This window comes from Mytilus trossulus, chromosome 3 (assembly GCF_036588685.1).
Source record: "Mytilus trossulus isolate FHL-02 chromosome 3, PNRI_Mtr1.1.1.hap1, whole genome shotgun sequence".
Classification (NCBI taxonomy): domain Eukaryota; kingdom Metazoa; phylum Mollusca; class Bivalvia; order Mytilida; family Mytilidae; genus Mytilus; species Mytilus trossulus.
In genome coordinates this window covers 54345014-54899837 of record NC_086375.1, presented here as the reverse complement: position 1 = coordinate 54899837, position 554824 = coordinate 54345014, and the positions used below count along the sequence as shown (strand labels likewise).

Here is a 554824-nt window from a genome sequence, read left to right as displayed (position 1 = left end):
TTTTTTAGATGGAATCGTACAAATAGTGCACGCCTGAAACAAAACATTACAACACATTACATAACCTACTTGATAAATGACAATTCACTTAGAAACTCAACAACCATAATCTCCACGACACTTACTAGAGGAAATCATAGATTTTCATAGGTCTGTTCTATGTTCCTTTGGAATTTAAACCAAAGATGTAGAACTGGATCTTCCACTTATGTATTGGATACCTAAACTACACGATTTCACTCACAAACAACGGTATATTTATTGCAGGGTCTCCAAAAGTCTCGCGACACCTCTTTCTAAATTATATACATCAATTTTATCAGCAATCACAGCCAGGCTTCATCTACCTATAAATAGTTATTAAAGGTACCAGGATTATAATTTAGTACGCCGGATACTCGTTTCGTCTACATAATTGGTGACGTTCATATCAAAATGTTTATAAAACCAAGTTGAAGAGCATTTGGGGATCCAAAATTTCAAAAAGTTGTGCCAAATATGGCTAAGGTAATCTATGCCTGGGATTAGAAAATCCTTAGTTTTTCGAAAAATTCTAAGTTTTGTAAACAGGAAATTTATAAAAATGACTACATTATTGAAACCAGGTGTAAAACATGTCCATTCGTTTGATATTTTGATTTTTCCATTTAAATTGGGACTATTCGTTTTGAATTTTCCTCGGCGTTCGATAATTTTGTTATATTATTTTTTCACAGTTATTTTGACGCTACATTTTCAAGAGGTTGTGTGAATCAGATTTGGATACTCAAACAAATCCAAAGATCTTTTAGAGAACATACAATTTTAGACTATTTCACCTTGAAATAGTATGAAACATTTGACTTGTCTACACTTTACACAAGTGTTTACCATTCCCCCCACAAATGGGAAGATTTTGTCTTGATTTGCCTCGTCAAAAATACTGGCCAAAGCAGATACAAGTATCTTACCTTAGGAAGGGATAAAATCTACTTTGCAATATATCACTCTGGTTTTTTTTTCTCTGACACTGACATTATCGATATGCTTTATTGCCAACATATTGGTTAAGTTTAAAGGACATGCTTTTCAACAAACAATCGGGATACCCATGGAAACCATCTGTGCAGCTCTTCGTGTCGAATTTTTCCTGTATTCATAAGGCTGAGCTCTTACGGGAATTCTTAACGGAGAAAGAAAAAAAGTGTCCTTTAATATTTTTTGACACAACAAAGAAAATGTTCTCTCTACATAATTCAAAATATAATGACTAATGTTAAACGCATCTATCCGTCCTTGATTCAACAGGTACATGTTTAGCCTACCTTATATCTTTACCTATAGATAGACATTGACAATCAGGATCTGTTGAAAAGAAAACTTTGAGATGATTTCAGTTTTACAGATTTTGAACTTTACTTTTCTATGTAGCAACTTTCCATCAGTGATATTAATTCACCAAACCCAACAAAAATTTATGGTGGTTCTTCACAAAAAATTATTTTCGTGACCTAGACATGCTAGATAAGAACTTATTTCTACGATAGACGAGGAGAATCAGTTAAACTTGCAGTATAGCAGGGGGAATAGTACTGTTAAAATTTGATATTTTGCAAAATTGTAAGGATTGACGAAGCTTTAGGTTCTGAAGTCTTATTTGATTGAAAGTATTGATTTAGCAATGTTTCGTATACATAATCACTATTATGTAGGCAATAGATTATTGAAGAAAGAATGGTATTAAAATGTTGAAAATCGATAAAAAGCTGGGCACATACATTATATTTTGAAAGTTTTGGTATTATATTAAGGAATGTCTTTTTGATGTTCTTAACTCGTTTCGGATGGTGTAGGTTAACTTCCCAGATTTTCTGTGAATTTTATTTCCTTTTCTTTTGTGATATTTGAGCATCTTTACTACTGCTGTCTCAAGTTCTGTGTAGTGACCAATGGAAACACTGTCAACATTGAAAGACAAAGTATCACAAAAACAACACGTATAAATACAAGAAGACATCACAAATTAAAAGAGATGAAATTGACTTTAGTGTAAAAAGAAGGGATAGTACAAATAGAAGATTAAATTAAAAGTTGTGTCTGGTTGTGTAAATAAACAAAGTAGACGAATAATACAATAAAAAAGAAATAAAAAAAAACCATTAGAACCAGAGAAGACTGTGTTTTAATCAATAACATAATACAATAATTTACTTAGGCGCGTGAAAATTTGAACCGCTTTCAAACTGACATTTCGTAACATGACTTTTAAACTATACTTATCTATCGATTGTAAGAGGTGTAATGAATTCAACAACAAACAACTATATTGTTAATGTCTATCAGAGTATATTTGTAACAAAAATTCATATGTGCCGCTTATTATGTTTTATTTTATTATTTTTTTTCCCATTAGGATCATCGACATCCCATGTGAAAAAGAACCTGTTAGATAAAAACTGAATGTTGAAATGTCAATCCACCTCACTCACATTCATTGTCTATTCAGTAGTCCAGCATTTTGATAATATTATATTTATCAACTTTGGTGTATTGTCGTGGTTTTCGTTTTCTTTTCTTTGACGTCACTTTTGTAGCGTTATAATCGTGTGACAGTGCAGTTTTTTCTTTTGTGCTAACTATGTGCTGTCCTTTTTTGCGTGTTAGTTTTTATTATGTGGTTAGTCCCCACTTCAAGGTTGACATGGACATCAATTATATAATATATATAGGTATAAATAGAATTAACGTTTTAGAAATTTAGGTCATCAATGCTCTTCAACTTTGTACTTTTTTGGCTTGCTTTACTATTTTATTTGTGTATTTTTCTGTCCGTAATGTTCTTGTATTTCTTTGTAACGAGTCCTGTCATGTAATGCCATTTAAGTGTGATATTTAAAAATGTTTAAAAGCGGGAGGTTTGGCTAGCCGTAAAAATAAGGTTCAACCCACCATTCTGTTTTATCAAAATGTCCTGTACCAAGCCAGGATAATAACAGTTGTTATCTTATTGTTCGTTTCTCTGTGTGTTCCATTGTCATTTTTTAGCTCACCTGGCCCGAAGGGCCAAGTGAGCTTTTCTCATCACTTGGCGTCCGTCGTCCGTCGTCATCCGTCGTCGTCCGTCGTCATCCGTCGTCGTCCGTCGTCGTCCGTCGTCGTCGTCTTCCGTCGTCGTTAACTTTTACAAAAATCTTCTCCTCTGAAACTACTGGGCCAAATCAAACCAAACTTGGCCACAATCATCATTTGGGTATCTAGTTTAAAAAATGTGTGGCGTGACCCGGTCAACCAACCAAGATGGCCGCCACGGCTAAAAATAGAACATATGGGTAAAATGCAGTTTTTGGCTTATAACTCAAAAACCAAAGCATTTAAAGCAAATCTGACATGGGGTAAAAATGTTTATCAGGTCAAGATCTATCTGCCCTGAAATTTTCAGATGAATCGGTCAATCGGTTGTTGGGTTGCTGCCCCTGAATTGGTAATTTTGAAGAAATTTTGCTGTTTTTGGTTATTATCTTGAATATTATTATAGTTAGAGATAAACTGTAAACAGCAATAATGTTCAGCAAAGTAAGATCTACAAATAAGTCAATATGACCAAAATGGTCAGTTGACCTGTTTAGGAGTTATTGCCCTTTATAGTCAATTTTTAACCATTTTTCGTTAATTAAAGTTATCTTTTACAAAAATCTTCTCCTCTGAAACTACTTGGCCAAATTAATCCAAACTTGGCCACAATCATCTTTGGGGTATCTAGTTTAAAAAATGTGTGGTGTGACCTGGTCAACCAACCAAGATAGCCGCCACGGCTAAAAATAGAACAAAGGAGTAAAATGCAGTTTTTGGCTTATAACTCAAAAACCAAAGCATTTTGAGGAATCTGACATTGGATAAAAATGTTTATCAGGTCAAGATCTATCTGCCCTAAAATTTTCAGATGAATCGGTCAATCGGTTGTTGGGTTGCTGCCCCTGAATTGGTAATTTTGAGGAAATTTTGCTGTTTTTGGTTATTATCTTGAATATTATTATAGATAGAGATAAACTGTAAACAGCAATAATGTTCAGCAAAGTAAGATCTACAAATAAGTCAACATGATCAAAATGGTCAGTTGACCCGTTTAGGAGTTATTGCCCTTTATAGTAAATTTTTAACCATTTTTCGTAAATTAAAGTAATCTTTTACAAAAATCTTCTCCTCTGAAACTACTTGGCCAAATTAATCCAAACTTGGCCACAATCATCTTTGGGGTATCTAGTTTAAAAAATGTGTGGCGTGACCTGGTAAACCAACCAAGATGGCCGCCACCGCTAAAAATAGAACATAGGGGTAAAATGCAGTTTTTGGCCTATAACTCAAAAACCAAAGCATTTTGAGGAAATCTGACATGGGATAAAAATGTTTATCAGGTCAAGAACTATCTGCCCTGAAATTTTCAGATGAATCGGTCAATCGGTTGTTGGGTTGCTGCCCCTGAATTGGTAATTTTGAGGAAATTTTGCTGTTTTTGGTTATTATCTTGAATATTATTATAGATAGAGATAAATTGTAAACAGCAATAATGTTCAGCAAAGTAAGATCTACAAATAAGTCAACATGACCAAAATGGTCAGTTGACCCCTTTAGGAGTTATTGCCCTTTATAATCAATCTTTAACTATTTTTCATAAATCTAAGTAATCTTTTACAAAATCTCCACTGAAACTACTAGGCCACAATCATCTTTGGGGTATCTAGTTTGAAAAATGTGTCCGATGACCTGGCCATTCAACCAAGATGGCCGCCACGGCTAAAAATAGAACATAGGGGTAAAATGCAGTTTTTTGCTTATAACTATGAAACCAAAGCATCTAGAGCAAATCTGACAAGAAGTTAAATTTTTAATCAAGTCAATATCTATCTGCCCTGAATTTTTCAGATGAATTGGACAACTGGTTGTTGGGTTGCTGCCCTCCAATTGGTAATTTTTAAAGAAATTTTGCCGTTTTTGGTTATCTTGAATACTATTATAGATAGCGATAAACTGTAACAGCAATAATGTTCAGCAAAGTAAGATCTACAAATAAGTCAACATGACCTAAATGGTCAATTGACCCCTTAAGGAGTTATTGCCCTTTATAGTACATTTTTAACAATTTTCATTAATTTGGTAAATTTATGTAAATTTTTACCAAATATAGTTCTCTGTTACTAATGGGCAAAGTTCATGATAGATATAATTGTAAGAAGCAAAATCGTTCAGTAAAGTAAGAACTTCAAACACATCACCATCACCAAAATACAATTTTGTCATGAATCCATTTGTGTCCTTTGTTTAATATGCACATAGACCAAGGTGAGCGACACAGGCTCTTTAGAGCCTCTAGTTTTGTGTTGCAGTTCAGTGTTTCTGTTGTTTCATTGTTTTTCTCTTATAATTGATGTGTTTACCTCAGTTTTAGTTTGAAACCCGGATTTGTATTCTGTTAATTGATTAATGACTTTCGAACAGCAGTATACTACTGGGAAATATTAAGGGCAACCCCGATGGATCTGGCTGATAATTCTGTTAGCAGTATAACATATCATTTCTATTGAGATCATTTGATCTGGATACTCATTAATGTTCCACTTTCATTAAAATTTCTACACAGTTCACATGTGAAAGGTGATATCACAAAAAAATCGGAGGAAAATTCAGAACAGAAAATTCCTTATCGAATGGAAATATCAAAAGCCGGAACAAATCAAACGAACTGATAACAGGTGCCATGTTCCTAAATTGGTACAGGCATTTTCATATGTAGAAAATGGTTGACTAAACCTAGTTTTATAGCTAGCTTAACCTCTGACAAGCAAGTCTCGCATCTGTCGAGAGTGAAAAAATATCGTAACACTCTTGTTGCAGTGTGTAGGAATCTGCATGTTTTGTATGTTTTTAACAATATTTCATGGTTCATTTGTAAATGTTAAGTTCTCATGAGTTGGTCTAATTAATGGGTACTTCAATCATAATGGTCAGTAAAGCGACAGGTACATATGCACCCTTGAATAACATTTACTTACAGTTGATGTGATTAAAATTTAAGACTTAAGAATGAGACATTAACACTGACAAAAACTGTTTTTTGTAAGGAGAATTTTGTGAAAACATCATAAATAAATGGATCTAATGGTTGCCATTTTTTCTCTCTATTTTTTCTATTAGTACGTGACGTCTGTATAGTTTATACTAAGTCTTTTAGTTCATTGCAACTTCAAGGAAACAAACCTAGCTTGACTTAACAGGCGATATAACGAAGTAATTTAGTCTGAGAAGGTTTAACTTTCTTCTATTACGGAAATGTGTTTCACAGTCCCAATCAAAAGTTTGAATTGTTTAAAGAGTTACTGCGTTAGGCAAACGGTAAAATAAACTCATCATAGATATCAGGACTAAATTTTGTATATACGCCAGACGCGTGTTTCGTCTACAAAAGACTCATCATTGACGGTCAAATCCAAAAAGTTAAAAGGGCCAAATCAAGTACGAAGTTGAAGAGCAGAACGGACCAAAATTCCTAAAAGTTTTGCGAAATACAGCTAAAGTAATCCATGCCTGAGATAGAAAACCTTAGAATTTCAAAATTCAAAATTTTGTAAACAGTTAATTTACAAATATAACCATATCAACTACTGGGCTGGTGATCCCCTTGGGGAAATAAATCACCACCAGCCGTGCCATCGACCCAGTGGTTGTAAATAAACTCATCGTAGATACCAGGACTAAATTTTGTATATACGCCAGACGCGCGTTTCGTCTATAAAAGACTCATTAGTGAGGCTCGAATCCAAAAAAGTTAAAAGGGTAAAAAAAGTACGAAGTTGAAGAGCAGTACGGACCAATAATCCTAAAAGTTTTGCCAAATACAGCTAAGGTAATCTTTGGCTGAGTTAGAAAACCTTAGAATTTCAAAATTCAAAATTTTGTAAACATTTAATTTACAAATATTACCATATCAATGATAATTCATGTAAGCACAAAAGTGCTGACTACTGGGCTGATGATACCCTCGGGGAAATAAATCTCCACCAGCAGTGGCATCGACCCAGCGGTTGTGAATCAACTCATCATAGATACCAGGACTAAATTTTGTATATACGCCAGACGCGCGTTTCGTCTATGAAAGCCTCATCAGTGAGGCTCGAATCCAAAAAGTTTAAAGGGCCAAATAAAGTACGAAGGTGAAGAGCAGTACGGACCAAAATTCCTAAAAGTTTTGCCAAATACAGCTAAGGTACTCTATGCCGGAGGTAGAAAAGAGCCTTGAGCTTTATTTATTACATATGTTTTCAATGTCAAATTTATTAAGTAAGCAGAAATGATGTTGTCGTAAATACTACTTATAGACACATTAATGGATAATCCAGAAAAGTCGTGTGGTTTCAACTTGAATTCTTTAATTTCTAGATCTTGTAAAACATGAAAACAAGCATTTTATCAACAATGTTATTTGGTATAATTGTCAATGAGAATACAAACCTTTGACAAAGATGTGAACAATGACATGCCACCGTATGCCCGCCAAGAAGGAACAAACAAAAACATACCGTAAAGTAAACTATAAAAGACTAGAGAAAACGAACAGTTTAATTAAAAACGCTCCACTGGATAACAAATTTCTTAATATTAGACATAAAAAGAGAAATGCGATATAGATAAACATGCTGACGAGCGCTTAATCCTTCACGATTCGGAGATGTTGCATGCCATACAGGATTTTAATCGAAAATACTGTCTTCATTTAATTGCAATTTACAAATATATGATTTACAGAAGTGTAATTGCTACGTTCTTTATCTCATTTTATAGGATATAAGAAGAAAACTTTTGTGTTTAAACTTTATTTTATGTTTATCAAAATTTTAACTTTTTTTGCATATTCAATGTAATACGTCTAAGGTGGATGAACTTTCGTTTTTTTCTCTCAGAAGAAAACATACACAATTCCATCCTCATGTACCTACAACAATCAATAAACTTGATAGTTTTTCTCTTCTGAAGTATTTGTTTTGGACAAAATATGTAAACTTTGTTTTCGAAAATGTCCAAGATTACATTTAGAAACCAAATTCAATTTTGTTTCCAAGTATATAATGTTGTAAAACTTTTATTTGATATATTCAACTAACTAAACCAGTAACTGGCTAGTAGTTACATTAATCGTATTTTCACTGACTGTCTCACTTGCCAACAAGTGAAGAAGCTAATGGGTCCATGTATCGTTTTCCTACTAAACCGCTGGCTAATCTGTCGAAAGGCCTTTTACCAACAAGTCCACTAGCTAAACGATCGAACGGTCTTTTGCCAACTAAACCACTTGCTAGTCGGTCAAATGGACGTTTTCCGACTAAACCACTAGCTAAACGGTCGAACGGCCTTTTACCGACTAAACCACTTGCTAGTCTATCAAATGGGCGTTTTCCAACTAAACCACTTGCTAAACGATCAAATGGTCTTTTACCAACTAAACCACTTGCTAAACGATCAAATGGTCTTTTACCAACTAAACCACTTGCTAATCGGTCGAACGGCCTTTTACCAACCAAACCACTTGCTAATCTATCAAATGGACGTTTTCCAACTAAACCACTAGCTAAACGGTCAAATGGCCTTTTACCAACTAAACCGCTTGCTAGTCTATCAAATGGGCGTTTACCAACTAAACCACTTGCTAAGCGATCGAATTCTCGTTTCCCTACAAGCCCACTTGCTAGTCTGTCAAATGGCCTTTTTCCTACGAGTCCACTAGCTAATCTATCAAATGGGCGTTTTCCCACAAGTCCGCTTGCTAGTCTTTCAAATAAACGTTTATCTATGTCTCCTGTATCTATGATATCTTCGTCCATAAATTCACTGTCGTCTTCCACATCGTTGTTAGATTCTGTGGAAGCAGTAAGTACTAGACATCTGAAAAGAATAAACACCTTATATTTTGTAAGTCACGTGTCATTGTTACACATAACTTTTGAGAAAAATATTTGTGACGATAAAATGTATGATTAATTGTTCTGAATTTTCATCGATTAGTTTTACGTCAGGAATAACACGACAAGGAGGAACTGGTCATCCTTCCATAACACATTTTTATACTTAATTTTTAGTTTTCCGTGTTTTGTTTTTATGACCGCCTTTTGTTTTTTTCGTATTTTTTCTTTAAAGGCTACGGTATTATATTATTTGAGTCGGGTAGTTTGTTCACAGGACCTGGAATAGTTAATACACCTATATCCTTAATTCGTGTACTGTTTAAAAGATAGACATTACATTTTGCACATGTGATTTGTATATAGATTAGTCAAGAGGGAGAGCCAATATTTATTTTCCACTCACATTGTCACCATAAGAAAGTAGTAAAATAAAAGCAATAGTAGTATACCGCTGTTCAAAATTCATAAATCGATTGCGAGACAACAGTCCGGGTTATTAAATAAACCTGAAGGCACATCACATAACAGGAAAACAACGGAAGAATATAAACATTGAAGTGAATCCAACTCAAACGGCAATACAACATACATTAAAACGAACGAACTATTTGATATGAAAATATACCTGTTAAAGCATGATGGAATCCATATAAAACTTAGCCACTAAAACTGCACTTAAAAAACATTGTTCTAAGTGAAACACATTTCAAAAATATAAAACAAATTATTCAGTGCTACATATTTGTGCATGTTACTGCTTTTTTTTTCTTTTGTAATTTGACATTTTTTGTCGTTGTAAAAGTGTTCATCAAAGAATGTCTTAAAAAAGTATGAAACTAATAATGATACTTCATTACGATCAATTGAGTTAATTTATTTACTGTTTGGTCTCATGATGACCTGTTACCCGACTGTCCAAGAATATGGTAAGATTGAACAGTCCCACATATGTGGTTATTGCTGTTTCATGTCTGTCAAATTTGTTTTTCGTTAATTGTTTGATTGTGAATTATGTCGTTAGTTTTCTCGTCTATGGTTTGATAATTTGTTATGACCGGTCCTTTTATAGCTGATTATCAGCATGCAGTTTGTTCATTGTGAACGTACGATGACCTCTGATTACTTTTATTCACGTCATTTAACTCAGGTTAATTGTTTGCTCATAGGCAATCATACCACTTTTACTTATTTGTATCTTATGTGATATAACTCCAGCAGAATTTGTCTTTTATTTATATTATTTATTTAATTATATGCATGTAAGTCTTTTATTTGTGCATCATCATATGTCATATTCACGACTATTCCTAAAACGAACTAAAACAGTTACTTACAAAATAAGAAATGAAATGTAACCCATTTGTAGGAAGTCAAACTGTGACATCTGTATTTTTATACCAGCACTTGTTTTACCTGAAATATAAACAATAACATGACTTTTAATTTACCATGCAAAGTTAATGGTTTACCCATTGATTAAAGTACTAGAGATACACTGACAAGGTGACCTATAAAATATGAGAACGTAATTAATATATCAAAGGATATCGTTGAAAGTAGAATTCTACTGGAAAGGAAGCTACTAGAACAGGGACTTCAAATGAAAAAGTTAAACTCTGTTATTGAAAGCTCTATGCACGGTATGTTGAAAGATAAGACAGAAAGGCCAGTTTTAAGTGTGGCGTTTAAAAATTCATTGGACGACAATTTAAAATTATCGGTTAATAAATAAAGGTGACTCGAAAAAAATGAAAATGAATATTTTGTCAGAAAAAAAAGTCCTTCTGTACCCAATCCAACCCGAACATAAAACATATACAAGTATGAAAAGAAAAGAACATCTTATAATTAAACAGAAAACTGTGATATGATTAAAAAAAATGAAAGTGCAAACTCCATGAAAAAGGAAATGAAAGGGAAAAGCTCAGGTATGACAAAAGTATAAAAATTTAAAAAAATAAGAGGATATATACATATATATATACAGTATAAAAAAAAAATCAAGATGTTGTGTAACGGAAAGTCAAAATACAAAAACTCAAGTAAAATTAAGAGAGAAGTAAACAGTTCTAAGGTAAAGTAAAACTAAAGGTAGACGTACAACTCTAAGATATTAAGGCGAAGGTAGATACCGATGTTAAAATGTCCTTAATCGATTATAAAGAGACTCAAATTAAGAATGACAAAAAGTAAAAAACACAAATCTGAGGTATAATGGTTAGTTAAAACTTAAGGGGAAAAAAAGGTATACAATAGTTATAGCTTTGGGTCAATGAAACATATATATGAAGCTTAGGTATGGAAATAATACAGCAACATAGATGCATTTAGTACAATGGAAGATATGTAAACCTTAGGTATAACATAACTGTAATTTATGAGATAAACAAATAGCTACAACAACCTAGATGTTAAGAATTGTAGGGAAGTTGCTTATATCTGTTCAAAGACTAGACAGTCGAATTAAATTTATACTTTAATTTCAAATTAATCGAAGAAAATGAATATTCTGAACGCCGGGAACTTTTACTTGAACTATATTTACTTGCAATCATCATATTCTTAGGGCACTTATCTTTCCGAGAATAAAATGATAAGACGATATCAAACAAAGGATGGTGACGAAATTCAACAAATTATTGAGATTAAATCTAGTCTTAATTCATTTTATTATTTACAGTACAAATTTAATCTAACAAAAGTGTTGTTTTTAATCAAGATTGTTACATTTGAAAGAATTTTGTCTTTTTTATACCCTAGTATACCATTAATTGTACACCATCAATGGAATGAAACCGTGAAATCGTGGTTCATATTCCTCAATATTAAGCAAGTCCGTTGAGTATGAAATACACATTCACACAAGTTATTTATCATCGGGTTACTCAGAATTTATGACCGTTGAAGAAGAAAAAGTAATTCGTTTATATTTCAGAACAAAGCGAGCAATTAACTATTCATTTAGAATAATGTGTCTTCTGACTCCATTTAAAAAAGGGACCATCAACCATTTGAGGAAGAAAAACAGTTTTTTTTTATACAAAGATAAGTTATTCACACTTCATTCGATTCAAAAAAGTAAATTAACTATGTTGGTCTCTTTTTGATAGTTAAGCCGTTCATTTTTCTGTTCAAGAAAGGGGAAATCCGATTATAACTATAATTATATATAAAAAAAGTCATATTTTACAAAACTGCTTTATATTAATATGATAGTAATCAATCGATTACTGGTGACGTCCATGACATTTTGAGCAATTGTTTCATTCTTATTCAATTGACCATGGCTACAAAAGTTACACAATTATAATACTATTGAGTATTGGTCGTCTTTATAAGAAAATGTTCAACCTAAGAACGACAGTTCTTCTATAAGTAGGAAGTGATGAAAACCAGAGAACTTGAATAAAATATAGCTTAGTTAAGAATGTCAATCAAGCAATTCCGATCACAGATAATCTGCTCGAGATATCAGACTTTTTTCTGTTATTGTCTGTTAACTTTACAGTTAAAACTCGTTGGGTATGTAGAAACATCGAATATTTATTAATTTGTTTTAATTTCCATATAACATTTGAATGAACTATTCTATAATGTGTCTGTCCTTAAATAAACTTGATTTTAATGTTTAACATATGTTACATTAACTGCGCTTGATAGCCTCTATCGTGATGAAGGCTTTGGCTTTTCACTCAGAATATAAAAAAAATAAAAAGGGAGCCACGAACGTAATGATATACTTTATAAATGATTAAGCGATTTTTGTCATTGATTACTTTGTTCGTTCTCCTTTTCATTCATAAATACACACATTTTATGTGATTTCATTAATTATTGTTTCTGTTTGCTGATGTTAAATGGTAAAATGGTCTTGAATTATCTTCCAATAGACACTATCCTGGGTCCTCATCTATTTTTAGATGTCCTTCGAAGCACACTTAATGTATATCGAATTACATGGTCAAGTATATCACCTGACTTATAAAATGACAAGTCCATCTATTGATCACTTGATTAACGATTATCTAATTACAAGATTCTGACTCAACGAATGGATCACAGTTGCAAATGTATATAGAGAAATGTTCATACTTGGGCCATAAGAACTATAATCTGATGTTAAAATCAATGTTATGTGACATGCTACAACAATTACATTACAAATAAAATAGTATTTGATTGAAAGAGACAGATTTAAAGTTTTGTCTGTAGCATAAAATCAGCAGACACCTGATAAATTGTAATTTAATGTACACTAACTCGGAGAATTAACTGATTCTTATATTTAAAAAACAGGAAAAACTTTATCGCATAATAAATAAATACAAAACAATAATGTTTAAAGTTAAATGTGACTTTCTATTTATTTATTTTTATACTTCAGTGTAGAACTGAAACTTTTACAGGTAGGGACAGAAGATTCAAAAGGGGAATCAAAAGCCAGAAGTTGAATTAAAACCAACAGCACTTTGTGCAATAAGAAAAACAACGAACACGATTACATCTGTCAAATCTATTAAGTCAATAATCAAAATCGGAGAATTTGTTCCTGGAAAATTGAAGGAAACCCTGTAAACCCAGTTGAATGTAGCGAAATTGTATTTGATATTTTTGTCATTCTTGTTTCAGTATGTTAGAGAGTATGAGCCTTGGATGTAAATGTGTTTGTTTTCATAATTGTATAGACATTCTATATTCATTTGGAACCTGCAAACTAGATTGTAGAACACTCAAAATAAAAAAGGAAAGTGATTGTTTCGGTTCCCGTCGTAAAAGAACAGTGTTCGTAGATTTATTGAAAACTAGGCGGAAGATACCGAATGGATATGCAAACTCCAAAACACACTGTCTGACAATGCAACATATATAACAACAAGGAAAACCAAAGACTAAGCCACACGAATACCATCAAAAACTTGGGATGAGATCAATAGATATAGGAAGATGTGGTGTGAGTGCCAATGAGACAACTCTCCATCCAAATAACAAATTAAAAAGTAAACCATTATAGGTTAAAGTACGGCCTTCAACACGGAGCCTTGGCTCACACCGAACAACAAGCTATAAAGGGCCCCAAATTACTAGTGTAAAACCATTCAAACGGGAAAACCAACGGTCTAATCTATATAAACAATCTATTTAAGCACATTAGTTGAATATGAATCATTCATTTATTTACTCAGGCAAAGATTACCTTAGCTGTATTTGGCAAAACTTTTAGTAACTTTGGTTCTCAATGCTCTTCAACTTCGTACTTTATTTGGCCTTTTTAACTTTTTTGGATTCGAGCGTCACTAATGAGTCTTTTGTAGACTAAATGCGCGTCTGACGTATATACTAGTCCTGGTATCTATGATGAGTTTATTTAATACCAATTATATAAGTTATGGTTGCAATTGTATGAGGATTTTTCATCATGCCACCACGTTTTTATGAAAAGATTTCAAGAAGTGCAACCTTATTGATCATCTAAAACACATTAAACGGTTATATAATACATTTATTATAGAAATAATGAGATGTGGTATGATTGCAAGTGAGACAACTGTCCACAAAGAATGGATTTATATAAACTATGGAAGATCTCTCAAGCTTTGAGACGATAATTACGATTACTATCATACTTTATGTGTTTATATTTAGACAAAAAAGTCAATATGTGTGACATTGTCAATTAGGTCATCTTGAACACATCGAAATTGACATTGGTTATTGACTCCATTAAAAGATGGACGAAGAGACCAGAGGGACAGTCAAACTCATAAATAGAACAAAAATAAATGACAACGCCATGGTATGAAGTAGTATAACAAAGCACATTATATATTAGGAGATGTTTTTTTATCTTAACTTTGTTATTTTAACTTTTCCTACTATTAAAAACATAACATTAATTTCCTAACGATGACAGAAAAAAATGTCAACTTATAAAGAAAGAACGAAGTTTTACAAACCAAGATTTTAGATTTGCTTTCTTACTGCTATTTAGGCTTGTGGCTGAACCTCTCAACGACATACTGTTATAAAACATCACTTAAGTTAGATATTTCTAAAATTGTCTACAGAATTTAAAAATTCCTATTCTTTCTAAATAATCCTGATTTTTCCTAAATAAACCATAAATATTTCTTTTATATATATACACAATCTATTATTGCAAGTGATAAGTGTTTCACATGTGAATTTGACTTTGTGATCTTCGCACCGAAAATTTAGACAAACAAGACGAATCAACCTACTCATTTGTGTCTGTCGTTGATGTTTATGTTCGGTTTACTTCTTCTTATGGAGGAAAATATTGCCAATATTGTTCAATTGTTGCATGTTTGTAATCACAAATTGAACTTTTAATCACAAACAATTTTACTGCAGGGATACATATATCAAATATTAATTTTGACAGACCAAATGATGATCTCTCGATGCTGTAGTTTGTTTTATATTGCGTGGTGGTTGACAATTACCTCATATATTTTTCATTCATCTTATCTATCTTTGATCCCTCTGTCAGATATTCTTCTGATTAATAAGTTTTAGCTGATTGATATAAACAACGTGCCTGTTATTCTTATTAATTTGCATTCAAACCTTTCTTAGTATTCCAAAGGAAATATTGACTGTAATTTGCTTGATAGACAGTAATAGAAACATGTGATAGAAGACATGATACTTCTATTAAAATTCAATTTATTCCACATCCATTGTTTTGAATATTGATTTATATAAATGAAATCATCATTGTAAAACGAAAACAAAATCAGTTTATTTACTTACAGGAGTTAACAAACCAACAGATTAACTGTCATCTTATTTTCTTTAATCTTTACTGTTGTACTTGCCAAGTGCAATCTAGAAACATTCAATGGAGGAAAAAGGATGATGCGTTCAATGTAATTTCCGTACACTTTAGCATGATTTAGAAAAAATGTTTAACTCCAAAGAAATTTGATTTTTAAAAACTTTCTTGGATGTCGAATCATTATGAATTCCGTATGGCAACTCTAAGATATTTGTTACTCGCATGTTCAGTATCAAAAGTAAACGTAGTATATACACAACGCATTATGACATTGTACTGAGCACCATAGAATCGATGGTGGATGAAATTAGCGCACGAAAAAATAATGGTAAAATACCAGCGACCTCGCAAGAAATAACACAAGCATTTTGGGAAGTAGGTTGTAAAGACGTTGCGGGACAGGCACACAAAATGGCGATCCAATATGATCCAACATGATTTTATGAGGAGTAAAAGGATAAGAGAGAAGAAGGTAGTTTCAGAAGTTTTAACTCAGTAGTTTTATAGAGAAACCGAATTGAAAGATAAAAAGAGAACCGACCTATTGTTAGCGACAAGTTCTTAGGAGCATTGCGAGTAATTAATGCACAGAGAGAATATTCAGAAACAGTAGTTAAAAAAGCAGGTAAGGAAAATGCCCCAAAACATGTCAGCAGTTACAACAACTGAGACATCTGGAGTCATGTAAGGAACCAGTGCCAGGTTTGTCTTGATCACCAGTGTAGGTCTACCTTTGGGTGTTGTTATAAACAACACAAAGACAGCCAAGGAAGGAAAATTCTTCCGGATTTGAAACTTCGTCAGTGTTAAATTGGTGTTGAAAGTAACAACCAAACAAATGTGGAAACTAAACATATACTTCATTACCGGTTTATTAAATAGTTATAAATTTCCTGTTTTGGCGTATAAAATTATATTCCTAGTACTTTTGATAACTATTTACAAAGCTTTGAATTGTTCGAAAAACTAAGGATTTTCTTACTCCAGGCAAAGATTACCTTAGCCGTATTTGGCACAACTTTTATAAATTTTGGATCTCAATGCTCTTCAACTTTTTACTTGTTTGGCTTTATGACAATTTCGATTGGAGCGTCACTGATGTGTCTAATGTAGACGAAACGCGCGTCTGGCGTACTAAATTATAATCCTGGTACTTTTGATTAAAATGATGAACTTTTAAATAATTTTCATAATGAATGTTATATAAGATTAAAGTAATCCAAATTAAATAAACAACTATAGTTTACAACAAGCATACTATATGGCTGATCTCTTGTTGAATTAATCTAATAATTTCAGACTTTAGTGATTAAGATGTAGTGAAATTTCAGAATAAGACTTATCACCAATACCGTATTTAAAATGAGGTACATATTTTACACACGATCGGTTTACCCTTCCAAAGCAACCAAAATCTATTAGTTTTTGGTTGGATTTGTGTTGACAATCACTAGTTATTAATGTTGCAGAGATTTTTGGATGATTGTTTGTAGTTTCGTCTTTTTTCGTTATTTTGCCATGGCGTTTTTCGTATTCTGTGGCTGATGAGTAATTAGAATATGCACTAAATTACTTCTGCATGTTTAAACTTATTCAGTATCAACTTCAGAAATAATACACGACGGTCTTGAAGTATAGATTCTGTGTAATGATGGTGTTTATCATCTAAATAACATGTTATAGTATTTTTTGTATTTGTCTTTATGAAAATTACTTATACTGTTCAGTCTGTTTTTGGTGATATCCATTTGACGTGACTCTGAAGTTTTCCGTCATTGTGTTATTGTTCAAGGAAAATGTTTGAATCCTTGTCTTTCATTTTCGCTAAATTGCTTTGTCTGTATGCCTTTTTCGTACTTCTTTGATACATTTGACGTGGCAATGTACTTATACATCCTATCGTAGTGTTATAGTGTTAAGATAATTTTTGTCTTTGATTTTTGATAATGAGCTTTGTTTATATGCCTTTTTGTATTTCTTTGAAACATGTTTGTTTGTTGTGATAGTGATTATGCTTTTATCAAAATATTGACTGTTGTACTGTATATTTAGTTTTGGATGTCCTTTAGTTTTTGAAATTGATGGTTTCAGTCGCATTACTGTATGTCATAGATTTTCTTTATACCATCGTCAAATGAACGCGTTGTTCTAACAATATTAACCTTAATGATACTATCTTTTTCTGTACTCGATGGTGTGCAAAGGAAATTGTATGCCATGTACAAGGGAATTACATCTGAGTTCTTTCCAAGGATTTAACTGCTTTCTTAGGTTCATAAAAAGCCTTCCCATATTTGGCTATTCGAGTTCATGCAAATGTTTATCAAATGGTTACTCGTATGTTGTCCTTTGCGGCCCTTATAATGATTAAGTCAGAGGTTTTCCTAAATTCTGCTATTTGAGGTTTCGGTAAAGGTAAGTTCCTTTTATCAGTTCATTATGAGGCTTTTTTCATAATTTATGCATTTTGAGCTAGCGTAGTAGCGGGTTTCCCACCTTTTGATCTATGCGTTGCTTGTAATTGTTATCACAAAAATGGACATCGAACGTTGCAAATCTAGTACGTTCTGTTTGATTGCTGCTGACCGTTAAGGGCATTCACCGAGGACATAACGCTTTAAGCTAATTGAATTGTTTTGCTTTTACGGCGGCATCATAATAGTTATTTACTTTTATTGCTCACTTTTTTTTACCGTAGTAGAGTCACATGGGCCAATTTAATGAAAACTTCCAAATCATTTATATAAATACGAACAGCATAGGTCAGACAATATTAGCCTCGTTTGAAAACGAAGATTCCCCGTATTGGTGACGAAGTTAATGATGTAAACAGAGAAGCAATCTGAATTTTGGAGCTAATTTGTAATGAATACACTGGAATCACTCTAATGAAATCAGCCACAAGATGTTACGAGCAAATGAATGAGTTTGAGGTTCATTTAATCATAGCTGGCTTTTCATTCTCAAAATTGTCATTAAGAAACGAAGTCGGTTTACTGCCTTCATCGAAAGCACCCTAGTATCAATCTGTCAAGAAAATTGATGATCAGAATCATATGTCTTATTCGTAAGAAATTAACACCTCTCTGGTATATATTTCATCAAATTATCAGATTTAATTCAATTAGGTGTTCTTTGCAAATTAACTGATGAGATTACTGCTTGATTCCTAGTCTCTAATTGATGATATATCATACTCGTGGGTGAGAATATTTTTAAATTGCTTTCAATTTGAACACATGCCGAAGCAATAGAAATATATACCCTCGAAAGCCTAACATTTTAATCCATAACCTAAAGACGGTATACTACTCAACTGAAAATGCTGTAATGGGATTGCGAAAAAAAAAATTCTTTGTAATATTAATAAATTCATCTGATTTTTCATGGAAAGTTGTCTTCGCTAAAACACAAACGCACATTGTGTTTTAGTGACATACGGTACGTTGCTATAATACTTGTCCTGTGTTAATATTGTACGGTGCGGGTATTGATAACCTGAGATAATACGTTGGCAGTTTTCAGTTTCTTTTTAATTCCTATTATATTTGTGCATCCTTGTTTTGTCCCATGGATGTAACTTGTAGTATAACTGTTTCCAGTTATGATCTTTTACCTAAAGATAGATCGCAACATGGAATTATCTTTTGTCGGTTTATTTTTGAATGAATGTTTCATTTTGCAATGCCACCAAAATTCTAACTCCCTCAGGCAAATTTGACCATACCAGATGTTGGTTATTCTTTTTTTTTCAAGTGTTTCCTATCGTCGTTCTCGATTAAGTATAGCGCTTAGAAAACACATAACCAACTTTGTGTTTGATTTTGATTTTTTTCGTGTTTTGCCTCTCCATCTTTTATGATACAGGCAATTATGACATTGCTTACTTCAATCCGTCTAAACAAAAACTAATAACTTATAATTTTAATAAAATGATCTACATGAGTGTATTTAAAAATACAATGTCCATGAAGTTATTACATGAAGTTATCAAAAATATGATTCATTTGCATCAAAAGAACCTTCTTGGCGATAATCATCGGAATGGAAACAGCTATATGTATCATTTAAAATATATAGTCAGGTCACCCTTGTTAATCGTCCCTGGAAAGTTTGAAAATGAATGTCACAATTAACACTTAAGTACGTTCTTTATTGCTAATAAAGGAAGTCATTGTAAAATATTAATGAGATAATAAGGATTTTGCTTTTTAGAATAAATGGGTCTTTAACTTTATTGATACATCATATTTTTTTTACTCTAAAGTCATTAAAAATAGGGAATAATAGTCTATGTAACTAGACTATACATTTCGAATAAGAAACTCCATTTTAAGTTTCTAAAACAGACTGTAAACGGGCACTTTTGATGCTGAAATGACTCTTTAATGTCAGTTCTATCATTAAGCAGTTTTTTTTATTAAGTGTTGAAAAGACCAGAATGTCTATTGGAGTGTGTTGCATAATAATTTTCTCGTCTAGATAAATCAGGAATTCATATAAACAAGTAATAACCGTGGAAAGTGCATAAAAGCTATGGCTTTAATGTGTATACTGTTAAACAATTTCCTCTTTATTGTATGATAAAAAGTCAAAGTGTCTACTAATAGTGTCAAAAAACAAACGCATCTTCATCGATGTATTATCAATCGAAAATGGCAATCCTTCATACTTCTTTTACAAGACATATTTTGTGCTGCTGTATACAAAACTTTCAATACAGCTGGACGTTTTCTAGCCTATCTAAGTATTCATTTTTTTTATTTAAAAAGTGTAAAGAAAATACATTTCAAGTAATAATTAGTATGACATAAAATTCATAGATGATTAATATCTGCAAAGATAGTTTTTATTTTTGAGTTCTGATTTAAACATTGGAAATAAAATGGAAACTAGTGAAATGAAAAGAGGATGGAAAGATGTAAAAAAATATTTCAATCATTCGTATTTTTTGTAAATGCAGTTCATATAGATTATTTGACCTAATAACACTTCGTACCTTAATTGACAGAAAATGTTTATCGAATAATACAGCAAAAATGAGAATATTTACATATCTAAATCAATAAAGCACTTTTTTTTTTATTTCGTCCATATAAAGCGCTTTTCTGAATTAACCTTTACCCTGACGGTCAAATCCAAATATTTGAAGGCCAGGAATGTATAACAGTTAACCACGTGAAAATTTTTATGACCGATATCAACGGTTTATTTTTTATTTTTAAATTTCTTTAAAATCTTGTCAAAATCGAAGCAGTGACGAATTCTTAGTTGATAATTACCTCTGGGACGTATGGTCCACTACCATAGGTTTCAATTTAGTGGTTCTTATTTGTTTTAGATAATACCATTATTATATATTTGAAACACAGTCTTCCAAGTTAAAGTTTGCTTATGTATAAGCAAATCAATTCTCTATGTTACTGTTGCATGTGGTTAAAAATGTGATTCATTCACACCATGTCGTCGATAATATTTTTAAGAGAAATAATAATAATAATAATAATAATAATAATAATAATAATAATAATAATAATAATAATAATAATAATAATAATAATAATAATAATAATTTATCAAACCCTATATAAAAATAATGAAAATTACTCTAAGGCGCTGTTCATTCACATGTAATTAAAACAAATCAATGAGAAAAACACAAAACATACATCGTATCAATAGTACTTGTCATGAAACCTGTAATGTGATGATTTCTACTTATCATAAACGGCAAGTCATTACATGTATTTGAAAATTTATGTCAGTTGGTAAAATTCTTTATTGTTATATTTCATTGACCCCTGTATAAAATTCCGTCTTTTTAAATCCTCATCTCACGTTACTTCAGAAAGTCAAGACAATTACAGTGAATCAATATTTATTCATATATAAATCTTCAAGGGAAATAACTTATAAATATATATACGAACATTGCATTTGTAGAATATACCTTAAAAAAACATTCAAGAACAATCAAATATTACTCAGTTCAAGATTGGACAGTACCATTTTGTAGTAGCTATCCATAAAGAAGATAATGTTATGTTTTAAAATGGAATAAATGGGATCAGTCGCAAAACCTTTGTGTTTACAGAGTTTTCTTTCTTTCAATTTATCAAAAAAGACGTCAGTCACATAAATTTACGTACATTGCGTTATATATATACACTTGATATAGGAAACGATTAAACAAACCAATACCTATGAGCAGAGATACATACGTGAGGTTGTTGTTTGAAGATAATCCTGTGGTCTATTCGAAAATTTAGTTGAAAGTGTAATGGGTTTGTATGCAGTAAAATTGGACACATTGTTGATTTTGTGATTTGGATTCTATTAAAAGAACTTGTCATTTAATTCCATGTTGTAAAACGTTCATGGATTGAAAAAACAAAGGCGATTGCACTTGCCACATAACATTGGAGATGGTTGCAATCTTTAAACTGAAATAGTTACGTAAAATATCGTTATTTACAATGGTACAGCAGAGTTAGTATTTGCTATATATGGTGTTATGTTTGTAGGTCAATAACCTCATTTCAACAGATGCAAAGCTATTACTTAAATCTTCGCCTGTAGAAAAAATTAGTCTTATAGTATATATATATCTGGTTATGATATTATGTTTATTTGCCATGCATAATATGTAAACTAGATCAATGTATTCACCTAGGACGTGAGACTTTCACAATAGAGGGAACGTATTGTAAACGTTTTGAGAATGCAAATTGATCGTTAAGATCAAATTGAGATACACAAAGAGGAATCTCGTTGCTTCATTTTATTTCCAAACACAAACATTGTTTGCTATACAATTTTTTGTCGAGACAAGGTAATGTTTGAAGAAAAGATTGTTGATCATTACAAAACATGCAACTTTTGTAGTTTTAACTATATAATGTTTTAGGTGGCTCGTGGGTTCAAAAATTTCAGCAAGAAATTAAACCTTTATTTTTTCATTACACATTTTATTCATTACACTACTAGTTATTGCTTTATGACATAGTGCAAAAATCAACCCAAAAAATCGATTCGGTTTGGCCCCAGATGACTTTTAAAATGTTTTTATCATTGAAAAATACCCAGGAAATCAGTTTAAAATATTTAAAGTTATAAAGACACCTGATGTAAGGTAATGAATTTTTAACTGTTGTATAATCTCAGTAAAAGCGATAAAAAAGTTAAATGTTCGTCCTCAATGGCAAAACATATAGCTGATATATCTAGCAAGCAGCAATTATTCAATTAATCAAATTTAAAAAAATGACGATCAGGTAGAAAAATACTCTTAGGAAAACCTGTTCTTTGTTATGATTGATAGATAATCTAGTGCAGACTTTTAATCAGGTGAAAATGTCACAAAAATGTATATCTTATTCGTTATCTGAAAGCTCTTAAATTCTCTAGCGTAGAGGAAACGTAGCATTTCGTTTGAACAAGATCAAATTAAGAATGGAAAAGGGGAATATGTCAAAGAGACAAAATTCGACCAAAGAGTAGATAACAGCCGAAGGCCACTAATTAGTGTAGTTAAGCATAAATGGTATATAAAGCAACGTTAAGTAACCAACAATCAGAATTAAAATATGTTTATAGTATCAAAATAGGATTGCAGGCATCCTCTTTCCTCTCTCATAGAAATGAATAGGAAAAAAGACCACACTTTCTAACAACTTTAGAATCCTATTTGAAAATGAAATGTAATATTGACGCGTCCACAATTAGTTAGTGTAGAGGGTTTCAAGTGTAGAACAACTCCAAACATTTCTTAATTCACGAAATGTAGCTCTTATACTCAAAGTTCCCCAAAAATTATCCTATATAAAATAAAGATAATCAGTTATTATTAGAATGTCATACAATCCTATGAACTATTTTTTCGAGTGCTATTGTTCACGCAAAATAGAGTGAATAAAAAAAGCAAAAATAGGGACAATTTTTTTTCAAATGTTTTAAAATTTGTGATAACAATCCTTTCAAAACTGGTACCAAAAACTGTAAACATATCACATCAGATTGTTGTATAAAAAGACCATTCAAATTAAAGTTATTTGTAGACAGGTAACAAGTACCACAAAAAAAACTTTCTTTCCGTAATTTTTGTCTTATGATTTGTAAACAAAGAGAACAACGGATCAACAATATTTAGTACCGTTCAAATGGAACTTAAACACTTGTTTTAAAACTTGTTTTCTATGATGCAGTAATTAATATTGTAATAACAAAAGTGGTAATCTATTTTCACTGAAAGTGAGTAAAAAAGGGAACAGTACAGTATTTTATCGATGCTCAAGAAAAAAAGTAAAATCACAAAAATACTGAACTCAGAGGAAAATCAATTTGGAAAGTCCATAATCACATGGCAAAATCAAAAAACAAAACGCATCAAAAACGAATGGACAAGAACTGTCATATTCCTGACTTGGTACAGGCATTTTCAAATGTAGAAAATGGTGGATTAAACCTGGTTCTATAGCGCTAACCCTCTCACCTTAATAACAGTCTCATCAAATTCCGCTACATTTACATGATGCGTTAAATAAACAGTCACAATTAATAAAATAATCAAAATATGGGTACATCAGTCATCATCGTATAACAATTTTAAAAGGAACAATTTAACAGGACACAAAAACATCTACTATCTACGAACACATGGATTGATTTGAGTGTCTGACGTCAGGAAAATTATATACGTCACATAAATTTGTCGTTCAATGTGCATACAAACAATTTTAAAATTTACATAGGCAATGTACGCATACAGGGTTAAAAAATCAAAAGTATGTAAGAATAAATTACAGAAATAGACCGAGATTCAAACTAGTCCAAAAGTTATACATAGAATTTATGAGAATCCAAAAATTGTTAATTCCACTACGCCATTGATTGATTTTGACGTTTGTGGTTTAACGTATATAGTAATTCATAATTGAAATATATCATAATGACATATTATAGACAAATATCATACTGACGGGATCTTTTAACGTACAGAGTCACGTTATAAGCACAAAAGAAATACAAAGAGTCACATATACAAAACAAATCACCAAAAAATGAAAGCCAATACAAACACATTGACGAGATGTATAAGTACCGAGCCACATCAAACGGATATCACATAAAACCATTCAACAGTAAAAGTAATCTTAATAATAGAACAAAAACAAATAAAAAAACAATAAAACATGTTGTTAAGATGATACACAACATCAGTACGCAGAATCTATACATCAAGACCATCGTGTATTATTTGAGAAGTTGATACGGAATATTTACCAAAAAGGTCTTGGTACCTTCCGATGAACTTTTTTAGAAAAAGGACGAGACGTTCTTTTACATACCCCTGGTTCATCAACTTTCTACTCAGACACTGATGACGTTTTACAAAGTCTGAGTAGGAGCTGCAAGCTCTTGAATATCGAATAAGTTGGGAAATATATATCCCATATGCAGGTGAAGTTGGTATATTGCTACTAAGGTGGGGGAAATTTATAATTTCGAAATTAAAATTGTCTCGTTTGTCATAGATTCTGGTACTGAGATGACTGTGTAAGTCAAATTCGAGATATAAGTCTAAAAATGAGGCGGAGGAAGCCGTGTCTGTTGTTTCTTTAATCTCGAGTTCTTGGGGGATATATTAATGGAACCCAATCAGAAAAGTTCGGATTGTTTAAGGAAAGAACATCATCAATATATCTGAAAGTGAAATTAAATAATCTGGCTTCTTTGATCCTCTTGTTTTTGACAAGTGTCTGGAGGAACTCCGATTCATATGAAAATAAGAAGAGGTCGGCAAGAAGAGGCGCACAGTTTGTTCCCATAGGAATGCCGACAATTTGTTGGAAAAGTCTACCTCCAAACTCAACAAATATGTTGTGAATATGAATCGATCATTCATTTGGAACTTTCCGTTCAAGAGAAAAAAGGGAAGTCGTAGGAACTCCAAACGAATAAAATCCGTGTGGGTCGTATTAACTTTAAAGCATGGACGTTTGAATATAATGGTTTATTTTTACAGGCCAACTGGTAAATATCATTAATCAATGTTTCTCGGGAAAGCGATAATACAGTCGTAATTCTCTTTTTAGAATTATACAGAATTCAACTGTTTAATCGAGTCACAAAGAACACCAGTCGGTCATTTAATCGGTTTGCAAGAAATCAATTAGATGTCGGTTTGCACTTGCTGTGCATTGTAGTGACAACGATTATTGTAAAATTAATTCTGGATCAACGACTCGTTTAAAACAATCACATTTAATTCAAATGAACCACAAAGAAGTATTTTTTTCTAAAATTGAAAATTCTTTTGTTGTGTTGCAAACAAGTGCGTTTACCGAGTTTAACCGGACACATATAATAAAAGCAATTTATGTACACGAGTTTGGCGTCAAAGCATTATTCTCCAACTTCAAAATGTATAATCTCAGACAGAACAATTGTATTATCTACCTTTTGGTTAACTGCAAATACAAAATGTAAAGCAACAAATGAAAACTCAAAGGAACAAAGTTAAGAAAAGAATTAAAACGTATATAAATAAATTAAATTTTGGAAACATAGTTGATAGAAAAAAATCAGATTATTGTAAAATGTTTGTCATTCAATCGTTAATGCTTTCATTTACCTCTCTAAATGAGCAAGTAACTTCATAAGCATTATACTAATAGGTCCAAATTTTACAACTTCCCCTGATTCAAATGACTTCGAGGGAATTCGTTTCAGTGTATCTTTATTTTACTTTATAAATGATTTACTAATGGAATAAGGAACCTAATTAAATCTTTAAGAAGACATTATTTGAAGTATCTGTGGCGATGAAGATTGATTTTTATGCATTTATCAATTTCCTGTAACGGACATAGTGGTTAAACTTATTTTGTAAAGTTAATAATAGGCACAACAGATCTTACCAATGTCACGATTTTATGTTCTCTGTTTTGACGTTGGTAAACATATTGGTTGACAGAGGGGCTCATCTTTTATTCTATCAATGATACTTATGATCTTAGCTAATGTCAAAATGATAAAAGATCATGCAAATGTAAAATTTAAAATTGATAATGTCTAAGAACTAGGAACTTTCAAATAAATAGTTTAAATTTTGTTTTTTCCATATTCATAAGATGCGACGTCAAATACATAGCCTTGAAAATCTCTTTTCTTTTTTTTTTCTTTTTAAAGTTTTATCAACTAGATGTTTTTCGTTCTAAGACGTTTAAATGAAAAAAATTGAATGTTTGAAATCCCGTAAATGAGTGGTTCTTAAATTGGTTAAATATGTCAATCGTGAAAAGCAATTAATTGTGCCGTTAGAGCCAAGTACACTGCATAAAGAATTCAAAATAAATAGATACATTTATTTGGATGCTAGCATACGTTTAAAAGAATATTTGTCAAAAACAATCAAATTAGTTTTAAAAACGGTAAATGGATGTCATCCGCCACATTGATGTCGTTGGTGTTTTTATTGTTTGCTTGATAAGGGGAGGTAAATAAAGGCAACAGTAGTATACCGCTGATCGAAATTCATAATGAGACAACTATTCACAAGAGACCAAATGACACAGAAATTAACAGCTATAGGTCACTGTACAGTTTTAACCACGCTTTAACAAATCCATTGAGAAGAAAAATCCGGGTTACAAACTAAAGCTGAAAAACATATCATTAGAATGTAACACACACAGAGATGAACAATAATATAACAATTGCCATTTTCCTGACTTGGTACAGGACATTTTAAGAAAACAATGATGGGTTGAACCTGGTTTTGTAGCATGCCAAACATCACGCTTTTATTGAAATAATAAATATACCATTAAAATGACAGCATTACTTGCGGGACTACAATACAAATAAATGGGAGAACATACAGAACAGAGAAACACACGAATAATAGCTAACAAAAGGTACCAGGTTTAAAATTTAATACGTCAGACGCGCGTTTCGTCCACACAAGACTTACCAGTGACGCTCAGATGAAAAAAGTTTGGAAGCCAAAACAAGTACAAAGTGAAAAACCATTAAGGACCAAATCATCAAAAAAATGGATTAATACGGCTAGGGTTTTCTGCCTGTGATAAGAACATCCTTATTATTTAGAATAATTAATTCTTTTTCAAACATTTAATTTTTATAAATGACTATATAATAGACATGATAAAACCGAAGTGGTGACTAACTGCAGAATAAAAACGAATACATAAAACAAAATAAACCAGTATATAAAAATTTACAGCCGAGTTAGCAAAAGCATTTAACGCACAAAATGATGTCACATTTGAATTTCTAAAACTTTCCCCAAAAAAGGATAGAATTCGGATGGAATTCAAGATTAGGTTTGTAATACTGATATACCATTTATCAATAACAATGAAAATTAAAATACTAATTATTATCAAATTGTGGTTGTAACTAGATAATTAATTGTTTTATCTAGCTTTGTCGGTGTTTCTTCTAAGTCAAACTGTAAACCAAATAAATCGTATAAATGTAGTTGACCCAAACTAAAATCTAATAAATGAACTTGTTAATTAATTAATCTTTACCATAACACACGAATACAATAGAGAGAAAAAACATTCACATCTATAAACGATAAGACATTTGACAAAATCCAATGAGAATAACAAATATAACATCAAAACTAAATACATGAATTTTGGATAGAAAAGTACCGTGACACGTCTAATAGCAATATGAATTCACACTCAGCAAAACAGGCACCATCGGGAATAAGTCACGTTCGGTAATTAAAAGATCAGATGACGTAGTGACGAACCACAATCGTACACGTTGTAAAAAATACCTTAGTTAGTTTGGACAAAGACACATCGTAGGGATCAACCAATTCATGATGGTGTCAGTAAAATTTACGGAGTGTTATTTTTAGTCTGTCCCCCTTATATCTTTGTTGCGGCAGTTTCTGCGTAAGGAGCACACTCATGTTAATGGAGTCCGTATAGTGTGAACATGCACGAGCATAACGTATCAATTGAGATATGTAAACACCATACGAGAAATGGGAAATTGATAATTGGGAAGTTGAAATCATCCCGTTTATGGTGTGATGTAACTCAGAAATATTATAAATTATAGCAGAAAAAAACCATATTCCGACTAAATTATTCTTTTCATTATCAACGAATGTTAATAAGAGCTATCTCCTTAAATTTTGTTTCAATTTGTTTTGATCTTATGTGTCTTCTATTTCATTCTATTCACATTAAGGTCAAGTTACAGTAAATGGGCTATGTCTTCGATTTCAGTAAAATTTGGCATACAGCTCTGGCTCGATGAACTTCAACTGAAAATCGAAATAATAATGCATTTATCTCAATTATCATTTGAAATATAACTGATTGAATTCTTACAAAATGGGTGAACATTTGTATAGAAAGCACATAAAATCGAAGAAAACCCTTCTACAATTTGTCTTAAAATCGCCAAATCTCTAATTCTACTCCATAGATTTTTCTTAAAAAACTATATGTTGTTGATACATAAATTTCCGTTATAATGATGCAAAATAAAGATAGGGTCACCGACTTCGTTTTTACAGTATACATCATTCAAAGTTGCGTTCTTTGTGAAAAAATCCAACAAAACGTCGAAATAATCGTAACGTTATCGCGTAGCAGGCCGTAAAACGTTGATTTTTGACGTTTTTCACTACCAATAAGGTAACAAATTGATTATTAGATAAAAAACGAAGCCGGTGACCCTATGAATATTTTATATCATTAAAACAGAAATTTATGTGTCAACAATATATAGTTTTTTAAGAAAAATCTATGGAGTAAAATTAGAGATTTGGCGATTTTAAGACAAATTTTAGAAGGTTTTTCGCCGATTTTATGTGCTTTCTATACAAATGTTCACCCATATTAAGAGAAATCAATCTGCAACTTTTCAGCAAATAAAAGAGATAAATCTATTATTTTTTCGATTTTCAGTTGTAGTTTAACGAGCCAAGGTTGTATGCAATTTTGTAGCAAAATCTGCGACATAGCCCATTTACTGTTCCTTTACCTTAAGATGCTTTTTCTCTGTATAATCAATGCAAAATGTGTAACTGTCAATATATATAGTCTGACAACAAGGTTGATGACCTATCATACTTTTGAACACATAACACTGCATGCCACATTCCGATAAAATGCTAAACAAAGTCAACCATCTTCTGTTAATACTCTTGTACCACCACAAATGATTTTATTCTACTGCTTTTTCTCTTTTACCTTGCACGTTCCTAGTTAAAGGATGAGGGCGAATGTTTGTAAATATTGATTTATGAATATAAGATACATGTTAAAATGTGAATTTGTTGACGTTTGAATTTATTATATCAAAGTTCCTAGGCAATGTACATTAGTTTATGTAATTGAAATGTAATATCCGTTACAATACAAGTAGATTCATTCGATATAATGTAGTTATAACGGGAGATATTCATGAATTATTTATTACTGACGAGTTGAATTTCTTAAAAGTAAATCAGCTATACAATAAGACAATATCACATACATTAGCGCAATTGTAGGTATTCAATATTCAAATGGTTTAATTTGATTTGTTTTAAAGACTAATCCACTTATGAAACCGTAAACGTAAACAAGTTTTGTATAGTAATTTCGTCAGAAATGTAATATTTGAACAACAATATTTTAATTCCTTTCTTATGTCAAATAAAATTTAATTCAACCTGTTCTATTTTGCTTAAAGATTTCTTTATAGCGAGAGTTTATTGCTCGTGTTTTTGTGTTTTTGAGTCGATGGTTTACGTTTTCTTCATGAATTCATGAGATAAGAACATCGGTAAACTAATGTTGCGTCTACATTAAAGTAAGCAGTGTCTTATTTTATATAAATTTTGACTCCAAAGAAAACAATCGTTCGTGATTATTACCAGAATGCTTTGAAAATGGATTTTGAACTGTCTTCATATCCAATGTTGCAATTAACATACACCTTAATGAAGCTTTGAACTCAAATATTGACATTGAATTGGAGATGACATCATAAATCACTATTTCATCAATATCTAAGGAAGTCAAAAGTATATAAAACGCATATTCAACCTTCAACGGTAGTAACATTGATGAAACAAATAAATTTCTAACTTGTTACAAGTATTTTCAATCGGCAATGACAGTTAAAACCTATATTTAGTGCAAATTTCCCGACTTCCGACCTATTACACTCAGATTTACGAAAAGGTGCCTAATGAAGTATTGTTGAAACAATGTAAAAATAAAAATCGTCAGACAAATTAAAACAATGCAATAAAGCGTTAAATTGCATAGTTCTTCAATTCAGCTTACTAGATTTGAGTCAAAGTGTTGAATAATTTTCTACCTTGATCAGCATATATGGTACAAAAAGTTTCAAACAGCTCTAACAAATGTGATAAAAAGCACTAAGTGGAACAATTTAATGATACAGCAATGAAACAAATTCGTTTTCGTAGACGTTTGTGTAATCAAATTCATCTGAATAACAAGACAAATGTTATACATGTCAACATGCTGTCCCCTGGAAGAATTGAATTATGTACATTGTGTTCCCAAGTCAATTGTAATAAAAGTGGGGGTTGTAGAGCACCTACTCAATAAAATATAATCTGTCTTTGGAGGTTTATGGATGTGACTCCAGAGTGGAAACTTGGTCTTGTGGTAGCAATTCAGCATTCCCTTGCGAGTAATACTTCAGTTCTACGTCTAGAGTAAATTAGGAAATAATCTGCTGGTGTCAGACTGGCAGTCTTAATCAACAGATTTAATTGTGAATCATTTTCCCTTCCTCCAATGGTCATTTTTCCGTCCGCTTAATTCTTTCGAAATTATATGCAATCCTTTGTATTCTATCGAGAGTGTTAGAACTAATAGCATTTTCTTTGTTGTTTCTTTGTTTAATAAAACAATCAAGAGGAAAACATTCAAGCTACTTCTGAGCGGTTGTTTGATTAAAGTTAAACGTATTTCAATTTAGATGTTAACTAAATGAAGATGATAAATAACAATAAGCATTGAACTGCTATGTGCATTTTAATAATAAGGTGTTGTAAAAAAGTAAGAAAATGCCTGTACAAAGTCAGGAATATGGCAGTTGTTATCCATTCGTTTGAAATGTTTCAGCTTTTGATTTTGCCATTTAATTAAGTACTTTCCTTTTTAGATTTTTCCTCGGATATCAGAACTTTTGTGATTTTACCTTTTACAAATTATACATATTATCAAATATACAATTCAAGGACAAAGAAACATTTGTAATCGCTCGGAGTGAGATCAGTAGTTCACAAGTTCATTCCGTAGATTTCTTTTCCAATTTGTTAGTTTTTGGAAGTATAATTGTTTTTTGTGGGTATCAATGGCAATTTTTAAAAGACTAACGAATAGCCATTGAAAAGTTGCACCAACCAAACACATTTTTTCCGGTCGCATAGGCGGATCCAGGGGGGGCCTGGGGGGCCCGCCCCCCCCCCCCTTTCGTGGGAAAAATTTGGTTGCTTATATAGGGAATCACTGAAGCATGACTGGAGATGGCCCCTTCTTAGGTCAGTCAGCGGGCCCCCCCCCCCCCCCTTATCAAAAGTTCTGGATCCGCCACTGTGTCGTATCAATTATTCATATCACACACTCTGTATAGTGTGATACGAGAAGTATCTCTTTGGAATTCTTGCGAAAAATAGATCTAAAGCCAAAATATTCAGATTATAAACAAGTTTCTTGTTAATTGATAAAAGAATGAAAAAATAAAAATGTTGATGTTATAGTAAAGCACAGGCATTTCGCGTTAATTCCAATAGTTGACAAAATATTGTGATATAACTGATAATAATTTCCGAGGAAAAACCAGTTTAAACAACAGCTCATTCTATAAGGTGAAAATCAACAAATGGGGCTAAATATCGTGTTGAACAAAAAGGTGTTATCCATTCGTTTGATGTGTTTGGACTTTTGAATTTGCCATTTGATTTTGGACTTTCCTTTTTGAATTTTCCTCGGAGTTCAGTATTTTTGTGTTTTTACTTTTTACCTGAATATTAATAAGAATAAGTCAAAACGGAAAACAAAATTTAAAAAAAGTAAGTATTGTAGATATTTATTTTTCATCTGTATGTATGTATTTATGGTCATATCTGATATCTTTCACAAACACTAGATCCTTAAATGATATCATGAATACACCTACCACAATTCCTTCAATTCCTTACTTTCTTACCAACCGTGCGAGGGCTATACAGCCATTCAAGGTCGTTAAAAACGCCCATCATCATACTTTCTAAATGTATTAAACGTTAAGTAAAATGTTAATTTAAACGTCTGTGCTGCTGCTCTTTTAGATTTATTTTCATTTATGCTTCCCATGACTTATGCGATTCTTGTCTAAGTTTTTGAAACGTTACAGAAATCATTTATTCATCATCAATAGTACCACATCTTGTATTTATTACAAAAATTTAAATCTCCACGTAATAAACCTCTTGAGTTTGAATCGCTTTGTGTATTAACCTCCACCAGGAACGCTAAAACACGAATATTTGGAAGCCAAGGATGTATAAGAACAGAAACAATTGGAGAGCTTTATGATAAATCGGCACTAAAAAGCCAAATTCAACCAAGGTGAACTGTATCCAAGAGAGTGGGGACCTTTTTTGCTTCATTAATTTATAAACGGATTTTTTTTATTGTTATAAGTCATTATTAGTTACAAAGTACTGACTTCTGAGTTGATGATACCCTCAAATGTATTACGTGGTAAACATTTAAGACAATAATTATAATGATTATACTTCAGTATTTCTTACAAATATTTCGGCGTCTCGAGTGTCAAGAAAGATACATTAATTGTCGGATAGTGCATCTAGTGCATTACAGTTGATACCTTTCATCAAAAGGACGGAATAATTGGATGAAAGTAATTATTTGAAAGAGGTCAAAATGTCAATATTTGAAAGTTTTTTTACAAAATTAAAGTCAAATGAAACTCATATATATATTATGCATATGTTTTTTATAACTTGATGGCAGGTTTTATTATAAAACATATCTACATACATTTGTTCTGAAGAAAATTCTTTAAAGTGTCAAAATTTAGAAGAAATTTACTTTTTTAATTGCTTCCATTAAATGTTTCGCCGATATGTTGTCCTATGCAGTGAACTCAGAGTGACCTTATTCGTAAAAACTCGGTGATCGCAATAAGCATGGATCTGTCATTGAAATAAACTATTATCTTATTGTACATGTTATACACCTGCTTAATAAACATGCTTCTTTGTTGAGTGTTTACCAAGGTGATAATAGGTTAAACTACGGTTTCAAAGCACGACAATTAACTAGCCGCCATATTTTCACATTATAACAGACCGACATACATTTTTTTCTCTTATGATTGTACGATAACGATGCGTAAAAAATGATAAAATCGTGCTTAGAGACTAAACTTAAGATATATACATGCAATGGTTCAAGAGTTCGATAAAAAAAAAATACCAGTCACTCGTTTTATATGACTTCAAGTGTCCTTGCATGACTGTCCGAACTATACAGATGAGTACTTCAATTTTCAATTTTAATTTTCAATTTTAATTTTCAATTTTAATTTATGAGATAGATATTGCTTCGGAGTTATCTTAGAATTATGATCCAAGTGAGAGAAAACTGTATTACTATCATATTTCTATCATATTTTCCAAGAATTTAAAAATATATTTAGTATTTATCAAAATGAAATCTTTGAATTCTATTGAACTATCTTTTTGAGGAGCATTTAATTATCAGATAAATATGAATATAAATACATAAAAATAATTTATACATGCTCTAAAAAACAGCCAAACACGTCACATGCCCATACAGAGTTGTAACCTTAGTGCAGACTACGGGCAGATGATACTTAATATATTTTATTTGAATGAAACCAACAATTCATACAATCAAAGTTCGTATTTCAATGCTTGCCTTTAAAATGATAAAGTACATGCACGCACCCTCATTGTTGAAAACTATCAATTTTCTATCAAATTAACTATCAAATTATAATCGATGTTGATGGTTTATACTATGAATTGCTTAATGTAAAAATTGATACGAAAATAAAATTAAATGTCCAATTCATTCCAGTCCTATATTAATGATACTCTTAAAGGTTTGAATTTTCCGTGTTACAATAAAAAAAAATTAAGGCTTTGAGTATATATTTATGTATAATTTAGCGTCAATTATTCAATAATTCAGAGACAGATTTTAAAACTGAATTAATATAAAGATGTGAAGAGAACCTACCTTATACCTCCCGTCTGTTTACTGCCTTGATTTTAAGTGAACGTAACTGCAGCTAGCGATAATTTATATAGTATCCTTAATTATGCGGTAACGTAATAAACAGCTAATTAATCGTTCAATTGCGAACACTGTGAATAAAGCAAGTACCGTTACTAATATTTGAACATTAAAAATTTTACTATTAATCTAACATGAAAAATGTTTCTAATTTTCTAGAACCAATTCTTCTCTAATGACATAAACTAAACTTAATGTTTTGCTGTTGACGACTTTAGTTTGTTCCGTTGTATATATATCATATGCTTAACGATGAAATAGATTACGCTATCGTCACCCAACGGTATTTGTACTGTATTTCTTTGCTATAATTAATTGGCAATAGGATGGCCAATAGTTTTTGATTCTTCATTCATTATAGTTGTGAGCGACATGTTTATTGTTCAGTTGACTTGTGGATTTATCTGTACCATTGATCATGCTGGCATAAACCACTTCCTCAAAAGTAGTAATGTGCGGTGAGCATACAAAGTCTGCTATTGACTTTGTTATAAAAGGCTAGCGTCAAACTTTGATATGATGATAAAATGTGTTTTATGGGTTATTTTCTGGTGTTGCAACAGTGTTATGAATTCTTTTACGGTTTTGTTAGATATTGTTAGGTTTGTTCCGTATATTGTTTGCTAGATTATATATTCAAAGTCAATAGTAAGAAGGCGTATATCGTTTTTGTGTTACACAAACAAACACTTTGGTAGAAACAACAACTATTATGATAAAAAGGAGAACACAAGGTAAAAGTAGATAGTTCTTGCTCTATGAGTAACATTCAACGTGCTACTTCCGCTAAAATGCGTTGATGATTAATGTCTACTGATCATATTTCAAACAATCGAAACTTGACCGAATGTGATGGCAAACCTTAAAAACTAGTAAATTACAGAAGAATGTTTTAGAGCGGCGATGATGAGTCTGGTGCATATAATTTGCATAAGCATCCGCTTGATATCTTTGATAATTCCATAAATTACATTAACCTTATTTCTCACAACTTTTTAGAATTTTCTGTACTGGATGTTGTTTGTATTCATTTTTATTTATGCTTTTCAACTTTTTTGATTCAACCACCACCCCAAAAAGGCAAATGAAGAGGAAATGCGCAAGTCGTATACCAAATCGTAAATCTGGTAACTTTGATGAGTTTTTAAAATAACTGGATTGAAACAATGCATTTCGTTAAAAAAAACACGAAAAAAAATAATATCAATTCACTGCTTTGCTTTAAAAGTTCATTAGCTGTCAAAATCTTGTTACCCGATTTAGTTAAAATTTTCATGTTTGATTTATAACATACTAAAACGTATATCCAAATTACAATAGTTTTAATATTGATAGTTTTCAATGCATGTTTTTAACACCAAATAATTTAAAACTATCGATATGACTTCCTAAGACTGCCAATGGTCACAAAACCCGATATAAACATAAACAGGAATACAGAGTCAATGAGGTTAGAGTGAATAATTCTTCAGAGATGTTTCCTTCCTTATTTTCACAATATTTAACCAAAGTGGATGCTAAAAGCGAATCATTACTTCATTATTCCATTTGTACTAATAATTGAACCAAACAAAATCATATTCTGTTTTTGTTTCATATCTCGTAGCCATTTAAAAAAATGAGAACACGATTTCAGTTGTTGATCGCGAAAAGTTTTCATGCTAATATAGTACATTTGTATTACATTGATATCAAACGATACAACGTACAGAGCGTCAGTGGCTGTTAAGTATTCCATTCTCCTTAGACTCATGTCGAAATCATATTTTATTTCTTTTTTAATCTAATTCTTGCAAGCATATCTCAACTGCATAACGTCTGATGAAGTGAATTCCAAGAACTTTAACAGGAATGCCGACAGTGTCAAAATACATGCATGCATGACATAAGACCAATGACATGAATACCAGAGTTATTTCATTATGATAGTTAACGTTCAGTTGGTGCTGAAAACCTGTTTTCCTGTTAACTTTTCTATAGCTAAATTTAATTAAGATAGGGTAAAAATGCAATTTTCATTCCACTTAAGCTAAATAAATTCTTGCTTCCAAATGTTTTTAATGTTTTCAGTCATATGATTGAATAAAGGCAATAGCATTAATGTTTAAACTTGTGCTGTTCAAATCTGAACTTTTTCATCAGACCACGCAAAAAAAACAATGTGTCATATTACAGATGTAAATGGAAATAGATTAATTATTGAAAATATAAGACATATAATTAATAAATGATTATGCAAAGTAGTCATGATGTTTTGTTAAGATGAAAACCATGTGAAAATTGATTTCTTGTTCTGCAAACTTATACATACATCAAAGGAAAGCAACAGAAATGGCTGTCGACGTACACAGATTAACAATTTTGGTTCTATTCTTTAATGAAATATTTAAGAAATTAAACATAATTAGCAATGCATATGGTGTGTTTTAGTTTCAAAGAATTGAATAACATGTTTTCTTCAAATTAATGTATTGAGACCCGAGAAAAGTACAGAAGAAAAAAAAACACACTCTAGATATGTAATGACTTTATATGCATTAGGAAAATTGATGCAGCCTTGATGAAAACATCTGAATTAATTTTCTGCTTTTGAAGTATAAACAAGAGTAAAGTATTTGAACCGTATTTGAAATATGAGTTGTATGAGCTTCAATAATTTTGATCAATTGTGATTTTAAGTAAATTTTAGTGTTAGCTGAACATTATTTGCATTTTAACTAAATTAAATAACATACTTATGATGTTTCAGACAAAAGAGATTATTTGGTGCATAAACAAGGATACTCTAAGATATAACAAGATGGAACTATAACTGCTAAGTGATCTGGGTAATTTTGTTTCGATGTCAGACAAACACGGTCACACACATTTCTGTCTGTTTTATTCAAATGTTTTGTTGGAATTGATATTTTTGGTAACTTAATTTCAAAAGAATCGATTATGTTTTCATGAGACAAGTGTACTTCATAGACTTGTTTGTTATAGGTTCACTAATTCATTTTATTCCTCCGATGTTTTGTGTCTTTCAAATTTTGAAAGATTACGATATCTATGAACATTTGGGCAATATTAGTTGAGTTTTGTTTTTAAGGAAGTAAACGGAAATAAGCTGAACATATTTACACAAATATAGCTTATATTCACGGTAAATAACCCAGAAGATGTGTGAATCCCAACATATTTCTTAATCGTGCAAACAAAATTCCGTTCTGCCATATAAGTTACATGGTGTGTTAGTGACCTAATACACCATATATATGAGGTCAGTAAATTCCATATGTGGTGAGGGCGAATTTGGCTTAACGAGTATCTTCTCATGTGGTATCTAGAGATTTTAGACTAGAGGCCAATAACAGTGATTAGGTCTTCAATACTTAGTTTTAACATGTTTAAGATCCTACTTTCATTTGTCTATACAACAACAAATGCCAACATAACAATATGTTAGCTTTAAATGTGTTGTGTGAGTGTATTTCAATCGTTCATTATCATTTTTTTTTCGTCAGTTTAAATCTTTGATATTACATTTCTGTTTGAAAGGTAAGTAACTCCGTATTAATCCCATATGGTAACTAACCATATATTTGTTAGGTCACCCTATATCAAATGTATATAGTCACCACGTGTAGTCCATTAACCAATCATATATCCCAATAAATCTATAGGAGGTAAGATAAGGTGCCTTATTACCAAAGATGATAGCAGGGGTATACATATCTTCAGATATACTAGACTCATTTAGAATACGAAGATTGACTTTTTTCGATTGATTCATTTTTATTCAGGAAAAATTATTCATTTTTTTTCAGGAAAAAGTAAAGAAAAAAATATGTGATCGGTCCTATAAACTGAACAAGTATCACACGGATTAATTAAATGAATATATATGATCCTATATGCACATTTCGTTGTTAATCTTTCCATCCTCCTTCACCGCAAGATTGTATCATAAGTAACACAATGCAGAAAAAGTACAGCCTTATTATCAAAGATGATAGCGGGGGTATATATATCTTCTTATCATTAATTTTTAAACGGATTTTTCTTTCCTCTCAATTATATTTGATGATGTATTCATGGACGATAACTCAGTTGGATTGCGAACAAATAAACACACTCCAGTTTCTGGTATTAAATGTAGTGATTGAAAAATTGTTGATCGTTTATCGTTTTTCGTACAAAATTATTAGTCTGGTATCTGTTAACATTAAATATCATAGATATGGTCATAATTATACATTAACTTTGCAAAACTAAGGATTTTCTGTCCTATTTATATATATAATATAAAGATCTGGAAATAGACAACAGTAGCTATATTTGACCTTTTTAACCATTTTATTCGAGCGAACTTTACGTCAAGGTTAAAACAAAATATCGTGGTATATGTGATAATTTTATATTTGATATATTGTTCCTCTCAATTTGTAATGCATATTAATTGACAAACATGATTTGACCTGAATGGTGCTATACAAAGATGTATTTGAATAAAACTAAGTTTAAAGAAAAAATATGTTTGTCGTTGACGTTGCTTCAAATGTTGTATAAAACAAATGCCACCCAAATTTGGCAAAGCATTTGTCAAAACTAATAGGTTTACTTATTTGACGTCATTATGACATCATTTTAATGTATTTATCTATAGCTATGATGAGTTTATTTATATGCATCTAAACTTGTTAATTTTGTATTTCAAGATATTTTCATAATTTTTTCCTCGAATGGTATGAAAATTTTTCAACTAAATCTTAAATTAAAATGTCATAGACTTTAGAGTCACTACTGATTCCTATACATATTCCTTTGATAGTACCGCGAAGGCATCCATTTGGTTTCAATTGGTCAGACTATTATACGATTATTACTAGCATTATCTAACCAATTCATCTTTTTGAACTAATGATGGGTTTTTTTCGTTGGAGTTTTTATCGACATGTTTTTTTATAGACAGTACGAAGAACATGTTGCATTGCTTTATCAAATGATCATCAACAATAATTTGCTGGTCTTTTATAAACACTTCATTGTAATCCTATATTCATGCTTGATCTTAATTCTTTTGGTCAGAGTGTTTGAACAAATTTCCTAAGAAACATGTAGGTGGATGTGAACTTCTCAAAACCAAGAAGTAGGTGTAGTAGGAATGGTAAAACATACAAAAAAAATATTCTACTGTTTCATTACAACGTCTTTCGCACTTCTAGATGCACAATAGTCAACGTACTTAATTGGGCTCAATAGTGTATTCATTTGAGAACAGTTAACTTGATAATATTTCCTTACACCTACCTAAATGATAGACGTGAAATCAATCATCCATTCAATTATCTATGTCAGTTTTCTGATTGAGTTATCACATAAAATTGTCAATGACAGAATTAGTTATATAACTTGATGGTTTAACAAATACTTATTCTCCATTTTTTTCTCTTTGTCTTTTTTTTTATATTTAGCAAAAATTTGATACAAGTGATGAGCGATATTTTTAATGCATTTTCTTAATATTGATTTCTTTAATTACACTTTCTAGGACGAGTAACTCTGTTTTGATTTTTTCTGGATTAAATCCCCCTTTTCTCTGTTTATTCTCATTTATATTGAGTTGATAGGCTTTTTTAATAATCATTCTTAACCGAGGTGGTTAGGACAGTACACATACGATGTCGCTATTTATTCTTTATATTACAAGTTTGATCGTTTATATCAATATACAATGTTATTTCCATTGTTTTATGCAATGAAAGTCTACATTTAATAGTAATGCTGCAGCTGATTTAATAAGTTTATGTAAATAAATCGAAAACAAAACTTCGGTTTCTTTATAGTACAATCTGAATAAAATTTGGATCTATTATAATTTTCATTCGTATAGTTCCGGACAAAATATTTAATTTCATGATGTTTGATGTATAGGGAAAACGGAAGTATTACATTTTCCCAGCTTAAGTTGGCCTTTTGTGTACCCAAGACAGGGCGTAGGAAGTCAACTTAAGAACGCTCTGATTGGATGTATTAAAGGGTACAAGTGATTTTTTTATTTATCTATTAATAACTGCAGTGTGTATATTTACAATATAAATTTAAGATCCTATTGAAAAATTTTCTAGAGAATTATTCGAAAATGTTGCATAATTAGTAAAAGTTGAATCAAGTGCATTTGGTTACTATGCAATTATTCTAAAAATAGTAAAATCACGTGAAGGCCGCGTGGAGTCTTCATGCACAAAGCGTGATAATGATTGTTCGGAACCAAATTGCGTTCTGAAATTCTCTTGACATTTTATTACTTTAACGTATTCCCAATCATTTATTTATTTAGTATATTGATATATAATTTAGCTGGAGTGTCGTTTGTTTTGTTGTATACTTCTAAGTTTCTGTTGTTTCGTTGTTTTGCACTAACAGTTGATGTGTTTTCCTTAGTTTAAGTTTGTAACAAGGATTTGTTTTCTCTAAACGATTTTTTACTTTTGAACGGCATTATACTACTGTTGCCTTTATTCATACCAGTATGTATTGCTTTTTTTTTATATTTTTCTTATATATTTGCCTGACAAATATTTTACATCTTTTTCCTTTACATGAGTAGTATAGTCATCTTTGCTTTTTTTATTTTGTAAACATAAAGTTTTACATAAGTTTTTGAAAAACAAATGGGACAGTAAAAGCATATTTCCTTGCATACACAAAACGAATCATAAGTTATTCGAGTCCAGTCATATCCTTGTAGTAGTGAACACGTCGGGAACATTAAAACCGGTTATTAAGTCTATTGAAATAGCGTTAACATGTAGAATACATGTTCGAAGTAATTGTCTTTTGTAAATATGTGTGGCTCTTTTAAACCATGATATGGTGCATAGAATCATAACAAGTACTTTTTACTTATTGTGTCATATTCCCGAGTGTTACATTTTGACTGATAGTGGATTCCTGCATCGTCTATGCATAGGAGGAGAGACGTTTACCTTATCGACACACACGATCTTGCTACTGGTGGAGATTTATCTTCTTAATCGATTTATGAAAATTCAACATCGGTAAACTAGTGTTGCTTTAATTTAAGCAATCATTCTCTTCGAGCAAAAGAAAATACAAATCTGACATGTTTACCTTCCCACAATTATTCCTAAAAGATAGTATCAGTCCTAGTTTGTAAAATAAAAAAAATAATGGTCTACGCAGATAGATAGCTTGTGCTATGAAGAAACAAAACAAATGTTAACAAAAACTTCATTATTGAAACTTTATTGACGGTCATACAAGTTAGAGGTTAAGCTAGCTATAAAAAACAGGTTCAATCCACCATTTTCTATTGTTATCCATTCGTTTGATGTGTTTGAACTTTTGATTTTGCTATTTGATTTGGGACTTTCCTTTTTGAAGGAGCTCAGTACTTTTGTGTTTTGACTTTTTATTTATTAAATTGTGTGGGCAAGTTTTCTAACTGGTATTCAGCATTATTTGAGAACCATTTGCACTCCTCTCAATTGTCTACTCAATCCCCTATTTCTAGAAGGTTTAATTCATACAGATACTTATAAAATATTAAATGAAGCGTGTTACAAGCCTTTTAATTTACGTTCAACAATACAGATGAAGTCCTTGCTTAGATACTTTATGTTTTATTACTATCTTCATAATACAAAGTGGTTTTAAATAAGCTCGTCATATATATTAGGATGGGAAAGTAGATTCTGCTCTACATGTGCTAAAAGCCTTGTTTATCTCTGTTATTGAAAGCCCTTCTTTAATGTGAATTTTCATATTCTGGGAAGTTGTAGGATACATGTAACGATGGTGCTTTTATCTGGTGATGGCTAAGAGTAAGACAAGAGACATTTACATAAAACAAAAGTACAGAATACCGAGAAGATTTCAAAACGGAAGGTCCTTTATCTAATGTCTAACTCAACAGCATTTTTCAAACGCATGGAAAACAACTGTCATACTCCCGATTTGGAACAGTCATTTCCTTATGTAGACAATGGTGAGTTAAATCTGATTATATAGCGAGATAAACCTCTTTCTTGTACCACAGGAACATAAAATTACAAAGCAGCTATTGTAACTTGTCTTATTACTGAATATGACCCGTCGAAGTATTTCATCAAGTGAACCAAGGTGGATGTTACTAGTGGTACATCAATGTTTAATCCTTCTGGGGCAACTTAGCTCATTTCCGCTCCCTTTAAGAGGGGATTCGTATAACTCAGTTTTCTGGGGGGTTTTGTTACATGAATGTTTTGTGAACTTAAAGAAAATGACTGTTTTGACAACTTTTATATTACTAGGTACAGATAATACAAAAAAAACATGTTTTAAATAAATGTTTGGAAATTGAAAAGTAAACTAATGTAATGGTTCGTAATAAAGTTATTGCTGTCACAAATTATTGTAAGTATTTTTACAGCACTGCTTTATATAAATATTTACACAAATTAGTAAAACATTAGAAAATACTAATGCTTTGGTATTTTATCAATTCCCATCGCTTAAGAGAATAACAGCTTTAATCCTTAAATAACATTTTACTAGACTAAATTAAGGATTACTAAAAATTAGTGAATGAATAGGTTGATTGTACTTTTAAATAATATATCATAAAGATAATGGTATTATAATCTGTAAACTACTCATACTACACGTTTTATAAAAATATATGATAAAAATGGATTTCAAATTGAGCCGTTCATTATCTAAATCACGACAAAGCATTTAACTTTAACTGGTGAGCAATCATTATCACACAGTGTTGTGAAAATAAGAGGTCTGTAGCCTTAGATTTGATTTACAAATATGAAATCATGCATAATTCATTTCATTTAATGGAGACATTGCAGTAATAAGTTATTTATGTTGTGGAACAGGAGTCGACAGGTTTGCTGCGTACCAGAATATCAAATAAGTATACCATCCAATCAAATTAGCTGACATTGTCACTGTTGAAAGTAGATAAAAGACAAGTGCTTTTTAACATTTGTGAAGTGTTATCTTAGACACAGTTGATTTCTTATGAGATACCTAGGTCAAATTACTGATTTCGAGTGTACCAAATCGTTGTCTTATATCAAATTTAAGGTCAGTTCAACTTTGATGTCAGAATTTCTAGTCCAAAACGTGTTAATGTTAACTGACGAATGTATCATAAGGAGTACACTTGGGATATGTTATTTTATCTAAAACAAACAAATAAAAAACTCATATGTTGGTGGTTTTTTTTTCATTATTCATTATTCGTGTCCAACAAAAATTGAAAAAAGCAATAATCAGCGCATCGAGCTTTCACTTTCGTACAGTTTAAATTAAATCACATCAATAGTATAATTAAGATAACAATCAAAATAGTAACTTTTACACACAAAAAAACAATATAAAAAACATAAGTAAAGTAAGTGTTATCTCTATTTATGGATATTGTAAGAGATGATTTTAGGTTCCCAATTGTGAACTTTCCATTACTATGTAGCAACACTAACAAGAACGTTATCAAAAGTGGGTTTTAAAAAAAATTAATGAATACCTGTATTAATCTGTTTCATGCGTATTTAACTATAATATTGGCGCAAATGAAAGGTTTGATTATTGGCGCAAATGAAATATAGTTTGTGCCGCAAATGAAAGATTTTTTTTGGTGCAAATGAAATGCTGTTTGGCGCAAAAGCAAAGCACCGAGATTAAAGGGTGTGAAAAGGTGGATATCATGTTGATTTCTATTAATTTTATCTAATAAACCACTTAAAACAGATATGTTGATTATTGAAATGATGTCAGATGGTGATAAATGTTGGCCTGTGGTGCTACATGTATCCTAGTCTAATTATGAGGAAAATAAAGATGGGCAGGTAGGTGAAACTTACATGAATGACAAGATAAATGAAAAATGAAGAGATTGAAGCCCGATTTATATAATTCCAAGGCTCTCAGTCGGCTCCAGAATCGACCAAGCAGCGCATCTATTTTGGGTGGGCAAATATCCACTTTTTGATATGGGACAAGCTCTGACGTCCCACGGCCTCAGCTTGTCTGGCAATACAGCCGTCGGACGTCAGAGTAATCTCGGACTACATGTATCATGGATGTATCTATAGAGAAACTTGTGCATGAAGATAACGGGACTTTTACTTGACGAATTCAAATCCTTGACAGGTTTAAAAGTGTCAAAGTAACAATTAATGTGTTTTCATTTAATATGTAACACACATACACACACACACACAAAAAGAACGAACTATTCGTATTTATTCTATAACTCCTGTAAAGTTTTCCGTCATGTTTTAAACGATATTTTGTATTATTTTGTTTTTGTCCGATTGTCCGAATGTCCTTGTTATATATATATATATATATATATATATATATTCACTGATGAATGGAACTCATTCCAAAAAAAAATAAATAAGGAAGTATTGTAATGTTCGAAATGAATTAGCGACCAAGATTGAACAAAATAATGACAAAAGTTAGCTTATAAATATAATTCACGTAGAACGATTGTTTGACAGTAATGAATTAATATCTTTTATTTTCTTGTCTGTTCTATGATTTCTATTCCATGAGATAGGCATCCGACCCTACTCATACAAATTTTCACATATACAGTAAGTTAAAATATGTAGTCCTGTCGCAGTATAAGGTTTCAAAACCTAATAATAAAGTATTGTGAAAAATATTTTTTTATTTATAATTGAATTTAGTTATATAATTTTGCAATTTGCTAATTTTCTTCGATTACAAAACATTTCGATCTCCTTTTCGGTTCTTTTCGGTCCTTTTCGGTTCTTTTTGGTCCTTTTCGGTCCTTTTCGGTTCTTTTCTGTAAATCGTCGCTCTTTTCTGTAAGTCGTCGACCCCAACAGCGCCTACATACGGAGTATATATCTCCCAAGTGATACGATATTTCCAGGCTTGAATTTCCTGTCATGATTTCCTTGATAGAAAATTGCTACTTACAAGGAAGTTATTAAACCAAGAATTCCAAATGGTGAAGTTAGATACATCCCTTCGTGAATTTTACGGACGCCATCACGAGTTTGGTTGACCGGTATGGGATAACCGTTTCACAGATGATGTCGGATATGTTCCTTATGTCGTAACTATAATACCCTTCCCTTTTCACGAATGTGACATAAGCAACACGACGGGTGCCACATTTGGAGCATGATCTGCTTACCCTTCCGGAGCACCTGAGATAACCGCCAAGTTTTTGGTGTAGTTCGTGTTGCTTGGATTTAAGTTTTCTATGTTGTGTCTTCTGTACTATTATTTGTCTCTTTGTCTTTTCATTTTTAGCCATGTCGTTGTCAATATATTTTCATCTATGAGTTTGACTCTTTTTTTTTGTATCTTTCGTCCCTCTTTTACAAATTGTAAGTTGGTGTTTTACACAGTGTGTGTGTCCTTTCTCGAACGTTTTTCTTTCGATCACAGCAAACATTTTTGCTATTGATTTAAAGAAAAAAAAAAATTAAATAAACAACTGTCGAACAAGTATCACATTAACAAAACACAAGTCGTTTCAGCTTGTTGTTTTGTCTTGTTTTCTGTGGATAACACTATGAAAGGTTTTGTCTATGTTACGTGCATAAATTTCAACCAGCTAAATATCACTAACAACAGCAGATCTTGGTCAAACTACTGAGTTTGTGTATTCCGAAACTTGCTTGAAATCAAATTCAATGGAATAAAATTGAAAATGGAAATGGGGAATGTGGCAAAGGGACAACAAACCGACCATAGAACAGACAACAGCAGAAGGTCACCAACAGGTCTTGAATGCAACGAAAAATTCCCGCACCCGAAAGGCGTCCTTCAACTGACCCCTAAACAAATATATTCTAGCTCAGTGATAATGAACGCCATACTAAACTCAAAATTGTACACAAGAAACTAAAAGTTAAAATAATACAAGACTAACAAAGGCTAGAGACTCCTGACTTGGGACAGGCGCAAAAATGCGGCGGGGTTTGTGTTTGGAGATCTCCCCCCTCCCCCCATACATCTTGCAAAATGCAGAAAAGTAAACGCAATACGCACATTAAAATTCAATTCAAAAGATATCCAAGTCTGATGTCAGAAGATGTAACCAAAGAAAAATAAACAAAATGACAATAATACATAAATAACATCAGACTACTAGGAGTAAACTGACATACCAGCTCCAGACTTCAATTAAACAGATTGAAAAATTATGTCTTCATCATATGAATATTAGGCACAATTCTCCCCGTTGGGTGTTTAGTATCATACTATCATAACATATATGAGAAGAACATAACCCGTGTCATGGAAGTTCACATGACTATCTAAGGTAGTGATAATTTATCTAGAGACATATCTGAGTCGGAAGTTAAAACTTTATAGAATGTACCAATGCATAGAACAGATAACAGATGTCTACAATGTATAGAACAAATTACAGATGTCCCCAATGTATCGAGCAAATCACAGATATACACAATTTATAGAACAAATTACAGATGTTCACAATGTATAGAACAAATAACAGACCTTCACAATGTATAGAACAAATTACAGATGTCCACAATGTCTAAAACAAATTACAGATATCCACAATGTAAAGAACAAATCTTAGATATCCACAATGTATAACACAAATCAAAGATATCCAATGTATAGAACACATTACAGATGTCCACAATGTATAGAATACATTGCAGATGTCTACAATGTATAGAACACATTACAGATGTCCACAATGTATCGAACAAATAACAGATACCCACAATGTATAGAACAAATAATAGATATCCAAAATGTATAACACCGATCAAAGATATCCATAATGTAAAGAATAAATCAAAGATATCAACAATGTATGGAACAAATTACAGATGTCCACAATGTATAGAAGAAATTAAAGATGTCCATAATATATAAAACAATTTAGATATTTCCAAAATGTATAGAACACATTACAGATGTCCATAATGTAAAATACAAATTACAGATATCAATAATGAATACAGCAAATCATAGATATCCATAATGTATAGAACAAATTACAGATATCCACAATGTATAGAACAAATCATAAATATCAATAATGCATGGAACAAATAATAGATATCCACAATGTGTACAGTGTAGAACAAATGACAAATAGCCATAAAGTATAGAACAAATTACCGATATCTATAATGTATACGAAAATTTACAGGTATCGACAGTGTATAGAACAATTTACAGTTGTCCATAACGTTTTGAAAAAATTACAAATATCCACAGTGTATAAAACAAATTAAGGATTGTATGTATGAAACACAGGTCGTGTATACAGAAATAACTAACAAAGATACCAGGCGGGAGAGCGTTGAAATGTGTGCGTGTATGTGTGTGTGTGTGTGGTGAGTCGTCCTTGGTCAATGCTTATAAAAAGGTAACACGGACCATAAATTGAAATGAGGCGTCAGCACAATGCTAGACGGTATTGCCGACGAAATGAGAGGGTAAAAAACGTGTTCAGCCAAAAGGCAGGTTTTAAAAGTAAGTTTGATTTCCCGGAAGAAGTTGGAACTTCTATAAACTAGAAACTTTCAAGATTACATAAAATATGTTTCAACCGAAGCACTGCTACTGATCTGTAATTTAAAGATCAAAGTCAGTACAATTAGTAAGATAAAGTAAGCTATGGTTAGATAAACTCATTTTTCAATTCAAAACTTTATAGACTGTACCAATGAGAAAATACAATCCACAATGCATAGAACAGATAACAGATGTCTATAATGTACAGAACAAATTACAGATTTCCCCAATGTATCGAACAAATCACAGATATACATAATGTATAAAACAAATTACAGATGTTTACAATGTATAAAACAAATTACAGATGTCCACAATGTCTAAAACAAATTACAGATGTCCACAATGTAACGAACAAATCATAGATATCCAAAATGTATAGCACAAATCAAAGATATCCACAATGTCTTGAAACAATAACATATAACCCCAATGTATCGAGCAAATCATAGATATACACAATATATAGAACACATTACAGATTTCCACAATGTATAGAAACCATTGCAGATGTCCACAATGTATAGAACACATTACAGATGTCCACAATGTATCGAACAAATAACAGATACCCACAATGTATAGAACAAATCATAGATATCCAAAATGTATAACACCGATCAAAGATATCCATAATGTATAGAATAAATCAAAGATATCAACAATGTATGGAACAAATTACAGATGTCCACAATGTATAGAAGAAATTAAAGATGTCCATAATATATGAAACAATTTAGATATTTCCACAATGTATAGAACATATTACAGATGTCTTTAATGTAAAATACAAATTACAGATATCAATAATGAATACAGCAAATCATAGATATCCATAATGTATAGAACAAATTACAGATATCCACAATGTATAGAACAAATCATAAATATCAATAATGTATGGAACAAATAATAGATATCCACAATGTGTAAAGTGTAGAACAAATGACAAATAGCCATAATGTATAGAACAAATTACCGATATTTATAATGTATACGACAACTGACAGGTATCAACAGTGTATAGAACAATTTACAGTTGTCCATAACGTGTTGAAAAAATTACAAATATCCACAGTGTATAAAACAAATTAAGGATTGAATGTATGATGCACAGGGAATGTATACAGAAATAACTCACCAAGATACCAGGCGGGAGAGCGTTAAAATGTGTGTGTGTATTTGTGTATGTGTGGTGAGTCGTCCTTGGTCAATGCTTATAAAAAGGTAACACGAACCCATAAGTTTAAATGAGGCGTCAGCACAATGCTAGACGGTATTGCCGACTAAATGAGAGGGTAAAGAACGTGTTCAGTCAAAAGGCAGGTTTTAAAAGTAAGTTTGATTTTCCGGAAGAAGTTGGAACTTCTATAAACTAGAAACTTTCAAGATTACATAAACTATGTTTCAACCGAAGCACTGCTACTGATCTGTAATTTAAAGATCAAAATCAGTACAATTTGTTAGATAAAGAAAGCTATGGTAAGATAAACTCAATATTCAATTCAAATTTTAGTTTATTTAATAAAATTATAGAATGAATGTTTAGTCAATTTTCAAATGTTATAGTATGCATACTTAACATTTAAGAATTGAATGCTTCTTTTTGTAAAATTATTTGGGGTGTAAAAGCGTTGACCGAAGTACATTTTGTATGAAGCGCGGAAGCGCTTCATTCTAAAAATGTACGCACGTTCAAACGCTTTTACAACACTATGAAGTTACAAAACGAAGCATTCAATACTTATATTTACATTTTTTTTTAGCTAGGATCATGAAAACACGATTTTTATCCAGTTTTATTTAATTCACCTGTGCACTTTATTGTGGGACATCGTGTCATCATGTATGATAAATGTTATTGTCTCATGCAATTGTTTACGGAATAACATGTGATGTGCTGTAAGCCATTCAGAATAACGTATTATAATGAAACACACATCTAATGTAATTATATAGTTTCACAATTGTTTCCTGTAGATAATATTTTTGCACCTCGTACTTAGTGTAAATGATTTTGTATTATTGATTAGGGTAGAAATTATGATAAAACCTGCCTTGTTATCTACTTTTCTGAATGATTGTTATAAATATATATAATGAATTAAGTTAATAGAACCATTTTTCTGCTGAATGACTGTTTAATGAAGAAAAAAAGGTTCGATTTACCTTTTGCATATACATTATGTTATATTAATATTTTGTCATAGATTAAACTTATTAGTTCAGTTTGTTTGTTTTTGATAAGTTCAACAATTTTAATTGTTTTAATTGATATTTTATAGTATGTCGTTTTACAATGCGATGTTACACTATTGTCGCAGGTTATGGTGAAAGTTGGTGCTTGTTTAAATGTATAACTTTTAATTATTGACAATATTGTTATTTATCATGGTTTTCAGAATAAAAAAAACATTTGATATAGTGGTTTGGTTTAAAAGTGTCCTGTTTTTGAATCATGAGTGTGAATTCTTAGTTTTTCGTCACATGTTCAGTTGTTTTCTGTTACTTATATGTAAAGCCCGAAAACCTTCTATATGTATCCTGATAACTTGTGAATAAAGTACATTATATTGCTATTTGCTATTTGCTATTTACTAAATAATCTCTATATGACAAAATCATTTTGATTTACCAAAAGACGAGCTTCCTCTTTGGAACGGGCAGTAAATATTGTCGCGGAAAAACTGTTTTTAACACATTCATTCCATTAAAATATTTTCCTATACGATTTAATTTAGTCCTTATATGTTAGAAGATTTTATTGGAAAATATTCAAAACGGAACTTTCCGTATTCATATATAATAACTTATTACATGAATTACAAACTACATTTGGTCCTGTTGTTTGGTTCACGTAGATTCAAAGCCTGACATTAATAAATGAGTGCGGAAAGAATTTTTATTCTTCCTCTGTCATTCCATCATGTGTTGTATCATTTACCCCTTTTGTTTGACAGAATTGACACCATTAATAACATTTAAGCGCTACTTTACGTTTATTGAAGTGTCTATACATTCTTCAATTGTGACAATTTTGTGAGGTTAATATTAGTTTAAGATTGAAAGTCGTAATTGCCTCCTCTCTTGAAATCAACTTCCTGTGACGATCTTATATCAGAAATACAATTTTCTGTCTCTCGTAATTTGATTGTCTGTCATATAAACAGATAATGGGCTAACTGACAGTTTGCAAAACCACCGTCAGTTTCATTTGATGTCAATGTAAAGAAAAAAACAACTTTTGCAAATTATTTTTAAATGAAACTACAATGCATACGTCTTTTTTTTAGAAATACGAACTTGTGATTAAGCATAAATTTCTTTTATGTAAATCTAAAATTACAAAAATATTACTTTGAAAAACATTTAAATATAAAATAAAATTTTAATTGTGACGTCAATTTTTAGGATTGTTACAGCGGTCGCTTGGGATTGTTAGCGACTCCTTTTTATACTACAATTACATGTAATAGAATTACATTTTCATGATAATGGTTAGTTTTATCTTGATTATAAGTGCCTAAAACAACATTTTGCTTTCAAAAGTCTAGTCAGAAAGTCACTAAAAAATCTTAATATACTACGCAAGTATCTGAACAATCATATGCACTATAGTAAATAAAAAAATATATCTTTTTTATCGTAAACCAGAGTACAATGGTATAGAGACATATACAAATACATTAACATACATAGTATGAAATTTAAGAACAAATGTAATTTAGAGACCGGAGTGGGAACTTAAAGAAAGCGAAACAATTCATAGACCACAAAGCTACAAAGACATCCAATGAGGTTCTAAAATGGGACAGAAATTACGGACACAGCAATAATTATTTGATAAAATGATAAAATCTATTTTACACTATGGGTGCAAAGTGAAAGTATGAAGCAGTGCCGAAATAAAACAAATCCTTTTTGTTTTGGTAAATAAACTCAACATAGATATCAAGACTAAATTTTGTATATACGCCAGACACGTGTTTCAAAAGACTCATTAGTGACGCTCGAATCCAAAAAAGTTACAAAGGCCAAATTAAGTACGAAGTTGAAGAGCATTGAGGAACAAAAATCCTAAAAATTTTGCCAATTCAAGCTTAGGTAATCTATGCCTGAGGAAGAAAAGCCTTAGTATTTCAAAAATTCAAAATTTTTGTAGACAGTTAATCTATCTATATAACCATATCAATGATAATTCATGAAAGCACAAACAGTGCTGACTACTGGGCTGTTGAAACCCTCGGGGAAATAAATTTCCGCCAGCAGTGGTATCGACCTAGTGCTTGCTGCTACACTTAAATCTTCTAGACCCTCGTATATCATAAAAGCTAAACTGGGAGATATCCTTTAGAATTTTTTAGTTTTATTGTTACATATATGACATACATTCTTAATAAATGTGGCTCAACATATATTTTGAATACACAAAATTTACAGAATTTGTATTGGCTGTGTCTGACAGTAAGTAAAAACCTTAAATTCAATTTGAACATAATTGGAATTTGTTGATATAAGAATAATCAAATACTGTAAACTACAGAGTATTTAAAGATAATTTCAGTTTGGAAGTTTATTAAGATATTTTGGATTACAAAAATCTTATAGAATCTTTCAGAATTAGAGCAACAATTATTCGAATTAATTTACACAGCTTTTTTAGTTCAGACGAGTTGTTGCTAAACCTACTAAAAGAAGCGAGATTTGTGTCACTCTAAAATATCAAAATATCTGGTTTTGAAAAAGTAGAATATTCTATGACTAAGAGCTTTTTGAGATGTCATGTAGTGAATACAATGACCGTCTGACTTGGTTAATTAATCTTTATTTAACCGTTCCATACAACCAGCCTATACTTAAACAATCTGTAGTGCTCCAATCTATATGCTTGATAGTCCAAAATTATCAAGCAATTATTTTACATTCTTACATTAAGCTATGTTTTCATTGTAACTACCAGTAACGAAGTTGTATAGAATAACAGGAAGTTTATATGTGTTTCCAGGTTCAGGTTTTGCTCATTATTTAATAGTTCACAATTTGATTAAAATATCCAATGGGAATCGACATAGTTCCTCATATATCATGTGGTCGGGAGTTGATACTTTTTTGATTGAACAGTAGTTTATTTTTTTTAAAGATGAACACATTACATAACAGAGGTGTTACACATTCCCCAGATGTTATCACCCATACAGAAATATCGGCGTAACTACTTTGTCAAATAATTCTAATTGACATAATTGTCCTAATTATGTAATCTCCCCCTTTTTGTTGTCGTACATAGTCTTTGTTGATTATTCAACCGCTGTCTTAATCACGTTTGTGAAACTTCCTTTTTTCAAAATAATATAACAAGATATTGTAGCGATTTTAGATGTGATAGTTTAATTTATTATTACATAACATGTCTTTGGATTAATACGTTTGATTTGAATTACATTTCTACAGGGTACCGCCCGCATTTTTTTCATTTGAACAGTGTTTTAATTATTCAATTTCACCGACCGTATATTTGCAGAATCGCAAGGTACCCCATCTTTGGACCCGTCGAAGTACCGCTTGCAAAAAGGTATATAAGGGATTGCTAGAGAGATCAGAGGGATGTATACATGATAGTTAGTGAACGAGAGGACAGTAATATTGTGTTAGAGAGATAAAAGGACAATTTACAGTAACAGCTATATTGTGTTTAACTGATTTTCTATCTGTTACAGATTACATTATGATTCGATAAGATACTTTGTGGTGTTTTTGTTTTCTTTGTGGCATGGATTTTACTTATTTACGCTACATAAAAATACACATCACCGAACAAGAATAACAAACAAAGACAACTTTACAAATGGTGGCAGCATTGGGATAGCCACAAACAAAGTGTTATATATTTGTAATGATGAAAGTTGTTGGAATACTAGTGAGACTAAAACAGTTTGCTACAGGTTAGAATTTTATTATGTTTTATTTTTTAAAGGAGATGGATCGAAATAGAATCGACTATTAAATTTTTCCAATATATTTTACGAACGTTTGATAAAAAACAAGACTGTACCGAGAGAACGCAATTTTATGAACAGAACGCCTTATTCACCAGGAATATTTTCACAAACTCACGAATTCCAAGCGGGACCCGATACTGAGATTCCACAACCCTGTGACCACATTGCAAATATAGCCAGAATTTATCATAAATGGAAGAAATTCGTTCTAAGAACGATTTGATTAATCTGAAGTTTAACACTGTGACCTGTGGCAATCTCTGACAACCAAAAAGAAGGCAGAAGAAGGCCAACATATATTGTACCTAAGAAATTGAACTTCGATCAGAACATTTCACATTTTAGAGACAAAGTAAAGACTGTACTGTTGAACATATCATCACCTTTGTTAGTTAACAAATCCGAAGTTAGGTTACAGAGAACAGTTAGTGGCAGTATTGATGGCGTGCTAGCAGACTTTTCCTTCTCGTGGAATGAAGAGAGAAACAGATAAATGTTCTTTACTACCCCAGTGGACAGGCAGAAACATGCGTGCACGGATTATCTACAGATATCTAACTGAGACGGGAGGGTTTAACAAGATTAAGTTACGGTTTGGACATTCAAACATGAAAAAAACTACCTTGAAAAGGCAAAACTAAGCAGAAGGAAACCTGGTAAATCGTTTAGAGATTTTGGTCAATCTATTGAAGATTTATATATGCGTGCATACCCATCTCATCCAGAACTTGTCCAGGAGTTCCCCGTGTTCATATGGAGACAGACACTCCAGGAAGCTTTCTAAAGTGCCATGCAAGAAGAATGTATCAAAATTAATGATGGAAATGAACAAGGCAACAATGTTGTATATACAGCGGGAAAAGAAAGTGATGTTCATGAACCGAATTTAATGAAGAAAAACTATTCAGACAGTCCTATGCACATCCGAAGATATAAAAACAAAAGAAACAGACAGTGTATGAATTGTAGAAAAAAAGAACAAGAGATTACTTTAGGAGAAGAACAAATACAAGCAATCAGAACATGCCAAATCAGACGGTACCAGATAAGAACTCCGCCCAGAATAGTAGTGGTACCGTCTAGCAGTTACACGACAACCGGTCTGAGAAAAAGGCCCTGCTATGACCAACATTACCTGGTGGTCTAGCAGAAGTTTAAAGGAGTGTACATTGAATATCACATAATACCTAAAGAGTTGAGTGAAGGTGCATTTGTTTATCTTTGAGAGGAAGAAATATTCTATGTATATGTGCCTGTCCCAAGTCAGGAGCCTGTAATTAAGTGGTTATCGATTGTTTATTTGTTTTTCGTTCATTTTCTAAAATAAATAATGCCGTTAGTTTTCTCGTTTGAATTGTTTTACATTGTCATATCGGGGCCTTTTATAGCTGACTATGCAGTATGGGTTTTGCTCATTGTTGAATGCCGTACGGTTACCTATCGTTGTTAATGTATGTGTCATTTTGGTCTCGTGTGGACCGTTGTCGCATTGACAATCATACCACATCTTCTTTTTATTGTACATAAATAATGAGTTCTTCTCAAATGATATTGGACAAAACAATGTAGCTGTGTTAACTAAAATATCTTGAAAAGTTAGTGTGGTGGTAGATGGCCAAAAAGAAGGATCAACCATTACTTGGAAGATCGATACCGGTGCAGTAAAGACTGTCATAACAGATGAAAGTACAGAAATATTTTGCTTGAAAGTAGACATATGCTCAGGCCAGTGGATACCAGATTTGTCACGACTAGTGGTTGTGATTTAAAAGTGGAAGGAACTGCTATTATGGCATTATCATTTGATGAATTCCTGTGTTCAATTTCCAATTATTGTTAAAAGAGTAAGAAATAATTTACTTTGGTGGAGATTTTATCCAATCCTTTTAATATCAATGGGAATGGGATTAAAGATGCATATCCGATTCCGAGAGTAGAGGTCAGTTTAAATGCACTGAACGGCTCGAAGTTGTGTGCGTTTTTAGGGTTAAACATGGTGTATCATCAAATTCCAATGCAAATATGTAATAAAGAAAAGACTGCGTTTGTAACACCAATGGGAGGATAATAACAATGTACTGCCATGCTTCTTGTGTTCAATATTCCAAAGGTTAATAGAATATAACTTGCATGGGCTACACTGGCATATAGCAATTTTGTAACTTGACAATATAATTGTGATAGAGAAAACGTTTGGAAAGCATTTGAATAATATATGTAGAATTATAGATAGACTCAAATGTGCTGGGTCGAAATTAAAACCAAAAAAATATACAATCTTTAGACATGAAGTACAGTTTTTGAGCCATATTGTGTCGTCCAATGGGGTTAAAACAGATCAAAAGAAAATAGAAGCAGGTAGTGCGATGGGGACACCGAAAAATGGGAAAGAATTTTATTCGTTTCAAGGATACGTGTCGTACTTTTCTTTGATTGGGAAGAGTCTATTTGAACTAACAAAACCTAGTGTAGCATGGAACTGGTCAGAGGAATGTGATATGGAGTTATATACATTGAATGATAACTTAGTGATATCACCGATTCTATCTTACCCTGATGTGAACTGTATAATCTATTGTGTTTCAAGAAAGGAATTACATGCAGTTGTGTATTTTATGAAACATTACATGTTGGGACGTAAATTTACAATTAGGAAGGACCATCGTATTTTACTGAATGGCGGTGCATCGAATGTTGGCGTATCAAACATTAATTCTTCTTCCATCAATACTTTTTCATGAACAAACACCCTTCATTCTTAATTGTTACTTTTAGATTGTCTCTTGTTTCTGTTACCCTATGAATTATTCTTTTGCGTCTCATAAGTTGGGTTTTCCTGCTCAATGCTTTATGGTATATTGAAGATTCAATCCGTTCTTCTTTAAATGTTTTATCTTTTACTGAACGCATTTCCTTAATATTTCTTTTGTAAGATGTGCTGCAACCTTATCAGTTACAATGATGGTCACACATAATCCTACTTTCTGTAACTTTTATATCCATTTTTTATTTAATAATTTTTTTGTGAATAAATTTTGTGTATTGTCTTATCGATAACACATAAGTATTCTGATAATTCTCCCGCGCTTTGTCGTTATAAAAGGAAATATCACTGATTTTGATCGACCCTTTTGCGGGTTCCAATGTTTTATTCAAATAACCGTCCTGTTGTTCCACTGTTGTATTGGAAGAATTATCCGGGGATTCCAATACCTTATTCAAATAATTGTACGGCGTTTCTTATGTTTTATTTAAAGAATTGTCCGGCGATTCTAATGGGTTTTTCGAAGAATTGTACGGCGGTTCGAATGTTTTAATTACAGAATTGTCTGGCGGTTCGAATGTTTTATTCGAAGAATTGTCCGGCGGTTCCAATGCTTTATTCAAAGAGTTGTCCGATGATTCTTATATCTCAGGTAAAGAATAGTTCGACGGTTTCAATATTTTATCTGTTTGATATACATCGGATTACATGGGAGTCGACTCGGTATCATATCCTTTGCCTGATGCATCGTTCTCCATTCTTCATGTTCACTGTCAAAATAATTTATTTCTGGTGGTTTGGGCCTGTACGATTTTTCTGGTTTAAACCACAGACCAGACTTCTCTCCTTTGTACTTTTTCAAATTGTCTGCATGCACAACTTTGTTAGGCGAATTCAAATTTCTGTGAAACCTTTTCTTTCCTCCTTTCACCACTTAAGACTGACATCTCCTATCAAATTACCCCTAGCATAATATTTCTTCAACAATATCTAACATAATATCAGCATATGTAAATAACCTTCAGTAAAATACTTTTTCTTCTTTGGACATTGACTTTCAATTTTGAGTTATCACAATTTTCCGTTAAAGTGTCTAATTGTTTTTGTGGATCTGGTTGTGTTCCTGACATAAGTACAGTTTCGTCTGCATATACAATACATTTAACAGTTTTAAATTAAGACAGATTTAGAAAGCTCTTAACTAGCATTGTTTCCAAATTAAAGGAATTTTATACGACTGTCATAAAATTGAGAGATTTAAATAGCTTTAAAAAATTAAGATAAAATTGAGAGATTTAGATAGCTATAAAACCAGTTAAATCCACCATTTTCTACATAAGGAAATACCTGTACCAATTCAGGAATAGGACAGTTGTTTGTTTGCCATTCTTTGATGTTTTGAGCCTTTCGTTGTCATTTGATAAGGGACTTTCCGATTTGAGTTTCCTTTGAGTTAGGTATTTTTGTTATTTTTTAATTGTTTACCTCTTTTTGATCTGATAAATATCTTACATTATTCTATTTTTGTAAAAAGATGTCACACTCATTTAAATAAATAGACAAAAGTATAGAAGATGCATTTTCTCCCTGTAATGCACCTACATTAAATGCAAAGAAATCTGAATATACACCATCACTGATAATTCGTGATTTGAAATTGTTTTACATATAAGATATAGATTAAACATCTTTCCATGATCAGTATGTAAAATGAATTTTTTAACAAAGGCTAGATCTCCAAACTGTATTGCATGCTTATGCAAAATCCTTAAAAAACAAAAAAGTTATAATGTCTATTTTTGTCTCAGTAGTTCAAACAACATGTAAAGAGTAAATCTGTTATCTATAGTGGAACAACCTTTCATAGAAACCAAACTGGCTTTCTTCAACCAATACACATTCTTCTAAAATAGTACTGAAATTCAGAATTGACGTAAAATTGATATCCAAACAGTTGAATGAATGAATGAACTATACTTCATTGCAAAAAGCATATAATTGCTATAGCAAATAAAACATATTGACAACATTACAAATGATAAACAGCAGAGACTAATACATAAAAAGCACTGTATTATTATAAATCAGTAGTTTTTAACGCTTCCGACTGATCACCTTATAAACAGGTATACAGAACATTACTAATTTGCCAAAGTTCAGACACTTTTTCAGTACCAAATACACCTTGATACAACATTAAATAGTTTTAAATAGATTTTCACCACGAGATTCAATATGGCCGAACAAAGCAGGCGGAGAATGTATACAAATGGAAATAATTAGATAATAGTGTTAAGGAAATGAATATTCAAACATAAATAGGTACGTCATATCCTAGAAAAGTATCTAACGAAATGAACTAGATATATTGACAAGCTTGGCAAACATTATAAAGAATATTTTTTAGGGAAATAAGTGCGACCTGAACCTGGGTCGAAATTCCGAACGTTTTGAAATAGGGAAATCCGTAGCTCTGTGGTCTGCAAATAGTCAAAAAATAACATAAGGACCTATGAGCTACGGTTCCGCAGCTAGACAAGTGGTATGAACTATTTTATGAGTAGCGATTAAATATTTATCGGAAAAAAAAACATGTGACCAAATAATACGATTAAATCGCATAAGTTTGACTGTATCTATCTCAGTATTCAACTGCTTCTGTGTGTCATTTTGTGGTGTTGGGTTGCTGTTTCATTACCAATCTTTATATTTGTTTTCATTCAGTTAAAATAGTTGCAAACATGTTTCCAGACAACCAAACTAAATCCGATCTAATATCAGTATATATTTACAGCATCAAGCAACTTGTTTTTAGCTGTGCGCTTTTAGTGATGATTGTTTAATAATATATGTAGATAAAAACTTAACACAGCAAAATGCATTTTCTATAACCTTAAAGAAAACAAAACACATATCTGCCGTCTATAACTTTATTATAGTATATAAACAGAAATAAATGCATGGTTTGCAATGTAATGTCATGTCCGTTTTATTAATTTGAGGAGAGATATCTTCAATAAGCTCCTTTCTTTGCATGGTATCCTCCACCAAAACTAGATCTGCCACTATATCCTAAACCTAATCCACCATTTCCTCCAAGATATCCTAGGTCAAATCCACCAACGCCGCCATATCCTAATCCAATCCCGCCATATCCTAATCCAACACCACCATATCCTAATCCAACTCCGCCATATCCTAAACCATACCCGCCATATCCTAACCCAACTCCGCCATATCCTAAACCAACGCCGCCATATCCTAATCCAACGCCGCCATATCCTAATCCAACGCCACCATATCCTAAACCATAGCCGATATGTCCGACATCATAGCCAATATTTCTGTATCCACAACCCTTACCATAACATGGAGCATGTGCATTAATGCACACGGCTGACAATAGTACGACTAGAGCAATGGCGAGCTTCATTTTTAGCTGAAATATGATAAAGATGACAAATGAAAGTAAAATATGCACAGCAGTAAACTATGATATTTTCTCTGGACCTAGAACACTGCCATGATAGAAACTGTTATAATGAATTCACTAGATAATATTTAAACTGATGGGTTAATGTTAAATAATCAAAAGGTATTTGTAGCATTTGATTCAGACTCTATAACGTTAAGTTTCAATCATTTCAAAAAAGGATTTGATTACTTATACATTATTAAAGATTGTCACCTTGTGAAAGAAAAAAATGTTTGCAAGAAATATTTCCCAGCACCTTATCATACCTCTAATATATAATAAGACGTCCTTGTTTTTTTTTTATTTGCATGTTCCGAGACTCGATGTATTAGTGTTGTGTATCGTAGAACAGGAAGTTCAATGTATATTATATTTTTTTTAAGAAATGTTGAATGGCCTTTCAAACAAGTTTAGTGTTCTGATTTGTAAATAATCATGCACCGTAATTTTTGAAGATTAAATTAATATGTAAATTAGTTATAAATTTAGTTTTGTAAATAATGTTGAAATAAAGGCAACAATAGTATATCGCTGTTCAAAACTCATAAATCCATGGACAAAAAACAAAATCGGGGTAACAAACTAAAACCGAGGGAAATGCATTAAATATAAGAGAAGAACAACGACATGACACTAAAATGTAACACACACATAAACGGACCGAGCATCACACAAAATCCCACGAGAATAACAAATATAACATCAAAACCAAATACATGAATTTGGGATAGACAAGTACCGTGACACGTCTTATCGCAATGTGAATTTACACTAAAAAATAAGAGAAAACGAACGACGCAACGTTATAATGTAACAAACACGCAGAAACGAACTATAATAAAACAATGGCCATATTCCTGACTTGGTACAGGACATTTTAAAGGGAAAAATTGGTGGGTTGAACCTGGTTTCGTGGCATGCCAAACCTCGCACTTTTATGGCCATGTGATTTATAACATCAAAATGACAACACAACACCACAGGACTACAATATAAATAAACTGGAGAAAACAATTGACAATGAAATCACACGAACAACAGCCAACAAAAGGCAACAAGTTCAAAATTTTAATACGCCAGAAGTGCATTTTGTTCACACAAGACCTACTAGTGACGCCCAGATAAAAAGTTTGAGAGCCGAAACAAGTACAAAGTTGAACAGCATCGAGGACCAAAAGATAAAAAAAAAAAGTTGTGCCAAAAACGGCAAGGCGTATCTGTTAGTTACCAAGACATCCCTAAAACGCCTAAATGATTCCTTTCTTTTTTCATAACAACATCCAGAAGAGGTTATTTTATCAGTAAGACATATGCATTCAATAATATGCAAGAAAAATACAAAATGACAATTCATCAGATTTAAGTATCTGAAAAAGCTTTGGGATCACGTCCGTCGTTGCTAATGTAGGGCTAATAAGGTAAGATAACAGATTTAGTTTGGAAAATAACATCACATGCGCACACCTTCTAAGCTTTGGAATCATAAAGGATTTTTAATGATAAAAAGAAATCATCGTGTTGAAGAGAAAAGATCAGCATGACCATTCAGCCGAATTTTGTCATAACATCATTTCAACCTTTATCAAAATCTTCTGATGTCTGTTTTTCAAGGTAAAACAATCAGTTAAAGTTTCGACTGAACGGCTCGCTATTTGACCTTTGGAAATTCAATATAAACTTGAAATATTTCCTTTTGTTAATAGGGTAATTTGGTTGGCCGCACAAGTTTCGACACTGTAAGTAGATAAAGTAGGCAATCGAAATCTTAATTTGAAAAAGGACCTACAATGCCTTTGTCAAAAGGAAAGAAAGACTAAACGACAAAAATAAGTTCACAAAACATTATAGACTAGAGCATCATACAGATTAAACAGAGAAATCCGACTCAAAACCGTGACTGATGAAAAAACGACTCTTTATGGTGAGCAATCCATGCTTGATATATTACACCTTGTGAATTGGCTGAATTTATTATTCATAAATCAATTTCCAAAGTATTTCTTAATTTGATTTACATGAACATGCAGTTTAAAAATACCTTTTTAGTCTATTTATAAATAGATTTTAATAATAAAAAGGGAGTTCGCAGTCCTCCATAAAAAAAAAACATATATAAAAAAGAATTGTAGCGTGAATGTCAATAATATTAATGGTCCAATAGAAAACTGGAAAAGTATGAATACAGTCTTCACAATAGAGACATGTATCATGTTATGCAATCGTCCTTTTTTTCTAGTAAATTGAATCATTTTGAAAATCCAAACTTTTCAGTTATTTTGAACGATTAAAACAATTTATCAAAACTTAAGGATGTATTCTTCTGACATTTCAGTCTCGCTGAAATCCCGTTCTTGAATTATTTCCAAATCATGTGAAACAGGTAAAAATATCAATGAATTCTAAAAATATTATAGTTAAACATAACTCTGTGAAAAAATTGTGTATTTACAATGAACAGTTTTTGAGTAATCCAGTTTTCAAATTGTACGCCCAATTCAGTCAGTATTTTTAGCCAAAATTTTTAGAAAATGGGTGAGGGATACAAAAAATTATTTTACAAAAATCATGTACATCCCATTTCTTTTTAGTGTTTTCAAATTTCTTAGATATGTATTTTATCAATCATTCATAACAAAAAAGTTGAAATAATATGCATTTTGTTCTTAATAGAAAATTGACAGCATGGTAAATTTTAAACAAAAAAGCGTCAAAATATGATAAAACTTTCTTATATTGACACCTACCTATATTTACTTTAAGTAGAATTTATTCAGATTGGTCCACTTCATCTTTATAGAAAGTATGAAAAAAAGTTTAATTGTGGAACTGTGATTTTTTTCCAGATAATAACCCAAAAATAGGTACAAATCGATGAAAAAAAGGAAATTCATCAAAATTGGTCATTTTCAAAGAGCCGTAGCAAAAAAAGAAATGCACCACCATATTATTTTTTCTTCTCCAATTATTTTGTTACAGTCTTATAAACCCAAAAATCAGGTTAAGAAAAAAAGTTGTAGAAATTTTTGGCTCCTCAGAGGTGTACATCCTTAAAGCGGTTTACCAAAAAAAACCAGAAAAAAGCTTTTTCATGAATAATGAGTAGTCCCGCTAAAGTCTTCAACTAAATAACTATATGAGAGTCTGGTTTGAGGTACATCATTCATTATTTGAATATGTTTTTTGTCATTTTTCTATTTTCTCTATTTTTGTTCATTATACTCGATGCTTTACATTTTATGAGATTATTGTTCTCCTCTCCTATATTCAATGTCCCAAAAGTTATCATTTTAATAACTGTAAAGATTGCTGTCTGCTAAAACCATATTACAATCAACTCAAATTCATTTTAATCAAAGAGTGAGGATAAAACGTAGAATCGCAAACAGAATACAAGATATTTAACCTACCTTTTGAAGACGTTGATCTGTGAAGATGAAGGATTCTTAGTGCGTTATATACTCTAGTCTGAACCGCAAAAGGAAATTAATATTGCCAATTCATCAGACAAAAAATGTTTTATATTAAAATATACGATTTTCATTATTTTGGTTTTTACCCTTTTAATTACGTAACACCTAATAAAAATTACCACTCATTAACATCATTTATCAACAGAATTTACAATATATTTCAATTGTAATATCACTACGTATTGGGTTCGACCTTTAGAAATTTCTACTGGAATATATATTACTTTTAGATTATTTTTATGACAACCTCATTTAAATTTTAAGTACATTGACAGATGACCACCTCAAGGACATTGACTCATGACCACGCAGACGAAGAATGCTACTTTTTTACATTAAAAGTTGTATGGTGTTCAATTTATTTTGTGATTTATATGTTTACATTGTACTTCGATATAATGGTTCCCAGCTCTTTATGATACAAACCTTGCTTTGCATAAAAAAAATTATTTAACTGCTTACTTTGTAAAATCCTTGTTTTTTATAGGGAACTGAAAAAATGAAAAGGTGCTGGCTATTAGCAATTTATCATTTAAATAAGTGCTGATTATCACGAGCAGTAGGCATGCCAATTTGATTCATATGAATTTTAAATGACACAAAAGACAAATTATACAGATAAAGCAAGGTAAAGATTTAGACGGCAGAATATTTTGAAACACCTACCAACAAAATTGCATATCTTTGACTGTTATATACTAATATTACTGTATGGTATAAAGTGCTGCACGAAACTGAAAAGAGACCCCAATTGGGAAACATTAAAATCATCTCCATAATGTGTATTTTGATTATTATCTATTTCTTGATTTAAGTAAAAACATGAAACAATCTTCTCTCGTATGTATTGTTTTACATTTTGTCATACCGAGGTCTTTTATAGATTGTTACACATCTTCTTTTGCATGAGTACTTTATTACATATAGTGGTATACATTCAGATTCAATAATGTACTACTTCGTCAGCATTTCGAACTAATTGTTCTGTTTTAGTACAATGATTTCACTGTATAAGCTTAGTGAAAAGTTTAAGTCGGGACGTATTAATGCATTTGTACAGTTGCGTAATGTATTATTGTATATCTGGTAAATTATTAAGCTGTGGATTTTGTTACGACATTTCGAACTTTTACTTATTCTTCAATACATACAAATAAGTCGATAAGAATTTTGGCTGTACATCTGTTAAACTCCTATCAGTTACGAGAAATCATATTTTTCTTCTTTTTTTTCTTTAAGATTATTCATTAGAAACTCCTATGTCGATGCGCTTTGTCTTTTGTTTTTATGTTAGTCGTTTTCTGTGCTTCGTACGAACTTTTAAATTCAACAATTTGCAACATATTTTTTATAGTTTTGTCTGATGGTGTGATGTAACACAACTACTGCAGGTTGGTGAGAGGACTGAGCGCTCGCATACATGTTTAATACTGCCATATTCTTTTTGTGACTGTCAAAAGTCAGAAAACTGTCATTCAGTGGTTGTTGGTTATTCTTGTCTATTTTCAAATTGTGAACTTTTCATTTCTAAGTAGCAACATTCCAGCAGCACCTGCATACGGGGAATATACCTCCTAATTGATACGATATCCCCGTGCTTGTATTTCCTGTCATGATTTGTTTTTATAGAGGGTTGCTGCTCACAAGGTATCTATTAAACCAAGAGTTCCAAATTGTGAAGTTGAAATCATCCCTTCGTAAATTTTACGGACGCCATCATGGTTGACCGTTATGGAATAACTGTTTCACAGATGATATCGGATATGACCCTTACGTCGTAAATACAATCCACCACTGGCCTTTTATGAATGTGACCTACCGAATTATACTATTTACCAGATTTGTAATAACATGAGCAACACGACGGGTGCCACATGTGGAGCAGGATCTGCTCACCTTTGCGGAGCACCTGAGATCAACCCTAGTTTTTGGTAGGTTCGTGTTGCTTATTCTTTTGTTTTCTATGTTATGTCATGTGTACTATTGCTTGTCAACGCTATTGGAACTCTAGAGAACAATTGTCTCGCTATCATGCATACCACAAACCCTTATTTTTATATTACTGTTAGAAAATATAAAAAAGAGTGACAAAAAAACGAAATGGTATGAAGCTGCTGTACATTAATGAAGGTTTATCCAAGTTATCAATATCGGACATAAAGTAGATCAAAGTAGTATTCAATAGCTGATTTGTATATGTCTCAAGTCTAAACATCACAGTTCGCACAGTAATTCACAAGATTGTCAGTACAGCAATGATCGATAGATATAAAATGAAGAAACATTCAATTATTTTCAAATATTTTGATATGGTAATTCAAATTTTCATATTTCCTTACAACGAATTTAGGAAAACTTTCTCACAAAGATTATGTATAAAGAAATGATTTGGTATTGCAGGCTTTGTAAATAGAATCTAGAGCACCGATTTGCACCGGATACTATTGATTGGTCTACTTACACTAAATTGTTAATGCATTTTCAATGAAATGCAAAGGTACCAAACGTGATAATGCTATAAGGTACATGTTCGATGGAGTTGCAACTTGAGGATAATTACATTTCCCTACCTTTATAGAGGAAATGTACAAACAATATGTACCATGTTAACCACATTGGCAGCACATAACTAGGTACTTAACGGATTCTACTTTTGTGACACGTAAACAGCCAGCTGTATGTTAAAAGGTAGCATTTTGTTTTGTAGCACTTCAGTGTTTCTGTTTTTTCGTTGTTTTCTTCTTTTAGTTGGTGTATAACCCCTGGGTTTAGTTTTATACCCGGATTTGTCTTCTCTCATTCGATTTATGAATTTTTTCACCAATTAAATTATAAACAAATCTAATAAATGAGACAACATTTTATGATGTTCATACACACAGTAAACAAACTTGTGGGGACGGATAACTCTTACAGAACTATGAACAAGTGTCATAACAGAGGGAAGTTTAGATAGATATAAATGGTAACCAGTTTTATAACAATCTTATTAAGTATCATCAATTTCAACTTTCACTTTCGTACTTATGATGACTTCTGACATTCTTATACCTATTCTTATTATAATGGTGCTGTCTTGGTATTAAAGGTGAGTTTATTTACAACCACTTCTGGTGGAATTTTTAATCGGCAAGGGTATCACCAGCACAGTAGTCAGCACTTCTATGATGACATGAATTATCAAAGATATGGTCATAACGATAAGTTAAGGGTTTACAAAACTTTACTAAGCTATACATTTGTGAAATTGTCCGTTCGTTTAAAACAAAAATTAAACGTGTTGTTTTCTTTTTTAAATAGCATACCTGCGATCTTCAAATCCACGATTACAAAAATAACGATAAGACGGGAAAAACCGTAGACTGTATTCCAAATTAGAAATAGGAACCGTGGTGGATGATCAGTTAATTAACTATTACAAGAATGTGGGTAAAATAGACTGATGGAGTTAATATATTTGTACCTTATCTGTTTGATTAAGTATGCTTAACTTTCAAAGTGCAAACGATGTTTGTCTAATTGAATAGAAGTAGAAATTAAATAAGTTGTATAGGTTACTTTGAGTAACTGAATCCAAGAAGTTAGTTTCTAATCTAATTACCTGTAATTTAACAGTTTCCAGGAATATCTATGTTCATTCACTTATTAAAAAAATGAAATCGTGATTTATCTAACTATTTTATGCAACATATATTATTCTTATGAATCAGTAGATGTTGCCTGTTACAAAGAAGAAATGTAAGCCATTAAAGGAGCTTTATTTATTTGATATTTTGCAATATGACCGAAACGATATGTCCAAAACACATATAAAATAACTATTTTAACTGAAACAATACAAAATTATGTGCATGTATTTATTTTCTGTATCATTGTTTAGTAAGTATAAAGTAAGAAATTTCATTTTACAATTTCAGTATCTAGGATTCAAATTTATTACTGCGATGCTCAGATTTACAGAACGGTATTCACTTTTTGGTTAATTGTTTCGTTTTCAAAATCTACACCTTTAGAAAAAAAACATATTTGTAGTTGATTGAACTGAAATATACCATTGAGTCCAGAAAATTGAAATGACGCCATACTTATCCCATCTCCTTGTATGCATCACCTTGTATACAAGAATAGATTGATAACCAAAATAACTAATATTAAACTTCATGTACCATGAATGGATCTTTTATTACAATAAGCATATATATATATATATATATATATATATGTATCTAAAAATGAGGGTACTTTGTATATGGCCTTCCAAATACCGTTTCGATCCCTAACATCACTGAAGAGACATTTATTGTCGAAATCCGGATATGGTGTACTAAAGAAATATTGACACCGAATGTTTGTGGCACAACATCCTGTCCACAAGTTAACATTTTTTTTTTCTTTCTGTGACGTATTAAATTTATATTAAGATCCATTTTGTTACATCTTGTGATCAATTTAATTTGGCAATCGCCAATGGCAGTCAGCAGGGTTAAAGAACATCAGTTGTTCGACCTGTTAGTCAAATGCGTTTTGTTTAAATATACTTTTTCACTCTTTTGGTCTTTTGGAAAATGTTGTTTGTGCTGTTTTTAGACCCTTCTACAACGAAATTTGTTTGACATGCACACGTATAAAAATTGCGGTTTTTATCCAACGCAGTCATAGGTTTGAGCGTAGTTTTCAATTTAGACTCGTTTATATTTTTTGTTTGGGCATGTATCATATTTTCCCTCCGGTTTATATGATCCGTTCATCCTATATATTGACTCTTAAAATTCAAGAGTTAATCTAAAAATGAGGGTACTTTCTCTAAAAATGAGGGTACTTTGTATATGGCCTTCCACATACCGTTTCGATCCCTAACATCACTGAAGAGACATTTATTGTCGAAATCCGGATATGGTGTACTAAAGAAATATTGACACCGAATGTTTGTGGCACAACATCCTGTCCACAAGTTAACATTTTTTTTTCTTTCTGTGACGTATTAAATTTATATTAAGATCCATTTTGTTACATCTTGTGATCAATTTAATTTGGCAATCGCCAATGGCAGTCAGCAGGGTTAAAGAACATCAGTTGTTCGACCTGTTAGTCAAATGCGTTTTGTTTAAATATACTTTTTCACTCTTTTGGTCTTTTGGAAAATGTTGTTTGTGCTGTTTTTAGACCCTTCTACAACGAAATTTGTTTGACATGCACACGTATAAAAATTGCGGTTTTTATCCAACGCAGTCATAGGTTTGAGCGTAGTTTTCAATTTAGACTCGTTTATATTTTTTGTTTGGGCATGTATCATATTTTCCCTCCGGTTTATATGATCCGTTCATCCTATATATTGACTCTTAAAATTCAAGAGTTAATCTAAAAATGAGGGTACTTTCTCTAAAAATGAGGGTACTTTGTATATGGCCTTCCAAATACCGTTTCGATCCCTAACATCACTGAAGAGACATTTATTGTCGAAATCCGGATATGGTGTACTAAAGAAATATTGACACCGAATGTTTGTGGCACAACATCCTGTCCACAAGTTAACATTTTTTTTTTCTTTCTGTGACGTATTAAATTTATATTAAGATCCATTTTGTTACATCTTGTGATCAATTTAATTTGGCAATCGCCAATGGCAGTCAGCAGGGTTAAAGAACATCAGTTGTTCGACCTGTTAGTCAAATGCGTTTTGTTTAAATATACTTTTTCACTCTTTTGGTCTTTTGGAAAATGTTGTTTGTGCTGTTTTTAGACCCTTCTACAACGAAATTTGTTTGACATGCACACGTATAAAAATTGCGGTTTTTATCCAACGCAGTCATAGGTTTGAGCGTAGTTTTCAATTTAGACTCGTTTATATTTTTTGTTTGGGCATGTATCATATTTTCCCTCCGGTTTATATGATCCGTTCATCCTATATATTGACTCTTAAAATTCAAGAGTTAATCTAAAAATGAGGGTACTTTCTCTAAAAATGAAGGTACTTTGTATATGGCCTTCCAAATACCGTTTCGATCCCTAACATCACTGAAGAGACATTTATTGTCGAAATCCGGATATGGTGTACTAAAGAAATATTGACACCGAATGTTTGTGGCACAACATCCTGTCCACAAGTTAACATTTTTTTTTTCTTTCTGTGACGTATTAAATTTATATTAAGATCCATTTTGTTACATCTTGTGATCAATTTAATTTGGCAATCGCCAATGGCAGTCAGCAGGGTTAAAGAACATCAGTTGTTCGACCTGTTAGTCAAATGCGTTTTGTTTAAATATACTTTTTCACTCTTTTGGTCTTTTGGAAAATGTTGTTTGTGCTGTTTTTAGACCCTTCTACAACGAAATTTGTTTGACATGCACACGTATAAAAATTGCGGTTTTTATCCAACGCAGTCATAGGTTTGAGCGTAGTTTTCAATTTAGACTCGTTTATATATATATATATATATATGCTACAGCAACGAAAACTTATCTATAACATGACAAATAATAAAAACAGCACAGACTAATACATAAAAAAGCATTATAATATAAGCATTATTTAGTTATTGATCTGTAGTTTTTCAGCGTCTGACTGATCACCTTCGTTTTTATATATATAAGATTACCAATTTGCCAAAGTTCAAACTCTTTTTTGCACCTGTCCTAAGTCAGGAATCTGATAGCAGTAGTTGTCGTTTGTTAATGTAATTACACGTTTTTTCGTTTTTAATATATAGATTAGACCGTTGGGTTTCACGTCTGAATGGTTCTACACGTCTAGTAATTTTGGGCCCTTTGTGGCTTGTTGTTCGATGTGAGTCATTGCTCCGTGTTGAAGGCCGTACATTGACCTATTATGGTTTACTTTATAAATTGTCATTTAGATGGAGAGTTGTCTCATTGGCATTTATACCACATCTATATATATATATGTATATACAAATCGTCTAAACATCAACCCAACAATGTTAGATCTGTAAATTTGCTTTCGCAAATTTTTGGTTCTTCCCTCGCCGGGATTCGAACCCATGCTTCTGTGATATCGTGACACCAAATCGCCTGCACTGCAGCCGTCCCGTATATATATATATAATTATCTGTATCAAATACTAGTAAACCTTGATGCAACATTAAATAGTTGATATATTCATTAATAATGAAGTCATCACTACAAATTTGTTTGTTTTTTGTCAGGTTTATTAGTCCCAGAGTACAGTATATATCTTCCAAAATATAACATTTATTGAATACCATGTATGCTAACGATTTAGTTTTTCTAAATATCTTGTTATCTGTATGTATTTGATAACCGTCTTTATTAATTAAGAAATTCCTTGATTTATCAATGGAAGTATTATATTACTTCCACTTGTTATAAAAAATGGTCTTCTGTGTTCATTCCTTTCTTTCCGGTTATTCAGCAAACCTCTGGAATCAGTAACAACAACAAAAAACACCTAAATTATGACAAGTTCTGTGGACTATATATTGAGTAACGATTAAATCAAATCAATGTGTTCATTTATTTCGACTTGAACGCATCAAACCGTGTGTTTTAGCTTGACTTTCTATCTCAGTATCAAACTGTTTCTGGTAGCCATTTGTGTTGTTGAGTTGCTGTTTTATTTGCTTATAACAAACAATTCATATTATTCATATGCAGTCTTTGTATTTGTTGTGAATCAGGTATTCGCTTATATAAAAAGTCATATCATTTATATTCAATCTTTGTATTTGTTGTCAATCAGATATAAAAAGTTTAACAAGAGTGGCAAACGTTTTTCAGACTACCAAACTTGTCTTATGCTTTACGCCTAAAGGTATGATTGCTTTTTTTGCATGCAGATAAAAAATGAGATAATATAAATTTTACACAACAAAACGTAATGTCATTTAGTTTATAGAAATCGCAAAACACATCTGCTGGCTATAACTTTATTGCAGTATATATACAGAAATAAATATGTGGATAGTAATGCAATGGCATGTCCTTTTAATCATTAAAAGAAGAGATATTTTCAATAATCTCCTTTCTTTGCATGGTATCCGCCACCCACACTAGATCTGCCACCATATCCCAAACCTTGTCCACCATATCCTCCAATATATCCTAAATTTAATCCACCAACTCCACCATATCCTAATCCAATCCCGCCATATCCTAATCCAACACCACCATATCCTAATCCAACACCGCCATATCCTAAACCATACCCGCCATATCCTAACCCAACACCGCCATAGCCTAAACCAACGCCGCCATATCCTAATTCAACGCCACCATATCCTAATCCATAGCCGACATGTCCGACATCATAGCCAATGTTTCTATATCCACAACCCTTACCATAACATGGAGCATGTGCATTAATGCACACGGCTGACAATAGTACAACAAGAGAAATGGCGAGCTTCATTTTTAGCTGAAAGATCATAAAGATGACAAAAGAAAATAAAAATATACACAGCAGTAAGTTATCATTTTTTCTCTAGATCTAGAACACAACAATAACTAAAACTGTTATGCAGATTAATTATATAATTGGTTTATTTGCCAATGCGCGTTCTGCCTTTTCAACTGAATGATATTTTGATCTAATGGAATTTTAATTAATCAAACGATATTTATATAATTTGATTTACTCTATAATATTCAATTTTACATACGACTTGAGCACTTTTAAAAAGACCCTCACCTTGTGAGAGAAATTTTTAAAAGGAATATTTGCCATACACCTTATACCTCTAATAATAAAAAGAAGACGTCCCTGTAGTTTGGATTTTCTATGCTCTGAGACTCAATGTTTCAGTTGTGAACCGTAGAACAATAAAATTTTATGAATAGTATTCTTTTTTTTAAGAAATTATAATAATATTTAATCATTCAGCATTAAATCAATTTAATAAATTGAGAGTATCGTCTGCTAAAATAGAGTTAACTTTTCTTTAATTTTGACGGACTTAAGCGTCTTTTGTTATCCTACATTTTCCATAAGCGGTTTTCCCGCTTTTATTTGGTATAAAATTGCATGCTTTCCGTGATTTGTTCATTGCATGATTTGAACTCTGAAGGAACACACAAAACCCTAACCTATCCCACCCTTAAGAATATGTATCTGCTGCTTGTTGTATATTTTCAAATATTGTCAAGAAGTGTCATGGATTGGACAGAATTTTACCTGAAAACATAGTTTAAGCGAAGGGCTGAATTTCTCACAGTTAGCGTCTGGTAGCCCAGTTGTCTTTCGGAGAAAAAATATGATGGTTGCCCTTCAATGTTTTTATCGTGGACATTAATGAGAAATTGTCGATGCATGCAAATTCGTTGGCTGGTTGATACATAGTTGAACTGTCCAAATAAATCCATGACAAAAAATTGCCAAAATTCAAACTTACTATTTTTTTGTTTTTTATTATGATCATATATTATTTTGTCTTACAATTTATTTACATTTGTATAACGAAGGTAATCTGGAGTCGTTTGAAATATCACGAGGGATTTCAACAAATTTAGATAATCTTTTATCTGGTATATCGTATTCCTAAATTGACTTTTGTTGGTTTCTTACGAATATTTGATAAATGACCTTTCAAACAAGTTTAGTGGTCTAATTTGGAGATAATCTTACACCGTCTTTTTTAAAGAAATCAATATCTGAACTAGTATTTATTTTATTATTGTACTACTTTCTTTCTCTATAATTACGTAGGGAGCTGCTGTGTTTAATACCCGTTTACAAACGGTTGGTTTTAAGTAAGACATATTCATTCAATAATATTCCAGACAATAACAAAATGATACTCCATCCGATTTAAGTACCCAGTCTATGGAAGAAGCGTATCGATAAAAACTTTTCTTATATCAATGAGCGATATTGTCTAATATCAATTGTAAACATGCAGACATTTCATGCGGAAAATGTTGTTTTTGGCAACGAAAAATTAAATAAATACTAACTGTTAAACTTATTGTTCAAATATAAACAACAATTGAGTCTAAATATACATTCAGAAGTTAGCTAAACGCTAACGTTTATGTCCGTGTAAAATTTGAAGTGCTGTGTTTTTATTATATACATAAATAAGCAATGCGACACTTTTAAAATATCAATGCGATACTTTTAAAATATCATAGCGGTGTTTTTGTTATATCAATATTAGCACTTATTAGTATCAATATTTGACTGTTGTACCCATATTTTTACAATTTTACCCATTATGTCTGTTTTGTTTACGCAACGTTGTAAATATGACAGAATTTGATGAGACTGTCATACACGTGAGAGGTTAAGCGCTATAAAACCAGGTTCAATCATCCATTTTCAAAATGTAAAATTGCCAGTACCGATGTGGTTAAATAAACAATATCGTAATCAAATAGCTATAGGTATCAAATTATTGTTCACATACTATATAACATTAATTTTTAGCAATTTTATAATGAACGCACCGAAATAATATATATCTGATATGCTCGCAATGCATGCATGTAAGACTTTCTTTATTGATAAAAATGAAACTAACTTGTGACAAAGATGAATCATACTGTTCTCGTTCAGATTGATTCGACAAAATCTGACCTGTACTTTTGAATCTCCCTTTTTTATACAAATTATACCGTTGGTTTTCCTGTTTGAATGGTTTAACACTAGTATTTTTTTTGTTCCTATATAGCGTGGTGCTTGCTGTGAGCCAAGGCTCCGTGTTTAAGGCCCTACTTTGATCTATAATGGTTTACTTGAAACAAATCATTATACTTTGTGGAAAGTTGTCTCATTCGAACTCATGCACCATCTTCTTATATCTATAAATCTTTAAAATATCCCTTTATAATTAACTGCTCTCCAGACCTCCAAAAACGTCATTTGGGTGCTGAATCTTTTGTACAGTGCAATATAAACTAGTACATTTCTTAAGCTTTAACGATAACGACAGTTATGATGGTACAAGAACGATTACGTCAATAAAAATACCAAATAAACTGCACTGAAAGATCTAAATTTATAATTCTAGTATGACGTCGCTTTGTAAACAACACTGTGACAAAATTCTCGATAGATCTATACTTAGCGCAGACTCAGAGGTATACATAATAATTGCTGTTATGTACAATATACTTTCCGCGTAAATCTACATGCATTGGAACCTATTTGCAGACCCTTTGCCGATTTTATTGTTTTAAAAAGTGCAATTAAAAAAAAAAAACTCTTATTCTTATTTGGATGCATAATAAAAAGAAGTAATGCACTTGTAAGAGCTCGGAGAAATCAACAGGATAAAATTCGAATATCACGGCCCAATCCATGTGTAAATTTCCAACAATCTATGGCTTCTCTGAATTATTTCTAAAATATAGAAAATATGTATACACATTTGGATTCGAGCGTCACTGATGAGTCTTTTGTAGACAAAACGCGCGCTTGGCGTTTACATCTTATCTATTTGTTTCAAACATTTTTTTTAGCATTCATTGTAGAAATGAATTTATAACAATCGATACGGATTGTTATTTTGCACTAAGAAATGTAAGCGTAATTATATGATCGGTTACTAGTCAAAAACTAAGGTCAAATCTCTGGCAACAATACAGCGGAATGTCCTCGCTGTTGTCGCGATGTAAAAACATTAACGGTACCAATTTTCCTGCACCAGATGCGCATCTCGACAATACACGTCTCTTCAGCGATGCTCGTAGCCAAAATATTTGAAATCCAAAGCTTATATAAAAGATGAAGAGCTATAATTCAAAAGGTTCAAAAAGTATAGCCAAATCCGTGAAAGGAATCAGAGCTTTGCATGAGGGAGATACATTCCATAATTTATAATAATTTCTAAAAATTTGCTACAGAAAACTTAAATAAGACAAAAAATCCGTATTTACATGCCAGTACCAGTACCAAGGAACTGGCTACTAGGCTCGTGATACCCCGGGAACTAACAGTCAACCAGCAGAGACATCGACCCAGTGGAAGTAATAACATTAACGGTCCCAATTGTCATGCACTAGATACGCATTTCGACAATACAGTGTCTTTGAAGTGATGCTCGTTGCCAAAATATTTGAAATCCAAAGCTTATATAAAAGATGGAGAGCTATAATCCAAGGTCCTAAATATATAGCTAAATTTGTAAAAAAGCGTCCATGTTGATAATAAATACAGTTTCTGTTTCACAAGATTTTTGATTTTCGTTCGATCTGAAGTTTTTCAATTTATAGTCTGAGGCTACTCAGTTGGTTTCTTCAAAGATCGGGACTACAGCATTTGTACATTTTAATTTGTTTGGAATATTTATTTTACCATTTGAATATGCATCGCTGTATTGAATTGGATTGTTTGAATGAATGTTTTTTTTCTTCTTTTAAGTAATGATTTTTTTTTATTTCGATATTACCCATGTGGATAGGCTATAGGAGTGTGACCTCAAGGGCGGATTCAGTCGTTTCTAAAAGGTGGGTTTCAAACCCAGGATAAAGGGGGTTCAACCATATATCCCCATTCAAATGCATTGATCGGCCAAAAAAGGGGGTTTCAACCCCCCCGACCCCTCCGGATCCGCCACTGGACCTTTATTCGAATCGAATAGGTCGGTAGACTATTTACAACCGCATTTGAATTCCGCCATTGCATCATCACTTCAAATAGAATTTGTCGGTTAAAGCATGTGATTGCAAAACAATAGACTGAACAGGTTGTTAACACTTTCAAATATCAATAGGATCAAGCAACATTTTAAAAATGATAAGATCGTGTAAGCGTTAATTTTGTTACAGAAACGAAATTTTAGTGATATTGATCCTCAAACATTAAGCCGGTCATGAAATAAGTTTGTGAATTATGTTTGCGGTTCTTTTGACATGCATTGTGACGTATCATCGTATTAATTCTACATTAGAAAACTATAGCAGTTATATTAGAAAAGTATCGCATTCATAAATTTTTGATATTAAAAAAATATCGCTATGATATAAGACAAACATCGCATTGATATTTTAAAATATAGCAGTATCTTTGACTTATAGGCGATTTTGGCTTATCCAACAATCTAATTCATCTCGATTGCATTCCACATAATTTGCTACATGACATTAATTAAATTTGTACATCTGCAAATGATAAATCGTGCATTTATGTCTCATTTATTCAACAATTCAATTTTCTCGTTTAAATACATCTTGCTTGGTATAACTTAAAATAATTCATGGAAATTATACAGCAGACGTATGTCTTGTTAAATGTCAGCCTGGTTTAAGAAAAGAATTATTACTTTATACCGAGAAATCTTCGTTCCTTCATAAAAATGTAAACATTCGTCTGAGATTTCCCACAATGCAACTCGTTGATATAAGACAATATCGCTCATTGATATAAGAAAAGTTTTTATCGTATCGCACCTTCCATAGACTGGTACCTGACTTGTAAAAACACGACTGCTTAGGATGAGCAATCCCCGCTCGATATGTAAAATTAACAGAGATTGGATGAATTAATTTCCGAAGTATTTTATATTTTGATTAAAATAAAAATTCAATGTTGGCACCTATATTTATAAATAGTTTCAAATAATAGAAATGGAGTTTGCAATCGTCCATAAAATTATGACTTGAATGTTTTCTCGTTGGCACTCATACCACATTTTCGTATATCTATATATTAAAAAGAACTGTAGCGTGAACATCAATTAAAGAAATGGTCCAATTGAAAAGTGGCAGGGAATACTTAGTCTTCAAAGTAGAGACATTGGTTGTGTTATTTACTTGTTATATGTCTTGTTAAACGACTCATTTTTGATATCTATTCTTTTGAGTTATTTAGTACGATTAAAACAATCAATCAAAACTCAAAGCGGTAAAAAAAAAACACATATAAAAGCATTCTAATGAATAATTAAATGATCGTGATAAAGTCTTCATACCCCTAACTGTCTGGATAAGGAGTAAATATCACCGTATGTTTATATGTTTTAGGTAGTTTTTCTGTTTTCTATATATTTATTCATTATGCTCGATGTTTCATATTTTAGTAGACTTTTTTTCTCTCCCACTATATTCACTTTCCCAAAGGTCATAAATTGTTTTCACCTGTAAAGATTATTGTTTGCTTAAACCGTATTACAATAAACTCCGAATTATTTTTAATTCAATTGAGGAGTGTGGATAAGACATAGAATCCAAAACTAAATACAAGATATTTAACTTACCTTTTGAAGACGTTGAACTGTGTAGATGAAGAATTCTCAGTCGTTTATATACTCTAGCAAAACCGCAAGATGAAGATTAATATTGCCAATTCGTCAAACAAAAAATGTTTTATATTAAAATATACGATTTTCATTACTTTGTTTTTACCCTTTTGATTACGTAACATATAATAAAAATAACCGCACATTAAACATCATTGATCAACAAGATTTACAATATATTCAATTTTAATATTAGAAAGTGTTTGGTTCGACCATCAGAAATTTCAACTGGAATATGAATAACTTTAAAAAAAAAAAATTTATGACATTCCAATTTTAAATTTTAAATACATTGACAGATGACCGCCTCCAGTACATTGACTGATTATCAAGCAGACAACGAATGCTACTTTTTTTTACATAAAAATATTCTTTGTGTTCAATTTATTTTTGATTTATTGGATACATTGTACTTCGATATAATGGTTCCTAACTCTTTATGGCACAACTTTGTTTTGTATAAAAGAAAGTGGTTTTATTAAACTGCATATGTTGGTAAAGTCCTTGGTTTTTATAGGAGACTAAAAAAAATGAAAGGTTTTGGCAATTTGCAATTTATTATGAAAATAAGTGCTGATTATGACGAGAAGTAGGCATGCCAATTTGCATCACAAGTATTTTTAATGACACAAAAGACAAATAGACAGATAAATAAGAGCTACAGTAGTTTACCGTTGTTCGAAATTCATCAATCGATTGAGAATACACAAATCCGTGTTACAAACTAAAATTGAGGGAAATACATCAAATATAAGAGGAGAACTACTACACAAAAGAAACACAGCATTAAAATGTCCACACAGAAACCAACTATAATATCACAATGGCCATTTTCCTGACTTGGTACAGGACCTTTTAAGAAAAAAAAATGGTGGGTTGAACCTGGTTTTGTGGCATGCCAAACGTCCAGCTTTTATGGCAATGTTAAATATAACATGAAAATGACAATATTACATGACAGGACTACAATACAAATAAATGAGAAAACATATAGGACAGAGAAACACACGAATAATAGCTAACAAATGTATCAGGCTAAAAACACAACACGTCAGACGCGCGTCTCGTCCACACTAGACTAACAAGTGACGCTCAGATGATAAAAAAAAATAAAAAAATTAAATACAAGTTGAAGAGCATATAGGACGAAAAGTGTCAAAAAGTTGTGCCTAATACGGTTAGGGTTTTCTGCCTGCGATACGAACATTCTTATTGTTCAGAATATTTCATATTTTTGCAAACAGTAATAATGTTTTTATAAAATGACTATATGAAAGATATACATTACATAACCAAAGTGGTGACTAACTACAGAATAAAAACGGATACATAAAACAACCTAAACCAGCACATAAAAATTCACAGCCGAATTAGCCAAACCGATAAACGCACAAATTAACATTTCCCAAAAATAGGATACAATTCAAGAATAAGTTTGTTATACTGATATATTGTGACAGTAATTAGATAAATAATTATAAACCAAGGAAATCTTTTAAACTGATGAATATTTTAAAACACCAACCAACAAAGTGTCATATCTTTGACTGCTATATACTATTTATATTACTATTTCGTGTAAACGGCTGCACGATAATAAAAAGAAAGAGACACCAATTGGAAACATCAAAGTCATCGCCATAAAATATAGTTTTAATTATTATTCATTTCTAGAGGTAAGTAAAAACATGAAACATTCTTTTCTCGTATGTATTGTTTTTCATTTTGTCATACCGGGGTCTTTTATAGATTGCTACACAGCTTATTTCGCATGTGTACTTATTGTCTATATACATAGCGGTATACATTTAATAGTGTTCTATCTCGTCAGTATATCTAAACCATTGTTCAGTACAATGATTTCACTTGATGCGTTAAGTCAAATGTTGAAGAAGGGAATATAGTAGTTGATGTGTATCGGATTTAGTTTGTTACCTGGATTTGTCTTCTCTCAATCGATTTAGGACCTTAAATTAGGACTTTAATGCGGGGTTCACACAGTGCCGATTATTGCTCTCATTTGAGATCAGACAGCGATACGACACGAAAAAGTGAAAAAGTCCGATTAGTATCTCAATTATCTGGAATGTCCTATTATTGTCTAAACGCAGTCGTGTTAGTTCGTAACAGATTCCTGCTGGTCGGTACGGGTCCAAATAGTTCGGCAAAGCACCCCGAGAGTTAGGTGCATCCCGTAACATTCGGGGAAACTCAGCCGATTTTGTCTAGTCGGATTACAATCGTGCCTATGTGGTGACAGATTCTGCTGTATCGGATCAAATTCTAAAAATGTTCTGTGTATTCTGGACGGTATTCTGTGGAACAGGAATTATCTGGAGGAATTTTTGCATTGCTGTTTTTCTGCCGATTGAGTCCAGATTGTATCCAGATCTTGTCGATTACGAACCGTTTTTGCCGAAACCGTTCCTAAACAGTCCCGTTATTAATTCGAAATTCATCAATGATAAACACGTCAGAGTTCCGACAATTACAGAATACAATACTACTGAGATCAGACAAAGCCGTTTGCAATGTGATAGGATTACGTTCCGACAGTACCTGATCATCCCGAGTATGCCGACAGTTTTCGAACGGATAACTTCATTCAGCGTCTGTTCACAATCTTGTCACTATCTGATCTCTGTCGGATTACATTCGCGAGAATCTGGACGCAGTCGTGACAGACTCGGTCGAATTTTACCTGGCGAAAGATACAAATCGGATAAGAAGCGGATTTAGAATGGGATTATCCGGATAAATTCGCTTGGAAACAGTTGAATATCGACGCTTCCTGAACAATATCTGATTGTTGTGATTAAATTATTTTTTTTACAAATTTTAATTAAAGTTCAAATTTCCATCCACTATTCATAGGATCTTGGTCAGACTTTTAATGAATTTTAATCGGGAATGATCCTGTCAAGGACGGCAGTAAAAATCGTGAATATGTGACCCCAGCTTATACGGGGCGCCGAATGGGACTCTTGTGATTTTGTACTCAAAATTCAATTTTGTACGGACAAAAGTGACTTTTGTTCAACAAAAATGAGTTCAGTTTAACAAAATTTGTATCATACTACAAATTTGAAATTTTGTCATACAAAATTATCTATCAGCGGACAAAAGTCACTTTTGTCATGACAAAATTCATTTTTGTTACACAGACTTGACTTTTGTTACCTAATTTGAAAATTGAGCGACAAAAGTCAATTTTGTATTTAAATTAGTTTAGTTCGGTTTCTGTGAACTAATTTGCATACAAAATCGACTTTTGTTACACAAAATTGACTTTTGTTACACAAAATTGACTTTTGTTACACAAAATTGACTTTTGTTACACAAAATTGACTTTTGTTACACAAAATTGACTTTTGTTACACAAAAATTACTTTTGTTACACAAAAATTACTTTTGTTACACAAAATTGACTTTTGTTACACAAAATTGACTTTTGTCTCAACAAAATTGACAAAATTGACTTTTGTCTCAACAAAATTAACAAAATTGAATTTTGTCTCAACAAAATTAACAAAATTGAATTTTGTCTCAACAAAATTAACAAAATTGAATTTTGTCTCAACAAAAATGATTTTTGTCTCACGAAAGTTAATTTTGTCTCACGAAAGTCAATTTTGTCATCACAAAAATGAATTTTGTCGTCACAAAATTGACTTTTGTCTCAACAAAATTGACAAAATTGACTTTTGTCTCAACAAAATTGACAAAATTGACTTTTGTCTCAACAAAATTAACAAAATTGACTTTTGTCTCAACAAAATTGACAAAATTGACTTTTGTCTCAACAAAATTAACAAAATTGACTTTTGTCTCAACAAAAATGACAAAATTGAATTTTGTCTCACAAAAGTCAATTTTGTCTCACAAAAGTCAATTTTGTCTCACAAAAGTCAATTTTGTCTCACAAAAGTCAATTTTGTCTCACAAAAGCTAATTTTGTTTCACAAAAGTCAATTTTGTCTCACAAAATTGAATCTTACCGTACACAATTGACTTTTGTGATTTAATTTCCATATCAGGTAACAAAAGTCAATTTTGTATGCAAATATGTTTATATTTGCATACCTTTAAGACAAAATTGACTTTTGTCATGACAAATATGAATTTTGTCTATAAAAATGAATTTTGTCATGACAAAAATGAATTTTGTCTACACAAATGAATTTTGTCATCACAAAATTTAAGTTCTCACAAAACAAGTCTGTAGCACATAGTTTTGTAAGACAAAAATGATTTTGTTATGACAGAATTGAATTTTGTACAAAACCACAAGAGTCCCATTCGGCGCCCCGTAGCTTAAACATCGGTATTTTGATGTTGCCTTTATTAACCGATCAAATGGTACTAATAAAAATAAATTTTCCTATAAAGATCGGCAATTAAATAAAGGTATAATTGCTATGCATTGAATTTTGACTTGTGTGTGCAGTTACTTTTTGTGATGAATGAATGTTTTCCTTTTTAACAAGATAGTTGCTTGAAAAAGCTATGTATCATGTGTGAAGTTATCCTGGAACAAAGCGTTTTGTCATGCAGCGTTCTTTCTTTTGCTGTATGAACCAACAAAAGTATTTAGTTTTAACAAACGATAAAATTGAACATTATTGAAGACGTACAAAATTTCAAAATTGAAAAGATTAAGAATTTAGTTAATCTATCCTTTTCTATCCACTTAATTCATTTTTACAATTACTCTACGTTTCAAAATGGCAAACGGGATAAATGAATTACTCGTTTTTTCCATGAATACACATTGGAAAGATTCTGAATTTCAAACAAAATTGATTAGTTAAGACGAAATATTCATCGACTTCCAATTACTGAAAAAAGGGACATCAGTTTCGTTTAAATCAAAAGAGGGACATAAAATACCATAGGGACAGTCACACTCATAAATCTAGAATAGACTGACAACTCCATGGCTAAAAATGAAAAGTTAGATAGTTAGATATTGCACTTTTTGCATTACAATTCGTTACATAACAAATAACTTCCTACGAAGTACATACACACTGTTAACAGATGTGTATGAACTGATAACTATAACAGAACCATTAACAACTGTCATACAAGAGGAAGAATAAGCTAGATATAAATATAATAGATTCATTTGCCAGACTTATTTTGTATCGTCGATTCCCACTTTCACTTTCGTATTTTTATATCAATGCTATTGTTTCACCGTTATTTCACTGTATAATTGCCAGAAGATACGAACGTTTTTAATGACAAAAGAGATGACGTTTATTTCCCGATATATGTTATCAAATTTGCCTCTGCTTATATTCCAGAGCTATGATTTTTTATCCTCCTCAAACTGTAATGTTTCTGTTTATATTGATATGATGACTTCTGGCATTCTTATACCTATTATTATTCCTATGGTATAGTTTTTGTTTAATGACAGAAAATTGTGTTTTCCATGCATAATCTATACAAAATGTGTCTAGTTTGCTAAACCTGTAGCGTGAAAATAATCGCCGTGACCAATCCTTTTTATAATTTGTTTTTGAAAAGCATGATATAAACTATGTTTTGACAAATTATTAAAAAATTCTATGGATTATAATTTACACACCCCATCTACCTTAAACACTAATTTGTCTTCAACTGAGCAATCTTGACAGGAATTCAGAGTGTTCAGTGTCCAAACTGTTTTCCTGGAAAACCGTTAAAGTCTCCACTACTTTGTTTAAGTAGGTCTAATTCAGCTAACCCATTTTCCATTTTGACATGTGGAGTAATTGTAAAAACGAATTAAGTAGATAGAAAGCGATAGATTAACTAAATTTTTAATCTTTCCAAGTTTGAAATGTTGTAATAATTCTCATTGCTTAATTCAATCGTTTGTTAAAAGTAAATAATGTTAATCAAATTAATTTACAACAAAAGACAGAATGCTGCATGACAAAACGTTTTGTTCCAGGATGAACTACATAACATAATACAAACAATTATCCTACATAAAGGAAAAAGATGAGAGATGATGTTTTCATTCATGACAAAAAGTAACTACACACACATGTCAAAATTTAATGCAAAGCAATTACACCTTCTTTTTTATTGCCGCTCTCAGCCTGAAATTATATTTTTTTTAATTTCCACTTGATCGGTAGATAAAGACAACAGTTGTATACCTATGTTTGAAAATCATAAATCGATCGAGAGAAAACAAATCCGGTTACAAACTCAACCAAATCAACTAAAAGAGGAAAACATCGAAACAACAGAAACACTGAAATGACACAAAACAAAAGCCACCTTGTAACATAAAGCTGGCTATTTACGTGTTTAGAACAGTAGCATCCGCCTAGTAGCCAGTTATGTGCTGCCAACGTAATTAAAATGTTTCATATTGTTTGTACATTTCCACTTTATAAGTAAGGGAAATGAATTCATCTTAAAGTTGCAACTCCATCGGACATGTACCTCATATTATAAAAGCTCAATTGGCTTTTCTACCTTTTTCCTATCGAGCTCTGCCGACTAAACTATTCCAGAACCCGTGACATGCTTATGGAAATCGGTATCATTTTAGGTTTTTAAAATAACACAGATAAGGACTACTTAAATTTTTTTTTCTTTCTAGAGGATGTTATCTGCCCAGTACTATTGTGTCGGTACTGGCGTAACAAATGATTCATTAGCAATTAATTGTACTGAAACCGGAATTATATGTTTTTTTCTGATAACATGTTAATCATGTTTGATACCTTTGCATATCATTGAAAATGCGTTAACAATTTAGCGTAATCAGACAAATTAATAGTCTCCGATTATTATAGGTGCGTTAGATTCTATTAACAAAGCTACCATTTATATGCCTAAAAACAAATCCATTTCCTGTACATAGAATTTGTGGAAAAACAAATTCCAAAATTCGGTGTAAGGAAATTTGAATTTCCATATCAGAATATCTGGAAGTGCATATAATTTATATCTATCGAACATTGCTGAACTGACAATCTCATTAATCACTTTTCGAATAGTGATGTTTAGACTAGAGACATCTACAAGCCAGTTTATGTATACTACTATTGTTCCGATATTAATATCATGAATAAACGTTTATTAATGTACAGCAGCTTCATTTCAATTCGTTGCATCTGGGTTGAATCCTGTTTTTTATCATTTGTTATATGTGAAACAACTCAAACGAGAAAACTTACTGCATAATTTATAACGATACAATTTTAAAAAGCAAATAAAATAGACAAGAATAACCAACAACAACTTACATAAAAACAAAAGACACAACGCATCGATAAAAGAGTGTCTAGTGAATTAACTTTAAGAGAAAGGGAATATGATAACCGTTATTGATAAGAATTCTACTGATGTACAGTCACAATTCTTATCGATATAGTTGTTAGTATTGAAGAATAAGTTAACGTTCGAAATGTCGTAACGAAATCCATAACTTAATAATTCACCACTTATATATACATTACACACCTGAACAAATGCAACAATACGTCCCTATATATTCAACTTTTGACTTAGCTTATCCAGTGAAATCATTGTACTTAAAAATCAATAGTTTCGATATACTGACGAAGTAGCACATTAACTCCAAATCACAAGAAACTTAAATTAAAAATCATACAAGACAAACAAAATTGTTTATTTATAACAGTTTCACGGAAATGTGGTGGTGTTACTTTATTTGCAGAATGGTCAAACATAAAAAATTACAACAAAAACCAGTACAAAAAACATAATAGGACAAATAAACTAACGTATTATAAGAAACAAATACATGAAAAAACTAGATTGCACCATTTTATAAAATGCTTACAGTTACTATAGCAGTCAAAAACAAGGAAGCTGCTGATAAAAAAGCGTACCATCCTACACTGAATCTAAATGGCTTAACTGGCATGGGTCTATATGCCTTTGTGTTTTTCATTGTTGACAAATTTGGTTTTTTTTGTTGTTTTTTTTGGTGATTAAGGATGTTCGCTTGTTATGTTTTGGGATTTTATTCATATTTTCAGAATCCTCTGGTTTTTATTCATTTGAATTGCCCATTGATCCCCATTTTTCCTTTTTACAAATCTTTTACAATTATAAGCCATCTGTAAAAGTCTTATAAAATCGTTGTTATTTTTAATATTTTTTGAGAACTTATGCGTGATAAAAGAATTACGTTTTATGATTCGATTGTGACTTATAGACCCAATGGGTCGGGTGTATTTTATTTTTATGTAGTATATTTGTACTTTGCTGAAATTTGATTACGCATGTCACTATAATAAAAAAAATATACTTTCTTACTTATGCAAGTCAACAACAATATATATATATATATATATAAACTAGGAAATATATGTTTACACTAAAATAAAAACACAGTGATTCAAAAACAACTGTATAAACATTATTTTTACCAATGACATTGATATAAAAAAGACGTGTTATGATTGACAATGAGACAACTCTTCGAAAACTGAAATGACACAGTTATTTATTTAAGTTTATAATACTAAGGAGACAGAATTAAAAGACAATTCCTATCTTAATAAACAATATTATCAAAACAACCTGGATGTAAAATACCACTCGTTATTCAATTACAGCAAGTGGTATCATACTTTAACAATAAAGTATACACAAAATTCAGAGTCTTAAGACAAAATTTTACGAATTGACCATGTCGTGTCAGTTTGATATTAGAAAACGAGTATTTATCTATCATTTCATATCAGATCTGCAAGATAATTGTCTATTTAAAATTGGCTTAGTTGTTTTGTCTCCGTAAGATTATTTCCTTTTTGACGTTTTAAATACTCATATTTAAAATATAATAATAGTGATTTAGACAACTTTATTCTCAGTATGTAAAATGAGTTTTAAACATAGGCTAGATCTCCAAACTGTATCGAATGCTTAGGCAAAAACTATAAAAGCACAAGAATGTTTTTATGTCTTTATTTTCTCAGTAGTACAAATAAAATATATAGAGTAAATCTGCTATCTGAAATTGAGAATTGGCGTACAAATGTTTATCAAACAGTTTATGAATGAATGAATGCAGGAATGCATTATACTTCATTGCAAAAGGCATATAAATGCTATAGCAAAGAAAACATATTTACAACATGACAAATGATACACAGGAGAGACTTAAACATAAAATAGCATTATACTATAAGCATTGCATAGCTATTGATTTGTAGTTTGTAGGTATATGTAACATCATCGCTATTTTGTGCATGTTTCCTTTGCTGTTTTTTTTTTTTTATTATATTTCATATTATGCTACTCGCTTGAGATGGAAAATTATCGCTAGAAATTAAGGAGACACGAGGGTTGATAACGAAATTGACATTGAATTGACAACGTCGTCATAGGTAAAATAGCAAAACAGATTATCATTGGTCATCTCAACTTCGCCATACAGGCTCAAGCTAGAAAAGCAATCTCGAAGTTTGACACGTTTTCCATTATCAAATACACCTTGATACAACATTAACTAGTTTTATATAGCTTTCAATAAAAATCTTGGTACTTTTCTCAATATATTCATTCGTAATGAAGTAATCACCAGAAGCTTTACAATTTTTAAGGTAAGTAATGCATTAGAAAAAAAGCAGTTTCCCCAATTTTACTGTTTACAAGCTACGTTATTCTCCTTCGATATAGCCTCATTTGTGCTTATTCAACAATCAACCAATCGTTATTCCCGTCTGAAATAGTTACTACATCAGAATCTGGCGAATTTCTAGTTCTTTTTTTTAATTCATAACGTATCTAAACAGAAATATAAGTCTTTTTTTCATTCTAAGAGTACAATATCTTCCAAAATATTACATGTATTGTATTCCATGTTTGCTAATGATTTAGTTTTTCGAAATATGATGCTATCTGTATGCGTTTAATAATCGTCTTTTTGTAATCAAGAAATTCATTTATCCACGGAAGTATTATATTACTGCCACTAGTTGACAAATCGTGATTTTCTGTGTTCGTGCCTTCCTCTCCGTCATTGAGCCTACCTCTTCGTGGGATTTACCCCTGAATCATCAGTTACAACAACAACAACAAAAACTAAGTCATGACAAGTGCTATGAACTATTTCATGAGAAAGGATTAATTATTTATAGAAAAACAAACATTTAACCAAATAATACAACTAAAACGCATTAAACCGTGTGTTTTAATTTGTCTATCTCAGTATTCAACTGCTTCTAGGTGTCTTTTTTTGTTGTTGAGTTGCTGTTTAAATCCTTATTTGTTTTCAATCAATCAAAAAAGTGGTATACATTTTTAATGACTACCAAACTTAAACCGACTAAAACCAGTATATATTTATAGCATCAAGCCCCTTGTTTTAAGCTGTCACTTTTAGTCATGATTGTTTAATTTACATATGTAGATAAAAACTGAGAATATATAAACTTAAGATAGCAAATTGCAAATTTTTTACTTTAAAGAAAACAATAAAATACAATTGCCGGCTAAAACTTTATTGCAGTATATATACAGAAATAAATGCGTGGATCAAAATGTAATGTCATATCCGTTTTATCAGTTAGTGGAGAGATATCTTCAATAATCTCCTTTCTTTGCATGGTATCCGCCACCCACAATAGATCTGCCACCATATCCGACGTAGTTACCACCATATCCCAAACCTAGTGCACTATTTCCTCCAATATATCCTAAATTTAATCCACCAACTCCGCCATATCCTAATCCAATCCCGCCATATCCTAATCCAACACCACCATATCCTAATCCAACTCCGCCATATCCTAACCCATACCCGCCATATCCTAACCCAACACCGCCATATCCTAAACCAACGCCGCCATATCCTAATCCAACGCCGCCATATCCTAAACCATAGCCGACATGTCCGACATCATAGCCAATGTTTCTATATCCACAACCCTTACCATAACATGGAGCATGTGCATTAATGCACACGGTTGACAATAGGGCGACTAGAGCAATGGCGAGCTTCATTTTTAGCTGAAAGATCATAAAGATGACAAATGAAAGTAAAATATACACATTATCAAACTATGATATTTTTTTCTGGATCCAGAATACGACCCTACTAGAAACTGCTATGTACATTAGTTAGATAATTTGTTTATTTGTCAATGCGTGTTCTGCTCATTCTACTGAATACCGTTTTGAACTTATGGATTAATGTTACATTTCTTGCATTTGATTAATATTAATATTCAATTTCAAATAGAATTTGAGCTCTAAAGGATTATAAAATTCGATGAATATTATTCTTGTTTTAAGTTTAAAGGCCATTTAAACAAATTTAGTGGTGGGATTTGTATCTTACACCATCTTTTAAAGAAAAATATATGTAAGCTAGTTCTTAATTAAATTTTGTAAATAATGTTGAATTCGTCTAAATGATTCCTTATTTTACCTAACAATATCCAGGATAAGAGTGTGTTAAAATATCGAGCCATACGTCTCATTTGGAAAATCCAAACTTTTTAGTTATGTTGTACGATAAAAAAAACAATTAATCAAAACATATAGTGGTTACAAAAACCAAAAAAAAGCATGCTCAAGAATAATCAAAGTTCTGTTAAGGGCATCAACCCCCTAGCAATATGAGAGTCTGGTTTGAGGTACGTTTTATGGTATTTTGTTTTATGTTGGGTTTTTTTTGGGTTTTTTTTTTATGATTGTCTGCTTTAACCTTATTACATTTAACAATTCGTTTTTAATCAAAGCGTGAGAATAAAACGTAGAATCCCAAACAGAATACAAGATATATTTAACTTACCTTTTGAAGAAGTTGAACTGTGCAGATGAAGAATTCTTAGTGCTTTATATACTGTAGCCTGAACCGCTAGATGTAGATTTATATTGCCAATTCGTCAAAAAAAAATGTTTTACATTAAAAGTAAAATTCATTATATTGTTTTTTAATGATGTAACACATAATAAAGATAACCGCTCATTAAACATCATTTATCAACAAGATTTACAATATATTTCAATTGTAATATCAGAAAGTATTTGGTTCGACCTTTAATTTTTTTTTCTGGGATATGAACTACTTCCATTTGTTTTTTTATGACATCCTAATTTTAAATTTTAAGTACATTGACAGATGTACATTGACTCATGACCACGCAAACGAAGAATGCTTCATTTTTACATAAAAAGTTAAATTGTGTTCAATTCATTTTTTGATTTATATGTATACCTTGTACTTCGAGAAAATGGTTCCCAACTCTTTATGATACAAATTTTGCTTTTAAAAAAAATGACTTTATTTAACTGCATATGTTGCATATGTCCTTGGTTTTTAAAGGGTACTGAAAAAAATGAAAACATGTTGGCAATTTGCAATAAATAAATTTTCATAAAAAAAAGTGCCGAATATCACATCAGAAGGCATGCTCATTTGCATCATTCAAATGACATAAAAGGCAAATTCTACAGATAAAGCAAGGAAACCTTTTAGACTTAAGAAGATTTTGAAACACCAACCTTCAGACAGAAGACACAATTAAATATTTTTGACTGCTGTATACTATCATTATAACTGTATGGTGCAAAATGCTGCACTATGATAGAAAGAGACAACAAATGGAAACATTAAAACCATCTCCATAAAGTATAGTTTTAATTATTATCCATTTCTAGATTTTAGTAAAAATATGAAATAATCTTTTCTCGTATGTATTGTTTTACATTTTGTCATACCGTAGTCTATTAGTAGGAAAATGACAAACGAGATGAATTCCACCTACCGAAGTTCAGACCTCATCGAATTTCAAGAAATACACATTTGAAAGATTCTGAATTTCAAACAAGATTGATTAGTTAAGGCAAAATATCCCTCGACTTTCAAGTACTGAAAAAAGGGACATCAGTCTCGTTAAAATCAAGATATATGTTAGAGATTGCAATTTTGTATTACATATCTTTACATGACAAATAACTTCCTACCATATGTAAAAGCTATCTTATCAAATACTTATGTTTAACATGTTTAAGGCAAAAAAGTACATATCAGCCTTTCAGAGTTATTAATCGTGATATAAATGCAATCACCTTTTTACCAAATAAATTATAAACAATGAGACAACATTTGATGAGGTACATAAACACAGTAAACAAATTTGTGTGAACGGATAACTATTACAGAACTATTTACAACTGTCAAACAAGAGGGAGGTTAACCTAGATATAAATAGAATTGATTCAATTGACAAACTTATTTGGCATCTTCAATTCCGACTTTTTAGTTTTCGTATTTATTGATCAATGATAATAAGGTGGTATGGGTGTCTTCCTCCATCTTGGATTGTAAAAAACAGAGAACACAAGGTCCAGATATCCTATCAAGTTAGCAAAATTTGATGCAGGAATGCAAATATCCAATGTGAATTTTCATTTAAAAGAACCAATTTATAAGAATATAATATTGGCATTTTAAGGGGAGGTAACTCTAAAACAGTGCATTTTCTGAGGGATTCTACATTGAATTTTCCTATCTTGTATTTTAGCCGGAAAAAAACGTACGGTGACCCTATCTTTTCTTTTGATATTCTCAAAGCATGGTCTGAAAGGTATATTTTCCTTAAGTATTTAACCATTCTATCATTTTGTTTAGTTTCTAATCACAAAATGGTGTATTTTCCTGTATAATCCATACAAAATTTGTCATTTTGTCACATCCTGTAGCTCGAAAAAATGCACGGTGACCTATCATTGTTATTATATTTTTAAACATATATCAATAGATACTACGTTTTGGCAAAGTATGAACAAATTCTATCATTTTTATTTTAGACTCCCATACCACCTTAAATCACCTTTTTTTCACTGTATACTTGCCAGCAACAAAAATGATAATGAACAAAGAGAAAAGGTAAAATCACAAAAATACTGAACTTAGAGGAAAATCAATTCGGAAAATCCATAATCACATGGCAAAATCAAATAACAAAACGCATCAAAAACGAATTGACAAGAACTGTCATATTCCTGACTTGGTACAGGCATTTTCAAATATATAAAATGGTGGCTTAAACCTGGTTCTATAGCGCTAACCCTCTCACTTTAACAGTAACAGTCTCATCAAATTCCGTTATATTTACATTGATGCGTTAAACAAACAACCACAATAAATAAAATAGTCAAAATATGGGTACATCAGTCATCATCGTATAACAATTTTAAAAGGAACAATTTAACAGAACACAAAAACATCTACTATCTACGAACACATTGATTGATTTGAGTGTCTGACGTCAGAATTTTTGTTTACGTCACATAAATTTGTCGTTCAATGTGCATGCAAACAATTTTAGAATTTACATAGGCAATGTTAATATACAGGGTTTCTCGTTTCTCGTTTTGCTTATATAGATTAGATCGTTGGTTTTCCCGTTTGAATGGTTTTACACTAGTAATTTTGGGGCCCTTTATAGCTTGTTGTTCGGTGTGAGCCAAGGCTCTGTGTTGAAGGCCGTACTTTAACCTATAATGGTTTACTTTTTAGATTGTTATTTGGATGGAGAGTTGTCTCATTGGCACTCACACCACATCTTCCTATATCTATTAACAAATCAAAAGCATGTAAGAATAAATTTCAGAAATAGACCCGAAATTTAAAATAGTCCAAAAGTTATATATAGAGTTTATAAGAATCGTAAAATAGTTTTATTCCACTACGCGATTGAATGATTTTAACGTTTGTGGTTCAACGTATATAGTAATTCATAATAGAAATATATCATAATGACATAATAGAACAGAGATGACTTTATTTTTCCGATGTTTTGTAACCAATGAAAGACTGGGAAAGATTTTTGGTGGACTTCTCTTTCGGTTTTATCGTGGTCAAATGACATAGAATTTTATATAAGTGTATTAATGATGTACTTAGGTGAGGTTTTGGAAATTGGTGTCAAATGTTCGGACTCCTTGGTGTTTTTCCATCAATACAGGGTAAAATATTTGCCCCATATCACCCATTTTTCTTTGTATGAAAGACTTCAATAGCTCATAAAAGGCCATTTTCCAAAATTTAAGCAATTTCTTAATTTTTGTTCTATCGATTTGAGACGCAAATGATACTAATGCAAATGTAAGGTTAAAGTTCGAGTCAGCCTTTTCCCGCTATTTTTAAAAACTCAAATATCTCGAAAAGGAGCTCAATGACCTATCAATATGTTTAGCTCATTTTGTTCCTTAACTGGTGCTCTTTCAAAATGTAGTATCAATTCTAATTTCTTGATTATTTAAATTTTCACTTAAGTACATCCTTAAGCCAAGGAGACATATTGAAAGGACAATTCCTAATTTTATGAACAATATTACCATAATTACCTGCAAGAAAAATATCACGTTTTATTCAATTCGAACAAGTAGCATCATACTTTAACATTAAAGTAAATACAAAAATCCGAGTCTTAAGACGAAATTATACGATTTGACCGTGTTGCGTAAGTTTAAATTGGAAAACAAGTAATTATTTAGACTTTAATTATAATTTTAATTATAGATCTCGAAGAAAACATCTATTTAAAATTGTATAAGTTGCTTTTTCTACATCTCCGTAAGATGTTTTCTTTCTTACGTTTATATAATCATATTCAAAATATAATGTTACATAGGTATTCATAGTCAAAACCAAATATTTTTAAACTATACTATTTATTTTGAAATCCCTACTTGGTCGATGCCACTGCGGGTGGAGATTTATTTCCCCGAGGGAATCACCAGCCCAGTACGCAGCACTTCTGTGTTGACTTCAGTCATCATTGATATGTTCATAATTTTACTGAATTTTTGAAAAACTAAGGCTTTTCTACCTCAGCTGTATTTGGCAAAACTTTTAGGAATTTTTGGTTCACAATGCTCTTCGTATTTTATTTGGCCTTTTATAACATGTTTGATTCGAGCGTCACTGAGGAGTCTTTTGTAGACGAAACGCGCGTCTTTATTCCTGGTATCTATGATGAGTTTTATTGGAATGGTTCAAAGGACTGCAACTGCGTGACAAACATAAAAAAAAAACCAATCAGCAAAGAGAATATTGAAAATCAGAGCCGAACGATATTCAAACCTTTCTAAAATCGTACATTTATAAAATTTGAAATTATAAAGAATCCAAGATCTCAACTCCCTCGAGGAAAATTGACCTTACAAGGATTATGCTAAAGAAAATATGTATACTTTGTAATTAAACTATTTAACTGCTTCGGCGCTAACTCATCATTTGCTTTCAAATATTCGGCTGTTAGCGTCCCTGATGAAGGTAAGTCATTAAAAGCGCTTCGGAAGCATGCTTTTTTTAAACGTGTTGTTTTCATTTAGTAATGAACAAACAGACGACTGTAATCCAAATACGAAATGGAAACAATGGTGGATGATCAGTAAATTCATTTTTACAAGAATGCGATTAAAATAGACTGATGAAGTCAATACATGTGAACCTTATCTTTGATAAAGTATGCTTTACTTTTAAAGTTCAAACGATGTATGTCTAATTCAATAGAAGTAGAAATTAAATAAGTTTTACTTTGAGTAACTGAATCCAAGAAGTTTGTTTCTAACCTAATTTCCTGAAATTTGATAGTTTCCAAGAATATCTTTGTTCATTCGCTTGTTAAGAACATTCTCCTTCTTTAGTGTTTAATACTCAAATGTTCTGTGATTAAATAGATGAAATGTCATTGTCAGTTATCTAACTACAAAGTATTTGTATCATGAAGTATTTTAATAACTCAGTAGATTTTGCAAGTTACAAAGCAACCTCTTATGTTAAATATCTTAAATCTAAACAGACATTTAAAGTATTTGTTTTGGTGCATGATGGACGAAATATTTTTCACAAATACATAAAAAAACTCAGCTATATTGATTTATACATATATTTTATGATAATTTGTTTAGTTAGTACGTAGTAAGATATTCCATTATACAATTTCAGTATCTAAAATTGCAACTTTCTATTGTAATTGGGTTGCACTTTGAAACTGAAGTAAACTATTTCTTGGTATAAAATTTACAATCGGTTCTTTTGGTCGCACATTCTTTAGACTGAAGTTTTCTTTTATCCAAAAATTATCATGAATGAAAATAAAAAACAATTCATAATATTCTAAATGAAGGAACGGGAATAGCAAACACAACAACTATTTGCTCATATCAATTGATCATTGAATTAAAAATAATAAATATAAAAGAAGGACTCATAAATCGAAAATAAACTGACAAATCCATGGCTAAATGTTTTTTTTAAACCAGACTAACAATAGTACACATGACACAACATCGAAAACTAAAGAATTAGCAACACGACCCCAACTATAACTAGTATTTAAATCATAAATGTCTTTGAATTTATATACTCTGTAAACTCGGCGTCAGAAAAGTCAATGCTAAGTAAAATAATTTGGTATAATAACCGTTAAAACAAAGTGACCATTAGAAAACATTGCGTCAAGACCAAGCGGACAAGGTATAATTACATCTTTGAATTACGATAGTATGTCAGATTAAAGATATCAAAAGACACGATAATGGTAAATTCCAATTGATTATTACATAAAGTACTAGTACATAGCATTAAATGACCAGAACACGTGCTCATTGTTGAAGGCAATACGGTGACCTTTAGTTGTTTATGTTTGTGTCATTTTGGTCTTTTGTGGATAGTTGTCTCATTGGCAATCATACCACATCTTCTTTTTTATATTAATTTCATGTAGTTGACACATGTTTTTGGAAAATACGTGGTATATGCATTTCTCCTTGTACCATTGCTTTAATCTGTGCCCATCATACAAATAAAATTCTGCCTTTTGTTTTGTTAAATTTAAGATTAAATACAGAGATGTTTCCATTCGATGTATAAAATTCGTTCTTATTCAAACAATATAAATGTAAAATCACAAAAAATACTGAAATCCGAGGCAAATTCAATAAAGGAAAGTCCCTAATCAAATGGCAAAGTCAAAAGATAAAAGACACCAAACGAATGGACAACAACTACCATATATATCTGACTTTGTACAGGCATTTTCAAATGTAGAAAAAGAAAGATTGAACCTGTATTTATAGCGCTTAACCTCTCACTTGTATGACAGTCGCATCAAATTCTGTTAAATCGACAACGATGCGTGAACAAACGACCATGCATTGTTAATGGCAAGCAAATGACCCGTTATTGTCAATGGTTAACAAACGAGTTTCATTGTCGATTGCAACAAAACGACCCTTCATTGTCAATGGCAAGCAAAAAATGTTTCATTATCAAAGGTAAATGAACAACACTTAATAGACAAATGTAAATAAATGACCATTCATTGACAAAGGTAACCTAACTAACCTTCATAGCTAAAAGTAAACATAACTCATAAAAAATACCAGGCTGCCGGTTTTGTACTGTAGACGTGCGTTTCGTCTTTATGATCCTCATCAGTGAGACTCGAATCAAAACACTTGATAGGCAAATATGAACTCAAAGAGCATATCAAAATAATGTTTATAAAAATTCATGCCATTTAACAAAAAGGCAATCTGTATATGGGGGTAAAACAATTTTGGTTTGGAAAAAAAACTATATACTATAAACAGTTAACATTTTTAGAAAATGAACATAACAATGACATTCTGAATGAACATAAAAGGGTGACTACTGGATTGTTGATACCCTCAAGACAAGACATCTATTAGACGAAATGTCTATATTTTTGTTCAAACATTGTTATCAGTTTTAAGTAGTTTTATGGGACTGTCATACACGTGAGAGATTTAGCTAGCTATAAATCAAGGTTAAATCTACCATTATTTACACTAGAAAATGTCTGTTCCAATTCAGGAATATGACAGAAGTTATTCTTTCGAATGATGTGTGTGAGTTTTTATTTTGCCAATTGATTAGGGACTTTTTCCGTGTCGACCAAGTTGTTATAAAAACTCACCAAACATAACAGACCAAATTGTGTATGGTAAACCCGCATTTCGTCTTGTATGTGACTCGTCAGAGATACTAAACGATTCAATTCTTAACGGATGGAATGCAAGCTACATTTCATTGCAAATATTAAACAACTTTATTTCCATAAAAAAGCTAACAATGATTCATAAAAAGAAACATAATCAATTTTGGATAAAAGAATTTCAATAATTCTCACTTTCTTTGGAACAGATTTATATCGATAAATATATATATATATATGAATTTATACAAAAATTTTCATTTTGCAACTTCCAATGTCATCCTTTATCTTTTTGGTTTGATATCATAAAGGAATTCATGGTATTCAAAAGTACAATACTCGTTCCCAGATCAAAGGTCTTTCTCTGCATTACTCAAGTTTCAAAGTAATTCATCTAATTAAATCGGAAACGGACATTAATTCACTGTTACACATTATGCATGTTAATTGACAAAACCTATCGAATAGTCTTGATGATATTCCGATTAACAGAGGAAAAAAACACGCCATTTTCTATTTTTCTATATTTTAAAAAGCCAATCAAAAGATCAGAGATAGAGGTTTTGGTGGTAAATAGGAAATAAATAGGTATTTGATGAATAAAACTAGTCATTTTGTTTCATAATGCAATCACAAAATACATTCCACTCTACTTACTGAGGCGATAGACTGTTTCAAATAGCTGTTTCATCATATCACATGATGCGTTCTATAAAAGTTCAAAGAAGTAAATTTATGCTTTTCAAAACTCCGTAAGCACAAATTCCGTTAACAATTGCACCCTAGGATCTTGTAAATAAAATGAAATTTAACTTTCTGATTCAAGTACTGTAAATTCAGAAATTATTGCGATGTTTTAATTATTGCGAAAAATGCGATAGGGAAATACTCGCAAAAATTTAAATTGACAAAATCGCAAAAATAAATGCACGCACGAATTTCTGAATTTACAGTAATTAAAAAACTTTAAAAAACTAATTAAAAACAAATAATGCTCTTTTACATTATTACATTTCTATCCGAAAAATCTAAACAAAAGATATGAATGTTATGGTGCATATTTTAATGAAAAGGATGCACATATGGACAAATTATGTCTATTAAGTGATTTCCGTGGCCAAAACATTTTAAAATCCGAAACCTAATTCAAACGTTGAAGGATAAAAAAATAATCTCCCCCCCCCCAACCCCCCCCCCCCCCCTTCTCCCTCCAAAAAAAACAACAACAAAAATAAACACGTATTAACAAATCCGGACAATAAACTCTGTTTTTTTGCATGAGATGACTATATTTCTTAATTTAAAATGATTTCTCTTCAGAGGTATCTTCTCAGTAAATAAGTAATGACTCAGAAACCCGTGTTTCATTGGTTAAAACGTAAAATAATAAAAATACCGAACTCCAAGAAAAATTTAAATCGGAAAGTCTATTATCAAATGACAACCATCAAACGCGCAAACACATCAAACAAATAATCAATTTTCTTAATATACTTATAACATTAAAACTAGATCATGAGAATTCCTGTTCAGAATGAACCATCATGGGAACGCCCAAAGAACTAGAAAGTGACATTAGTTCTGCAACTTTAAAAATATATAATTTCATCAGATAGCTTAAGGAAACATGAAATCAAATATTGTTCAAGAGTCGTGGACTTTCTACAAATTCGTTATGTCTTTTGTCATAAAATTATCTTATTATCAATAAAATACGTAACAGTATAGACCTGTTTTATTGTGATAGGTTCCATGCAAATTTAATGCAAGCAAATGTCCCCAACATAGAGATTTATACAGAGTTTTGACAAAATAGATAGCATTACTTACAAGGAATTCAAACAGCTATTACTAATGTTTATTCGAAATTTTCTGTTTTCTTGGTCAATCATAGAGACATTTACAAGTAAAATCATATCTAATTCATTTAAACTGTAATGCCGAGACTTGTGTTTCAGTTTGTATCAAGGGAACTTTGCCTGTATGTTTTATAAAGCGATTTACAAATCCGTCATCGCAAACATTTTGAAATCGAAGCAATTTTAGACTACACAAGAAAAAAGAAATAAACGGATCATCTCCATAAAAAAATGAAAAAAATCCGTCATTGAAAACTTTTTTATATCGAAGCAACTCTAGACTGCACAAAAAGAAGAAATAAGCGGAACATCTCATCAATGAATGGAACAGATGTGTCATTTGTCAACAGTTAGGTATGAGGGTCTGTAAAGGACAATGGTCACTTTAAGTGTTGAGTAAATATAGTCGAATAAATGTATTGCTATATTAATAGAAAAATCTTGATGATTTAGATGGAATATGTAAAATTATTCAGCGCAGGAGACACATGCTGTATAAACAGTTGAGTCATTTTAATATTTAAAGGTCAAATTCATTAGTAGAAAAAAAAATCCCTCTCAGACGAACAGTCAATGAGGACTTCCAAATTTTGAAAACAAGTTTTAAAATCCTATTGAGCTTTCATTTTTGATAATATGCAAAGTTGTATTAATATATCTAGTTTCTCAAAGAATAAACGTAACTGTCATATTGACAAAATTGACAAAGTTTTACAAAAAGTTCGCGGTAAAACAAAATAAAATAACAGTACACGATTCGACCACGAAAGAGAGTTGTGAAAAAAAGAAAATTATTGAAAACATAAATAATTTCAATCACTAAAGCAATAGTTTTTTTTCTTATTGTACATCATCGCCTAATTTTAACACTAAATATAGTTCTTTTTTTACCATAAAATCGTGTAGAAGTAAGAAGTAGAAGCACAAATGATAAGCGATTTTGAAAATATTTTGTTTTTAAATTAAATATATGCAGCAGCCTGACGCATAATGATGTTAACTTACCCCAAATCGCTGTATAAATGACTGCTCAAAATTTAAGTTCATTTTCTGTAAAACTGTCAACTATGTCAAATATTAGCGACAAGACATGGCGAGACTTAATGTGCAGTTCTTTAAAAAAAATAACTTTTTTTCTATGTAAGTTTAAGGAGTTAAACCCCCAAAGTAGTAAATAAATAAGACAAAGGAGAGAAGAAAAGACCTGATAACATCTGGTTCATGTAATGTGTAAGATTTATTATACGTTCTGATTTTCAAATTGAAGAAACACAAAAAAAATGCAATTTCATAGAAGATGACTTCTCCTTTTTATAGGCAGAGAATATCATACTAATTTGAATATATCTTTCTTAACCAGAAATATTTTTTTTAAGAAAGAAGACTGTCTGAATCGTATTTTTTATAGGCGCATTTTATTTTCTATATCAACTTGGACTGTATAAACTTTTAAAAATACAAGCTATGGAGCAAGGCAATTTTTGTCCAATTACTTTCATTTTCCTTTTCATCGTGAAATAAATTATCACAGAGATTTCATTAAAAAGCCAATTCATTTCCGATTTATTTGTTAAATTACTTTTCTATATGAATGAAGTTTGTTGTTACTTTTTAACCTTCGTTAGTATACTTATTACTTTTTTTTTTATATGCCATTATTGTTTTTTATTATGGGGAGATATGTAAACGTTAGAGAGAAACGGAAAGAACTAGGTAACAAATCTTAACCTACAAGAAGTAGGGAAATGCTAATTTATTATATGAAGAACATCAATAATATTTACGAATGTTTTGTAATGTTTAATATGTAAAACAAGATATTTTTTCTTAATAATCACAGTTGACATTACTTAATATTATTGCACTTCAGTGTTTCTGTTGTTTTGTTGTTTCCCTCATACAGTTGATGTTTTTTCTTCGGTTTTAGTTTTTAACCCAGATTTTTTTCTCTCAATTGATTTATGTCTTTTTAGCAGCAGTAAACTACTGTTGCCTTTATCTAAATGTATCTTTACATGCAGGTTGGCTCATACAGGAAGATTAAAAATAAGTGAGCAGTATTATTTAACTTAACTTTCCGTATGTAGATGATGTTCTTGCGATTAATAGCTCAAAACTTAGATGACTATGTTAAATGCAATTATCCAGTCGAACTTCCGATAAAGGACACAGCAGATAGAGTTAAGTTGGCCTTAAATCTTCACTTACATATATTTATTGACAATGAGGGTCGGTTGCAGGCGTAACTTAACGACAAAGGGGATGATTTCAGCTTCCAATTGTGAACTTTTCATTTTTGTGTAGCAACATTCCAGAAGCGCCTGTACAAGAAGTATATATCTCAGAGTTGATATATTACCGGGCTTGTGTTCCCTATTATGATTTCTTTGATAGAGGTTTGGTGATCACAGGGCAGTAATTAAACCAAGAATTTTAAGTGGTGAAATTGAAATTACCGCTTTGTTGACCGTTATTGAATATCCGTCCCACAGATGATAGCGGATATGTTCATAATGTCGTAACAACAATCGTGTCCTGTTTTCACCGAATAAATTTGTAAGCGATGTTGTACTAACAGAAGCAACACGGTGGTAGTCACATGTTGAGAGGACTCTTCCGGAGCACCTGAGATCACTCCCAGTCTTTTGTGTGGTACGTGTTGCGCAGTCTTTAGTTTTCTTTTTTTTTTGTGTTTCGTGTACTAATGTTTGTCTTTTTGCTCCTTTTTTTCTTTTTGAGTTACTGCGTTGTCAGTTTTTTCGATTTCTGAGTTTTAATCTCACTCTGGTATCTTTAGCCTCTCTTTTATTGTTATGATTCAAATTTACTAATGAATTACATTTCTAAGGACAACATCTGATGTTTAAATTTACCCATACTTTCAAAAATCTCCAAGTGAGGAGCAAATTGTTTTGTCCGATATCAAAACTCAATAAAAGTGAAATACATGACTTTTTATTGTTCCCAAATTATTCTTAAATCCTTGGTTATTTATATTCTTTATATGTTAAATTTCATTCTTTTTTTTTAAGGAGAAATCTGAGAAACCTGTATAAACCACGCACGAAATAGTATTGACAAAGTTATTTATTGTGTGTTTGAATGCATATGTGAAAGACCGAGGTTGAAGAACTAGAGCAAGAATCAAATCTATAGACTTCCGTCATTAATTACGTTAGCATTTCTATACTTGACGAGAATTAGAATATTTGAGACATCAGTAGTATTAAAATGTTTGACACCACCAATTTGTTCCTTGTAAATCGACGTTTTGTTTCCTTCATTTAGAAGTCGTATCTTGATTTGCTACATTTTCCACGACAATGGTTAATTGCTTTGTAATATGTATTCTCATTAGAAAGCTCTTCTCCTAACCACGGTTCCTGATTAATGATTCTGAATAGACACTAGTTTGTATGTATAAACTGCATCAGATATAAATAGTTCGTCAACTTTAAAAACCCATTTTATCACATTGCCACATTTTTATGTGATGTTTAAAATGCGACTGGGATTTGCGAATGGGTTTTTCTTAATTTGCCGTAGCAATGAAAGGAAACTTTAAGCTTTTAAGTGAAATTGTTTCTTTTGAATAATGTAAGAAAAACCTTTTTCAAAACATCTTGTTGATTAATTAATAGTCGCTTGAAACATTAGTTGAAATTAAGATCGATACAAAAATAAAGTTACTCCATGGACTGATTTGATCGAGACATATACTATAGCTTGAACGATGGTTCACTGATAAAGCCTACTTTAGTTTTATAATTTGAAAAATATATGAGATATGGCAGACATTTATATGAGAATTGTAAAATAGAAAATGACATTAAATAGTGTAGCTGAAAATTGCTGCTCATCATACGGAAAACCTCCTGCGGTGAGACAAATTTTCATATCACACATCAAGTAAATATTTGCTGGTAATTTCAGTGTTTAGTTAGCTATCAATTGCAAAGCTTTTTTTATATATAATTCACAAATATCCTTCCTTTTTCTGTCGTTATATTACCTAGAAGAAATAATCTCTTCAAACGTTTTGTAAATAGTATCAGTCGATATAACCTTTTTCAATCTTTCTTTCAAACATTTCATCTTAAAATCAACTCCAAGTTACAACGTTTAATAAGAAAATGAAGATGAAAGACTTATACTAATTAGTATACCTCCTATGGTCAATACAATAGTCATAACATTGAAGCAAAGACCAAACCAATCTATATAGTTATCAAAAGTACCAGGATTATAATTTTATACGCCAGACGCGCGTTTCGTCTACACAAGACTCATCAGTGACGCTCAGATCAAAATATCTATTCCATTATCATATACATAAAGCAGCTAGGAGGGGTGTTTTCTCAGGACCAACAATTTGATTCGAGGGCTACTAGTGGGTCTTTGTACACGAAACGCGCGTCTCGTGTACACAGTTTTAATTCTGGAATCTATGATAAGATTATGAAAACCACTGAGTCAATACCATTGTTAATGAAGATTTTCTCTCCGCGTATATTAGCTCAGTAGTCAGCACTTCAATATTGATATGAATTATCATTGATGTGGTCATAATTTTAAATCAACCTTTTAGAAAACTTTGTATTTTTCGATTTACTGTGGATTCAGAAAGAGATTACTTAAGTTGAATTTGGCAAACCTTCTGAAATTTTCAACCCTTAGTGCTCTTCAACACTTCGAAGTTCATTCATTTTTTTTTTATAAGAGGGTAATTGATTGGCCTTTTGTAGACAATACATGGGACTGCCGTATAAAATTTCAATCTTGTTTTTTTTTTATATTTATGAGTTCCTTACCGATGTTTAACACCCATAATTTCATTCAAATTTTTTGAAAAAATAATAAAAAAACAACTACTAACTGAAATTCACATTCTGAAATAGGATGAAGGACAAAATCGTTACTTTCACAAATCTGCTCACAATTTTGTTATTTTTAAAGTTAACACCGTGCGAACATGTCACTTAAGAATAAAGACTCATATGCATATCGCACCTGTCAACCAATTCATGACAGTGGCCGTAAACCTGGTGTAAGGTGATTTCTTTTTTCATCATGACTGTGCTTAAGCAGTTTTGTGTCAATAGCATACCCAATTGACGAGGTCCAAATCATGTAATAATTCACACACATAAAGTACCTTTCACCAATTCATGAAGGTGGGTATAAAACTGATTTCATTGTCAATTTCCATCTATTTTTTTCTCGTGACCCTGTTGAAGCAGAAGCCGACGGGGTCTATAGTTATGTTAACATGCATACACATAACGTATCAATTGAGATATGTAAACGAAATATGTGGGACAAGGCAGAGGTCATGCTACTTACGAGTCATGGAAATATGACAGAGGGAAAGCTGACATATAATTCACATTAATCATATATATTTTTTGGCGTCCAATATTTTCAATATCATGAAAAATTCCAAATATGAAGTGCACCAACTCATTTTGGTATTGTTCATGCTAGTTTACTTGTGAAAATGAAGCAATAAGTTCTTATACTATTGGTTGTCTTTAAGACTATTTTCGACTTATCCGTCTTAATTTCCTTTTGGTTTCTTCAGTTTCTCTTTTGTAAAGTTCTTTTATTTCACTTTCATATACTAGTAGGTTGATGGTGTCACTCAATGACCAACATTTCAGTAAGGCTTGCATCGCATAATACAAGTTAACTTGAGATAAAGGATACTACCGAACTAAAATATATGCTTCATATCTTGATTTCTTTCCTTGGTGTTGACACAGATCGACATGTTCTCTATAAACCAGTCCTATATAGAACAATCATTATATATAGATTATAAAGGATTATCATGCTGTGTTAATTATGGAATGAACTAGAGGATTGACTTGATGAAATGGTGTCGTCTCCTTTGGTGGAGTTATATTAATTTGCTTTATTTCATTTATTTTGTGGTTTTCTGACGATGCCCTTACAAAAAAAACCGGCCAGAGGACAAACAACATATCTACAAAACACAACGTGAAAACTAAGGATTGAGCAACAAAAACGGGGTGAATAACGTTGTTCCTGAGAGCAATTACACCATGCACCCGTCTTGTTGCTAATGTGATTACAACTCCATTGATAAGTTACTGTATTATTCGGTAGGTCACATTCGGGAAAAAGAGGAAGGTACCGAAGTTACGACGGTTGGAACATATAAGTCGTCATCTGTTAAACACATATTCCACAACTGTCAATAAACGCGGGATGACATCCGTAATTTCTTGCAATGAAATAATTCAAATTTATCTCTGGTCTCTATGGTTTGATAGCTTAAATTCAGTGTTAGCAGTAGCCCTCTATAAAGGAAATTCTTAATGAAAGTCAAGCCCCAGAATACCATACAACAGGGAGATATATACTCCATATGAAGACTCTGCTGGAATGTTGCTACATAGAAATGGAAAGTTCTTAATTAATTAGATGAAGTCACATCTCTTTTGTCGTCAAAGTTTTTTTCTCAACCGACCATCATTGTCAATTTCTAAGACAAAGTTGTAGGCCGACTATGGAATCATTTTCAAGTTCGCTTGGAAAAATGTGTTCAACATAGTGACCAAACTTTGAATTAATTAGTGAGGGGACCTTATCTATATAGTGGAAAGTAAAGTCATAGGATAATGCAAGCTTTTTCATTATTCACAAGAAGCTTCAGCCAACTCATATAAATTAAGGAACTAATAGGCATGATGAACATACTTTGTTCCCTGGTTAAAGCTAATTGTTACAATTATGTCCTCCGAATACTAGTAAGCTGTCAATGAAGACATCAAGCACCTTGATAATGTCAGTTTCATAGAATGTTTTTATGATTCAGAGTGATAAAGTATAATGTATAAAGACAACAGTACTTTCTGTATGACAATGGGGTACAACTTCAGTGTACATAACTACTGTTTCAAATGAACAATCCAACCAATATGGCTACGTACAATGCTCTTCATATGCTTGATTAAGGTCGACAATTCAAATAAACTAGATCATACAGCTGCAAATTATAAAGATCAAATTGACTCGTCTGTCTATTAAACTATTACAATCTTTTATAACCAATAGCTATGATGGAGGGAAAAAATCAAAAATTCACAACTAATCTATATAGGTCAACAACATCCATCCTTGTCAATGGAAGAGCATAAGATCTTTTGTTGGTTGTTTTTTTTTTGGCACCAGCTTAAACCTTCGGATGAGACAAAACATTTTAGATTTCGAGTAGTCATGGGAAAGGCATCCCTTCGAAAGCTAAGTGGAACAGAAACCTCCATGAATTAACCATTCATATTGAATATAAAAGTAATTATAGATGAACATGGATATGTTACAATTATTGTAGTTACAATCATAATATTCTCTCTTTGATTGTGTCATCGTAATAGATATTTTCATATACAGAAGAATATGGTTACCATTCCATATTACCCGAGATCATTTCAATAAGCAAAATAACAAATATTCGTAAGTGTTCCATAGAACCCGGTAGCTCGCGTACTGTTAATTGCAGACTCAAAGATTACTAATAAGAAGCTTATGTCCAAGTTTGGTAAAAATCCAGGTTAGTTTATGAATCTAATAAATGTTTTAAAAACTTTAACTGCAGAATGTATGTAATGATTAACTGGAAGAAAACCTAAATCCATTTATAAGTAAATAAACTCATCATAGATACCAGGACTAAATTTAGTATATACGCCATACGACGCGCGTTTCGTCTACAAAAGACTCATCAGTGACGTTCGAATCCAAAAAAGTTAAACATGCCAAGTAAAGTACGAAGTTGAAGAGCATTGAGAACCAAAATTCCTAAAAGTTTTGCCAAATACAGCTAAGGTAACCTATGCCTGAGGTAGAAAAGCCTTAGTATTTGAAAAAAATCTATTAAAATGTGTACACAGTAAATTTATAAATATAACCATATCAATGACAATTCATGTCAGCACAAAAAGTGCTGACTACTTGGCTTGTGATACCCTCGGGGAAATAAATCTCCACCAGCAGTAGCATCGCCTAAATACAGATAAACAGATACAAAATTTTAACAATACTAGATACTTGCTTTTGATCATAACAAGCTTCTGTCCAAGTTTGATACAAATCCAGGATAGTTTAAGAAAGTTATTAAAATTTCAAAAACTTTAACCACAGAGTGAATATTTATGGACCCCTCTGACCACAACATAGACGACAGAATGTAGGATCGCTATGTCTTGCTTTTTCGACTAAAGAAGAAGGCTCTACAAAAACTCAAAAGGGAAATTCAAAATAGGAAGTCCTTTATATAATGGCAAATTCCAAGGCAAAAATGGTTAATAGCTGTCATATTCCTGACTTGTTACCAACATTTCCTTATGTAGAAGTAGGGTATTAAGTTTCTGTGGTGGTTCCAGTTCCTCAGTTTTAAGTTTTGTATGTATTGTTTTCCAACTTTAACTTCCATTATTTTTGCTTGTCCTTTTTGTGTCTTCAGTCTTTTTAATAAACACTTTTATACTGCACTTGTTCTATTTGAGCAGTCAAAATGCGTTGACTGCATATTTCTATGTCATATACAGTCACTGACCCGATATCACTTTTCCTCATGAATATTTAAATAGAAAATGCCGAAATAATATTTAATTATTCATACTACCTCTTCATCCTGTTCTCGTTTCCAATGCATAAAACGATTCCGGGATCGACTCAACCTTGTTTCTATTGCAATTATTGGAAAAACATATTTCATTTGTTAATGTTTTGTGTTTGCAACCTATAAATCATTATGTTTCATGTTTATGGTTGATATTTAAGTCCATACTCAAACGATTTCGTTCACCATTAAGTGTGAGTTTCAACAGGTAAATATTACATTTCATTGTGTTGTATATTTCTCCTCGAGCCTGATATGAGGCCTTTTTAAAGGAGATTTTCCCTAATATTTAAATCCAATAAATAACCTTAACGCATTAAACAGCAATGGAAAATTTTGTTTTAGATTGCAGTATAAAGACAATAATAGTGCATTGACTTGATATATCAACGATATAAGGATTCGGCCCGAAACAGGGAAATAGCTCGGCTATACTATCATTCAAAGTTAAGATTATCCTTAGTTAAACAAGTAATAATCAGCAATTAATCTGATGTAAGGGTTCAAATCACAAACATGCACCATAAAATAAGACATATAAGCAATGAGAGTGTAATTTATTTGCATATTGCACATGGTGACAAAACTGATATGGTAAATATGATATAAACAACATAATTGACTAGACATACCTAAAATTAAAATCAAATTTGAAAAACACTGTACAATAAAACTGTACATGGTTTATGAACAGACATGAAAGGGAAATAATATGATCTAATTTCCATGGCAACTACTGGATCCACATTTACTTGGATAAATATTGCAGAAAAGCAAATTATGTTTCAGTAAAAATAAAAAGAACACTACTTATTGGTAAGTTTATATATGTAGGGACACACTTATATTTTTTCTTTCAATTTTCCACTTATCCTGTATGCAACATATGTTTTTGTTCAGAAAGAAATAATGTAGGAATTTAAATACAAAAGTATTTGATATAAAATCAGATCAAATATAATCAGAACATTGTTTTAAATCACACAAAAACAAGACAATTCCTTTTCTGTCAGTAGGCGATAAGCTATTAAGCCTCTTTTATCTCTATAAAAAGATAAAAAGGTAAATATGGTAAGAAATAGGTGAAATTAAAGACCAAATGCCTACATAACTAAATATCTCTGTTAAAAAACAAACCGAAAAAGTTTACCTCTGTTTATTGTTTCTATGGCCTAATATCAATTTTTTTATTCATATTAAATCAATCATATATCAAATTGAAGAGTAAAATAAAATTCTACAAATATTACAAAAGGAGACAGATTTTCAAAATTAAATACTATCAGATCTGGATTTCTTCATAATTAAACTTAAAGGGCAGACAAGAATTTCCTCTTTTAAACTGAATGTGTTAAACATATTCAATTTAAAAACAAAATCAAGGCCCTGAGATTTTAAAAATAGCACTAAACAATATGCAGGCAAATATCATATCATTTTTCAAAAGACATTTCTGAATTGGAAATTCTAAAATTTGACAGTATATTTGCACCTCAATATGTAATAACAGAATTCTTAAATAAAACACTATACAATTCAAATTTCTTCTCTACTTAACAAGACAAGTATTTTCTTTTTTTTCGTTTGTCTCAAACATATTTTGTTTTCGTATAACAATTAATCAAATGATGAAATGAAGAGCTAAGCTTTAAATTAAAACCTTTTCTACATGTATTCCTATTTCTAACTGCTAAATCCTGATAAGAAAAATACATAGTCTTGAATAATTGAAAATCAAACCTATCAACTGACAAACACGTAAACTCAAAAGACATTGGACTGAATAAACTGTAAATATCCCCACCTGGTATAATTCACATAGGAGTACATTGTACACTAACAGATAGTTTACATCAGACTTAGTATATCATTCAAATATACATTTTCTATCTTCCACTTAATTGCATGATACACAAACAAATTATTGACCTTTTTCTTAATTTCATAATATATGAACATAGAGTTTACCTTAAGGTGGTACCTAACATTACAGGGAGATAACTCTGTGAAATCAGCTAAACGTTTAAATTATGTTGTGTTGTTAAGGGAAAATTAAGCTTCTAAACGATCAAAATTAGTGTTTGTCAAAGTGCTATATAACCAGTGTAATTTTCTAATAAATTGGGTGGTTCAATTATTTTGAAATTTTTATATATTTTTTTTAAATGGTCAGAGTAAATACTACAAAATGTTAGGAAAATTAAGTGAGCCAAATTAATTTTAGTGAAGGTGTTGGGTACCACATAAAGACTTGAGTACATAGTTAACAAACTGATTGTTTACCAACAGACTAAAGTTCAAGGTGAATGATGGTTGTTTATCTTAAACCAGAGTTAGCCTCTCAACTGATGGAAATACCATTTCTCAATCCTTTATAATGTTTTTAAGGACTATCTTTAGAAAACAAACAATCAAATCTGTTCACAGTACTGTGTAGTGAAGGTAAAATTAAATTGCGTAGCTAAACTCAAATTAAATCTCTAGAACAACGTACTTAACTCCTGAACAGAAATATATGTCTGTAAGGGATTATTCAATGTAAAATATAATTGCACAATATACCTTGCAAAGATAATGTTAAGATATATAAACCTTGTACATAAAATACACTGCTTTATAATACACAAAACTAGTCTAATACTATCATATTCAAAATACACATATAAAATAAGATGACTTAAACTGAGTATTAAAAACTAGGTAATAATAAAAATACATAATCAAGTATGGCAGTAAATAAATATAAAGCTTCCTGCACCAGATCACATGACTGACTGCACATGCACTTAATGCTACGATATTCTATGCCAAAAATTAAGCAATGTTTTGGAAGGATGAGCAAAATACAGATTTGTTTAATACATGTGCACAATTACTGAATGAGGATAAACAGTGCTGTTATATTTTTCCCCTTATAACAAGTTTGATTTATCATTGCAAACTTAAGCTTACTAAATTTACAAGGTTGTCATATTGGAGAAAATGTAATCAACATAACATTGGTGGCCTAATCAGTGAAAAATATACAATTATTGTATCAGAGGTCTAAGCAATGTTAAAGTAAATCTAGCAAACTTTTTAAATAAAGAAAAACTGCTCATATAATTCTATTTTTTTTTTACTTATTCTTTGCATAAATATAATGTTAAATAGTGTGTCACCTTTAATGTTTAACTTTTACATAACAAATTAGAATTAATAAAATTGACTTCTTATGAATAGAAATAGCAGGAGCTTTACATATAGACAGATATCATTATATATAGACTACACAAGCAGCACTATTAAGAGATAATTTGTGTCATTACAGACAGACACGGTAGAGCTAACATTTATCAGATTGAGGCTGTTAAGTTCAAGTTTATATTGAATATATAAAGGAGAATGGCGTTAAGTAGAATACAAATCACAGGTACATGTTAACTACATCTATAGAATTACACACTTATACATACATGTATATGTACCAACATTTATATAACAACAATGAGTTGACATTACACAATTAATTTAGATATTATGCTGCTTTCCAGCTTTCTTCTCTTATACCTTAACTTATTATTTCTAAACAATACATATTTACATATGATTTTCTTTTTTTTATCAAAATGATATTTTTTTTTATATATAAATGAATTTTTGAAAAGTTTTTTCTTCAGAACAGAATTAATTATGCAACACTCTTAAACCTGTATATCCTTCAAAATATGTCCCCTCACCAAAACATGTCCAATTTTATTCCTCCAAAACACGTCTTATCATTTTGCTTGGCCAACCTAGTCTTGTCAAAACATGTCACAACTTTTAGTGCTTATTTGACCTTTGTGACCTAAAAAGTGTTTTTAAGTCCTCTTACAATAGTTTTTGTATATACTGCATCATTAATAACAGTCACATTTAAAGAATTCACACTATTTAATAAGAGATGATTTTTTCATTTGCTACCTTTTTTTGGGGTTATTACTTGGAAATGAAGGGAAACCAGTCTGATAATGACTTTTTTACTTTGAATTAGAGGATGACACGTTTGTGCACTTTAGATGATTGGATTGGACAAGACACATGCAAGTATTCAACACTGTTAAAGCCTGTAAGCACATACAGTGATGTCATATTGACAGGTTTCTGAGTGCTACATATTTGTAACTGAGCTTATTTTAGTCATCAGCAATCTAAAGTTAAACTGACTTAATCTAAAAAATACATTGGATTGATTAAATAAAAATTTGCTGAAACATGATAATATAAAAATTTATCATCTGTCAATTAGCTGTTTTAGAACTCAACTTTGACTACTAGTACACTGTATATCAACATTTACATACAAATTTCACAACCTGATGTATCCCTTTAATAAAACAAACCTCACAGAATACAAATGGGATTTTATTTATATTCAGTATTCACATGAAAAAGTGTTTCAGCAACTATTTTTCCTATGAAAAAAATATATTTCATAAATTGTAGAGATAGAAGTCAGATTTTCTTATTTTGTTTAAAAACAATGGTGTGACTATCCTGCTTATTTGGATTTTTTTCTAGCACTAAAATCGGTGAAAATGACAACAAGCTTTATTTTCAAAAAAGAAAAATGATTTACTGGAACAGATTGATATTGTTGCTTTAATACCTAAGCTTTACTACATGAGGCAAGCATAACATACCTAAGATATCTTTATAAACAATGCCATTCTATCTTACTTAGTAATCATTCAAATAAATATATAAACATGGTAAATCTTAACCATACAGTAACTAAGCACCAGAAATATACACCCTCTTTTCTAAGCAATTATATAAACATTCAAAATGTTGCTAATATTATACACATTAGGACTAATTCAATGGCTTACCAAAAATGCCTCCTTAAAAATAAGATTTATACCATTATTTTATTTAAAAGGATATGGTATACCATAGTTTTAGGAAACAGAAATTAAGAACTGATAAAACTAAGAACCTGAAAGGTTTGTATAATATGAAAAATGTCAAGATTAAGTGATTATAAAATAATATTATGTGTTTTCATTACTTAATTGAAAGAACAGTGCGATTCGTTCTAGAGTATTTTACTAGTAGCAGTGAGCATAACTTGCTTGAAACAGAAAGAGATTTTTGATTGGATTTTGACTTTGACAACTGACGATTAAATGTATAAAAATCCTGTTTTTTTCTTCCTTTTTTATATTTATTAAACATATCTGGGTTTTTTATATTTATTAAACATATCTGTTAATAAATGTTAACAAAATGATAATTTGACTAAATATCTTTTCCCTTTAAATAAATTCTTCCAAATATATGATACATATATGTATATTAAAACTAGGTATTACACAATGCCTGTACTTTTTATATCTTTTATATTTGTTTTGGCGTTGATTATCATGTGACTTGTATTTTGATAGAGTCACTTACATAATATATGTTTTTTTTCTAGATTTTTGTTAATTTACGTAACTATCTAATCTGGTTGTTGAAGAGAATATTAAAGATATCAAGTGCTGGTTTTTCTTTATGGAAATTATGGAAACAATTAAGGGGGGAAAATCATGCATTTTGAAAACTGAAAAAAAATTCTGGTTCAGTACAATTGCAAATACCTATGGTACCTTTGTTAAAAAAAAATCTCAAACAATCCTACATATATCATAGTAAGTTGGTATCAATTAATATGGGCTGTCATAATATACCTTTTTAATCAAATAAATATTGTTTATTTGCAATATCAAAGATTTGAATCTACAACTTTTCTTTAAAAAATAATGTAAATGAAAATGTTTTTTTTTTAATGGAGTTCTTATTCAGCATTTAGTCTAGGAAATCTGACTAAAAACTTACTTAGCAATACTTCAGAAAATAAAACTTTGACTGTGAAGTCTTGATAGTATAAAATTTCTCTAACTTCCTAGAAAGAATATTTTGTAATAAGTATGCATCTATATCAATTTCTCAAATCATAAATATCAAAATTCACAATCACATATGCATTCAACTAACCCGTTGAAATATTTTTTCCAATGTTTACATTTGAAAATTAAACAACATTATAAGTCATTTTAATCAATGCCCCATTTTTCTTAAATATCACTCTGAAATAATTTTTAAAAGTTCACTAGCTGTCTCTAAAATTTTCTAATACAAGAAATCTGTGCCTAAGTTGTTAATTAAATGATGTTTGCTTTTTTATCACTTTTAAAATTCGTTATCAACATACTCTTTTACATTTTTTCAGTCAATTTTCAAAAACGCTAACTGATGACAGTCCTAAGGGAGTGAATGATTGTCAGTACAAAATGTTTATTATGTCTCAAACATGGTATTAAAACAAACAAACAAACAAAACACAATATAACAAGCATGTTAACTTTGACTCAATTGAGTTATCCCTTACTCCTTGTTACTCCCTGAAGGTAGGAATAGTAACAGTTGCTGTAGTTATTTACGATCAAAACAATGTACAACACAACTGTCAATTTATAATTGTACAAAATATTTTACCATCTAACACCATTCTTAATATTATAATTGTAAACTAAGATGCATTACACAAGTACAAAATGTTTACAAATGACTATATTGATATTTCAGGAACAAAATATCTAATGTTTGCAAAAAATAATAATTTTCTAAATTTTGAAATATCATTAACCCTATTATCTCCCCTTGTTAAAGGGAAATCACACTATTGTTTATACGCATCGCTCTCGGCGCCGCCATAGTGTCGTAACTGTATTATGACGTCGCCGTTTTCGATTCCGCCGTAAAGGTTGCTAATTTATGAAAAAGCGAACGCTCGAAGGCATGTTCCACTAAACTTTCGGCAGGAGAAATGATAATGGACATATTATATTTTTTACAACTGATATGTTGTACTAGCGAGTTTCTAGATTGTATTACAAAATAATGGGCAAATACTGCAGAATAAAAGACAAAAACGAAAGATTGAATGATGAGGTGCTAAAATATAAAGATTAAAAAATATTGGAAACACGAAATAAACATTAATAAATGAATGACCCACTATCCAGACCAATATGATAACTTGAAAGGATCTACCAATACAAAACACATAATCATCATGCATAATCAACACCAAGAACGTTGGAATTTCATAGCATATTCAATGTAACTTATATTTAGTACCCTCTCCGGCCATTTTCTCGATAACGAAGTCGGTGACATATATTTTTTTTTTTAATTTTCTGATGTATATGTTCAAAATCAAATTGAATTGTAAATTTTCAAAAATATTATGGACTCATCTTGATCCTAAGTGCAAAAATGAAAATGCTATTCGAAATGGACAAAATGTATGGCAAAAATAGCCGAAAGTGGTCATGAAATGGCACAACTTTGGAAGCGTAGCCACATATAGACCAAGAGTACCAGTATGTTAGCGTATAGCAATCGGAATCTGTAGTTTTCTGTTCAAAAGAGGGTTGTAAACATGAGTTTCAAATGACAGTTTTCTCATATCACATGCATGCAACGTCATAACTATTATAGTCTTCTATACTACATGTATAAATAATTCATCAATCATCTCAGTTCATATAAGTATTTATCCGGCTCAGCCTGTCGGGTTTTTATAAAGCAGAGTCAAATTCATATGTTCTAGTTCTGAATATGCATTAAACTTGCCACTGGACGTAAATGTGTGAAGTCCTATTTGAAATCATTATTTATTTCACAAGTGACGACAGAAATGATCTAAGTGTCGCCCATCTTTCCCAAATGTTCCTTTGGTATCTAACGCCTCTGAACTCTGAACAGTTGGGGCAAGTTTGGATACAATATTAAAGCTTGATACGGTCTAAATTTTGATTGTGATACAATTTTGGACATAATATAGGTTTCTGACACAAAATAAATGTGGTCAAAGGTATTAAAAATCTATTGTGCAATACTGTGCAATTGGAGATTTCTTTTCGAGATATTTAAAAAAAAAATGCAAAAAAAAAAAATGAAACGCCACCCCTCCCCTTTTGAAGTTATTATCCCTTAAATCAATTTCAGCCTTTCATTTGTGATATGGAACCTTGTGGTCAAATTTCAGAAAGATTCATTACTTCTTAATGTCATATTAGAAATTTATAAAAATGAAAAGGGTATTTACATCAACAGATATAAACAATTTATAAAAGCGTTTTTGAGTTCATGTCCGACATGTTGACGACGGACGGACGGACAGATGTTTACCATAATATGTCCCGTAACCGAGCGTATACTAATTCAACACGTACTATACATTTTGCTTTACCAGTCTCCAACAAGAGAAATATTTAACACACACACACACAAACATGTCTTTATGTAGAGATATACACATGTCTCACAGAGTACTGATAAACTGTAACAAACACATTAATGGTCCGTCTGGTGAAAGAATACTCCACTCATATAGACAAATGTATTGTGCTGATGTTCATGTAGTATTTGCCACTGAAAGTTTTGCAAAAATCAAGAAAACAATGGTAAAAAAATTAATAAACAGTAATAAAAGTTCAGATGTAGGTTCGAGTTTAGATCACTCAATGTGATCACTGTCGACAGTGATAAAGGTATATTGTCGGAGACCGTGACTGAAAAGGACATCCAGGTTTTTTTTACTCTATATTCTTTCGTTCTTTAAATAAAAATAGCCAACATGATACATCAGAGAGTCCTTAAATATTATTTTCAAATTAACTATCATTAATGAGGGATTGGGAGGCAGAGGGGTTCTGATGCCGAAATCTCGAGCTTAAAAACATGAAATCCCGAGGTCCAGAATTTAAAAAAAACTCGTGACATCCCGAACATCGAAAAAAGAAATCCCGGATCCCGAAAGTGTCAATTCCGAAATCTCGAGCTTAAAAACACTTCATCCCGACGTCCAGAAAAAGGTCCTGCCCTCCTCATTAATCTGTATTGGCAAAAATAGGTGCATTTACCACTGTGACAATGAAAGATAAATGTGATAAAAGAATATACATTCAAACAAAAAGAGGTGCACCAACAGAAAATAGAAACCACATTCTTACTCTTAATTTCATCGGATCTAAAAATGTAAACTCTTAACAGAATTTTTACTCTATCTAACAGTATAACTCAAAAAGTTTCTAAGTGTAACTCGAGCTTAAACTAGATATCTTACTGGAAAAAATATTCGAAATCAAAATAAAACTGAAACTCGAACTTAGTTTGTGTCGATTGTGGACCGTTGTGTAATATCAGAAATGTTAGCCAATTTTAAATCTCTTCCGAAAACGGTGTCATTGAGAGCTTTTTTTTTTAAAGTGCCGAGTTTGTGGCTTTTTAAACACGGCAATTCGGATTTTATCTTCCCCGCGGTGCAATGGACAAGTTAGTGAATTTATTCTGTTTGTAGTCTAAATGGAACGAGTTATTTTTCATCCCAGATACCTTCAATCTTCCGAAGTAGAAGATTCTAAATCTGCAAGCCGTAAATTAATTCTTTAATACAGCATGAGGTACACATTAGTTTTTCCTATTCAACAAATGCAATTAAAAAATTTAGATGACTCCAACTTTGACAATTACTTTTTCATAAACTGTTACTGTATGTTTATAATGAATAATCAAAATACCTTAAAAAAATATAATATAATTTTTTTTTTAACCCAATAGTTCCAAGCATTGCCAGAAATGCTGCTATGCTAACAACGTCGTTCCATAACGTTAGGAGAAAAAGTTATAATTCCCGCCAAAAATTTATAGTAAGATTATTTCCACTGTAGCGGATTTAAATTATCGGTGACCCCTCTTTTTTATTAATGCTTTTAAAATCTCCTCTGAAGCTGCAACTAACGCAGAAGTTTGAAGAAAAAAACATTAGTAGATTTTTTTTATTTCAAGAAAAATCAATAATAAACGGCAATTAAAAATGGCGGGAAATGTAAAAAGGCCTTAAAAAATAAGGAAAGTGAGAAAAATAAATGTGAATAAGATAAACTTTACAATTGACTGTTTTATTTAACCAGCTAAGCATCGTTTTTCAATAATTTTGCCTTCTTTTAGCATTTTTGAGCGCTATTTTTATATTACAGTATAACGCAATTCTTTACTTTTTGATGACGTCATATCTCGAAAACAACATCGGTGACCCCAGTTTTTTTTCCGCCTAAAATATTGTAATAAGTATGAGCTGTCTACATGCAAAATTTAAATGAATTATTATTAGTAGTTTAAATAGTGTGATTTCCCTTTAACATCAAAACTTATCACTTTCCCATTTTGTAGACTATTCACAAAGTCTGTGAAATAACAAAAATAAAAATAAACTACAATTTGAAAACATTTCCTTGAATGAACAATTCTTCATTTTTATTGCTCTAAAATCTTAATCTAGCAAAGCTGACAAAACCTCATATTAAGGCAAATATAATGTTCCTAAAAACCTTTGAAATGATAAAGCTTGAGATTACAAAATCCTGGCAAAGAAAAGGCTAATTAAATAAAGTTTGCTAATAAATGATAACATGATCTGTATATTGTTTGATTGATGATAGAATCACAGTAGTAAACACTGTCGATTTTTTTGTCTAACTGGCTGAGGCTGTAGAACTGCTCGACAAGCTTCATCAAAAACCTAGAAAAAAAAACCAGAAAATTAATTAACTCATAAAAAATTATTTCATTTGTCAGCAAATTAATCAGTACCCTTTGATACAACAGCCTATAGCAGAAAATATTCTGTATCATTTTTACCATTGCAGAGTACTTATAATGTCATTTTTTATTATTATCAGTTGAACATTTTTTTCAATATGTTGTCTTTCTTTTTCTTTGCAGATGTGATAAAGTTGTTGTTGTTTGTTTTGTTTGTTGTTTTAATTATTTTATTTTATTTTATTTTTTTTTTGGGGGGGGGGGGGGTGCTGCATTCATGGAAGCTACTGACCAAGGGTTCTCAATGGTCACTTCCTTGATAGAATTATGAATTTCATCTTGATTTTTTTTAATGTTTGGGAATATCTGTGCCCAAATGACAAGAGATATATATTCAATTTGTCATTCCCACAATACTTTACTTCTTCCATCATTAAAGACGTCACAGAATGTTCCTTGTGACTTGTCAAAATAATGGGTGCCACTTGGGGTAGTGTTTTGAAGACTTCTGTATGTCTGCTCATCTTGTTTTATTTCATTCTTCATGTTCATACTTTTATCTGTCTATTATCTAATTATTTTTTTTATTGCTCTTATGATCTATTATCCCCCTTTTATGTGATGCAAATAAACAGTGAAAGAAAAAAAATCCTTCCAACCAGCATAGGAACTTATAATTATTTATGCTAATGCAGATGAGCAGGGCTCACACTACTTCAGAATTATAGGGAGAAGTGACTTCTCTTTTTGAAACTGATAGGGAGAAGTGGTGAGATTTGAAAGAGAAGTGGTCATTTGTGCGGTGCGTTACAATGTTTGGATTTTACTGTAGTATAAACGGTCATTTGTAAATAATGTTCTTTTTATATTGTTCAATTTTTATCTGAGTATTCAATTAAAGTAACATTTCAAATTAAAAGTTGTTTAAATTTTACTAAGGGCCTTGTGAGAAACTACCAACTAAATATCAAGCACTAAAAAAATTTTTTTTTTTTAAAAGGTAAAGAAATTATAAAATAACAATTACAATTTAATTAAAAACTAGCTTGTGTATAAAATTCAGTGTTTCTCATCAAAAGGTATATTAAGGTAAGCTGGGTCATAATATATTGATATTAGTGTTATGGTCTAAGAGTTGAGCAACTTTACAATAGTTTACAACAATCCATTTAAATTATAGGGAATGATATACGCCAATCAATGATGAGTTTATTTAGATGTAACCAAAATCTTTTAATGCATGTGGAATGCATAATTTTCCCTTTTGGGATCAATATTCCTCTGTCAGCTGTTCCATCCGTGCGTCCGTAGTAATTTTTGTAAAAATAGGGATTACGGTCATAGCTGGTCCGTTTCCAATCCATAGTTTAGAAATCGGTCAATGGCGGACGATTGCAAGAAAATTTACAAAAATAAACGATGTTTGACAAGTTATTTGGAAAGGATCATGACGATTTTAATGCAATAAATAGATTGAAAATTTACTGGAGGCAACTGTTATCACGTTTAAATGAAGTAACAAACTTATTTTGCAGCCGAAAGTTAGGTTGATGTTCGTTTTTGAGAAACAAGCACTGGAACTTTCGGATGTGCACCAAGTGATAAAAAGTTGTATTTTTATTAAATAACTTGCTACACACTGCAAAAACAATGCTTCATCCTCTTTTCATAAGATAATGAATCGATTATGTCTGAATTTCTTTAATTATCAATAAACATCAACTTGGTAAAAATTGAAAATGTCTGATGACGGAAGTGACTGAAACCGAGTATCGTAAACAACAGGGCGACTTGTCTTCGCTTTTGGGGGTCAGGGAAAGCGACTTCTTCACCCAAGTCGCCTGGTAACGTGAGCCCTGATGAGTCTATTTAATACAAGAATAAGAGACTCGAGTAAATTTTAAACAGCTGCCAAGATAAGAATTTCAAGGTTACATTCAAATTTGGTGACATTCCTAAGTAAACTATATAAGTTTCTTATTGTGTTTACACAAAATTGAAAATAATGCTTTACATAACTGTTGAGCCTAAGCATTTTTCTGGATTTATCTTCAGAAAAAATGGTAATTCCCAAAAAAATAAGTATACAAACTTAAACAAAAGCAGAAAAATTCAATTTCATATTGGGATAAGGGAAACTAAAAAAATTTGATCTGACTTCAGAAAAAAATGTCTCTATCTAATTGATACACACCTGTTTTAAACCTCTCTGTGTTAAAGCAGAACATTCCATGTATTTAACAGCTCTAATTTTATTGGCTAATTTAATTCCCTGTTCTCTTTTAATTGGTGATAAGCCTTGGGCTGTCAGCTGACCTATAGCCTCTTTATTTTCTCTCAGATCTATCTTTGTTCCTAAAAATAATAATTGATTAATGCATATCTGTATATTGTTAAAGGTTCAAATCATTACAATGCTTTTTTTTCAATGACCTTGTTAATTTTGCTATGGTGCTAGCATGTACTCAATAAACAGTAAAAAAGCATGATGCATGAAGCAGGATGGGTATTATTTAGTTTATGAATAATAGCTCACAGGAAATTTTGTTAATGCTGAAAACTGGTCAAATCAAATATTGCAATTTAAAAAACATGAATTTCTTCACTTTATGATTCTGAGAAAATGCAACCAACTATATAATCTTTATTTCAGACACCAAAAGTTCTTATCACAAGATATTATGCCTAACAGGATAAACATATTTACAGTATCAATCTATGTTAAAGAATTAAGATATAACTGTGTACAAAATAATACTCATCCTCTAATTACTATTGTGTGAACTGTAATATATAAAATCTGATAAGCTATAGGTTTGTAAATGCATCATACAGTATAGCATGCAACACATGAAGATGACGCTTTATACCAAATTTAAGAATAATCTGATTTGTAGTTTCTGAGAAAAAATAAATTTGTTTCAAAAGGTTCATTGTAAGGTCAGACATAGCCAACCAGAATACCCCAACCTTCAGAATAGAGGTGTTAAAAGCAGGACAGAACAAGTGAAACTGCGAGCTACTGCTCACTGATGATACCCCCGCCGCAAGTGGATAATATAAATAGTGTAAAAATATGCCAGTGTTCAGTAAACAGGAAGTTGTCGAGTGATGAATCTGAAAACACATCACACGGTATAGCTGACTTATATAAATCCTGAAACCAAATTTCAGAAATCCTTGTATTGTAGTTCCTGAGAAAAGTGTGACGAAAATTTTCAACTTGGATATCATGTGTAAAATCATACAAGTGTTCGGTAAACAGGAAGTTGTCAAGTGATGAATCTGAAAACGCATCACACGGTATAGCTGACTTAGATAAACCCTGAAACCAAATTTCAGAAATCCTTGCATTGTAGTTCCTGAGAAAAATGTCAAGAAAGTTTCATGGGACTGACGGACGGATTGACGGACAGACAGAGGTAAAACAGTATACCCCCCTTTTTTTAAAGCGGGGGTATAATTAAGAAGAAAAGTATTTGGTAGCAACTGAACCTTTATAAATCTGATGTACAGTAGTTGTCGTTTGTTTATGTAATATATACGTGTTTCTCGTTTCTTGTTTTTTATATATAGATTAGACCGTTGGTTTTCCCATTTGAATGGTTTTACACTAGTAATTTTGGGGCCCTTTATAGCTTGTTGTTCAGTGTGAGCCAAGGCTCCGTGTTGAAGGCCGTACATTGACCTATAATGGTTTAATATTTTTTTTAATTGTTATTTGGATGGAGAGTTGTCTCATTGGCACTCACACCACATCTTCCTATATCTACTTTAGATGATTTGTCAAAATGGTTATTTTTATTTTTATCAACTTTACTGACACTTACATGTACACTTTTATTTTTAATTACAATGTTGTTAGGTTGTTAGCTACACCTAAAATACACATCAGTTTTTTGTCACATTAACAGTCTGTGATCTGGCTCGAAATAGACCTGAGGTTTCTGGGAATACATACCAACTAATATAACAGGAGCATCAGGACAGTGGTGTTTTACTTCTGGGTTCCATTTTGTTGTTACATTTTCAAAAGAGGAGGGACTCACAACACTAAAGCATATTAAAAATACATCCGTCTACAAGAATAAAAGAAACGATTTTTAATTATTTTATCTCCTTATAAAGCATACAAATGAATAATAAATCTATAAGAAGACAAAAAGAACTTAGTGTAAGTGCATGTACAAAAGTTTGTAAAAAGTTTCCTGTCACTTTGAAAATTTCTAGAGAGCTTTGTAAAAAGAATTATTGGAGTACCACTTCATTTATAACTTTTGATGTCTGCCTCTTTTTTTAATCTATATTCAAGTTCTAAGTTTGAATGCAGCTGTACACTAAATATCTTTTTATGAAAATATTCTGAAAAACACTTATTCAACACCTTTTATATAACTTGAGCATAAACAAACCTGAGGATAAGACAAGGGACGTAACCTATCATAGTCTTCTTGTCCTGCCGTATCCCATAGTCCTAAATTGACAGAGTAACAATCCACTACCATGTTGGCTGTGTAATTATCAAATCTATAAAAGAGGTAATGTTAATTGGTTATTCAAGAAGTGAAATTTATTTCATAATGAAATTATAAATGATAAGTTGTTTGCTAAAGGCATTGATCAGAAAAACATTTTAGCAATAATTGGTACATTTATCATTACTGAAATTTAACAATTTATTGTTAACTGCATTCTTAAGGTTTTTATCTGTATTTTTCAAGTCTTAGAATTTACAGCAGCACACTTTAGTAAGATCTGGTCTTCTGTTTTTTTCTCTCTGTTATTACTTCAAGGATGTCAGTGAATCAATGGGTTTTTTTTTCAAATAATTAGTAGAATTTTACATTTAAAGTGATTTAAATAAGAGTAAAACAAATTCAAAAGATTAATAAAATTTCAAATGATCTATTGTTATGAATAGCCCACTTCATTTATTTGATCTAGATTTAAGGGGTATAAAGTAATGTCCCAGCAAAGAAGACTTTTATATTACATAACCAAGCACTAACACGTGTAAAAGTGCTTTACTTAGCAAGAGTGCACATACTGAAATGTCTCGCCAGCTATACTGACCATTGATTTTATGGTGAAAGTTTAAAAAGATAAATGTTTTACTCAAATTAAAGTACATGTATCACATGCATAAACAGTTAACTTAATATTTTCAAAGATCCAAGATAATGAGGTTATGGTCAGATAAATCCTGTCAGACACATGAATACTCTGCAATTATTCTATACACCACAGATATCTGACCTATTGCCATAAGTCATTTGAAAACATACCCAAACACAAAAACTTTTAACATTGACCAATGCACCATGAAAATGATGTCAAGGAGAGATGATAACAGCTAGACAGACATGTACATGTACACCTTTCAATTATTCTTTATTTAGGTGAGAAAAAAAACCCACAAAAACCCAACACTAGCCAAGGCACCATGAAAATAAGGTAAAGAACAACTGGGCAGTCAAATCTGGGTTGAGAGCCGTACTTTGATCTATAATGGTTTACTTTTATAAATTGGGACTTGGATGGAGGATTGTTTCATTAGCATTCATAGCACATATTTTTAAATGTCTATGTACTCCTTACAATATTTCTGCACAGCAAATATAGCTGATGTATATATATATTAAAAGTATTTGAAAAAAAACCAGACCACAACACAAATATTTAACATCAACCAATGAACCATGAAACTCAGTTTCAGGTTAGATGATACCACCTAGGCAGACAGACATGTTCTCCTTACAATCTTTCTATACACCATATTGCATCTGAGAAAGGAACTAACCATGCATGTTTAACCATAATCCATGAAATGAGGCCATAGTAAGTTGAACCCTGTCTGACAGACATGTAGATGTTGAAAGGAACACATATATACCAAATAAAGTTATCCTATAACTCATAATATGTGAGATATTCACATGAAATTTTTTTTTTAAATTATTATTTCCAAGCATTTGCTATATCATGTAAATGAGGTCAAGGACAATGGACAAATGATAGATGGAAACTTCTTGACATAAGGTATCTGCATACAAGTTATGAAGCATCCAGGTCTTCTTCTTTTTAAAATTTGAAGCTTTATGTTAAGCTTGACGTCAATTCTCACTGAACTAGTAACATATGTGTTTAGGGGCCAGCTGAAGATCACCTCTGGGTGTGGGAGTTTCTCGCTGCATTGAAGACCCATTGGTGGCCTTCAGCTGTTTTCTGCTCTATGATTGGGTTTTTATCTCTTTGACACATTCCCCATTTCCATTCTCAGTTTGTTTAGACAAATTGTTTCACAGCCTCCAGATAGCAACCCCTATTTCTTGTATATTGTGACCATTTTAAACACAATTGGAAAGTAGGCTGATTCTGATGTAAATCACTTTTTCATTTTTGCAAGCTGTCATGACTATTCCTACATGTACTTCTTTTCCAATTATTTTATGAAATACTAACACAGTGGGGACATGCTCTCTAGGGAAGCCATATGTTGTGTAGCAAATTAACATACAGCAATATGTTTTTGAAACAGATACTTATCTCAGGAGACACATACTCTACAGGGAAACTGTCTGTTGTGTAGGATATTTAAAAACAGATTTATGCGTGATATACTTACAAAGTAGGAACATACTCTCCAGGGAAGCTATCTGTTGTGTAGGATATTTAAAACATACAGGTTTTTGTATCAGATACTTACACAGTAGGAACATACTCTCCAGGGAAGCTATCTGTTGTGTAGGATATTAACATATTGGTTTTTGTATCAGATACTTACAAAGTAGGAACATACACTCCAGGGAAGCTATCTGTTGTGTAGGATATTAACATACAGGTTTTTGTATCTGACACTTACACAGTCTTCACGATGAACTGTTAAATCTACAGGCCCGGAGCTCAATTTTTGCAAATTTTTAGTTAAGACTCTGTTGGCCTGTAAATATGATTTTTACAGGCCTGAGAGCAATTTTACAAGCCTGGGCTGTCTGGGCTGCCATTCAGCGTGAAGACTGCTTACACAGTAGGAACATACTCTCCAGGGAAGCTATCTGTTGTGTAGGATATTAACATACAGAATTTGTATCAGATACTTACACAGTAGGAACATACTCTCCAGGGAAGCTATCTGTTGTGTAGGATATTAACATACAGGTTTTCCCTACAGTACCATCACCAACCACCACACATTTTATTGGTCTTGGGTGTGCCATATCTTAAATTAAACCTAAATATAAACAGAATTATAGTATTATTATGTTTCAGTAAAATATATTTTAATATGTTGAAATGGCCTTATTTTTTTCACAGAAATCACCAACAATTTATAACAATACTTAATGTAACCAACTGATATATATCTTTTTAGCTACTAGCTTAGACTTGAGTACAAAATGTGCTCTTCTTGTATGTGATATTTAAGTATGAATGAGTCAACCAGTCAAGACTTTATGTAAGTATCCCATTTAATTAATGTACTGTGGTGTCATACATGAAGCTGTTAATAACTCATGAAAAGGAAGCATTATATTTATTTAACCAAAACTGCAACCTGTCTAAAGAGTCAAAATATAATTCCGGTAATTTGAAATTCTTAGAAATGCATCAGATGAAATGTTAAAGGACTAATTTAATTACTGTGGTTTTCCATTCCCATTTAAACTGTACTATTTTCCACACTCATAAACTTCCCTATATACAAAATGACAAAGTTCATGATTTACAATTGGAATCTCTAAAAAAAAAATATATCCCTGGCATTGTTCTACATTTTCACCATGTCTAGTCTATTAATAGTATGGGTAATAATTATGTTAATTAATTTGGTTTCTAGACAATTAAGCTGTTCTGTTTTGTAGATACATGTACATGTACATGTAGCTATAGACTGGCCTTGGTCCATTATTTTTTTTGTGTTTAAAAATGAGGGAACTATCTGAAGTAATTTTAAGTACAAGTTTATGTTTCTTTTACCTTAATTATAACTTATCTTTTTTATATGCTGCTTTGAACTCAAATGAAACACTATGCAGATCTGGATAAAATTCCTCAAAATTACACATCTGAAATACAAGACATGCATGTACATGTTAGGATAATATACATAAAGAAATAATTCAAAAATATACATTTGTACATAATACAGAAGTATTACATGTAATAACTAGAGGCTCTAAAGAGCCTGTGTCGCTCACCTTGGTTTTTGTGAATATTAAACAAAGGACGTAGATGGATTCATGACAAAATTGTGTTTTGGTGATGGTGATGTGTTTGTTCATCTTACTTTACTGAACATTCTAACTGCTTACAATTATCTCTATCTATAATTAACTTGGCCTAGTAGATTCAGAGAAGATTTTTGTAAATGATTACTAAGATTAACGAAAAAATGGTTAAAACTTGACTATAAAGGGCAATAACTCTTAAAGGGGTCAACTGACAATTTCGGTCATGTTGACTTATTTATAGATCTTACTTTGCCAACATTTATTGTATTTTAAAGTTTATCTCTATCTATAATAATATTCAACCGAAAACAGCAAAATTGCATTAAAATTACCATTTCAGGGGCAGCAACCCAACAACAGGTTGTCTGATTCATCTGAAAATCTCAGGGCAGATATATTTTTAATTAATAAACAATTTTACTTCATGTCACATTTGCTTTAAATGCTTAGGTTTTTGAGTTATAAGCCAAAAACTGAATTTTACCCCTATGTTCTACTTTTAGCCATGGCGGCCATCATGGTAATTTGACCGGGTCACGCCACACATTTTAAAAACTAAATACCCAAATGATGATTGTGGCCAAGTTTGGTTTAATTTGGCCACGTATTATCAGAGGAGAAGATTTTTGTAAAAGATAACTAAGATTTACAAAATATTGTTAAAAATTGACTTTAAAGAGAAATAACTCCTAAAGGGGTCAACTGACCATTTCGGTCATGTTAACTTATTTGTAAATATTACTTTGCTGAACATTATTGCTGTTTACAGTTTATCTCTATCTATAATAATATTCAAGATAATAACCAAAAACGGGAAAATTTCCTTAAAATTACCAATTTAGGGGCAGCAACCCAACAACAGGTTGTCCGATTCACCTGAAAAATTCAGGGCAGATAGATTTTGACCTGATGAAAATGTTTACTCCATGTCAGATTTGCTCTAAATGCTTTGGTTTTTGAGTTATAAGCCAAAAACTGCATTTTACCCCTATGTTCTATTTTTAGCTGTGGCGGCCATCTTGGTTGGTTGGCGGGATCACGCCACACAATTTCTAAACAAGATACCCCAATGATGATTATGGCCAAGTTTTGATTAATTTGGCCCAGCAGTTTCAGAGGAGAAGATTTTTGTAAAAGATAACTAAGATCTACAAAAAATGGTTAAAAATTGACTATAAAGGGCAATAACTCCTAAAGGGGTCATTTGATCATTTCCGTCATGTTAACTTATTTGTAAATCTTACTTTGCTGAACATTATTGCTGTTTACAGTTTATCTCTATCTATAATAATATTCAAGATAATAACCGAAAACAGCAAAATTTCCTTAAAATTACCAATTTAGGGGCAGCAACCCAACAACTGGTGGTCTGATTCATCTGAAAAATTCAGGGCAGATAGATCTTGACCTGATGAACATTTATACCCCTTGTCAGATTTGCTCTAAATGCTTTGGTTTTTGAGTTATAAGCCAAAAACTGCATTTTACCCCTATGTTCTATTTTTAGCCGTGGCGGCCATCTTGGTTGGTTGGCGGGGTCACGCCACACAATTTTTAAACTAAATACCCCAATGATGATAATGGCCAAGTTTGGATTAATTTGGCCCAGCAGTTTCAGAGGAGAAGATTTTTGTAAAAGTTAACGACGACGGACGCAGGACGACGACGGACCCCGGACGCCAAGTGATGAGAAAAGCTCACTTGGCCCTTCAGGCCAGGTGAGCTAAAAAAGAAGGTATTGCAATCACACATAATGAAGAGGGGTTATGACTTATGAGGTTGTGGCTTCCTGAATACCTGGAAAGATAAACGCTGAAAAAAAAAATGTTTATTTCTCCATTCACAAGAAATGAAGTATCAATTCCTGAGTCTCAATAAGTCTAAATCCTGAATCCCTTCAAAAATAAAGCCCAATCCTTGGTTCCCCAAAAGGTCCTTCATAGTCCAGTCAAACTGGTTGAACCTCAAACTAATTGCAACAGAAAAGGTCCTTCATAGTCCAGTCAAACTGGTTGAACCTCAAACTTATTGCAACAGAAAAGGTCCTTCATAGTCCAGTCAAACTGGTTAAACCTCAAACGTATTGCAACAGAAAAGGTCCTTCATAGTCCAGTCAAACTGGTTAAACCTCAAACGTATTGCAACAGAAAAGGTCCTTCATAGTCCAGTCAAACTGGTTAAACCTCAAACGTATTGCAACAGAAAAGGTCCTTCATAGTCCAGTCAAACTGGTTGAACCTCAAACTTATTGCAACAGAAAAGGTCCTTCATAGTCCAGTCAAACTGGTTGAACCTCAAACGTATTGCAACAGAAAAGGTCCTTCATAGTCCAGTCAAACTGGTTAAACCTCAAACGTATTGCAACAGAAAAGGTCCTTCATAGTCCAGTCAAACTGGTTAAACCTCAAACGTATTGCAACAGAAAAGGTCCTTCATAGTCCAGTCAAACTGGTTAAACCTCAAACGTATTGCAACAGAAAAGATCCTTCATAGTCCAGTCAAACTGGTTAAACCTCAAACTTATTGCAACAGAAAAGGTCCTTCATAGTCCAGTCAAACTGGTTAAACCTCAAACTTATTGCAACAGAAAAGGTCCTTCATAGTCCAGTCAAACTGGTTGAACCTCAAACTTATTGCAACAGAAAAGGTCCTTCAAAGTCCAGTCAAACTGGTTAAACCTCAAACTTATTGCAACAGAAAAGGTCCTTCATAGTCCAGTCAAACTGGTTGAACCTCAAACGTATTGCAACAGAAAAGGTCCTTCATAGTCCAGTCAAACTGGTTGAACCTCAAACGTATTGCAACAGAAAAGGTCCTTCATAGTCCAGTCAAACTGGTTGAACCTCAAACGTATTGCAACAGAAAAGGTCCTTCATAGTCCAGTCAAACTGGTTGAACCTCAAACGTATTGCAACAGAAAAGGTCCTTCATAGTCCAGTCAAACTGGTTGAACCTCAAACGTATTGCAACAGAAAAGGTCCTTCATAGTCCAGTCAAACTGGTTAAACCTCAAACGTATTGCAACAGAAAAGGTCCTTCATAGTCCAGTCAAACTGGTTGAACCTCAAACGTATTGCAACAGAAAAGGTCCTTCATAGTCCAGTCAAACTGGTTGAACCTCAAACGTATTGCAACAGAAAAGGTCCTTCATAGTCCAGTCAAACTGGTTGAACCTCAAACTTATTGCAACAGAAAAGGTCCTTCATAGTCCAGTCAAACTGGTTGAACCTCAAACTTATTGCAACAGAAAAGGTCCTTCATAGTCCAGTCAAACTGGTTAAACCTCAAACGTATTGCAACAGAAAAGGTCCTTCATAGTCCAGTCAAACTGGTTGAACCTCAAACGTATTGCAACAGAAAAGGTCCTTCATAGTCCAGTCAAACTGGTTGAACCTCAAACTTATTGCAACAGAAAAGGTCCTTCATAGTCCAGTCAAACTGGTTGAACCTAAACTTATTGCAACAGAAAAGGTCCTTCATAGTCCAGTCAAACTGGTTGAACCTCAAACGTATTGCAACAGAAAAGGTCCTTCATAGTCCAGTCAAACTGGTTGAACCTCAAACGTATTGCAACAGAAAAGGTCCTTCATAGTCCAGTCAAACTGGTTAAACCTCAAACTTATTGCAACAGAAAAGGTCCTTCATAGTCCAGTCAAACTGGTTGAACCTCAAACGTATTGCAACAGAAAAGGTCCTTCATAGTCCAGTCAAACTGGTTGAACCTCAAATGTATTGCAACAGAAAAGGTCCTTCATAGTCCAGTCAAACTGGTTGAACCTCAAACTTATTGCAACAGAAAAGGTCCTTCATAGTCCAGTCAAACTGGTTAAACCTCAAACTTATTGCAACAGAAAATGTTTTAGTAATATAGCACTTAATAAAATAACTAATTGGTACAGAGATTTACTAAATTCTGAAATTTCAGGGATTTTTATACCAATTCACTGTAGCATAATATAAACATAACAAATGTAAACATGTACAGATGCAACTTATCTTGATTGTGATGGAGCATAATATTAAGTAACAGTGTCAACAAGTGCTACTTTTAGGATAAGTTAATTAGTTAGCATCAACATTGATCTCAAAATAGAAACAAATATTGCTAACATTGCACAATGTCTCAATTACATCTATATGATTTGACAGAAATTATTTCTATGTTATCCAGCATGAATTATTTTTGGAGAAATTTCTAACAGGATTGGGTTTTTCTTTAAAAAAAATTATACTTGCAGGTTTTATTATATTTACACCATCAAAGCTAAAAGATTTTTTTTTATAAAACAGAAAACTATATATCATATTTACCTGCTTGTCTAAATCTATAACCAATAATGTTAGGGGACAACCATTTGATATTCTGGGGCAATATTACAAAAAAAAATGTATTATATTTTGCAGAGTGTCTTTTATCATGTTTATTTTCATCTGCTGCTACCAGTATTTATTTTTTTCTGCAGCTTAATTGTCACAGAAAAAAATAATTTTCACAAATGCTTCCTGCATTTTGTGTCACAGAATGCAAGGTTATTTATTTTTCAGACCTTACAAGTCCAGGAAAGGAGTTTGGCCGATTTTGGCCTCAAATTTCAGATTCATCTGACAAAAGATTTTGACCACTTTTTAAACAGTTAAGTGTCTATTTCAATTGATTCAATTAGGATACATGTGTATGTGAAAGATTTTAACTGATTAGGCATTAAAAAACAATCCTATTCAAGCTCAAATATGAAAAATCTACCAAATATGCCGAAAAATGTCACTTTTTGAATGGTTTTTGTCAAAAATGAAAGTGGCCACATTCGTGTTCATCCTCAACCTTTAAATATCAGGGTTCTCGCTAAGGATTTTTGCAGGCGAGTCCAGGGACTCATCATTTTCAGCAATGAAGAGTCCAACAAAAAGAAGAAAAGATTTTATTGCATTATAATGTAATATTATTGTCTCCATTTCCTAAACATGCTAAAAGAGCAATGAAATGACATTAAATTCAGATCACTTTTCAACTTTTGCTATAAAATGCTGATATTTGTGTTTAACTGTGTTCAGTTTATACAAAGTATTTAAATCTTTATGCATCTGTGAACCCACCAGTTTTGAAAATGGTGAGTCCAGACAGATTTTGATGAGTCCAGGACTCATGGACTCGCCTTAGTGATAACCCTGTATACATGGTATATGTTATGTATTATCATCAAATACAACTCACATTTCAATATTAAGGATGAACACGAATGCGGCCACTTTCTTTTTACACGAAAACCGTCTAAAATTTAACTTAAATGCTAGAATTGTGAAGATTACATTAATTTAGCATGACTTAATGGTGCTAGTACCCGATATATGGGCATTGTATAGTCAAAACAGCCCATATTTATGTAGCAGAAGTATTCTTCTGTCCAATAAATAACTAAAAGTTTATATGTGAACAATTTTGTAAAACTGCTATATTTTGGGGCCAAAAAGAGGTCTTACTGGACCTACTCCTTTATTTTCAATTCAAAACACCCATAAACCACTACTCCCCTTTTCCACCAATTAAATTGCAGTCTCATTATGGTTGCCAGACCATCAAACAAAAAGATTAATATTAAAACCAGTATTGTGATGTGGTAAACATACAGTAGCTGTCAATACCTGAGAATAATAAAAGTTTAATCGCTACAGATTATCTAATGCAATATATAAAACCATTGAAAATATCTTCTAATCTGAATGTCATGGGAAGCAAATTTTTAAGAATAAATGTTTCCCATGAAACCATTCTTTCTTAGATGTCAAGGTTGTTTTCTTTTTAGAAAATAATATGAGAAGCTTAAGAACTTTTTTTACAACAAATATCTCTAATCAAAATTTCATCATCTTTAAATGTTGAAGCTAACATACATGTAGTAAGGATAAATCATCAGTAGAAATGAACTGGCACTATCTTGTTGAACCTATCAATAAGCAATGATGTGTATTTGCCATGTAGAATATGTAGAGATAATCACCTGAGTGATCCATCACCTAATTACAGGATAAACTAGACACTACATATTGTTTATATACCATTAAACTTTTGTTATTTCTTCTTTTAAGACACCTGCTGTTGTAGGGCTTGCATATATCTAATCAACTTATCAAAAACAGATGTTAACTATGTAATCATCTTGTACTTGTACTAATATATTAATGTTACTTTTTAGTTTGAAGATTCCCATCGGTCAGCAATCAAATTTAAGTCTAAATCTACAATGTTTTCTAAAGAAAACAAGAACATGATTTTTAAAAACATGATTGAATGAAATATAATCAGGACACATACAGTTACCTGTATTTAAATATATTTTTTCAAAAGATGTTAAATAGTGTCCGTAGATTGTGTTGGTTATATTTATAAGATATCCTTGTGATTGAAAACAATTCGTGTTCTTCATTTTCCTTTTTTTCCGAAGGGGGGGGGGGGGTCCTATTTGCTGTTTTATAACTTGTTTTAAGTCTCAAATTCATAAGTACTTTTAGATTGATAAAGTTCTTTAATTATTATAAATAAATTTCAAATTCTAACACACTGACTAAAGCTTTCATTTATAGAAAATTTAAAATATACCAGCTTTAATAAAGTAAAGAAATCTAAGTAACTGACAACAGAAGAATGTTTTATACATAAATCAATGTTATCCATGGACAGATAGAGAGTACAGTCAAAGCTTTGATGTAGTATCCATTCTGTAGGGTAGTATAAAATTTGTAATGCAATGCACATGTATGTCAACAGCATCATCATGCACATCTGCAATACAATCTAATTAAAGTTCAATCTTAAATTACTTTTATCAGAAAATAGGGATTCCTAAGACACTACAGTGTATAGTCGATTGAAATTGTATGCTCAACTTATTTTTAATATAACTTGTTCATTGAAATTTTATGCTCCACTTATTTTTAAAATAACTTGTTTGTGAACATCTTTAACTATTAAATGTGTGTTGAATGACTGTAACATCAACATCCATGTCTCACTATCTAAGAATTTGGCAGTTCTATCAATGCTGATAAGATCAAATAGACTGCATTGGTTATATATCTATATACATATATTATCATATATCACCTTTACGGCTTACCATGTTGTAGTTTTATCATCAAATTTACAAACTACATGTACTAGCATTTCAAATGTAGAGATACATGTACTTAATTATTTGATGCTGATAGAACTTGTATTGATTAACACCAACTTATCTAATAACCTATTCTATTTCCTTTGAAACCTGATCCCCAACTGTTATTGTATCCCTACACAGCAGGAACCATACTGCTTAAAAATACATGTAGAAGGTGTTTAAAGATTATCATTAAACACAAAATAAGGGTTTATATTTATAGCACCTGCATTGCTCACCTGGGTATGTTTTTATATTCAACAATATTGGAGCCTAAAAATAACTTTTGTTTATCTAGAATGCTGATATTTTTTCTTTATCCACCAGATTTTTCCATAAATGCAAAATGGGTAAAAATCATCATTCAAGGGCAATAATTCCTATTTAGAAATGACAGATAATTAATTTTGGCCATAAAATTTGTTAAAATCATTGTATGTAAGGGCAATAACTCTAACAAAATGTACAAATAAGGAGTTAACTGACTATTTGGGTCATATACTAGTATATGCATGTTGAAATCAATATAGATCTGGTCTTGCAAACCATATTTGCTATTCAAAATTCTGTCCATCTGTGTTTTCAATATAATAAATAGAAAGGCAAAAGTACTGGTAAACATCAGTGGCGGATTTAGAGGGGGGTAGAGGACATACGCCCCCCCCTCCCTTTGCTTGGACTTTTTTTTTATAAAATGTTTAATCAGACTAGACTTTGTGACCTTTGTCATTTCCCATGTATTTATTTTTAATAGAACAATTCTTTACTATAAAGATATTTTTTCAATGGTATTTACTGATTGTCAAAGTCATGCAATTTGCTATGGTGGAGTTGACAGTGCGTTGAAAAAGACTTCACTCAGTCATTTGGAAATTTAAATTACAGTAACACTTTGCCAACGCTGAGGATGACAATCATGACACCTTCAAAGCGACACAGGATTGAGCAAAAACATATTGACTTTTATTTCACTATTCCACCAAACAGAAAGTAATACTCTATAGACTACTACACTCTCATGAAAAAAAGTTCCACAATATTATTTACCTTCGAAAACGTTAAACCCCAAACATTACGCCCCAGCCTATTTTAAAAATAACATAGTTGAATAATTATCCCCAGTCAGTATAAGCTCTACAAAGATTTATAAAGTCTAAGGTACGAACCATTTTATTTGAGGAGGCAGTCTGAGATATTTGAGAGAAAAAAATTAACTCTGATTTTAGACTTCAACAAAAATGCTGGCCGTATCTGGATTGAAAACAAAAGTCTTGTCAACTTTTTTGCTAATAGGAATGAAAATTTCCAACAAAATTATTTAGCATTAAATGAACATGATGAATAAAATGGGCTGTTATTTTGTGGCTGGGGTTTGCATGTCTGTCAAGAATGTCTCAGTGTATTGCTGGACTTATATATTGAATACTTTTTTCAAGACCAGACTGTTACCTGCCTACTGGTGTGGCCTTTATTTCTTTTTAAGTAAATCAACTACGTGTATCATGATTTTCAAAATAATTGGAAATAACAAAACAAGTTGATAAAAGTGAAGAAACAATCACATGCATCCCATATTCTTTTGAAAATAGAACATGTTGTTTTTTTAGCAAAAGAAGAACATCATACATGTGTCATATAAGGATACTAAAAACTTTAAATATTTATCAAATTATAGCAAACCTTTTGTGAATTTCTGTTCTATTGGATGATGTCTAATTTAGTCCTAATATTAGTACATGTATTTGATTTAACTTGTTTTTTAAATGAGGGTTGAAACAGGGTTCCCACATGATCAGGATTTTAGCTAGGATTTTGAAGGCTATATATTATTTATTTAAATACATTGTAAGTCACTTTTGCATGAGATTAAAATCAACCTTGTTTTAGGCAACAGCAAAGGAATAAGGGCATATGATTACTAGCTTGCTATTTATATCTTTGAAAGACTAAGCATGCTAGGTAAATCCTTGTTGGAGTGATTCTAATATATAATATTGTAAGTTAATCAAGAATTGATTGATTGATTGTTGGTTGCTTTACGCCGCATTAGCACAAAAAGGCTATATCGCGGCGATGTTAATCAAGAATAGATCACTTTTACATTAGTTTTTTTTTTAAATAAAAAAGGGAAGTAACAAGGGTACAAAATAAATTGCTGTGCTGAACACACCTGGATAAAACTGCAGAGGTCCTATCCTGAACAGTAGGGGCAAAGATGGACACAATATTCACACTTTATACAGGTCTGAACTCATTTGTATTGTAATTAGATATTTGTCACATAATAAGTTTCTGACACAGAATAACTGTAGTCAAAGAATTCGAACTGAGAATTGGTTATCATGCATATATGGTTATAGGATAAGAATTTGATCTTCAATTTTTTGCTTTTGTGCAATATGATTTACTTTGTCACCAAAGTTTCATGGACTTTTGAGTTATTGTCCGAAGTGTTAAAAATCCCTCTTTTTTTACGGTCTCTAAAAACACCGCAAAGGACCTCCTTTGTGCACAAAGGAGCACTAAGGACCCCAAAGAAGTTTGATAAGAGCACAAAGGACCTGAAATTCCCTTTAAAGCATAAAATTATTATCATTCCTGAAGAAAAATGTAAAAAGAGTAAATTAATTTCAATAAAAATTGCGATTTTTACTTTATAATGTACGATTTGGTGTTGTCACCGGTATCGGTTTGCAACCGACATCATATCCGGGCTATGCGATAAACCAGTTATAATATTATATAAACAGAGTATATGTCTCTGATTTTAATGATAAAAACGTCAATTAGTATGCTTAAATTTTTTTGTTGTAATAAAGAGACTTTACCCAACTACGAAAATTATGTAAGTATTAGCGAGCACAAAGGACCACAAAGTAGTTTGATAAGTGCACAAAGGAACTGAAATTATTTATGAAATGGGGGAAGTGATTTCCAACGAAATAATATTGTTTTTTTTCACAAATAAAAACCCGTCTCGAGTTAAATCGGTATTAAAGTTGAAGATTTACGAACCGTGTTCTGTAATCGGTATATACGGATGTATTGAAAAATATCGAGAAAACACAAACATATGATATAAATACAGACTGGACATGAAATCGGAAATAAATAAATAAAGCTAACACTGTTTGTCAAGATTTATATCCATTTGAAAATTTAAAGATCTTGTGACAAGTTTAGGATATGTTTACTTAGACCTTCATAAGACAGTTTCAAGTTAGGTCTGAAATATGTCCGAGGAGGTAAACGGACAGAAAGTCACAAATTTGATAGGACAAAAAGTCAAATATTTTTTTTGATAATTGCTAAATATATTTTGAAATATCTTTTTATTTTTTAACATATATTCATTTCTAAGTTTAGGAGCTCATTAACCTTGATAAATGAAAATGTATTAATTTTTTAATCATGCAGAGGATATATATTTATTGGCAAAATGAAGCCATTTAAGCCTCGTTGGTATTTTGTTTTCGTAACAATTATTTAATAATTATTGATATTTATTGAATAAATTTTTATTTTAAAGTTGCTTCATAAATAAAACTTCAAGAAAAATACATTTTTTTTTCAAAAGAAGTGTTTTCGTGTTCAAAGAAAACTAACCTCAAAACTGAATTGTGATTTTTTTGTCCTGTGACTTTTTTTATGTTACTTTCTGTCCGTAACTGTTTTGTACAGAATAAAATTTGATAAAACAGAGTGTGTATTGAAATTTCTGAAAAAAATACGAATTGAAAAAATCAACCCAATTTTCCTACCTTCAGAAAAAAATCACATACTGTCCCCTTTGTGGCTTAGAAACGTTTTCTTTAAAGTAATTTGAGACTCACCAAGTAAGAAAATTTCGGTACATACTAGTACTTTGTTTTTGTGTAGAATAAATTGTTATAAAACAAAGTGTGTATTGAAATTAATTTCATGAAAAACGAATTGACAATTCCAAATTAATTACCTACCTTAAGAATAATGGTCATACCGTTTCCTTTGTGCCTTTAGACATGTTTTCGTCATAGCAATAAATATTACCATACATAAAAAAAAAACCAAGCTGATGATGAAATATGAGACCATCTGAGAAAAAAAAACAGCAAAGCATCGATATCCTTACATGATTTTCGTAGTTTTGATAAAGTCTCTTGTCGTAAAAAAAATTATAACAACAAAATAATTGAGGTTTTTATCAGTTATATCATATTATAACTATTTAAAAATTCACATACGCGAGCTGTCACATAGCCCGGATATAAATTCGGTTCCAAACCGATACCGGTGACAACACCTAATCGTACATTATAAAAATCGCAATTTTTATTGAAATTATTTTTTTTTCCACATTTTTCTTCAGGAATTGTTGTAATTTTATGCTTTAAAGGGAATTTCAGGTCCTTTGTGCCCTTAACAAACTTCTTTGGGGTCCTTAGTGCTCCTTTGTGCTCCTTTGTGCACAAAGGAGGTCCTTTGCGGTGTTTTTAGAGACCCCTTTTTTTATGAATAAAGCCCCATAAATCCAAAAGTTAAAATCTGAAATTTATAAAAAATTGAAAGGGAGCTTACATCAATAGATATAAACAAATCACCAAAGTTTCATGGACATGGGTGAAAGCCTTTTTGAGTTATTGTCTGAAGTGTTGAAAATCCCCCCTTTTTTTATGAATAAAGCCTCATACATGTAAATCCAAAACTTAAAATCTGAAATTAAAAAAAAACGAAAAGGAGCTTACATTAATAGATATAAACAATTCACAAAAGTTTCATGGACATTGGTGAAAGCCTTTTTGAATTATTATCTGAAGTGTTGAAAGTCCCTCCTTTTTTTATGAATAAAGCCCCATAAATCCAAAACTAAAAATCTGAAATAAAAAAAAAATGAAAGGGAGCTTACGTCAATAGATATAAACAATTCACCAAAGTTTCATGGAAATTGGTGAAAGTGTTTTTGAGTTATTGTCCGAAGTGAGGACGACAGAGGGACAACGGTATACCATAATATGTCCTGTCTAAAAGACAGGCGTATAAAAAGTTTTAAAGCTGACAAAATAATAACCGCCAAAATAAATTGCATACCTCAACCAATAAAAATTGCGAAATTTAACATCCACAAAAAAATAACCACTACATGATTATGGTACAATGTAAACCTTCTGCTTGAATTTCAGATTTCTATTTAAATTTACTAAAGTTCTTGTCAAGAAACCAAATGTCTTTGGATGACACAATGTGATACCAATATACGAATGCAAAATTTTTAATTTTCAATGCACAAAACAAATGAAGGTAAAATATTTGTTAGTATAACTTTTATCATTGTTTACCATCAACAATTTACTCCATATGACCTCAGAGAAGATTAATAATGACAAAAGACAACAAAAATTAAGGCTCATTTGACCCTTATGGCAAAAACATGATGTTCGATGATTGAAAATAAAGGCTGATGATTGTAATAAAAAGGGTGCGAAAGTGTAGGGTGCGAATGAACCGTGAATCTTAACATATAGAGTGCGAAAGTGAAAGAGTGCAAACATGAATGGGGACATACATATCTTGGGGCAAACAGACATGGATTCTACAATGTATGATATCTACCACAGTTACTAAGGGAAGCAATCCTGTCATACTTTCCCCACATTAAGAGTCATTATACTCTATAATGATGATATCTTCACTTTAATACATATACCTGTACTTCCCTTGCTAGATAATTCTTTTAACCATGTTTTTTTTTTATTGTTGGGCGCCAATGAAACTGGAGAGCATGAACTTCATTACAAAATTGCTTGGTCTCCACCTGGAATTGAACCCAGGATCTCTGTTACAAGGCAGTATGTATACCAACTGAGCTAAAGAAGTGTGCTCAGTTGGTTTACACCCTACCTTGTTACACTACACAGAGGTCTCAGTGGACACAAAGGAAAGATATAATGAATTCATGCTCTCCAGTTACAAAATCATATGGATGCCTTGATCAAGATAATTTAAGGATTGGATTATTCGAGTTAAAATCTTCAATTCTGTTCCATAAATTCGAACACAAATGGTCATTTCATTTTCAGCAACATTTTTTTTCATTTATAGATAATGAGCTGTCTTCAGTTTTATACAAGAAAATTATTACACCGGCAGTCTGACTAATACGTTGATAACAAGACCAAGGGTATGTCAAGATGTTATTATGAAACATTTATAGGACATTGAGCTATTTGACGAAAGGTCAGTCTTACCAACTGATTTACTAAATAGTAGATATGTCAATAAAACTACTGAATCAGCATATTGTTTTGTTCTCATCACAGTAGCTTTTCATCGCCAGCCATATTTATTTCCCAAAATTTACTATATTTATCAACCAATCAAAAGAGTATACGTTTTCATTCGGTTGTCTCTAGCCATATCCATTTTAAAAGGTTAAATTAGCAGGTTACACTAAAGACCTACATGCATAATTTAATATAAATGTTCTAGAATGTCCTCTTTATACTTCAGAGACATTTGTAAGTTAAAGATTTATTATATATGTCTCTAATTTCACCAAAAGTAGTAGAATCAAAATTTGTCTCAAAAGTTTCCAAACTTTAATAAAAAAAAGTTACCATAGATTTTACAAATGGAGTTATCCCTCTTTGGTTCTATTCTCCCTCTCTATATGATCTATATGTTCTTTTTCCATTATATTATGTATTTTTCTTTATGTGACGTCATAGAATGAAACTTTTGAAATAAAACTAATCTGTAAAAGACAATAATGGTAGGACATTCAGTATAATAAATTAAATAACACATAGCTAAGAGGGTGAAAGAGCAGATTAGTACCCCTCGAAAAAGCATTGACAATGTTTTCTCGGGGTACCAAACTGCTCTATCACCCTCTCAGCTATGTTATTCATAGTATTAACCTCAGACATGAACATATATATTAGATATACTGTTCTCAGCCTCAGATAAATTCAAATTACAATTTTGTTAAAAAAAAATGAAAAATTGATTTTCTCAAATTTTAAACTTGACTAACACTTTAAACAAAAAAAATAGGATAATTCGTTCAAACTTTAAAAAAAATTCTTGAAAATAGGATTTAGATAGAGCTTGATATTAAAAAACTAAACATTCTTTAGGTAACAAATATCAATTGGATCCTGAAACTAAAAACTAAGCGATGAGAGCGAGGTGACTAACACCTAAATGTCCCTGGAAATTATACAATTTGGTGTTAATTCCTTACATCTATTTAACATCTTATATTCAATTAGGTTTTTATGAATAATACCAATTAGTATGCCAGGACGCTCCCATATTCAAACCGACATACCTACTCCAACGCTATTTTGCAACAACAACAACGACGACAACCTCAGTATAAATGCTTTGTGTTAACCCAACACCGAACCGATGTGCTTTACTGAACCCAGTCGTAATACTAACTGCTACTAGTAAAGATGGTGTGTTTCCACTAAGATGTACAGAACGCTGTGTACTGTAAATACCAGAACCAACTCGTCATTTTTTTACATAAATAAGGCCGTTAGTTTTCTCGTTTCAATTGTTTTAAATTGTCTTATCGGGGCCTTTTATAGCTGACTATGCGGTATGGGCTTTGCTCATTGTTGAAGGCCGTACGATGACCTATAGTTGTTAGTGTCTGTGTCATCTTGGGTCTTTTGTGGATAATTGTCTCATTGGCAATCATACCATATCTTCTTTTTTTTATCGTCAGCCTTTATGGCCATCGCTTGAACCAAAACCGTTAGCCACTTCTGCCAACACAAAAGTCAACTACACAAGTACTGACAGGTTTCAGTTTTCATGTAAAGGGGAATATTATGTATTTCGAAGTCTACCCAACACTCCACTCAGTAATGATGAGATACCATTAGGGTACCGTACAATTGACATTTGATAGTTAATGCATTAATAGATTTGACGACACGTGCATCTGAAATAAACTCTGTTTTTTGTTTGCGTTTTTCTTTGTTGTGCATTTACTCAGTGAGTTTGTGTCATAGATGGATAACTTGGTCCATATCCTTTGTTTTATATTTTTTCATTATTTATTCATTTTTTTAAATTGCGAATATAAACATGTAGGCACGTGAAGTCGTCAATAATATTTTTTTTTCTTCTCGTGTGTATATACAGGATAATATGATCATTAGATTTTGTGTTTAGCGTACGTACAAACATTCGCAAATTTAAAAATATAAAAATGCTGAAAACCGTATTCCGCCAAGGACTTAGCTCCACCAAACATTATAGTATACTGTGAGCCTTTAGTGGCTCTATACATTCCAAAACCACAGGGCCGTGATTTGTGTCTAAAGTGCATTGGATACCTAGCTACATGTACCATGGGACTCGTTTCAGAAAAAAGAGTGCTTGTGCTAGCTACAGCCCTGGCTGTGAATATATACATTACATTGTATATGCATTTGATTGTGTTATAAATGGATTCCTGAGATAACCGTGTGATAGAAAAGTGGTTTGGGGAGTTGTAATATGGCCCCGGTCAAAATGGAAATTTTTAAGCTAGACAGATTAAAAATAATTCAAAGGCAGTCTTATTTCGATTGGTCAAATGAAAATAAATCGTTTTCTCCTCAACAATTCTTATCTTTTGCTGATCGTGTGACAAACATGTGGGTATGAGTGACATAGAGTCCCAATCAAAATGTGGACATGAGTGACATACAGTCCCAATTAAAGTGTGGGCATGAGTGACATACAGTCCCAATTAAAGTGTGGGCATAAGTGTCATACAGTCCCATTCAAAATGTGGGCATGAGTGACATTTAGTCCCTTTTAAAATGTGGGCATGAGTGACATGTATACAATCCCTATCAAAATGTGGGCATGAGTGACATGTATACAATCCCTATCAAAATGTGGGCATGAGTGACATACAGTACCAATTACACAGTGGGCATGAGTGACACACAGTCGCCATTAAAATATGGGCATGAGTGATATACAGTCGCCATTAAAATGTGGGCATAAGTGACATATAGTCCCTTTTAAAAGGTAGGAAAGTGTGTTACAAAGTCCCAATTACACAGTTTAGTGACATACACTCCCCATTTAAATGTGGGCTTGAGTGAAATACATTCCCAACCAAAATGTGGACATGAGTGACATACAGTCCCAATAAAAATGTGGATATGAGTGACATACAGTCCAAATTAAAGTGTGGGCATGAGTGACATTTAGTCCCTTTTAAAATGTGGGCATGAGTGACATGTATACAATCCCTATCAAAATGTGGGCATGAGTGACATGTATACAATCCCTATCAAAATGTGGGCATGAGTGACATACAGTACCAATAACACAGTGGGCATGAGTGACACACAGTCGACATTAAAATATGGGCATGAGTGATATACAGTCGCCATTAAAATGTGGGCATAAGTGACATATAGTCCCTTTTAAAAGGTAGGAAAGTGTGTTACAAAGTCCCAATTACACAGTTTAGTGACATACACTCCCCATTTAAATGTGGGCTTGAGTGACATACATTCCCAACCAAAATGTGGACATGAGTGACATACAGTCCCAATCAAAATGTGGATATGAGTGACATACAGTCCCAATTAAAGTGTGGGCATGAGTGACATACAGTCCCAATTAAAGTGTGGGCATGAGTGACATACAGTCCCAATTAAAATGTGGGCATAGGTGACATACAGTCCCATTCAAAATGTGGGCATGAGTGACATTTAGTCCCAATTACACTGTGGGCATGAATGACATGTATACAATCCCTATCAAATGTGGGCATGAGTGATATACAATCCCAATTACACTGTGGGCATGAGTGACATCAGGACAGTCGCCATTAAAATGTGGGCATGAGTGACATTTAGTCCCTTTTAAAATGTGGGCATGAGTGACATGTATACAATCCCTATCAAAATGTAGGCATGAGTGACATACAGTCCCAATTACACAGTGGGCATGAGTGACACACAGTCGCCATTAAAATATGGGCATGAGTGATATACAGTCGCCATTAAAATGTGGGCATAAGTGACATATAGTCCCTTTTAAAAGGTAGGAAAGTGTGTTACAAAGTCCCAATTACACAGTTTAGTGACATACACTCCCCATTTAAATGTGGGCTTGAGTGACATACATTCCCAATCAAAATGTGGACATTAGTGACATACAGTCCCAATCAAAATGTGGATATGAGTGACATACAGTCCCAATCAAAATGTGGATATGAGTGACATACAGTCCCAATTAAAGTGTGGGCATGAAGGAACATACAGTCCCAATTAAAGTGTGGGCATGAGTGACATACAGTCCCAATTAAAATGTGGGCATAAGTGACATACAGTCCCATTCAAAATGTGGGCATGAGTGACATTTAGTCCCAATTACACTGTGGGCATGAATGACATGTATACAATCCCTATCAAATGTGGGCATGAGTGATATACAATCCCAATTACACTGTGGGCATGAGTGACATCATGACAGTCGCCATTAAAATGTGGGCATGAGTGATATACAGTCGCCATTAAAATGTGGGCATAAGTGACATATAGTCCCTTTAAAAAGGTGGGAAAGTGTGGTATAAAGTCCCAATTACACAGTTTAGTGACATACATTCCCCATTTAAATGTGGGCATGAGTGACATGCACACAGTCCCCATTTACATGTGAACATGAGTGACATAAAGTCCCCATTTAAATGTGGACATGAGTGACATACAGTACCCATTAAAATGTGGGCATGAGTGATACACATTCCCCATCAAAATGTGGGCATGAGTGACATGCAGTCCCTATTAAAATGTTGATATGAGTGACACAGTCCCCATTAAAATGTTGATATGAGTGACACAGTCCCCATTAAAATGAGCCCCGGGCATAAGTTACACACGGTCCCCATTAAAATGTGGGTATGAATGACTCACAGGTCCAATCCAAATGTGGAAATGAGTTACACAAAGGTCCCATTCAAATGTGAACATTAGTTTAAGACAGTTCCCATTGAAAACGTGGACATGAGTGACACATAGTTTCCATTAAAATGTGGACATGAGTACATTAAATGTGGACATGAGCGACACACGGTTCCCATTAAATATTGGACATGAGTGAGACAGTTCCCATGGAAATGTGGGCATGAGTTACTCACAGTTCTCATGAAAATGTGGGTATGACTGACACACGGTTCCCATTAAAAATTGGACATGAGTGAGACAGTTCCCATGAAAATTTGGGCATGAGTATACACAGTTCCCATTAAAATGTTGACATGAGTGCATTAAATAAGGGCATGAGTGACACATATTTCCCATTAAAATCACATGTTACTCATTATTTCTGCTTTGTATAACTTTCGTATGGCCTAATCATTGTTATTGGCATTAAAAATAATAAAAAATCCTCCCTTTTTTGCTTTCTTTGAGAAGTTTGTACATTGAATAGCTGTTTGTTTTATGTATTTGTATAGTAATGTCTTACAGAGTTTTACAGAAATACATTTCACCTTCGCTCTGATTGACTTTCCTTTGACATAACTATAGACATGTGACATTTATTTTATTTTCAGATTTTTTAGGTTATCTATAGGGATTTGGTGTTTTATTCCCACACATACACTAAAGTTCTGTCTAATATTGGTGTTTTATGGTGTATTATGTTGTATCATGTTGCATTATGTTGTGTTGTTTTGTATTATGTTGTCATCGTTGTCAACTTAATCAGAAATGATTACCTGAGTTACATATTTTTAATTCAACAACAGTAAATTATGAGTAAAGATTTATTTTGTTTTAGTTTTTTCAAAGACATACAACACAAAATTTAGTTATAACAATGATAAAAATATACAATAGTAAAAACAAGACAAAAATTATACAAACATGAAAACAATACATAATTATAAATTGAGTTCAATTTGTACAAAACATAGTATTTCTCTTTAAAATACTAGACTACATGGCGAGTCTTAAAAGTTGTTTTTGTCACCTCATGCTGTTTGTGCGCGAGTCGAATAACACCACAGGATACCTTTTGTTTAGAATTAAAAATATATGCATTGTGTTTGTTACAACGCAAGTTCGTGTAAAATTAAGCTCTTTCGTTGATAAATTATATCGATACTTATTGAATAAAAGTACTATGTAAAAGGGTATTACGGGGACGGGGTAGATTGGAAAAGACATATAAAAGAACAATAACGATATAAAGAAACTCATCATAGACATACACGCGTTTTGTCTTCAAAAGACTCGCCACTTACGCTTGACTCAAAAAAGTGAAAAAAAATCAATGATACAGTACGAGGTTAAAATACAACAGCGTCGCTCTGTGATTACATGTTATAAATATCTGCCCAAAATATTTTTCCCGCCGAGCCCTGGCATTTTCTTATGTAGAAAATGGCGGACTAATATCGGGAAAACCTGGTCATAGCCAGTTAAACATCTCATTCGTACGACAGTCCGGTGCTTAAAATTCCATGGTATTGACAACGCAGTGTGAACAGAACAAAGTGAACATACATAATAGGTAAAAATGTCTTAAATAGAGATACAGCATCGTGTTATAATCTGAATCACTATAAAAACAAACAAATATGACAACAAAGAAACACAAAATGGGCATATAGACAAAGCGCATAATCAAAAATGAAAGACAAGAATACACAAATGTACAATAGCACAATACATTGTACCACGGTTACAGTGGTAGTAAATTAAAAAAAAACCGACATCATCATAAAAACTGTGAAAAATCAAATTCAATATTAAATTAAAACAATAAACAATAATCTTTATCAAATATTATAATTTCTTTCTTGGTAGTTATTGAATGGCATACCAGCATTTCTTGGATATACAGCCAACTCTCGTGGAGTAGTTTGCATGTATCAAAAACATTTATACCTTTCAAGACATAATCTAAATATGAACTATAAATATCCAAAACGAACTAAATATTATGCATGGGTTGTCCCCAGTCAGGAGCCTGAAATCAGTGGTTATCGTTTGCGGCTGAATAACATATTTGTTTTTCGTTTATTGTTTGGTCATAATTTTTCCTGGATAGTTTCTCGTTGAATTGTTTTACATTTGTCATTTCGAAGTCTTTTTATAGAATATGGAACGAAAGATACCAAAGGGACAGTCAAACTCATAAATCTAAAACAAACTGTCAACGCCATGGCTAAAAATGAAAAAAGACAAACAAACAAATAAACAAACAAACAAACAATAGTACATATGACGCACCACAGAAAACTAAAGAATAAACAACACGAACCCTATTTGTGTTATGGACGACGTGTTTTGTTCATTGTTGAAGTCAGTACGTTGACCTATTATAGTTGCTTACGTTGACGTCATTTGGTCTGTAGTTGAGAGTAGTATCATTGGCAATCAAACACCAACTGCTTATATTAATATAATTCAATACTGTCGTTTTCATAGCTACTGCATGCTTCAGAACTATGTAACCTTTCATGTTTAGGACTCTTGTGAGAAGATGACAAGAGGGATAATAAGACAGTTTGGTAAATTTCTTATGCTTAAATTAATACTGTTCAATTGTACATTAATGTCCTTGGTTGAAACACCTTATCTCGCTGGACATTGTATAAACAGTGTCGTCAGCACTTATGCACAAGGCCAGCATAACTTAAACATTATATTTAACAAACATAGCTTTACCTAATGTTTCATTTTGTAAAGCAATCACGTATTTTAGCTCTTGTTTTACGATTTGAAGATGCGATAATTCCAGACAAGACAGTTTTGACTAATTGGATAACGAGCGAAGTTTTTATTTGTAACTAAGCTTTGTCAGAATTTGCAATAACTTTTGAAATAATAAAAAAAAACATATGCAAACCTATTTCCATCATTTTCAACAAATTCATCGGACTGATTACTAACACATTTGTCCTTTCCTATAACATACCATAGTTTTGGGAGCATTTGCATTTGCATTTTGCACAACCACACACAATATTGTCTATGTTTCTACTAGAATTTCCGTTTGATGTTCGTTCTGTGAACCGTATTGGACTCGGCTAGGACTGTTAGTAGTTTTCTCTCTATAAAGAGGAGCAGACATTTTGAGTGGACGATACAGACTCTTATACTTTCGACATTTGACGATAATTGCCGATGCTGCTACGATACAGGCGATTGTTGCTATGATGGAAATCCCAGCCACAACTCCTTTAGAAAGTCCAGGATTTTCTGACGATTCGGAATCGGAATTGGAAATACTTTCACTATTACTTGTGTCCGCTTCCTCGGGCGTCATTATTTTCCAAATAAGTCCATCGTCACTAATAGAGTATGACGAACTGTCCGTGAATCCTTCAGCAGGTATTTCCATGAATGGAGGCTGACGAACCGGCGGCAGTCCACGTGGCGAAAACGCGTCAGCTTTAACGCAGTAGTTTATTTCGCAGCTATTTTCTACTGTGGCCAGATGCTGACTGTAACCTTTTGGACATCCTTTTGGCCATTGTCCCGATCCAGACAGTGTGAGATATGAGTCTAATGTGTGAGCAGATTTTAATAAATTGCTGTCCGACTTTGATCCAATCATTAGAGGATTACCAGACCTACAGCTATAGAAACCAGCAAACGGAACAGAAAATTCATATCCCAGCTCATAATCATCACTGACACAAACTTTCATGTCATTTCCAATGTTTAGTGGATAAAAATATAGCGGACACTGCTTAGAACGTGTTACGGGGTTACTCACTGTATTTGTATAAAGACCACCGAATAAAAATCCCGATTGTTCTGGAACGCTACCTCTAGCCACGCACCAGTATGCAGAATAAGTCGCGCTTCCATAAACAGTATGGTCATTGCAACAGTGTGCGAATACCCAACATCTGTGGCATTTGTGAACTGATTCAGATGAAGATCTGGTAGATTCTTGTATCAATACGGCTTCATAGTTCGGTGGACATGAATAATCTCCGGTCAAAGGATTCTTTTGGTCTAAACCACTGCAAAGATTTTTAGACAGTCCTCCATTTCTGTTGCATTTTTGGTAAACACCACCAAATGTGAAATTTGTTGATGGAGCCTTGCAAGTACCATCATCAACATTTGCTTGGAAGCTAAAATTTGGAGAATCAGTGTTTGTACATCCTCGGTATATATTGAATTTATAGTACATTTCAATAGCAGTTTTGACAGACTGGATAAGTTTGTAAACTACAGAATTTGGTAGTTCTGGCAGAGAATATGGTGTTATCAGAAAGAACAACGGATCACCGGCACGATCAAGGGGGACCAGATCATCACCGATTTTATCTCCCCAGTCATTTAAACTAAAATTAACTGGTTTGAATATTGGACCGCCATATGTTTCCACTCTCGAATGAGACCTGTTTCCTAAATACTGATCGATCATTTCCTTTGTTGTTTGGTGCGCATAACTAGAGCTTATTTTAAATACACTGAAAAACGAGGCGCTAGCCGAAGCAGAAATTTTACTCTTTGACGAACTGTAGTCTCGACTAAATGTTGATTTAATTTCATCGACTTGTACCAAGGCTGCTCCAGCATCTACACTTGTAACAACATGTGTACCAAAGTCTCTCACTAACAGTTCACTTTCATATGTGGCCATGTTTGTGTTGTTCAACTGAATGTGTGCTGCAATGCTTAGCAGACGAGATTTAAATGTTGGGTGTAACGGAGTGTCAGGCTGGAGTTTAGCTGTGTAACGCACATAACGTACTTGAACACGTGTTGTTGTGGACTTGTCATCCACTTGGTGGGATTTTATACTTTCTGATTCGGATGAAAATTTACCACTTATTCCAAAATGAGTTAAAGTAAGGCCGGCACCAACATTTATAGATCGTGAAGTTGTTGATGTATAATTCGACCAGTGATCAAAAAGTTCTGCATATGTCTCAACTCTGCTTGATTTGATAGGTATGGTGTAGATCGTATCTGGCACAATGTAACGACCATCGTCTGTGGTTTTACATTTTGAGAAATTGAAATTTACAACAATCCCGGCATCTTTATTCATTAAGTTATCCCATCCATTCCCTGGTAGACTTTCGTATCTTTTCAAGTTTTTGTCGTTTAAGATTGAGTAACATCTTCTTGGGTCTCCAGCTGGAATTGAGTCTGTGAGTGTCCTAGATTCCTGGGTAGCAATTGCTAAACCCAACATCCAAAGAATCAAAACTAGGAAGTTTCCCTTTCGACCAGCCATCGCAACACTGTGGCAATGAAACGATCGAACAAGGAAATATAAACAGTTTCACGTGATAGATTGAAACTTTTTAGAGGGAAGTCCCATTTAAATTTCTATATATGACATTGAGCCAGTTAATAATGTACTTTAAATGAGTTGCATTGTATTTCCGTATTAAAATTAGCATCTAGTCACAAGTTCTCATTTTATGATTCATACAATTTTGTTTACAAGGAAGAAATTCGGTTGAAAGTTCATTTAAGTTTTGTTTAGTTTTTACTAAATCAAACAAGAAATCAAACATTGTAATTGTTTTATGTTAATAAATGTGTTTAATGAATTGTTAAGATATATATGCAATCATTTAATCTTGGCTTTCTTATATACATAAATCGATTAAATATTTTTTAGTCAGTTTGTAAAAGTATTACCATTATAGGTCATGTACGGTTTTGAACACGGAGCCTTGGTATGAGTGGCCGTTCATGTCATTTGCGCGATTATATACGCGTATATAATTTTCAACGCGTATATATACGCGTATATTGTGGTTTTCAACGCGTATATTGTGGTTTTCAACGCGTATATTGTGGTTTTCAACGCGTATATTATCGTTTTATACGCGTATATTGTTAAAATAAACACGTTTATACTTTATTCCAATTTATTTATCATATACGCGTTAATATACGCGTTGAAAACCACAATATACGCGTATATATACGCGTTGAAAATTATATTATGAGTGGCCGTTCATGTCATTTGCGCGATTATATACGCGTATATAATTTTCAACGCGTATATATACGCGTATATTGTGGTTTTCAACGCGTATATTGTGGTTTTCAACGCGTATATTGTGGTTTTCAACGCGTATATTATCGTTTTATACGCGTATATTGTTAAAATAAACACGTTTATACTTTATTCCAATTTATTTATCATATACGCGTTAATATACGCGTTATTTGCATAAATATACGCGTTAATATACGCGTTAATATACGCGTTATTTGTGTTAATATACGCGTATGAAATCATTATATACGCGTTAATAAACATTCGTTTGTCTTATTGTTTTAACCAATGAAAGCTGCGTTCTTAAACTGGTTTGCATGTGACAATTGTATAACGGTCCGTGTAACACTTATCAAATCAAAGCTTTAAAAAGTTTTGAAATTTTAGATTTTTGGAATTTTGATCCAAGTTTTAAAATATCAAAATTTCAAATTGTGTTAAAGTTTTGAAATTTTGAAATTTTAACCAAATTATTAAAATATCAAAATGCTAAATATCGTTTATAAATTTGATAGTTGAGAAACTTGATCAAACTTTTAAAATACTAAACATAACGTGCAATTTTGATAATTTCACTTTTTGAAAGTTTTATTTTTTAAATGTGTCGAAGCGCTAACTTTTTTTAAAGTTTTTCATCGCTATTAATCAACTTATCTGGTTCATATCTAACATTAAAGGCATGGAGAATTTTTCTTTTGTCCTCTGCTGGCACAGAATATTATATCATCAAATTGAGGATCATAATAATTTTAATGTACCATTATCGAAGCCCCTAGTGGTAGTATCAAGTAAAAAAATAGTGACTATCTAAATATTGGTTTCCCAGAAGATTACTATTTATCGCTGATATAAACTTTGAAAACAATTTTCAACTTTCAAAATGCCAACACCTACAACTGGATAGATGGGTGCTTAATGTAGTACAGCGGCAAATATTACATAAACATGAATGAAACGGTTGGGTGCTAAATGTAGTACAGCGGTAACTATTACATAAATATAAATGCTCGTGAAAATAATGTTTATGGTATACATTTATATATGATATGAAAGGTTTCAACTTTTACAAAACCAGAGCTATACGTTGGATTTAAAAGTTTACTTTATTTGGCCTTTTCAATTTCATTTGACTTTATTTGCCTTTTTAACTTAATTTGGTTCGAGTGTCAATGATAAGTCTTTTGTAGACGAAACGCGCGTCTGGCGCAAAAAGCGGCAAAATTTATAACCTGGTATCAATCTATGATGAGTTGTTGTAGATACCTTGTAACAATATCTTGGCTCCAATTTTGTGATATTGGATCTTAGTACCGTCTTAATTTCAGCGTAAATAAGATTATATTAAAAACCTCCCACGTTGTGGACTAGCACAACCTTAATTAGGACACCGTGCATTCAGTATCATGAAGCGCTTTTCTTGACCAACCTTCTTACGGAACGCTTAAAGCTGAATATTTAGGGCAAACAACTTACAAAGAATAGATAAAAACGTTTAAGATGATCGTTCATTCTGTACATGAAATGACATATTCTTTAGCCAACATGATTGCAGAAAGTAAGAAGTCGTAAAGCAAAACAGAAAAAAAAATGAAATCAAAAGAAGTAATACATCGTGTATTGGGCTTTTTTATTGCTTAAGAGTTTAGTAGAAAATGTATATATACATGCTCAACATAACCATACTATATGAACTACTGCGAGTTGTTCAGTTTTTACTGTTACTCCTGTTTCTCCAAAAATATGGGTGCTAGAAAAACCAGCAGGTAAAATGGTCAATATCAGAGCCGTACGTCTGGTATCTTCTTTGAAGAAATATTAATTTTGTCATTATTTTTTCACCGCTTACAACTGTCCGTTTTATTTCATACATAAACTTTTAAGTATCAGTATGTTTTTAATTCATATTGTTTCTTATCGTTCCGCTTTTATTTCCTTTCGCTTTTTACAGGTATCCCTCTTATTGCCCCTTTTCTATTTTGATATTTTAAGCAAACATTTGAAAAATCAAACTTTCAAAAAGTGAAATAATTAAAATTGCGCGTTAGATTTAGTATTTTAGAAGTTTGATCAAATTTCTAAACTATCAAATTTATAAACGATATTAAGAATTTTGATATTTTAATAATTTGGTTAAAATTTCAAAATTTCAAAACTTTAACACAATTTGAAATTTTGATATTTTAAAACTTGGATCAAAATTCCAAAAATCTAAAATTTCAAAACTTTTTAAAACTTTGATTTGATAAGTGTTACACGGACCGTTATACAATTGTCACATGCAAACCAGTTTAAGAACGCAGCTTTCATTGGTTAAAACAATAAGACAAACGAATGTTTATTAACGCGTATATAATGATTTCATACGCGTATATTAACACAAATAACGCGTATATTAACGCGTATATTAACGCGTATATTTATGCAAATAACGCGTATATTAACGCGTATATGATAAATAAATTGGAATAAAGTATAAACGTGTTTATTTTAACAATATACGCGTATAAAACGATAATATACGCGTTGAAAACCACAATATACGCGTTGAAAACCACAATATACGCGTTGAAAACCACAATATACGCGTTGAAAACCACAATATACGCGTATATATACGCGTTGAAAATTATATACGCGTATATAATCGCGCAAATGACATGAACGGCCACTCATAATATAATTTTCAACGCGTATATATACGCGTATATTGTGGTTTTCAACGCGTATATTAACGCGTATATGATAAATAAATTGGAATAAAGTATAAACGTGTTTATTTTAACAATATACGCGTATAAAACGATAATATACGCGTTGAAAACCACAATATACGCGTTGAAAACCACAATATACGCGTTGAAAACCACAATATACGCGTATATATACGCGTTGAAAATTATATACGCGTATATAATCGCGCAAATGACATGAACGGCCACTCATACCTTGGTTCACATTGAACCGAAAGCTACAATAAAGAGCCCCAAAATGACTAGTGTGACATGAACCATCCACAGGAAAACCAACGGTCTTATCTATATACCAAATGAGAAACACTTATGAACCACATCAACAAACGACAACAACTGAACATAAGGTTCCCAACTTAGTACAGTTGCAAACAAATACAGCGGGTTTAAACGTTTTAATAGGCGCCAACCTTCATCCTAACCTGAAACATCACAACAAAGAAAACACACTGTAAAATAGCAATTGAAATGGCTTAACTCAATGAAAAGACATTTAGTTCATTTTCCAACCAATATAAAAATGACTAGTTTCTAAAAACTGGAAAAAAAATAGGTAGAAATCGTCGTCGAAGGTCAAATACTCTTTAACGGGAACCGGCTAACAATTTCGGCCATGTTGACTTTTTATAAATTTTGTTTAGCTAGTGGATCATTTTTGCCGTTTCATGTCTCATGTATTCGTCGGTAAAGTTGGGATAAATGTACTAATACTTCTAAATGATAGGGAAATAGAATGTAATAACCATACAATGTTTCGCTTTAAATTCTAAGAATAGGAAAGAAGTCCTCATTTTTTTATTATTATTCAAATGAAGACATGGACGAATTGTTACACACTTGTAAATGAATCGAGACTTACCTAAAGAAATAAACTGACACAAAAAACACTTCACGATTTGTAATGATTGGCCAGTAAAATTAAGTAAAATACGAACAGTGATTCTCGATTGTTTGTGGTCTTGCTATTGCTTTTAAACTGTGATATTCGTAATTTCAAATCTTTGACTTTGAGCGCTCCTGGTGAAGGTGTATATTTGGAAAAGCGCTTCGTACGCATGAAATTTATAACGTGTTTTACCGCTATTGTTAACTTATGTCGTTTTCAATAAGACACCAAGTTATGTTGCAAGTGCCATCATGTGTAAAAGAATTCGAGTCGCAAACAATTTGAATCGTTATCACTTGAAAAAAAACACCAATAAATTGTGTTTCCACCTCACCATCGCTTTCTCAATTTGACTACCTGCTTCAAACTCGGACTCAATGAGTTAATTTTGACCTGCTAGTTCATGTTCCATAATTTAAAAAAAATGAAAAAATTGTTTAATGTTTCAATAGATATTATACATGTTATACCAAATATAGAATTATTCATTGGACATTTGTTGTTATCATTTTCATTCCTTTCATTTATTTTGTTTTCAGAGGTGTTGCGGCTCAATGAAATCGGTCTCTTCTTTAGAAGTATAGATTCAAGAAAATTATTTGTTACATAAACTGCATTGGTTTTACAAAATATTTATTTTTAGAACAAATTTGATAGCGGAAGACAAAAGATCCAATAAATTATGTTAACCTTTTTTTCTGAATAGGCACAAGTACATCCTGTCATCACACGATAAATCTATTTTAATTAAACTCCGTGTTGAAGGCCGTACCTTGGCCTATAATGGTTTACTTTTATAAATTATGACTTGGATGGAGAGTTTTTCTCATTGGCACTCATACACATCTATTCTTCCTATATCTATTGAATCAAACATGGTGTGTATACTTTCCATGTCATGTCACCCATTACATTCGTTATGTCCTTGCCTGTAGTGGAGTTGTAGATTTAAATAAACGTAACATATGTATAATTGATACATTATTAATATAAACCATGGATTCCGTTTCCAATTATTACTTTTAACCTTTACTGCATTCTTCAAAAGATACAAGCAATTGTTTGGAATGTTGGCTCTTCCTGTAGAAACCTTAAAATACAAAGTGAAACAAGATACCACATCGTATATTTTACGATGATGGTGTTGAAAGAGATCATAAGCTTTGTTACGATACATGTAAACTTATTGGTCACTCGAATATTTTGTTGCATGAAAGAATATCAATTTTACGATGTAGTATAAAGGAATAAAGGACATGGAATATTGTTTTATCGATACTTACATTGATTTTGTTTTCACTTAAATTAAATCACAACTATATCATATTTTATACAGTTATTCAAACTGGTGGTCCTCAGCATACGTCTTGTCGATATTGTACATATTGTTTTCTCTCTCTCAGTGTTCATGACATCTTCACACTTTAAAATCCGTTGATTATGGAAGCAACCCGATTTAACTTCACTGTTTATTTTCTGAGTCAGAAAATTTCTTTGAAGTTAAATGGTCGTTCCCTATACAGATCGATTTAAAGCGTTCACATTTACTCTTTTATATAAATAGATCTAAATGTCCTAGTGAGAACGGGGTCTAAAATATATATAACCATAGGCGGCCCCAGGCGTATATATCAAAATACAGTCCGAGTCTCCTTCCAATCAAGCGCATGCCCAGTATATCCTTCTATATTGAATCAAACAGACCGTTTTAGTGTCCATTTAACATCTGTACAGGGCGGCAAAGTTTAAGGCGAGTGAGCTAGAAGAAAAGGTAAGTAACAATTTAAATCAACTTCAACTAGATTATTTGAATACTCATCTGTTTTATTTTGATCGAAATTTGTTCTTTATTTACTTTCCTAGATATGAAAGCAGAGACCTCTTATTCAGTTCAACAATAAAAGTGAAAAATCTACTCGTTGTAACACAATCGGGTAGAACTATAAAATAAAGTATGAGATGTTTATGTCTAAATGGAATATAGTGCAATACACATTTGTGTACAAATATCTTTTAAAAAAGGCCGGTTTCAATTTAGAATCCACATACATTTTTGCAGATGTCTGTTTACAGATATGTCTGTTTACAGGTCTTTACACATATTCAGATTTGATACTTTGATTACCGACAAACCTGTTCAATTGGAAAAGATTTTACGGCCTTGCATTCACTAGAGATACAAAAGTAACTAAATGTTTTCGGAATTATAATATGCTTGGGAGTCTATTTATTCCAAGTAGATCATCATCACAACAATAGATGATTTAATAAGTGTAACTGAATGGACAGTACAGAAATGAATGTCAAATTAAAATATATAAATGCAATATATATATATATTTCTGATATCATCTGTAGGGCACTTAAAAATTATCAAAAGTTATAAAGTGTTATTGTCATATTGCTAATGAATTTCTTGTCTTATTTTTTTTTTATTGCAGATCATGTCAGTAACAGCCCCTGCTCCCCCACCACCGGCTGTTGGATATTATCCACAAGGTAAGTAACAACCAAGGTTAGTAATTAACACCTTGGCTCCCCTCTTTCTCTACTCAATAGACTACTCCTTCTCCTCATGATGTTGGATATTACCAACAATGTAAGTAAAACATTATCTGCTCCACCCTCTCTCCCTCTCAGCCCGCTACACCAAAGACTGTTCCACCTCCATAGACTTGGATATTACCAACAAGGTAACTAAAAACTTCTCTGCTCCACTTTTTCTCTACTCAAGAGACTGCTCCTCCTTCACAGACTTGGATATAATCCACAAGGAAGGCAAAACAACCTCTGCTCCACTCTTTCTTTACTCTGTAGACTGCCACTTTTCAACATACTTAAATAAAACCCAAAAGGAAGGCAACACCTTCTCTGCTCCCCTTTTTCTCTACTCAAAAGACTGCTCCTCCTTCACAGATTTGGATATAACCACAAGGTAGGCAACACCTTCTCTACTGCACTTTTTCTCTTTTCCATTGACTTCCATTTTTCCAGACTATGGGATATAAGTGACAAGAAAGGCAACACCTTCTCTGGTTCACTCTTTCTTGACGCAAAAGACTAATCCTCCTTCACAGACTTGGATATAACCCACAAGGAAGGCAACACCTTCTCTGCTCCACTCTTTCTCTATTCCATATACTGCCACTTTTCCAGAGACTATGGGATATAACCCACAAGAAAGGCAACACCTTCTCTGCTCCACTCTTTCTCTATTCCATATACTGCCACTTTTCCAGAGACTATGGGATATAACCCACAAGAAAGGCAACACCTTCTCTGCTCCACCTTTTCTCTATTCAACAGACTGCCACTTTTCCAGAGACTATGGGATATAACTACAAGGTAGGCAACACCTTCTCTGCTCCACTCTTTCTCTACTCCATAGACTACCACTTTTCCAGAGAATATTGGATATAACGGACAAGATAGGCAACACCTCTGTTTAACCTTTTCTCTACTCAAAAGACTAATCCTCCTTCACAGACTTGGATATAACCCACAAGGAAGGCAACACCTTATCTGCTCCACCTTTTTTCTATTCCATAGACTGCAACTTTTCCAGAGTCTATTGGATATAACCCACAAGAAAGGCAACACCTTGTCTGCTCCACTCTTTCTCTATTCCATATACTGCCACTTTTCCAGAGACTATGGGATATAACCCACAAGAAAGGCAACACCTTTTCTGCTCCACCTTTTCTCTATTCAACAGACTGCCACATTTCCAGAGACTATGGGATATAACTACAAGGTAGGCAACACCTTCTCTGCTCCACTCTTTCTCTACTCCATAGACTACCAATTTTCCAGAGAATATTGGATATAATGGACAAGAAAGGCAACTCCTTCTCTGTTTCACCTTTTCTCTACTCAAAAGACTAATCCTCCTTCACAGACTTGGATATAACCCACAAGGAAGGCAACACCTTATCTGCTCCACCTTTTTTCTATTCCATAGACTGCAACTTTTCCAGAGTCTATTGGATATAACCCACAAGAAAGGCAACACCTTGTCTGCTCCACTCTTTCTCTATTCCATATACTGCCACTTTTCCAGAGACTATGGGATATAACCCACAAGAAAGGCAACACCTTCTCTGCTCCACCTTTTCTCTATTCAACAGACTGCCACTTTTCCAGAGACTATAGGATATAACTGACAAGGTAGGCAATACTTTCTCTGCTCCACTCTTTTCTACTTCATAGTTGCTCTCCCCCCCCCCCCCCCCCCAGAGAATATTTGATATAACCCACAAGGTAGGCAGCACCTTCTCTGCTCCACCTTTATTTTACTTTATAGACTGCCACTTTTCCAGAGACTATGGAATATAACTAGCTTTGTAGGCAATACATTCTCTGCTCCACTCTGTCTCTACTCAAAAGACTTCTCCTTCACAGACTTGGATATAACCCAATGGTAGGCAACACCTTCTCTGCTCCACCTTTTCTTTACTCCATAGACTCACTTTTCCACATACTTGGATATAACTGACAAGATAGACAACACCTTCTCTGCTCCACTTTTTTTTCTCCATAGACTGCCACTTTTCCACATACTTGGATATAACTGACAAGATAGGCAATACATTCTCTGCTCCACTCTGTCTCTACTCAAAAGACTTCTCCTCCTTCACAGACTTGGATATAACCCAATGGTAGGCAACACCTTCTCTGCTCCACCTTTTCTTTACTCCATAGACTGTCACTTTTCCACATACTTGGATATAACTGACAAGATAGGCAACACCTTCTCTGCTCCACACTTTCTCTACTCAAAACACTATTCCTCCATCACAGACTTGGATATAACCCACAAGGAAGGCAACACCTTCTCTGCTCCACTCTTTTCTCTACTTCATAGACTGCATCTCCTCCACTGGCAGTTGGATATTACCATCAGAGTAAGCAACACCTTCTGCTCTACTCTTTCTCTACTCCATAGGGGCAAATCCTCCACAGACTTGGGTACTAGTATTACTCCCAAGGTCAGATACATATACCCTGCTGCTGTCTTTCTCTGCTCCATATACTTATATTACTCCATATGCTGTCAGATATAACCTTCAAGGTCAGCAACATGATGTAATACTATTCTCTGCTCCATTCTTTCTCGTATATAAAAAAAGATGTGGTATGATAGCCAATGAGACAACTGTCCACAAGAAACCAAAATAACACAGAAATTAACTTTAGGTCACCATATGGCCTTCAATAATGAGGTAAGCCAATACTGCAAAGTCAGCTATAAAAGGCCCCTAAATGACAATGTAAAACAATTCAACCAAGAAAACTAACAGCTTTATTTATATAAAAAATGAAAGAAAAAAAATATGTAACACCTTAGAAACAAATGACAACCACTAAATTACAGGCTCCTTATATCAGACAGGCAAATACAAACATAATGTGTCGGAGTCATAGGTTGCTTTTCCTAACAATTAATTTCTTAGATTTTGTTTTAACTTTTATTTTTTTTGGTGGTAAAATATCAATTAAAGTATTGAAGTATTAGAATGAATGTATGTACTATCTAGAATGTTCATGAGTGAAGCAAAATTTAATTGTATATGTTGGTATAAATAATGCAAATAACAGAATAATATCTGTTCTTAGGTCAGCCTGCTGGTCAACAGTCACAACAATCCAGTACAACTGTAGTTATTCAAGGAAATAATGATGCTCCAATGGGAATGGCACTCCAAGACTGTCCAATTACAACAAAATGTCCCAGTTGTAAAAGCAACGTTGTGACCCAAATTAAATTTGAGATTGGCTGTATTACAGTTTTGGTAACATTCCTTCTCTGTCTCTTTGGGTAAGTTCTAAGCAATAGTTTGGTGTATGCCTATTAGAGTCTGTAAATTAAGTATCAACCAGCATAATCCGCTAGAAATACTTAGCTAGCTGAAAATTAATGATTGAATTAAAACTTTTTAAGATTAACAGTTATAAATACTGGATTTGCAAATTTACAAATTTTACTCTAAAAGTTAAAAATTGAACTGCTTGATTTCCAATATTATTTTATCTAATATATTCCAAAATTCTCTCTTGAATGAAATCACAAAACAAACTCTATTATATAACTTATATTAATGAAGACTTTGTAAGGTTAAAAGTTTCTGACTAGGAATCAAAAACATTGCTGAATTCTAGTTTCTGATTTTGAGAACTTTCGAGATTCTCTGGTTTTGTCTTTATTATACATACCATTCAAAATTTGGGGGCAGACATTTCATTGGTTGGAGTTATAATTTCTAGAACAGAGTGCTGTTAGATCAAAGACATCCAATCTGTTTTTTAATCAGCTAGGTTAATGTCTGTCTACAAACATGGCTTTAATCACATTTTCAAGGCCAGAAAGACTTTTGAAAGTTGTTACAGTTATGTCTCTTGCTTTGTTTTACAGGTTCTACTTGTGCTGCTTCATCCCATGCTGTGTAGGTAGATGTAAAGATGTCGTCCATTTATGTCCTAACTGCAAATACATTATTGGAAAATACAAAAGGATGTAAAAAGAAAACTACAACATGAAAAATTCAAGAGGAGGATAAATTGTGCAGGAAACAAAATATTGGGAGAAAATTATGAAATTCTGAAGTGATGTGAAAGACACTTTTAAGCCAGATTATTTAGTGCTGAATTAATTTCCTAATAAGTTTATTATCTTCCCTGTGAAACTGTCGCATATGTAAATTAGACTTTGTTTCAATGAGGACACATTTATTTTCCATAGTGCTGTGTTAATTAACGTTTCAGATTTGGTTTATTTATATTTCTATCATGTTTGTCAAAGTATTCTATATAATATATCTACATTTTTACAGAATAATTAAACTGAAACCACTTGATTGAGTTACATTCATTATTTATTGAAGGCCAGTTGAAGTGGTAATTGGCCCTTTCATACTTTGAGAAAAAAAACAAAAAAAAAGGTTTTTTAGATTCCAAGAATTTATTTTTCGTTTCTTCAGGGTCAATGATATTTGTGGTATTTATTCTTTCTTGGGTTTTATTTTGTATATAGTTTTGATCAGTTTCAGATACTTGTGATTTCATCAGCACATATTTTCTTGACCTTATAACTTATGAAGCTAAACATAGTTACCTCTTCCTGTTGCTCATCCCTATACCGGTTACATAGTAAGTGCCTCCAGATATTGACCAGCAAGTTTTGCTGACCAGACTGCAATTACATTATTTCTGTGGTCTGTCATGATCCTTATAAAAAATCCTCTTGCTGTACTGATAAAATAAAAAGTCAGTCTTCAACAGTGTTGGAGCCCAACTGGTTGCCAATACTAAATTTTATTTGTTATGAATAAAAGGAGTATACATCAATGAGACCGCATTCTAGCAACACAAAAATCCAAGACATCTGGAGTCTTTACAGAGTGCTTATGGCATTGCTATTCTGGGCATAAGACATACAAGCAATGTTAGCAACACAAGCAAGGTAGCCCTTTTCAACTGATTTTTGATGAGCATCCGACTTTTGTCACATAAAGCTTGACATTGGGATAGTAATCGGGCAGCGGCATTCGATAACTTCCTAAAATCTTTAAATTCTAGTACTGGTATGTGGAAGACATGGATACTTCATACTTACTAAGTATAAAGATGTCTTAAGTTACAGAGATTCCATCTGTCTCATGTTCATTGACTTTGACCTCATTTTGATGGTTCAGTGACTACTTGAAAATAAACAAGACTTTTTGTAATTTCTCTCTTATTATGAGTTTATAGGATAACTGTATTTGGTATGTGTGTACCTTGCAAGGTCCTCCTGTCCATCAGACAGTTTCACTCGACCTCAACCTTATTTCATGGATCAGTGAATAAGTTTTAATGGTCAAATCCATATCTCATATATACTATAAGCAATAGGTCAACTAACTACTTGATATTTGTTTTATGGAAGAATTGTATGCTGCACATGTCTGCCTGGCATGGTGTTCATCTGACCTTGACCTCATTTTCATGGTTCATTGGTCAATGTTGAGTTTTCTTGGTTAAGTCTGATCCTTTGAAACTAAGTAATAGGTCAGCTATAGTATTGTATTGCATGATTGTAAGATGAACATGTATTTCTTGTTTGGTTTATATGACCTTGACTTCATTTTCTTGGATCATGTTAAGTTTATGTGATAGTACATGAAGTAGAAAAGCTTTAAATTTCAGACTCAAAATAATGTCAATGATTAGTTAAAAATGGCGCGACATTTCAGCATGCACCCTCTTGTTCATTGTTTTGTACACAAGTCTTATAGTAAGTTTTCTTGTTTGAATTGTTCACAGATCATTTGGAGAGCTTGTACAGTTGACTTTGTGGTATGTGTTTTGGCTCATTGTTGAAGGCTGTACAGTAACCTATAGTTATTTGCTTTTATGTCATTTGGTCTGTTTGAGTGTGTTTATTGGCAATTATACCACATCTTTTTATTTATTTAAGTGGCTTCTAGTTTAGGACTGAAATCTTTCCATCAACTGTTGACACAGATGCATGTCTTCCCTAATTTGTGGGGCAAGTGATCTCTGTATTCCAACTAATGAATCAACAGGACACTGAGGTTGAGGGTTGTGAGTTCAAACCTCACATGTGGTAAGTGCACTCAGCTACAATCTATTGACTAGGATTGTCAGTTTTCCTACTGAAGGTCAGTGGTTCTCTCAGGAGATCTCAGCTTCGTCTACTAATAAAAAACTGACTGCAAAATAATAGTAAAATAGTAGTGAAAGTAGTGTTGAACACCAATCAAACTATCTACTAGGCACAAATGCATGTTTGCATTATACTCAACTGTTGTGTTTTTGTTCTTTTTAGTTAGAGATTAAACTCTTTACTTGTGGAGTGTTCTAAATTAGTTACAAATTTAAAGTATAGAAATATGACTTATACAGTATCTAAAGATTAATATAATGCACAATTTTAAATCTCATTATACAACCAGATGCTCCGCAGGGCGTAGCTTTATACGACCGCAGAGGTTGAACCTTGAACGGTTGGGGCAAGTATGGACACAACATTCAAGCTGGATTCCGCTCTAAATTTGGATTGTGATTAAATAGTTGACACAGCATAGGTTTCTGACACAGAATGAATGTGTTCTAATGAACTTAAAATTTTTGTTTTCTCTTAGAGCAATTCACTATGCTGTTGAATATTAATCCTCTCAAAAAAATGTTTAAAGAAATTTTCTTTTTATTTATTAAAATTTCAAATGAGAAAAATTGAACCCAATTTTTTAATCACATCCCCCTTTCCCTTATTCCAAAACTAATTTCAATTAAAATATTCTAATGGAGTTTGCAACAATTACTACTCATTTAAATACATCATAAAATATTAAGATGTAAAAAAACTGCTTGTTATCACTGAATGGTAAAGATTATTTAAATTTATCAGTTGGTGGTAAAAAGTGAATATACATTGTATATTGTATATAACAAAGATTTTAGTTGATTCTGGACAAAGAAAGATAACTCCAATTAAAAAAATTCTTGCAGATATTTCTTGCTTACTATACTGGACAAAGAAAGATAACTCTTAATTAAAAAAAAAATTGCTATTTCACAATATTGTGAAATTAGAAATATCTTGCCATTGCACAATACTGTGCAATTGAAAAGACTTGCTATTGCACAATACTTAATATAATAATTTTAGATCCTGATTTGGACCAACTTGAAAACTGGGCCCATAATCAAAAATCTAAGTACATGTTTAGATTCAGCATATCAAAGAACCCCAAGAATTTAATTTTTGTTAAAATCAAACTTAGTTTAATTTTGGACCCTTTGCACTTTAATTTAGACCAATTTTAAAACTGGACCAAAAATTAAGAATCTACATACACAGTTAGATTTGGCATATCAAAGAACCCCAATTATTCAATTTTTGATGAAATCAAACAATGTTTAATTTTGGACCTCGATTTGGGCCAACTTGAAAACTGGGCCAATAATCAAAAATCTAAGTACATTTTTAGATTCAGCATATCAAAGAACTCCAAGGTTTCAATTTTTGTTAAAATCAAACTAAGTTTAATTTTGGACCCTTTGGACCTTAATGTAGACCAATTTGAAAACGGGACCAAAAATTAAGAATCTACATACACAGTTAGATTCGGCATATTAAAGAACCCCAATTATTCAATTTTTATGAAATCAAACAAAGTTTAATTTTGGACCCTTTGGGCCCCTTTTTCCTTAACTGTTGGGACCAAAACTCCCAAAATCAATACCAACCTTCCTTTTATAGTCATAAACCTTGTGTTTAAATTTCATAGATTTCTATTTACTTATACTAACGCTATGGTGCGAAAACCAAGAAAAATGCTTATTTGGGTCCCTTTTTGGCCCCTAATTCTTAAACTGTTGGGACCGAAACTCCCAAAATCAATACCAACCTTCCTTTTGTGCTCATAAACATTGTGTTTAAATTTCATTGATTTCTATTTACTTTAACTAAAGTTATTGTGCGAAAACCAAGAATAATGCTTATTTGGGCCCTTTTTTGGCCCCTAATTCCTAAACTGTTGAAACCAAAACTCCCAAAATCAATCCCAACCTTTCTTTTGTGGTCATAAACCTTGTGTCAAAATTTCATAGATTTCTATTAACTTAAACTAAAGTTATAGTGCGAAAACCAAGAAAATGCTTATTTGGGCCCTTTTTGGCCCCTAATTCCTAAAATGTTGGGACCAAAACTCCCAAAATCAATACCAGTCTTCCTTTTCTGGTCATAAACCTTGTGTTAAAATTTCATAGATTTCTATTCACTTTTACTAAAGTTAGAGTGCGAAAACTAAAAGTATTCGGACGACAACGACGACGCAGACGACGACGCCAACGTGATAGCAATATACGACGAAAATTTTTTCAAAATTTGCGGTCGTATAAAAACACAATAAAACCATTTTGAATAATATGAAAAACAGTGTAGACTGCAAATATTGACACCAGTGCTCCAAAACAAAAGAAAATTTAGAATTTTAAAACCACAAAATAGTAAAGGATTTAGAAAGTTAAAACCTATTGTATTGGGCTTGACAATGTTTAAACCCTCTACACTTGTTTGCATCTGTCCTTAGTCTGTAATCTGATGTTCAGTAGTTGTTGTTTGTTGATGTGTGAGCCAAGGCTCTGTGTTGAAGAATGTACTTTGACCTATAATGGTTAATATTTACATATTGTGACTAGGATGGAGAGATGTCTCATTAGCACTCATACCACATCTTCTTATATCTATTGACAGCCTATCTTAAAAAAAAACAAAGACTAATACCAAGGTCTTTGAGACAGTTAAGGTGGTTCCGAACACTTTCACTAAAATTAATTTGGCTCGTTTAATTTTCATAAAATTTTAACCAAGTATTTAATTTGGCCCTTTAACAAAAATATAAAAATTTCAAAAACTTTGAACCAACCCTTTTATCAGAAAAAATGACACTGGTTTTGTAGCAGTTTGACAAACACCAATTCTGATCGCAGAGAAGCTTAATACTCCCTTTACAATACAACGTAATTAAATTGTTTAGCTGACTTTACAGAGTTATCTCCCTGTAGTGTTAGGTACCACCTTAAACAGAATAGAGAGGTTACTAAACCTGTTTACCCTCTTGGCCACGCTGGTAATAAACAGATAAAAGATTTCAACTCTATTAAGACAGATTTATTTGACATAATTATTACATGAAATGAACATGTATACAGACAACAAGCTAGAGTTTTGTTTGTCAACAAAGCACCATATAAATAAACAACTATATTAAGGTATACATCACATCTATATTATATGTACATTAGTATAAATACAGCTAACAATATTATACGACTTTACATGTATCAGATCTATCGGCATATGAACTTGGAAAATAGTTTTCCAAGTGACCAAAGTAAATACAAACCACCTTTCCTCATTTATTTTAATTGACCTTTCACCTCATCAAAGATTAATTTGGATGAAAAAGGTGTAAAATTGGCGATACTTTATCTTCAAACAATGTGTTATGATCAAGACTAAGCAGGAATTAAATTGCTATAGGAATACCATTAATGACCATATCAATTAATTGCTTAAAACAAGGTATTTTCTATACAATATATATATGTAAAATGCATTGTGTAATTTCTAATCAAAGCTTCAAATGCAGTAAGCTATGTTATATGCTTTTTAGTTCACTTTCAAATATACCATCTTGGCCTATTACAACTGTTCAAAACATTCTATCTTAATTACGAAAATGTCAAATGAAATTGCAGAATTTTATATATATCAAAATATAATAATAAAATATATCAAAATTAAATGTTAGTGAAATTATGCATAACATGCAAAATAAAGCTTTAGTGAATTTACTCCTCACAAGGAGATGATTCATAGAATTTTTGTTGGTCCTGATACACTAAAAATTTATATAGTGTTTCAAGGATAATGGAAAAGTCGTTTCATCATGTCTTTAGTCCTTCCTTAAATAGTCTGTTTACATGAATCTTACATTTAAAGTTTACAGAGAGGCATGTACACTCCTCAAATATTAAACTTATCAAACTATTTTCAATGACTTCTGAGCATCTAGTTTCTGCTGAGGGCCAAAAATGTTGAATTTTAAATACAATATTGTCATCATTTTTAAAAAGAAATATTTTTTTGGCAAGTAATCAATACATAGAAACTAAATATTAACTATTGAAGTTAAAATCCCATTTACTATATTTCAAAAAATTGCTCTACATGCTTATACATCTGCAAATTGCTAATATGTGATTGGCTTTTAGATACATTTTGTGTTTCCATCATAATAATAAATACATTTCATGTTGAGCTGCCAATAATCTTTGCTAACAGAAATTAATGACAAACACATCTACGTAAAGACAGGTCGGCTAATACAAACTGCCATATATTAAAGATACTTATCAACAAGATAACATAATATGGATTCAATATTGTTCCTGGGGACAAGGCTTCTAAAACCGTCATATATTCCCGACTTGACTGAAACTTTCATAAAAAGTCCGGCAGCTCTCAGCCTCAAACAGTCAAATAGAATTGGTTTGCCACTTTTTGTTATTCAAGGCATTTTTCATAAAACGGTCATTTAAATTTTGACAAACTATCTATCATTATAAATTCCGTTTGGGTTTTGGACATGTCCGCTTGGGCATACTATTTCACAAAGATATTTCGGTCATAATTGGGTTTATTACAACTAATGAAGTTGGGGGTATCATTTTTATGGATTTTGTTGGTACCATGAAATTATTCATTCAATGAATGACACATTATATAAATGCCTGTATGCAGACATCAGCAAAACCATGAAATAAAAAATCCATGAATATGCAAGTTTTCCTTAATTCACAAAATTTGGTACCCACGAAAATCAAAGAATCCACAAACGTTTTCATTTTGTTTTTAATCACACAATATGTAAAGCAATGCAATATTTCTACAACTATCTCAGTTATTAACTGTCACACATCATAGCAATAATTAAGTCAATTAGACCCTATCTCAATGAACCAGACCTTTACAAAGACAGAGAGTTACATTATAGGTGGTATAACTAAAGAGGTATATTCACTTGTTAGAGGTAACAGCAAATTAAATATAGGCTTATCAAAATATGCTTTCTCGACACTGAAGCTAAAATATGCATGCATTCTATTATCCAAGTCTATGACAATCAGAGAAAAGCCTACTTTGTACTTTGTATATGAAGACGATTACATACCTTATCATTACAGAGGTATTTCTGTGGTCAAATAAATACTGGGACTAACACACTAACACAAGACTGACTAGATGAGCCATTAACAAGTCATCAAGATTAGCAGATACAATATATTGCACAACTAATAAATCTTTTGTCGACATAGTGTGTGGAAATTTATTCAATCGAGTAAATTTGCTTACTTTTTGTTATAAAAAATAATTCTTTAGAAATTTCAATAAAAAAAATAATCTTAAGCAATTTAAACTTAATAACCAGATTTCTGGAATAAAATCATTTAAAATATAATTATGAAAAATACAGATTCAAATAGACTTATTTTAAGGAACAATTATGAATATTTGAAAAATGTTAATTAACTATAAAAACACAATTCAACATGATTGCCAATAATATGATCTACATTTTAAAAATGACAAATATATCTCATTTTCACTCCAAGAAATTTCTCAGTCACTCATGATAAATGTTTGCCAATACAATACAACATTAATATAACATGTGGTTTATGGTACAAATTGACATTACTATGAAGCATAGTCTACACTTACATTGATACAAATCTGCTTTTATACAAAAATCGATAAACCATTTTTAACATAGGCATATTTCAATATCTAAAAGAGTCACTTATCAAGTAATTTTTGAAAAGAGCTGACTACAATCATATAAATTCTGAGCAAAGCAATGCAATAAATTGTGCATGTTTATGCATTATCATTTCAAAGACTGAAATCTAAGATGTATTCTCCTTTAATATTAAGGAGTAATAAAATACTTGCTCCAACTGAAAACTACCCTTAATTTTTTGGCCACTGATTAAAATCTTATACAATCCAGGATTTCAAATACCAGCCTATTTTCATTGTAACTTTATTTCTTGCCCATTCCCCCAAAAGTTATTCTAAATCAAATCATATCAGCATATAAAAGTGAATAAATTTCTAATCAATAGTGCACTAAATTATAAGCCTGGTAATTTTTTTTTCAAAATCTAAGCATTTTTGTGAATAGCTTCAATGGATTTTAGATTAGGATTTTCTATTTATGGAATTCATAAGATTAATATGTTCTTTTTATACCTTTTAGAACTATATACAAATCCTGTGTAATGATAATATTTATCTTAGATGACGATTTGACTGATATTTTCGTAATGAACTTTTTCCATCGAAATTATTTATCAACCATTTTATCGAATATCAGCTTTACTAATTATAGACTTTTTCTTAATGATTAAACAAATTCAAATAGTATTAGTTATGCCGTAAAATTTCTACCAATATTGTGTCCATTTTATGAACAACACTTTAAATGGCTTATGAAACTGGAGAAAAGAAGTTTAAATAAAGACCCCATCAGTAGCTTAAGGACTAATTTCATGTGCTGTGATTCTTAATCATGATCCCCACTGTATATTCCCTGTACCAGTTAATACAAAATAAACTGCAATTAGGGTGGAAGCATTTTCTTTATCCATTATCAGTAATATTTCTAATGTGGTTTTTTTAAATTTTCAACATCCTTAGTTAATAGGTTCAACTGTTGAACTTTAAAAAATCAATCTATCCTATCAGAGATGGAGAAACATTGTATCTTTAACCGAAATCTATATCAATAATTTACAATTCATAAAATATAATAATCAGGCTTCTAAATATAGCCAAGTTCTTTCTTCCCTGTAGACATTATATATTACGGTTGATGAACATTAGCATGGATTTAAATAGTGGTACACCAGTTCTAGGAGTTTTATGCTATAGGAGATTCACTATGCTTCTGTGTCATCTCCTTCATGTCCTTTCAGTCGTAACCTTGCAAAGTCTTCAAAGATGAAATCGTCATTCTGATCTACCTCACCACTGAAAAATAATACAATTCTATTAAAATCACTGTTGAAAACACTGTTGAAAACAACAACACAAACATGGGTGTCACTAGTGAAGCAGAATCCTTCTAGAGCACTAAGTTCTACCCCAGTTGTTTGTGGGCTTTGAGTGGCTCAGTATTAAGTTTTCTGTTCAGTGTTTTATTATTCAAATTATTGTTGTTTTGCATTTTGTAGTTTTTAAACTTTCTTTGAAGTCATGATTTCTATAATTTAGTATGATTTTTGCCTATCAGCTTGGCATTTTTCTCTTTTTCTAAAGAGCTTGAAGCACTTTTTTCAGCTTTGAACAAACAGAATTAATATCTGCCTCAAGAAAGTATATAAAATAATAGTGAAGGCGATGTAAATTTAACTCATCAACCAGTCTTTAAAAAGTCAAAAACATTCCATTAAAAAGTGGTCTTCTATCGATCTTCTGGATACAAAAAAAATGTTTGAATTTCCCCCCACAATTAAATACCTTTAAGGGGGCTTGCGGGTCTAAATCAACTTTTTTTTTCTAATATAGGATTTTCCTATATTTTTCTATCATTAAACCTTATCTTATACCTAATGGAAATATGAGATAAAAATATGGGGTCACCGTTCACTTTAGCTCGCAATTTGCCTCCGAAAGAAGCATACATTTTTGTTAATGTCCTTTTTTTCTGTTGAACTAATAGGAGAAATATTGGTAATATCGAAATAAAAAAAGAACTAAATTACAGAAATCGCTAAAATTTTACAATTATTTAGTTTATGTACAGCATGTTTGAAAACAATAATAAAAAATATAGGTCACCGGTGAGTTAAAAAAGATATTTCAATTTAAACGTCCAAAAATGCCTTTTTTGCACCAAAGGGAGATAATTTGGAGCTTTTTCAATGATATGAACATTTTAAAAGTCATCTGTGGCCAAATCAAATCGATTTTTCTTGGTGATTTTTGTGCCATATAATAAAGTAATAGCTAATTGTGTAATTAATAAAATTTGTAATGAAAAAACAAATGTTTAATTTTTTGCCGATTTTTTTATACCCGCAAGCCTCCTTTTGAGGCTTGCCTTAACTCTGTACTGATAAAAGTGAAAAATTACCACAATTTTCATTTTGAAACTTTGACAGTAGATCATCATAGCATACACGTTATCATAGTACAGTATATAAATGATGTTGATGGTGCAAACATTTAGGTTGTAATAGGAAGGAACACCAATATGGATTACTCCTGTTCATTGTGCATGCAAATAAATAATGATTGTGTGTTTGATATATGATGGTGGTCCTATACATATTGGTAACATAGCATTCTTTTGCTGATTAGAACTTGTCATTTTCCATATCAACTAGTTTGGCACTAACCTACATGTACCAAGCTTGAGAAGGGAGATTGTAGGCTTCAAATGGGTGATGTCTGTTACTCAGGGTGAAATGGACACATCATACACTATCATGATAAATTTGATCTAATAATTTCTTAATATAACTAAAATGTTTTCAAAATGGTTATTAGGGCCAGCAACACAATTTTGTCATTGATGATGGCTATTCAAATGAAGTTGAAGGGATAAAATAAATTTTAAACTAAACATGTATGAATTTATGACATTATGTAGTGTATAATTTCAGTTTGAATAAGTGATATTCCTCCAAAAGAGGGCATGATACCCTTGAATGAGAAGGTATAATATATCTGCAGGAGGGCATGATATTCTTGAATGAGAAGACATGTTATCCCTGCAGAAAAGGGCATGATATCCTTGCATGTGCAGGCATGAATCCCTGCATAACAGGGCATGGTGTCCCTCCAAAGGAGGGCATGCTATTCTCTCATGAGTGGGCATGATACCTGCACATGAGCGGGCATGATATCTCTGATCTCTACATGAGAGGGCATGATACCTGCACATGAGCAGGCATGATATCTCTGCATGAGAGGGCATGATATCACTGCATGAGAAGCCATGATAACCCTGCATGAGAGGGCATGATATCCTCACTCTAATTAAAGCTGGTGTAAATGTAGTATTGGTAATGCAACGACACCAAAGCATCATTAAAGAACTTTGTCATAAAATATATTTTTATAGAACTTATATGACATCACAATCTCCCAAATTGAAGTTTAAACAAACTGATTGTTGCTGCATCTTGCAAAGTTGAATTTAAAAATAACCTTTAATCTTAAATTCACCAGATATACCTATAATATGGGACAACAAGGTGATTATCATTATCTCGACATGCAGCATGACTTTCATAATATATTTTTACAATTATAATATCTTTCCAGAAAATTACCACACATTTTAGTCCTCCTTTTTGCTAATGCATAAAAAATATTCATTACAATTGACTTCATATTACTTGATCAAATATGTCTTACAATCTATTCCATTTCCATTTGCACCCTTTAATTTATAAATTCACATATTCTATTCTTTTCGTGAATGAATACTAAATCTTGGTATAAGTACATAAAATATTAAGAAATCAGAATTACAATGTAAAGCCATAATAAAAGAAAAGAAAATATCACTTACTTTTGAAGAATACATTTTTGTAAATCTACTTTGATGAAAACTAAGGACAACTTATTAGTTTCAATGGTTTTAATGCTTTTATTCAAATTCATATTTGTTTTCGGTTAAAACTTGGGAAAAAACAATAAATCTCCTAATACTTACTTTGTGTCCAGTTGTATAAGATTAGTGTCCACTGGAACATCACCGTCCTCTGTTGGGACCAAACTCACTGATCTTGACGGAGGGGGAGACTCCAGAGGCTTTGGATGTGTCAATGTAAATGGCAGTTCTACGGATAAATCACTGAAAACATAAAATAAGTCGTACTTTGTAAGAAATCACTGAAAATTAAATCATTTATACTTTGTAAGAAATCAGTGAAAATTAAAATCATTCATACTGTGAGAAATCACTGATAATTCATACTGTGTGAGGAAACCAAATATATGAAAATCATGCAATTCGTTAAACAAAAATTTTGTAGCATTTAGGTTGGTGTGATGTGCTGATATTCACCTATAGTATAAGTTTTTGTTAAAGCTGGCAAGAAGTATACCAGTGAGAGCTCTAACATGACCAAATAGACTGACAGACAGATGGAAGGCTCATAATTCTATATCCCTCGCAAAATCATGTGCAGGGGACAAAAATTTAATGGATGACTTGCTGCGGACAACTTTGACAATCAAAAATGAAAGAATCAAAGTGCTTGTGAGCATTTTTGGGTAAAAGTTCCATCAATTTTACAGCGTGAACTAATAATTCAACATTGCATTGTATTAAGTTTTGAAATGCACAACTATGAATCAGAGATTTCTTTCTTTCTCAAACTAAAACATGTAAAACTCTGGGCAAAGTAAGATAACTCCAATTCTTGATATGACTTGAACAAAGTAGATTTGATATATATTTTATTGATTAAACTCATGAATAGGATGTCTAGAATTTTATACTCTTTGTACTGTTACTATTGAAACAGAGACATGTCTCGCCTGCATGCAACTTTATAGAAAATGCAACTACTACAATCAAAAATACTCTTACATTTAAAATATGCAAACTATTCAAAGTCAATGAACCATGACTAAAGGTACAGGGCCTAACAATCTCTGCAGATAAGATACACCCTAGTCGTTACAACTACACACCAAATATCTAAAATTAATCATAAGTGGTTCCCTTGAACTGAAGTAATCACAACCTAAATCATGTAAATTTACAGAAGTTTCAAAGTAAATATATCATGATTGAGGGAGACAGGCCAAATAATCTCAATTAAAATGAGATATGCCAATGCCAATATAGCCATACTAAAGATTTATCAAATCTAGAGTGTTTCCTTTAAACTGACAACAAACTTCAATGTTTAAACTATGTGAAAGTTTCTAAGTCAATAGACAAATAGAGAAGGGAAGGGGAAAAAAATCATCATGGCAATGAGAAGTGCTAATGCTTGTTCTATAGCATACCAAATATCAATGACTAAACATTAGAGGTAGCTGCCACCAAAAATAGCACATCTAAAGTTCATCTTTGAGGTTTGTTGCTTCACTTTGAAGATTGATTAAGTTAACAAGGTTTTCTGTCTTACCTTTAATCTGATTCAAAGTAAAGTAGCCTTAGATGCATGTTTTTTTATTAGTTGTTATTGGTTTTGAACTAGATGTCAGTAACTGTGTGTACTCTCAGATCTGTACTTTGTGTCTTTTTGTTGTTTAGATGTACAAGAACGTCCACTCTGAGAGTTGTCTTTTTGGCAATCATCCTGCGTCTTCTTTTTTTATAGTTTGTGCTTTTGACATCATATGAATCTATTTTTAGTCAAATTAACACGATTCAAACAACAATACACAATTCTTACCCTGATCCAAATCCTAAGATGAGACGAACTTTAACTTTGTATGACACAACAATCCCTAAGTTTTCTTTCTGACATGTCTCTGTCATTCTGAAATAGTTTCAATATAACATGTCAAATAGTTTATATATAACATGTCAAATATTGGTTCTGGCTTATATTTGTTACTTCAATGCTGCAACAAATAAATTGTAATTCAAGTAGTGATTTTTTAAATTTCATTGAAGTCACAAAATTGCTCTTGTATAAAAAGCTCTTGTATAAAATAATAAAATCTATAAGTACTATCAAAAATCTTTTTTTACAGTGAACTAAAAGTAACTGAACACAAATTTCATTTTTTCATTTTTATCAAATTATCCTTTTATTTAATGCATTATTTTTTTTAAGTATCTATATATTTATATACTTGCTGCTGTATTCTTATTTTCCAACTTATTTCGTGTACTCTTGCTATAAAGACTTACATGGTTGAAGATCCAAGATTAGTATCTTCATGTTTTAGTTTACCATCCAAGGCTAAACCCCGTTTATCCCGATTATTGGTTAATAATGGAGTTAAGTGGTATACTTTACAAAATCCAGTTTGACTAGGTTGAATAGGAAATCCTTCTCTGTAAAAATAAAAATATAAGTTATTGTTACAATATAAAAATGCTGAAAAAAAATTACAATGTTAAGTCAACAAGTAAATTTTAAACATTCAATATCCAACAAATAAAGAAGATTTTCTAAAAAGAAACTTTATTACAAACATCACTGAATATTGTATAAAATGTATCCATAACAAAAGTTTTTGGTAAATTTTGCATCTCAAATACTATAAAGTATGATGTAGCTCTATCTCAGAATTGATAGTCTTTTCTAATTGAGCCCCAAGACTTACCATTAACCTCAAAAAGATTCTCTGTAAACCGGTAGTACATGTATTCATGTTTGTTAGTGATAGTCACAAAATATCAATATTCAGAAGAGAGGCAAAAAAATAAAATAACATAAATAAAATAAAAATAGCCAATGAATTTAAATATCTTTTTTGAATTTTACCTGCAATGGATTCAACCCAAGTATCTTTTTCTCTCATGTAACAACAGCCCATTTTAATCAAAGGATATTCCATAACACTTGGACAAGGAAAGTATAGACACATTATTTATAACATTTTTGGCTTGGTTATCAAGGGTAGCATAATATTAGCAAGCACAGCAACTTTCGTCAGCAAGCAATGGTATTGCCATCAAAACACCATACAACCACATGGATGTAGAGAAAAAGAAGGCAAAAAATCAGATAATTGTAAAATAATCTCTTTTTAAAGTGTTTATTTTATGCAATTATATGACATTTAAGCTGTTGATCTAACTTGATAAATGAGTCAGTATCTTGTATGACTTACGGGTGTATGTATTGGGAATGTTGATCTAACTAGATAAATGAGTCAGTATCTTGTATGACTTATGAGTAAGTATGTATTGGGAATGGATAAAACAGCCGCTTTTAAAAACAATGCTTAACTCATAATATGTATGACACAAATCATTAGTACAATATTAGCATGAAGGAGGAATTTCTGAAAGAGAAGGGAAAAGGACATTTGAGTCGTTTATGATTTATTAAATTTTGGTATCTATACTATTAAACGAGAAGACCTCGTTTTGTGTGTCGCTTCTCTTCCTTCCACAAGAAATTCATCATCATGCCTCTGTGTCATATAGGTAACATGCATAGTCAGTCGCATGTGTTATCCATTCTTATGATCATTCAGTTTGGGTTATTTTGGGAGAAAAACGAAAAAAATGCTTCTGGATATTGTTTCCGTCATTAGACGAAATTTTCAGTTCGACTAGACTTCCAGTTTACAGTTTTCTGTACTTTATATACAAATACTATGAATAAAATGTACAGAAAATTGTAAACCGGAAGTCTAGTTGGACTGAAAATTTCGTCCAATGATGGAAACAATATCCAGATGCATATTTTTTCTCTCTCCCAAAATAACCCAAACTGAATGATCATAAGAATGGATAACAAATAGGACTATGCATGTTACCTATAGGACACAGAGGCATGTTGATGAATTTCTTGTGGAAGGAAGAGAAACGACACACAAAATGAGGTCTTCTCTTAATATCAATGGGAATACAAATCCAAAGGTGCATATAAATTTTTGTTTCTTAATGTTAGTCTCCAGAAAGGGAGGTAAAATATCCTTGTTTGGAAAAGAAAGTAAAAGTAGTTCTTTGTCAATGAATGCATTGTTTTCTCAGTCTGGTGTTCCCAATTGTTTCATTATATGAGTATTTTTGTATCAAAAGTATATCTGAAAAATAATATTATAAAGAGAAGTATGTTAAATGGGTTATAATGTTGCACTTAACAATTTCCTTGTAAAAACTCTTACTATAAAAGAACAATCAAGAAATAGAATCATGTCACTTCAACCTTACTTGGTTGCCATAATCCCCCTAGAAACCAACATTTTACCATAATCCCTCTAGAAACCAACATTTTAATCCTATTATCACAAGTAATACACAGCAATAACAAACAAAACAAATTGAAGAATTTTCCAGAGCTTAATACCGCCATCTTCCGTTTCATTTGACCCTTGAGAACATAAATATAAAACTTAGCATCTAATCACTTAAGACTTGATTGTTTACTTTATATTTTCTCCCTAACAAAGGCAATGTCTCAAAACACTGACTCTTCTATGTTCAATGTGAATAGAGTTTAATTGTTAACATATTCTAAGATAAAAAATTCTATTTTATAAGAAAACATAAATCAATATATTCAATTGTAAGACACTTTTAGGGAAACATGTATTTCTAAACAGTACACACAATTCATTCAACAACCGTAACAAAAACAAGACTTGTTAAAATAAAATAAATCAAATTTAACAACGTTCAAAATATTTCATACCAATGCTCGAAAGGTCTGTGAAAACTACCAATGAAAACAGATAGGATTTCGTAACTTATTTTATTAGAAAATTACATTCCAAGAAACCAATCAGAATAAAACAAAAATCCTACAGATTATTACTTCTAACAGAATAGATGATATTTCATATCCCCTGTTTGACTGATTTAGATTTATACCCACTGTTTGGACATTCTCAAAAATCTATTAATACAAATTTTTGTAAATTTTTCACTATTATTTTATTTTAATGTGGTAAGAGTTATCACACACCCAGAGAAAGTCATTCTGTAGCCATACTTGCACAAGGAAAGATTAAAGTTGCATAAATCAAGTTGTTTCACCAAAGCAATTACAGAAAATATTTTTGTTCTATATTTTCCCATATACGATATTAACTTAATTAAAATTATACTTTTACCACCAAATAATTTTTATAGTAAGCAAGGGATGTCATGTTGGAAGGGAAAAATAATACAGGTTTAATCTACATGAAAGTTAATTATAAAAGAAACTATTTGGTCTTTAGACTTCTCTCCTTCTTTCAGTTTCTAGCGATCTACAATTATTGAAGATTATTTGCTGGTCATCGACTATAAAATTTTATAAACTCTCTTTTCAGTAAAGTTGACACAATACCATTGAAATATTTGAACACCATTATAAACAATCCTATGTGGCCAATGACCAATAACCCCAATCAAAATGAATAAGTTAGTTTTTTAAGATGGGAGTGTTGTGCAACATGTTACAATATGCTCCATTTGGGGTCATTAAACATACTACAGAAATGAGTCAATGTGAAAAAAAATGCTTATTTTTGGAGATTTAGGTCCAATAACTCTATAAAGACAGTAGTGAAAATCATCAAAAAGAAATCATAAGACTACTATTAAAAATTTGATAACAATTGAAATCATTCACAACAAACATGAGTGCAGGTGTCATAACATGATTTGACTTATTCGATTCATGATCATACATGCATAATCATCGTTTATCAACTTAATTTCAATTTGCAAACTATCATTTTCAAACTCCTCCAAGATATTGCAAATATAAACATGATAAATTCTAAAATGTCTCGCCTTCTTTACTAATCATTGATATTATGTTGATAGTCCTAATTATAAAGCTATATTACAACTGTCAAATAAACTTAACATTAACCAATGTATCATGAAAATGATGTCAAGGTCAGATGAACCATGCCAGGCAGGCATGTACAGCTAAAAAAATCTTTCATACAACAAATTTAGTTGACCTAATTGCTTATATCTTAATAAAAGCAGATCAAAACACAAAAAATCATCACTGAGCAATGAAACGTGAAAATGAGATCATGGTCTAATAAAACCTATTCGACTGACATATAGATCATAAAATATTTCCATACACCAAATATAGTTGACCTATTGCATATAGTATTTGAAAAAAGACCAAAACTCAAAAACTTAACTTTGACCACTGAACCACTGAAAATGAGGTCAAGGTCAGATGACACCTGCCAGCTAGACATGTACACCTTACAATAATTCCGACACCAAATATAGTAGACATATTGCATACAGTATAAGAAAAACAGACCAAAACTCAAAAACTTGAACTATAACCACTAAACTATGAAAATGAGGTCAATTTCTGATGACAGCTGCCATTTGGACATATACACCTTTAAAAACAGTCCTTCTTTATATCGAATAAACTAGACCTATTGCTTATAGTATCTGAGATATGAACTTGACCACCAAAACTTAACCTTGTTCACTGATCCATGAAATGAAGTTGAGGTCAAGTGAAGACCTTTCAAGGTACGCACATACCAAATATAGTTATCCTATTACTCATAAGAGAGAATTTAACATTACAAAAAACTTAACTTTTTTTTCAATTAGTCACTGAACCATGAAAATTCATTGAACATGAGACTGATGGAAACTTCCTAACATGGGGCATCCATATACAAAGTATGAAGCATCCGGGACTTCCACCTACTAAAATATAAAGCTTTTAAGAAGTGAGCTAAAGCTGCCAATGCTGCAGCAGCCAGATCACTATCCCTATGTCGCGCTTTCTGGGACCAAAGTGTTGAAGGCTTGACAAAGATCTGTCAAGAATTCTACGCATGAGAGTGCTAAGCATGCAATTTTCCAAATAATTAAAGTTTCCAAGGACCATAACTCTTTTAAAAATAATTGATTGGGACTGATTTTCAAGCTTGTCTAAGACATTGCTGATTAAAACCTATGATATAAGTTTCATAGAAACTGACAAAAACTGTATATGTGAGAGCACTAACAAGATCGTATGACTAGTATTTCCATGTCCTCTGCAACGTCATTTTAATTTTAATTTATGACATTCTACTTATATAGATGACAAAATTTTGCTGTATAATAAGAAGTTAGAACTGTGGTATGCTAACCCTGTAGTCAATATCATGACAAATTATAAAAAAATTACTTGTGATAATGCAATGTTGTATTTATCTCTGAAGTGTGTTTTAGTAATAGACAAAATATAATCATATATATGTTATCAGTGTAATAGCTGTGTATTTATTCCATAATAACTTCATGTAATGAGTATTTGTGGAGTAAAGTATGGCATGATGCAATATGCCACAGTTAAGTATTATAAGTAAAGTTAGGCGTTACATAGGATCAACATATATCAAACGGAGAATAAATGAGAACAAGATAATTTGTTATCAAGAACTAAATAAGCTTTGCAAATTACTTACAAAATATCATGTATTCATGAGGGTTCCAAAATGACAAAATTTTGTTTGGTGTCATAGTTAATAGTTTTCACTAGCAAGCATTGTTTTTTTATCACAGCAATCTGTATCAAACTGTAACCAAAAGCCAACATTGCAAAATAGCACTGGCGAGTAATTCTTCATTCAGATCTACACATATCACCTGAAAGTCCTCCACTTATTAGAAACTCTCAGCATTGGTTATATAAAAATGTGTGCTTTTATTGACATTTTAATTTAAAATTGTATTATCAAGGAGATAAAACTATTAATTGAGGATAAAAATAAACAACAAATATTACCCCATATCACTACCTTTTTGCTGATCTAATTAATACAAGTGAAAAGACAAAAATATATATATATATATAATATGTATACTGGTTATATGTAGCTCTAAATTACTGTGCTGCAATGAAAAATGTTTACCTTTTTGATATACTATAAGAAGACAAATGAAATTCATTCTTTAAAAAGAAAACAGATATTTTTATATATTCTAGTGAATACAAAACTCAATACAAATAATTAAAGGCAAATCATGCAGTCAGACAAATAATATTTTAAAGAGATAGCAGTTATATTAATGCAATTTAAACAAGGTTTGTCTAAATAAAAAAGAGATCATAAGAAAATGAGTTTGGATTCCTTAGCACCCAATAGATATCTGAAAACCACAAACTGAACCATTTGTGTAATATAATTAAGCGAGTGTGGCATGCTATTAGATTTAGAAATTGCCCTGAATTTTGTGTAATTTCATAATTTAAGGGTATAAATTTGAAAATATGTGACATTCTATTTTTAACTGTACACAATTTCTTGAGTTGCATTACAATATCTGGTTATTTTCTTCATTTTTAAAGGCATAACTATGGAACGATTGAAGTGAAATGGGTGAAGTTTCATTTCCATTTAGTTTACATTTGATTATGACAACATTTACATTTCAAATTACTTTGACAATTTGAACTTAAAATAACCTTTTTTGTATGTACATTCCCATGGACAAGGGTGACTTTAGGTCCCTGATGTATTTTTCAATCCCTTAAATTTAAAAAGTAAGAGCTATCCAGTATTGAAAATTAGCATTTCAGAATGTAGTTGTTTAGTCTATGACAATAACATAAATGTGTAAGTTTTGAAAGCAGAATCGGAACTTGAAAACATAATATTATAAAAAAAGAAGTTATTCCAAAAATAAAATATCTGCAAGTGCAGAGTTTTGTAGATGTGTACAGTCACCTTTCCTGTTTTGTGCCAATATAGGTTACACTTACTCGCTTTCCAGTTCTGCCACCGTACACTTGTATTGAGCAGTAGAAAATAAACATATGTCTGCAAACTGTCGAACTGTAGTGCAAAAGATAAACCATGCTTTATAAAACAACATATATAAACTTGTGCAAATATTTATATTGTGTTATATAATATTACATATACTTCGTAAACACATCTTATTAGAATCCTAAAATTAGTGGGTATTATAAATATTGGTAGTCATGTCAGCATAATTGAAAAAAGTCTCAAACAATTGATGCCAACTTATTATTGATGGTCCGCCATTCTTTAATCTCAAGAGAACTAATCAGTAGAGATTAAGAGTTGAAAATGACAACTTCAGTGTCTTACTTTAGGACATTATTAGCAGTCTGACAAAAACTGTAAACCAATGTAACAAGGTAAACTCTGCCATGTAGTTATTCTTCTTCTGATATTTCTATATCGTAGTATATAAAACATTGAGTTTATTCATGCTCGTTATATAATTCATTCTATATCTGTATGAGGGTCTGTATGAGGGTAAGGTAGATTTGTCTGATTACAATATAAGGTAGTGTGCATGATGGTTTATAATTAACATCAGGAATTCAGGCACAATTAATACCATTAACTTACGATTCCGATGAAAATTTTGTTGTCTCAAAATCATAAAATGAGACTTGAAACAAACATATCTCGGTATGCTGACAAGCTAACAAAATAACATATTATATAGTTATTTCATACTTATGTCATGAATCTAGAAAAGCTTTGGGTCAAAAATTAGCTTTTGAACTGTAACAGATGTTCTTAATAATTGTCATTAAAATAATATTTCATCTAAATTATTATTACTCCTAAAACTGATACATTGCTGTACTGGCATTCCCCTAACTTGAATACTCTTTTACAAAGTTTACCTCATTATCTTTCAATGGAAAAAAACTAGAAACAGACAACAGAAGGTACACACATAAGTAACCTACACAAAATAGGATATGACCTACACAAAATACCAATACATGTCTCAACATGACGTTTGAATTTCCAGATATGACCTATACAAAATTCCAATACATTTCTAAACATGGGCATTGAAATTCTAGTTATAATTTACACAAAATACCAATATATGTATCAGCTTGGGCCTTGAAATTACTAGATATGACCCAGACAAAATACCAAAAGGCATATCAGCTTAGAACTTGAACCTCTAGATATGACCTTGATAAATTATCAATACATGAATAAGCTTAGACCTTGAAATTCTTAATATGACCTTGACAAATTATCAATAAATGTCTCAGCTGTACCTTGAACTACTAGACATTAATTTGGACACAAAATAGTATAAACTGAAAACAGTTATAATATATATATCAAACATGTCCTTGGACTTCAAAATAAGATCTAGAGTAAGGGGCATACCTAACCTGTCATGAGCAAATAAGATCTAAAGTAAGGGGCATACCTAACCTTAGTCATGAGCAATATGGTTCAGACACAATATAACACAAATATTAAAGATGGAATTAACAGAAAGAGAAAACTTTGTTAAGGATGCACAAAAACAATGAACTTCCAAAGCCATCGGCAAGACCATACATTATTCAAATTATTGTTGTTTCAGAGATTCAATTGAATATATTGTATATTTATCTTTGTGATGACCTATTGACCTTTTTGCAGATTGATATGATCCTACATTGTACAGTATAAAGATGTCAATTGTAAATCAAATTTTACAAAAGTCTTTACAAATAGTTATCTATCTACGGTGCTGGAATTCTCGCTACATTGAAGACCCTTTGGTGGCCTTCAGCTGCTGTCTGCTCTATGGTCAGGTTGTTATTGCTTTGACACATTCCCTATTTCTTTTCTCAATTTTATCCATCATGTCTATTTATATATGTAAGGTACAGTTATAATTTACCAGAAATTTTTATTTTCTTGACTGTCTTGTTTGTGTTATTATCCACCAGAACATTAATTGCAATACTTTCACCATGGTAGTATTTCTGAAAAATAAAAAAAAAGCATTTCCTTTTAAAAGCTGATCATTTTGTGGTTTTACTTTGCAGCATCATCTTTTATGCTTTTTAAAAAACAAACCAGTTTTTAAAACTTTATTTTACAATTTTTCAAAATAAACTCTCAAGAACAACAAAAATAAAAGTTTTGTAGAGCTATATCAGGAAAAGAAATTGTTGTTTTGACCCCTGTTTTATATACAGTGCTATTACAAGGTTATATTATTATTTAACCAGAAAGTTATATTGACTGAATTAAGACTTTTTTAATACAGTCACTATGTAGAGCAAGCTTTTGTGAAAGTCAAAGACTTTGAGCAAATGATTACAAAACTTCAAAGCTAAATTTCATTATGATCACTATATCATTTGTTGAAATATTGTATTCAAATGGCTAAACAGAAGCAATGACTTCCAGATATATTTTACAATGTATACTGATACTGTACTTCTTTATCTAATGATGCTTCCAGTTTTATATTGCCAGGGCTCATCATGAATTCTTTGGTTGCCTCAGCACTTGGTTGTGGGGCCGGTTCTTCAGGGGCATATGTAAGCTTTCTAATTGCCAACCGGACGGAATTCCTATAAGATAATAAATCTTAGAAAAACAATCTAGCAATAGTGCGAAACATTTTACAGAACTTTATCATGCCTTTTTTTCCGTACATGTATCAAATATTTTTTGGAAGATATACAATCATTCCTCAGCCATGTTCAGGAATAAAGTTTTTATCAAGGTTTTGTATCTTTGGTCCAACTCAAAGTATATTTTTCTTCATCACAAAGAAAAACATCTTATCAAAATATTTTGACTGCCCTAAAAAAAATAATAATATTATGCTTTAAAATATATTCATTTACTTCATTTACATACAACTAATTTGAATTTAGTGTCATGGCAAAGTGGTAAATATAATTTAACACCTAAAGTTGTTTAATTAGTGAACATTCATTACACATGTGTACAGTAATCTAGCTATCTGCAGGGATGGTTTTGGCATATCTGAATTCGACTGATGCTTTTTAACTAACATATTCAATCTACGGTAATGAAAATAATAAATATCAAGATCACATACAACCCTTGTACAGATAAATCATGATGTAATATTAAACAGAGGCAGCTCTCTTCTAAAGTTTTATTAACAGATAAGAACACAGGTATTTCAGATTCTGTTGAGGAATAAATATGATGAAACTCAGTTGATATCTATTTATACACCGAAAAAATATAATAAAATTTGGGTTTTAATAACATCACTTCTAAATACCTTTTATGTGGCTTTTCATCGAGGTTCTCTGCTACATAAGTTTTCAATTCATAATCTACACCACAAGGCTAAAATATAAAATATACAGAATATATGTATATCTCCTTTTATTCATATCATAAAAGTAAACAAAATACGGAATATCAGCAAAAACTAAATTGTGTTTGCTTAACCCTTTGAACTTTTGTTTTATGACTATAATGCCATCAACTATAAATCCTTGTCTGAAATTTCATGAGGACCTCAATTCACCATATTTTTTTAACCTGATTTTCTGCTTATTTTGTATAATATTATTTTGTGTTGTATTTGGAGATTTACTTCTTTATTGTGTTTCATTAGTTATAGTCCTGTTTTTCCTTTATCCTGAGACATTTTCATTTCAAGCTTTAGAGTTGAGAATTACATGTGCTGGTTTTTTTTTATATAAATTCAGTAGCTTCTTAAGATTACCTATCTGACAAATCCACTATGGAATTTACATTATATTATAAATGCAGTCAATGGAATATGTATCACTGATGGAGTAGGAACTACTAATCTTTCTGAGAGATCTCCTAAGATCATTAATGGGGATTAAGTTGCTCAATTTCACTTTTATCTGGACTATGGTTTGTCTTTCCATCTTTCTTTTTCTTTTGGCAATAGTTTTCTTCTACATTTATTTTTATCAATACCCTTCTTAAGTTTCTTCTAACTTTTGTTTGTCTACATTAAAATCAATGACCTCATTTATCCAAAAGTGATAAAAAACAAATTAGTTTTAAACACACTTAGAGGAAGAAAAAAAAGATATTCAAAGCAATAAAACACGCCATCATTACAGATGATAAATCATTCAGAAGAAGTTCTACTCTTAAGCTCTTTACTTTCATTATCCAATCTGATTAGGGAAAACCCAATATTTTGTCACGATTTTACCAATGTTTAATTCTACAATCATGCACAGTGAAAATCTGTATAGCATTTTTATAAGATCTGATAAAACATCCATTTGATTTCTTTGCCAAAAGGAAAAGATTACACAACAACTTTAAGAAAATCGTCAGATTCTTTCTTATTTTGTTCAAACACTATTCAACTGATAAATAGCAGCATTTTCAATTCTTAAGTCAACTGTTGCAAGTCAATGCACAGAACATAAAAAGCCAATTGTTGCACAGCAATGCATTCAAACTAGAAAAGATAAATGGCCAATTGTTGCACGACAATGCACTCAAACTAGAAAAAGATAAATGGCCAATTGTTGTACAACAATGCACTCAAAGTAGAAAACATAAATGGCCAATTATTGCACGACAATGCACTCAAACATTGATAAATGGCCAATTGTTGCACAACAATGCATTCAAACTAGAAAAGATAAATGGACAATTGTTGCACGACAATGCACTCAAACTAAAAAAGATAAATGGCCAATTGTTGTACAAAAATGCACTCAAAGTAGAAAACATAAATGGCCATTTATTGCACGACAATGCACTCAAACATTGATAAATGGCCAATTGTTGCACAACAATGCACTCAAACTAGAAAAGATAAATGGTCAATTGTTGCACAACAATGCACTCAAACTAGAAAAGATAAATAGCCAATTGTTGCACAACAATGCACTCAAACTAGAAAAGATAAATGGCCAATTGTTGCACAACAATGCACTCAAACTAGAAAAGATAAATGGACAATTGTTGCACGACAATGCACTCAAACTAGAAAAAGATAAATGGCCAATTGTTGCATGACAATGCACTCAAACTTGAAAAGATAAATGGCCAATTGTTGCACAACAATGCACTCAAACTAGAAAAGATAAATGGACAATTGTTGCACGACAATGCACTCAAACTAGAAAAAGATAAATGGCCAATTGTTGCATGACAATGCACTCAAACTTGAAAAGATAAATGGACAATTGTTGCACGACAATGCACTCAAACTAGAAAAAGATAAATGGCCAATTGTTGCATGACAATGCACTCAAACTAGAAAAAATAAACGGCCAATTGTTGTACAACAATGCACTCGAAGTAGAAAAGATAAATGGCCAATTGTTGCACGACAACACTCAAACTAGAAAAGATAAAAGCTCAATTGTTGTACAACAATGCACTCAAACTAGAATGGTCAGTTATGGTTCATTAACTTTGGAAGTTTTGCTAATGAAAAAAGAAGATGTGGTATTGGCTTTGCTCATTGTTGAAGGCTGTATGGCGACCTATAGTTGTTAAATTTCTGTGTCATTTTGGTGTCTTGTGGAGAATTTGGCAATCATACCAATTCTTCTTTTATCATAAGCAAAACTTTTAAAGTCAATGAACCATAACTGAAGGTTCATGCAAGCAGGGCTAAATAATCTCCATGAACATGAGATATATGATACTGCTTATCCAAAGGGATAAAAACACCAGTTATCTGTTCCAAGTGAATATTCATGTATTGACCCAATCAGATAATTAACATAATGCATTTTTTTTTTTTTTATCAAAACTAGGCATTGAAATACTTTCTCATTTAAACTTTTTAATGGTTTTGCACTAGGGGTTTTGGGGCCCTATATAGCTTGTTGTTTCAGTGTGAGCCAAGGCTCTGTGTTGAAGGCTGAACATTGACCTATAATGGTTTCCTTTTTTTAAATTGTTATTTGGACGGAGAGTTGTCTCATTGGCACTCACACCACATCTTCCTACATCTATTTTTGCAGAGGTTACATGCAACATTTCCATAACTTTTACTTTTATCACAAGAGATATAATATACCCCTAAATTTCTATGCAAAATGTGTGAAAATTGGGTACTCGGTACAATATGGGTAGTGTTGGGATAGTTTACACTTTATACAATTTGTATTACATAAAGATAATTTTGTTTTCTAATTCAATCCATCACAGAATAAAAGCAATCATCAAACTTTCTGATTATAACTGCAATAACCAGATAAACCTCCAAATTAAATTTCATATTTCATAAATTGCAGACATGAATTAATTCCCAACATGCTATAATATTACGATGTTGACAGGAGATTAAATGAGAAAAAAATGTAAGAGAGATTCGTTTGTCAAATATAACAAATGATGACTTTAATCCCAAGTGTAAATTCAGGCAGTATTTTATTCTGAACAAATGCAAACACAATCTCATAAAACATTTATACAATTCATTTAGGATGGCAATAGTGTCAGAGCTGCAATACAGATAACCAACTTGGTATGATTTACTAAGGACACAATCATTATAGTTCACACGGTGTGACAAATAGAATCATCTGTTATCATTTCCAGGGGAGGATGCACGATTTTAGGTAAGGGGAGTGCAAACTTTAAATTTTTGCTATGCAGATCAGGGGGAAAAATCTGTCAGGTAAAATTATCAAAATAGCTTTAATCAGCTGATTACAACCCATGTTTTTCAAATTTTATGGGGTGGCATGCCCACCACCCACTCCCATGCCTCAATCTGGGCCTGATTTCTGCTCTTTCAGAACACCATAATAGTCTTTACTTTAATGTTCTTTTATCATTGTGATTAATATTTATCAAAATTATCAATATGCCAAATAACCTGTTACTACAAAGTTACAGTAGACTTCTAAGTGCAAAATGTATATCTTTAGTTCAACTTTTGACCAAAAAATTGCGATACAAAATTCAGCGTCTCCAGTATATAAATAAGGAGATGTGGTATGATTGCCAATGAAACAACTATCCACCAAAGTTCAAATGAAGTGGATGTAAGCAATAATATATATATATTTTTAAACTCATGAAACATAGAAGATTGTGGATGATTGAATCTTGTCAAAATACATATGGTGATAATACTGTACAGCTTCAGTCTGATAAATTACTAGATTCTATCAAATAAACTTCAAATACTGGCAGGTAAAAAACGAAATTTATACAGAAAAGAATTTTCGGTGCAAATTTGTTAAAATTATAGAAATTAAAGATGCTGTTTAGTCTAATTTTGTGTAATTCAGGGTTTGGTGGGTATGCATTTTTTTTCAAATGGCTTTTAGTAATGGTTTTTTTTTTGCCTTCATGTAATAAAAAGATTATTCATATAAATAATAAATGGTCATCATTGTCTGTATTTTATTTTTATGCTTGTTTTGGCATTTGTACCTATGACCAGTTTTTTAAAAAAAAATTGAGGAAACAAGATGTCTAACAACCAAAATGATGGCAATTGTTTTGTCAAAGTCAAACTTAAATAGACCAGTTCAATGAGACCTTTATTTTCATTAAATTTTAAGAAATTTTGACTTCATACATGTACTTATTATGTAAACAGTATTTGGTATTAGGTTTATTTTTAAACACAAAAGACATAAGAAGTCCTAAAGAGTTTACAGTTAATAATCAAGCATAAAACTACATAGCTCAAGGCAACTCAATGTTATGCATCTCAATCATACTAAAAAGACTTTTCACAACAATATTTCTCCTAGATGAAACTCTAATAAGAAAAGTTTCTGGCTTGAAAATATTGATCCTAGAATTTCTGGATGAATGTAATCATGGAACCCAAAACTAAATACACAAATCATCATAGAACTAAGAATTCTCATTTTCAGGAAAAACTCCTTATGAATGAAATGCAATAATTAAACAAGCTTATACTGTGTATCAAAAACATAATTCATTATAAAATCATTGGATCTTGTAGCTAAAGAAACAGTTTGGCTAATGTCATGATTAAACAGGCCAAGGGTTCAAGTTAAGCATGTTCTTTCTGGGAACTATAAACAATGTTTGCTATTTTCATTATTACGCAACATTAAAATATGCCATGACTATTATGAAATAAACATAAAGGGTTTCCCAGGCAAACTTCATATATAGTTGACCTTGTAGTTTCAAAGGATAAGAAATCTGAAAAATTAAAGCTGTTATCCTATTGTTAGCAAGTTAAAGGTTTGATTGTCTTGCTTGCTTTGTTTGTATAAATGTTTGCTTAAGCATTATAAATGCATACAAGTTGAAGCTATGGTTATCTATTTATTGCAGATGTCAATCTTAATTAAAATGCTTGAGCAAACATTTATACAAACACACCAAGCAAGTCAACCTAACCTTTAACTTTCTAGCATTAGGATAACAGCTTTTACTGATCAAAATAAAATAAAATAAAACAACAAAGACAACAACAAGAGTTTATTATGGTCGACGTGTTTCGCCAACAAGTGTGGCGTCTTGAAGAAGCCACACTTATTGGCGAAACACGTCGACCATAAAAGATAACTGTGAATACCTTAAGGTATCCACCCACTATTACCCAACCGCACGATAACCAATTCAGGTGTTGGTTCACTTTGTTCAAATTCATAATCATAATAAAGTAAGGTCTATGACATGAGAAAGTGTGACAGAAATAATTGTTGTCCATTTAAAAATTTGTAGTATTAGAATGCTGTCACATTGATGAGTAACCAGTATCTACCTCTACTATACTCGAAGTTCTGAATACACATAGCACTACGACCTAAGTAAATGAAATACGAACCTTCCCTGTATCGCCTGGTGCCGGTTGTAATGTAACTGATGCCGGAGCATTGGGTGGCAACTGAAACAAAAGAAAATCATTATTTACAAATGATGAAATTATCATTTTTTTACACATTCATCAGTTTTTGTTTCTTTAAGGTCAGTATTTAGTGGTTGCTGTCTGTCATATCAAAATAAAGTGTACATAATTACCAATGAGACAACTCTACACAAGAAAAAGACGTAAAAGTTAACAACTACATATCACCTTATTTGATTTTTTTTGTTTATCGTTTTATCAGGCTGTGTTTTTTTTGTTGTTGAATCTCAAATTGATTAAAAAAAAAAATTATTTGGGGCCTTTTATAGCTGACTATACAGTATGTTGCTCATTGTTGAAGGATGTACATAGGATAAGAACTTTAAATGTTCAACTGGTGAGCTTTAACAAGTACTACTGAACAATCAAAATTTGTTCAAAAGATATTGCCATGTCTGTAAGTCCCTGGATGGTCAAATAATTGGTCAAGAGGATTAAAATTATATCAGCAAAAAATTACATATCTAAAAGACTTTCAAACAATTTAAGGTCAGACATAAATCTCATGTTCAAATGTCAATGAATGTGTGTCCATCTTAAATTGTATGTGAGTTTGGCAACAGGTCATAATCCTGTTTTTGAACTCTTCTTATTAAATGAACTGTTATAAGTGTCTATAATATTGACCAGCAATGGAAAAAATATTCAAGATTATTTCACAAACTGAATGACAAAATATATGTTAATACTTTTTTTTTTTAAAAACATGTAAATGTGAGTATTTTTTTATGCATTTATTAAACATTAACACAAAGTACTTGTTAAAAAAATCCCATTAAAAAATTACAATGTGTTTTAACAAATTCCCATGAATAAAATATAATGTGTACAAAGAAATTTGAGTATATAATGAGTCTTTTCCTGATCAATATGCAGTAAACAAGTAAACTTTCGCCCACTCACACAATTATTAACTTATCTCTTATAACCTATTGCGTAAAACAACTTGATCATGTAAGCACGATTGTTCGTAAATCATTACTACATTTGTATGCAAATGAAGCTAATGTATTGGATACTATTTCAAGATCAACCTTAAAAGACGCTTTTGTAATAGTTTACTTTTCAATTTTAAAAATATATATATTTATTGAACGGAAGTTGTGTCATGATTTTGACAATAAGAAAGTGTTTAGGTGTATTGCATTATCAACAGAGACAATACAGATATGATTTATGTTGACATGGTTACCAGAACCAGCTAGACACAGGAAATTACTTTTACCAATTTGCAAGTCAGAAACTGGTCTTATTACATTTTTTGCATTATATAAATAAACATAAGTTCTTTTTATTACACATTGCTAGAAATAAATCTAGAGACTGTCTACAGATTCAGTTCATTAAATGCTTACCTATTACAATATCTAGGTCTTAAATTCAGCTAGGACTTGTCAAAGGCATATAATATCTAGCTCTAAATTTAAGATAGGACTTGTCATAGGCATATAATATCTTGTTTAATGAAGATCAGCTTTTACATATTAAGGGTATTTAGACACATATAAATAATTTGAACCAGAAATTTTATTCCTTTTCTAATGTTAACTACTAGATGCATGATTACCGCTTTCACCTTTTTGTCTTTAATTAATTCTAAAAAAATTGCCAGTATTAAGTAGCCACAAGAAAAAAGAAACAAGAAAGACACCATTCCTCCTTACACGATATAGTATTATTTAAATGTGGAACAAAACCTACAGTATTTTGTTTGATAAGTATGAGGACCAAACTCTACTCACGGTATTTAATTTAACTTGAATGGAGACCAAAGCCTATAACTGGTAATATAGGGTACTTCTTTTACTTCTTCATACTTCTTCATATAAAATTAACTCTCTCTTGTTGGCAGAAAATTCAGAATCAGACAACAGTGCTAATATATTTTAAGATGCTGGACCATGCACTAGCTAGGGTGCAGGGTCTTGAAATTGTCATCAAAATGAGATGTACTGACAGTAATTCAACTTTTTTTTTACTCTGCTGCCCTAAAAAGCAACGTCTATCTCTTACAAGGCAAAAATAAAGCTGATGAGAGAATTTTGATAAAAATAGGATCACAGACTCAATGTGTAATGTGTCTTAAGGTATTCTTAAAGAAGATAAATCTACCTTTATAGAGAATGGCAAAGAAATTGATATACATTGTACCAACCAAATATAGCTTCATACCTCATTATCCTGTATCTTAAAGATATACTACCTCATGTTACAATATATTACTTATTTTTGAAGTCATACTGTGAAAATAGAACCATAATTAGAATCAGTTCTACGTCAAAGATTTTTCTTTTGGTAACCTCTAAACATATCATTTCCACAGTTCATATTTATCAATCTAGTTTATGATTCTATTAAATAATCTATGCACTTAAAATTCGGTCACTTGGTACATTAATCAAAATTAAAGACTTTTTAAACATTTTTTTTCATAAAAAAAACTTTTCTACATGAAAGTAAGGGAAATTCCTTTTATAACCTATGATAATATTTTTTTTCTCCCAAACAGAGTCAAATCAGTTCAAAAACAGCAGATAAGAAATTTCATAAAGAATTCAAGAATATATATACCATTAGGGTTGGGATCCCACTTACAAGTTTAATCCCACCACTTTCTCTATGTATGTGCCTGTCCCAAGAAGGAGCCTGTAAGTCAGTGGTTGTCGTTTGTTTATATGTTACATATTTGTTTTTTGTTTATTTTTTTTACATAAATAAGGGCCGTTAGTTTTCTTGTTTTTCATTGACATATCAGGGCCTTTTATAGCTGAATATGCGGTATGGGCTTTGCTCATTGATGAAGGACATACAGTGACCTATAGTTGTTAATTTCTGTGTCATTTTGGTCTCTTGTGGAGAATAGTCTCATTGGCTATCATACCACATTTTCTTTTTTATATTTATTAGATACGCTTGTCAGCAAAAATATTTGAAAACCCAAAATGCATACTATTTGATAGCATGAAATTCAAAAGGGTGTAAATACTACAATCAAACTGTAAACAATAAGATTAAGCTGTTAATATCATAGTTTCTAACCCTGTCAACTGATCCTACTTGATAACATAGGTCCCCTAAATCTGTTCCTTATTATATGAGGGTTCATGTAGAAAATAAGTTAGCAAAAAGTTCTACTGTGGATTCATTTATTTTCGTGGGTACCAATTTTCGTGGATTAAGAAAAACTTGCATATTCATGGATATTTAATTTCGTGGTTTTGCAGAAGACTGCATACAAACCTAAAGAAAAATTATCATTCGTTGAATATTTAATTTCGTGGTTAGACTGTGCCCACGAAATCCACGAAAATTGGTATCCAACAAATAATAATGAATCCACAGTTTATATATTCTTGCTGTCTACTTTGTTGATGCACACCTATATTAATGCAAAGACATTAACCTTACTGGTGTTATACAGAACTGTCTCCATTAAAGAGTCAATAACACCTGTAGGAAATATAGCTGTGATGCAGTTCAACCAGCGCCTATGAACGTTATGTTTTTTAGCAAGCCAAATCAATATATAGTCATGTATACACGGGAAAGAAGAGGACAACAATTGATTGTATACCTAAGCTGTCACTGGTTCAAAACAATTTGGTCACATTAAATACAAAATGTGTTAATATCATGTGACCAATTCTGTACACTGATTGGATTGGTCTATTTTTAAATTAAATACAGACTTCTTTCTATTGTAAATGTCTTCACAGAAAATTGATTACCCATAAACTACAGCAGAAGATATTTTGTAGTGAAATGTATTTATATGAGTTGGGTTGGCCAATAGTAAATCTGTCAATGTGTCTACAGAATAGATAGATAGCTATATAAGGCATCCATGCTAGGAAGAAGACGTCCTTATCTTAATCTGTAATATGTATTTGAAACATTTTGAATTGGTATATTATGCTTGTAATCATTTCAATGTACTCTTATTTGAGATTGATATTATAATTGCCTTTAATTTAAAATTCACCCAATAGAACCCTAGGGCAAGGACATTGGACCTTAATCTCATTACTATTTAAGGAATGACTGTAATATTTTTTCTGTCTATTCGAAAATAACATTAAAAATGTGGTGCACACTGTTAAATAACCCGCTACGCACGTAATTCAGTGTGCACCAAATTTTTTTAATGTTATTTCTTCATAGACAGAAAAAATATTACAGTCATTCCTTAAATAGTAATGATGAGAAATATGTAGGTAAGTATAAGACTTACTCTGTATAATACAGAAGTTTTCCTTTAATTTAATCAGATTATGTTTTGTCAGAATCAAACATGTTGTGGCAATTCTATAGATGAAATGGACTATTGCTACCATCTTATCTTAACACTGCACATAAATGAATTAAAAGACAATTTGATTTCCAATGTTTGAGAAGAAATGAAGTTAATCACAGTTTATTGTGTTAACTTGAACAGTAATTGACAAATGAACCAGTAAATGTCTCCTATTATTCACATACAAATATCATTCACTTTTATTTCAAAATACAGCTATATTTAACTAAAAACAATTCCTTAAAGATTAATTATAATGAACATCTGAAATTCTTTTACAGTTATCTTATTTGCTGATTAAAAAGTTTTGAACCGGGCCAACATGAGTTTTATGTACATGCATGGGAGGCAATTAAGATATTAAACAAATAATCATGGCCTTACAAGTATCAGAGTAAAAGAAAGCTAAGATTTATGTAGGCTGATGTTTCTAGCCACATTCAAAAATGGTCAAAATTGAAAGGGAGTTAAATATAATATGAACATTTCTTTAATATGTTGGCAAAAGAAGTATTTCAAGTGAGCAAACATCTTAAAACCTTGCCACATTCTGTATGTGCCTGTCCCAAGTCAGGAGCCTATAATGCAGTGGATATTTGTTGTTGTCTTTTCTATTTGTTTTTGTTTATTGTTTTGTACAAAAGTCAGTTAAGTTTTCTTGTGTGAATTGTTTTACATTTGTCAATCAGGTTCTTTGATAGCTTACTGCCATACGTCACGCTTTAGTTGTAAACTGCTTTGTCATTTGGTTTCTGGTGGAGTGTTGTCTCATTGGAAATCAAACCACATCTTCTTAGTTTTATTTTTTATAACAAAACATCTATCTCTATTCACTAAAATCCAGAAATATGAAAAATAATGAGCGAAATTCTAAACATTGTTTCAATGTTTCATTCCATTCGCAATTTCATTTTACACTTCTCAAAACCTGACAAATAATTTAAGAGTTTAACTTGGTATGTGGAACCTTTAATTCAGTATCTGTGTTTGTTTCTTGTTTTAAATGTATAAGAATCATATCAAATCTTATTCCAAATATATAAAGAAAACAATAACTTTAAAATTACCTCAAAGAAGAAAGGATAAGCATTTGGACCTAGTTTCTTGATTAATCTTTCCTGAAGTCTTGTTAGTGGTCTTTGTTGGTCTTTAATAGGTGGATAAACTTGCATGGAGGCCAGAAAAAGGTCCTTTCTAAACGTAAGTCCCAAGACATCAAGGTCCTCCCTGCCATAACGGAAAGCTGCCAATACATGTGCAAAAACTTTTCTTTCTTTCAAATAGTCTGGATCAACTAGGACTACACCATCTGAAATAACATCAATTATACATTTCATTTAAGACATTTTTTAATTAATACTGCGTGTTTTTGTTTTGTCATTACAGAAGGTTTTTTAATGAGTATGATGTTTTGTCATAACAGAAAGCCTTATGTTCTTTACTCATTTTTTTTTTTTTTAGATTTTAGTTATCTTCTAATCTTTTTTCTCACCAGACCAGTTCTTTTTTTGCACACAAATGGATAACAGGAATCATTAAAATATATTTTTGTACATTTGTATACATGTACTAATTTTCATCTTTATCAAATATAGCTATGGTTTTTATGTTTATATTGAACAATAACTGTTTAAGTTCTGTAATTTTCTTATGTATATATGTAATGGTGATAATTTTGATGGAAGATAATTGAAGGACAATTGAAGGTTGTTGCTCTTATATTCTTTTATGATTTGAACACTTAGGACTTTGCACTGTGATTTGAATAAAGCAATTAGTTTGTTTATATTATTGTTCATCTTATTGCATAATTTTTTTTTTATATCCTATATTTATATTGATCTGACAGAAACCATTCTGACAGTATTTATAAACAGAGTAATCCTACAAAAACATCTTACAAAAGAGGCTGATTTATTTCTGTTTCAACATAAAATACCATTCAATTTTGAAAAGAATGACATTTGTGTTTAAGTTTTATCAAAGCAACCTGAAAAGCAATCTTCCTTCTGAGTCTGTACTCCTAGATTTAACATCAGTCTTAAAATACTGATCAGAATTACCTAAGATTAGAAATGGTTTCATTATAACAGTCTCATTATTCTAGTGATATTTAGAGCCGAAGCCCTGGGAAATTTTCTGTAAAGTTTCTTCAAACCAATCAACACTTAAAAGGATTCATTTCACCATGATTAACAGATATTAAACTTTACATTATAAAAGAATGTTAAATTCAGGCTTACATTGATTTTTATTTTATTTTAGAATGATTCTGTGTATAATAAAGCAAACTTTATGTAATAAATGTATCTTAATCAGTTAACCTATGAATACATTAGATGTATGTGTCTAATTTAAAAGACTGCTAGAATTTTATAGTTTAATACACAGTTCTATAATAGATATATGATCTACACACACTTTTACAAAGACACAACACAATAAATTGAAGAAATATTCATAACACAGAAAATATCTTGGCTCAAATTTAAATAGGTGCATGAAACCTGCTCTTACATTACTGAAAATTCCAAAATTATTGCGTGCATTTATTATTGAGATTTTGATTTTTGCAATATTGAGAAGAATCCTGTTTAGTTTATATAACAAAAATTCAAAATGCAAGTTTAAATTATCGCGATTATAACCCTGTCGCATTTTTTGCAATGATAAAAACATCGCAATAACTTCTGAATTTACAGTATTACGACCGAGATTCTCATGAGTTTTCATTTACATGATTAACCAATTTTTTAGTCAGTTTTTCTATCATTACTTTATTAAGATCTGTTTTTTCAAATATCAAGTATTTCAAACAAAATTACTGTGATTCATTTGAAGTAAACATTTGAATTGTTTTACATTTGCAGGCCTGTAGCCAGGAAATTCTAGGGGGTAATATTTGGACTCACAAACTCAACTTTAAAAGTCACAATTCAAACAGAACGTTGACTTTAACAGTGCTTATTTATTTTCAGTACAAACCCCCTGAACCCCCTGGCTACTGGTATGATGTTGTTATGATGCAGCCTTTTATATCTTTTAACGCAGTATGGTTTTGCTCAATAGACATATTTACACTTGTATGCAAATTTGTCCGCCATTATATAACATCACACAGGTTCCCGTAAACTTTGACTTCATAATTCAAAACATATGACGTCACAACTAAAAAGTGATTGTTGCTTAACGTCAAAAGGTTATTCGGAGGTGATGTAAGGTCATTCGGAGGCAAGATACAGCTCAATACCAAAAGTGTAAATACGTTTATGTAGAAGGCAGTACTGTAACCTATGTGTGTTCTAGCTATTGTACTGTTCAATATTTTGGGTAATTCCTGAAATCTTTTTTCTGCATTGACAATCAATAAATGGACTACCTTGTTTACTGGATATATATATTGATTATCATTATTCATTGTAGAATATACGTTGTCTTCAATATGCGTGAAATATTTGCCACTTGACGTAACACAAAAATCAACTATCAATCAAACTATAAGCTTGTAAATTGACTTAATAAATACAAATTAATTTGTTTCCTCATATAAAAATTTTCAAGACTGATTTTTTTTTAGAAATTTTCGTGATAAATCCTTAATTCTGTGTGAACAAGAGCATTTATTTTTCTGACTCAATGCCTCGTATATACTTTATACAGTAGTTGGAAATTACAAATGTCCATAACATGGTAAAAATCTTTCCTTTATTCACACAGTAACTAACCTATAGGATCTATGTGTGTTATGTGGTCTATAAAATCTCTTTTTCCCAGGTAGGCTGTAATCTGAAAGATAATGGAATCATATAAAAAGTACATCACATTGATATTATCACATGTTTATGATGTGATAATATAGAGAGTATTATATGGCTTTATATTAACATCAGTATCAACCTAAGACACCAAGGTAATCCCTAGAACTTAGCCAGGTGGATTATTGATATTGAAAAGTCATATCATATATACACTTTATCATATATCTATATAAGGTGTGTGTCTTTCCCTCCTCTGTACACTTCATAAATGGTACAGTATTAGCACAGCCATGATTAATTTCTAATATGTTTAAATAATGCATGACATTATGTTCATTTTCTTTATATCCAGACGTAGATGCATTTCGAAGCACATGCCTACACATAATTTTTGCATAAATATTTTTTTTTTATTGTAGAAAACCAAAACGTTAACGTCTGTAGATGCATGTGAACTTACCAAAACTTTTTAATTACCAAATGTCATTTCTACACTAGTCTATCATTCAAATTGTTTGGAGTATTGGACAAAATTGTATGTCATATTGCCCCTCATATAAATATTTTTCAATTAGTTGTTGGCTTTTAACTAGCTTTCCACTTGGTCTTCATCCAACCAACAATAAAACCCTTGCCACAGTTGGGTGTCCCTTTGGCTGTGTAGAATGTATAAATATGCAGACTAGGCCTGTCAGAATGGGGCCGTTTAATTCAATGTCTACTGTGAGAGGATGCCATACTCTCTATACTTTAAGAAATTTGCAACAATTCATTTTATTTACATTTGCAGAAAAATTATCAGAAAAGTGAAGACAAATATGAGACGATCAGTAGTCGATTTTACAAAAAAACTTAGGATTAAGATTTATCGTAAGTATACTGATTTGTTCATGATCGACTTAAGACCAATCTTAGTTGTAAGTTTTTTTGTGAAATCGACTCCAGAATGACAAGAATCTGCCAATGAGAATGCATGATCCTTATTGTTCGGTCATTGTATTAAAAGACTTCATGTGAAATAACTTTGGCATGCAGGCATACAACTGAACTAAGTCAAAATTGAAGTGCAAGATACAGGCACTCAAAACAGCCAATTATTCAAATTGATAATATTTTGTCATTTTTGTATTAAGGATGCTTAATAATTTCTTTTTCCCTGGTAATGCCCTTCAGATATTACAGAACATATCTATTGATTTCTCTATCTCATCAGAACACAGCAGATAAAATGTCAAATGCAATTAACATCCTCTGATCATATGCTGAACCATTAATACCTAGGAATTACATGATAGAGTAAATTGTTTTAATTAGTAAATCATAAATATTTTCCTCTCTGAAGGTCAATATACTGCTCTAGTGTAAAACCTTTCACTTCTAAGCTCCAAATCAATTTTACAGACATATTTTTTGCCATTCACAGCGTCCATACCACATGATATGAATGAGTTGGTTCAAGAACACAGTTATCTTATAATGGATTGTGTAATGCATTTCTTTTAGACAAAAAAAGAATTTCACACCTGCTCTATCCATCTGTTAAATTCAGTTTGACGGCTTCAGACATATTTATTTTTGGCCTTTTTAAACTAGACCAAATCACCATGATCACTACTTTACTTAAAATGCATGGCCCCCAAATTATTCAAACATGTTTTATCCCCTCCCCTCCCCCCCCCCCCTAACTTACTATTTTCGGCATAAAATATAAGGAAATTAATTTGGAAGGTGTATGAAAATTAGCTTGTTATACACTGTTCACACTAGAGACTCTATTTGTAGACAACAAAAGTCAAAGGACTATAACTGTGTCCCCAGACAAGATGTGCATATAATCATAATTAACACAACTGCCTTACTGCATACCAAATATCATTGACCTATCAGTAGTGGGTGGTTCTCCTTAAACTGACCTAAACACAATTATAACATGAAAACTTAAGTAAGTTGCAAAGTCAATTTAAATCATGACATAAAGCTAAGAGGCAGGCTAAAATAAACTCATGAACATGAGATGTACCAATGCTTTTAAAACTGAACCAATTTCACAGACCTATACTGACCTAGTTACAAATACAATGCATATTGTTGCTACCTAACAGTATCCATAGGTCTCATATTTTTTTGACTTGAATAAGATGTCAGAGACAAAAAGAATTCTGTTTTTAGGTTGGCAATTATACCACTTCATTTGACAACAGAAAATTTATCTTCCACAATAACTTGAAAACAAGAGGCTCTCAAGAGCCTGAATCGCTCACCTTAATTTTTTTGGTTAAATCTCTCATCAATAATTATTTTGGCTTTTCAATTTATTTAAATGTTCTTTGAATCGTCCTTTTTTCTTCAAAAGCCAAAAAAAATATTCATTTTCTCCTATGTTCTATTTTAGCCATAGGAGCTATGTTTCTTAACATACAAGGAAATAAAATATAAAATTTATACTAGATACTCTGAAACTCATTATGCCTAAGTTTGGCTGCAACTGATACAGCAGTTTCAAAGGAGATTTTTTTTTAAAGTAAGTCAACATGATGAACAAATTGTGAAAAAAGTCTTTAAAGGGCAATAACTCCTTAAGGGGTCAATTGACAATTTTGGCCAAATTGACTTATTTGTAGATCTTACTTTGCTGAACATTTTTGCTATGAACAGTTTATCTGTATCTATAATAATATTCAAGATAATATTCGGGCCAGGTGAGCTAAAAATGTACTGACATATACGACCAATTACAATTAGGTATCACTGTTTTCTGTAACAAGTTTGATAACTACCAAAAGCCAACTACTGCAATAATATGCTGTTTGTTTTTCAGGTTTTTACTTGTAATGAAAATCAATACTTACTTTTGCATTTGGACTGCTTTTCTTGAAAACTCTGAAAAAGAACAATTTATAATTAAAAGTTGATTGTCAGATACAAACACTCATACTTGATGTGTGAGTCACAAATTAGGAAACTTTTATATAACACTGAAAAAAGACAAAAACTATGCAAATACATTATACAACCATGGAAAAAATAAAGAAGAATTTTCAGAACTTATAGTTGTGTTTTAAATATACATGTATGGACCTACTAACCTGCAAATATCATGGATGTTGGCTGCGAATATCAATAAATAATGCAGTCAAGTCAAGTGAATTAAATACATCTTTTATTATGTCACAGGTATAGAAGATGGCACAGATATTATATAATAATACCATTTCTTTATTCACATATATATATATATATATATATAAAAGTAATGCACCGAATAGGCAGAAATGTGTTTTTTTACTACATTTGGTAAATGACAATCTTTTTACATGTATCAAGTTTTAATCAAATCTATTCTCAGTATATTCTACCACTATCTTACATTTCTTCTACCAACATGACCAATACCCATAAAATGCAGTTTGAAAATGTAAAATAACAATGGTTTAAAGACCATTTAAATTGAATTGTAGATAGCAGGTTCTTTCAGCAGTCGATCTAACTTGTTCATGATCTGTAGGAAGACCAGATAATTCTCTACAAGTTTACTGTAATTCACAATAATTATCCCCCATATAAAATCCATCTCAAGATTTCAAATAATCAAACTTATACTATAAATCCTAACAAGAGCATGATTTCGTAACATTATTAACCTTATTTGTGTAACAACCAAAGCAGCTATTGGTTTTAAAAGTCACAAAGAGTTTAGATATGCTACTTTTACATTTTACCCTTTTTGATGAACCTATTTTTTCCCTTCTTTCTTTTTTTAAATAAAGAGCAAATATCTCCCTTTAACACTTCCACTGGGTTTAATATATGGGTTATTAATTTCAATTCCTGATTAACTATTTACCCACAAAGGTTTAGAAATAATGTTTAGCTGCCCTACACTAACACAATTATCTTTTATTACTTGAAGTTGATATATTTAGTAGATTCAGTGATAGCAGATCTATAGCCAGACCATAACATGAGCGTGAGTTTCTTGTAGCTTATAGCTGTGTTCATACTTATATGTGCTAATATGTGTTCTTGACATGTATGTTAACTTCTAACAAGAGGCTGTCATAACGACAGCAAACCAGATTTATGAACATTTATTTGTGTCCTGGCAATATCACCAGAACCACTACTGATGATTAGTGAAAGTGAAAATCGTCAATATCAAATTTGACCTCCATTTTGTCATCAGTATCAACATATTAAAATTTGAAAAGCTTAGATTGAATGGTTCGTGAATAAATGCAACAACGTAAATGGAAACACCATTTTACGATCTTTCAAGAACCATAACTCCTGAATGGTAAAAGTCAAAATCGTCATTATTTAACTTGACCTCTATTTTGTCATCAGTAACAACATATTAAAATTTGAAAAGCTTTGGTTGAATGGTTCATGAGAAAATGCACGGGCATGACTGGAAACACCATTTTTCAATCTTTCAAGAACCATAACTCCTGAACGGTAAAAGTCAAAATCGTCATTATTGAACTTGACCTTCATTTAGTTGTCAGTAACAACATATTAAAATTTTAAAAGGTTTCGTTGAATGTTTCATGTGTTAATGCACGGACAACATTTGATTGCCGCCCGTCTTCCTGACCGTCCGACTGCCAGCATCCCCAAATCATTATAACCGACATTTTTGTCACAAAAATCCGGTTAAAAATCACAGATGATGCTTAAAAATCTTCAAATATTGCATAGTCGAAGGAAAATCTTTTTGAAAACAGTACAGGTATTGTTTAAATTACTGCACATTCTTTATTACCCTATAATTGAAGGCAGAACACTTGCTAAAGTGATGCTTAAAGTTAATTGACATACCCATTAAATATATGTAATTAAAACAACTTATGTTTATTTTTAACATTTTGTACTTGTAAATGTTTTAGTAGGGTTTTGAGATGAAATAGTGCTAATTTTAACACTTGACCTTTTATTTCAACTTTTACACTCCTTTACTCCACCCTCCCACATTTGTTCCTGTTTTAGTCCTTCATTCTCTATTTTGTAAAATGTCCAAAAGTAATATGGATTGCATTTTCTTCAAAAATATTTTTAATGCCATTAATCCCCTTTTATTGTATAGCAATATATATTTGAAAGTAAAATTGGTTTAAACTAAGATTTTGTCGTTGATGAGGTCATAAATTTTGAATATTTATTGCACTAGTGCAATATTGGAATTTTTTGCAAGCTAACGGTTGGTTACTTTCTATGGGAAATATTATATTTCTATGCAATAATAATATATCCTAAACATTATTCAAAATCATCTAGAACATAATTCATGGGTAACTCTATACTAAATAAAGTTTTTTTTTTATATTTCCAGTAGAACAACTGAATGAATACTCTGTTGTATCTAGTTTGTTTACATGAAAACCATATGTTTCAATTACTCAATGTTTCCTTAGCTACATGCAGGTGCATTGGCTCTTAGTTGTCCGCTGTTCAACTCTCAACTCTCGTAACCATTATCATTTCTCCTACCTAAACCTCTAATAAACAAAGTCAAACCTTGTGTAATTGTATACCAGTAAATATCTCTCTTTTAACTCTAAATAATATTTTTTTTACATTTGCATTTTAAAACATAATAGGACAATGGTTCAAAGGCCATTTAAAATAAATTATTTCAGTTTAATTCTTATAATGCAAATTAAATCATTTCCTAATTACATCAAAATTTGATTTAGTATTTATTCATTCCACTTTAGTACCTAATAAACACTATTTGTAATTTTAGATGAATTTTAGTATATCAGATGAATTACTTACAAATTTGACTAGATAAATCTTGATAGTTGCCTTTTGATAAATAAATGTACAAGACTTGTATAGAATAGGAAAAATAATCTCACAAAAAAATGAACACACGATGAAAAGACACACATATATATACTGTAAACCAACTTATTTTCGCGGATACTTCATTTCGCGGTTTACCCTTTTTAGACCACTTCGCGGCTATTTAATTTCGCGATTTTCTGAAGTTCAATAAGGAATGAATTATGTATAACACATTCGCGACGATTAATATTCACATTATTTTTCAATTCGAGAAAGTCGCGAAAATAAATCGCTCGCGAAAATAAGTTGGTTTACAGTATAACAGATGAATTGCTTCCAAATTTGACCAGATAAATCTTGATAATTGCCTTTTGATAAATAAATGTACAAGAATTGTATAGAATAGGAAAAATAATCTCGCCAAAAAATGAACAGACGATGAAAAGACACACACAAATCTACACCCTACCTTGTTTTACTTGCTGAAATTTTAAGACTGTCTCCCACAGTATTTCTACAAGGCATGTTGGTCAGAAAAAACAACCAGACACAATGAAGACTTGTTAAACAAATGACTTTTTACTTAATTAACTAATATCATTAACATGTGATCCTTTCAATCGGCTTTGTTGTCACGTTGATGTGTAGTACTTTTCTATTTTTGCTGAAAGCTGATGAAGTAACATTAATAAAAGAAGAAGTTCGTGACAAAGACCTTAGGTGATTACAGTCAGGTGAACGCCAATCAGCTCGCCAATCAACTCAATCAATACGCTGATTCTGTTGATCACACTGTTTGTTATTTCTATGAAATATGTCAATAAAAAAAATTCTTGCACATTAATTTTTAGTAAAAAGATCTATAAAAATCAATTCTTCCATAAATATGTATAACACTCATCTCACTAACAATTCTAATTAGAATTTCTAATCTCATATTTATAGATATTGGATTACTAATTAGCCAAAATTTAAAAAAAAAGAAAAAAAGAAGGTTTTTTTTAAACTATAAAGATACAAAAGACAAAATTGAAATGCCATAATTTTTCATATATCTAAAATTTTCATACTTAACTTTATATTCTAGTTACTTAAATTGATTTCATCTTTTTTGGTATTTCATTAGTTCAAGAAGGACGCCTGTGCAAGGAATGTATGTCAGATAAAAAAAAATATTTTGACATGTCTGTACCTATTAATTTAAGCTTATTTAATAGACATGGGGTTTTCTCACAGAATCTGTAATGTCTAAACTTTTTGTTTTTACATATTCTTTTTATTAAAGAATTTAGGTAAAAAAAAAATTCAGAGAGTGAGACTGTGAGTAACTGGTTTTTCTCATTGTTGAAGGCTGCCTAGTTACATGCAATTGGTTAAATCAAATGCCAATTGGACTCTGGTGGATTATAAGTTGTCTCATTTTGGCAATACTATATTAAACAGAAGATGTGGTACACACTATAATAGTATGTATATTTTTCATAAAACTATGAAAATAAATCAAGAATTTAGGAGAAATAGTTGTCTTAACTAGTTAAGTCTGTTGTTATAAAATACATATACTTGGTAGGAAAGAGGGAGAATTGTCTAACAGCACTATGATGGGAACAATATAACCATTGTCCAATTAAGATCATTAGTCACTGAGGTAACCTGCAGGAACAACAAGACGTAAAGAACACATATATATATATATTCACGAAAGATAACAGTTGGGTTTTTTATATCAACAAGTCAAGTTTACCTGGGGTGAGGAGTTATTTAAAACTCCTGTATAATTAACCAATGAGGTTGCAAGATCACACAACCCCCCCCCCCCCCCCTCCTCCTTTTTCTCATCTTATTTTCCCAAACAAAAATGTGTCTGCCCCAACAATATTTCAAACAAAATATGATTGAAAACAGAGCAATAAATAAATGCAAATAAATTACAGCTTGTTGTTGTCCCAAGCACTTAATTACCATTGCTTTATATTATGGATTTTTAAGATAGCAAAAACTGACTAATTGATTTATGAATTACTGTATGCTCAACAAATCTTGTAAATTATTGCATGAATATTCTGGACAAAAACAAAATAATTACTCATTTCATAGTTTTGTATGTAGACTTCACATGTTAAAATTGTTGGTATTCAAGAAGGACTATGATTTTTACCCTAACCATTACCATATTTATTATTTGTCATGAACCATTAAAAATTAATTTCCTTAACTCAGCAATAACTGCATTTATGTCAGATGCTAAATTGAGTCCATCTATGCATGTAACTGTATATTCTTTTTTTCAACCATCCATCTCTGCCATGTGTTTTTTTCCATGCACCACTAACAAAAGCAGTAAATCAAAATGATACCGCATTTTCAGTGTTTTTTTCTTAGTGAGATCATCACCATTGACTTCTTAATTTTCAAGGTGATACTGTGTACTGATCAAGGTCATAATGTATACAGATATGCAGATCAGGGGCGGAGCCTGCCATTTCAAAAGGGGGTTGGGTCCTAACCTAGGAGAAAAAGGGGGGGTTCCAACTACTTGTTCCTTTACAAATGCATTAATCGTCCAAAAATAAGAGGGGTTCCAACCCCGGGACCCCCCTTGGATCTGCCACTACAGATTGGTTAAAAAAAGTAAAAGAATAACAAAAGTACCAAACTCTGAGGAAACTTCAAACAGAAGTTCATAATCAAATGGCAAAATCAAAAGCTCAAACACATCAAACCATTTGATAACAACTGTCATATTCCTGACTTGGAACAGGTGTTTTATCATGTAGAAAATTGTGAAATAAACCTGGTTTTATAGTTACACTTTTGATGAAAATTGAATTTGAACTGTAAGTCTTCAAAGTACAATATTAAAAATCAATAGCAAAATCAGCTTTTGGAAAAATTTAGTATAAAACACAAAATATAGATCAAATTGATCCCAGTAATTAAAGCAAAAAAAATATTGGAACATTGACGAAAAACAATTTGTTACTGCTCTGTTCAATACGGAAATTAATTAATCAACATTTGATTATAAGTGAAAAATTTCATCTCTTCTAATTAGGAAATGTATATAGTTTAAGGATTACTGAGTCAATACTAATTTCATTGAGATATGTATTATGGGATTAATTTCAAAAGGTAAAAGGGATGTCCCCATTTGAGATGTTTATCATGAGTAAAGAGTAGCACTTTTATATACATAGCTGTAAAGTACGTTTTCTCATATCTATCATCATCATTGACACATATTTCATATAAGTTCAGAGCTACTAGATTCATACTTGTTTATTACCTTCTTGTTTGCTTGAAATTAATGCATTTTTATGCATGTTTGCAATTGTTGCATTCAAATTTTAACCTTCCTAGCTACACTAATTCTATTGTGAAATAAATACAATCAACAACAAAATTTGTCTACAGATGGTTTTTCTATCAAGTCTTTCAAAACAATGAGCCAAAGAGAAAAAACTTCCAGAAGACAATGGTATACAAAATGGAAGAGACCTAACAATCAACAATCCACAAAACATCCCACAGTAAAATAAAGATAAGATGAAGAGGAACCCTATCAAAAACAGAAGGTGAGCTTAAGTACTCCGGAAAGGAAGAGTACTTCCTGCTCCTCAAGTGGTACTTGGATCTTAAACAATGTAAATTTTTTAGTAACATTTTTGTGTCAATGTAAGTATGATGAAGGTAATCTGTGTACACAGCATTTATTTGTGTAGCTGTCTTATGATCATATATTGTGTATGGCTGCAGATGCATTTTGCTTCTAAACTTGTTATCGGGTTGTTGTCTCTTTGACACATTCCCCATTTCCATACTCAATTTTATTGTTATGCTTGAACAACTTTCCTGTCTTTTTCTGCAAAATAATTATAAGAAAGCCTTCATATTGTTTCTGACAGTTTATTTAATTAAATAAGAGATAAGGTAGGAAGTAAATGTGTACTTCTCGCTGACTGTAAACATGTTTTGAGCAGATAAAGAAGCACATCAGATAACTGCATTTCTGATATCATTAAGACACGATTAATATGTTTCTGTAACAGCAATCTAGAAATCCAAAATTTGCCAAAGCATATTTATCAATGATATATAATATTTTGTATCTTTACTGATTATTCCACATCTTTTTTAACCTCATTTCTAGAAATTACTGCATTACTTTTTTTTCTTCAGCATTTAATTTTCCTAATCAAGTTTCATTTGCATCAACAGAAATTTTAAAGTACAATCTTACCCTGTCATCCAAAATGGCGCTTGTCTTAATCACAATAAAATTTTGAAAATATTCCTTACAAACATTAGTGTACATTGTTTTTCTCAGAATAAATCATCATCACGTCCTAGTTAATGTATTTTCACAGTTGAGGTTTTGGCAAAACTCTCACTAATAGTGATTGGAAAGTCATTACCCCTACACAACTAAAACGAAACTAGCAAGAACCCTGTTCTACTTATATTTAGCATCTCTTTGTTAACACAAGAATGTTTCTCTCTTAGGAGTTATGCAGCAGTCCAAAATCCTTATGAAAGATTCTTAACAACTGATTAATCACTTCTCGAATTATGGTAAGGCAATTTAAATTTCTATTTTCCAAGAGAAAATACACATTTGGGAGTTAGCTCTTATGTAAACAAAGTTTCCACATTTTAAACCAGTCGTGTCAAACATCTTATGTCTGAGATAAATCTCCCTAAAAATGAATTAAAGAAGACTATCACATACCACATCTTCTTTTTTATATTTACAGTACCGTAACTAAGAAAGACACAGCAACCCAACTACACTATAATCAAAAGACATCTAAATATACATAGTAGTAACATGGACAATCAAACAAAATTATAATTGCATGTACATTGTATGTATTTGTGCATTGTCTGTAGTACAGTCTTGTGTGTAATTAACTAGGGAAAGAGCTGAGGATCATTATTCAAAATAATAGTTTTATCAGATGTCTTTGATTTAGTATACATAAAAATTTAATATATGAATTCATTAGGGCCCCCTCTTAGGCAGTCAGTGGGCCCCCACTTTTAGATCCGCCAGTGTTTAGCTGCATTTTACGTAAATAATTGTCATTTCAATGTATCTATTTTAAGATCCTCTATAAATTAAAATGTGTGGACAATTAGGATTGGAAAACTGATGGTTTACCTTTACATGAAGCTGGAAATAGCTTTGAGAACATGTAAAGAGCACATCTAAGTACAAGTGTTACGTAATATAAAGAAATCAACATATTTAAACCTGAACCAACAAACAAATCATGTATAAGTCCTTTGAAATAAATATGTATTAATGAATTTTTTTAAATATCAAATACTAATTCATAGCTAAGCAATTTAAGATATTCAATGTATTCAAATCTTGATTCTATATAAACCATCAATTAATAAAGCCTGTTAAGTTTATATCATTTATTCATTCAAATATCAAAGTACTCTAACCATGAGATATGTACCAGTGATGAATAAAAGTACCCCAAGATTATGGCAAGATACAAGCTATGAATAAAAGTATTCTGAGATATCAATTGTGAATAAAAGTACCCAAGACACTAACTGTGAATAAAAGAACCCTGAGATACCAACTGTGAAAAAAAGTATCCTGAGATATCAACTGTGAATAAAAGTACCCTGAGATACCAAACTGTGAATAAAAGAACCCTGAGATACCAAACTATGAATAAAAGTACCCTTAGATACCAAACTGTGAATAAAAGAACCCTGAGATACCAACTGTAAATAAATGTACCCTAAGGTACCAACTGTGGATAAAAGAATCCTGAGATACCAAACTATGAATAAAAGTACCCTGAGATACCAAACTGTGAATAAAAGAACCCTGAGATACCAACTGTGAATAAAAGTACCCTGAGATACCGACTGTAAATAAATGTACCCTGAGGTACCAACTGTGGATAAAAGTACTCTGAGATACCAACTGTAAATAAATGTACCCTGAGATACCAACTGTGAATAAAAGTACCCTGAGATACCAACGGTGAATAAATGTACCCTGAGGTACCAACTGTGGATAAAAGTACTCTGAGATACCAACTGTAAATAAAAGTTCCCAGAGATACATGTACAAACTGTGTATAAAAGAACCCTGAGATACCAGCTGTGAATAAAAGTACCCTGAGATACCAACTGTAAATAAATGTACCCTGAGATACCAACTGTGAATAAAAGTACCATGAGATACCAACGGTGAATAAAAGTTCCCGGAGGTACAAGTACCAACTGTGGATAAAAGTACCCAGAGATACCAACGGTGAATAAAAGTACCCTGAAATACCAACTATGGATAAAAGTACTCTGAGATACCCAACTGTGAATATGAATACTCAAGGACACCAACTGTGAATTAATGAACTCTGAAACACAAATTATAAATTAATGTTCTCTTGAGATATCAAATATGAAATTTATTAAGTACTCAGATTTACCAACTATGATTTTCTTACTGGCCTGCTCTATATACTCATCTGTAGAAACCAAAATTCATATCTATTAGATGTAGGAACTACATAATATGAACTGCCTGTATAAACTATCTAAACAAGCACAACTATCAAATAGTTTGGTAGAAGTAATTGAACATCTGTTACAGGAGAATTAAAATGAATAAAATTGACATTCATAAATAAGAGTATACCATCCATTACATTTTTAAATATAATTCAGAAGATACATGAATAAATATGATTTGATATTGAAAAATGTTGACTTTAGAGGATGATGTTATTAACTTAGAGCTCTGTCATTTTCTGCTGATTAGTTTTAAAATTATTAAGAAACTTAAGAAATAATTTATCAATTAAAGCTGAATTTTGGCAGTTTTTTCTATTAGTATAAGGTCACTTATTCATATATAGTTCCAAAAGACTTTTAAGTTGAAGTATTTCCAGGATTTAGAAAAAGGTGTCCCTTTGAAAGTCAATATGGAGTGATACAAGAAAGGAAGAGAGGGTCAGCTGCCCTCTTTGAATTTATAATGCCTCTAGTATTTATACATCATTGGCATTTGTGGGGGAGAGGTCAGCTGCCCTCCTTATATATTCCTTTGGTATTTATACATCATTGGCACTTTAGGATGGGGGGGGGGCTTTTGAGCCTGCAGGTAAATCCACCAAATGTACAAAAAGGCTATCAAAAAATGCGAAAGCAAAAATTTCTAACATGATTACAATTGCCACTGAATTGTACCACGTCCTTGGAATTTACATGATCATTGTGCAGACAATTAATTTCATTAAAATTAATTTCAGTAAGGGAATATTTATCCTGTTTATAGTGCATATTATTGACATCCAAACCCTACTGGTCTCCACTAATATTACATAGAATAATTTAATTGACTTCATTTGCCATATGATCTTGTTATTAAGAGAACATATTAATTTTCTCTGGTCTTGTTTATTTCTCATGATGACATCAACTGGCTCCATACTTACGATTTTTATTGCAAAATTACAATATTTCAATCAGTAACTATGGTTTGATTCCAGACAGAGAGAATAACAAATACCTGAAAATAATTACTACATCAGATCAACAGGCCTTTGATATATAACCTGAGCTGACCAGTAGACAATTTCTTTTTACAATTATAGCTAGGAAATACAAATAATTAACATGGAGAACAACCCATAAAGATTAAGGTAACCATGTGATACCATTAGTTCGTCACATGATACATTTTTACAATTACTGTGCTTTATGAGAAGCAAACTTCACACAATTAGCAGATAGTTTTTTAAGACACTAAAAACGAGAATAAACTGCAAACTTAATCAATTTTCCAAGTGCAATATTGAACCATTGTTCTGTTTCAATCATCTGTGTATTTCAATGGCGCCAGATACACATATCCATCGGTCAACTGGGATAATGACCATACTATCAGGGGTTGAGAATGATTTTTTTTAATTATGTAAATGTTGAAAATTGTATCTATATTATTGTTCATATAACAATGCAACAAAATACTATATCTTTCTTCTTGCATGCTGATGCTTTCATTGTAAATTTAAATTGTGTGTTACTGCAACAATGCATACAAAGGAAAAGATAGAATATCAATTAAAGGATAATGAAAGTGAAAAAAAACTGCTTCAAAATATTTTCTTATGAATTAGATGGAAAAAAATTAATTTTGTTGATTCTTCCCTGGCTGTCAGTCAGGAAATATCAAGATGAGGCCCAGTTTTTTCATTCCATGTTGCTCCATACTAAATGTACAGAATTTAAACATTAAATCAACACAAGTCAAGGTTTTGAAAATTATCAATTTTACAAATATTTAGAAACTAGAGGCTCCAAAGAGCCTGTGTCGCTCACCTTGGTCTATGTGAATATTAAACAAAGGATGCATTTGAATTCATGACAAAATTGTGTTTTGGTGATGGTGATGTGTTTGTATATCTTACTTTACTGAACATTATTGCTGCTTACAATCATTCTATCTATATTGAACTTGGCCTAAGAGCTTCAGTGGGAAATGTTAGTTAAAATTTACAAATTTTATGAAAATTGTTAAAAATTCACTATAAAGGGCAATAACTCCTTATGGGGTCAATTGACCATTTAGGTCATGTTGACTTATTTTTAGGTCTTACTTTGCTGTACATTGTTTCCCTTTACAATGTATCTCTATCTATAATAATATTCAAGATAATAACAAAAAATGGCAAAATTTCCTTAAAATGACTAATTCAGGGGCAGCAACCTAACAGCAGTTTGTCCAATCCATCTGAAAATTTCATGGCAAATAGATCTTGACCTGATTAACAATTTTACTCCCTGTTAGATTTGCTCTAAATGCTTTGGTTTTTGAGTTATAAGCAAAAAACTGCATTTTACCCCTATGTTCTATTTTTAGCCATGGCGGCCATCTTTGTTGGTTGTCCGGGTCACGCCACACAATTTTTAAACTAGATACCCAATGATGATTGCGTCCAAGTTTGTTTAAATTTGGCCTGGTAGTTTCAGAGGAGAAGATTTTTGTAAAAGATTACCAAGATTTACGAAAAATGGTTAAAAATTGACTATAAAGGACAATAACTCCTAAAGTGGTCAACTGACCATTTTGGTTATGTTGACTTATTTGTAGATCTTACTTTGCTGAACATTATTGCTGTTTACAGTTTATCTCTATCTATAATAATATTCAAGATAATAACAAAAAACAGCAAAATTTCCCTAAAATTACCAATTCAGGGGCAGCAACCCAACAACAGGTTGTCCGATTCATCTGAAAATTTCAGGGCAGTTAGATCTTGACCTGATGAACATTTTTACCCCACGTCAGATTTGCTCTAAATGCTTTGGTTTTTGAGTTATAAGCCAAAAACTGCATTTTACCCCTATGTTCTATTTTTAGCAGTGGCGGTCATCTTGGTTGGTTGGCGGGGTCATGCCACACAATTTTTAAACTAGATACCCCAATGATGATTATGGCCAAGTTTGGATTAATTTGGCCCAGCAGTTTCAGAGGAGAAGATTTTTGTAAAAGTTAACGACGACGGACGCAGGACGACGGACGACGACGGACGCCGACGGACAACGACGGACGCCGGACGCCAAGTGATGAGAAAAGCTCACTTGGCCCTTCGGGCCAGGTGAGCTAAAAAAGGAAAAGATTATCTAAGCCAACTAGTTCCTGGTCTTAGTATACAATATATATATACAGTATACAACTTGTAAAACTTAAGTTCAAATATCCATTTTCTTCCTTGAATTTGACTACATTCAATTGCAATCCAAAGTGTTCTTATAATATAATTTCTTATCCATCATAATATTCACCTTTTCTGAATTGATCAAAATTTAAAAGAGACAAATTTCATTTTTTTTTAATTTTCTCTTTGTTTTTGATTTTTACTTTTGAATTAGAAGTATCTAACACTGCAGATGACTAATTTGCCTTCACTGGGTTAAAGCAGTCAAATTCACAAGTTTTGTTTAAGATTTTTAGCTTTTTTAATTTGAAGATATTTTTTGGTATATATTCTAGTGATACTTGTTGCACTGATTGTCAAAAAACATTGACTGAGCTAATATATAAATTGTACCATGAATTTCTGTTTTAACCAGTCATGGCAACCATCAAAACTAATGTAATTATTATTGGAAAAGAATTAAAATATGGATGGACTTTTATTTTGTGGTCAAGATATTTTGAAGTTCATTCCCTTGTGAAATGGCAGAATCCAAAATATGTATCAACTGTACGGAAACTTTATCTCTGCTTTGTTTCTCATTCAAAATTCAAAAAACAAAAGACTTCCTCTAATCCTTATGTTTTACACACATGAACGATTCTGTACTTGAATCATCTGTAACTTTTAAGTTCAAAATCAATATCTTCAAGTGAAAATCCTTTCTGTATATTTATTGATCAGAAGTCAGAATGAACTTTTGAGTATCATGATTTATATCTGCTGAATATACAATACCGACTCTTGAGAATTCTGGTTATGACTTTACTTAAAGATCTATATGTCAAGGTTGTGTTACAGAACCCTTGGTGGTATGGAAGAAGGCCTGATTAGTCAAAGAACAGTCTGAACTATGTTGTATTAACAGGATGGGCTTATGAGGGTCAGAGAGAAGGTGCAATAAGACAATGAATTAGTCTGAACTCTGTCATAATAACAGAATGGGCTTATGAGGGTCAGAGAGAAGGTGCAATAAGTCAAAGAACAGTCTGAACTATGTCTTGATAACAGGGTGGACTTATGATGGTCTGGAGAGGTGCAATTAATCAAAGAAATAGTCTGAACTCTGTCATAGTAACAGGGTGGACTTATGATGGTCTAGGAGGAGGTGAAATAAGACGATGAATTAGTCTGAACTATTTCACAATAACAGAATGGACCTATATGCTGGAAAATTTTCAATTCAATCAAACTAGAGGTTCTTTAAAGAGCATGTGCTCACCTATGTATATTTGCATTTTCAACAAAAGACTCTATCCAACATTGTAGACAAGAATTGAACTATCAAATATCTCTGTTTTGTTGATTTTGTCTTGCTGATCCTTTTGTCTATTTTTCTCTACCTTTTTTAGTTCTTGCTTAGCTCAGAACACAAAAGAGGGTAAAAGAAATTCCTCATTCAAGGGCTATCACTTCTATAAAGAGTGACTGGCTATAAACTATGTTATTAGAAATTGACTTGATTGTAGAACTTGCCTTGTTGATCATTGTTTGTAATTTCAAAGTTTATATTATAATTTAATAAGGCAAAAACGCAAAAAAAAGGAATAATTGTCATCAAAGGGCAATAACTCTAAAAACTCTAATAAGGAGTTGACTGACGATGAACACTCACATCATTTCTGCCCTTGTCAGATTTTATTGATTTATAACAGTTTCCAAAATAATTGGCAAAACTTGCATTTTACCCCCCTTGTTCTGTTATAGCCATGAATGTCGGTTTGAAAATGGGGTCATTGGACACATTTTGTAAGCTAGATCATTGTGGTCAAGTTTGGTTATTTGGTCCAATAATTTTAGAGAAGAGTTTTTTTGTAAAAGTTAATAGACTATATGGCTGACAATGAGAGACGATGGATGCCAAGTGATGAGAAAAGCTCACTTGGCCTTTTGGTCTGGTAAACTAAAATTCAAAGATCTGCAACCTCCATCAATTAAAACTATAACACAAGTACAAGTATATATAAAAGAATTCTTTAAACACTTATCTTAGAGGTGCTTGGCTTCTTCACAGTGCAAAAATAAAATTATCTGTAACTACCGTATAGCGGGTTATTTTCGCGGGGTGTAATTTTTCGCTTATTTTCGCGGATAGAGCAAAACCGCCAAAATAGATTCCACCAATTTAAAAGTGTACATGCAAAGGTAATGTTAAAAATGTTGAATCCGCCAAAATAATAACCACAAATTTTTTTCGTATACCTTATTCAATGAAAATCGTGAAATTTTACACCCGCGAAAATAACCCGCTATACGGTATATTGAATCAAAAGTAGGCATACATCAGCATGTCGGTTGTTCTCCACAATAATTCAAATCACATTTATAATATAATCATTATAAAGTGAGTCCATTCAACTTAATCTAGATTCATTTATTTTTCGTGGAAACTAAATTTTGGTGGATGAAGGAAAACTTGCATGTTCATGTACATCTATTTTGTGGTTTTGCCAAAGTCTTCATATAGCCATTATAAAATTTGTCAATCGTTGATTATTTAATTTCTTGTTTCACCTAAAACCATGAAATCCACAATAAATTGTATCCACTGAATAATAATGAATCCAAGGGGTGTAAATTGAAGGAGTAAAATATCAGAGAAACCTACTAGTGTTGGAAGTCAGTCATAGTACATGTTATCACACACACTTACATGCTTCTTGATGTGAACTCAAGAGACAAGAAGTCGTTTATTTCTAATAAATACATTTCAAAAAGCATGAAGGTCAAAGCCACCACAATTGGTAAAACTGAAACTGTATCCCTAAACCATGTATAGTTGAATTGTCTTTGTATGCCATTTATGGTCTAAAACCAATTAGAATATAAATCAGAGAACATTACAACATGATGCATGCCTTAATAGTAACCTACCTCATACTCTGTTCCATTATAATTTCAGTATCTATCTCACATAATAAATTATACACCATTTTAACAAACTGACAATATCTCATACATGTACATAGAAGTACAGATGCTGCATTAATGAAAATGAAAATCCAGCATATTTTGACTTGTGACATTCCTATTTCATTAATTTTTAACAACTTATTTGATTTTCATAGTTAAAAATTTATCATGAAATCAATGGAAAATGTCAACATAATTTTTATAGTTGGTTTATTGATTAGTATTGTCTGCTTAATGTCCAGTGTCAAATATTTCATGCCTTATTCATCCCATGTTTGTTAGAAGACCTAACAAATGGTTGTGTAGAAATTGTAAATTAATATATATTTTTTTATATACATGTATGTGTTGACTTTATTGGTTACTTATATTAACTATTGTGCAGCCAACCAAACTATTGTGGCTCTCAGAAAAAAGTGATGATGGCACAGACGATGAAACAAATACCAAATAGTTGGGAATGATTTAAGACAATTGTAGTAATTCTTAAGTGATGATTGGCTACTTCTAGAAATCTGTGTTTCTACAGCTACTAGCTATATATAGTAATCATTGAGTGTTGACTGCTAATAGTAATCCCTTTGTGTCTACTGTAACTAGTAATTCCTTATGTTTTGTTTGTTGACAGCTTCTAGTAATCCATATACATTGACTGCTTCTATAATCCTTATGTGTTATATGTATACTGCTACTAGTAATCCTTTAATAAAATATTGAATCAGATTATGTGTTATACATGTATATGTGTTGACAGACACTAGAAATTCTTATGTGTTATATATGTGTTAACCGCTACTAGTTATCCCTGTGGTGACTGCTTCTAGTAATCATAACTTGTGTTTAATCTTTATGTGTTGACAGCTACTAGTAATCCTGATGTGTTGACTGCTTCTATTAATGCTGATGTGTTGACAGCTACTAGTAATCCTGATATGTTGACAGCTATTAGTAATTTTGATGTGTTGACAGCTACTAGTAATCCTGGTGTGCTGACAGCTTCTAGTGCTCCTGATGTGTTGACATCTATTAGTAATCCTGATGTGTTGATATCTACTAGTAATCCTGATGTGTTGACAGTTACTAGTAATACTGATGAGTTGACATCTACTAGAAACCCCGGTGTGCTGACAGCTACTAGTAATCCTGTTGTGTTGACACCTACTAGTAATCCAGATGTGTTGACAGCTATTAGTAATCTTGATGTGTTGACATCTACTAGTAATCTTGATGTGTTGACAGCTACTAGTAATCCAGATGTGTTGACAGCTATTAGTAATCTTGATGTGTTGACATCTACTAGTAATCTTGATGTGTTGACATCTACTAGTAATCCTGATTAGTTGACATCTAATAGAAATCCTGATGAGCTGACAGCTTCTAGTAATCCTGATGTGTTGACAGCTACTAGTAATCCTGATGTGTTGACAGCTTCTAGTAATCTTGATGTGTTGACAGCTACTAGTAATCTTTATGTGTTGACAGCTTCTAGTAATCCTAATGTGTTGACAGCTACTAGACATCCTGATGTGTTGACAGCTACTAGTAATCCTGATGTGTTGACAGCTACTAGTAATCTTGATGTGTTGACAGCTACTTGTAATCTTGATGTGTTGACAGCTACTAGTAATCCTGATGTGTTGACAGCTACTTGTAATCTTGATGTGTTGACAGCTACTAGTAATCCTGATGTGTTGACAGCTACTTGTAATCTTGATGTGTTGACAGCTACTAGTAATCCTGATGTGTTGACAGCTACTAGTAATCCTGATGAGTTGACTGCTACTGAGTAAAATTATTTGTTAATAGCTACAAGTAATCTTTATTAGTTGACAGCTACTAGTAATCCTAATGTGTTGACAGCTACTAGTAATTATTATGTGTGTACAGCTATATGAACTAGCAATCAATGTGTGCAAACTGCTACTAGTCCAAAAGTCTGAGATTATTAAACTTATCTTAGGCATTCTACAGAGTAGTATTCATTTAAATTAAAAATACATTACTCATAAAATGAAAAAAATGTGATTGTATTTTAAAATTGATTTAAGACTTAAATATTGAGCAATTTTAAAGTATAGGTATATATATTTTCAATCCAGAAAGAGCTACAAATTAAGAAGGTACATCTATCTCTGTCCCTTACCTCTCAAACGTCAGTAATTATATAAGGGAAGTGTTTGTCTGAAGTTTAAATCTAATAAATATCCACACCGTACCATGCTACCATCTACATCATATGGTCTCTGGTGGATAGATGTCTACTTAGAAATCATACCACATACATCTCCCTATTTTTGTAACTTCAACACTGGTTATCTTGACTTTCTATTAAAGTACAAACCATCACAGCTTGTATCTGTAAGACTATCATAAGTATTGTGTGGAATAATCAAGCTTAAAATGACTGTCAACTTTATTTAATATCTAAAATTTGACTTTGGTTTTCAGTATACATTAAATTGTATCTTTATCCAAATAATTAAATAAAGATATGAATTTTTAATTGTAGATCTGACTATAGACAGTTCTGTTTGTAAGACACCACAAACAAACCTAAAAATAAACAATGATTTGATTTGGTTTTTGGTGTTTAAACGCCACTTTCAAGCTCCGCATTTAGGCTAATTCATGGCAGCCAGTTTTTATTGGTGGAGGAAGCTGAAGTGCCGGAGAAAACCACCGACATTCCAAAGGAAAACTGACCAATGGTCGTGATGGTTAATATGTCCATCTATATATATATATATATATATATATATGACACAGATATTCAATAATGGTCAGCAAATGCACAATTTGTAACAAGTAATTACACAGCTGTTAACAATTACAACGAAATGATTTAATCCATAAAACACTATATCATTTTCTCTATTTAACCATTATTAATGTAATTGTTTGATCCAAGTTGGGTTTCCACTTGTCCATCGGCTTCTGGTAAGTTTATTTACACTTTCTTTAAGGTCAATGGCAGCTCAGTAAGATGACACATGCAATGGGATCTAATAGGGCAATATTATTAGCTTAAACCTTGTAGTAATGCTTATCCCAATTTGTCTTAGAAATAGCAGTTCTTTGCCATTATTAGGGCATGCCTTATAGCTATGTGTAGATATATATATATCATTATGAAAACTCTTCCTCATCTTGAACATAAATACTTTAGGATTCCCAGCATGTTTTGTTTTCTTTTTCATAATAAATTATTTCTCAGCTTTTTTAATTTCTGGTAACTTCCAAACAATCTTAGAGAAATCAATAAAATTTATTTGCAAAAAAATCACTGCAAAGAGTTTTATCTAAAGAGAAAATAATTCTGAATAAGTTGCTTCTCTTAGCGCAGCTGGACATAACCGCAGAGGCCCAACCTTGATCAGTTGGGACAAAAAATGGACACAATACTCGCGCTTGATACATGTCTAAATTTGGATTGTAAATATTTGAAACATAATAGGTTTCTGAAACAGAATAACTGTAGTCAAAGAACTAAGACATTGGTTACAAAATTAGATTTATATTCAATTTGTATGCTTTTGTGCAATCACTATGCTGTTGTAAAGATCTGTATACCAGGAAGGTAATATCAAGCTTCAAAAGGGATTTGGTCCAGTTGACAATCAAATTATTCACAACAAGCCTCATGTGATTGGAATTTGGAATACTTAACAAGAAGGATTGGTGTTAATGGCACAGAATCAAATTTGACAGACATTTGACATTTACCTATGGAGGACCACAAGGATTTATCCTAGGACCTTTACTTTTTCTATTTTGTGTCAATGGCATATCCATTAGCATTAACTCAGTAAACTTCCCCTGTAATGAGCTTTATTGGCAGAGTAGTTCAAGAACAATAATCAATAGACTGTCAACACAGAGATATGTGAGTATGAACCATGCTTGTGGCAGGTGTGTTGAATCATAACTTCATGAACCATGCTTGTGGCAGGTGTGTTTGACTCATAACTTCATGAACCATGCTTGTGGTAGGTGTGTTGAATCATAACTTCATGAACCATGCTTGTGGCAGGTGTGTTTGACTCATAACTTCATGAACCATGCTTGTGGCAGGTGTGTTTGACTCATAACTTCATGAACCATGCTTGTGGCAGGTGTGTTGAATCATAACTTCATGAACCATGCTTGTGACAGGTGTGTTTGACTAATAACTTCATGAACCATGCTTGTGGCAGGTGTGTTCGACTCATAACTTCATTGACAAGCTTAAAGATTGCAAGTTTTCCTGTGCTAGTTTGGTGGTTTTCTCCAACAATTAAAACAAGCAATGATATTGCCAGGAGTACTGAAAATGGTGTTAACACCAACAATTAATCATTCTCCAGTATGCAGATGATTCATCTGCATATTGGAGACTGAATCATAATGGTACTATAATATTTTCCAATAAAAAACGTAATGCTCTTTCTCTAAAACTTGGTTTCCAACTAGAATCATCCAATGTAGTGAATGGCTTATAAATAATGAGCTTCGACTCAAATTTAACCTTAGCAACTATGATTGCCTTATTTTTGGTCCTAAGAGAAAATTAAAAATGTTACACAAAACAAAACAATTCATGTTACACATGTATTTAATGTACCCCATAGAAAATGTCAATGGAATTCCAGTGGAATATCAGTTGATATGGGCCCAAGAACTGCATGTATTATAAAGCAAACTTTGTTCATCTGGTATGATTTTTAATTTTAGTTTCTTGTGAATATTTTGGAGTTTAGTATGATGTCCATTATCACTGAACTAGTATGCATATTTGTTTAGGGGCCAGCTGAAGGATGCCCTCGGGTGCAGGAGTTTCTCACTACATTTAAGACCCATTGGTGGCCTTCGTTTTTTTGGTGCTCTATGGTCGGGTTGTTGTTGCTTTGACACACTCCCCATTTCCATTCTCAATTTAATAATCTATTTAAAAAAATGTTGAAACCAGACTGAAACAACTTGAACTGAATAATCATAATTATGCTCACAAAACTTTTTATAATACCGTATCTTATTGGGAAAATAAATTTATAAATATTAACATTAACACAACAACCACAATACATGGTCTACATTAAAACTATGTAATTTCTTAAATCAGAGGCATCAAATCAACAGTATTTAGTTTTTAAATATTAAGAAATGGAATGTGTTCGACTGATTAAATCAGGTTCATTATCCAGCTTCAAGTGTTTAAAAAAGAAGTCAAGTGTCTGTCATATGCTAGATAATAACTTAATTACTATTATTCATTCTTTTAATACCATATGCCCTGATTAAGTATGATATTTTTTTTTGCCTTTAAATACCAACTTTAAGCCGATAATTATAAAGCACCCTATTAGAAATAGATTTTGTGGCTTATATTAAGTTTAAAAATATTGGGGTATTGAAATTTCAATGATTCATAATCAAAGGTTTAATGTTTTACTTTAATTGAATAATGAATTTTTATCACCTGCGTATATTGTTGATATTTTTGGACTTACAATAACTACCTTCCTGACATGCTTTTCATGTTAAGTGAGAAGGGTGTGATTGTATTGGCCAGGTTTCAACAAAAGGATATAAGTCGGTTGTAAAGTGAAGAGACAATATATAATTCCACAAGAAGCTAGGTCAAAGATGATCATAAAACAATTCATTCTAATTTTATATTTTTTTGTAATAGAGGCTATTGGTGAAAAGCAAAAACACAAAAATACTGAACTCTGAGGAAAATTCAACTAGAGGCTCTAAAGAGCCTGTGTCGCTCACCTTGGTCTATGTGAATATTGAACAAAGGACGCAGATGGATTCATGACAAAATTGTGTTTAGGTGCTGATGATGTGTTTGTACATCTTTCTTTACTGAACATTCTTGCTGATTACAATTATTTCTATCTTTAATGAACTTGGTCCAGTAGTTTCAGTAGAAAATGTTAGAAAAAATTTACAAATTTTAATGAAAATTGATAAAAATTTACTATAAAGGACAATAACTCCTTAGGAGGTCAACTGACCATTTTGGTCATGTTGACTTATTTTTAGGTCTTATTTTGCTGAACATTATTGCTGTTTATAGTTTAACTCTATCTATAATAATATTTAAGATAACCAAAAACAGCAAAATTTCCCTAAAATTACCAATTCAGGGGCAGCAACCCAACAACGGGTGTTGGATTCACCTGAAAATTTCAGGGCAGATAGATCTTGACCTGATAAACAATTTAACTTCGAGTCAGATTTGCTCTAAATGCTTTGGTTTTAGAGTTATAAGCCAAAAACTGCATTTTACCCCTATGTTCTATTTTTAGCCATGGCGTCCATCTTGATTGGTTGGCCAGTTCACGCCACACATTTTTTAAACTAGATACCCTAGAGATTATGGCCAAGTTTGGTTTAATTTAGCCCGTAGTTTCAGAGGAGAAGATTTTTGTAAAAGATAACTAAGATTTTCGAAAAATGTTTAAAAATTGACTATAAAGGTTAATAACTCCTAAAGGGGTCAACTGACCATTTTGGTCATGTTGACTTATTTGTTAATCTTACCTTGCTGAACATTATTGCTGTTTACAGTTTATCTCTATCTATAATAATATTCAAGATAATAACCAAAAACAGCAAAATTTCCCTAAAATTACCAATTCAGGGGCAGCAACCCAACAGCAGGTTGTCGGATTCATCTGAAAATTTAAGAGCAGATAGATCTTGACCTGATAAACAATTTACCCCCCCCCCCCCCCCCCATGTCAGATTTGCTCTATATGCTTTGGTTTTTGAGTTATAAGCCAAAAACTGCATTTTACCCCTATGTTCTATTTTTAGCCATGGTGGCCATCTTGGTTGGTTGGTGGGGTCACGCCACACATTTTTTAAACTAGATACCCCAATGATGATTGTGGCCAAGTTTTGTTTAATTTGGCCCAGGAGTTTCAGAGGAGAAAATTTTTGTAAAAGTTAACGACAACGGACGACGACGACGCCGGACGCCAAGTGATGAGAAAAGCTCACTTGGCCTTTTAGGCCAGGTGAGCTAAAAAGGAAAATCAAAAATCAAAAGGCAAAATCAAAAGACCATCATGAAACAATTTGTTCTAATTCCTTTTTTTGTAACATTTGTGTACCTTTAATTAAGGGTTAAATTGAATCACACTGATGAGGTAGAGGATTTTTAAAGCATAAGAATGTACAAATGTTCCACAGTCTTGGGCCTCGGATGCTAAATGTACATTACATCTCTTGTTGAGATCTATAGATTTGTCTTTTCATCAATAATCAGTGAACTAAGAGACAACTTTCACTCTTGATTATACTCACACAACTTGTCATTACCTTTATTAGATAACTCTGATGGTGTTTCCTCCAGTACAGTAAATGGCGGAAAATTGATTCCATCTCCTAGTGAGACACCAAGAGAAACTTTCTTCCTTTAACTTCCAAAGACCCATTAATAAATACTGCAATACCATTTCTATCATACATTTTGAAATGCATAAAAACCTGTTGTGGTTGTATACAAATGTTGGAGAAAGAGCTTTGCATATTTTCAGCATGTATACGTATTTAGTCTAATGACTATCCAGTAAATTGAGGTAAATTATATGGCCTTCCAAATACTTTTTCAATCCCTAACATCACTGAAGAGACATTGATTGTTGAAATCCAGATATGGGGTAAAAATAAATTAAGCACTTCATGTTTGTGGTTTACCATATCATCTTTCAAATGTCTTTGACACAAGTTTATTATTTTCAGTTTGGTATTGAATTAATATAAAGATCCATTTTATGTCACCTACCTTATCAATCTATTTGGCAATCGTAAATGGCAGTCAGCAGGGTTTAAGAACATCAGGTGTTCAACCTGTTAGCAATTTTTTGATAAAATATGATTTTTCACTCTTTTGATCTTCCTTAAATTAGTTTTTTCAAATACTTCTGCATGTATATTTTTGAAGATGTCACTCTTTATTCCACTTAACCTAAATAAAGCTTACATTTTTGTCCATAAACACTTAAAGGTCATTTTAACTAAAATACAATAAATGTTGGTGTCTCAAGATTTAAGGAGATAACATGATTGACAATGAGACAACTAGTACTTTTCACCAAACACAACAGAACAAGTCACTGTATGGTCTTCAACAATGAGCAAATTTTTGTTGAAAAGGGAAAATCTGAAACAGGTTTTATTTTTTTTAAGTGTGAACTGGGGTAATTTATTCAGATAAGTTATTGCTAGTTTGACCCAGAGCATATTTCATAGTGGGAACATGCATGGTATATGTTTTTCTTAGAGGATAAGGTCATGGCTAGAATTTTGCTAGAGAATTCTTAAGTACATATATATAAGTTAAAGTTAAGTAGTACATGTACTTAAATATTATTAATTAGGTCAAGCAGATTGAGCCGACCAAAGATTTTATGAGTATTTTATATTACATAGTAGATTGTTTTTAGGAGTTTCCCTATATAACATGAACTGTATTTCTGAATCTTCTGTGACAAGCAGTCATGCAGAATAAGAATAAATATCAATACATGTACATGTATGATAAAATCAAAATGGTTATAATTAAAATATACAAGGTTACTACAAAAAAAATAATCAAAAGATAATTTCTGATTATGTACCAGGAAACAAATTTGGTTTGGAGTCATTTATAATCACATTAAATCTACATAAATAGATATTTATCCATCAAAATCAAAATTATTTCAGAGAGGTTACTCTGACATTTAATTTCCACTGAATCTCATAACCCATTTCTGGATGACCTGCAAGTTGCTGCAATTTCCTATTCGAAACTCTAATTATACTTTGTGAATAAATGGTCTGTTAGATTAATTGATTGATAGTTGGTGTTTAGTCCGAGATTGGGGCCCCAGCTTGTCTGGCAAAACAGACCTTGGATGTCAGAGTAATCTGGGACTAGTTGGTGCTTTATGTCACTTTCAGCACTTATGACTTATTGAAGTGATCATTTTTTTTTTATGGAGGAAGCAGGAGTGCAAAGAAAGAACCAAAGACCTAAGTCACTGGAAAGGAAAACATGCATTGCTAGTCAATTAAGATTGGGCGTCTATTACACCTGCCACCTACATCATATAGGGTTCTTACTCACAACCCAAGTGTTAACAGACTAGAGACACAGTATATGAACTTCTAGTACATGATGTATCTAGACCACTGGGCCAGGGAGACTAAAGGTGTCAGTAACTGCATGTAATCTAATATCTGAACTTTGTGTTGTTGTATTTAGTTTGATGTGTATACCATGTATACAGTCTATACACAGTTATAATTTTAGTTAATATTGGCTCTAACTGATCTACAGCTAGTACTTTTGAGAATTTATTACAATGGATTGTATTGTTTATAATTTATATCATGAAAAAAGGTTTAAGGTCCTTCCCTGACTGTGAACAAAAGAATAGAAAGTAAGGAGTAGTTGTTCTTCCTTAATAAAACAGATGATTTCCTTAGAAACTACGCATACATATATACCATTAGGAAGGATATATGTAAATATAACATCATAATATTATATAGGTGTGTACACATCTTAAATCTTAAATACAATTCTCCAACACAGTGTGCAGCTTGATACGACTGCAGAGGTCTAAGCCATGAATAGGTTAATTAGGGAAAGTTTGGACAGAACATTCAATTTTGATACAGCTCTGAATTTTGAATTGTGAATAATTAAACATTTGACACAGCATTATTTTTCTGACACAAAATGAATGTTGTCTATTTTAAAAAGAACATAAAAATTGGAAATTGGAAATTTTACTACATGGTCTAATATCCAAAATCTATTCCATTTTGTATATTTACACACTGTATCTGGTAATATTCATCATATCAAAGAACCCCAAGAATTTATTTTTGGATGAAATCAAAAAGTTATTTTGAAACCTTTGGACATCCTGAATGTGGACCAATTTGATACATTTGTAGCTCACAGTGCACAATATCTAAATGCACATGTAGTTACATTGAAGCATATCAAATTTACATGTTATCAGTGGCGGATCCAGAACTTTTCCTAAGGGGGGGGGGGGGGGAGGGGGGGCGCTGACTTGCTCCAGTCATGCTTCAATGATTTCCTATATAATCAACCACATTTTTCCCATGAAAGGGGGGGGGGGGGGGCCTGCTGGATCCCCCTATGGATATATTCATATGATGTTGGAATCAAACAAATTCTAATTTTTTACCCTGATGTGGACTAAATTGAAAACTGGCACAGGCCCAAACTGAAAGATAGCTATGTCTTTGGAAGACAATACAATATCATACCATTATACTACTGCACACAAAGGAGAGATAACTCTCTTATATCATGATAAGCTTATCATTTCACATTCTATAATTAACATATATATCTTACATACTACATGTACATGTACATGTATTAGCCAGTGTATAAAGCTGTATAATGTTTTTCTAGTCTGTTTAATTTTAAGAAATTTTCTAAGTTACCCAAATCCAACAAGCTTATAATTTTGTTAGGCATAAATAATAGTTTGAGATATATACATGTACAATGTACATACTTATTACTACTAGTATGCAGTACATACAGATACACACTGTACATGTACTTCTGATAACTTATATTTTGTTGAACTTTTAATCAAGACATTCCATTTGATAACATCAAAGATCTCATACACTCAAAGGCTGCATTTCAAGTTGATAAAGTCAATAAGTAGATACTAATTACCAATGCTGATCTAAAGTACATGTTGCCCTTGATGATAAAAAAATGTCAAACGTTACAAATTCAAAAAGCATATTATATTATGAATCTGTCAAAAATGATACTGATAAATAATGCTGTATATTAACTATTTTGTTATGCCTAGGCAAGAAGCTTAAGTCATTGAGCACTTAATATTATTTAATCGGCCACTGGCCATGAAAAATAAATGTTTACCTGTTCAAAACTCTGAAAGTAAAAATTCAAAATACAACTAATTATATATAAATTGTTTGGTTCATGATATACAACTAACAGACATGACAGACGAATGCAAATTCCCAGATTCAATGTTACATACATGTATATATATTGTTGATCTTCAATCCCTTATTAACCATGTTTACATTCTAGTATTCAAGTTTTTGTTTGAATGGAACAAAAAAATGCTGTAAATCTGGTCTGATATGAGTTGTAATAGTCAAGAACTGGGTTACCAGTAATATCTTTAGTTTGTCCACTATTTCAAAGTCAAAGAAAACAATTTCAATCTCATTGGAGGGTTCCCTCAGTGTCAGCACATGTTGTAGTGCAAGACTTGACTATCAAACCCTAACCAAACATCTTTGTTTTTCTGAGTCACATTTATACGGCCAAAGAATCTTCCAAGTGTACATGTACCTAGATTTCAGTTCTATGAATTATTGAAAGGTCAAATATTGTTTTAAAACAGTATCTCACCCTAAAAATTGATGTCTAACAACCATGGAACATTCAATCAATAAAGCATTTATAATAAGTTATGCTAAACAAATTTGAGTCATTGATACAACTACAGGAATTTATATCAAAGAGAACTTATAATGAATAATGATGAAAATTAAATTTTCAAGTTTTATAAAATATTCGAAAACCTTCAAAAACCAATCCTGCAAAAAAATTATAAATACTTTTATTATTGATGTCGGCTGACCTAGGTTTAAACATTTGTAGATCAGTGGCGGATCCAGAACCTTTGCTAAGGGGGGCCCACTGACTGACCTAAGAGGGGGCCGCACCAGTCATGCTTCAATGATTCCCTATATAATCAACCAAATTTTTCCCACGAAAGGGGGGCCTGGATCCACCTATGTAGATTTCAATAATATTGTGTAAAAAGTAAAATAAAGTGTACATGTGTAAGGTGACGAAAACCACCTTTGTACAATTCAGTTATTTCAGCTTTTTCATCACAGTCAAAAAGTTATCTCATATGTAACTGCATCTGGTTTGCACAATCATCATGATCATTGAAAAATCTATAATACCATGTACTGGTACATATAAAATACTGTTTTTGAAGATTGGAAAATATAGCAGTAGCTTTCTGCAGTAATAACATTATTTCTGTACTTTAATATATATATTGAACAGTATCAAAAAATAACATGTGATCAGTTCCTGTATGGATGTCTGAAGTATATATATGTTACAGTAGATCATTTGATCTGATAATACAGTAAATATACATGTATAGATATCTGAAGCAGATTTGATCTGCTACAGTAAATATGGATATCTATTAAAGACGGATTTGATCTTCATTGTATTACAGTATAAAACATAGATATCTGAGACTTATATCATTTATATGATCATTTACAATAAATACAAATGTATATGGATATCTGAGACAAATATAATCTTCATACATGTGTATATGTACATTGTATTACACTAAACATGGATATCTGAGACTTATATCATTTATATGATCAGATACAATAAATATGGATATCTTAGACAAATACAATCTACATACATGTACATGTGTACATTGTATTACACTAAACATGGACATCTGAGAGTGATATGAACCATTACAGTAAATAAGGATATCTGAAGAATATCATGTGATCTGTTATGGTATGGATGCTTTAAAATGATATGATTTGTTAAGTTATTGATGTCTTTAGCCATGTCAGCAGATCATATCATATGTTACATGTACCAAATGAAATCTATGGATGCCTAATAACATGAATAAAGATTACAAATGTACATGTATGTGATCTGTTAAAATAGGGATGCTTTCAAATGATAAAATTACATTATATCTGTTAAGATATGGAATCTATGAATCCCTTCACTCTCTTGTGCTAGTTTAATATGGTTTCACTCCCTTTGCCAAGAAAAAATGCAGCTGGCTGTCAATATACAATGTATGATGTTATAAATAAATAAATAATAAATAAGCTTTATTTAGAGTCGGCAAAGTATACAAACAGAGACAACATAAGCTCTTATTAGCTTTTAACCAACATATATGTTAGGCAATGATGACCTACATTGTAATATGCTTCAATTGGTGACCCATTGAGGAAAAAGATTTACACAATATATAGAAGGTACATTAATTATGTACCTGGTATAATCTTGTTTTATTTTAAAAAATACAAAAGGTACATTGTACATGTATAGCGAAAATGTGCTTGCATACATTAAAAAAGAATGGACATATGTGTCGCTTGGGCACACTCTGGACAGTCAGTGTTGACATGTGTGTCCCTCCTGCAGCAAGAAGGTTAAAAAGGTCAAGTGGAATTTACATTTCAAATCATGAATTTGTGTCTAGAGTCTAGACGTTCAACTGAATTGAGATCTTACTTTTAAGGATTCTTGGTTGACTTGGTTGTCTTCATGAGTACAATGAATGAACAGACTACACACATACATGTACATGTATATACTTCCTTTGACGATAACAGATCTAACAAAAGAATGGACCTTTTATATTAGAATGTTAGAAGAGGGACTATTATTATATTCTATGTTTAAGAGATCCGTATTCCTCCCTACCCCGTACCAAATGAAGATTGACATTTAACCGTTTATTCTGACAGATGCCATATCAAACTCATTCAATTTTAATCAAATATATTTACCATATTTTATTTACCAAATTCATTTGTTTATTGTAGTGTCCCAACAAAAAAATGATGGCTTCACTATGTTTCATGAAAAATCAAGATTATGAATAAACTAAATACATGTTTGGTATCAAAGTAATGATGTACTTTAATTATTAATTCATTCAGACACACTGTATCAATAATTCACTTGACATATTTATTTATTTACAATATATTTCAATTTACAGATTTAGATTCACCTGGTGCATAACTCACCTAGTTCCCTGTTTATGCTTCTGGTCATCAGAATCTGTTTGTCCGTTCCCTGCCATTTGTCGGTATTATGAATAATATTTCCAATAGCCCATTAACAGTTAATAAACAAACGATTACTGTCCAATACACAATTTAAGGATGCTGAATCTAAATGGACTGTGTGAGCTGCTTAATCCCAGTATCTGAACTACAAACTTATAACGTATTTAACGATTTTGCAAGCTATCATTTTGTGAAATTTTATAATTCAAATCTATAAGATCATACAGATAACAAACAGTTTCGAGTCTGCATCATACGAGATGTAAAATCGCCATGTTGACGGATGTTTTCACCTATAACCTTTTTCAATAATCACTTTAAATATGAAACAGACATTAGTACATTTTTCGCAATGCTTCCAAAATGTATGCTTTGTAATGAAATTAGATTATTTCACCATGAATTACTAAGTTTTGATTATAAATACAAAAATCCTCGTTTGATTTCCATTAAAATATTATCGTTTCATGTTCTCCGTTTATTGACACATATGTCACGTGACTAGAATACACATTTGTATGACGTCACGATAGGGAATTCCCTCCGGGCACCTGCTAAACAGTGGATACCCATTATTTTATTCACAAATCTCATCTCAGAAAAAAAAATTTCCAAAGATAAAATATATTTATCAAAATATTCTACATTTCATCTTTCTCAGTGTGTTAATACCAGAGACATATATTATTGGATCAGAGTGTCGGTTAAAAGACAATTTTAGAAATTACTAACTTAAAGTTAAATCATCTTCATAATTCTTATAGCTCATTGCCAGCGGGAAAGCTTTAATCGTGTTAATTTTGAAAATATGTGTCTAAGATATAAAAGCTGGTGCCATTGTCCCTGTAATCAAGGTCATAGGACATACGTATCTGTTTGAATTTAGAGAAACCAATCGGATTTGTATACCAAGATATAATTTACTATACATTGGAGAAACCATACAGATAGATATACTAACTAGCCATAGATATGGCTGTTATATCTATGGAGAAACTATAACCACTGATTATTTAGAAATCTTTCAACAAATTATAAAGGCAATATATTGTTTATCAAGACTTTATAAGTTAGTTCCGACTTATATATGTGTTTCGTATTTGCACATGACGTACAGTTGTTTGAAAAGTGCAGAGGACAAGCTAGGTTCACTTGTGGCACACAATGGCCTAAAATATCAATTCTATCATAAAATATAACTAGAGGCTCTAAAGAGCCTGTGCCGCTCACCTTGGTATATGTGAATTAAACAAAGGTAGCAGACAGTTCATGACAAAATTGTGTTTAGGTGATTGTGATGTGTTTGTACATCTTACTTTACTGAACATTCTTGCTGCTTACAATTATCTCTAACTATAATGAACTTCTCCGTGTAGTTTCAGTGGAAAATGTTAGAAAAAATTTACAAATTAAATGAAAATTGTTAAAAATTGATTATATAGGACAATAACTTCTTTGGGGGTCAATTGACCATTTTGGTCATTTTGACTTATTTTTGAGTCTTAAATTGCTGTAAATTATTGCTGTTTACAGTTTATCTCTATCTATAATAATATTCAAGATAATAACCTAAAACAGCAAAATTTCCTAAAAATTACCAATTTAGGGGCAGTAACTTAACAACGAGTTGTCCGATTCATCTAAAAAAAATTCAGGGCAGATAGATCTTGACCAGATGAAAAATTTTACCCCTTGTTAGATTTGCTCTAAATGCTTTGGTTTTTGAGTTATAAGCCAAAAACTGCATTTTACCCCTATGTTCTATTTTTAGCCGTAGCGGCCATATTGGTTGGTTTGCCAGGTCACAAAACACAGTTTTTAAACTAGATAGCCTAATAATGATTCTGGCAATATTTGGTGAAATTTGGCCCAGTAGCTTCAGAGGAGAAGATTTTTGTAAAAGTAAACTAAGATTTACGAAAAATGGTTAAAAATTGACTATAAAGGGCAATAACTCCTAAAGGGGTCAACTGACCATTTTGGTCATGTTGACTTATTTGTAAATCTTACTTTTCTGAACATTATTGCTGTTTACAGTTTATCTCCATCTATAATAATATTCAAGATAATAACCAAAAACAGTAAAATTTCCTTAAAATTACCAATTTAGGGGCAGCAACCCAACAATGGGATGTCTGATTCATCTGAAATTTTCCGGGCAGATAGATCTTGACTTGATAAACACATTTACCCCGTCAGATTTGCTCTAAATGCTTTGGTTTTTGAGTTATAAGCCAAAAACTGCATTTTACCCCTATGTTCTATTTTTAGCCATGGTGGCCATCTTGGTTGGTTGGCTGGGTCAAAAAACACAAATTTTTAACTAGATACATCAATGATGATTGTGGCCAAGTTTTGTTTAATTTGGCCCAGTAGTTTCAGAGAAGAAGATTTTTGTAAAAGTTAACGCCGGACGACGGACGCCAAGTGATGAGAAAAGCTCACTTTGCCCTTCGGGCCCGGTGAGCTAAAAAAGGTCACAACTTGGTTCGTAAATGGGCCTATTTCAAAAGTCTTAATTCTAAATAAATCAGTTAATTAAAGTACATACTATTCACCAAAGTAAGTCCAATATTATGATGATTTTGTGCAATTTTAAGACCTAAAAGCTTATGAAACACCTTGGCAGCCAATTACAGTACCAGGCCGACAATCAAAACTATGATTAATCAAATTTTTTTTAACCAAAATTGACCTTTGAAATACAAAAAATGTTTATTGCGGAAAGAAAGGTGTATTTTTTTTTATAGTTTTGTCTATGGTATTGATTCAAGTCTTTCTATGTGAAATTTGTATTTGTTACTCGATTAAAAACATTAATAATTTAGGGCGAATATTAACCCTTCGCCAGTGAACCTTCTCCAAATTTAACAAAGACTAATAGGGGAACATCAATGATGGAATTATACCTAATATGAGAAGCTGTTCATTTACCTTTGACATTTGACCTTTCATCTCAATTGAAAATAAATGAGGCCATGGTAGACGCTTCATACTTTTATGCAGATGCCTTATACTACGAAATTTTCGTCTGTAATATATCCATTGTTCTGAACTCATGTTCATGGTTTAGATGCTGGCAGGGCGGTTAATCTGATTATGACCTAATTTTCATGGTTCATTGGATAATATCAAGTTGTCATGGTTGTATCTTTTTTCTGATACTTTAAGCAATATGTCAACCCTGTTTGGTGTATGGATTGATATGGTAAACGTGTTGGCTGGTAAGGTTCCTCTTAGTATGTCCCAATATTATGTAATTCATTGGTTAATGATCAGTTAGAGGAAGGGATACCGTCGTAGACGTCAGAAGTAATAAAGTATAGGTGCCAGCCCCTTTCGGATGGAAGCAATGAAGCAGATCTACTCTAACATTGGCAGCTATAGGTTGATTTTTTAGAATATATATTTGTGTATGGTATGATTAGAGATTTAAAAAAAATTGGTTGCTTATATGGGGAATCACTGGAGCGGGGCCCCTCTTAGGTCAGTCAGTGGGCCCCACTTATGAAAATTTCTGGATCCGCCACTGATGATAAGTGTACATGTCTGTCTGGCAGAGTTCTTCTTACCATGGATAAGTTTGTAATGTGAAGTTTATGCTTTTAGCAAAGCCTTAGTATAACAGACTTTCAAACTAAATCAATAAAGTATGACAGGTGAGACATTTCAGCGTGCGCACTCTTGGTATTTATAATATATAATACTAGTCTAGTTATATTTACAGGATTTTGTAAAACTTGTAGTGTTTCAAGTTTGCGCTGTTATTTCCAAGCAGCCGCCCTCAATCGTTGATTATTTTGTGGTTCTGTGGCGCAGTGGATCGAACGAAACAACTGTCAAAAACAAAGGAGTAGGTCCGGTCCGGTAAGGACCGATTTTGGCCTCAAATTTCACGTTCAGCTGACGAAAGATTTTGGGCACTGTTTTAACACTAAAGTGTCTATTTCAGTTGATTCAATTAGTTTCTGTGAAAGATTTTAACGGATTTAGTCATTACAAACGCTCCGATTCAAGCTTAAAATAGGAAAAATCTATTAATATGTAAAAAAAAAAATGGCTCTTTTTAGATGGTTTTTGTCAAAATGAAAGTGGCCGCAACCGTGTTCATCCTCAACCTTTATATATGTTATGTATTGCATTATTATCAAATACAACTTATACATTTCAATTAGAATGAACACAAAAGCGGCCACTTTCATTTAAGACGGAAAACGTCTAAAATTTAACTAAAATGCTAAAATTGTGAAGATTTCAGTGATGGAGCATGACTTAATGATGATAGTACCCGATATATGTCCATTGTTTTGTTAAAAAAACAGCCCATCTATGTAGCAGAAGTATTCTACTTTCCAATAAAAAGTTAAAAGTTTACATTTTAACATTTTTTTAAAAACTGCTATATTTTGGAGCCAAAAAGGGGTTATAACCAAGAGACAAACATTTCAAGGCTTGAAGATGACTGCATTCTTGATGCAGTTATAATTATATAATTATAACGACACTGTTAACTAAAATGCACAGCGAAGCCAATATATATATATGCATAATTCACAGCAAAATTCATTTGCACTCGATGCAATGATGTCAGTTGAACAAGATGAATCAATTCATGCACAGTAAGTTGGAGACCTGGCAAAAATGCGTGATGAATCCAATGGTGATATTACAACACATGGGAAAGTTCACTTTAAAAGGAAAGCAACTGCGAGCTATTGATAATCATTTATCAACCGTACATCTGCTTAATCAGTATAAAAGCATTGTCTATTAATTGAAATGATCAAATACTAGCAGTTCTACAAAGACCTTGAACTATCCTTAGACTTAGTAGCCAGGGCAACTATGTGTTTGGTCGTCAATTTTGGAGTAATTGTTATAGGTTAAACTGTAATAGATCTGCTTTCGGTCTGCATGGTGAATGTCAAATTAAAATCACTTTTATATCCAAGGATATATTAAGGGGAAGCATGCGCTCTTCTTGATCGCACATAGGCGGATACAGAGGGCCCTGTGGTGCCCGGCCCTCTTTCGTGGTTGATTATATATAGGGAATCACTGAAGCATGACTTGAGCGCCCCCTTTTAGGTCAGTCAGAGGGGCCCATATGAAAAGTGGATCCGCCACTGTCGCAAACAATATGTGTGTGTCTGTAATGTAAAGAAAGAACTACTTGCAATCAGAAGGGGATGTAAAGACTGGCTTTGTTTAAGGGCGTACGGTGACTTAAGTTGTTAGTTTCTGTGTCATTTGGTCTCTTGTTAAGAGTTCTCTTATTGGCAATCATATCCTATTTTCTTTTTTTATCATAAGAAAATGAATCATGATAATAGTTTATTTTTAGTTGGGGACTCAAGACTCTCCAGACAAAAAAGGGGCAACCATTGTAAAGCTGAAGATGAAGAAACAAACTATTTGAATCTTGTTACAAATAACAGTTGTCTTAAAACTCTCTAGTTTGTGCTGATCTAGCTAATTTTACTTGTGTGTACAGTTTTTATTAAAACTTTCAGTGTAAAAATTGTAAAATCAAAGCTAAAAAGTACCTATTATATTTATTTATATTACATTTTTTGTGAGTATCAATCTACTTTTTGTGCAACATGCAGCTAACCTTAATGGCCTCTGTTTAACTATATCCATGCTTAAACCCTTTATAATCTATTTTCTTCAGTAAAAGTGAGTGTTACTGGACGTTATCACTCAAGATTCAAAGGGCTGACTATAAATGGATTTTCTTTTAACTTTTGTGTAAGTTGCATGAAGAGATAAAAAAAAGATTATTTAAAATTTCCTCCTTAAGAAGTCGCTTTATTTGCTTAAGACTGTGTGAAAAATCAATTATTAGAAATAACTATTTATTAGTCGTTCTACCCGTGGGAAATTATTAAAACTGATAACGGTTTTGATAAATCATACTTATCATCCTGACAACAGTCCATTTCTATTTGAGAACTTTCGATAACCCATTGGTCATCCTAGTAAAGTCAGTAAATTGTAGAAATCAAAATAGCATGCTTCGTACTGCAGTGTTCCAGAACAAATTTGCAGGATTTTATGGCGGATAATTGGCTAGAATGGTGTTAATTGCTGATTTAAACAATGTGTTAACCAGTATCGAACAATGCACGAGTGTGGTAGACATAGTTCAAGGCTCTGTTCATTGCTGAAGGCCGTACGGTGGTTTATAGTTAATTTCTGTGTCATTTGGTCTCTTGTGAAGAGTTGTCGCATTGGAAATTTTACCACCTCTTTTTATATTTATGTGTGTCGTGTGGAAGTTTTTTTATACTGACTTATACAACATGATTATGGACAGGCTTATACAACATGCCATTGGTTGTGAAACAGCATAGCTTTAAACGAAACAAGAGTGCTCACGCTGAAATGTCGCGTCTTCTTTACTAATCATTGATATTGTGTTAGTAGTCCTTTATATAAAGCTTTACTCCAACTATCTCACAAACTTAACACGATCCAAGAAAATGAGTTCAAGGTCATGTAAACCAAACAAGAAATACATGTACGCCATACAATCTTTCAATACACTAAATATAGTTGACCTATTGCTTATAGTTTCTACAACACAGACTTAACCAAGCGCACTAAACATTGACCAATGAACCATAAAAATGGGTCAAGGTCAGATGAACCATGCCAGGTAGACAGGCTTACTATTCTTTCATACAACCAAATAGTTGACCTATTGCTTATAATACTGAGCAATGAACCGTGAAAATGAGGTCAAAGTCAAATAAAACCTGCGAGACTGACATGTACAGAACAAAATATTTTCGTACACCAAATAAAGTTAACCTATTGCATAAAGTATTAAAAAAAAGACCCAAAATTCAAAAACTCAACTTTGACCACCGAACCATGAAAATGATGTCAAGGTCAGATGACACCTGCTAGTTGGACATGTACACCTTCCAGTCCTTCCATCCACCGAATTTACTAGACATATTGCTTATAGTATCTGAGATATGGACTAAAACATTTTAAAAAACTTAACCTTGTTCACTGATCCATGAAATGAGGTCGAGGTTGCAAGTGAAAGCTGTCTGATGGGCAAGGTACGCGATGATTGATGGACATGTGACAGACGGAAACATCGGCGGATTAGGTATCTATATACACAGTATAAAGCATCCTGGCCTTCCACCCATGAAATATAAAGCTTTTTAAAAAGAAGCGTGCTAACGACAAAAACTGCAGGCTCGACAAAAATGGTGTATGTCAATGAAATAGCCGCACGGCGACAGCGATAAAGAAAGACCAAAAGAATGAAAAAATCAAGGGTCATGTACATTAAGTAAAGCCCAAAATCATCCAGAATTATTAAATGTGTGAACAAACCCAATAGCTCTAGAGACTAACAACACGAATTTGACTAACGGAAAAATCATTTAAGATTTAATGTATGAACATAGAGAGTACTATTTTGTCTTCCCCTTTGTTCCCAGTAGAACAAACAACATAGATTGCGAAACATAAAACTCGATTCTGAAGAAGACAAACATCGGGTATCAAAGACAACACAAAAGCCGATACCACTTAAGGATATTGCTATAGATAATACTAATATAATTAAGGAAACCCGATCTCGCAACGACATGTCAGAAAACGGGGTATAAAAAAGATTGAATCTGATATGCCGGAAACCGGTATATAGAAAATAAAAACAAAAACAACTGTCACACGGCATGCTATTTTCTGATCTGCGTACACTTATTAAAAGTCTGAAAGACTTAGAGGGAAAAAGTAACACTCTTGAAACTAGCGTGCAATCTATGAATGGTATATATAATTATTACTAAGTATTATGAGACAGTAACTAACAGTTGTTAATAGGTTGAGATAGTGACTGACAGGGATTTCTAGCATGAAATAGTGACTAACAGTTATTACTAGCATGATACAGTGACTGACACTTATTAATTACTAGCATGAGATAGTGACTGACAGTTATTACTAGCATAAGATAGTGACCGACAGTTATTTCTAGCATGAGATAGTGACTGACAGGGATTACTAGCACGAGATAGTGACCGACAGTGATTACTAGCATGAGATAGAGACTAACAGAATACGTATCATGAGGCAGTGATTGAGTGATTACTTGTGCGAGATAGTGACTTACGGGGATTACTTAGAATATGACAGTGGCTGACAGGGATTACTTAGAATGGGACAGTGACTGACAGGGATTACTAGCATGAGATAGTAACTGACAGGGATTACTAGAATTGGACAGTGACTGACAGTGATTACTAGCATGGGATAGTTATTACTAGAATGAGAGTCACTTACAAGTAACTAGTGTGAGATAGTGACCGACAGTGATTAGTTTTATAATAGTAACTAACAGAAGACTGACAGGGATTTCTAGCATGAGACAGTCACCAACAGTTTACAGTTTGAGATATAGACTGACAGGGATTTCTAGCATGAGACGGTCACCAACAGTTTACTAGTTTGAGATATAGACTGACAGGGATTTCTAGCATGAGACGGTCACCAACAGTTTACTAGTTTGAGATATTGACTGACAGGGGTTTATAGCATGAGACAGTCACCAACAGTTTACTAGTTTGAGATATTGACTGACAGGGATTTCTAGCATGAGACAGTCACCAACAGTTTACTAGTTTGAGATATTGACTGACAGGGATTTCTAGTATGAGACAGTCAATAACAGTTTACTAGTTTGAGATATAGACCGACAGGGATTTCTAGCATGAGACGGTCACCAACAGTTTACTGGTTTGAGATATAGACTGACAGGGGTTTCTAGCATGAGACGGTCACCAACAGTTTACTAGTTTGAGATATTGACTGACAGGGATTTCTAGCATGAGACAGTCACCAACAGTTTACTAGTTTGAGATATTGACTTACAGGGATTTCTAGTATGAGACAGTCAATAACAGTTTACTAGTTTGAGATATAGACTGACAGGGATTTCTATCATGAGACGGTCACCAACAGTTGACTAGTTTGAGATATAGACTGACAGGGATTTCTAGCATGAGACAGTCAATAACAGTTTACTAGTTTGAGATATAGACTGACAGGGATTTCTAGCATGAGACGGTCACCAACAGTTTACTAGTTTGAGATATAGACTGACAGGGATTTCTAGCATGAGACGGTCACCAACAGTTTACTAGTTTGAGATATAGACTGACAGGGATTTCTAGCATGACACGGTCACAAACAGTTTACTAGTTTGAGATATAGACTGACAGGGATTTCTAGCATGAGACAGTCACCAAAAGTTTACTAGTTTGAGATAAAGACTGACAGGGAATCCTAGTATGAGACCGTCACCAACAGTTTACTAGTTTGAGATATAGACTGACAGGGATTTCTAGCATGAGACGGTCACCAACAGTTGACTAGTTTGAGATATAGACTGACAGGGATTTCTAGCATGAGACAGTCACCAACAGTTTACTAGTTTGAGATATAGACTGACAGGGATTTCTAGCATGAGACGGTCACCAACAGTTTACTAGTTTGAGATATTGACTGACAGGGATTTCTAGCATGAGACAGTCAATAACAGTTTACTGGTTTGAGATATAGACTGACAGGGAATCCTAGTATGAGACAGTCACCAACAGTTTACTAGTTTGAGATATTGACTGACAGGGATTTCTAGCATGAGACAGTCACCAACAGTTTACTAGTTTGAGATATTGACTTACAGGGATTTCTAGCATGAGACGGTCACCAACAGTTGACTAGTTTGAGATATAGACTGACAGGGGTTTCTAGCATGAGACAGTCACCAACAGTTTACTAGTTTGAGATATAGACCGACAGGGATTTCTAGCATGAGACGGTCACCAACAGTTTACTAGTTTGAGATATTGACTGACAGGGGTTTATAGCATGAGACAGTCACCAACAGTTTACTAGTTTGAGATATAGACTGACAGGGATTTCTAGCATGAGACAGTCACCAACAGTTTACTAGTTTGAGATATAGACTGACAGGGATTTATAGCATGAGACGGTCACCAACAGTTTACTAGTTTGAGATATAGACTGACAGGGATTTATAGCATGAGACGGTCACCAACAGTTGACTAGTTTGAGATATTGACTGACAGGGGTTTATAGCATGAGACAGTCACCAACAGTTTACTAGTTTGAGATATTGACTGACAGGGATTTCTAGCATGAGACAGTCACCAACAGTTTACTAGTTTGAGATATAGACTGACAGGGATTTCTAGCATGAGACGGTCACCAACAGTTTACTAGTTTGAGATATTGACTGACAGGGGTTTATAGTATGAGACAGTCAATAACAGTTTGCTAGTTTGAGATATAGACTGACAGGGATTTCTAGCATGAGACGGTCACCAACAGTTTACTAGTTTGAGATATTGACTGACAGGGGTTTATAGCATGAGACAGTCACCAACAGTTTACTAGTTTGAGATATTGACTGACAGGGATTTCTAGCATGAGACAGTCACCAACAGTTTACTAGTTTGAGATATTGACTGACAGGGATTTCTAGTATGAGACAGTCAATAACAGTTTACTAGTTTGAGATATAGACCGACAGGGATTTCTAGCATGAGACGGTCACCAACAGTTTACTGGTTTGAGATATAGACTGACAGGGGTTTCTAGCATGAGACGGTCACCAACAGTTTACTAGTTTGAGATATTGACTGACAGGGATTTCTAGCATGAGACAGTCACCAACAGTTTACTAGTTTGAGATATTGACTTACAGGGATTTCTAGTATGAGACAGTCAATAACAGTTTACTAGTTTGAGATATAGACTGACAGGGATTTCTAGCATGAGACGGTCACCAACAGTTGACTAGTTTGAGATATAGACTGACAGGGATTTCTAGCATGAGACAGTCAATAACAGTTTACTAGGTTGAGATATAGACTGACAGGGATTTCTAGCATGAGACGGTCACCAACAGTTTACTAGTTTGAGATATAGACTGACAGGGATTTCTAGCATGAGACGGTCACCAACAGTTTACTAGTTTGAGATATAGACTGACAGGGATTTCTAGCATGAGACGGTCACCAACAGTTTACTAGTTTGAGATATAGACTGACAGGGATTTCTAGCATGAGACGGTCACCAACAGTTTACTAGTTTGAGATATAGACTGACAGGGATTTCTAGCATGAGACGGTCACCAACAGTTTACTAGTTTGAGATATTGACTGACAGGGATTTCTAGCATGAGACAGTCACCAACAGTTTACTAGTTTGAGATATTGACTGACAGGGATTTCTAGTATGAGACAGTCAATAACAGTTTACTAGTTTGAGATATAGACCGACAGGGATTTCTAGCATGAGACGGTCACCAACAGTTTACTGGTTTGAGATATAGACTGACAGGGGTTTCTAGCATGAGACGGTCACCAACAGTTTACTAGTTTGAGATATTGACTGACAGGGATTTCTAGCATGAGACAGTCACCAACAGTTTACTGGTTTGAGATATAGACTGACAGGGAATCCTAGTATGAGACAGTCACCAACAGTTTACTAGTTTGAGATATTGACTTACAGGGATTTCTAGTATGAGACAGTCACCAACAGTTTACTAGTTTGAGATATTGACTTACAGGGATTTCTAGTATGAGACAGTCAATAACAGTTTACTAGCTTGAGATATAGACTGACAGGGATTTCTAGCATGAGACAGTCACCAACAGTTTACTAGTTTGAGATATTGACTGACAGGGATTTCTAGCATGAGACGGTCACCAACAGTTTACTAGTTTGAGATATAGACTGACAGGGATTTCTAGTATGAGACAGTCAATAACAGTTTACTAGTTTGAGATATAGACCGACAGGGATTTCTAGCATGAGACGGTCACCAACAGTTTACTGGTTTGAGATATAGACTGACAGGGGTTTCTAGCATGAGACGGTCACCAACAGTTTACTAGTTTGAGATATTGACTGACAGGGATTTCTAGCATGAGACAGTCACCAACAGTTTACTAGTTTGAGATATTGACTTACAGGGATTTCTAGTATGAGACAGTCAATAACAGTTTACTAGTTTGAGATATAGACTGACAGGGATTTCTAGCATGAGACGGTCACCAACAGTTGACTAGTTTGAGATATAGACTGACAGGGATTTCTAGCATGAGACAGTCAATAACAGTTTACTAGTTTGAGATATAGACTGACAGGGATTTCTAGCATGAGACGGTCACCAACAGTTTACTAGTTTGAGATATAGACTGACAGGGATTTCTAGCATGAGACGGTCACCAACAGTTTACTAGTTTGAGATATAGACTGACAGGGATTTCTAGCATGAGACGGTCACCAACAGTTTACTAGTTTGAGATATAGACTGACAGGGATTTCTAGCATGAGACGGTCACCAACAGTTTACTAGTTTGAGATATAGACTGACAGGGATTTCTAGCATGAGACGGTCACCAACAGTTTACTAGTTTGAGATATTGACTGACAGGGATTTCTAGCATGAGACAGTCACCAACAGTTTACTAGTTTGAGATATTGACTGACAGGGATTTCTAGTATGAGACAGTCAATAACAGTTTACTAGTTTGAGATATAGACCGACAGGGATTTCTAGCATGAGACGGTCACCAACAGTTTACTGGTTTGAGATATAGACTGACAGGGGTTTCTAGCATGAGACGGTCACCAACAGTTTACTAGTTTGAGATATTGACTGACAGGGATTTCTAGCATGAGACAGTCACCAACAGTTTACTAGTTTGAGATATTGACTTACAGGGATTTCTAGTATGAGACAGTCAATAACAGTTTACTAGTTTGAGATATAGACTGACAGGGATTTCTAGCATGAGACGGTCACCAACAGTTGACTAGTTTGAGATATAGACTGACAGGGATTTCTAGCATGAGACAGTCAATAACAGTTTACTAGTTTGAGATATAGACTGACAGGGATTTCTAGCATGAGACGGTCACCAACAGTTTACTAGTTTGAGATATAGACTGACAGGGATTTCTAGCATGAGACGGTCACCAACAGTTTACTAGTTTGAGATATAGACTGACAGGGATTTCTAGCATGAGACGGTCACCAACAGTTTACTAGTTTGAGATATAGACTGACAGGGATTTCTAGCATGAGACGGTCACCAACAGTTTACTAGTTTGAGATATAGACTGACAGGGATTTCTAGCATGAGACGGTCACCAACAGTTTACTAGTTTGAGATATTGACTGACAGGGATTTCTAGCATGAGACAGTCACCAACAGTTTACTAGTTTGAGATATTGACTGACAGGGATTTCTAGTATGAGACAGTCAATAACAGTTTACTAGTTTGAGATATAGACCGACAGGGATTTCTAGCATGAGACGGTCACCAACAGTTTACTGGTTTGAGATATAGACTGACAGGGGTTTCTAGCATGAGACGGTCACCAACAGTTTACTAGTTTGAGATATTGACTGACAGGGATTTCTAGCATGAGACAGTCACCAACAGTTTACTAGTTTGAGATATTGACTGACAGGGAATCCTAGTATGAGACAGTCACCAACAGTTGACTAGTTTGAGATATTGACTGACAGGGATTTCTAGCATGAGACAGTCACCAACAGTTTACTAGTTTGAGATATTGACTGACAGGGATTTCTAGCATGAGACAGTCACCAACAGTTTACTAGTTTGAGATATTGACTGACAGGGAATCCTAGTATGAGACGGTCACCAACAGTTTACTGGTTTGAGATATAGACTGACAGGGGTTTCTAGCATGAGACGGTCACCAACAGTTTACTAGTTTGAGATATTGACTGACAGGGATTTCTAGCATGAGACAGTCACCAACAGTTTACTAGTTTGAGATATTGACTGACAGGGAATCCTAGTATGAGACAGTCACCAACAGTTGACTAGTTTGAGATATTGACTGACAGGGATTTCTAGCATGAGACAGTCACCAACAGTTTACTAGTTTGAGATATTGACTGACAGGGATTTCTAGCATGAGACAGTCAATAACAGTTTACTAGTTTGAGATATAGACCGACAGGGATTTCTAGCATGAGACGGTCACCAACAGTTTACTGGTTTGAGATATAGACTGACAGGGAATCCTAGTATGAGACAGTCACCAACAGTTTACTAGTTTGAGATATTGACTGACAGGGATTTCTAGCATGAGACAGTCACCAACAGTTTACAAGTTTGAGATATTGACTGACAGGGATTTCTAGCATGAGACGGTCACCAACAGTTTACTAGTTTGAGATATAGACTGACAGGGATTTCTAGCATGAGACAGTCACCAACAGTTTACTAGTTTGAGATATTGACTGACAGGGAATCCTAGTATGAGACAGTCACCAACAGTTTACTAGTTTGAGATATAGACTGACAGGGATTTCTAGCATGAGACGGTCACCAACAGTTTACTAGTTTGAGATATTGACTGACAGGGATTTCTAGCATGAGACAGTCAATAACAGTTTACTGGTTTGAGATATAGACTGACAGGGAATCCTAGTATGAGACAGTCACCAACAGTTTACTAGTTTGAGATATTGACTGACAGGGATTTCTAGCATGAGACAGTCACCAACAGTTTACTAGTTTGAGATATTGACTTACAGGGATTTCTAGCATGAGACGGTCACCAACAGTTGACTAGTTTGAGATATAGACTGACAGGGGTTTCTAGCATGAGACAGTCACCAACAGTTTACTAGTTTGAGATATAGACCGACAGGGATTTCTAGCATGAGACGGTCACCAACAGTTTACTGGTTTGAGATATTGACTGACAGGGATTTCTAGTATGAGACAGTCAATAACAGTTTACTAGCTTGAGATATTGACTGACAGTGATCAATACAAACTTATTCTAGAAGCCTACAGAAGCAACACTATTTTTTGAAATTCAATGTTGTATTAACTGTATTCTTAGTTTTATTAGAAACATATAACTTTTTTCACTTCCCTTCTGAATTTAGTTTCCAAAGAAATTTAGAATCAAACAAGTTATTCAAAAATAAACTATTGACACATGCAGAGATATGTCTCAACTGTTAGCAATGTTATATTGTTTAATAATTCAAAGTTACTAGACCACATGTGCCAGTGGACAGAGCTTCAAATTGGAGAACAAACTGAGATGTACAATGCAGTAATTTAACTTTATAGAAAATATTGTTGTCTATTGTAAGTAGTTCCTATCAAACTTAACATTGACAATAGGTAATTAATTAATTCACTGACCATGACCTTGGTAGTAGTCAAACTGATATGGACTGGCAGTAATGTAACTTCATACAAAATACCATTCACAAATAGTTCTTATTGCACTTACTTTAGCAGAAAATGTAACAATGGTTGACACCTACTTTTACCACCAATGGACTTTACTTTACCTGACCAAATGAAATTTTGGAAAATGTCAGATATGAAATTGAAGTTTTCTCCTTTGATAATTTATTATAATAGGAATATTTATTTGACTGCAGGGTAGACATACTAAATTAGAATTTTTTTTTTGTCCTCGTCTGTTCCATCATTATAGAAGCAAAATAATTATTTATTGCAAATTTCTGGGCTACTTAATATACTAAAACTCAAAGTAATGAAATATTATTAAAACTGATTGATTCTTTCCAGACAGATTGGGCAGGTAATTGTGGTAATTGCTATTGGTAATGATAGACACTGCAATAGGGAATTTCAATTTTCAAAATACTGCTAGTGATTTATCACGTCTAATACATCCTGTGAACACAATAATTGTGGGTCCATTATCGGTTCAAATCATTATCCACAGGCTAAACTTATTAAGTGGTTGAGATATCACTTTGCTGTTTGTTGTCCCATATGTATGTCATAATATCCAAACAATCTCAGCAACCACAAATCAAAAAATCTTTATTGTATATTATAATTAATAAAATTGAAAATGGAAATGGGGAATATGTCAAAGAGACAACAACCCGACCATATAAAAAACAACAGCAGAAGGTCACCAACAGGTCTTTAATGTAGCGAGAAATTCCCGCACCCGGAGGCGTCCTTCAGCTGGCCCCTTAAAAAATATATACTAGTTCAGTGATAATGAACGCCATACTTATTTCCAAATTGTACACAAGAAACTAAAATTTAAAAAATACAAGACAAACCAAGGCCAGAGGCTCCTGACTTGGGACAGGCTCAAAAATGCGGCGGGGTTAAACATGTTTATGAGATCTCAACCCTCCCCCTATACCTCTAGCCAATGTAGAAAAGTAAATGCATAACAATACGCACATTTAAAATTCAATTCAAGAGAAGTCCGAGTCTGATGTCAGAAGATGTAACCAAAGAAAATAAACAAAATGACAATAATACATAAATAACAACAGACTACTAGCAGTTAACTGACATGCCAGCTCCAGACTTCAGTTAAACTGATTGAAAGATTATGATTTCATCATATGAAAATCAGACACAATCCTTCCCGTTAGGGGTTTAGTATCATACCATCATAACATATATGAGAAGAACATAACCCGTGTCATGCCAACAACTGTTTTTTGAATAAATGTGTTTAGTTCCGATGCCAAGACCTGAACATTATGGCAAAGTTCAACTTTCTTAATTTTAATATTTTGCCTTGAGGACAAAAACAACATGCAAGCATGAATTTCTTGATAACCATTGAGTAAGTAAAATCTTCTTTAGTCCATATATGCAAGCAAGATCATAGGTATCAGCATTTTCTTAAGTGACCCTCAGGTGGTTCATCTTCGCTAGTGGAGGGGAGACCCAATTATAAATATGGGCTAGCGAAAAATGCAGAGGGATAAAAAGCCATAAAGTATTCCCTTCAAAATATCCTCAACCAAAATTACCCCCCCCCCCCCCCCAAAAAAAAAAAAGAGAGAGGTTACTCCTAAGCAAGGCATTATGAAATGTAAATAAAAAAACAGGATTTGAAATGTAAAAAGAAGAACAGGATATTAAATGTAGATAAAAGAACAGCAATTTTCCATTTTAGAAATAAAGCTTTCTGATTTTTGAACCTGTCATAGATATTGTTATTATAAAACTATGATATTCATAAAATCTGGCAAGATTTGTAAAAATGATGGCACTCAAAATGAATTTTCCATATAATTAATGTTTCTAAGGGGCATAACTTTGCCAAAAATTGAAGTTATTGTTCTGGTTTTCAAATTCTGAAATATTAAATGATTTTCGATCTTGTCCAACACATTGCTAAAATAAACTGATAAAAGTCTTATAGAAATGTGGCAAGAATTATACATAAGAGAGTGCTAACAAGACCTGACCGACAACTGTCATATTCCTGACTAAGTACAGACATTTTCCAAATGCTGGGTAAAACAACGTTCCAAAGGTTATATGTAACTGGGGTAATATAAATTTGTATTTCATGCAAATAAAAACTAGACACAATAAATTTTAACATTATTTATTATTTATCAGCAATATTAAACATTTATCATAAATAACATTAGACAGTTAACAATAACAAATGATTGATGCTCAGAATACTGTATCAGTAGCTGATTTTATAATAAATTCATAGATAGAGAAATATGGATCATAAGAATCTACCAACCATTTCCTGCTATCAACAAACTCTAAGGGCAATAATGCTACCCTAAACCTAAATGTATTGATCATTTGTAAGCAATTAGGAGTGCTCAAAAATGTGAAGTAGGGGAAAGCTTCCCAAATGATAAGTAATCCATTACCTGAGGATGTCTAGTTAAAAATATTGTCTAACTTCATGCAATTCAATGTTTATATCAAACTGAAAATTATGATGAAATCTTAACTTTATTGTTTCGCATGTATTATGTTAATTGTTTTTATCTGTATAAGAATGAGCTTTTGAAGATGAAATCAGTCAACCATCACTTTATATATTGACTTTTTCTTTAAAATAGCTGAACATGCATAGTTCATGGATAACCCATATCTAGATAAGGGATTCAATTGAAGTTCACATGAATATGGATGTAAGTAGGTTGAATAATTCACTTGCAAGTGAATAATTCAACATGAATATGGATGTAAGTAGGTTGAATAATTCACTTGCAAGTGAATAATTCATTAGCTATGTTTGATTGCTTATTTTGACAAAAATGAATGGCAGCAAATTAGTTAAGCACTATTTCACTTACATTAATAATTCAACTACAAAAATCATATATTATTTTTATTCTTTATCTCAGAGCTATTTTTCTTTAAAAAGATGGATTGTAGTTCTACAATAATGTGTAAAAAATACATTTTTGCATTAGTGTATATAATAGTTATAAATCATGTCAGGGAGGTATCTAATATGTTTAAACTTTCAACTTTATCAATTAACAAGCTCTAAATTCTTATCATATTGTAACAACATAACAGATGAATGAAATTGATAAAATTATATAACACTTACATAAAATAAAAAAAACACCCCATAGTTAGGAACAAATTACTCTTAAGCTTCTTAGCTAAGACTTACTATATCAGTCTTAAGGAACGTGAGTGATTTATCACTGATGGAATGAGAAACAATATTTGTAACTTATAGAAGTTATAAATCAGGTTATATATTTGACACTATTTTAATCCTGATTTACTCAATATAGAACTGTTCTTCTCATAAATTATGTTTTAATTTGGGGAGGAAAAATTATAAGCACAATTGTTTTGTTATTTTGTAGCACTTATAAAAAGTATGCAATTTGAAAAAAATAATTGTCAGAGCTACATTAAAACTACTTGCAAGTAATACCGAACACTTTATTATTGCGATTTTGTGCATTTTTCCTTTGATCTTTTTTTGTGATAATTTTCATATCATGCTTCTCGCTCGAGATGGAATTATTATCGCTAGAAACTAAGGAGGCCACGTGGTGTTGCTTACGAAATTGACATTGAAATTGACAACGTCGTCATAAGTAAAATAGCGATAAACAGATTATCATTGGTCATCTCAACTCGATAGCTTTTCTCACTTTCGCTGTACCAGCTCAAGCGAGAAAATCAATCTCGTTGAGATAATCAACGATAATTTATAAGACTTGTTCCTACTGGCAAGGATTTGTATAGTAAGTCTTGCTACATGTATAAACCAAGGGATAATATAAAAAGGGTTGAGACTTAATCCTTCACACCTGTGACAATCACAGAACAATAATTTTCACAATTTTAAATTGAAAGGGCGGAAAAGTATCAAAAAAATTAAAACAGAACATACTTTATCCAGAAATATGCCCCCTCAATAACAGTGCCTATTTTTGAAAAAATATGTAATGGTCACATGCATAAAATATACTACTTGATATATAATTTATATAACATTTGACATTTATTTTAAAGTAAGATAATTCTAAACAATAATGATCATTTCTTAAGACATAATTAATGATAACTAATTAATAGAATGCTATTTTCGAACTAAGTAGACTGAGCACGGCATTCATTATAATTGACATTTAGTCATGATAAGAGAGAAAATAATCAAAGTTATGTAATTCAAACAATCTGTATTAACAAATACAGAAAAAATTGAAATAACAAATCTGGCGACAGTTCAATCAATAAATAATTATTCACATTTACACATCTTCTTTAGATAATAACATATTTTCTAAATTCAATTTCCATTCCCCAGTTGGATGCCTGTGTTGATCATCAAAAACAAGAAATATTTAAATGAGGACGAAAAACGATTTCAAGGACATTTTGGTGAAGAAAAGAAAGATTTACCACAAGTATCTTAATGGAGAACTGAAAGAGAGGGTGTTAGACGATCTGATAATTAGGACTGCTGTACAAAGGAATGATAGAAAACTTAATTATGACCAATCAATTGGCACTGTGTCATATCATCAATATAAGAATGACATACTTAAATTCTGTCACAACAATCCCTTTATAATTTCTCATATTTTTTTTAAGAAATATCATGCAAGCCTTAATTCAGACTGGCTTTTATTTCAAGTTCATTCACCTTACAGTAGTCATCAAGAAAATGCACAGAAAAATTATGATTTAACTGAAATAAACTGGAACAATGTGATATGATTAGGACATGATAGCTATTTTAAATGGACCTTTTATGAAAAAATATGTTAAGTTTTTGCTTAAATTGTTGAATTAAAGGTGTTTTTTTTAGGGTGTGTAATTTGCAAACTCTTCTAACTTCTTTTCATTGAATTGTGTAGCATACAAATACAATATAGCCTGAGCATGTACCAGGAAAATGAGGTTATATTCCAATAGTACTGCCAAACAGACATGTGTATCTTACAAGCATTCCTCACACCAAAATCAGTTTACTAATTGCATATAGTATTTGTGAAACAGACCTTAACCATGAAAACTTAATATTGACCCAACAAACATAGTTGACATATTGCTTTTAGTAGTTGAACCTGTATATATTTATAAGATTTATCCTTGAGACAATTCAAACTTATTTATATTCCAGAGGTGACCTTTGAACTGAGGGTGAAAAATGAGTGAAATCCTGAAATACTAATATATGTATTTTCTTCTTTAAAAAAAGAATCAGTTCATTTATGAATTGTGTTCCCATAAATTTATTGAATCTTAAGTTCCAAAAACTCAACTATGTCACAAGCACATGATAAAAATGTCCCCTTATATTGACTATTTTTTTTAAATCCCATAAATCAAGAAAAATAAACATTAAAAAAATCAAAGGAAAGTTAAAAAAAATATTCTAGTTTAAAAAATTGAACATTTTGTCAATCAAAGTTGAGTTATCCTACAATGAGGGGTAGGAGGGGTCCTAATCCTGTAATTGCTGGCTTAAAAACATGGAATCCCAAGGTCCCGAATTTAAAGAAATTTAATTTCTGACATCCCGAAATTCAAAAAAAGAATTCCTGGATACTGAAAGGATCACTCCTGAAATCCCAAGCTTAAAAACACCTGATCCCGAAGTCCCAATAAATGGGACAATGTGCTCTAAAATAGTCAAGTTTTTAATTGTTAATATACTTTAAACTCTGAATGACAAATCTGAACATCATAGACATATTATTTCATTATCACCTCCCATTGATGGGAATACATATTTTTTTTATTCATCAAATATATAAATTATCTTAGCATTTTCATTCATTATATTTTCTGATCTGCACCTCTCACAAAAACACCATCTGTGTGCTTAATGTTCAATTACATGTAGTACAAATGTTTGTAACTGAATCCAGTGTGTTAGTAGTCTATTCTGATTGATATTTATATGTCTGACCATAAGACTGCCTTTTTCTGTTTGTCTGCACTCAAAACATATTGTCCAGAGGGATGCCATGCACAGGCTAGTACAGCATTGCTGAAAAAAAAAATTAATATTTCTGCATATTGTGACATCAAATTACCACCTCTGTGTATCATACTATTTGTTTTCAGTCAGATTAGAGTACAATTTAATGTTAAGTATTTCAGACAGGGCTGACACTACCAGGCGAAGTGGGCGCAGAAGTCGCTTTACCGACCGTCACTTCGCTTTCCATGACCCCCAAAAGCGAAAAGAAGTCACCCTGTTCTTGACGATACTCGCTTTCAGTCGCTTCCGTCTTCGGACATTTTCAATTTTTACCAAGAGCTTTTCTCATCACTTGGCGTCCGGCGTCCGGCGTCCGGTGTCCGGCGTCGTCCGTCGTCGTCCTACGTTAACTTTTACAAAAATCTTCTCGTGACCCCGCCAACTAACCAAGATGGCCGCCATGGCTATAAATAGAACATAGGGGTAAAATGCAGTTTTTGGCTTATAACTCAAAAACCAAAGCATTTAGGGCAAATCTGACATGGGGTAATATTGTTAATCAGGTTAAGATCTATCTGCCCTGAAATTTTCAGATGAATCTGACATTCCGTTAATAGGTTGCTGCCCCTGAATTGGTAATTTTAAGGAAATTTTGTTGTTTTTGGTTATTATCTTGAATATTATTTCAGATAGAGATAAACTGTAAAAAGCAATAATGTTCAGCAAAGTAAGATCTACAAATAAGTCAACATGACCAAAATGATCAGTTGACCACTTTAGGAGTTATTGCCCTTTATAGTCAATTTTTAACCATTTTTCGTAAATCTTAGTAATCTTTTAGAAAAATCTTCTCCTCTGAAACTGCTGGGCCAAATTATTTGAAACTTGGCCACAATCATCATTGGGGTATCTAGTTTAAAAATTGTGTCCGGTGACCCCGCCAACTAACCAAGATGACCGCCATGGCTATAAATAGAACATAGGGGTAAAATGCAGTTTTTGGCTTATAACTCAAAAACCAAAGCATTTAGAGCAAATCTGACATTGGGTAAAATTGTTAATCAGGTGAAGATCTATCTGCCCTGAAATTTTCAGATGAATTGGACAACCTGTTTTTGGGTTGTGGCCCCTGAATTGGTAATTTTAAGGAAATTTTGCTGTTTTTGGTTATTATATTGAATATTATTATAGATATAGGTAAACTGTAAACAGCAATAATGTTCAGCAAGGTCAGATTTACAAATAAGTCAACATGACCAAAATGGTCAGTTGACCTCTTTAGGAGTTATTGCCCTTTAAAGTAAATTTTTAACCATTTTTCGTAAATTTTAGATATCTTTTACTAAAATCTTCTTCTCTGAAACTGCTGCGCCAAATTGATCCAAACTTGGCCACAATCATCTTTGGGGTTTCTTGTTTAAAAAATGTGTCCGGTGACCTGACCATCAAACCAAGATGGCCACCACGGCTAAAAATAGAACATAGGGGTAAAATGCAGTTTTTGGCTTATAACTCAAAAACCAAATAATTTAGAGAAAATCTGACATGAAGTAAAATTGTTAATCAGGTCAAGATCTATCTGCCCTGAAATTTTCAGATGAATTGGACAACCTGTTTTTGGGTTGTGGCCCCTGAATTGGTAATTTTAAGGAAATTTTGCTGTTTTATATTGAATATTATTATAGATATAGGTAAACGGTAAACAGCAATAATGTTCAGCAAAGTAAGATCTACAAATAAGTCAACATGAACGAAATGGTCAATTGACCCCTGTAGGAGTTATTGACCTTTGTAGTCAATTTTCAATCTGCTTCCTTTGTTTAATATTCACATAGACCAAGGTGAGCGACACAGGCTCTTTAGAGCCTCTAGTTATTGATATTAGAGAAATTTAGACATAAACGATTCATTATCTTAAGAAAAGAGGTTGAAGCATTGTCTTTGAAGTCTATAGCAGGTTATTTGATAAAAATACAACTTGTTATCACTTCATGCATTTCCGCTTGTTCCGGTGCTTGTTACTCGAAAACGTACATCATCCTATATTTCGGCAGCAAAATAAGTTTGTTTCTTCATTTAAACGTGATACAAGTTGCTTCCAGTAAGTGTTTAATCCATTTATTGCATTAAAAACGTAATGTTCCCTTCCAAATAACTTGTCAAACATCGTTTATTTTTGTAAATTTTCTTGCATTTGTACGCCATTGACTGATTTCTAAACTACAGATCTCAACCGGACCAGCTATGACCGAAATCCATACTTTTACAATAATTACTACTGACGCACGGATGGAACAGCTGACAGAAGAATATTGATCCCTATGGGGGAAATTATGTATTCCACACGAATTAAAAGACTTTTAGTTACATCTAATTGATTGATGTATATAATTCTCTATATTTTTTATGGATTTTTTCAAATTATTGATTAAAGTTGTTAAACTCTGAGACTATCATGACTATTATACTATTATCAATATATTATGGCCCAGCTTAATAACTTTTTTTTTTTTTTTTTATGAAAAACACTGATTTTCATACACAAGATAGTTTTGAATTAAATTGTAATTGATATATTATAATTTCTTTACCTTTTTAAGATAAAAAAATATTTTTTTTAGTCCTAGATACTAAATATTTAATTGGTAGTTTATCACAAGAACCTGAGTAAAACTTAACAACTTTTAATTTAAAATGTTGCTTTAATTGTATACTCAGATATGAATTGAACATTATAAAAAGAACATTATTTACATATGACCCTTTATACTATACATGCTATAGTATAATCCAAACATTGTAGCGCACCGCGCAAAAGAGCACTTCTCTTTCAAATCTCACCACTTCTCCCTATCAGTTTCAAAAAGAGAAGTCACTTCTCTCTATAATTCTGAAGTAGCGTGAGCCCTGATTTCAGAGATGAGTTTCATACATGGAAGGCCACTACTAGTTAACTATCACAATATGAACAATTTATTCATTAACCTTGTTATGAGTAGTAGTAATGAGCCTCTAAAATAGGGAAGTTTTCAAGCTTCATGATATGTGACATGGTTGAGAAACAACGATGGAATATATGACAAAGTTGCTGATTGAGTCATAAGTATCTAAAACTAATCGAATGTCACTTTTGTTCTCAGATGGGATTGAAACTACAGATGTTAATGCATCAAATCTATTTATCACTCCATTAAAATTGTAAGCAAAATATTTCGTGCTAGATTTTTTAGTCAACAGATATAGGATAAGTTATGTATTCCTGATATTCAAAATATGTGAAAAGGTTTGGGTTATCAATATCATGAAAATTAATAAACATTTTAACAAGAGTGCACACGCTGAAATGTCTGGCCTTCTTTACTAATCATTGATATTATGTTGATAGTCCTAAATATAAATCATTACCGAATTGTCACATAAACTTAACACTAATATGCTAGACCTATTGCTTATAGTATCTGAGATATGGACTTGACCACCTAAACTTAATCTTGTTCACTGATCCATGAAATGAGGTCGGGGTCAAGTGAAAACTGTCTGATGGGCATGAGGACCTTGCAAGGTACACACATACAAAATATAGTTATCTATTACTTATAATTAGAGAGAACTTAACATTTCAAAAAATCTTAACCATTTTTTCAAGTTATACACTTTCTTAATGGTTACAAACCTTGTCTAATGAACTCAGATTTAAAATTGAAATGGGAAATAAGTTTTTATGAATTTGTAGTTATATGTTTATAATGCAAAAATGTCTTTTCAAATTGTACATACTTGTGTTCTTTGAGTACCCTCTCTACTTTTTCTTTGGCAATGTTCCAGATAAAGATTGAACCATCATGTGAACCAGCTATAGCATAAGTACCATCTGGGCTGAAATAGACACGGTACATTTATAATCTCTCCTTGTTTGACCTATATATACCTATTTCAACAATATTTGCTGTTTAACTTTTTAACATTGTTAACAGATAGATAAGAACTTAATACATTTTGTACTTCTTATAAAAATAAGAAGATATGTGAAATAAAAATATCTATTTGTGGGAACACAAATTGATGTCATTTTCAGTTCAGTCCAATAGGTTTTCCTTAATTTCTTATTGTAATGATTCACACCTATTTCCATCCATCCCCTTATATGTTGGCTTTACCAAATAGAGTATAAGACCCTTGCATTACTATTTCTATGGTCGAGAAGTTTTTGACATTAGCACTTCTTTACAATGGGTGGATGAATGTCTATGTTAATTACATGCACATGAAACCTTTGTCCACTGTAGACATCATGTGTCAAACAAACATTGAAAAAAAATTCAGTCATGTTTCCTTTAAGTTTTACTTGAAATGAACAAAAACTGTCCACAAAATATTGCTTCATGTATCCACTGGTCTAATGTTAATGTCTCTGTTCTGATAATCTATTACCACTGATGGTGTATTATACATTTACCTCCTGTGCCTCAATGAGATAGGAAGATTTGTTCACCCAAGAATATTCATATTTAAGGAGGGGTCTGACAAGGGAAATACAATTTTTCGAGGATGAGCAAATCTTTATATCCCCCCATGCACAGTGAATGAATGATTTACTGTGGATTCATTTATTTTCGTGGGTACCAATTCTCGTGGTTTGAGAAAAACTTGCATATTCGTGGATATCTAATTTCGTGGTTTTGGCAAACTTTGCATACATTCCTTTAGAAAATTTGCAATTCGTTGAATATTTAAATTCGTGGTTCCCCTGTACCCACGGAATCCATGAAAATTGGTATCCAACGAATAATAATGAATCCACAGTATTCCACTGCCATTTGCTTTGTTGACTACCTGAACACAAAATATTAGTTAACATACATTTTTTTCCTAATCCACTTGTTTTTATAACTACACACAATCACAATGATAAACTGATAAACAAAATGGATCAAAAGTGAATCTTATGTCTTTTTGTTTTAGTGTCTGAAATAAATTTAAACATGATAATGATTTTTTGCTATCACTATTTAAAAAGTTCAAAAAGATAAGTTCATTAACTGTGTGTAATGTCACATGATGAAGTCCCACCATTTAAGAGGGGAACATGAAGATTTGTTCGATGACATGTGTGATAGTCTCAACCAATCAAATATTGATGAAACTATCAATATGTATAAACAGTGGAATAATACTAATTATTAAATGATATGAGCAAATAAGCCCTAATACGGATAAATCAGCATGTGCAATACTAAAAACGTTCCACTGTCGATATAAATCAAGATTAAATATTGCTCTTCGAACAGGGCCAATACAGAAAAAACAGGGCCAATACAGAAAAAAAGCGGGAAAAAAGCTGTATTAGCCCTAGGGCTAATACAGGACGTTCACTTCCGGTTTTCAATTTTCTTACGCCATTACTTAACTTTGGAAGTATCGTTATTAGATATAGGAATATGTGGTGTGAGTGCCAATGAGACAACTCTCCATCCAAATAACAATTTAAAATGCATAAAAACATTTGTATAATATTTTTTAAATTAAAGTCATAAATTAAACAGGTTAAATGATGTGCAATGTTTTGTAACGTCTTATAGAAGTTTTGAAATGGATAAAACAGGGCCAATACAGAAAAAAGCGGGAAAAAAAGCTGTATTGGCCCATGGGCTAATACGGGACGTTCACTTCCGGTTTTAAATTCTCTTATAATCATTTAATAAAAGTGTTATGAACTGGCTGTTTCTGTATTGGCACTGGTATAGATTCTCGGTCAGCTGTATTGGCCCTCGACCCTACGGGTCTCGAGGCCAATACAGCAAACCTTGAATCTATACCAGTGCCAATACAGAAACAGCCAGTTAATAACACTATATTGTTACTTTAAAGGTCTTATATATTAAACTAAAGAGAGTGCACATAACATATAAGCTTTAACCAATATTATGTTTAACTTTAAATAGTAATAAGGTGATTGGTTTCTTACATATAGAAGCAAATAAAATGAAAGATATGGTGTACCTGAACACTGCCCTTGACCAGTCACAACTGACATTGAAGTGGTCAGCACTGAAAAATAAAAATATTTCAGATAAGATTCTTCTAGGAAGACATGAATTACCTAACCTCACTATTGGCTTTAAAAGAATTGAAAAATCAGAAATGAAAACTTAGATGTTTCTATTAAAAATAAACCTAGTGCAATCAGCTGCCAAACTATTCCCCCAAACATAACATGGCATCTCATCAATTTTATAAAAAGTTAAATTAAAACTTTGAAATGATTGTTGCTTTATAACAGATTCTATAAAATATTTCAAGTATATCTTCTTGCTTGATTGGCTTACCGTCTCTTTGTTCAAGTTAACTTATGGGTATAATTCTAAAAATCTTATTTCAACTTTGGTTATTGTCCAAAAACTTTTAATAAGTTGTACACAGTGGTCTATAGTTCTGAAAATGGTTCAATTATAAGCATCTGAAAATAAATTCAGCAAATAGTTTGAATATATATGCTTAAATATGGGTACCGCATAATTTATGACTATATACTTACTATAATGAAGAAGACATTTGATTTATCTCAATTCTATGACTATATATAGATATAGGAAGATGTGGTGTGAGTGCCAATGAGACAACTTTCCATCCAAATAACAATTTAAAAATTAAACCATTATAGGTTAAAGTACGGCCTTCAACACGGAGCCTTGGCTCACACCAAACAACAAGCTATAAAGGGCCCCAAAATTACTAGTGTAAAACCATTCAAACGGGAAAACCATTATTATACTTACTATAATGAAGAAGACACTTGATTTATTCTCAAATCTATGACTATGTACTTACTATAATGAAGAAGACACTTGATTCATTCTCTAATCTATGACTATATACTTACTATAATGAAGAAGACACTTGATTAGTTCTCAATTCTATGACTTTGTACTTACTATGATGAAGAAGACACTTGATTCATTTTCAAATCTATGACTATGTACTTACTATAATGAAGAAGACACTTGATTCATTCTCAATTCTATGACTTTGTACTTACTATAATGAAGAAGACACTTGATTCATTTTCAAATCTATGACTATGTACTTACTATAATGAAGAAGACATTTGATTTATCTCAATTCTATGACTTTGTACTTACTATAATGAAGAAGACACTTGATTCATTCTCAAATCTATGACTATATACTTACTATAATGAAGAAGACACTTGATTAGTTCTCAAATCTATGACTATGTACTTACTATAATGAAGAAGACACTTGACTCATTCTCAAATCTATGACTATATACTTACTATAATGAAGAAGACACTTGATTCATTCTCTAATCTATGACTATATACTTACTATAATGAAGAAGACACTTGATTAGTTCTCAATTCTATGACTATGTACTTACTATAATGAAGAAGACACTTGATTCATTCTCAAATCTATGACTTTGTACTTACTATAATGAAGAAGACACTTGATTCATTTTCAAATCTATGACTATGTACTTACTATAATGAAGAAGACATTTGATTTATCTCAAATATATGACTATGTACTTACTATAATGAAGAAGACACTTGATTCATTCTCAAATCTATGACTATGTACTTACTATAATGAAGAAGACATTTGATTTATCTCAAATATATGACTATGTACTTACTATAATGAAGATGACACTTGATTCATTCTCAAATCTATGACTATGTACTTACTATAATGAAGAAGACACTTGATTTATCTCAATTCTATGACTTTGTACTTACTATAATGAAGAAGACACTTGATTCATTCTCTAATCTATGACTATATACTTACTATAATGAAGAAGACACTTGATTCATTCTCAAATCTATGACTATGTACTTACTATAATGAAGAAGACACTTGATTCATTCTCTAATCTATGACTATATACTTACTATAATGAAGAAGACACTTGATTCATTCTCAAATCTATGACTATGTACTACTTACTATAATGAAGAAGACACTTGATTCATTCTCAAATCCATGACTATGTACTTACTATAATGAAGAAGACACTTGATTCATTCTCAAATCTATGACTATGTACTTACTATATTATAATGAAGAAGACACTTGATTCATTCTCAAATATATGACTATGTACTTACTATATTATAATGAAGAAGACACTTGATTCATTCTCAAATCTATGACTATGTACTTACTATATTATAATGAAGAAGACACTTGATTCATTCTCAAATCTATGACTATGTACTTACTATATTATAATGAAGAAGACACTTGATTCATTCTCAAATATATGACTATGTACTTACTATATTATAATGAAGAAGACATTTGATTCATTCTCAAATCTATGACTATGTACTTACTATAATGAAGAAGACATTTGATTTATCTCAATTCTATGACTTTGTACTTACTATAATGAAGAAGACACTTGATTCATTCTCTAATCTATGACTATATACTTACTATAATGAAGAAGACACTTGATTCATTCTCAAATCTATGACTATGTACTACTTACTATAATGAAGAAGACACTTGATTCATTCTCAAATCCATGACTATGTACTTACTATAATGAAGAAGACACTTGATTCATTCTCAAATCTATGACTTTGTACTTACTATAATGAAGAAGACGCTTGATTCATTCTCAAATCTATGACTATGTACTTACTATAATGAAGAAGACACTTGATTCATTCTCAAATCCATGACTATGTACTTACTATAATGAAGAAGACACTTGATTCATTCTCAAATCTATGACTTTCAGTGAATCATCTCTAGTACAACATAACAACTGGGAACGATCTAAAAAATATTTCAAAATTCTGTTTTAGACAATTTTTCTCTGTATTTTTGTAGACAGTGAATTTTGTAGACAGTGAAGTCAAATAAGAACTTTTTGTTACAGATAATAATAAAAATTAAATAATTGAAGTCATCTAGAAAACATGTGCTTTAGAGTTCAATATGGTATTATGTTTCCAAAACAACAAACACATGAATTTTATTGTATTTCAAATGACAGAAATCATTAAAATGTAAAATATTATGTGCAAATAATCCTAATTATTAAGAACTTTCAACAAGGAATTCAGTACTGAGGAGGAACAGTGTTCAAAACATAAAATTGAGAATGGTATCTCTTCTTTTAAACAAGACACTTTACAGTAAAGTTCTTGTAAAACAGTGACAAAGTCAGGTAGTTTTATAAAGGAAGGTCTTCTGGTATAACCAACAGAAAACTTCAAGTAGATTCAAATTAATTATCTTTATAAAGTTTTAAGATTTTAACTTTTTTGTGAATAATATTTTTTTTAAATGAAGACAAGGGCTATGTCTTGTCTGCTTTTTCAGAAAAACTAATTATGGTAAGAAATAAATATCAATAATAATACTTTGGGAATATATAATTATTCTTTTAGTGCAGGGTGATATTTTCAATACTCCATTTCTGGAAATCCTTTTGTATTGACACCATCATATGCATATATAATTAAATAAACAAGAATGTGTCCATATAACACAGATGACCTCCTAGCACTACCATTTTCTGTGTAAAGTGGACCGTAAAATTGGGGTAAAAATTCTAAATTGGCATTTTTTTTAAATTCGAAAGATCATATCACAGGGAACATGTATACTAAGTTTCAAGTTGATTGGATTTCAACTTCATCAAAAACTACCTTGACCAAAAACTTTATCCTGAAATTTGCACTATCATTTTCTATGTTCAGTAAACCGTGAAATTGGGGTAAAAACACTAATTTGGCATAAAAATTAGAAAGATCATATCATAGGGCACATGTGTACTGAGTTTCAAGTTGATTGGACTTCAACTTCATCAAAAGCTACCTTGACCAAAAACTTTAACCTGAAGCGGGACAAATCGATGGAAGGACAGATGGACGGACGAACGAAGGAACGCACAGACCAGAAAACATAATGCCCCTCTACTGTAGGAGGTGGGGCATAAAAATCATAACTTGTCTAAACATGTCTGAATCATAAATTAGAACTATTATTTGAATTGGATTTGGCAAATACAACATAAATCTTTTTTTTTTTAAATCTAACATCATAGTTTTATTACCTGATGATACATCTAGTGAAGTCAGTCGACCCTGAAGCATAATTTCTGTGTTACTTGAATCAGTACGACTGTCCCAAAATCTTAATCTCTTGTCAAAATGTCCACTGATTATGTTTGAGCCTTGCAAGGTCACTAAATCATTGCAACTTGATCCAGCAAAAATTGTTTTGATACCTAAAACAGATGAAGATAAAATATTAGAAAGAAATCTAGATTACATTTCTATCACATTCAATATAAAGGGCTATAATAAAATCATCAATACTTTTAAATAAAATCCATTCTTTGAGATCCAATCATAATGTATTTACCTTTAAAAATGCTATGTTAAACTTATCTGTTTCCACCATCTTTGATTCATTTATAGAAAGAAAAGCCAGGTAGTTTAGCGATAAATGCTGACTTAAACTAAGTGGGGACACTGATTATAATAAAACTAGGTGGGGACACTGATTATAATAAAACTAGGTGGGGACACTGATTATAATAAAACTAGGTGGGGACACTAATTATAATAAAACTAGGTGGGGACACTGATTATAATAAAACTAGGTGGGGACACTGATTACAATAAAACTAGGCGGGGACACTGATTATAATAAACTTAGGTGGGGACACTTGATTATAATAAAACTAGGTGGGGACACTGATTATAACAGAATGTAGGCTTGTTATTTTGTCCACATTAACTGGTACTTACAAGCTATTCTCGTGAGGTCCCAGATTTTCAAGGTTCTATCATGACTTCCAGATACGATTTTGCTACAGTCTCCTAAGAACTTTGCAGCTAATACTTTACCACTATGTCCAGTTAATGTACTCTGGAAGAAAAACATAGAAAGAATAATTTCATTTCATCCCGATTATACCTATTAAAATGTTTTTGATCACTTACTGTGAATTCATCTATTTTCTGGGAGGAAAAAAAATCATATTTTGTGTTTATTTGATTTCATGTTTTGTCTAAACTGTGCTTATATAGAAGGCAAGAGGATATTTTAATTTGTTCAACATTTTGATTTTTAATTTTTAATCCCTTATACCCATGAAATACACAAAAATGTGTATACCAAGAATTATAATGAATCCACAGTACTCAATTCAAGACCTGTTTCAATATAAAAGTAACCTAAGGGTTTTATGTAAGCTCATTATCCTAATCCAAGATAATCTTTGAAACAGAACAAGGATAAAACAAAACATGTTTAATGTCTTTGAGAAAAGAGTTTTCATAGGCCATCACTTTTTGATAATGATATCTGAGTTTTCATTATATCATAAATACATTTCTTTTGTAAAAAGAAAATTTCACTTTGTGATAAACCTGATCTCAATTTATAATAAACAGTAGCCCAGATCAATCCATACCTGCTTCAAGCCATGACAATGACTTCAATTTATATTTAGGGACATGTTACTGAAACTGAAATCATTACTTACCCGTAACCTTTGATCTGTAAGAGACCAAACACGACTAGCAAAGTCATTTGATGCTCCCAATATATAGTTTTCCTGAAAACCAATAAAATAATCTGTATCATAGTTAATCAAATATTTATATGACAATATGTAAATTGTTCAATTGAGAGCAACTTCTGGTCCAGAAAGAATTTCAATAGTTCCTGTTTTCAAAGTAAATTTTAACATTTTTAACATCTGAAGTCTAATGTACCTAGAACAAAGGCAAAGAACCAGTCCTTTTCTGAAATCTCAGAATATTTGATGACGTGTGCAGGTATTGAAAAACTTCAGGTGAAATCCTGGTTGTGACCGGCAAAATAGGGTCAGTGGACAGGTATGAAACTGCATCCTGAAAACTTAGAGCATGGATTAATGTTCGGTGATCATAACTGACTAACAAGTTCTCATCATAAAATATCTTCATACAAATATTTTTGTATAGTGGGGACAGTTCTCAAAGCCAAAACCAATAGTAACAATAAGTGTTAGGAAACACTGAATCCTCTTTATTATCCTGTAACTCCGCTTGAATATAATATAATTAGACTGCATTAATTGTTTAATGACTCCTGTAATTGTATGTTTTCTTTGTTATTTACTCATTATAAAATTATGCAATGGAGATATATTTTATATATAAACAAGAACATTGATAATAATGATTTGATGTTAACGGATAATACAAGTGAAATTGCAAGCTACTGCTCACTGATGATTTCCCCGCCACAAGTGGATAATATTAATAGTGTAAAAATATGCAAGTGTTCGGTAAACAGGAAGTTGTCGAGTGATGAATCTGAAAACACATCACACGGCATAGCTGACTTATATAAATCCTAAAACCAAATTTCAGAAATCCTTGTATTGTAGTTCCTGAGCAAAATGTGACGAAAATTTTAAACTTGGCTATCATGTGTAAAATCATCCAATATGCAAGTGTTCAGTAAACAGGAAGTTGTAGAATGATGAATCTGAAAACGCATCACACGGGATAGCTGACTTATATAAATCCTGAAACCAAATTTCAGAAATCCTTGTATTGTAGTTCCTGAGAAAAATGTGACAAAAATTTTAAACTTGGCTATCATGTGTAAAATTATACAAGTGTTTGGTAAACAGGAAGTTGTCCAGTGATCAATCTGAAAACGCATCACACGTTATAGCTGACTTAGATAAACCCTGAACCCAAATTTCAGAAATCCTTGTATTGTAATTCCTGAGAAAAATGTGACGAAAATTTTAAACTTGGCTATCATGTGTAAAATCCTCCAATATGCAAGTGTTCAGTAAACAGGAAGTTGTAGAGTGATGAATCTGAAGGCACATCACACGGTATAGCTGACATATATAAATCCTGAAACCAAATTTCAGAAATCCTTGTATTGTAGTTCCTGAGAAAAATGTGACGAAAATTTTCAACTTGGCTATCATGTGTAAAATCATCCAATATGCAAGTGTTTGGTAAACAGGAAGTTGTAGAGTGATGAATCTGAAAACGCATCACACGGTATAGCTGACTTATATAAATCCTGAAACCAAATTTCAGAAATCCTTGTAATGTAGTTCCTGAGAAAAATGTGACGAAAAATTTTCAACTTGGCTATCATGTGTAAAATCATACAAGTGTTCGGTAAACAGGAAGTCGATGAATGATGAATCTGAAAACGCATCACACGGTATGGCTGACATATATAAATGTTGATACCAAATTACAGAAAGGGTGGATGTGTAGTTCCTGAGAAAAATGTGACGAAAGTTTCATGGAAAGTACGGACTGACAGACAGAGGTAAAACAGTATACTCCCCTTTTTTGAAAGCTGGGGTATAAAAATGATGTCACATGATACAAATGGACTATAAAAGGATATACTATTCAGTTGAGTTTGTGTTTTATTCTAATGTTAGTGTAACGAATACTTCACAACATTAAGACTTACTTCAATACCAAAATCTAGTGCCATAATACCCTGGTTACTTCCTGTTAATATTCCTTTACACTGACATTTACCTAAATATAAGAGTGTTATCAACATCAAATTAATAGTTATAATGTTCTATGTTCTTTATGGAACCTGTAACTTTATATACACATACAAGAACAAGATTGCTAAGTTTTAGTGAAAAATAATAATAACAAGTACTATATGTATGGTATACTACACATGATACAAAACAAACAAGTTTTAAAAACAGCCTCAGAAGAATTATTGATTTCCAAGCAATTAATACATCAATGTTTTTGAACTTATTTAAACAAAATTGAACTAAATTGACTGCTAATAGCAAAACACTATTTCCGATTTTCGTTTTTCTAAATGTTTAAAAACCAAAATTCAAATTTCAATATTTTGTCTAAATCATATTTAATAACTATTGAATTACATTTATAATTAAAAATTATAAGTTTTAAAATTATTAAATAACATTGTGTACTGTTTTTATTATTAAACAACATTGTGTACTGTATTATCATTATTGAACAACATTGTGTACTTTTTTAAAAACAATGAACAATATTGTTGTACTTATTTTTAAACATTGGACAACATTGTGTACTTATTTATGATGTTCTGTTTTACACACATTGTGTATTGTATATTACAGAATGTATATATCTAATGTTACCTCCACTTATTTCCCATAACTTGATCTTTCTATCTGAACCCCCTGTTGCAAACATAGTTCCAGATGGACTCCATTTAACAGCATTTACTTCCCCATCATGTGCCTCCTATAATATATCAAAATTAGACAATAAGCATGCTTTATAGTCTGAGGACCAAAAAATTGGAAATAACTGCAATAAAATCTTCCTTAGAATTCTTTATTGTCAAAATTTATCCATATTTCATTTCTGCATATAAATGCAGTGTTTTTCATATTGGCTGTCAGTGAGGAAGTCCAACATTGCATAAAATTCCTTTAGGTATAGGTAATAATTATCAAAACAATTTCATTGGAAAATATCTATATAGTTTTGAGTAAGGTGGACCAGTGTTTTAGATTAAGAAGACAATCTAATGCCTCATTCACATGGACATTTACTTCGAATTGAAGTTGAATCAAATGCGAATCGAATTTGCTGATCGCGTTCACACACTCTTTTTTAATTCGAATTAGAATTGACATTAGGACGTACAACGTTACCAATGCAAAATTAAACTAATTCGAATTAGTAAATGCGAATCGAATTCGAAATACGTGTGAACTCAGAATGATATTAAATTAAATTTTTAATGAGGGGTTCAATTCCTATCAGGATTAACGTAAGGTACATACAATAAACACTGTACAAAATAAAATTTACATGGAAATAATTAATAAATACAATATTTGTTTAAATGAAAGGTGTTATAAACTTACAAATTTGTGCTGTGCTTTATTTGGTAAGGCTACACTAACACAGATTGGAACAATACCAGGAACATAAATACCAGCTTCACTAGAAAGAGAAATAACTATAATGTCAATTGTAACAGAATTGAAGTAAAAGAAAAATAAATAAGTGACATGCTTGAAAAATTACAATCACATATTTAGACCGGGTTTTTACTAAGTTGAATGATTATCTGACTTTTATTCAAGAAAATTGGCATTCAACAGTTTTTATTATTGTTTGTTTACGTTTCCATGTCATGATGACTTTCAGTTTCACTTTCATGCATTTTGCTGAGGAATGCTTATATTTTCACTCCAATGACATCAATTACACTGATTGACCTCTGGTAACTCATTCATAAAAGCATACAATGTGATGGGAAAAGCCCAAACAAATTTTTACATTGTCGTTCAATTGACATACAATATATTCATATTTTACCACTGGTATAAATTGTAAGAAGAACATCATATAAGAATAATATTTACTAACCTTTCTGGTCTGATTTCAACAGGTTCTTTTGCTGCATCTATAAGTTCTTTTTGTAACTTCGCTTGTCTTTTTCTGAAGAAAAAACTTCCATTAAATCTATGTGATAAATAACAAAAAATACCAAAACAAATACATAACACCATTTGGCAAGCTGTCATGTTACATTTGAATTCCATTTAGTTGAATCTGATTGGTTTCAGATACTTCTAAATCTCATTTTGGTCATTTTTCTGCGGCTTTTCATAAGTGCCTTGAAAAAAAAAGTTTTACATAATTTCAATTGTCGTTGAAAATATAACAACTTAATAATTTTATTAGTATGTTTTATTAAAAAGATTGGCTACACTGCAATCTCGCGTTATTCCTTAATCAACTTCATTACACAATAAATTCAACATTTATGATGACAAGAGGTCCCACAATAAAATGCACAGGTAAATTAAATAAGAACTTGATAACAATCGTGTTTTCAAGATCCTAGCTAAGAAATGTTATTATAGGTATTGAATGCTTCTTTTTGTAACTTCATAGGGTTGTAAAAGCATGCACACATTTTTAGAATGAAGTGCTTTCGAGCTTCATACAAAATGTACTTTCGTTAACGCTTTTACACTCAAATGAAGTTACAAAAAGAAGCATTCAATTCTTAACAAAAATTCAAATCTCATGTTACTTATTTTGCCTTTGTCTTGCAAAGCATACACTAGCCCTTTAGACCCTGTGCAAAACTGATGTTTTTGGTTTATTGAGAAAAAAAAATGGAAAAAAGAACATACTTTATTTGAATATCATTATCTTCATTCATTTTGTCTGCATCTTTTGCTTTTACATGCATCCACCTAGTAATTAAATCAGCATTTTCATCCTGAATTTTTCTGTACTTTTCTTCCATGGCTGTAAATGCTAATCCTAAAGCCTGGTGTTCATCTTTTAACATCTGGAATTAAAAAATCTTTTCTACACAAAGTCACATTCAAGGAACTGTACAAGAACATAGGATAAAGTTACAAAAATACAGAAAACAGATATTTTCACACAATTTTCTTTGTCTTGGAAGATAAATTTCAATAAAACTCAAACTTAAATATACCAAATATCTAACACATTTCTTCAGATGTTACAAAATTTAAATGTTCATGTCGTTTTCTAAAATCAAGAGCCAAAACATCTTCATATGCCTGTTCCATGTCTTGTTTTGAGTTATTTAACACAGGGGATGCAAAATGTAAGTCTTTGTTTTAAACTCAAAACATAAGTATTGTTTGTTTTCTCTAGTCTAATCTACGAAAATAGTAACTTTCAAAAATATTTCATCCCTACAAAACTTATGACATCAAATCTGAAAGCATTCAAATGTCCATTAAAGAATTTTGCAATGTGATTACAACAAATATAATGTTGTGGGTTTTTGCTTTTTCTTGAAGGCTGTACAGTGACCTCTAGTACCTTACATCTTTTTAATTGAGTCTCTGCAGAATAGTTCATTAGCAACCTTAACACATCTTCTGATTTCAGGTCCAGGTTTTTACATCAGATGCCCAAAATCAATCTTAATTTTACAAGTTATGTCTTTACTAAATCATTCAAATTCAAAATATCTCTAGTAACAACTTGATTTTAAATACCTGATTAGTTTGTTCTAATTCTACAATTGTCATTTCTAAATTCTTGATTTCACTTTTTAAAGCTAGAACCACTGCATCTGTATCATGTAACCTATAAGAATAGAAAACAATTACATTCTAAATCTATGGTAATAAATGGTTTGATTAGCCAAGGCAGTAAATATAGATTCTACCTTTACATCAAGTGTAATACAATACCTAGTTTCTAGAGACGTTATATTCTAAAAAATTTAATTCAAGATCTTCACTGGTCAAAATTGGCATGTAGAGCGCTGATACATGTACAATTCATGATATACCTGGTTTCTGAGAAGTTAAACTTAAGGTAAAATATTTAGAAAGCTGTGAAAATTGCAAAAATTGGTTGAACAGATAGGGAATTTTAATTTGTGGTCTGACACCTATACAAATATATGATTAAAATAAAGTTAAATTCATTAGATACATACTTAGCATCTTTGATCATTAACTCTCTTTCCTTTTCTTGTAACAACATGTTAAGGTCTATAATCTGTTGTGAATTCTGAAAATAAAAGTATGTTGAATGTGAGGAAATCTTATCAATTCAGTAGATAGAACTATGTAATAAATAAATGTCTCAACCTACAATACTCAGAGAGGAGTAAGAAGAGTTAGGTTGGCAAAACCATGCAGCATATTCATGAAATATTACAAAATAGTTACCATGTTCAACAACCTGCAATTATAAAAATATCAATAAAATTAAAATTGTGACCATTCACATCAGTTTGTCAATTATGCTATACATACAATTCCCAGCATTCCTGGTAAAACCAAAAGTTTCTATCTTAACAAAAGTAAGATGATAAGGCAAGCAATGCATGTACACTTTTTTTTTTAACATGTTGATGGCTGAACAAAGTATGGTGGTTTATAGTTGCTTTATAACACTCCAAATCAATTGGTCTCTGTTGGATAGTTGTCAGGGCTTGTCCAATTAGCAGTCTTACAACATCTCCTTTTTTTATATAGGCAGATAGACAGACCAAAGTAAGATGATAAGGCAAGCAACCCATGTACACTAAATGTCAATGGATGAACAAAGTATGGGGATTTATAGTTGCTTTATAACACTCAAAATCAATTGGTCTCTGTTGGATAGTTGTCAGGGCTTGTCCAATTAGCAGTCTTACAACATCTCCTTATTTTATATAGGCAGATAGACAGACAAAAGTAAAACCGAATATATATCCTAATAAATTCTACTTTAATACCTCTCCTCTCTTTTTGTGGAGTTCTGTAAGTTCCTCTTGTAACTTGTACAGTTTTTGGACATCTACTGAGTGAGTCTTGTCATTAAAACCAGGACTACTACCACCACTGAAAAAGAGGGAACATATTTTTATGACATTTAAGGCAATTGACAACTTTCAAGTTCGAAGCATTTCCTTCAAAAACTCTGGTTTTAGTGAACGTCATTTGTGTGTTTAGGGGCGTCGCCACTTCCATTCCAATGTTGAGCGAGTGGTTGGAAAACTATAATTCTATATTGTACGGATTATTCGGCAAATTGAATTCTAAAAATTGACAATCAACACTGCTGTCATTAGAGATTTGTCATTAAGTACCTATAGAACAACCATTATTTCTAGTTTATCCTGCACAATGACGATAACTTAGACGCTTGATGAACCTAAATAGTGCAGGGATACAGGCGACCCCCTCTATCTGGTAATTGATGTCATAAACTAAGGTGTGCATGATTGACGGATGAACTGGAAAGTGGTCTATTGTTATCGATTATTACAAATGTTTATTATCCTGGATGAACATGCTGCCTTTTTAAGTGCAACATTATTTTCTGTTGGAGATATTTATATGTACCCTGGTTCTAAGACTTTTCACATAAATTCATAAATAATGATATTTTATAACTTTAATTTACAAAGGAACTATATGCAACTATAAATTTAAAACAAGTCTATAATCAAGCTAGCCAGGTCATTAGAAAATATTTGAATAAACAAAATATAACAACTTGAACATTCAATTTGACAGAACTTACATTTCTTGCCAATCTTGCATACTTAATTCACATCAACTTTTAAACAATTCAATAATAAATGATAACTTCCTTTAATAACTTCCCTATGTATAATAATTCTAAATGTAGATACATGTACTTGAGCAACACTGTAAAAGGTTTGCAAAACCCACAAATATTCCAAAGTGTGTATAGCTACATGTTTATGACACAAATCACAAATCGTATAGGATTTAATTTATAGCGGAGAATAAATACTGAAAATTATAAGAATAAAATCAAAGATGTAATATACCCTTAAATTCATTATAAAAGAATTTTAATCTGGAAAAGAACTATTGATTATCAAAAATTAAGTGGTAGAATTATAAATAGTAAGATATGTGATCAATGGATATTTTGATCTTGGAGTAAAACAATTCACTGAATAAAAAAAATCTTAATACAAATAAAGAATGAAGAGAAGTTTATGATGATGCAAGATAAAACAAATTAAATAGTCTTGCTTGTACTCACCTTGATTAGTATACTATTGACCTTTAATTTATAACTGGCTATTATTTGAACTTGGAATTATGTTTAATTATGAAATTTGCTTGATTTCTTGTTATTGAAATTTTTATTAATCCCATGTTTATTCTGTACTGAAATGTTCTGTGCTGCGCACAACACTTTTTATTACAAAGAAAATAGTATATTTTCAATAGAATGTACTGTCTCTGTGTGCCGTGCAAAACACTATCTAACCAAAATACATTTTATGGAAAGAGTTTTTAACCGCTCAAAAGATAAGAATACCAAATAAACATGGAATTTATTAAAAAAATTTAAACACAAGAAATTATGCAAATTCCATAATTAAAAATAATTCCAAGTTCAAATAATAGCCTGTTTTATTGAAATTGCTGAAATATTTCCAACAACAGACCCATACAGGCACAATAGCTGTCACATTGGCAATCATACCACATCTCCTTATTTTTATTTAATCTTTTTTCTATATATTTTGTACATTATAAATACCCTTGTTCTGATAGTCGAGTGTTTTCTTCCTTAAGTCTGTCAACTTCAACTGTAAGCTGTGCATTTTTAGATTTTAAACTTGAAGCAATATCAAAACTTTTACTATCTAAAAGTAGAACAACAAATGTTTTGATATATCTTATGTTGCTGATAATGTTTACTATCGTTAACAGTTTCTGTATAACTATTTGTAACTAGTTGTAACGATTGTAGGCAAAAATGTAAAAACATCATATTAAAGAACTATTATTTCATGGCAGTTTTAAAAACTTTTGATAAATTTGTGTAACACTGCCTTAATTCTGTTATTGATATTCATTACTTTTCATACAATGTACTACATTTAATTCTCATTACATGCATTATATCAACTTCACCCACAATTATCATCATATTCCAATTTGACTCAGAAATGTAAAAATCTTGGGTCATTATTATCCCCAGAATACAGGTTAGTTTAAAGGTATGGGCAAAAAAGCAACACAATCATCAAATAGAATACTCCTTTGACATGGGGTTAATTAATGAATAAAGTCATTTGGGATTTCAAAGATATGAAGTTGATGGTCAATTGAATGTTTACAATTTCTGTATTATCTAACACAGTTTTAATGATAAAATTCTCTGAAAAAAAGTCAACCAAGAGCAATAACTCATACATAATAAAGGAGTCAATAGATAATTTCAGTAAGATTAAAACTGACATGGAAAGGTAACACATCCCCACCGAAAGCTCTTTTTTTGAGAGCCCAGGTGGTCGTGTGGTCTAGCGGGACGGCTGCAGTGCAGGGGATTTGGTGTCACGATATCACAGTAGCATGGGTTCGAATCCTGGCGAGGGAAGAACCAAAAATTTGCGAAAGCAAATTTACAGATCTAACATTGTTGGGTTGATGTTTAGACGAGTTGTATATTATATAAACATTATGTACACAGCCATGTATCACCATCATTGATGGCAATCCGATGGATACATCTGTTGTAGAGTTGTCACTGACTCAGACGTACTTATGAATATAATTATTTTCTGTGACTGTATATTACATTAATTTGTAGGATCCTTTACTATAGATAATTTAGCTGATCTGTAACAATAACATCTTCATGCCTTATATATCATGTACTGTAGTACGCCGCTAGATTAAAACTGACGTGGAAAGGTAACACATCCCCACCGAAAGCTCTTTTTTTGAGAGCCCAGGTGGTCGTGTGGTCTAGCGGGACAGCTGCAGTGCAGGTGATTTGGTGTCACGATATCACAGTAGCATGGGTTCGAATCCCGGCGAGGGAAGAACCAAAATTTGCGAAAGCAAATTTACAGATCTAACGTTGTTGGGTTGATGTTTAGACCAGTTGTATATACATTATGTACACAGCCATGTATCACCATCATTGATGGCCATCCGATGGATACATCTGTTGTAGAGTTGTCACTGACTCAGACGTACTTATGAATATAATTATTTTCTGTGACTGTACATTGTATATTACATTAATTTGTAGGATCCTTTACTATAGATAATTTAGCTGATCTGTAACAATAACATCTTCATGCCTTATATATCATGTACTGTAGTACGCCGCTAGATTAAAACTGACGTGGAAAGGTAACACATCCCCACCGAAAGCCTTTTTTTTGAGAGCCCAGGTGGTCGTGTGGTCTAGCGGGACGGCTGCAGTGCAGGCGATTTGGTGTCACGATATCACAGTAGCATGGGTTCGAATCCTGGCAAGGGAAGAACCAAAAATTTGCGAATGCAAATTTACAGATCTAACATTGTTGGGTTGATGTTTAGACGAGTTGTATATACATTATGTACACAGCCATGTATCACCTGGCATCATTGATGGCGATCCGATGGATACATCTGTTGTAGAGTTGTCACTGACTCAGACGTACTTATGAATATAATTATTTTCTGTGACTGTATATAACATTAATTTGTAGGATCCTTTACTATAGATAATTTAGCTGATCTGTAACAATAACATCTTCATGCCTTATATATCATGTACTGTAGTGCGCCGCTTGATTAAAACTGACGTGGAAAGGTAACACATCCCAACCGAAAGCTCTTTTTTTGAGAGCCCAGGTGGTCATGTGGTCTTGCGGGACGGCTGCAGTGCAGGCGATTTGGTGTCACGATATCACAGTAGCATGGGTTCAAATCCTGGCGAGGGAAGAACCAAAAATTTGCGAAAGCAAATTTACAGATCTAACATTGTTGGGTTGATGTTTAGACGAGTTGTAGATAATTTCAGTAATATAGACATTTTTGAGATTTTCTATTTATGATCATCTTTGCTTGCTTGTTTGCTGTTTCTTTTATAGTTTTCAATAGTGGCACCCTTCCCTCAACCACTTTGTAGATAGTAAGTCTTTGAGCCTATGATGTTTTCAGTGTTTCAGGAAAGGTGGAATTTCAAACTTGGAGAGCATATATATTTGTAATGCAGCCTGTTTCTCTAGATTTGTAGTCTTGCAGAATAACACATGCACAGGTGCAGAGCCGGCCATATTTAAAAGGGGGAGTTCCAAACAAAGGTTAAAAGGGGAGGGGTGTCCATATTCAACTGCATTGATAAAAAAAGGGGTTCAACCCCTAAGACCACCCTTATCCTCATGGATCCGCAACTAGTGTACCTCTTTCATTTGTCTTGCATGAATCCTTTCAATCTTTTCTATTTCTCTGAGCTTGGACTCAGAAATCCAAATACTGCATTGTTACTGGGATTGTTCATATATACCAGTGTCCCTGTCTTATACATTAAACTTATTCTGATAACCATTATTCCAAGACCCCATAATTCCAAAACTCAATTGCTCCAACATCCCATTGGTCTGACACCCCATGTGTCTCTAGTCCAAAACAGTTGTTGGACGTCAGAGTAATTTTATGATACAATAAGATTAGGCATTATAATAAATAGTCTGAGATTACTCTGACGTCGGCTGTTTGCCAGACAAGCTGGGGCCGTGGGACATCAGAGCTTATCCCATTTCAAAAAGTGGATATTTGCCCACCCAATATAGATGCCTGCTTCCTCGCTTCTGGAGCCGACCGAGTGCCTTGAAATTATATAAATTGGCTTCAATCTCTTCATTTTTCATGTATCGGCTCCAGAAGCCAGGAAGCAGCGCATCTATTTTGGGTGGGCAAATATCCACTTTTTGATATGGGACGAGCTCTGACGTCCCACGGCCCCAGCTTGTCTGGCAAAACAGCCGTCAGACGTCAGAGTAATCTCGGACTATTGAACAGATATATCATGTTTAGGAGGGGTATTTGCGAAAAATACCAGTCCAGAGAATGTTAAATTTCACGAGCCATAAGGCGAGGAAAATTCATTCTCAAGACTGGTATTTTTCGCTAATACCCCTAAATAACATGATATATCTGTTTAATTACACTGAATGTTAATGTACTGAAACGCATTGATGATCGTGACGTTACAAGCGTCCAGTCGGATAGAGTATTTTTTGGCAAATACCACGGCAGAGAGGGTAAAAAAGGCATATCCTTTTAGCAAATACCCGGCGGCGTTAAAAATGAATGATATTCATTTGATAACAGAAAATTGGTGAAAAATATACTGGCTATCAGCCAAGCAAAACCCAGGATTCTTACATAAGGTGTAATTAATAATAAAATAAAATACATGGTATTGACTTCTCACTCTGGCATGAATCTCAAGCACAGGCACTTGTTTCTGTCAATATGGGGTTAACTATCCATACCAGTACATTTTTTGTACTGGTATGGATAGTAAACCCCATATTGACAGAAACAAGTGCCTGTGATCTCAAGACTCAAATCTGGCAAATATAATTTTTATGACAGTCAATCGTTCACATACTTACATGATTGAATTAAATTTTCAAATGGTTCTTTTTCTCTTTTGTTGCGTAATTTCAGTTGCTGGAAAATATTTTGTTTCCAATCAATTTCTGAAGTCGACATTTCTTTCATCCTTGATTTGTTATTCTTGAGTTGTCCTCCCTTGAATTCAGGTTATTTCAATGAAAAAGTCCGAGACTGTCCGGAAGAGTTCCGAATTATTTAGCAGACTTTCCTGTTCAGAACAAGGAACTGAATTAGTTTATTGAGTTTTGAATATATATTTGTGTTTAAAAATTTTGCCAGCTTTTGAGAACAAGAAAGTTGAAAAGGTAAGAAAAGTGAAAAGGTCTATTTTAGAGCTAACATTGTTACATGATTGATTTAAAAACAAATAGTAGTAGCAGTAGAGCCTAGAGGATACACATAACTTTTTTTGAAAGAAAGAATTATCTGCTAATTGCTCACAGCAGTGTCTGATAACATAGACACTCGCTTCTATTATACATGGGTAGTCGACTGTTCCCTTAAAAGAAACAAGAGCACTCAAAACTGCATTTAGGTGCATCAAACGACATTTTAAAATATAACTGTGTTTACACCGCAAATCTGCTATAAGTAGTACAGGCAAAACAACGACAATTAATGGAAGTTTTTAACGACCTTGACTGGCTATATGGCCCTTGCACAGTCGGCAAACACACAAAACAATGCGTTTAGGAAAGTTTTTAACTTTTAAGGTAACACAATAGGTATAGGCGAATCCTGGGGAGAGGCCCTGTGCCTGTGGGTCAAATTTGTAGAATGTTGATTATATAGGGAATCACTGAAGCATGACTGGAGCAAATCCCCTTAGGTCAGTCTGCAGAGGGGAATTTAGAGGGGGCCCGGGCCCCCCCTTTTTGGGAAAAAAATTGGTTGCTTATATAGGGAATCACTGAAGCGTGACTGAACGGGCCCCCTCTTTGGTCAGTCAGTGGGCCCCCTCTTATGAAAATTTCTGGATCCGCCACTGGTCTGTGGGAGTTTCTTGCAGCTGTTGTCTGCTCTTTGGTCAGGTTGGTGACTCTTTGACACATTCCCCATTTCCGTTACTAATTTTCTAAATGAGGAGAGCTTCTCAAACCTATTTCCCAATTTAGTTTATTTTGGCACCAGTTTCTTAAAAGAGCATGGTTGGACCTAGATCATGTAGATAAACAAAATTTAAATGCATTTTTCTTTCTTTCATCATTTTGAATTTTCAGAATATTAAAAACTTAACTAGATTTTGGTATTCATTTTTAGCTCACCGGGCACGAAGGGCCGAGTGAGGTTTTCTCATCACTTGGAGTTCGTCGTCCGGCGTCCGTCGTCCTTCGTTAACTTTTACAAAAATCTTCTCCTCTGAAACTACTGGGCCAAATTATACCAAAAAAATTGTGTTTTGTTACCCAGCCAACGAACCAAGATGGCCGCCATGGCTAAAAATAGAACGTAGGGGTAAAATGCAGTTTTTGGCTTATAACTCAAAAACCAAAGCATTTAGAGCAAATCTGACATGGGGGTTAAATTGTTTATCTGGTCTAGATCTATCTGCCCTGAAATTTTTAGATGAATGAGACAACCCATTGTTGGGTTGCTGCCCCTAAATTGGTAATTTTAAGTGAATTTTACTGTTTTTGGTTATTATCTTGAATATTATTATAGATGGAGATAAACTGTAAACAGCAATAATGATCTTCAAAGTAAGATTTACAAATAAGTCAACATGACCAAAATGGTCAGTTGACCCCTTTAGGAGTTATTGCCCTTTATAGTCAACTTTTAACCTTTTTTCGCAAATCTCCATTATCTTTTACAAAAATCTTCTCCTCTGAAACTACCGGGCCAAATTAATCCAAACTTGGCCACAATCATCATTGATGTATCTAGTTTAAAATTTGTGTTTTGTTACCCGGCCAACCAACCAAGATGGCCGCCATGGCTAAAAATAGAACATAGGGGTAAAATGCAGTTTTTGGCTTATAACTCAAAAACCAAAGCATTTAGAGCAAATCTGACATGGGGGTTAAATTGTTTATCTGGTCTAGATCTATCTGCCCTGAAATTTTAAGATGAATGAGACAACCCATTGTTGGGTTGCTGCCCCTTAATTGGTAATTTTAAGGAAATTTTATTGTTTTTTGGTTATTATCTTGAATATTATTAAAATGGAGATAAACTGTAAACAGCAATAATGTTCAGCAAAGTAAGATTTTCAAATAAGTCAACATGACAAAAATGGTCAGTTGACCCCTTTAGGGGTTATTGCCCCTTATAGTCAATTTTATACCTTTTTTCGCAAATCTCCATGATCTTTTACCAAAATCTTCTCCTCTGAAACTACCGGGCTAAATTAATCCAAACTTGGCCACAATCATCATTGATGTATCTAGTTTAAAAATTGTGTTTTTTTACCTGACCAACCAATCAAGATGGCCGCCACGTCTAAAAATAGAGCATGGAGGTTAAATGCAGTTTTTGGTTATTACTCAAAAACCAAAGCATTTAGAGCAAATCTGACAATGGGTAAAATTGTTTCTCTGGTCAAGATCTATCTGCCCTGAAATATTTAGATGAATCGGACAACTCGTTGTTAGGTTGCTGCCCCTAAATTGGTTATTTTAGGGAAATTTTGCTGTTTTGGGTTATTATCCTGAATATTTTTACAGATAGAGATTTAAAACTGTAAACAGCAATAACGTACAGCAATTTAAGACTCAAAAATAAGTCAAAATGACCAAAATGGTCAATTGACCCCCTAAGTAGTTATTGTCCTTTATAATCAATTTGAACAATTTTCATAAAATTTGTAAATTTTTACTAACATTTTCCACTGAAACTACACGGACAAGTTCATTATAGATAGAGATAATTGTAAGCAGCAAGAATGTTCAGTAAAGTAAGATGTACAAACACATCACAATCACCTAAACACAATTTTGTCATGAACTGTCTGCTTCCTTTGTTTAATTCACATATATCAAGGTGAGCGACACAGGCTCTTTAGAGCCTCTAGTTTTCCGTTCCTGCTTAAGGTGTCAAAATAAATAAATGTTTTTATGTACAAAACAATATACATGTTCAAGAAAATAAAATCCGCTGCAAATTCTACTGAGACAATGTGCCGTCCCCTTTATTATGGAGCTGCATATATATGGTGTATGCATAGACTTTTTATGTGTCCCACTCAAAATGTTGTTTTTTTGGCTCTCCCCTTCTTTTTTCAAAATCCTTGGTTTGCATCTTCTTATTATATGTAGTAATATTTTTTATTTTAGAGTGTAAGGAAATATTAGAGTTATCCTTCTTTATATGGAACTTTATGTTTATGTATGTGTTCTGATATTTTTAGCTCACCTGGCCCAAAGGGCCAAGTGAGCTTTTCTCATCACTTGGCGTCCGGCGTCCGTCGTCGTCCGTCGTCGTCGTCCGTCGTCGTCCGGCGTTAACTTTTACAAAAATCTTCTCCTCTGAAACTACTAGGCCAAATTTAACCAAACTTGGCCACAATCATCATTGGGGTATCTAGTTTAAAAATCCGGTGACCCCGCCAACTAACCAAGATGGCCGCCATGGCTATAAATAGAACATAGGGGTAAAATGCAGTTTTTGGCTTATAACTCAAAAACCAAAGCATTTAGGGCAAATCTGACATGGGGTAATATTGTTAATCAGGTTAAGATCTATCTGCCCTGAAATTTTCAGATGAATCTGACATTCCGTTGTTAGGTTGCTGCCCCTGAATTGGTAATTTTAAGGAAATTTTGTTGTTTTTGGTTATTATCTTGAATATTATTTTAGATAGAGATAAACTGTAAAAAGCAATAATGTTCAGCAAAGTAAGATCTACAAAAAAGTCAACATGACCAAAATGATCAGTTGACCACTTTAGGAGTTATTGCCCTTTATAGTAAATTTTTAACCATTTTTCGTAAATCTTAGTAATCTTTTAGAAAAATCTTCTCCCCTGAAACTGCTGGGCCAAATTATTTGAAACTTGGCCACAATTATCATTGGGGTATTTAGTTTAAAAATTGTGTCCAGTGTCCTGGCCATCAAACCAAGATGGCCGCCACGGCTAAAAATAGAACATAGGGGTAAAATGCAGTTTTTGGCTTATAACTCAAAAACCAAATAATTTAGAGAAAATCTGACATGAAGTAAAATTGTTAATCAGGTCAAGATCTATCTGCCCTGAAATTTTCAGATGAATTGGACAACCTGTTTTTGGGTTGCGGCCCCTGAATTGGTAATTTTAAGGAAATTTTGCTGTTTTTGGTTATTATATTGAATATTATTATAGATATAGGTAAACTGTAAACAGCAATAATGTTCAGCAAAGTAAGATCTACAAATAAGTCAACATGAACGAAATGGTCAATTGACCCCTGTAGGAGTTATTGACCTTTGTAGTCAATTTTCAATCTGCTTCCTTTGTTTAATATTCACATAGACCAAGGTGAGCGACACAGGCTCTTTAGAGCCTCTAGTTTCCCTTATTACACATGTGTAAAAGAATGAATGAAAGTAGTTTTATTGTATATTTGTGTTTGTTATGATTTATATGCTTGTCTTACAGCTGTATGATTAAGTTAATATTTGATTTGAATCAAATTTGAAATTGAATTTGAATCTGAATCTGAATTTGAATTTGAATTTGAATTTGAATTTGAATTTTTAAATTTGAATTTGAATTTTTAAATTTGAATTTGAATTGGAATTTGAATTACCTGAGAATTTACAAAATAATGTTTAGATTTAATATTTTTTACCCCATAACTGTATATCAACATCACAAGATCTACAAATAAACTGACATAGTCATTACGGTTTGGAGACTCCTATAAGATAGGTATTGCTTTTGTAAGACAAATTTTAATCATTTGTTTGGTTTTGTATAGACCTGGTTTCTTAGGGTACCAGTGTCATCATTTGTAACATACATTTCTTAAATGTTCCATTGATAAATGTAGAAATAACTGAGCAACAAGGTTCTAACTCTCTCATTCAAAGTTGACCTGAGATGGTTTGTTTGCTAATTTTTAGAGTTCCCTTTGGTCATGTTTGACTTGAAATAACTATACATTCTTAAGGTTTATAATTTTAGTTAAATGCATGCCTGATGCAGGTATTCCATCAAACCCTTTAACCACAACAAATAAGTAAAAGGGTTGTTCCTATTTCCCATTGTTTTATAAAAAAAAATGATTTGCCTGTTTTCTTTCACCTATACATTTAAGTGATTTTATAGCAATGGTCAAATCAATAAAATCTACTCTTTTTCGTCTTTTTAACATTTTAAAATCTGTTGTTTAGAATTATGGAACTTAAGAAGCATAAATACAACAGACATGCTTAAACATACACAAATGGATCAGTTATTTAGTCACATACATTGTACATATAAGATATAGGGTTGAATGAGTTGCCATAACTTTTGGGTAAACTCAAATTCAAAGTTAAAAAATATTGATGAACACAGATCTTGTTTGAATTTTGGTTGTGTCACCTTTGTCTTTCTATTTTCCCCTATTGTCTGTTTTATGTTATTTCCTTTACAATTGGAAAAATTGCCTCTACCAAGTTTTATGAAACTTATATACATAAAACTTATTACCACAAAACTCAGATTAAATACAAATTTTGGAAGCATCACTTTTACCATTCGTGAGTTATGTCCCTTTTTAATGTTACAAATGTATATGCAAGCAGGGGTATAATATGTGTCCCATGGACACACTCCCCTAGTATTTATTTTGATAAAGTAGGAAATGCAACTCCAATAAAAAGCTCACAACATGCCAAATAGTTTTGTCTGATTCTATATCACTTTTATCATAACCAGATAGAAAATGAAAGAATTTGACTCAAGTATCTAGTAAACTTGATATGTAAATAATTTTGTTTAGTATGGAAATTAGGTCATGATAAGTAGTACATCAACTATATTTAGCACGTTTTTGAAGTAGAAGATAAGTTTATAAGCTGAAATATGTAAATTTACATTTTTTAAACATAAGATTTAGTTTCCTTTAAAATTGACACAAAATCTAGATAAAAAGCAAATTTGTATATAGATATTTTAACTTCCTTCATTAACGCTATAACTACTTTTGGGAAGTAATTAACAAAGAGGAAGTTTATATATATACAAAGGTCAGTGTGTTTAAAATTCTTTACAATTTAAATCATATTCTTTTAAATATTAAATATATTTTGAAAAAATATTACGGAGCATGCATGTGGAAAGTTTACAAATGTACTATATAAAGAAGGAACATAATAACTTCTTAGCAGCTGATTTTTAAAAGAGGGACGAAAGATACCAAAGGATCAGTCAAACTCATAAATCTAAAACAAACTGACAATGCCGAGGACAATGCCATGGCTAAAAATGAAAAAGACAAACAGAAAAACAATAGTACACATGACACAACATAGAAAACTAAAGAATAAACAACACAAACCCCACCAAAAACTAGGGGTGATCTGCATTTAAACAGGCTTGTAATTAAACTACTACATGTAGTTCCCTTTATATTGAATTCATCAACTGTTAAAGACTAGTGGAATTATACATATGATTTTCTGCTTTCAAATAGGAAAAACTAGTCAATAATAAAAAGAAATCATTTTGGTTTATTTTTTGCTATATTTAGACCTCTCTAAAAAGTCTGTCTGTCTGTCTGTCTGTCTGTCTGTCTGTCTGTCTGTCTGTCTGTCTGTCTGTCTGTCTGTCTGTCTGTCTGTCTGTCTGTCTGTCTGTCTGTCTGTCTGTCTGTCTGTCTGTCTGTCTGTCTGTCTGTCTGTCTGTCTGTCTGTCTGTCTGTCTGTCTGTCTGTCTGTCTGTCTGTCTGTCTGTCTGTCTGTCTGTCTGTCTGTCTGTCTGTCTGTCTGTCTGTCTGTCTGTCTGTCTGTCTGTCTGTCTGTCTGTCACTTATGCTCCAGTGTATTCATTTTTCAACAATCAGTGAAATGCAGTGATGCAGGTCCAGACCAGTTATTGGTCTTGTTTATAACACAAGTTACATAAGTTTTATATTGATGTGGTTTGGTTTATGCCTTAAAAAAAAATATGTGTCTGTTTACGGTACCAAAAAAAAGTTGAAAAGTACAGATTATGTTCAGTTTTCCATCTTTATTTCTGTTATGGAAGCATCGTGTGCAGGCAAGAAACAACAAAATAATTTAACAGAAGCTTTATTATTACTATTGACATGATCCCACCAATTATAAAGTTTTTTCTTGTGTGCGCACATACTTTTTCAATCTAAAATATATGCATAAAATTTGTTGAAAAACAAGGAAAATCATGAAATTTACAAAATATGCAAAATAATTGATGATTTGTTGCCATGGAAACTTGTTCAATGTCAAATTTGTTATGTTTCTATGAGTACCTTGTACTGTAGTACCGTTTTCAGTTATTTAAGAATACATATGATAACTTTTAAATTTGCAGTAATTTTTGGGCCAAATAAGGTCCTTATAGCCTCTACTCCTGTTCAACATAAAGTATAAAATAAATATTATAAAGTGTACATATATTTTATTTCCTTTTTCAGACGATAAAGCTTGATCATCTGATGAAACTGAGACAATGGACTCTGTGATAAAAACACCCTGACACATTTAAAATAAGGAAGTAAGTAAAATTATATCTTTATGTGTAGGCGTATTCATGCTTATATTAAGAATAATAAGATACATGCTATTGCGTAACATTTTTTAGGTGATTTCCTTGTTTTTTTGCAATGTAAATGCTTAGAAAAATATCTATTGCCTGTTATAAAGTTGAATGTGAAACAATGCAATGACATAAACAAAAATAGTATGAAAACAATTTAGTTTCAGGCAAAAAAATATGTATTGACATTGATATTTTATCTTAAATATCTTGTCTATAAATAAAAATATTAAAAAATAGGACATATCCAAATAATAATAAAGCAGATGATATCCCACATACAGAGTCGACTTGATGATAATAGCAATCAGCAAGATAATATGTACCAACAGAGACATTTATACATGTATGTCTCTGATACCAATAAGTCAACATAACTCAAATTGTCATCAACTCCTTTTGGGAACTTTTGGCTATTATCTTTTAAGATCTAAAATAGATAAAGACAATCGATAAACAGCAAATAAAGATCAGCTAGATAAAATCTGAAAATAGGTGAACATTAACTGAATATTGGACCAACATTGTTTAAGCCTAAAATGACAATTTTTTAACAATTTTAGCAATCTTCCATTTATCTAGAAAAAAATTTACATTCCTCTTAATAGCAAATATTATCAGCAAGAAAAAATCTAACCAAATTTCAATTTCAATTGATGGAATTTGTCCATTGACTTCATGTTGCGGTCATTGTCTTTCAATGACTTGACAATTTTGTTGACATATTCTCAGATTGCACCAATCTTACTTAGTGTGTGAAAAATTAATGCTACTGTTTGCTAATTATTTCAATGTTACATATTTCCACCAGGATCCAGAGATTTAAGGTTTTGTTTTCAGCCTGAGAATGAATTAAAAAATTACCATGATTTTGATATAATGCTTTAATTTTCCTTCTTGATTTTAAGATTGCAAAGTTTTCACATATTAATTTCATTTATATTGAAGGGACAAAAGAGTTTTTAACTATTAATTGCAATGATTTTTATCTGGGTTAATATTTAATTATTATACACTCCTTTGGCTTTAATGTCTAAAACTGTGTCTATCATAATGGCTGTTTGTCTTTTAATATACATACATTTAAACTGATTTAATTGACATTCCTCATCTCATATTTCATTTATAAATAAACAAAAACAAGAAAATGATAGGTATGGATGAACTTACAAAAAACAATCTTAAATGAAAACACCAGGATATGAAGATTTAACTTTTGTTAGTTTTGTAGAACTTTAAATTTGTCTTTATTATATCTTATAAAGCTACAAGGATTGTAAGTTATAGCTTTGTGTGGCCATTTTCTGCTGCATTCTGAGATTTTTACGCTTTAATTGATGATGGACTTAGTTCTAAATGAAGCTATATTTAAAAAAAAAATTAAAGAGATTGTTTCATATAATTGTTTTATATTGGCTAGTAATTTGTTTAACCAAGGAGGTTGTATCATATAACCTCCTTGGTTTAACCTATCCTTTGCTTAAAATTTTGTAGCTATATTGCTGATAAAAATTAAGATGTTACATTGACAAATCTCAAACACATTGTTAAAAATTTAGAAACTGCTGGGCCATTAAAATGTAAACCATGCTCTTTATTTGATAGTTCCTTTAGGGAATGTATTTTGACTGTTGTATCCAGAGATTTGATCAATCAACACATATCTGCTGTTGCTTAGATTATAGGACACAGGGGCCAAAAATAACGCATGAATTACCTTATCAATGGAAATATTAAAACCCCTTAGTACCGGTAACTATAAGCTGGACCAAACCTTTGTACTCTTTTGGTAGATTCAATGAGATATGCTAGTAACAAATGCCTATAACACAGTAGAATTTTGCCATGAGTTAACAAGCTGCCCAATTATCTTTGAATCAGTAAAAGATGAGGAGGAGGTATATTAAAGTTCCAACTGACCCTACAATAGAATTGATCTACAAAAAAATTACAGAATACTTTGAAATTAATATGGATGTAAAGGAAATTAAAAACAGTATTTTGATATCAATTTCAAATTTCAATTTACTTACATTCCTTCCTAGAATTAAGTGTTATTACAGATGCTTTTCTCTCAACTGTGAACTTAGATAAATATTTTTGATATTGTAATAAGATCAGTATTTTACAGGATGACTTGTATTTAAACTTTTTCAATAGTCAGCTGTTCATCTCATCCATGTGACTTTATGGGACTTAAGATTTAAAATTTTCCTGGGAGTTTCCCTACTTTTCTTATCAAAATTATTTCCCTTAGACTTGTCATGTACATCTTCATTTAGCATTTGTGCTGCTTGAAGGAAGGTATTATGCAGGTTAGACTATTTTTTATACCAATGTCTGAATGTTATTTTTATTTAATTATTACTTTTTTTATTTGTATAGTTTTGTTCATCAGTAAATGTTAGTTATTAAAACTCTTTGAAACTTTTATTAATGTTAATAACTGTTTAAGCACAAAATGTTTTTTTACGGATTGAAGAATTTGTAGGTCAAGTTTCAGGTGATTATTATCAGCAATCTTGTAGGTATATATATTGAAAACCGTGAAGGGGAGCAAATACTTTTTTAAACTGTTCCATTGTTAATTGCTGGGGAAGCTGCAAATCTTTTGTTGAATGAGCCATAAACATGAAACTTACTTTTACAAAGTATTACATAGCAGAGGGGGAATAAAGTATTATCCTTGTCTGTCATAATATTTGGTTGAGGCAAACAAAAAATAGAGAACTGAAACCAATTTTGAGATGTACATGTATGGATGTATATGGACCTATCGACAGACAAGGATAATACATTATTCCCCCTCTGCTATGTATTACTTTGTAACGGGGGAATAAAGTATTATCCTTGTCTGTCGATAGGTCCATATAAATCCATACATCCCAAAAATGGTTCCAATATTTTTAGTTTGCCTCAACCAAATGTAAGGAAACTTATGTATACACTATGCTTATTACCACAAAACACACACAGATCAAGTTTGAATTTTGGTGGTATGTATCACTTTTATCATTCAAGAGTTATGCCTCTTTACGAATGAAAAAATGCTGATTTTTTTGTTTTCATTCTCTAACTTTATGATTGCCTCAACCAAAGGTTATAAAACTTCTGCACAAGGATTATAACAACAACACTCAGAACAAGTACAAATTTAGGTAGCTACACTTTTACCATGCTAGAGTTATGTCCCTTTATAACGCTGTATGCAAGCAGGGGCATTATCTGTGTCTCGTGGACATATATTCCTCATTTATTTTTCTTATTTTTCTATAAGAATTATAGTTGATAATAATAAAGGTCATACTTTTTCATAGTATAATAATAACAGAATGAGATCATTATTAATGGGGTTGATATTATTAAAATCAGTAGAAGCATTAAGGTATTTATATTTTGGGTTTAGAGTATATACTGAATATGTGTGTTAGTTTCATGCATATGAAAAAGAATTTAAAATATTCATAAAATTAAACTAAAAAAGTTGGCAACAATCTTAAATTAGACTGGAACACACCTGCGACATCACAGGTCCATGATTGAACTGAAGTAACTAACTACTTGGTATCTTTGGCCTGGATTTTTAATAGTCATATTGCCCTCTGATAATGACATGCTGATTATAAGGTGCCCAGATTTTCCTGATTTTCTAGCTACAATCAGAAACTACATGTTTACTGCATTGTACAGAATGACAATTGAGAAAAACAATAGTCTGATTTATGTACAATTCAAGAAAACTTATCCATAAAAATAAGGAATAGATGTAAATTAATGATATTTCTATATACATGTACTGTAAACCAACTTAATTTTGCGAGGAATTTATTTTTGTGACTTTTGCTAATAGAAATATAACGTGAATATAAATTGTTGCGTATGTGTAAAACTTGGATCATTTCTTATTTAACTTCATCAAATAAGTCCAAAAATTGCGAAATTAAAAAGCTGCGAAGTGGTCTACAAAGGGTAAAACGTGAAATAAAGTATCCGCGAAAATAAGTTAGTTTACAGTATTATACAGGGGTGAGGATGTTAGATAGAGTATAGATTTTTATCTCTAAAATTATCTGATGGAGAAATAAAAAGTGGTAAATGTTATTTTTTATCAAAGACTATATGACCTCAGATGCATTAAACCTTTTTTTAAAGTGTTTATATACAGGTTTAAGTGTTAAGTAAGTAATTATAAGTACCTTTGACATGTTTAAGTATATTATGTACATGTAACAGTATTTAACTGTAACTTCCCTATAGAAATGATTAGCATCTTACAGTTATATTTATATCCTGTTATAAACTTTACTCTGAATTCAGACCAAAATTGAATTAAAATAAGAGGAAATATACAAAAATACATAACTGCAATGTACATTGAAAATACTAGAATTATTTTTACATTCATACAAAAGTGGTCCTTGAATGTTGACTTGATACATAGAAATAAGAATAGTGTTGTTATATTAAATATCTAATGGTTTGAGTTATGTGATTATTAAACGATGGATTCAGACATGGATTTATTAGGTGAAGTGTTTGATTTTATGGTTGACAATGACTACCAAGAAGCTACTAAAGAATTGGCTATCATTTTGTCTGTTGGTAACACTAGGTAAGCTACTAAAGAATTGGCTATCATTTTGTCTGTTGGTAACACTAGGTAAGCTACTAAAGAATTGGCTATCATTTTGTCTGTTGGTAACACTAGGTAAGCTACTAAAGAATTGGCTATCATTTTGTCTGTTGGTAATACTAGGTAAGCTACTAAAGAATTGGCTATCATTTTGTCTGTTGGTAACACTAGGTAAGCTACTAAAGAATTGGCTATTATTTTATCTGTTGGTAACACTAGGTAAGCTACTAAAGAATTGGCTCTTATTTTATCTGTTGGTAACACTAGGTAAGCTACTAAAGAATTGGCTATTATTTTATCTGTTGGTAACACTAGGTAAGAACTGAAAAACATTTCCAAGCTAAGGAATTCAATGCTTATTTAGGTCTTTCCCCTACATGAGGAAAGACCTTATTGTTTTACTATTTATTTATTCCTTGTTCTTTTTGTATTGTTGATAAGATTTGTTTGAGTTTTTTATGACAATGAATCATTTGCTAGCAGAGAAGTATGTAGCTTATAAATACAGAAAATTAAGTTGCCATTTAAACTGACCAGGGTGTTCATCTATGAAATTATATTTTTAACGAAGCATGCTGTTATTGCAACAATTACATTACTTGTAAACTGTTTATAAGGAACAGATTTTACATAAGGCCCCTTCAAAACAACACTGATTAAAAACACACATGATTACAGCCAAAATACAAGTTACTTGTAAACAACTTCTGTAAAGCAACTAATTTTCATGAGCTAATTATTAAAGCATTTTTTGCTGGTAGATACATAACGCGAATATAAATCCTGGAAAATATGTAAAACTTAGAACTTAACCTATTTAATTACATTAAGCAAATTTTGAATACCCACAAAATGGGATAGTAAGGAATAAAAGCAAATTAAAGTATCCACGAAAATAAATTGGTTTACAGTATATGATTACAGCCAAAATACAAGAAGCTGTTTAAGGAACAGATGAACAATGAGGCCCTGTAAACAACACTGATAAGATCAACACATGTATACATGTACATGATTAAAGCCAAAATATAAGAAACTGTTTCAATTTCATGCTTTGTGCTGTATGTGTAGATCGAATGTAGAAATGTAGGCGAAAGTTAACAAGTTACTCTTATGTTTATTCAATATACATGTATGTGTGTTTTTTCTGTACTGTTAATATGATAAATGCATATGTGACTTAAGTGACCAAGTTATGTTAATTTCATTTCACCTCTGGACTGCCACTAGGGGAGAGGGTATTAATAATTGAATAGTTCTGGCTCGAAGCACATACACAGGCTTTCAAATCAATAAAATAAAGATAGTACACTTTAGGTAACTGTTTGACATATACAAATCATAATTATAGCCTGTCACTTTAAAGTAATTGGTTGACATTTGTCATTACAAAATATTGGTGTCTGTTACTTTTTTCACAAGAGAGATGATTTAAATGCATCTTTAACCACCAAAACTGAACAAAACATGATTAAAAATTAAACAGGTTGTTATATTTGTCAAGTTTTATGGAGTATAGCCTGTATAAAATATTTAGTGTTAGATACATTCTCCTGTAAAACTTTGAGATTATCTTGTATGCAGATCTGCTCCTTAAACCTGTGAATGTTTAACTCCAAAGAAACTAAAAAAAATCTTTAGTAACTGGTGGCATCATACATCTTTTGGTGTTGTTTTTTTTTAGAATGAAATTTTGAGTTTTTTATAGCAATACTTATTATTTTCAATTTCTACATGAGGGAATCAATTTATTAGTTTAGCCTTCAAATTCCTGACTTTTGGGGTTACTGGTAAATATATCTTATTATAAACTGTTAAGTTCTTAACCTTTTGCCCTTATCCTGGTGGTAAGTGTCTGTTAAATTTACCATAATTTTATTTAAAATCTGTAAAGAAAGCTTGAGAAGCCATTATATGAGTTAATTGATCCAGTCTGTCTAAATCGTTGGTAGTTATCTGACAAGGGGTTACCAACCCTGACAAGTATGAAAGGGAGGCTATCAGCTCTGATAAAAATGAAAATAAAACACATGTGCTGTTAATTATGATGCATGTAACATGTAGACATGATAATGTAAAAACTTTGATATTTATCACAGACACCATTTAATCAGATTTGTTGTAATGTGTTGTAATTCAGTGCAATAGTAGAGACATACATGATTTGTATCATATTTGGTTTATATTTTTGAGTTATCTCCCCTGAAATAGTATAACACTTAAAAATTTTCAAATACTGCATAGTGTTTAAATAATTATGTAGGTTAGAATCACTAGAAAATAAGGAAACCTCTTTAAAGCTTGTTTTAACTTCTGAATTTACTTTTATTGTCAAAAAAATGTTTATAGAGTGTTGGAGGACCTCTGAATTAACATTTTCTCAAGATGCTTATGTTTAATTGCATAGGAAAAACTATGACAAATCATCTTTTCTACTTATTGTCTATATCTTGTAAGATGGTTAGGAGGGAAATTACCAAACAACTTGGACTTTAAGATTAGTGTATATTTCAATGCTTGTAATATGTGTTAAAGTGATGTAATCATTCAAAATTATCATTTAATCAATCAATGAAATTGCATCAGATTCTGCAGATAAAAGTTAAGTGAAAAACCAGTAAATATTTGCACACAAAATAATCGATAAATGGGGATACATTTCTTAGAATTCTCAATCAATTTGATGACTAATTTGGACTTTCATTGAACTGTTATAGTAATGTGATATATATATAGGATTGATGAAATTGACATATGTATGGAGATCTTTAATTAAATTCATAACCATACATATCTCTGTACTTTTATTATATTTACAACAATTGGATTAACTTTTTAGAGTAAATTCAGGCAAACAAATTGATTATTTTTATAATTTAGTCATGCTTGCTAATAGATTAAGATAATTGAAAGATGTTTAGCTTTAGGATTATCTAGGTGCATATTTAAAGCATCAATGAGACTTGGGCATACAGTTTTTAAATTTGTTCATTCATTCAAATATTTATTTGTCCAAATTTTAAGTTAAGTTTTAGGTTTTAATAGAATGAGGCATAATCAAGAATTATGTGACCTGGATTACATGCTTCAGTTAGTATGTTTATGCTGTCAGTATATTGACATGATGTAGGTGTGGTAAGAAGATACAATTTGATCGGATGTTAAGTTAATAAGGACAGGGCATAAAAAGCAAGCACTGTGCTACACTCTAAGCAATTTGGACTATTTTGTCACTTTTGATGTCATGGTGTATTTTTACATTTTTTCAGAGAGACTTTAGGTAGAAAACCTTGGTCAAAGTTTTTAAATGGCTTTTATCCAGGGATTATTTTGTATATTCAACTAGTCTACAGTTTTATAATCCTAATTTGACTTATTACAACTGCTTCCTATTTGCCTACAGTTTGAAATATTACTACAATCATTGTAAGAGGAAAACTTTCATCAAACTGTTCTTGGCTTCTATGAAAGGAAGTTAATTTAGTTTATAAATTCAATGAAACACTAAGTTTCATCCTCAACATCAAGTTATTCAAACGAGTTTCACTCACAATATCAGGGTATGACAGTGAAATTTTGCTCATTTTGATATGTTTTACATGAACTTAATTTAAATCAATCGGTGCATTGTGTAGTTTCAATGGATCTTGATATATAGCAGCTGATAGTGCCAGTGCAAAACACTTCCACTCACACTAACTAAAATTCCTGGCCTTCCTAATCCTACAAACTATGTAAACCAAATATCTATTCTGTCAAACAGAAAATCTATAATGGTCAACTATGAGCCTTAAGATGTTTACAACTGCTGCAACAGATGAACATTTAAGATATCTCTGTACTGGCAGTCAGAAAACATTTATCATATTACCACATGGACTTTGGATTAAAGCAGCTGACCCCTATCATCTTCTTTCTAAACAGAACTTAGATGTCATTATTTATTTTCTTTCACAGATGTGAATGTTTGATATTAGGATTAATGAATGTAAAAGAAGATTTGTTTATTTATTGTACTACATAAAACTGGAAAGTCCCTGTATGTTTATACTGAAGAGTTCACTGATAGAACAATTATTGATGAGAACTCTGACAAATTGAAGAGAAATACAGATTATGTTCATATTTTATAGACATATTATCATTCATATAGCAGTATTTCATTAGCCAAAGAGAATACTTATATTTATAACACCTGTCAGACAGAAGGTATTATAAATCTCATAATCATTGTCTGCAAAAATCAGTTGTTACCTCAAAAACAATGAAAACAGCTGATTTATATAAATATAGCTTTTTTTACTTTTAAGAAGATTTTAATCAACAGTGTATAATGTTACTTGAACCTCTTTTGCATTTTGATATATAGTCTCTATGGTCAAATTGAAAGTGCTAAATCAGCTGATTAGTCTTAAAATTCAGGAAGATCAAAGAAAATTTCAAAGATCTTATTATGAAAAAAAAAGACCTTCAACAGATAGTCTTAAGTTAACCTTTGAAAACAAGTGATAGATACCAGTAAATCTTATACTAAATTTCTTTGGATTAATCTCTATAAAAACAGATATTTTTCAAAAGACATGTAAAGCTGCCAATTATTTTTTTTTTTATCTAAAAAACTTACTTTAGATTAATGTTACTTTCAACAGGTGATAAAATATTTCAATGTAAGTATCCATCTTAATTTTGAAAGACACTTTGTCTGTTTTGGCAAATTCTATGTTCAGGAAGCTTGAATTTGTGTATTGAAAAACTATTATATTCATTAATAAGATTGAGGTATTCAAGTATTTGTAACTTTCAGTTAGACAGGAACCCAACAATACATGCTAAGCTCATTGTTGAAGGATATACTGTAACATATAGCTTTTAATATCTTTGTCATTTGGTCTCTTGTGAAGAGTTGTCTCATTGGCAATCATACCACATCTTATTTTTTATAAGCATTAATAAATGTAAAGACTCAGGTATCTTCATAGAGACAATTGCTTATTGTTAAAGACTGTGTATTGACCTTTAGATGTCACTTGGCCATTTGTTGTCATTTGATGTCATTTGTTGTCATTTGTTGTCATCTGTTGTCACTTGTTGTCATTGGGTTGCTGTCTCATATCTTTCATGTTAAGAAAAGTGTACAAACCTCATTGATTGTATTTAAAGATGGACATGTGGTTTATGTAAGATTGTTCCTTCATCCAAGCATATCTTGGATGTGCAGGATGAAGGTCATTCTTAGAATATGAGCCTGAGGCTCGAAAGTAATGAATTAGCTTAACTTCTCTTTGAGGGGTGAAGCTTACATATAATATCTCTGTTTAAAGAAACAAGCTATAGTATAATACCTGACCAGACCATATAGCTGGCCAGTGACCTTGACCCTAGTATATAAGCACCTGTTCCATAATAACTTGTCATAATTTAAAGCAAGTTTGTGTCGACCAAATATAAAACCCAGTGGAAAAGGGTGGGTCTGAATGATAATCCCTAGGGTGGGAATTAATTACTTTCGAGCCTCAGGCTCATATTCTAAGAATGACCTTCATCCTGCACATCCAAGATATGCTTGGATGAAGGAACATTCTTATTCATATTTCGCCTTCGGTCTCAAGTAATGAATTAGCTTGTTTAAAGTGTAGACACAAACTAAAAACAATTTTTATATAAATGCCAACATTTAATAAAGGATAAAAATCACAAGATCATCCAGTAACTACAACTGAATTGTATTTGTGTTTTAGTACTGATACTATTTACTTTCCTGTGATAGAACTTGAAAAAGTTTTACCATATGTCCAAACAAAACTGTTGCCATAATGTCCTTAATAGAACATCCTGAAGCAAAAAGCACTTAAAAAGAGGTTCCTCTAAATGAGTTAACCTTAAAACCTCAGATAAAATTAGAACTTTCTCTAACTATCTAAACTTTACGAAAAGACTTAGATGAATTCTCTCACCTATTTTGTACACAAAACTTGATAAATCACTGTCTTAACAACACAAAGTTTTGGTTTATCAAAACCTTTGATCACCTCATTAGGTAAACTAACTAACAGATCTAGTATTTTTCAAAAACTCATGTATATGAAAAAATAAAGTGCCATGTCTCTGAATGAAAGACATAGAATGTAAATCTACAGCTGATAAAGATAGTACTTTAAGGCAGATGTACATGTAGTCAAGGCAAATAAAGACACAAGTATAAAAGACAATCATCAATGTTAAATACTCCAATGAATATTAAGAACCTAAAAAAGATAGCACTAAATTCATCTCCCAAGTGAAAGAGTATCTAACTCTTCAATTGCAGATTCAGGTTTAAGCAAACTTACACAAATACATGTAGTAAACAAACAAATTAAGTAACATCTTTTTCTTAAAGGATAAAGTCTGTTTCAACATAGAACAAGGAAAATTCACATTAAACATGCTGAATATGAAAAGCTTGTGTTTACAAAAATTTCAATAATCAATAACATCCTTTTTAGATGGTGATAAGGAATTGATCACACCAAATAAGGAAATTTCTCAAAAAATATTGATAATGATTGATTATAGATGCAAGGTCTCCAAGATGAAGTGTAAATATATTTTACAAATGATTCTGAAATCTCCTGTTTATATTAAAGTGATTTCTGAGTATAATACACATGTTTTTACCCTACTGCACAATCAACCCTTCAGGTGTTGGTTCACTTATATTTTTTACAATATACAGTTAAATTAAGTCTCTTCCTGACGGAAAGACATTATCTTCAGTATACAACATTGTTACTAATTTTTATGCTTAGCAGTTTAACTGGCAAATAAATTAAAATTGGTCTTAGCAAAGAAAACCAACTCTGAGCAAGCCAAAAAGGATAACCAAAAGCCTTCTTAACTTTATCACAAATAATTTTCTTTATAATTATCCCCAACAATGAAAAAGATGGGAAAAAAAAAAAAAAAAAAGGTCTTAATTCTGATCATGAAAAATACAAACATCTCTGAAAGGAGCTTGTTGGTCTAAAGACAATGAAGTAATTATCTACAGATTTGAAAATGAAAATGTAATAATAACAAAACAAATACATCTTCTTTCAATTGCCATCCTTTTGAATCTGTAAATTTTTTAGACATATGATTAGCATCAAAAATTTTCTTACCAGGAATATAAAGAGCTGTGATAAAAATGTTCTTTCTTGAACACCAAGCCCAAATAATGAAATATTTGTAGTAAGCATGTTAAGTGACAAAGAGGTTTAAAACCTCCTATTGCATAATAAAAGCTACTGAAATAGTATTTTCTGATTGTATAACTATCTGTGACTAAAACTTTTTCTCCAAAAGAAAAATATAGCCAACAATACTATGAAATCTATATTAAATGAGTGCATACTCTTAAAGAAGCTCCAATAAATTCTACCAACAGAAACATTTTCTTCAAATTTGGATCCCAAATCCTTCTTTTGTCAGAGGAATCTGGTTCAATCCAAAAACTTATTTGGATGGGTCTATAAATCAAATTTTTAATTTCTGATTTAAAAATGTTAAAAAATGTCACCTATTGATGATAATAAACTTTGTAACAACTATACAGTGTTTCAACATTATTTCTCGTCATGTTTCTGCAATGTAACATTCCCAAAGATACTGCATTAAAAGCATTCGTCACAAGACCAATATATGATGTAAATCATCTAAAATACAGTTACACAATTCTATTTAAGAAAAATTTCCCAAGGGAGATAATTTTACCATTTCTCATCTGTCAGAAAAAACTTAAAAAAGCTCAGTATCAATAATGAGACAAAGGAAAACAATGTGCTTCCAAGGAATAAGTACCAACTTCTCAAAATTTATTCTGAAGCACAGCTTATCAAGCATTTGCACCACTTCTTCTGTATTCACAATACAATAATCTAAACTCTGATCCATAATAAAAGAACCATCAATGTTAAAACTATAGCATGTATATACTTCAAGTGACATTATTTCATAAATACATAAGACAGGTTTTAAAACCTTAGTAAAAACTCTTGATGCAGAAGCCAATCCAAAACAAAAAACATGAATATCATATCAATGTCTTTTCCACATGAATCAGGAAATTGTGATAAAATCATAAATGATACTTAAATATGCATCTGTGAGATCTATAGATGTTAGCTCTCTCTCTATATATATATAGATAATTATTCTAAAAAGAATTACATCTAAACAAAAGATAAATGGTCCTGCTCCAAATGCTGATTAGCCACAAACTAAGTTTGTTTGAATTTTTCAAATAGATACAGGCCTTGAAGACCAATCTTTCTTAGGAACTAAGAAAATATAGGAAATAAACTGATTTTCCATTGATCGATCAACCTCTTAAACAGCTCCCTAAGCTATCAATTTTTGGACTTATGAAAATAATTCATCCTTATGAAAGGTGAAATGTATTTAATTCAAAAATGATAAACCTTGTGGTACATCATTAAGAATAATTTTATAATCATTTCTTAATATATCTAATATCAATAGATCATTAGAAACACTTTCCAAATCATAATATTTAAGTTATCTACTGTATATATAGCAACTGGTTGAGAAAAGTGACCTCTTCGAAATTCTCTGTTCCCTTTTTGGAAACCTCTCCCTCTCAATGAAGGGAATTGCCTACTAGTATAGTACACTTGTTGACCAACAGAGCATCTGCAGTTAAAAAACTGATATTGCCTTTCCCATAACAGCTGGGAGTAAATTAATTGTTAGACCTAGAACCTCTTCCAAGGAATCTATAATTTGCTTTAGAATCTTTGTATAAACACAAGTTTGCTTTTTGCAATCATAACTAGAAATGTGAAAAAGCAACTATCACAACAGAATTACAAAAAAGTTTTATCATCTAAATATTTCTGAGCATCTCCTATGGGTTTAACCAGAAACCCATGGTCAAACAAACAAATAGAATTTTACAATAAAATCCTTGTATTATCAAGATCCAATGGCTCATTCTTACAACAAGAAATAGCCAACTCAACAATAGGGGTGATGATCAACCCCTTAAGAAAGTATCTCTGGGTTTCCTGCATATTTGAAACCACAGAGTGGGCCTGTCTAGGCAATGCCATTTCGATTTTTTATTTATCCTAGACACACTAGGATTGTCACAGTTCTCAGTGTGATAGTATTATTTCCTCTATGAACTTTATATTATCCTGATTTTATCAAAATCATGATTAAACTGTTCAACAAACAGGATGAGATAATGGACCATTAATCTCACTAAAAGAAGCTTTAAAGGCTTCTGAAAACCTTAATGCAGGATCAAAAGACGTATCAAATACAACTCCGGCTGGACTACATGTATCATCAGCCATGGCACAAACTCCAAAAAGAGGTACATACACCGTATCATTTCAGTAAATCAGATCAAAAAATAGAACTAAATCTTAATAAAAGTAAGCCTTTAATGGCAAAATTCAAATAAAGCAGCAGGTTTCTCTACAAATTCTGCTAGAGTTGAAGGCAGTGAAACTGTCTCAAACCTCATGATTCATACAGGTTCTTTACTACATTAACAATAATGAGTAAATGTATCAATATACATGCCTATCTTAAATCTCAACAGCACTTTCGTGAGAAACATTCACAAATCAAGTAGATATTGAAGTTATACAAGTAGCACTACATTTTAAAACTTACTTTTTACAGGTTCTGTTGCTTTGTCAATTATTTCCAATTGCCATATGCCATTATGACCGATTATAAAACTACTAGGTTTTATAACTGTTTAAGAAGAGGATTTATTCAAAATACCTCTTGATTTCCTACTAAATTTATCATCTTTAATTTCTAAAACATTCCAGAGGTGATGAAAATCATAACCATCACCCTAGTAAGTGTAAACATCATTCTAAACATCTTGCAAAAACAATACATTTGCATAAACAAATTCAGCCATTGTAATACAAAAATGTGTACCTGTGCAGGTAAAACACGTGTAAATTGTGAAGAGTACTCACGACCTTCCGGTGAATAAAAATACTTTTAAATATCTACCTGTTTAACAAACAGGAGTATGAATTAAGTAACACATGTGCCGTACATCGTACTATTAAATGCAAAAACTTCGTAGACAATAAAATATTTAATTAAATTCCCATGAACACTTGTCATACATCGTAGACAAGAAATTTTTAAATTCATTTCCATCAACACTTGTCATACATCGTAGACAATTGAGGAATTATTATTTGTAAATAACAAAATAACATTAGAACTTGTCGTACTTCGTAGACAAGTTAATGTAACTTTAAGAACTTTCTCCCAAATTTAAGATAAAAATAAAACAACTAAAAAGAACTTACGTGAAGTGTCCACTTCCACCCTCAAGAAAAATAATGACAAGTTATTATGGAACAGGTGCTTATATACTAGGGTCAAGGTCACTGGCCAGCTATATGGTCTGGTCAGGTATTATACTATAGCTTGTTTCTTTAAACAGAGATATTATATGTAAGCTTCACCCCTCAAAGAGAAGTTAAGCTAATTCATTACTTGAGACCGAAGGCGAAATATGAATAAGAATTATTGTTACTGAGGCAGGCTAATTGAATTATTACAGGTAGAATTCACAGGTGTAAGATTTCACAGCTGTAAAATACTATATTCCTCTCAATCAGCTGATTTTGATGGTAGGTTATGAGTAATATAGGCTGTAGGTCTATTAGTGATCAATTCTATGGTCAATATATTTCCTGATTGCTGGAATTATTTGTTATCAGTAGAAGATTGAACATTGAAGTGATTGTGGAATCTTAGGTCATTTAAATTGAAGTTTATTTTCATTTTTAAAGGATAATTTTCAAGATTACTTGGTCATTTTAACTGAATTGGATTTCTCTATAGGGATGATCTTATGGATAACAAGGATTACAAGTTCATTGTAACTATAAGTAGATTAAATTTCTTTTTAAATGGATTATCATTCTGATCAGATAGCATAGGAATTTAAAAGATAAATAGTGGATTTGATAATAACAAATGATTTGGAAAATTTTTACATAATATCTGAAATTTCATAATTTGTAATTTTTGTTATTATACTTTTTTTAATATTTTGGAATAGAAATTAAGTTTGGAAGATTTTATGTTAAATTGAAGAGACATGACTGTGATTTTTTGTGTGTTTTATAATCTTGGATTCTTTAAACCTTCAGTGCAATGATAATGACAATGATTTGAGAGATTTCACTTTTAACACTTTAACAACATGGAATATAATAGCTTTATTGTGATGAACAAAGAATGGAATATTTAGGTCTGGATAACAAAACTTCTTGGGCTAATCAGAAAAGACAAGAATTTCCTTTGTGTGTTTGGTAAATTAACTCTTTCTGATCTGTAATGAGAGCTGTCATTCTAGACTTTCAGTGATGTCATCTTTAAAATGATGTGTCAAAATGTATGGTAATTCTCTGCATTGCTGTGAAAGGATAAAATACATGTGTTCCAGATGGTGTTAAAGTTTGCAGATGTGTGATTTTATATTCATGCATGTATTTAAAAATGCTGGACTAATACAGATTTAATTGACACATTTTTTGAAAATGTCATTTAAATTGTACTGAATGTGATGATGTTTTATTGATATTTGAAGGGAAGTTATCTTTTGACTTTGGATGTTGAATCTTTTATCGAAAACCCAGACAATTGAATAATTTTAAGTGTTTTGATATATAACTAGAGACAAGAAATCATGTTATGATGCATCTGATTGAGAGCTCTACAATTTTCTAATGTAATTTACTTGAAAGTATATACTCATTGTGACAGCTGAGGAATGGATAGAACAATGCTATTTTGTGGATTTGTGGAGGGTGTGTGGCCTTGGGATAAAAGGTAGGATAAATTGTCAATAATGTATTAAAGTAGTATTGCTGCTTAATTTGTTGAGTGGTGATACATCTGAAATAATACATTATATGCTAAATATATGAAAATGTCCTATGTCTTTTTAGCATAGGACATGTAGTTGTTTCCATATTTTCCTTGGTATAATTCAGGATTATGAGATCTCTCATATGCAATCATAACTTTTTGACAAATAATTGACTGAATTAGAAAATTTGTTTAATTTTGAAATTTAATACTGTTTTATGATTGGAAAAATATTCACAATCATGAATTTAACATCATGTTGAAATTTAGTAGATGTACTTATCTCAGCTAAATATTTGACAGAGCTGTTTCTCTAATTGAATTATGAGTGTTTAATAGATGTATTTAGAACACTTGAAAATGAAAGAAATCTCATTATAAAGATGCCAGCAAGTACTGTTTGATGTATCTCTGGTTTATAAATGTTTTGATTATTTTATAACTAGTGTGGCAGGAATCTTTCATTTCCAGGTTTGATGAACAGTTAATGGGGCGTTAAATATCTGATTTTTATGAAATCTGGTCTGACATAGGAATATGGCATAATTTTTTAGAAGTGATAAAGAGGGTAAATTAGGTTTTTATTAAATAGATGTTTCAAGAGGAAGACGAAAAGGGGACTTTTTATAGGTATATTGGTTGCTGTAGTGTAGGGAGGAAACACATGAAAGAACAATATTATTGTAGTAAACAAATTAAGATTGCTGTCTCCTTGACAAATTCCTGACATCTCCTTTTTAACCGGATTTTTGTGACAAAAATGTCGGTTATTGATTTGAGTATATGTGGGGTGGTCAGGTGGTCGAGCTGGCAGCAGCCAAATATTGTATTTGCATTTACTCATGAACCGTTCAACCAAAGCTTTTAATATCTTAATATGGTGTTACTGACAACAAAATGGAGGTCAAGTTCAATAATGAGGATTTTGACTTTTATTGTTCAGGAGTTATGGTTCTTGAAAGATTGAAAAATGGCGTTTCCAGTCCTGTCCATGCATTTACTCATGAACTGGTCAACCAAAGTTTTAAAATTTTAATATGTTGTAACTGATGACTAAACGAAAGTCAAGTTGAAAAATGACAATTTTGACTTTTACCATTTAGGAGTAATGGTTCTTGAAAGATTAAATAATGGTGTTTCCAGTCATGTCTGCATTTACTCATAAAGCATTCAACCAAAGGTTTTTTTAAATTTGAGTATGTTGTTACTGATGACAAAATTGAGATCAAGTTCAATAATGGCAATTTCCACTTTTTCTATTCAGGAGTTATGGATCTTGAAAGATTGAAAAAAGGGGGTTTCCAGTTATTTTGTTGCATTTACTCATGTACTATTCAACCAAAGCTTTTGAAATTTTAATATGTTGTTACTGATGACAACATGGAGGTCAAATTTGATATTGACAATTTTCACTTTCATTGTTCATCTGTTATGATTCTTGTGATATTGAAAAATGCCAGGACACAAATAAATGTTAATAAATTTGGTTTGCTGTCGCTCTGACAGCCTCTTGGATTAATTTGAAGTTCTAAATAAAGTCATGTAGAAGCATATCAATCATGTCAATACACCTTATGGTAATCCCGGCTGACCTGGCCGCTTGAACTTTCGACACAGACAACAATCACTTTTCCATTGTGGCGTCAGAAATTTTGTTTTATGACGTCAAAATTTTACAGGAACCTGAGTGACATCCAGTAATGGCGGACAAATAGCGATAAGGTGTATAGGAAGGCTGGAACTCTTCAGCAGGGAATTTATATATGGTCATTACTTTAGGCAGGACTGGATACAAACACACAAACCTTTTGAAATAATGGTCAAGTATTTTATAAATACCTGATTTTTATTCAATTAAATACAACAGGAAAAAATTGGTGAGCATTTAAAAAGCCTCAATCTTCTTCTTGGAATTATTGCATGGCTGTTATACAAAGGAAGAACAATGAAGTTAATAATATTCCCTTATTTTACCTCAATGTTCAGAATGTTTGTTGAAATAACTTTTAACAACTAACCATCAAATTACAGAAATATATATGGACCAATTTACTTATGATCTTTACATAATGGTGATTATGGCAGTTTTTCAAAAATCATGCAATTTTGAGTATTTAATATGCACTAATTGCCAGGTTTTAATGCCAATTGTTTAGTAAAACCAAGTGTTTCAAGGAGAAGTTCCTCTTTAAAACTGTATTTAATATTTTCTACAGAAAAAGGCACCAAAACAAGGTTCAATTTTAATGCTATCAAGCAATGTACAAGTAACTCTTAAAAGACCTCTTTGCAGTCTGTGATAATGTACCTCAAGTAGAAAGATATTTTGGAACTTTATGATCTCCATTTTGTACTTGGAAGACTTAAAGAATCTTTTTGTTAAACAACCAAACAATCCATTTTGGTTTTTTTTAAGTAGAAAGTAACTTTTAAAAGATGATTGGCTATATTTTAGTTATAATTTAGAAGTAAAATAGCTCTTAGAAGTTTGGCAATTCCTGACTTCATTCAACTACACATAGATTAAAAGTTCATGGAGACAAAATAAATATATGCTTGGGGCCAGCTGAAGCTCTCTTCCGGGTGCCAGATTTTCTAGTTGTGTTTAATACCAATTGATTGACTTTGGCTTTTATCTGGTTTTTGGTCGGATTGTTGTCTCTCACAAATCCCTATTTTCATTCTCAATTGTATTGGTATCCTAATTCTTTTCCTTCAATTTGTACTTCAAAATGTTGAAAATAATTTGTTCCTACAATTGTAATATTCTTTGTTCTCTGTCTCTATATACATCATATGAATTCAAGAAACGCTTATAATCTGACCTGGGTCAACCTGTCTTTTCTTAAGGCAAATAATTATCAGTCACAAAGAAATATCAAAATGATATAAAGTTTGATTAGACTTACAAATTAAATAGAGTGTAGGATGTAAATAAATCAGTTGTGATAATGTAACAACAGATGACATATGTACGCTTGACAGTTTTACTTGAATAAAGAAAAGTTATTTGTACATTTACATTAAAAATGACTGACCAGAAGGTCAATACACCAGCTGTGACATTGGATAAAAAGCAAGGTCACTGACAGTCGGTCTGTAATTATCATAGCATCTTTTCTGATTGTACTTTTCTGTAAGTTAAAGAGGTCAATAAGCTGAGTCGTTTTTTATTTGCTTATAATGCATAGATAAATACTTAAATATTGTCTCAGGATAAAACACAGGTTACTGTATTCATGTAGCTAAAATATTGGGAATATCTGTATTCTTATTAATAGTCATAAATGTTTTATGACATCTCCTGTCAATAATAATCTGTGTGAACAACTTCCCCAGAAAATCAATATATATTTTAATATGTGAACAATATATTATTTTAGAATTGTGGAAAATATTTCTGTGTGTAATTGTACACTTTATATATGTATGCTAATTTCTTAATATATATTCAGTTCTATAAAGGTTATAAATAGCATAAGCAGTTAATCAATAAACAACTAGACATTGAAACTTATATGATAAAAATAAAAATCTACAAAGATGTCCCAGCACCTCCTAAGGTATAACCCACATTAAAGTAATTACACAGCAGTTAGGTATACCCTGCATTTTGGTATACCCCATTTAGTTATACCCTGCATTTAGGATACATCCAACATTTAGGAATACCTGGCATTAAAGTACACCCCACATTTTAGTATATGTCACATTTAGGCATACCTCACATTTAGCTATACCACACTTTTAGGTCTTATAACCATTCATTTAGGTATACCACACATTTAGATATACCACTCATTAAGGTATACCACACATTTAAGTATACCACACATTTATGTATATCACACTTTAAGGTATTTGCTACATTTAGGTATACCTCACATTTTGGTATACCACTCATATGGGTATGATACCCTACATTTAGGTATACCACATCTTTAGGTACATTCCACATTTAGTCATACCTCACATTTAGGTATATGCCACATTTAGGTATACCATACATTAAGGTATATTCCACATTAATGAATTAGGTATACCACACATTAAGGTATAATATACCACATTTCGGTAAACCACATATTTAGGTAAACCTCACATTTAGGTATAACTCACATTTAGGTATATGCCACATTTATGTATACCTCACTTTTAGGTATATGCCACATTTAGGTATATGTCACATTTATGCATACCACACATATAAGTTTACCCTGTATTCACATTTAGGTATATCCCACATTTAAGAGATAACTGTATTGTATTTGAAGCTTTAAGGACGTCCATCGGTAGTTTTACTGTCGCAAATTTAGGTTACCTGGCGACGCTGAGCGGAGACAGGTAAACGGGTATTTGCGACAGTAAAACTACCGATGGACGTCCGCAAAGCTTCAAATACAATACAGTTATCTCTATTCTAATGCAAAACAAGTTCATAATTAAACTTCAGTCATTATTTCAGTGTAAAATCTTCATTAAAGAAAATTCCGCGAAAAGATGTTATCTTCTTTGGTCCCTACACTAGATGACGTCATAGGTATGCTTCAGAATGTAATTAAATTTAATAAAAAGAAGAATTTTAGGCGCAACAAGTGAGTTTTTTGTTTATTATTGTAGAAATAACATGTCGATACATTCCGAAATTTAAAATGTCGGCTTCCTTAGTTACAGACAAGGAGATAGAGAATTTTACCCTTGCTGTCATCCAATCAGAACAATTGTTACAAATTAATTGCATTAGAATTAGGTGTACCCTTCATTTTGGTATACTCTGCATTTAGGTATACCCCCCCCCCCTCGTTTAGTATACCTCACATTAAGGTGTACCCTGGATTTTGGGATAGTCTCAGCATTTAGGTATATGGGCTATATACACCACATCTAGGTATACCCTGCAATTAGTATACCCAATATTTAAGTTTACACCAAATTTAGGTATACCTTGAATTTTGGTATACCCTCCATTTAGGTATACCTAAAATACCCCACATTTAGGTTTACCCTGAATTTAGTCATACCCTGCATTTAGGTTTACCTTGCATGTAGGTATTCCCCAAATTTAGGTATATAGATGTAAGAAGATTTGGTACGAGTGCCAATGAGACAACTCACCATCCCAACATAATAACAGGTAATGAGACACATGGAAAAAAAGGATATCATTCCAAGTTTCAGGAAACTTAAATTATAACCTCTTTTATATTTTAAAAAACACATTTATTATTGAGATAATGTGTTGTTTTTGATGTTATATAAATTTATAAACATCAAACAAATGTGATAAATTTCTCACTAACATAAACATTTCAAACAAGTAGTTTGTCAACATTTGTCTGTATGAGAAAGAAAAAATATCTTGAAACATTACTTTATCTTCATAAGGGGATGTATATTTTTAAGACATTTTTAAGACCTAGACAGTAAAAGAGTTCTAGTATGACTACTTGATTACAAGAATTATCAACTGTGTTGCACAAAGGCTTCAGTGATTTTTTTTCTGTATTTTTTGTTGTCAAATATAGGGTGCCACAGTTTCCAAGTGAGTTATAAGTATAGATTATCGGGTTTTCTACACATTGATATCGTAAAATTTCAGCCACTAGCCACAATGTGAACCTTTTTGGCAAGTGAGCATAGCAGAAGGGTTTCACATTGTATTGAGTGGCTGATATTTTAAGATATCTATACGAAGAAAACCCAATTATCTGTTTATCATTCTATTAATGGTTATTTGCCCTCTTCCAAAGACAGTTTTACGCTTGAGGAAAGCATGCTTGATAACATCTCCTCTCCCATTGTGACGTCGCTGATAACTTCTCCTCTCACATTGTGACGTTGCTGATAACTTCTCTTATCGGTCGTCCCACTGTCTATATCACTCTGTTCAGCTCTTAATATTATTTTGTATCATGTCTTTGTGACGTCAAATACGTTGACCCAGACATATCAGCGACATCATAATGTTTGAACCGATGTTAATAACTTTGACCCGAACTTATCAAGTCATCTTTTAACACTTCTGAAACACGCAAATATAGCCCCATAAATCGATTATCAGATTATCTGCATATTGATATTGTAAAATATCAGCTGCTCGACATTATATGAAAGCTTTTTGATCTCATTCGCTACGCTCACTCGAAAATCTACCCGGAAATTTGTGTTTAATTATGGTCAATTGTGTAAAGATGTTAATATCATTGAAAATACACCTACTTCATGTAATTGCAGTAATTCCGCATATATTTATGGACCTATTTCCCATGTTATAACAGGAGATCTTAGCATCGTTCAAGACCGAGAGTTAAAATCATTCCTCAGTAAAGGACCTAAATATCGTCCCCCGTCAATTATTAATTGGAATGAGTGTCGTAATATCATCGACGACTCACTCCATACTTACTGTATGAAATGGATAAAACGGGAAAAAGCTGACAAAAAATCTTTGGACTCTTTTTTTAATTCAGTAATGAAGATAGTTGATGTACGTATTCAACATTTTAAAGAACATTTTACTATTAACAATAACCACAATAAACCTATTTCTCGTATCAAACATAAACTAAAAGAACTAGCCAAGGAATTTGTTTTTGTTCCGGCCAATAAGCTGCTAATAATATTATTATTGTTTGACGTAAATTTTACATTGAGGTTCTGAAAAAGGAAATCACCAATTCACCAACATTCCAACTGACTCCATTTTCAGAAAACGAAATCTGTAACAAACATAAACTTTTAGCCACCGCTTTACAAGCAGAGCCAAATACAATGAAAGTCCCAACTATGTATTGGCTTCCAAAGCTACACAAAACCCCTTACAAATATAGATTTATTTCGTCTTCAAGCCATTGTTCAACTACTAAATTGTCTATTCTTCTTACCAGCACACTTGGTACAATTAAAAACCTTATAATAAATTGTTCAAATAAGGCCTTCGAAAATAGTGGAATAAATTACTTTTGGAGTGTCAAGAACTCGTTGGAAGTACTTGATAAATTGCATGCTCCTATTGGTGATTTTGAATCTGTTCAAAGTTTTGATTTTTCTACCCTGTATACCACATTGCCTCACATTCTCATTAAGAAAAAATTCACACACCTGATTAAATGGGCATTCAAAAAATCAGAATGTGAATATATATGTTCAAACTCTTTTAGGTCATTTTTTAGTAGCAATAAACAAAAAAACTATGTTAATTGGACATGCTTTGATACTATATATGCCCTTGAATTTTTACTAGATAACATTTTTGTTCGCTTTGGGGATTCCGTATATCGTCAGATTATCGGAATTCCAATGGGGACTAACTGTGCACCACTTATTGCGGACCTCTTTTTGTATTGTTATGAGTTACAATTTATGACAAAAATAAGCAAAGACCCATCAAAACAATATCTGATAAACAAATTTAATAATACTTTTAGATATTTGGATGATATTTTGGCTCTCAATAATGACGACTTCAGTATGTATATTAATGAAATTTATCCTGCTGAACTTACTTTAAATAAAGCTAATACTAATAATAACCACTGCCCTTTCCTCGATCTTGATATCTATATCACTAACGGAAAGCTGAATACTAAAATTTATGATAAAAGGGATGATTTTTCATTTCCTATCGTTAATTATCCGTTTTTAGATGGTGACGTTCCCTTGTCACCATCTTACGGTGTTTATATATCTTAACTTGTACGATTCGCTCGTGTTTGTAATAATGTTTTAGATTTTAACGAGAGAAATTTATGTATTACTGAAAAATTATTACACCAGGGTTTTAGATATCACAAACTAGTCAAAACTTTTACTAAATTTTATCATCGGTATAAAGACATCATTCGTAAATATAGCTCAACATGCAGACTTTTTATACGTTCAGGTATTTCACATCCAATTTTTTATGGAAATATTCTTTATAAAGCACAAAGGTGTCAGTATTCACCTCAGAAACTTACAAAACCTTTAAATAGACTGATTAAGAAGGGATATAATTACGATACTGTTGTCAAGTCATTAAAGATTGCATATTTTGGCGTTAATATTGAGTCACTGATAAGGTCTTTGCGTCGGAACTAAAGACATTTATTCTAAAAACAGTTGTTGTCATGACACGGGTTATGTTCTTCTCATATATGTTATGATACCACTAACGGGAAGGATTGTGCCTGATGTTCATATGATGAAATCATAATCTTTCAGTCAGTTTAATTGAAGTCTGGAGCTGGCATGTCAGTTAACTGCTAGTAGTCTGTTGTTATTTATGTATTATTGTCATTTTGTTTATTTTCTTTGGTTACATCTTTTGACATCAGACTCGGACTTCTCTTGAACTGAATTTTAATGTGCGTATTGTTATGCCTTTATTTTTCTACATTGGTTAGAGGTATAGGGGGAGGGTTGAGATCTCACAAACATGTTTAACCCCGCCGCATTTTTGCGCCTGTCCCAAGTCAGGAGCCTCTGGCCTTTGTTAGTCTTGTATATTAGTTTCTTGTGTACAATTTGGAAATTAGTATGGCGTTCATTATCACTGAACTAGTATATATTTGTTTAGGGGCCAGCTGAAGGACGCCTCCGGGTGCGGGAATTTCTCGCTACATTGAAGACCTGTTGGTGACCTTCTGCTGTTGTTTTTTATTTGGTCGGGTTGTTGTCTCTTTGACACATTCCCCATTTCCATTCTCAATTTTATCATATAATGTCTCGCAGCTGATATTTTACGATATCAACATGCAGATAATCGATAATCGGTACCTCTCACATTGTGACGTCGCTGAAAATGCCTGGTCTCGTTTTCAAGTCTTGATACGAGAATTACTGAGCGAAAGAGCATTGTAATATAGGTGTAGGGAAGGATGATAAAGTTCATTATTTTATCATTGAATAAACTCCTGCAAAAAGCTAATTTTTGTAATATAAGCAGATTTTTTTGACTGAACAAATGAAAATAAGACTAACAAATATGGAGCTTCCAAAAAATGTGCTGAAATCTAAAAGTATTAATACAAGGAAGTCAGAGGTCCAGAAATATTCCAAATATGAAGACATTAAGTACTACAAGTCCCTTCAGCATGTTCAGTCTTCTCAGATGTTTTTTTTTTAATAACTACCAATTGCTTTAATCCACTTTTGATGTAACAATGTACTCAAAGGTGGATCCAGGGGGGGCCTGGGGCCCCCCCCCCCTTTTGTGGGAAAAATTTGGTTGCTTATATAGGAAATCACTGAAGCATGACTGGAGCGGGCCCCCCCTTACAAGAAGTTCTGGATCCGCCACTGGTACTATAAGCATACTGCTTTAATCATTAATTATACCTTTGGTTATAATTCACAGAACAGTTTTAAGGGCTAATTAAAGGACCATTCTCTGTCTGTGCAAGACATCATCCCTTTGACCTGAGGGTCACTAAAAAGGTTGTTGAAAAGGCAAAAAACAAAAGATTAGATTTAGGGACATGATCTTAACCCACCAGCCTGGAAGTTATTTATACATGACCCAGAAAAACCCAAGACAATGACAACCATAGGAGTTAATATTCCCATAGGCAGATCCAAGGGGGCCCTTGGGGGCCTGCCCCCCCCCACCCCCCACCCCCCCCCCCCCCCCCCCCCCCCCCGTTTGTGGGAAAAATTTGGTTGATTCTATAGGGAGTCATTGAAGCATGACTGGAGCAGGCCCCCCTTAGGAAAAGTTCTGGATCCGCCACTGGTTCCTCAGCTAGGGACAGATACATGTGGCTTATTTGTTTTTGAGCTCTCAGTCTGCTAATAATCTGTTACAGGGTAATCATTAAACTAAATAGTTTGTGTTACATAGTAATGCCATGTTATTTAAACAAACATTTCTGGTCATAAATTTCCTACTGTCAGTGAGGAATTAAGATTCATTCCAGATAAGCAATAAATGTATGTATGTGAAAGAATTACTCATTTGTTTAAAAATGAGATGAAAAATAATAGAGGAAGTTAACAAATGTGCTAGTAAAATAGTGCAATACAAGAATTATTTTCTCTGTTCTTTGAGGTACTGTGCAATTTTATTAATATTATGCAAGAAATAGTGAAATTTTAGACTGACTATATATATATATATATTAAATCTAGCCTGTGGATATTGATGTATTTAATTTTAGATTTTAAACCAAGGATATGTTCCAGCATTTTACAAACTTTTTGCTAGGATATTTATTTGCTTATAAAGGTTAGAAACTTATTATAATTAGATTTATAAATATGAATTGAGGAGGACTATGCCCCCTCAAAAATTGAAATTATATATGATGTGAATATTTTGTTAGATTTTATCTTATAATAATGTTTATCTTTTTTTGTAATAACTAGGTGGACTAAAGGCACTCGTCCAAGTTTAAGGCAGATCCATACAAGGATGTCTGCAGCATACTTTCACAGAGGAATTTCCAGACTTCGTGCTGAAGAGCTCCTTCAACAGGCAAAGGATGATGGGAGTTTTCTTGTGAGAGACAGCGAGACTTTGTCAGGAGCATATGTCCTATGTTTGCTGTAAGATATTTTATTTTATACTAACTTTCTTTGTGTAGGGGGTTTACTATTGCATAGGGGGAACAGAACCTTTATCAGGACTGTATACAGGATCAGGTGTTTTTAAGCTCAGGATTTCAGGATTTACCCCTAAGGGATTGGGAATTAAACTTTATTTAAATTCAGAACCTCAGGATTTTGTGTTTTTAAGCCCCAGATTTTGGAATCAGGACCCCTCCTACTCCCCCTATTGTATACTCATCAGGTATATTCAGACATCAATTATAGAAATTGTTTTATAAATATACTAGTAATGTAACTTTTAGTCAAAAGGGGTTCTGCAGCTTTATAATCATTGATGGATGTTGGCAGTCATAAAATTTTAAGATATTCATGTGACATTATGCAGTTTAATGTGAATTTTCGTTACTAAAAAGATCATAAATAGAGTAACAAACATGCCTTGCACAAGCCCAAAACAATTTTCATTTTCTTATGACATCTTAAAAACCCTTGGATTTGCAGTTCTTTAAAACTTGTTTTAAAGTTAGAAAAAATGGAAGAATACATTGACAGAACAATAGAATACAATATAATATGTCTCCCTGTTTTATGCATATCTTGAATTATATACTTCTTTTCCTAGATAGTAATGACTTTTTTTATGCTTGAATAATGATAAGACAAGATAAATGTCTGTGCTTTGATAAAAAGATCATGTAATTACTAAAATTGAGAATGGAAATGGGGAATGTGTCAAAGAGACAACAACCCGACCAAAATAAAAAAACAACAGCAGAAGGTCACCAACAGGTCTTCAATGTAGCGAGAAATTCCCGCACCCGGAGGCGTCCTTCAGCTGGCCCCTAAACAAATATATACTAGTTCAGTGATAATGAACGCCATACTAATTTCCAAATGTACACAAGGAACTAATATAAAAATAATACAAGACTAACAAAGGCCAGAGGCTCCTGACTTGGGACAGGCACAAAAATGCGGCGGGGTTAAACATGTTTGTGAGATCTCAACCCTCCCCCTATACCTCTAACCAATGTAGAAAAATAAACGCATAACAACACGCACATTAAAATTCAGTTCAAGAGAAGTCCGAGTCTGATGTCAGAAGATGTAACCCAAAGAAAATAAACAAAAAGACAATAATACATAAATAACAACAGACTACTAGCAGTTAACTGACATGCCAGCTCCAGACTTCAATTAAACTGACTGAAAGATTATGATTTCATCATATGAACCTCAGGCACAATTCTTCCCGTTAGGGGTTTAGTATTATACCTGATCATAACATATATGAGAAGAACATAACCCGTGTCATGCCAACAACTGTTAGAATAAATGTCTTTAGTTCCGACGCAAAGACCTTATCAGTGACTCAATATTAACGCCAAAATATGCAATCTTTAATGACTTGACAACAGTATTGTAATTATATCCCTTCTTAATCAGTCTATTTAAAGGTTTTGTAAGTTTCTGAGGTGAATACTGACACCTTTGTGCTTTATAAAGAATATTTCCATAAAAAATTGGATGTGAAATACCTGAACGTATAAAAAGTCTGCATGTTGAGCTAACGTAAGGGTACCCAAATTGCACCGAGTACCCAAATTGCACCTATTGAGAAAAAATAGCAACGGAAATCTTACAAGATTTTCTAGAGACTAAACAATTTTAATTTTTTATGATTTGATACTATGCACGTCTTTCAACATAGGTAAACATATTTAAATATACACAAAACGTTCACAGTATTTATCAACAGCTGGACTGTTTACTGAAAAAGCAAAATGTACGAAAACGTCACCATGCAACGTCATCAAAACGTCATCTTGTTAAAATTAGCAAATACAATATATTTTAAGTATCCATTTCGTAAAATATGAAGAGTAAGCATGGACTAATATCCAATTGTTCAAAAATATTTGAAAAAACTAAACAGAAGCTCGGTTATTAGACTTTTGACGATGTGAATTTAAGCATGGATGCAATTTGGGTACTCCTCATTACAGAATCATGGATAGTTTGGAGGTTGGTTCAAACCCATTTTTAGATGACTCAATACGGATTAAAAATAAAACTGGTGTACCTATACAATAAAGAAGGATAGGGCTACAAAATAAACACAGTATGGACATTTTTGTCTTGATCATAAAAAAACGTAGGTGGAAAAACTGTCAAAATAGGTGCAATTTGGGTACCGTCACGTTATATTTACGAATGATGTCTTTATACCGATGATACATACATTTTGAACATAATAAAATTCTAAACAGCAGCTCTAAGACTCCAGTTTATCAGCTGCAAATTGTTTAACATTATGAGTAAAAGAACATAATGAGAAAAATGTTGTCTTTCACATTTCTATGATATAGTCCAAAAGATGCATCACAGAGAAAACAATCAAGGGTAAGCAACGCAAAGCCATGTGAAAAGTTTTTACTTAAAACTGATCATGTTATGATTTAAATCTTATACATGTATGTGAAAAAAAGAACAAAACAAACAGAAAAAAACAAACACTAAATAAATTTAAAAAAAAACAGGTAAAAAGTTTTCAAATATTTGTATAAATTCATGATCAATCTGTGTATATCTATAGATATATACAGAAAAAGGCATTGAAACAGAGGCTACTGACATTCATAAAGTATTTGACCTAATGTCCAAGAAACTAAAACCAAAATATACTTTTGTACAGTTATTAAACAGAATGTTTGGAATATTTCTAAAAGAACTTTTGGTTTGAGATAGGGAGAGGAAGCTAGATAATATCAAATGACCTTGGGTGAGGATGGGAAGGTCATTGATTGAGAGTTTCTTATCATACAGGAGAGAGTTGCTTAAGATTGAAATCAAATTTTTAAATGTAGCTATTTATCATTTTGTAAAGTGTTTTGGCAAACGTTATGTTTCACATGGATCAGTTAATGACCACCTATTATTTACTATAGTTCATTTATCTTTTCAATAGATCACATGCACACCAGGAACATTGAAATATTTTTAAAAGAAGTGATGTGTGTTTTGAAATAAGGTCACTGCATGCAGATTCCAGGAAACTTGAAACAAAGGAGTTTTCAAAACTAATATTTTACAGCAGATTTCAGAGTGTCTATTATATGTTTTGAAAATAGTGAACATAGACTGAATCCTGATTTCACCATAATTTTCAAAATGTAGGTTAAGGTTAGCCTTAATTAGACTTCGGGAAGATACAGGAATTTTTTAATGACAAAATCCTTGTCTTACTTATCGAGTACCACTATCTACAAGAAAAATGAAAAATCCTTTTAACATCTAAAGCTTGAATCCAATGTTAAGTTAGAAATAAGTTATATTTTTAACTTTTCTATTATGTACACTCTGTGATGAAATAATATTTATGGTAGTGATGATTATTGAACATAGCAAGATCAAAACATACAATATATAAAACTTTTAGATCTTTAATCAACCACTTGATTTATTTCGCTCTGGTGCAGATTTTTCAGGTGCATTGGTTTGTAATTGTAAATCTGTAAAACTAATATAAATATCAACTAAGATGAGCCAAACTGCTGTGAAATGTAAAATAATGCATTTTATGTTAAATACTGTAAATTCATAAATTTTGCTTTCATTTATTATTGCAACTGTTGAACAAAGGCAGGAAATGAGAGTTTGATTAAGATTGTGACTTCAGGAAATGCTGTAGATAATGCTATCAAAATAAAAAATGAGAATTATTATTCCTGTGATTTATACCAATTCTAAGCTTCAATAAAACATTCACTGAAGAGACAAACAATACCTGACATATCCCACCTTTTTACACAATGTTCTAAACTAAGTTGATTTTAAGTAAGAATAGTTCTGAAATCATTTGACACTAGCAACAATAGTGTACTGCCCTTCACTTTAGGAAATACTCCTAGTAAGTCGAGTTAACTACTGACTACTAGAAATATGAAGAATATATACAATCTTGATGAAATTATAACATGGATTTTGTCAAAGTCAGCATTTTTCAGCTTTCCTATTGCTCTACATCAGAAATGGGTAACCATCATTAACTAAGTCTAGAATATCTACTTTGTATACATAAATATATCATATTGTTTATAATGATTGATCTTTTTATTTATCATATGCAGGTAGTCATGCCAAAAATTTGCTTTATCAGCATTTTTTTTATTGAAAGTGTTTATACAGAATAAAGGAACTATAGATATATAGATATAGGAAGATGTGGTGTGAGTGCCAATGAGACAACTCTCCATCCAAATAACAATTTAAAAATTAAACCATTAAAGTACGGCCTTCAACACGGAGCCTTGGTTCACACCGAACAACAAGCTATAAAGGGCCCCAAAATTACTAGTGTAAAACCATTCAAACGGGAAAACCAACGGTCTAATCTATATAAACAAAACTAGAAACGAGAAACACGTATATATTACATAAACAAACGACAACTACTGTACATCAGATTATGTTTATTTATCACATAAGTATGTAGGATTCTTTATTAAGTTTTTAGGAAATTTTATATTAAGTAAATTTTTGCTGTGTTTGAGGTTTTGAATTTGTCATCTGCTTAGGGACTTTCTGTTTAGAATTTTCGTCCAAGTTCAATACTTATGTTATTTTACTTTTCAGCTACATTGAACATATGTTTAACCTGAGCATCCCAAACCTATTCAAAAATGAGTAACTCCTGCTGTTTAAAACTTAAAATTTATGACCACTTTATGTAATGATCCCATCAATTTGCACCTGATATTGGGTAATACATATGTAATACAGGTGTTTGGATTGTTTTCTGGCTAAAGTAATAGTTTAAATCTATCTTTCATCTGATGTCTGGAATTAATAAAGTCTAGTTTCATTTTGCAATCATTATCAGCTGTTCTTACTTTCAATTTATCAAAACCTGTGTATGACACTGTCAGTGGAACTTCATTTATCATGGGTATCCACTCATCCAAGTAGTTTACTTTGGAAAGATGTAATGTTGATTACCTACTGTAGACAAAATCTTGAGAACTGGTTCATCAGATATAATGGCATTTTTTTTAGTTGAAAAATTGAGAAGGAGCTCATTTAGGAAAAAAAGTCAAAAAGAAAAGTCAAAATCATTTATATTTAGAATTTAGATGGAACTTATAAACTCCCTATTACTTTTAACTAGAGTCTAAACCACAATCTAGCCTTTTAATGATAAGTCAACTTTATAGCAGCTTTTGACTTTTCTGTGCTATTTAAGATGCAAGACATGTATTGGTGTGTTTGTGTCAAACCAAAATTAGCAGCTTGGAGAGCATGCTGTTTTGAAGAAAGGTTATGAATAATTCTAAAATAGCCTATAATTTTTTAAGAACCTGTTAATATAAAATATTAATGATATAGCAGATCCAGAGTTACTAATTATCTGCTATATTTTATGAATAAAAAATTCCTCTTATAATATCACCTGTTTAATGTTTCAATTGATTTGTTTACTTGCAGGCACCAGAACAGAGTTCACCAGTACAGAATTTTACCTGGGAGAGATGGAAAACTGTCAGTACAGGTATTACATATACTGTCAAATCACTTATTTTGTGAGCACCAATTTTCGTGGATTTAGGAAAACTTACATGTTCCTGGATATTTGATTTCGTGGTTTTGCCGAAGTTTGCACATAAGCCTATAGGCAAATTGTCAATCTTTATACTTATAATTTCGTGGTTCACCTTTACCCACGAAATACACGAAAGTTGGTATCCAACAAATAATATGAATCCTCAGTAGTTCATATATATATATTTTGTATAAATTAAGAAATTAAGTACTATTAATTCTGCATATGTTCTCAGACAAATGTCAGAAAAATGATGATTGTTGGTGTATATGTTGGTGTATAAATGCTCTTTAATAAGCGCCACTTTTAGTAAGCCAGTTTTTATTGGTGGAGGAAGCAGGAGTGCCTGGAAAACCTCTGACCTACTGTAGGAAACTGAAAACCCTATTCAATAAAGATTGGAATTGAGTGATCCCACATGAGCAGGGTTCAGTTGACGCGCTAGTGGTTACAGAAGTAGAACTACTAACACCACTTGGTCACTGAGCCCCCCCCCCCCAAGAAAAATGAAATTTAAATAACTTTTGAGGAGTGATTTGATATAAGATATCAGTCAAAATGTGTCTTATAAATAATATTCGTTTAAAAGCAAAGAGCTGAAAGTTGCTCCTTTTTTTGAATTGAATAATGAAGTCTGAAATGATAAGTTTTATTATTTGTTTTTGTAGACTGAGGGTGCTAAACAAGAATCTTCGTATAACGATCTGAATGCTCTAATTGGTGATTATATGACAAAGAAGATGAAGAATGGTTTAATATTTGCCATGAGGTTTCCAATATCTCCTGAAAGAGAGGAAGAACAAGATTCTGGTATATATCTGAAGACAATTTGATATATTTTCTAGTCTTAGTAAATTATTTACTTTGATATTTTTAGACTTTCTCTTCTCTCAGAAGGAATCAGGTTTTTTTTTAATTATAAGATGTGGTAAGATTGCATATGAGACAACTCTTCACAAGGGACCAAATGACCCAGAAATTAAAAAAATAAAGGTCTCCACACAGCCTTCAACAAAGAGCACAGCCTATACCCCAAAGTCAGCTATAAAAGGCCCCAAAATGACAAATTAAAAACAATTCAAACAAAAAAAATAAAGGCCTAACTTATGTACAAAATATTGGACGAAAAGCAAATGTTGACTGCTTAATCTAAATGAGATGAACAGCACTGTCATAAGAAAAAGCTTGTAATTGTCTTGTTTGGATGAAAAGAAGCCCCCCCTCCAAAAAAATTAATCTATTTCAACTATACTTTGTTGAGATGACACTTGGATTTTATCCCTTCAAATTTGACAATTTTTGTAAATTAATTCAGTCTAAATAAGTTTGAGAACTGAAGAACATAAGTATTGCCCAAACCAGATAAATCATTTTACAAAGGGTAGATCTCTGTTGCCATATTTACTTGGAGGCTCTAAATAGATATGTATGATAATGATGATGCAAATAGGTAGATAATGTCATTATGATATAAGATTTATTTTTTAGATGAAGAGGACCAAGAAGAATCCCGATTGATTCCAATGAGTCCGAGCTCAACATCAGTATGTGGTAGTGAGTCTTTGGATAACTTCCAAGACAGGGTATATACTGAACTACTACAAAACTATTCCAAGTTAGATCTCAGCAGGTAACTTATTTCCTTCTACAGAAGTAACTGTTGATATATAGTATGAACTGGTGCAGTATAACAAACATATTCTTACCTTCTACCCTAATCGATGATCTCTGTCAAGAACTTTAGAAAAATGTAACAAGTCAAGAACACAAGTTTACAAAATGTATCAACTGGATTTAAAACTATCATAATAACATTTGAGAAATATTCATGCCCCCTCTCCAAAGAAGGGGTAGACTGGTTTATTCTGCTTATCAATCTGGTTGTTGAGAAAAAATTAACACATATAATACCGACATACAGATTGATAAGCAGAATAAACCAGTATACCCCTTCTTTGGTTTCACTTGGTTATGCCAGCCAGGACGACACATTTTTGGTTCAGATTTCAGTTTATACTAAAAATCCAGTTTTCCAGAAATTTGTATTTTCAGCAGTCACGTCAATATATAAAACTCTAGTGACATTTTTCTCATCAACTACAAGTTGCACTTTACGTACATCTTTCAGTGGTTTGTTAACTATTGTTTCATAGGCCAAGCTTAGAATACAATACAGTTTTCTTCTTTGTAATGCCACATATTGAAAAAAATTCCATATAGATAAATATTTTGATTTAAAAATGCCATGAATAAAATCGTCCTTGAAACTGTCACATTGTTTTCAATTTGGCATCAAACAATGTGACCTCATAGGTATCTCATATGGGCATATTCTCCAGTTATTTTTTGTTTATTTGTGCACTCTCCCTTGATCTTTGTGGTTATTTTTTGAGCAATGACAATGTCACAAACCATAAAATATTTGGAATTCAAATGGTGGCTTTCTTTTTAAAAATATGGGCTGGTAGAATGTTAAATCTATTCTTTCAAAATATTTCCAATGAAAATGGTCATTCCAAAAGATATTGCATAAAAATCTTTTATTGTATTGATTTAACATTCTAAAATGTTAAAATATAAAATGTACCATTTCCAAATAGATAAATCAGATAAATTTTAGATTATATATGTTTGTTTTGCAGCTGTGATGATAACCTTAAAAACTCCATGAAGAAGTACATAGAAAATGGCTTTAAGAAGGATATCAGTACGTCAGATACTTCTACACTCCCAGAATTCCAGAATATGATGGAGTTAGCAGCACTCAATCTAAACAGGTTCTTTTTTTTTACATAAATAAGGCCGTTAGTTTTCTTGCTTGAATTGATTTACATTGTCTTATCAGGGCCTTTTATAGCTGACTATATGCAAAATGGGCTTTGCTCATTGTTGAAGGCCATACAGTGACCTATAATTGTTAATGTTTGTGTCATTTTGGTCTTTTGTGGATAGTTGTCTCATTGGCAATCATACCACATCTTCTTTTTTATATCATCTATATATTCAGAATTGCTTGGCTACATGTAACCATAAAAGTTTAGACTTTCATATAAAAAATCATTTCAGAAAACGTTTGATATAAAAAATCATCTGGTCAAAAGCTAAAGTTAAAGCTTTTCATCCAACTCAATCTAATGAAATGGATAAATGCATACCATTTGGTGTCTATTGTGCAAATTTTTTAGAAGTGATTGTGGGATTTGACTATATTAGTATCTTTAAATTGAAAATTCTATATGCATATTTTGCAAGATAATGCATTTTTGTACAATGATTGGTCAGCTTCCAAAAAAAATCTGTTGGTTAGAATATTTATTTAAGAGGGTTATAAAGTGTGCACAAAAATTTTCTACTACTTGTTGGAATACCAATATTCTGACATTTTTCTTATTGGTCCAAACAGAGGTATTGCAAAAACTTACTACTGGTAGTCGGAATGAATTTTTTCTAGTCGGGGGAATCAGAATGGCTAATTGTGCAGACTCTTATATATGTAAATGTTGCTTTTTTTGCTGACACTCTATATATATTTATTACCCTACTTTAAAAAAGTATATCAGTCTATTCATCCGTCAGTCCCCTTGTCCATCCCATGAACATATTTTCATCACATCTTTCTCAGGAACTATATTACAAGGATTTTTGAAATTTGGTTTCAGGGTTTTATATTATGTTATACTATGTGATCCCCTTTCAGATTCATCACTCAACAACTTCCTGTTAACTGTATTTGGGTTTCTTGCTGTATTAAACATGATAATGAACAGTTCACCTGAATTTTAGCTCTTCTAAAGAAAACAAATTCCAAGATGTAGACATGTGACATTGCCTTGATGTATTTTAAAAATACTGTAGGTTTACCACTTATGGCAATAAATAATTTAGAGTCAGCATATTATTGATTAACAGGGATATAGCATTAGCTCTATTGAGCTTTTAGTCGCCAAAAATAAATATATATTTTTCATGTGAAAATGATCTAAAATGGCTTTTGAAACTTTCTCAATCTTTTTTCAACAGAGAACTTGACATGTACAGAAAGAAGTTGATGCTTTTCAACAATTTATTTGACTTAGCTTCTATCAAGAGAAGAGGGAGTCTAGCTTTAAGACAAAACTCAGTGGAGGTAATTATATCTAAAACCAATTGAAAAAAACCCAATATATAGTCAATCTGAACTAGCCATGTCTAAATCATGTTTTTATTGGATGTTTCCAGCCGAAACTAATAAAGTTATTACGAAAATTCCACAAATAATACTACAATGATTGTTCTTGCAGGCCACCACTTCAGACATTCCATCAATGATAGACAAGATGAATCAATGTAGAGATGATATCTTAACTATAGAGAATAAGGTAAGAGATGATATCTTAACTATAGAGAATAAGGTAAGAGATGATATCTTAACTATAGAGAATAAGGTAAGAGATGATATCTTAACTAAAGAGAATAAGGTAAGAGATGATATCTTAACTAAAGAGAATAAGGTAAGAGATGTTATCTTAACTATAGAGAATAAGGTTTGAGATGATATCTTAACTATAGAGAAGAATAGAGAATAAGGTAATTAATATTAATACAGGTTAGTGGACTTATCAATGTAGAGATGATATCTAACTATAGAAAATAAGATAATTATTACAAATGCAGATTAGTGGACTTACCTTTTATGGTTTGTACCTTTATTCTATTATCTACTCTATCATCTGTTTTATAGTGTTTCTCACACTTGATTTATGAACATATACTTATGACTTGTCTTCTCAGTAAACCTGTTACAGAAACATGAATATTGATACAATAAAATTTTCAAGCTAATTAATAATTAGTCAGACTTTTTAGGGTTTTTGATTTTTTGTTCCTTTTTAGCTCCATTGGACAATAAATCATTTAAGCTTTTTTCATCACTTGGCATTTCTTATTCATTGTCTCTTGTTGTGGTAAACTTTTACAAAAATCTTCTCATCTTTAACAACTTAGCAGAGTTTAATCAAGCTTGGTCACAATCATTATTGGGGTATCTTTTTTAAATAAAAAAATTAGAACATATCATATTTTTTTTATCATTTTAGAAAATTGAATACCCTATAACTTAGATTCTATACCTTTGACACATTCCAATTCCCATTTTCATTCTCAATTTTTAATTGTTCTCAAACTATAACTTATGATAATGACAGAAAGTCTTTGTTTCAGGTACAAGAAGCATTACAATACACACAGCCTGTTCAGTATGACTACCCTTATACAGATGTCAACGAGGCACAGGTTCCTATATCTACTACACCATTCCTCTCCTCACTGAATACTAAGATTGTACCAACAACAAGTTTTGATGTAAGTAGAGTCTTACATTTTACATTTATTTGCAAATTTGAAAAGTTTCAATTGAAATTGACGAAGGATTTATAATGAAGAACATGTAAAGCATATAGAGAACATAGCAGTGGAATTGATGAGATTCTACTAAACTGCTAGGTGTGGTCTTGAACATTTTGATGGAGGGAAAAAGTAAAGGTACCAGAAAACTAAAAGTTTGAGTTTATGCATTAATATGTCTTGTATTTCCAGGTGAAAATGTTAAAACATGGCAAGATTCCATTTAAAATGTCCTTGAGAGCAGATATACAAAAAGGTCAACTATTATTAATAAAACCAGCTAAAGATAACTTGGACCATACAGCTCTGCAACAAGACCAAAGTAAGTAAACAACTAAGATATAATTTACTCCAGAATAAACAATACTGCAGCATGCATAACTCCAGAATAAACAATACTGCAGCATGCATAAAAACAATACTGCAGCATGCATAACTCCAGAATAAACAATACTGCAGCATGCATAACTCCAGAATAAACAATACTGCAGCATGTATAACTCCAGAATAAACAATACTGCAGCATGTATAACTCCAGAATAAACAATACTGCAGCATCTGAAATCTATGATGAGAAATGAAAAAAAATCCAAAATTTTGATCTGACATTAGCATACCTGCTAACTTTTGAAAGTGCTCATGGGGGTTTTAGTGCGCCACAACAATTTCAAAGGTTACAATTCTTTGCGATTTTGATTTTTAGGATATTGAAAAAATCTTGTTAAATTCTTATAAAATTTTCAAAATGTGAGTTTAAATTATTGCGATTATAACCCTGTTGCATTTTTCACAATAATAACAACATTGCAATCATTTCTGAATTTATAGTTGTAGTTTTAGTAGGACTGTTTACCCAATGGTTTTACTAGTAACAGTAAGCCTGTTAGACCAATGGTTTTACTAGTAACAGTGAGACTGTTTACCCAATGGTTTTACTAGTAACAGTAAGACTGTTTACCCAATGGTTTTACTAGTAACAGTGAGACTTGTTTACCCAATGTCTTTCTCAGAAATGTTTGAATGTTAGTAATCAAGCCACAGATAATATATGCACTACTATATGGAAGCAAAATGGATAGAAAACTACAAAAAAAACTTGATTCAAAATCAAACATGGCATAAGTAGAAGTTAATGCTTGTAAATCGTGGATGTATTAAGTTAAAATTGGTTTAACGTGTTCAAAATAACTAAAATAAAAATATAGAATAGTTGTTGATTCTGGAAGATTTATTAATGATTTAACAATCCTCACAATCAGCAACCCCACAAAGGGTATACAACAATAGCCAGAAATTAAAACACAAAAAGAACACAAAAAGATCACTTATGTAAATGTATATTAAAAATTGATCAATAAAAAAATGGTTTATGGTGAAATGTAATATTTGTAAATAGATAATATTGTTTTGTTTTCAGTATGCCAGCTTGTGAAGAATACAAATGACAATACAAGATTGGATATGATTCTAGATAATAAAAAGAAACAGATATTTTGTTTTGAAAATGTACATAAACGTGAAAACTTTTGTCAACAAATAATGCATATGAAAAATAAACATTCCAAAGGAAATAATGTGGACCAGATTTCTCTTTTTGTGGGAACATGGAATATGGGTAAGAATTATAGTCTAAATCTTTGTAACTCAACATGGACTTTAATTCATATGAGGTATTAACATTAGTGTGTCTTAGTCAAGTGTTACAAACCATTAATTTCATTTCATCTAAAAAAAATTAGTACCTCTCCTAAAAGAAGATGGATTTTAAGAAGACATTAATTTGTATGTCATTGTTTCATTTCTGATAATATTTCTACAGCTGATGGTGCATATTATCAGTTAATGTAAAATGTATGCTTATCATTGTAATTTTATGTTTATGAGGATAAATAGTTTATCCTTAATATTGTATTTGGGAAAACTTTTAGGAATTTTGGTCCTCAATGCTCTTCAACTTTGTACGTTATTTGGCCTTTTTAACTTTTTTTGATTCGAGCGTCACTGATGAGTCTTTTGTAGACGAAACGTGCATCTGGCGTCTGGCGTTTAGTCCTGGTTTCTATGATGAGTTTATTGTTAATCTCAACAGCAAGACTTTAATGAGTTGATAAAATACAAGTTTATAAAAAGGATATAAATATAAATGTCTTTATACCTATGGAAAATAAAGGATATGGGTTATCCATCTATGACACAAAATCAGTTAATACACAAAAAAAAACAATATTTAAAGGAAAGGAACAGCCATTTTATTGCTATTCTTTATCTTGTAGTCACATATCTTTATGCAGAAAATATTTGCTTCTATGTAGTCACTCTGTAGTATCATGAGCATGGTCCATGTGACAAACCTATGAAAACAAGATTAGACGAAGATTTGAAATTTATTTTCCTTCTTTCAGGTGACAAAGCTCCAACACAGAATATATCATCATGGTTACAGTGTCATGGCCGAGGCAAAATAATGGACCATAAAATATTTGGACACATTCCATATGATATATATGTGATAGGTACACAAGAGAGTGCCATGACAGAAAAGGAATGGGTCAATTTCATAAAGAAACAGATTACACAGTGTGGATTTGCTGAAATAGAAGTGGTTGGTGTTGTTTGATTTTAATCTTTTATTGATAAAGTGTTTTGGTTGATAAATATTGATTTTACCTCTGCATTGAGTGTAATATGATACATATCCTCTCGAGACAGTTAAATATTTAAAATTTAACTGTCGAGAGTGGATAGATATCGTATTACATGAGATTTGATGGTGGAATCTGTTTCTCTAATGATTTTCAAATAATATGCAGGCAAAATTATTTCTTCTTTGCTACTAATCTGCAAAAAGATGTGTTCTTTCTATGTGATGCCATCAGGCATGGTCGCCTTTTTTCATGCCGTCACAATAGGAAATTCAGAGGAAGACAAGAAAATTTGACGTCATAATCAGATTTTAACCAATGAAGAACTGAGATCAAACGAACCACACGTTGATTAAATTTGTTTACACAATAGGTGCAGAAAGGGATGAATTGATGAAGAATTAGAGAAATAACTATATTGACTGCAAAATTATTAGGTCTAGTAGGTTTGAAAGATTATAGATACAGTGTAGTTTGATTTCAAAATTTTCCTAGACAAAATCAATGACTTACCGTAGGCTTATGAAGGCAAATATTCTGTTTCTACAAGACTGTCAATATCCAGTATCATTGACTTAAATCAAAGATCAAAGGAAAAGTTTAGAAAATAGTACATACTGCGGTATATATCTAGGAATTACTAAAATAATTTTAGTACATAGCCTCTGAATGTCCCAGAACCTGAAAAGTTTTATTCATTTTTTTTCAGGTTGAAGTTTGTACATTATGGGGAATACGATTAGTAATTATAGTTCAGAAAAAGCATTGGCATAGTATAAATAGAATACAGAGGTCATCAGTCAGGACAGGGATTGCCAATACATTAGGTAAGATATTATACTATACTGCATTGCTATCATTTTGTCTGTCTATCGGACCTTATGTTCGTCTTTTGTGTCCAACAAAATACATCTAATTTTTCTGAAGGACAGAATGACCTTCTGTATGTGCCTGTCAAGAGTCAAGAGCCGGGAATTCAGTGGTTGTCATTTGTTGCTTTATATCATACTTGCTTTTTGTTCATTATTTATCATCATTTATTTGAAAGGAGTAGAGGCATTAAGGCCTAGTTTTGGCCCAAGAAAATAAAATGTCTGATAACCATTTCAAATGATAACATTATGTTTAGAAATGCATAGGGTCAAGAAATATAAATTAAAAACAGAAAGATTTTTATCTGATGTTGTCACAGTTACGTCATTATATGTATTGTTTCACAAAAACGATGAAAAACACAGAATTTATGCAGTTTTCTATCACTATTTCCGTTGAGGAAACATCCTGCGCAGCCGAGAAACAACAAAATAATTTAACAGAAGCTTTATTATAACTATTGGCATAATCTCACCAAATATAAAGTTGTTTTTCGGGTGCCCACATCCTTTTTCAATCTAAAATATACTGAAAATGTGATGAAAAAACAAGGAAAATCACAAAATTTGACAAAATAAGCAAATTAGGTCAAGATTTGTTGCCATGGTAACTTGTTCAATATCAAATTTATTTTGTTTTTCTTAGTACCTTATATCTTAGTCATGTTTTCAGTAATTTAAAAATATGTATGATTACTTTTAAATTTGCAGTAATTTTTGGGCCAAATAAGGGCCTTATTGCCCCTACTCCTTTAACCCCAAAAAACATATCCCTATTCATTTAAATGCATTCTACAAAGCAATAAATTGTACAATGAAAACAGCATGAAGTCAACTACCCTCTTTTATGGAAAAAAGAACAAACAAAACCCAATGCAAAAAACACCCTAATATATGATAGTTGATCACCATAGAAATATTTATTGACTCTTCTAGAGTTTTAAGTTTAGCAGAATAATTTCTCTCTCAACTTCTTCTTCTTTTGTAATTTGGATGAAAACTCGGATGAGACCGATAAATGTTAACAGTATGTTAACATGAAACAGTATGTTAACATGAAACAGTATGTTAACATGAAATGAAAGAAAAGCAAAAATACAAAATTACTCATTGAACATTTATATATATTTTTCAGGTAACAAAGGTGCTGTTGGCATTTCATTTTATTTTAGAGGAACTTCTTTCTGTTTTATCAACTCGCATCTTACATCAGGAGACGAAAGAAATGAAAGGTAGGGAAACACCACTTCATTCTTATTTCTTACATTGTCCTTGACATAAGACATAAAGCTTTATTTAGTCGGTATAAACAACACAAATACAAACATAAGCTCTGAAGACCGTTTAAAACAGGCAGAGTCAGCAGGTCATGTTTTAAAGTAGAAGGTTTGGTAGATTTTGTTTTTCGTTAGAACTTGCTGGCAACTGATTTTTGTTCATGGATGTTGAAGTTAAAGTTACTTGAGAGGTTGCAAATCGCGATCCTGTTAAGAATGATTTCTAAAAATGATAGCTGGAACTTTCACATTCTTCAAAAACATGTGTTTTGTTTTGTAGGAAAATTTCAACCAAGATGAATTTTAAAACAATGGGGCAATGTTATGCTTTAATACAGTTTGTTGCAAAATCTTTTAACAAAACAAAATTTTAAATTTCAATAGAAAACTGTTTGTCATTTGGATTATTATATAAACATTAATAAATATGATGTCTTTATGTAAAATATTTTTCTTCCAGACGTAATGCCAACTATAGAGATATTATAAAAGGTTTATCATTAGGACAGAAACATTTAGATTTGTTTGACGTAACTAACCAATTCCATCATGTCTTCTGGTTTGGTGATCTCAATTACAGAGTGGAAGATAATATAGAGGTTAGTTAACAATGTGATTCTCATCTTGTTTTACTCTATTTCTCTAATATTTTGTTGCATCTTAGGTTGTTTTTAGATAAAAGGTTTTATATAAAGATTTTGTATGTGAAATTCAATAATTAAATTTAAAAATGAATTCAGATGATTATTAAAAGAAAAGTTAAATTATGTATCTTTTTAACGGAGAAAGTGGGTACCCTTGAATTTGTTGTTCACCCGTTTGTTTTACATTCAGGCATTCTCTGAAAATATTGATTGGTTCTTAAACCCTATAATAAAGGGATATCTGCTGGCTTCTAATATAAATCTTAATTAATGTATTTTGTAAGGTAAGTTATTTTTAAGAAACATTTAAAATCGTTATCATGAAAATAAATAAAAAAACGAATTTGTCCAGCAAAACATCTCAGAATTAATACATTAGGGCTGTTCCAAAAATAAATGTATGGGGGGTAGGAAGGCACTTTTTATTTGACCCCACCATGCATACATTTCAAATTGGATATTTCATTTAAATGATCAAGCAATCTATCTTTTAAAAAATAACCACAACCCATCAAATTTTAATAAAAGTGCCTTCCTCAAAAATGGATACTTTATAAAAAAAAATATGAATTTAGTGTAGTACCGGTACAGCATTTAATGTTGAATAATCCTAAACATATATTCTCAGGTTATTTTAGAAAAATGTGAATCTCAAGATATACAATACTTACTTGGAAAAGATCAGTTGCTGAAAACACAACATAATAAAAAGGCTTTTTGTGGATTCGGTAAGATTTATTAAATTTAATTATCAATATCACTGTTTAGAGCAAAAACTAATTTTGGTACCCTTAATTTTATTATATGAACAAATTATTATGGGTTTTGACATGCAATACATATATTCGGTAAGGGGAGGGTTTTAAGAAGTTTGCCTATTTAAGACCAGTCCATCTATAGACAGGAGTTTTGGGATATACTCATCAATGAAGTGTCCAGTTATTCATCTCATATTATACACTCAGTTCTTTTGTATATATATAGTTTGGTGACACTGAAAGGTGATTAGAATTTAATAATAATTATAACGGCAATCATCCTTATCACATGCATCTTCAAATAGACTGCTCTTATGCAAATTAAACATAAACTCCTCCCGATCAGTTGAAATAACATTGGTAATATCATTGTTAATTTTGTTTCTTTACAAAATTGGAAAAAAAACAATATTTAAAGGTTAACTTATCATATAATGCAAAGGATTTCTACTGAATGAGTTTGCTATAATTTAAAGAAAGTTATCAATATTGTTTGAAAATAAAATAACAATAGTTTTATGAAATGTTTAAAAATGAAGTTTTTGGAAGTGGAAGCTGAGTTAAGTATTTTAGTTTTTGAAATGATAGCTTTTTAAGTGAAAGCTGAGTTAAGTAAGGAAAATTTTAATGTCCGTCCATCTGATAACTTCCATAAGTAAGAGGAACATGGATGTTAAAATTCAATTTATAGTGTTAAGAATTTTAGAATAGATTCTGAATTAGTCCAATATGTACTTTTGTGTATATTTCAGAGGAAGCTAGAATAGAATTTATGCCAACTTATCGATTACCTAGACATAAACCGGAGTACAATTATGATTGGCTGAAAAAGAAGAATAGTGGGGTGAGTACAAAATTAATGGCCAGAATAGAAAACTTATTATGCAAGTCTTTTTTGATCCTGTCTTATATTTTAAGCATAAAAAAGCTCAGTGGTATTTCAAATAATTGCTGTAACATCTTATCACTATTTGTTTGTTATTACTGGATATCACAGAAGTTCCCGTAAAATGTTGATCCAGAAAAGAAAAGTGAGTGTCATATGGCGTTCAAGTGTCATGGATTCCCAAATATTTATTAGGTCTTTATTGAATGTCTGAGAACTTTTGTACATTATAGGTAGCCATGATTTAAACAAAATCACAAAAGAAATTGTAAAAACAAGAAGTACTTATTGTTTTAAATGTGATTTATTTTTCAGGATAGAATTAATGCCCCATCATTCTGCGACAGAATATTATGGAGGTCATACCCAGAAACTTATATTGAAAATAAAACTTACGGTAAGAAAGTTTTTCTTCTATGCGTTTGCAGGATTCACAATTTAGAAATTATACTTTGGAATAAGCTTGATGGCTAAACTATTTAGTTCTACCCTGAATATTGAAAGAGAGACTATTTTGAAAGTTCTGTTTAGGATCTAGGACATATGTAGGAGCTTTATTGAGAAATGAAAGGTGCCTTATAAAAATAAAAAGTTGTGGTATGATTGCCAATGTGACAACTCTCCCCTAAAAGCAAAATGATGTAGAAGTTAGTAAATATTGATAACCATGCAGCCTTCAACAATGAACAAACATATACTGCATAGAAAAACTATCAATGTAAACAAGAAGAAAAAAACAAACTGTAAAATATTAGCCAATACACCACAGACATGAGGACACATTCTAATGCAGACACACAGCACGAGCAATAAAACCTGCAGTCATTACAAAAAAAAAATATTTCAATATTTGTCTTGCATAACAGCTCATCATGGATGTTCTGATAAACTAAAAAAATTGTCGCATGAAATATTATTCGACAACCAAAATGAATAATGATTGTGGTATGATGTCAGTAGGTCCAACATTGCAAAAATTGTGATAAAGTATATTTTGGGCAAATAATGAAACTACTTGGTATCCTAAAACATAGAGCTAATGAAGGGCTGTAAAAATCATTCTTTGAAACATGTATTTTAAATTGAATATGCTTTAAAGTCAAAAGAAACGAGTGACCGCTGAAACCAATGTATACAAACATCATAAACTTAGTCTTCTGTGCACAAATTTATCATTTTTTTCATGTAAATTTCGTATAATCGTCATTTTTTTTTCAATCGGTCAGTGTTGTTGTGCAAATATGGGAATTAATTAAAGTTCGTGTTTTGAAGCCGAAGTTTAACGATGGTCACCTGTTTGTCAACAATCGAACAAAAAATAAACAAAAAAGCATGGAAAGAGAGCACGTATTTAACATGTGAATTCAGATAATAGTTTATTTTAAGGACATTCATGCGTATTGTGATCACCGGATTTTTACGAGATGGGTCACACTGAGGTCACTTTGCATACGGAAAATATGTCGGGGGAATTGGTTGCTGGAAGCAAGCAATTAAAATAAAGTAAACTTCTTCTAAATATGAATAAATTAAAGAATTTTCTTCAGAAAATAGTAAATGTACGTAAGTTTTATAATGAAAACTATCCATTGAGTTATAAAAAACATATGCATTATTTTTTTTTGATTTGAGGTTTCTTATGACTTTAAATAAGAGAATTTAAATTGAAAGAATAGTGCAATTTAACAGCTTTTATCTTATTTTATTTGAACAGGCTGTGCAGAAAAAGTTTTAGGCAGTGATCACCGACCAGTTTTTGCCTCTTTTAATGTTGGAGTGAGTTCAGATTTTGTGATGAACAGAGATTCTTTAATAGAGGATTCCCCAGTGGAAATACTATTTGACGAAATAGAAGCTCAGGTAAATTTCTGAAGATTTCATGTTTATCAAGAAGGTAAATAATTGTCAGTGGTTAATATAACTGTCTATACATTTGTACAAATAACGGAAGCGAACTATTTGGTCATGAGACATGAGGCTAATGTCAGTATTGACAATTTGATTGATTGATCAGTCCATTGAATGATTGTGTGGACTTTAGGATTGATTAAATGATTAATTGAATTGAACCTTTTTTAGAGATTCAAGTTGATCCTTACACAAACAGGGAACATGAATTTACTCTTTTTGGACATTAGATTTATTCATCCCTAATTTCATGTGATGTTTGTTTAACTATGATGGGATCTGTATTTTTTTTTCAAAAACAGATTGTCAGTGTGCAATGCACTTAATCCTTTTCTATTGCTAAATAAAATGTATAAAAAAGATATCAGAGGGACTTTGAAACTCATAAGTTGAAAATTAACCGACAATATCATGGCAAATAAAGAAATAGACAAACAGACAAACACAAAATACATATTAGAAATCTAAAGGCTTAGCAACATAAATGCAAAAATTGAAATTTGAGAAAAAAGAAAATTGAGTTATAAAATATCTTTGAAATATCATGATGTCATGAACATAATCTGTTTTGTCAAGTTCTCCAATGTACAATGTACATCAATTTTTGACATGAACAAATAAGAATTCTATGTAAAATCAAAGATCACAACTACACTTTCTTGTCTTTTTAGGTAAAGACCTGTTGTAAACAGTCTTTTGTGATAGAATTTAGATCAACCTGTTTACAAGGTATGTTGGAATATTATTGATATCATCTTTTTTGTGACTTGTCTACTACATTGCACTAAGAGCATCCTAACATTTTGAAAAACATACCCCAAAAAATCACCAACAAAAATTTGAAAGTCAGTTATATCAATAAGAGAATTTGAAAGATGTTGGTTGTGAAAACAGACATGTTCTTAATGAATCTTTTATTTATCTTTATAAAAGATAGATTGTCCCTAATATATAACTGTTTAGAAAACATTGAATCAGATAAAATCAAAATTTACTGTGTAAAATATAATTAAATACAAAAGGAATATCTGAATTTTTTATTCAATTAGAAAGAAAAAATTGTGAAGTTTGTTTAATATCTCTTTTTAAAAAACAGATTTGTTATTATTTCAGAATTTGTCACCAGTCAGGCAAATGCTACATTTTTAGAGAACAAAACTGGTTTATATACCTGTCCTGTATGGAGATCTCCTCAACTTCCAAAAGTAGGTTTCTATCTTATGTAGTGCTCATGCATGTTAAATTTATTTTCATTTTAAAGACACAACCAATAATGTTGGAAAATTGATATATTATAGAATTCAAGTAATTTCATGTGGTATAACTAATTTTTACTCAATCACTAATCATTGATCAAATATAACATCCACAAATCCATTTCAAATTTGTCTTCACTATTATTAGCTCACCTGGCCCGAAGGGCCAAGTGAGCTTTTCTCATCACTTGGCGTCCGTCGCCCGTCGTCTGTCGTTGTCCGTCGTGGTCGTTAACTTTTACAAAAATCTTCTCCTCTGAAACTACTGGGCCAAATTATACCAAACTTGGCCACAATCATTATTGGGGTATCTAGATTAAAAAATGTGTGGCGTGACCCGCCAAACCAACCAAGATGGCCGCCATGGCTAAAAATAGTACATAGGGGTAAAATGCAGTTTTTGGCTTATAACTCAAAAACCAAAGCATTTAGAGCAAATCTGACAAGGGTCAAATTGTTTATCAGGTCACTGCCCGGAAATTTTCAGATGAATCAGAGAACCCTTTGTTGGGTTGCTGTCCCTGCATTGGTAATTTTAAGGAAATTTTGTTTTTGGTTATTATCTTGAATATTATTATAGATAGAGATAAACTGTAAACAGCAATAATGTTAAGCAAAGTAAGATTTACAAATAAGTGAACATGACCAAAATGGTCAATTGACCCCCTAAGGAGTTATTGTTCTTTATAGTCAATTTTAAACAATTTTCATAAAATTTGTAAATTTTTACTACCGGTAACATTTTCCACAGAAACTAGTGGGCCAAGTTCATTATAAATAGTGATTATTGTAAGCAGCAAGAATGTCCAGTAAAGTAAGATGAACAAACATATCACCATCACAAAAACACAATTTTGTCATGAATCTATCTGCTTCCTTTGTTTAATATTCACATAGACCAAGGTGAGCGACACAGGCTCTTTAGAGCCTCTAGTTATTCTTTAAGATTCTTAAGATCCTATCAGAAAGCTGACCATAAGGTCCAGATAATCTTTAAATGTTTTACTATAGTCCTTCCACACCTGTATGACTTGATTCCTCCTTTTAAGTTGAAGCCATTGTTTGGAGACCAGGATTACCTAGAAGAACAACACATAATGGTGGCAGTGCGATCAAAAGATGGAGACAAGGAATCATATGGTAATCACTTGCTTAATAAGGTTTTACCAAACATTGGGTAATGGGTGACAAGAAATCATATGGTAATCACTTGTTTAATAAGGTTTTACTGTATATCGTGTAATGGGAGACAAGGAATCATATGGTTATCACTTATTAAATAAGGTTTTACTGTATATTAGGTAATGGGAGACAAGGAATCATATGGTAATCACTTGTTTAATAAGGTTTTACTGTATATTGGGTAATGGGTGGCAAGGAATCATATGGTAATCATTTGTTTAATAAGGTTTTACTGTATATTGGGTAATGGGAGACAAGGAATCATATGGTAATAACTTGTTTAATAAGGTTTAACTGTATATTGGGTTATTGGAGACCACAAATTATATGGTATTCACTTGTTTAATAAGGTTTTACTGTACATTGGGTAATGGGTGACAAGGAATCATATGGTAATCACTTGTTTAATAAGGTTTTACTTAATTTTACTATATATTGGGTAATGGGTGACAAGAAATCATATGGTATTCAATTGTTTAATAAGGTTTTACTATATATTGGGTAATGGGTGACAAGGAATCATATGGTAATCAATTGTTTAATAAGGTTTTACTATATATTGGGTAATGGGTGACAAGGAATCATATGGTAATAATTTGTTAAATGAGGTTTTACTGTATTTTGTGTAATTAGTGACAAGGAATGATATGGTAATCACTTGTTTGATAAGGTTTTACTGTATATCAGGTAATTGTGACAAGGACTTATATGGTTATCACTTGTTTGATAAGGTTTTACTGTATATCAGGTAATTGTGACAAGGAATTATATGGTAATCACTTGTTTGATAAGGTTTTACTGTATATTGGGTAATGGGTGACAAGGAATCATATGGTAATTTCTTGTTTAATTAGGTTTAACTGTAGTCGGGTAAAAGACAACTTTTGAGAATGACAAATATTTAACTTTTTCGTATAGAGACTAAAAATTGAACATAACCCACATGAAACAAACTGATAGAGGGTATGCTGATGATAAAGCCTTGATTTATTGTCCTGGTTATATTACTATCAGTGGCCTCCCTCTTATGCAATCAGTAGGCCTTGGCTTATGACAATTTCTGGGTTCCGCCACTGAATGCAGATTTCCAATACTTGGTTTTATTCTTAATTGAAGTAATATCTGAGCTTAACATTGCTGAAAATTATGAATCTGATGTTAGAATACTGCTAACCTGAAAATATTAGCATTTTAAGCAGTTGTCAGAGATAATATTTGCAACTTCTATAATACTGTTTTTGATTTGGCATTTTACTATCCTTATCACGGAATCTGCTTAAGTCTACAGAGCTTATGGTAGTACATGTACCATCTATGAAGAAAATGATATAAATTATCCAAACTTAATGTCTTACTGTCAGATCAGACATTTAGTGTGGATACACTAGATACACTATTTTTTTAAATACACCCCAATAAAATTTGAAATATATAAATCAGAATGCCCATACAACTTTTTTTTCCAGGTGAATGTGTGGTTGCTTTGAAGAAAAAGTTTGAAAAAATGCCTCAACAATTTGAATGTATGCTACTTCATCAAGGGGAAGTAACTGGCAGACTAAAGTAAGTGTTCAAATTGCTTTACTTTAAAAAGTATAAATACAAAAATACAGAAATCCAAAAAAAATTCAAAACATTAAGTACCTTATCAAATGGCAAAATCACAAGCTCAAACACATCAAACAAATGGATAACAACTGTTATATTCTTGGTACAGACATTTTCTTGTGTAGAAAATGGTGGATTAAACCTGGTATATATGTCTTAACCTCTTACTTGAATGACAGTCACATAAAATTCCATTATATTGAGCATTTTGAGCAAATAATATAATTCAGATCTACTTAAAAGTTGCAATAGTGTTGCTCTCTAGGCAAATACATCTATGATTGTTTTTTACATACAAAAATTCTGAAGCTAAAATGTTGTTACAATTTCAGAGGGAAAATGCATGTGTTAGTAGGAGGAACAACCAAGAAGAAGATTTCTATAAAGTCATATGGTAATTAATTCTTCAGATAGATTTATTAACACTTCACATCCATTCTTTTACTCTTTTGATGGTGAAGTACTCATGCAGAACATTTTCCAAATTTTCTTCATAGACAGAAACATATTACAATCATTCCTTAATTGAAGGTATTTTATGGTGAAGTCATGTTTGCATCAAGCTGAAAATAAGTACACTTGCTTATATTAAATGATGTGAACTTAAAAAAAATGCTAAATAATATTTTAAATTAGATTTTGCTGTTAACTTGACATGGAAATGTCAAAGTGTTAGCTGTGCCTTGCCTCCTAAGGAAACTTATTCTAAATTGTTATTAGTTAATTTTTCCTTCTGGAAAAGAGAGTAAGGGTACAATCATTACATAAGAAGTCAGAAAAAACCAGACTAAATATATGGTACATGTAGGAATTGTTCATTTCTATATTTAATAAAACGTTGTTGTTCATTAGAAAAAGAATATTAACTTTTGTTTACATATCTTTTGTAGAACTTGTTGCCTTTGACACAGATACTGAAGAGTACTGTGATCCTGATCTTATCCATTCTGATGTCACTCCTGCAACACCAGATGTTATCCGCATCACTCAAAAATCTCAGATGTCTCCTACAACTACAAAACAAACATCTCCCTTAGCTCAATTCAAACAAAAAGGAACCAGTAGACCAGTGACTGACATGCCCAGGAGTTCTCGTTCAGAAGAATATGAAGAAATTTCTGTTGGTCAGGTATCTTGTCAAACCAAATCAGTTCTTTAAGCTGCTTAGTAATCAATATATTTATTAAAATAAAGATAATTAAGTGTTATCAGTAACTGTCCACTTTGAATTTAAGTTTTCTTCATCTAAATTTTATGAAACTGTTACACAATGCTAAGACACACAACACCCATACAGATTTGAACTTGAACAGTGAGCCATATAATGTTCTATAGTTATGCACCTTTTTAGCTCACTTTGAGTTTTTCTCATCACTTGGCGTCCGTTTTTAAGTGTAACTACTGGGCCAAGTTCATTATAGATAGAGATAATTGTAAGTAGCAAGAATGTTCAGTAAAGTAAAATCTACAAACACATCACCAAAACACAATTTTGTCATGAATCCATGTGTCTTTTGTTTAATATGCACATAGACCAAGGTGAGCGACACAGGCTCTTTAGAGCCTCTATTTGATTAAGGGAAATTGCAAAGCTTGAGTTGAGGCATTTGCATACTCAGACACATATTATTCTTTAATCATTTTATTATTCAGTATCCTTAAAAATTTTCAGTGATTCAGTATTTATCACCAACCTTTGATTTATTAACTCTTTAAAATGACAGAAACAGATTTATAATAGCATTCATTTTTTGTAGAAATCAAGACCAGTTACTGAGGTTCCCCCTGGTAGAACATTTAGTAAGAGAACACCACAATATGAAGAAATAGATCTGTTACAGGTTAGCTGATTTATAAATGGAATTAGAAACAAGACCATTCCCTCTTCTGTAAGATTGAGTCAGGATGGATGAATGCATACATACTTTTTGCAAACATTTCATGTTCAGTTCTAAATTAAGCCATTTTCATGTGTGCGTTAGTAATGTTTTATGGCTGCAGCAGTTTTCTTTTTCAAATTGTTAAACAATATTCTTAAATAATTAGAACACCATAACCTACATGATTTGTGTTTATGGATAGCTTGTCTTTAGCATTGCATTTATATAAAGCTCCCTTTCTACATTTCCTAAAAAAATTCTATCAACTTCTTCATTTGTTGACGAAATCTTCATCTTGTTCATCAATCAAATCCAACGGTACAGTACCAAGTCAGGAATATGACAGTTGTTATCCATTCGTTTGATGTGTTTAGACTTTTGATTTTGCCTTTTGATTTTTGATATTCCTTTTTGAATTTTCCTCGGAATTTAGTATTTTTGTGTTTTAACTTTTTTCACATAATTTTTAAGATGCGGGGTCAAACATCATCAAATTTTATACTAAAACTGTAAAGCAGTGAAATAACAATAAATTTGAAAAATTAATAAAAGATATAAAAATTTCAATAATATTTGTATGTTTATCTTTTACTTCTGTCTGTTCTTGTGAAGGGGAAGGTGGCAGTGAATTTAATTTTAAAAGAAGGTAACGGGACATGAAATGTTCCATATGAGCCATTGCTATAACTTGGGTATGGTTCATTCATCATCAAATGCATTTTAAAATCTTTTTATTTTTGTACAACTTGTTTATTATTTCAATTACTTAAAGGCAGATTTTGTAATTATAACTTAATATTTTTACAGTTTCCAGAGGCAACACAAACTACTGGTGCTAGACGTAAACAGCTTCCCCCACCATCCTCAGACTCACCCATCTCATTCAGTGCTCCTCCTGAAGTACCCCCACCCCCATTACCAAAGAAACAGGCTTCTTATGTCAATGTTATACAGGTAAGTCTCTTAATCAATTCATTTGAAGGATAAGATATTGCTTTATTTCACTTATTTGCTTCTATAGTCTCTTAAAATTGTTGATACTTTTTATAGTTCAATAAGGGGTCAATACACCTGTACTTACAAATATTACAATTAAGATTTATGGAACATTGCATATTTAAATTAAAATTTCCATATTAGACTGGAATATTTATTATTTTGGAACCTGTGTTTCCAAGGCCTACATGTATTAAAAACCTTGACAATTATGTCATTGCAAATTTCACCAAAATTTCTCAATTTTGTCCTTTTTGTTGTGTAACTATAGATGGCTTTTAGGAAAAGCTTGTTAGAATACTCCTTTTTCATTTTCTCACCTTTCAATTCATCAACTTGAAACACTTATAATAATGAAACATTGGACTTAATATTTGGGTCTAAATGGGGCCCTAACCGAACTCACTTCTTTCCATATGATAAATCTTGTCCATTGATTTGTACTTTAATAGTGGTTGTTGTCACCTCCATTTTTCCATCAGTTGTGTCAGTTTAAAAATCAGAAATTGTCATAAGTAAACAGTAATATTTATTCACTTTCGCCAACAGAGTGCATCTCAGGTATGTAAGCTGTTGTTTGATTGGTGTTTAGTTTTTACTTTGTTTCTGAAAATGAGCGCTAATGTTTGTTTTCATTTAATTTAACTAATGTATTAATTTTATTACTTTTAGATCTGTACAAGTTTTATGTCATGTCAGTTTTAAAACTACTAATTTACAAAATTGTCAAGTCTTAACAAATGTTTTCCGTTACTTTCTAACAATAGTGCTTCATCAGATAAAAAATTAAAAGGAAGAGTTTAGTTTATCCATGTGATACAGGAAGCAGTAATCAAAGGGAGGGGTTTAGTTTAAACATGTGGTACAGGAAGCAGTAAAAAATAGTTTGGGAAAATCAACATGATCAAATGTCATTATATTCTGAAACCATTGTAGATGAATTGATGTGAAATTACAAAAAATATATGAATTTGTCTGTAGTAATGTATCATTTTCACATTGTATTTTGACTTGTATAGATAATGCTTACATTTACCAGTGTTTATGTGGAAGTATCTCATATGCATTTATTCTTCACTATGGTTGTGGAATTGTTTTAGATTGAAGACTTATGTTTAAAAAAAAAATAATTTACATGAAAAGTTATCAAATCACATGTTAAATTATGAAAATGTGGTAAAAAAATGGACAGCTGATACCAAGTTTTTGCTATAATAAATTTATCAACTGAAATAGTTAATGAATCAGACTGAAGCTTCTTACTTCAAATCATGAGTTGCATTTATTAATTGATAACCCTTTGTTTATTGTGATGTTTTAACTCTGCTGAGCTATTTAAATGTTATTTGCCTTATTTTACTAAGGACACATAATAAAAAAAAGTGAGTATCTACGTAGACCATTTTGTTGTATGCATGTAAATATATACACAGTATGTTTTGTGTTGGCTTTACCCGTACATGTATTACTATTGAATGAACAGGATATAAATACTTAACAAAATTGGGATAAGTGTTTTGAATAAAAACCTTATTATAACAAAGAATTACTGTGTTTAGTTTTTACAGTTAATAGAAAAATTACACCGTGGATTATTTTATTTTTCATTGATTGAAGACAAATAAATTTTTCATTGGTATATGATTTTGTGGTATAGAAAATCTGTACTTCGCTGAAAATTTGAATTTGTAGTTAAAATATAGCCTAGATATCCATGAAATATGGTATCCCACTAATCCACAGTATTTGATTATTAGATAGGCACTATCTAACAGGATCTCATTCTGAATCAACATTATTGTTAAATTGAATTTGGAACAAATATATTATAGAATTTTAGATCATAAATTGATCCCTTTGTTGAATTTTCTAATATAGTGGCTTTGAAGTCTTCTAAGTGTAGCTTTTTCAATATTAAGATGATGGTTCTCTTTCTAGGTTTTATAGTTTAAGCATTAAAGTCAACCGTCATCTACTCATCGTAAAAAAAATGACTTACTTTTTCTTATCATTCACTCATCAGAAAAACAAAGAACGAATCACTCTTTTCAACCATATGTGTATATTAATATAAGTACTAGAAAGATAATACATTCAATAATATTACAAAGGGCATATACATTGGTTGAATTTTGCACATGAAAATTTATATCCTTCCGTCAGCAACATTCTTACTGTTGAAACATCAAAGAATACTGTGTCCAGCTTCTAGATCAGTCACTAAAGTTTTATAGCTTTCTTTAGTAATACCTCTTATTGGCTTATACATATATATATGTGTGTGCTCTTTGTAGTACTTTTGGATACAAGGTGTATTAGTGTTCCCTACAGGTAGTTTTGGGTGGATTCCACACAAACATGTAATGCCTTGGGATTTTTTGGGTTTTTTTTTACACTCTCCTTGTTTTTGTTTTTTTTACATCTTTGGAAATCATAACCTGTTTTGTTAAGTTTGTTTTGACTCTGACCTTTTTCTTTGAATTCCTTTGAAATATTCCTGTGTTCATATTAATACAATGAACCTGCTCATTATGTGCCCAGCAACAACAAAACAGTAAAGTCAATTGACCATCAGGAATTTGAATGGACAATCAAGCAAAAAAAAAAATAGCAGGTTTTTATATTAAAGAATTTAATAGTAAAAAATGATGACTACAACAAAATGATATGTATTCACCTATTGTGTGTTTTTTACTGTTCTTTTGCCCTGCCTTTATAAAACCTGTAGGGAACACAAAGGAACAATATTTTCTTTTAGTTAACTAGTATTAGTGTTAACAAGTTTTTATATTTTAATACAATTAATTCATGTAATATAAATAGATCTAACCAGTTTTTAACTTAATTTTTAACTTAGTTTTAATTTCTTGCGAATATTTAGTTTATACTTATAATCTGTTTATAAATTTTTAACACTGTAGATAAACATAGTTTATTAGTATAACCTTAATTTGATTTAGAAGTTTTATCAATTTTTCATTTCTTCAGAATATTTTGTATGCAGTGCTGTTCTAAGCTCACATGACCCAAATGACTTTTTTGTCATTAGACGTCTGTCATGGTTATAAAAATACAATCTGCTCAGATCTGCTGAAGGCCAATAAAATCCAAATGTAATCTTAATTGTGAAAATTTTGGGGCCTGTAATTGTTTTTGATGTCAATGGATATTGACAGTTTTTATGCCCCACCTACAATAGTAGAGGGGCATTATGTTTTCTGGTCTTGCCTCCGTTCGTTCGTTTGTTTGTCTGTCTGTGTGTCCGTTCGCTTCAGCTTAAAGTTTTTGGTCAAGGTAGTTTTTGAAGAAGTGGAAGTCCAATCAACTTGAAATTTAGTACACATGTTCCCCATGACATGAACTTTCTAATTTTAATGTCAAATTATAGTTTTGACCCCAATTTCATGGTCCACTGAACATAAAAAATAATAGTGCGAAGTTCAGGTTAAAGTTTTTGGTCAAGGTAGTTTTTGATGAAGTTAAAGTTACATCAACTTGAAACTTAGTACACATTTTCCCTATGATATGATCTTTCTAATTATAATTCCAAACTATAATTTTGACCCCAATTTTACGGTCCACTGAACATAGAAAATGATAGTGTGAGTGGGGCATCAGTGTACTATGGACACATTCTTGTTCTCTTCTGTGGTTCAGGAGATATAGTCCTAGATTGATAGGAAAATGCTGGGGTTTTTTTTGGTTACCTTGCAATAACTTATGAACTGTTTAACAAATTAATCCTTGTCATATTTTTTTACATACTATTATTAGAGTTGTCTGTCCCAGACCAGTTAGGTATGCTCTGCATAGTTTTATTGTTGAGTCAGTGACTTTTGTCACCTAAAGCTCGACATAGGGATATTGATCTGGCAACAGTGTAACCTTGCTTCTTAAAAGCTTTACATTTTAGAAGGAAGAAGACCTGGATGCTTCATACTTTGTATATATAGATGCCTTTAATATGTTGAAAAATTTCCTTCTGTCACATGTTCATTGTTCTTAACCTCATTTTCAAGGTTCAGTGACAATTTCTGTTTTTTACACCTTTGAAATGTCTTCTGTTTATCTGTAATGAAATTTATTTGGTTTTAAATAGATGTGTAAAAACAGCGAATATGTGTCCCCCATTGACAAAACATCAGGAAATTTCAAACACCCTTTAATCTAATTTTACAGATGATTATTTTCAAACAAACATGTTTTCAAGATAAGGAATGTTTTGCATTTGAAGCTATCTTTATATAGAAATATCAGTATACTTCAAAAACATATAGACCTGAACTTAAACTGTAGAAAACATGGAAAGATATGGCGAAAATGAGCACCCCACTCTATAGTTTTTCATCCACTCGCTCAACATTGAAACCGAAGTCATGATGCACCTAAACGCAGAAGTGACGTTAACTCAAACCAAAGTTTTTAACGGAAATGCATCGAACTCAAAAGTTGTCTATTGGACTATCATGTTGAATGTTCTTGTCTGATTGGTTTGTTATAATTTAAAAGTTCATTTAAAGATAACTGTATTTATTTAATTTAATTTTATATTAATCAATTCTAGCTTTGCTGATGCTTAAGAACATGTAGATCTTGTGTTCAGCAATATGTTGCTTGAATGCTTAATATCAAATATCAAATGTTTGTTTGCAATGTGCACTTTTAAGAATGTTTCCCTTACACTGCTATATTGTTATGTCATGTGTCATTTTTATCATATGTTTATAATACAAAAAAGTTATCCTTCAACTATTTTCATCTTTAAAAAAACATTCAATTATTAATTTGGCTGCACATGAAAATAAACTTTTAGTGATGAAAATACATGTACCAATACTAAGAAATGAAAATGATTGGTTTTTACCAGGAGGTAATGAGTGTTCCCATTGAATAAACTCCACAGATACCAAATTAGCGATTGTATTTATTCCTCAGGACAGTTCATCCTTATTTAAATAGCCTGATGAACACAAACTTATTCTGGGGAAAGGTCTTATTCCCTTCACAAAAACAAATAATAATGATGTTTAACCCAGCTACAGGAGCTTGTAGTTCAGTGGTTGTTCTTGGGTCTGTTATTTTTTTGGTCTAGTTGGCAATAATACTACATTTCCTTATTTTCATATAGTTATCAAAATTGTGATTTTAATACACCTTATAGCAATTATGAAATCTGCGCTGCTTGAACTTATTACATCATACAACAATCACTTTGCATGCGACATCCAAAATTTATGAGAACTTTTGTGATGTCCAGAAATGGCGGATAAATAGCAACAAGATGTATTATTTGTCCTAACATACCAACATAACTTCAGTATTATAGGACCCAGCTTCTGTTTTATGAAACAGTTTATTTGGTCTTGAAATATATTATAATATAAATGTTCACACAAGTGATTTTCTGCTGTGTAATTGCTTTCTTTGAGTTTTTATTATACCCATAAAATATAGACTTTTTTGTCAATGTAAAATAAGGAGTATGAACTTGTTAGATATACTTTTCACAACACAAGATACTGCTTCTTGTTTCTTTATTTGCACTTTTTATCTGCTTTATTTATGTAGTTTTTAAGCTCAAAAGTTTTTTTTTTGTATGTAGATTTACAAATTATATGATATATATATGTTAAGGATTTTTACTATTACCAGTAATTAACAGCTTATGCAGAGTCTTAAGAGAGGTATGTGCATGGACGAAAGGAAAGGAAATAAAATCACTATTTCAATATTAAAACAGCTCACACATTGCTTTTTTTTTATCAATTGACTCATGAAATGGTGAATAATAGAATAATATGCTTAAAGTACAAAAGCATTTAAAATCAAAATTTCTAACACATTGCAATAATTACCTTTAACCACTGTATAGTTTTCACGCAAGAAGATTTTTATAAACACAATTTTGCTTTAGACATTATACATTTGCATTGGTGCATATTGTCAAGGGATTTTGTTTATAATCAATAATTAACATTTACCAACAACACTTTCGTGGACTTTGCATCAGATGTGCTTTATGGACACAGGTTACTTTTATGTCAAAAAAACTTAACAGAAGTTTATACATTTATCTAGATCTGCAAAAGTGCCAATAGTCTTGCTTATATCACCAAAAGCTAAGTTATACTATACAAATGATTTTTTAACTAAATTAAGTTTTAAGAAAAATTATTTAGAAGTCTCTATAAGAAATGATTGAGTGTATCAGTCAGAACATGAAAAGCATGTGGTGTATAAAATTTATAAAAAATTGCATCTAGCATGATGGTATTGCAGTTTTTTTCATACTTTTTTTTCTTTTGTTTTTAAACCATATGGAGATATAGTACTATACCTATTACAAAAGAGTTGATACTTAACATACATATGTTTTGGGCATTTTATAGCTGAATGTACTGTGTGGGTTTTGCTCATTGTTGAAAGCTATATAGCATCCTATCATCGCAAACATTCACACCATTTGAACTCTTTTTGGCAATCTTACCGCATCTCCCTATTTCTATACCTATAGTACAAGTGTTCATACATGTAATACAGGTGTTCATACATATGATGCAAGTGTTCATATATATAATACACATGATCATACATATAATACAAATGTTAATACATATAATACAATGTTCAGACATTCAATACAAGTGTTCATACATATTATACAAGGGTTCATACATATTATTCAAGTGTTTATACATATAATTTTATACAAGTTTTGACACATATACTGCAAGTGCTCATACATATCATACAAGTGTTGATACATATAATACAAGTGTTCATACATATTATACAATTGCTCACACATATAATACAAGTGTTCATACATATAATACAAGTCTTCATACATTTAATACAAGTGTTCATACATATTATACAAGTGTTCACACATATAATACAAGTGTTCATACATATTATACAAGTGTTCACACATATAATACAAGTGTTCACACATATAATACAAGTGTTCATACATATTATACAAGTGTTCACACATATAATACAAGTGTTCATACAAGTGTTAGTCATACTTTCAATTCCTCATTTGTAATTTTTAAAATTAAATATTCAGTAACAAAGAGGACAGCACTTCTTGATTGTGTTTTTTTGTTGTTTATATCAATTATATTTAATAAGAAATTTTTGTCTGTATTTTCAGGCTATGTTCCAACAGCAGAGTCAAGTACAACCTCGAAACGATGTTGCTGATTGGTTGAATGGATTAAGTTTGCAGCAGTATATTGAAAATTTTGTGGAGCATGGCTTTGATTCCATGAAACATTTACGGTTATCTCGACAGGACTTAGTAAAAATAGGGATTAAAGATGTGACTCACAGAGATAAAATTCTTAGCAGTTTATTTGAATTTGATAGCAACTGCTGATATTTTTTTAGTTATCCATGTTAATATCAATAATTTCTTTGTATTAAATACTATAACTTAATGTAAATTGCAAAAGTATACAATAAGATATATGTATAACATCACAAATCTTTATCATGTGTTCTATTTGGAATAAATTCAAAGTGTCTGATTCACATTAAATTGAATAAGTGTTATGAAGACCCTGATGTGATTCATATATCTTCTCGTGCTTAACTGTTGCTTGTTTTTATTTTCTGAAAGAAAGTGTATACCACAGATTTTTAAAGTCAAATATGTCATGACTGACACCATTATTGACATGTTTGTGATGAAGGGGCCAAATGATACTGTCATGACTTAATTGTTGTTTAATAGTTAACTTCAAACTATTTATTGTTTAAAACATTTAAATTCAAAACTAGATTTATTTTGAACGAATATTCATTTACCCTCCACAACTCATGTCAACCAGACTATGTGATCAGAATTATTTTTTGGGTGGTTTCGATGACACAACAAACACATTTTGTGAGATAATGTGTGATTTTAAACTTGACATATTGTTTAGCAACATCACTGTTGTTAATTCTATATGTTCACAAAGAAATCTCCACATTTTCTGTTTACAGTTTAGTTCAGTTTTAACTGACTGATTGAAAATTATATTTGACTGAAACTTTACATTTCTAATATAACTTAATTATAACTATAATTAAGAGCTTGTCTTTCCCCTTAAGACTGATCCACTATACATTTGTTGTACATAAGTAACTTAGAATAATTTTATCATAGTGTTATAGCATTACTATTCTTGTTATAGAAAGAAGGCTAACTTTTTTAATGAAGCTGCACAGTTTCATTTTTGGAACATTTAACATAGGTGATTATATTTTTTCACATGTTTTTTTTATAATGCCAAATGGTGAATAAAAGGAAATAACTCAGATTTATTAATGTGTCAATGAATCACTAAATCAGCAACACAAATACAAGCTCATTGTTGAAGGCCGTACAGTGACCTATAGTTGTTAATGTCTGTGTCATTTTGGTCTTTTGTGGATGGTTGTCTCATTGGCAATCATACCACATCTTCTTTTTTATATGTTTAATTAGTTTATTTTTGGCTCCCATATAGGTCCTTGTTTATAAGTTGTTGATTTTTTATGGTGCTATTTGTGTCTGTTTTCTGTATAAAACAATAACTTCCAGTAAAGGGAGATAACTTGTACAGTACATTAATTTCTATATAAAACATTAACTTCCAGTAAAGGGAGATAACTTGTACAGTACAATAATTGTATTAGATTCTTGATCTGTATTATATTGTATATGGTCTGATCAGGTATTATCCTTCATTATTAATCATGATGTTTATTGTATGAAGGAGATAAGAGAATGAGAAACTATCCTATTATGTCATGTATATTTATATTGTAAATTTCAAGTCAAATGTATACCCTGTTATTTTTAATGTTTTTATAAAAGTTACCCAGTAAACAGTTATTAACATGCTCAGTGATGTCTTTATGTTTGCCAAATCAACAGTTCAATTGAAAAAGGGCCATTGTCCCTCCATCTGTTTGTTAAGGGTATGGTAATTTTCATCATTATTTTCAAATACATCACAACTTCAAAACTGCTTTTTATGATGATTACCTTGGACAGACTGGTCAACCACTCATGGCATTGCAATTAATCACTTATTAGGGTGTAAATCCCGTCACTTTTTTTGCATTTATAAAAGCATTACATGAACTTATGACTTTTCAGTATTTTGCCAATTGCATAATTGAACTAAGGGATCTTGTATCTTACACATCTATTCATTTCATTGTGACCCTTTTTCTGTTTAGTATTATATTATAAGATTTTAACAAGTTACAGTATATATATACAATTAACAAAAATGAGACTCTTTATTTTGAAGATCTGACATTTATATGACATAATATATACTATTTTATACACACAAGTGTAATAGAGAATAATGTTTTATTACTGTTTGTTGCTGGAATTACAATGGAAATATTTTATATGTTATTTTCATAATAAAATATTAAAATAGCTATGTAATTTGTGTGTCAATTAACATGGACTTGGAAGAAATTGTGTCTTGTTGGAAATGATTACAAATATGCCACTTATACTTGTAATTCGGGTCCTGGGCCACAAGTGTAATAGAATCTGCCAACCCTTATGGTGCTTTTGAGTTTCATGGTCAAAAGAAAAAAAAAGGCCACATGCACACAACTAGTCAGAATGATTTTATTTTCTGGTTATTATTTTTAATTCACGAAGCCTATTAAGTCATTTCTACCACTTGGCATTCATTGTTGTTTTGTGACACCATTTAAATATAAACCCAATGGAGCTCAAAGAACATCAAGTTACAGAAATAACACAGAAAGTTAACCTCTAAACTTTATAACCATTGGTCAGTTGTTTGGCTCTCCTTGAATGAGACATAGGTATGCTGTTTCAAGCAGCTTCAACAATGTATTAGTTTGCAATTACAATGTAGGTCAATGATTATTTTATATTTGATATACAGTTGCATTAGCACATCTCATTACCATAGAGATTATTTGGTCTCACCCCCTCAGTCATGATCTATTGACTTTGAAATGGCATTTATTTAAAGAAAATACATGTTTTAGTTTGATTAGATCAGAATATTGGCAAACAACTAGTGGTAGGTTTAATAAATGATTTTTGATATGCAGTTGTATAATTCATTTCCATGGATATTATTTGACCCTGCCCCCTTAGGTCAGGTTAAATTGACTTGGAAACTTTTGCTCAGTTAGTGGTATGTCAATGATAATTGGTATGCAGTTGTGTAAGCAGGTGCACATCTCATTTCCAGATATTATGTTGCCCCCCCCTCAGTCAGGGTCTATTAACTTTGAAAATTTAGCTTAGTTAATATGCAACTGTTTGTGATTAGGTGTTTTAAGATGAACCACTTATATTAAGTCATTGATATTTGGTATGCAAATGTTTTGGCATTTTTATTTTTTTTTTACATTTAAAAAGATTTAAAAACCCCACCCCTTCAATATGGTTCATTGACTTTGAAACTTTTTCATAGTTTACAAGTTTATGTTTGTATTTAGGTTAAATTGTTTAAAGGGAACAACTTATGAAAAGTCAATGGTATTTGGTTTGTAGTTGTATTGGCATTGCCAGGCTTTCCATGAAGATTGTTAAGCCCTGTATCTTTATTTATGGTTCATTGACTTTGAATTTTTGCATAACTTGTATTTCAAAGAATTGCATTTTTAATTTTAACAGCATTATCAAAATAACAAATAAGTGAGACATATCTCTGTGCAAACAGTTCTGGTGTTTTCTTGTTTTAATGATTCTTTTTTTAAAAGATTGATTAGAAATGTGTTGAACTGGAATATGCAAACAAACAGTGTTTATCAAATATATGTCAAGTCAAATTTTAACAAAAAGACAGTACCATAAATATATGCTATCACAATTGAAATAAATAAAGGTCAAACAAAAGGTAGATTTCAAAAAGGACTAGTATTCTGTGTGTATTGCGATACATAGTCCCCTATTGTTTAAAAATTCCTTGTATTGGAACATAAATCTAACTTGTCATGATTAAACTATATCCTTATTATCAAATCAACATCTTCAAGCATGATGAAACAAGAATGTGTCCAAAGTACACGGATGCCCCACTCGCCTTATCCTTTCCATGTTTAATTGACCGTGAAAATGGGTAAAAAATATAATAAGGCATCAAAATTAGAAAGATCATATCATAGGGAACATTTGTACTAAGTTTCAAGTTGATTGGACTTCAACTTCATCAAAAACTACCTTGACCAAAAACTTTAACCTGAAACTCGCACTTTCATTTTCTATGTTCAGTGGACCGTGAAATTGGGGTCAAAAGTTTAATTTGTCTTTAAATCTAGAAAGATCATATCATAAGGAACATATGTACTAAGTTTCAAGTTGATTAGACTTCAGCTTCATCAAAAACTACCTTAACCAAAAACTTTAACCTAAAGCAGGACAGACAGACGAACGGATGGACAGACCAGAAAACATAATGCCCCTCTACTATCGTAGCTGGGGCATAAAAAAGAAAGGAAAACTGATTATTTTAGTGAATTTTGCAAGTCCAAGGAACATAACTCTGCACAAAATCATCAGACTGGAAAATAATTCAAACTTGAACTGTAAATTGTCATGATAAAACAATACACCAAAGATCAATTCAATATCTTCAAGCATGAAGAAACAAGAATGTGCCCAAAGTTCACGGATGCCCCACTCGCGTAATCATTTTCCATGTTCAATAGACCGTGAAATTGGGTAAAAAATCTATTTGGCCTTAAAAGTAAAAAGATCAACCAAAAGGGAACATGTGTAATAAGTTTGATATTGATTGGACTTTAACTTCATCAAAACTACCTTGACCAAAATCTTGAACATGAAACTCACACTTTTAATTTCTATGTTCAGTGGCCCATGAAAATGGGGTCAAAATTCTAATTTGGTTTTAAAATAAGAAAGATCATATCATAAGGAACATGTGTACTAAGTTTCAAGTTGATTAGACTTCAGCTTCATCAAAAACTACCTTAACCAAAAACTTTAAGTAAACCTGAAGCAGGACAGACGGACAAACGGAAGGACAGACCAGACAACATAATGCCCCTCTACTATCGTAGCTGGGGCATAAAAAAGAAAGGAAAACTGATTATTTTAGTGAATTTTGCAAGTCCAAGGAACATAACTCAAAATCATCAGACTGGAAAAAAAATCAAACTTAAACTGTAAATTGTCATGATAAAACAATACACCAAAGATCAATTCAATATCTTCAAGCATGAAGAAACAAGAATGTGCCCAAAGTTCACGGATGCCCCACTCGCGTTATCATTTTCCATGTTCAATAGACTGTGAAATTGGGTAAAAAATCTATTTGGCCTTAAAAGTAAAAAGATCAACCAAAAGGGAACATGTGTAATAAGTTTGATATTGATTGGACTTTAACTTCATCAAAACTACCTTGACCAAAATCTTGAACATGAAACTCACTCTTTTAATTTCTATGTTCAGTGGCCCATGAAAATGGGGTCAAAATTCTAATTTGGTTTTAAAATAAGAAAGATCATATCATTAGGAACATGTGTACTAAGTTTCAAGTTGATTAAGACTTCAGCTTCATCAAAAACTACCTGGAGTGGGACAAACAGACGGACAGACGGACGAACAGATGGAAGGCCCCACAGACCAGAAAACATAATGCCCCTCTACTATCGTAGGTGGGGCATAAAAAGTGTGGATTATTTTGTCAGTAGGGGACTAACAAGCAGAAAACATGATCTGTTTCATTGCCAAAGGTAAATTTCATACAGAATTTCAAACAGAAAAGAAGAAACGGCTGTATTTAGAGGGCAATTTAGACACTGTCATAAATATGCATATTTTACACTAGTAATTTTGGGGCCCTTTTTGTTTGGTGTGAGCCAAGGCTCCGTGTTGAAGGCCGTACATTGACCTATAATGGTTTACTTTTATAAATTGTTATTTGGATGGAGTGTTGTCTCATTTGCACTCACACCACAAGACATTACTAAGTTGTAAAACTTGTGTCTGATCCTTTTGTCATTTTGAACAATAAAATATTTTGAACTAAACTCACACCACATCTTCCTTTATCTATATTTATTGAGAACCCAATGAAAGTTTTCTACAATGCCATCTCTATATGACCAAGGTATTTAAACTTTTGCAAGTTCACCTGTCCTATTGAATAAATACAATAGCTATTGTTCTTTGTGTAGTTTATTCACTGGGACCCTTTAAATTTCTTCTGAGCGAAATCTATCACTCATTGATTAACTTACCCGAGTATTTCTTGCTGTATAATGTGTCCATCTATTTTTTTTATAGTTTTCAAGATAGTAGGCAAAACATAAAATGTTGGTAAAAATCTTCATTAAAAGAGCTAGTACTCCTACAGTAGACAAGTTTGGTTAACTTTGGCCTAGTAGTTTTCAGAGGAGCAGATTTTTGTTAAAGTTAAGAATGACTGACAAAAAAGGACAAGTAATGAGAAAAGCTCACTTGGCCTTTTAAGCCAGTTAAGCTTAAACAGGAAATGTTTCCTTCAATCAGTAGTCACTTGTTCTGCTTAACAAATCTCTAAGGGACCATTTTACAAACTTTACAAAATGCTTTATTTATTTCCAAAACCAGAGATGTTGAAAATGTAACAACCAATTGAAGGCTTTTTCTGCTAACTAGATTAAGAATGTGTTTTTAATACTGCAGTTTTGAAAGGTAAAAAATCCTCACAACAGTTATATATCTGTATATGAAACATAAAGAAGGACACTATTATTAAGGTGATAACCATACATTCCTTCTCATTCCTGTTTTTAAAACAGTTGACAAGAAGGTCTACAAAAAGAAGAGTATCAAGACTTTATAAAGCATTTATTGTACAATTTTGACAATATGGTGTCTATATGTACATGGTCTGGATCTTACACCTCACAAAGATCACATTTACATCAATGCATGTATTTTTGGTGTTCTTTAAAAATATTAGGATTTTTGACAAACTTTTGTCAGTTTTTTGTATCCTTCCAAGACAACACATTTACGGACATTGAGCATCATCTATAACAACTTAATATGAGTCATATGATATTCAAGAGTCAGACATTTGTAAAGTCTTGGCATGAGGTTTTTGAGGACTAAGTTCATGATGGAATCTTTCTAGAGTAGCTAATCTGCTTTTGATATGATCTATTCTGTGATAAGCTAGAGTCAAATCTTTAGACGCTGCATATGATGATCCTTCATGAGGCTGACCTGAAACAGAATCAATTGATAATCAGGAACAATACACATTGTATAAAACTGTCTGCATATTGACAATCAACAGGAAAAATTCTTAAAATGATTTTGACAGCTAGGCAAAGGAAATCCATTTTAATAACTTATGAATTCATTCCACCAAATTTCAATTGCCATGGCAATTGGAAAAGAAATTGATTCATCTGTAGTGGCATAACCTTTATAACTCAAAATGCACAAATAAAATTAGATTAACAGTTGACAGTTTTAAGTCTGATTCTTTTGTTTGTTTTATTTGATAACAGTTTAACTAGTAAGTAAGAATTGTTATTGATTATTTTCAATGGCAAAATAACTTGAAAAATTAATGATCCATTTATTTGATTTATGTAATGACATATAACTTAAATTTGATACATGTATAACTAATTTGGTTAAATATTTCAAATAACATTTTGGCACCCAAAAAGTGTTTCAGCAGGGTTTTAAAACATCAGTTGTTTGACCTGTTAGTAAAATGCATTTTGTAATAATATACTTTTTCACTTTTTTCTTATAGGCTACATGTATTTCAAAATAATGTGTCCATTGTCAGGAATTTTTCATGAGAATTAAAGGTTAATAGTTATACACTTTGAAATTCTTAAAAAATTAAATGGATAAAATTCTGTCTGTTGATGTTTTCTCTAGATAATATGTCTTTAACATTAATGTAGTCAAAAATCAAATACGGGATCTTTCCATGTTTTGATTTGGACAACATTTATTATATTTGATTAGACACTGAAATTCATGGAAATAGCCATTCAGAAAAAAAGTCATGAACATTTGTACCCCACGAATACAAGTACTCTCATAGTAATTCACACATTTATATAAACTAACCAAAAGATGACTGATAAATAAACTTACCTGTAGAAACTTGTGTGAGGTAGTTAATATGGTTTGTCATTTTCTTCTCTACTTCCATTAAAGTTTTCATGAAAGTTGTTGTATGTGTCTCTATTTGTTTAGCTTGTGGCTTTTCTTTGGCTAGTTCCTGTAGAGCTAAACCTAAAAAAAAACCAATTATCCTGATCATACATGAAATACTTACAGAGAGTCAGAAAATAAACAAAGTTGTGTTTTATGAGTTAATTATAATGTGTTTGATGGGATCCTGGAGACAGGTTACAGAGAGTCAGAATATAAACAAAGTTGTGTTTTATGAGTTAATTATAATGTGTTTGACAGGATCCTGGAGACAGGTCATTAGTACCTAACATGTAAGCATCAGAATATCTAATCTAACAATACCCACATGTTTGCTTCTGCTTACATATATGTAGATAAATATGGGTTGAATACTCAAGAATCAATCATTATATAAATCTATAGATCATGTTTCGCTATGACTATACATTTTTTACTTTGATTAATCTACACATTACAAGTGGAAATATGTTTCTACATAAGTGTTGTACATGTTGTATGCATAAAGAGATTTATTATTGAATTCAATGACACGTGACCAAACCAAAGACAATACAGTATGATATGGAATGTCTTTCTGTTATGAAAGGGCATTAATTATTTTGATGCTGTTATAAGCTCCAAAATAGCAGTTAGTCACTTCAAATTTTACTAATTTTCGGTTTCACTGGTTTTAAAAAAACACTCATGAACATGAAATGTATCATGTCTTCATTACTTCAAAACAAGTGGTCACAGATTTTGTCCGTGATAAGGGAGACAATTTTCAGACTAAAATATTTTAGATTACATTATTTTATATAGTAAAATTTATTGTGTAAGGATTTCAAATGAAATGAAATATCAAACTGTTTCCTAATGATATACCCGCTCTATAAATAGCTCTTGCAATTTCCCTCTCGATAATATCGAGTTGAACAGATGATCATAGATTTTGTATGTGATAAGCGGAGCGTCTTTTTACCACAGAACACCACAGAATACCACAGAACACTAAAAATATACCACAGAACACTCAAAATATACCACAGAACATAAAAACAAACAACAAAACAACTAAAATATGCAACATAACATTAAAATAACTTAATCAAAGAGCTGAATAGCTCTGAGGGGAAAGACGGACCTTGTTTCTATTCAATTATGTTTTTGGAAAAAGGGGGGGGGGGGGGGGTATCTTTTGATAGTTTTCATATGAAGAATGAAAAAGAGAACAGCTAGAACATGTAGAAAGGTTGACAATATTGAAATCAATTGTTGTTTATGTAATTTCATTTCCTTAGTTTAGGATTCAATTTGGACCAATGGAAGAGATCTGCATCTTCTAAATCTAAACATTTGATTAAAGTTGATAGCTAATTATCTAAAACTCAACTGAATTCTGTCATTTCACAACAACTACAATATTTTTTGAAATCTTGATTGTGTACCACTGAACTGCAGGCTAGGGCCATTTTCCATTTTTTGTGACAGCACTCTTGGATTTTAAAGTTTTTTCTTAAGAAAGTGTGGACTGAATAATCTATTCAGTTTTAAATTTCCATTGTTAAAGTTCTGAGTTACAACTCTCATCACAGGGAAACAGGTACTAATAAAAAAACAATATGAGTGATGTAAACTGTGTGAAGCTTGTTTCCAAATCTTAATTTTGAAATATTTGTAAATAATAAATATGTTTAAACTACAAAATGCAAATTTTTATTATTTTTTTTTTACCATTACAATGATTATGTAGGTACACAAAAATTTAGTTTTAATAGAAGACTACTAATCCAATGAAATGTCACATTTGAAGTGTTTAAATACATTAACTTTTATTTTAGTGGATAATTACTCATCAATTGAGGTGCTCCTGAAGTGGAGGAAATTCTCAGAATTTTTACAGAAAAAAGTGGTCTCACTAATTAGAGACAAGAAGAATTTTAGCGTCAAGAAGCGACAAGAAGAATAATTTTTTTTTGTCGCTAAATTATACTCTTCTTGACCCTTCGTGTTGCTTTTTGACGCTTCTTGTCTCTAATTAGTGAGACCCGAAAAAAGTAATAAAATCGTTTCTTTCCCCTGTCTCATGTAAACCCACGATCTTTGTTTATTTTGAAAGTTGTTGACCTACAAATAAAAGTATTGCATGTTGATGTTTAAATCATCTACAGTAAACAATATTATGTTTTTAATAGATTTAACAAATAGGAATTTGTAATTAGTGCACGATCTCTAAGAATGATTTAAATAACCAGTGAACTGGTGAAGGATATCCCTGCTTCTTCCAAGAATGACGTCACTATAAAATACAATGTAGGTTGGATATATTTAGAATATCTCGTCATACTAATTTTTCCGGATTGTAAAATAAACGTAAATTGTGTAAAGGAGAGTTCAAGATACGATAATTTCGTGAGAAACAGAAGGGAAATGTGTAAAAAAGTGTTTAAAGTCAAGCTATTCATTTTTGGGTCTCCTTCTCTTCAATCTAAGTAAGATTTGTTAGGGGGTTTTCCACACTATAACATGTATAAAAACAAAATGAATGATGTGAGGGAGTGTCACTCTGGTCAACCCCATAGGGGATTGACGGCTTGAAGCGCAATTTTAAAAAAAAATAATTTTGTTTTATTGTATTAATTGTGACCTTAATATATTATTTCAGTTATTAATGCAACAAATCATATTAAATTAAAGTTTAAATATCAAATATATCTACATTGAACACACCAAACAGGAAACTTCGACTGATTACTTTAATATTATGAATATATTTAAATTCTATTTGAAATGCATAAAGTTCCTTTAGCACGATCTTAATCAATTATCATGCAATATCTTTGAATGGGTTTTCCTTTTGACATACTTATATAATTTTATAAATCGCTTTTTTTTTTAATAATGCTTGTAAAATAAAAGTCTATGTTATGGTCATTATTAAGAGTATTTAAACAAACACAACCCACTATAAAATGAGGTCTATGTCAAAAATTAAAAAGAACGGATGGCTTCTATAATTCAACCACGCTGTCAAAAGAAATGGAAATTTAAAAGAAGTCCTACATAACTTTTTGGTTTTTTTAACAATGTCTCAAGAGAAGTCATTTCACTTTTTTGTTCTGTTAGCGACATCTCAAATCTTGTGTTAGACAATGGAAACGTGAAACCATAAAGTACTGGAATCACAATTTTTTCCTGTAAATGTTATTGGATCATCTTTTACTTCCGATGAAAATAAGTGGACAATATTTTATTTCCTGTTAATATTATTGGTCAAATTTACGATTGGCTCCAAAATTTGAAGATATTGATCAAAGGGTATATATTGATAGAACAAGAAAAAAATTTCAAAAATCTTTCTAAATCTATTATAAAGATTTAAAGTTAATTAGTAAAGTCAAAATGCCAAAACGCAAAGTTTCGTACCTAAAAAGGTCTATTTTTTGGCCCTGTGGTGACTGCAGACAGAACTGCTCCAAGAGCTCAGTACAGTGTGACTCTTGCAATTCATGGTACCACTATGACTGTCAACAGTTATCATTACAAGACATCGATTTCTTGGTAACATCCAGCTGTTCTACATTCTGTTGATTGACCTGTTTGAAAGAAGAAGTAGGGTCAACCTACTCTTATTCATCTGGCTTACTTCGTCTTAATTTGGTAATTCTATGTTTTAATATTAAAAAAAAATATTACAATTTTGCACAATTTTTGTAAAATTTTTGTTTCATATGTTAAATTTCTTTATCTGTTGAATCGGTATAATCTTTTTATTACTTACGCGTGTCAGGATTTGTTAATTCAAAATGTATATAGCACAATATTGTTAATTGCGATTTATGATAATTAAGTGATTGATTATCACATTTAACATTTTTATCATCGACGCGTGTCAAATTTGTTAATTCATCTTTCTTATTAAGTTACGGAATATAATATGTTTATGAAATTTACAATTTGTTAATTTTATATTTTAAATATTTGACATTGAATTTGTTTTCTATTTATCACCGAGGACGGCTTTATTTATGATAAGTGATTGATTGTCACATGTAACATATATATTTATTAACGACGCGTTTCAAGTTTTATTAATTCATCTTTCTATTAAGTTACGGCATATATAAAAGTAAGACTGTTATTTCGATATCATGGTATTTGAACATATAGTTCATGAAGTTTATAATTTGGTAATTTTATATATTATATGTTCATGAAGGTAATTTTATATTTTAAATTTTGATATTGAATTTGTTTTCTATTCATCACTGAGATAGGCTTTATTAATTCAAAATGTATATAGCACATTATTAATTGTTATTTGCAATTAATCATGGATTATCACCTTTAACATATTTATCAACGTCCGACGCATGTCAAGTTTTGTTAATTCATTTTTCTTATTATTTAAGTTACGGAATTAAATATGTTTGTGAAATTAAAAATTTGATAATTATATATTTTAAATTTTAACATCAAATTGGTTTTCTAATTGGCAAAACCTTTTGGAACTTAATATTAATTGTCGGGATGCTCGAAACACATCCGTTCGTACAACAAATAATTCACAACAAGAATCAAGTACCAGCAATAGTGTGTTACACTAACAACCAAATAACAGATTTGAGACATTTTCTTGCACAAAAGTCCAAGCATCCTCTTGGTGTTGATAGAACATTTAATCTCGGAAGTTTGTATGTCACATCCATTGTTTACAAGAACCTGCGGGTAAACAGAAAAGAAACAAAAGACCATCCAATCTTTGCAGGACCAATGCTTCTACACAAGGATGCGTCATACAAAACATACAGAGCCTTCTTTTCAAACATTTCTGCCACACTTGAACTACCGGGGTACCCATTAATGATGTAGAACTTTGTCGCCACGAAAATATAGAGTTTGGCAGTGATGACGAAAAAGCTATGACCAAGGCGATAGAAAATGCATTTCCAACTGCCAAACGAAGATTGTGCACAAAACATTTAAAGGACAATGTACAACATTACCTTCAAGATCGTGTTGGTGTTAGCACCCAAGAAAGAAAAACCATCATCAACACAATTTTTGGAGATCAAGGAATTGCAAGCGCTGACGACACATTGCAATTTGCAAGGGCAGATTCGGAGCACAAGGACTTGTGTGCAAATCATCCTCAGTTCCTGAAATATTACGAACAAAGTTTTAAGCCACGAGTTGAAGAATTCGTTAATGCACCAATAGACGTTTGGGCACTAAGCAAATGTGGACGAACAACAATGCAGAATCCATGAACAGGGTGATGAAAGTGGCAGTCTCCTGGAAGCCCCAACATGCACCAGATTTGGTTGATAAACTATTTGACATGGTGGACTTCCAGTTCATTTATCTACGGTCAGCCCTTCATCATTCTGGGGACTACATGCTGGTCAACTCATACAAACAGTACACTATAGCAGATGCCATCTGGAAAACAAAATCAGACGAGGAAAAACGAAAACTCTTTAATAATTTCCTGCAGGACAATAAAAAAAGAAAACACGAAAATATCATAACTTCATCCAATGGACTCTACTCTGTTGTGAACAAGGCTCAGTCAATAGCCAAGAAACCTATGCAGAGAAAGAGACCAAGAACAGAAAGAGCCGGAAAAAAGACATTAATCACCTTGACCATGTATTTATTGAATTGTTTTGTTATTGATGTTATCCAATTAAAATTTTCAACTTAATTTTATATCTCTTTATTATTATTGAAATTTGACCACAGACAAGACTTATATATCTTAACTAATGTAGATTTTTTTCACTTGAAATTTGAGGAAGACACACACACACACACAAACGTAAATCAGTCTTTGACTTTCAATTTTCAACAATTAAATACAAATACATGTAAACTTTTATTTACAGGTAATTAAATCAAAGCGCGAAAGCGCTGTAAAGGCAGTTAATTACAGGTTGTGTGTATTTCTAGTCCAGTTATACCATTATCTTCCATAGAACAGAGGTGGTTTGTAGAATTTAAGATTCAGAGTTCTTTAGTACCTAGTTCACCTATATCTATAGTCTATGTTTACAGTATATTTTCTGTGCCTCCCATGAAATGCATTTTTAGCCATGGCCTTGTCAGTTTGCTTTAAATTTATGAGTTTGACTGTCCCTTTGGTGTCTTTCGTCCCTCTTCTTTAGACATATAAGAACTTTTCCTTTTCAATATAAATAGACTGTTTTTAATTATTGATTGTATACGCATATTCTATGACTCCCATAAAAAATAGTTCACAAAGATTGACTAGTCTCTGTACTGTGTTTATAGCAAGAACACCAAGTAACATAATGGTAAATGTACATAGTAACATGTCAACTTTTTTGATGACCATACCTGGCAACTGTCAGTATTTGCAGAGTATTTCCCCCATCGAGCTCAAGGCTCCCAAATGGAAATTTTGTAAGAGCAATTTTGTCGACTATTTTAAAGAAAACAATTAATTCAACAATGGCTATGAGGTTGTTAATGCACAAAGAAGCCAAAAACCACATTAGAATATATTTGAAGGGAATCCATGACAAATCGCCCCACTTTAAAAACAAGAGTGCACACACTGAAATGTCTCGCCTTCTTTACTAATCATTGATATTATGTTGATAATCCTAATAATAAAGCTTTATTACAACTGTCACATAATCTTAACATAAACCAAGAAAACTAAACATTGACAATTGAACCATGAAAATGAGGTCAATGTCAGATAAACCATGCCAGGTAGGCATGTACAGCTAACAATTCTTCCATACAACAAATAAAATTGACTTATTGCTTATAGTTTAAGAAAAACAGACCAAAACGCAAAAGCTTAACACTGAGCAATGAATTGTAAAAAATGAGATCAAGGTCAAATAAAACCTGCGCGACTGACATGTAGATCATGAAATATTTCCATACACCAAATATAGTTGACCTATTGCATACAGTATTAGAAAAAAAGGCCAAAACTCAAAAACTTAACTTTGACCACTGAACCATGAAAATGAGGTCAAGGTCATATGACACCTGCCAGGTAGACCTGTACACCTTACAACCATTCTATACACAAAATATAGAAGACCTATTGCAAACAGTATAAGAAAAACAGACCAAAACACAAAACTTAATTATAACCACTAAACCATGAAAATGAGGTCAAGGTCAGATGACACCTGCCAGTTGGACATGTACACCTTACATTGCTTCCATTCACCGAATTTACTAGACCTATTGCTTATAGTATCTCAGATATGGACTTGACCACCAAAACTTAACCTTGTTCTCTGATCCATGAAATGAGGTCGAGGTCAAGTGAAAACTGTCTGACGGGCAAGAGGACCTTGCAAGGTACGCACATACCAAATATAGTTATCCCATTACTTATAATAAGAGAGAATTTAACATTACAAAAATTTTAACTTTTTTTTCAAGTAGTCACGGAACCATGAAAATGAGGTCAAGGACATTGGACATGTGACTGACGGAAACTTCGTAACATGAGGCAACCATATACAAAGTATGAAGCATCCAGGTCTCCCACCTTCTAAAATATAAAGCTTTTAAGAACTGAGCTAACATTGCCGCCGCCCCCGGATCACTATCCCTATGTCGAGCTTTCTGCGACAAAAGTTGCAGGCTCGACAAAAAAACTGCCCCAACCTGGATTACCAAATCGCCCCCACTTGTGAACCGTGTTAAATCCCGTTAATATTACTCCTGCCAACTGGTCCCACCTAATTGAAATCGGTGAAATCTAGATAAATATATTATTAACCAGGATGAATTTAGTAATGCCAACTCACCCCACTTATGGAAAAAGATGTTATCCCATCGAATATAAGTTCAATTCCATATATTGCATTATGATACATTTAACAGGTTTCTTTTCAATTGTTATGCAAATAACTAAGCTTCAAAACTTAGTTATTCTTCAACAATCAGGGTTTTTTTAGAATTATAATTTCAGTATATCAATAATAGTAAGTAAATTAATTTTCAGTTTGTTTGTATTCTGTGTACATTAGTTTTTATTAAAGTGGTGCGAGTTTTTATTTTTAATTATATATATATTATTAATCTAAATATTACCGTTTTTTTATAAGTAGGGCGAGTTGGCAGGAGTAATATTAAACATGATTTAACCAATTTCACATGTGGGGCGATTTGATAAATCAGTTTGTGGCGGTTTTTTAAAAAGTGGGGCGATTAGCCAGTGGGGCGACTTGTCCTGCTTCCATTTGAAGGCCCCCTTGAAGGTTTTGTATGACTTTATGAACCATCTTTCATGTAAAACCCCCATGTGCATTTTGAAAAGTTGGCAGATATGTTTCTAACTCCAGGCAAAATCTACTGGTATGAATGAAAAAGAAGTTTTCAATTAAGGCTCTGTGGCCATAACAGCTGTCTCATTAGCATTTTAACCACTTCCAATATTTGCAATTAAAACAATAGAAGAAAATTATTCAACGCAAAAACAAAACTTACTTGTAAATATGAAATTCTCTTTACGGTATGAGTTTTTCTCATTGTTTGAGATTGTACAGTAGTACATGTACTTGTAACTGCTTATACCAATTTCTTATTCACTTTTGCTTGATTAACTCACTAAATATCATATACATTGTACCACATCTCCTTATTTTTATAAGCATTCCAATAACATGAACAATTGTAATTCAATTCTATATACCAAAGCAAAATGAACTGCACCACTTTCATTCACTAGTATGCATCTTTTGGCAAAATACAAGTTCTTAAATGACACAATATATATTTATTGATAAAAAAAAAAAATTTAGTATACAACTCTATAAACAGGTATAAAAAAACACAGCTGTGTCATAACTTGTGAAATCTGTGCTGAAAACACAGACATTGATGGTATTTGAGTAATTCCATATGTGAAGCTCAACATAAGCTCGTCAGTTGGTGGTGGACAGTTATAGTTCCTTTCTGCAGGCTAGGATGAATGACTTTTCAGGAAAACCAATTTCACAAATCAAAACTTTCCTCTAGATTTCTCCTACAATATTCATCCAGTTTAGTTCTTTTGTTTTAATTGGACACCGTCCTGATTTTTAATTTTGCAAACCATTCAGTCTCTTGCTTGCAAATGGTGCACGAAATTAGGATGGGTATGGCAGTAGACAAGTCTCTTTAAAGTGGGTTTGTGCCCTGAAAATTTTTTTTATAACTTACTTTTTTTGAAACTTGTGCAACACACATACCTAAATAACTATAACATAGAAGAGAGCAGCATTCGTGTCAATGTTTTGTTCCTGTTTACATTGTCATTGATATTTTTTTCAGAAAGCATAATAACTGCTAGAATAATTATCAGTATGATATACGTACACTATCATTGTACAGCCCAAGTCTTCAGTATATATAATTGTTGCATTCATTCACTCCTGTGTTCAGTCGTTCAAAAATATTTAAACATCAACAAATGAACTTTAATAAGGACAAGAAAACACTAGAAAAGATACGTACATACAACCCGTGTTTAAGTGTATTTGAGAGAAATATATCGGGTTAAACGATTTATAAAGGAGAAATATATCTGGTTAAACGATGTATAAAGGAGGAAAAATTGTAGATATTGCATTACGATGCTTTCTACCTAATAGCACGTGGATATGTTTACATATTTAGACTTGACCCAGTATGACCCGTACCTTGTGGGTCACCGCTGTCGACTAGACTACAGTCGTGTATAAGACAATAAAAAGCTTAAGCCTGTACTATTTGTGTGAAGTAAATGTGTTTGTTCTGTACATTTAAATTGTTTTACCTGATAGCAAGGACATATATCTATCCGTTTCCTTCTCAATTCACTTTGTCAAATTCTTCGAGCTTCTTCAAAACATACGTATTACTGCGCCCGGAAGTGAGAAAAATATGAGAAATCCTCGTAAAATAATGCTATTTTCAATTTTGTGGAATCCATTTTGTTATATTTATTATACAAAGATAAAAAAAGTTACGATTAATTCTGAATTTGCATATCATTATACAGAACGTTTATGGACTATTTTTTCCATAGCTGTAAAACGGTCATTTTGGCGGGAAATCATGTACACATACACACGTAGATTGGCTGGTACCCGATCGTAATGTTACACATCACATACACAAAAAGCTAATACCCGGAACGTAGTACCGGGAACCAGGATAATACGTAGACAACATACATAACTAATACCGAAATTGAAAACGCTTTACAGTTTCTCGTTCATAAACCGAATTCCGCTTTGAATTATAGAAGATGCAATATTAATCATGTTCAGTCGACTTTTCATTGTTATATCAACATCTGAACTAATTAAAGAATCTTTAGATGTCAGATAACACTCGAAATTGACCCGACCTCTTTCCGCACGGAATACACATAATGATAGTTTGTAGTCAGGTTGACTGCTTATAATGCAAAATACACACTCATAACAAGTTCTATAAAACAAACAAAACACACTGATCGTTTCTTTGGTCCCCAATGTAAATGAAAGAAATAAAAACCATATCATACCATAAAAAGAAGAGGAGAAATTCGAACATTTCCGGATCTATTTCTGGCCAAAAGACCCCCTGCAAAGATTGCGTATGAAAAGATGAACCTCATGACTTAAAAGTCAGGCCTTAAAGCACTGCCTTTAAAAATTATATTGGTACAATTCTATGTGGTTTTCTCGATAATTGGTCTTATATTAAATTTTAGTCTGGTCCCAATTAAAGGCCAAGTCGATTGGGGGCGTAATGACAATGAGTCGACACTAGATTGAAATTTTTAATTTGTTTGACTAATTAAGTCATATTATAGACATAATTAGCAATAACAACAACTGCAATGTCTGAATTGTTACTATTTAGGAGTTCTGTGGCATATTATATGTGTTCTGTGGTATATTTTTAGTGTTCTGTGGTATTCTGTGGTGTTCTGTGGTAAAAAGACGCTCCCTGTGATAAGGGGAGACAATTTTCACAATTAAATATGTTTAGTTCCATTACTTTAAGTAACATTTATCTTCTATTGATTTCAAATGACACGAAATTCCAAATTAGTTACTAATAAGTTACCAGCTCTATAAATAGCTGTTGCAATTTCCCTCTCAATAATATCGAGTAGAACAGATTATCACAGATACAATTTTGTCTGAGATAAGGGGAGATAATTTTCTCTCTTACTTTAAAAATATGTTTTGTTCCCCATTACTTTAAGTAAAATCTGTCTTCTATGGATCACATGAAATGCATTATCAAATTGTTTACTAATAATTTACCAGCACTATGAATAGCTGTTGCAATTTCCCTCTCAATAATATCGAGTTGTTGGATTCTTTCGACCGGACCGGAACCCATTTTTGTGATATCGGAGTCGTTTTCGGGATAGGAATTCAGTTTCCGGAATCTATTATATTTTTTGCCTGCTCACACGATTGTACCGCATAACTAATTATTATAAAAAAAAAATGGAAGAATATGGAATTCGAGGACAACTAAACAACTGGCTAAACAATTACGTTTCTGGCACAGAGAAAGTTGAAACTAGAAGTAGAGGAAGCACAGTCAGTTAAAGTGGACAGTCACACAGGAGTTCCACAGGCCCGGAACAGTCCTTGTCAAATCATCAGAATGGCTGTTCGCCGATTACTGTTTACCAGACAGAACCACAAAAACAGAAAAAGACCACAAACTGCTGCAAGAAGACCTAACAAATCTAGATGATTGGGCAAATAAATGAGATATGCGATTTAAAAAAATGCTACATGCTAATTAGCCTATATATATTAAGCATAAATACAGAAGCCAGAGATTCTACACACTGAACGGCCACATACTCCAACAAGTTCAAAGCAACCCATCATACCTAGGAGTGCATATATCAAAAGACGTACCTGAAGTAAAGCACGCACATTACAAACGTTCCGAAACAGGCGAACCCAACCATAGGCTTCAGCAGAAGGAGTTTATGATTCTGTCCACATGAATCTAAAAAAAACTACTTACGTTTCTCGAGTGAGATCAACAATGGATAATGCAGCAACAGTATGGGACCCCTACAGTATAGCAGATTCAAACAAGCTAAAACGAATACAGCGAAAAGCAGCGTGCTTTAAAACAGACGATTACAGAACAAGAGAAGATGGCTGCGCAACAAACAAGCATACAAAATTAGCGGTCCTACTAAAAAGCGCCCGGGGAAAAGAAAAAGCGCCCGGAGAAGAAAAATTAGCGCCCGTAGAAGAAAATTAGCGCCCTGGAGAAAAAAAATAATAATAATTTATAACACTATCTTTTCCTTAAAAAATAACTAAACATTGCTTGTTTTGTCCTTTATATAAATGGGGATATGTACGATGCTACATCTAAAGCGTTGTTGCATTTTAGATTTCAAAATTGTATATAAGTTTAGTAGATAGATATAGATAAGAGTATAAAGAAGAATCATGAAAGACATTGTCCTCGATCAAAATGTATATTTTGTTATTTAAAAACGATCGATGCCGGAGGTATAATATTTTCGCAACTGCATGGTGAACACTTTTTTATACAGATGCTGATAAAGATTTATTATAACTTTTTATAAAACTAAAAGTGTTGCAATGGCCATGCTTATCAGGGTTTTCATGCTTAGACTTGAATTTAAACCAAACACCTGCTTTTTACTCCCTTGTTTTAACTACGGTACATGTATAGTACTGCTTTTTCTTGCTGATTTATTATGTGTACCTCTTTTAATTCTGATTAAATTAATATTTATCTGTGAAAGCTGAGTTGTCTTATACATTTTTCATTTGAAGTATCGTTCTTGAAAAACATGTCTATTGATGTCTTTCATTTTATAAATCTTCCGCATAAACTATGATCCATTATTATCAGTCTTTCGAAATAATATTCATATATTATTGTTAAAATTGAAATATTCATACTTGTTTTTTTGCTTTATTACAAATGTTTATTATCTGAATTTGCAAACTTGTCTGAAATAAAAATAAGTAAATGTTTATAACTTTACAAAGTTGTCTCATGCCAATAAAATATCTATATATTTTCCATGGGCGCTTTTTCTGTTCCCCGGGCGCCATATTTTTGTCTCCGGGCGCTTTTTCTTTTCCCCGGGCGCTTTTTCTTCACCCGGGCGCTCCCGGGCTCATTTTAGTAGGACCCTAAATTAGAGCTACAAGAATTACAACTGAGACGAACATGCCAAAAACTTTTATCTTTGTACAAGGTGGTTGATGCGGCTGATTCCTACTTATTTTGTTATCTTTACTTTATTGCTTCTGCTGCTTTGTGCTAATTTTAGAAAATTTATGTGCTTTTAATGTGCTTTTTATGTGCCAACCATTTTATTTGTGCTTTTGTGTTTTATCTCATAATTGCATGTAACAGTACGTGTTTAACTTGTAAGATGCTTAAAAAACTTTTGTACTGCATGTTTAACATGTATATACTGATATGAACTCTTTATATGTTTAATTTTGTGTGCATGATTCGATATGTATATTTTGTTTTACTTGTTGTTATGTCGGTTTTAAGAGCTCTTCAGAGCTTATGCTCCAGAGCTTATGTTTGTCATGAATGGCTATGCTTATATTAAAAAGAAGATGTGGTATGATTGCCAATGAGACAACTATCCACAAAAGACCAAAATGACACAAACATTAAAAATTATAGGTCACCGTACGGTCTCAGTCAACAATGAGCAAAGTCCATACCGCATATAGTCAGCTATAAAATAAAAGGCCCCGATAAGACAATGTAAAACAATTCAAGCGAGAAAACTAACGGCCTTATTTATGTAAAATAATGAATTATACCGACTCTAAATAAAGCTTTATGTCTTATGTCTTATCCAGACGACTGCCTAAAATCAGCAAGACCAATTAAGACGAACGAACAATCACAGCTAAAAAGTTTGACAATTACCAAGTAACTAAGTAAACGTAATTGAAAAACAAGTAAGAAACAATACTAGGTGTTTTGACATTCCAACCAGCAAAACACCGCAACATTTAAACTCTTTCATGTGTCCACAAAAAAGACACTATTGTGCGCGCAACAAGTTTGGAGAGCTTTAAACTTGCTCTCGCGAAACGTTAGTAAATCGACGGCGCCATCACTCCCGTTGTATAAAAGTCCGAATTGGTAACTACGATGTATCCATACAGTAACAGACAAAACATACTCCAAATTCAAGCAAAAACCCACAAGAAACGCACGACATTATGTGGAACTTTCTCCTTGTAAAGAGGTACATAAAAGTTTATGTTTGTATACATTTATCATCAATTAACACATGATGTTTTCCTATAGTGTTTATGACGTCTTTACATTTAAATCATTGGATATGTCTTGAGTTCTATTTTGTCTTGAATGCACTATTCATTTATAAGTTGTTTTTAATACGCTTGTGGTTTGCAACTATCTGGTAAAATAAGCTCCTTTCAACTAGCACTGAGTGTCTATCGCCTAAGACTACTCCCGGAAAGCTATTGCACATCAACGGAAACACAAGCTCCACTGTCACTTACTATGTCCAGTACCCCATACCAGTCACCCAATAGGCTGTGAGACATCAACAGCAACATAACCTCTGATATCGCTGACTGTGTCCAGTGCCGTAGATCATTCGCCAGATAGGCTGTGAGACATCACCAGCAACATTACATCTACTAGCACTGACTGTGCCCAGTACCCTAGACCAGTCATCCAATAGGCTGTTAGATATCAACGGCAACACAACCGCCACTAGCACTGACTGTGTCCAGTGCCCTAGACCACTCACCCGACCGGCTGTGAGACATCAACGGCAGCTTAACCTCTACTAGTTCTGACTATATCCAGCGCCTAGGACCAGTCACCCGTTAGACTGTAAAATATCGTTTGCAACATAGCCTCCATTAGCACTGACTATATCCAGTGACCTAGACCAGTCACACGATAGGCTGTGAGAAATCAACGGCAAGATAACATCTTCTATCACTTACTATGTCCAGTGCGATATAACAGTCACCCGATAGGCTGTTACACATCAACAGCAACACAAGCTCTGCTACCATCGAATATGTCCAGTGCCCTACACCACTCACCCGATAGGCTGTAAGACATCCAAGGCCACATAACCTCCATTAGCATTGACTGTGTCCAGTGTCCTAGACCAGTCAACCGATAGGCTGTGAGACACAAGACCACATAACATCCACTAGCACTGACAATATCCAGTGCACTAGACCAGTCATCCGATAGGCTGTTAAATATCTTTGACAACACTGACCAGTCATCCGATAGGTTGTGAGACTTCAACGGCAACAAAACCAACATTAGCTTTGACTGTGTCCAATGCCCTAGAAAAATCTCCCGATGTGCTGTGAAACACTAACGGCAACACAAAGTCCACTAGAACAGACTTTGTCCCGTACCCTATATCAGTTATTCGATAGGCTGTGAGACATCGGCGGTAACACAACATCTACCGCTTTCGTTAGTCTTATCATATCATCGATTAATCTAGGGTTGTAACAGAGTACACGATTTGAAAATCAGAAAACAGTGTTCCCGTTTAAATATATGTTCTGCTAAAGTTACGAATGCAGTCAGTATTTTGGCGACCTTCTACTGTTGTTTTTTCTATGGTCGGGTTGTTGTCTCTTTGATACATTCCCCATTTCCATTCTCAATTTTAGTATTTGTAAAAAGGTTTTTTTTCAATATTTCGAGAATTGAGTATTAATGGTTGTTTTTCGATTGTTTTTGTTGAATCATAACTTGTAAAGACTTATTACGATAGAGTTTGATATTGTATACTAGCATAGAGTTCTATTTGTGATTTAAGATGATTTCCTCTATGGGTTTTACCAACTCTTGGTCCTCAATGCTCTTCAAATTCGTATTTTATTTGGCCTTTTTTATTTTTTTTATTCGAGCGTCACTGATTAGTCTTTTGTAGACGTTTCGTGCATATGGCGCATATACAAAATTTCATGATCAATCCTGGTATCCATGATGAATTTATTGTTTCCTTTTCCTTTTATCCTTTTCTTTTATTAATTGTCTCTTGAAAATAAGCATTCCTTTATTATTTTTATACCAGGCGCTAGATATCAGCCAAATAAGAAAACGAATATTTACGTTACTATTTATATAAAGCACATTTTGAACATTTTAGTCATGTAGATATAGTTTACGTTTACATTACAAGTCACCTGTACACAAGAGTTTTATAAACCAAAATATCAAAGAATAAGAACATGTATCAATATGTAAATAATTCCATTTTCATTTTGTGCATTTTTGGTAAACCGAAATGCAATCTATACAAATAAAAAACATGAATACCAATACAATAATTGTTACTGCAAGTATTCCGGCGGTCATCGACGTCGGTCTATTGTCTGTAGCGCAAGATTGACGTCTTATGTAGGAACTTATAGTCTTTTTGTCGACAGCAATATCTTTTTGAATTTGTTCAGCTTCCTTTTCTATTAACTGAAGTAGTTCTTCTTTTGAAATATCAGAGTTAAGAATGGTATCCCATTTAGATACTGTCGTCTTACATGGACAAGAACAGTAGTTTGCCTCTATATGGGACTGTGTACTACTGGTATATGATTCTGCTGTTTCCGTGGAATAACCAACTTCATCCGGTGATACGGTTTCTTTCTCTGTTGAATAGACACAGAATAATACAAAGTAAGTTTATCACAGCCCTGTGTAGCCGAATAAAGCTATTTTTCAATCGAAATTAACATATGTCAAATATTTTGTGGAAGATCGTAATAATATTTTGTGAAAGCTCATATCAATATTTTGAAAAAGCTCGTATAAATATTTTCTAAAAGCTCGAATTAATATTTTGTGAAAGCTCGTATTAATATTGGGAAAAAATCGCATTAATATTTTGTGAAAGCTCGTATTAATTTTTTGTGAAGGTTCGTATTAGTATTTTTTGAAAGCTGGTATTAATATTTTATGAAAGCTCGTTTCAATAGTTTGTGAAAGCTTTTAATATTGGGAAAGCTCACATTAATATTTTGTGAAAGCTCGAAAGCCCGTATTCATATTTTATGAAAGCTCGTTTCAATAGTTTGTGAAAGCTAGTATTAATATTGGGAAAGCTCGCATTGCTATATTGTGAAAGCTCGAAAGCCCGTATTCATATTTCATTAAAGCTCGTATTAATATTTTTATAAAAGCTCGTATTAATATTGGAAAAGCTCGCATTAATATTTTGTGAAAGCTCGTATTAATATTTTGTGAAAGCTCGTATTAATATTTTGTGAGAGCTCATATTAATATTATGTGAAAGTCCGTATTTATATTTTTATGAAAGTCCGTAAAAGTATTCATATTTCATTAAAGCTCGTATTAATATTTTTATAAAAGCTCGTATTAATATTGGAAAAGCTCGCATTAATATTTTGTGAAAGCTCGTATTAATATTTTGTGAAAGCTCGTATTAATATTTTGTGAGAGCTCATATTAATATTATGTGAAAGTCCGTATTTTTATATTTTTATGAAAGTCCGTAAAAGTATTTTGTGAAAGCTCGTTTGGCATATTTTATTCCAGTAGATGAAGAGGAACAGAGAACGCAATAATAGTTAAAAAACTTAAATAACATGGATATGATATGTGTAGCATAACTCGGGAAAAACAAGACAAATTTACTATAGAGACAGATGTCATGAAATAGACAAGACAGACAGGCAGACAGGGTAAATACACAATTAAGGTACTAGTAGTATAAATTAACATTTTTTTTCTTAAAAACAGAATATCTGTTATCATCATTGAGCTCAGTTATGTAACATATTGGGAAGGTTTTTTTTTATAAAGGAAAGAGCACATATTACCCAGTATAAGATATACGGCAATCTCCCAACGTTGATCACATTGTGAATCCTCTATCTTCAATGAGGAATCAAGTTCATCTTCTTTTCCACAAAAACACCCCGTCTTGAACTGAAATGTAAATATTCTATGATGAATCACCAACCTGGTTGTACAGTTTTTACGTATACAAAAAGACGAAAAGAAATTGTTTTCGAGAAATTGCATCTGATTTTTTATTAGTGTTAATGCAATGCCATATTTGCTATCGCATCAGAAAAACCCAATGAAAATAAGGAGACGGCTTATCTGTTCTGTTTTCTAACTTACCTTTACAGCTACTACTTAGCTTCACTTAAGACTATCATGCACCGGAGGAAATCGGCGTTTTGCATTTGCGCCGATTTTTCTTTCATTTGCGCCGATTTTTTTTTCATTTGCGCCGATTTTTTTACAGGTAAATTACAGGTTAAATGATATAAGAAGATGTGGTATGAGTGCCAATGAGACAACTGTCCATCCCAGTAATGTTATTTTCATTTATCATTAAATACCTCTTCCGTTAGCCAGTTATATATATGTTATGAATTGTCAATCATAACATGCATATAACTGTTGTCTCCTGTTTTAAATCAAGAAGTAAAAACCTAAGATAAAAGCACTTTGTTTATACTAAAATGACGAATTAAAAATATATGTACAGCATTCAAATCCATAAAAACGGAATACATTTAAATGATAAATCTGTTTTTGCCGAGTATGTATAGTAGGCAACACATCTAATATATTCCTTTCTTATGATTTCGTCTCTTCTATATTTGGCGTAATTGTCGATAAAGAAGGCCATCTTTTCTTTGTCTGGCATACATACTGGTGGTGGCATTTCTAGAGTTCGCATTTTCTCACAAGGGAGCTATTAAACCAAGACTTCCACATGGTGAAGTTGAAATCATCCCTTCGTTAATTTTATGGACGCCATCACGAATTGGTTGACCGTTATGGAATGTGTACTTGTACGTTGTCTACGAATGTATGAAATTTGTCATCAGAAGGAGTGGAGCGTCAGACAATGTCAAACGTGAAGCAGTCATCGATTTCATTTAGGGAAAGGAATGGTAACCCGAAACATTGGGATAGCCATTTACCAATTGCAATGTCACTTGATTTGTCTTTATACTTTGTGCTCGGCCATTGTAAAAGTATGAACTTACCTGTAACTTACTTGTAAATCCAATTAGGAAAAAATATAAAATCGGCGCAAATGAAAAAATGAAATCGGCGCAAATGAAAGAATGAAAATTTTCAAAATCGGCGCAAATGTCATACGCCCGAGGAAATACTTTATAATAATGTAATTAACTATACTTGGTTAAATTTAATTTAAACTATATTTTAACAACTTGATAAGTCTTAAAAATAGAAAAAAATAATAACGCTACACATCGCTGTCTTGTTTTTATACAATTCTCCATACACCCTCCCCCCGGAAGAACGTCGTATACTTGAATGAAATAATTCTTATCTGAAAGATATCCTAATTATAACTTTACACCCAGTAGAATTTCAGTTTGGTTAAATTTGTCCTTTCAGTTTTTTTTTTAATTTAATTGTTACAGTAAATTAAATTCATAACTGTTAAAATCTTTTAGTCAACATGTGTTTTGTGATTTTTTGTAAAATTATACTGAAGAAGGACTGGAAAAAAATCCCTTGCCGTCTAAGAATCTTATTTTTACCTGTATGCCAGCATATAAATAGCCTTTCCGATGGCAAAACTCCAGACAGAAGTCGAAAGTCATATACTCAGGATCAGAAAGCATATTCCCACCTTTGACGTCGTAGCAACCAATATACATGTGTTCTACAGAAATATACCAATATGTCATTCTTATATTTTAAGATTATTGTTTACATTAACTTATGCAATTTACAATAGGTAAAAAGTCACGATTGAGCAACACAATAAAAGATGAATAGTTTTGTTCTTAAATGACAACATATTTATTTTTAGTTTAAAAAAAATCTATGTACATTGTATAAAAAATTAGAGAGTTTAAAATGATTTGAGAAGGTTTTTCGTCGATTGTATGTGCTTGCTATACAAATATTTAACCCATTCTAAAAATATTCAATCAGTACATTTCAAATAATAAAAGAGATAAATGCCTTTATATTTTCGATTTTCAGTTATAGTTCCATGTTTATTTGTATTACCAAAGTTTATATATCTATAGATATAGGAAGATGTGGTGTGAGTACCAATGAGGCAACTCTCCATCCAAATAACAATTTATAAAAGTAAACCATTATAGGTCAATGTACGGCCTTCAACACGGAGCCTTGGCTCACACCGAACAAAAAGCTATAAAGGGCACCAACATTACTAGTGTAAAACGATTCAAACGGGAAAACCACGAGAACGGTCTAATCTATATAAAAAACGAGAAACGAGAAACACGTATACATTACATAAGCAAACTACAACTACTGTACATCAGATTCCTGACTCAGGACAGTTGCAAACATTTGCAGCGGGATTAAACGTTTTAATGGTACCAAACCTTCTCCCTTTTTCTGAAACAATAGCATAACATCACAACATAGAGAACCACACGATAAACTATCAATAGGACGTTTTTTTTTAATAATATCTCACAGGCACTTGTTTCTGTCAATGTGGGTTTACTATCCATACCAGTACAAAAAAAACACAAGGTAGCTAACGGAAATTTCCAATCTGTTCACTTCAACCAATATTTTTTTAATTTCCCTTGACTTGTTCACGAATAAAAGTACACCAGTCTTTCGGTAATTGACTTATCTTTACAATGAAACAACTGTCACGTACCTTGAGAATACCCCTCAAACAGAATAACACACTTGAGATGAGAATTATTGACCTTTTTCCAGACCATTGAATTTGTAAGGACTAAACTTCCGGTTAACTTAGGAAGTGAATATAACTGTGCAATCTCATTGGTTTAATTCATCTGGTTACCTGTTTATTTATACTAGTTACCAGTAAACAGAAAAATGTGACCAATGGGATTGCACAGTTATATTCACTTCCTAAGTTAACCGGAAGTAAAGTCCTTACAAATTCAATGGTCTGGAAAAAGGTCAATAATTCTCATCTCAAGTGTGTTATTCGCATAAATATTTTGTGAAAGCTCGTATTAATTTTTTGTGAAGGTTCGTATTAGTATTTTTTGAAAGCTGGTATTAATATTTTATGAAAGCTCGTTTCAATAGTTTGTGAAAGCTTTTAATATTGGGAAAGCTCACATTAATATTTTGTGAAAGCTCGAAAGCCCGTATTCATATTTTATGAAAGCTCGTTTCAATAGTTTGTGAAAGCTAGTATTAATATTGGGAAAGCTAGCATTGCTATATTGTGAAAGCTCGAAAGCCCGTATTCATATTTCATTAAAGCTCGTATTAATATTTTTATAAAAGCTCGTTTTAATATTGGAAAAGCTCGCATTAATATTTTGTGAAAGCTCGTATTAATATTTTGTGAAAGCTCGTATTAATATTTTGTGAGAGCTCATATTAATATTATGTGAAAGTCCGTATTTATATTTTTATGAAAGTCCGTAAAAGTATTCATATTTCATTAAAGCTCGTATTAATATTTTTATAAAAGCTCGTATTAATATTGGAAAAGCTCGCATTAATATTTTGTGAAAGCTCGTATTAATATTTTGTGAAAGCTCGTATTAATATTTTGTGAGAGCTCATATTAATATTATGTGAAAGTCCGTATTTTTATATTTTTATGAAAGTCCGTAAAAGTATTTTGTGAAAGCTCGTTTGGCATATTTTATTCCAGTAGATGAAGAGGAACAGAGAACGCAATAATAGTTAAAAAACTTAAATAACATGGATATGATATGTGTAGCATAACTCGGGAAAAACAAGACAAATTTACTATAGAGACAGATGTCATGAAATAGACAAGACAGACAGGCAGACAGGGTAAATACACAATTAAGGTACTAGTAGTATAAATTAACATTTTTTTTCTTAAAAACAGAATTTCTGTTATCATCATTGAGCTCAGTTATGTAACATATTGGGAAGGTTTTTTTTATAAAGGAAAGAGCACATATTACCCAGTATAAGATATACGGCAATCTCCCAACGTTGATCACATTGTGAATCCTCTATCTTCAATGATGAATCAAGTTCATTTTCTTTTCCACAAAAACACCCCGTCTTGAACTGAAATGTAAATATTCTATGATGAATCACCAACCTGGTTGTACAGTTTTTACGTATACAAAAAGACGAAAAGAAATTGTTTTCGAGAAATTGCATCTGATTTTTTATTAGTGTTAATGCAATGCCATATTTGCTATCGCATCAGAAAAACCCAATGAAAATAAGGAGACGGCTTATCTGTTCTGTTTTCTACCTTACCTTTACAGCTACTACTTAGCTTCACTTAAGACTATCATGCACCGGAGGAAATCGGCGTTTTGCATTTGCGCCGATTTTTTTTTCATTTGCGCCGATTTTTTTACAGGTAAATTACAGGTTAAATGATATAAGAAGATGTGGTATGAGTGCCAATGAGACAACTGTCCATCCCAGTAATGTTATTTTCATTTATCATTAAAGACCTCTTCCGTTAGCCAGTTATACATATATTATGAATTGTCAATCATAACATGCATATAACTGTTGTCTCCTGTTTTAAATCAAGAAGTAAAAACCTAAGATAAAAGCACTTTGTTTATACTAAAATGACGAATTTAAAATATATGTACAGCATTCAAATCCATAAAAACGGAATACATTTAAATGATAAATCTGTTTTTGCCGAGTATGTATAGTAGGCAACACATCTAATATATTCCTTTCTTATGATTTCGTCTCTTCTATATTTGGCGTAATTGTCGATAAAGAAGGCCATCTTTTCTTTGTCTGGCATACATACTGGTGGTGGCATTTCTAGAGTTCGCATTTTCTCACAAGGGAGCTATTAAACCAAGACTTCCACATGGTGAAGTTGAAATCATCCCTTCGTTAATTTTATGGACGCCATCACGAATTGGTTGACCGTTATGGAATGTGTACTTGTACGTTGTCTACGAATGTATGAAATTTGTCATCAGAAGGAGTAGAGCGTCAGACAATGTCAAACGTGAAGCAGTCATCGATTTCATTTAGGGAAAGGAATGGTAACCCGAAACATTGGGATAGCCATTTACCAATTGCAATGTCACTTGATTTGTCTTTATACTTTGTGCTCGGCCATTGTAAAAGTATGAACTTACCTGTAACTTACCTGTAAATCCAATTAGGAAAAAATATAAAAATGGCGCAAATGAAAAAATGAAATCGGCGCAAATGAAAGAATGAAAATTTTCAAAATCGGCGCAAATGTCATACGCCCGAGGAAATACTTTATAATAATGTAATTAACTATACTTGGTTAAATTTAATTTAAACTATATTTTAACAACTTGATAAGTCTTAAAAATAGAAAAAAATAATAACGCTACACATCGCTGTCTTGTTTTTATACAATTCTCCATACACCCTCCCCCCGGAAGAACGTCGTATACTTGAATGAAATCATTCTTATCTGAAAGATATCCTAATTATAACTTTACACCCAGTAGAATTTCAGTTTGGTTAAATTTGTCCTTTCAGTTTTTTTTTTAATTTAATTGTTACAGTAAATTAAATTCATAACTGTTAAAATCTTTTAGTCAACATGTGTTTTGTGATTTTTGTAAAATTATACTGAAGAAGGACTGGAAAAAAATCCCTTGCCGTCTAAGAATCTTATTTTTACCTGTATGCCAGCATATAAATAGCCTTTCCGATGGCAAAACTCCAGACAGAAGTCGAAAGTCATATACTCAGGATCAGAAAGCATATTCCCACCTTTGACGTCGTAGCAACCAATATACATGTGTTCTACAGAAATATACCAATATGTCATTCTTATATTTTAAGATTATTGTTTACATTAACTTATGCAATTTACAATAGGTAAAAAGTCACGATTGAGCAACACAATAAAAGATGAATAGTTTTGTTCTTAAATGACAACATATTTATTTTTAGTTTAAAAAAAATCTATGTACATTGTATAAAAAATTAGAGAGTTTAAAATGATTTGAGAAGGTTTTTCGTCGATTGTATGTGCTTGCTATACAAATATTTAACCCATTCTAAAAATATTCAATCAGTACATTTCAAATAATAAAAGAGATAAATGCCTTTATATTTTCGATTTTCAGTTATAGTTCCATGTTTATTTGTATTACCAAAGTTTATATATCTATAGATATAGGAAGATGTGGTGTGAGTACCAATGAGGCAACTCTCCATCCAAATAACAATTTATAAAAGTAAACCATTATAGGTCAATGTACGGCCTTCAACACGGAGCCTTGGCTCACACCGAACAAAAAGCTATAAAGGGCACCAACATTACTAGTGTAAAACGATTCAAACGGGAAAACCACGAGAACGGTCTAATCTATATAAAAAACGAGAAACGAGAAACACGTATACATTACATAAGCAAACTACAACTACTGTACATCAGATTCCTGACTCAGGACAGTTGCAAACATTTGCAGCGGGATTAAACGTTTTAATGGTACCAAACCTTCTCCCTTTTTCTGAAACAATAGCATAACATCACAACATAGAGAACCACACGATAAACTATCAATAGGACGGGTTTTTTTTAATAATATCTCACAGGCACTTGTTTCTGTGCAATCTCATTGGTTTAATTCATCTGGTTACCTGTTTATTTATACTAGTTGCCAGTAACCAGAAAAATGTGACCAATGGGATTGCACAGTTATATTCACTTTCTAAGTTAACCGGAAGTAAAGTCCTTACAAATTCAATGGTCTGGAAAAAGGTCAATAATTTTCATCTCAAGTGTGTTATTCTGTTTTAGGGGTATTCTCAAGGTACGTGACAGTTGTTTCATTGTAAAGATAAGTCAATTACCGAAAGACTGGTGTACTTTTATTCGTGAACAAGTCAAGGGAAATTAAAAAAATATTGGTTGAAGCGAACAGATTGAAAATTTCCGTTAGCTACCTTGTGTTTTTTTTGTACTGGTATGGATAGTAAACCCACATTGACAGAAACAAGTGCCTGTGTAATATCTACAGGACAAGGGAAAAACATATGTCGTTTTAGTTATACTACTTATGTTTATAAAATTACATTTGAATTACATCAACATCAATAATACATACATAAATACAGTCTATGTGGAAGTAATACTTAAACATGTCATTGAGCCAACGGTTAATAAATTATTTTCCGACATCTGACGAATTGGGCAGTATGTACGGGGCGCCGAATGGGACTCTTGTGGTTTTGTACTCAAAATTCAATTTTGTACGGACAAAAGTGACTTTTGTTCAACAAAAATGAGTTCAGTTTAACAAAATTTGTATCATACTACAAATTTAAAATTTTGTCATACAAAATTATCTATCAGCGGACAAAAGTCACTTTTGTCATGACAAAATTCATTTTTGTTACACAGACTTGACTTTTGTTACTTAATTTGAAAATTGGGCGACAAAAGTGAATTTTGTATTCAAATTAGTTTAGTTTGGTTTCTGTGAACTAATTTGCATACAAAATCGACTTTTGTTACACAAAATTGACTTTTGTGAGACAAAATTAACTTTTGTGAGACAAAATTGACTTTTGTGAGACAAAATTGACTTTTGTGAGACAAAATTGACTTTTGTCATGACAAATATGAATTTTGTCTACAAAAATGAAATTTTCATGACAAAAATGAATTTTGTCATCACAAAACAAGTCTGTAGCACATAGTTTTGTAAGACAAAAATGATTTTGTCATGACAGAATTGAATTTTGTACAAAACCACAAGAGTCCCATTCGGCGCCCCGTAGTATGGGGATAAAGAGCAGTTTAATTTTTGCTTTGAGTTTTATTAACGCGTGGATGTTAAATATAAATATTAATAAGTAGAATCTGATCTTTTTTTTTAACGTTTTCCGTGTTTATAATGACAATTGTTAAAACTACCCTTCAAAGTCACTTTTTTATATTCATTTCTTCCTCCAACCCTGGAGATTTAGTCCATTGCTGTAGAAATATTAATTTAAGAAGGGGAGGTATAATACAAATGTTCTAACCACCCATTTCGAATTCCAATTGCTTAAGGTATAAGTGACAAAATGAAGTTTGGTCAAGTAAGTGAACACAGGTTTCCAAATCCAGCCGATTAAAATTGATGAAAACATACATGTGGCACTTACGATATATATTTTTATATTTTTATTATGCTTGGGTGTTGTGTACAGATCATCATTAGTATAGAATGTAGCTATAAAAATAACCTTTTATTAAATATGCCACCAAATATTTTTGGTACTCTATATAGTGACCATGAATATAGGTCAATAATAGGAACTTTTTGAAAGAATTCAAAGTGTGAAAAAATCACTGCATTGATTGTTTTGAAAATATTTTGTCTTTCCAATACACATACTTCTTACCTAAACATAATACTACTTCCAAATATCCAATCAACATATATATTATTTCAAGTCTAAGAGACATCATCAGGAACTATCAAAAACATTAAATTTTTACAACACTGCATTTGACATCAATAGCTTGAAAATAACAAAATTTATTTTCTGCAAGATATTAGCACTGATTGTTATGGTTATGGTGATGCAAGTAACGCACCGCGGCATTAACTTAATTAAGATGTAATTGTGTAGTTTCAGTGACTTAATTTGTCGAAGAATCAACAAAGACTTCAACCACCATTAATCATTATTCTTTCATCATTTTTCCGCTTCATCTAAAAACCAATCTTTTTATCATTATTTATTTAAAGACATTTTTTCTATGTATTAAATATTGTCAATAGAAAAACAAAAAACTAATTAAACAATACTGTTAAAATATTTCCTAACATTTTTTATAATCAATATTTAAAGTACACGTTGTACAAGTACTAACATATATGTACACTGTCTAACAGATATGTACAAGTACTAACATATATGTACACTGTCTAACAGATATTTACAAGTACTAACATATATGTACAAGTACTAACAGATATGTACAAGTACTAACAGTTATGTACAAGTACTAACAGTTATGTACAAGTACTAACAGATATGTTCAAGTACTAACAGATACACAATGAGAACCAGAATTACCAGAACACTTGGAGGCGGAGATGCAATATGATAACAGCACTGCTAGAATAAATTTCTTGTAGGAGCATGTTTATCCTAAAATATAAAGGACTAGGATCTTACCACCCTCAAATATATTAAACATGTCCTGATTCGTTTCAATCATCCGGCACCCGATGTAGTCAATGTCAGTTTGATTTGATTTTTCGAATTTTACATCAGTAGTGTCAAAAGAAAAAGAAAAAAAAATACTGAAATCCGAGGAAAATTCAAAATAGAAAGTTCCTAAACAAATTGGAAAATCAAGAGCGCTAACACATCGAACGAATTGATAACAACTGTCATATTCCTGACTTCATGTGTAGAAGTTGTGGCTTGAACCTGGTTTTATAGCTAGCTAAACCTCTCACTTGTACGACAGTCGCATTAAATCCATTATATTGACAACAATGTGTGAACAAACAAAAAGAATAATAGGCAAGCATGTAAAAAAAAGGGTAAAGCAGTCATCATATGTTATAATCTTTATTACTATCAAAACTAACAAATATGTTATCATGAAGCCCAAATAGGCATATAGCCAAAGCACATAAGCAAAAATTAAAGACAGAAATTAATAAACTTTAACATTGCACAATTACAAAATGACGGGATGTATAAGTACAGAGCCACGTCATTTGTATACAAGAAACACAAAAACGCATATAGACCCAGCACATTGGAAAAAATGAAAGACAATAATATTCTTTTGAGTTGGTACAATAACACAAAATGACGGGATGTATGAGTTCATATGTATCAAAGGAACAAAAAAGGCATATAGACGAAGCACATTAGCAAAACTGAAAGACTAGAATTCAAAAACAAGCATAGAACAATACACAATGACGGGATGTATATGTACAGAGACACGTTAAATGGATATCACCAAAAAAAACCTAGACTAAACAGTAATACTCATTAAGACAAACAAAAGAATACTAAAACACGTTATTAAAACGATAAACAACGCCAGTATCTAAAATCTTATGGTGTATTATATATGAAGTTGATACGGAATATTTATCAACAAGGTCTTGGTGCCTTCCGATGAACTTTTTTAGAAACAGGAGGAGACGTTCTTGAACATACCCCTGGTTCATCAACTTTCTAATCAGACACATTTTAAAAAGTCTTCAGTAGGAGCTTCCAGCTCTTGAACACATTTCTATTCAGAATGCATTGTAACGTATTTTTTGAATCATGGAATAGTTGCCCTATAATTATCCGAATTACAGGTCCTTGAAGTTCTTAGAAAGGCACCTTCATTATCTTAACAAAAACCAAGGTCAGTGACCTCAAACAAATCATGAATATTTCAGTATAACGTTTTAGTTGAGATTTTGAAAAATAATTCTGCACTCGAAGCAATCTACACCCAACTATATTGTATATGGTCAGCTAGACATATTTCCTATATCGCTATAAATAAAGATACGCATGATGAATTTCTGGGGCCTGGTTTTCGAAAGTACCTTATGACTAAGACATCAACGGCAACATAAAATCTACTATCACTGACTGTGTCCAGTGCACTAGACCAATCACACGATAGGCCGTGAGACATCAACGGCAAACATAACCTCCACTAGCACGGACTGTGTCAAATGCACTAGACCAGTCACACGATAGGATGTGAGACATCAACGGCAAGATAACTTCTATTATCACTGACTGTTACTAGTGCGCCATAACAGTCACCCGATAGGCTGTTACCCATCAACAGCAACACAAGTCCCGCTACCAACGAATATGTCCAGTGCCCTATACCACTCACCCGCTACGCTGTTAGACATCCAAGGCAACATAATCTCTACTAGCACTGACTATATCCAGTGCCCTAGACCAGTGACCCGATAGACTGTTAAATAACTTTGGCAACATAACCTCCTCTAGCACTGACTATATCCAGTGATTAAGACCAGTCACACAATAGGCTGTGAGACATTAACGGCAACATATACTCTACTATCACTAACTATGTCCAGTGCACTAGATCAGTCACACGATAGGCTGTGAGACATTAACGGCAACACAACCGCCACTAGCACTGACTATTTCCAGTTATATGGACCAGTCACACGATAGGCTGTGAGACATCAACGGCAAGATTACATCTTCTATCACTGACTATGTTAAGTGCGATATAACAGTCACCCGATAGACTGTTACACATCAACAGCAACACAAGCTCTGCTACCATCGAATATGTCCAGTGCCCTATACCACTCATCCGCTACGCTGTTAGACATTCAAGGCAACCGATAGGCTGTGAGACACCAACCAAAGACCACATTGCCTCCACTACCACTGACAATATCCAGTGCACTAGACCAGTCACCCGATAGGCTGTTAGATATGTTTGGCAACATTGCCCTAGACCAGTCATCCGATTGGCTGTGAAACATCAACGCCAACAAAACATGCACTAGCACTGACTGTGTCCATTGCCCTAGAAAAATCACCCGATGTGCTGTGAAACACTAACGGCAACACAAATTCCACTAAAACAGACTTTGTCACGTACCTTTTTATCAGTCACTCGATAGGCTGTGAGACATCGGCGGCAACACAACATCTAGCGCTATCGTTAGTCTTATCATATCATCGCTTAATCTAAGGTTGTAACAGAGTACACGATTTGAAGATATTGGAAAACAGTGTTCCCGTCAAAATATATGTTCTGCTAAAGATACGAATGCAGTTAGTATTTGTTGTATTTAAAAGTATTTTGTTTTTCATTATTTCGAGAATTGAGTATTAATGGTTGTTTTCCGATTGTTCCTGTGGAATCATAACTTGTATAGACTTATTACGATAGAGCCTGATATTGTATACTAGTATAGAGTTCTATTTGTGATTTAAGATGATTTACTCTATGTGTTTTACCAATTTTTGGTCCTCGTGCTCTTCAAGTTGGTACTTTATTTAGCCTTTTTGACTTTTTTATACGAGCGTCACTGATTAGTCTTTTGTAGATGAAACGCGCATATGGCGCATATATACAAAATTTCATGATCAATCCTGGTATCTATGATGAATTTATTGTTTATTTTGTCTCATTGATGTATACCCATATATTATCCCATTTAGATATTGTCGTCTTACATGGACAAGAACAGTAGTTTGCCTCTATAAGGGACTGTGTACTACTGGTATATGATTCTGTTGTTTCCGTGGAATAACCAACTTCATCTGGTGATACGGTTTCTTTCTCTGGTGAATAAACACAGAAGCAATACAAAGAACGTTAATCACAACCCTGTGTAGCCGAATATATCTATTTTACAATCGAAATTAACATATGCCAAATATTTTGTGAAAGCTCGTATTAATATTTTGTGAAAGCACGTATCAATATTTTGTGAAAGCTCTAATTAAAATTTTGTGAAAGCTCGAAAGCCCGTATTAATATTTTGTGAAAGCTCATAATAATATTTTGTGAAAGTTCGTATTTAAATTTTGAGAAAGCTCTTATTAATATTTTGAGAAAGCTCTTATTAATATTTTGTGAAAGCTCGTTTTAACATCAGGAAAGTTCGCATTAATATTTTGTGAAAGCTCGTATTAATATTTTGTGAAAGCTCGTATTAATATTTTGTGAAAGCTCGTATTAATATTTTGTGAAAGCTCGTATAATTACTTTATGAAAGCTTACAGTAGTATATTGTGAAAGTCGTATTAATATTGGGAAAGCTCGCATTAATATTTTGTCCAGTGGATGAAGAGGAACAAAGAACAGAATAATATGAATATGATATATATGTGGTTTGTGTCGCATAATTCGGGAAAAACAAGACATATTTACTATAGAGAAAAAATAGACAAGACGGACAGGCAGACAGACAAGCAGACAGACAGCATAAATACACGATTTAGATACATTTGTTAATGTAGTAGAAATTACCATTTTGTTAAAAAAAAACAGAATATCTGTTATATTCATTAATAAAGCTCCTGGAAAAGTTTGTGTAGTTTTATAAGAATAGGATTGTTACTAAACAAACAAAAAGAAAAAGAAAAAGAAAAAATAACCACATATAAATAACAACACAGTAGACATAAAACAATACAAACATGTAGTATTGGAAAAAAAAAGATTATTATTGCATACTAGTAATATTATATTTCCCACAGAATGTAACCAAAAGTGAGCGTGCAATAAATCCCAATATTGCACTTGTGCCATAAATCTTCAAATTTCATGACGTCATAAACTACAAAATCTTAGTTTAACCCTGTTTTTACTTTCAAATAGTATATTGCTATAGAATAAAATGATTATCGCATGAATATTGGGGAATATTGTCCCTCGTAGAACATATATTGCACTCGCAAGCTTGTGCAATTATAGTTCTACTCGGGACAACATTCCCCAATATTCATGCAATAACCCTATATTATTAATATATAATATTTATTATAATACTATTTTTGATGAAATGTCTTCTCCAAAATATTATCATTTCAAATATTTTGAAATATGTAAGCTATCAATCAAACACAGTTTATATATTGACATTAATATAATTGTTTCTCTTATACATTTATAAAAGAAATAGGCACATATTACCCAGAATATGATATACGGCCATGATCCATGGTACCGGACCACCACATATGTATTGGTCGTCGCCACAACGTATATTACAACGTGAATCATCTACTTTCAATGAAGAATCAAGTTCATCTTCTTTCCGACAAGTACACCTATACATTAACTGAAATATAAATATTATCTGATGAATCACCCACCTGGTAGTAGACTTGTACGTATACAAACAGAATGGAAGAAATAGTTTTCGAGAAATTACACCTGATTTTGTATTACTGTTAATGCTATAAGCTCTCTCATAAGAAAAAAACCCTAATAAATACATGAAAATAAGGAGATAGTTTAACTGAATATATATTTTTTAACTAAAGAGGTACTAAGGTTGAAGTTCTCTTTTGTGTTTGTTTTACTCGTATGGTAAAATAAGAACGTGTTTCAAATATGCTTGAATTTGAATATAAAAAAGAGCTTTTACAATTTCATATGCACATATATGACAAAGACAATTGGATTAGAAGATGATTAAACATTTTATGGTTAAATTTCAATTTTATTTTCTATCTTACCTTAACAACTACTACTAAGATTCACCATAGACTTACATGCACCATAGGAAATATTTTATAATAATGCAATTAAAGTATATTTTAACAATGTCATTGTGTCTTAAAATAGAAAATATAATAACGCTACACATCGCTGTCGTCTTTTAATACAATTTTCCATACCCTCTTATACTTGAATGAAATTACTCGTATCTAAAAGATATCATAATCATAACTTTACATTCAGTAGAATTTCGGTTTGGTTAAATTTGTCTTTTCATTTTTTATTTTATTCAATTGTTACAGTAAAATACATTCATAACATTTGTTTTTTTTTGAAATGTTAAAACCGTTTATTTGTGATATTTTTTATTAAATTATATCGACGAAGGATTGAATTTTTTTCACTTGCCTTCTTAAAGAATATTTTTTACCTGTACTCCAGCATATACATAACCATTTGTATTGCAAAACTCCAGACATTCGTCAAATGGATATTCATACCTAGGACCAGACAGCATATCCTTATTGTAGCAACCAATATACACGTGTTCTACAGAAATATACCAATATGTCATTCTTATATTTTAAGATGATTGTTTACACTAACTTTTGCAACTTTTAAAAATAGATAAAAAGTCAGGATTGAGCAACACAATAAAAGATGAATGGGTTTGTTCTTGAATGACAACATATTTATAGATTATTACACGCATATTTAAAAAACAAATCTATGTACAGTGGATCAGAAATAAGAGAGTTTAAAAATGATTTTAGTTAAGAAGGTTTTTCGTCGATTTTATGTGCTTGTTATACAAATGTTTAACTTATTCTAAAAGAATTTAATCAGTACATTTCAAATAACAAACTAGAGATATATGCCTTTATATTTTCGATTTTCAGTTATAGTTCAATGTTTATCTGTATTACCAAAGTTTATATATCTATAGGTACACATTTGAATTACATCAACATCAATAATGCATATAATTCATACAATTCATACATGAATACAGACTATGTGACAGAATAACCGAAGATGTGGAGGTAATACATAAAGATTATGAGACAAAGGTTAATGAAATTATTTACAAAAATTTGACGGACTTGGGCAGTTTAATTTTTGTTTCGAAATTAAATAAAACGTGGATGTTAAATATGAAAATTAATAAGTAGAATCCGATCTTTTTTAACTTGGGTAGGCATTATATTTGACCACATTTTACACCTTGCTAACGCTCAGTGTAAAATATCGACAAATATAATGTCTACCAATGTTAAAATGAGCATAGAGCATGACACGAAGGAATTATTTCTTAATCATTACATTCTTTAAGAAATTTATTTTAAACATTGCTTCATTTTGGAAACAGATAAATTTTTAAAAACTTGAATACTTTTTATTCGAATAATTTTTCTATTGAAATAAGTAAATGTTTAACATATGTTTAAAAAATATTATTATAGATTAAAGAAAATAAAATCATCCATTTCCATGATAATCTGTACCTGGGAAAGTATATCTAACGGGAAATGAAATGATAGACTTTTCAGACTAAAAATTGATAAACTCTCGGTCAATATATACATATTTTCCTGCGTGTACACACAACATATCTCCGAATAAGGAATGATTGGCAAAATGTAATTTGGTCAGGTCAATGAAGACGGGTTCCAAATCCAGCCGATTAAAATCGCTGAATACAAACATTTGCTTTAAAACTAAGGCTTTTTTTTTTTTTTTTACCTCAGGCATAGATTACCTTAACTGTATTTGGCAAAACTTTAAGGAATTTTGGTTCTCAATGCTCTTCAACTTCGTACTTTATTTGGCATTTTTAACTTTTTTGGATTCGAGCGTCACTGATGAGTCTTTTGTAGACGAAACGCGCGTCTGGCGTTTTTACTAAATTTAGTCCTGGTATCTATGATGAGTTTATTTGGCACTTTTGATATTTATATTTTTATTATGCTTGGGTGTTGTGTATAGGTCATCATTAGTACAGAATGTAGCTATACAAATAACCTTTTATTAAATATGTCACCAAATAATGTTGGTGACTCTATATAGTGGCCATAAATATGGGTAAAGAATAGGAACTTTAAGAATTCATAGTGTGAAAAAAATTACTGCATTGATTCCCTTGAAAATATTTGTTTTTTAAAACACATACTACTTACCTAGACATAATACTACTTCCAAATATCCAATCAAAATATATATTATTTCAAGTCTAAAAAAACATCATCAAAAACTATCAAAAACATTAAATTTTACAACACTACCATTGGCATCAATACCTTGAAAATAAATGAAAATTTTCTACAAGATATTAGCAGTGATTGTTATGGTTATGGTGATGCAAGTAACGCACCTTGACATTAACTTAATTAAGATGTAATTGTGTAGTTTCAGTGACTTAATTTGTGGAAGAATCAACAAAGACTTCAACCACCATTAATCATTATGTTTTCATCATTTTTCCGCTTCACCTAAAAAACAATCTTTTTATCATTATTTATTTAAAAACATTTTTTCTATGTTATATCGTCAAAAGAAAAACAAAAAACTAATTAAACAATACTGTAAAAACATTTCCTAACATTTTTTATAATCAATTTTTAAAGTACACGCTGATAAGTTCTTAACATATATGTACAAGTTCTTACAGATATGTAAAAGTACTAACATATATGTACAAGTACTAACATATATGTACAAGTACTAACATATATGTACAAGTACTAACAGATATGTCCAAGTACTTACATATATGTACAAGTACTAACAAATATGTACAAGTACTAACATATTTGTACACGTACTTACATATAAGTACAAGTACTAACATATATGTACAAGTACTAACATATGTACAAGTTCTAACATATATGTACAAGTTCTAACAGATATGTACAAGTACTAACAAATATGTACAAATACTAACAGATATGTACAAGTACTTACATATATGTACAAGTACTAACAGATATGTACAAGTACTAACAGATATGTACAAGTACTAACAGATATGTTCAAGTACTAACAGATACACAATGAGAACCAGAATTACCAGAACACTTGGAGGCGGAGATGCAATCGGATAACAGCACTGCTAGAGTTAATTTCTTGTAGGATCTGTTTATCCTGAAATATAAAGGACTAGGATTTTACCACCCTGAAATATAATTTAAACATCAATTCTCTGTAAGAATAGACCAAATATGAAACATTTTGGTTAGATTGTTTTTTTCGATTGCTTTTTTTAAAAGTTTAAATGGTCCAAATTAACATTCAAATTAAAAAAATCAATAAAACAAATTTGTATAATCTGGTTGCCATGGAAACACGTGACATCATATGTTTATTTTAGTATAGCAAGATGAAATGGCTAACATTGTATTTTATGGTAAAAATGAGATATAGCATAACATTTTTTTGTTATTTTCATGGGTATACGAGAAAATTTTAATCATTTAAACTGCTAACTGACATATTTTTCGAATAAAAATATTTTTTTGGTACATAAGGTGGTCCTTTTAACACAAGAATCGGCCAAAAGTTGGCATGATTTTTGTCATTTTTTACTTCCGGTTTTACCGAAAACGCAGAAATCCTCACATAAAAAGACACTATAAAATATGAAATTATTTATATTTTTGATCAACAAATTTCTGCAAAATATTCTTGGGTAAATGTTGAAGAAAGTTGCCAGAAAAGGAATACTAGTTGTTGTAATTTACCCTGAAATTCCCTTTTATTTAGGTTCTATTTGTAAACAAATATTTTATATGAATATTTTCATGATGGAATAGACCTTTCTTATGAAAAAAATATATTTTATATGTCTTTAAAGGCCTTAAAAACATGAAATCCTGAGGTCCGGAATGAAAAGAAATCTAAATTCCGACATCCCGAAATTCGGAAAAAAGAATTCCCAGATCCCAAAATGAAGAACAGCAATTAAAGTCTTTCCTCGCATATAATCATTTCATTTTGATTTTGTGTCAAAATCAATCTTTTACTTTTCATTGGCTAATATATGTCCAGGGCTTGAAAATTCATAATTCCCATAATCTCAGGAAAAAAAATATATAAACAAGGAAAGTGAAATACTATAAGAAATTTCCATTGGGTAGGCTTTTTTGTGAAGTTTTGTTCTAACATTCAACAATGGACAATCTTAAATGATTAGGATATTCAAGCATGAATGTCATTCCATTTTTAAAAGTTATACTCCTGTTAACCTAATTTTTCTACTCAGACACGTTTTAAAAAGTCTTCAGTAGGAGCTGCCAGCTCTTGAATACCGAAGTATTTGGGAAATGTATATCCCATATGCAGGTGAAGCTGAAGCTACTACGGTGGGGGAATTTGAAAATTTCAAAATCAAAATCATCTCGTTTGTTATAAATTCAACTACTGAGATCGTGTAGGTCAAATTCGAGGAATAAGTCTAAAAATGAGGCTCAGGATGCCGTGTCTGTTTTACTTTAATTTCTAGTTCTGTGGGGACATATTAATGGAACCCGGTCAAAAAGTTTGAATTGTTAATGGAAAGAAAATTTTGAATATATATGAATCTGTAATTCAATGATCTGGTTTCTTTGATCATCTCGTTTTTGACAAATGTCTGAAGAAACTCAGATTCATATGGAAAAAAATGAGGTCGACAACGAGAGGCGCACAGTTCGTCCATATGGGAATCCTGACAATTTGTTAAAAAAGTCTACCTCCTAATTCAACAAATTATTGTCTTTAAGAAACTCCAGCATACTCTTTATCAAAACTCCGTTACAGCACACATTTCTATTCAGAATACATTGTACCATATTTATTTTAATCATGGAATAATTGCCCCATGATTACCCGAATTACAGGTCCTTAAAAATTTAGAAAGGCACCTTCATTATCTTAACAAAAACCAAGATCAGTGACCTCAAACAAATCATGAATATTTCAGTATAACTTTTTAGTTGAGATTTTGCACTCGAAGCAATCTATATCCAACTATATTGAATATATGGTGAGCTAGGAATATTTCCTATATCGCTACAAATAAAGATACGTATGATAAATTTCTGCTGTAGTATGGTTATAGGAAATGAAACCAAAATTTCCTCCTTATTATATTAATTGTTGCATGTTTACCTCACAGATTACGGTTATGAATCTGAGTGGTTAAAATTTATGAAGAATATTTTAGATGATTGTTGTATGTCAAATGTTTTCTTGTTAATATGGATTTCAAACTGAGTTGAACAAGAACTTAAGGATCAATTTATACAATTTTGGTAGTCAGAAATGTTCTTGAAAGTCTGCTAAGACATGAAGCTATAGATTATTCAAAACTCATTTTTGTTTTGAAAAATATATCTCAGAGTTATCACCCTACATTTGTACATCCTTTGTAAATTTAGATGTGGTGGTCACCGATTGCCAGTCGAGATCGGGAGATGTCACAATTTGCCAAGAAGCGAAAGAGTGTGCCCTCTCTTTGACTCGATGGATATTAGTGATGAATACCACTATATTGTCAGGAAGTCAGGAATATGACAGTTGTTATCCATTCGTTTGATGTGTTTGGACTTGAGTTTTCCTTTTGATTTTGGATTTTCCTTTTGGAATTTTCCTCGGAGTTCAGTATTTTTGTGTTTTTACTTTTTGATTTATTTAGCTACTTTATCAATGATAGAATAAACCTGCTTCCCCCTTTTTATCGAATATGGAAGCTGTATTTCATTTCATATATACATAATTGATGAACTGAAGTATGTTTAAAATAATAGTGAAAAGATCAGCTACTCAAATCAGTGTTTGACTTTTAACAAGGTTTAACAGATTTTGAACGGATTGGCTTGTTGAAAACGCAATACAATTGCAGTACTAGTTGTTCTTGTCTGATAGAAGCAATTTAAAATAAATAAATATGTTCAAGGAAGTTCTCTCTTTATTGCTTGGATTTCGAATATGTTAATATAAAAGAGGTGTTACAGGATATTCTATTGTCAAATTAAATGTAATCCCATAAACATACAAATTCAATTGTTAACACGATTCTAATAACTTGTATTTATTAACATATGCTTTTTAACTATTGATCATTAAACAAACATAATATGTTAAAAGATCTTCATTTAAATAAAACACACGGATGCAGTATTGTGACATGTATTTCACAAGTAGGACTGGCTGTTATAATAGGGAAATAAAATAAGAGCACACACGAACCTCTAGTGAGGAGCAATGGCATCTGTAAATATATCCTTGGCAATAGTGACTTTTACCAATTTTAATTAGAAGTCCACAATTTAGCGAAACTGTTTATTCATGACTGGGCAATAATTAACAATACTTAGTTGTTCTAACTGAGATTTATTGGAAAATGAAAAATTATAAATAAATTTCATTAGATTATATCACAATTACGGATACATTCGTAGGACTTGCATCTTTGGCGGGTTCCAAATCGATGGCAAAATATGACGTCATGCCATCCCATATCTATGGCAGAATTTTTACAATCCTAATTAATGGCAAGTTTTGTAATTTCCTATTCTTTTGGCGGATTTTTATTGTTTCCAATCTATTTCAAATGTTGTACAAATGGAAAATAATGCAGTACATGTATGACCAATGACTTGCCTTAAATATAATATTGATTCACTTATAGGGTCTTTGCATCGGAACTAAACACATTTATTAAAAAAACAGTTGTTGGCATAACACGGGTTATTTTTTTCTCATATATGTTTTGATGGTATGATACTTAACCCCTTACGGAAAGAATTGTTCTTGATGTTCATATGATGAAATCATAATCTTTCAGTCAGTTTAATTGAAGTCTGGAGCTGGCATGTCAGTTAACTGCTAGTAGTCTGTTGTTATTTATGTATTATTGTCATTTTGTTTATTTTCTTTGGTTACAATTTCTGACATCAGACTCAGACTTCTCTTGAACTGAATTGTAATGTGCGTATTGTTATGCGTTTACTTTTCTACATTGGCTAGAGGTATAGGGAGAGGGTTGATATTTCAAAAACATGTTTAACCCCGCCGCATTTTTGCGCCTGTCCCAAGTAAGGGGCCTCTGGCCTTTGTTAGTCTTGTATTATTTCACTTTTAGTTTCTCGTGTACAATTTGGAAATTAGTATGGCGTTCATTATCACTAAACTAGTATATATTTGTTTAGGGGCCAGCTGAAGGACGCCTTCGGGTGCAGGGATTTCTGGCTACCTTGAAGACCTATTGTTGACCTTCTGCTGTTGTTTTTTCTATGGTCGGGTTGTTGTCTCTTTGACACATTCCTCATTTCCATTCTCAATAAAAATTGAGAATGTCCATTCTTACAAATTACTTGGAATTTAAATTGATGAAAATTTAAGCTGAGAAAATCATGTTGATCGTTGATGTAAGATTATCTCATCTAAAATATCACAATTATATAAAATTAAAAAGTATATTTGCCAAAACTCACAAGGCAACTTTTTATAATGCATATATTCTACCATATATTGACTATTGTAGTTCAGTATTGGGAAATTTAGAACAAAAGGACTCAGAAAGAATAAAAAAACTTGAAAAAAAGTAGCAAGAATGCGATATTTCTATTACATCTACTTTCATCTTTAAAATGGCTATCCTTTACCAAAAGAATACAATACCATCAATCAATTCTTATGTATAAATTGAAAATTGACCAACACTGGATTACTTAGAAAGGCTAAATGTTGATTATGTGCAACACCACAACTTACTATCTGTCTCTAACAATGATCTTTTTGTTCCATGACCAAATACAAATTTTTATAAAAAAATCTTTTCACTATTCTGCAACCAAAGAATGGAATAATTTACCATTCGAAATAAAAAGAATATGTTGTAATGTGGAATTATTCAAGGAACATGTTATAATCATTTTCCTGAAAATGATATGCAAGTCAAATAATTTGTTTTCCTTTAACCAAACTTTATCAAATATTGCCGTTTATTACCATTTGTTTGTTTCAATAATTGAATTGTGTATATATACTAGTAATATATTTTAATGTATGAATGTATGAATATTAACTGTATGCATGTATTTTGTTTGAAGGCTGAATGAAAAATAGACTTGTTCTACTTGAGTTACCCCCTTTTAATAAGAATTTATTAATATTATTATTTTTATTACAAACAAGTGGACATGTACGACAACGGGAGCATGTCTTTAAAAATTTATGAAATAAACATTCAATAATGGTCAACAAAATAGTGATGGCAACACAAAAAGTCGTAAATGATGAATTCATATACCCTAATACAGACTTCAAGATTGAAATGATGTGCCCCGTTAAAATAGACATTTTCTAATCTGTGAATTCATTAAACAAAATAAGAAGGTAGTAATGATAAATAAATAATAAACTGTTTAATTTTCAAATAATATTTAATTCATCGTTAAGAATTCTTTTTTATGACGATTTAAATCAAATTGGTATCCGTTGATTTCAGCTTACTCTTTATAAACTTTGCCAGCCGTAGACAGTAAAAATATTTACTACAACAATTCCAAAATTCGAAAATATCCAGTACTGAAAAAAGCGGTGTCCTTGTTTAGCACGGGCTTCGACCGGTAAATCACGTTTTGTCCCTGTTCTAGATATTAAGTCACATCTTTATGTAAACCATCCTCAAATGGTTGTTGAGGCCAATGAGGTACATACCCTCATCTAGAATGATGTACAAATCTTTTGGCTCCGCCATCATTTGCGGCAGCGACAATGTAATATGGCGTTATTCAATTGTGACGATATATGTTAGATCTGCCATATATTTAGAGAAAACAAAATCTGCGATAGTTTTGATTTGTTTGACGTTTGTAACGTCACATTTGCCATATATTGTGAATCTGCCATAGATTTTGAACCCGCCATAAATTTGAGTAATACATATTCAAACAGTTTTACGTGCATATTTTAAGTATCAATCGACAAACTTTGCTTATCTAATAAAGGTTGCAACATGCAAGTTCTACACGTTAGAACATAACTAATTTTTTGTAATTTGATGTTATAAAAATATTGTATTTTTTCTTTATAAATAAATTTGGTGTTTTTACTGTCTTCTGATTGGTTAAAATTATTAGTTTTATTTTCAATGTTGTCAATTTTGATAGCGACACGCCCACTTTGACGTTGTGTATTCATACGCCAACATGTGTGTACGGTTGTTAATGTTAATAAAAAGTTCTTTGAGCCTTATTTTTGATCGAAATTTATTTATAATGAATGGCAATAATTTATTTTGATTTTATTGAACCATAAAACTAATTTTTGACTCTTCACATTTTACATAATCCGCTTCGCGGATTATTCAATGTGAAGAGTCAGAAATTAGTTTTATGGTTCAATAAAATCAAAATAAATAATAGCCATTCATTAAGTGATTGTGCTGAATTAGATTTCGATTTTGGAGACTTTGCAGTACTTATAATTGTTCATTCTGCTTAGTTTATAACCTCCTATTGTCGATATCTTTTGTTAAGATACTTTGGATGTTGCTATGAAATATTTTTTAGGGTCTGCGGTAAGCTATAACGGGAGGTGATGGAAAAAGCTCTTTTAAGGATTTTTGATTTTGAAAACGTCACATTTCATTTTTGGAATAACAAAAATTGGGGTACACAAGGAAGACAAAAGGGAGAGATAATTTGGATGCACCAGTTACGAACTCTTGAACCTAATGGACATAATGAGAGAGACAAAAAAAGATTTAAAAACAAATCAAAATAACAATCTTGAAATCATACAAATTAATTTATTGAAATTCATACAATTTATCGAACATCAATCATTGTGTAAAACTTTTACTCCAACTCTTTGTAGTTGAAGCTAAAAACATATAATTTTTTATAGAACATCAATAAATATGTTGAACTTTTACTCAAATTTTGGGTAGTTGAAGCTACAAATTTATTTTTGTCATGAATCCGATTTCACAATGAGAGATGCACACTTATGATGAATCTAATTATATATATATATAATTCGTCTGAATAACAGCCCAACAATGTTAGATCTGTACATGCTTGCGATGGCCGGATGTTACCTTTCCTAGTCAGTTTTAATCTAGCGTCGTAACGCTATACATGATATATAAAGCATGCAGATGGAATTATTACAGATCTAACATTGTATTTTCAGCCTTGTATCACCACCACTGCTGATGATTCGATGGATAAAGTCTGTTGTAGAGTTGTCACTGGTTCAGACGTACTCAGTATACGAGTCTAAATTGAAAACAACGTTTAAACCTTTTGCGTTTTGCCTTTTGTTTGCGTTGAATAAAAACCGCAAAATATATACGTGTGCATGTAAAACAAATTTTATTGCAGAGGGGTCTAACAAGACATTTTCCAAAAAGACCAAAAGATTGAAAAAGTTTAAAACAAAACGCATTTGACTAACATGTCGAACAACTAATGTTCTTAAAACTTGCTGACTACCATTAACGATTGCCAAATAAATTGATTACAAAGATGTAACAAAATGGATCTTAATATAAATTTACTACCAAACAGAAAACGATAAACTTGTGCGTTAACTGATGTTTTCGGTTTAACTGTTTATTGTATAAATTTCAAGATTGTTATAGTTTAATTAAAGTAGATTGATATAATTCATTCAATATCACAAGCATACTGATGAAGGATATCTGTTATCCGAAATATTTATAAATAATTACATTTATAGTTTCCTTTTTTGTTATTGGTGTTGTTTTGTACACGTTTAAGGCGTTTATATATAAACATATATATATCTTAATCGTCTAAAAGGAATACCGATTTTTTTTTTAAAGTGGGAATAGGAGGAATACACCATGTAATTGACTATTTCCTAGATTGAATCAACAAAGACTTAAACCATCATTAAACTTTATATCTACATTATTTTTCCGCTCAATGTAAAAACTAATCTTTTCGTCATTATTATTTAAAGACATTTTTTACTAAGTTATATCGTCAAAAGAAGTAACCGAAAACTAATTACACCATACTGTTAAAACATGTAAAATTAAGAGTACACTATTTACAAGTACTAATAGATAATCAATAACTAACACATTCATCCGAACACTTGGTGACGGAGATGCAAGCGGATAACAACACTGCTGGAGTAAATTTCTTGTAGAATGATAAACATCAAACCAACAAAGGGTATATTTTGATTCTATTTAGATAAACAACTCCTTGATCATCATACACACCAGTTAAATTCTGTTTTGAAATACCGTTTTGATCCTATTATTCCGAATACTTTTTTTGCGGAGGGGTTGCACGGGGATAGTTGCGAATATTATTGATATTTAAGGAATGAAAAATATGGTCCAAATGTTTTTTTTCTTATATATATATTTAAAAAAAAAATCACAATTAAAATAAAAGAGGGAAGAAAGACGCCAGAGAGACATAATTCAAACTCATAGATCGAAAATAAACTGACAACGCCATGGCTAAATAGGAAATGGACAAACTAAATTTTGCAATTTTCACAGCTTTCTTGATATTTTACCTTAAGTTTAACTTCAAGGAAACCAGGTATATCATGAGTTGTACATGTATCCTCTTTCTACATGCAAATTTTCACCCAATGTTGAAAGTCTCATTAGAAATTTCTGATCTAGAAAACGCAGGTACTACCAAAAATAACTGCTGATTTTCTGGAAATCATAAATTAGTGTTATATGTAGCGCATTTATCCAGAATTTTTTAATGCAAACTCATAGACAAGTGAATTTCGGCTCAAAATGGTCTAAATGTATGCCCCTTTCAACAAAAGTTTTATTTCTGCAATTGTTGTTTAGTTTAAGTAAACAAGAACATCAAATGCATTATTATTGTCCGAGTAGGCCTACTTTCACATACGTTCTAAATTGGAGGGAGTAACTGGTGGTCTGACACCTAAAGTTATCAGAAAGGCACCAGTCTTTTTATATGTTGGTTCTAGAATGTATGTTTTATTACGCGAGAAACTAAAAAATCACTAGCAGTTCATTGAAACAACACTTCAATGTAGGACAGTAATTTAAGAAAAAGTAAAATCATCAAAAAAACTGAACTCCGAGAAGAAATTATGATTATGACAAAAATATGGAATCTTTCTTTTGTTTCTTATATGTAGTTATGATGTCCTAATATATGTTTAAAACGATGATTAAAATATCGGCTAGACAAATCAGTATTTGGCTTTTAACAAGGTTAACAGATTTTGAACGTATTGGCTTGTAGAAAACGCAATGAAATTGCAGTACCAGTGGGTCTTGTCTGTTATAAGCCATTGTCAAGCTGTTTACAAGGAAATACTCTGTTTGTTGCTTGGATTTCGAATATGTTAATAAAATCGAAATATCTGAGGTCTTATTGGATATTCAATTGTGAAATTAAACGTAATCACATAAACATACCAATCCAATAGTTAACACGACTCTAATAACTTGTATTTAATAACTTATGTTCTCTGATTATTTACCATTAAACAAACATAATATACAATAAGATCGTGACATAAACAAAACACACGGATGCTGTATTGTATTTTATAAATAGGACTGGCTGGAGGGAAATAAAATAAGAGCATACACACACCTCTAGTGAGGAGCAATGGTATCTGTCAATATACAATGCCTTGGCAGTAGTGACTTTTTGAGCCGATTTTTATTGACTTCCAAAGTTTTGCGAAACTGTTGATTCATGACTGGGTAAAAATATACATTACTTAATTGTTCCATCTGTGATTATTTGAAAAATTAAAAAAAAAAATATATAATTAGATTATATAACAATTACGGATATATTTAAAAAGTTTTACGTGGATGTTTTAAGTACCAGACACAATCGAAGAACTTATCTAATAAAGGTTTTAAGTCCTTAAATAGTAGGAGCTGAACGGAACAATTTGGTTAGGATAAGCATCGACAAAAGTATGGAACTTGGTTTCAGGATTTGTTTGTTTCTTGCTTTAAATGCCAAATCTGTATATTTGCAAGGTAAGCCTAAAGACTAATCTTTTCTGTAATTTAAAATTTTGGAAAAGTAGTTTTTGTGTGCAATTTTTTTATTTTTGTATAGGACTTAATATTCTTAAACTTCCTTTGCAGAACAATTGGAATATGACGTAAATCAAAAAAGTTACAAGTATTCTTGCAAAGTTATATATCATTTAAAAGAAGTTCATCTTTACCACCGATATTTCCGAACTATTGTGCAATATTATTGATCAGGCATATGCACAGTTTTTGAAATTTAGGATTTGGGGATGAATCATGGCAGATATATATTTTTAATCAATAATTTCACGCTGAACCACCATATATGTAGTCTACCCTATGCAGAAATGTTAAAAAGAATAACACACCAGTTTTAAATATTCTAGGTAAATAAATAAGACTTCAAAATGTTGTGTTTATTTCAAATTAAGGGTACTATTGAAAGTGAATTAATATTTTACATCCAGTGGTATGTCCTTCAAATTTTTTCCTAAGTTTCCTTTTATCTCATTTTTTACATCAACACATATATTTATTGCAAAATATTTACCTATATAAGACAGATTTTTTGTGGGTCAAATTAATCAGCAAAATCAGTATTCTTGTTGCACCCGGTTCCAGGTTTCACGATTCAAGCTAATGTTAAATTATTTTTCATGCTTAGAATATGATCAATCCATGTCAAACAAAGTTAAATTATAGTTTGTTCGAAAGAGTATTAAAACTCGGTTTAATTATTGATTTGCAAGTCATTTATACACCAGGGGTGTTTTTTTTTTTAACTTATTTTGACAAAATAAAACTAAACTAACTGCGAAAAGTAAAATATTGTTTCCACGCTTATAAAAGTAAATGTTAGATTAGATTGACAGTCGGACCTCGTCCTCGGTTAATATAATCTGAACAAGTCAATATATAACGAATTGATCTCGTAGAAAGTATTATTGATAAATATGTACGTTCTGTTTTAGTTCAGTCTAGTTGCCGAGTGGCCTAGAATGCTTGACGCAGTACAGGCGGTGCTGGTTCGATATCCCAAAAAGCATGAGTTTAAACCCCGGCGAGGGCAAGACACAAATTTGTTCTCAAATTTCAAGATTTAACATTGTTGTGTTGAAATTTAGATTATTTATGAATATATTATGTCGTTCATCAACTTCACCGGTGATCCAATGAATGGATCTGTCTTAGAGTGTTTACTTGTTAAGACGTACTTTATTTGTATTACTGCATCTTACGATCTTTAAGAAATCAATTCCATACTTATTATGTACTAAGTTTAAACTATAGATTCTACTGACGAGAAACTAAAAGCTCAATTTTAGTTCAGTCTAGGTGGCCGACTGTTCTAAAGTGGTAATACAGTGGAGTCGGTGGTTTCTCGAATAATTGCTTCCCCCCTTTGGAAATTTGCAGATTTAACATTGATTTTGATTTTTAGACTAATTATCAATATAGTATATGCTTCCAGTCTTGTTTCACCTTAACCTAAGATCCAATGAATGAATCTGTCGTATCTTTGAGATATTTTGACACCAAATCGCCTGCACTGTAGCCGTCCCGCTAGACCACACGACCACCTGGGCTTCATAAAAATGAAACTTTCGATGGCCGAGTTTTACCGTACCACGTCAGTTTTAATCAAGCGTTGTACTACAGTACATGATATATCAGGCATGGAGATGTAATTTTCACAGATCAGATAATTCATTTATAGTAAAGGATCCTACAAATTAATGTAAGATACAGTCACAGAAAATAATTATATTTATAAGTACGTCTGAGGCAGTGACAACTCTACAACAGATTTATCTATCGGATCACCAGCAGTGATGGTGGTACATGGCAATGTACATTAGGTATACACAAGTCGTCTTAACATTAACCAAACAATATTAATCTGTTAATTTATGTTATGCCACAAACATACGGTGTCAATACTTTTTAGTACACGAGATCCGGATTTCGACAATAAATGTCTCTTCAGTGATGTCAGGGATCGAAACGGTATTTGAAAGGCCATATAAAAAGTACCCTCATTTTTAGATAAACTCTTGAATTTTAAGAGTCAATATATGATGAACGGATCATATAAACTGGAGGGAAAATATGATACAAGCCCATACAAAAAAATATAAACGAGTCTAAATTGAAAACTACGTTCAAACCTATGATTGCGTTGGATAAAAACCGCAATTTGTATACGTGTGCATATAAAACAAATTTCTTTGTAGAAGGGTCTAAAAACAACACAAACAACATTTTCCAAAGATAAAAAAAGTGAGAAAGTATATTTAAACAAAAAGCATTTGACTAACAGGTCGAAAAACTGATGTTATTTAACCCTGCTGACTGCCATTGGCAATTCCCAAATAAAATTGATCACAAGATGTAACAAAATGGATCTTAATATAAATTTAATACTAAACATAAATTTATTTTCAACTTGCGGCCACGATTTTATGCCACAAACATACGGTGTCAATATTTTTTAGTACACCAGATCCGGATTTCGACAATAAATGTCTCTTCGGTGTTGTTAGGGATCGAAACAGTATTTTGGAAGGCCATATAAAAAGTACCTTTTTATTTAGAAAAAGTACCCTCAGTTTTAGAAAAGACCCTCATTTTTAGAAAAGTACCCTCATTTAAAAAAAAAGTACCCTCATTTTAAAAAAAGTACCCTCATATATATATATAAACACATATATTTAAATCGTCTAGATATAAGCTTACGAGGGCGTTACTCTTTACGAAAAACAATATATGTACACAATAAATTGATTATATAAACACCCCTTAAAAGATTCAAAACAACACTAATATAAAAATAAGAAATATAAAATGTAATTACCAATATATATTTCGGACAACATATATCATTCATTAGTATGATGAAGATGTAAAAGAATCATATCAATCTAGTCTTATTTAAAACCATAACGATCGTGAAATTTATCAAATCAAAACCGTACACATAAACGTTTGTACAATTCTGGCTGTGAACTTTTACATATCAATAAACAGAACCATGCGATTAGAACTGGTGTTATTCTAGAATTCTAGAGTCGACAAAGGTAAAGGAATAGCAACAAGGTGTGATTCTCGCAGTGCTATTCAATCAGGTTATTGTTCATATTAATACACAAATATTTACATCAATAGGAACAATTTTTCGATATTTCAATACCTTAATTTTGCGATGCAGGGTTATATTTTTCTCTGACTGTTAATGAAGTCTTTTCATTCTTTTTATTTTAAGTCGGATATTTACCAAATCAGTGATACTTTAGTCTAAGATACATGATTTTTGTTTGTTATTTAACTACACATATGTACTGTTTGACGTTCATGTTTTATTAATTGTTTTTGTGCTTTGAATCGATCTGAAAAGTTGGGCACTTTTAAACTGATACTTCTTTGTTTTATGTAGTCTTGTTATACCACTAACCACTATATTAGGTTATGTTTCACAAATGATATCGGATATGTTCCTTACGTCGTAATTACAATCCATCCCCTTCACTTTTATGAATATGACCTACCAAATTAGACTATATACGTTTCGTCCCCGAGGGTATCACCAGCCCAGTAGTCAACTTTTCGGTGTTGACATGAATATCAATAATGTGGTCATTTTAATAAATTTCCTGTTAAAAAACTTTGAATTTTTCGAAAAACTAAGGATTTTCTTATCCCAGGCATAGATTACCATAGTTATATTTGGCATAACTTTTTTGGAATGTTGGATCCTCAATGCTCTTCAACTTTTTACTTGTTTGGCACTATAAATATTTTGAAATGAGCGTCACTGATGAGTCTTATGTAGACAAAACGCGCGTCTGGCGTACTAAATTAAAATCCTGGTACCTTTGATAACTATTTACCGGATTTTTTACCACATAAGCAACACGACGGATGCCACATGTGGAGCAGGATCTGACTTGCCTTTCCGGAGCACCTGAGATCACCCCTAGTTTTTGGTGGGGTTCGTGTTGTTTATTCTTTAGTTTTCTATGTTGTGTCATGTGTACTATTGTTTGTCTGTTTGTCTTTTTCATTTTTAGCCATGGCGTTGTCAGTTTGTTTTAGATTTATGAGTTTGATTGTCCCTTTGGTATCTTTCGTCCCTCTTTTATGGAAGGTTGGTCGTCCCGCAAACATGTTTAAAGCCTGTGCATGTACATAGGTTGGAGCCTATTAGTGATCGTCATTTTTTGTTATATATTATATTTTTTGTCTATTGTTTTGTACATAAATCAGGCTGTTCGTTTTCTTGTTTGAATTGCTTAATATGTACACATGGAAGAAAGTATTGCAACACCTTGATTTTTTTAAAAGTGAAAAATCAGCCTCTTATTGTTGATGGAATATGATAAAACATTTGTAAAATAATTTTGAAACGTAGTTAATGATAACAATTGGCATTATATTGAACAAAAAATGTATGAAAAAAAAATGTTTTATCTAACCAAAATTTTATTATCAAATAGAAGTGTTTTTGTACAAAAAAAATGCGTTTTACAACTTTTACTGTAGTCGTCGAACTTTACAATATCAGACATTTAAAAATTAATCTTTAGATGATTGTTCACATCATTCCTGACGAAGGATATTGTTTATTTAATGACGTGTTTGAACTTGGGTGTCCTTTCGTGCACTTTACGCCCAATAGTGTCCCATATATGCTCAATATGGTTCACATTTGGGCTACTATCTGGACAAGGAAGATAAACCAAATTCCTTTGGAACAACTGATCTTCCTCCACGATGCTTATTTCCAACTTTGGCGAGCTCTGCACTATATTGGATACGGGCAACTGTGAGTCTGTTCGTAGGCAAATGTTACCGAAATGGTCTTGTTGCACGATAACCAGTATCGATGAGCCGATCCCAAACAGTTTATGTTTAAAGGCTCCTGTATGGTCATCACTCTTTAAGGACTCTTTTAAGACTGTATTGTTTGCAATGGGTTTCCTTCTGACTAACCTTCATTATGCTTGATATCCCCCAGCATATGTTATAGGGGGTCTTCTTGATCTCGGAAGGTTTTTAACATCGTTTGTTGCCTGATTTTTATTCTCAGAACGACTTATAGTGGAATGGTGATGACTAACAATAGCGCAATTGTTACAGCGACATACTTGCATCTCTCGTGCTGATTATCTGCCATCTTGTTGCAGAAATGAGTTGTGGGTGACCAATTACAAGATGTCAATCACATAATTTTATAAACTCTGTTATTTAAAGTGTTGAACACAATGAGGATAAAAAAACTTCTGTTTTATTGTTTACGAGTACAGTAGCTGCAGGTGCAGATAAAAACTTATCGAGTCGATACTTATTGAATAAACTCGGGTAATATTTTAATAATGTTTAATTAGTTGTATTTCAACAAATTATATCACAAAAAAATAAAGAGTGTTTTTATAATTTGAATTTCAATTTGGTGTTGCAATACTCTTTTCCATGTGTATATATGATTTCAGGGTAATATACAATTTGCTCATTGTCAACGCGCAATAAGCATTGTTAAAATCTTTAACGTCATTTGGTGTCTGGTGGAGATAGTACAAAATTCTAAGTTGAAAAATGTCATAAAAATAATTATGTGTTTCAATCACTTTTAGAAACTTTATTTACCATTTTAATCATGAACTAACAAGTTTTAATATGTTATTTTCCTTAAATTAAGAAAAGGTTCGGGCAAAACAAATGTTTTATTTAAGATATACACCTGCATATAGTTCCTTTGTAAATTAAAATTTCTATTGAATTGTCATTTGTTTATTAATAATGTGGAAAATGTGATATATCAAATTTAAGCAGAAATGCTAATAAGATTAATGAAAGTGTTTTATCAGTATCTTATGATCCTGCAAGAAATTGAATAAAATTTGTTTCATGGTGGGTATTAATATCAGAGTTGATTCCCACACTTATTTGAATGCTTTTATTCATTATTCTTGCATTAGGCAAACCAGATTATTGATACAGCTGTTATAGACAATTATACTCATCAGTGTTAAATAATTTGATTAAACTTCACTCAAATCAGTGGCGGATCCAGAAATTTACATAAGTGGGGGCCCACTGACCGACCTTAGAGAGGACCCGCTACAGTCACGCTTCAATGCTTTCCAAATTTTTTCCAAAAAGGGGGGGGGGGGGTCTGCAAATACAGTCTTAATTGACCGTATTTATTATATTGATATATCATGAAAGTTGATAAAATACCAAATATCGTGAACTCATTAATTGTAAGATTAGTGTTATAATTAATTATTATATTATTATAAAAAAGGTCTATCTAAGTAACAATTATCAGTAATTTGTTTATCACGATAAACACAGTTGAATAACACTTTCCTGAGCTTTTCTAAAATATATTTGTATAGTTTTGTTGTTGTTGGAAATTTTGATGCCAACTAATATTAATGGCATACAAAAAAATGCAACACATTTGAAGATTATCCTTCATCATCAATGAATTTAAAATGTCTCTTAGAAAAAGATCTAACTGTATCTTCGATTGAAATACCAAAATATTTTGCATCAATATTGGCAATTTTTGGAAACTGAATTGAAATTTTACAGTGAGATTATGAAGATGAAGATATTCAAATTATTATTGAAAATATGGTAAGAAAAAATGTTCAGACTGCCAATCGCAACATCTATGATGCTTTGATTTATTTATATGGGCTAAAATTTAATATTAAAAATTGCACGACAAAAAACATTTTTAGAAGATATTGATGATGCACTTTCTTTTTGAGGTTTAAAAAGTTAAAAAGAAAGACTCCACTATTTCACAAAATATTAACAATATAATTAAGAAGATGTGGTATCAGTTCCAATGGGACAACTCTCCGGCCAAGTCACGATCTGTAAAAAGAGTAAACAATTATAGGCCAATGTACTGCCTTCAACACGAAGACTTGGCTCACATCGAGTATGTCCTTACTTTCTTGATTGAAGGTATGTCTGTCATTTCATCCTATAAACTATGAATCTATTTTCTTCTGGAATTTTAGAGCAAATATGTATTGTTGAGAATAACAATACTACAAAAAGAACAAGCAATAAAATCCGCACAAAAAAGCACTTAACTCTAAAGATACGGATTTTACCAATACAAATCTAAAATCGTTTTTTTAATTTTTAGGATGTTATAATGCCAAGGTAGACCTGATTATAATGCTGGACTCATCTTCAAGCGTAAAGACCAGCTTTAGCAAAATGCTATTGTTTTGTAAAAATGTTCTTGCCAATGCAGACATAGATTCCGGAGATGTCCGTGTTGGTATACTTTCATTTACTAATACAGCAAAAATTGAGTTTCATATGATACAATATTCAACCAAACTAGATGTATTTCAAGCTATAGACAAGATATCCCATATATCTGGAATGACAAATATAGCTGCTGCATTTAGGAAAGTGCGAAATGAAATGTTTCCAACTCATCATGGTGACAGAGATAATGTTTCAAAAGTTGTGATGTTGTTGACTGATGGTGAAATATCAAACGTTAATCAAAGTGAAACAGCTAAAGAGGCCAATATAACCCGAAGCAGCAACATCCATGTTTACGCAATTGTCAGCAATTTGAACAAAAAACAAGAACCGGAACTTCTTAAAATAGTCACACAGCCTCCAGAAGACAACATTATGGATTTCACACAATATGCTAATTTAAGTAGTCAAGTTTTTCAAACGACTTCTAAAGGTATACAAATTAGCTTATTAGTCATCTACGTACCAAAATTCAGTTCCGTTTAATTCCAGATGTACACACATGTTTTATTATAAGGTTTATTCCATTTTTTTTACGTATCAACAACTAAGAAACTAATGTTTTAACAGGTGTTGACTAAATTTTGTAAAAACGCGACCCATTTCATATTAATATTCATAATTAAACATGGAAATTATTCATTGTACCTAAGAAAAAATCGTAAAGGAATTATATATATTATCAGGAACAAATTCAAATGGGCAGATGAGTCTGATAACTTTATTTAGACCTATCGAATGTTGGCCCGATATCTGGTGCAAAACGATATTTCCCTACCTTCGACATTTAAATTTTCAATATTAGGAAAGGTCGGCAAACCTTGCTTTTTAAATTTGATAATTTTCTTGTCTCGAGTGGAGAAATACCATATCAAACTTGATGCCCTGGGGCCTGGTTTTTCGAAAATATCTTATGATTAAGACATGTCTTATGATGGTCTTAGGACATGTATTAATCGTAAGGTACGTTTTCGAAAGTGCCTTAAGTTACGATTTATCATACTTTCTGTCGTAAACTTAAGACACCTCGCAACTTATGATGGTCTTATGATTATTAACTAAAATTTGTATTACTTTTCATGTATAATTTCATGCTCATTACAATAAAAATAAAAGTTGTGTTGCTCAGTCGGCAAAATAGTAAATATTTGGTTTTCTCCTCTTTGCAATTAAAATTTGAATCTCCTGCAACGTAAATTTTTTTCTTCTTCTTATTCATTACTTTTTATAATAACTATACATATTATTTCTTTCCTTATTAAATACTTTATTTACGTATTTGCACAGGCATTTCATTTAGCGGGTACTCACTGTACCGTATCTTAAAAGTATTCACAATCAACTAACACTGCATGTATGATAATACATCAACGCGAAGTTTAAGATTTTTCTTATTTATATACCATGGAAGTATTATATTGACAGGTTTTACTTCCATGTATATGTTCCGGACCATATGAGTATTTGGACCATACGCGTATGGTCATGACCATAGGCGTATACTCATATGGTCCGATCGTACGCGTATAGTCGGACCATGTGAGTATTATACTCGTTTGGTTATTAACGGGCCGAACCATTTGCGTATTTGGACCATTAGGTATGTTTTTCAAATATGCAATAGAAACGTTTCAATAGTACAATAAACTGTATCTTAAAAAAATAAATAAGTACATACAAATGTATTAATTTTACATTTCAAAGGCTACATAAACATTCAATATAGATGCAAGTCAGTTGATCTTAGTTTTCATCGCTAACTGTATTCTTGCATGTTTGCTTAGAATGACATTTACTGCAACAGGGTACCATAGATTTTCTGCATTTGGCCGTCTTTGTTGTACACGAACCTGTTCAGTTACACCTTTTGATTGCGAGTGACAAGCTAGCCTTCTTTGCATCTGTGTGCAGTGATATAGAGGTCTCTGGCAATTCCGATGTGTCTACGATTTTTCTAAGAAGCCTTAGATCACCAATATCGTAACCCGACTGCAGTACCCCATTTTCAAAAATCAAATTAAATAAACTGTGGTCCTTGACCTTTAATGTCATCTACTTTACATAATAAATATGGTAAATCACTAGACCCGGTATACGTAAAGTAACAAAACTTCCTTTTACCTGATGTGCATTTGATTTTGACATCTTATTGTACTTACAGAAGCAAAGTATAGTGAGCAAAATTAACTGTGTGAAATTGCTTATTTTTATTAGCTCAACTGGCCCAAAGTCCAAGTGAGCTTTTCCAATCACTTGGCGTCCGTCGTCCGTCGTCCGTCGGTGTCGTCGTTGTCCTGCGTCCGTCGTTGTTAACTTTTACAAAAATCTTCTCATTTGAAACTACCATGCCAAATTTTACCAAACTTGGCCAACCTCCTCATTGGGGTATCTAGTTTAGAAATTGTGTCGGTGACCAATCAAGAGGGTCACCATTGCTTAAAATAGAAAATAGGGGTAAAATGCGGGTTTTGGCTTATAACTAAAAAAAACAATGCATTTATAGCAAATCTGACAAAGAGGTTAAATTGTTTATCAGGTCAAGATCTATCTGCTCTGAAATTTTCAGATGAATCGGACAACCCTTTGTTGGGTTGCTGCCCCTGAATTGTTAATTTTATGGAAATTTTTCTATCTTGGTTTATTATCTTGAATATTATTATTGATAGCGGTAAACTAAAAACAGCAATAATGCAATAGCAATAAAGCAATAGCAGATTTACAAATAAGTCAACATGACCGAAATGGTCAGTTGCCCCTTTAGGATTTATTGCCCTTTATAGTCAATTTTATCCATTTTTCGTAAATCTTAGTAATCTTTTGCAAAAATTCTCTCCTCTAAAACTACTTGGCCAAATTAATTCAAACTTATCCACAATCATCATTTGGGTATCTATTTTAAAAAAATAGTGTGGGGTGACCCGGCTTACCAATTAAGATGGCTGCCATGGCTAAAAATAGAACATACGGGTCAAATGTAGTGTTTAGCTTATAACTCAAAAACCAAAGCATTTAGACCAAATCTGACGAATTTCATTTGTTTATCAGGTGAAGGAAGATCTATCTGACCTGAAATTTTCAGATGGATTGGACAACCAGTTGTTAGATTGCTGTCCCCGAATTGGTTATTATAAGGAAATTTTGCCGTTTTTTGTAATAATCTTGAATATTATTATAGATAGAGCAATAATGTACAGCAAAGTAAGACCTAACATTAAGTCAACATGACCATAATGGTCAATTGACCCCCTAAGGAGTAATTGTCCTTTATAGTAAATTTTTAACAATTTTCATAGAATTTGTAAATTTTTACATACATTTTCCACTGAAACTACTGGGATAAGATCCTTATAGATAGAAAAAATTGTAAGCAGCGAGAATATTCAGTAAAGTAAGATGTGCATACACATCGCCATCACCAAAACACAATTTTGTCATGAATGCATCTGCGTTCTTTGTTTGATATTCACATAGACCGAGGTATGCGACACAGGCTCTTTAGAGCCTCTAGTTATATTATTTGATGTTTCAGTTTTTATCAGTCATGAAGACAATTAGAAGTAGATATTGAAAAAAGGAAAAGATCTGTTATTAGTAATTTTTTGTGTGTTTCATTGTAGGTGTGCCAACAGTTCAAGTGCAACAATCATCATATTTTGTCAACACTGGTAGCTCTATTACCTTGGGGTGCACTGTTACATCTAACCTTGCTGTCACTGATGTTTACTGGCAAAGAAATATTGGTAGTAGCATAACAAAAATTAGATCAAAAACCAACAACAACAAATATAATGGCATTACTACTAGCACACCGTCTCTGACTATCTTTAATGCAGACCAAAATGATGTAGCAACTTACACATGTTTTGCCGCCAACAGTGTAGGAACTGGACAGAGTACAACCACTCAATTGTCTGTTACAGGAAGTAGGTTTCACCAAAACACTTATAGAAGATTGATTTTAAAAATAGTGTTGTGATTTTTCCTCAAATGTATGTTTGCTTTTCAGGGTATAACAAATCTTTTATTTGCTGCCATTCATCATTTCTTAAAAAGATAAAAGTGAAATTAACATTTACACTAACCAATGTTTATACACTATATGTGCATATGGATTAAGTTTTAGAATTCAGAATTTAATGGTTTCATACAGCATGCTGAACAAGTTTTCCTCATATAGTTATATAATCATTTTTTGTACATTGATAAAGTTTTTACAGGAGATAAATATGAAAGAATAGTTTTACTGATTATTTTACTACAAAATATGCAGTCTGATATAACCTTATGACGTTCATTGGGCCATTCCAGTTAATATCTGATAATGGGGGATGGATGGCCCTTTCTGAGAGGTGTAAAATTTATACATCTTAGGGGTGAAATTTTGGGTTTTTTCAATGACATGTACACTTTTACGCAACAATTTCTGAGGGTCTTGCGACAGTAAGTAATTAAAGATAATTACATCTTAGGGGTTACAAAAAATACCTTTGTCAGATCTTAGGGGTGCTTCGGAATGTAGACAGTTTCCTATTATGCATTACCTGGTATTGGATTTAAAATTCTGATTGGTACAATCCTTGCAGTAAAAAATTCTGATAGGTCAACTTGTCCCATGAAAGCCCATCCACCCAATATGAATAGAAACTCTACATCTGATAGGTCTTTATTTATACATCTGATAGGTAGTTTTTCATGATGTTTTTTTTCTTATAGGTATGAACAAAAATCGCCCCATCCATCCCCACCTGTCAGAAATTAACTGAAATGGCCCATTGCTAAGGGGATAAAAAAAAAATTTTTTTTTTGTCAAAAATAAAGTCAACAGTAGTATTCTGCTGTTCAAAAGTCATAAATAGATTCATAGAAAATAAATCTGGGTAACAAACTAAAACTGAGATAACCACCTATCTTGTTTAAAAAATGTGTCGCAATGGCTATAAACAGAACATAGGGGTAAAATGCAAATTTTGGCTTATAACTCAAAAACCAAAGCATTTAGAGCAAATCAAACATGGGGGTAAAATTGTTAATCAGGTCAAGATTTATCTGCCCTTAAATTTTCAGATGATTCGGACAACCCGTTGTTGGGTTGCTGCCCCTAAGTTGGTAATTTTAAGGACATTTTGATGTTCTTGGTTATTATCTTGAATACTATTATAGAAAGAGATAACCTGTAAACAGCAATAATGTTAAGAAAGGTAAGATTTACAAATAAGTCAACATGACTGAAATGGTCAATTGACCCCTTAAGGAGTTATTGCCCTTTATATTAATTTTTTTTACAATTTTCATAAAATGCGTAAATTTTTACAAACATTTTCCACTGAAACTTCTGGGTCAAGTTCATTATAGATAGAGATAACTGTAAGCAGCAAGAATGTTCAGTAAAGTAAGATGTACAAACACATCACCATAATCATGAATCTATCTGATTCTTTTGTTTAATATTCACATATGCCAAGGTGAGCGACACAGGCTATTTAGAGCATCTAGTTTAGTTAATTTTCTTTTTAAAACATATTTGTTTTAATGACGAAACAACTAGAAAGGTCATACCTTGTGAAGAGTTTAAGGTATACGGGTATGGTCCAAATTCTCATATGGTCCGGACCATATATACAAACTAAATATTTGCAAATAATAAGAATAGTTATGATAATTAAGTTCATTTTATATAATAACATAAGGACAAATATTTTCACTTATGACATACATATGAGCATCACAGTTATGACTATTTTAAGATAGCTTTGATCTACATTCTATAACATATGGTGGTCAAAAAATGGTCATAATGTTAGTCCTAAGATATATTTTATGACATATCTTACGATACGTTCGAAACCAAGTCCCCCCGGTAGAATCGTGCAATGTGTCTGTCAATTATGGCTTATTTATATTTAACATTAGAAAAATGCAAAGATGTTTTACATTTATTTCCATCATATAATACATTCATCCGTTATGTTCAAGGCGAAGAAAAAGAATATATATTATTTTGTCTAATTTCCACACGATTTCTCCTTTACATGACATGTTGAATCTTTTTATTCAAGGATGTATTCCTCTGAGGTGTAAGTCTTGTTGAAATCTCGGTACGGAATTATTTCAAGAACATTTAAAAAAACTACACTGTATCACTGAATTTAAAAAATATTATAATCAAACTAAACTAAAATGAATTCTGTACTTATTCTTTAAATGCCAACATCCTTTGAGCTGCCGACAATTTACCTGTTAAATTATTAGTGCGTTCGAGGAATAGGTGCAAATAGTTATCAAAACAAAAGTGCATGCGTTTTAAAACAAACATACTGATGAAACATTTTCAAATTTCATAATCAATCCTGTCAGTCAAAATATTGAGAAAATGTGTGAAGGGAAAAAAAGATGATTTTACCAAAAGTATGTACATCTAAAATCATTTTTTAATTTTTAAATTCTTAGATATTTATTTGTTTAATCATTCATAATAAAGAAGTTGAAATAATATGATTTGTGTAGAGAAATACCAATGTCAATTTGACAAGAGAAAACAACAAAATTTTCTTTAACTTTCAAATTTAAACACTAACCTATAGTAATTTTACGTAAGCTTTTATACCGATTTGTTCACTTCATCTTTTATTTCAAGTATTAAACAAGTTTATTTGTGAAAATGTTTTTCTCATAAAAACAGCCTAAAAAAAGGTAAAAAATATGAAAAAGTTTAACATCATTAATATTGGGTACTTTCTAATGCCGTGGCAAAAAAGGAAGTGCACAACCGTATGATTTTTACTTCATCAATGACTCGTACGGTCATATTGACCCAAAAATCAGGTTAGGAAAATTCTATAATTTTTTGGCGCCTTAAAGGTGTACATACCTAACGTGTGGTACGTTAGATTTCAGTTTTTCGTTGGTCAATATTCGACCTAGTCATGCATATTGCAGTTGTTATCAAAAAGACTATTTATGTTGGCTTTTGTTTTTGATGTTCCGTTGTTTTACTCTTATAGTTAATGTGTTTCCTCCGGGTTTGGTGTTTACCCGGATTTGTTTACGCTTAATCGATTTTAGACTATCGAAAAGCGGTATACAACTGCTGCCTTTATTCATAACGTAAAATTTTCTTGCTTTTCCCTGAAAGTCCTATTGTGACGCTATGAAGAAAGACATCTTTTTTGGCTATCATTTAAATGGAATGAATTAATTTGTCTTGATCTCGTTAAATCATAGAGAAACAATTCCCACCACTGAATTAAATGCAGTACGATATATGTTAACTCTCGAAAGTTAAATTTTAAATATCTAAAAAGCTTGAAAAACATCGCGTTTCAAATTTTAAAAATTTGACTGTCTCGAGTGGATAAATATCGTTCCACATTCTATACAAAGGCATAATTTACATTTTTCTGATTTTTTTTACACTATGAGAATTATAATATATTCGCAAAAGTTAGCGACATTTCGGCATTACCTAGTGTAATGGATAAACATGGTGAGAAATTGAGCATTTCGATTGAATTGCATGTATTCGTCCTTTTCAGTTCATACATAAATATATTTAGGTTCTATATAAACAAGTCTAAATTGAAAACTACTTTCAATCCTATGATTGCGTTGGATAAAACCCGCAACTTTTATACATGTGCATGTAAAACAGATTTTGTTGTAGAAGGGTCTAAATACACAAACAACATTTTCTAAATGACCCCAAAAAAGTGAAAAAGTATATTTAAACAAAACGCATATCACTAACAAGTCGAACAACTGATGTTCTTTAACCCTGCTGACTGCCATTGGTGATTGCCAAATAAAATTGATCACAAGATGTAACAAAATGGATTTTACTGTAAATGTAATACTAAATAGAAAACAATTAACTTGTGGCCACGATGTTATGCCACACACATAAGGTGTCAATACTTTGTTTGTACACGAGATCTGCATTTCGACAATAAATGTCTCTCCAGTGATGTTAGGGATCTAAGCGTTATTTGGAAGGCCATATATAATTTATCCTCATTTTTAGATAGACTCTTGAATTTTAAGAGTCTATATAAATCTTAACACATGGCATGGGTAAAATCCCTTTTTCTTACTGTGCTACAATCTTGATAATGCACAGCAAAGGTGTGAAGAACCATCAGACTTCATTTAGATGGACGTATCTTAAAAATTAAAACAGTAGATGAAAAAAAATTGGAGGGGGGGCTAGGGTAGTAAAAGATTGGAAAGAGAAAGGTATTTTCTGCTTATTGAACATTTATTTAAAGGTAAAATAACATCTTTCTCAAAGCGTATAATTGGAGAAAGAAATTCAAAAGTAATTATTTTAACCTCAATAACCCTTTCAGTTACGATTTTTTTTCATACACCAATTTGAAAATACATTATTTGTCAAAATTTTAATCGCCTCTAATTAAATAAGAATTTGGAATAAATTTAACAGAAACGATAAAAAAGATCTACCATCAAATTGCAATTTTTGAATATGCCATAATATAAAAAAAGTTATCAATTTAAAACTTACCAAAGTCGTATTTCTTTTTGTCTTTATTCTACAAGAAACTATCTTAGGATCCGTGGAATGCGGAATATCGTCCACTTTTCTAAATTTCTAAAACGCTGACGTAAATTTATTGCGTCATATGTTAAAACAGTTATTGACCAACCAAATCGATATATGCATTTAATCTGCACAGCACGAGATGACCAAATAACCCGAATTCCTATGTCGTTCGGGTTAAGCTGGGTCACTCGAGATGCGCAGATTGAATAACATATACCGACTTGCTTGGTCAATAACAATAGCATATATATATAAGTACCTTCAAATAGAAACATATAACATACAAATATTTTTGAGTGGATAAGTCACATTTTCATCCTTTTATTAGTTTTAATCTTTATAAATTTATAAATATGGCAATGTTGTGTGATTGCAAAAGAGGAACGAAGGATTCCAGAGGAACAGTCAAACTCATAAATTGAAAATAAACTGACAACGCCATGGATAAAATGAAAAGGACAATCAGACAAACAATAGTACACAACATAGAAAACTAAAGAATAAGCAACCCCAAACCAACCAAAAACTAGGAAAGACCTCCGGTGTTCCGGAAGCGTAAGCAGATCCTGCTCATCATGTGGCACCCGCCATATTGCTTATTTGATAACAAATCCGGTAAATAGTATACTTCGATAGGTTATATTCATGAAAGAGAAGGCAATTGATGTTATGACGTAATGGACATATCCGATAGCATTTGGGAAGTGAGACAACTATCCATCAAAGTTTAAATGAAGTGAATGTAAACAGTTATATGTAACAGTACGGCCTTCATAAAACACGAACAAACTTGTTTTATTTTCGGCTTTCAAGGTCAGCTACTTGGAAAATATAAAACAATTCAATGAGAAAACTAACGGTCTAACTCATGCATGTTGTTCAATTAAACTAAATGGCAAATGGTGAAAGTGCACTTAAAATTTCAGCATGATTTACCATTTTTCTATCTTCTTTGATTTTTTTTTAATATTTCAGAACAACGCATCATTGTTCCTACATTGTACGTCAGAAAAGGGAATCCCGTTACACTTTATTGTAATGTTTCTGACAATCCTGGTCAAACAGACGTTTACCTGGAAAAAATCAACACTTCTACTGTCAACAATATTAGTGATTCGAAATATTCAAATTTCACTATTAACTTCATGAGTAATTCAGACGAGGGAACATACATGTGTTATGCTGGAAATTCGACGAGTTATAGTCAGACCAATACTTCTGTCATGCTGAAACTTTTAGGTGAATACATTTTTACAAAAAAAAATGCACATCAATTCGACATCTTTTCATTAACAATGTTTAAGAAAGTTGCGTATCCATCATCCGTACAAATAGTGATTCAATGTTTATTTTACGAGATATTTTCATGCTAAAAAAATTGTTTTAAAAAATTGCACATTATTGATAGTCAGTAGTAAAAAACGTTGTAAAACGTCATTACTTGTATTAACTTTCGATCGCTTTTTATTGATGTATTGAAGAAAAAAGCTGTTTAAACTGCATAAAAGATCACAAAACAAATGAACTTTTAATATAAAAAACTACACATTTGAGCAAGCGTTATGGACAGGCCGTTAACACTTTAATTGATCTTCGGTATTATAAGGTGACTCGTTATAATAACACGGCATGCCATTTTGATAAAACGTAGTCTTGCAAAAGTCTTCTCGATTTTCATTGTTTTTCATAAGTCTTCTCGGATTTCATTGTTGTTCTGCTATTTCAGAGGGAAATATTCTCCACAACATCTCGAATGCTGAAATTGATAAGAAGGTATTGGAACTTAAAAAGACATTAGAAATCCGCAAAAACGAAACAGCAAGATACAGAAGTATGAAAACAAGTGCCACGGATGATCGGTTATCGTCTGCTGTCATGGGATATGTAGGAGTTATGGTTATTGTAGCAATTATTTCATTGTTTGTGTTCTTTGATTGTCTTTCAATATGGCAGTATTATCATGATACATAAACTATTTTCTTTTTGTATTTATTTTCGAATACACTATTTAATGAAACGGTTGATAATGATGGTGTATCTATATTCTTAATAGCAATAATTATAGGGTTCATGCATTTGGGCTTGACATCTACACGAAAGAAATAAAATAAATATAAAGCTTTGTCAAAATGGATTGATACGGTCTTAAATGAAAATGCACAGATTAATAAACATGGATCTAGATCGTTTTTATCCCATTATTTTTAACGTATTAAAACGATTATTTCAAACTTTAAAATGATTAAAAAACATGTTTTTTTTTTACCTTATTAATAGGAAATATCTATATGGGATGATAATGTGAGTCTAAAACATCAAATTGTAAAAAAAAAATGGAAATTCATGGTTTAAAAAATAGTTCCCTGATTTTGAGTTGGTTGCCTTTTACAACACCTAAACCTATGTTAATTAAAATGTTTTTTGTTGATAGTCATTTCAAAAGTGTTTTATGCTTTTTATAAACAGGTTCATGTTGTTGAAAACTACTGTAAACGTCTAATTTGGATTTAAGTTAAAGAAGTGGCTTTATAAAATTATATGTGAGGTGGCTCCAATTTTGCTGAAAACTTGGTGTTATGAAAATTTTCGTCCCGAGAGAGAGATGTTCTTTTTATTGTATTTTAACTGTTGAAGATGAATATCATTTATTTTCCATTGTCCTTTTGAAATTTTATTTTAGTAGATAAATTCTTTTACCGAATCTTTTAAAATCAAATAGCATTTCAATAGTTTTACAGAACGTCAGAAAAAGGTATTTTCACATTCGAATAAAGATGTTGCTAAAACATGTACCAAAACCTGTTATCAAACTAAATTTTCAATGTATTATACATGTTTTTCTAGTTTTTTCGTCTATCATAAATCTGTACAGATTGACTTATGTATTAAAGTAAATGTATTTTTTTTTTATGTTTGTATTGTGTAGTTGTCAATAAAAGATGAAAGTAATACCACATTTTATATTTGCTTAAAAAAACAAAACATAATAAAAGTTCAAAAATAAGGACCACAATTAATTCATCATATTAGAATAATTATTTTAACAAACATACAGATATTCTAAGTTTTATAGTTTTTTAAGAATGGAAATTTTGAGGAAAAATAAGTAAAATTAAATGAATTTAAAATGATAAAAAAAAATGAAAAAATAAATACAGAAAAAAATATGAATATAATGTTCTGAAGAATATTTTTGATGTTAGTTCACAAATTAACTTTCTATCATGTTTTTCACATATGAATTATAAGAGGACTTTAATTACAATCGAACAAATGATGAAATTGAATCCACAAATTATTGAAACTCTCAAATAGATTGAAATTTCACCCTTGTATACATGTGAGACATCACCAAACAAAACATGTTTTTGGTGAATGAGATACTTATACGTTTAGATAAAAACCATATATCTATTTCTTCTAATAAATTCTGGACATTTCCACAATTCCATAGTACATGTTCTATAGTTTCTATTTCTTCCTTACAAAAATTACATAGTTAACTATTTATGACATTAATTTTACACAAAAATGTGTTTGTGGCTTATATTCTATGATTTACTCTAAACTGTAACCAGTGTAATTTTGTGTTATTAGTAACTGCAAAAAGAAGTTAGAAAATTTCTCTCCATTCCAATTCATTGAGTTCCAAAATTTCATTCCACTTTTTCTCCCCATTAGGAACCACTTTAGGTATTAATATCCAATAGGTATCTTTAGTTCCCTTTTTTCATTTTAAAATGGTTTAAACAAACGAGGGAATAAAAGTTTCTGTGAGCTTATTATCTCCCCTTGAATATAGCTTCTTTGTCTTATTTAATGCTGAAATGATACTATTATACATCATTATATTCCAAGAAATATCAAATATGTCTTTTATTTCCCCATAGGTGAGAAACTTTCCACTATTACTAATCACATTATTTACAAAAATAATACCTTTATTATACCAACTTCTATAAAATACATGTTTGCTGTTGATATTTATATTCTTATTCGTCCATAATGGACTAGCAAGAAAATATTTCCATGTAGAAGTTATATCTTTATCTACAAAATATTGCCATACTTTAAAAACATCAATCCAAAATTTGTTTTTGACATTTGAAATAGTATTTGTTGTGTAACTATTTCCTAGTTTGAACAATTTTTCTCTATCTATATTTGTAAATAAAATATTTAACCATTTACAGTTAGGACTAAACAATTTGCTTGTCCATGTACATTTTAATGCTATCATAAATAGATGAATTTAAACCACCATTCTTATAATCCAGGTGTAACACTTCTTTTTCAACTCTATGAACTGGTGAGTTCCATAAAAAATAATAAATAGCATCATTTATTTTCTTAATCATTTCAGCATTTGGGTTTTGTAATGTTAAAAAGAGATGATGAAGTATTGGAAGAATAATAGTTTTAACCACAAGTTTTAGACAAGGTCTTTCGTTACTTCATTCAGATAATCTTTTGTTGTAACATCCCTGAGGCTAAAACGAATTTCACTTTTAATGCAACGCATTGCATACGAAAAGGAAATGCATTCTATTCTTAAAGAAGCATGCATTCAGGGGAAAAATCCCTTATTCTGAACATGTTTATATGTCAGTGTCAAGATTTATAAGTGGAAATTTGCATTCTAGAAACAAGATATCATTCATTAGTGATTTATTTTATATTGTATGTATAAGAGAGGGTTGCTATTATATTTCATCCAATTTTTAACACCATCTGGTATAGAGTATAGTTATGTAATCAATTATTCTTCATGTCAATTATCTTTAAAATACTGTATAATTAAAACTATGGGTATATAACATAGATTTTGTAGTTTAAGATTAGAAAAATTCGTCAAAATTTTTTTTTAACTGAACTATAAGTTGACAGTAATGTTTAGAAGAAATGGACAAGCATTGTTTTCTAAATGGTACGAATTGATTAATTTGGTTTCTGTTTGGTACGAAATGATCGATTATTGTTTTCTGTTTGGTACGAATTGATTAATTATGTTTTCTGTTTGGTACGAATTGATTTATTATGTTTTCTGTTTGGTACGAAATGGTTAATTATGTTTTCTGTTTGGTACGAAATGATTAATTATGTTTTCTGTTTGGTATGAATTGATAAATTATGTTTTCTGTTTGGTACGAAATGATAAATTATGTTTTCTGTTTGGTACGAATTGATTAATTATGTTTTCTGTTTGGTACGATTTGATTAATTATGTTTTCTGTTTGGTACGAATTGATAATTATGTTTTCTGTTTGGTACGAATTGATTAAGCATGTTTTCTGTTTGGTACGAAATGATCAATTCTGTTTTCTGTTTGGAACTAATTGATTAATTATGTTTTCTGTTTGGTACGAATTGATTAATTATGTTTTCTGTTTGGTACGAATTGATTATTTAAGTTTTCTTTTTGGTACGAATTGATCAATATGTTTTCTGTTTGGTACGAAATGAATAATTATGTTTTCTGTTTGGTACAATTTGATTAATTATGTTTTCTATATGGTACGAAATGATTTATTATGTTTTCTATTTGATACAATATGATTAATTATGTTTTCTGTTTGGTACGAGTTGATTAATTATGTTTTCTGTTTGGTACGAATTGATTATTTAAGTTTTCTTTTTGGTACGAATTGATTGTTTTGTACGAATTGAATAATTATGTTTTCTGTTTGGAACGAATTGATTAAACGATTTCTGTTTAGTACGAAAGATCAATTATGTTTTCTGTTTGGTACAATTTTATTAATTATGTTTTCTATATGGTACGAAATGATTTATTATGTTTTCTGTTTGGTACAATATGATTAATTATGTTTTCTGTTTGGTACGAAATTGTGAATGCTACGAAATGATTATGGTACTAAATTACTGGATATCGGCTGTGAGATCCTGAGACGATTATGTTAAACTGTATCGAGTTTTTAGTGCTTTGTTTCATATGTATGCCTAATTCTATTGTAGAATGTTGCTTTATTTACTTACCTGCTTCCTGTATTATTATGTTTTGTTCTTATTACATATAAAAAGGTCTTTTATGTTTTTGATACTGACTCTATCCCGAATAACTGTATACTACGTTCAATAAGATATATACAAATCTATAATAACCTTTTCCCCATGTTTTCAAATTCTGCATCATAATGAATACTGACGTTTATCATATATAATCTTTTCGTTTTTTTTTGTGTGTTGAGAATTAAGTGTTTTATGTCACACCTTTGACTGTATCTGCTAAATAAAATCATCACAGATACCAGGAATAAACGTTTTTGTGCGAGTTACGCATTAAACCTTTAAAAAGATTGAAGCACGAATAAAGAAGGCTATAGAGGCTAAATTAAGTAAGAATAAGAAGAGCATTGAGGACCAATATATCAAAAAAGGTTTTGCGAAATATGGCGAAGGTGATCTTATCCTTGGATAACAAATCTAAGTTTTGGAAATAAACTTAAATACCATTTCCCTTTTTTTCCATTTAAAAAACAAATATCAACATCTATGATTGAACTATATACACTTTGTAGTCTTGACGATTGTATTTTAAATTTCTGCTATACATTTACATTTATATATTTCTTATATTTCTACAATTTGATTTATTTTTTTATTTTTGAATAAACTACATACTATTAACAATTCTATATAATACATCTTGCAGCAACAACTTATTTAGGGAAAAGTCTAGATCATGGCTCTCATTCAAATATTAATGACAAGATCACAAGTTGTTAGACACAATTCAAAAATTAATAAATATCGAATGTCCTATGACCATTTGAAGGATGTTTCGGTAGAGTTAACGTACTTCAGCTTGAAGAGGTAACGCTTGCACTTGTTGATAAATATCTGACAATTATACAGCATAAAATTTACAGTTATTGCGATATATACAAGCACCAATCGATACAAATGAAGAAAAAAACTAAACATATGTTGCAGTTTGACATTTACCTGATTTTTTTAATGTCTAGTTTTAAACAGTGAGAAACATTAAAGATGAAAATATCGACTAGAAATATATCAATTAGTTATTGATTTTCTGGTAAACTGAAACGCAATCGAAACAAACAAAAAACATTAAAGCCACGACAATAATTATAACCGCTAGTATCCCCACAGTCACTGACGATGTTCTTTTGTCGGTGGCACTAGATTTACGTCTAAGATATGCACTTGTAGCTGTTTTGTCGATAGCAATTTCTTTTTGAATTTCCTTAACTTCGTCTTCAATTAAATAAAGAATTTCTTGTTTCGATATATTAGAATGAAGAATGTTCTTCCATTTGGAGTTAACGGTATGACATGGACATTTGCAGTAGTTCAGCGGCAAATTAGAAGTGTACCATTGCGTTGTTTCTATGAGGAGGGTGGGTTCAATTGTCACGTCACTGATACCTTTGTTGACATAATTTGCAGAGTATGGCTCCGTTGTTTCTAAAGAATATGTTATGTTAGTGACAAATGTTTCTCCACGTATAGAGGGTGGAACCGTTGTTTTTATTGAGAAGTTTGGTCTTTGTTCCATATTTGTACTATTTTTTTCAATTCGTGTATTCCATGGTGCTGTTGTTTCTTCAGAATAACTTAAACCTGCCGTGGCTGTCATGATTTCGTCTGAAGATTGTATAGTGTACATTTTCGCTGTTATAGCAGTTTCTCCCGTTGACGATATCACGTCATTCTTTGTTGTACTAACACCTTAAAAACATTTAAGATTAATAGAGACAAAACAAATACATCTGATAATGACAATCTCAACAGAAATTATATGATAAGTCTTGACCTTTTATGGTGCTTTATTGAAATTATTAGATTTACAAGGTTAGCTGACAATAAAGTTCATGGGCTCTATTCGCACTTTTGTAGGGGTGAATTTAAAAATTAAAGAATGCATAGGTCTCGAAAGTTCACTGTCTATTAGAGTCTCGAGATAATGAATAATCGCTAATAGACAATCGAGAAGAAAAATGCAAATGAATCTCCACCTGTGTCTGATAAAGTCGAGAGATGAATGAGATTTGCTACTAGAGAATAAATAAAACAAAAACGAAACTAACAGTTAATACAAGGACTGTTGAAGTCTTATATAATTGGGATTTACTTTTGGAAAATTTAATTCAAAAGTTGCCTAGACTGCCATAAATTGTCTTTGAGGGTCAAGAGATAGTCAAAGAAGCATAGTGCATTGATTATTTCTATTTGTCTAATTAAGTAAAAGCTACCACAGTAAACAGGCATAGGTGTAGACGAACCGAAGTCACTTTTAATTATGGGTTGCCAATTCCATAGATTTCCATCGACAGACTTCTTTTATGCCAGCAAATCATTTGATGTTCTTTAATTAAAACTGTAATTTTTTGCACAGAAAGTAATCGATGTTCGAATCTCAAATCAATTAAAAGAACCTTAGTGAGCGCGCTCACATACCCCACGCCCCCACATTGTCACTGAACAAATAAAATGACTAAGAAAAAATAATTGAATCATAATTTTCTATCGAAATGCACATCTACATAGTATGACCTTATTATATAAAAGGTTTCATGAAGTTCTGTTGTGAGGTTTTAGAGAAATTTTGATAACACATTGTTACAGTAGTTTATTGAGGTAAATAAGTTTAAAGGTGGGTAAAAACTAGAAAACAATGAATCATAATTTCCTGTCGATATGCACATCTACATAGTATTTCCTTATTATCTACAAAGTTTTATGAAATTATGTTGTGTGGTTTCAGAGGAGTTGCGATGACAAACTGTTGCAATAGTATACTGAAGCAAATAAGTTCAAAGGGGCGAAACTCGTAGAATAAAAATTGAATCATAATTTTCGTTAGATATGCACATCTATATAGTATGTCCTTATTAGCCACCAAGTTTCATGAAATTCTGTTCTCAGGTTTCAGATGTAAATTTGCTGTACATTCCTTCATGCAAATAATTTATTATATTTTGAAAATAATTAAGATGAAACATAATACTCTTCATTAAGATCAAAAGTCTAACAAACATTATTTATTAAAAAATTGCATATTTCTGTTAAGAACAAGGCTGAGTGTTATCTGCTGTAATCTGTTTTGGACAATTCTGGATAGTGGAAGACACATGGTCCAACTTGAGATTTGTAAAAAAACAAAAATACCGAATAACTGGTATACGGCCATAACTCTATATCCTCCACATCCATATTGAAGGTCACCAAAACAATTTCTGTTACACAGCGAATCTTCTGATTTCAAATTTGTATTAAGTTCATATTCTAAACCACAGACACACTGAAATACAACAAAAACAAAGCAAGTTATGAGCTGTAATTGTTGTTCGTCAGACATCAGATAAATGGATTATTTCGATATGTATACCATAAATGTATTGATGGTAATTGTCAGAAGAATACACGTTTTATCATACTAAGCATATACATCTAATGATCATTTAAATATCGGAAAATATAGAGTAGATATGTAAAACAAACCGCTTACGTTTTTCAATATTTTTTCTCTTAGCCTTGTTAAAATGAAAATTTCATATATATATGTGTGTACAATCTATGGCCATAAATCTGTATCAGCCATTCATGATGATTTTACTATCATTCACGATTGCAATGGCCTTATAAGTATAACGTCATGACACGCTAAAAGATCTACGTAAAGTATAAAATATATCCGATTTGATTTTTTTTCAAATATCACACACCATATGAACCACAAATCAACTTACAATATTGGTGCCTCGGATGGATACAGATGAAGTATTGAAAAATTTGTAAGGGTTCCGCGGAACCCAGTGTCTCGCCTACTTCTGCTGAAAATCACAGGCTCAACAAAAATGAGGAAAAAAATCAGTATAAAATGTTCCTTTTGATACTATCTTTTGATTGTAAGAAGCTTCTGAAGTTCTGTCCAAGTTTGGTAAAAATCCAGGATAGTTTATGAATCTAATAAATGTTTAAAAACTTTAACTGCAGACTGTATGCTATGTTAACTGGAAGAAAAACTAAGTCCATTTTATAAGTAAAATACAGATACACAGGTACAAAATATTAACAAAATTTCCTTCTAAATTCTAGCTTTTGATCATAAATAAGCTTCTGTCTAAGTTTGGTACAAAGTAAAAGGAGTATAAGAAAGTTATTAAATTTTTAAAAAATTTAACCACAGAGCAAATGTGTTGTTTCCTGGCAGAAAATCTAAGTCCATTTAAAAGTAAAATATGGAAAAAAAACGGATTTATTTTTTTTCAGAATTTACTTCTGTATATTATCTTTAGATCATAAACAAGCTTCTGTCCATGTTTGGTACAAACCCAGGATAGTTTAAGAAAGTTATTAAAATTTAAAAAACTTTAACCACAGAGTGAATGTAATGTTTCCACCATAAAAACTAAGTCCATTTATAAGTAAAATACGGAAAAAATAGAATTTTATTTTTACCAAATTTACTTCTGGATACTATCTTGTGATCATAAACAAGCTTCTGTCCACGTTTGAAAGTAATCCAGTATAGTTATTAAAATTTCAAAAACTTTAACCACAGAGTGAATATTTGTGGACGCCGCCGACGACGACACCGACGACGACGGAATGTAGGATCGCTTTGTCTCGCTTTTTCGACAAAAGTCGAAGGCTCGACAAAAAGCAATTCGATGTGCCAAAATAAAAACTGAACCTGAAGTTGTGATATCCTGTTCTGTCTTTTTAGATGGGTATCGGTTTAGAATACTGTAAATTCCTTTATTTTCGTGAGCACCAATTACCGTGTATGAAGGAAAACTTGCGTGTTCTTGGACATTTAATTTCGTTGTTTTGCCGAAGTCTTTATACAAGCCTTTAGAAAATGTTTCATTCGGTGAACATTTAATTTCGTGGTTTACCTTTACCCACGAAATCCACGAATAATATTGATTTCACGATAGTTGTTTTAATTAAAAATCTTATAGCACGTGGTTGTTGTGTTAACCTTGCTTTTTATTACTTTGATGGATTTGTTTTTGCTTAATCGATTTATGACGATTGAATAGTCATAAAATTGAGAATGGAATTGGGGAATGTGTCAAAGAGACAACAACCCGACCATAGAAAAAAAACAACAGCAGAAGGTCACCAACAGGTCTTCAATGTAGCGAGAAATTCCCGCACCCGGAAGCGTCCTTCAGCTGGCCCCTAAACAAATATATACTAGTTCAGTGATATTGAACGCCATACTAATTTCCAAATTGTACACAAGAAACTAAAATTAAAATAATACAAGACTAACAAAGACCAGAGGCTCCTGACTTGGGACAGGCGCAAAAATGCGGCGGGGTTAAACATGTTTGTGAGATCTGAACCCTCCCCCTATACCTCTAGCCAATGTAGAAAAGTAAACGAATAACAATACATACATTAAAATTCAGTTCAAGAGAAGTCCGATGTCAGAAGTTGTAACCAAAGAAAATAAACAAAATGACAATAATACATAAATAAAAACAGACTAATAGCAGTTAACTGACATGCCAGCTCCAGACTTCAATTAAACTGACTGAAAGATTATGATTTCATCGTATGTACATCAGGCACAATCCTTCCCGTTAGGGGTTTAGTATCATACCATCATAACATATATGAGAAGAACAAAACTCGTGTCATGCCAACAACTGTTTTTTTTTAATAAATGTGTTTAGTTCCGACGCAAAGACCCTATAAATGAACAGTCGTATACTAATGACCCCTTTATTTAGATTAGGGTGAGTGTGTGTCAATAGAGACTATGATCTCAGTCGACATTGTAACATTGAATAGAAAATGGGAGAAGGTCATTCTGTATATTTGTCGAAGGCTTTGTCAGTTTATTTTCGACTTCTGAGTTTGAATGCCCCTCTTGCATCCATCGTCTATCTTTTACTGTGTTTTATCATAGCAGACCTTTACCTAATTTGAATTTCTACAGTGACATTAATGATTTCTCGCATATGCATAGTTAAGTTATATTTTATAATTATACTGGGTTTGCATGACAACATATAATAACTGTTTAAAGTTTATGAATGTGTTGGTGGTTTTTATTCTTTTCCATTTGTGCAGGTAACGATACTGTCGAGAACTAATAGTTCACCAAAAGCGGTACCGACCTAGTGCTAGGAAATGAAATAAAAGCTTGATAAATTTCATATCATGCAAAAACCAGGTATATTGTTAATTGTTAATGTTTGTGTCATTTTGGTCTTTTGTGGATAGTTGTCTCATTGGCAATCATACCATATCTTCTTTTTGATATATGTCAATACGCTGCAATGTTAAGATATATTTGACCAAAATAAAAATAGACAGAATGGCCAAATGGCCATGAAAAAATACTTTCTCTCTTCCAAAACCATCCATAGAGGCCTGCAAAAGTGAAATTACTGGTATAACAGAAGTCTGTACAGTTGTTTACATACATTTGATTAACTAGTTCGCTAAATTTAGAACCAGAGAAAACAGCCGTACCATTTGGATCATGACTAGCATAACATCCAATGAACACAGCATCTGTAAACAAATAACGTAAAACTATCTTTATGAATACAAGACTCTGAATAAATTCTGATATAATTCAAATGAAAAATACACATATTGCTGTACAGTATTGAGCTGAGTATTAGTATATCATTGTTAGCGAAGCGAGGATAAAGAATATGTGTATTACAATTTTAGTTTTTTAGCAAAGCAATTAGATGGAATAAATCCACACATTTAGACGGAGAGATATAACATAAAACCGTAGACAAATAAGTATTGTGTTACAAAATTCTTGTACAATTCTGACTTCTCCCTCATTTTTTATTTTATTTTCTAGATCATAAATGTTAATATGTACGGAAGACTTACCTATTGAAAATACCAGTTTGACGTATCCAGTAAAAATAAAAATGAATTTTAGTCCATATGGTTCCATGACGATGAAACCTCTAAAAGAAATAGAAAATAAGTGATCAGTCTAAAGTACTGAATTCTTGTTATCGCATTCTCAACCTTTTACAGTAAATGTTAACACACCAAGAAAAAAATGCAGTTTTCTTCTCTAAGAAACAGTTCATAATGGGTTTCTTTTGAGATATGGATCACACAGAGGGTAAATAGCTTAATTTACCTGAATAAAGGATGTATAATTTCCGGTACTATCATTGTCAATAAGCAGATACATGATAAACGCTTAATGTTTTCTTACATCAATTATCTTATGTAATGGATTTATTCTTATCTGGTGATTTAATCACATAATTAAATTACTATAATCACCATAAACGACATCAAATGATTGTTTGTTCACAATGAATTGATTGATTGAATGAGAGAACGACCAAGCTACAACAGGGAAACTATTAAGCATAGTTAATTTGGAGTCGAAAGAACCGGCGACGTATGTGGATCGAATTCATAATCATCAGTGATACTGTAGATTAACTTATAAGAACGCTCTGCCATTGGACCCCTATTAAACATAAAAAAGGGAATTTGCTGGGTATTTAAAATTTATAAAACAGGAAAAAGGTATCAGGGGCAATCAAAAGCGGTAGAGGTGGGAGGAAAAATAAATAACACCAGAAAAAGATAATGATGCAAGCAACAGGAGAACACACAAGAATCCGAACGAACCTGTCGTGTTGGTCGTGATAATGCATAGTAAAATCTAGTCTCATTCGGTCATTCACGAGCAATGCAGGATTTAACGTAACAAAGTGAACAGATTCGTGGTCATATGTGGCGTGACCATCATTACGGTTAAGAAATTCATAGCACATATATTCTACAATAGTGAAGCAATACACATATTTATGATAATCTGTAGCACTTATTTTCTATAGAAAAAGGCAACAGTAGTATATTGCTGTTTTTGGAATGTCGGATCCTTAATGCTCTTTAACTTTGTACTTGTTTCGCTTTCTCAATATTTTTATATGAGCGTCACTGATTAGTCTTATGTAGACGAAACGCGCGTCTGGCGTACTAAATTGTAATCCTGGTACTTTTGCCAACCATTTTATAGTCATGAAGCGATAACGAATCCTAGTTTAAACTAAAAGAGAAAAAGGACAAAACCACAGAAACATGCAACAAACTGCAACAAAACAACATACACTGAAACGAACTATTTGATAACAACTGTCATATTCCTGACTTAATACAGGACATTTTCAGAAAAAAATGGTGGTTTGTTTACATAATTGTTAATATTTATGGGTATTTTGTGTTAGGTCACGAATCGGACCAATGATATAGTTCAGATAATTCATATATTTTCAGGAACTGCTTTTGTCAATCGATTCAACAAATTCTTAAAAGATTCTGTTTTTTATCATCTATCAACTTCATTTAAAAATCAATCTTTCATCATGTATTATTACCTTTGCGTTCTTGTGACAGTCGATTAGGGAAATCTACATATAGATTATAAAATAATAAAAAAATGTCTGATTATAGAGGTGATGATAGCTAATTTTTTTTTAAAACTAAAATTGTCCCTTAAAATTAAGAGAACTTTTAGGTTGCGATGTGTTTTATCTTTTTAGTATAAAAATGAGGTATGATTGCCAATGAGACAACTATTCTCAAAAGATACACAAAATGACACAAACATTAACAAGTATAGGTCACCGTACGGCCTTCAACAATGAGCAAAGCCCATACCGTATAGTCAGCTATAAAAGGCCCCGATAAGACAAAGTAAAACAATTCAAACGAGAAAACTAACGGCCTTATTTATGTAAGAAAAATGAACGAAAAACAAATATGTAACACATAAACAAACGACAACCACTGAATTACAGGCTCCAGACTTGGGACAGGCACATACATCCATAATGTGGTGGGGTTAAACATGTTAGCGGGATCCCAATCCTCCCTCTAACCTGGGACATTGGTATAAGGTTTGTAAATAATTTAGCGAACTAATAAGTGATATCCTTACCGAAAATATTATAAACTAATTGAATAAAAAAGGAAACATACGAGGAAATAAGGAAATTAAAAAAAAATCGGATATATAAAGTTTTATAATGTTTACAATATAAACACTTTAGGAACAAAAACTGGAATAAAATGCAGAGCTAAAGCACAACATATATATTGAACCATGGATGAATAAAGAAGTGATAACTTTCAAGGCGTAAAAAGATGTCGTATAATAAGGAAATTAGACGTACAAAAAGAAGAACTGGTATAGAATTAAGCTCATACCAAAAATGAAGCCAAAAGAAAATACAAGGAAACATAAAAAATGATAGCGATGTTGAAGCTTATTAAAAAAAACCCAGAAACAACAAGAGTGGATCCTCGACGATCAAAGAAAGAAAAGAAAGAAAGGTATGATGCACAGTAGCAACATCATTAGTTTAAATTATCTATCTAAAGCAGATATTCCTATATTGTCTGCCCCACACATTAGTATTGCAGCTTCAGGTCTGCTGAAGAATCTTTGTATGAAATAACAACGAACAGAATATTTGACAAGAGCCTTCATTCTATGTAAGTATATTCCATTCTAATGATTGATTGGTTGATAATTGGTGGCCTACAGCAGACTTATAATAGAATATCAGGTGACGTTATCTTAACCACGCGGACGTTAAAATAAAGGAAATTTAAACAACAATTTAATATCCGCCACCTGAACTCCTTTCCAATCTTATTGTTCATATATACAATCTGTATGGACCTACCTTGTTCGTGAAGACTGTTTATTTTACTTTAAATCTTTAAGCAAACTGTTTATTTGAGTTGTTGGATATTATCAGATGTATATAAGTAATTTGTACAATAAGAGTATTCAAATATTTACTAAACTGTATATTGATTTTATATAGTTTTAACTTATTTATATATACTTCCTTAACATGACAATCATTTATTGTTTGATAAACAGATGATTGATACAGTCGACACCTGCATATTAAATGCTAAGATATAACCTCATTTTCATTTAATGTGTCAATTATCCTGTTTTACATTTATTTCAAATGTCTGCAAAACACTTTAATTCTACCATTATCACAAATGCATCAGAGAACCAAAAAGTGATAAAAGAGGGACGAAAGATACCAAAGGAACAGTCAAACTCATAAATCTAAAACAAACTGACTGCGCCATGGCTAAAAAAAGAAAAAGACAAACAGACAAACAATAGTACACATGACACAACATAGAAAACTAAAGAATAAACAATACGAACCCCATCAAAAAACTAGGGGTGATCTCAGGTGCTCCAGAAGATGAGCAGATCCTTCTCCACATGTGGCATCCGTCTTGTTGCTCAATATGTGATTACAAATCCGGTAAATAGTCTAATATTGTAGGTCACATTCATGAAAGGGAAGGGGATTGTAGTTACGACGTAAGGAAAAGTCATCAAAGGTACCAGAATTATAATTTAGTACGCCATATGCGTGTTTTGTCTACATAAGACTCATCAAAATATTTATAAAGCCAAACAAGTACGAAGTTAACGAGCATTGAGGATCCATATTCCAAACAATTGTGCCAAATACGGCTAAGGTAATCTATGCCTGGGATAAGAAAATCCTTAGTTTAAAAAAAAAATCAAAGTTTTGTAAACAGGAAATTTATAAAAATTACCACATTATTGATATTCATGTCAACACTTAAACACTTAGAGTGTTGACTACTGGGCTGGTGATACCCTCGGGCACGAAACGTCCACCAGCAGTGGCATCGACCCAGTGGTGTAAATATTTATCAAAGGTACCATGATTATAATTTAGTACGCCAGACGCGCGTTTCGTCTACATGAGACTCATCAGTGACGCTCATATCAAAATATTTTTAAAGCCAAACAAGTACGAAGTTGAAGAGCATTGAGGATCCAAAATTCCAAAAAGTTTTGCCAAATACGGCTAAGGTAATCTATGCCTGGGATAAGAAAATCCGTAGTTTGTGAAAAAATTATCATATCCGATATCATTTGTGAAACGGTTATTCCATAACGGTCAACCAACTCGTGATGGCGTCCATAAAATTTACAAAGGGTGACTTCAACTTCACCATTTGAAACTCTTGGTTTAATAGCTTCCTTGTCAGCAGTAACCCTCTATTAAGAAAATCATGATAAGAAATGCAAGCACGGGAATATCGTATCAATTGGGAGATATATACCCCGTATGCAGGTGCTGCTGGAATGTTGCTTCTAAGAATGGAAAGTTCACAATTGGAAAGCTGAAATCATCTCTTTGGTCGTAATGTTTTGTTTTCACCCGACCCTCATTGTCAATTTCTAGATGTAAGTCAAGATATGAGGCCGACTTAACTGGTTCTGTAGTATCCTTTATCTCTAGCTCGATGGGATAAATGTGTTCCACATAGTCATCAAATTTTGAATTACTTAGTGAAAAAACATCATCTTTATAGCGGAAAGAAGTTATTATATTACAAACTTCTTATCTTTCTTCCTAAGAAGTTCCTGCATGAAGTCAGTTTCATAATAATAAAAAAACAAGTCGGTGAGTAGAGGGGCACAGTTGGTTCCCATTGGGATGCCGACAGTCTGTTGAAAAACACGTCCTCCGAACGTAACAAATATGATGTCAATCAAAAAATCAATTATCTTTATAATATCAGTTTCAGAGATTTTTTTGTTTGAATCAGAGTGATCCTTTACAAAGTAGGATTTGTCTCTCCCTAAGATGAGATACTTGTATCTAAGTTGGCCATTCTTTTTTATGAAACAAAGCAATACCAACTCTTTCAATTTGTCTTTTAGTTTGGAATGTGGAATACTTGTGTAAAGAGTAGACAAGTCAAATGTTTTAATACTGTTACAAGATGAAAGAGAGTTAGATTGTATGTACCCTAAAAGATCTTTGGAATTTTTAAGTATCCACATCTGATTCACGCCACCTCTAGAATAGGCAGTTTCACAATAACTTTGAAGCCCGTCTTTGATTGCTGATAAAATACATGTTAATAATTTTGAAAGAGGTTTTGTGGAGCAATTGGAAGACCCAGCAATAGACCGTTGTTTGTAAGGACACTTATGTAGTTTAGGTATCCAATACAGTGATGGAAGCTCCAGGTTCTTCATTTTCGGTTGAAATTCCAAAGGAACATAGAACAGACCTATGATTATCCAGGATTTCCTCTTTGGTAAGTGTCGTAAGGGTATATGTTGAGTTTCCAAGTGAATTGTCAATACCTAAATCGTTTATCAAGCAGGTAATGTAATGAGTTTCACACACAGAAACGATGTTGTTTGGGGACTTATCTGCGGGGACAACAACATATTTGTCTTGGAGGAAGGAAAGGTGTTTTGCAACATTTGGGTCTTTAAAGATTGACGTAGGATGGGCATCGATAGACCCATTCAGTTTCTTTATTCTGGTTTTTATCAACGACCTCACTGCCTTAATCCATTCGGAAAGAGTGTCTCCGTCTTCCTTCTCGCACTTAGTCCATTGCATGGCATAATTCTAGACTGAATCCATCAAAATTTTGAAGTTGCATTTCCAATTGATGGATTTAGGCTCACGATATTTTGGACCTTTCGATAATACATTTCGTAGAGAAGTGTTATTAACAATGTTGAGGTCACCGGTAATAACGTTGCCAGCAGGATTATATGTGAATTGGGAACCAGCACAAGATAAATATATTACATCCAGATACATGTAGCGAACAAGTCTTGATTGCGATATCAGTAAATTAGACTTAGCGACGAAGTAGTACTTACACGAGCAACACGAATTGAGCCATCAATGGCAAAGGATCTGTTAACAGCAGATCACCTCCAGTTCAAGAATAGGTTGAGTTCACGTTACTTAACTTTAGGTTAATAAATAGTGTTTTGTAGACTATGGTGGGTTTTTTTCATTGTTTCCCTTATGTTTTTCTTTGGCATTGACAGTTTGTTTTCGGTTTATTAGTTTGAATATCCTTATGGTATCTTCATTGTCTTTTGTTTAAATTCAAAAACGCCATATTGAGGTTTGAGACCGCACAGAAAATTCAATAAACTTAAAATCGATTATATGTTTTTTTTCTAATACAAGCAGTTTGTTATTACCAGAAATAAGCGATTCTTATGAGTATTAACTATGTATGAATTTAAATCAAATGTACCCGGTACCATCCTTGATATTTATGTTTTCTTTATAGGTCGACGGCTAACATAAATTGAGAATAGAAACGGGGAATGTGCTATAGAGACAAAAACCCAACAAAAAGAGTAGAAATCAGTTCAAGACCACCAATGCGTCTGCAACACAGCGAAAAAATCCAGCATACTTAAACAATAATGTATACTACATGTACTTCATAAAATACCATCTATAATAGACTAAAAACACGTAGAACAACTTAAGAAACCAGACTGAGATTTTTAGAAATATTTATACTGTAAAATGACACAAATTATGCTACTCAACTATGTTAAATTGGTGCAAAATTAACACAAAATCAAACAGAAAGAAAAATGATAAAAATAATGATATAACAATAATTCCAATCCATCCTATTGCCTTAGCAGATCTTCTGTCGTCATGTGCACTTGTTAATCGTCTGGTGTAAGAATTCAGACTCTTTCTGTTTACAGTCAGATCTTTCTTAAGTCTCTGGATATCTTTGGCAAGCAAAATGTCTAAGTCTGATTTTGAAATATTCGAACTAAGAAGTTTTGCCCACTTTGAAGTTCTTTTACATTCACAATTATTGGTCAATAAATCGGTAGCGTTTCTATGTAAAATATTAGACAATGTATAGATGCCATGTTCCGTTGTGTTTATTACGACTGGCAACTTTGATTGGAAGCCATTAGTAGTTTCTAAGATCCCGCTTCTTTCTTGGGTTTTCTTAAGTTCCTGAAATGAGGTTTGCGGACTTGATTGGAGTAAAGAGAATAATGACGTCGTTAACTGTAAATGGCGGTTAACTTTATCAGTTGGTCTTCTAGAGAAGTGCACGTTATTGGTGTTGTCTGCAATAATAAATGGCATATACTAGTAGAATACATAGCCAATTTGAACTGGCTTTTAGTTATCTTAAATCGATACGTTGTGACTTTTGCAATTTTTTTTAGTAGCATTGTGCTTGTAAAGCCCTTTAAACTTAGTTCGCACGAAATGTACAAGTGCTTGTTCTTTAGTGGCGGATTGATCAGCCACAACCATGTTTTGCCCCGTAACATTTTGTTTGTTCATGTCAAAAGTAGTGATTCAAAAGTCCAGTGGTTGTCTTTTGCTTCATAATTGAATTTTCATGTAATGTTATAACTTTATTCTGACCGTTTTCCGGTCATTTGAATGATTTCACAATTGGTATCCCTTGGCCTTTTATAGCTTAATCTATGACATAAGTTTTGTTCATTGTTGAAGACCATATGGGGACCCATTGTTGTTTATATCCCTGCTTTTTTGTCTTTGTAAGATAGATGTCTAAAAGCCAATTACATACCACTTTTCTTTATTAAGATAATTAAGTTATTCTTATGACAATGAAATTGAGAATGGAAATGGGGAATGTGTCAAAGAGACAACAACCCGACTTATATTGTTATGAAACAAAACCGAGAAAGAATATATCTTGAAGTAGATAGGTGTTTTAACATTATTTCGTTCACTTTATAAGCCCTGACACCACAACTATAAGATTCTAGTAGCATACAATCGGTTAGATATCATGAATAAAATTGACACGTACAAAAACCTCAGCAGCAATAAGATAGTACCTCAAAATAGTACATAACCAAAGATGTCTAGAGGCAACATTTAGTATTCATCAAAAGACAATATGCCAACCAAAGCATTAGTATAAAAACATGTTTTGGCTGTGCTGATTATATTTACCAAAGGAAATGTAAAAATCGATTAAGATTCACAATGGGATTGAAAACATTTTTCTAAATGTTATCAACTAATAAAGTTCACAAGTCATCGGCTCAGTTAACACACCAAATTAAATTTTGCCAATGACGTCTACAAAAAAATAATGTTTAAACCTGTTAATTCTAAACCAAAACATCTGCCATTGATTTCCTTCATCTTTCAGTAAGTATTAGCTCAGGCTACGTTAGGTGCCACCATTTTACCAAATTTGCCCCAAATCGAACCTTTTCCCTTTTTTTTCCTTTTTCTATATCTAATCTTGTTGACATTTTATTTACTTGAGCAAAGAATCACTATAGAAGGAGAATACCTGGCTTTGTTTTATAAACAGATATAGTATCAGACAAGCCTGTGCCATTGCATTCTACATCCCGTAGTTTCTGCATTTGGATGGTCTTGTTTCCACATGTGCATGTATTAATACTATACTGCAAAGATAAATTGGAATAATTAAAAGGACACATAAAAAACGCCATTGAGACAAAAAATCGGTGATTTCCAGCTTTTATTCGATATGACATTTTTTTTTCCAGTCTAAAAAAACTTAGCTAATTATGTATGCAATGTAAACATATGAACTACTATATTCAATATTTAATGAAATCATATAAATTAATCGATAAGTTATAGGAACGACGTTTGATACACAAATTGATCCCAAATCAATCTGGCATCGCATTTCAATGAAGAGACAAAAGCATGAGTTATCATTTATAGACATCATTGGTTTGATATCTCGTTGATCTCGTTGACGTTTATCCTATATGTTGATGTTAAAAGAACATTTTAAAATTATTTTGAGGGCACGATTTTTTTTTATTTAAAGATATATTGCAAGAATAATTTCCCCCTTTCAAATTTCATGTTTCTATGCTATCAGTAACCTAGCAAGTTGTTGTCTTATGTAAATCTCAAATACTTTTGTTATTTGGAAAAGTTTCTGTCGATAATAGTTTTTATCTAATTGGTCCGAGAACACAATTAATTCGTAGTGCATTTCTTTTAGAACATAAATGATAATTTAAAAAATCCCACCTGCGCTTTCTCAATGAATTTTTTTTCAGTGTGTTGTACTACTTTTGGGACAAATTATATCAAAATTATAGAAAACTTCATCGCCTCTAACTCAAAATATGGCCAATTTTGTGTTTAGGGTGTCTTGAAATCTTTTGACAGCTTCCGAAGTGCTAATTTTTAACCTTTTTCAGCTGGACCAAATCACTACTTTCCTGTAAAATTCTGGACCCAATTTTTTTTACAGTGTAATTTCATACCCCTACTTACAATTTGTGGCATTAAACATGGAGAAATAAATTTGGAAGGGGTATGCAAATTATTGGCAAGTAACCCACTGTTAACACTAGGGACTATATTCGTAATCAAGGGACGACAATTGTGGTCTCGGACCAATTAAGTCACCAATATTTTAAGACTCGGTGAGGTCTAGAACATCACATATCATATAGACACATGTCTATTGTTACAGCTCTGCGTAAGACACCCTCTAGATGCCTTATGGTTATTATATGGGGATATGAAAACTGTTTAAGACTTATGTGAACTTATTACCTGTATTCCTGCATATAGACAACTATCTTCCTTACAACGATTAATGCATCCACTGTACGATATAGTCGAGTGTCTGACAGATGTCCCTCGCCACAGAAACGGCTCGACAATTCTGTAGCAACCAAAGTAAGGGTCCAGAAATTCTAGAATATAAAAAAATCCGGTAGATGTTTAGACTATAATTATATTTATATATGAGGATATTATGAAGATCACCGAGTTAGGGACGCTTGTAATAGGTAGGTATCGAAACAGGGCTGCATTCTGTTGTTTTGGTTATACCTTGGAAGTAAAATATAAGTTAATATAATACTTCCATAGTTATACACAGTTAATTTCACATATGCAATTAGTATCTATGATCGCGATGATGTTAATGCACCTTTCCAATTCCTAACTCATCGGAATTTTCATACAAAGAAATTATATAGGTAAATTTTTCGAAAAGATTTCTATCTAAGGTTTCATCAATGAATGCAAGGTTAATATTTATAACGTGTTGTTTTTATTTTTAAAATAATTATTTCATACAAACTTTGTATTAAGCTTACCACTTGTAGGTCTTATCAAGCTACAGTTCCAAGTCAAGATAACAGTGATAATTATTATTTTTGTTGCAAAATACATTACAATGATACAGTGCTTCTTGTCTGTCTGTATCCCTTTGTGCAACTTTGTTTCTGTTTTTATGATTGTTTTGTTTTTGTTTTATACGAATACGATATACGGATGTGCATGTATATTTGTGAATTGAAACCATAGATACCTACGTATTTATGAAAACCTTTCTTACAAATGCGGATATTGGATTTTAAAATTAGTTTGTATACAAGGAAGCATCTGGAACAAAGAAGATTGAATCAATTTTTCAATTTTCAATTTTTGATTGTGTTTACTCTTGGTTGAAAAAAGCTTGGTTACTTAAGGTTTTGAAATGAGGTAAGCAGTCGTGACAATGTCATGTCATTTGGATAAACTACGTAAAGACTTTGATTGTAGAATCCACACCAATTGTATTGAAGGTAACAACAGAAGCGCACATTACCAAACATGTATGATATCTTCTGGAAATTCTGTTTGAGATACAATTTTCTTCAATCCTTGTATATGGGACAGGGAACTCTATCTTAAACATTAATTAGAGTATAGACAAAAAATTGTTCTAGTAAAAACTTCAAAACATGACATTTATACTTCAGTTATTTCTTTTTACAAAGATTAGATTTGAAAATGTATATCTAATTCGACCCCCTTTTATTACCACAATTATGCTTTTTCGTTGGAGGAGATCAGAAATGTACTAATTAATATTCTAGTTTGGGAAATATAATCAGGTCTGCTCAAAAGTTGACGTTAAATTATCGAAACTTCCTGTAACTGCGAGTACCGTAAGATTTGTACTTTTTGTCTTAAATTATTTCTCCGTTCCGACCTCCTGAGTCAATCCATTTTAAAAATTTTGTGATGTGTAGTTATATCACTGTCCCGGTTAAGGGAGGGGTAAAACGTTACCAATATATCAACTACAAAAGTCAGTTGAAAAAGGCTTAACTCATCAGATAGAAAAAAACACAAGTGGACGTGGCCGGGTACTTATACATCCTGACACAAAAAAAACAGATCTGAGAGTACTCGAAGTAATCTGACAGCTAGTTCAAAGCCACTCACAACTAATAAAAAAAGCATGCCTCTAAGACTGAATTTACTTATTTTTATTAGTTGTTATTGACTTTGAGCAAGCTGTCAGTTACTACGAATACTCTCAGATTAGTACTTTGTCTTAGTGTCTTTTTGTTTTCGGGATGTACCCGTCCCCTCAGAGTTTCGTTAGATGTTTATCTATTTGTATCCATTTGATGAATTCAACTGATGTTTATAGTTTGTACTGTTTCACCACTATCCGAGATAATATATAGAGAGGGTTGATTCCTCACAAACACGTTCTTTAAGAGCCTGTAGCAAATTTGGAGCCTGTAGTTTAGTGGTTGTCGTTGGTTCATGTTTATCATATTTGTTTAGTCGACTGTCGGGGTCTTTAACAGCTGACCATACGGTATGGATTATTTCCCATAATTTCTGACATCTACTTAGATAGATAGTTCTCACATCGGCAATCATACCACTTTATATCTTTATGGATCCGTCTGTCAATTTGCGAATAAAACCTAAGGAACTACATGTTCTAACAGGAGACGCTGGTTGTCTGTTAAACATTCAACAAACTATTGAATTTGTTTATATAAAATTCATGTACATTGATGAAAGACGTTTCTTAAAGGTTCTCATGTTGATAATTAAGTTAGACAAGTTCTCATGTTGATACTAAAGTTAGACAAGTTCTCATGTTGATACTTAAGTTAGACAAGTTCTCATGTTGATAATTAAGTTAGACAAGTTCTCATGTTGATACTTAAGTTCTCATGTTGATATTTAAGTAAGACAAGTTCTCATGTTGATACTTAAGTTAGACGAGTTCTATTGATACTTAAGTTAGACAAGTTCTCATGTTGATAATTAAGTTAGACAAGTTCTCATGTTGATACTAAAGTTAGACAAGTTCTCATGTTGATACTTAAGTTAGACAAGTTCTCATGTTGATAATTAAGTTAGACAAGTTCTCATGTTGATACTTAAGTTCTCATGTTGATATTTAAGTAAGACAAGTTCTCATGTTGATACTTAAGTTAGACGAGTTCTCATGATACTTAAGTTAGACAAGTTCTCATGTTGATAATTAAGTTAGACAAGTTCTCGTCTTGATACTTAAGTAAGTCAAGTTCTCATGTTGATAATTAAGTTAGACAAGTTTTCATGTTGATACTAAAGTTAGACAAGTTATCATGTTGATACTTAAGTTAGACAAGTTCTCATGTTGATACTTAGACAAACTCTAAATGGCAGACTTTGTACTTGAAGCTCTCTTTGATTTTGAAGCTTTTTAAATTTTAAAGAATTCAAATTTTAAATATTTAAGTCTCGAGAGTATCTTTTTACGATGCTTCCATGAACATCCGAGTACACTCAAATCGGTATCATGTATACACTCTATTTACCTCTACCAATGTAGGTGTTTCGAAGCAGAAGAAAAAAAAAAGTTGTGATATGATTGCAAATGAAATAACTCTCCACAAGAGACCAAAATGACAAAGAAATAAACAACTATAGGTCACTGTACGGCCTTCAAGAACGAGCAAAGCACATACCGCATAGACAGATATAAAATGCTCCGAAATGACAATGTAAAACAATTCAAACGAGAAAACTAACGGCCTTACTTATGCACAAAAAATGAACGAACAAATATGTAACACATAAACAAATGACAACCACTGAATTACAGACTCCTGACTTGGGACAGTCACATCGTGACACACATGATGTGGTTGGGTTAAACGTGTTAGCGGGATCCCAACACTTCCCCTAACCTGGGACAGTGGTATAACAGAACAACATAAGAACGTCGTACAAAAATCAGTTGAAAAAGGCTTTACTCATAAGATCGACAAAAATACAAGTGGACGTGGCCGGGTATTTGTACATCCCAACTACAAAATAAAGGCAACAGTAGTATACCGCTGTTCAAAACTCATAAATCCATGGACACAAAACACAATCGGGGTAACAAACCAAAACCGAGGGAAACGCATTAAATATAAGAGGAGAACAACGACACAACACACACAGAAACGGACCAAAAAAACACTAGGTACAGATAACTGAGAGTACTCAGTTATCGGACAGCTAGTTGAAAGTCACTAACAACTAATAAAAAATTCATGCATCCAAGACTAAATGATCAATCCGTATACATCAAACATATTGACTTTACAGGAAATAGATATAGGAAGATGTGGTGTGAGTGCCAATGAGACAACTCTCCATCCAAATAACAGGAAGCCCATTAACATTTTATTATTTCAAACATTAACAAATATATGAAAAAATCCGAATACATAAAAACATACTTTAAAAAGAAAATCAATAAAACAAAACAAAAATCATTTTCAACGAACACAACACATGCTTTTAAATAAGTAAATACTACTGGGTAATATAATATATACACTGTTATATAACCAACACAACGATATATAAATAGATATAGGAAGATGTGGTGTGAGTGCCAATGAGACAACTCTCCAAAACATATAATTTATTTTTTTACAATTTTTTGTAGTCATACAAAACCAAACCAATAAGCTTGAAAGTATGAAGCTGTAAACATACAGTATTGAAATGTAAAGGAAGTATTGGAGCAATAATTATTCCCTTCAATCAAATTGATTTACCAATAAAATAATCATATTTAATTTTTCTACATCACTCAGTTAATGTTCCTATAACAAAAAGGTAGTATACATTGATCTTCTATAGTTAGTTTTACCATAACTTTAATCAGATGACCAAATTACATTATCATTTTAACAGTTAGTAAATAGGTGTAAAAATTCATTTTAAAATTAGTAATTACTGGTAATAACTGGGCCGTTTCGGGAATTACTTGTATTTACTAAGTGCATCGGGGATTACATGTAATTCCTAAATTTTAGTAATTCGTGACAACATAATTTATGTGTTTAAGATTGTATAAAACTATTAAATAACAACACAATGGGAATACAATAAAACAAGATGTATTTGCAGGTTATGTTATCCTTAAATAGTATACTTTGGCTGTTTGTAAAAAATATCTTCAAGTTTAAAATCACCATATAACACCATGCAACAGTATTTTAACTATATTGAATAATCTCATAAAACTTTGATTCATATCTGCACGCATATCTGGCAATTCACAAAGCAGTCATCACAATAATGTTTGAAAAAAGATATATGTTAAGTACAAATCTGACACGTTTCTTCTGACTACAGAGGCGGATCCAGAGGGGCTGGAATCCCCCTTTATTTCGGCCGATCAATGCATTTAAATGGGTACATATAGTTGGACCCCCCCCCTTTATCCTGGGTTGAGAACCTCCCCTTTTTAAAATGGCTGCATTCGCCCATGGACTGATACTGTAAAGTTGTAGAGGACCTTTTACCAGTATAGCAGTGGTATAATCATATACATTGTACATGCATATACTATAAAAAAATGTAAAAACACAAAAATACTGAACTCCGAGGAAAATTCAAAAAAGGAAAATCCAAAATCAAAAGGCAAAATCAAAAGTCCAAACACATCAAACGAATGGATAACAACTGTCATATTCCTGACTTGGTACAGGCATTTTCTAATGTAGAAAATGGTGGATTGCACCTGGTTTTATAGCTAGCTAAACCTCTCACTGGTATGACAGTCGCATCAAATTCCATTACATTGTCAACGATGTATGAACAAAACAAACATACTCAAAGAGTAAAAATGTCAAAAATAGGGGTACAGCAGTCAATATTGTGTTATCATCTTACTGAAGAGACATGTATTGTCGAAATGCGCATCTGGTGCAAGAAAATTGGTACCGTTAATTTTATTAATATCACTATAAAAACAACAAATGTAACGAAGAATCACAAAAAGGCATACATCAAATTTAACATACTCATTTTGCTTTTCTTGTACCACTTAAATTATGTATATAAAGTCTACCCGTAAAGGAAAGAAGGTTTTCATTGCTGGTGTAAAAATGCGCGTTTGAAATTCGTACAGGTAGACATAAAAATAATTTTGTCGTATAAAGTATGAAGGCATAAATACTTGCATCACTATAAAAACAACAAATGTAACGAAGAAGCACAAAAAGGCATACATCAAATTTAATATACTCATTTTGCTATTCTTATACCACTTAATTTATCTATATAAAGTCTACCCGTAAAGGATAGAAGGGTTTTCATTGCTGGTGTAAAATTGCGCGTTTGAAATTCGCACAGGTAGACATATGTAAAATAAATATTTACACCAACAAATATAAGCCAGTTACAAAAATGTAGATCATTCTTTAGAAACAATCACTGTCTTCGATATTTGCAAAAAGACATTTAATAAATAATTTTGTAAAATGTTAAACTGTCACATTGAGATTGTGCTTTGAACTTTGATGTAGAATATGGTATTGTCAATATGCTAAGCAGTTACACAAATAAATAATGAAAAACAATGAAGATCATACTACAAATGAAAAGTAAAGCCAGCTATTTGTCCGAAGACAGCTGATGTAGCCGTTTTATTTTGAATGGAATCTCCAAATGTAAAAGTCATGTCTTTGACATTGACAACGTTCTTGCAAGTAGTCCCATAGTACACATTCCTAGAAACACCTTTTGATATTACAGTGTACATCACATTCGCGTCAAGATGCACAGGTTGAGGAAAATCAATATCAAATGTTTCACAAAAGCCAATGGATATATCTCTCTGAACACTCGACAAAACTGCCCCTGTGCCATCTCGAATTTCAACACCAGGTGACAGACAAGCAGTTGCAGCCTTTGTTCCAAAGGAGAGAATGCTTTTCAGAAATACTGGTTTGCTACATGTAAGTGTGACTGCATCTTGTTCATTGCTTATCCAAGAACCAGTTGAAGAAAGGTTACTATAACGTATAACTCTGTTTGCGGCCGGTTCCTTCCTTTTTAATTCCGAAAATATTTCACTTTTTATTCCATTAAAAGACCGATAGATTGACAACAATTCGTCTTTTGATAAGATGTCTTTGGTTGATACTTCTGTGGTAAAGAAATCTTGTTCCATACACGGAAATCTCACGCAGTAGAGAAGGCTACTCATTGTCTCTCGTATATACTGGTCACTAATCTCAAGGTCGTTTGTCATACAACGATATGTAGCCCATTGTAAAAGAAAGGTAAATACTGCCGCCTCCGAAAGCATCAATTCGTCCGAACTCAATATCATTTCCATGCAATCAGCTGACAAATTCAATGCGTCTTCTGAATTCAAGCATTGCTTTGGGGATTGTAGTATGTATTGTAAACTCTCCTGTTGTAGGTCTGACATGTTAAAGGAGTGAGCAGTCTGTAGTACAATAGGTGCGTCAGATGAAGTGGCTAGGCTTTGTAGCAACTGTTCACACGCACATTTCAGCTTAGGAAGCATATACTTCTCTGATGCATACAGTACTTTACCTACTTTGTCTTTTGGTATTGCTACACTGTCACTATAAATATGTCTACAAATAGTTCCAAAAATCGTGTTAAATTAAAATCATGATATCTTATTTAAAGACTAAAACTATCAAACAGATTGATACGCTGCTTCATATTTCTATTTAAAATGCAAAAAAAAAACATAAATGTTTCAACAATACACATAAACAAGACTTAGTGACAAAACATACTGTAATATTCAGTCATTTGAGTTCATTCACATAACACTGGCGGCTCAAATGCGCACGTAGTGTTTATCTGTGAGACACGCTATGAGACGTTGTTTATCATCTCAATAATGTTTATTCTGATTTGGCGATATCCATTTGTCCTGGCTCTTTACTTATGCATCCCGTTATATATAGCGTTATTCTTCGATGATCATTTTATTATTCTTGTCTTTCACTTTTGCTTATGTGCTTTTTCTATATGCATTTTTTGTGTTTTTTTTAAACACATGACGTGGCTATGTACTTATATGTAACACGTCATTGTGTTATTGCTTCATCCTTTTTTAATTTTTGTCTTTTATTTTTTGCTAATGTGTTGTGTCTATATGCCTTGTTGTGTTTCTTTGATACATTTGACGTGGCTCTGTACTTTTACATCCCGTCATTGTGCTATTGTAAATTTTGTATTTACCAATATGCTTTTTTGTACTTTTTTGTTCTATATTTGTTTGTTTTTATAGTGATTAACATGATTAAGGTTATAACACAATGTTGAATGATGTACCACTATTTTTGACAATGTTTGTTTTGTTCACACATCGTTGTCAATATAATAGAATTTTATGTTACTGTTATACATTTTAGAGGTTTAGCTAGCTTTAAAACCAGGTTTAACCCACCATTTTCTACATAAGAAAATGCTTGTACCTGGCAAGTCAGAAATATGACTGTCAAAATTGTTATCAATGTGTTTGAGCTTTTGATTTTGCCATTTGATTTCGGACTTTCCGTTGTGAATTTTCCTCGGAGTTCAGATTTTATTTGCGATTTTCCTTTGGCATATATTTACAAAAATCAGGATACAATTTAAAAAAAACCTCCCCTTACCCTCTTCCAAAATCAAATATCCCCTCAGCAGTTTTTGAAGTATTAACGAACAATCATGAATAATTTGTAAATCCCAATTAATGATGACTGTATCAATGTCGCTGCTGATATTTTTTTTATATCCATTATTGTTTTCAGATAATATCCAAAACTTCCTTATATACAGTATAATTATTGATCGTCTGGTGTAGATACCGATCAAATTTTGAAAGTTCTTCAAAATAGCCTAACTTTAACCTATAATGGTTTACTTTTTAAATTGTTATTTGGATGGAGAGTTGTCTCATTGGCACTCACACCACATCTCAGTCCTATATCTAAGAATATTATAGTCTCGCTATACGAATTTCAATAATCTGTTATATAAAAAAAAGATTGAAGAACATACAGATTCATAATTAGTAGTATCCTTCGAATGCATTCTTTTTAAAAAAAAATTTTTTTAATAGAACTTACTCCAATAGGACACGGAAAGTTTCTGCGTCAACATCCGGGACATCTATTTCGCCCGTTTCCGGCAAGGAACCTTGCGTCATGATATAGAACACAGGGCTTCGGCTACACAGCATGTATTTATGAGCTTTCAGTATTCTATGTTCTGGACCAACTCGAAAGGAAATGTCACACATTATTTCATGTTCCAACATATACAACATACATTCTGGCAAGGTTCTATTTATCTGCCAGTCCAAGTCGTCTGTCATGGAGGACATCTACAATCAAATAGTCTAACATCAATGTACTTCCGGTGTTAAATATCATGAACCATTCAAAATGTTACATTCTTAATGTGTAGTACCATCCCTCTTTTTTTTACTTTTATTCATATTTTGTTTAAACTTTACATAAAGTTTTATAAACTTTGCATAGCAATCATTCATTCTAATGTGACTGTATAAATTCGATACTGCGGTTCATTAATAAATGTACAGATAATTTTCCTGTCAACAGATCGCTTTGAAACATTCCCCATTTCCTTTCTCAATTTTATCAGATTTTACTTTGATTATTTTTTTTTATTATTATTTTATTGGAATCTGTACATTTGTTGGTTTCAAATTGTATTCTTATCTCCCCTTGTCTTCATTTTTATATCAACATCTTGAAAAAGGCCAAAAACAGGTTAACATAAAAAGGTATTCCCCCACGCTCTTAGAATAAATCGGAAATTTTATCACACAAAGCAAGTTTTCCTTCTTTATTGCATTTATAACCTTTGGATCTTGAAAGGAGCCCGAGGAAAGGAGTGGATTACTAAACATAAAACCAAGAGGTCAAAAAAGGGTCGTCTCGTCAGTTGCACAGTACTCTGAGCTATAAGCGATTTTATTAAAGCGAAGAAGTTGTCAGGCATTGGAAAACTTACAGCAACACGAAGGTTGCCACATGTGGAGCACCTGAGATCACCCCCAGTTTTTGGTGTGGTTCGTTTTGCTTAGTCTTTAGTTTAATATGTTTTGTTTTGTGTACCTTTATTTGTCAGTTTGTCTTTTTCTGTTTTAGTCATGACGTTGTCGATCTATTAGTTAGACTGTCACTTTGGTATCTCTCGCCCCTCTTTTACATAAATGTCTATTCTCGAAGTATTTCATTATGACTCGGATTTAAAAGATATAGACTTTTTTTTACTTTGAGTACTTGTTTATTAAAAGCAGAGAAATATACTAGTATATGACAAAAATTAAAAACATAGGAGAGCCGTGGTGTAGTAGTTAGAGTATCGGATGATAGTCCGTCGGAAGGTGACGATAAATGGCTGGCCCGTGTTAAGAGAGAGTCATGATGACATCTCTTGCACGTAAAAGACATCCTTTTAGATTTAAAAAAAAAGCAACCGTGACTCGCACCCGCAGTGTGGAAAGCCCAAAGGGATTACTATAAGTTGCAATAACTTGTTTCCAAATCCACAAGAAATAAATATATTTAAACTGAAGTAAATATATTATAAATTTATTTATATATATCATGTACATCTTATTGTCTCACGGTGAAAAAGTATAAACTGATAAAATGTTAATTATTTATAGACTGTTAGTTGGGAATTGTATAGCACAATAGCTACCGGTCCAGTACCGTATATGACATACATGTATATGAACAATACATACATATAGACTGATAGAACAACGAGATCATCGAGTTGTACATTAGACACCGAGACATTATATTTTATTTTACCAATCATACAACCTTTTCATGCAAGATATTTAAACATCATAATACAATGATTAGTATAATACATGCATGTTTTTGGTATGAAATACACGATACGCAATACACACAAAGAAATTAAGTAATAAAAGATAGGTCACCAGAAAACGGGTGACTATTTCATATGACACCGACAGGAAAACTTTTTCTACGCAAAGTAATAATATGGCCGATTTTAACGTTACATCGGTTCTCTGGCTTATTTTTACTCTAATAAGCGGTAGAAATGCAAAAATGTGCATACAAAATCTGCAAGAATGTTACAATAATTACTTACTTTTGTTTAATGAGGGATACAATATATTTATATAAATAACGATACGTAAACGAACGGATGAGTACAAATTACGGATTTCACCAGGTTTTAAATACCGTTGTTATATATATGTTACAGTAAATAGGTGAAATTAGGAATTACACGTAATAACTAAACATTTCAGTAAATACCTGTAATTACTAGCCAATTTAGTAATTACATGTATTTACTAGTTGTTTCAGTAATTACTGGTAATCACTAATTTTTTTTTGTCATTTTTACAGCTATTTACTAACTTGATGTTTTTGTTTTAAAATTAAAAACATAATACAAGATACCAAATAAGAAAGTAAAGGGATAGTGATTTTAAGGGAGCTTACGTAAGGATGTAGGAATATAAGGCACATCAAAAGTGCATACTCTTTAATGTTTGTGAATTGAAACTGGAAAACGGGTGTTTTATAGGTTTTAAAACTCTGTAAATATATGCAAGCAAGACAATGATATCTATCCAAAATTGATTTTTTTTGTAAATAACTTATAAATGGACTAGTTTTTTCCCCAGATTACATACACTCTACAGTTAAAGTTTTTAAAACATTAGGTTTTATAAACCATCCTGAATTTTTACCCAATTTTGACAGAAACTTCTTACAGTACTAGTCAAAAGATAGTGAGTATCTCATGGACAATTTTAAGATTAATAGCAAAAGTAGCCTATTTGTTCTGCAAAACCCTTACAACTTGAATAGCTTAATACATCGACAACCCATCTCCAGCTAGAGGTTGAATTGAAGGTCACATGAATACATATTCAATGAGGTCCAAATATTCACTTGCAAGTGCACAACTCGTTACCCTTGTTTCTCAGCTAATTTAGCAAAGTAGAATCAAATTGGCTGCTAACAGTGAATTATGATTTCACTATATCATTTTTATTAATGATTTAACAACAACAAAAATAAATCTTTTTTTATATCTCGAAGCTAATGCACATAACATTTCATTCTAGTTCTTAACCTACATAACGTTATCTTTTCTTTATAAGGTACAAAAATGTAGTAAGTCTAAATATTCTTCAAATTCAAAGTTTTCTTTTTAGAAATTTAAAACATACTGCTTTGGGAGAATTTTTCATTTCTGATTTCCATGTCTGCTGAAATTGGTCAAAAATTGTTAATGCTCAACTTGAACCATTTTGGATTTAAACTAAACATGCTAAAGTTACTCTGATTTAACCAAATATTTTAAAGTCCATAATTATTTATTCAAGATATTTTTAATACAAATCAACCATTCAATACAAAGTTTAAGAGTACTAACTGATCTTCTAGTTAGTATTACCATAACTTTTGATGATCTGAACATAGTACAACATTGTTTTAGCAGTCAGTAAATAGATGTAAAAATTCATTTTAAAATAAGTAATTACTGGTAATAACTGGACTGTTTCAGGAATTACTTGTATTTACTAAGTGCATCGGGGATTACCTGTAATTCCTAAATTTTAGTAAATACATGTAATTCCTAATTTCACCTATTTACTGTAACATATATATCTTTCAAGGATCCTTGTATCTTTTAAAAATAAAAACTTTTTAAACTAAAACTAGATTTTATGTTTGTACAGTAATGAAGGATTTTTTATGAAATGCTACAGTAGAAGTAGCGAAAGTTTAGGCTTAAAAAGAACTAGTTTCTATGAGAGATTACATTGTTCAATCATTTTACATATAATTTACAACCCGTCATACGACAAAAGACGAGACGGAATACGCTTTTTAGAAAAAAAAACCCGTTAGTTTAATCTATTTGGAAGGTTTTTGTATCCCATATTCAATAATGAAGTATAACGGTACGGGTGGGTATATTTGAAACCAGAAAACAAAGCTATATGTTAAACTACAAATAAGTGTTGTTACTAAAGACATACTCAATACAACTTCATGGCTAGTTACAGCACTGAGCTCTCGATTTTGATGCAACCGTCACAGGATAAACGGTCTCGGTGAAGGCGGTGATCTGCTACAATGTAAGAGTTACGACTTTATTTGGACGGCTTTGATAAATTACACATCAAATTCTTATTATTTTATTTAGATATTTAGTTTTTAAATTATATTTTAGTAACACATGTATATGTGTATTGCGTTTTAAGGATTGCCATAAACTATAGGTCATAATTATATTTCTTTTCATTTAACTTTGTTGTCTCATTTGAGGAAATTGGTTCCGAATTGCAAATGTATCGGTTTATTCAAGTTATGATGATAATATAATAACTAAATAATAATGGATTACATGTTCTAAAAAATGTTCACGATTGACTATAAGGATCGAGTATTCTAATAATAGATATAAGAACCTGTTTGCAATGCTTCGTAAGATGGGAGTGTAAATTTAAGGAAGATATCTCGTGAACCTATACAATGAGTACACAATTTCATTTTGAATAATATTACTGTCAAAGTATTGGCATTGCATATTGTTTTTAAAGACAATGACATTTAACTTCAGCTAGATTGCTATTAAAGCTTATTTTTGCAGTCGTAAAATTGACTGAGATAATTTAATCACGTGTTGAGATCGACTACTCGACAACGAAGACGACATACACATAGGCCTTCATAAATTGATGTGCGTGTAATGCATCGTATATAATATCCCAAACTTCTTACGTAATAAACAGGACAGTAACAAGCCTCTTTTCAAAGTGAGGCAAAATATAAATTTCAGCGAGGGGTCTGTCAGCTGCTCTGAAACGCAAGTTTTGTTTTATTTTATTTATATCAAAAATATATCGAAAATATTCTGATCTCAAAGCAAAACACAATACAGGTATCTCTTCAGTACGGAAGCTTATTAGCGCCACAACGCAAACATAGGAAGAAAAATAAAAAAAAAAGAATGTGTGGCGCTAATACGCTTCCGTACTTCAGTCTTATGTATACGAATTATAAATATTTCTACAACTCAAAGTAGCTTTTAAAATATAATAAATGGTCCATGATACATATAATAAAATCGCGTTTGAAACAAAAAATGTTATTTACAAATGAAATTCAACACTATTACATTAGTTATAAAGAAGGACATCTAATGAACAAAAGGCAAAACCAGGTACAGATATGACACATACATAATGTAGAAGCAACATACAATGGACAATCAACACTTTAATACAAATAAATGAGAAACCGTGATAGATCCCGTAAAAGAAGAGGTCGTGACGTCAGAGGGTGCGGAACAGAACTTACTTCTTGCAAGACACTTGTTGCGAAAAAAAATTGATTTAAATTTTTTTTGCCTCAACTAAAATTATTTGTTTTAATTTCCAACCTGAGGTATGGTCTCATTTGCCTCCATGTAGTAACGCCTCCTTCCCCCCCCCCAAAAAAAACAAACTCAAAATTTTATTATGATAGATGAATGATGTTGATTTGGCCAGAGCGCCCTGTTCTACGTAGATAGTGTTTCAGTTAGACTACTTTTAGTTATGATGGGGAATATTGGAGATTTATCTACTAACGGTGAGTTCTCTTATTTCTATTACGAAATAAGATTTATATAGTTAATAACTCATGATGTAGGAAGTGAACAAACCAGCTACGTGTCTTGAATCACAGAAACTTTCCATACAGTATGTGATGCTATGTACGTATGTATACATGATTACCAGCGGGCCCAGAATTTTTGAAGAGCGTACTTCCCGATAATTGAAGTTTATTAGGTATATCGTGTAATATTATTTTACGATCAAAGGAGGGGACTGAATCCGCTGCTGAGTTACAAACTGTGTAAGTATAAAGTCTTTACTTTTACCGGTATATCCTGCATTTATTTATCGCAAAATTCTGATATATTCCCATTACAGTGGATAGCATGTCAATTAACGTTAATGATAAATAAAAATAACGATTACGACTGAAAAGCTGATTGTAATTATGTAAATGTATATATGCTTCATAAATCGAATATGCAATAGTCCCAAAGGGGAATAACTAATCTCACATTTGGCGTATATTTTTGAAAGAAGAGAGATAACTCGACTTCCTTTTCATTACTATATTACCTCATCAAATCGATGACAAGTAAAACGTGTGTATATCAATACTGACAGCTACTATGAAGATTGCCGTTCTTGGTGCAACAGGTCCAACTGGATTGCAGTTTGTGTTGGAAGCATTGAAAAATGAGCATGAAATATTTGCTTTGGTGAGAAATCCTGAAGGACTTAGCTCAGTAACGAACGATAAACTAAAGGTATGTAAAATGGTTTAAGCTGCAAGTACATGTGTAATTTTGAGAAGCGATAAGAATTTTATATGAATGGGAATATATCTAACAAAGTTTCAGGTGAGGTCAAACTGGGCAGAGGTCGCATCTTTATATTTAAACTAAGGATGTTCAGTAATTTTTACCTGTTCATATGGGCTATTTTAGGCTGTTAACTTGTAATGTGCAGTTTGTCACATCGCTATTGAACATGTGTTTGTAGTGGAAAGAGATCGTCACCTTGAACAAAAATAACACGGTATATTCAGAATAATTTTAATTGCCCATTATTGTTACAACATAAAAGGTAACAGCTGGTATGGGTTTATTAATAATACAGACTTTTATAGACTGGTTCATTTTGTATTAAAATTTATACGTATATAGCATCATATGATACAAATCAATACCACTGACAGCTTCCATAAACGGTCTTTTATATGATGATGTCCTATATGATGAGTTGTATTATCTTTTAACGAATTTGTCGATTTATCCTTGCCAGAGGCTTCGCCACTGCATTAGCTAGAAACCCCTTTAATGTTTATGATATTGTTTTACAGTATACTTTATATATATAAAGTTTTTTGACGCGAACTATTATAATGCTCGGACACATGGACATCGTGAAACTTTCGTGTAGTACACTTACTACTAACTCTAGTCAATTATAATACTGATCAATACTGGGTTAAGTAAATCGAGCACAATTTGTACTCCCGAGTACTGAGTTCAATGTTATAACTCATAGACAAGGTTAAATATATATAACTGCGTCTTCACAATAATCAAGTTGAACCTTTAATCTGTATCATTATTGACAGAAGAGATAGCTAATTTAAGCGACCAATGGTCATTGTAAATTTTCATCTAGCTTAGTAAATGATTTGCCTTGAAGATAAGTCAACATGTATAGGACCGGTGCGAGACCAATGTTAAATATACAAAGCTTTTTATTTTTTCTAAGAATGTGTTAAAGCAAATATTTTCAGTCAACTTAACTTTTTCAATAACCTACAAGAACAAGTTTTTAAAAAAAAAAGCAATTGTGTTTTAATTTGTTTATCAGTTTTCAATTGAAATACACGTTTTTCACTTGAGTTTTATAAACACAACGTTGTTTCAAAAACATTTTTGTGTTGTGGAAACAACCCGCCCCCTCACATGTTATGTCCAGCCGGTTTCTACTTGTCAAACTCTCAGATATATTTGTGTAAAGCAAAACCCAAAAACAAAATGCCTTTGTCACTGCAACCTGATGAATATAATACATTGATAGAATGGATCAGAAATACGACAGGGCGATGCAATTTGAATAACATGTTCAGAGTCACGTAAGTGAGACAGAATACAAGCAAGGAAGCCGATATATACTGGGGCATTTTTACTGTAGGTATTTGTTTTGAATGTGCATTTTTATGTGGCCACACTACATTATCTGAGGTCATCTTTTACGCCCCATGGCCATATCAATTCAATAATTTGTCAAATATTTAGTTTGAAATGATAAGATTGAAATATACAGTCAATGAATACCACGAGGTACTTCATATCTATCTACATATTTAATATGTATATCTATATCTAATAAAGCTTGAATAAACGTATTTAATGTAATGTTTGATTTTTATTGGTTGATATATATAGCTAGTGTGAATTTTTGCGTTTCATTATGCATGCAACAGATTTCTGTAACTCCGGGATACTATATGAAAAAGGACATTTTATTTAATATACTCTCTCTGCAATGGCTTTCATTTCGCCAAATAAAAAGTATGCTAGTATACCTTTTGCCCTTTAAGTAGATGTGTTATCTATTTAATTGCGGCTGTGGTTTTTTTGCTAGTTTCTTGAAAGAAAAATGGATAACGAATTGAAATTTCGAATGTTTAACTTGAAAATATGTATTCGATATTCAAGATTTTTTTATAGGGGTGTTTGTGGAAAAGACCAATCTTCAGTGATGAGGAGAAATTTCCCTCGTTTATAATGGCACAGCAAAGTTAACATTCTCTGTTTTGTTCTTTCCTCCCGAACATTATATATATGTACCATATATAGCTAGTGCCTAGGTATCAGACAATGAAACGACGCATGTAGACTCACTAAATTAGATTTAACTTGAAACTCAAAGATATAAATACTGACCATGCTTGTTTGTGTTTAACAAGGTGAAAGAAGTGGATATCCTAAAAGAAGATGACTTGGTGGAAACTTTTAAAAACACAGATGCAGTGGTATCATGTCTGGGATGTCGACCAAGTTTTTTAGGATGGTCCCCAATCACATTTTATTTAGACAGCATAAAACCAATTGTAAACGCGATGAGAACGGCAAACAAAAAACGTCTTATTTGTATGTCTGCGTGGGGAACAGTTAGTAAGTATCTAAATACATTGTACTTGTGTGTCCCGTCTTGTAGAATGTATTATGTTTTGTGGTATTCTGGTAACCATTAAAATTACAAGACAAAGTTGTGAACTATAACAGGTCATTGTACATCCTTCAACAATGAGCAAAACTCAAACCATACACTAGGAGTAAGCTTAAAACAATGAATGGAAAATAAATAAAACAGACAGCAAGTATCGCCAACCAATGAATTTTATGTTCTTGCCTTATGGCAGATATTGGAGTTTGATATGTTGTAAGCACCCGTTGGAAAAAGCTTGACTGGTAAATTGGTATTCAGGAAAAAGAGACAAAAACTTTTTATAGAACTAGTGACAGAAAGACTACAGGCACAAACTACTGATGTAGTAATTTACCATGACGTAGTGGGTTAATCATATGTATGCGTTATCATGGTTATAATGTGATAAAAATCAGATGTCATGCACATATAACGGGTTTGAATTATATTGTATGTTTCAATGCAAGCTTGCCATGTTGAAATTTTGTCCAATGAACACAACATTCTTGTATTACTTTTTTTTATATTTTATTTATAATTTTCAAGGTACTCCTGAAGAACCAAGAATAATAAAATACTTTTTGAGACCTATTTTTCTGTCAAGTACCTTGAAAAGTATGTCAGAGATGGAAGATTTCTTGAAAGAGTCTTGTTCGGATATAGACTACACCGTCGTGCGACCACCTGGGCTTACTAACGACCCTACTTCAGGTAAATACAAATACAAAGATAATATTGAAACTTTAAGGGTCTAGAATAGTATATTATGCCACCGAAAGCTGCATGTTTTAGTTCAGTCTAGATGGCAGACTGGTCTAGAGAGCTGGACATAGTTCAAACGGTGTTATCTCGATATCCAAATAGCTTGAGTTTGAATACCGTCGAGGAAAAAAAAATCTGCAAAGGAGTAGGTCCGGTAAGGACCGATTTTGGCCTTAAATTTCAGGTTCATCTGACGAAAGGTGTCAATTTCATTCGAATCAATTAGTTTATGCAAAAGATTTTAACTGATTTTGTCATTAAAAACGACCCGATTCAAGCTCAAATATAAAAAATCTACCAAATATGCCGAAAAATGTCACTTTTCAGATGGTTTTCGTCCAAAATGAAAGTGGCCGAATCCGTGTTCATCCTCAATCTTTATATATGTTATGCATTATCATAAAATACAACTTGCATTTAAATATTAAAAATGAACAAGAATGCGACCACTTTCGTTTCACACGAAAACCGTCTAAAAATAACTAAAATGCTAGATTTGTTAAGATTTCAGTAATTTAGCCTGACTTAATGGGGCTAGTACCTAATATTTGTGCATTGTAATGTAAAAAACAGCCCATATTTATGTAGCAGAAGCATTCTACTGTACAACTTAAAACTGCTATATTTGGGGCCAAAAAGGGGTCTTACTGGACCTACTCCTTTGCAGATTTAACATTGTTGTGCTGATATTAAGAGTAGATATGAATATATATTTGCTTACATGGATATGTAACAAAGCAACTGGTATCACATTTAATGTGGCATATGAAACATTTCAGATATTTCGCTTAACATTTTGCCTTAATATATAAAAAAGAACATGTGGTATGATTGCCAATGAGACAACTGTCCACAAGAGACGAAAATGACACAGACATGAACAACTATAGATCACCATATGGTCTCCAACAATGAGCAAAGCCCATACCGCATAGTCAGCTATAAAAGGCCCCGATAAGACAATGTTAAACAATTCAAACGAGAAAACTAACGGCCTTATTTATGTAAAAAAAAAAGAACGAAAATCAAATATGTAACACGTAAACAAAAGGAGAACCACTGAATTACAGGCTCCTGACTTGGGGCAGGCACATACTTAAATAATGTGGCCGGGTTAAACATGTTAGCGGGATCCCAACTCTCCCCCTAACCTGGGACAGTGGTATAACAGTACAACATAAGATCGAACTATGAAAATCAGTTGAAAAAGGCTCAACTCATCAGATGAACAAAAATACAAGTGAACGTGGCCGTTAAAATTGTTTTCATTCAGAAATTCTGCGTTGTACTCTTTTGTAACATTTAATTGTAAGGAAATTTCTAAGTTGTACCTCATGTGTTTGTGATATTGGATGTTATACATCCGGATGTAAGAGGAGACTAAAACATGATATTGGTTATTTTAGTTGAAAAAAACTTCGTTCTGTATGCCTCGTTCACACGTGCATTTCATTCGAATTGAAAATCGAATCGAATGCGAATCAAAATCACTAATCGCGTTCACACACATTCGAATTTTCCAATTCGCATAAGAAGCACATTTTGTTAATACGAATTAAAAGTTAATTTGTATAAATTTCCTGTTTACAAAACTTGAAAAAATGAGCGTCCCTGATAAGTCTCATGTAGACGACACGCGCGTCAGGCGTACTAAATTACAATCCTGGTTCCTTTGATAACTATTTACACCACTCGGTCGATGACACTGCAGGTGGACGTTTCGTCCACGAGGGTATGACCACCTAGTAGTCAGCAATTCGGTGTTGACATGAATATCAATAATGTGGTCATTTTTATAAATTTCCTGGTTACCAAACTTTAAATTTATCGAAAAACTAAGGATTTTCTTATCCCAGGCATAGATAAAGCGTATTTGGCACAACTTTTTGGAATTTTGAATTCTCAATACTCTTGTACTATGTACTTGTTTTACTTTATGATTAATTTGATATGAGCGTCATTGATGAGTCTCATGAAGATAAAACGCGCGTCTGACGTACTTTTATAATCCTGGTATTTTTTGATAATTATTAGCGTCGTTTGGACAGTAAAGCGAAATTGACGCGTGTTGCAATTCGAATTAGAATTGACTAGGACGTATTTAACGTTTCGAATGCGAATTAGAATTGACCGTAGGACGTATTAAACGTTTCGAATGTGAATTAAATAATTAAGTGACGACATCAAAAGATCGATGTAGGATAAAGAACTTAAATCAAATAGTTTGGGGTGGGGGTTAAGTTCTGCAAGTTTGGTATATTTAAAATCGATTTTTACATATATCCCTATTAGTAAATCAATTTTTCCCCAATTTAGGTTAAGAGGGGGTGTGGGGATCAGTGAAAAAAACTATTGAATTGAGTTTTGTTATCCTACATTGAACTTTTGATGTTGTCTCTAAGAAGTGATCATTTAAAATGATGAAAGTGTGTCAGACTAAACATGTACATTTTCCACTTTTTATAGGAAAAGAAATAAAAGCAGAAGAGGGACAATGCATTCCTGATATTGTTGGAAGAATATCTCGGCGTGACGTTGCAAAGTTTATGTTGGAATGTGCTATCAGCCACGACTGGAACAAGAAATGTGTTGCTATAGGACTTGAAACGTAAAGAAGACAATACCAAAATTACTTCTTTCATTTATTTATTTATTTTTTCATTGTTGTAAAGAATGCTATGATGATATATAAATCTGTATCTATTATTATTTTAATCAAATCAATTGAAAAGGATATAAACAAATGACTGTCTCTGTGCACAAAAAATGACATAACAAAAAATCGAACTCTTAGGAAAATTCAAAACGGAATCTTCATAAACAATGACAACATCACAATTTCAAAAAGATGAAACGTATGAATAAAACTGTCACCAACCTGACATCATGTAGAAAGGGTGTTTTAAACCTGGTGTTATAGCTAACTAAACCTCTAACTTGTATGACAGTCGTTTGAATTTTATTATATTATATTGACAACAATGTGTGATCAAAATAGATAGACATAGTTAATTTAATTTCGATAAACCTGTAAAAACAGGGGTACAGCGGTCAATATTGTGTTATAATTTTAATCACTATAAAGCAAACAAATAAGCCAACAAAGAAAAACAAAAAGGTCTAAACACGAAGCACACGAACAAAACCGAATAGAAAGACCAGAATACAAAAAAACTGCTATCAGGTATCGATCCTTGTCAAATGAATATTATATATACGAAAAAGAGGAAATAGTAAACTTGCACGGACAAATAAAACACCCACTATACACTTAATAAAGATGACAAACAACGACAGTACCTAGAATCCATACGTCAAGACCATCGTGTATTATAATGCAACAACGTTTGTAACGTTCATTTTGATTGGATAACGTCACTTTCTTACATGGCATCAATTGACAATTGATGCTATGGGACGTACGCGCAAGCGCAGACGGCATATGACAGATTTTAAATACATGTTTTAACGTTGTTTTCTGTCAGTTTCATTAGAATGGAGATAACAATATTGTGTTTTAAGCTCCGACGGCATCAATTGGGGATTTGATGTTCGCAAATACCCGTTTACTGTCTCCGCTAACGCGTCGCCAGTAAACTTAATTTGCGACCATCAAATCCCCAATTGATGCCGTCGGAGCTTAAAGTACAATACAGTTATCTCCTAATTTTATAATGATACCAAATCCTTGTTGATATCTTCCGATGCAATTTTTTAGCTCACCTGGCCCGAAGGGCCAAGTGAGCTTTTCCCATCACTTTGCGTCCGGCGTCCGTCGTCCGTCGTCCGTCGTCCGTCGTCGTTGTTAACTTTTACAAAAATCTTCTCCTCTGAAACTACTGGGCCAAATTAAACCAAACTTGGCCACAATCATCATTGGGGTATTTAGTTTAAAAAATGTGTGGCGTGACCCGGTCAACCAACCATGATGGCCGCCACGGCTAAAAATAGAACATAGGGGTAAAATGCAGTTTTTGGCTTATAACTCAAAAACCAAAGCATTGAGAGGAAATCTGACATGGGGTAAAAATGTTTATCAGGTCAAGATCTATATGCCCTGAAATTTTCAGTTGAATCGGTCAACCCATTGTTGGGTTGCTGCCCCTGAATTGGTAATTTTGTGGAAATTTTGCAGTTTTTGGTTATTATCTTGAATATTATTATAGATAGAGATAAACTGTAAACAGCAATAATGTTTAGCAAAGTAGGATTTACAAATAAGTCAACATGACCGAAATGGTCAGTTGACCTGTTTAGGAGTTATTGCCCTTTATAGTCAATTTTTAACCATTTTTCGTAAATCTTAGTTATCTTTTACAAAAATCTTCTCCTCTGAAACTACTGGGCCAAATTAATCCAGACTTGGCAATAATCATCTTTGGGGTATCTAGTTTTAAAAATGTGTCCGGTGACCCGACTATCAAATCAAGATGGCCGCCACAGCTAAAAATAGAACATAGGGGTAAAATGCAGTTTTTGGCTTATAACTCAAAAACCAAAGCATTTAGAGCAAATCCAACACGAGGTAAAAATTTTAATCAGATCAAGATCTATCTGCCCTATAATTTTCAGATGAATCTGACAACCCATTGTTGGGATGCTGCCCCTGAATCGGTAATCTTAAGGAAATTTTGCTGTTTTTGGTTATTATCTTAAATTTTATTATAGATAGAGATATACTGTAAACAGCAATTATGTTCAGCAAAGTAAGATTTACAAATAAGTCAACATGACCGAAATGGTCAATTGACCCCCTAAGGAGTTATTGTCCTTTATAGTCAATTTTTAACAATTTTCATAAAATTTGTAAATTTTCATTAACATTTTCCACTGAAACTACTGGGCCAAGTTCATTATAGATAGAGATAAATGTAAGCAGCAAGACTAGTAAAGTAAGATTTACAAACACATCACTATCACCAAAACACAATTTTGTGATGAATCCATCTGCTTCCTTTGTTTAATATTCACATAGACCAAGGTGAGCGACACAGGCTCTTTGGAGCCTCTAGTTTTAGAAGAAGGACGAAACGTTTTTTGACATTCCTCTGTTTCATATAGGGTAATTTAAGTAAAATGCCATATGCAGAAAATTATATTGTTTGTCTTAAAGCATTAAATATGAACCAATTTAACATAACACAAGTTTTGAAAAGAATTTAAAAAACAATGTCGAAAGAGGAGTCCTTATTGTACAAAACAGACAGTACAAATTTGTCAATTTTGGTCCGAAAAGTGGACTGCTGCCAAAAAAAGAGAAGTGATGACCTAATATTAAATAACAAATACATGACACACGAATCAGCGACAAGCACTCGAGTCTGAATGACAGACTTGGGGTGTAACACACTAAGAAGAGGTGGGTTTAACATGTTTGTGAGCGACCAACCATCCCTCTTTATTGAAAGTGATGTAAGAGAACAACACAAGAACACATTTTAAAAGTCATTTGCAAAATTGATAGATTAGTATGAAGCAACAAAAAAAACCAAACACCATCAAACAATAAAACTAGATATAACAGCGATCGCAGTATTTAAAGCTTTTCTACCATACTCAATTATCAATTCGTGAGTACGAATCTAAAAGATAATTGAAACTAAAACCGAGGAAAACACATCAACTATAAGAGGACACGAACTGTAAGATAACAACTGGCATTTTTTTATGTGTAACATTGTCGATTTTTTTTATTGCACTTAAGTGTCTGTTGTTTCGTTGTTTTCCTCTCAAAGTTGATATGTTTCCCTCGGCTTTTAAGCGATTAATAAGTTCACTACCAGTAGATATCTTTCCTTAATGATTGTACAAACAAATTAAAGACTAAACTACAGTGTTAAATGGATATACTTTAAAATGAGATTATACCAAAGACCTATGAGTTTGAATTGATCGTATCTAAATTTACTGGCTCTACAAACAAAATCCTCGTAAGAATTAGGAATGAAGGCCTTTAAAAAGTACTAATTGTCCATTTCTGTTTGTTTTACGTGTTGCTTGAAGTAACGTTTGATAAGAAACCATCAAACAAAGTTTTGCTCATTGGCGTAGACTTGTGTGATCTACACTACATACATTGATACTTAAAGGGCGAATAGAAATTTTGCGACATCTGCTTATTTTGATTTTTGATTTTGATAGTTACTCCGCATGGAAAACTAAAGGAAAACGGAAATAAATCGCACCAATATGACCTTAATTTTTGTCTCTCCGAAATAACAATTAACAAAATAACAATTAAAAAAAATAATCAACATGAAGAAGAATAGGTACCACCGAACTTCTTAACCAAATCTTTTCATTCATGAAAGAATTGGGTAGACTTTTTGATCAATTAAGGAATGACTGTAATATTTTTTCTGTCTATGAGGAAATAAAATAAAAAAATAAATGCACACTGAATATCGCGAATAGCGGGTTATTTTACAGTGCGCGCCACATTTTTTTTCTCGAATAGACAGAAACATACTGCAGTCATTTCTTATAATGAAATTCTTAATTCCATTTTAAACAGTAGAAAGCAATGAAAAAACTTTGATGACGTCATGGTCACATGACTAAATTATGTCTATGGGCTGATTACAAAATAACGTCAGCCAATCAAAGACTCGCTACATCCAAAATTAAATTATTTTTGAAAACGAAATACCTGACGTAATCAATTGCCTGTTATATGAAATAACGTTCATCGAAATTTAAAACGCGACTTAAGACATCGACAAAGCAAACAAGTTGTATAATATAAACACTGTAAAAGGTACTTTTAAGGAACACCATCGTCCCAAAATTGTTAAAATTATTAATAAGGAAAAAAAATGTCTTATTTGTTCCAAATTCTTGCATATATATTCCTTTGAAAAAAATAAATATCAAAATCTAGAACAATATAAAAAAGAAGATGTTGTATGGTTGTCAATGAGACAACTATCCACTAGAGACCAAAATGACATTGACATTAACACACATATAGGTCACCGTACGGCCTTTAACAATGAGCAAAGTCCACAACGACAAATCTGCTCTATAAGGCCCCGATATGACAATGTAAAACAATTCAAACGAGAAAACTGATGGCCTTATTTGTATTAAAAATTAACTTAAAACAAATGTGTTACACATAAACAAACGACAACCACTGAAGTACAGGCTCCTGGCTTGGGACAGGCGCATATATAAATAATTTGGCGGGGTTAAACCTGTGAGTGGGATCCCAACCATCCCCTTACCTGGGACAGAGGTAATATAACAGTACAACATAAGAACGAAGACTATTATTGTTGTCTGTAATAGACTGAGTTAAAAAATATTCCTTTGGATAAAATCACTGAGACAATTATTCTTCATTATTCAAAGCAAAGTGTAAAAAGGTAACGGGAATTATTTTGCTATTTTGAACATTGGTATCCAGAAAAAGATACCATGATAAATGAATAAGCTGACGTCAGAGCAGTGGTTGAAATTATTGGACCTAAATTGGTAAGAAAAGGAGTTGATTTCAATTCTGTTGGAAACGAAAAACAGAAGCAAAAGACCCCAGAGGAATGTTATAATTTTTTTGGAAATAATAGGTCAAATCTCAACAAACAGAAATGTTATTGTGTATTTTTACCATGTGTTATACTATGAGCTAACAAGACTTACAATTGAAAACATAGATAGAGAACAGCGTACCATAGTCCTAAGACAGCTTTGTTGTCATGTCCCCAGGAATAGAGATATATAATTTTTACTCTTAATAATAATAAGCAATTCAAAATATAAATATTAGTCTCTATTAAGATATCCACCTATTTCCCTATTTCTTAAAAATTGAATGAATTGTTTTTTTTTCTTTTCTTTTCTTTGACAATTGTGTATGCTATGCAAAGACTTTGAGACCATGAACAAATCAAAACTATCGGTTTATTCAAACATTTATTTCAACACCGTGGTTACGCTTTTATTGGGGGTAATTGCGGTATGTTTTACCAGGGTGCATGCCCATATCGATATATCAAACAAAGGCTTGTCATTGACATTTAATCAGTTCGGTGAAACTATTGAGGAAGTAGGTCTTGATTTTGGAAAATAAAATAAGGTAAGGCTAACAACCTATTTAAAAGAAAAACCCGTTTTAAATTTTTGATAACTATATATAATCATATATATGAAAAATCTGAAATTAAAATCAGCAAAAAAACAATAACTAACTAGATATATAACATAAACTTATTCTAATAATAAGTAATAAATGAAATTAATAATTTGAAAAAAAATGGATTTAACATTACATGTTAAGGATAATAATCTTTTTAAATATTCCTTTTGTGAATAATACGAATATTTTGTTAAATATTACACCATAAACTATGTTGAATATTTGGCCACTGCTGGTGGTGTTTTTATTCCCCGAAGGTATCGCCAGCCCAGTAGTCAGAACTTCGGCATTGACAAGAATTATCATTGATAATTATTATCATAGTTATAACTATTAAGGCTTTTCTACCTCCGAAATAGATTACCTTAGCTGTATTTGGCGAAACATTTAGGAATTTTTGGTCCTAAATGCTCTTCATCTTTGTACTTAAGTTGGCTTTTAAATTTTTGTTGGATTCGAGCGTCACTGATATGTCTTTTGAAGACGATACGCGCGTTTGGTGCAAATACAAAATTTAAATTCTAGTACTAGTATCCATGATGAGTTTATTTAATTTGCCATACTATTACATTATACTGCAAGGCTTTGCAGTACATATGTTTCAGACAAAAACAAAAAATAAGTACACATATTTTCCAACATTATTAATCTATGAAAATTCCTTTCCTTCTGAATAAACTTTAATCAATCTTGGAAAAATGTTTTTGATATGTATCTCAAATAGTTATCACAGGTGTCAGGATAATTAAGTACGCCAGACGCGAGTTTCGTCTACTTTAGACTCATCAGTGACGCTCATATTAAAATATTTATAAAGCTAAAAAAATTACAAAGTTGAAGAGCATTGAGGATCCAAAATTCAAAAAGGTTGTTCCAAATACGGCTAAGGTAATCATGGACCATGCCTGGGATAAGAAAATGTTTTAGTTTTTAGAAAAAATAAATTTTTGTAAACAGGAAATTTATAAAAGTGATCACATTATTGATTTTTAAGTCAAAATCAGAATTATCTATAGGAATAGTTCACCTGAAATTATATTACAGCTTCAAATGTGTATATGGACTTTGTTGTTTAGACTAAAATATGTTGTATATCTTAACATAATATCCAACTTATAAATTTTTCAAAATGTCTTAAAATATGCATTATTACTTTTTGGTGAGTATAGGATAGAATTAAATAATTATTATTCTGAACCACAAAGAGCATTCTTTAAGAGGAAATGCTATAAATCATTTTTCAGATACAATTTAAATGATTTGTGTTCATTAAATATGTATATATATATATATATATAGACGCCCTAGCCTAAAAGAACATTTTAATAGGCAACACAAAAAAAACTTACAAGAAGCCGGAATGAATGATTCGGAATATGAGAGTGATAAAGAGGACAAGTGCATCTCAAGATTTTAAAAGAAAAGCGAATGGAATCCACCAAGGAGTAAGAACGACAATTTAGAATCCTTTATATCATCAATTAAAACTGAAGTAAAATCATCAGTCAGTGGCAAACGTTTAAGGAATCTCTCTGAACAAGAAAGCCAGGCCATAAATAATTTAAAAAGCCGTGATGATATTGTTATTAAACAAGCAGACAAAGGAAGTGCAGTTGTAGTGATCAACAAAACCGACTACATTGAAGAAGGGAATCGTCAGCTTTCAAATACAAAATTTTACAAACATTTAGAAAGTGATCCTACAAAAGGAATAAGTAAATAAATTAATGAGGTCCTTTCAGACATGAACAGCAAAAACATATTGATGACGACACGTACGACTATCTACGCCCTGATGAAACCTGCACAGCCGGTCGATTTTACTTGCTCCCAAAATTCAATAAAGAAGGGATTCCAGGAAGACCGATAGTATCTGCAAATGGCCATCCAACCGAAAAAATATCTGAATTCGTGGATTACCATCTCAGACCACATGTTAGAACAAAGCCATCTTACATTCAAGATACTACAGATTATTTGAAGAAACTGGATTCATTAAACCCCTTACCAAACAACACAATTTTGGTATCGATGGATGTGTCTTCTTTGTACACAAATATTCCCAAAAATGAAGGAATAGTCGCTTGTGAACCGGTATGGAACAATCGTAAAGATAAACATTCCCCAACAGACTGTCTGGTTCAGTTGCTGAGACTAGTGCTTGAAAACAACAATTTTGTTTTCAACGACCAGCACTGCTTGCAGGTTGACGGTACCAGTATGGGAACCAAAATGCCACCTTCTTTTGCCAACATTTTCATGGGGAGTCTCGAAGAACGCATCCTTTCGAATGTACCATACAAACCCTTGTCTTGGCTCCGTTATATTGATGACATCGACATCAAATGGAACGATACTGCAGAACACCTGCAAAAATTTCTCGATTTCTGTAACAACTTTCATCAATCGATAAAGTTCACATCTGAAGTTTCAAATGAGAAAGTTGCGTTTCTCGACACCACCATAACTTTAGAAAACGGAGTCACGACAACAGACCTTCTTAGACATTTATATAATTTTAATTCAGTAACTGTTATTTTCACAAACTGATCCACGCTTAATTAGATTGAATGTTGATTGTTGCTATTTTTAGACATTATATATATATGTTTTCAAGTTTCTAGAAATATTACTATTTGTATAGTTTGCATTATGTAGAGGGCCTCGATAATATACAGGTATTTAGATGATTACCTCCTAATTTTGCAACTGGTCCGAGACCACAATTATCTCGTAGTGCATTTCTTTTAAAACTTATTTGCTTATTTTTAACCATTTTCAGCTGGACCAAATCACTACTTTCCTTTTAAATTCTGGACCCTTCTTTTTTTAGGTGTAATCCCCCCCCCCTTCTTGCAATTTGAGGCATTAAACATGGAGAAATAAATTTGGTATAAAATATATGACAGGTAACCCACTGTCAACTCTTGGTACTATATTCGGTCTCGGACCAACTGGTTAGTTGTCTGAACATCCATTCCATACCGCCCTTTTTTTTTTTTTTATCAATGATACACTATTCATTTGTTTTAAATATTGTAAATTACAAGCAGCAGTAGATTCGCGATGTTTAAATCTTGTAAATATATTTGAAATAACAAGCAAAATTAAAAGTATTCACAAGGGAACCGCTTGAACAAAAAACGTACCGAGATTGGATGTGTCGACAGGATAAACGTTCCCGGATTTACATTGATCATCCGACTGGAGAATGCAGTCCCAATGTGTTAATATGGAATAAACACGATAAATTCATATAGCTTTAGATTATTCTGTTATCTAAAGATCTGACCATAAAAAGACGTCTCTTGTGAGTTAAGCCATTTCGTTGTTGTCAACCACTTCATGTTAGCAGTCGTTCTTATTCAAAATTATTTTGTGTCAGTACGACATTACTGTTTATGTAGTCCGTATAATTTGAAAACTCGTCAGAGAAACAAAGTTGTAAAGCACAGCACATTGACACTGTTAACATTCCTTATGGGAATGTTGACAGCCAGACTTTTGTAGTCCAGAAACTGTCGTTGGCTACCAAACACCATTATTGTTCATCAATTCAAATCTAGTTGTTTTATGACCCATTTATGGGCATTATGTTTTCTTGTCTGTGCATCTGTTCGTCCGTCTGTCCCGCTACAGGTAAAAGTTTTTGGTCGAGGTAGTTTTTGATGAAGTTGAAGTCAAATCAACTTGGAACCTAGTAGTAGCTAGTACACATGTTCCCTTTGATATGATCTTTCTAATTTTAATGCCAAATAAAGTTTGTACTCCATTTCAAGATCCACTGAGTATAAAAAAAAGATAGTGCGAATGTGGAATCCGTGTACTAGGGACACATTCTTATTCGTCTTTCTTTTGATAAATAAGCCATGATTGACCTTACTATACTGCATCAATATTGGTATTTGACGAAGGTCGTTCCGTGAACTATAGTTCGTTTAAAATATCTGTTTTCAATTGATTTTTGGTGTATTCTAAGTAGTTGTCTTAATGACAATCATATAACATTTACTTTGATTAATACAAAACATAAAAGAACGAGACATTTATAATTCTAAAACACTTTTAAATCAAGGATTTTTTTGATACTTTTTCCCAAATTTGAAATTACCATAAATTTGATAACAATCCAGTATTTATAACCTGAATTTTAATGTAATGTTGTCAATTTAGTAAATATTTTTAGAAGTACTAGTAATCTTTTTTTCGCGCAATATAAAGTCGACAGTAGTATACCGATGTTCAAATCTCATAAATACATTGACTATTGTAAAATACCGGTAAAGCACATCAAAACGTATAGATAACAAACGCCATATTCCTGACATGGTGCAGACATTTTTTTGTAGAAAATGGTGGATTAAACCTAGCTAACTAAACCTCTAACTTGTATGACAGTCGAATCAATCTTTTTGTTTACGCGTGTCTAATTGTTTTGTTATACTATACAAATTATATTCAGTACATTTTTTCAGAACAATTGTATTCAAGAGTTTTTACTTTCAAGGATCGCAATGATAAAGAGAGGGTTTAGTAATCACAAAATAAGATAGCCCCAATTGGTTCTAGCAGGGCGTATTCGCTATCTCTTAGTGTTGTGTCTGAACTGAGAATAGGTTTTGTTATCATATGTATACATCCTCATCATATACGGACAGACTGTCAACTAAATTAATAATTTATACAATGCCGTATTTGGCACAACTTTTTGGAATTTTATATCCTCAATGCTCTTCAACTTTGTACTTGCCTGGCTTTATAAATATTTTGATATTAGCGTCACTGATGAGTCTTATGTAGACGAAACGCGCGTCAGGCGTACTAATCTTTGATAACTATTATCAGATCGAGGAAACTATGATGTAATATTTTTAAAATATATATATATATATAAATATATCAGTTACATAAAATAATATTAATTAAACAACGCCTTTATTTGTGGACGGGTGTCAACTTGCCGAACTGTGATGTCATTATCTCTTTAATGAAAACTATATTCTGACCTTTATATGCCTAGTTCGATGATTGCACGAATCCCTACTGTTTTAAAATAACGCATACAAAAACTAAAAACGTATTGAAATTGTCATTTGTTTCCCTTTATCTTTAAACTTGTTATGATATTTCTCAAAATCCAAACAACCCAGACTGTGAATCTTTTAAAGATCAGCCGATGAAATAATGAAAATTTGATGTCTAGAACTGATTCTGGTTGCAATTTAGTGAATCGAGTAATCGTCAACGTCTCAGAATACGGTACCTTACAATTATACCTAGTGGTTAAATGTATCAACACGCAGTTTAGAGAAAATATATGCAAAAACAAAATGTTTAAATCCTTATTTATTTGTATTATTTACACGTTCTTGTTTATTGTTATTCAGCGATATATATCGGTTATTAAAGAACAAAGTAACCGTTACGGGTTGAAATTGACCCCAGTTCCGCGAAATCAAGAAGGAAGTAAGGCCGTCGACAGGAAATTTGTAACAGGTAAGAATTTAATTTTTCTTTCAAATTATCATTTTTATTTAAGTTATTTCTATTTTATATGATTTTAATTTTCATCTATGAGAACTAAAATATTAAATAAAAGACTGCGTTCGTATTATATATTTAAACAAAGAATACTGTTGAAGAAATTAAGCCCAAACGATAAATAAATTCCTTTTCTGACCACTATGTTCACTATATATTTGCAAACTATTTTGATAATATAAAATATGTTTTATGATAAAAATGTGTAAAAAATTTTGATCAGGCTAAGCAAACAAGACGAATTGTACGCTATATGGTGAATATTAATCCAAATTTGAAATGGTTTTTTTTTCATTTGAAATCGTAAACTAACTCGTAAAATATATCATTAAGACAAGATTTTAGGCTAAAAAATACCACCCAAGAGTTCATCGTACATTGCATTTTGTTATAGAAAAGAGGTTCCGTTTTGAACTGCCAAAACAGCGCTTTTAGAATTTTGATATGTTGAGCCTTTATTCTAAAATTTTGAACAATGGCAATTAGAATAAAATTGAGAATGGAAATGGGGAATGTGTCAAAGAGACAACAACCCGACCAAATAAAAAAACACAACAGCAGAAGCATGCCATGAATTTGTTTCTCTTAATTGGCGTACTAAAGATCCAATGTTAGCAAAGTGTGTTTTACGCAACAATACAGAATAATAAAGAGCAAACAATTCAGCTGCTTTTGACCACGGTAGTTCAAATACGTATTGATTGATTGTTTGATTGTTGGTTGCTTTCCGCCGTTTTAGCACAAAAAGGCTATATCGCGGCAAATAAGTAATACAACAGTACTTGCATGTGCTACTTTTAAGATAAATGGGGTCGCAATTATAGCATTTACCTCAAAATATTTGTTTTTGTTACATTTCTATCTTTATGATAGAAAAACATATCTCGTTTGTTTGTTTCAATGATAAAGACGAGCGGATTTGCTTTGATAAGATTTTTTCAAATGCTCTAAATTGTTGTGACAACTCTTTGGAAATTTTATTTTAATGAATTTTCTCAGTTTATAATATAAAAAAAAGGGGATTTAAAGCAACATATATTTCTTTGTTTAAACTTTATCATGGTTATTTGTTCATGATACTAGATACACATTCTCTTATTACAATAAACAGTCAAAATTTTATTGTAAAAGAGGATCCACTGCACTAGTGTTCCTTATAATTATTCAATTCAATGATTTTAATCAGTCGGAAAATGATATTTTCTAATATGCATCGTTACTACAGTAATCCCTGAATCCCCCAAAAACAAAAAACAAAATAACGTACTAGTAAATCTTATATATGTGGAGCGGATTGTGTTTACCTTTCAGAGCAATTGTGATCGTGATCGTATAGTGTTATGTAGACTATTGTTCGTGTTTTCGTTCTATTTCTTGCTTTTCAAATGGGTTTATCGGTCTCTTTGTCCCTTTTGGAAAATTGAATCTTTCACCTATTCATAAACATGCTATTTCTATATTTCACATTATATCTCTGAAAAAATGAACTAGATAGTTAAGTTACTAACGTGACTTCTTTGTACCTAGATCTTCATGTTTGTTCGGGTTTCAAATAAACTTTTTGGCGGTTAACGGTTACATGTTTATGATATCATAAGTCAGGACATAAATAGTAATAATTATATTTTAACATATACATAGCATACGTGACGCTTTAAACTTATAGAAAGAGGAGTGTCTCTGTGAGTTGTTAACCGGTCTTTTTTTATCGTTATGAATTTTAATTGTTCAATATTCCAATTCCGTAGAACGTTTAACTAAAAATAAAAGATACCTTTTTTCGACTTTCTCCATTCTAAGTTAAATTGGCGTAAATAATGCACGAAATGATAACTTAGTATTATCATTCATATCACATAGTACTGTGGTATCATCATTTCTTTGCTGACATGAATTATCATTGATATGAATTGGTCATAATTATAAATTAAAATTTTACACATCTTTGAATGTGTAAAATACTTAGGCTGTGTACCTCAGAAGTAGATAATCTTAGCTGTATTTGGCAAAAGTTGTAAGACTATTTGGTTCCAATTATCTTCAACTTCGTATTTTATTTCAATCCTGGAATCTACTATGAGTTTATTTAGGGGACGATTGTAATTAACAATAATTGTATTGTAAGTATATCAATGTGTACAGAATCATGCTAAGTAAGTTGAAAGACATTTTGTGAAGGGAATGAAAGTATCCTTTAATAAATATAATGTCGTAGTCTTCGTCATTAACCTATTTTAAGAATCTTCTACAAGGCCAACTACCTTCAAACTGTTTGTGAATGTTCTTTAGGGTATATAGTTTATGAATTGTATTCGAAGTTTTGATCAAACAAAAACATGGCCGCCATGGTTAAAATTAGAACATAACGGTCAAATGCAGTTTTTGGCTTATATCTAAAAACTCAAGCATTATGAGCAAATATCACAAGGGGTGAACATGTTCAATAGGTCAATAGAGTGTGATACGATATTTATCCACTCGAAACAGTTAAATTTTCAAATTTAGAACGCGAGGCTCGGTGAGCGTTTTAAATATTTAAAATGTAACTGTCGAGAGTGGAAAAATATCGTATTACACAATATTTGGTGGTTGAATCTGTTTCTCTGATGATTTTCAAACAATATGCAGGCATTTATTTCTTCTTAACAAATGATCTGCAAAAAGATGTGTTTTTTATGTGACGACATCAGGGATGGTCGCCTTTTTGCATTCCGTCACAATAGAAAATTCAGAGGAAAGCAAAAAAAATATCGACGTCATTATCGGATTTTAACCAATGATGAACTGAGATCAAATGAACCACACATTGATTAAATTTTTGTATAATTTGGGTGCTGAAAGGAATAAATTCACGAAGAATTAGAGAAATATATGTTACTTTCTTTTAATGCAAGTACTTATTGCAATGACTGTAAAATGTCGTAGTTGTTTGATACGCAAATAGTACTTTTAATAAAAAAAAAAACCGATACAAACCCCGCGACAAAATGTATACGGCTGATGTGAAAGAAATCAATGAACAATATAGGTCATGAATTATATACTTCCTTATATACAAATCAAAGTAATAACAGCCATCATACTTCTTATAGACCATCAGCGAATGGACCATCGCACTTCGGAGCAGACCATCGCATTTCAGCGAGACCAAGTCAGAAATATTGAATTCTTTTGATGTGCTTGAATTTTTTATTTTAATTTGTGAATAGGGAACTTTCTTAGAGTCATTAATTATTTTACACTTTCAATATACACATTATACATTTCGTAAATCATAAGTACAAATTTGCAATAAACATATACTAAGATGTATCTCCAAACTCATTCAATAGTATTGTATATTTGTTCTACATTAGCTTTTACGTTTTAGGAAAAACATGGCACAGGTAAGTTGAATCACTTTCTTATTTAAAATTTCATTAATAAGTGTAAGAGAGTTCAAAAGTGAACAAGGTCATGACAGAAACCAGGAACCTAGAAAAACGACATACACGATCAAGGAATCTTTTAAAACTCTCGTTTAAGATTAATTAAAAACAGAAAAGATCAAAGTGATTGTCCGAGTTCTAGAGCATAAGTTTCTGAAAACATCAACATAGTTCTGTACTGATACTACGATCTAAGTTCAAGACCATAAATAAGATTAAAGTTATATTCCGTTACTCAAGTACAGTTTTAAGCATAATAAGACTTCTTGATGGTAAAATTGAGAATGGAAATGGGGAATGTGTCAAAGAGACAACAACTCGACCGAATAAAAAAACAACAGCAGAAGGTTACCAACAGGTCTTCAATGTACCGAGAAATTCCCGCACCCGAAGGCGTCCTTCAGCTGGCCCCTAAACAAATATATACTGGTTCAGTGATAATGACGCCATACTAATTTCCAAATTGTACAAAAGAAACTAAAATTAAAATAATACAAATCTAACAAAGGCCAGAGGCTCCTGACTTGGGACAGGCGCAAAAATGCGGCGGGGTTAAACATGTTTGTGAGATCTCAACCCTCCCCCTATACCTCTAACCAATGTAGAAAAGTAAACGCATAACAATACGCACATTAAAATTCAGTTCAAGAGAAGTCCGAGTCTGATGTCAGAAGATGTAACCAAAGAAAATAAACAAAATGACAATAATACACAAATAACAACAGACTACTAGCAGTTAACTGACATGCCAGCTCCAGACTTCAATTAAACTGACTGAAAGATTATGATTTCATCATATGAACATCAGGCACAATCCTTCCCGTTAGGGGTTTAGTATCATACCATCATAACATATATGAGAAGAACATAACCCGTGTCATGCCAACAACTGTTTTTAGAATAAATGTGTTTAGTTCCGACGCAAAGACCTTATCAGTGACTCAATATTAACTCCAAAATATGCCATCTTTAAAGACTTGGTGCTGATTTCTATATTATAATAAGGATATGTGGTATTATTGGCAATGAGAAAACTGTCCCCCAAAACCAAAATAAAGTGGATATTAGTATACTCTTTAAAATAGTCACTTTGATTATTATAATTTAACCGTTTATATGATCAGTGAATTTTACATTTGATTGAAAGAAACATTATCTACGAATTAGACACAATGAGTCTTATTTTGTTTGTTACATTTTTGAATGCTAATTTCAAAAAAATAGTTTAGTTCAGTTTCTTCAAATTATGTAGCAACAAGATGGCTGATTTTTTTGTGTGTGATCAGTGTTATAGACCGTTACCACACGCACCAAAATGAAATAAATGTGTATACCCTAGTTTCAATATTATTCCCTTTTAACATTGAAACAAATTATTACTAACGATGTTATATACAAATCGAATTAACATCATCGTTTGTTTATTTTCATGTTGTTCACCAATACGGTCATAATTTTATAACTCATTGGAAGTATTGTTTTAGATTAGGACCTGAACCTTTACTCGAGAGAACATGAAATCGATTGATTATCAAGAGGTTTTCGTAGAACAATTGCAAGTCACATATTTAACAGTGATGTAAATTATATATTTGTATAATTGTAATGAATTGCAAATTAAATTATATAACACATAATATCAAAAATGTCTAGATTCTAACAAACAATTAGTATTAATTTGATTTATCAAGTATGTTATTTTTTTTTTTTTTATCAGCTTCCAGGTCAGTATCCGCCTGCAGGTGACCAGCCACCACCTTATCCATCGGGACAACAGCCACATCCACATGGTGGTTACCCACCACCACCTCACGCTGGATATGCGCCACATCCCCATGCTGGATATGCACCTCATCCAGGGTATGGCCACCCACCGATGCAACAGCAACAGCAGCAACAGTCTGTAGTTGTCATTAACCAGAATCGTCCAGAAGTTGTAACTGTAAAAGAAAAAGGGTAAACAGAAATAAGTTTATTCGTCTCTACCTACGCAATATACTAGTAGCCCTTGTTTAAAGAGTAAATTGCATTCAGTGTCACACAATTAAGGGAAACTTAACGTCAGTATGAATATTTATAAAGCTTTGCATGTTATATATTAAGATTACACATCAAAAATAGTTTCTCAAGTTAGCTTATCAGCAACAGTAAATAAATCTACGAAGAGACAAACCTGAGTTTTCTCCTTCATTTACTTTATCGTACTTTATTTGGCCTTTTTAACTTTTTTGGAATCGAACGTCACTGATGAGTCTTTTGTAGACGAAATTCGCATCTGGCGTATACACTAAATTTAGTCCTGATATCTATGGTGAATTTGTTTAGCACCATCATGATAAAAAAAGAAGCTCAGAATAATCTAGATGTGCTTAGATAGCAAATGTTTCTATTACTCGTCAAAACTTATACATCAACAAGTCCTTCTCTCTTAATTTTATCGCCATTTATAAAGGATGTGCAAGGATAGCAAATGTTTCATAACTCGTCAAAACTTACACATTAACAAGTCCTTCTCTCTTAATTGTGTTGCCATGCAAAAAGAAATACAACTAAACAACTCATAATTGTTTTCACTCAGTATAAAATCAAAGCAATAGAGTTTTGAATACGAACACTTACAAACATCAAGTATAAACATAAAGAAATTTCCGTTACATATATAAAAGTAAGCGATCACTCCCTACTTTCAAGAGTAAAGAAATAAAAGACAGAATGTCCCTAGAAAACCAATGACCTTTAGGAGAAAAAGCTATGTCTAAAATAACATCATGAAAAGTCATAAAAAGATAAATAATCAGATTAAAACGCTGTTTCTTTAGATTGAATTTTGAGATTTTTCTATTGCCCCTAGTTATTCACTTGCTATCATTTCTTATTTGGTCTGATGACAACGGACATTTCATATGAGTTGTTTTTCTACTGTTACCTTAAAAAAACGAAGATTTTTATTACATTTGAACTAAATTCATTTTTAAAGCTGTTATGAATATTTTCTTATTGTTATGCATTCAAGTATGTGCAGTTCAGTATTTGTAGGTATACAAACGAATATGAATAATACGTTTTAATCATCATGTAAACAACAGCTACTTGAAAAGTGATATGGGTATTGACATAAATTGTAAAATCAAAAGATTTGAACGTAAAATGCCTATCAGACTTGACTTTTCATGTCAAAATGTATCTAACTTAATCAAAATGTTCAAGGGAATTTGATTCATAATTTGCATTTTTAAACGCTTGGTTTTGGTTTTTTTTTGGGTGAATATTTTTGTGAAAATTTTAGAAGAATTTGTTTGGTTTTATTATAACTTCATATAAATATAGTTAACTTGGAATTTTGATTTTGTATTCTGTTATAAAAATAAGGTAATAGTTCTTTATTGTTTGATTAAAAACCACCACGATGTGTAAAAAAGCACCCAAATATTGTCTGCTACAAATAAGCAATATATCTGGTTTATCTTTATTTGGTATATATAACAGATGTATGCCTGATACTACTGACTGGAAATGGTGGAATTGGCTGTTAGCAGTTATAGCCGTTATAATTTTAGGACCAATTGTATTGGCTATTGGTGTAAGTGTTCATTATCATTTTATAATAATTTCTTACTGGAACATCTCCCTCGAAGTCAACTTCTTATTATATTGCTACACGGAACACTGGCATTTGGATTATGAGTTCAATTGAATATCCTACGGGAACAAACGGTTTGACTTCTGCACAGCAAAAAGGTTATTATTACTTTTAAAAAACTGACTTAATATTTCAAACTACGAACGGGAAAAAAAGAGAACTTGTATTATGATAAACATCTCTCCAGAATTCACTATATTAATGCATATATGTAAGAGGTATTTTTTTAACATTTTTATAGCTTCTGAACTGTTCAACGAATAATACAGATAACGGAGTAGTATGTACCTTCTGTGTTTTGCATTTATGTCTACCCAAATTTACATTACCAAGAAAGTGTAAACTATACTTATATGGTATGCACTATCAACTACATAATTTTACTACACTACTGTTATTAACGTTATTGTTAAATTTAGTTTCCAATTTATCGTTTTTTGTTGGTGTCTTTCTTGATTTTTTTGTATATAGCCCCGCGTTACCTCGTATGCCATATACCTGGTTCAGGTGTTACTATTAATAATTTAAGTCAACGATTTTGTATTATTTCAGATTGTCTGCTGTTGTCTAATGATGGGGGACGAAAGCAGGTAAATACTACCAGTAATTTAAGTTTTTACTTTGTAACGGCATTAAAAAAGATATCGTACACATATTTATTTCACTGGAATATGGGGTTATTGCATGAATATTCCCAAATATTCATGCAATAACCCTTTTATTGTATAGCAATATAATATTTCAAAGTAACAATTGGTTTAAACTTAGATTTAAACGTTGATGACGTTCTGAATTTTGAAGATTTATTGCACTTTTGCAATATAAGAATTTATTGTATAGCAATATAATATTTCTAACAGAGAGTAACCAAAAGTTAGCGTGCAATAAATTATAATATTGCACTAGTGCAATAAATCTTCAAAATTCATGAGGTCATCAACGACAAAATCTTAGTTTAAACCCATTTTTTACTTTCAAATATTATATTGCTATACAATAAAAGGGTTATTGCATGAATATTGGGGAATATTCATGCAATAACCCTATATTATTGCACACTAACTTTTGGTTAAGTTCTGTGGAAAGTATTATGGTGCTATATATAATATATATTATTGAAGAGCAAACCAAAGAGATTGACTAAACTGATTGGAACCGTAAACGTTCAAGTAAAAGACAGCCAAAGCGATTCTCATGAAGACTTTTATATTAAGCTTTAATATTTTATTATATCGTATTAGTACCTTTCGGGCGTTTGCATTCTGATTTTCTGCCATATCTCTGAAATTGAAATTTGGCATTGCGTTAAATGATTTTAAAAATTATCCTTTGCTTACCTATCTAACAAAACAATATAAAAAGATGTGGTATAATAAGACACCTATTTATGGGAGACCAAATGACACATAAATTGACATCACTGTACGGCATTCAACAATAAGTAAAGTGATTTTTTTTCTAGTAAAAACAATCTGAAACATTGAAATCAACACCTTACGAAATAACAAAAACACAAAATTAAGTTGACTTATTATTGTTTTGGTAGCTGTTATTAATCGAAAAACCTTTTGAAGTTCTATGACTGGTTTACTAAAGCGAAAGTTATTTTTGGTGGTAAATCTAAGAAGAAGATCGATGGAGCGATCTTGCTTCTTTAAAACGTCTATTGGAATTTGATGTACAAGAAAAGGGATACAAATATACTTTTCCATATACCCTAATATCTCATCCATTTTTCTATATGAGGACAAATTATGATTACATTTTACTAAATCAGGTTTTTTTTTGCCACCGTGTATTTAATTTTGATTATGCAAGTATTTTAAGAAGAGCCCGTACAAAGCATGCGTGATTAAACGTCATTGCTCTTAATTAACTTTTCTCGAATATTGTTGTTTAACTTATACAAATACGTATAAAAACGACATGGATAAATTTTAGCTTGAAGTTTTGTTAGGTAGAATGATAAATCTAGCTTTATGTTCCACTTTGTAAATAACTGAAAAAGGGGAGGGGGTATAAAATGTATAGTAAAGAAAAACTTATAGCATACACAGTGATTTCTTAAAAACTATGATTCTGATAAATGAGAATTAATGTGAGAAAAACGCATTTTAGAGAGTTTTCTATTTGAATAAATATCTGTTCATAGGGTGAAAAAGGGGAGCATTCAATATTTAACTAAATTTGCTTGATTTCTCAGATTTAAAAAAAAATTAACTCAAATAAGAAGTTTTATAAATATTTAATGAGAATGGTAAAATACTGGGCCTTAAATATAATCACTCAGCATAAATTCACATTTTACAGTATGTAAAGTTTACTCAAGAAAACTTACAATAGTGTGTTCTATCGTGAATATGTACTTAATATTCCAAATTGCTAGAAACAGCAGAATGATTTAGGAAATTTAAGACCCAAGGGCAAAAACATAGAAAATTGCCTACCCCCTGGGTCATAAAACAAACAATTTAAATTGTAAATGCTATGATTTAATGATTTTAAAGTTCTTGATATAGAAAACAATAACTGGAAGTTATGCAAAATCAGATGTTAGCAAATTATCTCTTCAATACTTTAAGTGAATGTATATCTCGGACTGGTATCTGCATACATACAACTGTTGCAAATATGGCTTTGTTTGAACCTTTCTAGTATATATATTAGCTATATTGTGTCAGATATATGGTTACAGATGATACTGTTGTGACAAGAATTCTAAATTGATATTTTAAGGCAGACAATGTGTTCTTTAATTGACAAATAGGCAAACAGTAAGATGTGGACTGGAAACAGAGGCTGGATTGGATAATTTATATTATCTAGAATGTTGAAATGATTGACTGCTAAACATTACATTTCTAGTATTCTGATATGCTTTCAATATGTTATATAAACAGTTTTAAGTAGGTTCTAGGCATTTTATTTTATCAGAAAATATGCAAATAGGGTAAGCTGGCAGTAAATAAAGTTTTGTTTTCAAATTCTTTAAAACATTGAAACAGGGGAGGGGGTATAAAATGTAAAGTAAAGAAAAACTTAGAGTATATACACAGTGATTTCTTTAAGACTATAATTCTGATAATGAGTATTCATGCGAGAAAAACTGATTTTAGAGAGTTTTCTATTTGAATAGATATCTGTATAGGTTGCAATTTGTAAATACAGCTGTTTCTCAAAACATGCCTCTTTTGGGGAGATCTTGAATATTCATAGAAAATTAATTTTGTCTACATACTGGTTCCCAGTTATGCTCTCTGTGTTCCATCTCACAGAGAGACTGAATGGGACAATCTTATGTTTTGATATTTCTAAAGTTGTCAGAAACACATCGTTTTCCTAACAACAAATATAATTAAAAGTAGATAAACTCTTAAAGAGAGACAGAACAAATGTATAATATGGCGTTCACTAAGCAAAATGAATTGATAATACTAATCATATTACAAACCATCGGACGTTTGATGGGTATGGGATACGTGTGTTTAAACATGATCTTATCTCAGTGAAAATAAGGACGGGAATCCTAAAAACTACATGATAAATAAAAATGCTAGATTTTCTATCAGTTTTTGTCATGATTATTTTATAGGGACGAAACTGCCAGTGTGTGATTTTGAAAGTATTGGAACACTTTGTTTACACTTGAATTCAATCATGTTTCATTAGGTCCGTACGTCGAGTTACGTACATATGTCATTTATTGAAAATCTTTATTAACAAGTAATTCGCAACTTATTTTGCCCATTTATACGATAATTGTTCCTGTACTGTTATGAAACACAGTTCATGACTAACGTCATAAAGATCGATTTTAAAATATCAGCTTCTCGACACAATATAAAGCATTACGTTTACTCCATAAAAAAGCTGCATATTATGTATTTCTTCTGATATTGCAAAATCAATGATTACCATTTATCGGAGATACCAGAACTCAATTTTGAAGTCAACAAGAAGAATTATTTTTTGTTGTTGTACACCCTTTGCCTTCTGTGCGTATATTCAATCAGTTAGTTAAGCGTAATATTTCTTCTCTTTTTGTTTCTTTTAGATAACCTGGGTGCCTTTACAGTATCTCTACATATAACAGAAACCTGTTATGATATATTTTTTGTTATCTTTACAAGAACATATGCAGACTTTACTTCCGTCCTGTCTTAAATATGCTGTGATACCGTTATGTAATATTTAGATTTTCATCAATTTATTTGTATTCTATAAATATGATTTACTGGTTATTTTTGTTTATTGTTGTGATATAGAGGTATATACATCATTGATTACATATATGTTCGATGTTGGTATCGATGCAATTTTTATCCGTAAAATCAGCGAAATATATTTTAAATGGTTTGTTGTTTAATAATTAAACAAAAACTCATGAAAAATGTGTGTTCATGGGAGGATGTGCAAAACACTTACTTTTTTTATTGACAAAATATTGCATGAATGTCTTAATATTTCCGAAATATTATTGAATGAATATTTCCAAAACTGATGATCATTTGTATAGAACGTGATAAAATTTCATAAGTCGAAAACAAACCAACACTCCTTTCTAAAAAAAGAAAACGAAACGACACACAACAAAAACACAATACACGACATAGAAAAATAAAGACTGAGCCCGAGGAGCTCAGCGAAAACTCGGGATAATCACAGGTGCTTCAGAAGTGTAATCAGATCCGTTTCCATGACGAAATTTGTAAATTTGTCTTAAAATCATGAAATCTTCAAATATTGGTTTTAAGTAGAGAGTTATATGTTTAAATAATGTAACACATTAATAAGTTTATCATTTTCCTTTTTACGGTACACCTCATTCAATGTGATGCAAATACATCTGTGAAAAATAGCACAAAACAATTAAATGAGCGTAACCTCATTGAGTTGCTAGCTGCAAAAACCTCGATTTGCTAATGTACTTTGTATATATGTCTATTTGTGTTGCTATGTTACATATGACGTGACTTGTGTTTTGGTAATTTTCTATATTCTTATACATATTAGTTTTGCTTATGTGCTTTGTCTCTATACCTCTTTATGTTTCTATGTTACATATTTTGTTACTTTTGTTTATTGTGATTGAGATAATAGCTCAGAGTTGACTGATGTACCCTAATGTTGATAGTGTTACTCACTATGGCTGTTTGTTTTGTTCACATATCGTTATCAATATAATGGAATGTTTATGCCACTGTCATACAAGTGAAAGGTATAGCAAAAAAAAAACATATTAATGTCCTAAATAAGTCAGGAATATGAGAGTTGTTTTTCATTCGTTTGATATGTTTGAGTTTATGATTTCGCCATTTGATTATGGACTTTTCGGTTTGAATTTTCCTCCGAGTTTGAATCAACTTTTTTCTGCTTTTTTTTACTATCCACTGACCAGAATAATATAAACGGTACCAATCTTCCTGCACCAGATGCGCATTTCGACAATACATGTCTCTTCAGTGATGCTCGTAGCCAAAATATTTGAAATCCAAAGCTTATATAAAAGTTAAAGAAGGTCCAAAAAGTATAGCAAAATCCGTGAAAGTAATTAGAGCTTTGCATGAGGGAGAAACATTCCTCAATTTATAGTAATTTCTAACATTTAATTGCAGCAAATTTTAATAAAACAAAAGAAACGTATTTTCATGCCAGTACCGAAGTATTGGCTATTGGGCTGGTGATTACCTCGGGGACTAACACTCCACCAGCAGAGGCATCGACCCAGTAACACAATAACATTAAGGGTACCCATCTTCCTGCACCAGATGCGCAATTCGAAAATACATGTATTTTCAGTGATGCTCATGGCCAAAATATTTAAAATCCAAAGCTTATATAAAATAGAGGCTCTAAAGAGCCTGTGTCGCTCACCTTGGTATATGTGAATATTAAACAAAGGACGCAGATGGATTCATGACAAAATTGTGTTTTGGTGATGGCGATGTGTTTGTACATCTTAATTTACTGAACATTCTAGCTTCATACAATTATCTCTATCTATAATCTACTTGGCTCAGTAGTTTTAGAGGAGAAGAATTTTGTAAAAAATTACTAAGATTTACGAAAAAATGGTTAAAACATGACTATAAAGGGCAATAACTCCTAAAGGGGTCAACTGACAATTTTGGTCATGTTGACCTATCTGTAGATCTTACTTTGCCAACATGTATTGTTTTTTACAGTTTATCTCTATCTATAATAATATTCAAGATAATAACCAAAATCAGCAAAATTTCCTCAAAATTTACAGTTCAGGGGCAGCTCCCATCAACGAGTTGTCCGATTCATCTGAAAATTTCAGGACAGATAGATTTTGACCTGATAAATAATTTTACTTCATATCAGATTTGCTTCAAATGCTTTGGTTTTTGAGTTATAAGCCAAAAACTGAATTTTACCCCTCTGTTCTATTTTTAACCGTGGCTGCCATCTTGGTTGGTTGACCGGGTGACGCCACACATTTTAAAACTAAATACCCAAATGATGATTGTGGCCAAGTTTGGTTTAATTTGGCCCCCTAGTATCAGAGAAGAAGATTTTTGTAAAAGATTACTAAGATTTACGAAAAATTGTTAAAAAAGACTATAAAGGGCAATAACTCATAAAGGGATCAACTGACCATTTCGGTCATTTGACTTATTTGTAAATTTTACTTTGCTAATCATTATTGCTTTTTACAGTTTATCACTATCTATAATAATATTCAAGATAATAACCACAAATAGCAAAATTTCCTTAAAATTTCCAATTCAGGCGCAGCAACCCAACAACAGGTTGTCTGATTCATCTGAAAATTTCAGGGCAGATAGATCTTTACCTGATGAACAATTGTTCCCCGTCAGATTTGCTCTAAGTGCTTTGGTTTTTGAGTTATAAGTCAAAAACTGCATTTTACCTCTATGTTCTATTTTAGCTGTGGCGGCCATCTTGGTTGGTTGGCTGGGTCACCGGACACAGGTTTTAAACTAAATACCCAAATGATTATTGTGGCTAAGTTTGGTTAAGTTTGGCTCAGTAGTTTCAGAGGAGAAGATTTTGTAAAAGATTACTAACATTTACGAAAAATGGTTAAAAATTGACTATAAAGGGCAAAAACTCCTAAAGGGGTCAACTGAAATTTCAGGACAGATAGATCTTTACCTGATGAACAATTGTACCCACGTCAGATTTGCTCTCAATGCTTTGGTTTTTGAGTAATAAGCCAAAAACTGCATTTTACCCCAAGTTCTATTTTTAGCTGTGGCGGCCATCGTGGTTGTTTGACCAGGTCACCGGACACATTTTTTAAACTAGATACCCTAATGATGGTTATGGGTACGTTTGGTTAAATTTGGCCCAGTATTTTTAAAGGAGAAGATTTTTGTTAAACATACGCCGGACGACCGACGACGGACGCCAAATGATGGGAAAAGCTCACTTGGCCCTTCGGGCCTGGTGAGGTAAAAATGAAGAGCTAAAATCCAAGAAATGCAAAAAAGGTAGCCAAATCAGTGAAAGGAATCAGACATTTGTATTATTATTTGTATAATAATTTGTAACATTTTGTCACAGCAAAGTTTATTAACACAAAAAAATCCGTATTTCATGCAGAAATTTGATAATACATAAAAACAGCTTGTGACCATATGGTTATCGTATATCATTCAAACGGAATGTTATGTGAGATCGACATGGTGGCACGGTAGTATTTGCTTTCCAGAATTTAGGTTGCTCTTTTGTGTACCCTACTTAGGTAAATGTATCTAAACAGTGTGATTGGACAAAAAATACAGTATCAACTGAACATACTTTCCCAAACTGAGTGATGAATCAGGTGTAGAAAAATATGAAATAATTTTATATACAGATGAAAATGAATTTATGAGAATTTTTTAAAATTTTGCATTCACTGCACCATAAAAGACCTAAAAGTACTAGTGGCCTTAGGATTTTAAAAATAGCAAAAAAAGTAAACGGTCATGGTACATATCCAAATTCATTTCTGAATGGTAAAATGAAAGTACTTCAGTTAACTGTGAATGTAGAATTTTTTGCAGTGTTAGAAAGTGGTGAAAATTCTAAAAAGGCTATCATTATCCCTTATGGCCAGGAAATACTACCGTGCCACCACATAGAAGTTACGAAATTAAACTGATTAAAAAGAAGTGTTGCCAAAACGCAGCAACAAGAATGTTTACGTGTCAAATTAAACCAAGAACCACCAAACAATCAATTAAAATATATATATTAATGAGTCTTCCATGTTTATGAATTATTTGTCTATTTCATGTAAACTCTGTGCTGGATCAAATAGTTATTCTGAAAAAGAAAACAAATCAAATCTCAATAAGACCAGAAAATTATAATCTTACATAAATTTAACCATAAATGTATTGTTTTGAGTGTTAGATAATTTTTTAAGCAACAAAAAGACTGAAGTTGTCACGTTGATTTGACACCACGATACTAGAAGTTGAATTGGTTTGACTAGATCGAAATTTACTTTTCTTTCAGTATTCAGTTTGCATACAAGAATATCTGTTCAATATGCAGTATAGTTTTGCAAAACGAAACTGTTAATTTTCAATATTTTGTGTTAACGATGCATTAGAGTACGGAATATCTTGTCATCAATCTGAGGTAAATGTACAATTCAAAAGTTATTCATACATACGATTTTAGATGGTAATGGACAATAATGTATCTCCGTATATAAAAGAACTAAATCATCTGACATGAAAATCACCGAAAAATATATGAAAATAATACGATAAGTAACGATATAGTTACATAATACCAATCATAGTCACCTCAGTCTAATCTTTCTCTGGTACCCAGTATATACAAATTCCGAAAAATATCTGAAAAAAAAAGCCATTCATCTTATAAACATGATCGACATAGCGTATTACAATTCTCTCCACATACTGTTAACATTATGTGATTTATAGATTTGTGTGTGCTTAACGTCCGATGGTGAATACTTTATTTATGCCTATTTAGGATGCAACGAAGCATCAATTTGAGTTCATAAAAATTTAACCAATTAAAACATAGACATGAGATATAGGATTTAAGTCCGAAATCAGTATAGACGTTTACTCTTTTATAGTTATTCAGATATCCATGCTAATTAAGAGGTGTTCATTTATCATTACGACACCCTTAAAAACTTCTCTTTATCCACACTACTGGATGCAAAATGTTACTTAGTGTTGCGCGTTATTAGATTATATAGATTATTGTGTACCTGCCATTTTGAGATAGCACTATTCCAACAGCACTTCCATCTGCCGTTTATATGTGATGGTTGATATGAGTTTGATTAAATTAATCATGATTTTCTTTATAGAGGGTTACTACTTAAGCATTTGACCAAAGAGTCATCTGTAGAGAATATGTTGCAATTAACTGTATAAGTTATATACTTTGTTTGACCTATTTAAATTTACCAGACACAAGTTGGTTCCTTTTTCCTTTTTCGATATTCAAAGTCCAAAATAAATTTTTTTTTTCCTTCAAAATTTCTTTTCCTCAATATTTTTTTTTCCTCAATATTTTTTTTTCCTTCAAAATTTTTTTCCTCAAATTTTTTTTCCTCAAAATTTTTTTTTCCCCAATTTTTTTTTTCCTCAAAATTTTTTTTCCTCAAATTTTTTTTTCCTCAAAAAGTTTTTCAATTTTTTTTTTCGTTTCCTTATTCGGTTTCTTTTTCCTTATTCAATTTTCATTTCCTTATACAGTTTCTATTTCCTTATTTGATTTCCATTTCCTAATTCGATTTCCATTTCCTTATTCGATTTTCATTTCCTTATTCGGTTTCTTTTTGCTTTTTCAATGTTCATTTGCTTTTTCAATGTTCATTTGCTTTTTCAATGTTCATTTTCTTTTTCGGTTTCTATTTCCTTATTTGGTTTCTATTTCCTTATTGGATTTTCGTTTCCTTATTGGATTTCCATTTCCTTATTCAATTTCCATTTCCTAATTCGGTTTCTTTTTCCTTTTTCAATATTCATTGCCTTTTTCAGTTTCTATTTCCTTATTCGGTTTCTATTTCCTTGTTCAGTTTCCATTTCCTTATTGGATTTTCATTTCCTTATTGGATTTTCATTTCCTTATTCGGTTTGTTTTTCCTTATTCGGTTTCTATTTCCTTATTCAGTTTCCATTTCCTTATTGGATTTTCCTTTCCTTATTGGATTTTCATTTCCTTATTCGGTGTCCATTTCCTTTTTCGATATTCAAATTTTGAAAAATATGACGAGTCCAAACTGATTTTTTTTTTCCTTCAAAATTTTTTTCCTCAAATTTTTTTTTCCTCAAAATTTTTTTCCTCAAAATTGTTTTTTCCTCAAAAAAATTTTCATTTTTTTTCGTTTCCTTAATCGGTTTCTTTTTCCTTATTCAATTTTCATTTCCTTCTACAGTTTCTATTTCCTTATTCGATTTCCATTTCCTTATTCGATTTCCATTTCCTTATTCAATTTTCATTTCCTTATTCGGTTTCTTTTTCCTTTTTCAATGTTCATTTCCTTTTCCAATGTTCATTTCCTTTTTCAGTGTTCATTTCCTTTTTCGGTTTCTATTTCCTTATTGGATTTTCATTTCCTTATTAGATTTCCATTTCTTTATTCTATTTCCATTTCCTAATTGGCTTCTTTTTCCTTTTTCGGTTTCTATTTCCTTATTCGGTTTCTATTTCCTTATTCAGTTTCCATTTCCTTATTGGATTTTCATTTCCTTATTGGATTTTTATTTCCTTATTCGGTTTCTTTTTCCTTATTCGGTTTCTATTTCCTTATTCGGTTTCTATTTCCTTATTCAGTTTCCATTTCCTTATTGGATTTTCATTTCCTTATTCGGTTTCCATTTCCTTTTTCGATATTCAAATTTTTGAAAAATATTACAAGTCCAAACTGAATTTTTTTTTTTCCTTCAAAATTTTTTTCCTCAAATTTTTTTTTCCTCAAATTTTTTTTTTCCTCAAAATGTTTTTTCCTCAAAATTTTTTTTTCCTCAAAAAGTTGTTCAATTTTTTTTTTCGTTTCCTTATTCGGTTTCTTTTTCCTTATTCAATTTTCATTTCCTTATACAGTTTCTATTTCCTTATTCGGTTTCTATTTCCTTATTGGATTTTCGTTTCCTTATTCGATTTCCATTTCCTTATTCGATTTCCATTTCCTCATTCGGTTTCTTTTTCCTTTTTCAGTTTTGATTTCCTTATTCGGTTTCTATTTTCTTATTCAGTTTCCATTTCCTTATTCAGTTTCCATTTCCTTATTGGATTTTCATTTCCTTATTGGATTTTCATTTCCTAATTCGGTTTCTTTTTCCTTATTCGGTTTCTATTTCCTTATTCAGTTTCCATTTCCTTATTGGATTTTCATTTCCTTATTGGATATTCATTTCCTTATTCGGTTTCCATTTCCTTCTTCGATATTCAATATTTTTTGTCATTCAAAATTTTTTTTTCCTCAAATATTTTTTTCCTGAAAATTTTGTTCCTCAAATTTTTTTTCCTCAAAATTTTTTTTTCCTCAATTTTTTTTTCCTCAAATTTTTTTTTCCTCAAAATTTTTTTTTCTCAAATTTTTTTTTTCCTCAATAAGTTTTTCAATTTTTTGTTTTGTTTCCTTATTCGTTTTCTTTTTCCTTTTTCGATTATCATTTCCTTATTTGGTTTCTTTTTCCTGATTCGATTTTCATTTCCTTATTCGGTGTCTATTTCCTTATTCGATTTCCATTTCCTGATTCGATTTTCATTTCCTTATTCGGCTTCTTTTTCCTTTTTCAATATTCATTTCCTTTTTCGTTTTCTATTACCTTATTCGGTTTCTATTTCCTTATTTGATTTTCAATTCCTTATTCGATTTACATTTCCTTATTCGATTTCTGATTCTTTATTCATTTTCTATTTCCTTTTTCGGTTTCTATTTCCTCATTCGGTTTCTATTTTCTCATTCGGTTTCTATTTCCTTATTCGGTTTCTTTTTCCTTATTCGGTTTCTGTTTCCTTATTTGATTTCTTTTTCCTTATTAAATTTTCATTTCCTTATTCGGTTACTTTTTCCTTATATTTACAACTATCAAACATCAACACACACCAAACTGGATGTAATTGAAAGATATCTAGAGGTCAATATATAGGCTCGAACAAAAGACCAAAAAGGAAAAATATAGCGAGCTTTTTTGGGATGAAGATGTAGTAAAGACCGAACGTCAGTTTTAGTCGGATATACTTTAATGTTAGTCTTACATGTTGTTCTGGAACTCATTCCTCATTTATTTGTCAAGTGATCATCATTTTATATTGTTAACGTTTCATTGCGTACATCGCTTAATGTGCACCAGTTTTAGGAGTTTTATACAGGACAGTGTAGGAAACCATGTTACTTTCCCCTTTCTCTGAGTAACGAAAACTTCTCAGCGGGTCGTGTACACAACTACAAGGAACATTCAGCGGACACGTTGTCCAAAGGAACAATTCATGGCTAACCACAGCGTGAGTTACATTTAAAACATTACAAATTATGTATTTACATCAGCGATGAACTGTTTTAATATCTTTTCTTATGTTATAAAGAAATTATGAACATTAAGATTTTACCGTTCTAACTGTTCGTATCTGCAATGAAACAATTCCAGACAGAACCCGACGTGTGCAAGAATATTTATCTATTTATTATTATAAAGAACTTTAACGGCTTTATATATTGACGAACTGTTTATCCGTATATTTTATGGACTTTAAGTATCATTGAACACATTGTAAAATTGTATTTATATTTGTATTTTCAGTTTTTCACCTTTTGAATTGGTAGTAAAATAAACAATCTCATTAAGGTTCATGTGGACCCTTTGGCTAAAATGGCCGTATTTTCACCTCAAAATTTACTCTGAGTACAGACAAACCTGGGCATCTGTAAAAAAATTCAAGCATAGCATGCCCTAGATAAATGAATTTTAAATATGTTTTATGTTTTAGAAAAATAAAAACTTACCAGGATTTTGCCGTGCACTGTTTTTCATTCCTCCAGAAGATGCCAAAATAAACTAAGTTGGGTAACAGGTTTGAGAACTTCCCCACAGGTAAAAATTAAAGTGAGCATTTTCAATTGACATGGACATTAGATGGACAATAGATACCTGACAATAATTGGTTATGTAAACTGTGTACCTGAGTGGACCATATCAAGGTAAACTCAACTGTTTGTTCATTTTATCATTTTCTGCAGATACGAAAAAAAGTGTACGGCAAAATCCAGTTAAGTTATGAATTTTCTAAATCATACAATGCATTTGAATTCTATTTATCTAGGGCATGCTATGCCTTAAAACTTTTCCAGATGCACATGTTTGCCTGTACTCAGAGAAAATTTTGAAGTGGAAATACGGCCATTTTAGCCATAGGGTCCACATGAACCTTAAAATCCGATGTTCTGAGATTGTAAAATAAAAGTCAGTTCCTGATTGTTTTATCCTTACTTTAACCCAGTCATCTTGGTTACACTCACTGGTCCGGCCAGTACACATTTATAGATGTTTATATATATCATTGATTCAGTGGCGATGGCAAATAGACACTGATAAATCTTAAATGAAATTTTATAGTTTTGAATGTGTCTTCATCAGTTGACTAAAAATAAGTGGAGGTATGTTCTTATTGCCGACAAGAGAGGCACTCAACCTATATTAATTTGTGCATAAAGCGATTGAAAGTTGCTAGATACTGAACGCTTTTACCACAAATGCGCCTAAGTTTTAATCTGTGTATATATACTTAAAATACGATGATAAAATTCATGTCTTTTTCAGGATTTCTGCCAGATCCAACCATGTAGTAAGTCATGTTTGTGAGATATGGTTTTAGTCGATGATGTTAATGAAGGACCTGTAGTACAAAGTATATCACTGGATTGAGCTCTCTGTCCAAGTGTATCATTAAATGTGGCACTATAAATCCAATGGCTAAAGAGGAACTAATTTTTATTCAGTGCCTAGTTACAATCTGAACTGTCTTGTTAGGGACAGTTCTTTTATACATCTACAAACGTGACTTGAATTTAGAAAGAATGTTGTTTGTTTCTACCTTTGACAGGTACTTACTTTTAAAAAGCCCAAAGCCACAAATAAAATGATTCTAAAAAGTGACCATTACTTTTGGCCTCATATACTTAACGTTGGGTTAATTAAAGCCAAACTATTAAAGTCTAATTAAATACGATGACCACGCGTTGCTGAATGAAAAAGCAATTGTCATAAACTTGAATATCCCTTAAGCTAAAACATTTACAAATAGAAAGTCACGTTTGTAGTTTAACAATAATACATACATTTATAAACTTTAGAAATTATATTTAATAATTTCAATACTTTCGATCACTGCATAGTGTTACATAAAGTGCTTTGCTTTGAGCTGAGTTCATTGCTGTGCAATTCATTTTTTGTGAAATAAAGATTTGACAGACAACTCTCATGTATAAGGATTTGTCAAAGTAGTATTCATTCTATGTACAATGTATGTAATAATAGGGAGATAAAAAAAGCATTTTATTTCGATTTGAACCAAACATTATGTGTCTATTGATCAAATTGAAAAAAAAATAGAATAACCGGACAATGCTACTACCCCTTCAAGCAATATGATGCTAGGTTGTTTTAATACATCTGTATTGCCTACTAAACACTAGGACATGAGTGTAAATGGTCATTCAATTATGATTCAATTATGTGAAGAAGAACACATTTAGGCCTATCTGGCCTAATTGATTTCTAAAACTATTATATTTCATTGTACCTGTTCAACATTTTTTCATTCATTTGTTTATTTCTTAATTAGTGTGAATTAACATATGTTTGGATTGGGAAACAAGTTTTGCAACTTCTATTAATCCCTTTCCACTTTGCGGGTGCGAGTGCTGCCTTGTAGCGGCATTAGCCTACTCTTTTTCGAAATCTACAAGGGTGGCTTTAACGTGCAAGAGATATGGCTCTCTCTTAACACAGGTCAGTCATTTATCGTCCCCTTGCGACGGACTATCATCGTTTCCTTTTAAGACCATACTCGCAAATGGTGTCAAGGGAGAGCCGAAAATTGAGTCCCTGAAATTGTCATCCCGAATGGTAATCGAACCAGGAACCTTGGTGTTAGTAGTTCGATGATTTTTTTTATCTTTATTATATTCACAATTCATATATCACAGTTTGAATTACACAAAAAATAAAAACATTGTAATTAGTTATTGTCTTTTCTCTGAAATGAATCATATTTTGAAACATTAATTATATATTGCGTGAAATATTTGTCACGAACATGATTGTCTGATTAAACACTTTTGTATACTCATATTTATATATGTAACACTCCCAAACGTGTCCTAGCTGTCCCCCAAATGTGTCCGATTCCCCCAAACGTGTCTATTCTCCCTAAACGTGTGCGTTATATCCAATATTCCCAAAACGTGTCTGATTTTATAACCCCCAAACGTGTCCGATAATTGTTATTCGCCAAAACTTGTCCACAATTTAACGCCAGGAAGTCTCACGTCTTTTAGCACTAATACATGAATAAAATCAATAACGTTTACGGCAATTATATAATGGGGGACACAACTGATGAAATGATTATTTATTAGTATTAGTTGGTTCAATGCCGGTTGTTATTGCAAATTTAATCTGTAACATATAAATCGACTTCTGACTGAAATTGCTTATATTCCAGTTGCAAGTATTATGCTCGTTTAGAGCGCACATACATGTACAAACAATTAAATTTCTAGTTCAGTTGGATTAAGCGTTTACAATAGGATAACACCAAATAAATTCAAATATAATATATTCAGGTTAAACTATGCCTATACATCTATAATACTAAAATTACGAGGTCCAATTTGTCAGCCGTCATCACGTAAAAACGACGAATCACAGAATTCAACTTTATATATAACTAATATAGTACAAAGGTGTAGATTAAAAATTACACCACTCCAGGCCCCTTTGTTTTCCACGTAATTAATATTGCCAATAATTAAGAAGTTCGAGTCCGATACCGCGGCGTTTTGCATTTGCGCCGATCTGCACTTCATTTGCGCCGATTTTTTCTTTCATTTGCGCCGATATTTTCTTTCATTTGCGCCGATTTTTTTTACAGGTAAATTACAGGTGAATAGATATAAGAAGATGTGATATGAGTGCCAATGAGAGAACTCTCCATCCAAGTCATGTTATTTGTCATTTAACATTATAGACCTCTTCCATTAGCCACTTGTACAAATTTATGAATTGTCAATCATAACATGTATATAACTGTTGTCCCCTGCTCACAGTGGAGAGGTGGAAGAAGGCCTTCAAGATACATCTCCAGACATTTTCCCTGACCGTAACCGTAGTTTTTTAGCCTCTGTCTTTCGGACATCTGCCACATATTTATGCTCGATCTGTGTTTTGACAATTAAATCCGTGGTGACTCTGGCTTTACACAGTTTTATAGTACATTAGTAAGACATGTTGTTATATTTCAGGACACTTATCTTCCGATATGTATGGCCCTTGATGATTAAAGAATTGTCTCCTCGGCTAGTTTCAGTGTGCAATATGTCTATCATGTTACAATGAAGTTGCAGAAAAATATGAATCAAAATTATCTTAAACATAAATGAAAAACATTAAGAACCAAATTTTACCACTGGTATAGTACATGTACAAGTATTAATTTACCTGTAAATCTAATTAGGAGCAAATAAAAAATCGGCGCAAATGAAAAAATGAAATCGGCGCAAATGAAAGAATGAAAATTTTCAAAATCGGCGCAAATGTCATACGCCCCGATACCGATACCAATAGTATATTCACCTGTTACTTTAATTGGGTATTCAAAGAAAACGACACAGTACTGATTCAAATGTAAACACATATGGTAGAAAACTTATACAATTTTGTAAGAATAACAACATGTATAAAATGAATGGTCGGATAGGAAACGATGAAGTAGGTAAACCTACGAGCAAGAATACCAGTGTCGTAGACTATGCAATAAGTACTGCAGATGTATTGTATTTAGTAGAAAATTTTGATGTTCTACCATTTAGCAGTTTATATTCTGATATCCATTGTCCACTCGAATTAGTACTCAATTGTAGTATACTAAGCAATCAAATGTAAATATAAATGTAGAATCTGGTGAAAATAATACATATATTGGAAAATGGAATCATGATCAAGTTAATGAATATAAAGACAATCTTGACAAAGAAAGTATATCTCAATTGTTATCTTTTATTATGACAAAAACTGAAAATGTTCAAAATGTTGATAAAAATACTATTGATGAAATTGTAAATGAAATAAGAGATGTTTTACTCAATTCTGCTAGAAATACATTTGGGGAGTTCGTACAGAAAACTTATGGATTTGATTACACGGGAGGGAAACAAAATCACCGTGATTGGTTTAACACAGAATGCCGCCGGGAAAGGAGGGCGTTTAGAAAATCAAAAAGGTTAAATAAACGATATGGTTCACGTATATTCAAGGAACGTTTGAGACGTAGTGAGACTTTATATAAAAAAACTATGGATAAAAATATTAGATCATTTAACGTTGATTTACGTTCAAAGATGAAAAAGATGCGAACAAAAAACCCGAAAGAATTTTGGAAAATTATTAATCGGGGTAAACGAAAGAAAAAAAATGATATTAATATTGAAGATTTGTTTTCTTTTTTTAAGGATCTGAATAAAAATAAAGAAACAAATGATCGGTATATTTTAGAAAATGATGTAAACGAAAATTCATCAAATGTATTTCTTAATGCTTGTATTACAAAAGATGAAATATTGAAGGCAATAAAAAGCCTGAAAAATAATAAGACCCCTGGTGATGATCTTATTGTAAATGAGTATATATGCTCGTCTATTGAATTTTTTATTGATGTTTATGTGTGTTTATTTAATCTTGTTTTTGACACAGGATTGTTGCCTGAGGCATGGTTAATAGGAAATGTAATTCCATTGTTTAAAAACAAAGGCTCTGAAAGTGATCCACAAAACTATAGGCCTATGGTTTACTCCTGGTTTGCCCACTTTTAATCCTACCAATTATCTAATAGCAAAGAAAACAAAAAAGACAAAAGGTTTAATGAGCATACAATTGTATAGTCTGTTCCAACTTAGGTATATAGTTTATCAGTGTTTTCTTACTATATTTACATGCTTTTTATTATGATTTTCAAAGAAAAATAAAATAATAAATAAATCAAATAGGTTTTCTCTCAATAATTTGATATCAATTCAATATTATAATATAACATACAACTAAAGACAAAACAATTGAATGACATTCAGTAATAAAAGTGTCTTCACATTTTTTTAGTTTCTGAATGATTTTCATGATATAAATACTGCAATACAAATATTGCAAACATAATTTATATGATATATGAATCAAAGTTTATAAGTACATTACATAGGGAATAAATAAAGCACGGATGGGCATGTTGGAGTCATATCATAATTTTGGTGTTCCATAGAAAGCGATATACTTCAACCCAGAATTCTGTCACATAATCAGTCAATAATGTAGTAGCAAGTATTTTGTCAGCTTCCCCAATGTCTGCTAAACTTTTTCAATTTGCAAAACGTTCTCGACGAGTTGGGGTGGAACAAGAGGTTATACTGCGGCTCGTCTTTTAAATCAAGTGATATTTCATTTTATTTATCATACGTTTGTAGTCAACATTTCTGTGCCTTTCAACAAATACACTTAATAAAGTTGGGAATACCATCTGTGTTGTTGGTTGCTGTCTCATATTTCTTTCTAAATGAAGCTGTTACTGAATTTCTTTAGCGATGTATCCTTACTTAGCTTCAGATTTGTTTTAAAAATAAGACAATGCTACCTTTCAGAGCTCTTAGAGACAGATTTACTCTTCAAATTGTGCATTTGTTAAGCTGCAGTTATATTCTATTTGTTACAACTAATTTGACATTTGTTATATTAATTTCAGAGCAGTGTATTTATTTAAATAATAAAAATATATTTATTATTCTTTAATTGATTATTTTTCAGAATGTGACAACAATTAAAACTTTTTGTTAATATATAACAAAAGTAATACACTTTTTTGCCTTTTTTGTATTTGTCAATTTCAATACACTTTCCTTCAAAATTATATAAAACAAAAATATCTTTGTACATTTTTCTTGAGTTAATAGCAGAATATACAATGTAGTATCTTTAATTAAAAAAAATAAGAGGTAAAAAAAGAGGTATAATGTCAAATTCTGCATTTTTCTGCTCAAAAATATTAAAATAAAAAATATTTTTGCAGATTTTCATTGATTTATTTGCAGAATATTGTATTATTTGTATAAAAATTACAGGTAAAATAAAAGGTAAAAATTATGACTTTTATTTAGAAATAAACTATAATTGTTAAAACAACAATTCCCCCTATGTTTACATATGCATGTAATTAAAAGTGGGCAAACCAGGATGACACCAGGCCTATAACGTTATTGTCTACTCTGGGCAAACTTTTTACCTCAATATTGAACACAAGAATTTGTAATTATCTTGATGAATTGTGTATATTGAATGAAAACCAAGCAGGCTTCAGAAGGAATTATTCTACGACTGAACATATTTTTACTATACATATTTTATTTGAATTGTTAAAATTGGGAAAGAAAAAGTTACATTGTGCTTTTATCGATTTTGAAAAAGCGTTTGACTCTCTACAGCGAAATTTACTTCTGTTCAAATTATTGCAGAATGAAGTAAATGGGAATTTTTTTCGAGTTATTCAGAGTATGTATGATTATGCCAAATCGCGTATTATACATCAGGGTAAAAAATCTGATTTCTTTCCTTGTGAGATGGGGGTTCGGCAAGGGGAAAATCTTTCACCTGCTTTGTTTTCTATATTTTTAAATGATCTTCAAACTTTTTTTGAAAAGAAAAACATAACAGGCTTAAAATCTATATCACAAGAAATCGAAAATGAGCTGACAGTATTTTTGAAATTGTTTTTACTTTTATATGCAGATGACACTGTTTTATTAGCAGAAAATAGCACTGATCTACAATACATGTTAAATACATTTTATGAATATTGTGACGAATGGAAAATGAAAATAAATACAAATAAAACTAAAGTTTTGATCTTTTCGAGTGGCAGAATGCCAACAAATCTCAAGTTCACAGTTAATTGTAACGACATTGAAATTGTAAAAGAATACAAATATTTAAGTATTTTATTTTCTAGAAGTGGATCCTTTTTATCAAATAAAAAATATTTAAAAGAACAAGCAACAAAAGCTATGTATAGCGTTTTAAAAAAAGGTAGACAAAACAATTTGTCAATAGAATGTCAACTTGATTTATTTGACAAAATGGTTGTACCAATATTGTTATATGGATCAGAAATATGGGGTTTTGAAAATATAGATATTCTTGAACGTGTACATTTACAATTTTGTAAAATGATTTTACATTTAAAACAGTCTACTCCAAATTTCATAGTGTATGCAGAACTTGGCAGATACCCTATTACTGTGACTGTAAAACTGCGAATGATTAATTTCTGGAGTAGACTTCTTAATGGAAAAGAAAGTAAAATTTGTGCTGTATTATATAAGCTTGTATTTTTATATTATAATGATTACGGAATAAACACTAAGTGGATATCATGTATTAAAAATATTTTTGATAATTGTGGTATGTCCAATATATGGAATGCACAGTTTGCTGATAAATGGGTGTTAAAATGTATTGAGCAAAAACTTAAAGATCAGTTTCAACAAGAATGCTTTGCATTTGTTGCCGAATCACCTAAAACTTTATGTTATCGTATTTTTAAAAGTAATTTTCAATTGGAAAAATATTTTTCTGTTTTACCTTACAAATTCATTTATACATTATGCAAATATAGATGTGGTAGTCACCACTTGCCGATTGAGTCTGGAAGGTGGCAGGGTTTACAGAGAGAAGACAGAATCTGCCATCTCTGCGACTCAAACGACATTGGTGACGAATACCATTATATTATGAATTGTGGATCTTTTATGTTTGAAAGAAAGAAATTTTTACCTACATACTGCTGGTCTAACCCTAATATCTATAAGTTTGATCAACTGTTTAATTCATGTAATATTGTAATATTATAAAAACTATGTAAATTTATCAAAGTTATAAATGTGAAAGTCAGTCCTCCAAGTTAATTTCATTGTATTGTTCACACATGCTTGTAAACATTGTACCTTATAGTTATATTTATGTATGTTCTCTATAACTATGTAATTGTAGTTTTATGAGAAATAAAGTATTCGTATTCGTATTCGTTACCTATTACAATGTACCTTATCTGTACGTTCCGCATCTGACAGGCGCACCACCAAACGGTGTATTCAGGATTAATAGACAATATGCACTTCAATTTGTTAGAGGGCATGACGTAAAACAGCGAATCAAAGAATTCAACTTTCTTTATAACTAATATAGGACAATGCTGTTGATTAAAAAATACTCCATTCCAGGACCTTTGGTTTTCCAAATAATTAATATTACCAATGATTGATAACTTCCAGTTCGACGGGTTCAAACAGAAAGATTTGAAAGCAGAGAAAAACTGTGTATCTTATAATCGGCATGACTTTATCAGATGACAATACTAATACTAAAATAAGGCTTGCGCATAGTTATATACTTTAATCAGTCACGGACCCGTAATATCACGGGTGTGTTCTAGTATTGTTTAAAGATGTCAGTCTTATTTACAAAGCTTGTATTATCAATAACACAAACAAAGCAAGCAAGCCAAACAAAGTTTTACTTTGCAAGCATTAGAAAATCAGCTGTAATCCGCGAATACTGCACGGTAGGATTTTAAAAGAATTGATTGACTTCCTTTTTTTCAACAGTTCTGATATTTTAAAAGATATTCAAATCATAAACTGGTTTTGAGGTATTTAAATAAATTTTAGATTTCCAGCATCACTACTAAAGTGCACGAAGACGTAATAAACAAGAGTCATAAGTCCAGTGCCAAATATTTCATGCATTATTTGAACGATATCATATTAACAATAAATACTATCCATAAGTTTTATTATCATACCGGGGATTTAGGATTGGGCCTAAATTTTTTTTATACGATTATTCGGGATAAACCTTGGTTAAACTTAAAAATCTAAAAAGCCAGTAAAGACCGATTTTTTTTTAAAAACTTCACTAAGAAACTATTTGATTCTCTCAAAAAAATGGAAAAAAAGCTCTAAAAATTATAAACTGGTAGTAAGGTTTTTTATTATGTACTTTTAGTTTCGAGCATCACTTAAATACACGCAAACAAGAGACATTACGTCCAGTGGCAAATATTTCATGCATGGACAGGACGACAACATACTTTGGATAAGTTATATAATGAGATGCAGAAGAATATTTGCTGGAACTCTAGGATTGTACCTTAATTATTCCGGGAATTTGGGATTAGGCCTAAATGAATTGTGTACAGTTATAAGAATTTACACTTTACGGTTTATAGGTATCTACACTGAATCGTAACTCGGAATTAAATTATATTTTTTTTGTAGCGGAAAAGGACAGTTTTATTTTTATGGAATATCAGTGTAACAATCTTTTAGTTCCCTTTATATTATAGGACAAGTTTGGGGGATTGGGCACATTTGACGGACTGGGCACGTTTGGGTGTTTATTAAAAAATGGACACGTTTAGGCGTTTAAATAATACAAATGACACGCTTTGACGCCCTTTTTACAACTAGACATGTTTTGCAATTCAGTAAAGATGTGGACACGTCTGGGAGTATCGGACACGTTTGGGGAAAGGACACGTTTCTGAGTGTTACATATATATCAATTCATATATCATATTAATTCTCTTTCTAATCTTACATTCAGCTCATACATTCAAAATTATAAAAAGCTTACACAGATTACAATGAAAAAATTATAGAGTTAATTGTTTCTACAGTCTTATTGTCGAATATATGACGAACAATGATACAATCGAAAAAAAATCGCAACGGGCTGGTGTCCATTCCACAACGCAATGAATATCAATAAAATAAACGGTACCAGATATGTTACATGTAAATCCATAACTAAACTTTTTAATTTAATTTTAGAAACAGGTAAATATCCGATTCAATGGAGAAAGTCATACACAATATTAATTTTTAAATCTGGAGACTGTACTGATCTTAATAATTATAGGGGTATATCTCTCCAAAATTGTATTGCAAAACTCTTTAGCTCTGCATTAAATAATAGACTAACATTACATTATGAAAACATTTTTGCAAATCAACAGTTTGGATTTAGAGTCAATCATAGAACCACAGATAGTTTGTTTATATTAAAATCTTTAATTTCAAAATATGTAAATAAAAAGAAAGAAAATATATTTGCCTGCTTTGTTGATTTACGCAGAGCATTTGACACTTTGTGGCATAATGGGTTACGATACAAACTCATAAAAAATGGGCTAGGGAAAAAAATTTATGAGGTAATTAGTGATATGTATAACTTAACAGAATCTTCTATTAAAATTGATAATAAAATTTCTAAATCCTTCATATTCGAAAGAGGTCTTAAGCAAGGGGATAGTTTAAACCCTACTATTTTAAATTGTTTTATTAATGATATACATCAGATTTTTGACAATACTTGTAAACCTTTAGTCCTTCAAAAATCTGAATTGTCCAGCTTAAGTTTTGCAGACGATTTGGTAATAATGTCAAGTTCACATATAGGACTGCAGAATGCAATAAATAAACTAGAGAAGTACTGATATGACTGGCAATTAACAGTTAATACTAAAAAAAACTAAAGTTATGACGTTTCAGAATAAATTTTCTCCCACCCCTGTGGTATGCTATAAAAACATCCAATTAAATGAGACTAAAGAATACAATTTTTTAAGAAACATTATTAACTATAAGGGTAATTTTAAAAATGCTATCCAAGAACTATCAAAAAAGGGATTGAAGGTCCTATTTTCTTTAAAAAGTAGATTTTCTAACTTTCAATCCATCCGTGTTAATTTATCATGCAAACTTTTTGATGTTTTAATAAGACCTGTTTTATTATATAATAGTGAGGTATGGTTTATGGAAGATTATTTATCCATGTTTTAATCTTTGAAACGTTCAGAACAACATGGTTCTGTTTGTGATACTTTGTCGTTAGAAGATAAATTTTGCTATGAAATGATTCATAATAAATACTGCAAATCTGTCCTAGGACTTAGGAAAACTGCATGTAATATTTCAGCCAAAACAGAACTGGGTAGATTTTCTATGACTTCATTTATTAAACCACAAGTTATGCTATATTTCTGTAGATTTCATACCCATGATATTAATCCTCTGTTAAAGGAAGCCTATGAATTAGATAAGTCCCTGCATAATGATGGCTTTCATAGTTGGTATACATTTGCTCTAACTATTTTTAAAGAGACTGGATTAAATGCTAAATATTTTGAAACTTGTGATAAACCATACAATAAAATTAAATATTCCTTAAAGATGAAGTTTAAACAGGTAGCACATGAATTTTATACAAAAAAAGTCTTGAATAAACTTTCTTCTATAACAGACAGTTCGAAATTATTTCTATATGGTCAAATAAAAACTGAGGTCAAATAAAAACTGAGATAAAAATTTAAAATTATTTATTAAAAGAATCAAATTTTAAAACCAGACAATTAATTTCTAAATTAAGGGTTAGTGACCAGATGGAGAGTTGTCTCATTGGCACTCACACCACATCTTCCTATATCCATATAACCTAGAAGTTGAAATGGGAAGATATAAAAATGTACCCAGAGATCAAAGGTTATGTAAACTTTGTAATAAAATTGATGATGAATACCATTTTTTACTATACTGCAAACTAAACTCAACTTTAAGAGATTGCTTATTTTTAAAGATTAATAATTTAAATCCTGATTTTACAAATTATCAACCACTTTTAAAGCTAAAACAACTTTTAAATCCTAAATCTGAGCTTTTGACCGAAATTGGTGACTTTATAAATCAATCGTTAGAATTGCGAAAATGAGGTCCATGTCCATCAAAGGCTACATTAATTACCATTTATAACTATTTGGTTTTTTTTATGTTTATATATTTGTAATTCTTCACTGTCTGTATTAAATGTTGTATTTGTGTTTGCTTGACCCATATGGGTGTATTTTTGCAAATAAAATTATCAATTATCAGCAATTATAAGCCGTGACAAGCAAACAACTTCACAATATAATTATCATTATTCAGCAAAAACATTTCCCCCATTTTCTCACAGAAACATACACAATTCTCACTACAAAAACAAATTATAAAATACTGAAAAAATAAACTGTTAGAGTTTTTTATTTTTCAGAAGTTTTTTCCATCTCTAATATTCCTTGACGCACTGTATCAGTCATCAGTTTTGTTGTTCTTACATCTTTAAAATCATCGGTTACCACTTTGTTAAATATATAATAATCTTGTTCACCGCGAAGGAGAACTTCAAAATCTTTATGGTCCATATGAAATAATACAAGACGTCCTCTTTGCGTTTTTCCAATTAATATGTCCATACCACTTCGGTTTTGTTATAAAACAATTTTATGAATAAATTTACTATCTTGTATGCTTTTATTATGTTCTTCACTTTATCACATGTTGACGGAGTAGGTACAATATCACTGTTATTTGCTTTACTCGTTATACATTTTGATAATACATTATCTTCATCTACGGTACACTTATTATTTTCGATTATATCAACAGATACTCTTTGTTTACTTTTATTTCCATTGTTTATAATTTTACTCGGTAAACAGGTTGGCGACATAGGCAATGCATTACCTCTATCGATCGACAGTTCTATATTGAGACTTTCAATACTTTCAATTTTACCTGTAGAAGCGGAGGCCTCACACGGGTTATCGACAAAATCCATCACATCGGAGGTATATTCAGGTGAACTACATGTATCTGAACTTATCACATATTTTGTACTGATATGTACGTTTTTGCATGGCCAATAATAGCCGGAAGTCAAGGCTGGTTATCAGCCCTCGGGGCCGATATCGATATCAGCCCTCGAAATCCATATCAAGCCCCCGAGTTTAACTTCCGGTAACCTGTCAATCAAAGACTATTTGTAAACAAGTTGAACACAATGAAAAGAAATTTAGAAAGTTACGAATCTGTTGTGGTAGAAAAAAAGTAGAAATCAACAGTGAAAATCACAAAAGTTTCTGTAAAATTTGGACGTCATAAAGAATTTAAAAAATATATGACGCCACACTGGAATGAGTAGCGATATAGGATTCTTCCTAAGCATTTTTTAACATTTGAAATGTAAAACTTTAGAGTCGTTTAATAGTTGCAATTCTTACAATTAATATATTTATTGTAAACCATTTCTAAAACTTTTCACAAAACGTTGTTTACCTACTGTGATACAAACTTTTTTTTTTAACTCACAGTGAAACATTGTTTTTTTTTTTTGGTTAAATATCTTTTTGATTTTTGATGAAATATCAAACATAATTTGGTGTAAGCTATTTATTTTCTCTTGCTTGAAAATATGTGATAAATAGATTATTACATGTCATTTTCCATATGGTCCATGGTATCAGCCCACGACTCATATCAAGCCCTCGGGCTAAAGCCCTCTGGCTTGATATGGGAGTCTAGAGCTGATACCAGGGCCATATGGAAAATGCCATGTAATAATCTATAAATATCACATCTGTACGATTCTCAATATTAGAAATATTTACATTATCATTGTTGTATTCTTTCATCCGTTTTTGGTCACTATTAACGGTAGACTTTGATTTCCTTCGATGATCTAACCACTACACCAAGGCTCTCACTAACATTGTTACAGTAAATGTTAATTAATACACTTTCATACCACAACAAATACTGTAATGGTATCACTTATATTTGTATCCATATATTATAACCAAAAATTTAAAAAGAGAATAATTTTGCACTACCATTTTCATATTGAATATTATAACTTTTTAAATATCTAGACACATTAACTAGATGCTCATAATATCCACTTGACATGCTTGAATTCTACCAGATTACTATAAGAACAGTTATGAGTCTTTGAAGCATGCTGACAAAGGATCTTTTCACGATATCATTTTCACATTAGTAAAAACTCTGTTTTGCTTTGAACAGCTTTGGAGGAGATATTATCAAAGAATTGAAGAAAAAAACAACAACACAGAAGTTCACTTTCTAGCTCATCTAGCCCCAAGCATCATGTCAGGCATTGTCATTACTAAAAAAACCAATTCGACATTTTGACAAAAAGTTTTACTAATGATACTGACGATCCACCATAAAGTAATATACATAGATCCATACAAATAGTAAGCAAATACATATGAAAAAGATGTGGTATGATTGCCAATGAGACAATTCTCCGCAATAGACCAACATGTCACAGAAATTAAAACAACTACAGTACGACCTTCAACAATGAGCAAAGCCCATACCGCATAGTCAGATTAAAGGCCCCGAAATAACAATGTAAAACAATTCAAACGAGAAAACTGACGGCCTTATTTATGTACAAATAATAAACGAAAAACAAATCCACACTCATCTGTGTCCACACTTGTTATCTTATAAAATATCATACACACACTATTATATATATATAGAGAGAGAATCAAGGAATTGATGAATTGTATATATTACTTAAGTACAATTCCTTGATAACATAGATATTCATATACACACTACCCTTGTCACTTATAACGTAAAAGGACTTTTCCTTTACATGCAACATAGCAAATGCTTTCTTTTGGTTTTAGAATTACAATGATATCATACTATCAATATTTTTGTTTTTTTTGGTTAGAAATGGTCCAATTATCCTCCAAATTGAACGGACTCTAATTTGAATAATGTATGATAAGCTTCAACTGTCAGGGGCGGATTCTGGATTTTAGAAAATGGCCGACATTTTTTAAGATGACTGAGCGAAGCGAGTCGAAAAAAAGTTATTACCTTTTTGGGGGCTAAAAAACATAAAATTTGTGTAGAATGCATATTTAAACGGTTCCTTATTTGGGCATATACATTTTATAGTTGCTGTAAAGTGTAAGGGTTGAACATTTTTTATGCTGTATATATAAAATAATAGTATGGATCCAAAGCTATGTACTGCTTTTTTGCATGTAGGACCTCAACATGGACAATTCGTGTTTGTTGTATGTCAAGTTAGAATAACCTCACAGATTTCTTGTTGTAAACCAGATATACGCCGGGCTCTTCAATGAAATTTACAATACGACCGATACGGTTGAAGAAAGACAAACAAGCAATTTTTATCCAAATGCTCGGTTGATATGTTTCGCCAAATTTTTTTAAGGGAAATGAGGGGTTCCAAATTAACAAAAATTATGTAAAATACTTCGCGTAGAAAAAAAGCGTTTGTAAACATTTGTTTACATTAATTTCCGGACCTATGGCCAGTCTAGCTTTGAAAATACGGAGAGTCAAACAGTAAATAGGTTATAAAACATGTAAACACAATCTTCAAGTTCTTATTTAAAACGTCTTTGAAGGCTAAATTAGTAATCAGCTGTCTAAAAATGAATTTTATTGCACTACAACTTTCCTATCCACCGGAGCCAAAATACGAAACCAAACTCCTTACTGTGTATTGCTACCTTATACGTCATTCAAAAGCATTCCAACAAAGAAACAAGAGGTACATGTATATAGTCTAAGCTATACAAAGAGGAATAAAATGGTTATAAACAGTATGTCCCGCAATGACCATTAGAGGTGCCAAAAATACACGTTGTTAAAAACAGTTTTGTTACTTTATCAAGGTTTCAAATGGTGTATTTAAGGTTTCTTGAATTAGAGGCTGACTGGTCGCAGCAGTCAATTCCATTATTCAAAATAAGCTGTCTTTCAATAGTCACATGCATTTCGATATTTAGGTCCTTCGTTTCTCCTCTAATAGGCAACGAGGAACACACATACTATATACCTTTTGCTCCTCTATTAATAAGCTTTCGAATGAGGTATAAGGTATGTGTAAATAGGGGTTGAAGGGCCGCAGCAGCCCATGTCATTATTCAAATTATCCATTTCATTATTCAAAATTGGCTATTTTTAAATTTTCACGCGTATTTTGGCTATATCAGTGTTTAAGAAACTGTTATTGTACATGCAGAATTGCTGCATATAATTTATGACTGGAACCTTACTATGAACACTAAAGTAGTGTTTTAGTACTTATACTTGACTACAGTTTAGTTGTTATGGTCTTGGTACTAAATAAATTAATGACATCAAACAAAAGGATTTTGTTTTTATTGAATTGTTTGGTAAAATTTGATACCGCGCTAATAATGGGTAAACCAGATGCGTGTTTCATCTACGGCAATATTACTATTCATCGCTAAAATTAAAATAACATAACTAGTACTAAAAAGCAAATAAAATGTTTTTATGCTGAATACACATGCAATAATAGCAAGTAAACAATACAATACAATTTAGGAAAGTCTTCAAACTCCTTGTTTAAAACTGTCATTAGAAAGAATCAGTAATGAAGTACAAGTTTGTTAGATTTGTTGCAATATAGAAATAAATGTGGTTCCTCGCTTCTTGCTAAAATGTGGCTGTTACATGCATTTAATACCCTATACATATAAAAAATAAAACCAGTTTTCAATTCTTATATATACAGAACTTGCACATCAAATGCATTTAAGCTCACCTTTCCTAAAAGGAAATGTAAGCTTTTGCCATTACTTGGTGTCTGAAATTTGAATAAGGAAAAAGAAATCAACTAAGGAAACAGAAACCGAACAAGGAAAAAGAAACCGAATAAGGAAATAGAAACCGAATAAGGAAAAAGAAACCGAATAAGGAAATAGAAACCGAATAAGGAAACAGAAATCGAATAGGAAATGGAATAAGGAAATGGAAATCGAATAAGGAAATAGAAACTGAATAAGGGAATAGAAACCGAAAAAGGAAATGAATATTGAAAAAGGAAAAAAAAACCGAATAAGGAAATGGAAATCGAATAAGGAAATGGAAATCGAATAGTGAAATAGAAACTGAATAAGGAAATAGAAACCGAAAAAGGAAATGAATATTGAAAAAGGAAAAAGAAACCGAATAAGGAAATGAAAATCGAATAAGGAAATGGAAATCGAATAAAAATGAAAATCCAATAAGGAAAAAGAAACCGAAAAAGGAAATGAAAATTGAATAAGGAAACAGAAATCAAATAAGGAAACAGAAACCAAATAAGGAAAAAGAAACCGTATAAGGAAATGGAAACCAAATAAGGAAATAGAAACCGAATAAGGAAATAGAAACCGAATAAGGAAATAGAAATTGAATAAGGAAATGAAAATCGAATAAGGAAATGAAAATCCAATAGGGATATGAAAATCGAATAAGGAAATAGAAACCGAATAAGGAAACAGAAATCGAATAAGGAAATGGAAATCGAATAAGGAAATGAAAATCCAATAAGGAAATAGAAACCGAATAAGGGAATAGAAACCGAAAAAGGAAATGAATATTGAAAAAGGAAAAAGAAACCGAATAAGGAAATGAAAATCGAATAAGGAAATGGAAATCGAATAAGGAAATAGAAACTGAATAAGTGAAAAGAAACCGAAAAAGGAAATGAATATTGAAAAAGGAAAAAGAAACCGAATAAGGAAATAGAAATCGAAAATAAGGAAATGGAAATCGAATCAGGAAATGAAAATCCGATAAGGAAATAAAAACCGAATAAGGAAATAGAAACCGAAAAAGGAAATGAATATTGAAAAAGGAAAAAGAAACCGAATAAGGAAATGAAAATCGAATAAGGAAATGGAAATCAAATAAGGAAATGAATATTGAAAAAGGAAAAAGAAACCGAATAAAGAAATGGAAATCGAATAAGGAAATGGAAATCAAATAAGGAAATAGAAACTGAATAAGTGAAAAGAAACCGAAAAAGGAAATGAATATTGAAAAAGGAAAAAGAAACCGAATAAGGAAATAGAAATCGAAAATAAGGAAATGGAAATCGAATAAGGAAATGAAAATCCGATAAGGAAATAAAAACAGAATAAGGAAATAGAAACCGAAAAAGGAAATGAATATTGAAAAAGGAAAAAGAAACCGAATAAGGAAATGGAAATCAAATAAGGAAATGAATATTGAAAAAGGAAAAAGAAACCGAATAAGGAAATGGAAATCGAATAAGGAAATGGAAATCAAATAAGGAAATGAATATTGAAAAAGAAAAAAGAAACCGAATAAGGAAATGGAAATCGAATAAGGAAATGGAAATCGAATAAGGAAATGAAAATCCAATAAGGAAATAGAAACCGAATAAGGAAATAGAAACCAAAAAAGGAAATGAATATTGAAAAAGGAAAAAGAAACCGAATAAGGAAATGAAAATCGAATAAGAAAATGGTAATCGAATAAGGAAATGAAAATCCAATAAGGAAAAAGAAACCGAATAAGGAAATGAAAATTAAATAAGGAAAAAGAAATCAAATAAGGAAACAGAAACCGAATAAGGAAAAAGAAACCGAATAAGGATATGAAAATCGAATAAGGAAATGGAAATCGAATAAGGAAATGAAAATCCAATAAGGAAAAAGAAATCGAATAATGAAATGAAAATTGAATAAGGAAAAAGAAATCAAATAAGGAAACAGAAACCAAATAAGGAAAAAGAAACCGAATAAGGAAATGGAAACCGAATAAGGAAATAGAAACCGAATAAGGAAATAGAAACCGAATAAGGAAACAGAAATCGAATAAGGAAATGAAAATCGAATAAGGAAATGAATATTGAAAAAGGAAAAAGAAACCGAAAAAGGAAATGAATATTGAAAAAGGAAAAAGAAACCGAATAAGGAAACGAAAATTGAATAAGGAAATGGAAATCGAATAAGGAAATAGAAACTGTATAAGGAAATGAAAATCGAATAAGGAAAAAGAAACCGAATATAGAATAGAAAAAAAAATTGAAAAAAAATTTTGAAGAAAAAAAATTTTGAGGGAAAAAAAATTTTGAAGAAAAAAATTTTTGAGGAAAAAATATTTGAGAAAAAAAAAATTTGAGGAAAAAAAAATTTAAGGGAAAAAAAAATTTTTAAGGAAAAAAAAATTTGAGGAAAAAAAAAATTTAAGGAAAACAAAAATTTGAGGAAAAAAATATTTTGAGGAAAAAAAAATTTGAAGGAAAAAAAAAATTTAGTTTGGACTTTTTCAAAATTTGAATATCGAAAAAGGAAAAAGGAAAAAGGAACCAACTTGTGTCTGGTTTTAAATTTTAATATCCGAGTTTTTCTTCCAGAAATTCTCTTTTCCACCCGATTTTGCGTCAAAATCTTTCCTTTTCAAATTATTACATTTGTAAAAGTTTCGATGTGAGATAACTTTTAAAAATGCACTGATGGTTATCAATAAGGATCTATCTATGCGATATAGTGTTATGCATCCCCAGCGACTTTGTGAAATATATTATGTCTTTAGAAATTTAACTGTGCGTTTACTTTTGTGGCGTCGATCCAGTCGTGTGACAGGCAATGTTTCGTTCTCTTGTGCTGTTTTATGTGCTGTCCTAGGTTGTTTTACGTGTTCGTTTTTATTATATGGTTAATCAGCACTTCGGTGTTGAAATGAAAATGAATTATATGGTCATTTTGTTTTTAAATTTACTGATTGCAAAAGTATGAATGATGAGGAAGTTTCTTATTCCAGGCAGAGATAACGTTAGGCGCAATTTTCTGGAAATTTGAATCATCAATGCTCTTCAACTTTGTACTTGTTTGACTTTCTTACTTTTTTTTTTATCTTAGCGTCACTAATGAGTCTTATGTAGACGAAACGCGCGTCTGGTGTATCAAATTATACGCCTACTGCCTTTGATAACAGTTTTCTATAAGCATGTCGAAATGTACTATTGTATTGTTTATTTGTGTATTTGCCTTTCCTGAATGATATTGTATTTATTTGTACTTAGTTCGGTCTTGTAATGGTATCATGTAAGTGTTATACACGTATTTAATATAGCCATAAAAGCGCTAGTTTCCGTTTCGTCCCCGACGGTAGCACCAGCCCAGTAGTCAACACTTCGGTGTTGACATGAATATTAATAATGTGGTCATTTTTTTAAATTTTCTGTTAACAAAATTTTTGAATTTTTCGAAAAAACTAAGGATTTTCTTATCCCAGGCATAGATTACCTTAGCCATATTTGGCACAATTTTTTGTAATTTTGTATCCTCAATGCTCTTCAACTTTGTACTTGTTTGGCTTCATAAATGTTTTGACATGAGCTTCACTGATGAGTCTTATGAGAGAATTTGAATGGAATTTCCGCGTCAAAGCTCCTCTTTTCCAAAAAATTAAGTGATGGATGAATTAATGACAAATTTTAAACATAAGGTTCTTCTTTATACAATCATATCTATCTGGGAGGGCATAGAGTAAATTTAAAATGGTAAAACAAATTTCGGGAGAGTATTTACAAAATCAAAAAGGCAAAATAAAAAAATTGCCGCAAAACAAGATGATTGGAATATAGAAAAAATCATGTCGACAAGCTAGGATAAAAAAAGGCTAAATCGACCTCACTATACAAGAATACAAATATATCTGCATAGTCGGCTTTCTATCAAACTGATAGAAAGAAGATCAATTATCTGTTGATACCTCATAAGGTCGGGTCAAGTAAGATAAGCTGTAGGTTCATCGGAAAAACGGAAGAGTAAATCGGTTATACTTAAGAAGTAAATTTATATCTTCATAAGTTGATACAATAAATAGTTTGAAAAAAAACTCATTTTACGGTATATATACACTCCTTTAACGCGTTACGGCATATTCACAAATAAGTTGTAAAGAAAATATATGTTTGTGCAAAAACAGGAAATATTGTTTCCTGTATATAAAATCAGGAAAAATTGATCCTGTATATAATTCAAAATATAACTCTGTCGCCTTTCGTATGTTTAGGTATAATACAAGTATAAAATCTTGCTCGTGAAATGCGCTATTTTTGATAGATTTGAACTAAATGAAGAAAGGGAGACAAGCACAATATAACAACGACTATGTTAAAGTGTATTACGTACGTCAAAATAGAGATGACTAGGATATTGACGAACGAACCTATCTCGACGAACGAACGTATTAGGAGCGGTAATTGTATATGTTTTCATATGTACCTTAAACCAAAAGGTGTTGTTATGTAATGGTTAATATGTTTGAATTATTTTCGGACGCAATCACGATAATAGAGAGAAATGCATTAAGTATACCAATTTTCAATGGTTTATATGATTTATCGATAAAAGACGCATAAAAGTATTACGTATGTTACGATATCATATATATAGTTGTTGAACGCATAATGAAATGTACATCACGCACAGGAGTATTCGAGTACACCGACAACTTTTACTATACTCATACAGATAAGATTGCATAATTTAGATGCTCTAAAACAATACTAAAGTATGTAAATGTTATGTTGAGGAATTGTTTCTTTATCTGTCGTTTTAATTGGATATTCAAGTTTTATATGTAATTTCATCGATCAGTTTATATATAAAAAAATATATCGTTTTTTCAACCCGTTCAAAAATGATATTTTTTAAAAGGAGGAGGAGGATTGGAAGGCTAGTATGTTAAATGTTTCTCTGATTTTTATTTAGTGTAATCTCTGTCCTTTTAATTTTTCACTCTATTCGGTTCTGCCTTTTTATATATATTTGTCCTGACCTTTTTATATGAATTGTCGATCATTGTATCCGCCTTTTTTTACCCCACACTCATGTCCTGCCTTTTTCAAATTTCATCATAGCAAAAAAAAAACCACTCACCCCTAAAAAGCGAATGGTAGTCTTTTATCATACCTGTCAACCTCTGACGTTTGAAATGTGATACGCCAAAGTTCCAAAGACAAGTCACTTTGGGAAAATATTTTATAAGTGTTATTGCACTTTGGAGTTTTACTCTTTATAATATAAACCTTAGCATTGCAACCCATTAAAATTGATTTCAGATACACGTAAAAGTGGATGGGTGGGTCGATCCTCGTTTACACACCTACATGGAGGAATTATATTGCAGTCCATCAATTTTCTCAAAGTCACTGGTCTTCACTTAGGAGTTTCGACGAGAAAAAGCATTTCGGTTCTTCACAATGATAAGCCTCACAAGTCCATAGGTAATTTTTTGACGTTTAAAATATGGGAGGATTTTGTTTAGTAATATACCCATTGATTTAGTGTAGAAAAATAGGTACAAAATATCTTATAAATTCTTATAAATTCCGGTAAATACATGTTGATAAAAATACAACTTTGTCCTAAATTTTCGATTTTCACATGAACCAATAGCAGTTCAACATATATATTGTCTATTTTTTTTTATGCCATAATATGATACTCAGCCAGTTTAAACGTACTTTAGGTCCATCTGTGTGCGTGAGTTGGATGCTCTGGTCCAATTTTTCTAGGGTTATATCCCTTAGTACTCAAGCGTTGGACCCTCACCAGTATGCACCTCCTATGATGTGGTATATTGGATAATAGCAGTCTGTCAACTTATTTGTGTTCGTATAAATTTGCACTTATAATGAATAAACTAATTAAATGAGCGGGAAATGTAATAACCATAAAAGATGCAACTGCAATTTGATTATCAAAAGAATCAATATACTAGTACTAAACTTTAACATTTATATTTGTAGCATCCCTTTTTTAAGACATGCAAAATATTTCGAAAATAATTTCTTTTATTTGATCAAGGTTCCTTGTAATCAGCCCAATCTTGCTTGTCTGGAGGCAGGGCTAACGAATTTAGATAAATTTCGGAAAAGAAAACAAGATTTAAAATCAAAAATGAATTATATCAATATGGTAAACTTTGATATATATGCTTTCACCCTTTTATACCCCTCCAAAACACTTTCAGGACCTAAAATGTTATAACAGAGTCTTGCATATCGCGTGCACCTTTTTCTATTGTAGCAAACATTAAATATTAATGCTTGGAGTAAGCTAATAAACAGGTTATATTTCTTTATACTACATGAAGACCCATGCAATTTCTTTCACTTCGACGATTTTATGTTGGATTAATACATTAATATGTATAAACTACCGCTCCCGCTTCGTACGATCCGTCAAGTTACGCTTTCGTACGTTCGTTCGTCAATATCCTGGTCATCTCTAATATACGATTTGTGTTTAACTTACAAGTCAAATAGTCAACGGGAGATAACAATGGCCATTTTTTGAAATGTTAAGGTGGTTTGCAGGTATGTTACGTTTAAGTACGTCAAAAACCTAAAATTCTCTACTTACAAGAAAAGCACGTCTGTCGTACTATATTATAATCCTGGTGCTTTTGATAACTATTTGGATAGTCACTAAACCAGATTTCGCCCACTATTTTTTTTGGAAAATGTACTATACCAAATCAGGAAAATGACAGTTGTTATCAATCGATTTATGACTTAAAAGAAAAGCGTTATACTACTGTTGCCTTTATTTATATAGATCATAACCTTTCATTGTCAATCTTTTGACCAGAATCTATGAAACTGTTATATAAGTACATATAATTGTGGCAATGTTGACCTTCGTGTAGTCTTTTTATTCACACAAATTCTGATTTGCACAATTGTTCCGCAAAATAAAGCAATAATACCTGGAGAAAACCTTACACTTTTTAATTCGGTTACTTTTCGCCTTATTTGATAAACAAAATCAAAAGATAGGTAAATACTTAAATTTTATACCATCAAGTCAGAACAATGACTGAACGAGTAAAAATGTATGTCAAACTCACGCAACAAGCAACAAGTAAAGGAACGATAATTATTCCAACTAGAATAGCCAACATCCAATCATACCATTGCCATTCATCTGTATCGGGTAAACATCTGAAAAGAGTTAACTTAAGAATTTTAGTTGTTAGCGAAAAGGATGTACTGATTCTGATTGTCTCTGTTTATTATGATTTATTTAATGAGGTGTATCCCTACTACATTGCATTATTTATATGTTTGCAGCTGTATAGGTAACGTTTATGATTTGGTTTGATTTCAACGTTTAGATTAAAATATTGACTGTTTTGAATTTGTTTGTTGTTATTATCATTTTGTTTTAAATTTAATTTTAACGTAATTGTAAGACATCGGACAGAAGGATACAAAGATCGTTTTATTAAAGCAATGTCTATACCGAAGAACACTTTGTTCTACATAGATCAACACTCGTCAAGAACTGAATTAAAAACTGATCTAATACATTAAGGGGCTCACTATGCATTGGCTTATACATTTTGATTTTATTTTTATTCAGTGATTTTTCAACTTCACATGTTTTTGGTTCTCTAATAACCAATGAAAGAATTACGATATGCCACCCAACTTTGACAGGCACTTGGTCGCCCTATATTCATTTATGATATGTATATAGATAGATATAGGGAAATGTGGTGTGAGTGCCAATGAGACAACTCTCCATCCAAATAACAATTTAAAAAGTAAACCATTATAGGTTAAAGTACGGCCTTCAACACGGAGCATTGGCTCACACCGAACAACAAGCTATAAAGGGCCCCAAAATTACTAGTGTAAAACCATTCAAACGGGAAAACCAACGGTCTAATCTATATAAACAAAACGAGAAACGAGAAACACGTATATATTACATAAACAAACGACAACTAATGTACATCAGATTCCTGACTTAGGACAGGTGCAAACATTTGCAGCGGGATTAAACGTTTTAATGGATCCAAACCTTCTCCCTTTTTCTGAAACAATAGCATAACATCACAACATAGAAAAATGCATGGAAGTATTATATTGTCAATATAATACTTCCATGGTATATGTTACATCAATGAACGAAATATATATATATTAAAATTTATGTATATCTATTAAAAGTTAAATAAAGAATATTTGCCAAATTTATATTAACTTAATAAAATTCTTGACTGCTTTGTTACACTTTATTTTATAATTACTTTTAATTACTGTTGATTGAATTTTGATTGCTGATTTGAAACCTCTGATATCACTGAATTTTATATAAATTGTCTTTGATGGATTAATAATGAGAATAACATTTCAATGGGTAAAATTCAGTTTGAAATATAAAAAATAAAAAAAAGGATGGGTAAAAACACTGATGACAAGTGATTATATACACACAACGCAACACTATACTAAAAAATAAATCAGGGCGAACGGACTCAGGGCAAACAGGTATTAGGGCGAACAGAAACTAAGGCGAACCAGAATCAGTGCGGACGGACCCGGATTCGTCTCCAGTGACTCTTTTTTTTTATCAATCTTTTAAATAACTGTATGTGGCCCCTTATTTAATAATAGTAAATTAAACCTTTACCCATTGTCTTCCTTCACTGTGACGAGTTCGGATTGGTTTTCAGGAACTATAATAATTTCACCTGTTCGCTGATTGACATAAGCCATGTTCTGCCCAGGGTCGAATGGTGGTGATTGAGCCTGTGCCGATTCATTAGCAGCATGCTATATGTAAAAATTATTTAAATAATTTCACTTAAGGGTTGATATCACTATTCAAAAATATGCAGCAATACAAAGCAATTTTTATTAGAACTAGAATATAACTTGAGATTTTCTATGCTTTGTAATCCAATAGTTGAGATCAACAGAGGAACATCTAAAACAAAAACTGTTTAACCAGAAACACGTACATGTTCATTTGCCTTTATATAGAAAGACTTTTTTTCGATCAGTTTAATTCTATTAAACAATTCGGTTGGAACTAATTATATTGTGATTTTAATCGAGAAATCACTGTACCAAGTCATATATAGAATTTGTTTTTCGGTTTTTCACTTGTAGCTTTAAATGAGTTTGATTTTGTAATTTTTCATGGACTTTTCATAATTTGTCTAAGAGTTCGGTAATTTTGTTTTAAATGTATTTCACTTCCTTTTATCATCAGCATTTGATGTGTTAACTTGAGATTCTTATCAAACAATTTGTTAAAAATTCCCAATAACATACCTCCCTTAATGATATCTTTTGAAGTAGATATGTATATATGTTTATTTATGGGGCAGATTTTTCTACCACCTTTGTTTTTCTTTGTCATTTATTCAATTGAATTGATATTAGTTGATGAAATTTCGTATTTATTATGTATAAATATTATTTCATATTAAATATGAACTTTTAGTGTCAAATATTTGTTTAATGTATTTTTTGCATTGTATGATTTTGAATTACCTTTTTCGGTCGGTTTAGTTTTTAAATCATTATAGCAAAGAAGCTCAGACCCGGGCATTTGTATGCATAGTAACTTCATGGTATCTAGCTGTCTGTCTTAAATTATACTTATTTCAAATTTTGAGAGGAAAAACGTTCAGACAATAGCAATCAAACCAAGGAGTAAATAAAAAGCCTCACAAAACCAAAGGATATTTTCATCAACCGTTATAAATAATGATTAAGAAACAACACGAACTCCACTAAAAACCGGGATGGTATCAGGTACTCCGGAAGGGTAAGCATTTCCTGCACCGTATACGGCACTCGTCGTGTTATTTCTTTTTAAAAAGATGTGCCCAAAACAGCTAAGGCAATCTACGTGAATTGGTTGACAAAATGATATGTTAAAAGTACAGAATACGAAAACATCGGCCATTCACAAAAATAAAAAATAGAAAAAATACACTGAATATTTTAAAGCAAAATTGTTGATAGACGATACAATGTATATCCTTTAAAAAGATAGACGGGTAAAAACATGAAATTGCTAAAATTTTAAATAATTGTTATGCCTTGTTTCGTCATATTGCTTTATCCTTGAAAATTAAACAAAATCAATATTGAGTAAAAGAAACCGTTTGGCCTTAAATATTCAGTCTTTTCATCTCTTTATGTTTTGTGTATAAAACCAGATTTCTTGCCCTATTTTGCTTTCAGTTTCAAAGTTTTGTTGACTCATATCTTAAAGAATACTTACCATAATTTGAAGTTTTTGGACTTGGTTTATCTGCACTGTTGGATTATATCTAAAATTATGTGGATTTGTTTATATTAAGATAGCAGAAATATGAATGATCCAAGCAATGTAACTCATTTATCTAGTTTTTAATGACAGCACGTTAAATTTTTCAAAACCTTTACACTTGGCCTTTGTTAGTTGTATTATTTTAACTTTTAGTTTCTTGTTTACAATTTGGAGTTTTTTATGGCGTTTATCATTACTGAAACAGTATATTTTTGTTTAGGGGCCAGTTGAAGGACGCCTCCGGGTGCGGAAATTTTTTCGTTGCATTGAAGACCTGTTGGTGACCTTCTGCTGTTGTCTGCTTTATGGTCGGGTTATTGTCACTTTGGCACAATCCCCATTTCCGTTTTCAATTTAATCAAAATCATTAAAACAACATGTTTTTCTTAAATGTACCTGCGATTTTACAGATAGTTTAAAATGAATGCCTATTAAATATGCAAATCACGTGTTATAACCATGTAGACTTTTTATAGATTTTTTTAAAATATAATTAAAACCTGTTACTTTTTGTCATATCTACTGCTGGGTGAGATAGACCTTAAGTCCTTCTGAGCAAGTCAAATGGATATCCAATAACGGCCTTGCAAAAATGAATTAATTCATGTCGAGGGCTATTTTCAATCATGGGTTGCTCACAAAACTTTGTTGATATACCGGAACTAAAACGAACAGACATACAAATGTGAGGTTAATCTATCTATGAAACCAGGATTAACCTACTATTTTCGTCGAGAAATCACTGTACCAAGTCATATATAGAATTTGTATTTCGGTTTTTGATTAAAAAGCTTCCAAAACATAGTAAATTACCGCATTAACTGTATCCTTAGTGTCTGCAATAACCATTTGGAAACAGAACACTTTATAGAAAGTAAAAATCGGAAATATAAGCAAGTGTGAATTATTTGCAACTGTGATGCAGCTTGTAACATATCTGGAGTATTGCGTTTCACTAACATACAAACATATGTTACAACCCAACCATATCCAATAAACCTAACTGTAAACATTTTTTTTACATAAATTGGTTTTTAAGGAAAATGGCAAATGCAATAACAGATGTGTATTGAAGTCACGAATAGTTATTTTGAAATGATCATCGTAGTACGTAAGGAAATCAATGGTTCAGTACATTGATTACTTGATTATATTTAAATGTTTAAAATATATGTGTCAGACGCGAAAAAAAAATAATGAAGAAAATAAGCAATACCTTTGTTAGTTCTCTTTATATTCCAAAGTATCAAATTGACCTAACAATTGTATAATAATTACGATTAAATAACTTTATGTGGCCCCTTATTTAATAATAGTAAATTAAACCTTTACCCATTGTCTTCCTTCACTGTGACGAGTTCGGATTGGTTTTCAGGAACTATAATAATTTCACCTGTTCGCTGATTGACATAAGCCATGTTCTGCCCAGGGTCGAATGGTGGTGATTGAGCCTGTGCCGATTCATTAGCAGCATGCTATATGTAAAAATTATTTAAATAATTTCACTTAAGGGTTGATATCACTATTCAAAAATATGCAGCAATACAAAGCAATTTTTATTAGAACTAGAATATAACTTGAGATTTTCTATGCTTTGTAATCCAATAGTTGAGATCAACAGAGGAACATCTAAAACAAAAACTGTTTAACCAGAAACACGTACATGTTCATTTGCCTTTATATAGAAAGACTTTTTTTCGATCAGTTTAATTCTATTAAACAATTCGGTTGGAACTAATTATATTGTGATTTTAATCGAGAAATCACTGTACCAAGTCATATATAGAATTTGTTTTTCGGTTTTTCACTTGTAGCTTTAAATGAGTTTGATTTTGTAATTTTTCATGGACTTTTCATAATTTGTCTAAGAGTTCGGTAATTTTGTTTTAAATGTATTTCACTTCCTTTTATCATCAGCATTTGATGTGTTAACTTGAGATTCTTATCAAACAATTTGTTAAAAATTCCCAATAACATACCTCCCTTAATGATATCTTTTGAAGTAGATATGTATATATGTTTATTTATGGGGCAGATTTTTCTACCACCTTTGTTTTTCTTTGTCATTTATTCAATTGAATTGATATTAGTTGATGAAATTTCGTATTTATTATGTATAAATATTATTTCATATTAAATATGAACTTTTAGTGTCAAATATTTGTTTAATGTATTTTTTGCATTGTATGATTTTGAATTACCTTTTTCGGTCGGTTTAGTTTTTAAATCATTATAGCAAAGAAGCTCAGACCCGGGCATTTGTATGCATAGTAACTTCATGGTATCTAGCTGTCTGTCTTAAATTATACTTATTTCAAATTTTGTACTAGTATGTACGTTTTTGCATGTCCAATAATAGCCGGAGATCAAGATTGGTAATTTAACATCAGGGCCAATATTGCTATCAGCCCCCGAATTTGATTTCCGGTATAAACCTGTCAACCTACAACTATGTGTAAACAAAATGTTATCCGATCAGGAGGGATTTCGTCGAGTAAAAATTTACATTTCTAGTAAATTCATACAAGAAATGAAAATTGAGAACACAATGAAGTCTGTAAAACCTTAAAAAGTTGTGAATACAGAGGAAAAACGTTCAGACAATAGCAATCAAACCAAGGAGTAAATAAAAAGCCTCACAAAACCAAAGGATATTTTCATCAACCGTTATAAATAATGATTAAGAAACAACACGAACTCCACTAAAAACCGGGATGGTATCAGGTACTCCGGAAGGGTAAGCATTTCCTGCACCGTATACGGCACTCGTCGTGTTATTTCTTTTTAAAAAGATGTGCCCAAAACAGCTAAGGCAATCTACGTGAATTGGTTGACAAAATGATATGTTAAAAGTACAGAATACGAAAACATCGGCCATTCACAAAAATAAAAAATAGAAAAAATACACTGAATATTTTAAAGCAAAATTGTTGATAGACGATACAATGTATATCCTTTAAAAAGATAGACGGGTAAAAACATGAAATTGCTAAAATTTTAAATAATTGTTATGCCTTGTTTCGTCATATTGCTTTATCCTTGAAAATTAAACAAAATCAATATTGAGTAAAAGAAACCGTTTGGCCTTAAATATTCAGTCTTTTCATCTCTTTATGTTTTGTGTATAAAACCAGATTTCTTGCCCTATTTTGCTTTCAGTTTCAAAGTTTTGTTGACTCATATCTTAAAGAATACTTACCATAATTTGAAGTTTTTGGACTTGGTTTATCTGCACTGTTGGATTATATCTAAAATTATGTGGATTTGTTTATATTAAGATAGCAGAAATATGAATGATCCAAGCAATGTAACTCATTTATCTAGTTTTTAATGACAGCACGTTAAATTTTTCAAAACCTTTACACTTGGCCTTTGTTAGTTGTATTATTTTAACTTTTAGTTTCTTGTTTACAATTTGGAGTTTTTTATGGCGTTTATCATTACTGAAACAGTATATTTTTGTTTAGGGGCCAGTTGAAGGACGCCTCCGGGTGCGGAAATTTTTTCGTTGCATTGAAGACCTGTTGGTGACCTTCTGCTGTTGTCTGCTTTATGGTCGGGTTATTGTCACTTTGGCACAATCCCCATTTCCGTTTTCAATTTAATCAAAATCATTAAAACAACATGTTTTTCTTAAATGTACCTGCGATTTTACAGATAGTTTAAAATGAATGCCTATTAAATATGCAAATCACGTGTTATAACCATGTAGACTTTTTATAGATTTTTTTAAAATATAATTAAAACCTGTTACTTTTTGTCATATCTACTGCTGGGTGAGATAGACCTTAAGTCCTTCTGAGCAAGTCAAATGGATATCCAATAACGGCCTTGCAAAAATGAATTAATTCATGTCGAGGGCTATTTTCAATCATGGGTTGCTCACAAAACTTTGTTGATATACCGGAACTAAAACGAACAGACATACAAATGTGAGGTTAATCTATCTATGAAACCAGGATTAACCTACTATTTTCGTCGAGAAATCACTGTACCAAGTCATATATAGAATTTGTATTTCGGTTTTTGATTAAAAAGCTTCCAAAACATAGTAAATTACCGCATTAACTGTATCCTTAGTGTCTGCAATAACCATTTGGAAACAGAACACTTTATAGAAAGTAAAAATCGGAAATATAAGCAAGTGTGAATTATTTGCAACTGTGATGCAGCTTGTAACATATCTGGAGTATTGCGTTTCACTAACATACAAACATATGTTACAACCCAACCATATCCAATAAACCTAACTGTAAACATTTTTTTTACATAAATTGGTTTTTAAGGAAAATGGCAAATGCAATAACAGATGTGTATTGAAGTCACGAATAGTTATTTTGAAATGATCATCGTAGTACGTAAGGAAATCAATGGTTCAGTACATTGATTACTTGATTATATTTAAATGTTTAAAATATATGTGTCAGACGCGAAAAAAAAATAATGAAGAAAATAAGCAATACCTTTGTTAGTTCTCTTTATATTCCAAAGTATCAAATTGACCTAACAATTGTATAATAATTACGATTAAATAACTTTATGTGGCCCCTTATTTAATAATAGTAAATTAAACCTTTACCCATTGTCTTCCTTCACTGTGACGAGTTCGGATTGGTTTTCAGGAACTATAATAATTTCACCTGTTCGCTGATTGACATAAGCCATGTTCTGCCCAGGGTCGAATGGTGGTGATTGAGCCTGTGCCGATTCATTAGCAGCATGCTATATGTAAAAATTATTTAAATAATTTCACTTAAGGGTTGATATCACTATTCAAAAATATGCAGCAATACAAAGCAATTTTTATTAGAACTAGAATATAACTTGAGATTTTCTATGCTTTGTAATCCAATAGTTGAGATCAACAGAGGAACATCTAAAACAAAAACTGTTTAACCAGAAACACGTACATGTTCATTTGCCTTTATATAGAAAGACTTTTTTTCGATCAGTTTAATTCTATTAAACAATTCGGTTGGAACTAATTATATTGTGATTTTAATCGAGAAATCACTGTACCAAGTCATATATAGAATTTGTTTTTCGGTTTTTCACTTGTAGCTTTAAATGAGTTTGATTTTGTAATTTTTCATGGACTTTTCATAATTTGTCTAAGAGTTCGGTAATTTTGTTTTAAATGTATTTCACTTCCTTTTATCATCAGCATTTGATGTGTTAACTTGAGATTCTTATCAAACAATTTGTTAAAAATTCCCAATAACATACCTCCCTTAATGATATCTTTTGAAGTAGATATGTATATATGTTTATTTATGGGGCAGATTTTTCTACCACCTTTGTTTTTCTTTGTCATTTATTCAATTGAATTGATATTAGTTGATGAAATTTCGTATTTATTATGTATAAATATTATTTCATATTAAATATGAACTTTTAGTGTCAAATATTTGTTTAATGTATTTTTTGCATTGTATGATTTTGAATTACCTTTTTCGGTCGGTTTAGTTTTTAAATCATTATAGCAAAGAAGCTCAGACCCGGGCATTTGTATGCATAGTAACTTCATGGTATCTAGCTGTCTGTCTTAAATTATACTTATTTCAAATTTTGTACTAGTATGTACGTTTTTGCATGTCCAATAATAGCCGGAGATCAAGATTGGTAATTTAACATCAGGGCCAATATTGCTATCAGCCCCCGAATTTGATTTCCGGTATAAACCTGTCAACCTACAACTATGTGTAAACAAAATGTTATCCGATCAGGAGGGATTTCGTCGAGTAAAAATTTACATTTCTAGTAAATTCATACAAGAAATGAAAATTGAGAACACAATGAAGTCTGTAAAACCTTAAAAAGTTGTGAATACAGAGGAAAAACGTTCAGACAATAGCAATCAAACCAAGGAGTAAATAAAAAGCCTCACAAAACCAAAGGATATTTTCATCAACCGTTATAAATAATGATTAAGAAACAACACGAACTCCACTAAAAACCGGGATGGTATCAGGTACTCCGGAAGGGTAAGCATTTCCTGCACCGTATACGGCACTCGTCGTGTTATTTCTTTTTAAAAAGATGTGCCCAAAACAGCTAAGGCAATCTACGTGAATTGGTTGACAAAATGATATGTTAAAAGTACAGAATACGAAAACATCGGCCATTCACAAAAATAAAAAATAGAAAAAATACACTGAATATTTTAAAGCAAAATTGTTGATAGACGATACAATGTATATCCTTTAAAAAGATAGACGGGTAAAAACATGAAATTGCTAAAATTTTAAATAATTGTTATGCCTTGTTTCGTCATATTGCTTTATCCTTGAAAATTAAACAAAATCAATATTGAGTAAAAGAAACCGTTTGGCCTTAAATATTCAGTCTTTTCATCTCTTTATGTTTTGTGTATAAAACCAGATTTCTTGCCCTATTTTGCTTTCAGTTTCAAAGTTTTGTTGACTCATATCTTAAAGAATACTTACCATAATTTGAAGTTTTTGGACTTGGTTTATCTGCACTGTTGGATTATATCTAAAATTATGTGGATTTGTTTATATTAAGATAGCAGAAATATGAATGATCCAAGCAATGTAACTCATTTATCTAGTTTTTAATGACAGCACGTTAAATTTTTCAAAACCTTTACACTTGGCCTTTGTTAGTTGTATTATTTTAACTTTTAGTTTCTTGTTTACAATTTGGAGTTTTTTATGGCGTTTATCATTACTGAAACAGTATATTTTTGTTTAGGGGCCAGTTGAAGGACGCCTCCGGGTGCGGAAATTTTTTCGTTGCATTGAAGACCTGTTGGTGACCTTCTGCTGTTGTCTGCTTTATGGTCGGGTTATTGTCACTTTGGCACAATCCCCATTTCCGTTTTCAATTTAATCAAAATCATTAAAACAACATGTTTTTCTTAAATGTACCTGCGATTTTACAATTAGTTTAAAATGAATGCCTATTAACTATGCAAATCACGTGTTATAACCATGTAGACTTTTTATAGATTTTTTTAAAATATAATTAAAACCTGTTACTTTTTGTCATATCTACTGCTGGGTGAGATAGACCTTAAGTCCTTCTGAGCAAGTCAAATGGATATCCAATAACGGCCTTGCAAAAATGAATTAATTCATGTCGAGGGCTATTTTCAATCATGGGTTGCTCACAAAACTTTGTTGATATACCGGAACTAAAACGAACAGACATACAAATGTGAGGTTAATCTATCTATGAAACCAGGATTAACCTACTATTTTCGTCGAGAAATCACTGTACCAAGTCATATATAGAATTTGTATTTCGGTTTTTGATTAAAAAGCTTCCAAAACATAGTAAATTACCGCATTAACTGTATCCTTAGTGTCTGCAATAACCATTTGGAAACAGAACACTTTATAGAAAGTAAAAATCGGAAATATAAGCAAGTGTGAATTATTTGCAACTGTGATGCAGCTTGTAACATATCTGGAGTATTGCGTTTCACTAACATACAAACATATGTTACAACCCAACCATATTCAATAAACCTAACTGTAAACATTTTTTTTACATAAATTGGTTTTTAAGGAAAATGGCAAATGCAATAACAGATGTGTATTGAAATCACGAATAGTTATTTTGAAATGATCATCGTAGTACGTAAGGAAATCAATGGTTCAGTACATTGATTACTTGATTATATTTAAATGTTTAAAATATATGTGTCAGACGCGAAAAAAAAATAATGAAGAAAATAAGCAATACCTTTGTTAGTTCTCTTTATATTCCAAAGTATCAAATTGACCTAACAATTGTATAATAATTACGATAAAACAACGTTACAGTTCAAAATACTAGGTAATGAACGACGGTTATTAGCCTAATTATACAGTCCAACTAGGAAGTCTTTACACAATTAACAGTTACAAAAACTGTAAAAAACAAAAGGGCTAAAGGTGCGTAACGGCTATCGGGACATCTAACAATATACCATATAGGTACTATAACAGTTGTATAGTTTATATATAATCGAAATATTTTGTAAAAAATGTATATACATTCATTATATATACCTGGTTTACTTATTTTTAATAAATGTAAAATAACAAAAATATTGAACTCCAAAATACGGTGAAACATCTAAATGGTGATACGAAACACGTTATATCGATTATTGAAGTCTGTATGGAGTGAACATGCACAATCGTAACATGCTAACAAAGATATTCATATTAAAACGTCATGCGGTAGATCAGGGGCTTTGATATTACTATCAGAACAAAAATAAATAACTTTGAATGTTTAATCTACACGTTTATTATAGTTTCTAATTTGTAGACGTCCATGTATGCCAGTTTTTAAAAAAATATAAAAAAAAAACAGATAATTTTGTTTTGAAGATATCTTGACCCATAAGTTTACTTCGTTATATTAGAACTTGTCTTCACTTTTTGGAGATAATCTTCGATAAAAAAACAGAATCAATATAAACAAAACTTCACTTGATAAAAAATTGTACTCATATCGGGTTCTCAAAACCTCGCAAATTATACTTAAGATTATCGACTAATATGGCTACCATGGACAGAAAAGGAAAATATGAATTTCATTCATCTCAAGTAATTGAAAAACATAATAAAAAAAAATTATAAACAACACACTATTGTCTAGAAAAAAAAGCCATTATTTCGATTGATAATGCTGTTTGTCCGTCCGTCTGCTTTAATTTTTTGTTTTCTGACATCTTATTTAATTCCAAAATGTTTAAAAATTTAAAAACAAACTTCATGTCCAAAGCAATATATGCCAAATTCGATGTTCTAGTTATTTACTGTTCAACATATATATTTTTTTTAAATTTATATGATGTTGTTTACGGATGATATAATTTAAATAACAGCATATTTTAAAATTAGTACACAACGCAGTAAACCTAACAAAAAACAACAACAGAAAAGGTGAGATCTGATGGTCTAAATAGTTAGTGTACAAGAGTTATTTCTCCTTATTAAGGTATACATGTAGAACCACTAATCCAGGCCCTGTTGGAAAGATTATACAAGAAAGTAGTACATATTTTAAACAAAATAGTTCCTACGCATAGATGTATCTTGGTCAATATCGGGTATATTTGGTTAGTTGTGGAATCAAATGAAAGCTTGGGAACTTAGGATCACTGAAGAACCGTTGTTGAAAGATTTATTTGAATAATAAAGTATATGAAATATTGATGGAAGGGATTTGTTGTTCAGATCAGAAGTTCCTGTTTTTGTGAATTCAAACTTCCAGGAACCAGTACGTTCTAATATGCAATTAAAGGTATGATGACTTTTTCAGCACAAGTCAGGATAAGATGCAGTTTTGACATGAAATAGCTGCCACTTTATTTGAACTTAAGACACCGTAGCAACTTACGCTTGAAATAGCAGAATTTTACATAAAAAGCAATAGGGCTATGAATTAGTGGTTTTATACCTTAGTAGATGGTAGTGAAATGAAGCACTTGACAAAATCCATTTGGATGTTATATGCAGGTCAAGAACCATTGTTTATTTTAAACATTAGAATAATGGACAGCGTCTATCTTGTTTACTGTTATTGTATATTATTGTTATTGTATAGTCGAGTATAATAGGCCCCCTCATGGAAAATATGAAACAATTGAGGAAACTAAAATCTGAACCAATACAATTTAGAAAGCTTACAGTCAAATTCATAATAAAACAATTTACGAATAATAAAGATCTAAGACTAAATCACTACTAATCCTAATTAGACATAAGCTGTAATCTCAGTACCATAATCTATGACAACGAGACGATTTCAATATTGAAATAATCCATTTCCCCCACCTTAATAGCAATATATCGATTTAACAAGCATATGGGATTACATTTCCCAACTAACTCGGTATTCCCGTCATTGTGTCATTTCTTTAATCGTAAATGTTCGTTTATATATTATCTGTTTGTTATTATAGTGATTAAGATAATAACACAGCGGTGACTACTGTACCCTATCATTAACATTTATTCCTTTAATGTCTGATTGTGTTTTAATATAATGAAATTTTATACATACGACTGTCAAACAAGTGAGAGGGATAGCTCGCTCCAAGACTATGTTTAATCAACAAAAGGCAACAGTAGTGTATCGCTGTTTGAAATTCATAAATCGATCAAGAGAAAACAAATAATGTTTACAAAAATCGAGGGAAACACATCAACAATAAGAGGAAAACAACGAAACAATACTAACACTGAACTGAACAAAAAACAAAAGTCAATGCAACACACAGAAACGAACTATAAGATAACAACGGCAATTTTCCTGACTTGGTACAGGACATTTTAAGTAAACATGGGTTGAACCTGGTTTTCTAGCAAGCCAAATCTCTTTTATGGCAAGGATACATATAACACTAGAATGACACCATCAAACGACCCAAATACAGTACAAATAAAGAGTCAGTACAGTACAGAAAAATACACAATGAAACGATACAATAGTTTATTTTGTCATGCTAACCACATAATACAAACTAAGACATTACAGAACCACGAACTGTTTTAGCGGAATTTGATGAGACTGTTATTAAAGTGAGAGGGTTAGCGCTATAGAACCAGGTTTAATCCACCATTTTCTACATTTGAAAATGCCTGTACCAAGTCAGGAATATGACAGTTCTTGTCCATTCGTTTTTGATGCGTTTTGTTTTTTTATTTTGCCATGTGATTATGGACTTTCCAAATTGATTTTCCTCTGAGTTCCGTATTTTTGTGATTTTACTTTTTACACGATTTAATCAACACCCCAAAAGTGACGTCAAAGGTAAATTTAAAAAAAAATCTGATACTGTTCAAGATCAGATTTGTAACTATGTCATGACAACTACTGTACATCAGATTCCTGACTTAGGACAGATGCAAACATTTGCAGCATTTAAACTTAATTAAACTATATAAAAAAATGTGTACATATAGTTGCTTTAAACTAAAATCTAAAAGTCTAAAAGACAATTAACAATATCTGTTCAGAATTACAAATACAACATCATAACTAAATACATGAATGTTGGATAAACAAATACCGTGTTATTTCTTACAGCAATGCAAACTCACACTCAGCAAAACAGTCATATTCAGGAATACTTAAAAAGACCAGACGACATAAATGGTAAATCTTAATCTAAGACGTGGTAAAACTATTCTTAGTTATTGTAGACACAGCCAAATTGCAAGGGTCAACCGATTAATGATGGTGGCCATAAAATGCCAGTACCAAGTCAGGAATATGAAATTCGTTTGATGATGTGTTTGAGCTTTTAATTTTGATTAGGGACTTTCTGATTTGAATTTTCCTTCGAGTTTAATACATTTGTGATTTTACTTTTCAATAGCTTGCAGTTGCTTCTCAACCTTTGTAAAATGGCATTATTGTCTGCTCAAAAAGTTGTAGAAAAGTCCACCGGAAGATGCCAAGACCTTATTCATGAATATTAATTAATCTTCTTATATACGTGTTATATTGATCTTCTTTTTATCTTTGTAAATCATTACTTTGACTATAAAACATTACTTTTCCTATAAATAAAACAATTATTGATATTATCCATTTGAACTTGCTCGTTACTTATACATACCGTTATTGTATAATTGTGCTATGGTGCTGTGGTATTTTTTTGTCTTTTGTTTTAAATATGCTTTGTCCATATGCCTCTTTATTGATACATGTGTTTGTTTTTATTATAGGGATTAAGGATATAACACAACGTTGACTGCTGTACCCCTATTGTTTACATATTTTCTTATCATGTCTGTTTATTATGTTCACACATCTTTGTCAATATATTGAAACTTAATGCCACTGTCATAGAAGTGAGAGGTTTAGCTAGATATTAAACCAGGATTAATCAAAATCAGGAATCTGACAGCTATTATTAATTCGTTTGATTTGTGTGAGCTTTTTATTTTGTTATTTGAATAGCTTCCGTTTTAAATTTTCCGCGGATTTCGGTATTTTTGTCATTTTGCTTCTGTTCACATCCAACATCTAACGATTTAGTGCAGAGAGTTCACTAAATGTCAGAGAAAAAACATGACTCTTTGACAATGCCAAAATCTCGAACGATCGACTATAAAAGTGTTTTTTTTAACTCCAAATTGTGCGTCATTGTTAATATATCATCAACTATAAAAAGATGTTTATTGGAGTCTCAATCGAATTTACTACTTACTACATCAACGTTTTTATTAGCGTCTTTTCATATTTATTCATGTTTTATCTCTAAGTTTTAGTCTGTTGGATATTTTGCCTGTGATGTATGTATTCACAGTTTTGGATGCTGGATCCAATTCATAAGCACATTAATGTTTTATGTCTGTTTGCTATAATTGCTCATCCAACTTTTGTCAATTTAACGGAACTATAAACAACTGTCATACAAGTGTGAGGCTTAGCTAGCTATAAAACCAGGTTTAACCAGACATTTTCTTTAAAAATTACCTATTCAAAGTCAGAAATATTTCCGGTATATTATTTATATACTCTTTATATTCGATTTTGTCAGTTTTTATGGACAATTTCTTTTAAAAAGTGTAATCTGGATGGAGATTTGTCTCTTTGGCACGCATACCACATCTTCTGGTATATATGTAGTATATACCTTTTTCCTGAATTTACCTTGTAGCTCAGTATCTTTTATTATTTATATACTCTTTATATTCGATTTTGTCAGTTTTTATGGACAATTTCTTTTAAAAAGTGTAATTTGGATGGAGATTTGTCTCTTTGGCACGCATACCACATCTTCTGGTATATATGTAGTATATACCTTTTTCCTGAATTTACCTTGTAGCTCAGTATCTTTTTTTTTACTTTTTTATTATAGATTTTCAAATTGTGTTTTTATTGTTTGCATACTTGATTTTTTAATTTTCGATTTTGTTGCAGACTACAATTATGCATTTGGTGGAAAACGAAACATCTTCTTTTTTCGAAGTCCTCTATTTTTCAAAAGATAAACGCATGGTTATAGCCAAAACCATTTGAGGAAATAAACGAATTTTTCATTTTGGTAAATTCAATAGTTATTAAACGATACGATACAATAGTTTATTTTGTCATGCTAACCACATAATACAAACTAAGACATTACAGAACCACGAACTGTTTTAGCGGAATTTGATGAGACTGTTATTAAAGTGAGAGGGTTAGCGCTATAGAACCAGGTTTAATCCACCATTTTCTACATTTGAAAATGCCTGTACCAAGTCAGGAATATGACAGTTCTTGTCCATTCGTTTTTGATGCGTTTTGTTTTTTTATTTTGCCATGTGATTATGGACTTTCCAAATTGATTTTCCTCTGAGTTCCGTATTTTTGTGATTTTACTTTTTACACGATTTAATCAACACCCCAAAAGTGACGTCAAAGGTAAATTTAAAAAAAAATCTGATACTGTTCAAGATCAGATTTGTAACTATGTCATGACAACTACTGTACATCAGATTCCTGACTTAGGACAGATGCAAACATTTGCAGCATTTAAACTTAATTAAACTATATAAAAAAAATGTGTACATATAGTTGCTTTAAACTAAAATCTAAAAGTCTAAAAGACAATTAACAATATCTGTTCAGAATTACAAATACAACATCATAACTAAATACATGAATGTTGGATAAACAAATACCGTGTTATTTCTTACAGCAATGCAAACTCACACTCAGCAAAACAGTCATATTCAGGAATACTTAAAAAGACCAGACGACATAAATGGTAAATCTTAATCTAAGACGTGGTAAAACTATTCTTAGTTATTGTAGACACAGCCAAATTGCAAGGGTCAACCGATTAATGATGGTGGCCATAAAATGCCAGTACCAAGTCAGGAATATGAAATTCGTTTGATGATGTGTTTGAGCTTTTAATTTTGATTAGGGACTTTCTGATTTGAATTTTCCTTCGAGTTTAATACATTTGTGATTTTACTTTTCAATAGCTTGCAGTTGCTTCTCAACCTTTGTAAAATGGCATTATTGTCTGCTCAAAAAGTTGTAGAAAAGTCCACCGGAAGATGCCAAGACCTTATTCATGAATATTAATTAATCTTCTTATATACGTGTTATATTGATCTTCTTTTTATCTTTGTAAATCATTACTTTGACTATAAAACATTACTTTTCCTATAAATAAAACAATTATTGATATTATCCATTTGAACTTGCTCGTTACTTATACATACCGTTATTGTATAATTGTGCTATGGTGCTGTGGTATTTTTTTGTCTTTTGTTTTAAATATGCTTTGTCCATATGCCTCTTTATTGATACATGTGTTTGTTTTTATTATAGGGATTAAGGATATAACACAACGTTGACTGCTGTACCCCTATTGTTTACATATTTTCTTATCATGTCTGTTTATTATGTTCACACATCTTTGTCAATATATTGAAACTTAATGCCACTGTCATAGAAGTGAGAGGTTTAGCTAGATATTAAACCAGGATTAATCAAAATCAGGAATCTGACAGCTATTATTAATTCGTTTGATTTGTGTGAGCTTTTTATTTTGTTATTTGAATAGCTTCCGTTTTAAATTTTCCGCGGATTTCGGTATTTTTGTCATTTTGCTTCTGTTCACATCCAACATCTAACGATTTAGTGCAGAGAGTTCACTAAATGTCAGAGAAAAAACATGACTCTTTGACAATGCCAAAATCTCGAACGATCGACTATAAAAGTGTTTTTTTTAACTCCAAATTGTGCGTCATTGTTAATATACCATCAACTATAAAAAGATGTTTATTGGAGTCTCAATCGAATTTACTACTTACTACATCAACGTTTTTATTAGCGTCTTTTCATATTTATTCATGTTTTATCTCTAAGTTTTAGTCTGTTGGATATTTTGCCTGTGATGTATGTATTCACAGTTTTGGATGCTGGATCCAATTCATAAGCACATTAATGTTTTATGTCTGTTTGCTATAATTGCTCATCCAACTTTTGTCAATTTAACGGAACTATAAACAACTGTCATACAAGTGTGAGGCTTAGCTAGCTATAAAACCAGGTTTAACCAGACATTTTCTTTAAAAATTACCTATTCAAAGTCAGAAATATTTCCGGTATATTATTTATATACTCTTTATATTCGATTTTGTCAGTTTTTATGGACAATTTCTTTTAAAAAGTGTAATTTGGATGGAGATTTGTCTCTTTGGCACGCATACCACATCTTCTGGTATATATGTAGTATATACCTTTTTCCTGAATTTACCTTGTAGCTCAGTATCTTTTATTATTTATATACTCTTTATATTCGATTTTGTCAGTTTTTATGGACAATTTCTTTTAAAAAGTGTAATTTGGATGGAGATTTGTCTCTTTGGCACGCATACCACATCTTCTGGTATATATGTAGTATATACCTTTTTCCTGAATTTACCTTGTAGCTCAGTATCTTTTTTTTACTTTTTTATTATAGATTTTCAAATTGTGTTTTTATTGTTTGCATACTTGATTTTTTAATTTTCGATTTTGTTGCAGACTACAATTATGCATTTGGTGGAAAACGAAACATCTTCTTTTTTCGAAGTCCTCTATTTTTCAAAAGATAAACGCATGGTTATAGCCAAAACCATTTGAGGAAATAAACGAATTTTTCATTTTGGTAAATTCAATAGTTATTAAATGTGCCAGAGTTATAATTTAAGACCTCAGACGCGTGTTTCGTCTATATAAGACTTTTTAGTGACGCTTAGATCAGCATATTTATAAAGTCAAACAAACCAAAGATGAAGAGCATTGAGGACCCAAAATGCCAAACATTTGCGCAAAATACGGCTTAGGTAATCTTTGCCTGGGATAAGAAAATCCTTAGAATTTCGAAACATTTAGTTTTATAAACAGGTCATTTATAAAATTTACCCCAAACCATTACATTGTATCCTACTTATAACCAGTATCCATATTTGAATGATGTAGTTAACAATTTCGCATGTTTTTTTCTTGAACATATGGGTTTATTCACTTCTGTCAAGTGTTAAACAACGTTATATCTATCTGTATAAATATCTTTGTGCTTTTTCTGTGGCGTTTAATTGCTACATCTTATTTACGTATCCATCGTTCACAATCGAACATACATGTGTAGCATATGCCAGTAATTGTCAATTTATTTTTTAAAGAAAAAAAAACGATATTATGAGTCAAAAGGGTGTTTTTTTTTTTTTTACAGAACTTCTAATTGTACCCACAAACTGAATGCTGTGTTTGATTTGTCCGAGATTGCGTTTGTGAATGAATCTACCAAGTCGACAAGTCAATAAATTCAGCGGAAATATAACTTATATAACTAAGCCAAATTTCAATTATTGGATTAGTAATTGCTATTAACATGGGCGGATAATGGATTTAGGTGCAAATGGCTAAAGTGGAAACAGGATGAATAAATACATGCTTTGACACACAGAATATTCCTTAAGTTAATTATTTTAAGTTCTTTCTGTTAGATTGATCAGGCTAAGGAATACCTGAACCTGCATTCTTCTATACTTTCTTCTTCTGAAAACCACAAAGAATGTTAAAACAAGAAAAACAAAAGTCACTATCTTTAGCAAAAATTCCCGTTGGAACCAAACTGTACTTATTATTTTACCATCCCACCTGTGCCACGACGATGCCCGATGGTGATTTACAAACTCATTTTTGTACGAAATTTCAAACAACTGGCATTTGTTTTGAAAACTCTTATAACAATTGTTAAAATATGGTGTACCAGTTGTGAACATGTTTTTTAGGTAAGGTAGTAGGTACCAGTATGTGCTTGCCTCAGGCAAACCGGAAAGTACGTGTGCCAACAAAGGATGGTTAGCAGTTGCAGCAAAAAAATCAATAGCAATACGATCAAAGTTATCTCCCCTATGAAGAAGAAAGTTATTTTTCTGGTTATAAATTTTGGAAAGCAGTGGTTCAACATTTTGTATACATTCCATATCTATGTCAGCATATATTCCGCCAAATTTATATATAATGATGTACCGGCCAATGTTGGTTTTACTAATCCATTCAGATTGACTTGAATATAACTGATAAAGACTCGGAAAAGTTTCTCGGACTAAGTTATCCACCATTGATTTATCCCATAGAGTGTATCTAAAACCTGGACAAAAATTCATCCAAGAATTCTGAGCAAATTGATATCTATTAAGAATATCTTTTCCCTTCATATTAAAATAAATCTGATGAATATGACTTGGAATGATCTGTTCACTGTTGTTCTTCTCGTTGTAACACCTTTCTTTGTGGTACTTATTCTGCTTATCAGGCAACAATGGTATTAAATTGAGCATACAAAAGAAAATAAGTAAAAATCCACAAACAAGCAGGGCTTTTGTTTCCTTTGATTCCATAAAAAATTCTGCAAATAAATAATCATTATTAAGTCAAGTTTAGCAAATAAAACATGTACATTATATACTAACTCTATAAGTTATTATACCTCGAGGAATCCAGAATTGTAATGTGTTGTAAAAGTCTATCTGAGGTATCGGTGTAGACTAGTTGTATTTATTTTATTGTTATTGTTTGGGTAAATTGAACTTGCTTTCAAGAATAATTCATATCGCAGACCTGAATTACATTTACAATGGATTTAGAGGTATTTTACATTTTTTTCATAACCATTTGTATTATTTTTTACATTTTTTGTTATAGTTAAGTGTATAGCTTGATGTAACGACTTGTCTTTATTTCAAACACTTCTAAAATCAGATAAAATACGTATAGTTACGTTATCATATACATTTTTCCGGAATAGACCTGTCACTAATTCTTTTTATACAGTCCGAAAGTACGTAACTTGTTACCATTTGGCTCATTTCTATCTTCATACATTTTTTCAGCCCATTCTTGTTTTTCAATTTCATATAAATTGGTTTTATTATCATATATTGTATGTCTATTGGAATATTATAAGTATGCTAAGTTGACTAACTCATAAAATTTCTTGACCCAAAATCTAGAAATATTTATACCCCGCATGTGGACCGTGTATGTTATTCTAGTGCCAGGTTTATCGCACTCTCAAAATTAGACTGTACATTTCTAAAAATTCGGCTGAGTTCGACGTTTTAAAAATATATCACATGAAACCGCTATATTCGATGCATTTGATGGAAATACTATAAAGGGTCATAATGTCTTGTTTTCCATCGTTTGAACTTCTGTCCAGTTATTGTGTGAATGAAATTCCTCCACATGATAAGAATTAAATGTTTACTACGTAAAGCGCCCGTCTTACGGATTTAGTTATCTCTCGAATCGTATAATTCTCTGTATGCATGTTCAGAATCAATAGAAATATCACCACATTTGAAATTAAAAAAACTGTTCTCGGAGCAGTTATGTTACGAAAAAGTATAATTTTCCTTTTGGTTTCATTTAAAGTCATACACCAAGAAATCATTTGAAGACAATATTTTCGTCTGACATGATAATCGCAATGGGCTATTCCAGTTAATATCTGCTAAAGGGGGATGGATGGCCCTTTCTGAGGGGTGTAAAACTTATACATCTTAGGGGGTGTAGTATTGGGTTTTTTCATCTGACACGTACAATTATACGCAAACAACTTCTGAGGGTCTTGCAGCGGTAAATAGTTTGCAAGGTAATAATAATTACATCTAAGGGGTTACATATTGAACATATTGTTTTATACACTTCTGTCAAGTGTTAAACGTTATATATCGATCTGTTTAAATATTTTTGTGCTTTTTCTGTGGCGATTTTTTTCTGTCTCATAAATTTACATAAGCATGGTTCACAATCGCACATATATGTATTGCATATGCCATTAATTGTCAATTCAATTTTTAAAGACAATGAGGGTACTATGAGTGAAAGAGGTTGTTGGTTTATTTACAGAATTTCTAATTAGATTCATGAACACGGGACAATGTACCTGCACACTGAATGCTATGTTGGGGGTTACAAAAATGCCTATGTCAGATCTTAGGGGTGCTTTGGTATCTAAACAGTTCCGTATCATACATTATCTTGTATAAAAAATACACTTACTAGTCATATATTATGTTCTTAATGAAAGTTTACCAGGGATGGAAGGGATCTTCTGACAGGTTGAAGTGTCAGCAAAATTCTGATGGGTACACCCCTTGCGATATAAAATTCTGATAGGTCAATTTTCGACATGACAGCCCATCCACCCAATATGAACAGAAACTCTACATCTGATAGGTCTTAATTTTTAGATCTGATAGGTAGTTCTTCATGATATTTCTATGATAATTCTGATACGCATAAAAATATCTCCCCATCTATCCCCATCTGTCAGAAATTAACTGGAATGGCCCAATATCATCGGTAAATAACAAAGTTGAAACACTCATATCATCAATGTCAGTATCAACAATTAGAACACGCATGTCTTCACCTAGAAAATTCACATAAGGGAAAAATAAAGAAGGCAACATTTTACAGCCTTGTTTTACACAAAACTTATAGAAACATTTCAGTCAAGTTATGTCATAGCTTGATTGCGCTTTTTAAAAGTAGCATCATTTAAGGATTGTAAATCCTTTAGCAATAACTCACTAATGCCTATACTCATTAATGTATGCAACATTATGAAAAAGATTACATTGTAAAATTCTCTTCTTGCATCAATAAATCAAACAAATGTATCTTTCTTTTTAAGTTTTCTATTCTTTCTATTGAATCGTAACCCATAGAGATGACTTAAAGAACTTCTTTTTTTTCGCAACCATTCTGTTCTTCCGTTCAAATTAAGTCTTTTATTTAATATTTCTGCATAATAATATTTTTCAAGTAACGGTTATAATTGTCATAGGACGTATTTTAACGGAGTCAACCGCTCCGTATTGGGTGTTAGAGTATTATACTTGTGAGCCATTCTTTCTGCACTTGTAAATTGCCCTTTTATATATTTCATTCATGCAAATAATAAGATTAAATGAAAAAGTGGTACAATTATCATAAAGTCACAAAAGAATTTTAAAATGTTCAAATTAGCTTATTTTAAACAAAGATCTCACCGTGTCACTTGTAAATTTTCTATTACTAGCTTCAGCGGCCTATCGTCTTTCAGACACCTTTCAGTTCATATTCCTCGATATAATATACCTGGTTCTGTTTTTTCTAGTTGATACCTTCGTATGTTAATTTGATATGTTTGTTCTTCACAGGTGAGTTAAAGTTTTGAAACAAATAAACTTTTAAGTTCTTTATAACCTTACCAATTTCATGTTGTCGATCTAAAGCATTTTCTAATTCTAAAATAATGTCTTGTTCAAGTTTTGCCTATACTCGTCTGAAAATAGGTCATTTTTTAGACCACGATATCTGAACCTTATCGACTCTTTACACTAGTCATGTTCACCAATTGTTAAACTGTATCAGTGTTTTCATCATACTTATTTTGATATTATGAATTTTTACAGCAATGAATGATTCGGGATAGATTCATAACCAGCTTAATCAAATTGAGATATACCACAGTGTGGGAATGGAACTGTACGTTTTGGTAATGTTTCGGTAATTCGGGAGACTGTCAAGCTGGGCGCCGTCACTTGCAACAATAACAAGTTCCTAGATGGAAAGTTTGATGAACTCAAATAGTTAACTATATAGCGTTTCTGCTCCAAGTTTGAGTAATCAAAACATTATATATGTAAATATAACCTAATAATATAATAACAACGACATCTGCATCAAAACGTTTTCCCTAGAATGGTGGGGCTTCGAGTAAATCGATCAAAAATGTTATTGGTTTATAGTTACATATAGAATGTTTTGATTACCAAAACGTGGAGCAGAAACGTTACATAGTAACTATATGAGTTCATCAAACTTTCCATCAAGCAACTTGATATTGTTGCAAGTGACGGAACCTTCGAATAACCAAAAACATTACCAAAACGTACAGTTCTATTCCCACACTGTGTATACTATTTGAAATAGTAGGAACTCTGTATTTTATGATATACTTTATTTGGTCTTGTGGAGTAAGAATATAATCTACCACTGATTTATGAGGAAATATTCGAATAACTTTGTTTACCTAAACGACCAATTTCCAGCCATAACATACTAGAAATTGAATAAGCATTTCCATGTTTCTATTTTAAACACTTTATCGATTGCACCTCTTATTTTTATATCATTACACTTTCAATAAAATATTGCATATCACTATACCGAACTTTAAAGTCGGCACACATATATTGTTTACAAATATGTTGATACACCTACTCTTGAAACTTGTTTAAAGAAAAAGAAAAAAACCGAGTCATTATACACAGATTTTCCTGGGGGTAAATAGAAAAAAACATATACAAAAATAATTATCTTCGTTATTACTGAATTTCAACCACATGATATCCTGTATATCATCATTTAAACTCTATGCATTAGTATGTAACAAAACATCAGTTTAAATGATACTGCACCCCAGCCGAACCTCTCTGAAAATTTACATTCCGTGAGTATCTATATCTACGAAAACATTTGAACCCGTCAAAGTTACATTATATCAGTTTTCTCAAACTATCATTGTCATTCAGTCGTGGTGAAGATCCGCGAACATTCCAGACATCATGCGTTACAACTAATGCGCCTTTTGAGAATCGACACTATATTTATTTAATGTTCATGAAGTTGTGCTTTCCTCGTGAGTTCAGCATCTATGAACAGCCTGTTAATTGCTAAATCTGACTGTGCTTTTTATGATTTGCATAATTTTATCTTCTGTTCGCTAGTATTTTCTGGCTTATCACCAAATAAGAATTCTATTTTCCTACCAGCTGAAATAAAGTTCCCATTACGGAGACGAAGACCATCAGATCTGTTCTTATAGTGCAAATTCAATTTTTGGTAATTGCCTGTTTTCTCAAACGACCTGTTTTCTCTGCCTCGCTTTCACTAAGTACATTCATAACAATGCTTGTTTCGTTTTGTCATTTGTTTGTCACTTACAACTCCTGTATTAGCCTTGCGTTTTACTCGCTATGTTACGTCATGATCCAAATTTTGAAAGTCAACTCTCCATTTATCTACAATGCTATCAATTCTTTTATTTACAGCATTCGCTTGTTTAAATTCGTCCTTTACTCGTTTGCTAGACTTAGTGGAAGTCATTTTAGTAATATTTTCAATAATATTATTTGCTATGTCTTTCTCTATGCGTTTAAACTATAGGGGCCTATATGTTTTCTTACAATCATGTTCATTTTGGTCCTCCAGATTTCTGTCCGATTTCGAAGTTTATAGAAAGTTCTTTTTTATCGAATTAAATATATTCAATAAATACAGTGTCGCTAATTGTAGAAATAAATGATACTGAAAAAGACTTATTTAGTCTACTTTTCCAAACTCTACTGCAACTTTTAACAACAACAAAATCTAAGTGAAGTATTGCAAATACAAGAAAAACTACACTTGTACGATATTTTTTAAGATGTTTTGAAAAATGTATCATAATCAAAATATTGACGACCTTCAAGGCTAAATTATCACAGCAGAGACTGTGTATTTATACATCAAAAATGAAAAACACTGTTACATATACGCTTATACTGGTATATTTTTTTAATCTAAAACTTAAAATTTTGACGAATACGTATTCCAAAATACAACACACTGTCGTAAGAAATGAAATTTCTGAACCCTTTCCAACCTGAAACAATCCCTGTATCGTTTTAGATTACCTCTCTGTATACTAGGATGTCCAACGACAGTACTTAAGAGTGTTTGGAAGTCTGAACCTCTCGCAACAACTTATACCCACCAACTGAATGTTAAGTCTAGCTTCTAACTTTGGTATTATAATGCAATCACTTCCCATTCAGTGGCGAATACTATCTCAAGATAAATGGAACAGCAATGGAAACATGACCCACGGTGGTATTAAAGAGTGTTGGGAAGTCAAGACATCTTTCACCTACACCAATCGAATTTTAGTCTAGCTTCATTTAAATGTAAACAAGGTGTTTTTTTTTGGTTTTTTTTTTGGCAGAAATTATAAAATATGGAGAAATCTTAAATATCAACAATGTCCAGCTCTAAAAATCTAAAAATCTATAAAAAGGAAACAACACTGAAATAGTCAACCACGTTCTTATTGGAATTGTTGCTCTTACATGGCAGCTTTAACATTTACTTGAGTTTAAATTTCTAATCTGTTATGCGATGCACATGCCGTCCAAAACGATTTGGTGTGATTACCAATGAGACAAATATCCACCAAAGACTTAAACAACGATATATTGTTCAACAATAAGCAACATTGATACGGTAAAGTCATCTATAAAAAGCACAAGGAATGTGAAAGAATTCAAAAGAGTAAACCAATTGTACTTATGTGTCATTCAATACTTGACCAAACTATAAGTATCTCATTTCAACCTTACCTGACTAAAACTTGCTCTCTCAATGATTTTGTTGTGTGTGTGTTTCGCATTCATCTGTATCAATGAAATAAAGTGATAACTCATACATCATTTTTAATTAAGATATATGTATATCCTTTTCGTTTGATTAAAATTTGTCATGGATGTTAAAAATTATTTAAACGCATATATATATCCGGTACCGTATACAAATTGATCACGACTTTATTTATTTATATCTAGTGAAAATACACATTTCAGGGTTAAACAGTTAAACATTACACTATTTAATGTATTTAATGATCTCAAGGATTTTCCATCAGATTTTGATGATCTTTTATACAACAGGTTGGAGACAACCCGCTAAAGGGGGATAATTTCCATAATGCGTAACTAACCCCCAAAGAAGTATACTTTTTACTGTTGTGAAATGTTTGTTAGTTCACACTTTATACTTATAAAATGCATATAGTTATAATAATGCAGCAAATGTTACAAAAAAAAAGGATTAATAGTCCTCAAATAACTAGCGTAAATGCTAGGAGCCTGTGAAAATTCACAATTGTTTCGGCTACTCAATGTTTTAAACCCAAAATTGAAATGTTATTTTTTTTCTTTATTTTTTTTTCTTTTTTTTATAGTAAAGAAAAAGCTAAGAAAATAGCATTATCAGCACTCTGAAGTTATAGATTACATAGTTTGGAGATTGTTATTCAGTTGGGGATACAAATGTAGTTCCCCGTTTTGCGGGTTTGTTCCCTACCTATTTGAAGTTAAAATTGCATAGTTTTGCTGAAATTCATTGATATGTTTTGTTTGTTTGTGTCCATGTTTGTTGGGAAAGGTTTTTGATTATCGTCATCAAAACAATTGAAAAAACAAATGCGACAGTATGATAATATTTGCACCAACAGATCAGGGTAAATTTCCATTCAAGGAACCAGTTACTTTTTCTGTTTGTAAAGTGATATGGAATATGAGCACTTATTTTCGAGCATTTTGTTAATATACTTAAACTATAGGAGTAAATAAATCAAAACTGTATGGAACATCTGTGTCATAGATGACCACTGGTATGTTGAAATTATCATAATGAATCCTGTCCTCTCTTGCGCTATTATGACATAAATCATCCTCATTTACATGAGCAGCACCAGTAGTTGAGCAGGTCCTACGTGTCTGATCGTTTTTTTCTGGTTTACTTTGGGGTTAATGTGCTTCGCTTCTGAATTTCTATGTTGTGTTTTCGTTCCGTCATGTTTCACACGACGTAATCAGTTTAGAATTAAATTTATAACAGTGTGGTCGACGGTAAAACGTTTGTTAGTAATTATACTGAAAAATTCACCTATAATAACTTGTTTGTCGTTGGCGATGATTTTATGCTCACTCAGTCTATCAGAGGCCTTCAAGTGGGGATTTAAATAATCACTTGAACACATTTTGATACATAAAATGAAACTTTCTTTTCACAAATCATTTAAGCAATTTGTTTTAAATATTTTTTTTACCATCACTTAATACTACAGTTTCACTTTTAAGAATGATAATGTTCAGAGCTGATATCAATAAATAACGATAAAAAAAAGTTTATTCATGTAAAAAAAAAAAAACTTTTAAGTAATGGGGACCTGCGTTATTTCACAAAATATCTTATTGATTAAGGGAACAAAATCATTTAAGAGTGACCTTCTATTTATTTAATGCTAACCATATGTGGGCTTTGTTTGTGAAGAGTTCCAGATGACAAAAAAAATCATTTTTTTGTTGTTGTTATAAACCATAAATCGATCCGTTTATTCAGAAATTTGTCAATTTGCCTTGGCTCTTAAGTCCAACACTTGGGACAGGAGGAACAAATGCGTCCTGTATGATTTTGTAAATAGATGCATCTTTTAAAAATAGTCGAAAACAAAATTGTCTGTCCAATGGAAAGGTTGAGGCCAAAAAAAGATGAACGGTGCATTATAGAAACATAGAAGCTGGTTGCAAAAGTTGACGACAAGATCTGTTTTCAACTTGAGTATGGTCTTATACTATTAACCTGAAATAGATATTTTTATAGCAATTCCCTTGATACGAATACATGTTGTCTTGGGCTTGTTTTGCTCTTTGGTTGGGTTTTCCCTTGATACGAATACATGTTGTCTTGGGCTTGTTTTGCTCTTTGGTTGGGTTTTCCCTTGATACGAATACATGTTGTCTTGGGCTTGTTTTGCTCTTTGGTTGGGTTGTTGTCTCTATGACAATTCAATTCTCATTCTTATCATAGATATAACTGCATGTACAAAAAAAGAATGTGTGGTGTGATAGACAATCATACAAATTCTTTCCAGTGACCAACAGGCGTTAGCAAAATACACACTTTATAGAATGAAAGCTCCAAGAGGTCTTGGCATGTAAAAACAAGCACGAAAGTTAAGCGAGAGAAAAACAATAAGGATACCGCATACAAATTAGAAAATGGTCCGCAATATTACTTTTGTCAACTCACTAAGTTGAAATGAAAGACCTGGCGAATTTAAGCCTTTTCAATGGATGTGATGTATGTTTAAAAAAACATGGTTTGTTTAGACATTTAATTCAAATCTTGGTTTTAAATTATTTGCAAGTAAGTTTAAAGTATTTAAAACAAATAATCACTCACAGAAAGACGTCCAATCCATCTTCAAAAGAAAGAAAAAAATTAATAGACGACCTATAACGCACAGAATATCATGTATGTGTTTGGGCCGTATGAGTATTTGGACCATACGCGTATGGTCCGGAAAATATTTTATTTGCGATCACAAAATGCACGAAGTCGTCCATTTCTATGTAAATTGGGTCGATTTGAATATTAATAAGATGAATGCGTTTCTGTTGCCAAGTGTTTTTCACAAAGTAGTAGCAGTATAGCAGAACAGTTTTACCAATACAATACCGTAAATGCATGCAAATTTTAAAAGGTTTAATCCAAATAGCTTTCTTACTATCCAATAACTTTCAAGTACGAAAAAGACAGGGCAGAAGTATATTTTGTCTATATGTTATGTATTCGCACAACTTTTGAAAGTGGATTATGCATTCGTTCTAAAATAAATTTTTTGACCAGATAAAAAAGTTAAAAGATGACATTATTCGACAATCGCAATTGTTAAATATCGTTGACGTCCGAAAAAGATAATCAATCAAAATATGCACTGCAATTTTTAAAGCCAGTAAGTCATTCTTTTTTCAAAACACAAATTCGAATTATTTTATTTAGGCGTTGAGAACCTTTGGTGACCCCACAGTTTAAATGTCTATACTAAGGACGTCGTGATCTAGTATGGGCGTTATAGACGAACGTTCACCTAATCTGTCCCAGTCAATGGGAAATTAAAGTGATCCAATCAATGTCCACAGCCACACTGTTACGAATACGATTCTATTTCCCTTTGTAATCTTAGCATTGATCACTGAAAGTTCTTTATGATTACAAATGACAACCAATAATGTAGCGAAATTTCAGCAGCGCCTGCGTGCGATATTCCCGAGCTTGTATTTCCTTTCCTGATTTTCTTGATAGAGGGTGTCTGCGCACAAGGAAGCTATTAAACTTAGAGTTTCGAATGGTGAAGTTGAAATCACCCCTTCGTAAATTTAACGGACGTACTCACAAGTTGGTCGACCGCTATGTATTATCCATTTCACAAATTATAGGGGATATGATACTAATGTCGTTACAACAATCCCGTCCTCTATTCACGAAAATTCATTGTGACCTAACGATTTAGACTTATTATCGGGTTTATACAAACATGAGCAACACGACGGGTTCACATGTGGGACAGGATCTGCTTACTCTTCCGGAGCATCATCAGTTGTTAGTGGGTTTCGTGTTGCTTAGTCTTTATTTTTTTATGTTGTGTTTTGTGTACTATTTTTGTCTATTTGACTTTTTATTTTTAGCCATGACATTGTCAGTTTATTTTCGATTTATGAGTTTGAATGTCCATCTGGTTTTGTTTTCCCCTTATTTAAACAAAAATGCAATGATTGATTATTGTTTACCAAACAAAACGAAGCAAAAATTTAATGCATATTCAGTACAATAATTTCGACACGAATGTGTGTCTTGTGCTATTAATTGTTGTGTGGTCTAAGGAGTCATATTTATCTTAGTCGAACAGCGACAATACGTGAAACATCAGCTAATTAAAATGGGCTTGTACTACCAATAGGTTTTCGTTAGTATCTTCTCTCTGATTTTGATACATTGCAATGTTACATTTACTTTATAAGAATAAAAATTTGCGGTGCCAATTCGACTAGACTGGGTCCCGATCGCAATTTACAATTTGTTACACATATACCAATATAGAGTAATTGAACAGACATGAACCAACGACAACCACTGAAATGTATACTTCTAACTTGGGAAAAGCATATAGAGATTGTGTCGGGGTTTCGAATGTTTGTGAGCGCACAACTATCCACTTAACCTAAGAACATAGTGTAACAGCACAATATTAGAACAAACTATAAAACAAAATTGGCTGAAAAAGGTTTCACTTATCAAATCGATAAAAGGCAGAAAAAAAAATCGTCATCCTGAACTAATTTAAGACACTATATACAGATCTGAGAGTACTCGCAGAAACTGATAACTAGTTCAAAGCCAAAAAACAACAAATAGAAAAAGATTATGCATGCATCTTTGACTATATCAATCAGTGCACATCCAACATTTAATGGATTTAGTGTAAAAACGTCATTAGAGAAAAAAACTGATTTTGTGTAATGCCAAAATATTTTCAATAATTTAAAAGTCAAATTTCAAAAGTGATAAAGAAAAAAACCTGAGTCACTGTGAAAAACAGTTTAGACTAATATTCATTGATATTTTGATGGACAATTTTCCACAGATGAACTCAACATCTATCTTCATTGTCTACTTTCTGTACTATTGATATTTAAAAGTTGCATTTAGCTGGAAACGAACTCAACTTGGAAACAACGTTTTTAAGATTTCATAAGATATTAACTTAAAACTTACCGAATATGAAATAATATATGAATATTACACAAAACATCTATAGTATATGCAATTTATACGTTTTTCACTTAAATCTGATCTTGTATACTCTACCTTTACAACTAAACCAACCATGACTAAACGTTAAAAAGTTATCATTTGTAGACCATACATATCCTATTATATACAGTGTATATCGGATGGCCGTCATGCACCATATACAATCATATTGGTTATAAAACACATAAATGATTTTATTAGGTTTATAATAGTACATTTCAATGTACAAATCTTCGTCTTTTCATGCAAATCCAGAAGTAATGGGTATTGAGCGTGTAATTATCCCCAAATAAACGTCGATAGCTGGTACATCTAAACGCAGATTATAGATAACAAAAATTGTCATTAGCATATGACTTCATTATTTACACTCAAAGATATCAAGAAAATGATTGACTTGTTATACAAAGGAATAATTTCCTGTCTCTGCAGCCAAAAAAAGTTATTTATAAAGGTTTCGAAATGGGCAATGATTCAAACCTGACAGCTATGATATACAATATATGAACATTGTCTGAAAATATGAAATTTATGTGTACGATCTAGAGAAACAGTACGAAAAGCGAGTCTAGGTGAGCTTTTCTTCTGATCGTTATTAGTACAAATATATTTTATATTTCCGATAATGTGCATATATTATTTTTATCCTACAATTTATATCCGGTACTTGAGTGTCAGTTGTTTAAATCCAAATCATTGACTCCGATTTTTCAAAGTGATCGTCATATTTTTTACGCGGACCACAGGACCCAAATTGAACTGTTATCCAGAAAGAAATATCAATATTACCGTTTGCTCAACATAGAAGCTGGTAACAGAAGATTATATTTCAACATGTACAAATAAAGCAAAAATAATTTGTGTGCCTTTTATTTGTACAACAGTTGGCTAATCGCAGGGTAAATTAAATTTCAGTCCGATAAATGAAATTTAAATTCTAAGGAATATTTAACCGTCACAGTCTTCAATGTAGTTTTTGTTTCGTGCAATACATTATCTCGTTTAGAGCATCGTTGGATGAAAATAGATGAAAGAATACTAATTCGTTTAGACCGCGGATTCAGAATCTTAGTTTTGTATGCATATAAGCTAAAGATGAAGGTTATTTTTTATTTAAAACTTTTTTTCCTTGTGACTTTTTTTGGGTAAAGTCTAATTTTTCAGCAACTTTGATATCAATATATAACATTAACTGTATAAATATCACTGGTTATAAAAGGTTTGAATTTATTGGTTTCAATGTTCCAATGTTTCAAAATTCATTCTTATTGGATGAGTTTATGTGTTTATTGGAAGGAATAACGCAAAATGTAATACATACTTCAAACGAAAATTAGAAATAAAAAAAATAAAATACAATATGATAAGGAATAATAATGAAACAAACAAAAAACATGAGCATAAGTAATCATGATTTAGTAAAGATATAAGGTTTCCTTTCTTTCTTTTGAATGAATATGAATATTCCAAGCGTTCAGTTTCCTCTTCAGATTTCATTGATTGATTGATTGATTTTGTTTACTACATACATCCAATTTTTTCTCTCACGAGAACAAATTAACAATGCATACCAGGAGATGGCCCGGTGATAGAGGCCGTCATGGATGAAATTCGGGGAAATTATTACCGACACTGGAAAGTCAGGGTATATCAAATAAGAACAGAAATTTTGCTTTCATACAGGGTAACTATAGGTCCCTCTCAAAGTTGTTGGTAGGGTTCGTAACGAACAAATAAGCCTGACACTCTTTTTACACGGAGCATCGGATTTAACGTCCGCATTCTAACCGGATGTGGCTGCAAACTTGTTCCTCTCGCGCAGCCAAATGAACGCCCTTCTTTTGCAAAGGTTTTACTGTCGGACAGAAGAAACTACTACAAGGAATATGCAGTTGCCGTAGCCACAATCTCCTTTCAATTATTACAATGTATGTTGAAGAATCCTTACCATGTAGGATGCCACTGATGAAGCAAAATACTTAATGACAACCTGGAACATTGATATGTGTCCTGTTGTTTTATTGAGTTTCGTGTTTCACTCAATCTTTACTTTTCTATGTAGTAAATATTGACTTTCATTTTCTTTTTTCGTTACGTCCTAACGTTGATTGTCTTTCTTTGAGTTTATGTTTTAAATTCTCTAATAGTATCAACCCTGATAAAGAACTCAAACAACAATATGATATCCATTTTATCTCAATTTAGTCATCTGTGAATAAAAGGAATTGTTTCATACATGTCGTTGGGAAATTAAAAGACAATTTTAGACAAATGACGGTAATAATAAATTGTCAAAATGGGTCGGGCCAGACCAACGAAAAACAAACAAACAATGAAAAATAAATTAATCAAATAAACACAAATTGCTTCCCTTTCATTAAGTTTTAAAAACAAAATCAAAATTTTGCTACTCTGTACCTGATAGTTTTTCTTGCTATATAAATAGTCACTTATGTAACAGTAGAATGGACAAACAGAAAAATTATGAAATAAAAAACGATAAATGCAATCCATCATTCATGCACATACATATTTGGGAAGGTAAAAAAAGAAGATAACTAAACAAAATAGCTTCAAAACTTTTAAAACATATTTTTATATTATTAAAAGGGTCAAATATAAGTGACAGTCACTACATGTATATATATTTACATGTATAAGGTTAAATCCAAGTCTAAATAATTGAACAATTTTCATTTAAATTCAATAGGATTTATTATTTGTATTGGTTATATCCGTGGTTGCACTACAAAGGTGGACGAAGTAAAGACTTTAAAACTAATACGGTAGACGTGACATTGGTTCTTTGATATAAATAGTATCATTCGTGTAATGGAGAAATTTACTTAGTGGATTTTTTTTCATTAGCTACCCCTATTTCATTTTAATACCATTGATGAACAGGATATTGGATAATCGTATTTGAAATTAAAATTCTAAGGTATAGTTGTAATAATTGTGTTCGTGTACAGGTTAAAAATATTCGTTTTTGATATGCATGCATGTAACGACATTGTGATGATGTTTTAATGTTTTAAATATTTTGAAGAACATAAGGATGCTACTTAGCTTAGAACTGAATTTGAATTTTCTCATATTTGCATCAATTTCTTGTTTTAAGAATTGAAATATGTTTTGGAAGACGCTTTTCAATTGTCCGTTTTGGAATGAGGCTCACTAACAAGCAAATCGCCTGTATACTTGTCAGTGTAATTTTTCTGCTCATAAAAATTAAATCGCCTGTATTTTTTAGTCTTATGTATCTGATCATAAACTGGTTAATCGCCAGTACTTTTCAGTGTCATGTTTCTGGTCTTAAAGAAATTATTACTTCCTTTTTTTGTCTGCTTGTATTACTTTACAGATATGCATTTTTGTTCCGCGAGTATCTCTTGAATTTAAAAGTAAACACATAATAGCATAATTCGCTTTACTTTTATTATCCGTTACTGCTGGTTTACTTTAAGCTCCTTAAAAGATCACCCCAATACAATTATAGTTCGTCAATTCATGCATTTATTATTACACAATTTTACGTTAATCTATGTTGCGCATTTTTGTAATTTTAACTCCTTTAACATTGTATTTTTTCAGCAATGCAACAGGTGAGTTAGTCATCACCCTACTGATCATGATATATAACATATCTGTGTTCCTACATAAACATAAAAATTGAAAGTTTATCATGTATATAAAAAAGAAGATGTGGTATGATTGATGGGACAACTATCCACAAAAGACCAAAATGACACAGACATTAACAAATTTAGGTCACCGTACGGCCTTCAACAATGAGCAAAGCCCATACCGCATAGCCAGATATAAAAGGCCCCGATGAGACAATGTAAAACAATTCAAACGAGAAAACTAACGGCCTAATTTGTGTAAAAAAAAATGATCGAAAAACAAACATATAACACATAAACAAAGGACAATCATAAAATACAGGCTCCTGACTTGGGACAGGCACATACATAAATAATGTTTGACTCATTGAGTCTAAAGGTGTAATACCACCAAATCATAGCTCGTTACATTCTGTTGCGTACGAAAATAGGTCGAAAAAAATGTTCCTTTTGAAGACAGTTGTAAAAAATGTAATTAATCCTACATTTAATTGCAGTACACAACTTGTTTGTCAGAAACATATATTTTAGGTGTTTCTAAGCACCAATATATCTGGTAAATGCAAGTAAATAGTATGAATAATAGATTTACTTTGAATAATAGAGACAGTTTTTGCAATCATATTAATCAAACATATTAAAGTATTCATGAGTCAACATGCGCCCATTATTTTCAGTATAATAAAGTCTGAAAATAAAAGTTTTGAAAAATAACACAACACAGTCTGTAAATAAACTCATCATTGAAATTTAGTATTTGCGCCAGACGCGCGTTTCGTCTACAAAAGACTCACCAATGACGCTCGAATCAATAAAAGTTAAAAAAAAAAAAAAAAAGGCCAAATAAAGTACCAAGATGAAGAGCATTTGGAAAAATCCTAAAACTTTTGCCAAATACAGCTATATTTTGGTAAATGTTTGCACTACATGAATATAGGATATTTGTAAAATGTTAAGTTTATGAAGTAATGATGATTTTTTTTGACATTTTATAGAAATAAATATAAAATATATCAAAAGGAGATAATAAAACAAGCAACAAACTATTTTATCTTTATTTTGACAATATGATTTCTTTCATGTTTAGCACTATTTTTTTCATAGTGTATGCACAGCAGCGGTTACTTTATCAGCTAGTATAATGACTAATAAGGAAATATTTGAAAGATATGTTTGCGTAATGAATAATCATTATTTTGATAATTTTTGACTATCATAATTCAGTTGAAAAGAAAATATTTACATCATTGCAGCAACATCTCTAACATGTGGGTTGAATACGTACTTCTAATATCGTATGTTCTCTTATTTTTATAGTACCCACCTCCTCCTGGTGGGCAGTATCCCCCGCCTTCTGGCGGTCAGTATCCTCCACCTCCTGGTGGGCAGTATCCTCCGCCTCCGGGTGCTCATTATCCGCCTCCTCCACAAGGACCACCTCCACCCTATAATGGCGGATATGGTCCACCTCCGATGCATCAACAGCAACAACAACAGCAGGTTGTAGTAGTACAACAAACCAGTGACTATGTAACAGTGAAGGAAAACAAAGGGTATGTAGATAACTTACGATTACAAACCTTTTTCCAAATGTTTATTTCAGATTTTTAATAGATTGTTTCGTTCTGCTGATAGCTGATGGGGGGGGGGGGGAGAGTTGGAGCAACAGTAGTGGTCATGTTCCATTTTGAAAACTGTTACACTGCCTTTAATTAAAAATCCTATGTGTGGTTATATTTAAATAAATTGCTCTCCCTTCATCCGTTTGTATCCCCTTCGATGTCTCTACTAAAATGATGCATTGTTTTATAATAGGTGCTTTCCCGGAGATATGTTAGATTGTTGGCAAAAAAAAAAACCGTAAAATGGTCGATCATAGTCTCTTGTGTAATACAAAATTCAATACAGTAGATAAACACTACATTGAGTTTTATGATATGGCCCTGTCCTACATACTTATAACTCCCGAACCAGAATAAATCTAACTCTACAGTGACTATCTTCCTCTTAATCCGTCACGGTCATAAGTTTTTGTTATTCCACCCTTCTAGGTTTTGTTTTTAAACATGATACATGATTCTCCTTAGAAAAATTAATTTGAAATGTCTTCAAATGGAAAAAAAACAACCATTTAATATAAAATAATACAAAATAATAGAATATTTCTATTTGCCAAATTACGTCCCCATGAGGGTATATATCATACAAACATAACCAAACCAACAATTATCAAAGAAACCCACATGAATTCTGAGTGAACTCCATTTCTATGGAACAGTAAGAAGTTACGATTCCGATTATTTGGGATAGTAAAATAAGAGAGTTCAAAGTGTAATTGTGAAGAAGTAACACGAGAGAGTCCCACATATTAAATATACATAATACTACCAATAGTCCGCGGAACTTCAATTGAATACATGTTCAGTGTCCGTCAATGAGTCAGCAACACAACTTGATATCATATGTAACACCGACAAAATCAAAGACATCTCGATGTCAATATAAGGATCTGACAATAGACAAGAAATAATCACATATGACTATACAACTATTATAGGTTAGTTTAAATAATCAAAATCAGATGATTTGGCATTTACTTTTATTTTTATTTTTACTATTACGTCCTTGGAACTTAACCATACAGCCATATCATAATTGATTACTTTTTGTAGCGTGAATTCAATTCTAGTTTTACTATTGGATGCTCCTTCTTTATATACCTGAAAACATAAACAAAAGTTACTGTACTAACGTCGTCTCGCGAGATTAGACAACAAAACGATTTCATTAAAAATGGGATTACTTTTTTCTTTACATTTAAGCATTTCTCCAAAAACTGGAAACAAACTATTTTTCCAATAAAATCCATAGCCCCCCTCCAGAAAATCAAATGGTTGCTGCCTTAGATGGACTATGCAATTTTCCTGTTGTGAATGATAAGACAGTTTAACTACTTTTAAATATGCACGTATGCATGTACGTGTTTTTATTCAATTGTTTGTAATAGTAGATCATGAAAGCAATATATTTAACCTGACAATATTATTTTATTTACAGTAATATTTGACAGTTGAATGGAAAAATGGAAAATTTAGTAGACTACTTACATGTTTTATCAAATTATCAAATGTATGTTTTAAACAACCTTTTCGGTATAGACAGACGTACGAGGACGAATCTTTAAATGTTATAATGTATTTTTGTATCATTTGATAATATTGAAATAACTTGTTCATTGTTTTGATTAGATGCATGCCAGACACAAGTAATTGGAAATGGTGGAACTGGTTGCTCTTTGTCCTGGCTATAATATTTCTAGGGCCAATTATCTTAGTACTAGGAGTAAGTTGGCTGTATTTTTGATTACTTTGTTTTATTATAGATTTGCCTGTGGAGGGTCTTTAATTCCTGATTTTATATCTTAATACTCTTTCCGACGTTCTAATATGAAAACAGCTTCAGAAGCAGCAAAATAAGTGATCAACAAATGAGGAGAACGGCAAACACGTAAAAGATTTGTTTACAGTTATTAAAAAACCATATAAATTACCATATCAATGATATTTCACGTCAACACAGAAACTTCCAGGCTTGTTATACCCTTGGTGAGAAACCTTCCAACAGCAGCGGCAACGATCCAGTGGTTGTAAAATAACTCATCATTGATAACAGATTAAAAAAAACGAAATATCCTTATACAGATATATGTATATAATATAACATTAACAAATCTATTATTATATATGTATCTTAACTTATGAGTATACAATGAATTTACATTTCTAATAATGTCGAACGTCTTGATATAAGAATAGAAATATTACTTTTAAAATAACCTACATTATGCTATTACAGTTGGTATGTTGTATTCTTCTGGGTGGTAACGGCGGGCATGACCATCACCATCATTAAAGATTATCAAGGTAAATATTCTTCTGGTTTTGTTTCCAACACTCACTGACTTAGATTGAGTTTCGGATGGTCAGAACGGGACCCAGTTGATTTAATTAAAGGGAGAACGGTGTTCAACCATATTTCCCCATACAAAAGTATTGATCGTAAAAAAAAATTGTGTTTCCACACCCGAACACTCTTTGCCCCTATGATCCATCTATGATTGCCAAAGTAAGAATATTTAGCTTTTACTGCTAATAACAAGCCCAAGCTATCATATATCAGAGCACTTTGCTAAAAGGTTTCATGTTGTTATGCTAAAATATTAATATATGAATTGATACTCACTATATAGCAAACAAAGCCACTTGCTTTCGATTGTAAATAATGATTCTGTAACATAAAATTTGCTCTTCCATGAATGCAACAATGTGTTGAAAGAAACCATGTGGACATAAAAAAAACCACCACAGGTCGTATAGAAACGGAAAAAAACTAAAGACAAACAGGGCCACAAAACACTACAAAATAAAATAAGTAAAAGACCGAGAAACAAAAACAAGTACCCAACCAAAAACAGATCGCGTTCTCAGGTTCTCTGGAAGGGTAGGCAGATCTCTTCCACTAGTAGCACTCGTCATGTTGTTGTGAGGGAAATACAAATTTGGTGATAGGTTTCGTTGGAACGTTTGTATTTTTGTACAATACTTACCTTTTAACATAAAGTACAATAAACCTAGTTATGGGAAAATATTTCATTTCTTTATCCATTTTCTTTACTAGCTTATATTCAAACTAAAGAACTCGTAGATTCTTGTTTTTTAACATCCAGCAAAAAAACCCAACATATGAGTATACATGCACATGACAAGGATGAAAATGAATCGCAAGTTAGCCTTGACTAGATAAGGTGTGCATATTACGTTAGCGTATTACCAGTTACAGATTGTATTGAATACGAAGAGAAGTTTCTGGAATTCCCCCATGACATTAAAGGATTGTTCGATTGATCAATTAATGTCAAATCTGTTCCCTTGAATGATAATATCATGCTTACATGCAAAGTAAAATAAGGGTAAATGTAAGTACTTGTTATAACATACGAATTTGTTTTTATAGATTGATGAGAGACTTCACTACAAAGATTTCTCGGGCATTGGTAGGATCGAAATCAATGAATACATTGGTTATTGTATTAATACTAAAGCAAAGACTGTAAATTATCATCTCATCAAATCAAAGTTCTTATTATCATTCGGTATTATTTGTTTTCAACTAAAGTAATGTTTTCTAATTGTCTTGTCTTTCTAACTATTTAGACTGATGATAACAATACTAGAACGTTCACGAAGAGGCGAGTGATATCATGGAGACATGCAAAACTCGTAGGTCAGAGAGAAAAATCGCCATGACAAAAAGCGAAATTAAGGATGATAAAGTCCACGCAAAATCCCATAGAAAAAAAAATGAGGAGTCAAAAACTAACCCTAGCTAAGATTAAGATAGGAGGCTTTTCAAAGGATAATCAGTCCTTTCACCAATAACCATATATAAAACATTTGAATATTATAAGTTGGCCCTCAAAATCTTTGTTTATTATTTTCCGATATTCTTAATTCCCCGTTAGAGAACATACAATGACACGAGATTATTACAAAAACACATCATATGAATATATTTGCATTCACTTGTCAGTTGACTTTCAGTACAAAATGTGAGTTTAGCACCGGTACACTAGTAAAATTTCACATCGAGTAGATGAAGGCTTTTGTATTTACATATATAAGTTTATAAAATTATAACCGTATACTTATGAATGGAGACTAATCAGATTTGTATAAATTGTCTTGAACGCATCGAGAAAATGGTCATCAGCTGGCTCTTAAATAAAAATGTATTCTACTTCAGTGAAAATGGACGTCATACTAACCTTCAAAACCTATAAATGAACTCAAATAAAAAAAAACCTTACAAGACTTATAGAGTCCAGCTGAGGCTCCTGACTTGGAACAGGCGCAAACATTCGGCGCGGTTAATCACTCAATCCTCCCTCATACCTCTAGCAAATGTAGAATAGAAACACATAGAGTTACGCACAGTAAAACTCATTTCAAAAATAATAATCTTACCACTATGAATTATATGAAAAGAATATAACTAGTTATCAAAGGTACCAGGATTATAATACATAAACCCGTATTATGCCAACAACAGGTTTTAGAATAAATGTGTTTATTTCTGATGCAAAGATCCTATGAGTGAATCAATATTAATACCAAATATACAAACCATAATGACCAGACAACATTATTGTAGCCGAACAAGCCTGTGTAAAGGTTTGGTTAGCCTTTGAGGTACATGCTGAAATTAGTGTGCTTTGTAAAGAATATCACAAAATAAAAGATTGGATGTGAATTACCTGAACGTATAAGCTGTCTTCATGTTGGTTTATATTTACGAATGATGTCCTTGAACTGATAATAACACTTAGTAAATGTGTTTGTCGAAATTAAAGATTTGCTGTTTATTCGAAAATAGGTGGATTTGTTCCCTGGGAGAAAAATAGGCATGCAAATCCTAAATTAGGTACGAAAGACAACCTAATTTTAAAACGTTTATGCTTAAGTTTGCTCTTTGTACCTTTGCAGCATAAGTACTTCTTTTTTTTTTTTTTTTTTTTTTTTTAAATTTTTCTCTGTAACGAATTCAATGAAATTATTGTATTTATTTAGAGGTTTAATGTCGACAAGGCTTATAAACGAAACTTAGTTTTCATATTATTCATATTTGTGTGTGTGTAGAACTATTATAATATGTATATATAATATATGTTGTACTTCTTTATCCAAATGCACATATGTATCCATAAAAGTAAAAATTGTATAATCTTTCTGCTAAAATCTCATTTCATTTTTACTTTAAAATAAAGATCTAACTAAGACTTGTACCTTTTCTACAGTTTTTTCTACCAAATTAAAAAAAAAATGTTTTCACTCAGTCTTTAGTTTTATAGGCGAGTTTAATATTTGAAAAAAAGACTTCTAGTTAAGGACTTTAATGCATCCACATTACATACTACATACAGCTGATTTTTTTTTAAACGAAAGTATAATGTCTTTTTATGATTTAACTTTGATTTGTCGTCACACAGTCGTACGGTTCAGTTTTTGTAAAATTGACGTTTATTTAAGAAATTAATTGAAACTTATAAAATTACGACATGTTTTGCAAGCAAAGGAAATGATTCGTCTCTGTTCTTTCATACAGAATAATTTAGTCAATTAGAATTTTAAAATATTAAAAAACAATATTTACAACTGCAACTCCGCATGCTTTTGCATTCCTTCTAAATATTTGACATTTAAACGAAAATTTTCATAATCCTGACATTTTCGGATCTACACTTTTGTTCTATTTTATGTTCTATTTTATGTCATTATAATATATTTCTATTATCAATTACAAAATACGTTGAAACACAAACGTCAAAATCATTCAATCGCGTAGTGGAATTAACTATTTGTGGATTCTTATAAATTATATGTAACTTT

At 31.7% G+C, this 554824-nt stretch overlaps 17 protein-coding genes and 1 long non-coding RNA gene across 33 annotated transcripts; 7 read left to right on the top strand and 11 right to left on the bottom strand.

Annotated features, from left to right (window-relative positions):
- Window positions 1–7509: 7509 nt before the first annotated feature.
- LOC134711865 (myomodulin neuropeptides-like) lies at window positions 7510–35379 on the bottom strand. Its single transcript, XM_063572814.1, has 3 exons — window positions 35028–35379; window positions 10265–10343; window positions 7510–8910 (listed from the first exon to the last, which is right to left on the bottom strand). Exons 2-3 carry the CDS (start codon window positions 10312–10314, stop codon window positions 8184–8186), a joined length of 777 nt encoding a protein of 258 aa, XP_063428884.1. The 5' UTR covers window positions 10315–10343; window positions 35028–35379; the 3' UTR covers window positions 7510–8183.
- A 21621-nt stretch (window positions 35380–57000) lies between these two features.
- LOC134710888 (nematocyst expressed protein 4-like) lies at window positions 57001–60833 on the top strand. The gene is made up of 2 exons (XM_063571297.1): window positions 57001–57199; window positions 60420–60833. Exons 1-2 carry the CDS (start codon window positions 57001–57003, stop codon window positions 60710–60712), a joined length of 492 nt encoding a protein of 163 aa, XP_063427367.1. The 3' UTR covers window positions 60713–60833.
- A 28292-nt stretch (window positions 60834–89125) lies between these two features.
- On the bottom strand, window positions 89126–89545 carry LOC134710887 (shematrin-like protein 2). Its single transcript, XM_063571296.1, has one exon. It carries the CDS (start codon window positions 89543–89545, stop codon window positions 89126–89128), a length of 420 nt encoding a protein of 139 aa, XP_063427366.1.
- A 28698-nt stretch (window positions 89546–118243) lies between these two features.
- Window positions 118244–140379, bottom strand: LOC134711863 (ras-related C3 botulinum toxin substrate 2-like). 4 transcript variants are annotated; one of them, XM_063572810.1, is made up of 7 exons: window positions 140248–140379; window positions 126619–126707; window positions 125743–125872; window positions 123054–123168; window positions 122603–122720; window positions 120836–120996; window positions 118244–118621 (listed from the first exon to the last, which is right to left on the bottom strand). In XM_063572810.1, the coding sequence occupies exons 3-7, from the start codon at window positions 125856–125858 to the stop codon at window positions 118544–118546; spliced, it is 588 nt and encodes a 195-aa protein (XP_063428880.1). In that variant the 5' UTR covers window positions 125859–125872; window positions 126619–126707; window positions 140248–140379; the 3' UTR covers window positions 118244–118543. The 4 variants fall into 4 exon arrangements, with proteins under 4 accessions (XP_063428880.1, XP_063428881.1, XP_063428883.1 ...); XM_063572811.1 differs by having other exon boundaries at window positions 125743–125860; XM_063572813.1 differs by lacking the exons at window positions 125743–125872; window positions 126619–126707; window positions 140248–140379 and adding an exon at window positions 125666–125716.
- A 7420-nt stretch (window positions 140380–147799) lies between these two features.
- Window positions 147800–150307, bottom strand: LOC134711862 (macrophage-expressed gene 1 protein-like). Its single transcript, XM_063572809.1, has one exon. It carries the CDS (start codon window positions 150236–150238, stop codon window positions 148007–148009), a length of 2232 nt encoding a protein of 743 aa, XP_063428879.1. The 5' UTR covers window positions 150239–150307; the 3' UTR covers window positions 147800–148006.
- Window positions 150308–156307: 6000 nt separating this feature from the next.
- On the top strand, window positions 156308–161508 carry LOC134709555 (LITAF domain-containing protein-like). Its single transcript, XM_063569714.1, has 4 exons — window positions 156308–156425; window positions 157096–157153; window positions 160271–160472; window positions 161067–161508. The coding sequence occupies exons 2-4, from the start codon at window positions 157099–157101 to the stop codon at window positions 161170–161172; spliced, it is 363 nt and encodes a 120-aa protein (XP_063425784.1). The 5' UTR covers window positions 156308–156425; window positions 157096–157098; the 3' UTR covers window positions 161173–161508.
- A 4808-nt stretch (window positions 161509–166316) lies between these two features.
- Window positions 166317–231384, bottom strand: LOC134711861 (beta-arrestin-1-like). 3 transcript variants are annotated; one of them, XM_063572805.1, is made up of 13 exons: window positions 230829–231384; window positions 201393–201423; window positions 198511–198571; window positions 195853–196094; window positions 190411–190470; window positions 184906–184973; window positions 184081–184216; window positions 183535–183619; window positions 181619–181691; window positions 175117–175263; window positions 174653–174739; window positions 172954–173094; window positions 166317–170258 (listed from the first exon to the last, which is right to left on the bottom strand). In XM_063572805.1, the coding sequence occupies exons 1-13, from the start codon at window positions 230882–230884 to the stop codon at window positions 170168–170170; spliced, it is 1278 nt and encodes a 425-aa protein (XP_063428875.1). In that variant the 5' UTR covers window positions 230885–231384; the 3' UTR covers window positions 166317–170167. The 3 variants fall into 3 exon arrangements, with proteins under 3 accessions (XP_063428875.1, XP_063428878.1, XP_063428876.1); XM_063572808.1 differs by lacking the exon at window positions 230829–231384 and adding an exon at window positions 208571–208683; XM_063572806.1 differs by lacking the exon at window positions 230829–231384 and adding an exon at window positions 204800–205011.
- An 18669-nt stretch (window positions 231385–250053) lies between these two features.
- LOC134711860 (autophagy-related protein 16-1-like) lies at window positions 250054–276280 on the bottom strand. Of its 2 annotated transcripts, XM_063572803.1 has the most exons (17): window positions 276115–276280; window positions 272253–272358; window positions 270460–270565; window positions 269674–269747; window positions 269225–269315; window positions 268376–268536; window positions 267600–267671; window positions 267092–267170; window positions 266354–266459; window positions 265666–265736; window positions 263708–263779; window positions 262968–263088; window positions 262268–262441; window positions 260898–260982; window positions 258172–258219; window positions 255949–256047; window positions 250054–252237 (listed from the first exon to the last, which is right to left on the bottom strand). In XM_063572803.1, the coding sequence occupies exons 1-17, from the start codon at window positions 276221–276223 to the stop codon at window positions 252144–252146; spliced, it is 1668 nt and encodes a 555-aa protein (XP_063428873.1). In that variant the 5' UTR covers window positions 276224–276280; the 3' UTR covers window positions 250054–252143. The 2 variants fall into 2 exon arrangements, with proteins under 2 accessions (XP_063428873.1, XP_063428874.1); XM_063572804.1 differs by lacking the exons at window positions 272253–272358; window positions 276115–276280 and adding an exon at window positions 271251–271395.
- A 9-nt stretch (window positions 276281–276289) lies between these two features.
- Window positions 276290–347190, top strand: LOC134711858 (phosphatidylinositol 3,4,5-trisphosphate 5-phosphatase 2-like). Of its 7 annotated transcripts, none has more exons than XM_063572799.1 (30): window positions 276290–276423; window positions 283681–283760; window positions 310684–310863; window positions 316351–316414; window positions 317134–317275; window positions 317954–318095; window positions 319108–319242; window positions 320486–320591; window positions 320746–320823; window positions 321665–321805; window positions 322040–322169; window positions 323265–323462; window positions 324250–324449; window positions 325199–325316; window positions 326497–326593; window positions 327099–327237; window positions 327911–328010; window positions 328793–328884; window positions 329242–329323; window positions 330641–330786; window positions 331506–331563; window positions 331948–332039; window positions 333140–333230; window positions 334739–334835; window positions 335213–335274; window positions 335771–336009; window positions 336638–336721; window positions 337568–337714; window positions 338306–338317; window positions 344916–347190. In XM_063572799.1, the coding sequence occupies exons 3-30, from the start codon at window positions 310730–310732 to the stop codon at window positions 345138–345140; spliced, it is 3351 nt and encodes a 1116-aa protein (XP_063428869.1). In that variant the 5' UTR covers window positions 276290–276423; window positions 283681–283760; window positions 310684–310729; the 3' UTR covers window positions 345141–347190. The 7 variants fall into 7 exon arrangements, with proteins under 7 accessions (XP_063428869.1, XP_063428870.1, XP_063428871.1 ...); XM_063572800.1 differs by lacking the exon at window positions 276290–276423 and adding an exon at window positions 282174–282271; XM_063572801.1 differs by lacking the exons at window positions 276290–276423; window positions 283681–283760 and adding an exon at window positions 286047–286117.
- Window positions 347191–351579: 4389 nt separating this feature from the next.
- Window positions 351580–364349, bottom strand: LOC134709554 (mediator of RNA polymerase II transcription subunit 11-like). Its single transcript, XM_063569713.1, has 3 exons — window positions 364199–364349; window positions 352875–353015; window positions 351580–351977 (listed from the first exon to the last, which is right to left on the bottom strand). Exons 1-3 carry the CDS (start codon window positions 364275–364277, stop codon window positions 351814–351816), a joined length of 384 nt encoding a protein of 127 aa, XP_063425783.1. The 5' UTR covers window positions 364278–364349; the 3' UTR covers window positions 351580–351813.
- A 4725-nt stretch (window positions 364350–369074) lies between these two features.
- LOC134710886 (uncharacterized) lies at window positions 369075–385654 on the bottom strand. Its single transcript, XM_063571295.1, has 7 exons — window positions 385511–385654; window positions 384550–384697; window positions 376558–376682; window positions 374867–374975; window positions 372488–372612; window positions 370775–370883; window positions 369075–369583 (listed from the first exon to the last, which is right to left on the bottom strand). Exons 1-7 carry the CDS (start codon window positions 385652–385654, stop codon window positions 369198–369200), a joined length of 1146 nt encoding a protein of 381 aa, XP_063427365.1. The 3' UTR covers window positions 369075–369197.
- A 19692-nt stretch (window positions 385655–405346) lies between these two features.
- On the top strand, window positions 405347–415931 carry LOC134710885 (collagen alpha-5(VI) chain-like). Its single transcript, XM_063571294.1, has 3 exons — window positions 405347–405836; window positions 409021–409326; window positions 415687–415931. The coding sequence occupies exons 1-3, from the start codon at window positions 405347–405349 to the stop codon at window positions 415929–415931; spliced, it is 1041 nt and encodes a 346-aa protein (XP_063427364.1).
- Window positions 415932–420670: 4739 nt separating this feature from the next.
- On the bottom strand, window positions 420671–423240 carry LOC134709553 (uncharacterized). The gene is made up of 2 exons (XM_063569712.1): window positions 423114–423240; window positions 420671–421673 (listed from the first exon to the last, which is right to left on the bottom strand). The coding sequence occupies exons 1-2, from the start codon at window positions 423133–423135 to the stop codon at window positions 421000–421002; spliced, it is 696 nt and encodes a 231-aa protein (XP_063425782.1). The 5' UTR covers window positions 423136–423240; the 3' UTR covers window positions 420671–420999.
- Window positions 423241–433370: 10130 nt separating this feature from the next.
- On the bottom strand, window positions 433371–447111 carry LOC134711857 (BTB/POZ domain-containing protein 6-like). 3 transcript variants are annotated; one of them, XM_063572795.1, is made up of 6 exons: window positions 447044–447089; window positions 445012–445268; window positions 443477–443520; window positions 436391–436533; window positions 435132–435249; window positions 433371–433798 (listed from the first exon to the last, which is right to left on the bottom strand). In XM_063572795.1, the coding sequence occupies exons 2-6, from the start codon at window positions 445266–445268 to the stop codon at window positions 433791–433793; spliced, it is 570 nt and encodes a 189-aa protein (XP_063428865.1). In that variant the 5' UTR covers window positions 447044–447089; the 3' UTR covers window positions 433371–433790. The 3 variants fall into 3 exon arrangements, 2 of the variants coding, with proteins under 2 accessions (XP_063428865.1, XP_063428864.1); XR_010106244.1 differs by lacking the exons at window positions 433371–433798; window positions 435132–435249; window positions 436391–436533 and adding an exon at window positions 440958–441425 and having other exon boundaries at window positions 442371–443520; window positions 447044–447111; XM_063572794.1 differs by lacking the exons at window positions 433371–433798; window positions 435132–435249; window positions 436391–436533 and having other exon boundaries at window positions 442278–443520; window positions 447044–447062.
- A 3395-nt stretch (window positions 447112–450506) lies between these two features.
- LOC134711856 (flavin reductase (NADPH)-like) lies at window positions 450507–457192 on the top strand. Of its 2 annotated transcripts, none has more exons than XM_063572791.1 (5): window positions 450507–450552; window positions 451143–451285; window positions 453469–453676; window positions 454257–454421; window positions 456939–457192. In XM_063572791.1, the coding sequence occupies exons 1-5, from the start codon at window positions 450519–450521 to the stop codon at window positions 457082–457084; spliced, it is 696 nt and encodes a 231-aa protein (XP_063428861.1). In that variant the 5' UTR covers window positions 450507–450518; the 3' UTR covers window positions 457085–457192. The 2 variants fall into 2 exon arrangements, with proteins under 2 accessions (XP_063428861.1, XP_063428862.1); XM_063572792.1 differs by lacking the exon at window positions 450507–450552 and adding an exon at window positions 450601–450819 and having other exon boundaries at window positions 456939–457118.
- Window positions 457193–462435: 5243 nt separating this feature from the next.
- LOC134709552 (protein SPEC3-like) lies at window positions 462436–479362 on the top strand. Its single transcript, XM_063569710.1, has 7 exons — window positions 462436–462549; window positions 467997–468105; window positions 471521–471536; window positions 473296–473534; window positions 475065–475158; window positions 475771–475808; window positions 479273–479362. Exons 3-7 carry the CDS (start codon window positions 471528–471530, stop codon window positions 479274–479276), a joined length of 384 nt encoding a protein of 127 aa, XP_063425780.1. The 5' UTR covers window positions 462436–462549; window positions 467997–468105; window positions 471521–471527; the 3' UTR covers window positions 479277–479362.
- Window positions 479363–483435: 4073 nt separating this feature from the next.
- LOC134709551 (uncharacterized) lies at window positions 483436–513775 on the bottom strand. Its single transcript, XR_010105982.1, has 4 exons — window positions 513661–513775; window positions 512090–512183; window positions 484011–484061; window positions 483436–483519 (listed from the first exon to the last, which is right to left on the bottom strand). It is a non-coding gene; the product is annotated as an uncharacterized LOC134709551 (long non-coding RNA).
- Window positions 513776–546486: 32711 nt separating this feature from the next.
- LOC134711855 (formin-G-like) lies at window positions 546487–553970 on the top strand. The gene is made up of 6 exons (XM_063572790.1): window positions 546487–546694; window positions 547348–547358; window positions 548697–548932; window positions 550628–550721; window positions 551235–551302; window positions 552393–553970. Exons 2-5 carry the CDS (start codon window positions 547350–547352, stop codon window positions 551289–551291), a joined length of 396 nt encoding a protein of 131 aa, XP_063428860.1. The 5' UTR covers window positions 546487–546694; window positions 547348–547349; the 3' UTR covers window positions 551292–551302; window positions 552393–553970.
- The last annotated feature ends 854 nt before the right edge of the window (window positions 553971–554824 follow it).

Excerpts from the sequence above, each read along its gene's own strand:
- LOC134710886 (XM_063571295.1), bottom strand. The coding sequence starts at position 385,654 with ATGACATATTGGTATATTTCTGTAGAACACGTGTATATTGGTTGCTAC. Across the intron at positions 384,698-385,510 it reads ATGTATATGCTGGAGTACAG|TTAATGTATAGGTGTACTTG; the intron begins GTAAAAAATATT and ends TTTATATTTCAG. Across the intron at positions 374,976-376,557 it reads ATTTATATGCTGGCATACAG|TTCAAGACGGGGTGTTTTTG; the intron begins GTAAAAATAAGA and ends TTTACATTTCAG.
- LOC134710885 (XM_063571294.1), top strand. The coding sequence starts at position 405,347 with ATGCTATTGTTTTGTAAAAATGTTCTTGCCAATGCAGACATAGATTCC. Across the intron at positions 405,837-409,020 it reads TTTTCAAACGACTTCTAAAG|GTGTGCCAACAGTTCAAGTG; the intron begins GTATACAAATTA and ends GTTTCATTGTAG. Across the intron at positions 409,327-415,686 it reads TCAATTGTCTGTTACAGGAA|AGGGAAATATTCTCCACAAC; the intron begins GTAGGTTTCACC and ends CTGCTATTTCAG.
- LOC134711861 (XM_063572805.1), bottom strand. The coding sequence starts at position 230,884 with ATGGCAGGGAACGGACAAACAGATTCTGATGACCAGAAGCATAAACAG. Across the intron at positions 201,424-230,828 it reads AAGCATAAACAGGGAACTAG|AGTTTTCAAGAAAAGCAGTC; the intron begins GTGAGTTATGCA and ends GTTCTTTTTCAG. Across the intron at positions 196,095-198,510 it reads AACACACATAGATCCTATAG|ATGGTGTAGTCCTAGTTGAT; the intron begins GTTAGTTACTGT and ends ATGTTATTTCAG.
- LOC134709555 (XM_063569714.1), top strand. The coding sequence starts at position 157,099 with ATGTCAGTAACAGCCCCTGCTCCCCCACCACCGGCTGTTGGATATTAT. Across the intron at positions 157,154-160,270 it reads TGTTGGATATTATCCACAAG|GTCAGCCTGCTGGTCAACAG; the intron begins GTAAGTAACAAC and ends ATCTGTTCTTAG. Across the intron at positions 160,473-161,066 it reads TTCCTTCTCTGTCTCTTTGG|GTTCTACTTGTGCTGCTTCA; the intron begins GTAAGTTCTAAG and ends TTTGTTTTACAG.
- LOC134710887 (XM_063571296.1), bottom strand. The coding sequence starts at position 89,545 with ATGAAGCTCGCCATTGCTCTAGTCGCCCTATTGTCAACCGTGTGCATT.
- LOC134711865 (XM_063572814.1), bottom strand. The coding sequence starts at position 10,314 with ATGTCACAGTTTGACTTCCTACAAATGGGTTACATTTCATTTCTTATT. Across the intron at positions 8,911-10,264 it reads TACATTTCATTTCTTATTTT|ATGTCTAGTACTTACTGCTT; the intron begins GTAAGTAACTGT and ends TATTCTTTTCAG.
- LOC134711855 (XM_063572790.1), top strand. Across the intron at positions 548,933-550,627 it reads ACAGTGAAGGAAAACAAAGG|ATGCATGCCAGACACAAGTA; the intron begins GTATGTAGATAA and ends TGTTTTGATTAG. Across the intron at positions 550,722-551,234 it reads CAATTATCTTAGTACTAGGA|TTGGTATGTTGTATTCTTCT; the intron begins GTAAGTTGGCTG and ends ATGCTATTACAG.
- LOC134709554 (XM_063569713.1), bottom strand. The coding sequence starts at position 364,277 with ATGGGTTCCGGTCCGGTCGAAAGAATCCAACAACTCGATATTATTGAG. Across the intron at positions 353,016-364,198 it reads AACAGCTATTCATAGTGCTG|GTTTAGCTCTACAGGAACTA; the intron begins GTAAATTATTAG and ends GTTTTTTTTTAG. Across the intron at positions 351,978-352,874 it reads CCTCACACAAGTTTCTACAG|GTCAGCCTCATGAAGGATCA; the intron begins GTAAGTTTATTT and ends ATTCTGTTTCAG.
- LOC134711856 (XM_063572791.1), top strand. The coding sequence starts at position 450,519 with ATGATGGGGAATATTGGAGATTTATCTACTAACG. Across the intron at positions 451,286-453,468 it reads TAACGAACGATAAACTAAAG|GTGAAAGAAGTGGATATCCT; the intron begins GTATGTAAAATG and ends GTGTTTAACAAG. Across the intron at positions 454,422-456,938 it reads TACTAACGACCCTACTTCAG|GAAAAGAAATAAAAGCAGAA; the intron begins GTAAATACAAAT and ends CACTTTTTATAG.
- LOC134711857 (XM_063572794.1), bottom strand. The coding sequence starts at position 445,268 with ATGTCCTCCATGACAGACGACTTGGACTGGCAGATAAATAGAACCTTG. Across the intron at positions 443,521-445,011 it reads ACTTTCCGTGTCCTATTGGA|ACATATTTATAGTGACAGTG; the intron begins GTAAGTTCTATT and ends AACTATTTGTAG.
- LOC134710888 (XM_063571297.1), top strand. The coding sequence starts at position 57,001 with ATGGGGACACCGAAAAATGGGAAAGAATTTTATTCGTTTCAAGGATAC. Across the intron at positions 57,200-60,419 it reads ATCTTACCCTGATGTGAACT|CTCCTTTCTTTGCATGGTAT; the intron begins GTATAATCTATT and ends ATCTTCAATAAG.
- LOC134709552 (XM_063569710.1), top strand. Across the intron at positions 473,535-475,064 it reads GTAACTGTAAAAGAAAAAGG|ATGTATGCCTGATACTACTG; the intron begins GTAAACAGAAAT and ends TATATATAACAG. Across the intron at positions 475,159-475,770 it reads CAATTGTATTGGCTATTGGT|ATTGTCTGCTGTTGTCTAAT; the intron begins GTAAGTGTTCAT and ends GTATTATTTCAG.
- LOC134709553 (XM_063569712.1), bottom strand. The coding sequence starts at position 423,135 with ATGGCCGTATACCAGTTATTCG. Across the intron at positions 421,674-423,113 it reads GGCCGTATACCAGTTATTCG|GTGTTAGTACAACAAAGAAT; the intron begins GTATTTTTGTTT and ends AATGTTTTTAAG.
- LOC134711860 (XM_063572803.1), bottom strand. The coding sequence starts at position 276,223 with ATGAAAGAAATGTCGACTTCAGAAATTGATTGGAAACAAAATATTTTC. Across the intron at positions 269,316-269,673 it reads TTAATGATCAAAGATGCTAA|GTTACATGATACAGATGCAG; the intron begins GTATGTATCTAA and ends CTATTCTTATAG. Across the intron at positions 260,983-262,267 it reads TTCACTAGATGTATCATCAG|ATCGTTCCCAGTTGTTATGT; the intron begins GTAATAAAACTA and ends AATATTTTTTAG.
- LOC134711858 (XM_063572796.1), top strand. The coding sequence starts at position 288,305 with ATGGATTCAGACATGGATTTATTAGGTGAAGTGTTTGATTTTATGGTT. Across the intron at positions 327,238-327,910 it reads GAGTGGAAGATAATATAGAG|GTTATTTTAGAAAAATGTGA; the intron begins GTTAGTTAACAA and ends ATATATTCTCAG. Across the intron at positions 336,010-336,637 it reads AAGAAATTTCTGTTGGTCAG|AAATCAAGACCAGTTACTGA; the intron begins GTATCTTGTCAA and ends CATTTTTTGTAG.
- LOC134711862 (XM_063572809.1), bottom strand. The coding sequence starts at position 150,238 with ATGGCTGGTCGAAAGGGAAACTTCCTAGTTTTGATTCTTTGGATGTTG.
- LOC134711863 (XM_063572810.1), bottom strand. The coding sequence starts at position 125,858 with ATGGCACACCCAAGACCAATAAAATGTGTGGTGGTTGGTGATGGTACT. Across the intron at positions 122,721-123,053 it reads GTCCCTTGTCTTATCCTCAG|ACGGATGTATTTTTAATATG; the intron begins GTTTGTTTATGC and ends TTATTCTTGTAG. Across the intron at positions 120,997-122,602 it reads TGCTCCTGTTATATTAGTTG|GAACAAAGATAGATCTGAGA; the intron begins GTATGTATTCCC and ends TATTATTTTTAG.